This window comes from Grampus griseus (assembly GCF_964374135.1).
Source record: "Grampus griseus genome assembly, chromosome: 1".
Lineage (NCBI taxonomy): Eukaryota > Metazoa > Chordata > Mammalia > Artiodactyla > Delphinidae > Grampus > Grampus griseus.
Genome location: NC_139017.1, coordinates 173,595,668 through 174,166,822, shown reverse-complemented (window position 1 = coordinate 174,166,822; position 571,155 = coordinate 173,595,668). Strand labels below are relative to the sequence as shown.

Sequence of the window (571,155 nt, the reverse complement as noted above, 5' to 3'; positions counted from 1 at the left end):
GTTATATAGCCTCTCTGTGCCTCAGTTTCCTCACCTGTAGAAGGGGGGGTAGAAATATCACCTACCGCACAGGGTGTTGATGGTTAAATTTGATAACGAATGTAACACGCTTCACAAGGTGCATGGCACCTAGAAAAGGCTCAACAGTGCTAGCGCTTACTAGTCATCTCCACAGGGCTCCTGAAGGCCAGACACTGCACCTGAGGCCCAAGTCACACTCACTCCGAGTCCTGGGGAGGGGGAGGGACACCAAGGAAATAGAGACCACCCTGGCCTGGCAAAGGGAGAAGCAGGTTTGTACTGGTACTTCACCTACTGTGCACACGGAGACTTCAGGGGCCGAGGACTGACTGGGTAAGGGGATGAGATTGAGGAGGGCTTCCTGGAGGAAGTGGCCTGGGGCCTTTTCAGGGGAAGGAGCAAGTTTTGCAGGCAGGACAAAGGAATGGGGTGCTGGCTGGATTCAGCAACGCAGTTTCATGGGGGTGTTGAGGGGTGATGCCAGGGTCCCTTAGGGGAGGGGCCTGCCTTGAGTTCTCTTGCTGTGAACCACCTCCCAGGCCCCTGCATTGGAGCCCAGAGTCAGAGGACCAAGGGATGGGTTGGACCAGCGGTTTCTAAACGTGGCTGACATCAGAAATCACCAGGGGAATGTAGGACAAATCCAGACTCCTGGGTCCATCTCAGATCTGTGGTCCTGGGGCCCAGGAATGTGGATTTCACAGCCTCCCTTGTGATGCCGATATGCAGGCAGGTTTGGGGCCCTCAGCACTGGGGGATTGTGGGGTCCTTGGCCAGGAGAGTGGGCGTTGTGTTGCCCAAGGAACCCAGGATTTGTTAAGGCACCATTGCAAGCACCTGGCAGGAAAACTGAGTGGAGACAGGCTGGGCAGGAGGAAGGGGGCATGGCCTGAGCTGGACACTCTCATTAGACAGATGGAGATGGACGCCTGGCCACATCCCAGGCCTGAGCGGTGCATGCAGAGGTGAAGAGGGGATTCTGGGTCTGGGTATCTGGGTCCAAATCATGGTGCTGCCACTTCGTGGCTCCCTTGGGCAGGTTACCGTGTCTGAGTCTTGGGTTCCTCACTTCTCCTCCCCCACTTCCTGACTTCAGGAGCCCTGGTCCAATGGAGAATCCAGAATCTCACATAGATACACACGCTGGCTTTTTCCATCCATGAAATGTGACACTCTTCCTGTCCCCAGCAGCCCCTGTTGTCGACAAGAGGGCCTCAGAGCTGGGGCTCTGGCTCTCCTTGCCTGAGGGCAGACTTAACCATCCTGGCAGGAGCTGGGGGGAGCCCTTCCCCAAGTGTGAGCAGCACCCCTCTTCCCTGGACCCCAGGGTCAGATGGTGAGGTCTCCCCTCTCCGTATCTGCCTAATGAATCCACCCGCTTCTGCCCCAGGTCTCTGGACCCACCCGCAGCAGATTCTTGCCAATCCTGGCTGGGCCACCTGGCACCAACCCCTTGCTCTGGGACCAGCAGCCTGCCCCTCGGCTCAGCTAGCTCTGTCAGGCTGGACTCCTTTGTTCTTTTAGCCCAGGCTCCTCCTGACTTCCTGGGGAGGTCGAGGTGGGAGGGCCTTACCTGCCTGTGCTGGCCTGGCCACTTGGTGAGTCTGTTCACCCAGAAAAGTGTTAAGACCTGGACCCCAGGGAAGTAAGGCTCACCTAGTGAAACAATGATGGGCGCTGCAAAGTGGGGTCCTGCCCTCTGCCCAGAGAGAGGTCAGGAGAAATCCAAGAAGGCTTCATAGAGGTGGTGGCAGGGAAGAAGTATCACTGGCCCTGGGACCTGGAGGAAGGTTAGAGAAAGAGCAGAGAGAGGAAGCCCTAGCAGGAGGGAGGAGCCCAGCCAGGAGGAGGGCCCACTCAATGGAGGGAATGAGTGTGTCACCAGGCCAATCAACGGGGGCCTTGAATGCCAGAGCAAGGCATTTACCTCTCAGTAATAAGCACCAATAATAGCTTAGTGTGTGCCAGTATCCCAACAAGGATTTTACAGGCCTGATCTCATTTAATTAGTCCAGCAGCCCTGGGAAGTAGGTACTACTACTATCCCTATTTTACAAGGGGGAAACCAGCTCAGAAGGGTCAAGGACTTTCCCAAGGTCACACAGTTGGTAAGGAGCAGAGCTAGGAGCCTAACCAGGCCAGCTACAGGGAATTTTTTTTTTTGTTTCTCCTGTGCAGCGCAGCATGTGGGATCTCAGGTCCCCGACCAGGGATTGAACCAGGGCCTCAGCAGTGAAAGCCCGAAATCCTAACCACTAGGCCACCAGGGGACTCCCAGAGCCTTCACTTCTCGTAGAACACAGCCTTAAAGTATGGCCTGGGAGGTGCTTCTTCACGGCTCCCAGAAATGGCATCTGGGAGTGTTTTCAGCAGGTTCTGTTGCAGAGGTGAAGCCACACTACAGAGCCCAGAGAGGTCCCTTGTTAAAAAGGTAGCATAGCCGCTCTGGCCAAAGGCCAGGATTTCAAGTCAGTTTCCACTGCAGGCCAGCTCTTATTGGTTCTCACAGTGTTGGGAGAATCCAAGGCCAAGTGAGGCTCAGCAAGAAAGTCTGTTGGGATTGATTAGCAATGTCTGCCCTAAGTGCGGGCATGGAGAGCTGTGATTGTTGCCAGGCTAATGTCTGATATTGGCCAGAGAGGTCCTCCTGTTGTTCAGCATTCAGAGCGAATCCTTTCCTCTGCTCCTAAATCCAGAGAGACCCAGTCTCACAATGCAAGGTGCAGACACCTCTGCTCTGGGTACTTCCTGCCACATTGGTCAGTTACCAGATGAACGGAGCCCTGAAGGAGAATTGGGAGACCCAGGTTATGTCCCAGCTCTGTCATTAACCAGCTGAGTAGTCTTAGGTGTGTCTCTTCCTATCTGGGCCCTGGGCCCTTGTCTATAATGGGTTGACATGAAGATACGTCCTGTGGGATTTGACACATCCCGCTGGGCACGGTCATCCATTCCTGCTGTCACCTCTCTTCATCCTTCATTCCCTTCTCTGTCCCTAGACAACCTTTTGGTCCTCACGGTGGCCACAAAGGAGACCGAGGGGTTCCGACGCTTCAAGCGCTCAGCTCAGTTCTTCAACTACAAGATCCAGGTAAGGGGCTCCCCAGGTGGGGCAGAGATAGCCGAGGGGTGGTGGGAGAGTCCAGGAGCTGGATGTCTGCCTTTCCCAAACTGACTTGGGCCCAAAGGGAAATCTTCTGGAAAAGTAAGATGGGAAGAACATAAGCAAAGTCTAGGAGGTGCTGGAGATAGAGGGTGTGGGGAAGGTGAGACTTGAGAGGTATGTGGGCGTACTCATGTTAGTGCATAAGACTCACCTGGGGACCTGTGGCTAGTTTAGAGGGTAGGGCCTGGGGATCAGCATTTCCACAAGGCCTCCCAGGTGATTTGGAGATGCCCTTGTTTATACAGATATCTTACCTGTATAAACACTGCTGTAAAGAAACACAAGCTAACGCCATGTCCATTAGTGGCATGGATTTCATGTCCTGTGCGTGCAGTCTGTGGGGCTGAGCCCTGCAGGGAGAGATTCCTCCATTTCACTGAGTGTGCTGAGTGCCTCCTTGTGTCAGGTGCCGTGGTTGGCACTGGGGACAGAATGATGGACGAGACAGACCAGGGCACTGCCTACACAGCTTGCAGTGTAGTGGCTTTAAGCCAGAAAGAAAGTGTATTAGTTTGTGGCTTCCCTGGTGGTGCAGTGGTTAAGAATTTGCCTGCCAATGGAGGGGACAGGGGTTCGAGCCCTAGTCCAGGAAGATCCCACATGCCGAGGAGCAACTAAGCCCGTGCGCCACAACTACTGGAGCCTGCGCACCTAGAGCCCATGCTTCGCAACAAGAGAAGCCACTGCAATGAGAAGCCCGCGTACCACAATGAAGAGTAGCCCCCGCTCACCACAACTAGAGAAAGCCCGTGTGCAGGAACAAAGACCCAATGCAGCCAAAAATAAATAAATAAAATAAATAAATTTAAAAAAATTCATTATAAGAAAGTGTATTAGTTTACATAAATGGGGCTTGAGGCAGCGGGTTGCTTCAGGCATAGCTGGATCTAGGAGTTCAAGCAGCATGGTAAGGGCCTTGTCTTTCCATCTCTAGGCCCTGTTTGTTTTCATTTGCAGACATGCTCTCTCTACATGGTAGCAGGATGACCACCAGCCATAGACCCACATGCCCCAGCTTCACAACCTCAGCAGAACAAGACAACCTTTCCTTACTTTTAACAGAACAGTCCCAGGGAAGACTCTGATAGGCCCTACTTGGGTTACATGCTCAAACTCATGGCTCTGGGAGAGATGGGAGACTCTGATTGGCCAGCCATGGTCACATGACCACACCAGGAGCCTGCTCAGCCCCACATATGTCTTAGAATGGTTTCCCACGGGGAGGGGAGGAGGTGCTGGACACAGACAGAAGCACAGATGTGCACTGCCCAGGTGGGGTTGGAAATTGAGCTGGCCAGATCTTTTCTTTACCAAAAGCTCATGTTAAGGGGCCTTTCTCTGCAGGCGCTGGGGCTGGGGGAGGACTGGCATGGGGAGAAGGAGATGTCGGCAGGTGGAGGGCTGAAGGTTCGACTACTGAAGAAAGCCCTGGAGAAGCACTCAGACAAGGAGAACCTGGTCATTCTCTTCACAGACAGGTAGGCAGCTGAGAGGCAGAGGAATATTCTAGAATGAGGTCCTGCCAGGACATCAGGGATGAGGGGGGTTACTCTAGCTAAGGTTGCCTGCAGTTTTAAGGGGTCTGTGAACCCCAGAAAAGACCCATGTCCACTCTTGGTGAAAAGATGGTTGGGGGACCTGCCCAGGTATGGTGAGCTATGCTTTGAGTGTGAGATGGGCACAGATTATGGGGACCACGTCTCTGCCCAGGAAGGGGGTGCAAACATGGTGGGCAGGGGCAAAGGCAACAGAGCAGATCTATTTCCCAGACGTGGCCTGGGGCTGGCGTGGGAGGAGGGGGGGAGCCTTGATCCCTGGTCTCCTCCTGCCTGTACCCTCCTGAGCCCCTGCCTCCCTCTCCCCCGCCCCGCTCTCCCGCGCCCCTTCTCCTCCCTGTTCACCTCTGCCCTGCCCTGTCTTCTCCCGGCTCTGGCCATAGCTACGACGTGGTGTTTGCCTCGGGGCCCCGAGAGCTCCTGAAGAAGTTCCGGCAGGCCAGGAGCCAAGTGGTCTTCTCTGCCGAGGAGCTCATCTACCCAGACCGCAGGCTGGAGGCCAAGTACCCGGTGGTATCTGACGGCAAGAGGTTCCTGGGCTCTGGAGGTGAGGGGCCCGGGTGCAGAGTGTGTGGCAGGCTGGGCAGGCTCCAGAGGGGTCCGTCTGCTGCCCGGGTGCGGATCCCCCCCGGCTTGACATCCCATGCGGATGGCTCACGGGTCCTGAATGCAGAATGACCTCAGTAGAACTCCTGATTTTTTAACCCTTAAATCAGCTTCTCTGCAATCTTCCTTGTCTCATTCAATAGCCCCCCATCTGCACAGGGCAAAACAGGGAGTCGGGAGTCACCCCTGATTCCTCCCTTGCCTTCCCGCACCTCAGTCCATCAGCAGGTCACACCACTTCCAGTTCAAAAGATCCCTGGAATCTGCCCTCTCATGTCCACGCCCCTTGCCGCTGCCTCATGGGGCCCCTGGCATAGGCAGTAGTCTCCTAACTGATCTGCCAGCCTCCACCCTCGCCCCTTCCAGTCCATCCTCCACCCAGCAGCCGGATGCGAGTCTGCACACATCACTCAGTGACTTCCTACTGCACGGAGAATAAAATCCATATTTTATTTTGGATTCCTCTGTCCAGCCACGGAAGGGGGATCCGCCCCCAGGGACCACGTTTCCCCATTGGCCAAGAGAGTTAGCACAGTCCAGATGGCCTGGCCCTGGCCCAGGGGTAGAGGTGTCCCCTAGGGCAGGGCCCTCCCTGGCTGCCCACCTTCTCCCTTTTCTCTTCCCTTCTCACCAGTCTGCACTGTAGCCTGGGGTCTGTATGGGCCTTACCCTCTAAGCCCTCCTGTACTGTGTGACCTTGGCTCAGCCTCTGCCCTTCTCTGGGTCAAGTTTCTCAGATAACTGTAGAAAAGGGGCTCCAAGCCTATGCCCCACCAGCCCTGCTCTCCTGGGCTTCTGGTCTAATTCATTTATTCACCACCTGTGTGGTGCCCAGGACCTGAGCTGGTGCAGCTTAATGGACAGCACTGATTTTTCTCTCTGGGCTCAGTGGGAACTTGTCACCAAGTGGCATTAACTGGCAGGCTGTTTCCAACCTGTAGACATCACCTCTTCTCAATCCAGGAGGGCTTCTGAGAGGAGGCGGGGCTTATGGGTAAGGAAGAGGGAGGTGGATGAGAGGGGAGGCTGGGAAGAGGCCCCTGGCTTAGAGGCCGGAAGCTAAGTGTCTGTCTCTGTGTGTCCCCCACCCCCAGGCTTCATCGGTTATGCCCCCAACCTCAGCAAACTGGTGGCCGAGTGGGAGGGTCAGGACAGTGACAGTGACCAGCTCTTTTACACCAAGATCTTCTTGGACCCGGAGAAGAGGGTAAGAGGCAGTGGGTGGGACTGTGGGATCTTGACGCTGGATTCCCCCAGACCAGGCGGCACTGGGAGCAGCCCTTGCCCCCCAGGCCTGACCCCCTGGGTTGGGCATTGACACTCCATTTATCTATTCTTCGATTCACTCATTTTTTCAGCAGGTATTTATTGAGTGCCTGTGGTGTGTGAGACACTGTCAGGTGTAGGGCAGGGATATGGCAATGAACAAGACAGTTGGGGTCTCTGCCCTCGTGGACCTTCAAGCTGGGGACACAGGGAATTTACAGCCTCATGTCAGGTGGTGAGGATGGTCATGAAAGGAACTGACAGGCTGAGCCGCCCCTGCCCAACCCTACCTGGAGGGTTTCTAGGGGGCTGATGTGATCTTGGCTGGACCTGGGCCCCAGAAGCTAGGCCTCTCAGCCTGTCTCAAGGCAGGGATCATTGGGGAATTCCCTGGTGGTCCAGGGGATAGGACTCTGAACTTTCATTGCCGAGCATGCGGGTTCAATCCCTGGTTGGGGAACTAAGATCCCTCAAGCCACGTGGCAAGGCCAAAAAAAGAAAAGCAGAGATCATTGAGGGGAGTGGAGGCAGTAGAACTGGGCCAGTGTAGCCCCAAAGCCAGCCGGTGTCCTCTGGGCAGGCAGGAAATTTAGGGAGCCCTTGAGGGGCGTCAGTATTCCTGGATTCTTCCCTGCTTACCCGCACAACCCCTGTTTATTCTGTGCTGCGTGATGTAGGGTAACTCACTTTCCCTCTTTGGGCCTCGATTTTGGTTATCCATGAAATAATGAAATGAAGCAATTGGACTTGTGCAGTGGAAACTACGAACTTGATCTTTAGTTAGCTCAGTCCTTGCTCCTCCTTCCCCTTTGCCTCCAGTGACATTGCTAGCAGAAGCCCATGGTCTAAAACAAAACAGTGGAGCTGTTCTCTGTGGGATGAAGGCTGAGCCTAGAGTGTCACTTGGCCTGGCCTAGGGCTCCATGAGACATAGTCAGATCTCGAAGAGGCAGCATTATGCAGTGAACGTGGACCTCAGGGCCAGGCTGCCAGGCTCAGATGCCAGCTTAGCCAATTACTAAGTGTGTGACCTTGAGCAAGTTATCCAACCTCTCTGTGCCTTGTTTGTTTTTTTAAATTTTTATTTATTTATTTACTTACTTATTTGGCTGCGTTGGGTCTTCACTGCTGCACACGGGCTTTCTCTAGTTGCGGCGAGCGGGGGCTACCCTTCGTTGCGGTGCGCGGGCTTCTCATTGCCGTGGCTTCTCTTATTGTGGAGCACGGGCTCTAGGCACGTGGGCTCCAGTAGTTGTGGCACGCGGGCTCAGTAGTTGTGGCTTGTGGGCTCTAGAGCGCAGGCTCAGTAGTTGTGGCACACGGGCTTAGTTGCTCCGCGGCATGTGGGATCTTCAAGGGTGTTGTGTGGATTAAATTAATGTACATATAATACTTAGGATGTGATTGGCACATAGTAAAGTGCTAAACAAGCATTTGTTGTTACTATGGTGGTTGTAGTAGTTGAACCAGCTGTTTCCTTGGATTCCTTCCAGTTCTGAGAGTCCCTGGTTCTCTATGAATAGAGCCACTAGACTAGTAGATCCCAGGGGCTTGGCCACTGGCTGGCCTTCCCAAGGCTCCCAGCTGCCCTGATGTGACAGGGCGAAGTGGGTGTGGGGAAAGGAAGTGGCAGAAGTGGGAGGACAGATTCCCCACACTGGGTGATGGAGCCTTGTCCTCTGCCAGGGCCTGTCCCTGCTGCAGCCTGGTGCCCTCTTTCCTGCAGGAGGGGATCAACATCACCCTGGACCACCGTTGCCGTATCTTCCAGAATCTGGATGGAGCCTTGGGTGAGCAGCCCTGACAGGGAGGGGGATCCTGAGAGGAGTGGTAAGGAGATGAGGATTCCAGGCAGGGCCTGAGCCGAGGAGGTTCCTCTCGGGTTGTTGTGCTGGGATGTCGCCCACCTCATCCCCAGGTCCCCAGAGACCACCTGGATGTCCTCTGGGGGCAGAGCTGTGTCTCTCTAGGGGTGGAGAAAGGAGAGCTAAGAGGTCATTCCAGAGAGCCTGCCGGACACCAGGGCTCAGCCTGGGAGGAGCTGGGTGATGCGCTCAGCGGGTACCTGATCCCTGCCCTGCATAACTGGTCTTTAGAGGTGAGCCTGCTTCACCTCCTTCCCCTGCCCTCCCACCTCCCAGGTGAAGACTTCCTGGGCTGGGGGCAGGGAGTTGATGGATGGCTTCGGAAGCAGAGAGGCCACCTGGCCCTTGAAACCACAAATGCTCTTGGCCTGGTCCCGTCGGTGGCTGGCGATGACATTGCTTTGCCACTATCTTGCTGGGTGACCTCAGGCAAGACACACACACACACCCCTCAGGCCTCAGTTTTCCCATGCTTAGAAAAGAGAATTTGGACCAGATCATTGATTGGTGATTTAATGGGGTAAATGGACCCCTTTGAGAATCTGAGGAGAGCTCCGGCTCCCCTCCCAGGGAGGTGCAGCAGCATGACACGCTTTGGCCTGTGGGTTCTGGGAGTTTGTGGACCTATGTTAAGAAGCTGGGCCCAGACCACCTCTTAGGTGGATCGGGAGCTTGCACAGAGGGGCTCCCATCACATGATCACCTACCACAAAAGGCCTCCCAGCCCAGCGTCTTCTCAGGCCTCTGGGAAAAGGCCCTTCTGCCTTTTATAACTGTCAGGCAAGGCAGCGTCCTACCCGCCGTCTTACGTGCAGACTGACCAGGTCAGAGCTAGGGTATTGGGACCCTATTGCAGGGGCTTTCTCCACCGGGACAAGATCTGTCCCTGCCCGACCCAGGCCTCCCTGCTGGTTGAACTGCACCTGGAGCTGGGATGTTTCAGGTCTTTGCTTGCTCCCATCCTCTGCTTCTGGCTCTAATAAGTAATCATAACAAACAGTAGGGGTTGCCATGGATTCCATGCCTACCACGTGCCAGGCGTGGTGCTAAGTGCTCGCAGGACACGGAATCCTCCCACTCTAACCCCCATTTTACAGATGAGGAAACTGAGGCTCAGAGAGGTGAAGTGACTAGCCCAGGGCCTCACTGGGGGAGGCTTCGAATTCTAGCCCATCCTGTGAGCCCTGGAGCTTGGCCTGTGGGCCTGATGCTGGACACGTCTCTGCTCTCTGCCCCCACAGATGAGGTGGTGCTCAAGTTTGAAATGGGCCAAGTGAGAGCAAGGAACCTGGCTTACGACACCCTCCCAGTCCTGATTCATGGCAATGGGCCTACCAAGGTAGGGAGGGGCCCCAGCTCCCGGGGGAGAGTGGGATGGGGGTCCAGAATCCCAATTGTGCTCCCACTGTGACACCACAGCTTCTCCTTGGGGTCAGGGCCACCCACCTGGGACCCACTCATCGCCTCTGACCTCACATCTGAGTTCAGTATGGTGCCTTCTCTCCTTACTGTGGTGGTTGGTGATGCCCTGTCCATCTCTGCTGGACCACAAAGGAGGCTCCTGTCCGTATCCAGGCCCAGACTGGGCTGCCCTGAGTCATCTGTACTCTGCCACTCCCGGGCAGGCTTGTTTCTACATTCAACAAACATCGATTGAATGTTTGTAGCAGGGCCTGAGGACTCGCCAGCCCTGAACAGGACAGACTGTTCCCTGTGCTCCCAGAGCTACAGAAGGGGCGGGGGAGCAGGCCAGACCCAACTGGACCCTGGGGAACGGCCCCTGGATCACAGCACATTTCTTGGAGTGTGGTCCTTGACCACCCTCGTCGGAATCACGTGGACGGAGGGGAAGGAGAGGGTGTTCAAATGCAGATTTCCTGATGCCACCCAAGAGCTGCTCATTTGGAATGTCTGCAGGGGTGGGGCTCAGGAATCTGCATTTTCCAAGCTCCCAGGAGATCCAAAGATGAAGAAGCACCAGAGCGCTGAGTCCTCCCTCGGCCCTCCCTCAGAGCAGCTTTGGTGATCTCCAGGGGGACGGACATGCTCTCCAAGTCCCACCCCAAATAAAGCCACATTTCTGTCCCCTTAGGGGAGGCTGGGGTGCAGGCCCACAAGGGGCCCAGGGAGATGTGCCTTGTTGGTTGGAGGGGGCGGGGGGGCTGAGCCTGTTTCCTCTCAGACCCCTCGTCTCCCCACAGCTGCAGCTGAACTACCTGGGCAACTACATCCCACGCTTCTGGACCTTTGAGACGGGATGTGCTGTGTGTGATGAGGGCCTGCGCAGCCTCAAGGGCATCGGGGTGAGGCTGCTGGACCCCGGGGTTCCATCCCTCGGGGAGGGGAGGATGGTGGATTCTGGAGACTCTGTTGTCTTTGGTGGGAGGTAAAGGGGTCACCTCCCTGTCTGGGGTTCCATCCTCCCCCGCCTCACCTATGCACCTCCTCCTGGAAACCGTCTCAAACTACACGCTCCAGCTTCCCCCAGATGCCTACGTTCCGGTTTCTTCTGCCTGGTCCTTCGGGTACTCCTGCAGCCTTCTCCCCATCCCACGAAACTTACTCCTCATTTAAGGCCCACCTCAGACCCCATGCCAGCCAAGCCCTCCCGACGGCGTGCCGTCAACCTGTCCTCGCTCCAAGTCTGGGCTCACGCTGCTCTCGTCCCCGGCAGGGACGGCCTCCTGCTGCTTCCCTGCCAGTCCCTGCCTCTGCACATCCTGCTCGGAGTGCCCCGTCCCAGGCCCCTTTCCTGCTAAGTCCGCAAGCGTCTGCCTGTGGTCCAGATCCCTCAGGCCATCCTCGGGGCTCAGCGGTGGCGCAGTGGCTGGACATCAACGGACTCTTGTGCCGCCCTCTCCCCATGCAGGATGAAGCTCTGCCCATGGTCCTGGTTGGCGTGTTCATCGAACAGCCCACGCCGTTCCTGTCCCTGTTCTTCCAGCGTCTCCTGCGCCTCCACTACCCCCGGAAACGGCTGCGGCTTTTCATTCACAGCCATGTGAGTAGCAGGCACTTGGTGGGGTCGCCGTGTGGCTTGGGTCAAGGGCTCAGCCTCACAAGACGCCCTGAGACCTCTGAGGAAGTGACTGAACGAGGGTTGTCTGGGCCAAACGGAAGTGGGCAGTGGGCTGTATCCCCAGTCGCTGGGTTCACTCGGGAGTCAGACTGGCCGGGTTTGAACCCCAACATCACTGCTTATATTAGCTGTGTGACCTTGGGCATGTTATTCAACCTCTCTGGGCTTCAGTTTTCTCATCTCTTAGGTCTATTAGATAGGGATAATGTTAGAGCAGGCCACGTAGAATTGCTGCAAGGGTTAAACAAGTTGCATAGTAGGTGCTCTCAGCTGATGTCATTGTCATTGTTTCCCTTCCTGGTCCAGGCTGTCTTTCCTGATTTGACCTGGTGATGGTCAAATTGGTTTTCATTCTTTGAGTACCTTCTGAGGAATCAGGGAGGGCCTGGAGGCCTGCTACTTTGTGGCTCGCAGGGCTAGCTCCCTCCCTTGCCTGCCTCTCCTTCCCAGCCAGATAAAGTCCCACCTCTCAGCTTTTGCTGAGAGAAGCCAGATACGCTCTCCAAATTCTACCTGCTGTTTAGGCTCCTTGCCTTCCCTAGAGTCTTCTCAGCTGCCCCGTCTAGGGCCACCCCTTTCCGAGACCTCTCGGCCCTGACTGTCTGCACCCCACCCCCAGGGACCTGTGATCCCCCACTCAGCTCAGCTCTGCGTGGGTCACAGACATTCATTCAACTGTGCCACCTGGAAACAGGACGAGGGTGTAGGCCCTGCCCTTGGGAGGCTCCCAGCTTCCCTGGAGACATCAAACCTCACACGCATGAACTGTGACTTTGTATAGAAAAAGAGAACTGTTCCAGGCAGTCTTTGAGGACCTGCTTTGTGCTCTACCTTGTTGAGTCCTTGCAGTGACCCCGTGAGGGAGGCATGATCACCTTCCCATTTTACAGAGGAGGAAACTGAAGCTGAGACGGGTGAAGTGACTTGTCCAAGTTCATGCAGCGAATCAGAGCAGAGCTGGGTTTCTCTCTGAACGCTGGGTTTGTTTCTAAACACCCTGCTCCTTCCGCTTCCCGGTGCAGGGGCTCCAGGTATAAACTGTTTTTCAGAGTGCACTTTGAAGATCGCCTGGAGCATTTTACAGCAAAGCAGACCCCCCTGGGCCACACCCTGGCCCAGCAGAATCAGCGACTATGGGTGTGTGGCTTGTGGGGTGAGGGGCACTGTCCTGGTGACAGAGGCTCTTAAGAGGCCTGTGGGCCTGGCCTGGTCAGAGGAGGATGGTCCAAGGATGGCCAGGAAGGGCACTCCAGGCAGAAGGTCTGGTGTGGGCAGAGTTCTGGGGATAGGAAAGCAGATGGCCAGGGATGCTCCAGGAATGATGGAGAGCAGCTTGCAGTAGCAGAAGGTGCTGTGGTCCCTGGGGTGAAGCCTCATCCTCACCCTCCATCCCCTCACCCCCAGGAGCAGCAACATAAGACTCAGGTGGAGCAGTTCCTGGCAGAGCATGGCAGCGAGTACGTGTCTGTGAAACTGCTGGGCCCCGAGGTGCGGGTGGCGAACGCGGACGCCAGGAACATGGGCGTGTGAGTTGGGGGTCACGGCAGAGGGGCTGCAGTATCAGGAGCACCAGGCGGGGAGACAGGTTCAGAAGGCTGTGTGGTCTCCAGCAAGTCCTGCCCCTCTCTGGGCCTCAGTGTTCCCATCTCTCAAATGGGGAAATAGTTGAGCCAACCTCGGTGCTCCTGGGAGGGGCTGAGCACTGTCAATTGGATTCAGGAAGCAAATGAGAGAAAGAGGAAGGACTGGAGGCCCAGAGTAGATAAATGCTGACAATAGAGAAACAATCTCTGATTTTTTTTCCTTTATCATTAAAACAAACAAGTAATTTGTGTTGACTATAAAAGAATTAGAAAGTCCAGATCCGAGACTGGCAAATGTTTTATAAAGGACTAGCTAGTAAGTCTGTGTAAATTGGCTTTGTGGGCTCAGCCGTGACCACTCAGCCCGGCTATTGGAGCATGAATGAGCGTGGCAGTGCTCCAATAACATTTTATTTATCAACACTGAAATTTGAATTTCATAGGATTTTCACATGACTTCTTTTGATTTTTGTTTTCCCCAACCATTTAAAAATGTAAAACTGTTCTTACAGAGTTGTGGGATGGGGTGGGGAGGGATGGATTGGGAGTTTGGGATTAGCAGATGCAAGCTATTATCTATAAGATGGATAAACAACAAGGTCCTACGGCTTCCCTGGTGGCGCAGTGGTTGAGAGTCCGCCCGCGGACGCGGGGGACACGGGTTCGTGCCCCAGTCCGGGAAGATCCCACGTGCTGTGGAGCGGCTGGGCCTGTGAACCACGCCCGCTGAGCCTGCGCATCCGGAGCCTGTGCTCCGCAACCGGAGAGGCCACAACAGTGAGAGGCCCGCATACCGCAAAACAAACAAACAAAAACAACAAGGTCCTACTGTATAGTACAGGGAACTATATTCAATATCCTGCAATAAACCATAATGGAAAAGAATATGAAAAAGAATGTGTGTGTGTGTGTGTGTGTGTGTGTGTGTGTGTGTGTGTATATATATATATAACTGAATCACTTTGCTGTACAGCAGAAATTAACACAACATTGTAAATCAACTATACTTCAATAAAATAAATTAAAAAAACACAACAAACCGTTCTTAGCTCACGAGCTAACCAGGCAGTGGGCTAGATTTGGACTGTGGCCCGTAGTTTGCTGAGCCCAGCACCAGATAAACAAAAAAAACATAGATTTTTTTTTTTTTATGTAACTATTGTTGACTTACAATATTGTGTTAATTTCAGGTGTACAGCTTCAGATTCCTTTCCATTATAGGTTATTATAAGATATCGAATATCGTTCTCTGTGCTGGAGAGTAAATCCTTATCTTTTATTTTATATGTAGTGGTTTGTATCTGTTAATCCCATACTCCTAATCTATCTCTCCCCCTCCCCTTTCCCCTTTGGTAACCATAAGTTTGTTTTCTATGTCTGTGAGTCTATTTCTGTTTTGTAAATAAGTTGGTTTGTATTACTTTTTTAGAATCCATGCATAAGTGATATCACATTTGTCTTTCTCTGTCTGACTTACTTTACTTAGTATGAGATTTTTAAGGCTTTGGGTACAAGTTGTCAAACTCTCCTCCAGAAAGGCAGAAACAGTTTACCCACAGCCCCGGGCAGTGTAGGCACCTGTCTGTGGGCCTGCTCTCGCCAGTAGCAAGGTTTTCAGGGCACTAGACACCACTTGCCAGGCTCTGGGCCTTGTCTTGACAGCTCCGTAGCCCAGGGGTTGTGTCTCAAAGTTGGGAGGGACCTGGAGGTGGCTGGTCCCAACCTGCAGCAGGGCCGGCCTGAACTCCCTAAAGACCCTTGGCTGGTACCTGGTGATCGTAGATATGGGCAATGGTTGGGGACTGCAGCCTGAGGGTAGCTCTGGGATCCTGGGTGGGGAGGTTGGTGCCAGAACCCTGTCCCCGCTGACCCTGTGTCCCCCTCCCTGCAGGGACTTGTGCCGGCAGGACCGTGGCTGCACCTACTACTTCAGCATAGATGCCGATGTGGCCCTGACCGAGCCCAAAACCCTGCAGCTGCTAATCGAACAGAACAAGTGAGGCTTGGGTGGGCTGTGCCTGCTGGAACAGCAGGCCCTCGGAGCCAGGGCTCACGATGTCCCTGGGCCTGGGCCTGGGCCTGGGGTGGGAGCCCCTCCCCTGTCTTTCTCCTCCTCCCCCGCCTTGGCCTCACCTATGACCCCAGGCTTTTCCCAGCCTGGCTACCTTGGTCTAGGACGTTCCCCACCTCCCGGCCACAAGCCCCAGCCTCACCCCCCCACTCCCATCCCCCCAACCCGCCCCCCCCAGCCTTTCCTGGCTGCCCTGTGGGAGGGAGCTGGCACCAGATGGGCCAGACCCAGCTCCAGGCCCTACCCTAGGGAGGTGCTTGCAGGGTGAAGGCACTGTCCCTCCCCTTCCCCATACCTGGGTCTGCCCCAACCTCCCCGTGGCAGAGGGACTCCCTCTGAGGTGCTTCCTTCCCCAGGAATGTCATCGCCCCGTTGATGACCCGCCACGGGAGGCTGTGGTCGAACTTCTGGGGGGCACTGAGTGCAGATGGCTACTACGCCCGCTCCGAGGACTACGTGGACATTGTGCAGGGACGGCGTGTGTGAGTACCTGCAGGACGGGGGGCACCCTCATCTGTTTCCCTCCCTAGTATTCCTGTCCTGTTGCTGTCAAATTCCTGTTTAACTGAAGAAAGGAAGACTGCAGTCAGACACACAGAAGGACTTTCTGATTGTCATCCTGGGCCCATGTGCCCAGGGTGGGGGAATCAAATCACCACCATCGTGCCCTCCCAGCCTGTGACTGCCCCTTTCCTCCTCCCCCTGACCCCCAGACTATGACCCCTCGCCATCGCCTGTGGCCCCCTCCATCTTCCTTTCTCTCCTTTAGCGGCGTCTGGAACGTGCCCTACATCTCAAACATCTACCTGATCAAGGGCAGTGCCCTGCGGGCTGAGCTGCAGGAGATGGACCTATTCCACCACAGCAAGCTGGACCCGGACATGGCCTTCTGTGCCAATATCCGGCAGCAGGTTAGCCCGGGCTGGGCAGTCAGAAGAGGCCTGTTGACAGGGAAGATGGGCCACCTTGTCACCATAGGCCCTGCAGCTTCTGAGATCCCAGCAGGGCTGCTTCAAGGCTGCCAGGCCCTGGTGGGGGCACTTGGGGCCCCGGGCATGAGGGCTGGTCCTCGGGATCTGCAGGATCATTTTTTTCACACCACCTGTTTTCACACCACCTCTTTTATTTACATTTTCGACAGAGCCTAAAGAAAACTTTCTACCTAAAACTTTCCACCTTTACACCAAGTAATGTGCCCGAGATGCCCTTACCCTATCCCCGTGCCCCACCCAATATTATTTTGTGGTGATTTTAAAGACTATAACGGCAGGGTAATGTTTCCCCTGTGCCCACAACTTACTCCAGGATCAGAACACCATCCTTTTCTTTTGCACATTCATTCTTTCATTCCTGTTCAGTCCTCCAGGAAGTCTTCCTTGATTGCAACCCCAGTGTCAGGCCTCATCCAGGCACTGGGGAGATGAGGTGAACTCAAATTCGGTGGGCAGAGGAGGCTGCAGTCGTGCCCCCCCACCCCACCCCTGGGGGCGTGCAGGGGAGAGGGAGGGTCTCTTCCATCCGGCCTGTTCTCCCCAGGATGTGTTCCTGTTCCTGACCAACCGGCACGCCTTCGGCCACCTGCTGTCCCTGGACAGCTACCAAACCACCCACCTCCATAACGACCTCTGGGAGGTGTTCAGCAACCCCGAGGTGAGGCCCTTCGTGGGTGGGCAGGGGTGGGAGCGGAGGAGACCCCGGTGATCCTGTGGCCTGAGGAGCCTCCCTCTCACAGCCTGACCTTGGCTGGGACCCCAAGCCACCCCCACCCCCGCCGCCTCCCTCTGCCCCAGGGGCTTGTTGGGCAGGATTTCAGTGGGGAGAGGAGAATATCTCCAGAGGCAGCGCCGTCTGGTGGAGGAGGGACCAGGAGTCAGAGGCCGCGGTTTGTGGTCCATCAGCTGTGACTTAGTTGAGCCTCTCCACCTTTGGAGCCTCGGTTATCTTAGCTCTAAAATGGGTGTACTGTCCCAGCCTGTCTCACCTCTGAGGGTGTTGTGATGACAGCATCCCTAGACGTTGCAAGCTTGTGGCTGATGTGGGCACATATACATACCTGCAGGCAGACCTGTACACACACACACACACGTGTACACGCACATGCAGACACCCCCTCCTGCAGGCACACTTGTGGGCCCATCAGCTCACATGACCCAGTGGCACAGGCACATACCGGCTCCCCACCCCCCCCCGCCCCACCCCCCAGGGGGCTTGCGGGGCAGAACTCCATCTTGGAGCAGCGCATGCGGTGGAACAAGGGGTGAGCCCGAGCTGGCCCAGGCAGGCCCGAGAACCCCACCTCTCCCACTCCCCACAGGACTGGAAGGAGAAGTACATCCACGAGAACTACACCAAGGCCCTGGCAGGGAAGATGGTGGAGATGGTAAGGACTGGAGGCCGTTTGGGAACAAAGCTCCTGGATTCACATCCGGCACCTGCTGCAGGGAGGGGGACAGACAGCAGAGGAGCAAAGCCGGCTGACCCGGGCGGGGAGAAGGCACCTTTCTATGCTCTGGCACTGCTTGGGGTGAGGGAATGGACAGTGGGATGGGCCCCCTCCTCTTGCGGGCACTTTCCAACTGGAGTCTGCAGGGGCCTGGGGGTGCCTGACGCTTCCTCCCTGGCCTGAACAAGAAAGAAGAAAATATCCCCAAATGTGGTCTCAACTGTGGACCGTGGGCCTAGGATGAGAAACAAATGCTTCTCTGCTTCTCCCGGAGCCTGCGGGCCTCTGCTCCCTGGGGGCACTGGGGATACGCATGTCCCTTTCCTAGCCCAGGCTGCTTCTGGCTGAGAAGGGCCAGCTCTGAGCTCTGCTTCCTTCTCCCTTCAGCAGCTCACTGAGCCCCTGCTCCCTGGGGCCGCTGGTGGGGACATGGAGGGCCCACAGACTGGAGCGTGTGGGACCGGGCATAGACCACATGATGGGCCTTGCCTGTGATGGGTTCTGCAGAGGGCCATGGGGGCAGAGGGAGAATGTGGTGATGCCACTCTGGACCCTGTGACCGAGTCCCCGCCCTCCCCAGCCTTGCCCAGACGTCTACTGGTTCCCCATCTTCACGGAGACGGCCTGTGATGAGCTGGTGGGAGAAATGGAGCACTATGGCCAGTGGTCTCTGGGAGATAACAAGGTAGGGGTCCCAGGCGCCTGGACCGCGGCTGATGGGGGCCGCCCCTCCCACCATGCCTGCCCTCTGGGCTCTTTTCCTGGCAAGCCAGCCAAGCTCTCTGGGACTCTTGGAGATGGCGGCACTGGCAGGGGGGCCTGCAGGTACTGAGGAGTAGAGGGATTGAGAAATGGGATGGGGTGTTGGTCCTCAAGCTGCCACTGCCGCTGGGTGACTTTGAGCTACCTTAAGCTTCAATGGCAGGTTTTCCAGTTCCTGGTTTCTCATTAGAATGATGTAGCTTCCTTCCCCAGATGAGGCGTGGATGGAGATGGGGGAGGAATGAGCAAGTGTGGGACGCAGAAGAATTAGGAAGCGACAGCAGTGCCAAGTTCACCAGACAGCAGAAGCAAGGGGCATGGTGGATGTGACAGGCTGTGCACTCCCTGAAGGAGGGATTCATACCTGCACCCATCTTGGAAAGTTCAGGAACCATTTTTAAAGGCACATGAGCCCCTGGGCCTCTGTGCCTCAGAGACCAGCTAACCTTTGGGCTGGCAGCTTGACTAAGCAGTGGTTCTGGTTACTGCCTAATCTACATGCTTGGTGGCAGAGCTCATCTGCAGAACCCAGTAACTCACGTAGCCCGTGTGTGAGGTCTGGTGAACCCTTGTGCTCCACTGACCGGGCCAGCCCTGGGATGCTAGTGCCCCAGCTAACCTGTGGCCTTCTGCATTGGTTTCCTGTGCTGTGTAACAAATCACCAAGTTTATCAGCTTAAAACAACACCCATTTATTATCTCCCAGTTTCTGTGGGTCGGGAGTCCGGCTCGGGGCCTCCCAAGGCTGCAGTCATGGTATCAGCCAGGATTGGGGTCTCTTCTGAGGCCTGGGGTCCTTTTCCAAGCTCATGTGGCAGAACTCATTTCTTTGCAGGTGTAGAATTTCAGGCAGCTTGCTCCTTCCAGGCCAGCAGGACACAGAGTCTCCCTCTTCAAGATCCTCCTTGAAGGGCCCACCCAGGATGAGTTCCTTTTTGATTAACCCAAAGTCAATAGACTGCTTACATTAATTACATCTGCTCATCCCCTTCACTTTTGTCCTGTAACCTAACCTTATCCCATCGGGTTCACAGGTCAAAGGGAGAGGATTAGGCAGAGCCTGTACACCAGGGGGCTGGAATTCCAGCGGGGTGGCAGGGGGCCCATCTTAGAGTTCTGCTTACCACACTCTCCTTGGTCACTTCCAGGACAACCGCATCCAGGGTGGCTACGAAAACGTGCCGACCATAGACATCCACATGAACCAGATCAACTTTGAGCGGGAGTGGCACAAGTTCCTGGTGGAGTACATCGCCCCCATGACGGAGAAACTCTACCCGGGCTACTACACCAGGGTGGGCGTGCCTGGGGTGCAGCCAGGATGAGGGCTTGGGGTGGAATGGCTGGGGCTTGTGGGGAGGAGGGTGTTCCTAGCTCGGGGGAGAAGTGATGGAATATTTGGTCTCCAGGAGTGAAGTCTCCTCCCATCAGGTGTGAGGCGGGGCCCTGGGAGGCATCTAGGGTAATGGAAGGCCCCTGGGCCTCTAGCCTCTGACTCACTCCTTTGCATCTTTCCCTGTGTACTTAAATCCTGCCTCAGTGACTCCTATGCTAGCCCACCAAACAAGCCCCCAGTTAGCTGGCCAGCGTGCCCATTCCTTCAGCTCCTCTGTCGTGTGTCTTTTGACTGTCTCTTTGGCTTTTGCACTCCTTCTCTCAGTCACCTCCTCTTTAAATGGTTTTCTCCAAATACCTGCTTTGAGTGTGCCTGGGCCTTACCCTCAAGGAATCACCAGCCAGGACGGGTCGTGAGGATTAAGTTCATTTCCTCCCTTCTTTTTCTCCCCTCCTGTCCTCTCCATCCTCTCTTTCTCCCTCTCTTCCCTCCTTTCCTCCATGTCCTCCCCTTCCTTCCCTTTCCTTCTTTTCCTTCCCTTCCTCCCCACATTTTAACTGAGAACCTTTTCTGTGCCACGCACTGGAGAACACAGCATAAACAGACTGCTCTCCCGGCTAACGTTCCAGCGATTGGATGAGGGGTCCCTTCTATGCACCCTTGCCTTTCCCGGCCTTCGGGGGCCTCTCTCTAACTCCACTTCTCTTGTCCCGCTTCCTCGACGCAGGCCCAGTTCGACCTGGCCTTTGTCGTCCGCTACAAGCCTGACGAGCAGCCCTCCCTGATGCCACACCATGACGCCTCCACCTTCACCATTAATATTGCCCTGAACCGGGCTGGGGTGGATTACGAGGTGAGGGCGGGCCGGGGGGAGGGCTGGCTGGGGAGTACTCACAGCGTGGTCGGGCAGAAGGGCCCAGGGTATGCCGGTGCCAGGGAACCCGAGAGACAGGATTCCAGGTCCATGGGGAGGGCTTCTTGGAAGGGGTGGGTTCAGAGCACAATTTGGTGGGAGGAAGAAGGCTTTGGACATAATAGAGCAGCAGCACAGGAGGACCAGGACCAGGCTGCCTGGACCTGGGTCCTGCCTCTCCCCTCACCAGCTCTCTGTAACATATAACCAGGCACGTTTCTTAGCATCTCAGTTTCCTCACGTCTTAGATGGGAAAACCTAGAGGGGCCCCCATAGAATGGTGAGAATTAAATGAGTTCATCCAGGTAATTGCTTACATGGACCCATAATGAGTACTCAAGGAATGATAGCTATTAGTAATCAAAAGCTTAGGGTTTTCATCATTCTTGAAAGTAAGATGCAGCTTTGGGAATGACAGGACAGAGTTAGTGCAGGTGCGGGGCACAAGCTAGAGGCCAGAGGGGAGGGCTGAGGAAACCAGGAAGACGTGAGGGTTTCGAAGGAGCAGTTGAGGGCCTCAGGGCCCCAGGGAAGGCCTCTAGGTGTGATCAACTAGGGAGCCAGCCATTCATTCATTCATTGACTCCTTAAGCTACTATTTTCTAAGAGCTTTTTGGGACTCGGTCCTGAGCAGGCACTGTGAAGGACACCCATAAAAACACCTATCATTTTTTTGAGAGTTTACAATGTATCAAGGTTCTCATAGGGGATGATGTTGCCCCCCTCCCTGGGGGGGACACTGGTAATACCTGAAGTTGTCACAACGCTGGGGGTGCTACTGGCATCTAGTGGGTAGAGGCCAGGAATGCCCAGGACACCCCCCGTAAGAAAGAATTATCTGGCCCATGGTGGTGATAGCTGTACAGCAGTGTGAAAGTACTTAATACCACTGTACACTTAAAAATGACTATGATGGTAAAGTTTATGTTACGTGTATTTATCCCAATTAAAAAAAAAACAAAACGGGGGGGAGAATTATCTGGCCCAAAATGTCCGTAGTGCTGAGGTTGAGAAACTGAGCCCTAAGCTCTTACTTGTATCATCTCATTTAATTCTTACCACCCTGTACAGTTTGATGCCCATTTTCCAGAAGGGGAAACTGAGGTTCAGGTTGGTCACAGAGTTAGTTGGCACTGCCCAGTGCTGCCTCCCTGCAAGGCCAGCGCTCTGGGTCCCTTGCTCTTTGCTGAGTGTCTTCCTTAGGCAGCTCGTGGCCATCGCTCTGCAAGGCATCCCCAGGCAGGCTGTGCTGAGAACCCCTTGGCTGTGATGGCTCAGATGGGAGAATGGGGGTAGTAGGGGAAGGGCCCAGCGTCCCATTGGGGAACTGGTGCTTCCTGTTGGGGAACTGACACCTCCTGTCTCCCAGGGCGGAGGCTGTCGGTTCCTGCGCTACAACTGCTCCGTCCGAGCCCCACGGAAGGGCTGGACTCTCATGCACCCCGGGCGACTCACGCACTACCACGAGGGGCTCCCCACCACCAAAGGCACCCGCTACATCGCAGTCTCCTTCGTCGATCCCTAATTGGCCCGGCCCGGCCACCACAGACCTTTTCCTCTTTGTCAACAACCGCTGCCCAGCAGCCTCTGGGACCTCGGGGTCCCAGGGAACCAGATCCAGCCTCCAGGCTCCTGACCTCTCATTGCTCTTGGAGCCGCCATCCGAGAGACTGGGCCACAGGCTAGAGTCAGAGCACACCTCCTTGGCTGGGACCTTCCTGGTGCTCTGGACACAGCCCCGGGAGAAACTGTTCACTTTCACTGCTTTGTAGCAACTCGTCCTTTCCCATCCCTCTTCCTGAAAAACCCAGTCCCACTTCCTCTGCTTCTTCCAAGGGGCAACACTTGAGCAGAAGAGGGGCTGACCCAGCTGCCCAGAGAGACTCTCGGGGTGAGAAGCCACGCCCCAGAGCTTCTCCCCGGCAGAGCCGCAGCCCCGAGGACTTCTGCTTCAAGCTTCAGGGTTGACACCGAGACCTGGATCAGACTCAAGTCCCCACCCTGACCGTGGGACTGCTGAAGCCCCATCCTCCCTGGCTCCTATCATGAGAGCAAAACTCTGTCCCTTGGAGATGGTGACTCAGAAAACCTCCCGGGAGACAGGAAATGCACGGATGCCACAGCTCCATCCTCTACTTGACCTTTTCTGGGGGCGCAGAGCAGGGAGTGGTATGTCCAGACACTGCACTGCGTCACCCTGTCCTGAATGCCTCCAGAGAGAGGGACAGACAGAAACAGGAGAGTTTCTACTAAAGGTCATTCAAACCACTGAGTGGGAGATGCTGGGGTGGGTGGGTGTCTGCAGGGAGAAACTTTAACAGCTAACGATTGGCAAGGAAGGCCGGCCGTGGGTGACTTGGCATATTGGGTCAGGCAGATTGGGTGACTTGTGTTTCCCACACTCAGTCACATGTGATCTCCATGTCCTTTGTATATTCCATAAATCCTCCGTATAAGCCAGGCACTGCTACCTGGGGCACACTGTGTCATCTCTTAAGATCTGAATCTGGTGTCACCCTCCTCCGAAGCCTTCGCTGACCACCCTTCTTGCAAACATGAATGTCAGGGAACAGTGAACTTCTGCCCCACCGTACCCTGGGCAGATTTGTAGCACCAATAACACTTCAGGGCATTTATTAATAATAAGCAGTAACCTCTATCCATCCCTGCTCTGGGCTGGGCATCGTGCATGTCAGGCCGGCTCCGCACGCAGTCCTCTGGGGTAGGGGCTAGCATCATCTTTTTATAGATGAGGAGATGTAGGCCTGGAGAAGCCAAGTGATTGGCCTAAAGTCACACAAGTGCTAAGGACAGGGATTTGAATATGATTTCAGCAGAAATCTGGTCCCTGTCCCCGCCCCCCTCCGCCCCAGGCATCCTGTAATCAGTGGTGAGGACAAAAAACCAAATGCAGTTCACTGTGGACCCAGTGTAGACGGGTGTGATAAGTGCCACAATGGTTGTAAGAACTGCTGTGGGGAACAGGAGGGACCAGCAGCGTGTGTAATAATGCTTCTCACCTGAGATGATTTTGCCCCCAAGGGCATCTGGCAATGTCTGAAGGGATTTGGGGTTGTCACACCCTGGGAAGGGGGGTGGAATGCTGCTGGCACTAGTGAGTAGGGGCCGGGGACGCTCCTAAACATCCTGCAAGGCGTCCCTGCCCCCCAGCAAAGAATTACCCAGCCCCAAATATCAGTAGTGCTGAGGCTGAGAAGCCTGCTAGCAGATGCCATTGAAGCTGGGCCTTGGAGGGGAAGGAGGTATCCAATAGGCAGAGACGCTCTTTAGGTCAAGGGCTAGAGCCGGGAAGGCACAGGTGGGATCTGAGAAGCAGGTTGGCTCGTGTGGGTGGGGTGGAGGGGGTCAGATTGCAAAACCCATTTTCCCCGGCTAAGGAGAGTTGGACTTAATTTAATTGGAGTCATTCAGGGGGTTTGCATATATATACTAAAGATAAGTTTTTAAAAAAAAATTTTAAAAATTGAAGTATAATTGATTTACAATGTTTCAGGTATATAGCAAAGTGATTCAGGTATATGTATATTCTTTTCCATTATAGGTTACTACAAGATATTGAATATAGTTCCCTGTGCTATACATTAGGTCTTTGTTGCTTATCTATTTTATTTACAGTAGTTGTGTACGTGTTAATCCCAAATCCCTAATTTATCCCTCCCCTCTAAAGATAAGTTTTTGTGTTTAAAAAACCCATGGTGACGGGCTTCCCTGGGGGCGCAGTGGTTGAGAGTCGGCCTGCTGATGCAGGGGACACGGGTTTGTGCCCCGGTCCGGGAAGATCCCATATGCTGCGGAGCAGCTAGGCCCGTGAGCCATGGCTGCTGAGCCTGTGCGTCCGGAGCCTGTGCTCCGCAACGGGAGAGGCCACAACAGTGAGAGGCCCGTGTACCGGTAAAAAAACAACAACAACAAAAACAACAACAACAAAAAAACCCATGGTGGGGCCTCCCTGGTGGCGCAGTGGTTGAGAGTCCGCCTGCCGATGCAGGGGACACGGGTTCGTGCCCCAGTCCGGGAAGATCCCACATGCCGCGGAGCGGCTGGGCCCGTGAGCCATGGCTGCTGAGCCTGCGTGTCCAGAGCCTGTGCTCCACAACGGGAGAGGCCACAACAGTGAGAGGCCCGCGTACCGCAAAAAAAAACAATATGGTGAATTCAAACAGTGCAAATCTTAATCTCTTTCCCGTCTCTCACCCCTGGCTTCCCAGTTCTCCCCAGAAGTGACCATGCCTAATCAGTTTCTTGGGTGTCCTTTCTGAGATGGTCTGTGCTATACGTGTGTGTGTGTGTGTGTGTGTGTCTTAGGGTTGTTTTTCATTGTTAACCTTTTTCTGATTATAAATGCAATTCATGTCCACCGTGGAGAAGTTCATCAAAATAGAAACAGGTAATGTGGAAAAGATGTCCTGCGAATGCACCGCACCCCTGCCCTGCAGCCCCACAATCACACGACCAGCCAAGCTAGGGGAGCCTTGTTATTGGAGGCCTCACAGCTTGAGGCAGTGCTTCGGAGAGAAAGCAGGGTGCTGGGTGGACGGTCATACTAGAGGCTGGGGATGGATTCCAAGGCTCCTGCAGCAGCCCAGGCAAGTGGCCAACGCCTAGGCCAGAGCTCGCAGGAGGGAACGGACAGGACAGATGTTTGAGGGGGAGAACCTCCAGGCAGAATCTTGCCCTAACTTGGGCAAGATTCTGCTGAAGAAGGGAAATGGAATTCACTTCGTGCCCTTGGAGTATTGACAGTCCCCTTAGGGAGGCCAGGGAGCTTGGAGGAGGAAAACAGACAGCTGCTCTACAAGGCAGCAAGTACAGGCCCCCGTGTGTGCCACATCCAGAGGCCTGGCCACACCCTGAGGCAAGGTCTGAGTGTGGCCTCACAGTCTGGGGTCTGACTCTTAGGATGCGAGGCTACTAACTCACTTAGCACAGAAAGGGCGGGACAGCTACCTCTGACCAACCTCACTGGGAACTGATAAGCTGGTTGGTCCAGAGGCTAACGATTTGCTTCTTAAGGTGTCCGCAGGCAAGATTCTACCATGGTTATAAAGCAGTGCAGTCCAGTAGGAATAAAGTTGGCCTTCCTTATCCAAATACGTATTTGGACGTGGAGGAGCTGTTCTATGCCATTTTATATAAGGGACCTGAGCACTGAAGGATTTTGGTGTTCCAGGAGGGTCCTGGAACCAATCCCCTGCGGATACCAAGGTACAACTGAATAATGTGAACCATAAATCCTCATGTAGAGGAAAAACTCTATTGTTTTTCCTTATACTCCACACAATACTCCACTTAATGACACTTCTGGTCACCAAATGTGTCTGGGTTTTTCCCACACCAAGCAGTCCTCCAATTCTGAGTGAAAACAGAAAGGCTGTCTTGGGGATAGCATCAGATCCCATAGGTTAAGGGCTCAGTCCCACAAGACCGTCCCCACTTCAAATGCCAATTGCAAGTCCAGGTTGTCACCTGTGCTTCTGATGAACCATTTATAAATTTCAGATTCCCATGAGCCCCTCCTGAACCATTTATAAATTTCAGATTCCCATGAGCCCCTTAATTTAATTTAATTAATCAAATTAAAGTTTGATTAATTTACTAGAGTGGCTCAGAGAACTCAGGGAAACAGTTTACTTACTAGATTACTAGTTTATTATAAAGGGATACCACTTAGGAACAGCTAGATGGAAGAGATGCAGAGGACAAGGCATGTGGGAAGGAGTGAGGAGTTTCCATGCTCTTTCTTTTCTTTTTTTATAAACTTATTTATTTATTTTTGGCTGCATTGGGTCTTTGTTGCTGCGCGTGGGCTTTCTCCAGTTGCAGCGAGCAGGGGCTACTCTTCGTTGCGGTGCTCAGGCTTCTCATTGCAGTGGCTTCTCTTGTTGCGGAGCACGGGCTCTAGGCGCGCGGGCTTTAGCAGTTGTGGCTCGTGGGCTCTGGAGCGCAGGCTCAGTAGTTGTGGCGCACGGGCTTAGCTGCTCCGCGGCATGTGGGATCTTCCCGGACCAGGGCTCAAACCCATGTCGCTTGCACTGGCAGGCAGATTCTTAACCACTGCGCCACCAGGGAAGCCCGCCATGCTCTTTCTGGGCACGCCACCCTCCCAGCACCTCCACTTGTTTACCAGCCTGGAAGCTCTCTGGACCATAGTTCAGGGCTTTTTATGAGGACTTCATTACATAGGTGTTAAAACAGGCAGGTAGGGCTTCCCTGGTGGTGCAGTGGTTAAGAATCTGCCTGCCAATGCAGTGGACATGGGCTTGAGCCCTGGTCTGGGAAGATCCCACATGCCACGGAGCAACTGAGCCCAAGCACCACAACTACTGAAGCCCATGCCCCTAGAGCCCGTGCTCCACAACAAGAGAAGCCACCGCAATAGAAGCCCACGCACCGCAATGAAGAGTAGCTCCTGCTGGCCACAACTAGTGAAAGCCCACACGCAGCAACGAAGACCCAACGCAGCCAAAAATAAAATTAATTATTTTTTAAAAAATACACCAAAAAAACAGGCAGGTAGCTAGATGTGAGCAGAGAAAGGGGAGCACAGGCCAGATGGCAGGAAATAATGCATCTTGGGGTCCACAGGCAGACAGAGAAAAGCAGGAACCTCCAGACTGACAGGAAAGCACATATCCTGGGGTGGCAGACAAAGAAAGGCGGGAAAAGGTGGGAATCTCCGGTGTCCAGATGTAACCTTTTGCTCATTATGCTCTCATTACAATAAAAATTAGCCTTGCAGATAAGAAATACCCATCATACACTGGCGCCACGACACTTCCAATCAAGGGTTAAATAAAGACAAAAATCCCTCTTCCCCTCGGGAAGGTAGAGCTGGAATGAAAATCAGGGAACACGACCCCCAAGCCTTCCTTCTGCAATGAATATTCCGCCCCACATAACCGACTTGCCAAGAAAACTCGGGGCAGCCACTCACCTCTCTGCCCGCTCTCCCTTTGAGAGAGTACTTTTGCTTAAATAAATACTCAATTTACTTTCTTGACCTCCCTGTCTCATCTCTGAATTCTTTCTGCCATGGACAAGAACCTTTCTTTCACTGAGAATATAGGCATGGTTGATTAAACCATCGGCCATTAGTGATCAAGTCAATCTCCAACTCCTCTCTCAGGAGGTTGAGAGGGGTGGTGAGGCTGAAAGTTGCAACCCTCTAATCACGTGGTTGGGTTCCCCTGGCAACCAGCCCCCATCTTTAGGAGTTTTCCAAAAGTTGTCTCATTAACACAAACTCAGGTGTGGTTGAAAGATGTGAATAACAAAAAGACACTCATTTCGCCTTTATTTGAATAGCTCTGAAACTGTTTCAGAAACTGAGGACAAAACTAAATATTATGACAAAAGATGCCCCTATGGCTCTTATATAGGTAATTACCAGGGCTTTAGGAGCTCTGCCAGGCACAGTAGACAAAGACCAAATATATAGTTCTTATTATAAACCACAATATCACAGCGAGCCACTTATGTAATTTTAGATTTTTTAGTAGCCACATTTTAAACAGTAAAATGGACAGGTGAAATTCATTTTAGTAATATATATTTTTTAACCCAATTTATCCAAAATACTATCATTTTACAATACAAAAATATCAATGAGATTGTTTACATTCCTTTTCTTACCGAGTCTTACACATCTCAGTTTGCACTGGCCACATTTCAGGAGCTCGTAGCACATATGGCTGGAGGGGTACCATACCTGAGAGCGCAGGCTTGGAGCCTTCCCTGCTGTTGTTGAGGCCATCAGGAGTCTGCTTATTGCGGTGTCCCAGTGCCTGGCACATAAGGAGGCCTAGTAAGCTGCCATATGTGAGCTGGGGTAATCTCCCCTCTGAGCCAACTGGGACCGCTGTGAAAGTCAAAACGATGTATGTTAGGTAGCCTGCTCAAGGACTGTTGCTGTTCTCACTTCCTCAAAGTCAATTGAAGGGCGGCAGGCCCAGGCTTGCTTCCTGTCTTACTCTTGAGAGCTCTTGTCTAAAATACCAAACGCAAGCTTGGATTCCAGAGCAGACAGGGTCCTTGGGGTCAGGCTCTGGGGCAACAAACGAAAGAGCGGGAACCTCTAATCTACGCCCTTGGTTTCTTTTCCCCTTGACAGCTCGTGGCCCCGCCCACCCCAGCCCTTACCGGCGCCTGGCGGAACTACAGCCCCCATGATGCAGCGGGAGACCCGAAATTTACGTCATCGGCTTGGGACGCCTGGGCGGTGAATAAGATCGCTGAGGCGCTTCTCCAGGCGCTGAGCCAGCTGACCCCTGACCCATAAGCGTTAGTAGGGTGGAAGCTGCTGAGCTCGGAGTCCAGCGACTCACTGGGACCAGAACGGCGAACCTGCGGCGGCTGGTGACGCGTGCGTCCTGCCTCCTCCTCCCGCCTGTTCTCGGGGGGCGCGTGTTGGTGACGTCGGGGTTATGATGGCCACCGGGAGGCCGGGAAGGTGAAGGTGAGAGAGCGAGCGCGTCGGGTGGTGGGGTCCGGCCCGGGCCAGCACGGCGAGTCCTGAGTACCCCGGCGTGGGCCTGTGAGACGCCGGGTTCCCGGGGGCTCAGGATCCGGGCCGGCGGACGTCCCCACGTTCCAGCCTCGCCGCCGGGCCCTAAGCGGCCCTGACAGGAGGAGGCGGGACGCGGGACTCGGGAGTGGGGTCCCCTAAGGCTTCTTATCACCCCCGCTTTCTCACCCTTCACCACCACATCCCACCCCTGCCCTTTCCCCATTTCTCATCCAGTTCTCTGTATTTGCCTGCACTTATTCAGCGCGAGAGGTGCCTACGTTCATCACCGTAGGCGCCCTGCTCTGACTTCCCCAAATTTGGGCATTTCTTGCTCTCGCACAGTTGTCTCTTGTTTGGCTTCTCAGTGGACGGTAAGCCTCCTTGAGGGCAGGGACTGTTTTTTATCCATCTCTACCTCTAGCGCCTAGCACACACACACACAGAGGGCAGACAGAAAATGTCGAATAATTAGCTGCTTGGATGCTTGAAGACAGAGTTGCCCATTCCCGTCTGTTTTAAGCCTTGATTGCCCTGTTTCTTTAATTTCTCTATTTACTCTCTTTCTCTCCTCCCAGACTGTCACCCTTCCCATCCCCAAGGGTCGGGTGAGGCAGCTTCCCATAATTGAAAATAAGTGAGCTTTACAATCAACGGGAGGTGATATCTCAGTTCCCAGCTTGGCCGCTTAACCAGCAGCCCATAAATCTCTTAAGTGTTCCAAGCGTCTCTTTGCACCGTGGAATTGAGAATTAAGTAAGATATTTTACAACATCTGGTAGATAGAGGCTTTCAGTAAGTTCCACTTCTCTCTCTCAACTCCACCTTCCCGTCTCTAATCCTCAGTGCCACAGCCCTCAAGCCCAGTCCTTGACCTGGTTCTGCCCCCTCCTGTCACCCCTCTGGATGTGCCTTTACCAGGGTCCCTGCTTCTCACCAGCACACGTCTGAACACGTGTTTGTGCACACCCGGGCTTGGCCTCGCACCTGTGTGTTGTGTTTTTCCCCAGGGCACTTCCTCACATACCACCCCAATACCTCAGTGAGTAAGCTTCCCTCGGGGATGAGTTTGTTTGGCTTTTAAACCTGATTAGACTTCTTTGGCTTTTTTTTTTTTTTCTGCCCTGTTGACACGTCCCTTTTCCTTTCCAATAACTCAGAATTGGTGGAGTCAACACAATCAGTAGCCAACCTCAACCTGAGACAGGACAGAGGAGAACTCAGATTCTTTTCATCTTTTTGCCTCCAGCCATGTCCATGATGCCCACCCTGTGAAGGTCTCTCACCATCCATAAAGTAAGTGGGGTGGCTGTGACACCTGGCACCCTGGATCTGGGTGGAGGGGAAAGGGGTGTACTCTGCTGGCCGTCCAGCAGCAAGTCTCTTGGATGGGGTCATCTCTGCGCGGAGCTGGAGCATTCCAACCCACGTTGGAAAGAACTGTAGTTCCTTTTACCTTCCATGGAGGATTTCACTGGTTGCCGAGAGAGCCCGGTTAAAGATTGACTGTTCAGAAAGTGACTGGGATCTCTGGGCTCCCGGAAGAATGAGTCTCTATCTCCCTCGTTTGTTCTCTGCTGTGCTGGCTCCTCCCTCCCCGTCTCTGCCCAGCGGAAGTTGGCCCGTTGGCTCCTTATCACAGCTCTTCTAAGAGTCTGCTCTGCCCCTTTACCCTGCATACTCTTTTGTTTCGGTTTCTCAGCTTTTCCTCTGTTCCAGTTGTGCCAGCAGACAGTCCGTGGATCCATTTTATTTTCCCTGCTAGGAGCTGCTCTGCATGAAACTGGGTGAAGAGGTGGTGTGGATTCAGGGACTGTGCCTGGGATCCAGACACACCTTGTGGTGAATTTTGCTGTTGCTATCCCTATACCCAAGGCACTTAATCCTCCTTAACTAACAGCCTAGGTTGAGGCAGAGCTTTTCAGTACCTGGGAGTGCTAATAGCTGTTTAATTTTTTTTTTTTTTTTGGCTGCATTATGTGAGATCTTAGTTCCCTGACCAGGGATTGAACCCATGCCCCCTGCATTGGGAGCATGGAGTCTTAACCACTGGACCGCCAGGGAAGTCCCTAACAGCAGTTTAGAATTGGGTTTGGTTCTGGTCTTAGGTTAATATCTGTTAATATTGTGCCCCCAGCACTTTTTTGGGGTGGGAGTGGGAAACTACTAGGATGAATGAAGCTTTTCCCAAAGTATGACCCACAGGGTTTTAAAAACTGTGACATAGAAGAAGGGTTTCTGCAGATAAATTTGTGAAATGCTGCGTTAAATACAGTTAAACAGGCCTTCCTTCCCAAAGTCTTTGCTGTGCTCGTGTACTCCAGTGGAGGGGGACTGTAGCATATAGTGTTTTACAGATTGATTCTGCTATGGGATCATTTTTGTCCACTGCAGTTCTGTGGACCACGCTTTGGGAAATGCTGCTGTAAACTCTCTGAAACCACGACCTCAGGAGCGCTTTGAGGCGGTCACAACAGCTTGAAGCGTGCCACGTAGTGTATAGCTGATACCGGAGCTCAACTCTGGCCCAGCTGTGCTTGGGGGACTGGCTGTGCCTGCCTGCTGTGAGCCCTGCGGTGAAGTAGGGGCTGTCAGGGCTTTCCAGAGGAGGAACAGGAACCAGCTGTTTCCCCCAGCTCTAGAAGCATAGGAAGCCAGCAGGTGGAACCCCAAGATAGCTGGGGCCCTATCTTGGCTTGTGTGTGTGTACTTGCAGCTGTGGTCCGTTTGTGCACGTACGTGTGCCCAGCTTGCTCTTTGGAAGGATTACATTCTGGAATCTGAAAGATTTGTTTAACTCTCTTGACTCACTGAACTCCAAATAGTAGGAAACATACTTAGCCAAAGGCTGCTTTTTAAGAAAAAAGTAAATATACGTATTCCAGGATTGGAAGGGTAGGAAGGTAATCCCCTTTAGGGCATTCACTGTCTCAAACGCTGTCTCTTACCGTTGTAGAGGAGGAAAGTAGAAATGGAAATAGGTCACTGCTGTGTATTAGAGACTGGCTTTCTAGAAGCTCACAGATTAGACAGGGAGAAAGTATGACGAAAAAAAAAGCCAAAAGTCTGGTAAGGTTGCACGGCCTCCACAGAGATGTCAAGGAAGGCTTCATGGAGGGGGTGACACTAGCGTTGGGTCTAGAAGGACAGGAGGAGTAGGCCAAATGGGTGAATAAGGAAAGAGGATTCCAGGCTGAAAGCAACATGTGTAACACGAACATGGAATCTCAGCTCAGGCACGAACAGAGGCAGAGAAAGCAGTTTGGAGGGGTTGGCGGTTCGGGACATGCAGCTGCAGGCTGGGTAATGTGAGAGCAGGGCAGCACCTGGATGGGCTGCACTCTGAGCAGACCAGGTAACCTGGAAGCACTAAGCTTTAACTAGTGTGTATGCTTTTAAATCTTGCATTTACTGAACACTAACGCCTTTGGTGTCATACCCTTTGGACTTGCAAACAATGACCAGAATTTGAAAGCACTTGCTTCTAAAAGCCCAGCTGATCTGAGAACTTGCTGCCTGCAAGCAAGTCACTTCTGGGGTGGGGCACTGCGGAGCCTCACCCCTGAGCTGACCTGTGTCCTTGGTCCCCATGGCAGCCGTCAGGCAGCTGTGGGTGTGCTGGTGGAGGAGTTGCCTCTGCCCTCCCCTGAAGGCTGGCTATTCCAGGGGGAAGTCTTGTGATCTTGCTGGTGGAGTTTATTACTCTTGTTGTTTTATAACATGTAAAACTACCTTTGAGTTCGTGCCATGTCATCTTTAATCTTCTCATGGTCTACGTGATATCATGCTTGTACATGTGACGAATCCAAGCTTCTGAGGTTTAAACAGCCGAGATATTTACAGTCACGATTTGAACCCAGCTCTGTCTGATTCCAGAATCTATCTATAATGCTAGCTACATCATGCCATCCCAGACCCAGTTCTCCTTTCGGTGACTTTCCTCTTCTGCTTACACATATCCCCTGTTTCTCTAAGAGTCTTTCCTGCTGGGCCACAGTAAGCCTGATTTCAATGTACTCTCCTTTTCTGCTTTGGAGGAGCCAGTGGTATTTTCTTCCTAGTTCCCCTTCTCAGAGCTCTGCTGTCTTTCTTATTTCAGCCTTTGACACGTGGGCTCCATGCTTAGAAAATCTCCCAGCTGTGGTGTATTCCTGGGGAGGGGGACACACACTCACTTTCCTCTCTCATCTCCCCAGAAATCAGGAACAGCGCAAAATAATTGGTAGGTTTAGGCAAAACCTGTGGGTCCCCATTTCCCTGCGTGTCTCTCTTTCTGCCCACCCTTTGGGATGGTTAGTTCCTAAGGGCCACTTTTCAGTTATTATGCATTTGTTCCAGATGTTCTTTCTGCTTCTCAGGAACTGGTTCAAATGCTTTGGCAGTTTCTCGTGTATGTTCGCTTGTGGGCAGTGCGCTGTCATTTCCCAGCTAGAGCGAGTGCCGGGCCTGGTGGAGAGCGGCGTGATGAGGGTGGCTGGGGGAGAGGGGCCAACAAGAAATTGCTGGGTGTTGAGGAGGGCAGAACCGGGCACACACAGCTGTGCACACTCCCCTCATCCTCAGAAAGGCCTTTTCCCTGTGACTTCCCAGTGTCTGAGGACTCTACTGAAGAAATGGCACTGTGCGAGCTGGGAACTCTGAGGAACGATCCAGGGATGCCCAGCCACATCTGGGGACCACCTTCTCTGGTCTGTCTCCCTCTTTTGACTTTGAGCAAAGATCTCTAGGGCTTTGGAGTTAAGCCTCATGGCCCCTCGCATGTTATTGCCATGTGAAGAAAAAGAGCCTGCAAAGATGTGCGTGTGATTGAATAAGAGCAGGAGAGCTACCCACACAAAAACAGACTGATGATAGGCAAATGTTAACAGTGCCTGTCACAGAATGGTGGGGTTGTGGATTTTTTTTTTCCTTTAGTTTCCACATTTTCTACAGTGTACACATTTAAAATGAAAGAGAACAGTAAACGTTTTTAAGTAAATTGTAGAAGTAGACCTCTCTCATTTGAAGATCACCCTTCCTTGCCATCCACTCCTCCACCCCTCCCCAGCAACCAAAAATAAAACCAAACACCAAAAACCTGTTAGGAATTAGGGCCATCAGGACTGGGCAGCAGAGTAGCCAGGGCAGGGTGGTGGGAGGGCCTGACCTTGAGTGTCACTATGCTGTCACTGCTTTCAATATTCAGCGCTTTTTCTCAGGGGGGTGATGTATAGGAAATAAGTGAAATTTCTGTCACTCTTTTCTGCATAAGGCTAGGAAGAGGGCTTCTCTGTGTGTTACCTTGTGGTTCCCCTCTGTCTCTCTCTGAAATGGGGAGGGCAGGCCTGTCCCTGTTCACCAGGCAGGGAACAGCCAGCGCTAGACCTGAGCTCAGGGCCCTGGGTGCCCACACTGTGTGACATGGAGACAGGCCCAAGTGGTCCCTTCCTACTCTTGAGGTGCTGGTTCTGATCTTGCTGTCCCTGATCTAGTCCTGGAGGGCCCATGTTCAGGATGGACCCTCGAGCTGGTGCCTGTCCCCCTGCTGCACCCCGCTGCATGCCAGCAGAACGTCCTGAGCTGGGTGTCCCTGGGTTCGCTCACGTGTCTTCTTTCTCTTGCAGCGCAATGTCCCTGCTCTTCTCTCGATGCAACTCCATCATCACAGTCAAGAAGGATAAGAGACACATGGCTGAAGTGAATGCTTCCCCGCTCAAGCACTTTGTCACCGCCAAGAAGAAGATCAATGGCATTTTTGAGCAGCTGGGGGCCTACATCCAGGAGAGCGCCACTTTCCTTGAAGGTGAGACAGGCAACCCACTCAGCCAGGCCCACGCCTGTCAGCCTCAATATTTAGGTGGCAGGATTGGGGATGGGGAAGTACAGCACTGCTCTTGAGGAGCTCATGACCAGATGGGTTGTCACCTTCAGTGGTGCTCTGCTCTTGGAATCATGGAATTGGACTCCGGGGAGATTGGGCCAGGAAAACAAGAGACCTGTCATTGAAGAATTCTACGAACTCTGTTCCATTTAGTCACGAGGGGTAGGTGAATCGTCTCCTCATCTAAGAGACAAGCAGGTTGAGGTTTTGAGAGTTGTTTGATACCTTGGAAGTGACACAGCGGCCTTTACCCGGGTGTCTCTGACTCCAAATCCCAGGCGTTTTCCTTGGCCCGGTCTGGCTGCCAGCAGTCCGGGCACTGTCCGGGTGTTGGTTGTTCCTGACCAGGGTGTTCTCTCACTGATATTTTTAGACAACAGGACTATGAATAAGAAACTTGTGTCACCAGTACCTTTTCCTCTAGTTACTAATCTGACCCCAACCTCTAATCCCTGCTCTGTCAGCAGAGAAGGACTGGTTCCCAGGGCCCCACTAGTTCTGAGCACCAACTCCAGCCACTGGCTTCTCAGACTCCCTCTCTAGAAGGCACACCTTGGCTCTAGGTCCTGGGATTGTCAGTGAAGACCCAGTAGCTGAATCTTATCTGTCCTTGGTTTCCTCATTTGTGAAAGAGGGGCTCAGGTGAGACCAGGGGGTTCCAAATTCTAGTCTGCAGAACCCTAAAAGTTCAATGGGAACGCCCCTGGGACACACTGCTCTCCACTCTCTGCTTTCCACTGGAGCACCTTGGCTTCTGGCTGGGTTACATGTCAGGCTGCTACTTTAGCTCCCTTTAAAGAAGGGAAATAGTTCCAGTACTGTGGTGTACATGTTTGTCCCTCCATGTTCACATGTTGGAATCCTGAGGCCCAAAGTGTTGGTGTGAGGATGTAGGGCCTTTGGGAGGGGATTATGTCACGAGGGTGGAGCCCTCATGACTGAGATTAGTGCTCTTATAAAGGAGACCACACAAAGCTCCCTCGCCCCCTTCCGCCACGTGAGGATACAACAGGAAATCTGCCACCTGGAAGAGGGCCCTCACCTGACCAGGCCGGCACCCTGATCCGAGACTTCCAGCCACCAGCACTGTGAGCAATACGTTTCTGTTGTGCCTAAGCCCCCAGTCATGGTGTTCTGTTCGAGCAGCCCGAATGGACTAAGCATGGACTCTATGCCCTGCCCTCAGCGTGGTGCTTGAAGCAGGAGAGGCGTTCCCGAAGTATTGGTTCCATTTAAAAATTTGAATTTCAGGGTTATAAGATTGGTGGTTGCAATTATTCCAGTTTATTATCGTTTGTTTAGCAATAGTTCTGGTGTGCCTGGCCCTGTGCCTGCAGAGATGGGACAGACCAGGCCCCTGTCCCGCCGGAGCCCAGACTAACCCTCTGTGATGCTCTGACTCACTCAGATGGTTCTGTGGACGAACACGTGCTTAATAATGAAGGTGTTTGTGTGATGGCATCAGGAGTGGGTGTTTTGGTTTCTCTTTTTGTGAAAATATGGAGCCTCTCGTATTGGCGGACTAGAAGGGAAAGCACTGGAGCGATCCTGAGATGTATTTGGGATTGTCCTGGCTAGCGAAGGGGTTGGCTACTGCCTTGGGACTGTTCTCTAAAGGGCAGGTAACAAGAGCTTGTTGGCCTACTGCCTGTTTCTTTTAAATGTAGCCACAGGCTTAAGAGCCAGCTTCCTCTGGGGCGCAGTCCAAAGGCCACACCCCGGTGCCCACATAAGGGAAGAATGTTGATGGGTCTGAGTAGCGGGTGACCAGTGGATGTGGGGAGGTCTTGTTGGTTTGCTCACTTCCTTTCGTGGCACCAGCTGCGGGGGAAACTCACTGGGCATCTCTGAAACGCGCTCGCCGTGCTCTGGATGCTGTGGGAGTGCTCTGCGTGCTGGGGCCTGTCAGCCCAGTGGTTCACAAGTGCCTTAGTCTGTTTGGGAGGCTGTGACAGATACCATAGACTCGGTGGCTTGTAAACAACAAACCTTTATTTCTCACAGTTCGGGAGGCTGGGAAGCCCAAGATCAAGGTAGCGGCAGATTTGGTGTCTGGCGAGGACCAGCTTCCTAGACTGCTGTCTTTTCTCTGTATCGTCACATGTAACCACACGGCAGGAGGGGCTGGCTAGCCCTTTGGGTCTCTTTTGTAAGGGCACTAATCCCAGGCATGGGGTCTCCATCTCTATACACAGTTGACTCTCGAATAACATGAGTTTGAACTGCGCGGATCCACTTATATGTGGATTGTTTTCAATAGCAAATACTATATAGTAGTACAGAATCCAGGGGTGAATCTGGGGGTGCAGAGCCGTGGGCGCGGGGGGCTGACCAAGTTACATGCTGAGTTTTGACTGCGTGGAGAGTCGGCGCCCTAACCCCCGTGTTGTTCAGGGGTCAGCTGTACCATCATACCGTCATCACATGGGGGCACATAAACATTTAGTCCATTGCAGCAAGAGTGTGCTGAGGGGCAAACACCCGTCTGCTGTCCAGCCAGCTCGTGACCTTCCTCGCGCAAGTACTAGATGGGATGGGGTCAGGATCTTGCTCAGTTGCTCCCGTCTGTCATCGTACGTTATCCACCTGCCTGTCAAGGGCCCTGGGAAGAAGCAGTGCAGTGATCCTAGTATCTGTTTGCTTAGTGAACATTGTGTACCTGCTGAGCGCTGGGTGCTGGGATCAGACAGCTTGGCCTTCACGTGGTAGGTGGTGCAGACAGGTGAGCTAGGCGGCTACCCTGTGGTGAGATAAGGGCTAAGATAGGAGAAGTACAGGGTGCTGTGGGAGCATAAACAAGGGGACCAGACTCAGGGGCGGTCAGGGCAGGCTAAGTGGGAAAGAGCCAGGCACCGTGAGGCGGTGCATTAGTTCTTCAGAGTGGGGGAGGGGCGTGGGGAAGCACTGAGCAAAGCCCAGAGCAGTGGCAGGTGTGGGGATGTGGTGAGGCAGCACGCGAGGCAGCGGGTGCCCAAGACCTGGCTGGAGCAGTGAGCGGGTCCAGAGCAGGCAGGGCCTCGTGAAAGTGCACAGGGACCCGGTCCCAATCCCAGCTCTGCCATCTGCTAACTCTGATGGGTACACGCCGTGGATTAAATGAGACCGTATTTGAAAAGTGATCAGGGGCTTCCCTGGTGGTGCAGTGGTTAAGAACCCACCTGCCAATACAGAGGACACGGGTTTGAGCCCTGATGTAGGAAGACCCCGCATACCGCGGAGCAACTAAGCCCCTGAGCCATAACTACTGAGCCCGCGCTCTAGAGCCCACGAGCCACAACTACTGAAGCCCACATGCCTAGAGTTCATGCTCCGCAACAAGAGAAGCCACCGCAATGAGAAGCCCATGCACCACAACAGAGTAGCCCCCACTCGCTGCAACTAGAGAAGGCCCACGTGCAGCAACGAAGACCCGACACAGCCAAAAATAAATAAATAAAAATTACAAAAAAAAAAAAGAAAAGTAGTCAGAACAGTGTCTGGCATATAGTGAGAACTTGGTAGGTATTTGTTAAGTAAAAAACATATAACTTAATTAGGTACCTGCCCCCATTCTTAGCGATTTTGTGTTTTAATCCATTTAATCCTTTCAGTAGTCACATGAAGTAGGTACTGTTGTCATCTGTGTTTTAAGGGTGAGGAAACTAAGACCAGGAAGGTTCATTTGCCTGGGGTCACAAAGAGCCAGGAAGAGGTGAGAACCAGCACTTCTTGCACTGGGATTCAGGCAGACTTGCTCCCAAGCTGTGTTCTTTGTTTTCTGGCTGCCCGGCCTGCGGAATTTTAGACCTCCCACCAAGGATCGAACCCACACCCCCTGCAGTGGAAGCTTGGAGTCTTAACCACTGGACCGCCAGGGAAGCCCCCCAAGCCATGTTCTTCACTGCACTGCGGCCCACAGTAGGGAGTAGCAGGGAGCCGTGGTGGTGGACCCTGCCTTCCAGACTTGTGACTGTGGGACTCTGACCGTGGGGTGAGCCATTTTCAATCTCCGCCTCCAGACACCTACAGGAATGCGGAACTGGACCCTGTTACGACAGAAGAACAAGTTCTGGACGTCAGAGGTTACCTGTCCAAAGTGAGGGGCATCAGCGAGGTGCTGGCCCGGCGGCACATGAAAGTGGCTTTTTTTGGCCGGTGAGTCTCAAAGCCCTCATACCTTCTTTCTTCCCAGCGGGGGGCAGGCAGGGAGGCAGGCACTTTGTGTGGGATCACAGCCTGAGGGCCCCAAGGCAGAGAAGCAGCTGGCATGCTTCAGTGCTCTCCTTCTTATTTATTTTTAACTGTGGTTAAATACACATAACGTAACATTTACCATCTAACTATTCTTAAGCGTATGGTTCAGTTTCGTTAAATACATTCACGTTGTTGTACAACCATCACCACCGTCCATCTCCAGAACTTCTTCCCCTTGGAAAATTGAAACTCTGCCTGTTAAGTAACAACTCCCGTTCCCCTCTCCCCACCCCCCTGGCAACCACCATTCTCCTTCCTGTCTCTATGAGTCTGACTACTCGAGGTGCCTCAGGTAACTGGGATCACACAGTATTTGTCTTTTTGTGACTGGCTTCTTTCACTCAGCATAATGTCCTCTAGAACCATCCATGTTGCAGCATTTGTCAGAATACCTTCCTTTTTAAGGCTGAGCAATATTCCATTGTATGTATATACCATATCATGTTTATCCATTCATCCATGATGGACACTTGTTGCTTCCACTTTTTGGCTATTGTGAATAATGCTGCTATGAACGTGGGCGTACAAATATCTGTTTGAGACCCTGCTTTCAATTCTTTTGGGAATATACCCAGAGGTGGAATTGCTGGACCATATGATCATTCTGTTTAAAAATTTTTTTTCTTTTTGGCCGCGCTGCACGGCATGCGGGATCTTAGTTCCCCGATCAGGGATTGAACCCATGCCAACCTGTGCCCCCTACAGTGGAAGCTCAGAGTCCTAACCACTGGACTGCCAGGGAAATCCCCTGTTTTTAATTTTTTGAGGAACTACCCACCATATTGTTTTCCATAGCGACTGCACCATTTTAATTCCTACCAGCAGTGCACAGGGGTTCCAGTTTTTCCATATCCTCCCAATACTTGTTTTCTGTACTTTTGATAGTAGCCGTCCTAAAGGGTGTGAGGTGGTATCTCTTGTAGTTTCGGTTCGCATTTTCCTAGTGATCAGTGATGTTGAGCAGCTTTTCATGTGTTAGTTGACCATTTGTATATCTTCCTTGGAGAAATGTCTATTCAAGTCCTTTGCCCACTTTTAAATTGGGTTGTTTGGGGGTTTTTTTAATGTCGTTTTGGTGTGGTTTTTTTGTTTTTTGTTTTTAAGTTGTAGGGGTTCTGGATTTAATTCCTTATCAGACATATGATTTGGAAATATTTTCTCTCATTCTATAGGTCGCCTTTTCACTCTGTTAACTGTCCTGTGACGCACAGAAATATTTTATTTTGATATAGTCCAATTTATGTATACTTTTTTGCCTATACTTTTGATGTCATATTTAAGAAATTGCCAAACCCAGTGTCATGAGGCTTTTCCCCTATGTTTTCTTCTAAGTGCTTTATATTTTTAGCCCTCAGATATCCTTCTTATTATACTTTGTGGTCTGGTAGGCACCTCTGGAATGTTTGCTACAGTACCAAGGACTTCTCCAGTTCTCGGTGGGCACTGACTGGGTGGCCTACACAGTGAACTCAGTTCTGACACGCTGCCTGGAGGTGGCGTCAGAACCCCCAGGTTAAGAGCCCGGTCCCTCAAGACGCCCCCGCTTCAGGTGCCATTCGGAAACCTGGGCGTCTGACCCACTGGCTATAGATCAGAGGTTCCCACGACCTCCTCCTCTTAATTTGCTAGAGCGGCTCACAGAGCTCAGGGGAACATTTACTTACATTTACTGGTTAGTATATAAGTATGGGATACTGTAAGGGATACAGGTGAAGAGGCACACAGGGTGAGGTCTGGGAGGGTCCTGAGCACAGGAGCTTCTGTCCCTGTGGAGCTGAGGTGCACTGCCTTCCACCCTGAAGCTCATCAGTTCTCATTGTTCAAGAGCTTTTGTGGAGCTTAATCCACAGCGCCCTCCTTCCTTTTCCTGGAGGTCAGTGGGTGGGGCTGAAAGTCCCAACCCTCTTATCACTTGGTCTTTCTGGTGACCAGCCCATCCTGAGGCTGCCTGGGGGCCCCACCTGAGTCACCTTACTAGCATAAACAGGTGTGCCCAACAGGGGCTCCTTATGAGGAACTGCAGACACTCCTGCCACTCAGGAAATTCCAAGGGTTTTAGGAGCTCTGTGCCAGGAACTGGGGACAAAGACCGAACATATTTTGTGTTATACCACAGCACCTTTAAAAAAAGTAAAGCCCAATACAGGAAAAAAAAAGACACCCAGACGGTTGGGTGCTGTGCGCACAGTGGTAGCCTGAGGAATTGGCACTCTGCCACCCCTGCCCCTAATCACCTCGGGGTGGCCCTCAGACCTCTGGGCTGACATTTTGCGTCCTCCCCTCAGAGGTGTGGCCCTGGCTTTGGTGAGCTGAAGAGATGAGTCTGCAGAGTAGAGCTGTTTTCAAGACCCAGAATGTCGGAAAGGGGTGTGATGGGCAAGAATGCTACAGTAATCTGCCCTGTAGCAGGCCCTTATCAGCTGGGACTGACAGGTGGGACTTCATGTTTGGGAGGAGCATGGTGGGAGAAGAGCGGCAAAATCGGCCTTTTGTAGAAAACCAGGGACTTTGGGTTCATTCAGCTGAGGTCACTTAGACTGAGGAAGACACCCTGGGGGTGAGTCAGTGGTTCCAAGTAGAAGAGGAGGAGTGGGTTGTCCCTCGGAGTCAGGTCATCTCCAGAGTGATGCTGAGAGCCTCAAGCTCGATGGTGGGCTCCCTTGAGGGCAGTGGGTGTCTGCGTGCCAGTGCCACACCGAGGGAGCCCCTCGTAGGCTGGTTTGCCGTGATGAACCGGGAGCACATCACAGACGTGGGTCACGGTGTTTGTCCAGCATTTTCATAAACACAGAGAGCCCTCCCTCTCTGCCTGTCTGGGCACACGTCTCACTGTGGAGAACAAGACTTTGGACTTCCAGGCCGTAACTTCTTAGTGACAGCCTGAGACGCAGATAGTGGTAGCTTCACTGACAGCCGGGATTTCCTCGTAGGACGAGCAACGGGAAGAGCACTGTGATCAATGCCATGCTCTGGGACAAAGTGCTGCCCTCCGGGATCGGCCACACCACCAACTGCTTCCTGCGGGTGGAGGGCACGGATGGCCACGAGGCCTTCCTCCTCACGGAGGGCTCAGAGGAGAAGAGGAGTGTCAAGGTGAGGGGACAGCGCCGGCCCGGCTCTCAGCCCTGGGCATGCTGGTGGGTTAAATCTGGGCTTAGACCAACCAGCACATCCACTGTGCCAGGACCACTGGAAGCTCTAAGGAGAAGGCAGTGCCCTCCACTGCGGTAGAGTCTGGGAGGCCCTGTCCTAGCCTGGCTGCTTGGGAGTTGCGAGAGCTTCAGGGAGGGTCTGAAAGCTGGAGCGCCTGAAGTCGGGATTCATAGTCCTTGTGAATTGCTGGGCAGGCCTTTTCTCTTTGTGATGAAGAGCATATGTGCCTTGTTCTTTGGCGTGTTGCCAGAGAGCGATCCCTGCATTTGCTCTGTGATTCTGACACGTCAGCTCGGGGCTTGCGTGTTTTCATTTTTCTGAGAGCCAGCTGCATTCTTGGTTGGGGCCAGATGCTCATTTTGGTTCATAAAGAATTAATTAATGCAGAAAACCCTCAGTTTTAGGACAACATCCAAGAAAGAAACTCAAAAGAGGAGTGAAGAATAGTTGGTTCTTATTGACAGCTCCCAGCTCTTGACTTTTTATGTGTGAAATGAAAGAAAAAGGGGTAGCAGATCAGGCAGCAGTCTCAGGCCATCGTGCTGTGGCCACATGGCACTGGAAATCTCCACGCTGGAGGCTCTTCCTCAGCCCTGATCTTTCTTTCCCTTCTACCCCATCAGACTGTGAACCAGCTGGCCCACGCCCTTCACCAGGACGAGCAGCTGCATGCCGGCAGCCTGGTGAGTGTGATGTGGCCCAACTCCAAGTGTCCGCTTCTCAAAGATGACCTTGTGCTAATGGACAGGTAAGAGGGCAGGTGCCTCCCCAGGAGGTCCAAACTGGGAGGGCACCAGGTTTCCATTTCTGGATCATCCAGGCCAGGATCCCCTAGGTCCCGTTGTTGCTCTGCTTAAGTATTGCTTTTCAAACTGGCTCAACCAAATCTTCCTGCCTCTTGGATTTCCTCCAGGGTCTGGTTACTGTATCCCTGGGCAGGTGTCAGGGCCCTGAAGATGTCCCAGTGATGGCCTGTAAAGAGGGATAGGGAGGATGCTCAAAAGTTGGGAAGGTTCTCAGCCTCAGCCCAACATTAGTGTGTTTATTGGGGGCGGGGGGGTAGAGCTTGCGGTGGTGAGGTCCATGTTGTATTTTATTTTTCTCAAAGGAACACTTTGCTCCTGCTTTGTGGACAGGCTGTAACTATACCAAGAAGTGGGGTACTAGGGTGCTTGCCAGACTCACATAAATACAGAGCTTCACCTTAATTATATACCCCCAAAGTAAAATTCAGATCATTACGTTTTTATAAAAGTGATAGACGTGTATGGCAAAAACCACATTTTCAGAGTCTGGAAGGATATGAGATGAAAAGTAAAAATCCCTCCAGTAAGGGCCAGGCCCAATTTCTCTCCCTTCTGTAGCTTTCTCCTCCTTTGCCTGGCTGCCTCAGGTCTGTTCAGAGCAGGAAGGATGGGGCCCATGGTCTGTGTGTCCGGTGACAGTTTATCCTTGTCGCCTCTAGCCCTGGCATCGATGTCACCACAGAGCTGGACAGCTGGATTGACAAATTTTGCCTGGACGCCGATGTGTTCGTGCTGGTGGCCAACTCAGAGTCCACCCTGATGCAGACGGTAACCCCTCCTCCACCTTTTCCCACACTCCGAGGACCCAGCTGAGTGGGCGGGCTGGCAGGGCCTCGGCTGGCACAGCTCCTCCCCCACTGAGGTCTTCCCCCGCATCCAGGAAAAGCAGTTCTTCCACAAGGTGAGCGAGCGCTTGTCCCGCCCTAACATCTTCATCCTGAACAACCGCTGGGACGCGTCCGCCTCGGAGCCTGAGTACATGGAGGAGGTGGGTGCCTCTTTACCCAGCAGTTTGGGGAATGCTACCCCATGTGTCTACCCAGACCCTCTTTATGCTCTCCCAGGCCACATCCCTGAATGAATTTCAGCACCAAAGAAGTCCCGGGTGTTCCTTGGGGTCGCTGATGGCTTTAAAAATACCCCTTCGTGGGTGTTCCCTGGCGGTCCAGTGGTTAGGACTTAGTGCTTTCACTGCTGAGGCCCCAGGTTCAATCCCTGGTCAGGAAACTAAGATCCCACAAGCTGTGCAGTGTGGCAAAAACAAAACCAAACAAAAACAAACTGAAAAAACAAAAACAACTCTTTGGGACTTTCCTGGAGGTCCCGTGGTTAAGAATCTGTGCTTCCAGGGGCTTCCCCAGTGGCGCAGGGGTTGAGAGTCCGCCTGCCGATGCAGGGGACACGGGTTCGTGCCCCGGTCCAGGAAGATCCCACATGCCGCGGAGCGGCTGGGCCCGTGAGCCATGGCCGCTGAGCCTGCGCGTCCGGAGCCTGTGCTCCGCAACGGGAGAGGCCACAACAGTGAGAGGCCCGCATACCGCAAAAAAAAAAAAAGAAAAAAAAGAATCCACGCTTCCACTGCAGGGAGCACGGGTTCAATCCCTGGTCCGGGAACTAAGATCCTGCCTGCTGTGTGGTGCGGCAAAAAAACACAACAGCAACAAAACGCAAACCCTTCACTTCTCCCATTTGCTTTCCCGGACCCCTCTACTCTTCAAAAGGTTTTCTTCCAGGTCTGAGAAGCATCCCTACCACGTTAGCTGCTGCACCCTTGCTTGCTCTCTTTATTTAGTTCATAAAGAATTAATCATTATAGAACAGGCTTAGCTTTAGAAAGACATCCAGGAAAGAAATTTAAAAGAGGAGTGAAGAATAATTGGTTCTTACCAACAGCTCAGAATGCTTTACTTTTTATGCGTGAAATGAAAGAAAAAGGAGTAACAGACAGGTGATATGGGGTGATGATAAAGCACGTAGTCAGCAGGCTGACACTGGGCAGTGTGACTGGTAAATTCCCTAATCCCTCCGGTGAATCCTCACCTGTGAGTTGGATATAATAGAGTTGTTGAGAGGATGAAATCTGTTAACTTTGAGAAAAGGCCTGGCATGTGGCAGGTGTCCACAAGAGGCTGTCATCACTTTTAAGTTCCAGTAGTAGAACCCTAGGGCTTCAGAGCTAGGAGGGATTTTGGGGTGCGGCCACTCATGTAATAAACGAGGCCCAGGGTAGACTCAGCTTGTCAGTACAGAGTCCAGGTGTAGGTTTCTTGACCAATCCCCCCCCCCCCACCCAGGTTCCTTTCCTTCTGGGGCGCCAAAGTGAGACACTCTGTAGGCTCTAACAAGGCAATTTGGGGCACATGTAAGCATTTCATCTTGTTGATGCACCAGCTGTCTTTGACAGGCTGTACCCGAGGGAACCCCTGTGACGTGGGTTCTGGGGAGCCTGGTGGCTGGAGAACAGATGGTGGGAGATGGTCGCTGCATGTGTGTTTGTACCTTTTGAATCCTGAGCTGTGTTAACAGATTATCTGTGTTTTAGAAAAGAAGCAGTTGGGGGCCGCGGGCTCCATCAGGAGGGGCCCACCTGCACCCTGCCTGCTCACGTAACGCCCGTCTGCTTGGGCTCCAGGTACGGCGGCAGCACATGGAGCGCTGTACCAGCTTCCTGGTGGACGAGCTGGGCGTGGTGGATCGAGGCCAGGCTGGAGACCGCATCTTCTTTGTGTCTGCCAAGGAGGTGCTCAACGCCAGGATCCAGAAGGCCCAGGGCATGCCCGAAGGAGGTGACGATGGAATCAGCTTCTTGCTTTTCCCGAACATTTGAGTCTTTGGGTCTCATACTAAGTCAGCCAGTAGAAACAGTTCTGAGAACGAGGTGGTGAGAAGAGCCCTGAGTGAGAAGCTCTCGGCTGCGAGTTATTTCTCGACTAATGTGGTGCAATTCTCCTAGGGGGCGCTCTTGCAGAAGGCTTTCAAGTGAGGATGTTTGAGTTTCAGAATTTTGAGAGGAGATTTGAGGTGAGCACAAGCCTTTGATCCTGGTGTCTGGCGATTCTGTGCCTCCCCGGCTCTTTCCAGCCGTGTCCCTGGCAGTGGATGCCAGAGCCTGGCCCTTGGCCAGTGGCCTCTGCCCCCCTCTGTGCCTCTTGTGTGTTCCAGGAGTGCATCTCCCAGTCGGCTGTGAAGACCAAGTTTGAGCAGCACACAGTCCGGGCCAAGCAGATCGCGGAGGCTGTTCGCCTCATCATGGACTCTCTGCACATTGCGGCGCAGGAGCAGCGGTAAGAGCCCCGGAGGTGACAGGAGGGAGCGTGGCAGTGACCGCCTCACTGCGGCCTGGACCCAGCCCAGGGCCAGAGCCTGGCCGCCAGATTGGAGTCTCAGGGCTCCCTCCAGGCCCCATTCGAGCCACGAGGAGCAACCTGGTGAGGAGGCCGTGGGGCGTCTGTCCGTCCCACCTGGCCTGTGCAGCGAGGCTCCGCACGAGCCCACGTTGGCGGCCTTGGGCCAGTGCTGCGCCGAGCACAGCAGCCGTTCTCAGAGTTGAAGCAGGACATACTTCTTAAAAATACCCTTTTTTTGGAGAAATTAAAATATAGGAAAGTACAGAGAATAGCATACCATGCTTCCATTGCACAGAATTGACAATATTTGCTATATTTTTAAGTTAAAGTAAAAGACATACGGCAGAAACTAACACAACATTGTATAGCAATTATACTCCAATAAAGATGTTAAAAAAAAAAACACAACAACAACACAGAAAAAAATGTTGAATACCCTTTGATTCTTCAGCCCCTGTCCCAGTGTCCCTCTGCCCACTCCTCAGAGGCAACTGCAATCGTGAATTTGGTGTGTAGTCCTGTCATTCACTAAGCAGTACTTTTTATGTAAGTTCTGAAGAATACATAACGTTGCTCTGCAAGTGCTTTAAATGTGCAGGTACGGGATCGCGCTGCACCTGGCTTCTCTTTCCACTCGGCATCGTTTTTACCCTTTGTCCTTGTTGACGCCTGTAGATGGAGTTTAGGACTGTTAGCTGCTGTGGAGTAGTCCATTGTGAATGCACCTCGTTTTCCCGTAGGTTGAGTTTTAGATTTCATTATTTTGCTATTGCAAACCCTGCTGCAGTGGATGCCAGTCTGTGTGTCCACTTGTGCACATCTGCAAGAGTCTAGCATTAATTCCTGGAGGTGGAAGGTTTCCTCCTAGGGTATATGCATTTCAGTTTTACTCAGTTTTACTTGTGGCTTTCTGAAACATCTGAACCCGTCCAAGGTCCCACCAGCAGTGTGTGCTGGAACTCCCATTTCCCTGACCCCATCAGTAATTCAGACTTGGGGAATTTGGCCAGGCTTCTGGGTAGTGTAGTACCTCTTTTTTCTTTTTCTTGATTATCCTAGTGATTTTTTTCTATATTAATTGGCAGAACTTGTTCTAAAGCCCCTGAAAGCTCCCTCCCCTGTCGGTCACCACCACATCTTCCAAATTTGGAAAACTTGAGTGAGTTGTCGGCGCCATCTCTCCCTCATACCTGGGAAGGGGAAGAGCAGGCGTCCGGGGATGTGCGTGGAGCTGCCAGGATCACCGCTGGGGCCCACACAGGCTTCCCCGCGTCACCTCTTGCTTCTCTGCTTAGTCGTGTGGGGACCTGCGTCGCGTAACCAGAGCTTGCTCTTTCAGGGTTTACTGCCTGGAAATGCGTGAAGAGCGGCAGGAGCGGCTGCGATTTATTGACAAGCAGCTGGAGCTCTTGGCGCAAGACTACAAACTGCGAATTAAGCAGATTACGGAGGAAGTTGAGAGGCAGGTGAGAGGCGGGAGAGGAAGCCCACTGGGGAGATGCGGACTCCGAGTAGAGGCTGGGGAGCTAGAAAAGTGAAAACACAGACGTCCTATTCCTTGGGGGCTCCTCAGCCTTCCAGGAGGAAGTCGTGGCCCTGATTCAAGAATGTGGCGCCTCCCTGGGTTTGCTCTTCCATCGTGTGACCCTGGGCAAGTCCCCCCTCCTCTGGGCCTTCTCCTCCATATCTTACAGGAGTGTTTGGTCAGCCAGTCTCTCTACCTCAAAAACTTTTAATTCCGTAGATCAGCTGAGGACACTGCATGGGTGAGGGGACAGATATCCAGTGTGTTAGAGTCTGTTAGACTCTCTCCTGGTGCTGCGGAATTGAACCACGTTCCTCCTTGACGCTTACCAGCACGCTGCTTCTGCTGTAGGTGTCCACCGCGATGGCTGAGGAGATCCGGCGCCTCTCTGTGCTGGTGGACGAGTACCAGATGGACTTCCACCCTTCCCCAGTGGTCCTCAAGGTTTATAAGAATGTGAGTCGTTAAGTGGCAGGTGCTCTGGGCAGGGGCTCCCCTTATTCCCTGTTGGTTACTGGAAGGGATCACCAAGCAGACGGCGATTCAGCCCTGCTGCTCTGAGTCAGGGCCCCTCAGCCGGGGACACGAGCCCCGGGCTCCCATGTGGCCTGCCTGCCGCTGTCGCCTGGTGGGCCTGGGCTGACCAGCCTCGGATTTCCCTGTCCCTGGGCTCCCCAAAGGGAACCTCTGGCAGAGGGCGCCGCTTCCCTTCACCTCTCTTCTGGCTGCAGGAACTGCACCGCCATATAGAGGAAGGACTGGGCCGAAATATGTCGGACCGCTGCTCCACGGCCATCACCAGCTCCCTGCAGACCATGCAGCAGGAGATGATAGGTCAGTGCTGCGGGGGCCTCGGGACCTGGTCCCTGGGCTGCCCAAAGATCAGTTCCAGGCCAGTCTACAGAAGTAACGGCCTTTCCTTGTCTGTCACCTTTTATGATGAGTCAGCTCCATACCTTGGGGTTCTGGGCATGTGTCATGAGTTCATTCCACACATAGACGTGGGGGGGTCGGTCGTGGGGGAAGGGCGTCCTTTTTTAATTTTTTTAATAAATTTATTTATTTATTTTTGGCTGCGTTGGGTCTTTGTTGCCGCACGCGGGCTTTCTCTAGTTGCGGCGAGTGGGGGCCACTCCTCGCTGTGGTACGTGTGCTCCTCATTGCAGTGGCTTCTCCCGCTGTGGAGCACCGGCTCTAGGCATGCGGGCTTCAGTAGTTGTGGCTCGCGGGCTCTAGAGTGCAGGCTCAGCAGTTGTGGCGCATGGGCTTAGCTGCTCCACGGCACGTGGGATCTTCCCAGAGCAGGGCTCGAACCCGTGTCCCCTGCACTGGCAGGCGGATTCTTAACCACTGCGCCACCAGGGAGGTCCCCGTGGGGGTGTGTTGTGCTACCACCTGGAACTAGCAGAGGCTGAGAGCTCGGCCTGCTCCTTAAATCCGCACGTTAGCTGGTGTGGAACCTTGGCCTGCATCCCCTCACCCACTGGCCCACTCTTCCAGGCCTGGTTTCTGGGCCTCACCGTCAGCATCCTGGGCCGCAGCGAGTGTTCTGAGGCTCAGCCCTGGCGTGGCACGGGGCTGAGCTGCTGTGCTTCCTCCGCATTTCTGTTCCTGACAGACGGCTTGAAACCCCTCCTTCCTGTGTCCATGCGGAGTCAGATAGACTTGCTGGTCCCTCGGCAGTGCTTCTCCCTCAGCTACGACCTGAACTGCGACAAGCTGTGTGCCGACTTTCAGGAGGACATCGAGTTTCATTTTTCTCTCGGGTGGACCATGCTGGTGAACAGGTTCCTGGGCCCCAAGAACAGCCGCCGGGCCTTGATGGGCTACAACGAACAGGCAAGCGAAGTCCCGCACCCTCGGGCATCAAGGGAGGTCAGTCTGCACCCCAGGCACACAAACTGTTCTGAAAGGGGTGCCCTGAGGTCACAGCCGTGGCATGTGGGCCACCACCACGGTCAGGTTTTTGCCACAAATCAACCTAGCTTTATCCTAAGCACTAATATTTGTGAAATTACAAATGCAAGCTGCATTTTTTTTTCTATTACACGTTAAAGTGAGCATGTAACTATTAAATATAGATGACCTATCTGTCCACATACCACCATTTTCATGTTTGGATGTTGAACCCCCCATCTCTGTACCATTGGAGTTACTGCCCGGGCTGCTCTCGGGCCACGTCCCACACCTGGGGACCTGTGCTGAAGCGTTCCAGGGCGGCCACTGCTCCCGTTCTGTGGTACCCCACGGTGCTCACCTTTGGGCCGGCAGGTCTGTTAGGAGCTTAAATTCTCTGCTACATGTGAAGCTCATTTTCCCTTTTGGGAAATTGAAGAGCCACTCCCCGTGCCCCTGTTCTGGACCCTAGAATGAGAGACTGGCCGGTATCTTCTTAGCCCCGCCTCGTTTCTCTCTGCAGGTGCAGCGGCCCATGCCCCTGACCCCGGCCAACCCCAGCATGCCCCCACTGCCCCAGGGCTCCCTCACCCAGGAGGAGCTCATGGTTTCCATGGTCACCGGCCTGGCCTCCCTGACCTCTAGGACCTCCATGGGCATTCTCGTCGTTGGAGGAGTGGTCAGTGACAAGCCCTGCTCGGGAAGGGGGGTGGCAGGTGTGTGGGGACCGAGAGGCACAGTCTGGTGGGTGTCCCCGCATCGGCCCTGCACTTCACATCTGTGATGACTTTTTGCTGTGATCTCAGGAGCCGTGTAGCCTTAGCCCTTTAACATACATTTATTGACTTATTTAAGTCTCACTCAACTAACGTGACATTTAGGTTCCCGTTTTACAGAAGAACATCTGCAGTTGGCTTGCCAAGTACACACAGCTAGGATTTGAACTCTGGCCCCATCTGACTCCAGGACCATATTCTTTCCCCTGTAGGGCCAGTAGGGTAGGGAAGTGACCTGAGAAATTGACGGACCTGGGTTCTAGAGAGGTGGGTATGACCAGGAGTTTCTCACTGGTAGGTGAGTAAACCGAGAGCAAAACTTGCAGGGGCTTGAGACAGAAAGAGGCCAGGCTGGGCCTTGAACCCTTGTCTCTCCAGCTGCAGTTTTATTGCCCTTTCTTTCTGCCCCAAGGCCTGAGATCACAGGCTGCCTTCTTGATTACTGGGGTACTCCCATGTCTTGACCCAAGACACACTGCAGCTAGAGTTATTTATGCCTTGAATTTTCTTGATGATGTGGGAAAGTTCTCTTTGTCATGGTCATTTGAGTTGTGGAGTGGTGGCAGAACGTAACTGTAACAAAACTGCCAGGAATTCCATTCTCAGCTTGTAAGACTAGGGCGGGCTGGAGCTGAGGTCCCCTCCCTCCTGGCTGTAGATGGTACATGCTCTGGGTTTTTTTCCACAGATGGTGACCTGGCAGAGGGTCATGATCTGAGAAGCTGACACTTGACGGTTATGTAACCCTTTTTACAGTCAGTGTCTCATTTTACCCAAACAACCCTGAGAATTGGGTGGGGGCCGTTATTCCTATTTTGGGAGGAAACAGGTGTAAACAAACTTGCCCAAGGTCACCAGCCAAGGAAGAGCTTCACACTAGAGCCTCGATTTCTGGCTCCAAGTCCAGTGCTCTTTGACTGTAACTACACTGCCTCCAACCAAAGTGTTACAAACCAGACCAAAAGAAGCCATCTACTGAGGACCGATGTGCAGAATTCTGCTTGTCAGTGTCACCAGAACGGAAGGTCCCTTCAGAGTACTCCAGCGTTTATCTTTAAGATTTTTCTGTGCCTGGATCTGTGCTTCTGGTGCTCACAACCACAGAGGTGGACTTTGCACAAGTCATGTTGTGTGGCCCACACTAAGTTTCCCTCGTCTCCAAACTAGACAAGGTCCCTGCCCTTCTGGCCTCAGTGAGACCAAGGAAGACATTGAAAGGAGTGTTCTGAGTAGAAGCACAGAGGCTCTTGGGAAAGTCCTAGCTGAGAGGATGGGCGGTGGGATGGCAGAGGGACTGTGCCAGCTGACCACTGTGCCTCTGCAGGTGTGGAAGGCTGTGGGCTGGCGACTCATCGCCCTCTCCCTTGGCCTCTATGGACTCTTGTACGTCTACGAGCGTCTGACCTGGACCGCCAAGGCCAAGGAGAGGGCCTTCAAGCGCCAGTTTGTAGAGTACGCCAGCGAGAAGCTGCAGCTCATCATCAGCTATACCGGCTCCAATTGCAGCCACCAAGTCCAGCAGTGAGTGGCCCCGTCAGCCCCGAGGGGCCGGTGCCGGCTCCCGTGGTTCAGGACTGCCCTCTAGGTTTCCTCCTAACCTGACCTGGAAACCACTGGGCCCTGAGTGCTGTCTGACTCTGGCCTTCAGCTGTGCAGTGCCAGCGTGGAGGCTAGGGATGGGGGAGGGGTCTCCAGGGACACCTTACGTCCTGGGCTGGGACCAAGTAGGCCTCTGGTCTCCCAAGGAAGGAAGACATGGGAAGACGAGGGGTGTTACCTGTAGCCATCTTTTAAAGGTTACCTCGAAGGGCTTGGGTTGTGGGCGTAGCTTTGATGTTCTGAGCCACAGCCCGTTCTTCATGGCGTATCTTAGGGCAGGTGGGAATGGATGGCTTGATCTGGGTGGTGGTCAGGAAGGTGCTGGCTGCCTGCCTTTTATTGCTATGTGGCAGGCCCTCGGCTAGGCATTTTGCACCTAACTCTTCATTTTCTCCCCGAGCCCTTTGAGGTAGACGTTTTTACTGGCACCTTGTTTTTCAAAATGAGGAAACTGAGATGTGAAGAGGAGTCATGTGTCTCCTGCACTCGGCTGATTAGCAGCGGGGCCGGGATCTGCATCCTGGTCTCTTGTGCCCGAGCCGGGGCGCCTTGCTCTGTGCTCCGGGTTCTTGCTCTGTGCTGACGCTAGTGCGTGTGGTGGCTGTGATGTCCGCGGCCTCAGCAGCGGGCGGGGACGATTCTGACAGACCAGGACAGGCGCAGGGGACAGATGGGCTGGCTGCTTCACCACCGACGTGGCCTGCTTGATCCTGACTCTCTCCCCTCAGGGAACTGTCTGGGACCTTTGCTCATCTGTGCCAGCAAGTTGATGTCACCCGAGAGAACCTGGAGCAGGAAATTGCCGCCATGAACAAGAAAATTGAGGTTCTTGATTCACTGCAGAGCAAAGCCAAACTGCTCAGGTGAGGTTGGCCATGTGGCAGCAGAGGAGGTCTGGTCCCTGGGGTTACAGCTCACAGGCACGTCCTTAACCGTGGGTTCTCAGGCACTTGACACGTGCTGTCCCATCTTCAGCGTCCCTTTAGGGACGTATCATCACCTTCACTTTATAAAATGGAAGATCGAGGCCTAGAGAGGTTAAGTAACTTATCTGGGATCCCACAGTAAGTGGTCAAGCCAGGAGGAGAAGAATCCAGGCGTGCTAGGCTCCAGCACTCTGTGACACTCCACACGTTGATTGTCCTTTACCGTCGGCGGGAACAGTGGGCTACACCCGGCCCCCACTTTCCGCCATTTCACGGTGCGGCACGGCAGCATCTGTGTCCACAGGGGAGCCGGCCAGGTAGCCGGTGACCGACAGAACCCGGAGCAGAACCCAGGTCTGCGTAGGGTCTCTGTTGAAAGTCAGAGCTTCCAGCAGCAGGTTGCTGGGGAGAGGATGGGTCTCAGGAGTCAGGAGTCCTGGCTTCTGGTCCTGGCACCCCCATTTGGGCAAATCGCTGAGCTTTCCTATGTCTCATTGCTTTCATCTGTGAAATGGAGTAAGGTTTCATGACACAGTCACAGAGCTGAGTGTGCGAGTGCTCTGCAGAAGCCCTCGGCCCACTCAGGCTGGGATAACATCAGCACACGGGGACTCTGTTCTTCCCGCCCCCGCCCTGACGTCAGCACAGAGGGGAGCTGCATCAGAGGTCACTGGTGGGCCTTGCACTCCCCGCCCACTGCCCTGGGACAGCTGTGTTCTAGAGACACGCTGCTCATCCCTGGGGAAATCTCACGCGGCGTGTGGCTTGGGGGTGGCGGTGTCTGCTGCTTGTCACCTGCAGCGACAGGGTGAACCTGAAAAGGGTTGCGTGTGTGCAGCCCAGCCTCCTGCTGACAGGCAGGAAGACTGTTCCCAACAGTCCAGGGACTTACCCGTGGTCCCGGCATGAAGCAAACACAGAGCTTGAGGGTCAGAAAAACCTGATTTTATTTCCACCGCTGATTGGTCGCGTGACTGTAGGAAGTTATTGAACCTCTCTGGGCCTCATTTTCCTCATCGGTGAAGTGGAGGTTATTGGAGAGATAATGAGTAAATGAGTCTGTACAAGTCAAGTGTCCGGTAGAGCAGCACTTGGCCTTGGCACACAGTGCTCTTACTTGTTATCAGCTGTTACTGCTACAAGGTAACCGTTTCTCTGCAGGAATAAAGCTGGTTGGTTGGACAGCGAACTCAACATGTTCACGCACCAGTACCTGCAGCCCAGCAGATAGTGGGCAGCCCGGAGCCGGAGCCCGCGTAGGGAGGGGCAGCGCTGCCAGCCGCGAGGGGCCTCCCACCAGGGCCACGTGCAGCTCCTGTCCGTTGCCGCCACCGTGAGAATGAAAGCACCCACTGTCTCCCACCGTTTTGAGCCCTGAGACGCTAGTTATTTTCCCCCTCCTTTGCCTGCTGTTGCAGGAAGATATTCCGGCTCATACCCCTAAAGGAGACTTGTTTTTTTCAATGATGACTCTGGACAGCATGATACTGAGGAGTTAAGTCGAGTCTATTCTCGGTTTTGTCAGGCTCTGTTGATTGAGAATCATGATTGCTTGATGAGGTCTTGGGATCAGCCAGCATTGCAGAAGGCCTGGTTGGGCCTTTAAGGATATCAGGCAAGACACCCCCTCCTCCAGCCAACGCTAACACTGACCCACGCGCACCTGCCTACCACGCACCCCAGCGCACCCACAGAGAAAGGCCACCTTAGGAGGTGGTTGCATTTTCTTCCCGGATTGCGCTGGGAACAGTTCCAGGAAGGCCAAGGCCGTCCCAGGATGGTTGTGGCTTACGTGTCAGTTTGGTCCTTCGGCTTTCTTACCTCATCCCATCTGCAGAGCCTTCCAGACCAGCCCTTCAGTCTTGGTGGCGGGGCTGAGAGTGCAGAGGTAGCTGGAACGCTGACTGGCATGTGTGGAGGGCGTGTCCCAGTGCCCCTGCTGTCACAGGCGGCCGGGGCCGTGATGGGGGGAGACTTGCCTCCTTCTCCTCATTCTGTCTCTTGTTCTGGTTTCGGTCCTTAGCCTATCAGTCTGGTTTCTTATTTATGAAAGATAGGTTGGTGCAGATAGTTAAAGGATGTAGTAGAAGGAAAGATGGCGGAAGGAGGGAACCTTGGCGGCAGGCTGAGAGGAGTGGGCCCCTCCCAGGACAGCTAGAGAATCTGGAGTTGATGCAGAACAGGACCTTGCATTTGACCTCGCTCTGTGAGGGGTTCGTGGGGTCTGAGAGCCCACTCTACTAGCTTGATGCTCTATAAGAGACATGTTCCCACCCCTCACCCCACCTCGGCCCAAGCTGCCCTTGGCCACCAGACCTCTGGATGAAGTCTCCTGTGCCAGCGATGCTGCACGTGGCCAAGAGACAGTGCGGGGAACCCAGCACCCAGCCTCCCACCCTCCCTGATCCCAGAGCCTCCAGGTGACACATGGGGCCTCGTGTTGATTTTGAGAAGTGTTTCCTGTTGTTGAGTTTGGGGATTGTTACCGGTCAAAGTGGGGGCAGGTTCCTGTCTCCAAGGTGTTAACTGTCTGGGGCAAACAGCCTTCGGGTGACAGCCTTTGCGGGGCAGGTCAGAGAACTTCCTAGAAGCCAGCAGCACGTCTCTCCCAGAAAGAGGCTCAGGCAGAGAGGTGGGGCTTGTCCTGCTCTCTTGAATCCACCCGCCCTCCGACTTTGGGGAAATGACTTGGTGGCCTCTGCTCACTGGCGGGTGGCATGCAGGTGGCGAGCTCTCCAGGTGCCCGCTTGTCCTTCAAACCCTCAGTCTACCCTGGTGCGTGGAACAAAGCGATGGACTTGGCCGAGGCCGCCGTGCGGCGGGAGGACGCTCTGAGCTTTTTGCCAGCCTGGATGGTGGTTACCTCCCAGTGTGTCTGGAGAAATCAGTGTCACACAATTCCAATGAATCTTGTGCTTTTGCGGGGGGGGTTATTTAGAATAACTAAACATGAATTTTTTTTGAATGTAGCCTCTGGGCAGTGAATGAGATTTTGAGCTTCTTATACAATAAGTAAAATTGAAATTACACCACTGAGGGCAAAACTCTGAAAGAACTGTGGCAAAAAGCACTTTAATTTAATGCTGCTGACTTCGTCCTCTGCTTTTATGTTCATTTGCTGGAGTTCAGGATGTGCTTGACATGGTAGGTTTTTTCTCTGATGTATTTAAGGTGATATATTTGCCTGAATTATTCCTGTATCATTGCTGATAATATTGAACACTAAAATAAAACCTAGTTGGAAACCATTTGTGTTTTGTGTGTCTCCTCAGCTTACTGTTCCTATGCAAACTCTCTTTGACGTGACAAAGTCTGCAAGCTGTATTTTGAAATGACCTTAACTTCGTTTAGGGGAAGTTCCCACTGTAATCTGCCTGTGGGTTCCTCCTGACTCTTGGAAGGAATCTGATACTCTCAGAGGAGCAAAAGGCGTAACTGATCTTTGAGAACCAGGAAATCTAGAGTGATTTCTTTACAGATTTCGCCATAACTCTAAACCATTCATTTTTCACTTAAAAAGTAATGACTCAGACTGGTTCACCCTAGTTTGTCTTCTGAGAAATTGGTTGTGACCTTTTCTTTCTTTTTTTTTTTTTTAAAGGGCCCTCAGCAGTGGCTTGGGCGTGACTAGTCAGTTTCGCTGACCCTGCACACCTGTCCCCTGGGCTCTGCACTGCCCACTGCCTGCGCTGCTTATCCATTTCAGAGGCCTCCACACCTCAGCGGATGGCATCCTCGTCCCTCCAGATTCCCAGGTCACAGACTTGGGGCGTGATCTGGACTCCCCTGTCACACGTGCTGCATCCAACCTGTCAGTTTCTGTCTTAAAAATACACCTCGCCCCTGACCATTTCATCCACTCCATTCACAGTCACGGCTCTGACCCGTGTTACTACCTCTAACTCAGCCCCTCCTCCCACCCTGGCCCTCTCACACTTGTTTCAAAGCAGCAGCCAGGGTGACCTTGACGTAGGCTGGAAGTAGAACCCAGCTCGTATTACTCCTTTGCTCAAAATACAGCTCTGGCTCCCTGTCCCACCCAGAGTCGAGGCCCAAGTCCTTGTGGTGGCCTTTCAGGATCCACTGCCCCTGATTGCCCCTCCCTCTTCGGCTCCCTCTGTTTCGGCCACACTGGTCCTTGCTCTCCCTTGAAACTGCTGCCCACAGTCTACCGTACAGCCTTTGCCTGGCTGACCCTCTGCCCGTGGTCCAGAATGCACCACAGCTGACTAACTCCTTTACCTCCAGGTCTGCTGAGACGTCACCTCATTGAGGTCCATGCACACCCTTCCCTGTTAAGATCCCTCTCTCGCCTCACCCCTGGCACTTCTGAGTACCCTTCTGAGTACCCTCCTACCTAGTCATCTGAGCAATATTGTCTGTGTCTGCACCTGCTAGAGCATAAGCTCTAAGAACATAAGCAAAACATGAGAGTTTTACATGTTTCGTTCATTGGTAAAGCGCCCAGGGTCTAGACCAGTGCCTGGCACAGAATCAGAACTCAGTAAATACTTGCTGAATTAACAGATCCTGCCCTGATAACACAGTCGCACCATTTATCAACCCTCTAGCGCCGGGGGACAGAAGTAACAAATGCTACTGGAAACTTCCGATAGGTAGGCATGGCGCCTAGGGGCTTTCAAGTGTGTTGTATGTTTAGTAATTAACATTTTCCACTCCACTGTGGAAACTGAGGCTCAGAGAGGTTGGGACTAGTTCAGACATCAGCAGCTGGAGGGTGATGGAGGCTGGATTGGAGCCCAAGTCCAAATTCCCCAAAGCCCAATGCTTTTGAACATTTTTTTACCCTGACCCATTATTAGAAATGCATCACGATTGAGTACACACATATATGTGCGAGTGAAACCAAAAAAAAGTCAATCATTACCCCTTTTCTGCAATACACAGGTATTTTCTCATGAAGAAGCTGCTGTTTGCAACCCACTAAATTGCTCACCAGCCACTCCTGGGTCGTGACCAGTCGTTTGAAAAACGGTGTTCTACCCTCTTTGCCTCACTCAACACCTCCTAGTTCTTTATTCCCAGTCAAGGCCAGACTCATTCCTGTGGCTCCTCAGACTACCTCACCTGCCCACTGAGAGTTCTGGGGAATCAAGAGCCTGAGATTTGGGGCCCTTCGGTAACAGTGTCGCAATTTAATCACGGAATATGTAGCCGGGAATGTACCTCCCTGTTCCAAGCGCTGGGTCCTGCTCACAGATGTCAGCTAGGTTCACTCTGACCTCCAGGCCAGGGTTTTCTGTCTCTGAGCCAGACTCAGAGATTAGAACAGGCAACTTCTATAGAGGGCTTGGCTTGTGTCAGACATGCATACGCGTGACTGCCAATCCTCTCAAAGACCTAGTGATCGATTTTCCCCTTTGTACAAACGATGAAGTTTATTCATCAAAATATTTGAGTGCCTCCTGTATGCCGAGCATGGTTCTGGGCATTGGAGACGCAGCAGTGAATAAGGTGGAAAAAAATCCCTGCCTTTATGGCGCTTACATACTTGTGGGGGAAGGCAGACAGCAGGCAAAACCACTGAGTTAAAGAGTATGTCAGAAGATAAGGGCTATGGGGGAAAATGGGGCAGGGAAGGTCAGGGAGCGGGTAACAAGAGTGTGGCTGGGGTAGGCCTGGCTGAGAAGATGATGTTTGAAGAAAGAGCCGAATGAATTCGGTAGGGAATGAAGCCCTGTGGACATCTGGGGCGGGGCATTCCAGGCAGAGCCGCATGTGTAAAGGCCCTGAGGTACGAGCATGCCAGTATCTTCAAGGAACAAAATGAGACTAGCATGGCTGGAGCAGAGCAAGGGAGGTGGAGAGCAGTTGGACTTCAGTTGCGAAAGGAACCAGGGGAGACTGGGGTCTTGCCGGCCACTGTGAGGACCTTGGCTTCACCGTGAGCGAGGTAGATGCCATGGAGAGTTCCGAGCCAAGGAGTGACGTGAGCTGACTTACTTATGCTCGAGCGGTCCCGGGTCCTGCTATAGGGAGAGTAGACAAGAGAGTAAGGATGGAAGCAGGGGGGACCAGTCAGGAGGCAAGTGCAATATTCCAGGGAGGAGAGGATGGTGCCTTGCACCAGGCAGTTCTGATGGAGGCTGTGAAAAGTGGTCAGTTCTGGAGACCTTTTGAAGACAGAAACAATGCAATGTGCTGATGGACTGGATGAGTCACGGCTGACTCGGGTTTTGTCCTGGGTCGGTGGCAGGATGGGGAAGCTTCCTGGTGGAGCAGGTGTGGGAGAGAAGATCGGGAGTTTTGTTTTGGACGTGTTGAACTTAGGGTCCCTCTTCCATAGTTGGATATGTGAACCTGGAGTTCAGGTGATGTCTGGTGCAGAGACGCACACTGGGGAGTCAGCATGTGACAGTGGCAATCACAGCTTAGGGTTCCTGGAATGCAGAGCCTAAAGCAGAAGGCTTGTGCGCCCTCGTTTTAATCAGCAGAACGACCCCAGAGAAACGCAGTGAGGGCGGGGGGGGGGCGGTCAGAAGGAGGGAGAGCCAGCAGGGGTGTGCGTGGTGGAGTTGGCCGCCACCAAATGTGACCCTGAGGAGGCATGGAATGAGTCTCGGCGCCCCTTCCTGGTGGAGAGGAAGGGGGCAGAATTTATTCACCGTCTCCCTCTTCCAGCTGGTGAAGATTTGCCCCATGGGACATTGACTCTGTGCATTTCTGGGTTGCATATTGAAATGCTTGAGCACCAAGTGGGGCCCGCGGGGGGTGGTGGAGGTGAGAGGGCCAGGACTCAGGCAGGGGGTGTGGCCAGGCGAGTTGCGTTTGCATCAGACCACTCAGCCGAGGCAGAGCCGGAACAAAAGGCGGGTAAGGCCAAGAGGGTCTGAAGCGTTCACCCGTCCGATCACTCAGATCTGCTCTTGCCTCCCCGCCCTTCTTCCCCGAGAGGGGAGGTCTAAGTCCCATTAAACCGAGTCCCCTTCGAGGTGATACGGTCGGTCCCTCGTCCACCCCCATTCCATGGCCAAAGCTGCAGCTAGTCTGATTATTTCCTGGTGGGGTCACCCAGATCTTCATCCCCGAGGGATCTGAGCCCTTGGCTGTTTGTGATTGCCGCAATTGCCACTTACTATTTTCAGTGGGTGTGGAGACACCGAGAGACACCAGAGGAGGTTCTGGAAAAACCTCTGCCTCATTTTGTACACGCTGTCCTGACTCCTCATGGGGATGGGAATCTATTAGCCCCAGCAGTACAGTAATTCTCTTTGCCTGCTGGTCCACCAGCAGAGAGGCCCGAAGACCAGGTGATGGTCACGTCTTCAAGTTCATTGGGACTGTGGGACCCTATCGTGTCCCCTGGCAGAAGTTTCCTAGCCCCGGGCACTGGCACTTCCAACGGGGCAGAGCCAATGTTTGCAGGGATAGGAAACGCAAGTTCCACAAGTGCTTCACTGCGAGCAGTAGGGAGAGGGTCCACCCTCTGCTTCCCTTCCCCATGTAATCTAGCCTCAGGGGACACAGCTGCATATGTCAACTTCCTGGAGAACACAGCTGTAGCGTATGGTCCCTGAGCTATGTCTTTAGCAGGACATGCCACTCGGGTGTTGGGGTCCCTGGTAAGATCAGTGGATCCTTTAGTCAGATGCCCATTGTCCCACCTGTTCTGCAAAAAAATGGGTCCCTTGGTGTGAGACAATGTGGTGTGGCATACCACGTCACTACATCAGGCAGCCTTAAGCCCTCAGGTGGTGGTGCGGGCAATAGCCCTGAAGGCAGGTCAGGCGAACCCTTACATGGAGTAGCATCAATTTCAATAAGTACAAACCGCTCCCTTTAGGGTCAAAGGGGACCTGATGTAATTGATCTGCCACCAGATCAATGGCTGGCTGGTCTCTTGGAGATGTCGTATCAAGGGCTCAGCTTTGGTCCTGCAGACTAGGGGTCCAGCAGCAGCAGGACCGAGCCTTTAGGAAAGGAGCCCAGCTACTTCACCCCGTCATCTTGGCTGCTCTGTCCCTGGGCCCATCGCACCTGCACTGGGGTGGCTGAGCAGAGAGGGGGGCTGATATTTACCAGCTGCATCGTCCGTTCCAGCTGGTCGTGGGCCGTCTCCCAGGCAGCAGATGTCCTCTGGTGGATTTGAAACATGAGACACCAAGATGTGATCCCGTGCGCCCCCATGTACCGGACAGCATTGGTTCATCTTCCCCCTTTCCCCAGTTCTTGGCGCTAGTCTTCTGATCTCTTTCTCCTGAGCTCTGACCTCCAGTCACACCATTTGCCACCACCCAGGAGATTGTGTATCATCTCTTCCTTAGACTGTTCATCCCTCCTCATGAATGGATGACCAAGTGTACAGCTCACAGCTCTGACCACCAGGAGGATTAACCTTCATCCCTGAGGCGGCATCATGGCATAAGAGTGGAAATGGTCCATTTCCAGTGAGGGCAAACATACTGCGCCCAGCTAGGCCAAGTTCTTTATTGTTTGCTTACTTGCTTCATACCTTTTAATAGCTTTATTGAGATATAGTTAACATACAATAACTGCCCATGTTTTTTTTTTGTTTTTTTTTTTTTGCGGGCCTCTCACTGCAGCAGCCTCTCCCATTGCGGAGCACAGGCTCCGGACGCGCAGGCTCAGCGACCATGGCTTACGGGCCCAGCCGCTCCGCAGCATGTGGGATCTTCCCGGACCGGGGCACGAACCTGCGTCCCCTGCATCGGCAGGCGGACTCTCAAACACTGCGCCACCAGGGAAGCCCTGCCCATGTTTAAAGTGTACAATTTGATAAGTTTGGGCAGATGTATGCACCTATGAAAGCATCACCACAATCAGGACAGTGAACAAACCCATCATGCCCCAAGTTTCCTCGTGCCCCATCATCATCCCTCCCGCCCACCCCATCTCCAAGCAACCCCTCATCTTTCTGTCACTATAGATGAGTTTACATCTTCTCAAGTTTTATATAGACTGAAGATTCAGTGTGTACTCTTTTCCCACTCAGCAAAACTTTGTTTTTTTACTTTTTTTTTTTTTGGGCCGCGCAGCTTGCGGGATCCTAGTTCCCTCACCATGGATTCAACCCACGCCCTCAGCAGTAAAAGTGCAGAGTCCTAACCGCTGGACCGCCAGGGAATTCCCAGCATAATTATTTTGAGATGCATCCGTATTGTGTGTGGACAAGTAGTTTGTTCATTTTTATTGCCGAGTAGTATCCATTGTATGGATGGATGTACCACGATTTGTTTATCCATTCCCCCCTTGATGGACATTTGGATTTACAATATGGCTGCTATGAACATTCATATACAAGTCTTCATATAGATTATATTTTTTCCCTTAGATAAATGCTTAGAAGTAGAACAAATGGGTCACGTATGTTTAACTTAAAAAAAAAAACAGCTTTACTGAGGTACAATATATGTATCATAAAATTCACTCTTTTTGTTTGTGTTTTGTTTTGTTTTGTTTTTGCCGTACGCGGGCCTCTCACTGTTGTGGCCTTTCCCGTTGCAGAGCACAGGCTCCAGACATGCAGGCTCAGCGGCCATGGCTCACGCTCCGCGGCATGTGGGATCTTCCCGGACCGGGGCACAAACCCGTGTCCCCTGCATCGGCAGGCGGACTCTCAACAACTGCGCCACCAGGGAAGCCCCTAAATTCACTCTTTTTAAATGTACAATTCAATCATTTCAGCAAATTTACAAAGTTCTGCAGCCCTCATCACCACAATCCAATTTTAGGATATTTTCATTACCTCACAATGATCCCTCCTGCCCATTTGCAGTAAATCTCTGTTCCCACCCAGACACATGGAACCACTAATCTTATTTTCTGTCTCCATAGATTTGCCTTTTCTGGACATTTCATATAATTGGAGTCATCAGTATGTGGTCTTTTTTGTATGGCTTCTTTCCCTTAACGTTGATGAGGTTCGTCCATGCTGTAGCACGTGTCAGTACTTCATTTCTTTTTATTGCCATTTTCTGTTGTATGGATACCACATTTAGTTTGTCCATTTATGAGTTGATGGACATTTGGATTATTTCCCCTTTTTTGTGGCTATAATGAATAATGCTGCCAGGAACATTCTTGTACAAGTCTTTGTGTGGACGTGTTTTCATTTCTCTTGGGTAGATACCTAGCACTGGAATTTCTGGGTCATATGGTAAATTTATATTTAACTTTTTAAGATACTGTCAAACTGTTTTCTGAAGTGATTGTACAATTTTACATTCCCACCAGCAGAGCACATGGGTTCCAGTTTTTCCCTGTCCTCGCCAATACTGGTATAGTGAGTCTTTGATTTTACATGCCATCATTTTAGACACAGAAATAGTTACGCGGCGGTGTCTCATTCTGGCTTTATTTTACATTTGCCTAGCAAATGGAGCCTAGAGCAAGAGAAGACTCTAGAAAGACAGATTGGGATAAAAGCTGCTGCTAGGTGTATTAATGGTGGGTAAGGATGCTGAGCTGAGTCTCTGACCAGCCTCAACAGGAGAGTTCTGTGACGTGGAGCATCTTTTTGTGCTTATTCACCAACTGTATGTATCTCTTCTTTGGTGTTCGATTCTTTTAATCATTTAAAAAATTGGGTTGCTTGTTAGCCAAGACATGGAAGCAACCTAGGTATCCATCAACAGATGAATGGATGCCAATGAGGAAGGCAAGCATCCTGTCTTACCCCTGTTCTAGCCCCAGAGCCTGTAATGGTGAACCCGCTGGAGCTAACTGGGAGAGAGGATGAGAACTTGTTCCATAAGGAACTGTCTAAGATACAGCAAATGTCTGTGGACAGCATTTGCTTGGCTTTTCTTGGCCATTCATAGCGAGAATAGTTTTGGCTATTTTAGATACTTGGCTAATTACATGATGTTCTCATTCTGCAGCAGCTTGTTCCTTGTTCCTGTATCACTCCTGGAAAGCCTCCCGAGTTAAAAGGTACCATTGCCACTTACCTGCTCGTTCACCCAAAGGTCCAGCCCCTTGTCTGGAGCCTGAGAATGATTTCAGGGGAAAGGAGTAAGCCATATTTCTGCTCAACTCCAGCCTGAAGTTAAGAGGTCTGAAGAAAGAACAAAGCACACATAATGGAATCCAATTCTTGGAAGACATCAAAAGTGGAACATTCTTGGGAATTCCCTGGTGGCCCAGTGGTTAGGACTCTGTGCTTTCACAGCTGAGGCCTGGGTTCAATCCCTGGTCAGGGAACTAGGATCCCACAAGCCGTGAGGTGCAGCCTGAAAAAAAAAAAAAAACAGGAACTTTCTTATACAACCTAGCTGTTCAAATTAGCATACAATCATTTCAGCCTTTCTAAATAAAAGTTTTGGTTTTTTAACCTTAAAACAAACAAACAAACAAAAAAACAGATGAATGGATAAAGAATATGTGATTTATATATATATATATACACAATGGAATATTACTCAACCATAAAAAGAATGAAATATTGCCATTTGCAGCAACATGGATGGATCTAGAGGATATCATACTAAGTGAAGTAAGGCAGACAGAGAAAGACAAACATTATATGTGGAATCTAAAAAATAATACAAATGGACTTATTTACAAAACAGAAACAGACTCAGAGACATAGAAAACAAACTTATGATTCAGGGGGAGGGATAAATTAGGAGTATGGGATTAACAGATATACACTACTACATATAAAATAGATAAACAACAAGGATTTACTGTATAGGGAACTATAGTCAATATCTTGTAATAACCTATAATGGAAAATAATATGAAAAATATTTAACTAAATCACTTTGCTATACACCTGAAAATAACACAATATTATAAATAAACTATACTTCAATAAAAAAAATTGGGTTGTTTTCTTGTGAGTTGGGAGAGTTATTTATATAATCTGGATACAAATTCTTTATTAGACATGTGATCTGCAATTATTTTCTCCAATCTTGTGGCTTGTATTTCCACTCTCTTAACAACGTCTTTCAAAGAGCAGAAGTTATTAATTTTGACAAAGTCCAATTTATCCATTCTTCTTTTAGAGATTGTACTTTTGGTGTCGTATCTAAGAAATTTCTGCTTAATGCAAGGTCACAAAGATTTTATTCTCGGTTTTCTTCTAGAAATTTTATAGTTTTAGGTTTTACAATTAGGTCTATGATACATCTTGAGTTAATTTTTACATATGGTACAGATATGGTACAGATAGAGGGTTTTAAAATTTTTGTTTTGTTTTGTGGTGTGTGTGTCTTTAGCATATGAACATCCAATTGTTCTTGTACCATTTGCTGAAAAGGCTGTCCTTCCTCCACTGAGTTGCCTCTGCATCTTTGTCAAAAATTAATTGATCATGTATGTGTGAGACAATTTCTGGACTTTCTATTCTATTCCATTCATTTATTTGTCTACCTTGATGTCAATACTACACTCTCTTGATTACTGTAGCTTTTTTAAAAAATTTATTTATTTATTTATTTATTTTTGGCTGTGTTGGGTCTTCGTGTCTGTGCTAGGGCTTTCTCTAGTTGCGGCAAGTGGGGGCCACTCTTCATCACGGTGCGCGGGCCTCTCACTATCACGGCCTCTCTTGTTGCGGAGCACAGGCTTCAGATGCGCTGGCTCAGTAGTTGTGGCTCACAGGCCTAGTTGCTCCGCGGCATGTGGGATCTTCCCAGACCAGGGCTTGAACCCGTGTCCCCTGCATTGGCAGGCAGATTCTCAACCACTGTGCCACCAGGGAAGCCCGATTACTATAGCTTTATAATAAATCTTAAAGCAGGTAGCGTAGGTCATCTGAATTTGTTGTTTTCAAAATTGTTTTGGGTCTCTTAAGTCCTTTGCACTTCCATATGAATTTTAGAAATTGTCAGTTTATACAAAGAAACTTACTGGGATTTTATTTGGGATTTTATTTGGGTATTGAGTCTATAGGTCAATTTGGGGAGAATTGATATCTTAAAAATTTGAATTTTTCAAGCCATGAACACAGTATATCTCTCCAATTATTTAATCTCCTTTAATTTCTCTCAACACTGTTTTATAACTTTAATATATAGGTCTTGTATTTTGGGGGTCAGATTTATCCTTAAGTATTTAATTTTTATATTTCTTGATGTATTTTAAATGGTTTTTTAAAAATTTCAGTTTCTGATTGTTTATTGCTAATATATAGAAATACGACTGATTTTTGTATATTGATCTTGTATCTTGCAACTGCAAAACCCATTAACGATTCTAGTAGCTTTTTTGTAGAGTGCATGAGATTTTCTGTTATCATGCTGTCTGTGAATAAAGAGTTTTACTTCTTCCTCTCTGTTCCAGATGTCTTTGATTTTTCTTATTGCACTGGCTAGAACTCTAGTGTAATATTGAATTGAACTGGTGATAGCAGACATCCTTACCTTTTCCTAATTGTAGGGAGAAAGCATTCAGTCTTTTATTATGAAATATACTGTTAAATGTAGGTGTTTCATAGATGCCTTTTATCAAGATGAGAAAGTTCCCTTCCAGTCCTAGTTTGCTGCAAGATTTTTTTTTAATTTTTATAAATTTATTTATTTTTGGCTGCGTTGGGTCTTCGTTGCTGTGTGCAGGCTTTCTCTAGTTGTGGTGAGCGGGGGCCACTCTTCGTTGCGGTGCGCGGGCTTCTCATTGCGGTGACTTCTCTTGTTGCAGAGCACGGGCTCTAGGTGCGTGGGCTTCAACAGTTGTGGCACATGGGCTCAGTAGTTGTGGCTCGTGGGCTCTAGAGCGCAGGCTCAGTAGTTGTGGCACATGGACTCAGTTGCTCCAAGGCATGTGGGATCCTCCTGGACCAGGGCTCGAACCGGTGTCCCCTGCATTGGCTGGTGGACTCTTAACCACTGCGCCACCAGGGAAGCCCCAAGATTTTTATTTTTAAAGATTTTTATTAATTTAGTTAAACTAAAAAAAACCCCACTTCACCCATTTCTCCTACTCCCTGCCTCTTGCAGCCACCAATCTCTTTTCTGTATCTATGAGCTTGCTTTTTGTTTTTGTTTTTTTAGATTCCACATATAAGAGAGAAATATTGTATTTGTCTTTCTCTATCTGACTTATTTCACTTAGCATAATGCCTGCAAGTTCCATCCGTGTTATTGAAAATGGCAAGATCTCCCCTTCTTTTTTTTTTTTTTTGTGGTACGCGGGCCTCTCACAGTTGTGGCCTCTCCTGTTGCGGAGCACAGGCTCTGGACGCGCAGGCTCAGCGGCCATGGCTCACGGGCCCAGCCGCTCCGCGGCAGGGGGGATCTTCCCGGACCGGGGCACGAACCCATGTCCCCTGCATCGGCAGGCGGACTCTCAACCACTGCACCACCAGGGAAGCCCAGATCTCCCCTTTTTTACGGCTGAATCATAGTCCATTATAGATATATACCACACTTTCTGTATCCACTCATCCATTGCTGGACACTTCGGTTGTTTCCATATATTGGCTATTATAAATAATGCTGCAATGAACATGGGGGTGCATCTAGCTTTTCAAATCAGTGTTTTTGCTTTCTTCAGATAAATACCCAAAAGTGGAATTGCTGGATAATAAGGTAGTTCTATTTTTAAATTCTGAGGAAATCTCAAACCTCCATACTCTGTGTTCGTATCTTACCCGCTGCCTCTCCCCCTCCTCCAGGAAAGGACCCTTCTTAATTCTTTCCTGCCTCCCAACGCTTAGTACAGTGCCTCTTGGCACAAAATAGGCCTAAGTACTCGAAAGAAAGTATGAAAGCATGGGTCACTGGCCGCCGCCTACCCACAGCTGCATCTTTTGGCTCTGCGGAAGCATCAGGTCCGGACTCTGACACTGCCGTCACCAAACGTGAAATAGCCGCGGCCTTGTCTTGACCAATCGGAGCCCGTCTTCTGGGGTCCCGCCCCATTCCGACTATCGACCGCTAGACCTGGGAAGTTGACCAATCAGATGTTGAGCACCGTCGTTATCCCCGCCTCAGTGTTGAAAAGGCAGTTTCTGAAGGCGAAGTAAAGCTCGCAAGAGCGTCCCGGCTCCGCCCCACATCTGACCAATCAGGGCTCCCGGATCAGGCCCCGCCCCCCGGCCGCCGAAGCGTAGGGTGGCCTGGGCGGAACTCCCGGCAGCGCAGGCGGCGGTGGGCTGCGCGGCTCCGGGGCTTCCTAGAGGTGAGTGAGGCAGTGGCGGGGCCGGGTATGGAGAGGAAGGGCTCGACGGGTTGCCTCACGTACGCCCCCACGGAGGGTCCGTGGCCCGCGAAGGGAAAGAAGAGGGAGGCTGAGTCTCCCTTTCCCGGGGGTCCCGCCCTTTTGTTCCGCGGCACCGCAGTTGGTACTCTTGCTGCCCCAGTTTCTCTTTTGAACGTCGCCTTCCCGTTACCTTGGTGCGGCTTTAGCTTTCCGGAGCGCCGCCGGAGCCGGAGGTGTTCTCTTTAACACCGTGCGAAAACGGAGATCCTCCAACTATAGGTCTGCCCCAGAGTCAGATAAGGACGGGGGCCGGGAGTCCCTGTCCTGCGGATGAGGCTTTTTACCCCGCTTGTCTGCACCACCCCCCGCACAGTCTGTACTCGCATCTCCGCTGCCCCCCTTCCCTGCATGGGTATATGTGGGGACGGCTCCAGGGTAGCCTGGCTTCTCTCTGCTTTAGCCACTGCAACCGGGCCCTGAGGAGGGGGCCCGGGTGTGGGCGGTCCACACGTGAGGAGTGGTGGTGGGAGGGCTGGGGTTCTGAGAGTAGGGTGTCTGTCTGGACGCAGTGTTAGAAAGGGATCGTGTGTACTGGGGGAGACTCAGTTTCTGGGTGGAGGCATCTGGGCTCGGGACTCTGAGGGAAGAGGAAGCCTCTTCCCCTAGTCTGCAGAAATCCCTTCTAGCAGCATCAGTGTGTCCCTGAGTCTGGATCCCTGGGGGGCCAAAGGCTGGGAGAAGGAGGAGGCAGCTTCCCAGGCCCCCCTCCACACTGTTTGGGGAAAGGCTGGCATAACCGTGTACCCCGGAGCCCGGTTTGGGTTCAAATCCTGGCTTTGCCACCTACAAGCTGTGTGACTTGGGGCTAGTAGCTTAACTTCTCTGAACTTTGGTTTCTTCATTTGTAAAAGGGAAGAAGGAGGGAGGGCAGGAGAGAGGGAGGAGTCCCTTCACAAATCTGATTTGTGTTGAATTTGAAAGTTATCATGCTTTACATCTGTGGACTTGCTCTAGTTGTCTTCTACAAATTAATCTAGTAATTTCATAGTTAAGGTTGTTAAAGAGGGATTTTTTTTTTAAGATGTTGGGGGTAGGAGTTTATTAATTTATTCATTTATTTTTGCTGTGTTGGGTCTTCGTTTCTGTGCGAGTGCTTTCTCTAGTTGTGGCAAGTGGGGGCCACTCTTCATCGCGGTGCGCGGGCCTCTCACTATCGTGGCCTCTCTTGTTGCGGAGCACAGGCTCCAGACGCGCAGGCTTAGTAGTTGTGGCTCGTGGGCCTAGTTGCTCCACGGCATGTGGGATGTTCCCAGACCAGGGCTCGAACCCGTGTCCCCTCCATTAGCAGCAGACTCCCGACCACTGCGCCACCAGGGAAGCTCGTTAAAGAGGGATTGATCTCTTTTGACATGTTAGGAAACACGCTGTGGCCAGTGTAATAATAATAGGCATTTACTGAGTGCTTACTGTGTGTGCCAGGCACTGTACTAACATTTAATATACATGATCTCCTTTAATCCTTACAACAGACTTATGAGGTCAATGCTGTTATCATCTGTTTGGCAGATGAGGAAACTGAGGCACAGAGAGGTTAAATAACTTGTCTGAGGCTGCACAGTTAGGGAGTATCAAAGTGGGGATTTGAACCCCGGCCTCTGGCTCTGCAGGGCAGCCTCCTCAGCGCTATGTTGTGCTGTCTATCTTGGCTTCAGGTAGGAGAACTTGGCCGTGAGGGCGCTCTGTGGTCCGGGAGTCGGTGACACCTGTCGTGGGAAGCCAGTGGATACGCCTGGGATGGTGGAGACCAGAGATCTGGCACAGCTACGGCAGCTCAACCTGGAGCTCCTGAGGCAGCTGTGGGTCGGACAGGATGCCGTGCGGCGGTCCGTGGCCAAGGCAGCCTCAGAGGTGAGCGCCTTGGCCGAGTCCCGGGAGTGAGGGAGGGGCTGCCTAACCCTCAGGCCAGAATCCAGGGCTTCCGGGTCCTCTCGTGCAGCATGCCCATTTTACTGATGATGAGAAAACTGAGTGAGGCCCAGAGTGGGAAGGGACTGGCCTGGGACATGCAGAGGCTGGAGCAAGGGTGAGGACCAGGCCTTCACGCCCAGTGCAGGCCAGCTGGGTAGATGGCTGGGTGAACTGGCCTCTCTGTTCCAGTCAAGCCTGGACTCCAGCAGCAGCTACAACTCAGAGATGCCGTCATCCCAAGAGACGTCCTCAGTGGCCTCAAGAGCCTCCTGCCCACAGGATGCCCACCGAGGTGACCCCTGTGATAGGGACGGGGCCAGCTCCGGGGTGGTCTCTCTCCCACCTGCCAGGTGCCTCCACCAGGAGCCCCCGGGCCCACTGAGGCCCTGCTCGGCTCCCCTGCTGGCCACCTCAGACTCGAGCGACCCAGAGCCTTCAGCAGAGCTGGACAGTCTAGACACCCAGGAGGCACAGGCCCTGAAGTCCCTCCTGGCTCAACGGAGCAAGCTGTCCGAGGTAATGCGGGTGAGTGGAGCATCCACTGACGGGCACGTCCTTGAGCCTCAGTTTCCCCCCTGACAGATGCACTCATGGGCAGCCTCCCTTCCAGGGTGAGGCTCCTGGGAGGTACCGTGAGTCAAGTCCAGCTCAGCCTAAGTGCTTGATAAGTTGTGGCCATTAGTTTCTCAGACAGCACTTTGGGAAGAAGGTGACCAGCCCCATTATGCAGATGGGAAGACGGGCGTTCAGAGGACAGACTTGTTCAAAGACACATATGGAGGCGGGTGGGGGCCAAACTCTTGTCCTCCAGCCCCCAAGCCCTCGGCTGAGCCCTGGGGCCCCTGTCAGTGTATGAGTTAAGACACAGCCCTTTTCCTCCCTGCAAGGTGGGACCTCCCTTGGGCCAGGCCTGCTGGCCTAGCCCTTGCCCGTCTTTGCCTCCCTCCTCAGCCGCGAGTGACCAACAAGGAGTCTCCAGTGCCTGAGAAGAGCTGGCGCCTCAGACCGTGCCTGGACTGCGACTGGATTGCAGGTGTGACTAGCCCCCGTGCCCGGGGCGCGGGTGGAGGCCCCCGCTTGCTTCTGCGCCTGCCTGCGCCCCCAGCGGGCGCTGCTGCTCTTTTTCCGACTGTTCCACCCCCCTCGGGGAGCACCTTCAGTACCGCGTCTCCTGTCTCAGCCCTTGGCACAGTGACAGGCACAGAGATGGTGCTCACCGAGTGTTTGTTGAATGAATGAACAAATCAGAGCTGCTGTATTTTCTTGGCATTTATTGTGTGCCAGGCCCCTGTGAAACTCTGTATGCGTGTCATCTCTTTATGTTTTACTGCCCATCCCCCCACTCCCCCAGCACTCAGTGGCTTCCTGGCTGGTCTCCCTCTGGGCTCTTTCACCCCCATTATCATCCATTTTCGGCACAGCAGCCAGAACTAATGTTTAAACACGGGAATCAGATCACGTCACTCAGAGTACTTAGCACTTAGAGTAACATCTGAAATCCTTATATAGAGTTTTGAGGTGTGATCTGGCTTCTGCTTGGCCCCGTGACATGGCCTCTTAACCATCTACCTTCTGACTCCTCACGCCGGCCTCCTTGCTGGTCCTTGAACTTGCCATGCTCACGGCCACCTCGGGGCCTTTGCACTTGCTGTGCCCTTTGCTTTGAACGCACCTCCCCAGGTTCACACCTGCTGGTTCCTTTTCGTCACTGAGTGTTCAGCTCAAATGGTAGGCCTTCCACGAGCACAACGTTGTAGGGCCACCACACCTGCATCCTTGCCTGTTGCATCAGCCGTTTGTATGTTCCTTGTATCATTCATTCATTCTCAGAAGTCATCTTGTTTGCTTGTTTCTTGTCTGACTTCTCCGGTGGACTATAAGCTCTGTTGGAGCAGGGGCCTGGCCGTCATTTTTGTTGCTGTGCTCCCCGAGTCTGAGCCTAGAACGGTGCCTGGCACGTAGTAGGCCCTCAGCCAACGCTGGCTGAGTGAGTGAGCGGGCGGCCCTAGGAGGTTGGTGCTATCGGACCCCCACTTTCACAAAGGAGGAAACTGGTGTACAGAGAAGTTGAGTTGCTGCCCCAAGGCAGGTGCTCTGTGGGGCTGCTGAGACCCTGCGGTGGTGGGGACACAGGCCCCATCCCAAGGACTTCCCTGACTGCCAGCTCACTGCTTTGCTTCCTGTCTCTAGGAAAGTAGAGGCGGCTGCCCCCTGCCTGCCCTGTGTGTGTGTGCGTACGTGTGTGTGCGCGTGTGTGTGTGCGCACGCCTCTCACCCCCCTTTCCGAGCCCCCGTCCTGTCCCTGCATTTGTGTGCTTGGGCCCCATCCCTTCTTGGCTCCCAGAAGTTTTTTTTTTAATTAATTAATTTATTTATTCTTGGCCGCGTTGGGTCTTCGTTGCTGCACATGCGCTTTCTCTAGTTGCGGCGAGCGGGGGCTACTCTTCGTTGCGGTGCGCAGACTTCTCACTGCAGTGGCTTCTCTTGTTGCGGAGCGTGGGCTGTAGGGGCATGGGCTTCAGTAGTTGTGGCACGCAGGCTCAGTAGTTGTGGCGCATGGCTTAGTTGCTCCGTGGCATGCGCGATGTTCCCGGACCAGGGCTCAAAACCGTGTCCCCTGCATTGACAGGCGGATTCTTAACCACTGCGCCACCAGGGAAGTCCCTCCCAGAGGGTTTTTTCCCTGTAATTCTCTCCTCTCCTTCCTCCACCATCACTCTGCCCCGTCAGTATATGAGCGCCAGGGAATATTAATGACAATTGATTTCAGTGAGTGCTTATTATGTGCCGGGCCCTGTGCCAAGAGCTTTCCTCTGCTTCGCTCCCATTCACTCCTTAACTTCTCACAAAGATCTGATTAGGTGGATGCTGTTACTGTCCCCACTGGCAGATGAGAAGGCTGAGGCATCAAGAGACTGAAAAACTTAGCAAAGTCTCACATGTGGTCAGGGGTAAAGCTGCAGTCTGTGATTTCCCATCCTGAGGAAGCATCGCTCCCTTTATATCCTGCCTTTGCTTCTAGTTACTGCCCGTGTTCTCTGCTTTTCTTTATAACAAAACTCCTCAAAAGGGCCATCTAGACTCGCTGTCTCCAGTTTCTCTCCCTGACTTTTTCTTAAACTGGACTTCAGCCCCTGACACCCTCTGACGCTGTCTTCGGCCGGGTCAGCAGTGACCTCTGCATTGCCAGCTCCCAGCTCAGTGCTCAGTCCAGAGCTTTCTTGGCCCCTGGGTAGCGTGGACACAGCGGCCACTCCCTCCTCCCCGAAGCTCTTTCTTCCTCTGACTTCCAGGCCCGGACCCCCGCACTGGCTCTTCCCCACTTCCCTGGCTGCTCTATCCAGTCTCTGCTGGATCCACTTCCTTGTTCCACATTCCAGAGGCCCCCCCTCAGTGCCGAGGCTCTCCATGCTCTCTTCTCCCTGACTTTATCTCTACCCGTGCTGCTCCTCTGAATTCCAGACTTGTATATCTGGCTTTCTTCTCTGCAGAGCTCATTAGGTATGTTAGACTAATCTCAGGTCCAAAATCAAGGTCCTGATTTCTGCCCCACCTGGTCCTCCTGCAGTCTGTTCTATCTCTGTTAGTGGCAACTCCATTTATGGAGCTAATGGCCATAATCTTGAGATCAGCCTTGATATTTTCCTCTCCTTTTCAAACACTGTGCATCCTGGTAGTCCTGCCTTCCATGTATTTCTAGAATTTTACTGTTTGTCTCCACCAGGATGCCTGCAGTAGCCTCCTAACTGGTGCCCCTGCTTCCCCTCACCTTGCAGCAGCCAGAAGGGGGGTCCTATAAAAGTACATGACTGATCTGATTGCGTCACTCCTTGTCCCCAAACCCACCGCTGGCTTCCCAGCCTCATCTCCTCCACCCTCACCCCTACACCTATTTTTACCTCCTGGGTGTTCCTTAAACATACCAACCACAGCTGCCCCAGGGCCTTTGCATTTGCTCTTCTGTCTGCCTGGGATGTCCCCACGGCTCCCTCCCTCCCTTCATCAGGTCTCTGCTCAGGTGTCACCTCCTCAGGGAAACTTCCTCTGGCTCCCCTGCCCTACCAAGTTCAGTTTTCTGACTCTCTTTTATTTATTTATTATTTTGGGCTGCGTCGGGTCTTAGTTGTGGCATGCGGGCTCTTCATTGCGGTGCACAGGCTTCTCTCTCTCTAGTTGTGGCGTGCAGGCTCAGTAGTTGCAGCACGTGGGCTTAGTTGCCCCGTGGCATGTGGGATCTTAGTTCCCTGACCAGGGATCAAACCCGCGTCCCTTGTGTTGGAAGGCAGATTCTCAACAACTCGACCACCAGAGAAGTCCCTCCTGACTCTCTTTTATTTCCTGGCAGGTGTCACCCCTCAATGTTGTATTACAGGTTTCTTTGGTGACTAGCTCGTCTGTTGCCACATTAGAAAGTAAGCCTCATGAGGGCAGGGGCTTTGTCCAGGTAGCTGTTCTTTCCCCAGCACGTAAAACAGTGTGTGGCCCGTAGTAGGGGCTCTATAAATATTTTTTGCGTGGACGATTGGATATGCATGAGGGTAGACAGACACGAGACAAAACCAACAGTCACATGAGTGGAGGTCCCCTCCAGGTCTGTACGAGGTATGGTGGGGTCAAAGCAGGTGGCCTGGGGTGCTAGTGCCCAGCTTCCCCTGAGTCTTGGCCACACAGCAGCTCCTTTGTGTGTTGCCCGCTCCAGGGTCTCCGGACAACAGCTCTCCTGTCACCAGCAAGCCCGAGGCCTTCTTCTCGAAGCTGCAGAAGTTCCGGGAAGCCAACAAGGAGGAGTGTATTTGCAATGACCCTGAGTGAGCAGCGGCAGGCGCGGGGCGGGCAGGGCGGCGGGCTCAGGGCCTGTGTCACCCTGGCCTGCTCACCCTCTCGCCCTCACAGATCCCAGTTCCTAGGCCTGCAGGAGAGTAGTGCTGCGGAGGGGGACCACGAATGTGAGTGTAAACGCTCGGCGGCTGCCCCGTAGCCCAGCTAAGGCCTGGGGGCCTGGGGAGGCAGCTGGGGACGGGGGGGAGGGAGGCCTGGGGTCCAGGCAGGGGGCCGCGAGCCTGGGGTGAGCTGAGGCCTGGCCTCAGGGGGAACAGGGCCTGCCCTGTGCTATCCACCTCGCCCCTTGTCTGCGCCTTCCGTTTTCTCCCAGCTGCCTCATTTTCCCATGTGTCCCCACTCCCTCCACCTCCTCTCCACACAGGGGTCGTCTGGGTGGGCAGCGGGGGGGGGACGTTCCAGCTCAGTCATGTGGGCACCCAAGTCTTTGCTGTGGGTTTGCACGAGCAGCATACAGTGTATACATGTGTGTACATATGTGTGTGAGGCGTGTTCCTATGGATGTACGTGTGTGTGCACCCTGTGTGTGTGATTACAAGTGTAGGCACGTTCATGTGTGTCCACAGATATGACTGTATGAAGCCGTGCTTTGTGTTTGCACGGATGACATTTGCACATGTGAAGTTGCTGGCATGTGCATGCGAGTGTCACGCTTGAGTAGAAGGCGGTGCTCAGTGTTGTTGCATGTGAGCACGTGTGCGTGTGCATGCTCTGTCTGTGTACACATGGGTGAGCCTGTGTGGTTGGGGTCCAGGGACCTAGGTTCCCTGGCTGAGGGGGGCTTCTGCTTCTCACGGATCTCACAGGTGTGTATTGTTACTGTGTCAACCGGCGCCTGTTTCTGGTGCCTTCGGATCCCGGCACCCCCTGCTGCCTGTGCCGGACACCACGGGGCCAGCGGGGTCCAGAGACCCTGGCAGAGCCAGCGCAGGTCAGGTGAGTGGCCAGAGTAGGCAGGACACCGGGGGGAGCTGTAGGGGCAGCCGCAGCTGAGGACGAGAGCAGAGCCTGGGGCCTGTGGTTTTGAGGGAGGGCAGGATGGGCCACAGCGGCCTGGAGGCGCCTGCAGCAGTGCCCCCACTATTACCCCCGCCAGGGTGAGGATCCCGCTGTCTGTCCTGGACCCCCCGCACCGGTACCGCATCCACCGGCGGAAGAGCTTCGACGCCTCCGACACGCTGGCGCTGCCCCGGGTGAGGCTGGCCTTGGGGCTGTCCCCTGTCTGGCTTAGGTCTCTGGACGTGTCCTGAGGCCCAGAGGGCCAGGGACTGTCCCAAGGCCAATAGCAAGGCTGGGCTGAAGGACCGAAGTCTCTGGGGTTAGGGCTGGGCCACTCATGTCATGTGTACCGTGCTTGTTCCCTGAGGGAGGCTGGGCTCCCCACCCAGCCCCTGGCTTCCAGGAGGACTGTCTGCCCGTGCAGTGCATTGGCCTAGTGCACATGGGCCCCGTTTCTTGCGCTCTTGTGGCCACATGCACAGTCCTTAGGGCGATTATCTCGTGGAGCCACAGCAACTGAGAGTGCAGGTACGACTGTTATCCCACTTTACAGATGAGGAGACTGAGGCAGGGGGAGGTGACTTGTCCAAGGTCAGCGGGATGGAAGAGCTGGGATTTCAACCTAGGTCCTTTGTGTCTCCTGGGTAGGACAGGGGTCACTGGGGACCCCACTCATTCCCAGTGGAGTCCGGAGGTGCTGGGGTTGCGGGGAGGAGAAGGGGTACTGAGGAAAGTCAGTTTGCTCATCTGTAAAATGGGTACAACATACTATCCTCAGGCTCATGGGGTGGACAAGGGGCAGGTCAGTGAGTCAATACCTGTCGGGGGCTTGGGGCAGAACTTGGTCCACAGGACGTGCTCCATCAGCGTCCACGGCCTTCCCTCCACCCATCTGTGGTCGGGGCCCAGGGCCTGGGTCAGCAGGGTTAGGAAAGGGAGGCCTGGGGTAACAGTGGTGGATAAGACCCCTGCCCTCGGGGAACCTCAGTCCATGGGGGACACTGATTGGGAGGCCCCTTCACCCTCATGGGGGACACAGCCCTGTCCTAGAGGATGCTGCCAGTCCAAGGGGAGAGGTACAGCCCCTCCCTGGGGTGTGCCCAGTCAGTGGGGAGCCCCGCTCCAGGCCAGGCACCTTAACCCTTTGCTCTCCACAGCACTGCCTGCTGGGCTGGGACATTCTTCCTCCGAAGTCTGAGAAAAGCTCAGCCCCCAAGAGCCTGGACCTCTGGTCCAGTGTCTCTTCTGAGGCCCAGCGTCGGAAGCTGTCAGCCACCAGCCCTTCTCACCGGGTACGGTCCAGGGAGCCCTGGGAGAGACAGACGCCTTGGAGCGGCCTGGGGACCGCAGAGTCCTGGGGGGCAGGATTGGGGTAGGAGTGCAGAGCCTGGAAACGGCTCTCTGTGGGGTTCCCTGGCCCTAGCCCTGGCCCTGACCCACGGCACCTCTCCAGGCACCACTGCTGCCTGCTGGCTACCCCACCCCACCCTGGAAGGTGACCCCAACTCTGAGATCCAGAAGGGGACGAGGCTGCCCCCAAAGAGGCCCCCCTGACACTCTTCCCTTCACTCTCCAGGCCGTGCCAACGTGGGTCCCAGCCCCACCCTGATCTGGTCAGAACCCTCCATGCCCCAGCCCCGTGCCGCCCGGCCGAAGCCCTGAGGACTGGCCACTGGGAGGTGGACAGTGCCCCTACCGTCGTTTCAGCCTCTCTCCTCCGGCAGGGGCGCCCACGAGAGGGGAGCTTTGCCCAGCCTCAGCTGGAGGTGGACTCTGGCCCCACCTTCCTAGGCTGGGCCGGTGGGTGGCCTCAGGCCTGTCTCCTTCCTGGGGACAGAGGAGACCCCGGGGTTGGGCCGAGGGGCTTCCGTGACACGTTTGTAAATAAAGCTTAGCACTCCCGCAGCTCCAGGTTCCCACGTGCGCTGGCTCTGTCCTGCTGACGCCCTCAGAGCCCTAGAGGCGCCCTGGCCTCGGCCTGCCCCCCTCACTTGCAGAAGGACACCTCTGACAACCTGTGCTGGGCAGGGTGGATCCAGTGCCCTGAGTGTGGCTCTTTGTGCAGCTTCTAACTCTGGGTAGGTGGCCTCCCCACCAGATAGGTGGGGGTGAGGCTCCCCAGAGTAAGGCTGAGGCCAAGGTCAGCGTTAAAAATCCATCTCAGCAAGGGGCTTGGGGTCTCAGGCTGTTCCCTGTGGATGAGGCTGGAGCTGTGACAGTGGGGAATGAGTGAGCTCTCCCCTTATTCTTGGCCCCTGACACTGGGGTCCAGTGATGGAGGGACTCTCTTGAAGTCCCTGGGCCAGGTGGCTCCTTCACTCCCATCTCTAGCCCAGCCCTAGAAGCCACGGGTGATCTAGAACCCTGTCAGGGACACATGGGGAAAAGGCCAGGAGGGTTGGAGTCAGAGGCAAGGTTGGCCGAGAGCCCAGATCTGCCCTCCTGGATTCGTAAGCAGCGCCTGTCTTTATACTCCCATAGGTTGAACAATATGAAATTCCTGATTTTTAGGTACAAATGGAATAGCTGGGGAACCTAAGCCCAGGGAAGGCATGTGCTTTTTCTGAGGTTTCTCGCTTAGAGCCGTGGAACTATGGCTGTGGTCCGTGGCTCCCACCTGGAGCTTGTGAAGCTGAGAAAACCTTTCCCCGTCCAGCACAGCACATGTATTAGTCAGGATAAGCGAGGTTATGCCACGGTAACAAATTAACCCCCAAATCCCAGTGGTTTGACATAAAGGCCTATTTCTTGCTGACTTGCTCATACTACCTGTCTGTCATGGGTCACATGGGGCCTCTGTTTTGACATCATCTTTTGGGGACCCAGACCAGTGGAGGCTCCACTGTGGGGGGACATCACCAGTTGCTTGAGCCCAGAAATGACACACAGGTCACTTCTGCTCATGGTTCATTGGCCAGAACTAGTCACAAGGAGTTGGGACATGGAGGGGGCTCATGGGGTATTGGGTGAGTGTTACTGTCCTCCACATCCGGACTTCACCAGCTCTGTTCCCGCAAGGCAGGCCTCCTGCGCAGCAGAGGCCATTCGCAAAAAAACCAGACACTACGAGCTCTCGCCTAAACGTCTTCCCTTGCTCCATCTGGGGTTCCAGCCTCCAACGCCTTCAGTAGCCAGGCATGTAAGGTGACTGGGAGTGGGGGACTCAGGGCCACCCGGCAAGCATGCATCCCCTCCAGAGGCTTTCAAGTTCAAATGCCTCTGATCCAAAGTACGTGTCTGGGCAGATTCAGCAGCAGGTCATGGTTTGCCACTTGATTCTAGCACCTGAAGAAACAAAGTCTCTTCCACATGTAATTTTTTAAATTAATTTTTAAAAATTTATTTTCGGTAGTGTAAAACATAACAAAATTTACCACTTTTATATGTGCGGTTCAGTGGCCCTAAGTCCGTTTACATTGCTGTGCAACCATCACCACCAACCATCCCCAGAATTTTTTTCTTCTTGCAAAACTGGAACTCAATACAGATTAAACACTGACTCCCTATCTTCCCCTCCCAGCTTCTGGCAACCACCATTCTACTTTCTGAATGTGACTACTCTAGGGACCTCGTACCACTGGAATCATGCACTATGTCTTTTGTTTCTTATTTGGCTTCTTTCATTTAGCATAATGCCCTCAGAGTTTATGTTGTAAAGTGCCAGAATTTCCTTCCTTTTTAAGACTGGAAAGTATTTCAGGGCTTCCCTGGTGGCGCAGTGGTTAAGAATCCGCCTGCCAATGCAGGGGACATGGGTTCGAGTCTTGGTCCGGGAAGATCCCACATGCCGCGGAGCAACTAAGCCCGTGTGCCACAACTACTGAGCCTGCGCTCTAGAGCCTGCGTGCCAAAACTACTGAAGCCCGCGCGCCTAGAGCCCATGCTCCCAGCAAGAGAAGCCACCACAGTGAGAAGCCCACACACCACAATGAAGAGTAGCCCCTGCTCGCCGCAACTAGAGAAAGCCCGGGCGCAGCAACAAAGACCCAACGCAGCCAAAAAAATAAATAATTTATTTTTAAAAAAATTTCCTTGTATGGATCTCCTGCATCTTGTTTATCCATTCATCTGCCGATGGACCTTTGGGTCACTTCCACCTTTTGTTATTGTACATAATGTATACATATATCCCCTCCCTCTTGGACCTCCCTCCATTCCCCCCATCCCCGCAGCTAGGTCATCACAGAGCACTGAGCTGAGCTCCCTGTGCTATACAGCAGGTTCCCACTAGCTATCCATTTTACACATGGTAGTGTATTTATGTCAGTCTAATCTCCCAATTCATCCCACCCTCCCCTAACCCCGCCCTGTGTCCACACGTCCGTTCTCTACATCTGTGTCTCTATTCCTGCCCTGAAAATAGGTTCATCTGTACTATTTTTCTAGATCCCACATATATGTGTTAATATATGATATTTGTTTTTCTCTTTCTGACTTACTTCACTCTGTATGACAGGCTCTAGGTCCATCCACATCTCTACAGATGACCCAATTTCATTCCTTTTTATGACTGAGTAATGTTCCATTGCATATATGTACCACATCTTTTGCCATTCATCTGTCGATGGACATTTAGGTTGTTTCTGTGACCTGGCTATTGTAAGTAGTGCTGCAACGAACATTGGGGTACATCTGTCTTTTTGAATTATGGTTTTCTCAGGGTATCTGCCCAATAGTGGGATTGCTTGGTCATATGGTAGTTCTATTTTTTGCTTTTTAAGGAACCTCCATACTGTTCTCCACAGTGGCTGTATCAGTTTACATTCCCACCGACAGTGCAAGAGGGTTCCCTTTTTTCCACACCCTCTCCAGCATTTATTGTTTGTAGATTTTTTGATGATGGCCATTCTGACTGTTGTGAGGTGATCCCTCATTGCAGTTTTGATTTGCATTTCTCTAATAATTAGTGATGTTGAGCGTCTTTTCATGTGCCACTTGGCCACCTGTATGTCTTTTTTGGAGAAATGTCTATTTAGGTTTTCCACCCATTTTTTGATTGGGTTTGTTTTTTTGACATTGAGCTGCATGAGCTATTTGTATATTTTGGAGATTAATCCTTTGTCCATTGCTTCATTTGCAAGTACTTTCTCCCATTCTGAGGGTTGTCTTTTCATCTTATGGTTTCCTTTGCTGTGCAAAAGCTTTTAAGTTTCATTAGGTCCCATTTGTTTGTTTCTATTTTCATTACTCTACTTGGTGGGTCAAGAAGATCTTGCTGTGATTTATGTCAAAGTGTGTTCTTCTTATGTTTTCCTCTAAGAGTTTTATAGTGTCCAGTCTTACATTTAGGTCTTTAATCCATTTTGAGTTTATTTTTGTGTATGGTGTTTAGGTAGTGTTCTATTTTCATTCTTTTACGTGTAGCTGTCCACTTTTCCCAGCACCATTTATTGAAGAGGCTGTCTTTCCTCCATTGTATATTCTTGCCTCCTTTGTCATAGATTAGGTGACCATAGGTGCGTGGGTTTATCTCTGGGCTTTCTATCCTGTTCCATTGATCTGTATTTCTGTTTTTGTGCCAGTACCATACTGTCTTGATTACTGTAGCTTTATAGTATAGTCTGAAGTCAGGGTCCCTGATGCCTCCAGCTCTGTTTTGGTTTCTCAAGATTGCTTTGGCTATTTGGGGTCTTTTGTGTTTCAATACAAACTGTAAAATTTTTTTCTAATTCTGTGAAAAATGCCATTGGTAATTTGATAGGGATTGCACTGAATCTGTAGATTGCTTTGGGAAGTATAGTCATTTTCACAATATTGATTTTTCTAATCCAAGAACATGGTATATCTCTCCATCAGTTTGTGTCATCTTTGATTTCTTTCATCAGTTTCTTACAGTTTTCTGAGTACAGGTCTTTTACTTCCTTAAGTAGGTTTATTTCTAGGTATTTTATTCTTTTGTTGCAATAGTAAATGGGATTGTTTCCTTAATTTCTCTTTCTGATCTTTCGTTGTTAGTGTATGGGAATGCAAGAGATTTCTGTGCATTAATTTTGTATCCTGAAACTACCAAATTCATTGATTAGCTCTAGTAGTTTTCTGGTGGCATCTTTAGGATTCTTTATGTATAGTGTCATGTCATCTGCAAACAGTGACAGTTTTACTTCTTCTTTTCCAACTTGTGTTCCTTTTATTTCTTTTTCTTCTCTGATTGCTGTGGTCAGGACTTCCAAAACTATGTTGAATAATAGTGGTAAGAGTGGACATCCTTGTCTTGTTCCTGATCTTAGAGGAAATGCCTTCAGTTTTTCACCATTGGGAATGATGTTTGTTGTGGGTTTTGTCACATACGGCCTTTATTATGTTGAGGTAGGTTCCCTCTATGCCCACTTTCTGGAGAGGTTTTATCATAAATGGGTGTTTAATTTTGTCAAAAGCTTTTTCTGCATCTGTTGAGATGATCATATTGTTTTTATTCTTCAATTTGTTAATATAGTTTATCACATTGATTGATTTGCCTATATTGAAGAATCCTTGCATCCCTGGGATGAATCCCACTTGATCATGGTGTATGATCCTTTTAATGTGTTGTTGGATTCTTTTTGTTAGTATTTTGTTGAGGATTTTTGCATCTATGTTGGTCAGTAATATTGGTTTGTAATTTTCTTTTCTTGTGTGATTTCTTTGTCTGGTTTTGGTATCAGGGTGATGGTGGCCTCGTAGAATGAGTTTGGGAGTGTTCCTCCCTCAGCAATTTTTTGGAAGAGTTTGAGAAAGATAGGTGTTAGCTCTTCTCTAAATGTTTGATGGAATTCACCTGTGAAGCCATCTGGTCTTGGACTTTTGTTAGAAGATTTTTAATTACAGTTTCAATTTCATTACTTGTGATTGGTCTGTTTATATTTTCTAATTCTTCCTGGTTCAGTCTTGGAAAGTTGCACCTTTCCAAGAATTTGTCCATTTCTTCCAGCTTGTCCATTTTATTGGCATGTAGTTGCTTGTAGTTGTCTCTTAAGATCCTTTGTATTTCTGCAGTGTCAGTTGTAATCTATCCTTTTTTAATTCTAACTTTATTGATTTTGAGTCCTCTCCTTTTTTTTCTTGATGAGTCCTTTTTTTTCTTGATGAGTCTGGCTAAAGGTTTATCAATTTTATCTTCTCAAAGAACCAACTTTTAGTTTTATTGATTTTTGCTATTGTTTTCTTTGTTTCTATTAGATTTATTTCTGCTCTGACCTTTATGGTTTATTTCCTTGTACTAACTTTGGGTTTTCTTTGTTCTTCTTTCTCTAGTTGTTTTAGGTATAAGGTTAGATTGTTTATTTGAGATTTTTCTTGAGGTGAGATTGAATTGCTATAAACTTCCCTCTTAGAACTGCTTTTGCTTCCTCCCCATAGGTTTGGGTCATTGTGTTTTTATTGTCATTTGTTTCTATGTATTTTTTAATTTCCTCTTTGATTTCTTCAGTGATCTCTTGGTTATTTAGCAGTGCAACATTTAGCCTTCATGTGTTTGTATTTTTTACAGTTTTTTTTAAAATTAATTAATTAATTTATTTTTGGCTGTGTTGGGTCTTTGTTGCTGCATGTGGGCTTTCTCTAGTTGTGGCGAGTGGGGGCTTCGTTGCAGTGCGTGGGCTTCTCATTGCGGTGGCTTCTCTCATTGTGGAGCATGGGCTCTAGGCGCACGGGCTTCAGTAGTTGTGGCATGTGGGCTCAGTAGTGGTGGCTCACAGGCTCTAGAGCACAGGCTCAGTAGTTGTGGCACATGGGCTTAGCTGCTTTGCGGCATGTGGGATCTTCCCAGACCAGGGATCAAACCCATGTCCCCTGCATTGGCAGGCGGATTCTCCATGACTGCGCCACCAGGGAAGCCCCCATTTTTTTTCTTGTAATTGAGTTCTAATCTCAAAACGTTTTGGTCAGAAAAGATGCTTGATACGATTTCAGTTTTCTTAAGTTTTCTGAGGGGTGTACAAATATCTGTTTGAACCCCTGCTTTCAGTTCTTTGGGGTATAAACCTAGAAGAGGAATTGCTGGATCATATGGTCATTCTACGTTTAATCTTTTGAAGACCCACCCTCCTGTTTTCCATAGGAGCTGCTGCACCATTTTATGTTCCTACCAGCAATGCACAAAGGTTCCAATTTCTCCACATCCTCACCAACATTTATTTCCTGCTTTTTTTGATAATAGCCATCCTAATGGGTGTGACGTTGTATCTTATTTATTGTAGTTTTTTTTGTTTTTGTTTTTGTTTTTTTGCAGTTCGCGGGCCTCTCACTGTTGTGGCCTCTCCCGCTGCGGAGCACAGGCTCCGGACGCGCGGGCTCAGCGGCCATGGCTCACGGGCCCAGCCGCTCCGCGGCATATGGGATCTTCCCGGACCGGGGCACGAATCCGTGTCCCCTGCATCGGCAGGTGGACTCTCAACCACTGTGCCACCAGGGATGCCCTTTATTGTAGTTTTGATTGCATTTCCCTGATGATGGTTAGTGATATTGCGCATCTTTTCACATGCTTATAGGTCCCATTTGTATATCTTCTTTGGAGAAATGTCTATTCAACTCCTTTGCCCATTTTTGAGTCGGGTTGTTTTGTTTTCTGTTGTTGTTCCACATGTGATTTTAAGTCAGAAAGCCTGTGGGAATCAGCCTTTCGTTAGAAATTCTTTGGCCAGAAGGAGAAGAGAATCTGGAAGGCTTCTGTCAAACAAAATGATGAAATTTACAGCTGAGATCACCTTCTAAGTTTAGCTGACCCAGAAGAGCAGCAGCTTGAATGAGATAGAAATGTCTCTTTCCCACAAAAATGTAGACTGCAGTGCTGGGTCCCTTAAATCATCGGGGCAAGTGGTTTCTCTGGAAGGACCCATTCTTTTGAAAATTTAGAAGGTTTCCAGCTTCTGTCTTGCCCATGCTGCCTCTCCAGGGCCACTCCGAACGAATAGGCTCTTTGGGGAATAGGCTTTTTCAAACCTGAGGGGCCCCGAGAATGAAGATCATGGGCAGAGAGGCCCCTGCACAGAGCTTCCAGTCTCCAGCCCTGCCTCACTCACCTGTACGCTCCCCACTGTTCCAGGATTGTCACCGCTGTCCTCCAAGGTACCTGCAAGCCGTCCATAATTCTTCCCGGCCTTCCCCCTCTCACTTGGGGCTGCCCAGATCTCTCCTTGTCCCCCACCTTCACCCCTTCCAGATGCACATCTCAGCTGGAGGGTCTCTTCTTCCAAGAGGGCCTTCCCTGAACCCCTGGGCCCCTCAGATGCACCCACCCCCTCGCACACTGCACTTCCCTGCAGTCCTCCATCCCAGCCCTCGTGTGTTATTAAATTACTAACCGTGAGGCTCATTGCTTTAGCGTCTCCCTGTCCCCTGCCAGAATTTAAGCAGAGGCGGCATTTTTCTCTTAGTTGGATTTTTTTTTTTTCCTCCTGTTTTCTCAAAAGTAGTGACCAAACTGTATTTCAGGACCTGGCTTTTCCCTCTAGCCTGATTTCCCACCTGCATCAGGAAGGTGATGGGAAGGATGCTTTAATTTCTCTGAACCCAAGGACCCTTGTGGTTGGATACCTTACATGCTTAATAATAGTGTTGTTTTTTGTTTGTTAGCAGACGTCCCAAAGGAAAAAGAGCAAGATTCGCTTACATCTGACAAAATCGATAGAAACAGGAACAGAGGGTCTGACTCTGTCACTTGTTTCACAGCAGAGACACAGACCCACACAGGTCGTTCATTCATTCGTTCTCTCATTCATTCATTCACCGCATATGCATTGGGCTCCTCCTCTGCCAGCCTCTGTGCCAGGCTCTGCGGGCGCAGTGGTAAACCACACAATAGCAACAGGAACAGTCCCCATGAGCCCCTGCTGCCTGCGCTGGGGCTGAGATGAGCCTGCACATGTAAATGCGGCAGGAAGTGCCAGGAAGGACACCGGGGCAGGGCCTGACCTCTGCTTCCGTCTTCCCAGTCTCACCTCCTGCACCCCTCCCAGGTGAAGCTCCAGCCCTGCTGAAGCTTTTCTCTGGCTTTTTGTTTTTTTTACATCTTTATTGGAGTATCATTGCTTTACAATGGTGTGTTGGTTTCTGCTTTATAACAAAGTGAATCAGTTATACATATACATATGTTCCCATATCTCTTCCCTCTTGCGTCTCCTTCCCTCCCACCCTCCCTATCCCACCCCTCTAGGTGGACACAAAGCACCGAGCTGATCTCCCTCTGCTATGCAGCTGCTTCCCACTACCTATCGATTTTACATTTGGTAGTGTATATATGTCCATGCCCCTCTCTCACTTCGTCCCAGTTTACCCTTCTCCCTCCCCGTGTCCTCAAGTCCATTCTCTAGTAGGTCTGTGTCTTTATTCCTGTTGGTTCCCCCTGGGTCTTCATCCACCCTCTGCCCTCTGCCCAAAGCTCTCTCTGTCCCCTTAACTCCTACTCAGTCCTCAGCTTCCATGTCTGCTTCTCAGAGGCCTTCCCTGATCCCACAGGACTGGCTGAGGCACCTGCGTCAGAGGTCCCACCTCTGCACCCCCATCCTATCCCATTATGTTCAACTGTAATGTTTCTTGAGGGCAGGAACCAGGCCTGCCTTCTCCTAGGCTCTGTTCTAGCATGGCATGTGGCATTTGACGGGTGCGCAGTAAATAGATGTTGGATGAACAAGTGAATGAGCTCCCAGGTCTTGGGAAGATACAGGCCACACAGCTCAGGGACCTGAAGGGAGTGCGTCCCAGGAATGTGACACCGGGGGTGCACCGTAGCTGCTGCAGCTGTTCCTGGTTTTCAGGACATCATGTTGTCCTACGTCTCGGGCAGATCGTCATGGGCCTTGCTCAGTACCAGCACCCCCTGGGGTGTCTGGCCTTCTGGGATGGGAGGTGGGGAGTGACTGGGGACAGCTGTGACAACTCCCTCACCCAACAGCAGCCGTGGGTTCCAGGCCCTTGCTGAGCAGATTGGGGAGTCTGTGAAGACAAACGAACCCCAGCTGGCTTCCCAAGGGACCCTTCCAGCTTCCCACAGAACAGAATCATCTCCTGATTGCCATCGAGGAGGTGGTTCTCCCTGGAGGGGGTGAGAGACCATTCAACTCCTGCTTCTATGACCTCATGGAGGTGGACCGTGCATGGCCCAGGAAACACAAAGCACAGGAGTTTCCAGAATCATTTCCCCAGGTGCCTTTTGAACATAGCATCCTGATTTCTGGGGATGTACATTTTGTTGCAACAAAAGTTCCAGCTGGGCTTGCCCCAACCTTGCCAGTCCAACTGGTCCAACTGGGGAGCCACACTGAAAGCCTGACCTGGGAGAGGGGCTCAGAACATGGCTTCAAAGAGACTGGAGTTCAGACCCCCTTCCCACCCTCTGCCCCGTTTGGGGCATCTAAACTGGAAGGGAAGAAGTAAAACTCTATTTGCAGGTTATATGATATGTATAGAAAACCCTAAAGCCCTCACAAAAATGCTGTTAGAACGACAAACCAATTCATTAAAGTTGCAGGATAGAAAATCCTGCTTCCTGACTATGTGACCTTGGGCACGTCACCTCACCCCTCTAGCTCAGTGACATCACCTGTGCAGGGTGATAGTGCCAGGGAGAGAGAGGTACAGGAGATCAGACAGGCGGAGGGCTCCCGTGGGCTGGCGCGAAAAGAGGGCGATAAGACAACATGATTGTCATCAACTCGTCCTGTCCCCCCACCCCACCCCGTCATGACACCAATGTCACCCTAACAGGCACAGGGGCCTGCCCTCTCTGAATTCACTCGGTTGAGCTCACACCTTCCCTGGGGAGATAAAAGGGAACCAGAAATAACGTATCGAGTCATTTGCTTTCAAGTCTGGCTCTCCCTGCTCCTCCTTCCTTCTGGGCTAAGAGCAAGTGCAGCAGATGTGCCAGCGGTCAGCTCACCGGGTTTAGGGCTTTGCCCACCAGGAGGCAGAGAGGTTAAGGCAGCCGATGGGGCTGTGGTGACCAGCACCCTGCCTGTGGCCAGCGCCCCAGGTGGTTAGGGTGGCCGGCCGGGGCTGTGTAGGTAGTTGGCAGGAGAAACCCGGGCCCTGTGGGACCATGCTGTGGCATGAGGTTGGGCCCCAGTGATGACTAGGTGACTGACGGTGGCTTAGATGGCCTTTGGGGACATCCCCCAAAGGGGGGATCCCCCGGGCTGAGCCCTGACCACACGGTGTTCTCCCTCAGGCCCTCTTTGTCTGTGGCCACAAGCCATGAGGCTTCTCCCTCCCTCCCCAGGAGCCCCTCCCAGCAGCTCCTGAAATTCAACAGAGACCCCCAAGCCCCGTGTTGGGCAGGGCACCAGAAGGACCCAGGCGCGCTAGGCTCCAGCTCCCAAAGTGAAGAGACTGTTCTCAGATGGCCAGGGCTCAGGAGCCGTGGCGTCTCAGCAGAGAGGGAAGGCGAGGCGGGGGCTTTGAGAATTTTCCAGGTCCCAGATCTGGTGCGGGGGACCCTTCCTGCACCAAAAGGATCAGAAGACCCCAGCCCAGACGGAGGCCCAGCTGCCCATCCTTCCCACTCCCCAAAAACTCTGACAAACTTCCCCTGGTTCCTTTCACCCAAGAGCCAGGAGCATGAAAGAACACCCTCCTGGATCTGTCTGGGGCCGGTGCCAGCTGTGTGAACAGAGCACTGGATCTGGAGCTGAGGCCTCGGGTTGAGGGCAAGCCAGTGGACCTCTCTGAACCTCGGTTTCCTCATCTGTAAGATGGAGGTTATAATGCTACCTACAGTATTATATGGGTATTTTGAGGAGTAAATGAGACAATCAGGTAATGAAATGCTTAGAGCAGTAACTGGCACTTAGTAAGTGCTTAATAAATGCTTAATAAATATGAGATGTTATTATTTGAAAACAAGGGCTCATGTGCATATTGCAGGATGGGGATCCTGTTTTGGGGGCAGTCTACCTCATCTGGCCTGAAACACAGGAATGAGAGAGGGTGAAGGGAAAAGTTCTAGGTAGTTTCTCCAGTAAATGATTGATAAAGGACTCTGGCTCCGTGTCCCTGCTGGGCTGGGCCCCCGTAGGCCTGCAGGTCTGGGAGAGTTGGGTGGGTGAGAATAATTCTGTTGGGCTAAGGTGGAAGGGTCAGAGGCCTGGAAACCACTAAGGCCTTTCCAGAAATCCTTGGGTTCAAAGTCTGGGGGCGTGGGACAGTGTGTGACACAGCCTGGAAGATGGCAGCTGTGGCCGTGGAGGTTACATAAGCCTCCATCTGTCCCCTCCTTCGGGGACTATTGCCCAAACTTGTCCTTGGCCTCCCTGTTCAACCCAAACACTCCCCGACACCCATCACCCAGCCCAGGGTGCAGCCTGGATCTCAGACTTCCAGTCCCCAGCACTGTGAGACAACACATTTCTGTGGCCTAAGCTGCTTGGTTTGTAGGGCTTTGTCATGGCAGCCCGAGCAGACCCAGACACCCTTCGTGCTGGGAGATTCCTCGTGGGGCTTAAGGAGGTGGAAGGGAGCTGGGGGAACACGTACAGCCCCTGCCCGTGAGCCCTGCACCCCAGAGCTGCCCTGGCCTGAGCCTTGTTTTCTCTGCCTGGAAATTCAGTCACCTTCCCAGACAAACCAGCGTCTTTCAGACGATGCGTGGAGGAGAGGAGATCTGGGGCAGATGGCGGAGGTTTGGGGGGTGAGCAGCAGACAGGCCTGGGGACAAGGTGCCTCACCACACCTGCCTCTGCCCCAGTCACCACCACGCTGGGACTCAGCCTGGCTGCCCTTGGTGTCCTGTCATTCCAGCGTGTGATGCATTTGGGGATTTTTATAAACCCGGGATTCACCTGTCCCGGGAGCTCATTGCTATGCTATTAACAAGGAAGATTTATGCAGCGCTTGTTACATGCCAGGTGCTGCTCTAAGAGCTCTGCATCTCTTAACCCTTCGAGTCCTCAAAACCACCCTACGAGGTAAAGTTATTATCCCCATTTATAGGTGGAGACGTTGAGGCACAGAGAGGTTAAGTGATGTACAGAAGGCCACACAGCTAGCCCATGACCAAGTCGGGATTTGAACTCAGACTACCATGAACTCCAGAGTTCATGTGTCTAACCTGCAGGTACAACCGTCCTGGTATGTCTTGCCTCGGGGGGCTGGCTTGGGGTTGGACTCCAGTTTTCCTTGGGAGGCAGCTCAGCAAGGAGCCGTGGCAAAACCTGGGTCATGAGTGTGGTCCCCAGGCCGGGGAACACTGGCAGGTGACCTTGCTGCCCTCTGCTTCACCTTCCTCTCCAGGTGATGGGGGCGTCTCTGCCTGGGCCGCTGTGCAGCCGGGGAGGGTCCTGGATGCTCTGCTGGCCGCACGGCCTCACACGTGTGCGTGCACACGGGCTCCCTCTCACACACGCACCCTGTGTCTACACACTTCATGCATCCATGGGCACACATAATCTTTTTCTGGATCATATGATCCTCCTATTTTTAATTTTTTGAAGGGTCTCCATACTGCTTTCCATAGTGGCCACACCAATTCACACTCCCACCAACGGTGCACAAGGGTTTCCTTTCGTCCACATCCTACCCGACACTTGTTACCTCTTGTCTTTTTTTTTAATTAAAAATTTTTTAATTTTTAAAGGTTACTTTCCATTTACAGTCACTACAAAATATTGGCTACATTCCCGGTGTTGTACAGTACAACCCTATAGCCTATCTTAGACCCCCTTGACTGCACCTCTCACTCTCGCCCCCATATCGCCCCTCCACCCCACTGGTAATCACTAGTTTGTTCTCTGTACCTGTGCACACGTAATCTTTAGGGTACACGCCCTCTCACCCTTGTGGACACACAGCCTCACGCACACACCCTCACACTCACCCTTACACACACACGTGCCGCAGGAGGCCCCGTCCCTGTCACTGTGGCCCCAGCACTTAGTCATTTAACAACCCTCTGGGCCGCATCCTTTCATGGAAGCCGACATTTGGCTTTTCTTTTGCTGAGATCTTCTCACTCAGTTTCTCTCAGTCTCACTTTTCACTCTGACTGGGAAGGATTTTTTTCTTTTTCAGTCTCTCTCGTGGGTTTTTTTTTTTTTAATTAATTTATTTTATTTTTGGCTGTGTTGGGTCTTCGTTGCTGCGCACGGGCTTCCTCTGCGTGTGGCGAGCAAGGCTACTCTTCGTTGCAGTGCACGGGCTCCAGGCGTGCGGGCTTCAGTAGTTGTGGCACGTGGGCTCTAGAGCGCAGGCTCGGTAGTTGTGGCTCACGGGCAATTGAAATTTTCAGACCCCAAGTCCCATGACTCCCTTTTCCTTTGGAGTTATTTGGAGTTGGGGGGGAGGGGCAGGGAGAAGTGTGCTATTCACTTGAATAGCTGGAAATTGCGCTTGTATCTTTTTTCCTGATGTGTTGTTGGACATTCACCTCTCAACTCAATTTCATATCTATAAATTAACTATTATAATGCCTACCTTGTGGGACACAAGGGAGAATAAATGTGCTCATGCAGGGAAGCATGACTGAGTTATGTTCCCCCAAAATTCACATGTTGAAGCTCTAACTCCCCGTGTGACTGTATTTGGAGCCAGGCCTTTTAAAGAGGTAAATTAAGGTTAAATGAGGTCATAAGGGTGGGGCCCATATTCAGTAGGACAGTAGGTGTCCTTAAAAGAAGAGGAAAGGGGGGAGTTCCCTGGTGGCCTAGTGGTTAGGATTCCCGGCTTTCACTGCCATGGCCTGGGTTCAATCCCTGGTCGGGGAACTAAGATGCTGCAAGCTGCGTGGTGTGGCCAAAAAAAAAAAAAAAAAAAAAAAAGAGGAAAGGACCCCATGGATGTGCACACACAGAGAAAAGGCCATGTGAGGACACGGCAAGAAGGTGGCTGACTGCAAGCCAAGGAGAGAGGCCTCAGGAGAAGCCAAAGCTGCTGACACCTTGGTCTTGGTCTTCCAGCTTTCAGAACTGTTAGCAATAAATTCCTGTTGTTTAAGTCACCCAGTCTGTGGTATTTTGTTGCAGCAGCAGCAGCAAACTAATCCAAGGGCCAGTATGGTAAGCTCTGGCAAGTACATAGTAACTGCTCAGTAAATGGTAGTCAATATTATTGTTGAGAGATAATTCTCCCTGGTGTTTCTACACATCTTATGTCAGCTTTTGGCCTGGACAGTCTTTTCAAGGACGTTTGCACAGAGATAGTGTCTTCCAGCAGAGGTCCTGAGATGCCAGGGGCAGATGCTCCAGTGTTCCGGCCCAGGGCACCCGGGAGGCCTGTGGAGAGAATGGCGGCCCTTTCTGTTCATGTGGTTGGGGCCTGACTAGGTGGCCGCATATTTAGAAGAGATCCTTGTCTTTGTAGTAGTTGGGCAATGAGTATTCGAGAGCTTCCTGTGTGCCCAGCTCTGTGCTAAGATTTATCATCTCCTTTAATCTTTGCACAACCCTGTGAAGTGGGTGAAACAGAGGCCCCTGGAGGTTAACCAACTTGTTCCAAGTTGCTCAGTTGTGGCAGCGACAGAGGTGGGATTTGTCTGACTTTTTCAAATGCTTAAAAACAAACAAACAAACAAACATCTGAGTACGTCCAATTGCATTTTATTTGTACAAGTTTTTCTTTTTCAAAAAGATGTGAAGCACTGACGGTCTGCAAAAGGTGTTCTGTGTGCGCTTCATTTAGTCTGAGCCCTGAGGACGGTGATGCGGACCCAACTCCTGCGAGAAGAGCTGCCTTCCTGCCTGGGGTTTTGCAGGGGCGAGCTCCCGGCAAGGGGGGCCCTGGGGGCTGAGCTCTGCCTGACCTGGTCATTCTGAAATCAGAGGCCCCACCCGGGAAGGATGCAGGCTGGGGAGAGCTGCAGAGCAGCCTCAAAACGGGGCTTGAGATGACTCACTTGCGGCTATTTATCACCCATTTCCATTTCTCGGTCTGATTGCGCTGCTCAAGGACCAAGCCTCCTTCCTTCTGGGTGCTGAGTAAGCAGCCCGGCCAGTCCTGCCCACCTCTGGCCTCGCCCTCAGCCCTCAGAAGCACTCAGGCCCCTTGGGGCTGCTGGAAGTTCCCCCTAACTGCCCTCACTGAGGTCTTCCCAGCAGCCCTACTCTGCTGGTTCTCGTCCTTCCTCCCCAGCCCGTTCATTCTTCCTTCAGGTCGCAGCTTAAATGTCACCTCCTCTGGGAAGCCCTCTCTGACCACCACCCCCACCACGTCACAGTCTAGTAAGGTGGTCTTGCCATGTGCTTCTGCAGCACTCGCTCTCCCTCCTAACGGTCACCAGTGGGTGACTGATTAATTATCCCCTTCTCCCATCTCAGCCGAAGGCAACTCCATCCTTCCAGTTTCCCGGGTTCCCTTGAGTCGTCCTCAATGTCTCTGTCAGCCAATCCTGTCCATTCTCCCTTGAGAATCTGGCCCCTTTTCACCTCCCCCATTGCTCCCTCCTGGTCCAAGCCTCTATCACCTCTCCCCTGAAGGCTCTAGTCGGCCTCCTACCTGGCCTTCCTGCTTCAATTCCTCCACCCCACCCCCCAGCCCTATTTCCAACATGGCAGCTGGAGTGACCCCGGAAAAACCCAAGTCAGGTCATGCTTCTCCACTGCTCAAAGCTCCCCAGTGGCCCCCATCTGAGTGAGGGTAAAAGCCAAAGTTCTTACAGCGACCACAGGCCCTGCGCAACCCTGCATCGCTCCTCTGACCTCACCCCCTGCCAGCCCCCCGTGCTGGCTCACGCCCACCTCAGGGCCTTTGCACTGGCTGCTCTGTGCTCCCTCACTCTCAATCTTTCTTCATGTCTTTGCTCAAAAGTCACTTTCTCTGTGAGGCCTTTCTTGATCACTTTATTTAAATGTGTACTCCTCCGCCCCAGCATAACCTGCTTTTTATCCTTTCCCCTTATTTTTCCCTACAGCACTTCTCCCCTTCAAAAATCCCATGTGCTTTACTCATTTATTTTATGTGTTGTCTGTCTTCCCCTCACTAGAATGGAAACTCTTCAAAGGCAGGGCGTTTTGACTGTGTTCACTACTGTATCCTCAGCACCTAGCCCAGGGGCCTGCTACCCACACCCCTGTAGTGTTTGTTGAATGAATAAATGACAATTCCCGCCACTCACCCCCTCAAACAAGTGGCAATGTGTTCCTCTCATCCAAACATTTTTGTTCCTGCAGGCGGTTTAAACCCGCGGCATTGGTCGGTCCCATGGGATGCGGGCCTGGCCGAGTTCCAGGTCTTGGCGGGCACCCAGCTCTCCTTGACATGCCACACAGGCCTGGATGGCCACGCTCTGGCCCCTGTAGCACAACAGGGAAGGGGCCTCAGGGGCTGGGGACACAGTGACGGCCACCACTACCTGTAGGTACTGACAGTTTCTTTATGTGGCTTAGTTCAGTGGCTCTTACAGAGCTTAAAGGCCGTGGCTCAGAAAGGCCCCTGGTCCATCGAGCAGGGTCCCTCCCAGCAAGGGCAGTAGCTGCTGTAACTGCTGTCAAGCACAAGGGTGGGGTGCCGGCGAGTGGCTGTGGCCTTTAGGCCTCGAAGAGCACAGGACAGGCTGCTTCCGCTGGGTTACTGCAGCCAACTGTGGGCGTTTGCAATGCAGTGTCAGCCCACCAGCACACAGATCCCCGGGAGGCGGGCACGGGGCAGACGACACACCCATTTCTTACTCTCGGTGCGGTGCCTATTTCCCCAGTATCTCTCTGGACAGACACCAGGACCACTTCCAGGTGGCGGATGGATCAGCTGTCCCGGGTGTTTGGGATGGCGTGGGTGGGTGCGCGGGGCATTTGTGCCTGCAGCGTTCAAACAGGCCGACCACCCCGCAACCCCTGACAATCCATCGGTCTCTGCAGTCATCCGGCTCCCTGCCTGCCTCCCTCGCCAGGGTCTGAAACCCTGGGGTCACAAGCCTTTGCTCCCCTGACGGCAGGCCTGGAGAAGGCAGACGCTCCAAAGCAGCAAAGAAACACGATGAGGCAGGTGGCGGCGAAGGCGGGAGTGTCGGCGGCCTGGATCTGGGGGCGGTCCCTGCACTAACTTGCTGCATGACCTCGGCCTCAGGGTCAGTGTGAAGAGGTGAGGGAGGGACTCTTACTCTCCAGATCCCCTCGGCTCTCACGCTCTGGACCACCTTCTTATGCAAACCAGAAACTAGTGGCTCACGAGCAGCTGGGGTTGTGGATGACAACTGTTGGTTTTCCATAGCCCAGACCATGTCCCAGGCTCCAGCAGGAGCCCCATGAGTTCCGGACCTAACTGAGGCCACAGTGGGACCATGCCTTAGTTTCCCCAGATCTCCAGGATTTCTCGGCTGGTGAGCTCCAGGCCTCCCCAGACCTCAAGGCCTCATGGCTCCTATCTGGAGAGAGAGAAGGGCCTGGGTGCGGGGCCTACCCTCCCCCAGTGGCGTGGCGGGACTGATGAGGAAAACCCCAGAGGGAACAGGGTCCCTCCTGCCGGGAGTGCGTGTGGCCCGCTGCCCTCCTGCGGTGACCACGTGGATGATGGCTCGGAAGCGCGGGCAGAGGCTCCGTTTGGGTTTCACTCTCAGAGCAGAGGCTGTCCTTCTCAGCCTCCAGGCCGCACAGCTGCAGGGAAGCCAGGGAGGCAGGGCTGATGTCCGCCATCCTCCCAGGGCCCCTGGCCTTGGTCATTCAGTCCTCCAGAAAATATGCATTAAGCTAAGCCCCCATTTGCATCAGATAGTCCCTGAGCCCGTGAGCTCCCATCCTAGGGGGAATATCAGGCTACTGGCAGATACACAGTTTCAGATGGTGGTGTGATGTGTCGTCCCTTGAAGGGAATAAACAGGGTGAGGTGACACAGAGTGGTAATATCAGCTTGGGTGGTCAGGAAAGTCTTCTTTGAAGAGGTTTCATCTAAGCCAGGACCTGAAAGATGAGAAGGGGTTGCCTAAATATATATATATATATATATATATATATATATATATATGTATATATATATATATATATATATATATATATAAAACAGCTTTATTAAGGTGTAATTGACATATGATAAACTTCACCTATTTCAAGTGTACAATTTGATACATTTTGGCATCTGTATTCATCTAGCACCAAACCAAGATAATGAACATATCCATCAACCCGAAAGTTTCCTGGGAGGGGCAAAGAGCTGGGAGAAGAGGGTTTTAGGCGGAGGGACGGGCAAGTGCAAAGGCCCAGTGACAGGGGCAAACTTGGTGGCCCCAGGAGCAGAAAGGAGGCCAGTGGGGAGTGTGACAGGGGATAAGGTCAGGGGGGCAGGAGCCCTACCTGGGGCCCTTTTTGGCCGAGCTGAGAAGCTGGGGTCTGAATCTGAGCATCCCTCAGATTGGTGAGAGAGCAGCACGTTACACTTGGCCATCAGACCCTCTGGCCCCGTTCTCCTCCCAGGCTCTTCTGAGAAACCAGCCCATGTGGGGCAGTGACACCCGCTAATGACTTACCAAGTGGTTTCCTCCAGAAATGATTTACATTTTAACTGGGGCCTTCAAGACCTCGGCCCAAAGGAGTGAGTAATGGTGGAATTTCAGGCTGAGGGGCAGGCAGTAGATGGAGCCTTGATCGATCCCTCCTTAGGTCTCTAAGTTCTCAGCCTTCAGGAAAGTGAAACTGGCTTCTGGAACATTCTGTGTTGTAAGTCTTGATTTGAGGATGGGGTACTTTTGGCCCCCTCAGATCCTCCAGAGCTGGCCCTTGGGAGTCTTCCTCAGCCTGACTGCCAGAGACCTGGCCCATGTGGGGAAGGAGTGGGGTGACAAGGAACCCAAGGCCAATTTCTGCATAGCAAATTCCTTTACCACAGACACCGCTGGGAGCCACGAGCAGGTTCCAGGGCGACCAGGGGGTGTGGGCTGCCCCTCGGCCTTCAGGACAACAGGAGGCGGGGGCACAGTTACAGCAAGGAAAACCACCACCCTAGAGAGGGGAGAGGCCCACCCTCGAGTCACAGACTTGGGCCTGCATCATAGCTCTAGAACTTACTAACTGTGTGGCTTGAGCAACTGACTTCTCCAAGCGTCTCTTTTCGCATGAAATTTTTTTCAATTGTCCCTTTGCAGGGCCATTGTGCCGGGTATCTTGTAAGCACCTCTGCTTCATTCTGCCTTTTGTGCTGATGCCAGGCACTGAACATGATGGGCAAAATCCCTGCCCTGGGTGATGCTTTTCCTCCCAAGATGCCAGCAGACTCTGGCCTCAATTTTTCCTTCTATAGGGTGGGGACAGTGCTTCTGAAGAGAGTAACGGCTCATTGGGATAAGAAGGGCCCTGTGAGGAGTGGCCCTCTCCTCCCTGGGGTGCAACCCCAGGCCTTCCCATCAGGGCACATGGGACCGGGGACCTCCCTGTGGGACACACCCATGAGGACACACTCCTCGGCTGCACCTCCGGCTGAGTTGTCGCTGCCATCCGTTGCTTCTGTTTCCTTTGTGCACCCGATGCCTCTGATTCCGTGATTAATATTGGACTGGGTTTGGTTTCCTGAGAGTCTAAATGACTCACCCCCATTCACAACGGCCCTGCTGAGCAGGAAGGTCTGGGGGAGATGGGGACTCCATGACGGAGAGTCTTGGCCCAGGGAGTCATCCCCGCCATGCTGTGGGCCTTGGCCAAGTCTCTTTCCCTCTCTGGTCTTACCTTCCACCTGTGTCTCTCTGGAAGGTGGAAAGAAATGATGGGACACAGCGGTTGTCCCAGGACTGGGACATCCTGGACAGTGGCTGGACTGGTGTCCCCAGCCACCAGTCCCAGGAGTTCATGGATGGGGCGAGAGGTGCCTGAGCCTGGAGGCTAGGCTGTCGCTGAGGACAGATGCCCTTCCTGGGGCTGGGGCTGGGAGAGAGAGCTTCCCCGTGTTGTCATTCGCCTTAACCTGTTTAATCCTCACTGCAACACCTTACGGTAGACATCATCATTCCCATATTATCGATGAAGACATTGAGGTTCGGAGAGGATGAGAAACTTGGCCACATCTACACGGTTAGTAAGTGGCAGAGATGGGATTTGACCAGGCTGTCTCGTTCCAAGGTCTAGGCCAGCCCAGAACAGAGCTGGAAGCATCCTCCAGGAGCCCCCAGGCCCAGATGTGGTTCCAGGCCTCCTATCTCTCTCACTCTCCCTGGAGCCTCAGAGCAGATCATCAAATCCCAGCCCCTCATTTCACAGACCACGGTGCAGAGGCCCCCGGGGGGAGAAGTCACAGGGCTGGAGGCCAAGCCGGCCCTCAGGCTGGGCTCTTCACTCTCTGTGTGGTCTTCCCACACTAGAACTGCTGCCTCTCAAGCTGGAGCCATGGCTGAGGCCAGACCTGGGTGCCCGAGGCCCGAGGAAGAGTCCCCACAGTGGCTGTGTGACCCGCTGGCTCGATGCGCTGAGGCACCCACCTGGCGTCACCTGAGGGGTGGGGATAGACCTCTGATCCCCAAGGGCCTTGCCTGTGGGCCTCTGCGTGAGTCACCTCTTGGCTGGAATGGTGAATGCATGGTCAACGCACCCGTTGGGAAGGGGAACACCAGGCCATGGGCATTTCAGCTGTGGTCCTGAATGGAGAGGTCTGGTGCCTTAACCGGGGCCTGGGTATCTGGTGGGCTTAGGACAAAGGACAGCGAAGCCCCTTACATTGATTTCTTTCCTCTAATCCAAAGAGATTTATATGTCCATTGTTTTATTCAGGGCTCCTTGCAACCCTCAGACGGTTGCCGGGTAGCGCTAAAATCCACATCTGGCAGAGAAGGAAACATGCCCAGATGATCCCCACCTGCCTCCTGGTACCCTACACCTGTGCAGTCCCCACTTACCTTGAGGAGAGCCAGCCTGTGCAACCAATGGAACATCGTGGAAATGAGGAATTGTGATCTCTGAGCCCAGATCATAAAAGACAATGTGGCTTCCACCTTGCTCTCTGCGACCACTTGCTCTGGAGGAAGCCCACTGCCATGTTGTGAGGACACTCAAGCAGTCCTGTGCAGCTGAGGCCTCCTGCCCACAGCCATGTGAGTGGTTCATTTTGGAAGCCTCAGTCAAGCCTTTCAGATGACTGCAGCCCCAGCTGACCCTTGACTGTAACGTTACTAGAAAATCACCCTGTCCAGTCTTTCCCAAATTGCTGGCCCACAGAAACAGTGTGCTACAATGTTTGTTATTTTAAGCTGCTAAGGTTGGAGGTACACAGCAATAGATAACTAATACACTCAGAGAAAAGAAATGACTTGCCCACAGTCGCACGGCCAGACTAGGACTCCCATACCAGTGTTGTTTCTCCTGGGGAAAGCAAGGGCATCAGGGGCCTAGAGAGGGAAGAGAAGGCAGCTGAGGCTTGAAATTTAGAGTGGATTGGAGCCAAATCCCAGCCCTGCCACTCTCAAGCTGTGTGACCTCAGGCAAGTTACTTAACTACTCTGAGTTTGTTCATCTATGAAGTGGAGATAGAAATATTGAGTTGAATAAAATCTTGTTGCCAGGCTTAAATGTCTGGCCAAGGGCCTGGGTATCCGGCTTGCCGGTGTGCATTGCTGGGGTCCCCCCAGTCACCTGAGAGCCCCTCATGTTTTCTCCCAATGCCGAGGCCTGAACTCCACCATTTCTTACCACCCCTCCAAGGGGCCAGAGCTGAGTGACCAGGGTCTAGCTAGTCCTGGGCCTTGAGGAGGCGAGAGCTCTGGGGGCTTGGGTTCAAGCAAGGCAGCCTGACATGTAGGTCCCACCAGAGAAGCCCCCACATGAAGTCCCACTTCCATCAAGGTTCTCAAGAAAGGGACTCAGAGAAGTACCTGTGCCAACCAGAGAAGAAAGGTCCAGGCTTTCCCCCTCCGGCTCTCAGCCTCCTACCTGTCTGCTGCTGCCTGCGGCAGAAAGAATCCCTTTATCTGCTGAGGGTATTTTGGGGCCATTCGGGGCTGGGGTTCCAGCTGTTGGGGAAGTCCCTGAATTTCCTGAACCAGGTCAGAACCTTGTGTCTTGCTCAGCATCCCTTTGGTGACACAGGTTCCCAGTCCCCTGCAGAGAGCTTCTCGCTGCACCTGCTTTCCGCCCCCTTCCTCCGAGATGAGATGGTCCGGGCAGTGCCGTTCACCTTCCTGCCTCCTGCAGGCCTGGGGGCCTGGCTTCCACAGCTCGCTCTGCTGGGGCCCCCCCGTGGTCCCACAACAGGACCCGCTGCCGTGCCTCGCTCAGGCCCTCGGGACTCCCCCTCCGGCTCTTCAAAGCACTTTCACATGCGTTCAGGGGTGGCGAAGCACCTGAAACCTGCAGAAGACAGGGACTCAGCTCTGGCCAACGCCTGCTCTTCAGAATCCCCCGAGCATCCGTTTTTCTTGGCTGCTGCAATTTCTCCGGTAGAGTCTGACGTCCCCCAACCCCGGCCCCCAACCCCTCCTGGGACCCAGCTTGTTCCCTGGCCACAGAATGTGCCCTTCTCTGGGCTGGCTGGTCACTGGCTCGAAGCCCTGGGCTAGGCTCTGTATCAGGCTCCCCAGGACAGCCTGGTGCTCCAGGAACCCACAGTTGCCTGGGCCAGATGGATACATGAATCAGTCATTACAGTCATGACACAGTGAGATCAGTTCTAGAATTGAGCTACCAAACACACGAGAGAAACCACTTTTCTGACTGGGAGGATGGCTTGGGGAGGGGAGGGAACAGTGCCAGGAAAGCTGCCAAGAGGAGATGGCGCTGGAGCAGTTCTGAGGACAAACGAGAATCGGAGGCGTGTTCTGAGTGGAGGACCAGTGTGCAGAGGCGTGGGGCGGGGGGTGTGTGGCCTGAGAGGCTGGAGCGCTGGGGGGGTGGCAGGGAGGAGGAGAGGCACAGGTAAAGCTGGAGACGTGGGACCAAGCCAGGCGGGGAAGGGCCTTGAGCACCATTGGCTCTGGGGACCCCAGGCTTTGTGGATTCACTGCTCTTGCCTCAGAGGTGCTCACCTGCGGAACGGGCACACGAATTGGATCTCCTTCATGGAGTTTCCCTGAGGACTCAAGGAACCAAGGCCTGAAAACTCTTAGCACAAAATAAGCACTCAAAGGCAGCTACTATTATTACAATAAGTAAAGGATGCAATTTGTCAGGTGATGAGAACCCCGACAGAGCAGGCTGGGCAAAGGGTTCCTTTCTGCCCAAGGAGGGGAAGGACAGGAGGGAGAGACAGATTTCCACTGCATCACTATAATAATCATTTTTGATGGATGTGTAGTATTCCATTAAACGGGTATACCACAGTTTCCTCAACCATTCCTTGCTTTTGTGATTATTAGGGTATTTCCGAAATTTATAAATAATGTTTCAGGAAACGTGACTGTGTTTATAGTTTTCTTTTTTCTTTTTCCAGTTCAACTATGTTCTTAGTTTTTCTTTACTAGGGTGAAATTACTGAGCCACACGTTATAAGCTTTTTGTTTTTTTTGGTGGGGGGGCGTGTTTGTTAGGAACTGCTTTCTGAAAAGGGTTGTAACATTTACTAGCAGAGTATGAATGTGTATTCTGGTTTCACCGCAACTTTGGGATTGGATTTTACCAAAGTTGTTTTTATAAAGGAAAAAAAACCCTGATGACTTAATAAGTCTAAAAATGTATCAAAATTTGCTTTAATTTGCTTTGATTTGCATCTCTTCGATTGCTAGAAAGGTGGAATTTTCATGCTTGTAATTAATGTTAATTTGTATCTCCCTTTGCATCAGCTGTTTTGATACTGTTATCTGGTTGCGTGCGGATGTGTGTTTAACAAGTATTTATTTATTCAGAGCACCAGCTCTTCTACAGTAGAAAGCTCTGGACTGGGAAGCAGGCATCCTGGGTTGCTCCTGCCCCTGCCTGCTTCTGTGAACGCCGTGGCGGTCACTTCCATAATCTCTTAATTGTTTAACCACAATCCCAGCTCAAACATCCCAGGATGCTGGGCCTGGCGCATCCGGGGAGAGCCCAGAAGTGGGTCTCCAGGGAGGGCGCACAATATGGGCACCTTTCAGGTGGAATCCAGGAGTTCAAGGAGGGTTGTGGAGACTTTGTTGGGAGGGTCCTGATGGGAGACAACTGCTAGCGGCCCAAGGAGATGGAGGTATTTCTGAAAGATGGGGGCCTTACGCCTTGCAAGACAGACTGAAGTGCAGAATCCTGAGGGTCCTTGGGCCAATCTGGATGGTCCTTGGTCCTTGGATGTCCTCTGGCCATCTTTAGTCAGAGCACCTAGGACCAGCTGCCTGTCTCTGAGCCTTGGTTTCCACTTCTGAAAAAAACAAACACGAGACAAGCAAATGAACCCTGGGCCTGCGGCATACTCAGCGGATGTGCAACATGTATGAAATGTAGATAGAATCAAAGGAGCCGAGAACCCATGGGATGGAGAAACACTGGAAGGGAAAATCATCTGCTGCAAGTGAGGACTTAGTTCGAATGAGGCTTGTACGTTTTCTTTCTTTTAGGGAAGAGTGCTAGGCTCCTCCTCTAGGCAGAAAACTCACAGGAGGCAGGAAAACACCTGTGGATTGATAACCAATGTCTATTCTTTTCTCCATCAGTCCCTCCAATAGTCAGTCCATCTGCCTAGCCACCCACCCACCCACCCACCCACCTATCATCCGTCTACTGATTCATTTTACAGCAAATATTTATGAATGGGAGTGAATTGTTGATGGTGCCTCTCTCTGCAGTCTCCTGACTCCAGCGGTCCTTTGCAAAGAATCTCCAGGTCAGGAGAGAAGGTCTGGGTCGATTAGAGTGCCAGGATCAGGAACGTACTCAGGTATCACCATTTTTAGGGTTGGGGTGGGATGGTTGAGACACACTGGAGCCTCCCAATCTCCTGTGAGTACCCGCCCCCCTTCCCCCATCCAGGGGCGGGAGCTGCTCTCCCCGCCCCTCAACCCAGGGGGGCTGGTCAACACCCCGCCCCCCCGCCCCCCACCCCAAAGCAGCAGAACCCGGTTCTGTCAAATCCGGGGCAGCCCATTCAAACAGCAAAAGGGGAGTGTAGCTTTCCTGAGTCATCTCTGCACGTGTTTGCTCCCTTTTTGTCTTGAGTGCTAGTAGCTGCGTTCCTGGAAACAGTCTGGGGTACCTAGTGCGCCTCGGGTGGTGGTGGAAGGGAAGGCTTAAGGCTGAACCTTCAGAGAAGGAGTGTCCACTTTGGAAGTGACTTCACAGCGTGCGGTTGGGTGCCTGCGAGGTGCGCCGCGGCAGGTCTGCGGGCCCTTGCGCGGCTCCTGGCAGCTGGCACCGCACGTGGGCGAGCGTGCTCCCCAGGCTGCGCAGGTGGCGTGGGCTACGAGCCCAGTCCTCCCCCCGACCCCCCGGCCGGGATGCGCGCGCTCCGCGCTGTGTCGGGACTGTTGCTCCTGGGGGTGCTTCGAGCCTTACCGCAGGTAAGGGGGACGACAGGATCCTAGGGACGCGCCAACGAGCCAGAGCCCCCTTCTTGCCGTCATTGCCCTGAGCCCGGGACAGTGCAGGGCCGGTGGGACGAAGGGGAGAACAGGGGTGCTCCACAGCTAGTTCCCTGCCCAGCTGGGGTGAGGGGGCACAGGTGACAAGCAGGGGGACCGGAATCGCAAGTATTCACAGGTGGGCGGTTGGCTGACAGACTAGTAGGGGCGCCTTCTCCCGCCCTCTCAGGGTGCTGGGATGATTCATTCATTCATTCATTTAACATAAATGAGCAGAGGGGACTGCCTGCAGCAGATGGGCTGTTTGTGGCTGGGGGTCCTGGGCAGATCAGGTGAGGCCCATGGGGGTCTGGGCAGGACAGGTGGGGTCTCCCTTGGCCAGAAGAGGTTGGTATTCAGGCTCTCCCAGGGTCTAGGGAGGGAGGGGGAGTGAGGTGTGGGTGAGAAGCAAGGGTGAGCCAGCCAGATCAGACAGATTAGCTTCCCCCACCCTGTTCAGCCAACCAACGTGTAGATTTCGTGCCCTAGAGCACGTGGTGGGTGTCCACCCCTGGAAAAAGGTCAGCGGTGGGGCAAACATATGTTGTGGGAAGCCCCAGAACCGAATCTGGGTACTGCTTTAGGAAAACTGAGCACTTACCAGTGGCCCAGACCGAGCTAGGCACGGGGTGCGGGGAGAACTCAGGTTAATCAGATGTGGTCTACTGCCTAAGCACTGAGCGCAGGGTCTGAAGAGGAGACAGAGGTCCTGGTGGACCCCTGCATAGAACACAGTAGGTGTTGGTGAGTGCCTGCTGCCTATGGGTACAGAAGGCAAAGGTGGGAACAATGACATTCTGTTGGGGGAGGGGCAGGGCCCTCCCACCCCACTTTAATCCTACGGGAAGAGGGGGGCCCCAAAATGGAGTTCAGTCCAATTCATCCAACCTTAGGGCAGTGGGGGGAGGGAAGTGGAGTGGGCATCAGGCTGAAGGAGGGAAAGTGCACAAGCACCTGCTCCCCTTCCATCTTCAACAGGGTGATGTGAGACACCCCCCGCCCCCACCACACACACAACAGAGGGCAAAGGGGGGCAGCTGACAGCGTTGCACGTTACACGACAGAGGCCCTGGCTAGAGAACCCCCTGCTGGCCCTCCAAGCCCTCTGCTGATAACCTGGGGGAGGGGGAGAGTTTGGGGTGCCAAGCCTTGGGGAGATAAAGGGAAGGGAGGACTGTGAGAAGGGCTGTGACAGTTGCTAGCATTTGGTGGCTGGCGCTCATGTGCTTCCTTTCAATAGCGTGAAATCGCTTTCTAAATTAAAAAAATAATAGGTGTTTAATTACACAAGGAAAAAATGAATATATCCCCAATGCAAAAAGAAAAGAAGAAAATTGAAACCCTACAGATAAAACTAAATCGTTGGGTATCTTATCCTTATTCCTACGACGATGTAGCCACCATTATCGCTTTGGTGTTTCCTCTGCAGACCTTTATAAATGCACGTCCATATTTATATCTGTTTTGTAAAAATACATATGGTTTTCCATATCCTGTACTACATGGAACATACAGCTCTTTCTTCATGTGGCTTTTCCAATGTCTGCAGTGTGTCTTGGGGAGCTTTCCACATGGATACGTACAGATGTCCCACTGACCTTTTAAAATGCTATCTAGTATTCTACCAAACGGGGGGTTCCATCGTCTATTAACTCGTGTCCCTGACGGGTGGGCGGTAAGGTTCCTATCATTCTTCTTTGCTTGCTTGCGGGCTCGCAACGTGAGGCTCTTGCAACATACAGCCTCACGTGGATGCTTTGGGGAAAGTGTGTGCTTCCTTCTCAGAGAAGAAGCAGAGGAGAGTCTATCGAAGTGAACATGCATTCAAATTAAAAGATGCCACAGAATTGCCTCCCAGGGTGACTAGAGGCTTTTCTCTCCCACCAGCAGGGCATGAGTATAGAGCAGTGACTTCCCCACATCCCAGCCGGCTTTTGGTCTTATCAAAGTTTTTTTTTTTTTTTTATATTTTTGTCAATGTGACCGGTGAAGAGGGCCATATCCTTGTTGTGTTCATTTGCATTTCCTCCCTACTGGAGAGGCTGATCCTCCCTTGTCCCCTGTGGGCCCAGACATGGGTCATTTCTGGGCAGGAATTGGGGCGCCGGCGAGGGAGGGGCTGTCTGCCCATCTCGGTACTCCGCTGCCCCCTTCAAGCCTTCTTCCACCTCTATGGTTCCAGTAAGAACTTGGAAGTTTCATTATTAAAAAGAAAAAACAACCCCTCCCCCTGCCCCACCAAATGAGGGCTTGAATTTTAAATCCTTTCTTCTTCGCCATCCGATTTCACGTGACGCCATCAGTTTGTGGTGGGCTTTCTGAGGCAAGAATGCTCTCTGACTGTGTGTCACCTTCTGAGAAAGAGATTTAGCCTCTGATGCCTCTTCCTACAGTCTCCCCTCGAACGCTTTTGTAATGTGATCCAGGATTACTCTGGTGCAAATCCTGAGGGAAAAATTCATTGTCCGAGCGCCTCCTTCACTTCTCCATCCTTTTATCCAGGCTCCCTGGGGTGGAGGTGGCCGGACAGGGAGGCCCAAGACCTTTCCAGGAGTTCTGCAGATGCAGAGCTCCCCTATCATCCTCCTCCAGGCCAGCCTCCCTCCCACATCCACAGCCCCATTCCAGCTCCATTTTCCTCCCGCCAGATGTGGACCTCTGCCCTGAGTTAGCCATCCTGCTGAGGGAGGTTCTCAGGCATGTGGAGCTCCTCCCACCGGGGTTTCCAGAGCTCAGCTCCCAGGACCCCATGGAGTGGAGTGCTGACCTACGGATATGCCCGCAGGAGGGCAGGAAAGACTTTCTGGTTTTGTCTTGGAAAGGGCGGTCCCAATCCTGCCTGCGGGCAGAATCCCACTCTACATGAGAACGAGGGGACCCGGAGAGGGGGCCCCTGATGTGAAGAGGTGGAAGGAGATGTGGGCTGGTCTGAAGCGAGGCCTCGCCTTCCTTAGAGGGAAGCCAGGGCCGCCAGGAGACGATGGGGGAGCATTACTCAGCTTGAGAGCTGTCAGTGCTGGGAGAAGGGCAGCGTTTACTGTAAGTTTCTGCCTCTGCTCCCACTCATATCTGCCCTAGACTTGTTTGTTGAGCTGTGATTCATCCTTAGGCTCGTACACACCTTCCTCAACCCTCCCTTCACCTCAAGGAGCATCATTATAAGGAAAATGAAGCTGAGGGACGTCTGGGTCTGGGGACACTGGAAGGCTTGGGGGGGTGCGGTGTCCTAGGCACAGGTGGTTAGTTTAGTTCAGCCTGGACCGCATGTGGCCTTGTTGGACCCGTGGTGCCCTGACACCACGTGGGGGTGCCTTATCTGGCATCATGGTCCTCATTTTCCAAACAAGGCTGTGGAGGCTTAGAGGTGGAGGGGGGTCTTGCCCACAGTCCCAGGACTGGTCAGGGGCAGAGCAGGACCAGACCCCCAGGCCCGATGGACAGACTGTCCAAAAAGGCAGCTCCGGGCAAAGCTGGTCCTCCAGCTTCGTTCTCTCTTCCCTCTCCTGCCAGAGGCTGTTGGGGTGAGGGTAGGAAGACTCCATGCCGGAATCTTTGCTGCCTAGGGCTGAAAAGCACTGGGCATCCTCGGTGGCCTTGCTGGTGGGGAGTGGTGACTTAAACAAATACACATGCACACGTGAGTGTTGCAAGTTAAGTTTTATCTGGGGCAAAATGAGGACCGCAGCCCGGGAGACAACGTTTCAGATAACTCTGAGAAACTGCCCAGATATATAGGAGTTTTGCAACGAAGGACAGGTAATCGGAACGTCAAAAGATTATTGTCAAATAAAGAGAACCAGATATCTTAAGTTAGGAATTTAGCGCTTTTCTATGTATGGGAAGGTGCAAGATTCTGGGCTCACTGAAATCATTCCTCTGATATGCACCTTAGCTATCTGGAGCCTGTATTTTCACATCTTGAGTTTCCTCAGGGCTCACCAGCTCCCATTGGAGGGCTACAATCATTGGTGACTGCGACATCCTTTGTTTATTGATATGGCAGGAAATATTCCACTTATAAATAATCCATTCCATTTATAAATACTCAATTTATCAGGAGGGACTTTTAATATGCCAATCAGTTACTCATTGAGTGCGTAACTCTTCAGGTCCATTCATCCAAGTATTCATTCATTCATTCATAAAAATCTTAAAGGAGCAGCTGCTCTGTGCCAGACATGGCTCCAGGGCTTTCATCCCAGGCTGTTCCTGGTAATTACTCAGCCTCTTGTAGGCCTCTGGGGACAGGCCTCCCTTCCGTCCTGCCCAGGCAGCCCATGCCATCCTGGGTTACTCTGACATCTAGAAGGTCTTTAGGATGTGCTGAAATCTATCTCCTCGCAGCATCTACCCATTGGTCCTGGTTCTGGAAACTGCGGCTATGTAAGCAAGATGTGTCCACCTTCCTCAGAAATGCCTCCCAGTGAGGTGAAGACAGAGAACCCTGAGGGCCCCCCCGCCCGAGGTCTCCCAGTCCATCTCCCAGACCACCCAGGGCCTCCAACGTTTATTCCTCATGTGCCATGGGCGTCAAGGCTGCTCGCAATGTCACTGGGTGGACGTGCGTTGTAACAAAATAGCTTCAACCGAGGAGGTCAACGGAAGGCCCGGACCAGCAATCTCAGCTAACGATAGTCAGCAAAGAATTGCAAACTACCATGTTAAGTTTAAGCACAAAGCAAAGTTTATTTAAGCAAAGGTGCACTCTCAGAGAGGGAGAGAGAGAGAGAGAGAGAGAGAGAGAGAGAGAGCGCGTGCTTGGGCTGTTTCTGAGAGCGGGCTGTTTCAGTGAAGTGAAGCAAGCCCAAAGCAAAGTTCATCGAAGCAAAGGTGCACTCTCAGAGAGAGAGAGAGAGAGCGGGCTGTTTCTGCGAATTGAAAGCAGCATTCCTATACAGGCTAAGGGCTCTTTTAAGGAGCACTTTGCAGGGAGGCGGGGGTGACGGACAGGGGATCACTATTTGATTGACAGTCCCAAGCTCTGCAACGAGTTTACTGCTGTGCATGCTCTCACCACTGAATCGCTAAGAAACACCCACTTGGGGGCAAAACCACAGTGTAGATTTTATTATAATTATGATATAATGAGTTTGGGTTTACTATAGGTTATACGTCTGTCTAGTCTGGGCACGCACAGCCTGGGGACCTCCTCTTGTGTTACGGTGCCCCTCTTTATCAGGATAAGCTGCCCACCACACGGCCATAGTTTCACCTGTTCTGGGTGGGGGTCAAGGGAGAGTCCCCAGAGGGCTGGGTGCGTGACTCGATTTCTTCTTGTTTTTCTCTCCATTGTCACCTCCTTGCTGCTAATGTCTGACTAACTACCTAATGTTACCGGTTCATCCATTCCACAAATGTTTATCAAGCACCTACTGTGTGCCAGGGAGTGTTCTGGAGGCTTCAGGTGCCTCCAGGCCAGCACACCAGGTCTCTGCCTCATGGAGCTGACATTCCTCCAGGTTGACAGACAGTGAATGGACGGTGCTCCTTGCAGTGGAGAAGATTCTAACCAGGTAGTGTGAGAGGGCCTCAGCTACCCTAGGTGGGGAAAACAGGATGGCCTCTCCCTGGGAGGTGGGAACAACACAGGAGTGAGAACTGGAGGAACAGGACGGAGGCCAGTGTGGTGAGTGGCGTGAGAGGGTGGCGGGGAAGCAGGGAATAACACGGACTTCTGTCTGTGCTTGGAGGGTTGTGCCGGGGGAGTGACATCTGTCTGTCTGCTGGGGATGGGGCAGGACGGGGAGCCGGAAGCCCTGCTGTTGCTGTGGTCCAGGGGAGGGGTGGGTGGAGACGTGAAAACAGGAGAGTACTTTGGAGCTAGAATCGATAGGACCTGAGTATGGATTGGGTGTGAGTGCAGAGGGCAAGATGGGAATGGGGGATCCTGTCCAGGTTTGAGGGCTCCGCACCTGGCTGAATGGTGGTGTCGTTTACGGAGGTGGGAAAACTGGGTATGGGACAGAAAGGTGTTTTGGAGAAAAGCACGAGTTCTGTTTTGCACATGTCCAGTGTCAGTGTGGGGTTGAGTGTTGGAGTGGGGAGCTCTCTGCAGAGCTTGGGCCCCTGATGTGGTGCTGCCTGGCGGGGGTGGGGTGGGGTGGGGTGGGGATGGGGGAGGGAGCATCAACCCTCCCTCAATGGAGCCACCTTGCTTCTATTGATGTGGGCCAAGACCCCACATCTTTTGGGGGACCCTATGTTTTCCTGTTGATTCATTCCAACCCAGCGGTAGGATCTTCCATTCGTCCTGGTTACATTTTTTTTTTTTTTTTTTTTGGCTATGCCGCATGGCATGGGGATCTTAGTTCCTCAACCAGGATCGAACCTGTGCCCCCCCCAGTGGAAACTCGGAGTCTTAATGGCTGGACCGCCAGGGAATTCCATCTCATCCTGGTTACATTTGATATTCGTTTTCTCTTGCTGATGTAACAATCACAAATTTGGTGGTTTACAACAGCACAAATTTATGACCTTATAGCTCTGAAGGTCAAAAGTCTAAATAAAACAGGTCACAGCAGGGCTGCATTTCTTCCGGATACATTAGGGGGAAATCTGTTTCCTCGCCTTTTCCAGCTCCCAGAGGCTGCCTGTACTCCTTAGCTCATGGCCCCCAATCACTCTGGCCTCTGCTTTCATTGTTCCAGTTCCTTCTCTGACTCCGCCCCTCCTGCCTCCCTCTTATAAGGACCCCTGTGATTACATAGGGGCCACCAGGATGATCCAGAGTGATCTCCGCATCTCAAGACCCTAAACTTAGTCCCGTCAGCGTAGCCCCTTTTGCTGTATAAGTTAACATATTCACAAATTGCAGGAATTAGGACGTGGACGTTTTTAAAAATAAACATTTGTATTTATTACAGAAAAAGTAGAAAATAAACATACAGAGAAGAAAATTAAAAGCACCTATAAGCTCACTTAGTGTGTATCTTTTTTTTAAATTTTTATTTTATATTGGAGTATAGTTGATTTACAGTGTTGTGTTAGTTTCAGGTGTACAGCAAAGTGATTCATTTAAACATATACATATATCTATTCTTTTTCAGATTATTTTCCCATATAGGTTATTACAGAATATTGAGTAGAGTTTCCTGTGCTATACACACAGGGAACTCTTGTTGATTATCTAGTTTATATATAGTTGTGTGTGCATGTTAATCCCAAACTCCTATTTTATCCCTCCCTGCCACCTTTCCCCTTTGGTAACAGTTAGTTTGTTTTCTATGTCTATGAATCTCTTTCTGGTTTGTAAATAAGTTCATTTGTATAATTTTTTTAGATTCCACATATAAGTGATATGATATTTGTCTTTGTCTGACTTACTTTACTTAGTATGATAATCTCTAGGTCCATCCATGTTGCTGCAAATGGCATTATTTCATTCTTTTTCATGGCTGAGTAATATTCCATTGTATATATGTACCACATCTCCTTTATCCATTCATCTGGTGATGGACATTTATGTTGTTTCCATAGGTTGTGGACATTTTTGAGGACCATTATTCCACCTACCACATACTTCATGTCATCTTTTTTAAAAAGTCTTTTTTAAAATTGAAGTAGAGTTGACATACAATATTTTATTAGTTTCAGATATACAGCATAGTGATGCGACATTTATTGATATGTACTTTACGAATTGATCATCACAATAAGTCTAGTAACCATCTGTCACCACACATATTACGATGTTAGTGACAATATATTCCCTATGCTGTACGTTACATCCACATGACTTAATTAATTTTATAAGTGGAAGTTTATACCTTTTAATCCCCTTCATCTATTTTGCCCCCACTCCGCAACCCTGTCAAATCTTTTTTTGGAGACAGTAGAACATCATGGTTAAGGGTCAGCCTGCCAAGTTTACACCCTGCCTCTGACACTTACCATATGGTGCTCTTGGGCAGGTTAAGTCACTTCTCTGGGCCTCAGTTTCCCCATCCATAGAATGGGGATACTCATAGTAGCTAACTTGTAGGGCTGATGGAAGGATTATATGGAATATTAGATGAAAAGTGCTGAGAACAGCTCCTGGCATGTGGTGAGGGCTGTGTGGAGGTAAGCCATTATTAAGTGCCTGTTGTATGCTGGGCATCGTGGATGCAGGATGCAGGTGAACCAGTTACAGTCCCTGCCCTCCAGGGCGGCAGCATGGGAAGTGGAACATGGAAGGCAGTGTAATCAGTACTGTGTGGAGAACTGTCCCAGGCCTGCGGGAGCCCACAAGTTCCTGTCCTCACCTCTGCCTGGGTTGGAGGGGAAAAGCTCCTGGAGGGATGGAGGAGGTGGCCAGCCTGTACAGTTTGGGATGACAGGCTCTGTGCCATGGATACTGCCAACGTCCTCACCAACATCGAGGTCACACGGACCATCAGCAAGGGCGTCTGGGGCGGGCCCGGGGCTTGCTCTGGAAGCTCCGTCAGCAGGTTTCACGTGAGGGGCTCTGCACCTCCAGGGGGCTGAGAACTCCCAGAGGCATCGTCCATGGCCTCATTTCATTGCCTGCCGTGAGCCCCACATTATTCCCGTGCTCGGGGAGGGCATGGTCCCCTGAAATGGTTCCAACCGTCCAGGACCATGAAACTCCTAAACCAAACCTTCACCTTCCCACCCAGGACACATGCTCTCTCTGTCCTGACAGTCCGGGGGTGGGGCTGGGCCCAGCTTCCGCCCCGTGCAGACTGGGAGGACAGAGATGGTCCCTGCCGACGCCATCTGGGCAGGTGGGCTGACGCTGGGGAAGGCACCCCAGGCACCTCCAAGAGGGCTTGGAAAGCCGAAGTACCACTGGGGAGCTGACTCTCCGCCCATCCTTACTCTTCGACACCATCAAGTTTTCATTGGCGTTGCTAGTGTCCCTTGGTGGCTGGCTCTACAGGGGACTGTTATTCCAGGAAGGGGGTGGACTTTACCACGTCTGAGGTATAGCTGAGTGTGCATTTCAGACACTTGCTGTGGCCCCAGGACCTCCAGGAAGGCTATTATCTGAACAACAGGCTCACATGGCTGGCTTGGGGTTTCTCCTGGGCAGGAGGGTCGTCAGTGGGAAGCGAGGAATAAGAAGTTGCGGAATTTGGGCTCCGAGGCCAGACCTTGGTTTTGTTACTCACCTCCATCCTGTCCAACCCCTCACATATTAGCTGCTCTACAACCCTTAGTGGCTCCCTACTGCCAAAGGCAGTATTTCCCAAAGTCACTTCCAGGGAATCGTAGTTCCACGAGGAAAGGGCTCTACAGCCAGCTAAGTTTGGGAAACAGTTTGTCTCTCTACTCCCATTTCCCCACCCCGAACCTTTCCTTGGAGAATCAGGCAGCAAGTAAGCAGATAAAAGGCTCTGAGAAACCTCTCAAATGGAACCCAGGGATTCTTTGTGTTTCCTTTCTTGTTTTGCTTGTCACCTGCTGACATCCTGCAGCACCAGTGTTTGCTGGAACGCAGGGTGGGAAACGAGAGTTCAGTCAGTGCAGACTGAGGCCCTGAGTCCTGGGCCTCCTGTCCTGCTTTCACTGTCCAGCCCATCAAGACACTGAATGCCCCACAGCTCTATTCTTGCCGGCCTCTGTACCTTTGCCTCTGCGGAGCTTTCTGTCTGAGATTCCCTCCCCTCAAGAATCCTTCAACAAAACAAAGCAAAACAAAACAACCCCCAAAACGGAAGTTCTCCTCCAGGAACCATCATGAATCTCCCGTTAGTTCTTTTTCTCTGTTTATCTCATGACTCTTATGTTATTCCACTTTGTGCTAGTGATTCGTGTATTTTCCTGATCCCATCTGTGAGGGTCCCCTTCATCATTCATTCCATGGATTGTTATTTAGTGTCTCCCATGTGCCTGTCCTGGGAGCTGTCTTCACGAAACATCACTGTCTGGAGTTGGCCTCTGTGTCGTCCCCAGCACGTAGCACAGGGCCTGGTTCCTGCTGGGCCTTCAGTGAATGAGTGGTAGAGGGGACTCAGGGTTACTCTTTGTCTTCTCGGGAGGGGCCCTGTTTTCTTTTCTTTTTTAAACCCCACATTTGTTTATTTATTTATTTTTGGCTGTGTTGGGTCTTCGTTTCTGCGCGAGGGCTTTCTCTAGTTGTGGCAAGCGGAGGCCACTCTTCATCGCGGTGCGCGGGCCTCTCACTATCGCGGCCTCTCTTGTTGCGGAGCATAGGCTCTAGAGCGCAGGCTCAGTAGTTGTGGCTCACGGGCCTAGTTGCTCTGCGGCATGTGGGGTCCTCCCAGACCAGGGCTCGAACCCGTGTCCCCTGCATTGGCAGGCAGATTCTCAACCACTGCGCCACCAGGGAAGCCCTTATTTTCTTATCGTGACTGTCATTACTACAAAATCAGTGGCTTGAAACAACGCAGATTATTATCTTTCGGGTCTGTAGTTCTTAAGTCCGAAATGGTTGTCCCTGGGCTGGAATCAAGGTGTAGGCGGAGCTGTGCTCCTCTCTGGAGGCTCCAGGGGAGAATCCAGTCCCTTGTCTTTCTGGCTGCCAGAGGCCACCTGCACTCCTTGGCTCGTGGCCCCTTCCTCCGTCTTCACTCCAGCTGCATAGCATCCGTCTGATGCTGCACCCGTCCTGTCTCCTTCTCTGACACGCTGACTCTGACTCTTCAGCCTCCCTCTTTGCACTTTTAAGGACCCTTGTGGTTACATTGTGCCCCCTATAATCCAGGATCATCACCCCTTCTCAAGGTCACCGATTAGCAATTTTAATTCCATCTGCCACCTTAATTCCCCATTGCCATTTAAGGTGACATAGGTTCTGGGGATTAGGGCATGGACATCTTTGGAGGGGGACTATTCCGCTGACCACAGACCCCTTCCTTTTTTTTTTTGAATTGGTACAATTCTTTTTTTAAAAAATTAATTAATTAATGTTTGGCTGCACTGGGTCTTCGTTTCTGCACGCAGGCTTTCTCTAGTTGTGGCGAGCGGAGGCTACTCTTTGTTACCTTGCGTGGGCGTCTCATTGCGGTGGCTCCTCTTGTTGCGGAGCACGGGCTCTAGGCGCACGGGCTTCAACAGTTGTGGCACATGGTCTCAGTAGTTGTGGCGCACGGGCTTAGTTGCTCCGCAGCATGTGGGATCTTCCTGGACCAGGACTCGAACCCGTGTCCCCTGCATCGGCAGGTGGATTCTTAACCACTGTGCCTCCAGGGAAGTCCCACACAGACCTCTTCTCATCTTCCTGCATCCCACATGGAAGATACTCAGTGAGGATAAACTCATCAACTCTCATAAACTTCATCTCAGAGGAGGTGCTTACCTGTTTCTCCTGCCAGGGGCTCCAGGCTCCTTCCTCTTCCTTCCAGGCTCTTTCTGTATCTACTGTCTTTGGGTTTTATCTCCAGCTATGAGGCCAGGCTGCATGGAGCCATACACAGTTCCCCTCAGCTTCCTGGAGACCAGAGGTAGGAACTGGATCCCGAACATAGGTGTGATGGCCGTGAGGGATACGGCCAGGACAGGGACACGCTGTGTGTCATGGGTGTGTGTAAAGTCGGGGAGGAGGATGACTTCAGTTTCATGTGGTCTCTTGGTCTGGAGCTCAGGTGAACCCTCAGGGTGGAGGGAGGGTTCAGATCCCCCAGGACTAGGAGATGACAAAGCCCAGCCTGTTGGCAGAATAGCCTAGTGGTTACTTACTAGGTTTCTGTGGCCAGAAACCCGTGAACATGTCACCTTATACGGCAATGAGAATTTTGGAGCTGTGATTAAGGGTACAGACCTTGAGATGGGGAGATTAGCCTGGATTATCCAGGTGGGCCCAATGTCCTCACACGAGTCCTTAAAAGCAGAGAAACTTTCCTGGCTGCATTAAAGAGAGATGACACAAAAGAAGAGGGAGATGTGATAGGAGAAGGACTCTCCCCACTGTTGTGTGCTTTACAGATGGAGGAAGGGGGCCGCAAGCCAAGGAATGCGGCAGCCTCTAGAAGCTGGAACGACTTTAGTTGACAGCAAAGAGACGGGACCTCAGTCTTAACCACAAGGAAATGGATTTTCCCCTAGAGCCTCCAGCAAGGACAGAGCCTTGTCCACATCTTGATTTTCGCCTGCTGAGACCTGACCTGGATGAGGGTGATCAGGGAGTGGGGGGCGTGCCTGGGGAAGAGGAATGCATGAATGAGATCTGAAGGATGAGTTGGGATGTGCTGGACCTGGTGGATGGGATGCTCAGGGGAACAGCGTGTACAAGGCTGCTGGAGGGTGCACGTGGGAATGGGAAGAAGGCTGGTGGGAGAGGGCGCCTGAGGTTGCACAGGCCAGATGGGCCAGGGCTGGCCCGGCAGGGTCTCTTGGGCCACTGTCAGGACTTTGGCCTTTGTCCATAGTTCGGTTGGAAGCCATCTCCTCATCTTCAACAGGGCGGAGGGGAGGAGGCCAGATCTGTGTTTTGAAAAGATCGCTCTGGCGTCTGCACTGTAAGTGGGATGCGGGGGATGGGTGGATGTGAGGAGACCCTGGCTGGCCATTCTCAAGCCCAGAGGCGGGGAGGTGAGGAAGAGCTGGTGGGTTTGAGAGTAGAGCTGGAGGTTAAGCAGACGGGATGAGGGAAGCAGAGCCTGCTGGATAAGAGCCTGAGCCACATGGCTAAGGCCAAATCCTGTCTCTAACACTGCCTAGCTGTGGGACTTGAGGCAAGTTTCTTAACACCGCCGTGCCTCAGTTTCCCCATCTGTAAAATGGGATAGATGGTAGGTCTAGGTGAGGCCTGGGATTCTGCATTTCTAGCAAGTTCCCAAGTGGTACCAATGCCACTGGGCTCCGACACCTCACCGTGAGTAACAGAGGTGCGGGTGGGGTGCGCCTCCCAGCTCTGCCCAGCTCCGGCCCTTGTGGGTATTTTGCATCTGACCTGACTCCTCCATCTCCCGCCCCAGCGCCTCGCCCTCAGCTCTAGGCTCTCGGCTTCTACAGGTATGGCCTTGCTCCTGTGTCTCTGCAGCTGTGGCCAGGTGGGGCTTTTTTTTTTTTTTTTTTTTTTTTTTTGCGGTACACGGGCCTCTCACTGTTGTGGCCTCTCCTGTTGCGGAGCACAGGCTCCGGACACGCAGGCTCAGCGGCCATGGCTCACGGGCCCAGCCGCTCTGCGGCATGTGGGATCTTCCCGGACCGGGGCACGAACCTGGGTCCCCTGCATCATCAGGCGGACTCTCAACCACTGCGCCACCAGGGAAGCCCCAGGTGGGGCTTTTTGAAAGTGAAATTTACCAGGTTTTGTAGGGAAAACCAAATCAACCTGAAAATAAGTCTAGAAATGGGAAGGTTTCAGGCCACTCCGTCTTTATCTTGATGCCACTAAGCTTGGGCCACAGGCCTCTGGTTACATAGCTCATCACCCTGTGGACAACTTGCTCTGCCTCAAACCTGCTGGGGAACCCCATCCAAAAGCCCCCCCCTCCCAGGCCTCGGACTTCCCCCTCCCACTCTCCCCTTTCTGACCCCCCCTTCCCTCCCAGGCTGGGGTCAGAGGGTGGCCCAGCTGTCTCTCCCCCTTCCCCAGGGGCAGCAGGCGTTGATGGGCCATCCAGGGTCTGGGCCCACGGCCAGCGGAAACTGGCAGGGCCCTCACAATTCAGAGGCTGCTGTAGACGCCGGGGCTGCTGCTTTCTCTGCCAGGAGCTGCTATGGGTGAAGGGCCCATGTGAGTGGGTAGTAGGAGACCAAGGGGGGTGGAGGCAGTGGGGCAGATGGGGAGATGGCAGAAGGAGGGCAATGAATGGGGCCGGGGGTGAGGGCTGAGCCCGGGTGGGGGCCAGCTTTGGGGTACCACGGACAACGCTGCTAAGGCAAAGCTCAGGGCCCCGGTTCCACCCCTCTCTAGTTTCCGGGCTGGGAACACCCTGGGAAGATGGGGTTGCCTCCCCGACTGGAGTGCCGGCCCTGGACGGAGTTCTGGGACCCGTCAGCTCTCCAGCACACAGTAGGTGTTTGGTGTAGCCCTGGAGTGGTCAGGTCAGCTGACTGGACTCAGAGCCTGACCCTCCACAAGATGTGTGCTCTTGGGCAGACTCTTCACCTCTCCCAGACAGATTTCTGTGCTAATAGGGTCTCACAGGGCCCTTGGGCTCAGTAAGTGCTGTTGTTACTTCTGCAACGTGTGTGCATTGCATTGACCCATTTTCTGGGCGCTTGTAAAGCCATGACATCATAGTCAAAGAAAAGTCCCCAGTGTCTTTTCCAGAGAAGGCCAGTCACAGGGGCCTGGGGATGTCTGGGATGAGTGCTAGGGGATGGGGTGAGCTATGCCCCAGCCTGGACCCCACCTACATCTCTGGGAATGGCTGGGGGAAGCCGGGGTCGGCCCCTCCATGGGGTCGGGGGGGCCAGCCCTTCTCCCATAAGCCCCACCCGGGAACGGAGGCCCCCAAGTTCTCTACTCCCTTCTTGGGGCTCTGGTGGGCTTCAGCTGGACATCCTGGCTGAAATCCCACTGTCCCTGGGGACGGTGAGAAGCTCGCGCCCCCTGGTGGCAAACTACGGATTTACACAGATTTATTGTTGAAAAGAGCTGCCCTCTCCTTCCTGAGCACTTAGAATCCTAGGGGGTGCTACTATTTACACATGCGGTTTTGCACAATTGCTTTATTTCGCTCTCTCTCTTTATGTATACACTTTATTCTTATCACCTTTTACTGGACCTTTGGCTAGTTAGTTGCAGACATTTTGATCCTTCACGCCTGCCTATTTTAGCATGTTTCTTCTACAAAAAGGACATCTCTTACATAAACAAGTGTTCAGGCATTCAGCTGGATAGAACATAATCAAATGTAAAGCCCACATTCAAATCTCGCCAGTTATCTCAATATTCTCCTTTATAGCATATCCCCCTTCCCCGCCTGATTCAGGATCCAATCCACACATTGCGTTCAGTTCTCAGTCTTCAGCCTCTTCATACTGGAACATTCCACAGCTCTTCCTCATCTTTCATGCAGTGGCATTTTTAGAGTCCAGGCCAGTTGTTTTGTAGCACACCCCTCAGTTTGGGTTTATCTGATGTTTCCTCATGATTTGATTCAGATTGTGGACTTTTGGTAGGAAGACCACCGATGTGATGTGGCGTCCTTCTCAGCACATTGGACCTTTCTCATTTTCATGATGGGCAGCCTGTGGCCCAGAAAGGGAGAGAGAACTGAGGACACAGTGAAGCTCAAAATCTCCTGTCTGCGCTTAGTTGCTGTGTGACCTTGGGTGGGTAACTGCACCTCTCTGAGCTGCAGTTTCCTCATCTGTAATGTGGGGTGGTGATCTGGCCCCAAAGGGCTGGGGGTGGCCTAAAGGAGGTGATGTGTGACTCATGGTTGGTGGCGGGGGAGTGATAGGTAATACCATGGGTTCCCTCTTCTTCTCTGCCCCTCCCAGCCCTCCACTGACCCAGGGTGAGGTGGCAGGAGATGAAGGACAAGCATTTGGGCTCCCCTCAGCTGTCCCCTCAGGCCCTGGGAGAGTGATCAGGGCCACGTCCCCGTCAGAGCCCACAGCTATCAGTGAGAGGAGCAGGCAGGCCAGGAGGGGAAAACCCAGGCCAAGGGCCCAGAATTTCCCACACAATCAGCAGGCCTAGCAGGGCTGAACCCTCACACCACCTGCCCCCCAGCCCACCCCAGCCACAGGCTTCCGAGCTCGCATGGTGAGACGCTGTGGGTCAGGGAGAAGCTTGGGTTGTCCTGGCAGGTCTCTGCCCCTAGACAGGCTCTGTTTACTTGAGAAGAATGAGATTCCTCTGGAGGGGATGGCTGGGCGCCATTGGCAAACAGACTGTCCTCAAGGCCCCGGGCTCTGGATTACATGAGACGCATAAGTGCTGTGTGACTGGTGTCTGCAAATGTAGGTTATGTTTATCATTTCGAATTTATGTGGCAACATTTCAGATGTGCAGACAAAGAAAAATGAAGAATGTAGTTGACACTCCACGTGTCCACCTTCCAGCCACGCTGGCCTCCTTGCTGCTCTCTGCCCATAGCAGACGTATTCGTTTATTATTTTCACAGTTCCCTCGGGTGGAGAAAAGACTAGGGAATCCCCTTGGGCCGGCCAGGCCTCTCCCCAGCAGGTAAAAGGCTTCTGCTTTCCTCCCCCAAACCAAGAAAGCCCCTACCTCATTCATCCCATGAGTGGCCACCTCCTGTCTGCCAGGCATCATCTCGGATGCTGAAGACACAGAGGTGGGACACAGCTCCCTCCTCCCCTGTCTCCCCCACTCCCTCCCACTCTCCCTTCCTGGAGCTCCCTGTTATGGGTCTTCCCAGAAACCTGCTTCATGCTCCCCTCTCATTCAGCAGGAAGGACAAAGTTCCTTCCCCCAAACTCAGCAGAGGCTCTCCTCTCATGAACCAGCCCCTAACAGAGGGGCTTAGCTTTCAAGGAGCCCTGGGAACACTGGGGAGCTTGTTAAAAATGCCTATTCCTTAAAAAAAATGAGTCCTGACTCTACTTCACACCAGACACCAAAATGAAATCTGAATAGGAAAGGCTAAGTAACACCATCTAGAAGACAATGTAGGAGAATATCTAAATGCATTGGGTGGGCAAATATTGGACATTAAATAGGACATTAACTGTAAAAGTAAAGATTGATACATTGATTGCACTTCATTAGAACTAAGAACCCTGTTCATCACAAGACTCCAGTAAGAAAGTGGAAAGGCAAACCATAAGATGGGAGATGAGGTTTGCAGTGCATATATTCAAAAAGAACTTGTATCCAGAATATATAAAGAATTCCCACGTATCAGGAAGAAAAGTCGGACAATCTAATTTTTTAAAAAATGGACAAAAGACCTGAATATGCATCTTACAAGAGAGAATATCCAAACAGCTGATAAACATGTGAAAAAGTACCCAACATCATCACTCATCAGAGAAATGCAAATAAAAGACGCAATGAAATTCCACTATATGCTCACCCAAATGGCTAAAATTAAAAAAAACTGACTATACTAAGTGTTAGCAAAGATGTGGGGCAACTGGAACACACACCCTGCAGTGAAATGTCAATTAGTACAATTTAGAAAACTGTATGGAGAATGAATCAGAGCCAAGCGTACACATACTTTGGCCCTACAATTCCACTCCTGGGTATACATCCAATGGAAATGTGTGCATATGTGCACCAAAACATAGGTACAAGCAGGTTCCTAGTGGGATTATTCATAATGATCAAAAAAGTGGAAACAACCCAAAGGTCCATCAAGAGTAGAGTAGAGGGGCTTCCCTGGTGGCGCAGTGGTTGAGAATCTGCCTGCTAATGCAGGGGACACGGGTTCGAGCCCTGGTCTGGGAGGATCCCACATGCCGCGGAGCAACTAGGCCCGTGAGCCACAACTACTGAGCCTGCACGTCTGGAGCCTGTGCTCCACAACAAGAGAGGCCGCGATAGTGAGAGGCCCGCACACCACGATGAAGAGTGGCCCCCGCTCGCTGCAACTAGAGAAAGCCATCGCACAGAAACGAAGACCCAACACGGCAAAAATAAATGAATAAATTAATAAACTCCAACCCCCAACATCTTCAAAAAAAAAAAAGAGTAGAGTAGATACATTGTGCGTATTCAGGGGATGCAATACTGCAAGGCAGTGAACTTGAATGAATGGTTGCTGTTTGCAACAATGTGGGTGATTCTCACAATAGAATTTTGAGTTAAAAAAGCCAGTTGCCAGGGTGTACGTTTCTATCTAGGTAAAGTTCTAAAGCGGACAAAACAAATCTCTGGTGTAGAAGTCAGGTTAGCGGGGGGGGGGGACTTTCGTGGCGGGAAGGGGCAGGAGGTGGGTGCTGGGTACTAGTATCTTGTTTCTGGATCTGGGTGCTGGTGGCAGGATGTGTTTATGCTGTAAAAATTCAGTGTGTATATACTTGAGATCTGTGTGCTTTTCTGCATGAGTGCTAGACATCAACAGACAAGTTTACCAGAGCTTCTTGTTGCTGGGCCCATGCTGGAAGCCAAGTAGGAAGCAATTGAATTATTCCCAGGGAGAGAGGCTGGGGGCTGGGACCAGGTGGAGGAGGTGGGGATGTTGGTCCGAAGGGGCTGAGAGAATTTGCTGATGGGCTGGGTGTGAGTACTGGAGGAGAGCGTCAAGGGAGATTTCAAGGTTTAGGGCCTGAGTTATGGAAGGCTGGGGTTGCCTCCACCTCCGCTGGGAAGACCAAAGGTGGAGCGGGTTCCAGGAAGTTTCTGTCCTGACTTCTATAACGTGAGGCTCCACCTCAGGCCTGGCCTGATAGCAAGTGGAGACCAGGCCTCCTGGGACCTGAGGGGCAGGATGGAGGGTGGGTGTCTGGGACCCTCCTGGTCTCACCAGTGTGTTTCACCCTCCAGGGTCGAGTCTCCGAGGATGCCTGTGGAGGGGACTCCAGCCGCTACTACAACGAGGCTGCCGGGAAGTGCTGCTACCGCTGCCCCGAGTGTGAGTAGGGGTGTTGGGAATGGGGACGAGAGGGGAGTTTTGTCCTCAGGTTACAACACTCCTGGGAGATTGGTGAGTGGGAAAGACCCGAGCCAACATCGTCATTGCCATTGGCTACAGGTTTTAATGAACAGCTGCTCCTTGTTGAATTCTCCCGGCGTATACACTAGTCTGAGGCCTCCCGCGCACTGCGTCCTCCCATAGGATCTTCACCATCATCCTTGGTCATCGCCATTTTGCAGATGAGACTTTTAGGGGTGCTGCAAGGTTAAGCAAGTTGCCCAAGGTCACAGAGCTGGGAAATGGGGGAGCCAACTGGGGCTGGAGCCCAGGGTTCTATGACCCCAGAGCCTGGGCTATTGACACCCCCTGACCGCCGCTCATTTCCGGACCTACGAGCAGTTGGCAAGCCTCAGCTTTCCTGCCCTGGGAACTCGTTTTTCCCAGGGCTGCCAGGACTATAGCTCACTTGGGGACCAGTCTCCGTGCCCAGAGCTCACTTCCTGGAAGGCTCACCTGCCCCCAGCACAATGGTGGGCCCCATGAGTAGCTGAAGGGCACCAACAGGAAATCCTTCCAGAACAGGCATGGGTCTTGTTCTCCCCACTTTGCAGATGAGGCTCAGGGTCACAAGGTCATGAAGCATCCCCATTCCCTGTGGTTGTCATCAAAGTCTCAAGGCACATCCAGTGGCCTTAGCTGCAAGGGGCTCAGCTGTGGTCTCTGACCTCCGGGAACAGGGACTCATAGTTATGCCAGCAGAGGGTGTGAGGGAGGACTGCACCTATGGGCTCATCATAACTGCCTCTCGCTTTGAGGACAGCAAGCCACTGGAAGTGGGCAAGGGTCTTCAGGACAGGTAGAGGGCCCAGCATTGCTGTCTGGAGGATGGCGACAGGCCACAATGCACAAGATCGCCAAGGGTATGTGGCCCGAGCTGGGCAGGAACCCTGGTCAGTCTGTTCCTAGACCTGCAGCCTCTTTGCTCCACCATGAGCGCAGACCCAGCCCGTGCTCAGGCCACCAAGGACCAAGAGAAATATTTTGGGAGAGAATTTGATACTTTTTATTTCCAAAAATGATTGTAAGAGGTCATTGTAGGGGAAAAAGTAGAACTTCATTGGACTGTCTCGCTTTTATTTTCTGGTTTAGTGTTGGACTTGAAGTATGTAACAGGTGGGTTCCCCTGCTTTTTTAGTGCTTGGGACTTTAGTGCCTTAAGGGCTGGCCACCCACATACCCACCCACCCACGTAACTGCCTGTCTACCTAGCTGTTCTTTCACTCACTCACTAACCTGTCCATCTCTCCCTCCTCCTGCCTCCCATCCCCCTTCCCTTTCTTTCTGCCACCATACATCTACCTATCTGTCTCAGTCTGCTCAGGCTGCCATAACAAAATACCGCAATACTGCAGACTGGGGGCTTAAACAACACTGCATCTCCCCAGGAGAGCAGCGGTCAGGGTTCCTGAGTGGTGTGGCCCACAGGGCTCTGTGACTTTCCATAGGACCTGCAATCCCAGCCACAGGGAGAAAGACAGACACTTCCTTCCCATGCCCCCCAGCCCCCCTTGATGCCTGCCTGGCAGGGCTTGATGGGGAGTGGGTGGGGAGAGAGAGGGTGACATCTCAGTCTCAGGCTCCCTCCACTTAGATGCTGTAACTTGGGAAAAGGGGGCTCCCTTCCCCCACATGTTCGGTCTCCAAGGCCCAGTGACCGGGGGTGGCTGAGCGCCCCATGCTGGTGTGGTGGGCGGGGCATTTTGCTGGAGTTTTATTGACCCTGTGCTTCCGGGCATGCAAGAAAGGAAAAATGAAAAACCCACAAAAACCCCTTCCTTTGTCTCTCGGGGAAATTTCTGACATTTTGCCCGCTGTCTGCAATCAGCACTCAGCTGTGTACCGGGGCCGGTTGGTGGAGGAAGGAAACGGGGAGACCTTTGAGATTGAGAAATTAAGATGTCATCAGATCCCTCCTCCCACCCAGGCCTGTTATGCCGTTTCTAACATCCTCAACAGTTGATCCCCAGCCCTCTGCTTACACACCCCCCAGTGACGGGGAGCTCACTTACTGACTCATAACAACAGCAATGGTTATCATTGGTGGAGCATGTGCCACGCCAGCCACAGTGCTGAGCCCTGTAACTCTCTTAGCTCATTGAGCCCTGATAGGAACCCCAAAGAGGAAACTTGCACACGGCGAGGATCAGGGATTTGCCCATGGTCACACGCTAGTAAGTGGCTCAGGCGGGGCTCAAACACGGCTGTCTAACTAGAGTCCTGAGCCCTTCGCTCTTATTTGGTGCTGACCCCGAGGCATTGCATTTGGAGAGGCAGCAGGACATACCAGTGAAGAGCCTGTGTGCGGGCTACCCCCCTTCCTATTCTGCACCCTCCTTCCTGGATCACCCTACCTTTTGTGCCCACACTCACCCCCCATAGGAGGGGTCTCCCCTGCAGGCGTGGGGGGATGATGTGAAGCCAGGCCTGGTGTTAGGCAGAGAGCACAGTTTGTTTGGGGCCAGGCGGGTGTACCCCATCTTGTCCTGGGGGAGCTGAGGGTTTCTCCAAGGAGGAAGCGGAGGCCTCCCCTGCCCTCCCTGCTCTGGCTGAGCTCGGCTGGTCCACAGTTCCCTCCCCATTTGCACTCCTTCTTCAGGGCAACAGGGGGGACACTCGACAAACATCTTTCAGCCCCAATTCCAAAGCACAAGAAGAAAGCATCTGGTTCCCCAAGGCGAGGACTGCCCTGGACCACTGCTAGTGGGGCGGGGGCGGTGGGAATGAGGGCAGTTCTCCAAGAAGGGCAGCCTGTGGGCTGAAAAGTCCTTCCAAAATATGTCTGCTGCAACAGGCAGTTAGCATCTGGGAACCATGAGAACACACTCCTGGGGGACCTAACCTTGTTGGAAAATGCAGGGTGGACTTCCTTGAGGAGGTGGCATCCAAAGGCATCCTGAGGACAAGCAGGGGTTGGCCAGGCCAAGGTGGGGAGGAGGTGTGCTCTGGTTAGAGGACACAGAATATGCCAAGGCCTGGAGTGGGCAAGGATGGGCATTCAAGACCTGGGAGGGGCTCCATTTGGCGGAAGCAAAAGGGGTGAAGGGGGTTGGGGAAAGGCAGGGCGGAGGGGCTGGCGGCCCAGACTCAACGAAGAGCAGTTCTGCCCGTGGGAGTTTCGGGGGCCAAAGCAGCTGGCGCCGGCCTGCCTAATGCTGAGGCAGAGATGAGAGGTAGTGACCGGAAAGTGAGGACAAACTGTGAGAACATCTGGAGTCAGAAAGGCGCTGAGCGGAGACTGGGAGGATCAGGACAGAGGGACACTTGGGAACCAGTTCTCAGAATCAGCACAATCCCTGAGCCTTTCTTAACCATTTCGTTTCTGATTCTGAAAGTGGTGCTCAGGGGAGAAGATCTACGTGAAAGATGGGAAAAGAAGAAACTAGCAGTCAATAAACACTCATCATTTTTCTGCTCCCTCTACTCCAGGGCCCATGGCCTTTCTGTCCTCTGCACAAGCCACGCCTTTTCCTCCCCTAGGGCCTTTGCACTGGCCATTACCTCTGCCTGGAATGCTCCCAGCCCACCCCCACCCCGGCCCCTGCCCAGCTGCGTCCTTCAGTCCTTTGGGACTCAGTAGGCCCCCCCATCCCCCGCTGTCTCACTCTGTCACTCCACTCTCCACTGCTTTCCTCTCCCTGAGCTCCTGCTGTATGTTCTTTGGAGTCTGTCTCTGAAGTCTGAACCCACTTGCTAATTTCTTTTTTTTAAATATTTATTTATTTGTCTGCGTCGGATCTTAGTTGCCGCACGCGGGATCTGTTTTTAGTTGCGGCATGCGAACTCTTAGTTGCGGCATGTGGGATCTAGTTCCCTGACCAGGGATCGAACCCCGGGCCGCCTGCATTGGGAGCACGGACTCTTAGTCACTGGACCACCAGGGAAGTCCCGCTAATTTCTTTCTTTACATGCTGTCTCTTTCCCAGGCTAGAGTGTCAGTTCCATGAGGGCAGGGACCTCACCTTCAATCTCTTAAATCAGTGCTTGGGGGCTTCCCTGGTGGTCCAGTGGTTAGGACACCGCACTTCCACTGCAGGGGGCATGGGTTCGGTCCTTGGTCGGGGAACTAAGATCCCACATGCTGCAGCATGGCCAAATAAATAAATAAAAATAAATCAGTCCCTGGCGCGAAGTTGGTGGTCAGTAAGTGTGAGTCTAGTGAGTCAGACTGACCCCCAACTCAGTTACTCTGAACCTGTGAGTGTGTATCCTGCAACAGAGGGTTTTCTAAAGTTCACGCCAGAACAGCCCCTGGTGCTGAGAGGTGATTTTAAAGGGACCCAGGAGGGGAATCTGGAAAGGATCAGGTGATCAGGAAAGGTCCATGGTAGGGGGGTGGTTTCAGCCGGACCTGGCTAGATACGAAGGGTTCCCTGGGGTGGAAATGGAGATGGAGGGGGTATCTCTCATATCAGTTTCCTGGGCTGCCATTCACAAAGTACCACAAACTGAGTGGCTTCAACACCAGCAATTCATTTTCTCACAGTTCCGGAGGCTAGAAGTCCAGGAGCAATGTGTTGGCAGGGCTGTGCTTCCTCTGAAGGCTGCAGGCAAGGCTCTGACCTCTCTCCCAGCTTCTGGTGGTTCCCTGGCTTGTGGCAGCCTACCTCCACTCTTCATGCGGGCATCTTCCTGTGTGCATATCTGTCTCTGTATCTAAAATTTCCCCCTTTTTCTAAGGACACCAGTCATACGGAATGAGGGCCCACCCTAACGACTTCATGTTAACTTGATGACCTCTGTAGGGGCCCTGTCTTCAGATCAGATCACATTCTGAGATACTGGAGGGTTAGGACTTCACTTTTTTGGGGTGGGGGGCATAATTCAACCCATAACAACATTCCAGGACATCTGAGGAGTGCTAGAGAAAAGATGGGAGAGGCCCAGGCTGGCTGGGGTACAGAGTACATGAAGCAAATGAGGTACAATGACGCCAGACCAGGAGTCCGCAGACAAGAGTGAGGCCTGGGTGTGCCAGGCTGAGGAGTCTGTATTGCTTAGGTTGTCAGAACACGTATTGATCGAATACGTGCCAGCCCCTGTGACGGGGGACTCATTGGTGAGCAGACACAGAAAGATCCATCCTTGAGGAGCTGACACTCATGTGGGAAATCCAGACACTAAGTTTATCCTCTAAATAAATATGGAATTACAACAGAGTTAGGTGTAAGAGAGCAAGGTATGTGGGTCTCTGACGATTTATAACAGGGGTCCTGTCCAAGTTGCTGAGGAAGTGATGCCTTGACTATGATGTGAAGGCTGAGTGGGAGTTTACTAGGGGAAAGAAGGGAAAAGCAGTCCTGGCAGAGGACCAGCTTGTGCAAAGGCCCTGGGGCAGAAGGGAACATGGCCACCTTGGGGAACAGGGAGACTCCAGTGTGGCTAGAGAATCGAGCCAGGGGTATATGAGTGGGCATTGACCATGGTAAAGACCTAGACCTCTCTCCTGGGAGCCATGAGAAGTCTTTGAAAGTTTTCAGCAAGGAGTGGTGGGTCAGATTTACCTCTCTGAAAGCCCACTGGGGAGCTACTGAAGTTTCCTGAGCTAGAGGGTGTGTACCATCAAGCTAGTACTTTTGAGAGGTTCTTGCATGTTCTTCTAGAGCAGGGACTCTTACCTGTGGTCCATGGACTCCCAAGGGTCCATGAGTAGATTTCAGGGAAGCCATGAACCTGATTGAGTTCACTTATTTTCATTCGCCTCTAACAAAAATTCCCTTTATGAATTCCTTCCATTATGAACTAAGGCAACAAAGCACAGCAGTACTAGCAGAGCCTACAGCTTTTCCATCAGTAGAAACCAGGTGTTCTCATATTATGTTACAACTGCTGCAGATATCGTAAGACCTTGTTTATTTTCATCACTACTTTGAAACTATGGTAGTTATTAGATCTTATTTAATGAGTTTACAAAGAATCACATGCATTACATCTTAAATTATTTTGTTTAACGCTTTGATAACCGTATGCCAACATAGCTGGTTCCTTCGTCATCCTAAGTGTTTTATTTTGTGCACTTGAAAACGTGATTCTGAGCAGGGTCCACAGGCTCTCCCAGAATGACTAGGGGACACGAGAAATGTTGAGATCGGCTGGTCTAGATTCCTTTGGTTGTAACGAACAGCAGCCTAACTCAGGCCTAAACAAGACAAAAGGGAAATAATTGAGTCAATAACAGAGTAGTCCATGGTGCCACAACTCAGGTTTGAACGACGTTCCCCAGGAGCTCATTTCTCTCCACCTCTGTCACCTCTGAGTCACCTCTTTCTGAGGCAGGCCCTGCCCACACCCCAGCAGCAATAACCCTCCAAGGTGGCCTGACCTGGAGCTTCTCTGCTTCTCTTCCCCAGGGCGTTCCCTGAAGGAGCTGTGCCCTGAGGGGCCCGATGACTGCAGGAAGCAGTGTGATCCCGACTACTACTTGGACAGAAATGGCCGCTGCACAGCCTGTGTGAGCTGTTCTGGAGGTAAGGGCTGTGTCTCTCTTCCGGGGGCTCCTTCCAGGGAGGATGGGGAGCCTCGAGGGGGTGGGAAGGCAGCGGAGGCGGAGAATCTGAAAGGTGGGGCGGATCAAGATTTGGTGCCTTGGGGCTTCCCTGCTGGCGCAGTGGTTGAGAGACCGCCTGCCGATGCAGGGGACGCAGGTTCGTGTCCCGGTCGGGGAGGATCCCGCATGCCGCGGAGCGGCTGGGCCCGTGAGCCATGGCCGCTGAGCCTGCGCGTCTGGAGCCTGTGCTCCGCAACGGGAGAGGCCATAACAGTGAGAGGCCTGCGTACCGCAAAAAAAAAAAAAAAAAAAAAAGATTTGGTGCCTGTACTCTGAATCAGCCCCCTGGTGCCTCAGTTTACCCCCTCTGGATTTGTGAATTGATATCAACCATGATCTTTTGCATCCATACTTTTTTTTTTTTTTCGTTTTTGGCCACGCCATGCGGCTTGTGGGATCCCAGTTTCCTGACCAGGGATTGAACCCAGGCCCTCGGCAGTGAAAGTGCTGAGTCCTAACCACTGGACCGCCAGGGAATTCCCTGCATCCATACTTTTTAGAGAGACTTAGTTACCAAGTTTCCTCAAGGGAGGGACTCATACTTATGTATTAAGTTTACTTTTTAAAAAATAATTAATTAATTAAAAATTTTCGGCTGTGTTGGGTCTTCGCTGCTGCGCACGGGCTTTCTCTAGTTGCGGCGAGCGGGGGCTACTCTTGGTTGCGGTGCGTGGGCTTCTCACTGTGGCGGCCTCTCGTTGCGGAGCACAGGCTCCAGGCGTGCAGGCTCAGTAGTTGCGGCATGCGGTCTCAGTAGTTGTGGCTCGTGGGCTCTAGAGCGCAGGCTCAGTAGTTGTGGTGCACGGGCTTCATTGCTCCGTGGCATGTGGGGTCTTCCCGGACCAGAGATCTCACCCGTGTTCCCTGCATTGGCAGGCAGATTCTTAACCACTGCGCCCCCAGGGAAGTCCCACGTATTAAGTTTAATCTTTGCTAAACCCCTAGGGGAAGATTCGTTTCTTATCCCAGCTTTACAGTGAGGAAACTGAGGTTTAGGGAAGTTAAGGGCCTTTCCAAAATTACAATGTTGTGGTAATTTGCAGCACTAGAGTTTTAGCTGCTGGTTTGACACGAAGGGCTGTGTTCTTTCCCTAAGACCACAGTGCCTCCAGGAGAACTTCTTCAATGCGTGCTTTCTTCGTTAATTTCTTATTGTGGGTAGTGAATATGGTTTGTGTGCTATCTCGCGTTTGTTGGGTTTTTTGGGGGGTGAGGTGGGGAAATTTGTTGAGATTTCTTGTGGCCTAATACATTTTCATGCTTTTTAGTATGTTTAGTGTGTTTGGGGGGGAAATGCGTAATCTGCTTGTTGTGTACAAAATTCCATGTATACGCATCTGATCAAGCTTGTTGATTATGTTATTTTAATAATATGCATCCTTATTTATTTTGTCGCCTTCACAGAGGTTGGTTTCTGAGATAGACACGTTAAAATCTATCTCCCAATATGCTTGTTTTTCATCAGATTTTCATTGTGTTCTCGTTTTGCTTTATCCATGTCAAAGCTATGTTATTAGGTACAATGTTGATGAGTATCATTGCTATCTTGGTGGGCTGGACGTTTTATCAACATGAAAGACACCTCTTTGTTTCTTATAATGTGTTTGCCTTAATTCCATTTTTGTTTGATATTAATATTGCCATTCTTGTTTATGTTAGCATTTCTCTGGTGTGTCTTTAAAAGATTTTAAACTAACGACCACATTTTATTAAACAAAAGTTATATGCGTCCATCATAAAAATTCAAGCAATACACAAGTGTAAGGAAGAAAGTCAACTCTGCCCCTCCCCCACCAGTGGGTGACTGACACCTCTCTGTCCCTCTCTATAGAGAGAAGAATGGGTAGGTTAGTAGCCAGACAGACTATACACACATAGAAAGAAGGAATCTTTAAGAGGATGGGATCATACTATTCATGGCGTGAAAATGATTATAGTTAACTTTATTCAAATATATCAGAGGAAGAAGGAGCCAAAGTGAAGAAGCTAAACTATCACAAGAGACAGTAGTTCCTAAAAAAAAAAAACCCTCTGAAATTAACAAAAGAGGTGATGAAAATCAATAAGCGGCTAGGAATGATTTAAGGAATGACTGTCTCTTCTGGTACAGTCATATTCTACTTGTTTCAATTTTGGGGTAGCAGAGAGTTGCTTGACTCCCTGTAATGAAAAATGAATGGCTCTGGCTTCCCTGGTGGCGCAGTGGTTGAGAGTCCGCCTGCCGATGCAGGGAACACGGGTTCGTGCCCCGGTCCGGGAAGATCCCACATGCCGTGGAGCGGCTGAGCCCGTGAGCCATGGCCGCTGAGCCTGCGCGTCCGGAGCCTGTGCTCCGCAACCGGAGAGGCCACAACCGTGAGACGCCCGCGTATCGCAAAAAAAAAAAAAAAAAAAAAAGAATGGCTCGCTCGCTGGCCTCCCCATCCTCTTCCTGACTTTTATTGCTTACATTATTTTTGCTTCGTCATAGTCTATGATGTTTATCATCTTTTCTGTAGCCCTAAGTCCCTTGGCATGTTAGTTTTATTTTGCTATTTAAATTCATTCATTGTGCCCTATGCGTCCATTTATCACAGCTTCTCATTCCTGATTTTTTCATTTTGATTTGTCACTTGACTGGTTAGGTTTCACTGTCATGTGGACTTTTCAGGGAGGACTCATCTTTGCATCTTCCTTCACTTTTTTCATGTTTGAGAATATCTGTTGCTTTTAAACTGGAATGACAACTTGGGCGGGTATAATATTACGCCTGGGACACATTTTCTCTAGAACTTGGTAGGCATTGGTGCACTGTCTTCTCGTGATGGTTATTGCTGTGGAGGAGTCTGCAGTCAGCTTCTTTCCCCCTCTTTGTAGGTGACTGCAAGAATCATTCTTTCTCTAGTCTTAAGGATCAAAAACTTAACCAGAATATGCCTTGATATTAATTGTTTGGAAACAAATCTTCCTGGTATCTGGTATGTCTTTTCTATCTGCAGATTTAGTTCTTCCTTCATTTCAGGGGAACTGACATGGATTTTATCTCTGCTAAACAGATATATCTCAGTGTCAGCTTGATGGATACCAATTATTCTCATGTTTGATTGTCTTTGCCTTTCCTCCTTGTCTATCATCTTCATTAATTGCATTAATATCTGTCTTTTTACCTTGCATTCACTGGTATTTTCTCAATCTTTTCTTCATGCCGTTAACTCAATTTTCTGTCTAATCTTTTTTGTTTCTTGCTGCCCAGGGCAAGACAGAGCCCCCAGGACACTGGTAGTTCACTTACTGAATTTCTAATTATGGTGTTGTGCATCTCAATTTGTTTTCTTTTGCTCTGCAGTCTCCCTTCTTATCTCATCCTTTTAAAACATCATCTTTTTTTTGAGCTCTTCCTTTATTGAATTACTATTCTTATTAAGTTCATTTATAGTGTGAAGCACTCCTGGGATTGCTTGTTAGTTGCAGACTGGGTTCTTTGTCCTTGCAAACTATATTCCTATCTGTTTTAGATCTTTCTCTTGTTCTTGTCTTCCCTCCTCCCTCCCTTCCATCTTTCCTGCTATAGCATGTTTGCACTGTCGCCTTCTTATACTTTTCCTTCTTGCTTGAGCTTAGCCAGGGCAGCAACTCTGTCCCTGATACAGTGTGAGGGATTTCTCCTTCACACTTGCCCCATCTCACTGGCCTTGAGTTCGTCTTCCCAGCTCAGAGCATCAACTGGGGATTCTCAGGGTTACTTTTTTTTTGGCTGTGCGGCGGGGCTTGCGAGGTCTTAGTTCCTCAACGAGGGATTGAACCTGGGCCACGGCAGTGAAAGCACTGAGTCCTAATCCCTGGACCACCAGGGAATTCCCAAGAATTACTTAAAAAAAAAAATTGTGGTAAAATATACGTAACATAAAATTTATTATTTTAACCATTTAAAAATGTACTGTTCAGCGGCATGAAGTACATTCATATTATTGGGTCACCATCACCATCATCCAGCTCCAGAACTTTTTCATCTTCCCCAGTGGAAACTCTCTCCCCATCAAACACTAGCTCCTCATCGCTCCCCGCACCCTCACCCCAAGCCTTTGGCAACTACCATTCTCTTCTCTGTCTCTATGAATTTGACTACTCTAGGATGTTCATAGAAGTGAAATCATACAATATTTATCCTTTTGTGACTTGTTTCACTTAGCGTAATATCTTCAAGGTGCATCTGTGTTGTAGCATGTGTCAGAATTTCCTTCCTTCTTAAGGCTGAATGGTAGTTCATTGGATGATCTACCACATTTTGTTTATCCGTTGATGTCCATGGACACTTGGGTTGCTTACACCTTTTAGCTATTGTGAATATTGTTGCTATGAACATAGCTGTACAAATAGCTGTTCAAGTCCCTGCTCTCAATTCTTTACCCACTCAGCAGTGGAATTGCTGGATCATGTGGGAATTCTATGTTTAATTTCTTGAGGAATCCTGACTGTTACCTTTGAAACTCGCTTTAGGAGCCTGAGGGCGGCCTGGGTGGGGGTCAGAGAATAGCCAGAGATGGGTGTTGTCATGGTGGTGGGGCTCTGCCTTCTCTTCTGTCAGATGGTCTTTACCAAGCTCCTGCTGCCTAGAAAGGGGTGCCCCCCACTCCTGGAGCTTCTGCTCATTCCCTCAACTAGGGAATTGGCAAGTCCACGCAGTCTTTTTTTTTTTTTTGCGGTACGCGGGCCTCTCACTGTTGTGGCCTCTCCCGTTGCGGAGCACAGGCTCCGGACGCGCAGGCTCAACAGCCATGGCTCACGGGCCCAGCCGCTCCGCGGCATGTGGGATCTTCCCGGACCGGGGCACGAACCCGTGTCCCCTGAATCGGCAGGCGGACTCTCAACCACTGCGCCACCAGGGAAGCCCCACGCAGTCTTTTCTGCCTCTGCCCAGGCCTTTGATATTACATGCAGGCAGCTACTCAGAGTGTTTTTTTCTTTTGTTTTCCGTGGATGTCTACCCACTGTCTTTAGGTGGGGTCTCCAGATTTTTGAAAATTATCAGGATTTTATTCTCTCCTCAGTACAGCTTCTAGGCTTTAGGTGAGAGTGAGGGGCTGTACCAGGGTCACTACAACAAGGAAGAGAGAGGAGAGGGTCCCGAGATGGTTTTAGGAGCCAGGCGTAGGAGTGTGTGTGTCTGTGTGTCATTTAATCATTGCTGCCCACACCCCATTGGCCAGAACCAAGTCACATGACCGCCTATCCATCTGCAAGGGATGCTGGGAAATGTAGTCTTCCTCTGAGTCCATTTGAAACAGGATTTGGGGAACGCGTCACTGTGCTCCAGGGGATTCCTTCTCATAGCTGCAATTTCCTTTTGCATGTCTGAGGATATTAATTGTACTGATTCCAAAGGCTTGTCCTGTTTTCTCTTTTATCTGTGTTCTTGAGCGTTAGTTCTGTTTGAGTTTGGGGCTCTTTTTTCTTGGTGCTTGTTTCTTCTGGTCTGTGGTGACTTCGAGTTCTGCACGTGGGATCTGATGACTGGGGTAGGGTGGGGGTCTGCGAGTGGGGCTTGTGAAATCCACCTCCGGGGACTGCGAGGATGAGCGGGTGGGGTGGAGGTGCCGGGCAGGATCTGTCAGAGGCTGGTGCTCTGGGTCTGCAGGGTCCCTTCCTTCCCCCACGGCTGACCAGCCCGGGGGCGCCGCCCAGCTCACCTCACCCGAGTATCCTTGGGGAGACGCTTGGCTTCTAGCTCTGTGGTGTGACTGGATGAGGAATGTGGGGCGAGGGACCCACCTGGGTGCTTCTGCTGCACTCCTTGTGGAATTCCCTCCCGCTTGCCCCTACCATTCACCCACTTGGAGGCAAGAACCCAGAGCCTCTCCTAGCATAATCAGTCGTATGGGGTACGTTTTGGACTGTGGTCTCCTTCCATCCAATTCCATCTGCCCTCCATATTTAAGAAGTCTTCATCATTTCTGGTTGACCAAAAATGCCCCTTCTTGTTTTCCCAGGGATATTTGCATTCTTTAATTATTATTTTTACCAGTGATTTTTTTTAAAGATAAAATTCATCATTTAAAGTGTACAGTGCTGTGTGGGACTTCCCTGGTGGCGCAGTGGTTAAGAATCCACCTGCCGATGCAGGGGACACGGGTTCGAGCCCTGGTCCGGGAAGATCCCACATACCGCGGAGCAGCTAAGCCCACGTGCCACAACTACTGAAGCCCGCGTGCCTAGAGCCTGTGCTCCACAACAAGAGAAGCCACGACAATGAGAAGCCCGCGCACCGCATAGCCCCTGCTCGCTGCAACTAGAGAAAGCCCACGCGCAGCAACGAAGACCCAACACAGCCAAAAATAAATAAATAAATGTATTAAAAAATAAATAAAGTGTACAGTGCTGTGGTTTTATTATATTCACAATGTGCAACCACCACCACTATCTAATAAAAAGAAACCCCCTTAGTTCCCAATTCTCCCCTCCTTCCAGCCCCTGGCAATCACTAATCTACTTCCTGTCTCTATGGATTTGCCTACACTGGACATTTCATATAAATGGACTCATGCAGTAAGTGGCTTTTAGTGTCTGGCTTCTTTCACTTTATATAGTGCTTTCAAGGTTCATTCATGTTGTAGTGTGTATCAGCACTTCATTCCTTTTTATGGCTGAATAATATTGTGTTATATGGATATAACACATTTTGTTTATCCATTTATCAGTTGATGGACATTGGTGTCGTTTCTACTTTTTGGCTATTAGGAATCATGCTGGAATGAACATGCATGTACACGTTTTTGTGTGGACATGTGTTTTCAGTTGTCTTGGGTATGTACCTAAGAGTGGAATTGCTGGATCATATAGTAAATCTATGTTTAACTTTTTGAGGAACTGCCAGACTGCCTTCCACAGCTCTGTCCTACTTTATATTCCCGCTAGCATTCTATGAGGATTCCAATTTCTCCATATCCTCGCCAACACTTGTCTATCTTTTTTATTCCATCCACCCTAGTGGATATGATGTGGTCTGTCATAGTGGTTTTGGTTTGATGACTCATAGATGGATCTGATGACTAATGACATTGAGCATCTTTTCATATGCTTACTGGCCGTTTGTATATCTTCTCTGGAGAAAAGTCTTCTTAAATCCTTTGCCCATTAAAAAAAAAAAACCCAAAATTTAATAGGCTTTTTTTTTAGAGCAGTTTTCAGTTTATAGAAAAACCAAGCAGAAAGTACAGAGATTTCCCATATGCCGCTCTCCTCACACTTTTCCCCAGTATTAACATCTTGCATTAGTGTGGTACATTGTTACAGCTGATGAACCAATATTGGTGCATTATTAACTAAAGTTCGTAGTTTACATTAAGGGTCACTCTTTGTGTTGTATATGCTATGATTTTTGACAAATGTGTAATGTCATTTATCCACTATTGCACTATCATACAGAATAGTTTCACTGCTTTAAAAATCTTCTGTGCTCTGCCCATTCATCTTCCCCTCCCGCACCCCCTACCAAACCCTGGCAACCACTGATCTTTTTACCGTCTCTGTAGTTTTGTCTTTTCCCGAAGGTCATGTAGTTGGAATCACAGTATGTAGCCTTTCCAATTGGCTGCTTTCACTGAGAAGTTTGCACTTAATGCTCCTCCATGTCTTTTTTGCCCATTTTAATATTGGGACATTCACTCTTTTTAATACCATTTTAGTCATCTCCAGGGATGCAGGCTGGGAGGTGGAGGCTGCCTCATGGACCCCGCCTGCCCTCTAGTCTTCACATCAGGAACACTCTGGAAGGAAGGGCTGGGCATACCAGCTGCCCCGCCCAACAGAATGCCATAGCAGCATCCTCCCTCATGTGCTGGACTGTCCCTGGGACTTTTCTGAGTCCCTTCCCTTGCCCTCCCTCTGTCCCCGGTGACCCTTCTCTGTGTCCCTTAGACGACCTCGTGGAGAAGAAGCCATGCTCATGGAACTCTACCCGCGTCTGCGAGTGCCGGACTGGCATGTTCTGTGGCACATCAGTCGTCAACTCCTGTGCCCGCTGCCTCCCTCACTCCGTCTGCCCAACAGGGATGGTTGTCAAGTTCCAGGGTGAGTATCCCCACCCAGGACCACGATCTGTGCCAATGATTCCCCCCCGCAGACCTCCCAACGACTCTCCACCTCCCACCTCCTCCTTCCTGTTGGACAGATCACATCTCCTATCACGATGATGCCAGGGATGCAAACGGAGGCCCCTGCTGCCCCTTCCCTGCACCTCAGGTCCCAGGCTCAGAGAGTCCCAGGCACCGCCCTGGCTGGAAGAGGTCTTGGGTTGGTTTGAGGATCAGGGTAGAAATTCTTTGATGCCTGATAAACAAGAAAGAAACCCGAAGTTTCTGTCCTGGGAGTTTCCTGGAAGATGAGGGCTGGTTTCGCATTTTGGTCCAGGGATGCACCGTGCTTCTCACTCTACCATGCATTCGCACATGCTGTTCGCTCTTTCTGGGACACCCTTCCTTCCCCGTTCACTCAGTCAACTCTGCTTTCAGCTCTCTGTCCAAACATCTCCTCCCGACCTCTCCCAGGTCACTTCTCGACATGGAGGTGAACACTTGTGTCTGTCTCGGTGTGGTCGGTGCTTGTACCCCTCCCTAGGCCGTAGCTTCGTGAGGGCCACGGTCATCTCCCCGCTGCCTAATTAGACACCCGGCACAGAATCTGCTCTTCAAAGATATGTGTTGAATGATGTGACAGGGAGATCAGAGCTGGGGGTGGTGGGGTTCAGATCTGGCCGGATTCTCTCTGGTCACACAGAACCCTCAGCAGAGGGACCCTCAGAAGCCCGCCACCCACAAGCAGGGGCAGGTGGTGGCGTGGAAAGGGCTCTGGATTGGACATCAGGTACCTGGGGTTTTGTACAGCTTTGCCTCGTGGGGCGTGTTCCCAGTCCTCTCTGGGCCTCAGTCTTCCCATCTGTAAAATGCAGAGGTGTGACTAGAAGGTCTTGCATGGGGGCTTTTCAGCTCAGAAACTCTTGTGTCTCTAAGAAAAGTAGCCTTGAGTTCTGTTGCTCCAGCCTGTGGACCAGGTCTGGCTGGCGAAGCTCTCTCGACGGTGTTCCTGCACCTGCCACACGGTGGCGCCAGAGGCCTCTCTTTGCTGCCCCCAGACCTGCTGCCCGAGGCGGTGCCACGGGCCACGCTTAAAATGTGGCCAGTTGCACTGACATGTACTCAGTATAGAATATGCCCCCGATTTCAAATACTTAGTATAGGAAAAGAATGTAAAACATCTCATTAATTATTTTTTATGTTGATTACCTATTGGCATAATATTTTAGATATATTGGGTTAAATAAACGTATTGCTTAATTTCACTTGTTTCTTTTTTACTTTTTAAAATGTGGCTACTAGAAAATTTAAAACGATGACATGTGATTGACATATTTTATTGGACAGCACTGCTTTTTTTTTTTTTTTTTTTTTTTGGCACTGCTTTAGAAGTGCTCCAACCTTTGGCCGCGAAAGCCTGGCTAACTTCTAGATTCCTCTGTGGGACTTCCCACTGAGCAACTCGCAGGACCTCAGTCTCTTCCGCTGTAGAATGGAAAGTAGTTTCTGTCTCAGATCAAGCTTATGGCTAAGCCTTACACTAAGACCTTGCATAGGCTTTCTCCCCTGAAATTCTCCAGACGTCATAAGACTGTATTAGCCCCATTTTATGTGAGGAAATTGAGGTTCGGAGATGGCAGGTAATTAATTGCTCAAGACCGCAGAGCAGGGAATATCTAATCCAGTGTTTGAACCTTATGCCCAGGTCTTATCACCTCACCACAGTGCAGATAGATAAGTCAGCATTGCTCACACCCTCCTCTACCAAAACTTCCAAACTCCAGTCCGCTTGATTGAAAGCACTATGTGTTTTCTTCTCCACTTTTGCTTCCACACAGTATTCTCCAGTACTCTTTGGCTTGCAAGTTACAATGTTTTTGGCTCATGTAACTGAAGTGTCTGAGGATAGCTTAGTGGAGCTTAAGGCATGGCTGGATCCAGGAGCTCTGTCTTTTCCCGTCTCTCATCTCTACTACCCTATGTGTTGGTTTGTCTGTAAAATACCTACCAGCAGCTCCTGGCTTGCTTCCTTCCTACCCAACCCTAGTGGAAAGACAGCTTCTCCTTCCCACATTCTCAACAACCAAAATAAAATCTTGAAATTGCCTCTCATAGGCGTGTCTTGGGTCGTGTGCCCACCCCTGAACCAGTCCATCATGGCCAGAGGAATGGGATGGATTGATTGGTCCAGCCTGGTCCCATGGCTACTCCTGAAGTGGGGTCCCAGCCCCCTACCACAGACATTGAGACTGGGAGGTGTAATTCTCCAGGGAAAATTGGACAGCTTTACCCCAAAAGGGAACGGATGCTGGGCAGGCACAAACATCAGATGGCCACTGTGTTTTCCTGGGTTGCGGTGGTAAAAGGCGTATTTCGGAGCCTCTGGCTCTGTAATACCAAGTCTGAAGGCATCACCATCCTCCCTGCAGGCACAGCGCAGAGGAACACTGTCTGTGAGCTGCCTTCCCCAGGGGCCAGCCCCAACTGCAGCGCCAGCCCGCAGGACTGCAAGGCCCCTGCCAGGTGACTCCCAGCCCCCTCCTATCCTGCTGACCTTAGCGTGGGGCTGTCCCACCCCACAGGAGGTCCAGGGCACTGCTGGCTGGGGATGAGGATGGGGTTCAGCCCAGGGAGCCTCTCTGCCAGCCCACAAGTCATTTGAGGCCTTACTGTGTGCCCAGCCTGCCCTGAGCACACAGGAGACCGAGAAGGCCTAGAAAACACAGCCCTTACTCCCAGGAGCTGACGGCGGGCCCTCCAGAGGCTGTGGGCAGAGCGTCTGGGGACCTATTCTCTATGGAAATGGTTATCGCTGAGCGCAGACTCCCCTTGTCCCATCAGGAAAATTGCCAGACCCATCCCCCGCTTCCTTCCCAGCAGCACCATCCCCCAGGCCAAGCCCACCCTGACCTCTCCAGCAAGCTCTGATGCCAGGACCACACTTCTCGGAGGGGGCGCCCCCCTCGCCCCAGAAGATGCTTCTGAAATCACTGCCCACTCTAGCTCCTCCGTGGGGAGGCTCAGTCCAGATCCAGGTAAGTTCTCCAGAGAAGCTGTGCGCTGTCTCCAGGGAAACGGTGTCCGATGGCTGGGCGACTGTGTGTGGCAGTCAGGGCAGGCAGGCACCGAGCTGTGGTCTTTCCCAGCGTGGGGAGAAGAGGGTCTCCGGGTCTTCTGGGGCTGAGGGCTTCGAGGACCAGAGTAGATAATGGAAGGACTCATTCGTGTCACCTTTCGCGTGCCAGACACTGAGGCAGGTGCTGGGGCATATGCAGCAGAGCAGGCCAGCCTCTGCAGATGTCGACTGGATGCCCCCCCCCGGTTCCCATGGTGACAGACTGGGGTCCTCAGCTCACTCCTGTTTATTGCCCAATAGCCTTCCATTGTATAGATAGGGACACCACACTTTGTTCATCCAAACAGTTTTTGGATTTTTGAGTGGTTTCCATTTCGGGGCTATAATGAAAAACATTTGTGTGAATGTATGTTTTCATTTCTCTCTTTTTAAAAAATTGATTTGTCGGGGCTTCTTATAATTCTTTGTCCTATAATTGTGTCCAAAGCATCTTCTCCCACCCTGTGGCTTGCCTTCTCCTCCTCTTTGCGGTGTCTTTTGAGGAAGCGACGCTCTTCATTTCAGCGCAGTCAGATTGATCCATCTTTTCCGTTATGACTCCAGCGCTTTCCATGTCCTGCTTTGTAAGGCTTCCCCTCCGCTGAAGTCTCCACGACGCCCTACATTTATTTTCTAAGGTCATTGCTGTTTTGCCTTTGTTTAAAGAGCCCCCATGAACATTCACTTGAACCCACACCATTTATCAAATAAATTGTCTTTTCCCCACCGTTTCACGTGCCATCTTCGTTGTAAATCAAGGGTCCATAGATGTGTGGGCAGGATTCTGGAGTCTCTATTCTATTCATTGGTCTCTGTGTATTCCGTGTGAATACCATTCTCTCTGATTACGATAGTTTTCCAGTAAGTCTGGATGCTTAAGCAACTACTCCAACTTTGGTCTTCAACAGTGTATTGGCTGTTCTTGGTAATTTGCATATCCACATAAATTTTAGAATCAGCTTTTCAAATCTCATAAGATATCCTATTGGGATTTTAATTGGGATTGCATTGACTCTACAGATCAGTTTGAAGAGAATCCACCTCTGCAGTATTGAGTATATGGTATAGCTCTGCATTTATTTAGGTCTTCTTTTTATTTAAAAATTTTTTATTTTATATTGGAGTATAGTTGATTTACAATGTTGTGTTAGTTTCAGGTGTACAGCAAAGTGAATCAGTTATACATATACATATATCTATTCTTTTTCAGATTCTTTCCCCATATAGGTTATAACAGTGTATTGAATAGAGTTGCCTGTGCTATAAGTAGGTCCTTGTTGATTATCTGTTTTATATATAGTAGTGTATATATATAAACTATATGTTATATGTTAATCCCAAACATATATGTTATATATGTTAATCCCAACATATATATATGTTAATCCCAAACTCCTAATTTATCCCTCCCACTCCTATTTAGGCCTTCTTTAAATTCTCCCAATAATGTTTTATTATTGTCTGTGTAGAAATAGTTACATCTTTTGGTTAGATTTCTAAGTATTGGGTATTTCTGATGATGATGTAAATGGTATCTTTTTTAATATTTCATGTTCTAACTTTTTATTGTATTATTTTGAACTATGTGCAATGCCAGTATTTGACTGTTTCTGTACTATCAAAATGGCAATTTCATGTGGTTCCATGCAAATATATAGACGTTCAATTGATTTTGATATAATAACATTATATCCAACTACCTTGCGAAACTCACTGATTTCTTCTAATAATGTACCTTCAGACTCTTTGGATTATCTGTGCACTCAATGCTATCATCTATCCATAACTGCTTGGTATCTTCCTTTCTAAACCTTACCACTGTTATTTCTTTTTCTTGCCTTATTGCATTGCCTATGATCCCCAGGACCAAACTAAATAGAAGTTGGGGTAGTAGGCATCCTTGCCTCATTGCTGAACTCAAAGGGAAAGTGGCTACCAAAGTTTTGAGCAGGGCAGTGACAGAGCAGTGAGACTGGGGAGAGGGCTCTGGCAGAGGGGAGGGACTGGAAGTGGGGGTGGGGGGCAGTTAGGAGGCAGTTAGCACTCTTCTCCTGTGTGGCCTTAGACACATTCCTTCCGTCTCTGAGCCTCAGGACTCCCTCTGAAGGGCTGATGGACATGTGCAGAGTTTGGGAGCTGGCCATGGAGCTGGGGGGCTTCAGTAATGGGGATGGTGGTGGGATGTGGGCGAGGCCTCTGTCAAGGTGGCCTGGCCTGAAGCTTCTCTGCTTCTTTTCCCAGGGCTGACCCTGCAACAGCCATGCCCTCAGGGGTCTGCCGACTGCAGGAAGCAGTGTGACCCTGACTACTACCTGGACAGGGACGGTCGCTGCACGGCCTGTGTGAGCTGTTCAGGAGGTAAGGGTCTTGTTTCTCCTCCAGAGGCTCCTTCCAGGGAGCAGGTGGGGTCTTAGACAAGAGGCCAAGAATCTGGGGGTGGGAGCCTTGAGCTTGGTCTTGGATGCTCAGCCCTTGGGAGCCTGGTTCACCTTTCTGGCGTTTTTTGAGCAGTTGGCTTCTAGTGACTCCTACTCAAGATTGTGGGTTTTGATGGCCGTGACCCCTTTTCAGAGAGCTTCCATTCACTCAGTCTTTCCTGCAAGGAAATATTTGTCGATCACCTACCTGTTTCAAGCTTGTCTCATTATTTTTGTACGTATCCTATGATGTCTGGATTGCAATTGCCCCCATTTTACAGAAGAGGAAACTGAGGCTCAGGGAAGTCAGAGGGCTTCCAAGGGCCACAAGCCCTCGCAAATGGCAGGGCCAGGATTTGAACCTAGGGGGTCTGCCACTGGGTTCTGAGCTCATCACTCCACTGTGCTGCCTCTTAGAGCACCTCTGCACAAGCACTTAGAGACTGACTGCTATATGCATGGTGGGATGATGTCCTGCCAGAGTTTCCCCTGCGGCCAGCTCCCCGCAGCCTCACAACACCACCAGCCTCCCTGTGACGTCCAAGCAGGTGCCCAGGCCCCGGGCTGCCATGGATGTAGCCCCGGTCCACTCACAGTGGCCACCACCACCAGGGGGAGGCGTGATTCTGCCTCTGCAGCAACACGGACTGGAGTTCAGGGAGGCCAAGTCGGGAAAAGACACTCCGTTCGTGGTTGCTGGGGTCACTGTTGCAATTACTAAGGTCACAGAGCAAATTTTCTCAAAACTGAGTGGTGAAAAGCAAACTATTCGCTGTACTCGTGGAGTCTGTGGGACAGAATTCAGACCCAGCACCGCAGGGACACCTGGTCTCTGCTCCACGATGTCTGGGATCTCAGCTGGAAAACTTGAAGCCTGGAGCTGGAATCATCTGAAAGCTTTTACATTCTCGGGTCTGGGGTCGATGCGGCTGCGGGCTGGGCCCTCAGATCCTCTCCATGTCGGCCTCTATATGGCCTGCTGCGGGCGTCCTCAAGTGCTGGGTGCTGGACTCAAAGATGAGTTGGGGTGGGGTGGGGTGTAGAAACCATACCCGTTTTTATGACCCAGCCTCGGAAGTTACACGGTGTAACTTCCACTACATTCTGCCTGCGGAGGTGGTCACAGGGCCCCCTTGAGTCACGGAAGGAAAAAAAAAGCCTTCTTTTTTTTCTCTTCTTTTGGCCGTGCCGCATGGCATGTGGGATCTTAGTTCCCCGACCAGGGACCATGCTTCTTGATGGGTAAGTGGCCGAGCTCTGGAAGAGCAGACAGACCCAGAGCTATTGCTGCGGCCATTCCTGGAAAAATATCATCTGTCACAGCTGCTGCGTCAGATGGGGAAACAAGAGATGGCTCTGGGCCCAAGAATTCCTTCAACTTGAATAACTGAAGCCCTGCAACCCTGTGGAGTGGAGCCCAAGGGGCTGGGGTCAAGTCTTGGCTCTACTGCTCGGGAGCTTATAAGCGCAAGCAAGTTTCTTAACCTCTCTGGGCCTCAGTTTCCTCATTCGTCAAATGCGCAGAATCATAGACCTCTCTCAGAGACCTGTTCTGGGAGTTAGAAAGGTTAAGCCGGGTTGATCTGGATAGAGCGCTAAAATCACTGCCTTGCGCACACTCGGTTATGTTAATACCATATTATAAGGAATAACGAGAGGTTTCAGGAAGACACTGTGCAGTCCCTTATCTTTATCGTGCAAGGCTTCTAAGCCTGTAAGTATCCCGCTGATCGAGAAATGTCCTTATTGAGCGAATCACATTTGTCTAAACTACTGATGCAGTGATTCTATTTTCACCCGTAAACAGAGCACGTAGAATATCCCCAGACATGTATAAATGCATTCTTATACTTCTTCTTTTACAAAACCACTAACAATTTTTTTTTTTGATTTTTGAAAAAACCCACTTTTCATCATGGAAAATTTCAAACATATTCAGAAGTAGAGAGAATCAGGAATGGTTACGGACTATCGCCCAGTTGTAAAGAATTATCAGTCAGGGCCAGTCTTGGTTCATCTCTACCCATGCCCACTCACGCCTGTTCTCTGAATTCTTTTCTTTATTTAAAAATTTATTTTGGGCTTCCCTGGTGGCGCAGTGGTAGAGAGTCCGCCTGCCGATGCAGGGGACACGGGTTCGTGCCCCGGTCCGGGAGGATCCCACATGCCGCGGAGTGGCTAGGCCCGTGAGCCCTGGCCGCTGAGCCTGCGCGTCCGGAGCCTGTGCTCCTCAACTGGAGAGGCCACAACAGTGAGATGCCCGCGTACCGCAAAAAAAAAAAAAATTTATTTTATTTTAGTTTTTTGGGATATTTTCTTTTAATAGCTTTATTGAGATATAGTTGACATACAATAAAATGCACACGTTTAAAGTGTGCAGTTTGATAGGTTTTGTCACATGTGTGTAGCTGTGAAACCACCACCACAGTCAAGACAATGAACTGTCCGTCACCCACCAAAACTTTCCTCACGTTCCTTACCATCCCTCCCGTCGCTCCCTGCCTCTGCTCCCATTCCTAGGAAACAGTTATGCTTTCTGTCACTATGGAATAATTTGCATTTTCTGGCTTTTCCTATAAACAGAATCATAGAGTATATACTCCTTTTTTTTTTTTTTTTTTGGCCGTGCCACGTGGCAGGCAGGATCTTAGTTCCCCGACTAGGGATCAAACCTGTGTCCCTTGCAGTGGAAGCTCAGAGTCCTAACCACTGGACTGGCAGGGAAGTCCCTATATACACCTTTTCTTGTCCACCTTCTTTCGCTCAGCATAATTATTTTGTGCACCAAAAGATCTGCCCAACGGAATCATCAGATGAGCATGTGCTCCTGGGCAAATATGTCTCTGTCCTCCTGGGGCTTCTCTGGACCCCTGCCCTCTCCATCCCAGTCCTTCCTCAGGACCCTTCTCTGTCCCGCAGACCACCTCGTGGAGAAGACACCTTGCATGTGGAACTCCTCCCGCGTCTGCGAGTGTCGACCTGGCATGTTCTGTGCCACATCGGCCTCCAACTCCTGTGCCCGCTGCGTCATCCGCCCCATCTGCCCACCAGGGATGGTCACCAAGCTCCAGGGTAAGCAGTTCACACCCCCAACCAAGGGGCTGAGTTCTCTGTCCCTAGGGCTGTCCCTCTCCCCACCCCCAACTACAAATGACCTTCAATCCCAGCTGTTAACTAGGTCAGGTTTGGGCTATGTTTTCTCTTTGAATAGTTAGATCCAGGGAGTGGGATAAAATCCAAACTTGGCATTTTGGTAAGAGTTTCTGAGGATTATTTTAAAAATTTTAAATTATTAAAAAAAAATTTTATTCTTCTTCTTGAAATTGTTGGTCTGGTAAAATCTTGACTTGTTTGCAAGGCTGTTTTATTGACTCAAGATAGATCAATATAAAGTTTACGAAGAAGCTTCCAATTCAAATGATGGACATTCACCAGAGTGTAAAAAAGTATAAACCCTTGACAGTGGACAAAAAGACAAACAAAAAAGAGTTCATCAGCAGATGAGAGATTTCAACAAATTTTTAGAAGGTGGAAAACAGATGGAAGGGTGGTAACAAATGAAACCAAGTGGAGGAAAGCTTATGTAACTAGAATTCACTCCACGAGGCCTGCAGAAAAGTGAGGGGTAAGTTGCTCCTGAGACCCACCAGAGAGGCTCTGGGCTTAGAGCAGGTGAGCAAGACGAAGGATGGGGGTGAAGTGGAGAATTAGAAAGTTCAGTGAGCTGCAGCTTCATCTCGAAAATAAAAATTTGTAACAATGCAAAATCCACCAACCAAAGTACAATCTAAAAATAAAACAAACGAATGAATATAACTACAGCAAAAAAATGTGAACAATGGTATACCATGGGCATTGACCAGTCTGAGAGATGGTGACTGATTTTTTATCCCCTGATGAAAATGATCAACTTTTTGGCTAATGACACTGAAGGACTATCTAGGGAAAGCTAGATATTGGCCACTCTGGTGCAAAGCCCCCTTTGCTTGTGTCTTTGGGAGTACATCCTGTCAATGGGCTGTTCCTGCTAAGTCACGCTGAAGTGAAGCCTGCCAGCTCACACTCCCCACCCATGAGCCCAGAGTTCCCAGGCAGACCTCCTGCTGAGGGAAGAGACCCACTGTGAAAATGACATACTAACAACACAGTAGAAGAAACCCCACCTGCCGCTGGAATGGTCAACATCGTTCTTTTTAAATAAATATGAATGAGCAGTAAAGATTTTCAGACTTATAAGGAAAAACAGTAGTATGAAGGAGAATAACAAGATACACAAACAGAAAAACTTACTACAGATGAAGCAATGATGAACCCAGGAATGGAAGAGAAAAAAATTAGTGTCCACAGAAAAACTCCAGAAGTTGTTACAACCACAAAGTGAGAACAGAAGGCAAAGAAGAAGGAACAGCAAGAGAGTAAAGGGCAAGAAATGGCTTTTAGAAAGTGCCCTTGTTACCAATCTGTTGCCTCTCAGGTCCCAGTTCACCCTTGAGTACCTGCTGTGCCCTAGAGGATTAGACTCTTGGAAGATTTCTCCTCCTTGAGTGTGATGCTATGCTTTGCCAGTAGGGAGCGCTAGAGGACCACTGCGGGAGAAAGGAGGCTTCTCTTGGCTATATTTGTTTTTTCCTGCTCCTGCTGCAGAGTCTGCCTGCAGGGCCTGTGGGTGGGGACATCTGGTGGTGTCCTGCCCCAGTCATGCTTCCAGAGTAGACAGTCCCTCGGCAACCACAGACCCAAGCTAGGTCTGGCGACCACCTTCCATGCTTCAGGCCTCATGTCAGCAAAAATGCCATAATTTCCTCTGTGGTCCCAGCCTCCCACCCCGCCCCGCTCCCAGCCTTGGGTCTTCTGCACACCATTTCTCGAGGCAGTTACTGTGTGCTCCCACGGTGGTGTCCCAGCTTTCCCTGTGTACCTGACCTGAAAAGTGAGACCTCAGATTGAAATGACCTACCGGGAGCAAAGCAGGATGAATGAAAATTACCCACGTGTAGACATAATAGATGCACCACCGTTTATTTATCCATTCACCAGTTGATGGACATCTGGCTTGTTTCCAGTTTAGGGCTATTATGAGTAATAGCAGCTACCACTGTTCTTGTACAGGTCTTTGTATGGACATATATTTTCATTTCATGGGTAAATACCTAGGAGACGGATGACTGGGTCACTGTGCTGGCCACACAGAATGTCTTTGAGGGCCAGATCAAAGCTGGCCACCTGTGATCTGATCCAACCACATCATTTTACACGTGGAGAGGACCATACGTAGTGCCAGAGCTAGAGCTGGAACACAGAGCTCCTGAGTCATAGCCAAGTGCTCTCTACTGGACCACACCAGCTCCTTCTTAGTTGAACAGAGAATGTTTTACTTAGCTAAAATACAATTACGTTTGAAAGCAGAATAAAAACATTTTCAGACATAACAGGGGAGAAATTCTGCTTTCCCCCCATGTATCCTTTCTTAGAAAGTTACTTGAAGATGTAATTCTGTTAACTGAGGGGCAAAAAAGAAAAAAGAAAAAGCCATGAACTCTAGAAAACAGTGGTTCTATCCCAGGAGAGCAAAGAAGGGGAGTCCCAGAATGACAGCTGTGCTAAAGACATTACAACATCTGGTTGAGCCCCATCAGAGCAAGAAAATGAAGGGCTCCAGGGAGCTGTCTGTAGGAATAAAAGGTAGAATTACAGTTTCATGCGCAGTAGAGTTGAGAACCTTGAGGATACGGTAAAGGCACGTTATTCTTTTATCAACAAGGAAAAGAAAGGTGACTGAAAACTCTAGGGAAAATAAAAAGCTGACAAGAAATGTAGAGTTCAAATATGAAGATGAAAATTTCATCTGATTTTAAGCAATTTCTGGTTGTACCAGAAAAGGATTCCATTTGACCTTGATGTTAAGACCCTTCTCCTTCAAATGACCCAAGGATCAGGTGTTTCAATTTAAAGAGAAATATTTAAGTGTGGTGTATCTTTTTTAGTTTCTAAATTGAGACTAAAAGCAGTCAGCTTCTTCCCCCTCTTCCAATGGGCCCTCTCCAGAGAACACAGGCAGACTAAGTATGGGCTAAACCATGCCTTCTTCTCACCTTCAGATCCAAAGGAGGAAGAAAAGGGAGGGTCAGTAACCCAGGGAGAAAAGAGGGTGAGGTATGGTACATACAGAGAAGGGATGAGAGGCACCCAGGAGCGCTGGGCCCACCTTCTCCGCTTAGAGTAAGGGCAGCAGTTCTGTGGCTGCTTCCTGTCGCAGGTGTTCCAGTGGCAGCTCAGACGGAGGCTGCCTTAGAGAGAGGCCAGAGGGTGCTAACTGGGTGTAGCCACAGTTGGTGTTCTTGAGCCCAAGAGCTCCCCCAATCCTCTGGAAGCCAACTCTCACTGAATCCCCACAACATCTCAAATACAAATAGAAACTAGCATAACAAACTGCATTATCTTCCTCATAGCCCAAGGCCTCCCGGGCTTCAACTAATTTAGGTAATTGTCTGGTGACCACGTGGAAAGACATAGCATGTATTTGGAGACCCCCAGAATCAGACGGTTCTTCAGGACCCTACCAATGCAAGAAGAAAATTAATCCTAGCCTCACTTTCTCTTCAGAGTGTTTCAGGAAAACTCTGAGAGGTATCATGAGAGCCTTTAGAAGGGAGGCGTGTGTGGGCGGGAGGTTCGTTTTGTACCACGTAAGGGAAGGGGTGCCGCCTCCAGGAACATGGGGGCAGAGAGGGTTAGTAGCTGGGCTGGACCTACTTCAAATGTGGGTCATTTTTTTTTTTCTGTCCTAGAAAAGCAGTTAATCATAAGGTTGTAAGAAAGTGCTCAGGCCCCAGGCAGGAGGCAGTGCGGTCCAATGGAAGGTGCTCTGGGCTGGGACTCAGGAGCCCTGATTTCTGACTCTAGCTCCGGCTCTGTGGTCCTCTCCATTTGTAAAACGAGGTGGCTGGGTCAGATCAGAGATGACCATGCTTGAACTGGTCCTCAAAGACATCCTGTCTGGTCAGCACAGTGACACAGCTTTTCTGCTCCTATAGGTGCTCAAGTGAAATGAAATTATATGTTTTCACAAAGACTTGTACAAGAATACTCACAGCTGCCTTGTTTATAATAGCTTCAAACTGGAGACAACCCAAATGTCCATCAACTGGTCACCGGCTAAATACATCTCTACAATGGAACAACTACTCAGCAATAAAAAGGAATGAATTACTGAGACAAGCAACGGGAATGAATCTCAGAAACATTATGCTGAGTGGAAGAAGTCAGACACCAAAGAGTACACACTGCACCATTCTGTCTAATGAAGTTCTGGAGGCAGACTCATCTGTAGTGACATGAAGCAGATCCGTGGCTGCCCGGGTGTGGGGGAGGATCGATTGCAAAAGGACAAGGGAACTTAGTGGGGAGGCGGGGATGTTCTAGATCTTGAGTGGAGTTACAGTTACCTGAAGGTACAGTCATCCCTCAGTGTCCACGGGGGATACCCGAATCTGAGGATACTCAAATCCCTCATGTAAAATGGCAAGGTACAGCGGGCCCTCCGTCTCTGCGTGTTCTGCATCCGTGCGGTCAATCAGTCTGCAGTTGGTTGAATCCTCGGGTGTGGAATCCTCGGATGTGACCCGCAGATATGGAGGGCTGACTGCTGAATGTATACATTCCTCAAAACTCATCAAACCGTGCGCTTAGGGGACATTTCCTTCTATGTAAATCATGCCTCAATAAAACTGATTTCAGAAGAAAAGAACTTTAAGAATTGAGGCGACATTTACATACCAGAAGATGTTTAAATTTATTTATTTGTTTACATTTATTTAATGAGATTTCTCTTCAATGAAACCAGGAAGTCTGCAGTCACGAGGCCACCTTCCCGCATGGTCACAGCTGGCTGGAGATGAGGAGTAGCTTTCTTTTTTTTTTTTTTGAAATATTTATTTATTTAGGCTGCTCCAGGTCTTAGCTGCAAAATGTGGGCTCTTTAGTTGCCGCATGCGAACTCTTAGTTGCGGCATGCAGGATCTAGTTCCCTGACCAGGGATCAAACCTGGGCCCCTGCGCGGGGAGCACAGTCTTACCCACTGGACAACCAGGGAAGTCCCCCAAGGAACAGCTTTTGCACTTTGATCTTTTGAAACACAAATCTGATCGTCTCAGCCAATTAGAGCCAGAGGAATAGTGTGTTACAAAAACCTCGACATTGCAGCATTCATCTCTCACTCCTCTGTGAGTCAGCTGGGCCGCTCTGCGGTCTTGCCAGGGCTTGAAGGTTTGGTTTGGGTTTGCTCTGCATGTACTTCTGGGACCAGCGGGGGCTGGCTACCCGCCCCTGGCGTGGTCTACTTATGGCAACGGTGGGAGTGCAGAAAGGGGGCGGTGGAGGTCAGATGCCTCTTGAGGTCCAGCCATCGCTTCTCTCCCGTTCCACTGACCAGACAAGTCACACGGCCAAGTTCAAACACCATAGGGGTGGGGGATGCACAGACACCTGCCTTGACCTGAAGGAGCTGCAGAGTCACCTGGCAAAGGGTGTGGACGTGGGGCAGGATGCAGACGTGGGACCACCATGCAATCTACCACACCTATCCCACCCTGTTGCTAATTAAAACCATCACTTTGGGGAGAAAGACCCAGCGTTTAAAACAGCCTTATTGCAGTCTAATTTACATACCATAATATCTACTAGTTTTAAGTGTACAGTTCAGTAATTTTAAGAAATTTACAAAGTTGTGAAACTATCACCACCTTCTAGTTGACTAACCCTAACACTTGTAGGGCATGGGTCAGTCAATCCCATGCCCACCCCCAGCCTGGATAACCACTAATCTACTTTCTTGTTCCTCTAGATTAGGGTTTTGGGGACATTTCCATCATATGCATCCTCCTGTGTCTGGCTTCTTTCACTGAGCATAACACTTTCGAGGTTCGTCCACGCTGTAGCTGTATTAGTACTTCATTCCTTTTACTGCCAAACAATATTCTAGTGCACACGTCTACTGCATTTTGTTCATCTGTTTCCAGCGGATGGGCGTGTGGGTGGTTTCCACTTCTTTGACTTCTATGAAGAATGCTGCTATGAGCCATCTCCTCCCTCCCCCCACCTTCTATTTCCTCTGCTTAGAAATCTCCACCCCTACTCACATCCCAGCAATCCCTTCCTCAGGGAAGCCTCCCTGGTCAGATGAGGTCAAGTCTCCCATTACAGGGACCCCACCTGCCTTCGTGTGACGCCTGAGTCTGTGAGCCCCGCCAGCCGGTGGGCCCCCAGGGGTGGGGATCTTGTCCGTTTTGCTCACTGCTCTGTCCCAGCTCCCAGCACAGTCCCCAGGACATAGTAGGTGCTGAATAAAGGGCTGTTACAGTGGAGGGAAGCGAGGAGGGAGGGAGAGAGGAAGTGAGGAGACAGAGCCAGGACACAGACCTGGGTCTGCCTGGCTGCAGTGTCCTTCCCGCCCCATGTTGCTACCTCCTTGGACGTCACTAGTCCAGATGGGTAGGGCTCCTTGGCACTGATTCCTTTTTTTTTTTTAATTTAATTTTAAAAATGGAAGTCTAGTTCATTTACAAGATATTGAATATAGTTCCATGCTATACAGTAGGTCCTTGCTGTTTATCTATTTTAAATATAGTAGTGTGTATCTGTTAATCCCAAATTCCCAGTTTACCCCTCCCTCCCCCATTTCCCCTTTGTTAACCATCCTTGGTACCAATTCTAACCGGCAGGTACGGCTGAGAGGGACACCACCTATGAGCCACCTCCCCCGGGGACCCACTCTAACTGCAGCACCAACGCAGAGGACAGCGGGGTGCCCGCCAGGTGACTCCTTGGCCGCCTCTCTTCATTTGCCCTTCATACCCAGGGGATGCCCAGGGGGCAGCCGGCTGGGAGTGGAAGTGGGGCTTGGGATAGATCTCTGGGCCAAGCCCACAAGTCATTTTGGAGAATGTGGGCCTAGGTCTGTGTTGCCACCATGGAAGCCCTGAAAGCCTAGAAACCCAGGCCCTGCCCTCAAAGTGCCTGTCAGAGGCTGTAGGCAGGGGACCTGGGGTCTCAGGCCTCCTTTTCCATCTTGACTGTCCTTCTTACTTCTGGTCTCTCTCCCCGCAGCCCCACCCCCTCCCTGATCTCCCTGGCCGACTCCCTGACTGGTAAGGAGCGTGGAGGGGACGTCACCCACGTGCGGGGGCGCGCCTCTCTCTCAACCAGCACTCCTATATCCTTCTCCTCCACAGGGAAGCCCACTCTGGTTTCAGGTAATGACCACCCCCATGAAGCAGGGCCTTCCTCCCTGGGGACCACAGGAGGGAGGGTTCTTACTAGGCGACAGCATCCACTTGGTTGGAGGCGGGAGGGACCAAGCCTGACCCCAGGTCTCCGGTTTCCTGATCTGGGGCTGTGAGTCTGTCACTCGCTAGAGAGGATTCCTTAATTCTTCTGAGCAGGGATTTTATTCACAGCTTCACCCGCATGGCCCATAATTGCTGCTCAGAAAATATTTGGTGACTGATTCATGACCTTGACTAGTTTCTTACTTCTTCTGAGCTTCATCACCTGTAACGTTGTAACAGCATATACCATGCAGGGTAGTAAGCAGTGTCCAGTACACATGAGCCTTACCCGCTCCCCTTAGACGGTCGCTCTCAGTACCATGCGTTTTAGGACTTGCAGTTCTACTCTTAGACACTAGGTGGCAGTAGTTCTCAGGCCAGCGGCGCTCAAAGAGGTCCTGGACTTGGCACCATCAGCAACTTGTTAGAAAAGCAAATTACCAGCCCGACCCCAGACTACTGAATCAGAATCTGCATTTTAACATGGTCCCCAGGAGATTCATACGCACAGGAATGTTTGAGAAGCACTTATCTGGCACATGCTACTTTTTTAACATCTAAAAATGGACTTTAAAGAATAATAACTATATATTGATATTCAAAAGTAGCAAAGCAAGTTAAGTATTAAGTGGTAAAGAAATATATCCAGATAGTGGTTAAGAGCGTGGGCTCTGGAGTCCTCCTGGCCTGGCCTAATGTGCTTCCTAGAGCCAGGTGAGGAAGGACAGGTGGGTAAGCGCTGGACAAGATAGCTATAGACAGGATCTGGGTTTCTGTCCTGGCTTGGCAAAGGACCAGGTCCTGTCAGCCACAGTAGAGTCTGTGTCCAGGAGGAAGTAGTCTGGGGCGAGGGCTGTCCTGTGTGGTTGCTATAGGGCCCCGGCTCACCGCCATGATTCAGACTTCGGGGGCCACCAGTGCCAGGGCAGGCGAGAGAGCAGGGCGCCTCTGTGTTCCAGGACCTGTGCTCTTCTGGGTGATCTTGACACTGGTGGTGGTCGTCAGCTTTGGCTCCTTTCTCCTGTTCCACCGGAGGGGCTGCAGGAAGTGGATGGGGCAGAGTGAGTGCATGTGTCCTTGGGGCCTTGGGAGGGCAGGGTGCTCTGTCCTAGCCTGGCCTGGGTCCCTCTCCCGCCCTGCCCGCTGAGGCTGTCTGAGGCTGGCCTCCCTAGCCTTCCTCCCGTTGTCGTTTCAGAGCTCCACCTGTGCTACCCAGTCCAGACCTTCCAGCCCAAGCTGGAGCCTGTGGGTGAGTGTCCAGAGGTCCAAAGGGGCTGCGTGCAGCTACACAGCAGCTCTGGACCGTGGGTCTGGATCTCCCTCGGGGTTCCCTCTGTAGGGGTTCCCACAAGCTGCTCCTCCTTTCTGTGCAACCTCATCTGTGATGGGAATATAATGTGGGTGGAAACTCTGACATGCCCTGTTCGGCATCGGATGGAGTGCGGGCATGAAGTTTCAAAAATCCTTATCTAAAATCCTTATCTCCATTCTTGCCTCTATTGTGCCCTCAGAAGAGGCCTTCCCTTCCTCTCTTCTCTCTGTCGCCCCTTCCCAGCCTCCCTATTATTTTCCCCTCCCCATTCCTCCCTTCCTCCTCTCACTCCCTCCCTCCTGCTGGCAGCTGACGGCATAGGGGTCAGGGTGGGGGTGGGTGTAGGCTGACAGGGCTAGCATCCTGATTCTGCCCCTTATGAGCTACATGACCTTGGGTGAGTTACTTAATTCCTCTGTGTCTCAGTTTCTCCATCTGTAAAATGGGAACAGTGGGGCCTAATTCAGAGGGCGGGCGTGTGGATCCGTCGCGATGGGCCTGTTAAGTGCTGTGCGGGGCACCTGCACGTAGTCAGAGCTCAGCACAGAGTGGCTGCTGTCTGCTGATGCCCGCCCCCGTGTCTGGGGCCTTTTTCCTCAGCAGGAGTCCCAGGCCTTCCTATGTTCTACGTTTTTCTGAACTCCTCTTTCTGATCCCTGGCCAGCCTCCAAGCCACCTCTTCCAGGCAGCCTTCCATGCTCCACCCATCTAGGCAGCAGACTCTTTCAGCTCTCACCTCGGGGGAGGGGACCCCAGCCATCTTGTGCCAAGTGTCTCCTCTCCTCTGGGCAGCCTCTTTCAAGGCAGGGCAACGTCTTCCTCAGCATGTCACAAGCATTGATTGAGCACCTACTGTGTACAGGCCCTGACCACAGGGGAAGGAGTGGACACAAATGGTCTGAACTTCCCTTTCTGGTTTCAAGGCAGGCTCCCGCAAAGGGACTCACTGACTGAGAGCCCCAGGGGAGGCAGGTGATGCTCTTCATTCCGTAAAGAAGAGACAAGACCCGGGGCCACACCACCTGTAGGGGCCACACCAGACTCAGGCGCTGGTCCTGGAAACGGCCGGTCTTGTTTGTAGAGGGCTCAGTCCTGCCCCCACTTCCTTCCTCCCCACCAGGTTGTCTACTACCCAGTGCCCACCCTGGAGCCCAGTGGTCAACTCAGACCCTGCCCCCCAGGTCCCCAGGCCCCATGGAGAGCCTTGCTGTGGCACGGTTTCTAACTTGGGCCCCTGAACACAGCGCAGTGAGGCATGTTTTGGATTTGATGAGTTTCACAAGCAGGTGCTTGCGTTCCCTTCGCAAGGGGGGTTTTTGTGTTTTGACAATTTCAAGCCTTTTTCCGTGAGCTGTCAGGCTCAGTGTCTCACTGAAACCCGCGTTTGCTTTCTTGACATTTTCTAGTATTAGAGTTTCCATTGCTGTCAGTTTATTTTTTTTCTTCAAACCTCCGTGATAGCAGTTTTGTCACACACACACACACACACACACACACACACACACACATACACACACACACACACACACACACACACACAAAAGACCGAGAGAGAGCAAGAAAGACAGAAAGCACCTTCCCTTAAGAAACCAGACCTACCAGGAACCAAGCCTGGGGCTCAGTGGTGGCCACTCTCTTTGGGGCCGTTTCTGGCCCGCTGGCTTCCGGTGGGTCCCTGGGGGTCTGGTTCCCAGGCCCGAGAGGGAAGGAGGTGCCGCCGGGGGCAGGATGCGTATGGACTGAGCGGGGTGGATGCAGTGGGGGCTGGAAGGGCGCAGGAGCCTTTATTCACTCGTCTGCTCCTTCATGTCTCCGTGGGGCACTTCCTATTGGCCCTGTGCTGGGTACAGAAACTGCCCTCCCGAGCTTTCAGGCCAGCATCAGTTGCTCAAATGACTAAAGACGAGCGGGATGGAAATGGTTGCCCCAGCCCTCCCGGTCCCGGAGCTCCAGGGCTGGGGGAGCCCCTGGTGCGGTAAGCCGTGCGTCAGCAATCTGGGCAGATGCCCCTTTGATGCTCACCCCCATCTCTGAATGGATTTGACTTGGTGACAGGCACACACGTGTTCTCATTTTACTCCTCCTTGTGAGGCGCCCACTGTTATCCCCATATCACAGATGAGAAAGCTGAGGCACAGGAAGATGAAGGAGCTTGTTTAAGGCCACTTGATTAATGAGCAGTACGAGCAACCAGGATTTTGTTGGTGGTGGTGGTGAGATTTTTGCATAAATGGTCTCACCCTTGGCACTGTTGACATCTGCATGGGATCATTCTTTGCCAAGCGAGTTGTCCTGTGCGTTACAGGATGTCAGACAGTTCCCTGGTCTCATACTAGTAGCTCCTCCCATCTGTGACAGCCAAAAATGTCTCCAGGTATGGCCAAATTTCCCCTGGAGGGGAGTGTCACTCCTGGCTGAGAAACACTGATTGAAATTCTTTTAACCCTTCATTTTAAAGGACACTATAGTCATCACTTTATCTGTTACTTCAGGCAGGTTTAAGTTGGAAAAAGTTTTTGTTTGTTTTGAAACAATTTCAAACATACAGGAAAGTCTCAAGGATGGTGCAGAGAACTTATTTTTTTTGAACCATTTGAGAGTAACTTACTGACATAATGCCGTATCATCCCTGAGTACCTGAGTGTGTATTTCACACGACTGTAGTCAAACCATCAAAATCAGAGAATTCACTTTGATGCACCACCACCAACTAATTCTCAGACCCCACTCAAGTTTCTTCATTGATCCAAATAATGTCGTATCGAACAAAAGAATGCAGTTCAGAGTCTCGTACTGCATTTGACCATCGGGTCTCGTGTCCCCTCCAGTCTGTATTTCCCTCCCGGTCATGACCTTGCCACTTTGGAAGATTCCACCAGTGATTCTGTGGCTGGCCCTCACCTGGGGTTTGCCTGACGTTTCCTCACGCTTGGACTCAGGTGGTGCGTCTCTGGTGGGAGGATCCCAGGAGTGGGTCATCCACCCCGCCAGATTTCCCTTTGTCCCTTCCCCGCCGTGTTCACCGTGAGCCCTTGATTAGGGTGGTGTCTGCCAGGCTTCTCCACCATGAAGTCCTCTTTCCTCTGCGGTTATTGCTAAGTACTCTGAGGCTCTATGAGTAACTGGTGCCTCATCAACTTTGCTCCATTTCTGTAAGTATATCTGTCTGGACTCATGGATTCCTCTCTTACTGTACTGCCATCATTACGTAACTTGATGCTCACATTTTCCCAGGTTAGGCCAGTGGGGGCCCCTTCAAGCTGGCTGTTGCGTCCTTTTGTCCCCATCCTTCTGTGTTTGGAGCACTTGTTTTTTCTTTCTTTCTCTTTCTTTCTTTCTTTCCTTCCTCCCTCCCTCCCTCCCTCCCTTTCTTCCTTCCTTCCTTCCTTTCTTTCTTTCTTTCTTCCTTCCTTCCTTCTTTCCTTCCTTCCTTCCTTCTTCTTTTTTCCTTTTTTGGCCGAGATGGGAGAGTTGTGGGATCTTAGTTCCCCAACCAGGGGTTGAACCCTGGCCCTCAGCATTGAGAGGGCCGCGTCCTAACCACTGGACCGCCAGGGAATTCACTGGAGCACTGCTTTATTCTACGATATTCCCAGCTTAGCTTGTAATTCCCTGCCCTGTCCTGGATTTGAATCTAGGGGTGCTTGTTGCCAAACGCCTTCCCTGGGTCTGTTCTGCTTTCCACAGAAGCTGGGACCCCAGGCCAGAGAGGGGATGGGACTGAAAGGGAAGAGTGATAGGAATGGAAGGGATGGATAACTTGGGTGTCAGAACCCACGTGCTTGGCTTGAGCAGCCCTCAGAGAAGCCCTGGGAAACCAGGCACTCCTCCCCGAGGGAGGAGGGGCCCACCGACGTCCAGTGCGTGTGTCCCTGGACTTGTGTCCTGGGATGCTGGACATATTTTATGAGAAAATTGTTCTTATTCCAAAGAGCAAGGATACCAATAAGTGAAGACAGTGGACTGAAGCAACATTTTAGGGGAAAAGCACTTATGAAATCTGACCTCTGTACTTGGCACGATTTGCTCTAGGTCTTTATCAAAGTACACATGAGGGTTGTAACACGCCTGTAGGCCGATGTTGGCGCCCTCCGGATTCTGCCTTTTCACCTCGATGTTATTTTATGCTTGTTTCCGAGAGTCAGTATCGAATGCTGGTTTTCTTTTCGGTGTGATGGAGTTGCCACGCCACTGGAGTATCCTGGGGTCCCTATGTGCTAGGCGGCATCCCGGTCGCCTTCTCTTTTAATCGTTTTAATTAAAAAATTCTAAATGGACTTCAGTTTTTAGAGAAGTTTTAGACTTACAGAAAACTTGAGAAGTTAGTACAGAGAGTTTCCGTATAGCCCACACCCAGTTTCCTCTATTATGAGCATCTTACATTAGTGCGGTAAGTTTGTCGCAACAAACGAACCAATACTGATACATTACTATTGTATTAACTAAAGTTCATACTCTGTTCAGATCTACTTAGTTTTGCCTAATGTCCTTTCATTGCTCCAGGATCCCACCCAGTACACCACATTACATTCAGTCATCATGTCTTAGGCCCGTCTGGCCTGTGACAGTTTCTGGCTTTCCTTGTTTCTCTGACCTTGGCAGTTTTGAGGAGTTAAGGAGCATCCTACAACTTGCTTGTCGGTTAAGTTGTAGGGTGGCTCTCTGCTTAGAGTTTGTCTAGTGCCTTTCTCCTGATTAGATTGGAGTTGTGGGTGTGGGAGAGGAAGACCATATGGGTTCAGTGTTATTTTCATCACAACATATCAAGGGTTTTGCTCTCAACGTGATTAATCCCTGGGCACCTTCAGTTTTGAGATCTCATTTAACCTTCATAAAAACCCTCCAAAGTTGGCATGACCTGTCCCCTTTTCCAAATGAGAGAACTAAAGGCTGGGAAAGGTGAAGGATGTCGCGCTGGGGCCTCACTGCTAGGAAGGCCTGCGGCGAAGCACTGCTAAGCTGCTTTACTGTTTGGCACCTGTCTTGTTTTCCACTTTTTGGTTATTAGAAACTGCACCGCTGTGCACAGGCTGGTCGCTTTCCTTCGGGTTATTTCCTGAGGGTGTGTCCCTGAAGAGGGATTACTGGGTCAAAGTGTGTGAAGTTTTCATTGCCCAATGGCTTTCGAGAAAGAGGAAAGCAGTTCACAGGCATCAGCAGCTGTGTTCCTGTTTACCCACGTCCTCTCCAAGACTGCATTTTATCATCTTAATTTCTTTTGTCTTGTTACTTTGTCACACCCTTTCTTCCCCCCAAGACTTGCTGCGAATGACAGTTGGCTGTTTGCAAAAGTCAAAATCACTCTCAAAGGACGAAGATTTGGCTTCACTGACATCCTTTAAAAGAATGTGCCTCAGGCCAGACAGTGTTTCTCAAAGTGCTGGCTCTGGTGATGGATAGTGGCTGCCTCGTGGGAGGGGCCACGGCCTCTCAAGGTGACCACTCTGCTGGCAACAGCATTTACCAGATTTGTTAAATCGAGAGTCAAGAATTGTGTCATTTTACACATGTGCTTCTTTTGACCATTATTCTGATCCATTTCCCCTTTAGACACTTTACCTGCTGATGGTCATTTAAAAGGGACATGGAAGGGCTTCCCTGGTGGTGCAGTGGTTGAGAGTCCGCCTGCCGATGCAGGGGACACGGGTTTGTGCCCCGGTCCGGGAAGATCCCACATGCCGCGGCGCGGCTGGGCCCGTGAGCCATGGCCGCTGAGCCTGCGCGTCCAGAGCCTGTGCTCCGCAACAGGAGAGGCCACAACAGTGAGAGGCCCGCGTAGGGGAAAAAAAAAAAAAAAAAAAAAGGGACATGGAAGAGTGTCCTCCAGACTGACCTGGTGTCCACACAGCAGGTTCAAACTGCCCGTCTTGTATTTTCGTGGTCAGTCGGCCTCCAGTGAGGGTTTCTGCTAGGATTCGGGGATGCTCATTCCCTAGAGGGGCTGACTGAGGTCAGACGGTCTTCCAGAGGTGACTTAGCTGGCATGCTGGCCTCTTTTCACGAGGTTTCTCTGGTTAGGTGTGCACACCGAATAGCAACAAAAGCCAAGTCTCTGTAGGTGATTTCTTCGGGAGTCGTAAGAGGCCCTGTGCCCCCAGAGGACGGTCAGCTCCTAGGGGTCGACTCGCCCTGGCTTAGACAGACGCCTGGTACCATCTCCAGCTTTCCCAGCTGGCCACTGGGCCGTGATTAAATGTCAGCATCTACTTGACCATGACCCGGAGCCCAGTTTAATACGAGAGGAAAGTTGGAGAGGAGGGTGGGGTTTGGGACGAGAAGAAAAAGGTTGTGCCCTAGGGATCATTGCATACTGAGCCCACCAGAGCGTGGGATGACCGCTGAGACCGGCCACGTGGGCTATTTCAGGCACACGTGATAGAAAACCGAACTCACGCTGGCCTGAGCCAAAAGGGCTCCGGGGTCCACTGGCTTTAGGCATGTCCGATGCAGGTCTAAGAAAAGGTCCTCAGGATCTGTCACCCGCTCTCTATCGCCTAGGGGTCCTCCGTGTGAGTTTCACATGGTGCCTCGGGCCGTTCTGGCCTCTCCAGCCCCTGGAGGCCACCAGGTGGTAGCAGCAGCCACAGACCAACTTCTGACCCAGCAGAAGTGTCTTCGGCTCCAGCTGGGGTGCGCGCTCGTCCTGAACCAGTCCTGTGCATGTGTGGGAGTGGGAGGGCTGTGCAGGGGTCCGGTGTGCTGAGGGGCTTGGTGGCTGGAAGAGAGGTGACTCCCCCGTTCTCTGGCTGCCGCTGGGAGGTGAGCCCCTGTGCCCTGGGCCTGAAACCCGTCCACTGCTCTCCAGGTCTGACCGAGGCACCAGCTGCCACCCTGGGGGCAATGGAGGGCGCATTTGCCCACAGGTGGGGGGGGAGGTGCAGGGCCAGGCAGCTGCCAGACCCTCTTTGGTGAATTCACTGCTCTTTTGTTCTTTGCAGATTCCAGGCCCAGGAGGAACCCGACAGTAAGTAGCCCCTCCCTTGCCTCCACCCCAGCTTTGTGCCCCTAACTCTGACTCCTTCCCTAGCAGATCTGCTGGTTCTGAGAGCAGCTGCGTGGATCCCAGCCCTCCCAGGGCCCAGGTGCAGGTTCCCCTGCAAGTTCAGGCCGGGTCTGCCCCACGCAGGGAGCGCTGAGCACAGCGGGGCCTGAGCCAGGCCCTGGCGGAGGATGCAGAGCCCCACCCCAGACAGCAGCCTTGGTTCCTGGCTCATCCTGCCGGGGACTTCCAGAAGGGCCTGCCAGACAGTGGGTTTGGTTTTGGCCATGTGGGTGCCAGGTGTGGTGAGAGGGAAGGCTGTGTTCATTCCCCCCTTTCTCCATCACTCCTCCGTGAGTCTCGTCCTCAAAGCTGGGATGTCGAATCAGCAGCACGAACTTCTGAAACTTGAGCTTTTCTCATACGGAGCACTTACGGTGCACCAGGCACCTGGCTTCGTGCTTTCTTGAAGTTATTCTGGGTAGTCCTTACAAAACACAGAGGTTGGTACTGTTGTCCCACTGTATGGAAGAGGAAACGGGGACCCAGACAGGAAAGGTGCTTCCACGGTTGGAAAATAGATCAGCTAGGATTTACGGCCTGGTTTGTGTGACTCCGAAGCTGGTGCTCTGAACTGTTACCCTGAGCTGCCTCCTAGCAAGAGCATTTTCACCTGCCTTTTATGAAGCGCTCGCCGTGTGCAGGCGCTGGGCTGGGGGCTTCGCACATGTTACTGCTGGTCCTGCAACCACCCAAGATGCGGCGCATACACCAGGCCCTCATTGGGCTTGTCCTGGCACCCTGCTCTGTGCCCAGCCTCCCAGGGGCAGCACGGGGACCAGTGCCGGGGGGGAGCAGGGGCACTGCCCCCGCAGCTGAGGGGGGAGCAGGACAAAGCACACCATATGGGCTGGGTCTCAGGTGTGTATGGTTCGCCCGCTTTTCTTCTTTTCCACTTATCAGTTCTCTGTTACTTTCTTTCTTTTTTTTTTTTTTTTTGCGGTACGCGGGCCTCTCACTGTTGTGGCCTCTCCCGTTGCGGAGCACAGGCTCCGGATGCGCAGGCTCAGCGGCCATGGCTCACGGGCCCGGCCGCTCCGCGGCATGTGGGATCCTCCCGGACCGGGGCACGAACCCCTGTCCCCTGCATCAGCAGGCGGACTCTCAATCACTGCGCCACCAGGGAAGCCCTGTTACTTTCTTTTAACTCAAATTTTCGTACATGAGAACAGTTTCCATCCTTTATCTTTAAACATAATAGATGGAACCACAATACAAGTTCAGGTTCAAATCATGGGAGATCACATTCAGACATGCTTGGGTCAGACAGGCTGCTGTTATGAGGCCAAGAAATTTCATGAAAAGGTATTTAACGATTTGTAAGATAATCAAATACCTTTTGGCCACGTGGGCCAAAGCATTAATAGTAACATGTTCAAGAATGCCGTCTTTTGGACTTCAAATTATTTTAAAAGAATATTCAGGGGACTTCCCTGGTGGCGCAGTGGTTAAGAATCCACCTGCTAATGCAGGGGACACGGTTTTGAGCCCTGGTCCAGGAAGATCCCACATGCCACGGAGCAACTAAGCCCGTGTGCCACAACTACTGAGCCTGCGCTCTAGAGCCTGCAAGCCACAACTACTGAGCCCTCGTGCCACAACTACTGAAGCCTGTGTGCCTAGAGCCCGTGCTCCGCAACGAGAGAAGCCACCACAATGAGAAGCCCACGCACTTCAACAAAGAGTAGCCCCCACTCACTGCAACTAGAGAAAGCCCGCATGCAGCAACAAAGACCCAGTGCGGCCAAAAATAAAATGAATAAATAAATTTAAAAAAAAAAGAATACTCAGGATTATGTAGCTATACTTTCTGCCTTACTCAAACTCATTCCCTTTTGAAGGCTGAAGGTAAATGGTATTTACATTAGAACATTTTACAAGAGCACTTCTCCTTGGCACTTACAGAAAAGTGAAAAACGAAACCGACATTTTCCTGCGATGTAACTGTTTTTAGAATACATTAGTGTGATCATAAAAGGCTGCTGTCCCAGGAGCAGGGGAATTGGGGTGGGCCTGGAGCTGATACTTGTAGACTTGGGCTAACGTGCATGGATTCCAAAGCGAGATACTGGGTGGGGTTCAAGCACTGGCCGGACACTTACCAACTAACCCTGAGCAAGCTACTTGACTTGTCTTTTTTTTTTAGATGTTGGGGGTAGGAGTTTATTAATTTTTATTTATTTTTGCTGCGTTGGGTCTTCGCTTCTGTGTGAGGGCTTTCTCTAGTTGTGGCAAGCAGGGGCCACTCTTCATCGCGGTGCACGGGCCTCTCACTATCGCGGGCCTTCTTGTTGCGGAGCACAGGCTCCAGACGTGCAGGCTCAGTAGTTGTGGCTCACGGGCCCAGTTGCTCCGCGGCATGTGGGATCTTCCCAGACCAGGGCCCAAACCTGTGTCCCCTGCATTAGCAGGCAGATTTTCAACCACTGCGCCACCAGGGAAGCCCCTACTTGACTCTTCTGTGCCTCAGTTTCCTGATCTGTAAAATATCTGCTAATATTAGCCACCTTGTAGAGTGGTTGTTAAGGATTAACACATGTCAAGGGCCACGCATCTGGTAAGCATTGTATGCAATGCTGACAGTATCATTATTTAGTACAAGTTAAAAACAACGTGACTTCACAGGGTCCCACACTCAGGTATGTCAGGCTATCAAGGCTGAGAAGCCCAGGGTAGTGCATGACGGCTTTAAAGCAGAGAGGGAGACTCACTGGGGTCTATGGAGATGAAGAAACAGGGGTTCCCCAGCTCAGAGACTGGGGGAGGTTGGGGCATCCTGCATCAGCACCATTTCCTCTGTGCCCACTGCAGCTGATCGGGAGGGTATCGGTGGCAGAGCCGGGCCTTGAGGAGCAGGGGTTAATGAGCCCCCCAGCTGTGGAGACCTGCCCCAACCTGGAGAGCCTGCAGCTGCTGGAGGCCAGCCCAGCCAGCAGCCCCTCCACCTCCATGGACCTTCCTGAGCCCCGAGGGACCGCGGAGCACACCAACAACAGGATTGGTGAGTCGGCCTGTTTGGGGGGTCCTGGGGTGCTCAGGGGCAGGAGAGATGGGCCCTGAGCCCCCAGCGGGGACTAGAGACCCTGAGGACGGAAGGCCCAGCAAGGAAGAGGCAGGGGTTCCTCCCCCGGCCCTCATGAGTAGGAGACAATTTCTGTGGAGTTAAGCCCTTCTCAGGGGGCATGGAGCAGCTGCCGCCACCTCTTCATCCCAGTGTACATTTCTGTAAGGTAGGGATAGCAGGACTTCTGCCTTCACGGAGCCCATCGTGAAAATCCGTGAAATGATGTGCATGAAGTCGTCCTGGGGGGTGGGGCTCCCCCTGCCTGGTGCCTGCTCTGATTAGAGGGAGAGTAACCGCCAGCCCAGCCCCCAACGAAGGGCCCCTGAGGGGGATGGAGGGAGACATCAGGGAAGTAAGAGCTGCCGCTTGGCTGACGCATTTGGGCATGGCACGCTGGTCACCTCTTGTCACACAGCCTTCCGAGGATGGGGTCTTTCCCTCCTTTTTCCAATTGGGGAAACAGCGGTTCAGGGGAGAGAAGTGATTTTCCCAGTCACACAGCTACCAAGTGGCAGCATGGCTGCAGGCTCCGAAACCCCCCGGTCTGTCCGCATCAGTACCCTGCAGTGGAACCCGGAGGCCAGCGCGCCCCGAACTGCAGCCACCCTCCAGCCAGGGCGAAACTTCCGGTCCCGAAGTCCTCCTTGCCTCTCTCCCCCTCCTCTCCACCCTGCTACAACCAGAACGTTTCTACCAAAATGGTTACCTGCCCATATTACACCCCTGCCTGAAGCCCTCCAGGGGGTCCCTGGTACCTGCAGGGTGAATTCCAGGCTTCTTATTCCGGCATTTAAGCTGCCTCCTCCCCACCAGGCTTGCCAGCCTCCCCACCCCACAGGTCTGCTCCTTCCTCCCACTCAATGTCAGTTTCCTAATCACCGGAGCCCTTTCTCACTTCTGAGCTCCCAGGGCGGCTGCTTTCTCACCTGAAACAGCCAACTCCACCTCCTTGAATCTAGTTAATTCTTGATGTCCTGAGGACCCTGTTTATTTGCCTCCTCCTCCAGGAAGCCCTCCCTGCCCTCTCCACTCTCCCGTCTAGGAGATGCCCCTGTGCTGTGTGGCCCCAGAGCCCAGGCCTCCCCTCCTAATGTCCTAAGCACCCAGCAGTGTGTGTTTGCAGCCTCCTTCCCCACCCCCACCCCCATCCACTTGGCTGTTAGCTCCCCGGGGGCAGGGCCTTAATTGGCTCCATCTCTGTCTTTGGAGGGTTAACCATCACTGAGATAATTCCAAAGAGGCATTTGTGATCGTCCTACACATTTGTGTGGCAGGGATTGGTGGATAGAACGCTTTAGGGCAGAACCCTTAGCACCAAACTGAAACTTTTGGAATTGTAGCTTTCAGCAAGTTTTACTGGAAAAGAATGTATTTTGGGAAATACCACTGAAAGCATCTCCTGCAAATTTCCTAAGAAGTCCTAATTTGAACATTTGAGTCAAAGCTGAGTGCAGTGCCTGGAACCACAGGGCTGGGGCTCTGGGAGTGTTTGGGGGGGAAGGGGGAGGGAGGCACCAGGCTCCCAGGTGGGCTGGGGCTTGGGCAGCCTGGCCTGTAAGCCTGGCTGGTAAGCAGGTTGGAGATTCTCTTGGGACATTCAAGAGATGGTGAGCCCTTTGTTCTCCTGACACCTCCCTAGAGGAGTACCCCCTTGTACAGTTCCCAAGGGGACCAAACTCTGGTTGCGCTTTACCCCTCTACCCCTGGGCACCGGGCAGGGGGAGCCCCTTCCCCTCATCTTCATCCCCCTCCCCGTCCAGGACAACTTCCTTGGATTCTGGAGCCCTGGGTGGGGCAGGAAGTCCAAGCAACTTCTGGAAGACCCTCTTTTCCCAACTTGGGAGTGGGCAGCCCTGTGATGGGGGATAGAGCCAGAGGAATCAGGACCCGAGGAATGTGAGGGGATCACAGCCTGGCCCCCAGCTTTGGCTGCTTCTCCCTGGACAAACTCACCCCTCTTCTTCCACACCCCTACTCCTCTATGTCTGTCTGTCTGTCTGTCTCATCTCCTCTAGCACTGTGCGGCCTCCTCTGTGTTCTCTCTCACCTCCTGGGGTCCCCTGTCCCTCACCATCACTGGCTCCCATCTTTTGCCAGCTCTTTTGGTCAGGTTCCCAGGGCAAAGGACCTGCAGGTCCTGATGGAGGGTATGTGGCTTGAGGCCACGCTCTCTCTTTTGGGGTGTAGGGGGGGCTCCCAGCCCATAGCTTGTTTCACGCTTGTAGCCTTCCCTCTAGTTCTCACTGCTATTTTGAACACTTCTCTCTATCCTGGAAGTATCAAAGACCAAAACAGAAGAACTGGCATTATGCAATGGGGTTGAGCGTGTGGGGGCCCCCAGAATCTCTGGGGGGTTCCTGAATCGGAGGGGTGTAACTGGGTTCCTCAGAGAGGCAGGGATCCCGAGCTCCCTGCCCCACCCTAGCACTCAAGTTCCCTCTTGAGCTTCCCCATTCGGACTCCAGAGAGAGTTCCAGGGCTGAGCGGCTGGGAGCTCGTACCCTGCCCTGGGCTCAAGGCCATCAGAAGCTGGGCTGCTGGTGTTTGGAGTTAGCTGACCTGGGTGAAGGCCAGGCTCCCCACGTCCCAGCTTCTTGGGCACCTTACTTAGCTCCCCTGAGACTCCAAAGCCCTAGTAGCAGGTGGTCAGCAGACCGCGGGGGATCATGCCTCTAAGAGGCTGGGCTGCTTTTTCATCCACGCGAGCCACACGAGCAGCCCTATGTGCTAGGCAGGCACGTGGCCATAAGCAACAAACGTCAAGCTATACCAGCCCCTGCAAAGCTGTCCAGGTCATAGGCTGTTGGTGATTATTAACAGGGTTGAGGTTTCTGCAGGGTGTGACCATCTGTCTGGGTTTGCCCAGACTGGAGAGGTTCCTGGGATGTGGAACTTTCAATACTAAAGCCAGTAGGAGCATCCCAGGCAAACCAGGACACGTTGCTGTCCCCTTGCCACCACCCCCCGCCCCCCACCCCAGGTTTCTGCTTTAGGCACGTGGATATGAACTGAAAGGGCAGCTGGGCAGGGTGGAGTTTCTTTGGGGATTTCTACTAACGACCTGGTGACCTTGGGCAGGTCATTTAACATCTCTGGGCTCCAGATTCTTTATCTGTAAATGGGGATCACGATAGACTATCTACCTTGTGGAAGTGACGCGAGGATTCGGGAGCTAATGTGTGAAAAGCATCTGGAACGGCATCCGGCTAAACTCCGCGAGTGTTCACTGGTGCTATTGGTGTCCATGTCATTCTCCAATTTCTCCCCATGGCTTCCTTTCTCTCCTAACCCTGTTGTCTTCTCTTCTACCCCATCTTGGCAGAAGTGTCGAGAAAATCACAAGCACTTCCTATACGTGGGCCAGTCCTTAACCCCTCAGCACACAGTTCCTAGCTGTTTTATCTCCTTTGAGCCTCAGGATACCTGTGAAGTCGGCGGGGCCTACTGTGTATCAGAGAGGCTGTGCCATCTGCCTGAGGCCACACAGCAGAAGTGGCAGAGCTGGGACTGGGACCCTCCTCTGCCTCCTTGCTTCCATCCAGCTGGAGCTCTTGTCTCATCTCCCCCACCCTTTTGCCTTGCAGAGAACATCTACATCATGAAGGCCGACACTGTGATTGTGGGGACCGTGAAGGCCAAGGTGCCTGAGGGCCAGGGCCTGGTGGGGCCGGCAGGGTCCGAGTTCGAGGAGGATCTGGAGGTGGACCATGCCCCCCACTACCCAGAGCAGGAGACGGAACCACTGGCGGGCAGCTGTGGGGACGTCATGTTCTCGGTGGAGGAGGAAGGGAAGGAGGACCCCTTGCCCACGACCGCCTCTGGGAAATGAGGCCTGGCCTGGGCTGGGGCTGAGAGGGCAGCTGGGTGCCTCTGGGAGGCCACGGTGACCCTGGTGGCACCAAGCTGGTAGCACCCACCTGGTGGCAGAGGCCCATCTGGCCTGAGGTGAGGTTCCAGCATCCAGCGGTAGACCCAGCCTATCAATGCAGGAGGCTCTGCTCGTCTGTACCTGCCTCCCCACCCAGCTGCCCCCCAACCCAGACCCTGGGGAGCCCGGGCCTGTGCGGCAGAGACAACCAAGGGGCTAGATCTGAACAGCGCTGTGTGTTGGGGCAACAGGCAGCCAGCAGGGCCTGGGCACCCTGCATTCTGCTGCTGCCAGCCCTCCCCTGTTCTGTAGCCCCCACGGTGGGCCCAGGGCCCAGCGCACATCACTGTTCCCGCAGCAGGAGGCATCTCGGGACCCAGAGACCTGCAGATCCTTTGCAGCCGTGGTGCCCCTGCCTGGCCGGAGACCCGCCCACCCAGCTGCTGCCTGAAGAAGGGCCTGCTCTGCTTCGCCCAGGGGGGCTCCCTCCCTGCGTGGACAAGGGGGACTGTGGACCCTTCTTGGGTCCTTACCCGCTCTGTGGGCACCTGTGCTCTGTCCCGGGCCACCAAAGATGCGTCTTCCCCAGATCTGCCACGTGCACAGATCCTGGTGGTACCAGGCCCTGCCTTTGGCTCTAGCTGCTCAGCACCCATGATGGGGGTGTGGGTGTCAGAAGACTACTTGGTTTCACTGACATTCTGCCGGAAAAGAAAGAGCGTTTCGTAGTTCAGTCTGGACTTTAGGATTTTTACGTTTCACACAAAGGAGTCAAGTGCCCTGACCTGGGGCTTCTTCCTGCTCTCCCCAGGGCTCTCAGACTCATGGCAACAAACAAGTGGTCTTGGGAAGGGAGTGTGGGCAGATGAGGCCCGGGGCACTGAGTCGCAGGCAGCCTGGAGACTGCTGGAATTACCCGTTGGAAGCCGGCCCCGGGAAGGCCGCTGTTTACTCACCAGCCTGCTCGGTCTCTGGAGGAAGTTGAGGCTGGCTCCGGCTTCACCAGGGTAGTTTCTGAAACCGCTCAGATGTTTTGGGGAAAGTTGGAGAGAGGCTGGATGCTGTGAGAGACCGTTTACACCAGAACCTGAAGTTTACGTGGGCCGGACAATGGCCAAAACACCCCGTGCCCGGACAGTGTGAGGACTCTGCTCCCTCCTGCCACTACCCCCCACCCCCCAAGGGCTCCCTCACCCAATGGCCAAAACTTTGGTCCTTTAAAAATTCATAAGTTCCCTTAAAAACCAATCATAAGGCTCAGGAAATTCTCCCTGAGATTTGAGTACCTCTGAGCAGAAGGGTCCGAGCCATCTCTCTCCCCACAAGACAACGGCTCCCGCTTTACCTCTCTGCCCCAGACACCTAGGTTGCCAGCGTCTGGGGACAGGGAGACCCCTACCTGCTGGGACAGCCCTTCCCACTGCTGGAGGTTCTTGCCTGCGGATGGAGGCAGACCCTGTCCCTGTGGAACTCCCACTCCCTGGTCGGTCCAAGGCCCGGCCTTTGGGGCTACTCAGAATAAAGCACTCTCGTCCTCAGGCTCCCTTGGGTTATTGTCAGGAGGCACCCCTGGTCTCCCCACAGCCTTCTTCCCTCCGGGCTGGGCCCAGCAGCCCCACAGCTGGGGAAAAGGGAGTCACAAAGTAGCAGCGTGAATGCCCCAGCCTTGGGTAGCCCAGAGAGGACCGGGGGTGAATGTGAGTCGTGGGCTTGGAGCCTGCGCTGGGAGGCCCCAGCCTGCCTCCCTGGTGTCAATGAAAACTTAATCAGTCGATCTAAGAAAGAATTGGAAATTTTTAATTTGAGCCAAATTTGAGGCTTATTCCCCGGGAAGAGCATCTCAGAAGGCTCTGAGAATGGTTCTACCCATTGGAAGTCAAGACACAGTTTATAGAAGTTTTTTGAGACAGGGCTGTACATTCAATGATGTATTATTGACAGTTTATGTAATCCAGATCTAAGCCCGTCGCCGTGGGTCATGTGACCCCTTATAGGATCAGGAAGGAATGCTATCTTTTCAGGAGTTGTCTTGCTGATGCTGGGAGAGTGCTGCTCTTTATGGCTGAGCGGGTATTCCTGCAGATGGGGGAGGTTTGGTCAATGCGTAATGCAGACACACAATGCACAGTGCGGGGAGAGGGGAGGCCGAAGGGCAGAGAAGAATTCTATGTTTAAATTGTTCTTGCCTTGCCATAAAAGACGGATTCTATTTCACAACTGGTCACAACTCAGGGGCAGTCTGGGGCCTGCATTCCACCACAGGCAGCCAGCCTGAAGCCCCGCTCTATGTCTCCCCTGGTGGCTGGAAGGAGACCTCGCCCATCCCACCCCCAGGACTCCAGTCCACACCCAGACCTCACAACCAGCCTGGCCATCGTACCAGCCACTGCCTGTCACATGGTCGATCTGAGAACCAGAGCGAATTTCCCTGCCCAGTGATGACGGACCCCTCCTTAACCTCTGGTCGTTCTGACATCCAGGTGGGCAGACAGACAAGGCCCCTGCTGCCCAGGGTAGCAGTTCCCAGGCTCTAAGGAACCGGCACACCCCTTTTCCTGAACAGTTGTAGTCAGGGAGTGACAGTAAGTAAGTAATAAGCGTCCTGCAGAAACTATTGCATTCAAAGAAACTCTGTTGTTTCCCAAGACAGTCTTGTAGGTTGTAAACTGCACTAGGTTCCTAGAATCTCTAAGGCCAGGGCCAATCCCTAAGACAATAAAAGGGCCTGAATCTGCAGCACATCCCTCCAGCCACGAGAGCCTAAAGAAGGTGTCTCTGGCATCCTCTCTGTCCCACGGTCATTGGGACCTGATTTGTTGAGCTGAACAGAAATGAAAATCTGTGCAGAGATGAGAGGCAGCTCTCTGGCCGCAGTTCCTTGTGTGCCTTCTCTCCTCCAGCCCTTCCTTGACCCTCCCTGTCCTCTACCATGTAACAGTGGGGGAAGTGTGGGGTGGGAGGTGTTGGGGCCAGGATGGGTCGGGGGAGGGATTCACAGGTAGGGCCAGAGAAGAACGCTTTAATGCGTCAGTACCCTTGACTGGAAGCCAAAGTGAGAATATCAAAAGCTTCAAGGGCAGCTCCTTGTGCCTTAGGGAGCAGCCGGCCGAGCCCATCCTGGGCTCCTGCACCCCACCCGTCCGGGACCACATAACCAGATCAGTGAACAAGGTCATTCTTGAGTGGGATCGTGCTCTGTGCTACCAGAGGGCCCCACTCGGGACTGTGGCAGAGAGTCTGGAGGGCAGGGCCAACTCTAGCCAGGTGGTCAGGGAGGGCTTCTTGGAGGAGGTGCCCTTTGCACTCTGCATGAGTGACATGATGGGTGGGCGAGGTGGGGGCCCGCAAGCATGCCGAGAAAGCAGGAGGCAGGGGGACCACAAATGCCAAGGCCTTGAGGTGGGGCACTCCCGGTCCTGAGGTTCAGGAAGCACACTGCCTTGTAGAAGCATAGTGATCAGGGCAGAGAGGAAAGGGAGGTGAGCGGGACTGCCAGCTGGGCCAGATCCTGGAAGGCCTGATGGGCCGTTGTAAGGCACTTAGATTTTATCATAAATATTGTAAGAACATCAGTCTCTTTATATCTATTTTCCTCCTATTAGAACAATAAACATCCTGGTATTATCTCAGCAATGGGCAGGAAAGGCAAACCAGGGGCCGCGAAGGTCGTTTTAACCTAATTCAGAGGGAAGCTGGGCTAAAGAGGCAGCAGTTGCTGGTAGCCAGGAAGCTGTTGGATGTGTTTTCTCAGAAAGGGCAGAGAGCTGAGACTACATTCCTGGTTAACATTGCAGCCCTGGGCCCTCAGCTGATGTCACCACACGGAGTGAGGAGTCTGTCCAGTTTCCCCTTTCTTTGGGTGTCTTCCAGGAGAGTAAAAACCAAACCAAAAGATCCTGGAGGCTGGAGGCGTTTGTGTTTTGGTGTGGGGTGTGGGTCATTTTAGCATCGAGGCCCGCCCTTTCCTCCTTAGCCCTCCAGCATCTGCCTCTGTCCCATTTCATTACCCCTGCTTCCGATGTAGGGGGAGGAATGGGCCCATTAGAGTTCAACCTCCAGGCCAATGCAGTTCCCAGTACACGGCCTCAGGTGAAGCTCTCAAGCGCTTTTAACTTCAGTTTCCTAATCTTCAAAATGGACGTAATAATTATCTTCCAAGATGGTTGTGAGGTTCAGCAGTAAGACAGGTAAAGAGCTTGGCCCGGTGCCGGGCATATTTCCTGTTCAGTAAATGATATTCATCATATGTAGCATTTTATGAGCTTTAGAGATTACCCAAGGCTTTCTACATTCTTTACATATTTGGGCTTCATGATAATAACTGAAAGGTAAATAGGTTGAGTATCAGTTCCCCCTTTTATGAATTGAGGCTCAGAGAGGTTAAGCAACCAACCCACTGTCACACAGCCTGGAAGTGCCAGAGCTGGAATTCAACACTTCAACTCTGGCTGCCTCTGTGGTTGGGGCTGTGTCTACATCGCAGTTACCAACTGGCACTATGCCTTCTGGACCAGTTTCCTTTAGGAAGGGCAATTTTATTCCTCTTTTATGGGGAGGCAGGGACAGTTGCAAGAGGCTGGGTAAAACCTTCCTGAGATCAAGTGGCTTTCTGATGCCTCTGACCAGGCAGAAAGGACACAGAGCTGACCTAGTCAGAGCCTTGTTTCTTGAAGCTGCTTTCCTTAACAGTGGTCTGATTCTGAGGTCAGGGTTGACACAAGGCTGGGAGGACAGGCAGGACAGAGAACGTGTGCTGGAGAACCTGTCTCCAGGAAGGGAGACATGTCAAGAGCAAGCCTCCCCATTTTACAGATGGGAAAACTGAGCCCCATAGAGGTACCCAGTCTGCCTAAGGCCCAGCTTGGTGCTCTGCGGTGGAGATAGCTCTAGCCATACGCTGAGACCTGATGCGGGGAATCACTCTTTAGTCCAAGGGAACAGTAAAGATTACTTGCCAATTTTTATTCTTCCTTTCTTTCTTTTTTTTTTTAACTGTTGTTAAAATAAAGGTAATTGTGGGGCTTCCCTGGTGGCGCAGTGGTTGACAGTCCGCCTGCCGATGCAGGGGACACGGGTTCGTGCCCCGGTCCAGGAAGAACCCACGTGTTGTGGAGCGGCTGGGCCCGTGAGCCACGGCCGCTCAGCCTGCGCATCCGGGGCCCTGTGCTCCGCAAGGGGAGAGGCCACAACAGTGAGAGGCCCGCGTACCGCAAAAAAAAAAAAAAATAGTAACTGTGGTAAGAGACTTGGGTTCTTATTATAAGACAGCTTTGCAAGAGCCAAAGTGGTCCCCATAATCAGACAAGAATATTGTAGGAAAAGGGCTTCGCAGCTTCACGGGCCTGTGGCCTGTACAGTCACAGGGCCCCAAGCTTAGAAGGACCCGTGCTTGGTTTAATGCTCTGCTGTTGCTGTCTGAAAAATCGATAATTTTTGAACAAGGGGCCCTGTGTTTTCATTTTTCTCTGGGTCCCCAAGATTCTGTAGCTGATCCTGCATAAGGGGCAGGGAAATTATCTGTTAGCAATTTACTCAGTGCCAAGACACCTTACATACATCACCGCTTAACATCACAGTGACCATATTTCTAGATGAGCTTGCTGGTCCCCGTTTTTCAAAAGTGTTGACCGGCTAGTAACTGACCTTAACTGTCCTGGTTATCTCCTGCTACGTCATGAGCCACTTCAAAACTTAGTGGCTTAAAATCACCAATGGGTGGTTATTTTGCTCACAAGTCTGCACTTTGACCTGGGCTTGGCAGGGGACAGCTCATCTCTGCTCACACAGTACTAGCTGGCACTGGAGAACGCACTTCTGAGACGGCCGCAAGCTGGGGTTGGCTGTGGGTTTCTCTCATGGGCCTCTCCTGGAGCGGCTTGGACTTCCTTACATCATGGTGGCTGGGTTCCTAGAGCAAACAACCCCGTAACAAGTGGAAACTGCCAGGTTCATAAAATCGGAGCCCAGAAAGGGGCATAGCATCACTTTTGCCACACAGAGCCCAGAGTCAAGGGGAGGGGATGGAGCCCCCACCCCTCAATAGGAGTGTCAGGGAACATTGAGATCTTACTAGGTGCCAGGCACTGTGCCCCACACTGCACATATTGCCTTATTTCTTCCTCCCAGTAATTCGACTCTTATTGTTCCCTACGTCACCTCAAGGAAGCTGAATCACCAAATCCAAGTCTGTCTCCGGAGTGTGAGCTCTGGACCAGGGGCCCGACCTGTGCGTTCAGGGATCCACGCAATCAGAGTGGGACAGGGCCAGAATCTGTCTGATTCGAGAACATTTAAGGCTTTTGAAATAATCAGCTCCAGCGCCCTAGTTTCCCAGATGGGGAAACTGAGGCTGCGAGAGTTCTTGCTGGGCCTCCCCTGAGAAGGGGCGCAGGGTCTGGCACCTTCCAGGGCAGGAAGGGGCCCCCCTGGGGCTGCCCGGTCAGGAAGTCACAGAGAGCTGTGGGCAGATTATGCAACGACAGGCTGTCGCAGGGACACTGTTTTTCACTGAGATGATGCTTCACTCAGGAAATACCCACAGCCTAGGCAGGTGTCAAGGGAGGGCTCCTCGCTTCAGGCGGAAGACCCCCTGTGAACGAACACTGGGGCACTCTCAAGGTGGACCAGGTCCCCTGGGCCAGGCGTGTTTATCAAAAGTCCCCTGAGAGCCACCCTGCGGCCCTGTGAGCTGGGCTCAGACAAAAGAGATATAGGAGGCTTCATCCCTGCCATCCAGGAAGTCACACACTCGTTAGAGAAATAATAAAGAACTCAATTATTGAGGCTTTGGGGCTATATCATTGAAACCTCACAATGCTCTAGGAAGTGGTGGCTATTATTATCCCTATGTTACAGATGAGGAAACCGAGGCACGGAGTAGTTAAGTCACTTGCCCAAGGGCACACAGCTGCTAAGTGGTGTAACCGGGATACAAATCCAGGCTATCTGGCTGGAGTCTGAGTTTCCAACCATTTGGCCATGCTATTCCATTGTAGCTCAGACTGGGGTCACCAATGTGCTGTGGCCCCAACCCTGAGTCCCAGGCCCTATAGAGCACTGTTTGGGCAAGTACAGGGCTCAGTAAACGTACAGGGCATGGAGTTTGTCCTCTGACTCCTGTCCACCTTTCTTTTCCAAAGCCCAGCTCTGACCAGGCCATTCTCTCACAGAACCTTCGATAATTCCCCAGTGCCTACAGGCCAGAGTCTGCCAGTCTGGCTCTCCCAGGCCTGTCCTGCTGCCTGCATAGCTTCTGTATCTGAAACCCCTCTGAAACCCAACTGTGTTCCTCCCAAGTCACCAAATACGAAGGGCACATCCCCACCGTGAAATCTCTGCTCAGTGACCCAACTCCCAAACCTCTATCTTCAACTTTCTCCTCCTTCCCCAGAAAGCCTTCCAGGACCATCCAGGACCAGGACCTCTGTGTCCTCTAAGTTCCCACGGCACTGACTATGAAGAGAGTTGGAGGCCTAGTTTCAGAAGCCGCACAAAAAAAATTTCTGTATGAAAAGATGAATTTATTCATGCATTCATTCACTCAGCCCCTCATTTAGTCACTCAAGCAACAGATCTGTGTAGGGCACCTACTGCATGTCAGGAGCTGTGCTGAGGAACACAGTGGGGCTGGGAAGGGAGGGGGTACATGGTACTGCTCTCAAGGAGTCAAAGCCCAACTGGGGAGACTGGTCTGAAGTCAGGTGATGGCTGAGGGCATGGTCATTGCTGTGACGGAGGTAAGCGTGGGGCTCTAGTGCCCACCGCATGGCATCTAGCCCAGGTGGTGGGTCTCCACTTCCTCCTCTGTAAATTGGATCTAATAAGCCCCTACGCCAAAGAGAAGCTGCAAAGATTAAACTCATTCATTAATTTGTTCAATAAATATTTATTGAACTCAAACTGCTGCTGGGTGCCGGGGACACAGCCCTGCCCTCATTGAGAGGGACAATAAAAAGTGTATGAGACACCTTAGCCAGTGGTAACTGCTACAAAGACAAAAAGCTCAGTGGGGGTCCTAGGTGTGGGTCAGGTGCGCAGCCAGGGCTTGGGGGTTTCACACAAGTCAGACAAAATCTGGAAGTTTGGAGAAATTTGGGGTATGCAGGGGGAAGTGAGCCGTTGTGATTGGGGTGTCAGAAATGAGGGGTTTTGTGAGGCAGGGGTGGAGGCTGCCCCACCCCCGCATGCGGATCTCTAGATCTCTCGGGGAGAAAGGGGTGAAGTGATGGAGCTGGTTTCAGAGGCAGGAATTATTCTGCAGGAGCTGGGAGGGAGAGTGGAAGGGCTGGGCTGGGAGGTTGGTGGGAAGTTGCAACAACCTTGGGAGAGCTTGGGAACTGCTGTGGAATTGGGGCCCCACCGGGATTTCCTTTGGGTGTCAAGGGGAAGAGGGAGGCTGAGAACTTCGGGAATTTCACAGGGAAAGCTTCCCCTGCACCAGGGGGAGACGCAGGACTCCAACATGGGCAAGCAGAGTGTATGGCCACCATTAAGTTCTGAGTCTGCATTTACTGAGCACTTACTATGTGCCAGGTGCGGTGGACTCCCAAACTCTGATCATTACAGCATCCCCGCAGGGAACTTAGAATGGGACCTCCCCCCAACATTCTATAGGTGAGGAAATGGAGGCTCAGGGAGATGAAGTGATTTGTTCAAGGTCAAGGTCACACGGCAGTAAGTGGTCTGAGCTAGGACTTGAGCCCAGGTCTAGAGGGTGGCAAAGTTGATGCCTTCCTGGTGCTTGAAATGCCACCATTCACTCCTAGGAACTAAATGCTCTGGGATCCTCATTTGAGTGCATGACTGGAGCAGGATCTCCATGAACTGTAGGTGAAGGGGCCGTAGAACTCCGCCTAGAACACAGGAGGTGCTCAATACTTACACGTGGAGTCTGCAGGTCAGGCAAGACATGCCTGGGACGGGGGGTGTGGGGCTCTGGTTCCCTGGGAGTGACGTCCTGTAGACAGACTTCACCTGGGAGATGAATTAGAGGGGGCCAAGTCACTGCCACCTACTTCAAGAAGCCCCCGGGCTCCTCAGCCAGGGTCCCTCTGTCCTCCTCCAAGTGCTTGGCCTCCACCCACCAAGTTCCTGCAGCGGTTGTGTCCACAACTGAGTCATCTCTGCCCAGCCCTGCCCGGCTGTGGCTGGTAGACATGTCTTCGTAAACATCCAAATGAGTGAAGACTGGGAAATTGTAGCACAGGAAAAATTACTTATTTCTTCCTCCTTTTGAATTGGGAAAAGGAAAGCTTGCTGGGGAAATGAGGTAGGTGACTTGGGCACTGCTGACGTGCAGGGTCTCCTGTGCGGCATCTCCCAAAGGGAGGGCTGGGTACTGTGTCAGGAAAATGGGCCCAGAGCCACCTCATGTCCAGCCTGGTGGGGAATGGCTCCCCGGCCCTGTCACCCCTCCTGGCTCCTTGGCCGTTCCTGCTCTGAGCCAAGTTTTCGCTAATGAGAAAAAAATGTTCTCGTTAGTGTCACCTGTAGGCCATCTGGGCTGGTAGGCCCAGGCGGGATGTGCAGATGTGGGGCAGGGCTGATGTGCAAGAGGGATTTGCAACCCCCCCCAGGTCGCAGAGCCCCATGCAGCCCCTCCCTCTCAGAGTACAGATGGGGAAACTGAGGCCTGGAGAGGAGAGAGATGTGCCCGAGGTCACATAGGGAATCAGTGGCTGTTAGGACTAGCACCCAGGTTGCTGGTGCTTTAAAACTTAAAACAAAAACTACACACCTTTATAAATATAGAGGTAACTAATTCTGGGGAAAAAGAAAAACTAATAAAAATAGAAAAAAGTGTAGGGAAAATAACAAGAATTATACATGATCCCATCTCCCATTATAAGCACTTCAAACATTTTGGTTTCTTTCCTTCTTCTAAATAATTTTTAAAAATTATCATCTTCAGTGACTTATTAATAAAATAAAATCTCCCAACTTATGGTTATACTTGTTATGGGTGTTTGTTCATAGCCCGACTCACATTGTTAAAGTCATTTTCCTCCTACAATTACAAATTGTTAGAAATCCATAACTGAGACTGTCAGCATGAACCCCATCGCCACGGAGGCCGCCCTGAGAGGATTTGCTTCTGCTGATCGCGAAGGGAATGCCCAGAGGCCTCCTGCTTTTAGTTCTTGTTCTTTTATTTAACCTACAAGACCTGCTCCTTCTCAGCATCTGTGCTACCTTAGGGAATCACTTTTGCCTACTTCAGATTTTTAATTATTCCCATTATTCTACAGAGTCTGCGATCACGGATCCTGACCGTGGGATTTTAGGGCTCTGGGGAAGTACCTCAGGAGAGAGCCAAGCTAGTGGGGAGAAAACCTTCCCCAGCCCCCTTGAGCTGAAGCAGCAACCCTTGGATCTGTCTTATAATATAAACTGGGTTTCCATCCTAATGGACATCATTATTGAGTGCTTGCTATGAGCCAGGTACTTTCCACGTATCATAGCGTTTACTCTTCAACACCTGCATTGGTATCAAGATTTAATGCGGAGAGATCATGTGTCCACATCGTGCTGGCTGTGTGGACTTGGATAAACTCCTTAAAATCATCTATACAAAGGACTATTAGGTCCTGCCATTCAGCTTGCCTGGAGTTACTGCAAACATCAAATGGGAGCCCAGGTGTAGAAGCTGGTGAGTTAGGGAGGAGCGCTGACGACTTTAACCCTGCCACACCCGAATGCCCGGGGCGGGGGCGGGGGGGGGGAACTATTAAAAGCCACAGAAGAAGCTCTTCTTCCTTCATTTATTGGTGAAGGGTATACCACGTTGCTGATGAGCTAAATTAATACTGCAATGATGTCAGTTCTTCCCCAAATTTTCTTGTCAATTCAGTGCAATCTCAATTAAAATCTCAGCTGGATGGCTTCCCTGGTGGCACAGTGGTTGAGAGTCCGCCTGCCGATTCAGGGGACACGGGTTCGTGCCCCGGTCCGGGAAGATCCCACATGCCGCGGAGTGGCTGGGCCCGTGAGCCATGGCCGCTGAGCCTGCGCCTCCGGAGCCTGTGCTCCGCAACGGGAGGGGCCACAACAGTGAGAGGCCCGCGTACCGGGGTGGGGGGGGTGGGGGGGTGGAATCTCAGCTGGAATTTGAAGAATTTAACAAGTGTATTCAAAAATGTGTGTGGAAGAATAAAGAACCTATAGAATTAAGTGAATTTCAAAAAGGGGCTAAGGAGATTCACTTTACCAGATACTAAACATTCTACAAAGTTCCACCAATAAAAAATATGTGCAAGTAGCCTAGGAACAAGAATGAATGGAACAGAAGGAATTGTTCAGCGACAGACCCATGCAGTTATGATCAGCGATTAAAGGATGGACTATTTTGCCAATGGTATAGGAAAGGCTGACTCACTCTGTGGAGAAAAACAAAGTTGGGTCTCTAGATCTCATATACCACATATAATTCAGTTGTATGAAAAACCTAGATGTGAGATGTAAAATCATAAAGCTAATGAAAGAAAATATAGGAAAGTATTTTTACATCCCACTGTAAGGAAGGACCTTTTGGCTAAGAACAAAATGGCAAAAAATTTATGGATTTGAATTACATTAAAATTAAAGTTTTTTTTTCTTTTTTTGAATCAACAAAGAACACTATAAACCAAGATACCAGACAGATGACAGAATGGGGAAGTGTTTGTGATACCTAAAAATGACAAGGAATTAATATGTAGAATATACAAGGAATTATTGCAAAGCTACAAGAAAAAGACAGGAAATAATAGAAATATGGTCAAAGGATATGAATAGGCAGTTCACAGAAGGGGAAACCCAAATGACTAAGTAATGAAGAGGTGCTCAAACCCACGAATCTTCAGAGAAATGCAAATGAGACAATGGTGGGCTCCACTCCACACCCATCAAATTGGCCAAAATCAGAATGTTGGCTAATGGTGAGTTTTGGGGAGAGTGTGAAGAAAGGGGAACCCTATGACCGTGCTGATGGGAAGGAGTGTGGCTGGCGTCACGGTCCTGGAGAAGTTTCTGGCAATGCTGGTGAAATAGATACACAATGACTCCAAGATCTGGCAGTCCCACTTCAGAGAAATGCGAACGCCCACAGACACCACCATGTGCTTTACAAGGACACATGGATTGAGTTTATGGGGGTGGGGGTGGGGAGCAGGGATTGGGGGGAAAATAAAGCAAGAGAGGAGGCTTGTAAGGCAAGATCTGAGGAGTATGATTCACTGAACCCGATGTACCTGAGAGCGAGAGAAGTTATGCAAAAAAAGATTCCGTTCACACCAGTGACCAAGTTATAAAATAGCTAGGAATCACTTACCCAAAGGGGGGAGGGGCTGGAGGAGGGACTAGTCGAGGGGGTTGGGTACCTGCCCAGGCTGGGAGCGGCCCAGTTTGTAATGGGGTGGAGAACTCAAGGTGAGGCAGGGAAACTGAGGTCAGAGTGTGTCTAGCAGGCATTCCTTGTCTTTGAGGCTTTACCTAGAAAGTAAGGACCAGCTGCTTCTTGGCTCTTCCAGGGCCTGAAGGAGAGTCAGTGAGAGTGGGGTTTGGAGGGTGGGGTGGGTAGGTGGGCAGAAGGAATGAACGTAGGGGTGGAGGGGTGAGGGACTGGGGGTTGGGAGTTGGGGGAGGGGAGACTCATCCTTCGGAGGAAAGGAATATGGCAGGACCTTGGTGAGGCTGGAAAGAGGAAGCAGAATTGAAAGCCCTTGGAAAATATAAAGGGCTATCAAAAGAAACCCGCTGACAAGATCAAATGTCCTTGCAGATGTGGGCACCCGGGAGGGAGACTCCTCACATACTGCTGGGAGTGTGAACGGCACAGCCCCTTGGGAGAGGAATTTGGCAGGACCTAGCGAAAATGAAAATGTGTAAACCCCACAGCCTGGCAGTGCTACTTTCTAGGTTTACGACCTAGAGAAAATCCCAATCCCCTGCTTCAGGAGACAGGTACCAGAATGTGCATTGGGGCCAGAAGTGCAAACACCTGACAGTCAATTCGCAGGGCAGCAGGTAAACAGAAACGGAGGTGGGGGAGGGGGTGGGGGGAGTGGCGGTCAGGCGTGCAGGGCAGGACCAGGTCTGAACTCAACAACACGGAAAGTTCTCAGAAACACAGCCGAGGGGTGGTGGGGGGAAAAACCAGGGGGCAGGAGAGCGTGCCTGGTATGTTGATATAAACACAGAAGCACGTGTATAATAATACTCCCTGTCGTTCCTTTCCATGTAAAGGCAGAAGACAGATTTGAGAGAAACATGGCAGACTCAGAGGAATAGTTACCTTTGGAGGGAAAGACAAGGGACTAGACCAGGGGCTGGGGGTCAAGAAGGACTTTGATTTTAATCAGAGAAGAATCTGAAGCAAAAAAATAATTCAACAAAAATTTACTGAGAGCCTACTATTAAAAAAAAAAAATCGAATCAGTGCCGCTACTGCTTTCTAGGTGTTGGGGACACAGCAGAGAACAGAACAGACAAGGTTCCTGCCATCATAGGAGAGAGAGACAATAAACAAATAGAGAACTTATACTAGCTTCTATGAAGAAAAGTAACTTTAGTTAGGAGAGTTCAGAGAAGCATCTCTGAGGAGGCGGCATTTGAGCAGACTGGACCAAAGTGAGGGGGGGAGTCACACAGGTGTCTGGAGGATGGGTGATCCAGGGGCTTTGCCTGTGCAGGACCAGCCAGAACAGAGGTGTCAAGTGATAGGATAGAAAGTCAGAGAGGAAGGAGGGCAGCCCCAGTTGTTAACGTTGGTCAATTCTGGGTAGTGGGAATATGGGTGTTTCTTATATTATGCTTTGGATTTTTTTTTAATTAAAAAAAAAACTGAGACAAAGACAATGTCAGGTTAAAAAACAGATGAGTGTAAAATGCAGCAGCGTGGTTTGTAGTAGGATGAAAGGGAGAACTACCCATCGTGGAAGGCCCTGAGTGGGATCAAAGGTGGTCATTCCTGCAGGACAGATATGTCCCCTCTGTACTGTTATGTTTTTTGGGTTTGTTTTGGCTTAGTTGGGTCTTAGTTGCGGTGCATGGGCTCTTCGTTGCGGCGTGCGGGCTCCAGAGCATGTGGGCTCTGTAGTTGCGGCATGCGGGCTCTCTAGTTGCGGCGCAAGGGCTCAGTAGTTGCGGCACACAGGCTTTAGTTGCCCCGCGGCATGTGGGATCTTAGTTCCCCAACCAGGGATGGAACTTGCGTCTCCTGGATTGGAAGGCGGATTCTTAAACTGGACCACTAGGGAAGTCCCCCCTCTGAACCGTTAAAGGCAGTGGTTTAGAATCAAGCCCAGCCCAGCTCCATCCCCATGCCCCCACATCTCATGGACCTCAGAGTCCTTGAACGTCAGGACAGGAGGGGCACTTGGACCTAGTCCAGAGACAGCAGAGGCCGGGTGATCTGCTGTGGCTGCCTCCTTCCCCACCCAGCACACATCTGGCTACTTGGTTAAGCATCCTTTCTTGCAGAGGCCACACACAGGCTCAGAATCCTTTTCAACATGAAGCCCTAGGCAGCTACCACCAAGCAGAGTTAGCATTTAGGCTGAAAGCAGCCTGCCTCCCCTGATCTAATCCAGCGCCCTCATGTTCTAGATGTTCTAGGCCCTCACACAGGGAGGGGGCTAGGATGGGAACTCCCCTGAGTCTGAGCTGGGCCCACTTGCTGGGCTTAGAAACTAAGGGTCTCCAGAAGCTTTGGGGCAGGTTTGGGGGTTGGTTCCTGGGAAGACACAACCCAGAACAGGGAGGTTTCAGTCGAGTGGAGGGAGGAGGACGCCTGGAGGCTCTCTTGGCAACCTTCCCCAAATTGCCTGGGGTCCTCTTTGAGGGTTGCGGGGAGGGAGAGCTGCCCTCCCCTTCTTTGGAAGGAAATGGGGACAGGAGCTGGGGAGTATTTCCTGGTCCAGCACCCCCTGCCCCAAGCTTGGTATGGCCAGCTCAGCCCAAGACATGGCCCTGGGGTAGGCAGGAGGGCAGGTGGGAGGCCTCGACAGATGAAGGAGATGGGTGCAGAGCTGTGGCTCACCCCAGCGCTACTTCCTTTTCGAGATTTTGGGACATGAGTCATCAAGGGGCTGACCCAGAGCATCCCGGGCGCTGAGACAAGCAGGACAGCAGGATGAGAGAGAAGGTTGCTTGCCCAGGCTGTGGGCCAGACTGGGTGGGGCTGGGGAGGGGGTCCTGCTGCCCAAGACAGGATCCCACTGGAACTCCTGGAGACCAGGCCACAAGGTTTGATGGCGGGTTCTGAGACCTCCCCCACAGTGTAAACTCCCCCTCCCAGAGCGACCACAGCAATGCCTTCCGAACCACCCTCAACCACGGCACCTGTTGCAGCTAAACCCTGTTTCCCAAAAGGTGTCTGTCAGTCACCAGGGGGCTCATTAAAAAGCCAGATTGTCAGGCCCTCAACAGACGTGGGAGTGGGGCTCAGGAGTCTGCCTGTGGAACAAGACTTGCAGATGGTTCTGATGCTGGCTGATGCTGGAGAGCCATTCCTCCAAACGGTTCACTAGAACACCCAGCACATAGTAGGTGTTCAGTAAATATTGGTGGACAGGCTGGCTGTTCTTGTGCACGATGCCTGCCGTGGCTAAGCTTTCCTCGGCACCAGTTTGTAAAGCATGGGCATCAGCTTGCTGGGGTGGTGTGTGCGAGATGGCTGGGGGCTATGGGCTGCACTGGGAAGTGAGGAAAGCCTCCAGGGAGCCCCAGGGTTCAGATAACTGTACACGCAGCCCCTGAGTTGGGGACCAGAGGGCCATGGTCCTGTGTGCTGGAAGCCTGCCTGCTACCCATTACCGAGGAGCAAGTGGGATTTTTCTGCGTCATGGGACTAGGAGTCTAAGAGATGCACGGCCTGGGAGAACTGGCAGAGTGCATAGGGTCTGGGAGTGATGGAGCTGGACTGGATTCTGGGGCCTTGACCCTGACATTCACTCAGCCTTTCATTCGCTCACTCACTTCCTCTCCCCTTTCTTGCCTCCTGTGTACACTCGTCCTGTATGCAGCCCTTATCCACTTCAAACCTACTGAGCCCCGACTCTGGGTATCACCTTGTCAGCAGGGAAATAGAGGGGACCACGACCAAGTCCCACTGCCCTTGAGGCCCACACAGTCCAGCAGTGAGAGGCAGACAGATGAGCAGAGCTCCTTGACTATGTGCTTGAATCCCCTGGCTTGACATCGCAGGCGTTTAGGGACCAGAAGACTGATGGGAGACTCTCAAGCGCCTGTGCACTACTAAGCACCCAGCACCCCAGGGATGGCACCCAGCAGGTGCTCCAGAAAGGTCGTGATGTGAGTTGGAGCCTGTGGCTGGATGGGCCTGAGGCGGCAGAGCTGGAGCGAGCCAGGGTGCATGGGTGTGAGCCGGGCTGCTCCAGGTGTAGGTTGAAGGGCAACCGTGGGCTCTGGGGAGGAAGCCGGCTTTGGGTCATCTCTGACCCATAGTGCTTCCTATGGGGAGCAGCCCTGGGCAGGAGGAGCCTGGAGGACCACCACTCATGTAGGGTTCAAGGGGGATATGGTAAGCCATGGTCAGCAGGAGGCTCAGGTATCCCTGGTGCTGGGGAGCCGTGGTCAGAGGAATAAGCAAGAAGGTCTCCTAGACACCTGCAAAAGTGCCCCGAGAGAGAATGAGCCAGAAACTGCCTCCCAGAGGCCCCAATGTATGTGTGTGGGGTGACAGCTCTAGCTGCTATGAAACACTGTGCCCTTTGATTCCAAAACCCTCTCCCCAGCCACACTCGGCAGTCAAGAGAGGAGTCGCCGGGTCCTCCCACACCCAGGCAGGATCCAGCCTGGGTTCAGCTGGAGAAGGGGAGAAACTCCACCCTGGAGAAAAGACTGTAGCTCTATTGAGTTCCCAGGGCAGCACTGGACTCTCATCTGGTAGACCAGAAGGTTCTTCCTGCCTGAGAGTGCCTGGAAAAGCTCCAGGACCTGCGCAGGATTTCATGCAGAGTCTGGGAAAAGATAGGTCCCCCAAGCAAGTGTAACAAGGAGTGAGACTTTCTCCTTAGACCCTCGCCTGTTATCTGCCTGCGCTCAGCTCCAGGCCCTGCCATCTTGTCCCCCCACCCCCCCACCCCCTCCACTGCAGTGGGCTGACCCGAACAAACTACATTTCCCAGGTTCCTTTGCTAAGTGGCTCCTGTCTTAGGTTTGGTCAATGGGAGTCACTGGTGGGAGATTGTAGGGTGGGAGGAAGAGAGAAGCCGGATATTTTCTTCCTCTCTGCTTCACGCGCGTCTCTAACAGTGGCTCTGTCTCCTCCACGGTTCCAGATGCCCCCAGATGCCCCAGCTCCTGGCTTTGGTAACGCCACTTCCGGCCCCAGAGATGGTGGTGGCTTCTTGCAGTTGTTAATCTCAGACTAGTCTCCCTTTCCTCTAATTGTTCTTTTAATTTCTCTAACATCTTTACAGCCAGTTCCTCTGTATTAAGTACCTTGTACAGAATCACTAGAGAGAGGGTTTGCTTTCCTGTTGGCTTGGCTGTCACCCACCTCTTGGAGTCCAGTTGGTGGAGCTGGGGTGGAAGGTGGGATCCCAGGAGGATCCCCACGTTTGGGTGGTGGTGTTGCCACCCCCTGGGATGGGGAGCCATTGGAGACAATGAGTCAGTGGGGCCCACTGGGTTTGAGGTGTGTAGGGGGCATCCATGGAGAACGGTTTGCTCCTGTTTTCACCAGGTGACACCCCACTCCTGGCCTTTGGCTCTCTCTTATGGATCAGGGACTCCTCCAAACTGCTCCCAGACAAGACTTGTAAGGGCCAGAAGAAAGCTTCATGCTAGCTTTAGAGTCTGACCCTCTCTGCAGAGTTAAGGTTGTGGGCTGTGCTAGCCTCGCCCTTAGCATGGCCCATGTCTTAGAAACGTGTGGAAACCAGGTAATTTCCCAGTCTCATGATCAGGAGGTGGGATTTTCCATCCGCCAAGTGTCACTTCCCAGTTTCTCACTCAGCACCTAGAAGCATCATCCTTGCTGTCTCCATCACAGGGGTTGGTGGCCCAGAGCAGGGGTCCCCGGACCTCGCTTGGGGCAGCCTGCAGTGAGGGAACAGAATAGCCTCCCCTCCTGCCACCCTGCCCCTCAGAAACGCCCTATGTGCTGGGGGCAAGGACTCCCAGGGCTGGGGGAATATGTTCTGGTCCCGCAGGGCTGGCCCTGGTATTAGGGTTGGCACTCAAAGCACAGGGGGTGCAGCTGGAAGCTGGAGTGGGTGCTCAGATGTCAACTCCAGGGGAACCAGCCCTCACGGCCCTTGGCCTGGGCCAGCCCCACTCTGGGCTCCCACAGCTTTCTGTCCTAGCCTCTGTTTACTGGTCAGCCACCTGGACAGGGGACTCAAGAAGGAGGTCAGGGCAGGCTCCGGCTCACTCTGAGGAGGGCATGAGGAATGCTTAAGGATAAATGAGCAAATGAATAACAGTAATTACAGCTAAGATGTATACAGAACTTATTAAGTTACTTATATACTTACTTTGTAAGTTTACATACATATATAATATATACTATAGTATGTGTATTATATAACTTTCAATCTTCAGTCTACCTCTGTGAGGTTAATGCAGAGATGCAGACCCAGGTGGTCTGGCTCTAAAGTCAGATAACGTCTAATGAGGGAATAATTTAGAACGCCCGTGAGCTAATGTCAGTTGTGTGGGATGTTTCACCAAATTCGTGCCCCACCGCCAAGGGAGTGGGGAGCCTGCAAGAGGTGGGAGGGGTAGGTGGACGCAGGGCAGGTCGAGAGACAAAACTTCGGGGCAGCCGCAAGCCTGGTGGGAGCCCAACCCCAATGCGGATCTCCTGCCCCCTCTCCCATCCCACCAGCCCCGCTGGGAAGGGTGACTCGAAGGGGAGGGGACGTTAGAAGGAGGCTGGAGGGTCTCAGAGGGCTGGGAGTGGCTGGCGCTGGAGGTATGGACCCAGCGCTAGGTTGGCAGAGCTGGGGTGGGGGGGTGGGGGTTGGGGGCGGGGCGGCCGGCTGTGTGGGGCGGGGAGGAGGTGTGTCCACACCCCGCCCCGCCCCGCCCCCCGGCCTCTCTTTGGCCGCGCGCCGGCTTTCGCTTTCAGTCGGAGGCGCCAGAGGCAGCGGAGCGGGAGCGGAGGCGCGAGGGCGCAAGGGGCCCGCCGAGCCGCCTGCACCCATGGTGCCCACCGCCTTCTGGGCCGCGCTGGCCGTCGGACTGCAGCTCTGGGCCGCAGGGCACGCCGTGCCCACCCAGGTAGGTGACTCGCGCAACCCTGTCTGGGGCGGGGGGGGGGGGCGCCATGCCATCCACCCCAGGCTGGCGCGCGTCCCCCGCCCCGGAGCGTCCGGGGCGCCGTGACAGGGGTGCGGGGCTCGGAGCGACGGAGGCGCCGCACCCGCCACACCGGATCAGATGCACGCCGCTGGAGACCCTCTGGGGACCCCCGGTTTGGCACACGTGCGCCCGGGGCCGGAACTCTGGCCACCGCGACCCGGAGTCTCACCTTGGTCCCTCCGCCGTCGGTGGCCGGCCAGCGGGCCCTGGGCAGATCCCAGCCAGACTGTGAAACCCAACTCCCGTTATCCCTGCGACCCCTGGCCTCTCCGGGGTGACTTGGGGGTGGGGGTAGGCAGTGATCTGTACTGGGGCTCTGTCCCCACTACAGATGCCCGGCACCTTCTTCAGAAGACTTCCTCCCTTCTGAGCTACGGTTTTCCTCTTTCTTAGAAATACTGGGGCTGCGTGTGTAAAAGAACAGGGCCAGGTGTGCAGTAGCATCTAATAAGGGCACAGTCAGACTGTGGACTGTCTTCCATGCCCTTTGCCCAGACGCCTTCCCCAGGACCCACCTGGAGTGTCCAGTGGCCACTTCAGAGCCTGCCGTCTGTGGACTCTGGGGTGATAGGGAGAGAGACAGTGCCCTCAGGTTCCCCTGGGCTGACCTCCCCAAGGATCTGTGAGCTCTGGGCGACAGGGGTGAGGGAGGACTTCTGGGCTGGTTATCAAGACAAACATGATGTCTAAGGGGCTCCAGGAAAATGGAGAGAGCAGAGACCCCAGAGCTGTTATTCAGCGCTAACTGCACCCACCACAATAGCAAGGGAGAGAGAGTGTACAGAGGATTGTTCCACCTTTGCCTCTTGTGGCTGTCTCCATGGTCTGCTAAGACAGAATAGCCCCATTTTGGACTTACCTGGTGCCGCAGTGGTTAAGAATCCGCCTGCCAATGCAGGGGACACGGGTTCGAGCTCTGGTCCGGGAAGATCCCACATGCAGCGGAGCAACTAAGCCCGTGCGCCACAACTACTAAGACTGCGCGCCTAGAGTCTGTGCTCCACAACAAGGGAAGCCACCGCAATGAGAAGCCCGCAACAAAGAGTAGTCCCCGCTCATCACAACTAGAGAAAGACTGCGTGCAGCAACAAAGACCCAACGCAGCCAAAAACAAACAAACAAAAAAATTAATTAATTGATTAATTTTAAAAAAAGAATAGCCCCATTTTGCAGAGAAGGAAAACTGAGGCTCAGCAAACTCCTTGTGTTTCATGGAAGGGCATGGGGGGCTCTCTTTCTTCCAAAGGGACGCCTCTTCCTTTCCCCTCTTGTCTGGGAGGAGGTGTGCCTCATCCTTTCCTCACGATCTTACCCTGATGGATGGGTGTGTGCTGACCCATCTGGATATCTTGACCAGGGAGGAAGGTGGGAGGTGGCATTGACTCATGTGAGGTGACTCACTGGCTAAGGCTAAAGACACCTTTAGAGTTCAGTTCTCAAGGGCAGAGGATGGAGGTGGTCAGACCAGAATTGACTCATTCACAGTTGGTGCCAGGGTGGGATCTGGGGGCGCTGCCCCAGAGGTTGTTCTGTAAACAGAGGAGGTCAGGAGAGTCCCAGGTCTGAGACTCGAGTGTGGATGCTGATGGCTTTGGTCCCCAGCCTGACTGCAGTGTGCCAAGACTAGGGGCATCACTGTGCCTCAGCGAACCTGGGGACATATGAGCCCCTGGGGGGAGGAGGCACAGGGCTTCTCTGCAGGACAGCAGCTCCTAGTCTTGGAGTTGCTTGAGGGGTTCTCCTGAGTCTCTCACTTCCCTCCCGTGTGCCCAGCTCCTGTATCAGCTCAGGTTCCCTCCTCCGGGACTGTCTTCACAGCCTTTTAGCTGGTCCCCTGGCCCCTGCCCCTTCTCCCACTGATCCTCCTTGGTGGCATCGCTGGGGTGGCCCTCCTCAAATTGGAGTGCCTCTCTCCCTGCCTGGGAAGCAAAAGGCTCCCAGTGGCCAAGGCAGAAACTCCCCCAGGTGTCTCAGGCCAGAGCGAGTGAGGTCTCCGGGTGTTTCCTGCCACCCCTCTGCATCGTACCCTATACCCTACGAAACACGGCCATTGTGTATCTTCGTACTCCATGCTGTCTCTCTCCGTGGTGCACCCTTTCCCCCATCCTTAAGGGTCTTTTGCACGTTTCCCCCCACCCCCCACGCCAAAGCCTTTCCTCACTCTCCCAGTTGGATTTTTAAAAAAATTTATTTATTTTCTATTTTATTTATTTTTTTGGCTGCATTGGGTCTTCGTTGCTGTGTGTGGGCTTTCTCTAGTTGCGGCGAGCTGGGACTACTCTTCACTGCGGTGCGTGGGCTTCTCATTGCGGCGGCTTCTCTTGTTGCAGAGCACGAGCTCTAGGCGCGCGGGCTTCAGTAGTTGTGGTTCTCGGGCCCTAAGGCACAGGCTTAGTAGTTGTGGCACACGGGCTTAGTTCCTCCGAGGCATGTGGGATCTTCCCGGGCCAGGGCTCGAACCCGTGTCCCCTGCATTGGCAGGAGGATTCTTAACCACTTGTGCCACCAGGAGAGTCCTTCCCAGTTGGATTTGATCCTCTGCTCTTTGAACTCCCAGCCTTTCATCCCTCTCTAGGACAGACTACATTCTGCTTTTTAATCTGGTTGTGTTTTATCCACCTCAATCGATGGAAAGTTCCTTGAGGGCAGGTACTGGGGGGGGTCTTCCTCCTTATTATCAGCACCGCAATAGCACCTGTTGTTTGAATGCCTACTAAGTACCAGGCAGCATGCTTAGGATCTAACTACAGAATCTTGCTGAAACCTTCCTTATAGCAACTCTTAAAAGGTGGCGTTCCCATTTAGAGATGTGGAAGCCTGAGGCTCAGAGAGGTTATGGTATTTCCCAGGATTATAGAACTGGAGGGTAGGGGGTGGGGAGGTTCGAATGCAGGTCTGCCTGATTCCAAAGCTCTTCTTACTCTACCCTCCCCATGCCTGTATCCCCCGTCTGCCCCCACCCGGGTCCCTGGCACACAGTGGATACTCAGTTGTGTCAGATGTAATAAATCAAGTTGTAGAAAGAGCCCCAGGGAGACCTGAGCTGCTGCAGGCGTGGCAGAATCACTTTGGCTGCAGGGTGTTTGCCTCCTTTAAAAGCTGTATTTGCTGGCTGGTGTGGAATGCATCATTCATTCATCTCGTCATCCATTCATTCAGCAGACAAATGCCAGTACAGCTGGCAGGATAGGTGAGCATTTGGTGTCATCTAAGGGGGATGGGCAGGGCTCTAGCTGTCTGGCTTTCTGTTGTTGCTGGGAGGGGGCTGAGGGGATCTCTACCTGCTGGGTTGGCCTGAGGCTGAGGGGCCTCAATACCTAGGGGCCTGGGGCCAGCTCGAGTTAGGGGAGAGGTTGGGGACTCCTAGCTTGGCCTGGGGACATTAGCCTTTGGTGGAGATGGGTGATCCAGGGTACCTGCAGTCCTGGGATGTCTCTTTGTCCCCTGTCTAATATGCCAGAGGGGAACCTGTTTGCTGACTGAGGATGTGATCCTCACTGTGGTCCTGGGTTTGGCCCAGTGGCTCCTGGAGGAGTAGCCAAGAAGGTTGCAGGGGGAGAGGTTTTTTTTGTTTGTTTTTTTGGTTTTTTTTTGTGGTATGCGGGCCTCTCACTGTTGTGGCCTCTCCCATTGCGGAGCACAGGCTCCGGACGCGCAGGCTCAGCGGCCATGGCTCACGGGCCCAGCCGCTCTGTGGCATATGGGATCTTCCTGGACCGGGGCATGAACCTGCATCCTCTGCATCGGCAGGCGGACTCTCAACTACCGCGCCACCAGGGAAGCCCAGGGGGAGAGTTTTGATGCCATCCGTGGGGTGTTTGTGTGTGTGTTTCATTCAGCTCTACACATCAACTTAGTTCTCAGGTTTATGCCATGTGGGCTGCTTTTCCATTGCTCAGACATGCCACACACACCCCTGCCTCAGGGCCTTTGCACTTGCTTCCCCTTTACCTTGAATGCTCCTCCCGCTGATATCCTCTGGTCTCCTTCCTGCACTTTCTTTTGCTGAAATGAATTCTTCTCAGGAATGCCTTCTCTGGCCATCCTACCTATAAAAGCTCCCCACCAGGTACTCTCACTCCCCTGACCTGCTTTGTTTTCCTCTGTAACACTCATGGCCTATTATATTTCTTTCACTTGCATTGTGTCTTTCTACTGGAGTGTTAAGCATGGTGAGGGCAGGGACTTGTTCACTTGTTCATAGCCTAGAAGAGGATTTCTTGTTCTCAGTTCTCTTGGCATTCGGGCCATGTGGTTGCTGTGGGAGTCGTCCTGCGAGTTATAAGATGTTTAGCAGCATCCCTGGCCTCCACCCACTAGATGCCAGCAGCACAGTCCTTCATTTGGGACAGTTAAAAGCGTCTCCAGAGGCTGCAAAATGTCCCCTGGGGGAGTTGCCTCAGTTGAGAACCATTGGCTTAGAACGGTGCCTGGCACGTAGTGGGTGCTAAAAAATATTGAATTAATGTCCAAAAATATTCATCTGACCTTCATAATGACCCTGCTTTATGGATGAGACAGAAGAGTTTGGAAAGCCAGTGGTGGCAGGACTGGGCTCCAGTTCGTCTCACTCTCTCTGGGATATTTCTCTGGGTTCTTCCTCTGCTGTGTTGAGTCTGCTGAGGCTAGCGGTGCTCTCCCCAAAGTGCTCACCCGCCCACATCCCCCTCCTGGCTCGTGACAGGGCCACCCACTGGCAGTGACTCAAGAGCCCAGGAAGCATGTGACTTGCCCAGAAGCAGGCAGCGAGGGAAGCCAGGGGTTACGGTGGAGAGAAGGGTGCTATGAAGGGAAACAGAAACAAAGTGGAGTTGCTGTGGCTCCCGCTTCTGGACGCCCCGCCAGGCCCCAGGGAAGCAATATTGATGACTTAGAAGAAACGCTCTGGCCTCAGAACTGGACAGACCTTGGCTCACTTCTTACTTTGCTGTTTATAGACTGTGTGGCCTTGACAAGTCTTTCCATCTCTGGGAGCCTGCCTCTGTGTTCCCATCTGTGAAATAGAAATGATCCCTCACCTCACTGGCTGGTTGTCAGGATTGAAAGTGCTTTATATGCTGTGCAGCCCATTGGTGACTCTTTGAGCATCTGTGGCTTCGCAGGGCCTGGGAGTCACCGTGGAGGCGGATTCCCTGTCTCTGAGCCACAGGGCTCTGAGGTAGGGGGGGCAGACCTCCACTTGCCCAGAGCTCCTGCCCAGCATCCCTGAGGACAGTTTCCCTCCTGCCCGCCTTCTCCTGGCTATGCTTCCTGGTCCAGAGCCTGCGTCCTAGGGCCTCTCACACCACCTACCCAACTGCCTGGCCTTAGGAGCCTGGCATGTGGCACAGGCTGCGGGGTCAGGAAATCCTCCCCTCCCCCTCCCAACTCCTTTCAGTGAGTGACAGGTGCTGGATCTCATTTGAGGGTGAGCAAGGGGCACATGTGGCATAGAATAGAGGAATCTCATGACCTCTCTGTGAAGGGGATGCAGAAGGCCTCGACTTTCCCACCTGCGAGATGGGCATGGGCTGATTCCAGGCTGTCTTTAAAATCTCTTCCATCTCTGAGCTCCGTGATCCAGAAGGCTGTATTTACCTGTAACCCTGAAAAGGGGAAGCTTTGTGAAGGCTCTTCTGAGGTCATGCTGTCCATCCCCCAGCCTCCAAGTGATTTCCGAGACAGCAGGACCCTGAGGAAGGAGCACTGGCCTGGGGCCCGAGAGACCAGAGTTCCCATCTGTACACTGTGGTCACCGGCTCACTGTGTGACCTCGCTCGGGTTACTTAACCTCTCTGGGCCTAAGCACCCCTATCTATAAAACCCAACAGCACTGATCCTGACACTCCCTTGGAATGTTGGGAAAGTATCAGTGTTGCCTGTGCTTGATGGAGGCCACAGACTGGGGGCGAGGGGGGTCTAAGAGTTTTCCCAGGAAGGAGAGTCCACCACTCCCCACCATTAATATCTTTGATTCCCAGTCTCTCTTCTTGCTGACCTCAGTCCCACTTGTTTTAGCTGGAACGATTTCCTTGACTCAGGCCGCAGTAGCTTCAAGAATTCCTGGCTGCTGGTTAGCTGGCATCCGAGACAAGACGCAGAACAGGCTTCACGTGTTTCCCACCTCCCTGCCCCCTACTACCTAATTAGCCCCTCTTAAAGTTCAGAAGCCAGACCCTTTGGGGCACCACGGAAAAGTCCGTGCTGTGGGCATCACTGCGGGGCCCGCCGCCTGGGATCCCACAGGTTCGGGGAAGCCTTGAGTGCGGGGTGGGGGGTGGGCTTCCTTGAAGAAGGCTTTGTCACCTGTGATGGACTCACAGCTGTCCCCCTGGTTCTGAGTCCCAGGGCTTTGGGTGTTTGTGCCCCTCTGCTGAGATGTTGACTGTGGGGCTGGGACTCTGGGGCCCACGGTCATTTTCCATCGTGTCGTGTCATGAGGTCACAGGTGGTGGTGACATCACTGTGGTTTGGGGCACTCGAGGTGCGAGCCCAGGAAGAGAAAGTGTCTGTTCACCGACGGGGGTTTGAAGGAGTCGATTTCCATCTGCCCCAGGCGTGAGCAGTGCTGGGGGGGTTGGGGGGCGGGGCAGCTGTGCAGGAGAGTCCAGACTCCAGCTCTGGTCTGTCTCTGCCCTGGTGGCCTGTTGACCGTGACACACCGCCCTAGCTCTCAGCCTCCACTTCCTCTTTGCAGAAGAGGAGAGGTTGGAACAAGCTGCATCTCAGGTGTCACCTGCGGAGGTTGAGGATCGCAAGACTATCCATTTTGTTACTAGAACAAGACCTGTTAGCCGGCTCACACGGCTGCAGAGCCCATCTCCCAGGCCCCGGGCCGGCCAGCCGTCCTCCCGTTCTTGGTAGCAGATACTGAGTGGGCACACGTGGGGACAACTGGCAGTGTGGGGTGACGTCGAGGGACACGGCTGGATCCCTTTGGCCAGCAAACCACTACTCTGCCCCCAGCTTCAGAGCTGGGACCCCGGGTTGATTCAGTGCTTTGGCTGGAGGAAATCCCCAGGGGCTTTTGTTTTCCTCTGCTGTCCAGACAGGGGCCCACCTGTCTGTTTCCACCTGAGCCTGGCCCTGCAGTGGGTGTGGCTGACTTGGCCACATATTCGGGGAACCGAGAGGGCCTGAGGGTGAGAGCAGCACGGGGAGGGATTTGGGGCAGGGGGCCCTGGATGGGCATCTGCCGGACTGTCCGTGGAGAGCCTTCTCCAGTGCCATTCAGGAGAGATGCCGGAGGCTGCGGAAGGGACCGGAGCGTGGGGCTGGGAGTGGGGGTCCAGGGCCCAGCCCTGGCTCAGCCTCCAGCTCCGGAGGGCTTGACCAGTTCCCTTCTCCTCTCTGACCCCCAGCTGGCCCAGCTGGAAGTGGAGATCAGCAGAGACCTGGCCCAGCCTGGGTGTTAGACAAAGGGGAGGGGGAAGGGGATAGAGAGGGTGAGTGACTTTGGGCAGGAGGTGGCCTGCAGCTCCAGCCTCTGTGGGTCTCCAGCTCAAAGCCCAGGTCTGGACTTGACAGTGACCCTTAGGGAAGGGCTCCCAGCACTTGGCTTTAGTTACCGGGATGACCGCCAGCATCCTGGGCACCCCTCCGTGTCCTCCGTCCTGCTGACCCAGAGCCCCGCTTCTGTCTGCCACGCGCAGAGGTTCAGCTTGTTCCTGGTGAGCCTGTCACCTCCTGCTCTGCGTGCACAAGCCCCCAGTTCTGCTCCTTCCTGTCCTGTCCTCCTAGCTCTCTCAAGCCCCTCCCCCCCACCCCATGGCTTCACTCGATTCCTGGCCTGGCCCCTTGGTCACCCCCGTCATCTTTTGACACCTTCCTGACTCTGTCCCCCACATGCCTCTTCCCGCAGTGACCACACAAGGATCTTTTTAAAAGCTGAGCCCTGGAGGGTGGTCAGGATCGGGCTGAGTGGATGCCAGGAGTGGGGATAGCAGGGGATAGCAGCTGGGTGGATGCCAGGAGTGGGGGTAGCAGGGGATAGCAGCTGGGTGGATGCCAGGAGTGGGGATAGCAGGGGATGGATAGCAGCTGGGCCATGCTGGCTGGAGCAACAGGCCTGTTAGGGGTGGCGATGGCACTTGAGGCTGTAGGCTGTTTAGGACCAGTTTCTGGAAGTAGTAAAAACTTTTAAAATTAAATTAAAACATTGTAGCAACTGTAACTTTTTTTTTTTAAAGTAGTTATGTATTCAGTATTTTATTTATTTATTTTTGGCTGTGTTGGGTCTTCGTTTCTGTGCGAGGGCTTTCTCTAGTTGCGGCGAGCGGGGGCCACGCTTCATCGCGGTGCACGGGCCTTTCACTGTCGCGGCCTCTCTTGTTGCGGAGCGCAGGCTCCAGACGCGCAGGCTCACGGGCCCAGCTGCTCTGCGGCATCTGGGATCTTCCCAGACCAGGGCTCGAACCCATGTCCCCTGCATTGGCAGGCAGATTCTCAACGACTGTGCCCACCAGGAAAGCCCACCACTGTAATTTGTAGAGCGTTTACTAAGCACTTTACATGTGTTATCTCATTTAATCCTCACAACAGTCCCATGAGGTATATACTGTTATCAGTTCCATTCTGCAGATGAGAAGACTGAGGTTTTTTAGCCTCATTTATTTAAAAAAAAAACAAAACAAAACTCCTTTGATGCTGCCCTCCAATAGAGGGGAGTCTGGATTCAAAGCCAGGCATCTTTTTTCCAGTGACTATGCTTTCGGCTACCACACTCACTTCCTATCAGGAGTTGAGGCAACGGGGAGCCACTGATAGTTTTTGAGTGAGGGAGTGACCAGAGCAGAGGGTGTATTAGGAAGATCACCCAGGCCTCAGTGGGAAGGACAGATGAGGTGGAGAGAATGTTGCAATAGTTTAGGCGAGAGCTCTGGCTGAGAGGTTAGTGGCAGAACGGGAAGGAAGGATCAAAGGCTTCAGGGAGGTGGAGTTGGGCTTTGGGCTGGACCAATGACCTAGGGTGGAGACAGAGACACTCAGGAGAAAGGGGAGCCGTCCCTCTCCACCCCATCCTGCAACGTGAGGCGCCTATGGCATCAGCCCTGTCCCTGCGACCTGACCGTGGACAGTGTCACCCTCGTGTATTCCTGGAGTTCTCGTGCTCAGCCCCAGGGTGAACCCGGCTTCGCTCACCCTGGCCGCTGCTGGGGTGGACATGAGGCTGGGCAGGGCTGGCCTTTGCATCTCAGGCATGAAATGTGATGAGCCCCCCATGGGCAGAGGGTCAGGATTCCTGGGGGCCTGCCTGCCTCTGTTGCCAGGACCTTGGGACCTTCTCCCTGGGCTTTGGTTTTCCTCTCAGTGGTGAGGTGGGGATAAAAGGGCCCCCCTCTGTCACTTTCCTTTGGGGTCTGGGAGAGTGCAGCAAACCCTGAGCGAGGACTGACGTCCGGGGGTGCTTCGTGGGTGCCAGGCATGGGTCTAATGCATTACATGCCCCGAGTGCCTTCTGTCCTCAAGGCCACCTGGGAAGGGTGTACCATTATCATCCCCATTTGATAGGAGAAGCAGTCGAGGCACAGAGGTTAAGCTTTGGGCTCAGGCTCTCAGCTCACCAGAGGCAGAGCCAAGATCCCACCCCAGACAGCCCCTTCCGAGCTCTGTGCTTAAACTGCCACCCAGAAGTCAGGGTGGTTGTGGTGGCCATGAGGGGCTCTGCCATTCTGGGGACGCCACCCTCTCTCTATATAAGCCCGTTTCCTGCCCAGTTCTCCTGCTAGCCCCAGCTCATTTCAACTAATTGGAAATGAAACCTTTTGCTTCTGTTAAACAATTCAGCATCTGTTAGGTACCCGCTGTGGGCTGTGCGCTGGGCTGGGTGTAGAGCCATGAGTAATAAAAACCCAACGACTAACGCTCAGCTCTCGCTGCCGCTGGGCATGGCGCACTCCACACGCCTTGGCCCAGTGAATCATAACAGCCCCATGAGGTGGGCACTGCTTTTGTCCCCGTTTCAGAGATGGCAAAACTGAGGCTGGTGAGTGGCAGAGCTGGGACCGAAACCCAGGTGTCTGGTTCAGAGCTCACGCTCGAGGGTGCAGACGGGGAGACACAGGGAAGCAAATGATTAACCGAAAGGTGGTCCATGAATTAGAGAGATATACCTGGGTTGTCGCTGGAGCCCTCAAGGGGGACCTCTGACCCCATCTGCGGGTCCGGAGAAGGTTTCCTTGAGATGATAGTGGAGAGGACTCTTGAAGGAAGCCAAAGAGTTAGCCCTGCAAGAGGGGAGGGCAGGATGTTTGGGCAGAGGTAGCAGCAGGAGGACACGTGAAGGAGGGTACCAGAGCCAGAGGGATGATGCAGGGTGAGGTGAAGACTGAGTGGGAGATGCTGGCAGGGCCCAGGCAGCGGCCCCCGGACCCCAAGCTGAGGACGTTGAGCTCAGGACAGACTTGGTGTAGGAAGGTGGCTTCAGGTCTGTCTGGGAAGCTTGAGGACCAAAAGTGAGGAGGTTGTAGGTGGTGGCTGGGCCTGGGGTGTGTGTGTTGGGAGGGGATGGAAAGGGTTAGGGTGTTTTCTGCAACTAGACCGAGGGTTCCTTGAGGGCAAGGACCACACCCCGGTATCTTTGTACCCCGGTGCTTAGCACAAAGCCTGACCCCAAGAACCGGATACCAGCCCGGGCTTCCTGTCCTCCCCCAGCTCACTTCTAAAGCGACATCACAGGCAGCAGGCCGGGAGTGGGATGTGTCACCCTTGGCCGCCGCCTGTGATGTGGTCGGTCCTCCTGACGTAGATGCCGTTCCTCTCCGTGATGACAGACGAGCCTCCACTGCCTGGCTCTGGCGTCATCGCCGTGTCAGCTGCACCCCGAAGTCTGCGGGACTCCCGAGAACCCCCTAAGATTGAAGCCAAAATGGTTCTGCTGTCTCTCAGCATATGCCAGGGCCCCAGGGACCTGCCATGGAAATGATGTGGTTTCTCTATAGGTTGAAGCCAGTTTCCCTCCCTGGGTCCTTGGGCAGACGCCTCTGCTCTGCTCCATGGCTGCAGTGTCTGTCCCTGGCATCCTGGAGACCCTTTTGCCTGGGAGAGTCATTGAACCCGCCCACACCTTGCTCACTGTGTGTTCTCCGGGGAGTCACTCTCCCTCTCTGGGCCTCTCCTCTGTGAAATGAGGGAGCAAGAGAAGACCACGGGGTCTAAGCCTGTCTGGGGACACTGAGGGAGATGCGGCTGGGACTAGTTCTGCCGCTTGCTGGCTACGTGGCCCCGGACATGGTATCGTATCTCCGGAAGCCTCTGTTTCTGCATCTCTAAAATGGGGTGATGCTGACCTCGTTGTGTTGGTGCAGAGATAAAACAAGAGAATGCATGTGAGCGTGCTCACTCAGCACTGTCTGCACACCGTAGGTGCTACTCCTGGGTCCGAACAGTCCCTGTCTCTCCCACTTTGTGAAAAGAGAAGTTTTGTGGGGCATGTGTACTCCTCAAGCCTGAAGCTTCCCCCCGTGGCCTTCTTCCCACCACGTCCCCTTCCTGCTCTCACCCTGCCCAGGGGTGCTCCTGGGGAAGGCTGGGAGTGGGACCCCTTCCCAAGGGTACTGGCATCTAAGTGGGGGGCGGTGGGGGGGTCTCCAGAAAATCAAAAAGCCTTGGAGACCCCCGCAGTGCTTCGTCAGTGCTGGCAGGAAGGGCAGAGGGCGCTACGGCTTCAGTGCTTTCAGATGACACTGTCTTGCTGGCGGCCACTTCCTCCTCCCTCCCCAGGCCTGTCTTTCTTTGCCTTCCCCTCTCGCAGTCTATTTATAAATAGGAGAAGGGACTGAGGGCCCCCACCTTGGGGTGCATGCAGGGTCTTGGTCGGGGAGCAGAGAGGCAGGAAGTCAGCTGGCGCGGGGTTGCCCAATTCCCTGAGAAAGTGCGCTGACTCCACAATCAGAGGGTCTTGCCTGGCGCCATGGCCCTGCTGCTCACTGGGCGGACCCCAGTGCATTGCCCACCTTGCCCTAGTCTCCCTCCTCCAGCCCTGGCTGCTAGCTGTGTGGTTTCTGGTCCTCCAGGGTGAGAGTTGGGAGGAGTGGGAAAGAGAGGGAGTAGAGGGCGGGGAAAATTCATGCCACACCCACCAGGTAAGTCTGGTCCTGCTCTGGCTTTGCCCCCTGCCGGCCTCTGAGGCTCACCTTCTTTCAGGGACTCACAGCCACATCCCTGTCCCTTATCCTGGACACTGTGTCCTCTGGCCACTTAATGGACCCCTGGCTGCTGGGTTTTGGTCACTCACCCAGACTCTTTATTTTGGGGTCCCCTCACCCCTCCAGGTGTTCCGCTTGAGTAAAGTCCCTTGCAGACCACCCAAGGCCACTACCCTAGAAAGCCCACATCTGACCTGCAGGCATCCCCTCCTCCCTCTGCCTTAACGAGGCCCACTCCGCTGTCCCTGCAGCTGGCCTACTGCCGTCTCCTGACCTTGGGCTTCTTGAGGACTGGGCCTGGGGTCAGCCTGAGGGTGACTCCATAACTCCAAGGGTCACGGGTCAGCTTTCCCAGACCTGCTCTTGAGGAGGGAGGGAAACGCCCTCCACTGCAAGGCCTGTGTGGGCCACCGAGCGCCTCACCAAAACGGGGCCGCCTGCCCCCAGCGACTTGTCCTTGCCGTGCCTGTTCTTAGCTGAAACCAAGGCAGAGAGAGCCCGGTTCTAATATTCCATCCGACACAAGGCCACATGTGTGTCAGGGCCTTTGCGGACCCTTAGAGCGCCGCCCCCGGGTCCCCTGGGAGTATGGGAGAAGATGACGGACCCAAGTTAACACCCCCTGCCCCCCGCCTTTGCGCCTACAATGACCCGAGGAGGAAGGAGGAGGCCGGGCAAGGTGTTATGTCACTATTTTACGGATGACGGTGTTGAGGCTCAGAGAGTAAGTGATGTTCTCAAGTCCCCTAGGACCAGCACATCTATCCAGATCTTCTGAACTGGGGCCAAAGCTCCTCCTGTGAGGCCAGGTGTCCGTATACCTGGGGGGATGGGCATCTCCAGCCCCCCTCCTCCCAGGGGACACCTGCTCAGGCCGTCCTCACCCTCGGAGAGCGTTTGAGGGGCAGAGCTGGGGCAGGGAAGCCCCTCCCCACACCCACCGGCAGCCTCGCCTCACACCCCAGCCCCTACCTCCCAGGTCGTTGAGTTTATCCACCTCTCATGTGGGTGGGCCACCCCCCCACCCCATCCTCCTGAGGTCTTGGGAGGGGGCTGAGCTTTTTGATGCCCATCCTGAAGAAGCCAGAGCTGGAAAGGGCTTAGAACCTCAACCAGGCCACGCCACCATTTTACAGATGAGGAAGCTGAGGCACAGAGACGCTAGTTACCGCCCACAGTAGACGTGCCTGAGTGCGGGAGGGAGGACCTTTGGGGTGGGCCCAGGGCAGGGAGGGTCGAGATCCAGTCTTCCTGGGGCAGGGAAGGAACACAGAGCTGGAGGTGAGGAGACCTCTGAGGCTCGGTTTTCTCATCTGTGACTTGGGAATACCAATATTACCAACGTCACAGCACTGGAATGAGGAATCAGAGACGGTAACGCGTGTGAACAGCTCTGCACGATGCAAACTTCCAGGACAAGGTGCTGCCGTTCCTGTCTCCTAGCGCCCTCACCCTCTCCCTCACCTTCGCCCACCCTGGCCTAGCTGCCCTGGCCCCCTGGCTGTGCCTGGAACACGCGGAACACGTCCTCCCTGGGGCTTCTCGCCCCACCTTGCTTTTCCCTTTTCCTTAGCTCCTTCTGCCACCTCCCATTTTCCACTGTGCGTGTCTGTGTCTCCCCAGCTAGAGCCCAGCTTCCTGGGCAGGGACTTGCTTATGTTTGATGCTGAGTGCCCGGCACCTTCATGTTTGTTGAATGAATGAACGAACGTTTCCACCTTTGCCCCTGTCTTTCTCCACCACTAAATGAGAGGTCATCTGAGATCATCTCTAAGGTTCCTGCCAGCCCTGAGCTGCTGCGCCTCAGTCCCATCCCCACTTCTGGGCCGTGTTTCCCGGTCATCGGCTCCCACGTGTCCCTCCAGCACTTGACACAGCTGCAGATCGGCTGGGCCAACCCTCCCTGTTCACAGGCTCCTACCTTTGAGCCTTTGCTGACCCCACTCCTGCTTGCTGAGGAGCTGCCAGCTCCTGACAGGTCAAGGATCCCTGTGAAACAAGCAGTTCTGGGAAGGGCAGGGTCTCAGGTGCTGGATGTCCCTGCCCGCTGCAGGAGACGGGCTTTTCTGAGATTCCTGCGTGGTTACCTGGGAAACCAGGTCAGAGCTGAGGTCAGAGGGTGTTGGCCTGAGGCTGAGAGAGGTCCCTTGCACTGGTGTGTGTGTGTGTGAAAGAGAGAGAGAGAGAGGAAGAGAGGGAGGGAGGGAGGGAGAGGGTGCGTGTGCCCGTGTGAACCAGCTCCCCAGGCTCCGCTCAGCGTGGAGGTGGATGAATGGGTGCTGGTGGCACGGTGGTGACTCAGGGCAGAGGGTGGATCCCAGGGGCTGGCCCCTTTAGCTGTCCTGAGGAGGGGAGCAAAGACTTCTCCAGTGGGACCAGAGCAAGAGTCACATCCCAACTCCACCTCTTCCCTCCCAGACCTCAGACAAATGACTTGATCTCCCTGAGCTGTGAAGTGGGCGCGTGCCCGCCTGCTTCTGGGGGGTAGGAGTGGGATATTATAAAGTGCTTGCAGCCTGGCCTGGCGGATAGTTGGTGCGAACCTGGAAGAGTGCTGGAGGCCACATGGTGGGAGAGGGTGCTGAGTTTGGCAGGCGCTTGGGGTCCTGGGTCTGTGTCGAGGGCAAGGGAAGCTTGGGCCCACAAGAGAAGGGAGGCAGGATAGCGGTGTCGGGGGTGTGGCTCTTCTGGTGTAGCCTTGGGTGCATCGCTTCACCTCTCAACCATCTGTGAAATGTTGGTGACGAGTCTATCTGATGGGGGGTCCAACACGTACTGTCACTCCTGGGATGTAGAGGAAATGGAGCTGCAGACTCCGATGTGAAGCAGCTCTGAGGCCTGTGGTGGATGAGCAATGGGCCCTGTTGGCCCCTTGTGCACAGGCATCACTCAGCCTGCCGCCAGCCGGGCCCTGGCATGGCCTTTGGGAAACCCCAGGAGGTGGGTTGGCTTCTTTCCATCTCTATTTCTCCATCTGTGAAATGGGCACAATCAGATGTGCCTCACAAATTGGATGTTAGATGGGTCCTTCATTCTCTCCTTCCTTCCTTCCCTCTCCCTCCCTCCTTCCTTTCATCTATCATCCTCTCTCCCTCTCTTTATCTATCTGTCCATCCATCCGTCATCCATCCATTCGTTCACCCATCCATCCATCGTCTATCTTCTCCAGTCTCCCCCAACACACACACACACACACACACACACACACACACACACACACACACACGCTGGGTCACAGATTTCCCACCTGTTAGATGAGTGGTTAGTGCTCACCAGTGGTTTCCAAGTGTTTACTTGGGGATGCTGTATTTTGAAAGATTGGCTCTGCTAAGCATGCTGAGTGAATTCAGTACTACCCAGTTCATTTCCTCATTTTAAAATGTCGGTCAGAGCTCCCCTGTGGATGGGTGGAGTGTGGCTCTGAGCCTCCCCGACACCAGACAGAAGAACAGAAGCTTCCATAGCCCCGAGTTTCCCAGAGGCTGCTCACCATGTTCTGGGCACCTCCAAGGACCCTCCGCTCTTATGGCTCCTTTGCTGACCTGAGGCCCAGCTCCTAGGGCTGTGCCCCAGCTTAGCCTCTGCTCTGGTGAGCAGGGCAGTGGAGGGAGTGACCTTTTGTCCCACTCTGCAAGGGGCTTTCTGTTCCTCATTGTTTAGCCATGACAGGGCAGTGGTTTGGTTTTTTTTTTTTCCTGTCCAAGAGGATAAACAGGCCTCAAGATTGCTTAAAGGAGGGCTGGAGTCAGAGCGGCAGGAGGAAGTGTAGGGAAGGGGATTCAGAGCGGGATTCAGACAGGAAAAGACCCTGGAGGGGAGGCCACCGGGCAGTGGCCTGGGGGCCCTGGGGGTCCAGCTGCCCGCCTTTGTCCCGGAACCCTTGCCCCATGGGTGGAGAGACAACCCAGACTTGGCCAAGGCAGGGCCCTTTCCCGTCAGGTCCTTCGGGCCCTGACAGGAAATCCTCCCCCAGGCAGGGCAGGCGCCCTGGGCTGCACCACAGAGGGCTGCCCCGGCGAGGGGGGGCGGGGGAAGGAGGAGTCCTCTCCCCGCCGGGAGCTGCCAGGCCTGTGGCTCTCAGGGCCCACAGGAGTGAGGGGCTCCCGTAGTTACCCCTAGGGTACTTGGGGGGAGGAAGCCCACCGTGTGCAGGGTCCTTGAGACCTGTGCCCGCCACCCTGGGGGGCAGGGGGCTCGAGGGAAGGAGGTGTGACCCCGCCCTGCCCTCAGGGTGCTGTCTGCGGTGGGGTTGGGGGGAGGCTGCGGCCCGGGCTGCTCAGTCAGAGTGCGAGGCACAGCGGGCTGCAGGGGGGCTGGGGGGGCGCTTAGGCGCTGCGTTGCAGCTAACGTGCAGCGAATGGTGGTGCGAAGGGGGCTGCAGGAAGCACGATCCTCCGGTCGGGGCTCCCCCAGCCTTTGATGGCTAGGTCTCCTGCACGTGCTGCCCCAGCGCATCTTGTTCTGGCCTGCGTGCCGCTCAGCTTTGCTCAGCACTGGAGCATGGGAATCGCTTGGCAGGTTTTCTTTTTTCTTTTCTTTCTTTTCTTTTCTCTTCTCTTCTCTTCTTTTCTCTTTTCTTTTTTTTAACAGTACAGCTTCCTGGGCACCGCCCCCCCCCCCCCCCCCCCCCGCCCCCGGGGTTCCTGCCCCTTCTCTGTGGTGGGAGTGGGCATTATAATAGACCCCCGCCAGGGGCTTTGGAAGCAGGCAGTGACCCCCACCCCCAGTAAGTGGGAGGAGCCCCGAGAAGGGGCTTTACTCCAGGAGCAAACAGGGAGGGAGGAAGTATCAGGACTGAGTGAGTGTGTGTGAGTGTGTGTGTGTGTGTGTGTGTGAGTGTGTGAGAGAGAGAGAGAGAGAGAACGTGTGTGTGTGCGCATGCGGGCGCAGCCATGGGCATGTCAGCTTACAGTCCAGATGGGGTGGAAGTTACTTTTTAGGCTCTGGGTCATGCAGAATGAATCCCACTTCCCTTGCCAGCCTGCATCTCTCCCAGCCTCCTTAGAGCTGCCTTCCTGGGGTTTGGCACCAGGCCTGGGGTGAGGGTGTGGGGGAGGGATGGGCCTCAGGGGCCGATCAGCATGGAGGGTGCACCCGTGTTAGGGCTTGGTGTCCCTGGTGCCAAGGGTGGACCCCTCCAGGAAATGATACTGTCATGAAGCCCACTGCTGAGATTAGTGCGCCCTGAGCACCTAACTATCAGTACACGCCAGGCTCTGTGGTGACAGCGAAGGTCACCAGGCAGAGGAGGCAGCTCGGCCAAGGCCATGGGGGCCACAAGAGCCACAGATCGCTGCGCAGCCCCTGGGGGTCATCCCCCGATGCTTCCAGCTGTTGGCGCCGGGCTGTGTGCAGCCAGGGTAGGTCTGCCAGGCCGAGTGCGGCAGGCAGCTGGGTTTCCAGGCCCACTCGTCCTGGATGCAGGAACCAGCCAGGGGCCCACCTGCCCCTGGCTCCGGCAGTCATGCCTCCCCGGTGGTGCTGTGGAGGGGGAGGGGAAGGCCAAGTGACAGCCTGCCTCCCTACAGTTCATGCCCTCTGACCCCACGGGTTGGGGCGCGATGCTCTGGAGCATGAACAATGTCACGGCATTGGTCCCACCTGACGGCTGGGAGCCATTATGGGGCAACACCCAAGACAGCTGGAGATGGGTGCCCTGCTGGTATAGGGGATCTGTGTGGGGTGCAACTACATCCACTAAGTAGGGCACCTGGAGCACATTGACCAGCTCCTGGCCACCCCATAAGTGCTCCAGAAATGTAACTATCATCATCAACAAATATTCTTTTCCTGAGCCCAAACTCTGCTGTGGGCCCCATGTTGGAAGCTGAGGGTCTAGAGGTGATGAGTTCGTCGTTTCTGCCCTTTGCATGGCAGACGTGTGCATGTGTGTATGTCTGTGTGTGTTCTGTGTACAGGTATACGCACGTGTGCATGCAAATGTACCCGCGAGGGTGGCAGGACGAGAAGGTACCCCATTTCAGCACAATGAGATGATCCTCAGGAGGGCATATTCAATGTTTAGAGAGAGCTCAGAGTGGGAGGAACCTGAATCAGCCTGGCGGAGTCCGGGAGGAGGCGGAGTCCGGAGGAGGCAGCACTCCGGAGGAGTCCGGAGTCCCTGGCGGAGTCCAGAGGAGGCAGCACTCAGCTGGAAGGACAAAGGGGTGATTACCAGGTGCAGGAGGGAAGGCGAGGCAACCTAGGCACGGCTTATCTGTGCTGAACTCTGCCGTTCGCTGTGACCGAGGCCACCGCCTTCTGGGAGGCTTCAAGGCCTCGCCTCTGCCCCATGTGGTGTGAGGAGCTGGCCCCCCACTCCGGCCAGCTGGTTCCACGTCTCCGCCTGCAGACATGCGTGTGCTACACTGAGGGAGGAGTGGGGGGAGGTGAAAGAAGGTAGGGACTACCCTTCTTCTACCTCTACCCACCCCCCACCAAAGGGAGAAGTCCCCATGTCAGTAGAGCCCCAGCAGGGAGAAGGCCAAACACTTGCAGGACGCAAGACGGGGATCTGGGCGTACAGCGTAGCAGGATCCACGGGTGGCCAAGCTAATGGCTGTCCTCCCCTTCCCCATTCCAGGCTGTGTTTATCCCCTATGTCCCGGAGCCCGGAAGCTCGTGCCGGCTGCAAGAATACTACAACACAAAGGTCCAGATGTGCTGCAGCAAGTGCCCACCAGGTGAGGGCAGCCACTGGGGCCCTTGCCCTCAGCCTGGCTGGGTCCCTGTGGGCCGGTGCCTTGAAGGGAGTGGGTGTGCTATGGGGGTTAGGGGGTCAGGGTCATGGCCCTGGACTCTTACTGAGCTCCCACTGGTTCCATGAATCGACCCCCTGCTCCCTCTTGCTTCTGGGCCTTTGCACATGCTGTTCTCTCTGCTTGGTGCACTTCCCAACTCCTTTCCCCTGGTCTACTCCTGCTTATCGCTTAGGCCTCTGATGTCTCCCTCCTCCAGGAAGCCTGCCAGCACTGCCTGGCCAGATCTGACTCCTCCTTTCCGCTCCCACTGGCCCTTGGCATCCCCCGTGGCAGCAGCTCTTTTGACATTGTGAGATCCTGCCCTGGATCTCTTTTGTTGCCCCCACTGTGTGCTCCTCAGAACAGGGACTGTGGCTTGTTCTCTGCTGAATCCCCAGCACTCGGCACGATGCCTGGCACAGAGCAGGTGCTCAGAGCATATTTGACTGAATCAGTGACTGCTACCCATTTCACAGATGGGGGACCTGAGGCCTGATCCCAGTTGGGAGAGGCAGGTGGCCCGACACCTGGTGCTGTCCCTCCATTCGTTTGTTTATAATTTATTCCTGTGATGTTTATAAAGCATTTTCTGAGTGTTAGGCACTGTTCTGAGTGCTGGGAATACAACAGAGAGCAGGGCAGACAAAATCCTCGCCCTCGTGGATTTTGCATTCTAACAGAGGCCTAGACAAATAAACTAGTAGAAGAAATAGACGTATGGTCTGTGAAGGAAACAAGGCAGGGGAAGGCAGACAGAGACAGAGTACGACATGCTGTTCTATATGGGGTGGTCATGGAAGGCCTTTCTGAGGAGCTGACACGTGGACAGAGACATGCAGGAGGTGAGGGAGTGAGTTATGCAAACATACGGGGTGGGGGGAACAGCATGTGCAAAGGCCCTGAGGTGTTAGCTTCTTTGGTGAACGTGGAGAACAGCGTGTGTCCTAGAGTGAGTAAGCAGGGACCATGGTAAGGAGTTTAGATTTTCTTCTGCAGGATCCAGAAAGGCATTGAAGAGCTTTGAGCCTGAGATGTGGGCAGGCACATATGTACCTGTCACCTCCAATGGCCATTTTAAGAGACCCCAGGGGAAGTGACTCTTCTTTCTCCTGTTAACCGGTAGGGTCTCTGTAAGAAGTTACTAGATTAGCACAGCAGTGGAGGTGGCAGGGTAAGAATGGGGACAGGCACTCAGAAGAGAAACTTCTTAAAGGTTTGCCTGGGTGTTCTCCCATCCCCTGGCATGCCTTCTCTGGAGGCCTTCAGGAGTCCCATGGCCTCATCCTTGATGGGATACCAGGGATGACTACTACTGCCTTTTTTACCTTTCCCAGCTGGAGAATTTCAGCCAACTATAAAGAAGAAAGGAACCGGCAAACCAGTTCTAACCAAAGTGTTATTGACTAATAATAGGCAATTCCAATGGTGGAATTCCAGGCACCTGAAAAGAGCAGAGAGGAAGATATTTTATGAGCACTGCGGGGTTCAAAGATGGCATGACAGCCGGTACATGTTAGATGGGAAAGGATGCAGAGTCGAAACTCCATCAAAGAGCCTTCCCAGCCAGGCCTCGCAACTCTGGGGCTCTGGAGGACAAGGGATGAGCCCAGGGTCCCGGCAGAACCCCCCCAGCCCTCCCCTCCTCCGCTGAGACTCCTGGCCTTGCTTTCTCAGGCTACCACGTACAATCCTTATGCAACAAGACCTCAGACACCGTGTGTGACTCCTGCGAGAGCAGCACATACACCCAGCTCTGGAACTTGGTCCCTGCGTGCTTCAGCTGTAACTCCCGCTGCAGCTCTGGTGAGTTGGCCCAGAGTGAGGGGTAGTCCTGGGCATCCTCCCCTGGCCACCGTGCACTCCAGCCCCTTTGCCTGGGAGCTGGCTGGGATTATCCCAGACCTTTGTTTTCATGCCCCGGGGCACAGGTACAGCTCTTTACTTTTGATCAGCGGCACTGTCATCCTCTGTCTCACCGAGTCCCCTTTGATAGCCCCTTGGGGCAGACAGGCCAAGGGCAGCAGGGGGAAAACGGTGCCTGGTTTTAGAGTTGAGGACATTATGCTTGGGAAAGCAGTCATGCTCGTTCATGCTGCGACGGAGACTCTGTGTCCAGCAGTCTCTTGGCCCCGTCCTGAGGGCGGTTCAGCGGTCTGCTGGAGATCAGAGCTGTCTGGGGGTGGTGGGGCCGGGTGGGAAGACAGAGTGGGCACGGCAGTGGGTGGGGCTGGTGGAGGCAGGAGTGACCCTCGGCTGTCTTCTCGCTCCTCTAGACCAGTTGGAAACTCAAGCCTGCACAGCAAAACAGAACCGCATCTGCACCTGCAAGCCGGGCTGGTACTGCACCCTGGGAAGGCAGGAGGGGTGCCGGCTGTGCGTGCCACTGCGCAAATGTGGCCCTGGCTTCGGCGTGGCCAAACCGGGTACGGGGCCAGGGCCAGAGGTCCTTGGGGACCCCCTTGGGCCTCTCCTTCCTCGGAGCGTCGTCAGTGGCGGCCAGGTGCCTGGTACCCATCCGTCCAACCATCCCGATTCATTCTTTCCTCCAGCACTCCTGGTCAGGCACCTCCTGTGTGCTAGGCCCTGGGGATCCAGAGGTGGATCAGATTAAGCCCCAGGCTACTGGAAAATCAGGTGGTGTCCCAGGAAGACACAGTCACTAGAATTAGTTAAGGACAAACCGCCCAGGTGTGTGTGTGTTCGTGTTAAAGGGGAGAGGTGCAGACCGAATTCCTCAGGCCCCTCATTCTCCCCCGAGGGCTCCAGTTCCCCTAGGGCCAAGGCGCACCTCTCCATGGAATATCTGAGTTGGTGACAGTTTCTGATTTTTCTTGAAGGAACTGCAACATCAAATGTGGCATGCGCTCCCTGTGCCCCAGGGACGTTCTCCGACACAACGTCATCCACGGATACTTGCAGGCCCCACCGGATGTGAGTGGCTGAATCCTCTGCTTCTGAAGGAACAAGGAGGGGCTGTCCCTGGGTGATCATGAGGCCTAGAGCACAGAACAGCGTGCCGTGGTGGCCAGAATCCCCCCAGTTACTCCCTCGGGTTGAGGCATTGCCGAGCCCTGTTCAATGCCAGGACTGGTTTATGTGACAGTGGGTGGGTCCCTGAACAGACAGCATGGTGAGCAAGAGTTTTGCTCTGGAAGTCAAGACTGGGTGGGGTCCTAGGGGACATAAGTCTTGAAAGAGGGCGTGGCACACGAACCCACTCCCCTAACCCAGTTGCTGGGCCCCTTGCACACTGGCCTAGGTCCCACGAGTGAGCCCAGCTACCCTGAGCCACTCAATCCCCTGTTGTCCCTGACCAAGCCCCCTCCTCCCCCAGCTGTAGCTCGGTGGCCATCCGTGGCACCTCAAAGATGGATGCAGTCTGCACATCTGTGCTCCCCACCCTGAAAGTGACCCCGGGCGCAGCCCTCACAAGATCCCAACACGTGGAGCCGACTCCAGGGTCCAGCACAGCTCCAAGCACCTCCGTGAGGCTCCCGATGGCCCCAGGTCCTCCAAGTTACCCAGTTGAAGGGCGCAACACAGCAAACATGTCTCTTCCCATCGGTAAGTCACAAGGGGGCCCATTCATCCTTCCTCCCTCCCTCCCTCCCTCCCATCTTAGAGTCTTACCAAGAGCTTGTTATGGACTAGGCCCTGTACGCCATCCTGGGATGTAGGTAGCGTTGAGACTTGCCTTCTTCCAAGACTTACTAATGCCACTAGGAATTACTGGGTGGGGAGAGGTAGGGTCAGCGTTTTATGTGAAAGTGGAGATGGTCTCCTGGTTGCCGTTTCCGACGAACCTATTAGGCTTTGACAGTGGGCTGGGCCAGGTCACCTCATGGGCTTCCCTTCTGGGGTTAGGACTACATCAGGCCAGAGGGCTCAAACTCGTGGCCCTTGGGCTGAGTGTGGCCTACAGACACGTTTCGTTTGGTGCACGGATTTTGGGTTGTTTTGTAATCAAATTTGAGAGCCTCTGCACTGGGCTTGCCCCTCGCCTGTGATGACCCCACTCATCTTTGGTTGTCAGCTGACCTGCCTGGTCCCTGGTACATTTGAGTTTGCTTTTTGCAGCTGTTTTGAACTTCTCTTTTCCTTCTAGGACTGATTGTGGGTGTGACAGTGTTGGGTCTGCTAATAATAGTCCTGGTGAACTGTGTCATCATGACCCAGAAAAAAAGTAAGATTCCATCCTTCCTTCATTCATCCATCTATTTACACATCCGTTCAGGAAGCTTTTCTGGGGCACCCCTCTGAGTCCAGCACTCGGCACAGCCTTATGGGTCAGACAGAGCTGGGAATGGCAGCCCCTGTTCTTAGGAGCTTAGAGCCTGGGGCGGAAGGCCCTTCCACTAACTTATCTACTAAAAGGCAAGATGCCCTCAGGGCTATCCAAGAGGGCAGAAGTCCAGGATTCTTGTCTGGGAATCCTGGGGGTTCAGGCCTTCTGGAGCAGGTGGCATCTGAGCTGGGCAAGATTTTGATGGAGACATGAGTGCAGGAAAGAAAGGGCATGCAAAGCAGGGGGCATGGTATGAGCAAAGGGGGGCAGGCTGAAGAATGGTTTGGGGCGGGTGTTGAGGGCTGGCTGGAGAGTTGGGTATGGGGGCTTCTGTGTACCTTGTCTGATAGGTAATTGCTCCCCCCGGGGCTGGGCCTACTCCGACTGCTTCTGCTTGGGCCCCGTGATCCCTCCTAGTTAGAACAGATGTGACCTGAGGAAGTCAGTGTCTCTGACTTGTCCCCTCTCTCCTCTTTGCAGAGAAGCCCTTCTGCCTGCACGGAGACGCCAAGGTGGTGAGTGCCCCTCTGCCTTCCCCCTCCTCCTTCCCTTGTCTTCTTCCTGCTGGGCTGGGTTGTCCCATGGGAAGCAGTGAATTCTCTAGGTTGGTCTGTCCAGCGTCAGGCAGCGTGCAGAGCCCTGGGAGGCTGAGAAAAGGCCAGCCAGGGTCTGTTGCTGGGACTAGTAAAGGTGACTTGAGTGTGAAAGGCCATATCAGGGAGCAGAGGGGTCAGTGGTGTCAGTGGCAAGCGTGTAGTCATGGACCCATGGTGTGGCCTTGGACTGACATGAAATTGCTCATGGCTGTTTCCTCACCGTTAAATGGGGACAGTGTCTCAGCCAGCTTGCAGGGCTGTGCCTTTCACCCAGCTGGCAACAGTTCTCAGCATCTCCATCACGTTTACAAAGCACTTCCTCGTGGAGCAGTGGTTCTCAAGCTGTGTGCTAGGGTACTCAAGTGTTCCACAGAGGGTCCTTCCTGGGGGGTCATCTCTGGGGTTGAGGTTAAGACTAGTGGTCTGGGCCTGGGTCCTCCCCCAACTTCACCCTCTGATCATTTTTATGAAGTAGAGTCTGTGCAGGATTTTTGCTAGAAACAGAACACCAACATAGTATTTCATCAGTTCTCCATCAGGAGGGCATTTGGCTGCAAGTAACCAAAACCATTAGGGTGACTTAAAAGGGCTTTATATCCTGTCACACCACAAAGTTGAGGGGTCAATGGCTGCTGGAGCAGTTTGGTTGCCTCCTTCTGTGAAGCCAGCAGGACCCCAGGCTCTGCCATCTTTGGTGTGTTGGCTTTTGTTCTCTTGCTTGTGGCCTGTGTCATAAGAAAGATGATAATCACCACTGCGTATGTAACCTTCAGATTTGAGGCAGGAAAAAGAGGGGAACTGGCCAGGACAGCCATGGTGCCTTTTACAGGAAATCAGACACTTTCCTAGAAGCCCTGGGTAGACTTCTCCTTTTGTCTCATTGGCCAGATGGTATCATGTGACCACCCCTAGCTGCAAGGGAGGCTGCAAAAGGGGGTGCTTTGCTTTCCTAGCCTTTATGGTAGAGGAGAACCAGGGAGAGGGCTTGGAAATGGGTGTGGGGTGAGCCAGTACATGGTGTCTGCTGCCGCTCTGCACCAGGTAGGCAGGGCAGGTTTTTATATCCAGTTTTACAGATGAGAAAACAAGAGTCCAAAGAGTTCCCTCCATGTCCCCCGTCCTGCTGGGGCAGGGTTTCTCAACTCTGCCTGCTAATTCTTTGTCATGAGGGGCTGTCCTGTGCGTTGTAGTCTATTCAGCAATATCGCTGGCCTCTCCCCCCTAGGTGCCAGTAGCACTGCCTCCCAGGAGTGAGAAGCAAAATGTCTCCAGACATTGCCAAAGGGCCCCTGGAGGGCAGGATCACCCCCGGTTGGGAACCACTGTGCTAGGGTAAAGCTCAGTCCTGGTGGCCCAGTGCCTGAGGTTTACACAGGGTTTTGGCCTTGGTAGGGACCAGACTGATTTCATCCTCTGATTGTCCTGACAAGAAAAGAGGCACAGAGAGGGAAAATGACTTGCCCAAGGTCACACAGCAATATGTCTCTGGACTCCTGGCCCAGTGCTCTTTGACCTGCCCTACGGTATTTCAGCAGACAGAAACACTGGTTTGGGAGTTCAAACTATTTCCCATTTCCCCGGTGTGTGAATGCCACTCCTTCCTTTTTCGGGCTGCAGTTCAGTGACACTGACAGTTGCCGCCTGGTGGTCCATAGAGCAAGTGCGCTCTCTAAGCTCCACCCCGGCACCCGGCTGCCACTTTCTCTTTGCTGACCAAGTGTTTCCCAATACTGGGTGCAGTAAAGCTGTCTCAGGTGTGGCCTGGAGCCCCCGCTTCCCCTTTTCTTTCACTGAGTTTTGTGTTCACTGAATGTGAGCGACTCCACTGCTGTTTGTTGAGTGCTATTGCATGTAGAGCCCAGGGATGTGCTGGTAACTGGCCCTCCAGGTGGGGAAAAAAAAACCCAAAACCCTGATTCGTGGAGTTCGCTCATTTCTGTGTTATAAACGGCTCCCACCATGGCCAATTTCAAGCTACTTACTGAATGTGGAGCTGGGAAGAAACACGCATGAGTCTGAGCTGGTTCTAGCGTCCCACTGGCTGAGCCCCGGGCCAGGGCCTGCATCCTCACACGCCCCCTGTGAGGTACACAGTGTCATCATCCCTATTTCACAGATGAAGAAACTGAGACTCAGGGAGGTTCAGGTACCCGTGTAAGGTTAGGCCACTTGGCGAGGGGCAGAGCCCAGCTTTGAAACTCAGTCTGAATCTGCAGGACTTGTCTTTACCCACCGTCCTGTTCGCCCAGGGCAGATGTTCAGAATTGTTCCAGGCACCCCCCATCCCCAGCAGGGACTGCCCTCAGAGGTTGGTCCCCTTCCCAGGTACCCTTCCGTCCCCGGGCTCCCAGCCCTGCCGTCACCCCCATGCTCAGCCTGCGCCCCACTCCGTTCCTCAGCCGGCTGGCAGTGGTCCTGCTGACGGCGGCCTAGTCTAATGCTCCTGGCCCAGGCCCCTGGGGTTGGAAGCATGGCGACTCAGCACTTCCCTGTTCCTCCTTGTAACGCCAAGGCATGGCAGGACGGTGGCTTCCCTTTGTTCAGAAAAGGCCAGCGTAACCACACATGTGAGCTCACCCACAATCACTGCCACAGACACACTCACACAGGCTCTCGTTTCATAAAGAGGGAGAATGTTCATGCAGTGCTGAATGTGGGCCAGGCACAGTACTGAGCGTTGTTCAGTCTCACAGCCATGCTGTGACACAGGCAGTATGATTATTGCCCCAGTTTTACAGCCCAGGAATCTTGGGCTCAGAGAAGTTAAGTACCTTTCCCACGGTCACACAGCGAATGGGTGGCCTGAGACACAGACTTAGGAGTGCCTCTCTTCACCACCTCCAGCACGCAAGCTAATTGCACCACTCACAGACATGCACACGTGCTCCCTCACACAGAGACACACGTGTGTGCACACTTCAGACACCCTAACACCTATACATACAGGTGTATGAATCTCAGGAACACATGTGCACATATGCAGCCAGACACAGGCTCAGGCAGTGGCTTTGCTGGGGTCTCTGCTTCTGCCCGTGGTGGGGCCAGGCTGGGAGGTGAGGAGGGCCGGCTGGGATCCTGTTTGTTCAGTGAGCCCCCTCAGGGCTTCCCCTTCCTGGGGTCCCAGCCCAAGGAACAGGACTCAGTACATCTGCCCCACTCAGAGCCTGCCTGAACTTTGCGACTCGTGGCTTTTGGGGGAGGGAGGCAAGCTGTGACCTTTGGGGTTTCTGTTCTGCCTGGCCCTAGCCACCAGCAGAAAAGTGGGACACAGGCTGAAAAGCCCCTTCTCTGGGGGGTGTGAAGAATGACATTTGGATGTGCCTCCTCCCCCTCCCTCTCCCCTGCCTGTCCAGGCTCCCAGCAGGGCTGGGGGTGGGGTCAAATACCAAGGTCAGACCAACTGAGCGAAGGTTCAGCATGAACTTGAAATGCTCTCCATTCCTCCAAAGCCAGGGGCGGGACTGAGTGGGAAGCACGCAGCTCTGGTACACTGAGCCAGAGTGTACACTGAGCCACGGCGCCGCTGTGTGATACTGAGCAGGGGAATCACCCTCTCTGGGCCTCCGTGGCCTCATGGGGACTGCTTACAAAGGATCCTTCCTGGCCTGGAGTGAGAGTCTATGAGCTGACCTCGGGATATGCAGGGCTCAGGCAGGGCTGGGGGCTGCGGGGATTGGCACCTGTGTCCTTCCTGTGTCCTCACCTCTGACCTTACCTCCCTGGCCCTACTAGACTGCATCCCTCCAGCACTTACTCGCCTCAGTTCTCATTCTACCCTGGACCCTCTCATCCTGGGCAGGCCAGGGCAGTGGGTGAGAATGTGGCCCCTCTGTCTTGTTTCTGGAATCCAGTGATCGTCCAGAACCCCAAGGCAAGGGCTTGTGCACCTGTTCAGTTGGTGCGGACAGGTAGCCGCCTTGGAGTGAAATTTCCAGGGCTTCCCAGCACGGGTGTCTGGAAATGTGGCACCTTGTCTTGAGCCTCTGGGGCTGAAACCCCAAACACCCAGAAAAGGTGTATAGGTTTTAGCCCAGATGCACCACGTCCTAACTCTGTGACCTTGGGCAAGTAACTCAACCTCTCTGGATCTCGGTTTCCGCATCTGCAAAGCGAGGATAACACTTGGCTGTTGGAAGGATCAGTATAGATAGTGTCTGGAGGGGCTTCAGCACAGGGCTTGGCATTGGATGCATTCAAGCGTCAGCTAATATTTTATTATTACTGTTGCTGGGATTTGTGTTTTATGAGGAAAAGATGGAGAGTCACAGAGCAGCTTGGGGAATGGAATCTGGAAAGTGTTGCTGAGACGGCAGGGCTGAGGGTCCTAAATGAGAGGACTGTCCACACTGGATTGACTGATTGAACCCAAGGGCGAGCAGGCGTTTTCTGTAAAGGTCCAGACAGTGAATATTGTAGGCTTTTGGGATCATCTGGTTTCTGTCATATCTCCTCAATCCTGCCACTGCAGTGGGAAGGCAGCCACAGACACAACATAAACAAATGGGCGTGGCTGTGTGCTGATAAAACTGTATTTATGGACACTGACATTTGAACTTCACATAACTTCGTGTCACAAGATATTAGTCTTTAAATATTTTTTTCAAACATTTAAAAATGTGAAAATTATCCTTAGCTCGCAGCCTGTACGGAAACAGTGGCAGGCTGGACTTGGTCCGTGGCAGTAGTTTGCTGAGCCCTGATTTAACAAACCCTCGACCAGCGCTTACGATAGAACAGGCACTGTTCTGAGCGCTTTACAAAAACTCAGCCATTTAATCTTCTCAATAACCCTAGGAGGTAGGTTGTTATTCTTTCCTTTATAGATGGAAAAACAGAGGCACAGAGAGTTTAAGTAACTTGTCCAAGGTTGCAGAGCTCGTGAGTGATGGAGTCATGATTTGCATGCATGTGGTCTGGTTCCAGAGTCCATGCCCTTGGCTGCTAGGCTGAGCCGCATCGCCCCGTGCTGATGGGGTGACCTCAGGAAAGTCACTCTCCTTCTCTGGGCCTCTGCTTCCTTATGCAAAATGAGGGTGAAAATCCTGCCTCACCTCTAAGACTGTTTGGTGAACAGGGCCACGTGGCCCCTGCCCTCTTAGGGCTCACACTCCAGCAGGGCAGCGATGCTAATCACAGAAGCCACAGAGAATCCCACGTCCTAAAAGTGCTGTGTGTGGAGAGAATGTGCAGAAGTGCTGTGTAAACCGTGAAGTGCTGATGGGGTGAGAGGGAAGAAGGGGCAAGGAGCCGGCTGATGGGCTGACCGCCCTCCCTCCCCCCTCGTCTCCCCATCCAGCCGCACCTGCCAGCTGATAAGGCCCGGAGTGCCCCAGGCCCCGAGCAGCAGCATCTGCTGACCACGGCGCCAAGCTCCAGCAGCAGTTCCCTGGAGAGCTCGGCTGGCGCCGCGGACAGGAGGGCGCCCACCAGGCCCCAGCTGCAGGCGCCGGGCGTGGGGAAGGCCCCGGACAGCTGCGGCAGCTCAGGTAAGAGGCGGGAGCCCCCCGGCTTCCTCCCCCCCCCTCCCCAGTGTGTTTCTTCCTCATTTCTGGCTGAGCTGTCTCTTCCTGGGCCTCCCCTGCAGGATGAGGCCTGAGCTCCTAGCAGGACACTGGAAGCCCCGCACCACCAGTCTGGGCCCCCCTCCAGCCTCCTTCCCTCTGCCTCCTCAGGTGAAACTGAGCCACAAGCTTCTTTCTGTTCTCGGAACCCCCACATCCCTCCCACCTTTGCCCTGCGGGTTCTCGCACCAGGAACACCCTTCCTTCCAGACCATCTCAGCTTATCCTCTGTGTCCCCAGTATCCAGGCAGGGAGTTTTCCTATATATTATAATACATATAATATATAATATGTAAAATAGCATATAACAGTGTTATACTATGTAAATATTATATATCAATATATGAATAATACATTGATATTGATGCTATATATATGTAGTATGTAATATATTATATATTAACATTTTATATATATAAATGTTATATTAATATGTTAACTTATACATTGATGTTATATATAATATAGCATATAACATGCTATATGTTAATATTGTAATACGTCATAATTATATATTTATTGTATATTATGTATGTTGTTATATATTATATTGTTATATATTGTATTAGATAATATATTATTTTATTATTAATATATTATTAGAGTATATATTATAATTATATTATTTTTACAATATTAATACCTATTATATTTCCTCATCTTACCAGATGAGGAAACTGAGTCTCAGAGAGGTTAAACTGCTTATTCAAAGACACAGCTGGTAAACAGAAGAGCCAGGAATCACCCCTGGGCTCTCAGGGTCCAGGGTCAGCCTGGAAAGCTGAATGAGTAAATGATGTCCCTGGGACTCTACTCACTGTGCCTGTAGTCCGGTCCCTTTGGGCCTGAGGCATCAGGACTGCGGATCCCACGTGGGGTCTGGAGAAGCCCGTGCCCTGTTTACACAGTCTGCATTTAGCCCTGGACCTGGTCTGTGACCAGTGTCACCCCTGGTGGGCATCTGCAGTGCCCACATTGTAGGAGGCCCCTGCGGGGGTCCCCCAGAAAGCCTGGGGCTTCCTCGGGCATGTTTTGTAGTGAGAGGCCAAGCCCGCTGGCCTGCATCTCCCCCCTCACCTGGCAGCGCTGGCTGGCGGGTTGAGGAATGACCGTGGCCTTGGTTCATTCCCAGATGCCCTCCCGGCCGTTCTGGTGCCGTGAGACTCTGAACAGGCTCCTTAACCCTGCCAAGCCTCAGCCTCCTGTCCTAGAGATGAGCATGGCAGCTCCTTGGCAGGGCTGCGACAGCATTCACTACCTGCCTCCTGACTCAGGCGGTGGGCTGCGGCGTCCCACTTCTAGTTTCCCATCATCACCCACCCTCATCAGTGTGATGTCTCGTCAGTGCCCTCACCCCAGCCTGAGAGCTCCCCAAGGAAGGGACTGGGTCAGTGCCTGGAACATAGCAGGTGGCCCTAAATGTTTGTCGAATGAATAAATGAGATCAGAATATAAAGCTCTTGGTCTTCTACCTCTTAGATTCATCTTTCCGCTTTCTTTGCGACACCTCTTCCACACGCATCCTGGTGTGGCTTCCTCCTTGGGGAGCCCTGACCGTGTCTGCTCCGCCCTCCCACCCACTGTCTCTTTTCTGTTCCTTCTGCGCCTCTCTGGCCTCTGCTCTCCCCTCCTCTCCGTCCCACCCGAGCACCTCTCCCCGCCGTGCGAATGGGTAAACCTCAGGTCTGTGACCCCTCCTGGTCCCCCGTCTGCCCCCGCAATGTCTCGTTCACAGTGTGCACGACCTTGGTGACTCTGAGTGACATTTGGTGCTGTGGAGGCCCAGGATGGAAAGTTCCTTCCGGCCCCATGATTTTAGCACCCCACCTCCACCCTGCTTGTTTGGGGCTGTTCTGAGCAGAGCAGCTCGCCAGCTCCATCCTCCTCCCGGAAACAAACTAGACTGGAAAACAAACAGCCGGTCCTCCTGGCAAGCCCTGGACACTCAGGTCGCCATAGTAACAGCAGCAACAACCATCCTTCTTGAGGGGCTATTCTGTGTCCGGCCCTTACATTGATCTCCTCAGCTTATCCACTATTTAGTCCCTCACTGGTTAGGAAACTCAGATGCCCACAGGGCTGGGAGGGGAGGCGGGGCTGAACCTGTGTCCTGAAGCCCTTGCTGCCAGTCGCATTCAGGTCTGTGGGTTCTGCATAGCCCGCTCTCCCCCATCTGGCTCCCAAGGGAAGCTCTAAATCCAGATTCTTAAAATGTAAACTCCTGAATTTTGAATGTTGGCAGCCAATTCACTTAAAAATACTACCACCATCAAGAACAGAACACACCTGTGGGCTGGATTTTATTCATTCACACGTGTCCCTGTTATAGGCACTAGGGCCACAACAGGGAACAGTCAGAAAGGCCCCACCCTTCTGGACTCAGGGCCTGGTCGGGGAGAACCCAATGAGAACTCCAGAAATGGATTGCACAGTGGGCGGAGCTAGGGGCTCTGGAGATTATAGCAGAGGGAGGGACACAGGGAGTGATGGATGGGTGGGAGTGAACCTCCTTTAGAGAGGGAAGCCACGGAGGCTTCTTGGAGGAGGTGGCCTCCAGGCTGAGGCCCAAGTAAAGGAAGGAGTGAGCTATGGGAATAGGGAAGAATGTTCCAGGCTGAGGGAGCAGCACGTTGCAAAGGCACTGAGGCTTGGAGGGCTCAGGGAGCTGCAGGGACGTGAGTATGGCTGGAGGGAACCCAGCCAGGATCTCAGAGCAGCAGGAGATGGGGTGGGGAGAAGGCAGGCACCAGGTCGTGCAGGGCCTCGTAGGCCATGGTGAGAACTGTGTTTGGAGCAGCCAAGGAAATGATCTGGCTCTGGCTGCTGGTGGAGAGCAGACTGCAGAGGGGCCAGGTAGAAGCCAGGAGACAGGAGGAGACTGCACTCGTCCAGGGAGCGGATGGAGGTACAGGCAGTATGCAAGAGGTGGTGAACTTGAAGGTGGACCAGGTAGGAATCGCTGGTGCCTTGGATGTGGGGTGTGAGAGAAAGATGGGTCCAAGGCTTTGGGACTGAGCATCTGGGTGGATGGCAGGCGTGTGAACTGAGATGGGGAGAAGCAGGTTGGACGGGATATGGGGGTGGAATCAAGCTGAGGTACAGAAGACGTGGTTGGATATATGGGCCCAGCGTGAACCCCTGCTTCACTGAGCCTGTCACCCCGTCTCTAGGAGCCATGCAGGCTCCAGAGATACGGCAGTGAACAGGGCAGTCATCCTTGCCTCGAGGGGATGGAAAGGGTCATTAGACCCATTTCACAGCTGAGCAAATGGAAGCTCCAAGAGTTTAAGTGACTCGGCCAAGTTTATGGAGGCAGAGCAGGGATCCAAACCCAGCACGGTCAGGCTGCGGAGCTCCGGGCATCCCGGCCTCAGTGATGAGGACAAACTACGTCCCCACCACACCCCATCCTGGAATCCCAGATTTATGAAATCTTAGAGGCAGCTCTATGTGGAAGGAAAAGGTTTGCTGTGAATGAAGACAAGTTCAGGGTCGATGTTTAATTTCCGTAAAGGAGCAGTTTCCAAGCCCTTTGATGTTGCTTCCTTGGCATAGAGATGATGGGCCAGTGGCAGGGGTCTCGCCTTTTCATAGCTGGTGTGGCCAGGGCTGCTGATGCCTTGCTGCAGTTTCGGGAAGGTAATTCATCTCTACTGCTTCACCAAGACTCTGGAATGTATCCTTCCTGTCCTGGCGCACTTCTCCGGCTCCTTGTGGGGAGTGTGTTTTGTTCTTGGAGCACCTTCACTTCCTTTATATAGTTGGCTCCTCCCATCTGTGGGGTGACTTGGGCGGGGTATTCTTATTTGACAGGTGAAGAAACTGAGGCACACAAAGGTTTACGGGACTTGCCCAAGATGACACAGCAAAGCTGAGCTAGAACAGGGGCCTCTTGCCTCCTGGCACAGTGCTCTTCCCCCGCATGTCTTAATCTGCCTCTCGGGCAGGAGGCAGGCTGTGAAGACACCCCCCACCCCAAGGCCCCAGCTGACCACTTTCTCCTGTCTTGTGTTTAGCAGAAGCATCGTCTGGTGGCCACGGGACCCAGGTCAATGTCACCTGCATTGTCAACGTTTGCAGCGGCTCTGACCACAGCTCTCAATGCCCCTCCCAGGCCAGCTCCACGAGGGACACAGACACCAGCCCCTCTGGCTCCCCGAAAGATGAGCACGTCCCCTTCTCCAAGGAGGAATGCCCTTTCCAGTCCCAGCCGGAGGCTCCAGAGACTCTGCTGCAGAGCCCAGAGGAGAAGCCTCTGCCCCTCGGTGTACCTGATGCCGGGATGAAGCCCAGCTAACCAGTCTGGCGTGGCCTGTGTCACAGCCAAGGTGGGACCAACCCCTGGTCCTTCTAGGCCCCTCCCCCGCAGGACTCTGACTCTTTCTGGGCCAAATTCCTTTAGCGGCTTCCACGGCCTCAGCCTTCCTCTCACCTGCAGGCAGATGAGGCAGGGAGAGTCATGGTGTGTCCTGTCACGGTGTGTGTCTCTCTTGGAAGGCTGGTGGACACGGATGCGCTGGGCAGCCTGGAACAAATCCCCTGCCTCTCTGAGAGCTGCCCCTCCAGCCGGTCCTGCATGCTTGGTTCCTGGAGCCCTTGTCGTTTTTGGTTTTTACTTTTCTTTTAATCCCTGGGCTCTACCCGGCTCTGGCTTCCTGCTGGGGAGGAGGGATGCTGCATGCATCAGCCTTGGAGAAGGGGCAGTGGGGAAAGAGCAGGGCTTTAGCCTGAATGTGAGACTGCAGGATGGTCCCAGTGGGGGTAGTAGGGGTGGGTGTCATCAATCAGATGGTTCTGTGCAGGGAGCGGGTGGCAACCCCTGTAGGGGACGGGAGTCCCCCAGGTTAGCTCAGGACTTCTGGAAGCGCCACCTCCAAATCCACTCCTGCTATAGCTCCATCTCGTGCCATGGGGTGGAAACCGGATGCCCAGGCAGGCAGCCTGAATGAGGGCTGTGACCTGGTTAAGACGGCAAACCTCTAACCGGAAATCTTCCAGTTTTAACATGTGGCAATTAAAAAAAAAAACAAAAAACCCATTAGCTACCATGCGGATAAACAAGCCAAGTGTATAAAAGCCAAACTCAGAGTTTGTATCCTCTGCCTTTGAGCTTCGCTCCTGTTTACCCCCAGTTTGAGCTTCCCCTCCCCCACGGTCTGGTGTGGAGCTCCAAGGCCACACCTTTTCCTATCAGGGAATTTCAGGACCTGGAGATGACTGAGGCCCCGCAGCCATCTCCTCCTACCTCAGCCTGGACCTTCCTCCTTTGCCTTCCAAGGGGATGCTCCTGTTTCTCCCGACCCCCTCCCACTGTTCTTGGAGTCCCAGGTCCCCATGGAGCCTTGGCGCCACTTTGGTACTGTGCCCACTGAGATTCTGAGTGGTCGTGAGATGCTGAGAGCCAGTCCTGTGTCTGCGTTGAGTGTTGTGGTTCTCTGTAGCCCATGTTGTCAGATCGGATGGCCTGCCGGAAGCAGCCGAAGCTAACACTTTTGCCGAGGGATTCTTCCCCGTTAAGGGGTCAGCCCACTCCCCACAAACGCATGCCCAGGCCCCGTAGACAGTGGACAAGTGTGGCCTTAACCGGATTCTGGAAGGAAGGGGGATGGGGGCCTCCTTGAGAAGACTGTTGGGTCCCTGATATCTGGATCCCTTGTTGAAAAATTCCACTGGACTTGAACTTGGCAGCTGAACTTTTGGAGGGTAGGAGAAGCCCAGCCACTACCATGGAGTGAAGAAAGGCTTCCCACTCCGGAATCAAGATGTCCCTCTGCCTGGACTGGCCAGGGTCTCCAACCACATTGGACCCTTTATGGCCGTGGAGCACCTCTGCCCCCTGGTGGACTGTCCTGGGAGGACCTCAGGCCTCATTGTCATCACTCCAGCAGAACAGGGATGAATTGGAAGGAGACTCTTTCTGGGTGTGGCCTCATTTTGTTACCAGAATTGCCACCAGACCCTTGGTCAAAACCCACCAACCCCTCCCTTGAACAGGAACTAACATACACCTTTAAGTCGCAGGGTCTGGACACAAAGAAAGAAGCTATAGGAAGAGGGAAACAAAAACTGGATAGGACCCGCTGAAACCCAGAGGGTGATGAATCTGACCTCTCGTAGACCCTGAGTCTCATTCTACACTGACTTTACTACATTAGCTACTAAATGACACACCTACAATGGCTGTGACCGGAAGTCACTGACCAAAAAAGGACAGAAAAGGGATAGCACCCCATTTCTAGGAAAACCCTGCCTCTTTCCCAGAAAAGTAATGCATTTGCCTCCCCATCATTCGTCTCACTCTAACCCCCACTGTCCTCACTCCTTAAAAGTAAATCCCTCTCACCATTAAGGCGAGAAGTGCATTTACGAACTAAGTTCCTGCTTCTCCATTCCCTGGCCATTGAATAAACCTCGCGCCGCTCTAATCTCAGCTTCGGTTTTGTTTTTGGCTGTGCGAACCCAAATGGAAAGAGGACCTTCTACTGCCAAGGCAGGGGGCCTCAGCCAGGCTAGGGCCTAAGTGGGGGGTCCGTTCGACCTAATTTGGTAACAGTTTTCCAGCTTGTGGGCTTGTGTTGGGATCGTCTTGATCCCAAGACGAGAGTTTGCACTGTATGTATCCCAGACGACATCCCTGCTTATAAATAAACCTTTCGTTTGTTTTACACACTGGCTGCTGGCTCTGTCTTCGGGTCTGAGCTGGGGGATGTCCATGGTCCTAGTGCCTGACACCAGTGTGAGGGGGAGAAGGTTATGGCCACTGGAGTCTGACAAGTCCAGGCTGTGGCGGGACCCCAGAAGCACCTGCATTACAGCTGAGAGCCCGGCTGTGCCCTCGGACCTGTGAACAGTGGCAAGGCAGCCCTTTGTCCAGAGCCACCCAGCCGGCCTCCAAATATGCCCTCATCACTTGCCCCGTCCATCACCTTGGTCTCCTGGGCCCTCTCTGAGGGTTGCGGTGGTCTCTGCAGGTCTGCTTGTTCACGTGCTGTCCCTCCTCACTCAGGGAAACAAGACTCTGGCCTCCAGGAGGCCCCAATCTCGGAGACACCTATGAGGCCCATCACTGCGTGCTCAGACTGTAAGCAGGTAAGTTAGGGGGTCCTTGGAGAAAGAGAACCAGGGGTGGCTTTCTTTTTTTTTAAATTAATGAATGAATGAATTTTTGGCTGCGTTGGGTCTTTGTTGCTGCATGGGGGCTTTCTCTAGTTGTGGCGAGCGGGGGCTACTCATTGCGGCGCGCAGGCTTCTCATTGCGGTGGCTTCACTTTGTTGAGGAGCATGGGCTCTAGGCGCGTGGGCTTCAGTAGTTGTGGCACACGGGCTCAGTAGTTGTGGCACGCAGGCTCTAGAGCACAGGCTCAGTAGTTGTGGCGCACGGGCTTAGTTGCTCTGTGGCATGTGGGATCTTCCTGGACCAAGGCTCGAACCCGTGTCCCCTGCATTGGCAGGCGGATTCTTAACCACTGTGCCACCAGGGAAGTCCGGGATGGCTTTCTTGACAGAAGAGAAGCCATTTTTGGCTTAAGCTGTTTTGTGACCTAAACCTGGCCACAATGCTTGCCCTTGAACAGGTCTCAGTAATCAATGATCTTGAGCAAAGGAATGAAGAAACAAACAATAGTCGGGCAAGAGAAGTGACAATAGCAAAGATAATGCATCAGTTGTAAAGACTCCCAGTTCTGTATCAATGGTGAAGATTGGCCTGATGCAATCGACCGCCAGATCAACTAGGGCCTGAAGGACGAGGATGTTGACCTTTTCTGACCCTCGTGACTTCAATCAACTAAAGCTTGGACTCTGCCTGCTGCCCAAGCCCCTTCATGTATACACATGTACACTTAGCTTAAAACTTCCCCAATTTTGCTGTTTGGGAAGACATTGCTTTGGGAGAGACCGCCGGTGTGCTCCTGACTTACTGCAAGTAATCATAAATCCTTCTCTTGATCTTCGGCTTGTTCAACACTCAACAAGAGGCACACCCAGTTTTGGGGTAACTGGGTGATGAGCACAGGGTCTCTGGGAGCAGAGGAAGACCCCAACCACAGCCAGGGGATCAGGGGAAGGGTTCTGGAGGTGACCTCTAACCTGTTCCTAAGGCATGAACAAGGAGTTTTCCAGAATAAAGGATTGGGAGGAGGTTGCAGGCAAAGGGGTTTCCTCATGTCAAGGCCTGAATAGGAGAGAGACCCTGGCCCCTGAATTCACTCAGACTCCTTCTCTGTTTTCTGTCACTCCCTCACCGGACACACCTTTATTCTTGGTGACTTCCTGGACCTCCTCTTGATGCCAAAAACTCAGCCTCTGTGCACCGGTGCCAAATCGAGTCTCGGAGACAGAGTTTCGGGTGAAGTAGAAAAGAATAGCTTTATTGCTTTGCCAGGCAAAGGGGACATAGTGGGCCTGTGCCCTCAAAAACTGTGTGTCCCGGGCTTCCCTGGTGGCAAGTGATTGAGGGTCCGCCTGCCGATGCAGGGGACACGGGTTCGTGCCCCGGTCCGGGAAGATCCCACATGCCGCGGAGCGGCTGGGCCCGTGAGCCATGGCCGCTGAGCCTGTGCGTCCGTAGCCTGTGCTCCGCAACGGGAGAGGCCACAACAGTGAGAGGCCCGCGTACCGCAAAAAATAAACCAAAAACCAAAAAACAAACTGTGTGTCCCTACCTGGCGTGGGGAGGGGGATTTGGTGAGGAGTTTTATAGCAGTGGTTTACGGGTGGGGTTGCCAAACCATGACCTTCTCTGGAATGAAGAATGCTTCATCCAGTAGTTAACATCTTCCATTTGTTGGGGGGTTTAGTTCTGTAGAAGGGCTCAAAGCTACTGCTATGTGTATCCCTTTAGGTGGAACCAGGACCCTGCCCCGAGGCTGCACCATTGTTTCTTGACTGCTCCTCCCTTTTCTCTGCATCCCCCCCACCCCTTCCCTGATTAGCAACTGTTCGAATCTGCTCTTTGGGACTCAGGGAAGGTCATGAAGGCTGGAGTCTATTCCCTACAATCAAGAAATGGGGGGGCTTCCCTGGTGGCGCAGTGGTTGAGAGTCCGCCTGCTGATGCAGGGGACACGGGTTCATGCCCCGGGTCCGGGAAGATCCCACATGCCGCGGAGCGGCTGGGCCCGTGAGCCGTGGCCACTGAGCCTGCGCGTCCAGAGCCTGTGCTCTGCAACAGGCCACAACAGTGAGAGGCCCACGTACCACAAAAAAAAAAAAAAAAAAAAAAGAAATGGGGGACACAGCAAGGCTTCCTTGCCCAGGAGCCCCCACAGGGTCCTGCTTGGGTTCACTATTGCTGCTGTAACAAACGAGACAAACTTAGTGGCTTAAAACAACATAAGTTCATTCTCTGTAGTTCTGGAATCAGAAGTCGGAAATCAAGGGGTCACCAGGGAGGCTAGGCTGTAAAGGGGAGTCTGTTTCTGGAGCCTCTAGGGGAGAATTCGTTTCCTTGCCTTCAGCTTCTAGAGGCACCTTCATTCCTTGGGTTGTGGCTCCTTCCCCCATTTTCAAAGCCAGCAGTGTAATACCTTCCATAGTCAAATCTCCCTCAGCCTCCCACATGTGACTACATTGGCTCCACCTAGGGAATCGAGGAGAATCTCCCCATTTCAAGATCCTGCCAGGTTACATTCACAGATTTCAGGGATTCGGACGTCAATGTCTTTCTGGGAGCCATTATCCAGCCTCCCAACCTCCACCATCCATACACTCTTTTAGAGAGACTATCTCACACCCTGTCTTCTCTCCTCAAACCTCTGACCTCACCCCACCATTACCGTCACCTGGTTACCTGGCTGCCCATTTCACTGAGGGGATAAAATAAACACAAGAGAACACCTCAGGCTCTCCCACCACATCTAGCCTCCCACCGTATCTGTGCCCAGGGCCTCAGCTTTCTCCCCTGTGACTATGGATAAACACCCAGGCTGCTGGCTAAGGGCATCCTCCTCTCTGCTCGGGATCTCAGCATCTCTCCCAACTCTAGGACATTGCTCCAGCACCTCTCCTCTCTCCTTCCTTTAGCATCAAATTCCTGGTCTCCCGGATCTTTCCTGCCTGCATGCAAGCATACGAATGATTCTTCCATGTAAAAAACAACTTACTCCCTCATACGCATTAGAATGGCAAATATAAAAAGAAAGAAAGAGAGAGAGAGGGAGGGAGGGAGGGAAGGGAGGGAGGGAGGGGAGGGAGGGAGGGAGGGAGGAAGGAAGGAAGGAAGGAAGGGAGGGAGGGAGGGAGGGAGGGAGGAAGGAAAGAAAGAAAGAAAGAAAGAAAAAGAAAAAGAAAGGAAGGAAGGAAGAAAGAAAGAAAAGAAAGAAAGGAAAAAGACAGGAAGAGGAAAGAAAGAGAGAAAGAAAAAAGGAAGGAAGGAAGCATTGGTGAAGATGTAGAGAAACGGGAACATTTTTGCATTGCTGGTGAGAAAGTAAGCTGGTGCAGATGCTATGGAATACAGTATGGTGGTTTCTCAGAAAAATTAAATAGGGAATTGCTGTATGATCCAGAGATTCTAATTCTGATTAAACCCAAAAGAATTGAAAGCAGAGACGCAAACAGATACTCATATGCCAGTGTTCATTGCAGCATTATTCACAATAGCTAAAGGTGGCAGCAAACCAAGGGTCCATGGATGGGTAAACAAAAGATGGTATATTTATACAATAGAGTATCATTCAGCCTTAAAAAGGAAAGAAACTCTGACACATTCTGCAACATGGATGGACCTCACAGACATCATGCTAAGTGAAAGAAGCCAGTCACAAAAAGACAAATACCGTATGATTCCACTTATGTGAGGCCCCCAGAGCAGCCAAATTCAAAGAGACAGAAAGTAGAATGGGGGTTGCCAGAGGCTGGGGGGAGACAGGTATTTGGAGTTAATGTTTACTGGGTACAGAATTTTCAATTTTGTAAGATGAAAAGAGTTAGGGACACGGATGGTGGTGATGGTTGCCCAATGTGGTGAATATGCAGGCATACCTTGGAGAGAGTGCAGGTTTGGTTCCAGACCACCACAATAAAGCGAGTCACAAAGATTTTTTGGTTTCCCAGTGTATATAAAATTTACATTTACACCTTACTGTAGTTTATTAAGTGTGCAATAGCATTATGTCTAGAAAAACAATGTACATACCTTAATTAAAAAATACTTTATTGGACTTCCCTGGTGGCACAGTGGTTAAGAATCCACCTGCCAGTGCAGGGGACACGGGTTCGAGCCCTGATCCGGGAAGATCCCACATGCTGCGGAGCAACTAAGCCCGTGTGCCACAACTACTGAGCCTGCGCTCTAGAGCCCGTGAGCCACAACTACTGAGCCCGAGTGCCACAACTACTGAAGCCTGCGCACCTAGAGCCCGTGCTCCGCAGCAAGAGAAGCCACCGCAATGAGAAGCCCGCACACCGCAACGAAGAGCAGACCCAGCTCGCCGTAACTAGAGAAAAGCCCACGCGCAGCAACAGAGACCCAAGGCAGCCAAAACAAAAACAAAAACAAAAAACAAAACTTTATTGCTAAAAAATGCCAACCATCATCCGAGCCTTCAGTGAGTCGTAATCTTTTTGCTGGTGGAGGGTCTCACCTTGATGTTGATGCTGCTGACTGATCAGGGCGGTGGTTGCTGAAGGTTCTTATTTTTAAAAATAAGACAACAGGGGCTTCCCTGGTGGTGCAGTGGTTGAGAGTCCGCCTGCCGATGCAGGGGACACGGGTTCGTGCCCCGGTCCGGGAGGATCCCACATGCCGCAGAGGGGCTGGGCCCGTGAGCCATGGCCGCTGAGCCTGCGCATCCGGAGCCTGTGCTCCGCAACGGGAGAGGCCACAACAGTGAGAGGCCCGCGTACCGCAAAAAAAAAAAAAAAAAATTGGAGTCAATCCTCTCAAACCCTACAGCTGCTTTATCAACTATGTTTATATAAGATTCTAAATTCCCTGCTGTCATTTCAACAATCTTCATATCACCTGTACCAGGAGTACATTCCATCTCAAAAAACCCACTTTTTTTTGCTCATCCATAAGAAGCAATTCCTCATCCATTCAAGTTTTATCGTGAGATTGCAGCAATTCAGTCTCCACTTCTAATTCTACTTCTTTTGTTATTTCTACCACATCTGCCGTTATTCCTCCACGGAAGTCTTAAATCCCTCGAAGTCATCAATGAGCACTGGAATCAACTTTTTCTAAACTCCTATTAAGGTTGATATTTTGACCTCATCTCATGAATCATGAATGGTCTTAATGGCATCTAGAATGGTGACTCCTTTCTAGAAGGGTTTTTTAGCTTACTTTGCCCAGATCCATCAAAGGTCTCACTATCTATGGCAGCTATAGCCACACAAAATGTATTTCTTAAATAATAAGACTTGAAAGTTGAAATTACTCCTTGATCCATGAGCTGCAGAATGGGTATTCTGTTAGCAGGCACGAAGACATTAATCTCCATCAGAGCTCATGAGTGACCAGGTGCATTGTCAATGAGCAGTAATATTTGGAGGGAATCTTTGTTTCTGAGCAGTAGGTCTCAACAGTGGGCTTAAAATATTTAGTAAACCATGTTGTAAACAGATGTGCTGTCAATCCAAGCTTTGTTGGATTTATAGAGCGCAGGCAGAGTAAATTTAGCACAATTCTTAAGGGCCCTAGGATTTTCATAATGGTAAAATGAGCATTGACTTTAACCTAAAGTCACCAGCTACATTAACCCCTAACAAGAGAGTCAGTCTGTCCTTTGCATCTTTGAAGCCAGGCACTGACTTTTCCTCTCTAGCTATGAAAGTCCTAGATGCCATCGTCTTCCAATAGAAGGTTGTTTCAGCTACGTTGAAAATCTGTTGTTTAGCGTAGCCACCTTCATTCATTATCTTAGCAAGATCTTCAGGATAACTTGCTGCAGCTTTTATATCAGCACTTGCTGCTTCACGTGGCACTTTTATGTTATGGAGACGGCTTCTCTCCTTCAGCCTCGTGAACCAACCCCTGCTGCCTTCAAACTTTTCTTCTGTCGTTTCCTCACCTCCCTCAGCCTTCCTAGAATTGAAGAAAGTTAGAGCCTTGCTCTGGGTTAGGCTTTGGCTTAAGGCATTGTTGTGGCTGGTTTGATCTTCGATCGAGACCACCAAAACTTTCTCCATATCAGCAATAAGGCTGTTTCGCTTTCTCATCATTCATATATTCACTGGAGTAGCACTTTTAATTTCCTTCAAGAACTTTCCTTTGCATTCACAACTTGGCTAACTGGCACAGGAGGCCTACCTGCCTATCTCAGCTTTCAACCTGCCTTCCTCAGTAAGCTTCATCATTTCTAACTTTTTTTTTTTTTTGGCTGCATCAGGTCTTAGTTGCGACATGCAAGATCTTCGTTCAGGCATGCGGGATCTTCCACTGCGGCCCACGGGCTTCTCTCTAGCGGGCTTCTTTCTAGTTGTGGCGTGTGGGTTTTTTCTCTCTCTCGTTGAGGCGTGCAGGTTCAGTAGTTGTGGCACGTGGGCTTAGTTACCCCGCTGCTTGTGGGATCTTAGTTCCCCGACCAGGGATCGAACCCACGTCCCTGCATTGGAAGGCAGATTCTTTACCACTGGACCACCAGGGAAGTCCCCCATCATTTCTAACTTTTGATCTAAAGTAAGAGACGTGTGATTCTTCCTTTCACTTGAACACTTAGAGGCCATTGTAAGGTTATTAGCTGGCATGATTTAAATATTGTTGTGTCTCGGGGAACAGGAAGGCCCGAGGAGAGGGAGAGAGATGGGGGAATAGTTGGTCAGTGGAGCAGTCAGAACATACACAACGTTGATTAACTTCACCATCTTATATGGGTGTGGTTTTGGATGCCCCCCAAACAATTGCAATAGTAACATCAAAAATCACTGATCACATTTCACCATTACAAATATAATAATAATGAAAAAGTTTGAAATATTTCAAGAATTTTTAAAGTTTTGGCCGTGCCGCGGGCTTGCAGGATTTTAGTTCTCCAACCAGGGATGGAATCCAGGGCCCTCGGCAGTGAAAGCGTGGAGTCCTAACCACTAGACCACCAGGGAATTCCCGAAATAATTCAAGAATTACCAGAACGTGACACAGAGATACAAAGTGAGCAAATGCTTTTGGAAAAATGGCACCGATAGACTTGCTAGACGCACAGTTGTCACAAATCTTCAGTTTGTAAAAAACGCAACGTCTGCAAAGCACAATAAAGGGAAATGCAATAAAACAAGGTGTGCCTGTACTTAAAGCCACTGGACTGTTCTCTCAGGAATGATTGAGATTGCAGATTTTATGTTATGTGCATTTCGCTACAATTACAAACAGCAAAACCTCCTTGAAAACAATTCTCCCTTCAGTTACTGTCAGATTTCCCAGCTACTGTTTTGTTTTGTTTTGTTTTTTTGGCCACACTGCACAGTTTGTAGGATCTTAGTTTCTGGACCAGGGATTGAACCCAGGGCCATGGAGGTGAAAGTGCTGAGTCCTAACCACTGGACTGCCAAGGAACTCCCAGCTACTCCTAACAGCAAAACACGTAGAAAATGTTGTCTGTTGGCATTCACTGTCTGCAATTTATCTTCTTTCATTTTCTCTTGAGCTCACACCAGTGAGGCTGTGTCCACCTCACCACTAAAACTCTACTGGCCAGGTCGCTGCTGACACTAACCCTGCTGCTTGAGTCACAGAGGCTCTCAGGTCTCCTCTCACTCCCCCTGTGGGCAGCGTTTGACCCAAGTGACCAGCCCCCTCCCTGAAACACGCTGCTCACCTGCTTCCAGGAGCACACACAGCCCTGGCTCTCCTGCCGGCTCGTCTCGGGGGCTCCTTCTGCCTCCTTGGCTTCTCCCTCCTCATCTCGGCCCTCGGGCATCTTCTCCACCTCCCACACCCTCCCCTGCGAGTCCCATCCAGCATCATGCCTTTAAGTACCACAAATGCATCCTGCCGGCTCCCAGTGTTTGAATGGGTAAGTATTTACTGTGCTCCTACTTCACAGCTGGCACTGCTCTAGGTGTTGGGATACAGCAACGACTAAAACAAATGGGTGGGAAGAGAGACAATAAGAAAACACACAAATGGCTTACAGCAGATGGTACAAGTATTAAATTAGGGGTATTACATGCTTCTTAATAGCATCTAATCTACTTTTTCTTTGCACCAGTCAGCATCCCAGGATAGAGCTCTCATTCCCACTCATGTTTATGGGGTACTGCTCTTAGGTACAGTATACCTAACTCATTAATTATGGCTGCGCCATAATTAATGGGAGTAGTATTTTCTAAAAATGGATTCATGCACACATCCAAGCCACATTAAAATTTCAACTTAGAGTTTCTACAAAGTCTGTCTCCTTTCTATGTGAGGAGAATGAAGCTGGCCACAGAGAACGGAAGGATTGGGGGATCCCCCTCCTGGATCAGGACATCAGGGAAGGGACCAGAGAGGTGACTTGGAGAAGAGGCCTGACGAATGGAGGGAGAGCCGGAGCATGACCTGGGGCTAGGATGGGGCACAGTGAGAGGGAAAGAGAGGGGCCAGGTCTAAAGGGCTTCCCCTGTCCTGCTAAGGTGGGCAGTGGGCAAAGGGACTCACTGAACACTTGTAGCTACCTAGACGTAGCGCTAGATCTCACAGGTTAAGGGCTCACTCCCAGAAGACTGCCTTCATTTCACACACCAATCACAGGTCCAGGTGTTACCTGTGCTTCCAACCGACCTCTTATACGACAACCAACTTTGGTTTCATTACTTTGCTAAAGCAGCTCATAGGACTCAAGAAAACAGTTTACTTATTAGGCTACCAGCTTATTACAAAGGATACAGCTCAGAGTCAGGAAGAGCCAGACAGAAGAGATGCAAAGGGCAACGTTTATGTGAGAAGGGGCCGGGGCTTGCGTGCTCCTTCTGGGTGCACCACCCTCCCAGCACATCCACTTGTTCAGCTGGACGCTTTCTGAACCCCGTCCTTTTGGGGTTTTAGGGAGGCTTCATTAATAGCCATGCTTGATTGAATCACTGGCCATTGGTGATTGACTCAACCTCCAGCCCCTCTTCCCAACCCAGAGGTAAGGGGCTGAGGTGGAAAGTTCCAACCCTCTAATCATTCCCCTGGCAACCAGGGGGTTCATTCCCCTGGCAACCAGCCCTCATCCTTAGGGGCTTTCCAGAAGCCACCTATTAACATAAACTTAGGTGTGACTGAAAGGGGTTTGATATGAATAATAAGACACTGGTTTTGCCTTTATGGCTCTGGAGCTATTTCAGAAATGAGGACCCAAGGACAAATATTTGAACAAAAGATGTTCCATTGCTCTCATCACTTGGGAAATTCCAAAGGTTTTTTAAGAGTTGTGAGCCAGGAATGGAGGATGAAGATCAAATATATACTTCTTATTATAAATCACAATATCACAGTGGGTAAATTTGGAGTAACTGAAGGCAGCCACCTGCCTGATGGGTGAACCAGTCAAAATGGGCCAGTTGAAGACCCTCCTGCTTCTTTCTTTTCTTTAACTGAGACAGAACAAGTGGTTTCAATGAGGTAGAGGCCAGCACAGATGGGAGCAAGCAACTGTGGATTCCTCTTCATCTAGTCTGCATTCAGGCATCGTTGTTATGGGGCACTGATGGATTAGCACAGAAGTCAAGAGTTGTGGGCCTTCAAGTCCACTTTCCAGGTGTGAATCCTGGCTCCACCACCTTCTGTCTGTGTGACCTCAGGCAAGCTAATGACCTTCTCTGTGCCTCACTCTCCTTATCTCTAAAATGAGGTTAAAATATTACGTCCCTCAGAGTAAGGGATTAATGCATGAACTACTATCTGTGAAATACTTGGAATTGTGCCTGACACATAGTAAGTGTTCAGTAAATATAAGTGGCTATTTTTGTGTGTTGGGGGGGGTGGTCCTGGGGATGCAACAGAATGCCAGCTGGAGCTGGCATGCTAGGAGGGACTGTGTGAAAAAATATGTGTAGACTATGCCCGTGGTGAGTGCTAAGAAGAAAAATAAAGCAACGTAAGGGGACAGACGGGAGTGGGGGTATTGCTGGTTTGCAAGGGGAGTTCAGGAAGGCTTCTCTGAGGAGCTGGTATTTGAGCAGAGGCCTTGGTAAAGGGAGGGTGGGACAGCCTTGGAACCCCAGGGACAGGACATGAGGTCAAGAGGGTGTCTTCAGAAGCCAGGGGAAGGATGTTGGGTTTTATTTCCCACATCATGGGAGAGATCTGAGCATTGCCTGCTCTAAGAGTTGCGAAACCAAGCTTCGGTTATTTTATCTCCATAATTGCTCCGGGAGATAGGCAAGGTACCCATTATCTCTGCCGTGCAGAGGAGGGCAGGACCGTCTGGGCTTGATACTCATCTAAGGAGTTGAGTTGGGTGGACAGTCTGTTTACTGTGGGAGGCTCCTGATAACCAGCTCTGTAGAATTTTCTCTCTCTCTGGGGACTTCTCTGCTCCACCTGGAGCTCTATATTCAGAAACCAGAAACCAGGGCAGCATCTGGAAAGCTGGGCGTTTGCTCAGGGCAAACCTAAAGGTTAAGAGTCCTGCGACTGTACCTTAGCTCCACCCATAACCTGCTGTGTGAACTTGGAGTAGCCACTGTCCCTCTCTGGAGCTCAGAATCCCTCTGTAAGATGATGGGGCTGACCCCTGAGCTATGGTCTGTGCTTTGTCCTTCTTCCCACAGAGTGACAGTACCACCCCTGCCCAGGCTGTCTGCATTTTCTCAAGAGACTCTGGACCTGCACTGTCAAATACAAATACTGAATTTTGAAGACTTAGTACAAAACATATATAAAAGAGCTCAGTAATAATTTTTATACTGATTACATGTTGAAATGATACTATTTTGGAGATGTTAGGTTAAATAAAATATTAACACTAATTTCACCTGTTTCTTTGCACTTAGTGTGGACGCTAGAGAATTTAGAATTATGTGTGTGGCTTGCATTTCTATTGGACAGTGCTGCTGTGGAAACTTCTGGATCTGATTCATTCATATTTAAAATTATAGCTGCCTCTCCCCTAAGATGCCTACCTCTCCCATGGGACTCTTACAGTACTTATCACCTTCTCAAATATTGTATAATTTACATGTGTTATATTTATTGCTCACCATCTGCTCCTCTTGCTAGAATAGAAACTCCAATAGGGCATTTTTATAGACAAAAATATGTCTGTTTTGCTCAGTGATGTAGCCCCAAGTGCTTAGAAGAGTGCCTAGGGTATAGGAGGTGCTCAATAAATGGTGAAAGAATAAACGAATGAATGTAAGCCTAGGGAGGTTGGGGGTTCCACCATTGCCAATTCTTCCTTTTTTTTGTTTTCTAGAGAAGCTCCAGATATAGATTTTCACAAGTGATCTCCAGCTTTTAAAATGTAACTTAACTTCAATTATTTTAAGGCTTTGTGTGGGCCAAAAGGAACATTTCTCTAGCAGTTTTGGCTGACTGTCTGCAGCCGCTCTGGTCTAGATGATCTGAAGGCCGGGTAGGGAGGGGCCTGATACTGGAGAGTACTGAGCAGGACCCCTCAAATCTGCCTGCCCCAGAAAACCTGGCCCTTCTGGGCCAACATACATCTGAGAGTCTAGGGTGGATGGTAATTAAGGATATCCCCCATCTCCTGCAGCCCCTCATCCGTTATGTGTCAGAAACTTGCAACTTTGGAGACCACAGCATGGGTGGGGGACCATGGGAGGACCTTCCCTGTGGCCAACACAACCCCTTTCCTTCTGCCAGGACAACATTTGACCTCTCTGTTCCCTGTTTTGTCCATAACGAGTATAAATTTTGCTCTAATAATTGAAGCTCAGGGCTGTGGGCTGGTGCAGGAAAGGCTGAGGCCATTATGGACAGGGATTCAGGCTCACAGCAGAGTCCTGCCTTGTCCTATGGTCTCTCTGCATGACTTTAAGTTCCTTCCCCTTCCTAGTCCTCAGTTTCTCCTTCTGTACAATGAGGGCTTTGGACCAGCTCTGCATTTCCAAACCCATCATCTGGGGAGCTGGGTCCCCCTGCAGACTCCCTGAACTTGAACCCTTGGGGGCCAGTTCTTCCCACTGAGGCCTCCATCTAAAACTGTACAGTCCTCCTTCCTACCTTGCTTCCCTGCGTTATTTCTCTCTTTAGTGCCCATCACCATCCTGTTCACTCTATATTTTATGCTGACTTTGTTTGTTCTCCGTCTCTCCTCCCTTGCTGGTATGTAAGTCCCAGGAGGGAGGAGATCTTTTAAATATCAGCTTTATTGAGGAATAATGAACAGAAAACACAATTTCAATTTTAAGTGCACACTTCAATGAACTTTGACAACTGTATACAGACTCATGATCATCACAACCATCAAGATCCAGAACAGCTCCATCACCCTGAAAAGTTCCCTCCTGTCCCTTCCTAGTCAATCCCCTCCCTCCACCCCTGTCCCCTGGCCACTACTGGTCTGCTTGTGCCATTCTAGTTTAGAATAGCATAGAAATGAAATCATTATGGTACATGGCCTTGCGTGGCCTGGCTTTTTTCACAAAGTTAATACTTCTGAGGTTCCTCCAAGATAGTATCTGTATCAGCAGTTTGCTCCTTTTTACTGCTGAGTAGTATTCCACTGTATGGGTCCACTGCAATCTCTTTTCTTCTTTTATAAACATTTAAATTATTTATTTATTTATTTTGGCTGCACTGGGTCTTAGTTGTGGCATGCGGGATCTTTAGTTGTGGCATGTGGACTCTTAGTTGAGGCATGCGGACTTCTTAGTTGCGGCACGCATGCAGGATCTAGTTCCCTGACCAGGGATTGAGCCCAGACTCCCTGCACTGGGGCATGCAGTCTTACCCAGTGGACCACCAGGGAAGTCCCTGCAATATCTTTATCCATTCTCCTGTTGATGGATATTTTGATTATTTCCTGTTTTGGGCTATGATGAATAAAGCTGCTATGAATATTTGTGTATAAGTTTTTGCATGCACATGTGCTTTCATTTCTCTTGCATAAATACCTGGGAGTGGGATGGCTGTGTGGTAAACGTATGTTAAGATTGATAAGGGACCGAGGCCCAAAGACTCTCAGTGATACTGGTTGAAGGAATGGTGCCCTGGCATCTGCGTTTTAAATAAACTCTCCAGGTACAGTCAGGTGTCTCTGTGTTAGAAGATCTGGACCCTGAGCTCCTTCAGCTCTGATGGCTGCCTTCCCTTCTGCCTTCTGTGGAGTCTAGGGTTTTACACCCAAACCTCAGCTTCTGGGGGGACCTAGTGTTGAGATTCTGATGGGTTGACCCCCACCTCAGAGAAACTCAGGCCTTGCTTGGGAGTGAGTCAGCCCACAAGCACCTTCATTAGCTTAGCATCATGAGGGCTGATAAATGTCATGGTAAATAGATAGTCTTGCAACCTTGCCAGCCTGTGACCTTTGTCTTCTGACTTTTTATGAGCCTGAGATGTTCTTCCTGCCCTTCTGGTGATAATCCAAGATGAGGCGTTCATTTGTTCATTCTTTCATAGCATTGGGCCTTTTCTGTGCTAGGCCACGTCTAGGTACTGAGGAAACATTTGTGAAAAAGACATAATTTCTGCTGTCAGTGAACTTTCAGGGTGATGAAAGATAACATAGGTATAAACAAATAAGATGATCTCATCTCAGGCAGCATTAAGTTCTGTTAAGATAATATAACAGGGTAATGGATGAGGGGAACTTCAGATATGGCAGCAGAGAAATCCTCTCTGAGATGGAATATTTGAAGCAAGGAGTGGCCTGTATGATTATCCAGAGCTGCCCTGTAGTCATACAAGTCTATTGAGCACTTGAAATGTAGCTAGTTTGTATTACGATGTGCAGTAGTGTAAAACACACACCAGGTTTAAAAAACTAATATAAAAAACCCCAAAATACCTTATTAATAATTTTTTTCTGTTGGTTACAGGTTGAGATGATAATATTTAGAACATATTGGATTAAATAAAATACATTATTAATTTCACCTTTTTCTTTTTCCTGTAAAAAATGTACCGACTAAATAAATGTACTATGTGGCTTGCATTATATTCCCATTGGACAGCAGTTAGGGTAAAAGCATCCTAAGCAGAGAGATGCAAATGCAAAAGTCCCGGGGCAGGAACTGAAGGATGCTGGGACAGAGCGGGCCCGGGAAAGAGTGGCAGAAATGCGAATGGAACAAATTCAGTAGGAGCTTGGTGTCGGCTCTCTGAGGAGGTGGGTTTTAACTTAAGTATAATGCGGAAGAGGTTTTAACAGGAAAGTGGCATGGTATTAATTATGTTTTAACAGACTTCTGCGGCTGATAAGTGGCGAACAGATTGCGGGCGGGTCGTTGTAGACGGAAGAATTCTGGGTTCTAATACTTCTAAGCCAATATGTCCTATATATTATCCTTCCCCCGGACTCGGTTTACCCCCGCGCTGTAAAATGGGGGGGCTGTTTGGGCCTTTCTACCGCTTCAGCCCCAGCACCTGCGAGCCCTGGAGGGGCGGGCAGCCCTGCAGGAGCGGCCGCGGGCGCCAGGAGGCCTCCTCGATGACTCGGCGCTCGGCTGGCCAGGCGCAGGCGCGTCGCCCGCTCGATTGGTCGGGTCGGGGCGGGTCTGCGCGCAGCGGGCCAGCGCCATTGAGGAGCTGCGAAGAGGAAGCGCCGCGCAGTGCTTGGCTGGGGCGGGCGGCCCGGGACACCTACAGGTACGGGCCGAGGCGGGGCGGCGCCGGGCGGCGAGCAGGGCCGGGGGCCGCAGGGCGGGCGTGGACCTGCGGTCGACCGCTCCGACTTCGTTTCAGACCTGGAAGCCCCGGCCCGCCCGGGCGGAGCGCTGCGCTGGGAGCCCGGGGACCCCGGCGTCCGGCCCTCCGGCGGTCTAAGCTCCTCGGGGGATCCCTGGGGTGTCCGAGCCCCAGACGGCCCCGAGCGCCCCGCCCTCACCGGGACTCTCGAGTCCGAGGCCCTGCGGGCACCCGCGCCATATGCTCGGGCGTCCTGAGTCTCCGAGGACTTCGGCGTCCGTGTTCTGGGGAGTTTGAACCCCCGCCGGACCCGCACGCTTTTCCGGGTCGGGGCAGCCTGGTGCCCTGGGATCGAGGGGGTGTCAGGCCGCGTCTCCCCGCCGGAGCCTCGGTCTCCACGCGGGAGCCCAGGGTATGAGCTCCTTTGCTTTATGCCCAAGAACATGGCTCTAGTCATGGCTCCAGAGGGTCTTAAACATCCCCTTCTCCAGCCTTCTGGGGTCTCGTTCTGGGATGGGACATCAGGCCTCAAACCTCTCTTTATCCCTCGCCTCCCGGGGTCACATCCTGGCTGAGCCCCTCCTTCCGGGGCTGGGACGCGCGGCTGTGTTCCTTTCAGGCTGTATCTGGGAGGTGGGCTCTCGGTCCCCTGGAGCCGGGCTTAGGGTTCTGAGAGCAGAGGGGCGGCAGGCGGGCTGGAGGAGCCTCGACTCCTGGGCAGTCTCCTTCCTGCCGGGCCTCCGCCCCTCTCCGGCCTCCGATGTCCGAGCTCGCAGGGCCGGCAGCCCTCAGCCCCGCCGCCTCCGCTCCCGCGTCCTGTTGCCAGCCCTTCCTACTGAGGGCTCCAGGGCTCCAGCCGCTCCTCGAGGGAGGGGCCTGGCTCAAGGTCATGGCCGGCTGTCTGCCCACCGGTAGGCTGAGCACTGATCCCCAGTGTCACCTGCCCCACCGATTAGGGGAGGCCAGGTGGGGTTAGTACCAGGCCTAGAAACCCTGATGGACCAGAGTGTAAAAACACTTTGGGATTCTGGCCAGTCTGGCGGCCTTTCCTGACACCGGATTCCTTAACGGAATCCTTGAAGTGGCCTCAAACCTGCTCTAGATGCTTAGCAGAGCTAATGGCTGCCGTCTAGCTTGGGCCTCAGTGTACTTACTGCACAGGGCGTTTTATAGTGTTTCTTACCCAATCTTCTTTTAATCAGTGCTTTGCATTCGTCCACCTTCAGGGAAGGTAGGGTAGGGCCAGATCTTGTGTGCAAACTGACGGTTGTTTCCCTTTATGAGGAGAGCACTTGTGGACGGCACCAGAGAGTTTGTTGGCACTTAGGACCAGAATCAATGGCAGCAACTTCAGAAGTAAAGAGTCTTCCAACTTTGGCTCTTTGCCTAAGTGTGTTTGGACTCTACATAGTAAGACTAGGTTAGTCAGGTTCATGTTTTGTTTTTGTAGGTTTACTCATTTAAAGTTATAGAAAGAAGTGTTTCCTTTACTCAGGCTGTTAAACATTTCTTATTTTAAGAAATTTGTTCTTGTAATCTCTTCTTTAAATAAGTGTATGCAGTAATTTTTAGCAGATTCCTAATTTTACATAAAAATGTAGCTTTAAAAAAGATCTTTGGAAGGAAATTAGTATTTTTCCAAATGCTGTTTATTTTCTTATGTTTTTACTGTCGTTGTTGACAAAAGTTAATCTTCTGTGGAAATGCAGGACACTATTGACAAATAAAAACAGATTTTTCCTGGAGGTTAACTCTTGTACAGCTTTGTGTTTGGGGGTTTCTGGTGGGTGGAGGCCTCTCAGTTGGGGTAAGAGTATCTCCTGGCACTAAGGTGAATAACTGGAGGTGGGGCAAAGTGCTTGGAAAGGATCCCGAAAGGGCCGGTTCCAAGTGGGATGCCTGCCACAGCAAACCTGGAGTGTCAGGCTTGGTAGGCTGGTGTCCGACATGCTTGGCTCAGAGCAAGATTTGGAGCCCACAGTTCTAACTAGGATCTACTAGCTGAGCAGTCTTGGAACCCATTTAAACTTTGGTGTCTCAAGTTCCCTCATGTTAACTTTACGGAATACTAAAAATAATCTCTGTTTTGTAATGCTAATAAACAGCAGTTATTGTAATGACAGCAGTAAATCAGCATTGACTGTAAATACTGCAGCTGGAACCAGAGGATTTCTGTTGTCTGCAGTTACTGACTAAGGGGGTCCCTTGTATCAGCACTGTCTGGTGTCCAGGTACCAGCAATGCAGCTCCAGGACAGTTAAGAAGAACGATAAACCACTGTTGTCTTCCTTCCATTTATATCATTTTATGAATGAGCCTGATGAAGAGGTTTGCAGAATTGATTTCGGGAGGGCTTAAAGAGGATCGGTGCAGAACATGAAGTTTATTGATGCAGTCTCTTAGGCCATTTTTGCCTTAATCTAGGAGAGGGTTTCTCAACCTTGGTACTATTGGCATTTGGGGCTGGAAAATTCATTGCTGCGGGGGGCTACCTCGTGCATTGTAGGAGGTTTAGCAGCCTCCATGGTCTCTTCTCACAAGGTACCAGTAGCAATCCCCCCAGTCGTGATATTCAAAAATGTCTCTAGACATTGCCATATCACATCTGGATGAGAACCTCTGATCAGGACAGTCTAGTCCCCAGGTCAGTCACCAAAAGCAAGCAGTTTAACAATCAGTTACATCGAAAAGATACACAACTTTGAATTGTAGGTAATTTTTGGTAAATTTATAAGTGACTATCCCTTGCAGCTGCATCAAAATGCAGATGTATTGGTTTGGCCCTCCATTTACTGGTGGGGGCATCGTATAGTGCTTTTCATCCCATCTTTTTTTTTTTTTTAAATTGAAGTATAGTTGATTTACAATATTGTGGTAGTTTCAGGTATACAGCAAAGTGATTCAGTTATGTATATTTCAGATTATTTTCTATTATAGGTTATTATACAATATTGAATATTCTTCCCTGTGTTATGCAGTAAACCCTTGTTGCTTATCTATTTTATATATCTTAGTGTGTCTGTTAATCCCATACTCCTAATTTATCCCTCCCCTCTTCCCCCTTTAGTAACCATAAGTTTGTTTTCTATGTCTGTGAGTCTGTGTCTCTTTTGTATATAGATTCATTTATATTATTTTTCAGATTTCACATATAAACGATATCATATAATATTTGTCTTTCTCTGTCTGACTTCACTTAGTTTGATAGTCTCTAGGTCCATGCATGTTGCTACAAATAATATTTCCTTTTTTTTTATGGCTGAGTAGTATTCCATTATATATGTGTGTGTGTGTGTGTATATATATATATATATATATATATATATATGCACCACACCTTCTTTATCCATTCATCTGTTGATGGACACTTAGGGTGCTTCCATGTCTTGGCTATTGTAAACAGTGGTGCAGTGAACATTGGTCACCCCATCTTTTCTTAAATCTGTGATTTGCATCCAGCCACCTTCAGGGCAGGTAGAGTAGGATATCAGCTTGGAAAAACTGTCAGGTTTTTCTGTTCATTTCCTTTTTTTTTTCTTTCATAGATTCTTCTGTGACCATGAGAGAGAGAAATAATGATCCATGAGTTTTAAACACCTTGTCTTGAGGATATAGTCATGTTGGAAGGTCTTGTAGCCTGGGTTCTCAATACCTATCTAGGGAAATATGTCAATAACCTGAACACTGATCAGCTGTCCGTTGCGCTTCTGAAAGGTGAGTGCATGTATCTCTTTTTGGTGAAGTATGCTTTGCAGATTGCATTTCTATTTTTTATGTTCTTTTTGTTGTATTGAGAGTAATAAACCCCGATGGACAGATGGCTTTGTATTAAATATGTGTAAAAGGAAATAATGTTCTTCCATATGACACTGATTATTATTACAGGGTAACTTAAGTATATAGCTGGATTGTTGTAGGTTTTAGGGGACTGTTAAATATTAAAAGGAAAATAAAAAAGAAAACCATGCTACTGGTGACTGTGCTTTACCCCAGTTAATTTTTTAGTTTTATGAAGCTTTGTGGAGGCAGCCAGGATGTAGTGACAATGGCATTGGCTTCGGCTTCAAATCCTGCTGTGTTACTTGTTAGCTACATGAACAAGTCACTGAAATTCTGAGCCTCGGTTTCTTTAGAGAAAGAGGGTAATGTACCTTTACAGCATCGCTGAAAGGATCAAGTGGAGTGACCATTGAAGCTCCTATCCTGCTGGTGTGTAATAGACACCCAGTAGAAGTTTTAAAATACGTTACTGTGGGGTCTTCCAACAGAATTTCTGAGTTCTTGTCTTGCTGAGTAGTAACGTACCTAAAGCTTGAGACATTTTAGCCTTTACAGGTCTATACTGTGTAAATGCAGCCCAGGGGTTTGATGTGGGGATTGGAAAGCGGCTTTCTTCTCCTTCTCCTTGTTTTAATTTAAGTTCTGTTTGCTCAACTCAAAGTGGAACCCTTTAACAAATCTAGAGAAAGAAGATAAAGTCAGTTTGCAAACATGTAGAATCATAGAAAGAGGAAAGGAGGCCTCAGATATAGTGGAAACCTTCTGGGCTTCCTGGGAGTATGAGTTTTGGCAAGTGGACCAGGGCAGGTTAGTGGGGCTAGCAGTGATACAGATGTGTGTATAGTATGAGCACAGGGTGCAGTGATTTTCTCTTCCCAGAAGCAGCATTCTCCGGGGTTTTCTGACCCACCTAAACGAGTGGAGCGATCACAGCAGCAATAGGCGGTGGGGAGCTAGCACGGTTGCACCTCCCTGCTCCCTTCCTTTCTTTGGAAACAGAAGTGGGTTCTTTCCTGTTCTTCGGCTTTTCCTTCTGCCCTTTCCTAGAAGGCAGCTGCTGAGTGGAAAGTGAAAGTGACCAATTGTCAGGGCGGGGCTGTGTTTAAAGTGCAATAATAGTGTCAGGTTCACCTCTTTGGTCACTTATTGAAGTTCTCAGACACACTGTGAAGCTAACCAGGTTGTACAGGGCAGGTAACAGGGCCTAGAAGGAGCAACATTGTTATTAGCAACAACATTGCTAATAACAGAGCTGGCTTTCTCAAGAGTGGTATGGTAAGAAGAAGGATCTTTGCTAAAGAAATGAATAAATAGAAATTTGTGGTACCTGACAAATCATGGAGTCTATACTAATAATAGATTTCTAATCTCAGCAATTTTAGACAGAACATATCTTGTAAGGACAGCTGTGTGTATCTCTGAAGCTTTCTACTGCTTTTCTGTGCTTATCTTTTCTTAAAAATTCTTCTCTATGGCTTTTAATGAACCTGTGGAATTTGAGGAATGTTTCTCTGCAGAATAGAAAAATGCTTTTTCTTTCAAAACTTGTGTCAGTTAGGTACTCCGTCCTTATGGCTCCAAAGCACACCACGATGCTTGGCCAGAAAAGTTTTAGAGCATTGCAATGCACTGAGAGAATGGCTTGTAAAGGAGTTGACACTTTTTGTTGATCTTGATGACATAGTTAAGCAGTGTTTGGGGGCAGAGGGTACTAGATAGGAATAAGAATATTATTTCAGTCTGTGTGCAAATATTTACAGATGCTTTGGAAGATGCAAAGGCGACTGAAATAGTGGTCAAGGGTATAGATTTTGTAGCCAGACTGGGTTTGAATCCCAGTTCCTCCATTTACCAGTAACTTGGGCAAATTACTCAAATTCTTTTTTTCTTCTTCTGACAGTTTTATTGAGATATAATTGATATAGAGCACTGTGTAAGTTTAAGGTATACAGTATAATGGTTCGACTTACATACATCATGAAATGATTATCACAGTAAGTTTAGTGAACATCCATCATCTCATACAGATACAAAATTAAAGAAATAGAAAAAACATTTTTTCTTGTGATGAGAACTCTTAGGATTTACTCTCAACTTTCATATATAACATATATGTTAACTGTATTTATCATGTTGTACATTACACCCTTAGTACTAAATTACTCAAATTCTACTAAGAATTAAATAGAAAATTAAATATTAAAATTGCTTTAGTCTCCCTTTCTGCAAGTTGGAGGTAATATTAACTATCTCATAAGGTTCTAAGAACTAAACACATTAATGTAGGTTCAAAGAGCTTAGAACTGTTCTTGGTCCTCCGTCAGTGTTAGTCATCATCATCATACAACCAGCAACATGTGATTAGCTGGTGGGTTGGACTTCAAGGGTAGATTGTGCACACATGCTAAAAGCAATAAAAATGCGAAGTAGCATATGAGTAGTGGAAGGACAGAGATAGGACTTGTATAACATTTCATTTGTTCAGTCATTCGACAGACTTTCACTGAGCACCTGCTTTGGGTAAGGCTCTGTTATGGAATGATACAAAACGGGGAGACAGAAGAAAATACTTGGAGCTCAGGCATAGGGTCTAACCCTGGTTTCACCACTTAACAGCTGTTTGTGACTGTGAGCAAGTTACGGAAGCCTCCTCTTCATCCTCTGTCCCTCTTGCTGCCAGAGATCACACAGGTCTGGTATGAACTCTAGTACTACCACTGACCAGATCTGTGATTTTTAAGCAGACTGCTTATCCTTTAAGCTCATTTTTCTTATCTTAAAAATGAAGAAAATAATAGTATTTCCTCATATTTTTGTGAGGATCAAATGAAGAAATGCATATGAAATGCTTGGGACATAGTAAGATCTCACTGAATGATAGCCATCCTCATCTTCCTCCTCCTCCCCCTCCTCCTCCCCTCCCTTCTCCTCCTCCTCCTTCCTCCTCCCCCTCCCTTCCCCCTCCTCCTCCCTCCTCCTTCCCTCCTCCTCCTTCCCTCCTACTCCCCCTTCTCCTCCTCCTCCCCTTCTCCCCCTCCTGCCCTCCTCTCCCTCCTCCCTCCCCCTCCTCTCCCTCCTCCCTCCTCCTCCCCCTCCCTCTTCCTCCTCCTCATCGTCATCATCATCATGGTCATTGTCATCATCATCATCCCAGCTCCACCTCTATAATCCCTGCCCTCAGAGAGCCATTAACCAGTCCTGGAGACAGAAATAAGTGTACAGTAATACAAGGCAGTATGTATTATGTTGTTATACTAGAGATACAGGCATAATGCAGTGGGAGGGGAGTCATTCTTCTTGTCTGGAGGACCCTGAGAAAGCTATTCTGGGGGTGGCTTTGAGTGGGTCTTAGCAGGATTTTGATAGATGGCCCAGGCTGGGTGACCACATTCCAGGCAGAATGAGGCGTGTGAGCAGAGGCGGAAGGCTGAAACCTGCAGGGTGTCTTTGGGATGGTTTGGGGCCAGAAGATAGCGGCTGCCAGTGCTGGTTCAAGGAGTCTGAACTCTGGGCCATGGGCATACATTTAGATTCCCCCTCCTTTTTTTTTTTTTTTTTTTTAAAATAAGCTCTGAACCTCAGGTTGGCCCTTTAAATGAGGTTGGCTTCCCTAGAGCTGAGGAAGGAAGATTGAGTAGTCATTAGGTATTACTCTAAATTCACCCCAGCTAGTGACTAGATTTCTTGTTAATCTGAGGTGAGGAATTTTTGGATGAGAGAGCCATCCATAAATAAGTCTGCAAATTATCTGTCTGGAAATCAACAAACATTATTATCTATAAGGTGCTCACCTATGCTGGGTGCTTTGTGGCCTGGTCCCTTGGAGGGACCTTTTCCAGCAGGGCCAGTTGTGGGTACATATGAGTGGGTGGGGAAGTAGGAAGCCTTTGATCTGTGTTTTGCCTGATTACCCTTTTTAAAAAAATACTTATTTTTATTTATTTATTTTTGGCTGTGCTGGGTCTTAGTTGCGGCACATGGGATCTTTTTTTTTTTCAGTTGTGGCATGTGGACTTCTTAGTTGTGGCATGAAGACTCTTAGTTGCAGCATGCATGCGGGATCTAATTCCCCGACCAGAGATCGAACCCGGGCCCCCTGCATTGGGAGTGCGGAGTCTTACCCACTGGGCCACCAGGGAAGTCCCTGATTCCCTTGTTTTTGACTTGCTATAGGCTGCCATTTCTCCTCATTCTTTTCTGTGTGTCCTCTCCTTTCTAGACCACCTCCTTTGCTGTCTGTGCTTCAGCTTCTTTAATTTTTCATTGAATGGATTGCCTGCAGTTCTTTCCACTTCTCCACTCTGTACAGCAGCCAAGGAAACCTGGGGCTGTCTGCCTTTGTGACAGATTTGGGTATTGAAAAATAGGGCGAATGATTCAGATTGCAAATGTTGCTCTTCAGAAGTTATATACTTTCCTCCCTTTAAGTCGGTTTCAACTGATAAGGAATGTGTCTCATGTTTTTTCCCCCTTATGCTCATTTTCTCCCCAAGTGTGGATATAGGGTTGTTTCTGGGCTCTCTGGGATTATTAGCTTCTCCTTTTGTTAAGTCTTAAGGTAAGTGGAGCCCCATGTGAATAGATGTTCTTGCAAAAGTCTGAAAAATAAGTTGGGTGCATTTGTTCAGAATCTGCCAAAATGCTAGCTTTGAATACTTCTTTAGATGCCAATGCACAAGTCTTAATCATTCAAAGGGGAAAATAATTAAGTTTCTTGTATTAGTGTGTCTTTGGAGGAAAAGACTTGCTCTCCTTTCTTCTGGGTTCTCTTACCAGTTAATGGTTGCTGGGTGGTGGTTGTCTGTACTCCCTGTTCTTGAGAGTACATTTCAGACAGATTTAAGTGACTCAGAAATTGACTTGTGTTGCACAAATGAACAACTTTATAAAACGGCTGTTTCCCCAGCATTTTGGAGATGGGGACCCTGCCTGCCTTTGTTTTTATTCCCAGTGGCCAGCACAGTGCCTTAGGCGCAGGGGAGGGATCAGTATGTACTGGGTTGGCCAAAAAGTGCATTCGGGTTTTTCCATAAAAACCCGAATGCACTTTTTGGCCAACCCAGTATGTGTAAAGGGTTGATTTCCATAGCTGGGAGAGAGAGAGATCTAGCTGCACCCTTGTGACTAATCCTTCAGTCCGCTTTGGAGTCATCTTGTGCTTTTGGATTTAAGTAATTATAGAAACTGGGTCTGAAAAGGACCTTCAGCGGTGGTCCTGTTCATGCCTTTGCTCTCTGACTGGTTATTACACCTGCGAGTGAGGGTGCAGAGGAGAACCTGCAGAGGGGGCTCTCCAGAGGAGAGAGTATAAATTCCTCTTGATGACCAACTTTACAGGGGCTCTCTGACGTGGTATGGAATACACCCATTTTGGGGAAGGGGGAGGGCGGTGGGTAAGGAGAGCTTGTTAAAAATTGCAAATTTCTGTTTCAGACCCAGGAACCTGCATTTCATCCTAGGTGATTCAGATGTTAATGGTCCTCTGGTGGAATAGTAGCCTAAACTAGGGGTCTGTAAACCGGCCAACTGGCCAGATCCCCTTGCTAGCTGAGAATGGCTTTTCCATTTTTAAAGGCTTGTAAAGAACAAAACAAAAGGAGAATATACAGTAGACACGATAAGTCCTGAGATATTTACTATCTGGCTCATTAGAGTTAGATCCCTGCCTAAATCCTTCATCTGCTGGTAAGCTTCAGCTGTTATTTACATGTCAGTGGGCTGGTCGGGAAATTAGTACAGAGAATGCACATTGGTATAGCCTGGGTCTAGATGTGAAACTCTCCCTTTACCCTTCATTGATTTGCACACAACAGGCAACTGCTGCATTTGTTGGATGAACATGTTATGGTATTTTTATTTTTTAGGTGCTGTTGAATTAGAAAACTTGCCTTTAAAGAAAGATGCCTTGAAAGAACTGGAATTACCATTTGAAGTCAAAGCTGGTATGTGGAACAAGGGAGTGGGAGGCAGTTTTGAGTCTTTTATCGATTGGGACGTGAAAAGTGAGAGCCCTTGAGTTTGGCTCTGTTGGACCAGGAAGAGGCAGGATTGGAAGGATAGAGTTTAGATCAGTCTTCAAGTGTGGTCTCTAGGCCATTAGTATCAGGATGATCTTGGGGGTGGTGGTGGGGAGGTCAGGTGGCCCCCAGACTTACTGAATCAGAGTCTCTGAGGGAGTGTTGTTGAACCTGCATCTTTAATAAGCACCCCAGGTGATTCTTATGTTTACTAAAGTCTGAGAACTTCCATCCTAGATACAGGGGGTTCTTATTTTCAAAGAATTCATATTACTAAGAGACAGTTTACTCTATTGAATGAAAGGTGGGCTCTGGAACTGTATGCTTGCGTTTCTATTCCATATCTGCCATTTTCTGGCTGTGTGACCTTGGGGAGGTTCCCTAACCACTCTGTGAGTGTATCCTCATCTTAGAATGGGATAATACTAGTAGCTATATCATACGTTTGTTGAGAGGAATACCTGAGTTAATGCATTAAAATGACTAGAACAGTGCCCGGCACACTCAGTTGATGTTTGCAATTATTATCGGAGTCTTGCAGTTACTAGGTTTGGTAAGGAAACAAGAATTATCACGGAATAAAAATATTCTGTATTAAGTGACCACTTATAAAATTAGTCCCTCTTTAGACACTGCTCGTCATTGAACAAACCTGTTGATATCAGTCAGTCTTTCCCTTATTTTGAGGGTACTTATGTTACAATAAAGTGCAAGTACAATGCAAATCAGTTGCTAGGTGAAATAAAATAGAAATCTTGCAAGAGATTTAGGCTTTCTTGAAGTCAATTCAGGTCATAGGTGAACTGCCAGAGTCACAAGCAAAGGCACTGACAAGTTAGAATCTGAAAGAAACTCTCAAGAATGATGAAACAGTGGATACTTCCAAGAGAGTTCTTATTTGACTATCAAAGGATTAAGAGAGGCTCTTAGGGAAAATTGATGTTTTCTAATATTTTGGCAAAAGTGACCCTTTTTATGCTTTTTATGCAAAAATAAAATGTAACAGAAATTATATTTTGCTGTCATATAAGTGTCCTCCCAATTAATTTAGGTTAGAATTGCAACTGTACACTAATTATTGTTAAAATTCTTTGTTGTGAAAATTGGTGTATGGTTTCAGTTATAATATAAATTTTATTAAATGTAAAAAACTTACTTTCATTTTTCTAAAGTCAAAATTAAAATATTTTTTCATTATTTGTTGTAAGATTTCTTCATCTGTTACTGGATTACACAGTTGATCATTTGGTGTTAATGATACTCTGTTATCTTAAATATAACACATCGATCCTGCTCGAATTCTAGATCTTAGACAGTAATGATAACAGTCTGATAACATGTGTTGCTTTCAGAGGTAGACTGTTAGTTGGGCTGTGTGGATCTTTGAGAAATGGTAGAACTTGGGAAATAAGTGTCACAATTCTACCAGGCCATTTATAGCTTTCCCATCAGCCCGAGTTCTCATGAAGAATCAGAATTCTTTCTCGATAGAGTACCACTGCAACGTGACCTACGTTTCGGTTGCTGTGTTCAAGATTGGGCATATTGCTGAGTCTGATAACTCCCAATAAGTACCTATCAACCAGCTACAAGAGATGAGTGTGTGCCCACGGTCTAGTACAGGTGCCATGGGAAGAAAAGACACCCCAGGGAAGTTTACGATGTAGTCCTGTTGGGGAAGAGGTATTTTCCAGAGGGAGATGTTGCATTAGATGTGAAAGAGTTACACTGACCTTTTTCCATCTTCTGCTTTATTATGCCTCGTTCTTACAGATCTCAGCCCACTAATGTTTGTTTCACATGTACGAAAACTTGCTACTTGTTTTCTTAAATTAAAAAGTAAATGGTAATAATACTCCTTAAAGAAAACTAGAATACAGAAAAATAGAATTTAAAAATGTGTGCAAAAAAAAAAAATGTGTGCAGACAGTTAACAAGACTTTCCTTTTCGCAGGCTTAATTGGGAAGGTAACCCTTCAGATTCCCTTCTATCGCCCCCATGTGGACCCTTGGGTGATCTCCATCTCCAGCCTTCACTTAATTGGAGCCCCTGAAAAAATACAGGATTTCAATGATGAAAAGGAGAAGCTGTTGGAAAGGGAACGCAAGAAAGCTCTCCTTCAAGCCCTGGAGGAGAAGTGGAAGGCAAGGCAGAAATCCTTTTGGCCATGAGAGCGGTGGTGGTGAGACTTGAAATGAGCGAAGCACTAGATTCTGCTAACACCGGCTCTTTCCTTTGTAGAACGAACGCCAGCAGAAAGGGGAGTCCTACTGGTATTCAGTTACTGCCTCGGTAGTTACGAGAATTGTGGAGAATATTGAAGTAAGTCCTAATGGCTTTTATAAAGTATGAACACAGAAGGGATCGCTCAGGCTTAAGTGCATTTCACGTCCGTGGTTGCTGTTTCCTGTGGGTTTAACTGATAACAGGGTGTCTGCGGAGAGCGCTGATTGCTCATGTGTGCCTTTTCATAGGCGGTGCCAGAGGGAAAACCTGAAAAGCGAGTCCAGCTCTGGGCAGACACAGGTTTTTCTTGCTTCAGTTAGTGTGAGTAGGAGTTTTCATTTCATTGACATTTCACTTCATTTTCTTTACGAATATCGGAACCCTACTTGCTGAAGGATTTACCTCCCAAGAAGCCAGGTCACCTGAGTCTTCATGACTAAATCACTTAATCTCTTAGTCTCAGTTTCTTCATCTGTACAATGAGAGGGGTTGGATGTGGTTTCCAGTTGATTCCGTAGTGCACTGTGAACAGCCCAATAAGATACTTACTCTCACTGATGTGTCTGGAGGCAGTTTGTTGAGTTTCAGTGCTAGGGCTGTCGGCCCTCTTTTCTGCTTTAATTATTGTTTTGTTTGTCCTCAAAAACTAGAGCAGGGTTCACACTAATTTTCAGTGTGTCGTAAGTGTTAGCCCATGCTTCTTACCTCCAGGGTTTTCTTGCAGTACCAAAGTGACACAGGCCACATGTTTTTAAGGTGTCCCACTTCCCCCCAAAATACAGCCTGAGGTTGCTGGATTCATAACTTTGATAACATTGGGGGAAAAGATCAGTACGTTTGAGGTGACTGCTTTGAAATCTTTTCCAGGCAGTTATTTATTTATTTATCTATTTTAGCTGTCATTGATTTTTTAAAAAATTCCTCATTATTTTTATTTTTTAATAATAGCTTTATTGAGATTTAGTTCACATACTGTAAAGTTCACACTTTTAAAGTGTACAATCTAGTGTTTTTGGTATATATACAAAGTTGGGCATCGATCACCACTGTCTAATTCCAGAACATTTTCATCATACCCAACTAGTAGCCACTTCCAATTCCCCTCTCCCTCCAGCCCCCTACAACCACTAATCCACTTTGTGGATTTGCCTAGTCTGGACATTTCACATCAGTGGGGCTGTACTGGCCTTTTAGCATAATGCTTTCAAGGTTCATCCACCTTGTGGCATGTATCAGGACTTTATTCTTTTTATGACTGAATAATATATTCCATTGGATGGATTGCCAAAGATAAACAAAGCTGGAGTGAAGTTAAAGTGGTGAAAACAGACTTTATTCAGTGACTTCTGACAGTAGGGGAAGGAGCAGAGCTCCATTCCAGTTTGTACAGAGGTGACCAGGCCTTTTAAAGGGAGAATGGGGGCGGAGTGGGGGTGGGGAGAGGGCTCAGATGAAAAATTACAAAGGGTTGGTCAGTGTAGATATGATTAGGTCAGCTGTGTCTGCTAGCTGGGCTTCTGTCCTCTCAGAGAGAGGGGAGACAGAGGCTCCGCCCTTCCTGATGATTCCATTTCCAGGGAGTGGCATTTAGGTCCTTGAGTTGTAGGAGACATATCACATAGGGACAGAGAAAGGGTTTGCAGTTGTAAGCCCTTTTTGGTAAATGCTCTAAGAAGGGGGTCGGGTGTGCTCTTGTCAGGCGTCGGCTAGAACACACAGCCCTGAGCTTTTCTAGATGGGAACTCAGGAAGGGGATGGAATGTCCTGGAGACTCAGCCTTAGGCTGCTAGAAGCCTATGTTAAAATTTGGTCGGGTCTCTTAGGGTAGGCGTTTGAATGGAGTGCTCATACCTAGAGTTTTTGCAGTTCTCATGATAGACCACATTTTGTTTATCCGTTTGTCAGTTGATGGACATTTGGGTTGTTTCCACTTTTTGGCTATAAGGAATATTGCTGCTATAAACAGTCATGTGTATGGTTTTGTGTGAACGTATGTTTTCAGTTCTCTTGAGTATATGCCCAAGAGTGGAATTGTTGAGTCTTATGGTAACTATATGTTAAATTTTTTGAGGAACTATTTTACAGTTTCACCAGTAATGTGTGAACATTTCAATTTTTCCACATCCTGATCAGGATTTGTTACTGTCTGTCTTTTAATAGTGGCCATATTAGTGGGTGTGAAGTGAAATCTCAGTGTGGTTTTGATTTGCGTTTCCTTAATGGTTAATGTTGTTGAGCATCTTTTCATGTGCTTATTGGCCATTTGTATCTCTTTTGGAGAAATGTCTGTCCAAATCCCATTTCCATTAAAAAAAAAAGTATTTATTTATTTTTAACTATTGAGTTGTAAGAGTTCTTTATATATCCTGGATTTTAGTCCCTTATCATCAGATATATGATTTGCAAATATTTTCTCGCATTCTATGGGTTGTCTTTTCACTTTCTGTTATTATTTTTTAATTCATTGAAGCAGAGTGCTTTTTCTGTAGCCCCACTATAGGGGCAAGGGGTAATAAATAAGGTCAAAATGGAAATGCCCTGCTGGTGTTCCTGTGTCCAGGTTTGAGGACACAGAGGCAAGATTAAGATATCATAAGAGAGGGAGGGACAGTTATCTAGATACAATGGTACTACTTTATTTCAGTGTTTAAGGTGTTTTCTGAAACGGTTTGATGAAAGTATTGTAACTCTCTTCTTGAGAAGGCACTGATCACAAGGAAGTGTCATTCATGTCCAGTTTGTGATTATAAATCTCTGAGGAACTTAGATTATCGGGTGTGTGTGTGACATAAGCTATGCGTTTGTGTAAAGTGCCTGCTGTGGTTTACTTAGGTAGACTCCTGCCTGTGGTGTTCTACCTGCAGCAGTTGTCTAAATGTGTTTTTTTTTTCCCGCTGCAGTTAAAAATTCAAGATGTCCATTTGCGCTTTGAAGATGGTATTACCAATCCTTCCCATCCTTTTGCGTTTGGCGTCTGCATTAAGAATGTGTCCATGCAGAATGCTGTGAACGAGCCTGTGAGTATGAAATAACGACTGCAAACTGGGAAGAAAGCGCTCGGTCTGGAGCATTTAGGGCTCTGCCTTGTGTCCTTTTGTGTTAGCTAAATGAGACCACAATCTTCTTCTCCATGTTCTTTGGAGGGTGTGGATGGATGTCTCTTGTCTCCTTTGCTGAAATAGGGAAACAGTTAATTTCTTCTGACCTGTTCTTATTTAATTCATCCATTAAACGTTGGCACATTTTGTACACGAAGAAACTGAGGTGCAGAAAGGATCTTATCTTTGATTTTCTTCTTACATTACATGCACTCTTGGGGTATGCTCATCCTGTTTCATAGTTTCGGCAGCCTCCTGGGAATATTTGCCGATGGCGCTCTCATCTCGAAGGGCCATTCTCCACCCCTCTTCTGACCTTCAGATTCAAGGTCTCTAACTACCTATGGGACGCCTCTGTGGTATTTAGGCTCGTTATAATCAAAATGATCCCATTATATTCCACCTACCCATTTCACTCCCTGAAACCAGCTGTTTTCCTTCATTCTCTAACATGTTACCGAATGTTACAAGCACACATATGAAAACTGACATCGCTAGAGCCCTTTTATGTGCCAGGCACTGCTGTTAGTGCTTCACATGACTTCTCTCATTGAATTCCCAGTAACCTCCACCACTGTTATCCTTGCACTACAGCCGAGGACGCTGAGGAGCAGAAGGATGAGTGAGTGGTGGGCTTGGGTCTGGAGCCCAGGTGCACCTGCTGTAGATCAGGGGTTGGCAAACTGTGGCCTGGGGGCCAAATCTGCCCCGCCTGTTTTTGTAAATTAAGACTTAGTGCATCACTGCCACGCCCGTTCATTTACATGTTGTTAAGGCTGCTTTTGTGCTGCCGTGGCAGAGCTGGGTAGCTGCAGCAGAGAACGAATGGCCCCCAAAGCCTAAATGTTTGCTCTCTGGCCCTTTACAGAACAGGTTTGCCAGCCCTGCTTCAGAGCACGTGTTCTTACCCATGACGCTAGTCCCTAGAAGCCTGTGCTCATCCCTTCACTTCTTATTCCTCAGTTTCCATATGCATTTGGTCACAGCGTCCTGCCAGTTTTTCCCACAAAATGTGTCAAATGTGGCTCTTACGCTTATCCTCACCGCGACTGTCTTGAGTTCAGGATCCTGCCAGCTTCTGCCTTGCTCAGTAAAGTCCTGACTTCCGTGACCTCCTTGCTTCCATCCTAGGCTCTTGATTCGTTCTGTGCCAATGCTTCTCAACCTTTCCCACGTCACGGCACACAGAGAAGGATCATGGTATTTGTACAGGACACTGGGGCAAATGGATGTGGCTGCTTGGGGCTGGAGGTGCTTAGCTCAGAGTAACCGAATACAGTGGACCCTCGAACAACATGGGTTTGAACTGTGCAGGTCCACTTAGATGCAGATTTCTTTCACTAAATACATACCACAGTATTACATGATCCTTGGATGTAGTACCTCGAATACGGAGGGCTGACTATAAAGTTATATGTGGATTTTCCACTTAACGGAGGGTCGGCGCCCTTAACTCCCATGTTGTTCAAGGGTTGCTGTATTCCTAAAATGTAACTCGATCGTATAAACTTGCTCATTATCTTGACACACCCATGACTCCGTCGGGGGAAGCTCCACTTTGCACTGTTGCTAGAGTTCTGTTTCTAAAACCCATACCGGGTCCTGGTGTGCATGCCTGCATCAGAACCCTCAGTGGCTCCAAGTCCCTTCAAGTATGATGTCCAGACTCCTTAATATGACAGACTTCTTATTGTATTTGTTTCCTAGGGCTATAATAGTAAATCACCACAAACTAGATGGCTTAAAACAACAGAGATTTATTTTCCTTAGTTCTGGAGGCCTGAGTCCAAAATCAAGGTGTTGGTAAGGTTGGTTCGCCCTGGAGGCTCTGAGGGAGAGACTGTCCCATGCCTCTCTCCTTGCTTCCGTAGGATGCCTTGGTGTTCCTTGGCTTGTGGATACATCACTCCAGTCTCCGCCTCCATCTTCATATGGCCTTCTTCCCCATGTGTCTGTTTTCTCTTCTTATAAGGACACCAGTGATTAGATTAGAGCCCAACCCAATCCAGTATGACCTCATTTTAATTTGATTACATCTGCAAAGACCCTATTTCCAAGTAAGGTCTCATTCACAGGTTCTGGGACGACATGAATTTTGGGGAGTGCGGGGGGGACTATTCAACCTAGTACACCTAGTAACGTTCCAACCTACATTTCTCAACACTTAACTAGCTCCTCACTTCAAGTGTGTGTCCATACACGTGAGCCGATACTGCCCCATCCCTGAGCACAGTGCTGCAGTTACACAGATGTGCTCGCCGTCCTCTGCAGCTGTCAGGCCTTTTGTGTCGTTGGCCCCACTCCTTGAAATGTGTCCCAGTCCCTCCTTCCCACCCTTTGTCTGAAACGTACACATCTTTTGATACTCATCTGCACAGTGACATTTTCTGTTTGTTTGCTTGTGGCATCTCGTATATTCTTCCTCTGCTTCCCTCTGCTTAATTAAAATTATTTGCATGTTTGTATTTCCAGTTAGTTAGATTCTGAACTCTGTAACCATGTTTTCATTCAGTTTTGTATCCTCAGCACCATGCAAAGCACCCGGTGCATGATTCCTCACAAATGGCCTGTTGAATGAATGGATAAGTTTGTGAATAAAGAATCGTCTTATTTTCTTCCCTGTCTTCCCTCAGGTACAGAAGTTAATGCGGAAAAAGCAGTTAGATGTGGCAGAGTTTAGCATCTATTGGGATGTCGATTGCACTTTATTGGGGGATTTGCCTCAGGTGGAGTTACAGGTATGATTGTGGCAGGGCTTTGTTATAATACAGCACGGCAGTAAAGTGGTGTAGTATTGTTGCCACATAAGGTTTTGTTCTCTGTGTCTCTGTTCCCATTCCCACCCCCTCTCCCTGTGTAGGCGTTCGCTCTCGAGTATGTATGCTTGAGGTACTTGCTGTGTCTGTAACTCTGAACAATATATAGGGATTTGTGTATGTTTTACATTTATAGTGTATTATTGATTTCTTTGTTTGCTTTTTTTCACTTAAATCTCTGTTTTTAAGATTGATCAGTATTGCTGCTTATACTTCTGCTTCATTGCTTCTGACTATTACATGGTATTCCATTGCATGTACTTACCATACTAGCATTCTCCACTCTCTTAGCCACCAGTGTACTAAGCATCCAGATTTTTAATGAATGAAGCGCCAGATCTGGTTCTTAAAGAAGAGCTTTCTTACAACATTTTGCGTTGAAATTTCACCTTCGGTGGCATTCCTTTGAGAAATACGTAGAAAGTCATTATAAATCATTGGATATAAAGTATTACTGTTTGTGAAGGATATTTTAAAAAACTCAGTTTAATCTTTTTGTAAAGAAATTGTAGGTGGTTTAAGTGAAATGGAGAAAAAGGACTCATATTTCCCTCAACCACGATTATCTTTGGCTTGCATGCTGTTGTGCAGAATGGTTTTTGTTTTGCTAATTTGATTAAATAAATACTGTGCATCCATACAGTAGAACAGTATGCAGCTATAAAAATAAAGGCAAAGATCTTTATGATGAATACGTGATAGTCTCTAAGATACAGTATTAAGTTTAAAAAACAAGATAAAAGAGCATATATATGCCATTTGTGTAAGAATGGTTTAAAAAACCAGAAAATTAGCATTTGGCTGACTGTGTACAGAATGCTTCTGGTGGAGTACATAAGAAACTGGTGTCATTGGTTGCCTGTGAGTAGGGTAACTGGGTGGCTGGAGGATGGGAGTCGGAAGGAGAGGTTGCACTTTTTTTGCCTTTTAAATTTTAAACCAGGTGGATGGTTTAAAATACACCTCGTGTATTACCTGTGAGAAATATAAATAAAAATTTTAAAATGCTAGAGAGCTTTAGATTCCCAGTTTTATCCTGCTTTTGGATTCTGATATAACATGCTGTAGATTAGACAGCATTCCAACAGGTGACTTGATCCTGAAAACATTTGCTATGATGACAGCCATTCTTGTGACACTCAGGAGGCCATGGACAAGAGCAAGGAGAGTCGAAATCATCACTACATCTTGGAGCCTGTGTGCGCGTCTGCTCTTCTGAAGAGAAACTGCTCTAAAGAGCCTCTGAGGTCTCGGCACACTCCCCGTATTGAATGTGATATTCATCTGGAGACCATTCCCTTGAAACTCTCTCAGGTTCCCTGTTTCTCCCTGTAACTCTCGGACTGGTAACTGGGGTGGAGGAAGCGTGTTGATAGAAGGGTCTGGATACTTCGAGGTCCCCTCGTGGGAAAGGAAGCATGCATGAGACCAGGCTGTGGTGGGTGGAGAACCCACTGTCTTTATACAGTCGGATTGGGTGGGTCTCAGGTTAGTTTTGATTTGATATTTTAAGTGCTGAACAAAGAGTACAAGAGAGACAGTAAATTTACGTACTTTACTGACTGTTCAGAGCGACGTTGACACTTGGTGCCAGAGTTTAGCCTTGCAGTTTGCACTGGATTTCAGCTCAGTGGGTTGACTAATATGACTTGTTCCTGTGACGTATATGTCTTAACTGAGCAAAAGAAACAAACCAATTCTAACCTAGTGTCTCTTAACCTCTAATAAAAAGTTGCAATACCGGCAAATCATGGAATTCCTCAAGGAGCTGGAACGAAAGGAGAGGCAGTTGAAGTTCCGAAAATGGAAACCCAAAGTGGCTGTATCTGAGAAGTAAGGCTTGTCGATTAAGTGTTGTGTCTGAAATGCATTTTCTGGCATGTTCTTTTTTTGGACCTAGGTCAGAAATATGCCTCACTGTCTTTTGCACATGGTTGGAGATAAAAGTACAGTCGACTTTTCTGGGCTTTAAAATGCCATTTCTGTTGTTTATCATCATTGACATGCTACTGTATATCTCTTTGGTGTCGCGGGTTTACTCTTAGGTCGAGCGTAGTGGAATTCAGGAGGTCCTCTCAGCCTCATTTAGTAAGGAGACTGGCGTTGCTCTGGTGGCCTCTGATTGTGTGGTAAATACTTTGCAGCACTCTTGAACCTACTTCCCTGTGTCTTTTCTCCTAAGTTGTTTGGTCAGCATTTATATAGTACACTTGATAACATCTATAGCAAAAATAAATCTTTTTTTATGTAGATGTGCTAAACTTGACGAGTCAATATATTAAAACTTTTTTTAGATGCTGTGTATTTCCAGTCTTCCTTGAAATATTCCATTTAAAATCTTTAATAGTCAAATCCTTGCTGATTATTTTACGATGGTATTTACTGTATAGCCACCACTTGATTTTCTGTGGTAGGGACTGATGTTATGGGTGATTCAGACCAATAGAGTAATGTGTTATAATCGGTGCATAAACTGAGGATCCAGTAGATTAACTTTCCCCATATGTTGAGGTTAGCCTAATATTATTTGAGTTTGAGGCATAAACAGATGGCTGACAAGAGAAGAGATGTCTCAGAAGGGGAGTGGTGTGTTGTGGATTGCTCTGGGTCAATAGCATTTTCATCGCTTTTATTGTAAATAACTAGATGGTTATGAACTGTTTCAGCTGCCGAGAGTGGTGGTATTTTGCTTTGAACGCCAACCTGCATGAGATCCGGGAGCAGAGGACGCGCTGCACGTGGGACTTCCTGTTGCGCCGGGCCCGCGATGCCGTGTCCTACACTGACAAATACTTTACCAAGTTGAAAGGAGGCTTGCTGTCTGCAGAGGACAAGGTGAGGAGGCTGTTGTCTCTCATTTCTCGTCTCCAATCAGAGGGTACGGATGTCTCTCAAAGGCTGAAGAAAAGGGAACCTGTGAAGAAGTAAAGTCTTTGTTCAGGATCATAGTTTTACAGGATAAAGTCGGTCTTATTAGGGTGAGAGCTTCTTGGAAGGCCCAGCTTTGCCTTGGCAGGAAGCACCTTCTGTTGCTTGAGGAGAGCTGGGCCATGGGGTGGGAGGAAGAGAAAGGGGCCGTGGTCCTGCCAGGCCTACCCACTCCCCGCCCCCCCCCAGCTCTCCGTGCGGGGCCCAGAGAGACATTCCATCTAGTCACTCAGGTCTCTTCAACACCTGATCCTAATTCTTTTCTTGCAAAGTCTATAACTAATCTCTGTAGACTTTGGCCCACATTTTCCCTAATCCCAATTGACTTGATTGACCTTGGGGTTTTGGAGGTAGAGGCTAGGCCGAGGGTGTGAAGTAGGGGTGAAGGCAAGCTTCTGTTTTAGCTACCTGCAGGACCAGAGACCCTTAGAACCAGCAGTCCTGGAGCCCTGGTGTGAAGCTCCCTCCCTGCTCTAATCTGCCTCTGTCTCCTGGGGGAAGGCAGTAGGGAGTGTCTCCTCCTTGATTTGTTTCGGTTTTGTGAGAATCAGTTTTTATAATAGCAATTTAGACTGTTTCTGGTATTTTGGCTTGCGTACTATCTCTTAATTCACTCTTTCTTTAGTAAATCCTTCTAAGCTTCCCTTTAGCACCTGTCTTAGCTCGGGCTCCTATAACAACATGCCACAGACTGAGGGGCTTAAACAATAGACATTTATTTCTTAACAATTCTGGAGGCTTGAAAAGTCCATGATTAAGGTGCTGGTAGATTCGGTTCTTGGGGAAGACCAGCCTCCTGGCTTGTGGGTGGCCGCCTTCTCACTGTGTGCTTACTTGGCCTTTCCTGGGTAGAGAGAGATCTGTCTGCCTTCCCCTTCTTGTAAGGCAACTAATCCCATCATGATGGTTCCATGCTCATCACCTCATCTAATAAACCTGTTCACCTCCCATGGGCGCCACCTTCAAATCCCAGGTGTTAGGACTTCAACATATGAATTCTGGGGGGACACATTCAGCCTATGAGAGCACCCCACTGTGGTAACCAGTGGCAGTGCTGAACCCCTGGGTGTTTTCACCTCTTCTGCCAGCACCCCGGGCATGACCCACTCAATTTGCTAGTGCTTTTTTCACCAGTGTCAGGCATGGTTACTGACATAGAAACCTTATGAAAAGGATGGAATAAACCAGACCTTTTGTTTCGGATCGTTTTCTTAAAGGCACAGGCAAAGACATGGAGGGAGAGAAAAATCTAAATTACAACTGAGGTGAGCAAGTAAACACATATAATATCCTTTCTTAATCATAGCGTATAAGAAACAGCTTAGGATAGCTACCTCTGCTTTCTTTTGCATCTTTGCATGTAGCTGGCCACCGCTGTTCTTTCCTAACTAGCATGAAACAAATGAAAATGACCACTTCCTTGGTAATGTCCCATATGAAACATAAAGGAGCTGGAGGAGGGCTTCCCTGGTGGCGCAGTGGTTGAGAGTCCGCCTGCCGATGCAGGGGACATGGGTTCGTGCCCTGGTCCGGGAGGATCCCACATGCCGCGGAGCGGCTGGGCCCGTGAGCCATGGCCGCTGGGCCTGCGCATCTGGAGCCTGTGCTCCACAACAGGGGAGGCCACAACAGTGAGAGGCCGGTGTACCGAAGTAAAAAAAAAAAAAAGGAGCTGGAGGCCTACACACTTACTCTGTAAACTTGGTCCTCAGTTTCCTCATCTGAAGTGGGAAGAATAATAACTGGCCACCAGCTTGAATCAATTGAGGTAACACATGTGAAGGCACTTTGTAAACTGCCATTGCTGTGCAAACATGGGATACTCTGGCAGCACATGTTCTTCATTTCCCATTTTCAACTCAGTACTGTGTCTGCTCCCTCTGTACTTACCATTAGTCTCATCTCAGAGACCAGGTAGAATCTATCAGCGTTATATGGAAAAGCTTTTTAAACCAGAAACATAGCAATTATGGAATTAACTGTTTATCTTCATTGTTTCTTGGCCTTCTAAATGTTGGGAAACGTTGGAGGCCAGTTGGGTTTCTTCACAGTACTGGATTGGTTTGTGAAGGTGTCCCGTTTCTCTGGAGCTATAATACCTGTTCTGTTTGTTTGTTTTCACCCAAACAGGAGGAAGTGTGTCGGATTGAAGAGGAACAGAGCTTTGAGGAATTGAAGATTTTGCGTGAACTGGTTCATGAACGATTTCACAAACAGGAAGAACTGGCAGAGGTAGGAAATCCTCTGTGAAAAGATGTGTTCTGACCCATTAGGCTCTGAGTGCCTCTGTGGGCAGACAGAGAATAAGCAGCGGTGTATCACTTCCTGTTTCTGTCTTCGAGTACTCATATCTGCTCATGTTTGATTGACACAGAGCTTACGAGAGCCTCAGTTGTATTCTCCGGGAGAGTCTCCTGGAGACCCGGAACCCAGTGGAGGCAGCGGGATGCTGCAGTACCTTCAGTCCTGGTTTCCTGGCTGGGGCGGCTGGTATGGGCAGCAGAGCCCTGAAGGGAAACCAGTCGAGGGCCTGACTGCAGAGCAGCACGAACACTGGACTCCTGAGGAGATCCTGGGTAAGGCAGGGCTGGCCTTTACTTGCCCTTCTTGGCTATAGTGAAAGGAGACCCTTGGTTCATAATTCATCTGTTATTTGTGAAATGGCCCATGGTATATTTCAAATAGAAAAAAAGTAGAAGGACTTCCCTAGTCAGTGCAGTCGTTAAAAATCCGCCTGCCAGTGCAGGGGATATGGGTTCAATCCCTGGTCCGGGAAGATCCCACATGCTGCTGAGCAGATAAGCCCGTGCGCCACAACTACTGAGCCTGCGCTCTAGAGCCCACGTGCCACAACTACTACTGAAGCCTGCATGCTGCAACTACTGAAGCCTGCATGCCTAGAGCCTGTGCTCTGCAACAAAGAGAAGCCACCTCAGTGTGAAACCTGTGCACTGCAACGAAGAGTAGCCCCCGCTTACTGCAACTAGAGAAAGCCTGTGCACAGCAACAGAGACCCAACACAGCCAAAAAAAAAAAAAAAAAAAAAAGACATTGGTAACGGTTTGTCTCATGTTCATAGAGTCAGAGAGAGGAAGTTTCAAGAGATACTTGTTTGCAACTGCATTACTGAATTTGTATATTAATATGGTTTCAGATCGATCTGAGTGGCAGTGATTGTAAGAGAATTAAATCTGAACAAATTCAAAAGTTTTAAACTCTGAGGAGGCTTGAATACCAATCCGGAGCCACCTTTTACACCCAGGCTGTCCAGTACGGTAGCTGTAGTCACAAATGACTATTTAAATTTATTAAACTAAAATAAAAAATTCACTTCTCAGTTGACTTGCCACATGAGCCACAGTGCTCAAAGCCACTTGTGGTTAGTCGCCACCGTGTAGGACAGTGCAGTGTAGGACAGTGCACTGCATCGGGCCGTGCTGCCTTATAGTGTACTTTATCATGAATTTGGCATCGTCCCTCATTTGACAGTAAGTTGATCAGGGCCCTTATAAAACAGTTAGGGTCGTTTCACATTGGTGAATAAAACAGTCACCCGTGACTTTGGAGTTCTTCCCTAAAAGGGGAAAATAGTTAAGTAATGTCATAATGACTGTGATCAGTGCTTTTTAAATTTTCCCATGTGTTTTCTTAAAGTCTTTTTTTCCTCACATTTAGGCTCCGAGGAGTTTTTTGACCCCACTGCAGACGCCTCTTGTATGAACACGTACACAAAGCGAGACCATGTCTTTGCCAAACTGAACTTACAGCTACAGCGAGGGACCGTGACTCTGCTGCACCAGGAGCTGGGAGCTGCCCAGATGAATCAGAGTGCTTTCATGCAGCTTGAGTTTTCAGGTATTGCTTCCAGAGAGCCACCTGATGCTCTGTATCTCTCTGGGCACGAGTGTCCACTTGAGTCTCATTATTTGCAGTAGTTATGTTCTAGAAAGTTGCGTGAATACTGACTCCGGGCTCCGAGGGGAAACACAAGGTTAGGTGCCTGCAAGCCTCTGGTCATCACATTCGTCAACGGATCAGTATATAACCTTGTCCTATGAGTGTGTGTGTTTAAAGACACCTTATTTTGTTATTTTTTTGGTACGTGGGCCTCTCACTGTTGTGGCCTCTCCTGTTGTGGAGCACAGGCTCTGGATGCGCAGGCTTAGCGGCCATGGCTCACGGGCCCAGCCGCTCTGCGGCATGTGGGATCTTCCCGGACCGGGGCACAAACCCGTGTCCCCTGCATCGGCAGGTGGACTCTCAACCACTGCGCCACCAGGGAAGCCCCACCTTATTTAATATATGTTGTTGATTCATTAATTGAACTCATGGCCAGCGGCGTGTAACTCATGCCTGAGTGAAGCTTATCTACTACATGTATTTCCTCTGTAAGGCACAGCACTTGAGCACTGTGCTTGGGGACCCTTATAAACAGCGAAATCACCAAGGAACAGCACAAAAATGCAAAAAACTGGCACTAAATAGACCACACAAGGGCACTTGTATGAGCTGAAACAAGAAGGCAGAGCATTGCCATGTTCATCTTCAGCTGGGAGCATGCGCTTCAGGTGACTCGAATTTTTGGCTGCTCCGCATATGTCCGCAGAGCACCGTGAGTATTATTTTGGGGTTACAAACAAATTTTAGGGAATAGGCGAATTTGTAAATATGGAGTCTGCGAATAATGAAGATTGACTGTATTTGACTTCTTTTTCTGAATTTGCATTAAAGGTATGTAAATAAATACCCAGATGTTTGTTTTCTCTTCTCACAAACAGATTTATTGCAGTTCATAAAATAGCCAGTTATCTGTGGCTTGTCAGTAGTTTAAAGGCAAATGACCAAAAAAAAAAAAAATCCAGTTTGATTTTGACTTTATAATCTTGAGAGCTGAGAAATCATAAACTTAGTGTGAACTAGCAGATTGCTTGAATTTAATTGTAAAGTGCTCTGTTTAAAATTCATTCTGTTGGGAAACTTCTAATACTCCTTATAGATTTATATAGATAGACATATAATATGTAGATAGGGTTATTTTGTTCAAATTTCAAGGAGAAATAGTTCATGATATCTGATAGTCTTCTGTAAAATATTATATCTTATACTTTTAAAATAATTAAGGCTATGATGGCATAGTATAACTCTTAACATTTATTTTCTGTAGGTGTAAAACTTCTAGCAGAATCTCTTCCTCGAAGAAACTCCTCCTTGCTTTCAGTCCGGTTGGGTGGACTGTTTCTTCGAGACCTGGCCACAGAAGGGACTCTATTTCCTCTTCTGGTCTTCCCTAATCCAGTACGTACAGCAGTGGGATGGCTGATTCATCCAGGGTGTTCGTGAATTGTGGTCTGTTTTAGGCAACAAAAGTAGTATTAACTTGATTCATTCTGACATTTGATCATTTTGAGACAGGCTGATCAGAATCAAATTGGAGGTAGATAAGTTTTTTGAATTTGTCAGAGAGCAAGTGTTGGTGAGATTTATGGCAATGCCTTCTTCCCTCCCTGTGTTATAGCCACCTTGGAATAGTTGCTCTGATTTGGAAGAAAATGCTGTCAGCACCACTATTTTCTGCATTTCAAGGTCAATGTTGAATGTCCTCTGTATCCGACAGTGATTTTCATTCATTCTGACCCTCAGTCACTGATAGGTCATCTCATGTTTCCAGAGTTACAAAAGAACCACCACAAGTTTTCTCTATAGGTGTAATTTTTTATATATAATATTCTTTTTAGACTAGAAGATCTTTGATCTTACTAAGTTGGCAAAAAGATGGTCAGAAGAGTTGAATCTTTTTTTTAAAAATAAATTTGTTTGTTTATTTATTTTTGGCTGCGTTGGGTCTTCGTTGCTGCATGTGGACTTTCTCTAGTTGCGGCGAGCGGGGGCTACTCTTCGTTGCGGCGTGCGGGCTTCTCATTGTGGTGGCTTCTCTTTGTTGTGGAGCGTGGGCGCTAGGCGCGCGAGCTTCAGTAGTTGTGACACGCAGGCTCAGTAGTTGTGGCTCACGGGCTCTAGAGCGCAGGCTCAGTCGTTGTGGCGCACGGGCTTAGTTGCTCCATGGCATGTGGAATCTTCCCAGGCCAGGGCTTGAACCCGTGTTCGAGCCCTGCATTGACGGGTGGATTCTCAACCACTGCGCCACCAGGGAAGCCCAGAAGAGTTGAATCTTTAGCCCCTTATTCTTCTCATAACGTTTTGTCATGGGGCACTGGGGAGAGTGTGGGTGGGCAGAGTGAAAGTGTGAAAAGCTGTACACACTCAGTCCTTGTTGAGCAGTCGTTCATCAAGTGTGCTGAGTGCAGAGTAGCGCACTGCCCGTACCAGACTGGGGAAAGGCACAGACTGGAGGGCTCAGCCTGCAAGTCCACAGTCGCCTGGTGTCAGACGAGTTTTGATTCTGACTGTGCTAAGCAAGAGTGATGCCAGAGCATACGACATGAGAGAGCGTGTGCACGGTGAATTGGTCCCTCTCGCCCTGACCTTTTTGCATTTTGTGTGTGTTTATCAGCAAAAAGAAGTTGGCAGAGTCTCACAGTCTTTTGGACTCCAAACAGCATCTGCAGACAGAAGCGATCATTACCCTGGTAAATTGTCATATGTTCTTAAACTCATTCTTCAAAATGCGATGATTATAGATCAGTAGTCTTGGTCAGCAGAGAGGGAGTGTATCCTGTCTTGTGCCCAGTGGTTTGCTGTGTGGATCCCTGTCTGACTTGGAGACTGCCTCGTGCTCTCTCTCCACCCATGTGTGACTGGGGCAACTCTCAGGGCCTCCAGGTCCTGGGTTACTTACGTGTTGGGAATGAGTCCAACAACCTGGTCCTGTTTGAGGAGTCCTATTGACAATTAGTCAATCCTTATTAGGTTTTCTGTTTTATAAAATTTTCATAAATGAGAACTAATTGGAAAATAATTGAGAAAATGTCTTTTTTCCCCAGAAGTCCTTATCAGTTATCAAGAATAAGATGATTATTTTGCTGTGTTCCATTTTCTTTCTCTGGTTCTTTCCTTTAGCTGCAGACCCAGATGACCCATTTTTTGAGATGCTGTATGAGAGAAATCCAGTGCACAGCCATTTTGAGAGGCGGCTGAATGTCAACACGAGGCCCTTGAACATCATATATAATCCCCAGGCTATTAAAAAAGTAGCAGACTTTTTCTACAAGGGAAAGGTTCATACCTCAGGTTAACTTTTTTGTTTGTTTGCTCTTATGTGACTTTCTAAAGACATCTTTCTTGTCGTTTCTGGGACAAGGGTTATTATACATTCAGGTGACCTGGTAGTGGTAGAGAAGGCCTGCAGAGTAAGTGGATAGGGTTGTCCTTAGTTACTGAATCAAAGTGGATGTCCTTGGAAAGTTACTCTTCCAAGAGGAATCAATAGCCTTCATATTTTCTCTTTCTTTGCCTTCATTTAGCATGCATTTAAAATGCTTCCCATTCCATGAGGACAGTGATTTCCTTGGCTGCCCAGGATATTTTAGGCCAGAGAATTTAGGAGGAATGTTCAGTTTCCTCCTAGATGACAGGATCAGTGGTTTGTTTTACTTGTTTCATGCAGCATTAAGTATTCCAAGGTTCACCATTGCACTCTCCTGTGTCATCATTGATTCACTTAGGCCTTCCTTTGGTCCCAAAAAAGATTTGAGGCAGTATGTGCAGAAGAAGCACTTCTGTTTGACAAGGAAGTCAGCAAAACAGTGGTACTTTCCTAAATGTATCCTGCCTCTCCCTCTTCATAACAATTGTTTTAGTTTTTGGTCCAGTTTTTTGAGTCTTTTCATTTAAACAGTGGCCATAAATATCTTGGCTTCATTGCTCTGTCACTGATAGAATGTAGAAGGCATATACTACTTCTAAATTCCAATTGCTCTTTCAGTGTAATATGCTTTTAAGAATTTTGAAATATAGTTTGGAATCTTTCAGAAACTGGTTCTAGAAATTCTAGTAACTTAGGTATCCTTCCCTCACATACTGCCTTTCTCCACATGGATGTTTTGAAAGGATGTGCCTTTCTCGCCCATCTTTGCCTCATTCCGGTTACCCTGTATGGCACCAGGTCAGACTGGAGTAAGGAACTGTTGTTGTACAGACTGTGTTCTAGCTTTGCTGGAAATCCCTGGTGAGAATAGAAGTTGCAGTGCTTTCTTTCACCCAGCCATTTGAAAATTCTGACTCCTGTATATTTCCCGTCTCGCAGGTTTTGGTTATCAGTCTGAACTTGAGTTGAGAGTGGCTGAAGCTGCCCGAAGACAATATAACAGACTGAAGATGCAGACCAAGGCGGAAATCCGACAAACTCTTGATCGTTTGCTAGTGGGTGATTTCATTGTAAGTAGGCGTAGTAAATACTCTTTTTGGGGGGCGGGGAAGAGGAAGGTGTTTTTTCTAAGTTCTTTACCTACATAGATAGACATGCTTGTATCAGTTACACTGATTAAGTGAACTGAATCTAGGAAGTACTTAGCAGTTAGCAAAAAATAAAATCCCATGTCTTGTACAGTCAGGGTTTAATAAATAAAAACAAATGACTGAGACGAGATCATATTTCTTCCTTTTACCCATCTTGGAACACTCTCCAGACTCATCTTTGTTCCGTTTTCTAGACCTGACATTTTGTAAATATTTCACTTAAGAACACCCCCTTTCATGTACTGTTAGCAGAAGAAAAACAATTGGAATGATGCCCCAGTTTTAATTCCTGGGAAGGATGGTCACTTTGTGATGCTAAGTGACCAGCTGACGTGAGGATGCCGTAAGTAGAAAGGGAGAGCCCAGAGCCATCTCAACAGTCCAGCAAAACTGGGTTTCTGAACACCAGACACACAAATAAACTCAAAGTGGATTAAAGACCTAAATGTAAGACTGGACACTATAAAACTCTTAGAGGAAAACATAGGCAGAACACTCTGACATAAATCGCAGCAATATCTTTTTTGATCTACCTTCTAGAGTAATGAAAATAAAAACAAAAATAAACAAATGGGACCTAATTAAACTAAAAAGCTTTTGCACAGCAAAGGAAACTATAAACAAAACGAAAAGACAGCCCACAGAATGGGAGAAAATATTTGCAAATGAAGTGAACAAGGGATTAATCTCCAAAATATACAAACAGCTCATGGAGTTCAATATCAAAAAAAGGAACAACCCAATCAAAAAATGGGTGGGAGATCTAAATAGACATTTCTCCTGAGAAGACATACAGATGGCCAAAAAGCACATGGAAAGATGCTAAACATCACTAATTATTAGAGAAATGCAAATCAAAACTACAGTGAAGGATCACCTCACACCAGTCAGAATGGCCATCATCAAAAAAGTCTACAAACAGTAAATGCTGGAGAGGGTGTGGAGAAAAGGGAACCCTCTGCACTGTTGGTGGGAATGTAAATTGGTATAACCGTTATGGAGAACAGTATGGAGGTTCCTTAATAAACTAAAAATAGAGATGCTATATGATCCAGCAATACCACTCCTGGGCATATATCTGGAGAAAACCGTAATTCGGAAAGATACGTGCACCCCAGTGTTCATTGCAGCGCTGTTTACAATAGTCACAGCATGGAAGCAACCTAAATGTCCATCGATAGAGGAGTGGATAAAGAAGATGTGGTACATATATACGATGGAATATTACTCAGCCATAAAAAAGAATGAAATAGTGCCATTTGCAGCAACGTGGATGGACCTAGAGATTGTCATACTGAGTGAAGACAAAGACAAATATGATATCACTTATATGCGGAATCTAAAAAAATGGTACAAATGAACTTATTTACAAAACAGAAATAGAGTTACAGATGTAGAAAACAAGCATGGTTACCAGGGGGGAAAGATAGGGGAGAGGGATAAATTGGGAGATTGGGATTGACACATACACACTACTATATATAAAATAGATAAATAAGATCTACTGTATAGCAGAGGGAACTCTACTCAGTACCCTGTAATGACCCATATGGGAAAAGAATCTGAAAAAGAGTGGATATATGTATATGTGTAACTGATTCACTTTGCTGTACACCTGAAACTAATACAATATTTTAAATCAACTATACTCCAATAAAAATTTAAAAATAAACCCAAAAAAACCAAAACAAGAAAATAACTGGGTTTCTGACCCTGTGGCCTGGAGGTGTGCTGCCGAGATGCAGCAGTAGGTGGAGCAGTCAGTGTGGCTTCTTTGGAAGGTGCAGAGCCAGCTGGGAGTGTAAGGCATGGCAGCAGTGTTCAGAGGAAAATGTTTAGGGGTAAGTAGTGAGGGGCGGAGAGTTTGTCCTGTTTTCTGTTTTTGCTAGTGTTTTGACACAAATTACAACATTTAGTACCTTCTGATTATCTTAGACCAAGAGTTTTCTTTTTGATCACATTTATATAAATCAGCTTTTACTACATATAATTTACTACATGTAGCTTTTACTATGTATAATTATATAAATTAGCTTTTTACTACATACAACTTTTTTTGATAGCATTTATATAAACTAGCTAATTTTAGTCACAGGGAAGAACTGTTAACAAATTCATGAATTGGTCTCTTTTTTATATTTCAAGTGTCAAAGCTTATGTTTTTCACTAAGGTCTTTTGGCCTGAAAGTTCATGGTTAGCAATATCCATGAATAAATAAAAATATCTGGATTTCTACTTCGATTTGAACTGTATAACTTCTACAATACTTTGAAGTATTAAGTCCTATACATTTAGAAATCAGACCTTTCTTAAACCATTGATCATCAAAGTCAAAGAGCAAACAACCCACCAAACCAGTAATTTGCCAATTTTTTTCTCCCACTTCAGACATTTGCCTGTGGTAATGTCTCAAGTTGTTAAACATTTGGATCCACTTTTGTTTTAAACATTTTGCTTTAATATCAGAGACCATTACGTCATCCTGTGACCCTAGTGTGGCTTTCTGGAAGGCTTGAGCCCTAGCTGATAAAGCTGCCCACCGTCAGCAGTTGCAGTTCAAGGTTATTTAATCGTCATTTGTTTTATTTTTACAGGAGGAGAGTAAACGGTGGACTGTGCGACTAGACATTTCTGCCCCTCAGGTGATATTTCCTGATGATTTCAAATTCAAGAATCCTGTGTTGGTTGTTGTGGATCTAGGCAGAATGCTCTTGACCAATACCCAAGGTACAGTGTGAGTGTGAAGTAATGAAGACACGTCGTGGTAGATTGATGTGTCTCTGTGCTAAGCCAAGTAAAGCTTAAAAAAAGAGGTATTTAACATTTTGTAACTCCAGAGTTCACTTGTCACTTTTTTTTTTTTTTTTTTGCGGTACGCGGGCCTCTCATTGTTGCGGCCTCTCCCGTTGCGGAGCACAGGCTCCGGACGCGCAGGCTCAGCGGCCATGGCTCACGGGCCCAGCCGCTCTGCGGCATGTGGGATCTTCCCAGACCAGGGCATGAACCCATGTCCCCTGCATCGGCAGGTGGACTCTCAACCACTGTACCACCAGGGAAGCCCCCTTGTTACTTTTTAAATAATAGCTTTATTGAGATACATTTGAAAATGTAGAATTCAGTTGTTTTTTGTATGTTGGTAAAATTGTGCAACTCTCACTGTTATCTAATTCCAGAACATTTTCATCATTCCCAAGAAGATAGTCTAAACCCATAAGCAGTTATTCTCCATTACCAGCTCTCCGAGCCCTTGCTAACCACCAATCTTTCTATCCCTATGGATTTGCCTATTCTGAACAGTTCACGTGAATAGAGTCATATAACACGTGGTTTTTTATGTCTGACTTCTTTCACTTGGCATAGTGTTTTCAAGGTTTATCCATGTTGTAGCCTGTACCAATACTTCATTCCTATTTGTGACTGAATAATGTTCCCTTGTATGAATATACTACATTTTATTTATCCATTTATCAGTTGGTGGACATTTGGGTTGTTTCCACTTTTTGGCTATTATGAGTAGTGCTGGTATGAACATTAATGTATAGGCTTTTGTGTAGACGTATACTTTCAGTCTTCGGGGTTTGTTTCAGTGTAGAATTGCTGGGTCGTATGGCAGCTCTGTGTTTAACATTTTGAGGAACTGCCAGATTGTAAAATGGCTGCACCTTTTTACTGTCTCACCAGCATTGTACGAGAGTTCCAGTTTCTCTATATCCTTGTCAACGTTTGTTATTATCTGTCTTTTGGATTATAGCCATTTTCATGACTGTGTAGTAGTATCTCACTGTGGTTTTTAATTGTATTTCTTGTGTAACGTTTTGTATTTTAATAAACATTATTTCTCAGTACATAATTTCTGGAATAGAGATTTAATCTATTTAGGGATATTAGGGACATACATAAAAAGACTCCTGGAAGGTAATTTCATTACTATTATTAGATCCGAAAAATAGTCATTGTTCACCTTGAGATGGGAGGGAGGAAAGAGAGGATTCATTGGATAAAAGAGATTGAGGAAGCTTATCAAACAATCTCAACCTTATCCTATTTTACTGAAAGATTAGAAGAGGAGAAGAGGGTAGAGAATTTGAGCTGGAGTGGAAAAGTTTGGCCGTAAGGGGAATGTGAAAAGGGAATTGTATCTGAAGAAAAGGATCACACAACCACAGAAAGCACCTACTTGAATTTGTAAAACACAAACATGGAATAGAGACATAGCAAACCCAGCGATGTGTTTTTGTTGTCTCGGCACCGCTTGGGTGCCGAAGAGAGGGGGGTTAAGAGTGTGAATTCTGGGGGTAGAACATGACATATTGAGCAGTTGCTGCTTGCCAAGCATTGATCTAGGCACTAGGGGTATTGTGTTGAGGAAGGTAGAGGAGACCTCTTCTTTTAGAACATTCTAGTGGGGGGAGGGGACAAAATGTACACATAGAGGAATACAGGAAAAAGTAAACAAATATGGAGAGTGACGTAAGAGGGGTTGGTGATGGCAGCTCACGCAGTGCAGCTCAGATTGGGGGTGGGGGCAGTTTCGGGCAGCAGGTTGTTGGCTTCTGCACCCTGACATATGTTCTTAACGTTAGCAGGTCTCCATCTTTTCTCATGTTCATACACTTTTACTCTTTGTGTTTTGATTTCCAAATCAGTAGATAAGTTTATGCTGAATAAATGGTAAATACAGAATATAATGCTTGGCGTTTTCATCCATTTATTTTTTAAATTGGGGTGGTTGATTCTCTACTTTTCTTAATTCTTACATTAAAGGGAAGAGGAAGGAAAGAGCAGACATATACTTTGAATCTTCTCTTTTTTCATCTGCAGATGACTCCAAGGGGAAGAGTGGGGACGGGTCAGCATCTGAAGAGAATCAGTTTAGTGATGACGAATATAAGACCCCTCTTGCCACACCTCCTAACACCCCACCTCCCGAGACAAACAGCAGTGATAGGGAGAAAACACCTCCATTTTCTGGAGTTGAATTCAGTGAAGAGCAGCTTCAAGCACATTTAATGAGCACGAAGATGTATGAGAGGTACTCGCTGTCCTTTCTGGATCTCCAGATCATGGTTGGACGAGTGAAGGACAACTGGAAGCATGTCCAGGATATTGATGTGGGACCGACCCATGTGGTCGAGAAATTCAACGTTCACCTACAGTTAGAACGCCGATTGATTTATACTTCAGATCCCAAGTACCCCGGAGCCGTGCTATCAGGCAACCTACCAGACCTAAAGATCCACATCAATGAAGATAAAATATCTGCTCTAAAGAATTGCTTTGCTCTCCTGACCACCCCAGAAATGAAGACTTTTGACACTCAGATTAAAGAGAAGATTTTTCCCCAAGGGGGACAGCGGGGAAGTTTGCAAGACTCGGTGATGAATTTAACCCAGAGCATCGTGGTGTTGGAGCAGCATACCCGGGAGGTTCTGGTGGAGTCACAACTCCTCCTGGCTGAATTTAAAGTGAACTGTATGCAGCTTGGTGTTGAGAGCAACGGCCGGTACATTTCTGTGCTCAAGGTATTTGGTACCAACGCTCACTTTGTGAAGAGGCCTTATGATGCTGAAGTCTCCCTCACTGTTCATGGTTTGCTGCTGGTGGACACCATGCAGACATATGGTGCTGATTTTGACCTTTTGATGGCCTCTCATAAGAACTTGAGCTTTGATATCCCAACAGGAAGCCTCCGGGATAGCAGAGCCCAGTCTCCTGTCTCTGGACCCAGCGTGGCCCACCTCACTAATACTGCCACACTGAACGACCGATCAGGCACTGGTGTTTCTCTTGACAGAATTCTCACCAAAGAACAAGAGTCCCTCATAAAACTGGAGTATCAGTTTGTGAGTTCAGAGTGCCCATCGATGAATTTGGACAGCACTCTTCAGGTGGTTTCGTTACAGGTGAATAATTTGGATATCATCCTAAATCCAGAGACAATTGTGGAGCTGATTGGTTTTCTTCAAAAATCCTTTCCCAAGGAAAAAGATGATTTGAGTCCTCAACCTTTAATGACTGATTTTGAAAGAAGCTTTGGGGTACAAGGAACTTACCAATCTACATATGAACAAAACACCGAGGTTGCAGTGGAAATCCACAGACTTAACCTGCTGCTCCTTCGGACAGTGGGAATGGCAAATGGAGAGAAATATGGCAGAAAAATTGCGACAGCAAGTATAGGTGGCACCAAAGTTAACGTCTCCATGGGCAGCACATTTGACGTGAACGGTTCTCTTGGCTGTTTGCAGCTTATGGATTTGACACAGGAGAATGTTAAGAACCAATATGTTGTCAGCATTGGGAATTCCATAGGCTATGAAAATATCATCAGTGATATTGGCTACTTTGAATCTGTATTTGTCAGAATGGAAGATGCAGCCCTCACTGAAGCTCTGAGTTTCACCTTTGTTGAGAAATTTAAACAGGAATGTTTTCTCAACCTCAAGATGGCTTCCTTGCATTACAACCACTCTGCTAAATTTTTGAAGGAGTTGACATTGTCCATGGATGAGCTGGAAGAAAATTTTCGAAATATGCTGAAAAGCGCAGCCACCAAAGTCACCACAGTCCTAGCCACCAAGACGGCCGAGTACACTGAGATGGTATCACTCTTTGAAACTCCAAGGAAGGCCCGGGAATCCTTTATCTTAGAAGAAAATGAAACATATGGGTTTGGCCTAGGTGCATCTCATTCCGACACTGTAAAGCTAATCTTGAACATAAACATTGAATCACCAGTTGTTTCTATCCCTCGGAAGCCTGGGAGTCCTGAGTTGTTGGTAGGACACTTGGGACAGATATTCATCCAGAATTTTGTGGCAGGAGATGATGAATCCAGAAGTGACCGTCTGCAAGTGGAAATCAAAGACATTAAATTATATTCTTTGAATTGCACCCAGTTGGCAGGCAGAGAGGGCCCTGGGCCTGAAGTGAGCCAGGCGTTTTGCTCTCCTTCTGGGTCTGCCAGTGCCAATAGTCAAGAGGAAGCTCATTTCACCCGACATGATTTCTTTGAATCTTTGCATAGAGGTCAAGGTGAGGAGTGTGTATCTTTTGTCTCATTTTGTTTAAAGATTCCAAACCCAGTTCATGTAGATAGTACTTGGTTTAAAATAACTACAAAAACCTTTCTTTTAGAATTATCCCCGGTTAATATTTAAGAAATCAAAATAAAATTTTAATAGAATGCTTCATATTAGGTTGGAATGTTTGCAACTTTTTCCATTGATAACCATATTTGGCAAAATAAGATTTTTTTTTTTAAGTGGACCCGTTGGGTGAGTGTTCATTCACAGGGATTCAGTGGGTGGATTCTGTTAGAGTATTATGTAATTTGGTCAAATGCATCTGTTTTTTTTTTCATTCCTAAGCTGTAGATCTTTCCTAGTTAAATATCGTAGTCTAAGGCAGCTGGAGGGATTGACAGAAATAGAATATGAAACTTAGTCTCTGGATGTTATGTTCTCCTTTGAGTATCCTGTCATCTTCTGTAATGGTTTGGTCCAGGGTTCTAGGAATAAAATGCCAGTTTGTGTTCTCGATCTGATCTGCTAAAACCGAACAGTTCAATCTATTAATAGACTTGGCATCCACAGAAATCAGGTAAGCCCTAGACGGCCTTATTCATCGGTGAAGAAATTAATGCCTTTGAGAACTTCTTCTATGGTTCTCAGCTGTGTTCACCGATTGATTTACATACTTAGCAAAAGATTGCTTTTTCTGCTTGGGTTAGAAGTTGTTTACTTAGAACCTTATATTGTCTGTGATTCTGACTTAGGTCCAATAAGAGGGATCAATCTAAAGCTGGACATGGATGAGCAATTTGGTTTGGAAAATGCCAGCTTGGGAGGTTAAGAGAAGCTTAACATGGACCCTGGCCTGGGTTAATGTTCACTGCACCATATTTTGAAGCCACCAAGTGGAGCATGTCATGAAAATAACTGTTACTTTTTGTGTATAAATTTATCTTATACCTCTGCTTGCTATGAGTTTTGGTCTTGGGATAATTACCAAAGTTTGTATTCAGTCATAGACCCCAGGTGCCAGGCTAACCTGCCCTCCTGGTCTAGGAGCAACTCCTGGGCTTTGTTCTAAACACTCTCTACTTAATCAGCAGGAACGCAGTAAATATGAATGTTTCCAGTCTGTCATTTCCTCTCTTTTATGCCAGCTTTTCACATCCTGAACAACACGACCATTCAGTTTAAACTGGAGAAGATCCCTATAGAGAGAGAATCTGAATTGACTTTCTCCCTTAGTCCAGATGACCTGGGAACTTCTTGCATCATGAAGATCGAAGGAAAATTTGTCAATCCAGTGCAGGTAAACACGTTATTGATTTTTATGTCAGGACAGTTGAAATTATGTAATTATTTTACATTTATATTATATACGTATGTTATATTTATATTTTGTATATATAAAATGTTGGAAGGAAAATATATAAATTCAAAGAGATATTCATATTATTGTCAATAACTTCTTCCAATGAACCATGGAATCCTTTTATCATGTCCTTCTATCACTGGGGAATCAGTCTTGTTAGCCTTCTTCATGTGGAGGAGGGGCGAATTATGTAGAGGAAGAGGGCAAATCCTTAATTCCATTGCCATTAAGAAACGAGGAAAATCATTGCTTAAAAAGTCAGTCTCTCTTTCCCAGAAGGTTATAATTCTTGTCACACTTCTGACACATTTGGCCCAGCCTGTAAAACAATGTGATTATCTGAGCTGTTGACAGATCCCTTCAAGGGAGACTTAGTCTTGCCCCTCATTGAAATGAAATGGTCCGGGGCTCTGTGTGTGGGGGGGGGGGGGGGGGGGTGGGGGTGGGGGTGGTGTATGTGTGTATACACCTGTCATCCTTTTTCCTTCGAAAGTGTCATTTTTCCTGCTTTCACAGGCATGAGAGCAAAAAGCATAACATTATAAAACAGCAAGGACAAGCAGGATCTTAGGACAGTGGACCCTGGCCTTGGGCAGTATTTGGTTACTAGTCTGTCTGGCAGTTGCTCTGGAGTAACCCGGGAGTGCTGTTAACAGAACCTACATACTTTTTGACATCAGTGGTTCCTAGATATGGGTCTCTGGGTGAGAGAACTTTCCCCAAAGCTTTTCCTTTTTGGCTTCTAGGGTATTTCCTTTTTCTCTTTTAAACTTTTGCCTCATCAGTGGTGGTTACTTAGGATGAATATTTCAGCTTAAATATAGCACATAATGTGAATTCTATTGGATTATATTGACTTATTATCTTATGGTTACCATCGACTTACTGTTGTGTTTTTTTTGGTTTTTTTTTTGGTTTTTTTTTTTTTTTTGCGGTGCGCGGGCCTCTCACTGTTGTGGTCTCTCCCATTGCGGAGCACAGGCTCCGGATGTGCGGGCCCAGCGGCAATGGCTTACGGGCCCAGCCGCTCCACGGCATGTGGGATCTTCCCGGACTGGGGCACGAACCCATGTCCCCTGCATCGGCAGGCGGACTCTCAACCACTGCGCCACCAGGGAAGCCCCTTACTGTTGTTTTTGATGAAAATCTTAAAAAATTATTTTAAATAATTCTTTAAAATAATTTAGTAATTTAGATAATGAAAAATATTTTATTATGAAAGATTTTAAAAATAGACAAAAGTAGAATTGTCTAATAAACCTCATATACCCATCACTCAGATTCAGCAGTTACCAAGATTTTGCCACATGTGTCTCGTCCATTCTTATTTTCCTTTGGGGAAATATTTTAAGGCAAATCCCAGACCTCATGCCATTTTTAACCCTATATATTTAGAATGTATCACTACAAACTATGTGCATTTAAAAAAGTAACTATAATGGTATTATCATGCCTTACAAAATTAATGAAGATTCCTTGGTGTCATCTGAATTTTAATCCATTTTCAGATTTCAGAGACAGTTTTGATTGTTTCAAAAACGTCTTTTCACTTTTGGTTTGTTTGAATCAGGATCCAGACAAGGTCTGTACATTGCATTTGGATGGTACAACTTGTGGGTCTCTATTCATTTAGTTTCCCTCTCATGTTTTTCCCCCCATGACATTATTTTGTTGGGAAAACTAGGTCAGTTGTCCTGCGCAATGTCCTACAGTCCGGATTTGGCTGTTAGTTTGTGGTGTCACTGAACTTGTCCCCCCCATTTTCTGTAAATTGTAAGTTAACTCTGCAGGTTTAACTGGATTCAGGATTTTTTTTTTGGCCAGAACACTTCAAAGGTGGTGCAGTGTACTTTATGTTATATTATATCAGGAGGCACATAATGTCTAATTGACATTAGTGATGCCAAAATTGTTGATTGTGTTCAGGTGGCAGGAAGCTGATCCCTCCATCGTAAAATTCCCTGTCAGTCACTCGTGTAAGGTCTTATTCACTGATAACTGTGGTGGGATACGTTATTTATTTAGGGGTTACAAAATGATCACCTTCTAATTCTGTTTTTTCTGTATCTGTTTGGAATGCTTCTGTTAAAAAAAATTGTCCTTAAGTAAATAAAAAACTTCCCTGAAAACAGTTTTATTAAGAAATTGTAATTAAAAACAAAGTAAGGGAGTAACAAGTAATCATGGATCTGCATCATTATCATCATTATCATTAAAAAGTACTGTTTGATCAGCTGTACTAAACTTAGGTTGTTATACTAATTGGTGATGATCAGTGAGTTTTAGAACCATGAGTCTTGTTTCTCAATCCTAAGGTATAACCACATTAGACTTCTGGCAGTATTCCCTTCAATTTTTGAGGTTGTTTTTTGGGGTTAGAGTGTTTTGCTGATTCAGGCCTACAGTTAATAGCACTTATTGAACATTTATTGTGTGTAGATTATTCTGTGAGGTACTTGGGGAGGGCCTTGTGAATAGATATGGGTCACAGAGAGGTAAGGACCGAAAAGAAACAAAAGATAGTCCTTGCTGTCACCTAAGTTAAAACTTCTCGGGGAAAGCCATAAAAAATTAGTGGGCAGTGCATATGAGTGCAGTTGATGACAGTAGCAGAATAACTGAATTTTTCTCTTCGAATACAGGTGGTGTTAGCAAAGCATGTATATGAGCAGGTTTTACAAACTCTGGACAATCTCGTGTACAGTGAAGACCTGAATAAGCTTCCAGTCAGTGCCACCTCCTCACCTTGCCCTAACTCTCCTGTGCCTTCCCTCGGTACCTGTGGAGAACCTTCCGTTGAAAGGAAGGAGAACGGATTGTTCAGCCACTGCAGCCTTTCTAACTCTTCTCAAAAGTCCTTGTCTTTTAAGGAAGTCAGATCTTTTACCCAGATTCAAGCCAACTTCTGTATATCAGAGCTTCAAGTTCAGCTAAGTGGAGATCTGACTTTGGGGGCGCAAGGTCTTGTGAGCTTAAAATTTCAAGATTTTGAGGTGGAATTCAGTAAAGACCATCCTCAGACTTTATCCATTCAGATTGCCCTGCGCTCTCTGCTGATGGAAGACTTATTGGAGAAAAATCCAGATTCCAAATATAAGAACCTGATGGTGTCTCGGGGAGCCCCTAAGCCATCTAGTTTAGCACAAAAAGAGTATCTCTCTCAGTCTTGCCCTTCTGTGTCCAACGTGGAGTATCCGGATATGCCTCGGTCTCTCCCTTCCCACATGGAAGAAGCTCCTAATGTCTTTCAGCTGTATCAGAGACCCATTTCAGCCTCCCGGAAGAAGCAAAAGGAAGTCCAGGACAAGGACTGTCCCTTGACCCCACCTCCTTCTCCAACAGTAGAGGAGCCCAAGATACTTGCTGGAAGGAGTAAATTTGATGATTCCTTGGTCCATATCAATATATTCTTGGTGGATAAGAAGCATCCAGAATTCTCTTCCAGTTATAATCGAGTTAACCGGAGCATTGATGTTGATTTTAACTGCTTGGATGTGCTGATCACACTGCAGACCTGGGTCATGATACTAGATTTTTTTGGAATTGGCTCCACTGCAGACAACCATGCAGTGAAGGTGCCGCCTGAGGACATTCTACAAAACGTGAAGTCAGAGCCAAGCGCTTTAATAGAGTCTGAACTTCAGGATCCAGTTAACACCAAACTGGATCTCAAGGTATCAGTCCTCTTGGGCTCCCATAAGTTCTAAGAATGAATGTGGGCTTTTTTACTTAAATGCTGTCATTGTACATTTACTCTAGAAAATTCTTCTTATTGGCAGGGGAGCTATATGGTTTTCTGGATGTCTATTACAGAAGGGTAGACATTCGTATTTTAGAAAAGGTTTTAGCATTAATCCCATCTGGAGGCAGGGGAAATAAATGGTTTCAGTAACTTCTTGTCTTTCCTTTGGGCTGTGTAGTTCATTGGAATTACTTAGCTTCTCTAAGCCTCTGTTTCCTCATCTTCCATCATCTCACTATGATAACTAAATGAGGGAATTATGTAAAGCACCTGGCAACATGTCCAGTACTTAGTAGCTACTTTAAAATGTGCCTATTGTCATCATCTCCCTCTCACTCAGAACATTACTGGCTTTTATTGAGAGCAGCAGTACAGGTGTTAAAAATGAAGTCTCGAATGTCAGATTTGCCTAGATTTGAATCCTGGCATTTTTGTTGTAACCATACAGCTGTGTGGCTGGGGACAAATTATTTAGCCTCTTTCTCCTTCAAGTTTTTCATCAATAAACGTAGGGTGTTTAATGGTGCCTATGTCATTGGGTTGTGAGGATTCAATGAGATGATGTAGGTAAGGCCCTCCTCACGTGTGTGGCAGAAATGATCATTCAGTGAATGGTACTTCCCCCCACCTTTTCCTCCCATGCAGTTGTCTTGTAGAAACTGGGTTAGTGTCCCCTAGAGTGTCCCGCACTCTGGATTTGTCTCTTTGTGTCCTTATGGTACCATTTGACTTCTTTTATCCTCTAATTTTAGAAATGGAAGTTAGCTCTAGAGACTTGATCAGGTTCAGGTTCGACTTTTTGGTAAACACCCTTCAGAGGTGGTGCTGAGTGCTTCCTAGTTACACCAGGAGGTCTACAACATCCGGTTGTTCCACTTCTGGTGACTCTAAGATCCATGCTAAGAGTGGGCTCAGGTGGTTATAGCTGGATTCCTCTAAGCAGAGCATTTTTAGGCCCATTACGTACATTATTTTGATGATTAAGTGGCTAGAGGTGTTTTTACTTACCCCTTCATGAAGGTCTCATTCCCTCGAGCTCCTTCTGTCGTCCATGTCCAAAAACTACTGCAAGGGGACCCTCTGTGGTGCTGGAGTGGCCCCCCAGGGTCATTGCTCCATCTGTAATAATTCTCTCCTTTTTTCTCTGCCTTCCCCTACACATGATTTTTCTCCTTCCTTTCCTTCTATTATTTTCTTTCTTTTTCCATTTTTTCCCATTGATCAGACATGTACCGATCACCTACTTTGTGGTAGGCATGAAAGATGAAGGCGTGAGTATCACTGGGCTCTGCCACTCGGGAGCAGAGTGTATGAATGGGGGTTTGATCTGTTCTCCGTCCCCTCTTCTCTCCTCCTTCTCTTCAATCAGGGCCTCACCCCAGTGATAACACTCAGAGGTACCTGCCTCAATAAATCATAGACATAGAGTCCTTTTTGTGGTTAAAATGACAGTATTGCAATACCGTATTTCTTTGTTTCAGAGAATGCTGTTCCCAAGACAGAGGATTTTGGTTTTCTTCTATTTATAGTTGTCTCTGGGAAAGAAAATCTTGGATTGTAGTTCCTAAGTGAAGTCCCAGTTGGTCACCACGGGCTTCTATTAAATACTTGTCCCAAGACATTAAACATTAAGTGTATTTCTCATTTTGCTTTGACAGATTTCTTAGGGTGGACTTTACTTAATGAATCTGTGTGAGTGATTACAAAATAGTGTGATGTTAGAGATGAATGCAAAAAGGGGAAAAATTGTTTTATAATGTAAAACATTTCACTAACAAAGAATAGACGAGGCCAAAAACCCCCACAAAAACCTGAAAACCAAATACCAAGAAACAACAGAGTTCATTTCCTATCAGCCCTCTCCTCTTATTATGGTTTGGCTGACTAAGAAAAGCTGAAATGAAGATGGCATCAGTAAAATAAAAGCTTTATCTTCAGATTTCCTGAGACTTGCAGCATCTTTCTCGATGCTGTTTGTCTGAAAGTTACCTTTTTTCCCCTCAGTGATATTTGCCTTGCTTTACCTCCTGTGTTCTTAGGTTCATTCGCTCTCTCTCGTGCTGAATAAGACCACCAGTGAGCTTGCTAAAGCAAATGTGTCCAAATTAGTGGCACACCTGGAAATGATTGGTAAGTGGGGAAAATCAGACTTGCAAAATCTGGGAAGAGTTTGAACATCCTGTTTACAAATCTAACTGTCCTTACTGACTAAGGTGTGGCTCAGTGGCTTGGTTGTGGTTACTAGCCTGGCCATGATTTGTGGTGGTGGTGCCCCAATACTGGTCTGTGGATCAGAATCATCTGGGTAGCTCGTTAGAAATGCACACGTCGGCACAACTCCTTCCCCATCCCAGGAATCTGATTCTTTAGGTTGGGATGGGGTCCTGACATCTGTCTGTGTTTTAAACAGACTATCTGGGTGACTATGTAATTTCTTTGTCTAAAATTAGGACATTTTGGGGAGTGAAAGGGGGCATTATTCATAATTACAGCTGGGAAACAGGCATATAACAGGGCCGTCTCTGGGAAACCAGGGCACGTGTTCAGTCTGTTGCCATGCATAGGGGGAGCCACCAATAGGGGGTGGTTTAGGCAGGGGGATATTGTAGCAAAGCTAGCATTCTTTCTAATGGGACTCCATAGGTTGAAATTCCTAGTAGCACACAAGAGAGGAGCTGTGTCAAGTTCTAAATCAGAGGGATTTACAGTGTGCATAAAATACCGCTCCTTTTTTAAGCAACTGGTAATGAAATAAGGAAGATTACAAAGCTCCAATGTTGATTCTGTAGTAAAATAAGAATGTCTTTTGGGGACGGGATGAACTAAAATTGAGATTTCATGCCTGGTATAAATTAATTATAAAAGGTTCCTAGAAGAGATGGGTCTTTAGAATTGGGAGAAGCTTGTGTATTTTTGTTAGAGGACATTAGGGGTCAAAAATAAGTATGTGTCTTCAGCCTGACAAATATATACACCTCAGTCATTGTTCTGTAATGCTAATTATGATGATAAAGTTTGTTTCACAGAAGCGGCGGTGCAGAATATTCCTTTTCAATATCCACACCATGTTAAGAATGATTCATATAGGTTTGCGCCCCAGGTGCACATTTCAACATTTCTTCTTTCTTCTACCCACCTTCCAGGGGCTTTACTTGTGTAATGTCAGAGTAGTTTCAAATCTGTGTCTCCAGTGTCTGTCTCATTAATTTTGCCTTTTAATTAAATCACACTAAAACCCATTTTTTAATGCTCGAGTAACATATCTGTGACACTTCCTCCTTTATTCTTTTTTTTTTTTTTTGCGGTACGCGGCCCTCTCACTGTTGTGGCCTCTGCCGTTGCGGAGCACAGGCTCCGGACGCACAGGCTCAGCGGCCATGGCTCATGGGCCCAGCCGCTCCGCGGCATGTGGGATCTTCCCGGACCGGGGCACGAACCTGTGTCCCCTGCATCGGCAGGCGGACTCTCAACCACTGCGCCACCAGGGAAGCTCCTCCTTTATTTTTTTGTCCGTAGTACAAAATAGACCTTATGATATTTCACTAATTCTAATTAGTGGTCTGATCTCAGAAGAGAGCACATTTTTATCTGTATTTGTAAATGTTTTATCCTTTAAATTGTGTATGCATTTAATTTTTTTCCCCTTGTAAGTGTTAAAGTGTGATGCTGCAGTATTATTTCAGTCCCTTTGGACTTTTGCATTGAGACTATTTGCAATAGTGCATAAAATATTTTTCTGGGTGTATAGGAATATGAAAATTTTCTTTTGAATTTTGCTTTATTAAATGGTGTAAAGTCTGAAGCATGTGTGTATCAATTTTTGTTTCAGGCAAATTTAAGGTGTGTGACAGAAAAAAGATACATAAGAATGTGTTCTAATTTTTAACATTCCTAGAAGGAGACCTGGCCTTACAGGGAAGCATTGGGAGCCTGTCTCTGAGTGACCTTACATCCCATGGAGAGTTCTATAGAGAACGGTTCACTACAAGTGGGGAAGAAGCACTCATCTTCCAGACTTTCAAGTAAAAATACCGATCTTTTCTCACTTAACATTTTGTCATAATTGCTTGTTGTTTCAAATTCTTGTCAGCTAAACAATGAAGAAAAGTTTTAAAAAATCGTAACATCTTACGTAAAATTGATTTGATCTAGTTATGGGGAATCTTGATTTATATATATCCAATGCAATGGATCTGCATTGAAGTGGGCGACTCAGGCTTAATAAATAAATGTGGTATGATTGAAATCATTGTGATTATTATTAGTCTGGTTTCACACCAACTTGTTATGTGACTTTGAGCAAGTCACTTAATCTCCATGCATCAGTTTTTCTATCGAAATATTGAGGGGACTATGTTAGATCAATTTCCATCTAGCTCTGAATGCTCTGGAATGATTTCAGCCTGAGAAAGTTGTTGAAGTTACGGGTTTTAAATGACATTACGCATTTTTCCCAGTACAATCATAATCTATATTCAATTTTAGAACTTAGAAGGCATTTTTAGCCTATGTAGTTACTAAAGAATGGTTTTCTCAGAAAGCAGAAAGTTTAAAAGGCTGGGATTTAAACCTCTCAGGGAACTGTTAGAAAATACAGGTATCCAGCTCTGCTCTCAGATATTCTGGTCTGCGGTAGTATTCTTTTTTTTTTAAACTTGCCGAAGTGATTTTTAAAAATTTTTTGGCTGCGCCGCACAGCATGTGGGATCTTAATTCCCTGACCAGGGATCACACCCGCGCCCCCTGCATTGGAAGCACGGAGTCTTAACCACTGGACCACCAGGGAAGTCCTGCCAGAGTGATTTTAATGTTCAACCAGAGTTGAGAAAAATGGTCCCTAAAGATGTCTGAGAACTTTTTCTTTCCTTTCCAGAGGAAGTATATCATACTGTTCTGAGAATTTAGATTGATTTGTTTGCACTGTTACCTACCACAGTGGCATGGTTCTCTAATAAATGAGATAATTAGTGTCAAGCTCTTAACTCTCTGCCTGACACAAAATAGGTGCTCACCTAATACGAGTTCTTTTCCCCAGTGACTGTATCCTGTATAATAATTTATTATTAGGGCATCATGTTCCATTAAATTTAAAACCATTTGTAAAAGTTTTCTAATTTATCTGTGAATGTAGATGCTAAAACTCTTTAGCTTGCATTTCACTGAAGTAAAAAGAAGACTTCTTTCAGCTTCCAGAAGACAGATTGCCCCAGAAACTTTGGTTCTGTTGCCTAATTTTCTTTACCAATTGTTTTGTGGTCTTATTTTTATTACCTTTCAAGCCCATATTGTCACAGTCTTTGCTAGAAGAGTGAGCAGGAATAGTCATTTTTTCCTTAAAGGCAGGGAAAAAGAGCCTCAGGGGAAAGGTCTGAACCACAGGTGGCTTCTGAGTGAGTTCTGGAGTCATGAGTGGGTTCAGCACCCAGAGCTATGCCCCTGTTTATAGCCCTGGCCCTCACGCCAGACTTTTATTTAACATCCTCAACACATGGCGGGAGCTTAGAAAGGAAGTAATTGTTGGAGTTTGCTTTCTAAAACTTGATTGGTGGATTTCCATTTTAATAAAGCTGTTTTCTAGGGAAACCCGTAAGTCCACCCAAGTTTTCTTCAAATACTAATTTGCATCTTGCTGCTGTCTGAGTCACATTTTTGCCCTTCCTCCTAGATATGGCCGGCCCGACCCGCTGCTCCGGAGGGAGTACGACATTCGAGTGAGCCTCCAGATGGCCTCCGTGCAGTATGTGCACACCCAGCGCTTCCAGGCGGAGGTGGTGGCCTTCATCCAGCACTTCACTCAGCTGCAGGACGTGTTAGGGCGCCAGCGAGCTGCTATTGAGGGGCAGACGGTAGGTAGTGTCATTGATCCAAGATGCTTTTCCAGTTTGACTGATCAGTAGAACTTTTAAATCTCTAGAGGTAAATCTGGAAACTTTCACTGAAAAAGGTGAAGGTAATTAGGTAATCTTAAGCTTACTACTGTCCTCCAGGTAGCTGAGTATCTACAGAAATCTTACTGTAATCAGAGAACTTATGTTCCTTACTCATCATATCGTGTTTTAATTTCCTTTGAAGTTTAGCTTTAGCTTGCTCTAAAAAAGATAAACTTTTTATGGATAACACTAAAGACTTCAGGTCCCTTTTAGAACTTCAGTGGGGTTACTTCTCCTGGAAAGTGGTCCCAAAGAACATATCTATTCTATTATAGGAAGAGGATTTTTTTCAGATATAGTTCTCCAACTTCTTAGTTCATGGCTCCCTTTAATGTCTTGGAATTTTTTCCGTGATACATCCTAGACCAAAAGAAACACCTAATGGTCTTTCCATTTCCTAAGTAATGAAGTCTAAACAGCTTAATAAGTATATATGTCCAACAGCTTAGTAGCTGTTAGGAAAAAAACACGTAAGTGAAAAATGAGATTTTTGTTTCATTTTTAAGTAACCGTAATTCCTTCCTAGTAGGATGTATGTGCCTCTTGGGCACTGAACAGTTTCTCACACTTGGAATCAGGTTGAACATCACAGCCCTCATTTCCTTTTCCACATTTATTTTCTCATGGTACTTGCTTTTTATAGCAGCAACTGCTTAAGACACAGCTTTGCAAAGATGTGACATCATTGAAAGGAATGTGGCATGATCTAACATTGAGTGTAAACCATCTCAAGTTGGTAGTTTGTGCAGTGTCTAACAGATGATGTGTTTCCCTCAAAGATTTAAAATGTCCTGGCAGTGCACCTGTGAGTGTGAGGCAGCCTCCTGTGGTGTCTTGGCACACAGTTTGGGAACCACAGAAAACAATTACAATGTAGTTCTTTGTAAAACTTGTTATTTATTTATTTTTAAGCTTTATTAGGTAAAAGATTAAAATTTAAGTCTTTATAATGGCAACACTTAAAAATTTTATGTTTTAGTTTAAATTAAAAAATTTTGAATATGTTGTATATTGTTTTAGTACAGAATCAAAGTAAAAAAGGACATTTGGAGAAAAGTCTCTTTCTCAATTACTTTTCCTCAGCCACCCAATTTCTGTCCTTGGCAACAACCAATGTTACTGGTTTCCTGTGTATGTTATAGAGAAGGTATTCGTTTTTAAATATAAAAGTACAATCAAATGATAGGGAATCTGGAAAAGATATCTTATCAGTTTTCTAGCACCATAGGTATGTTTTATGTTCTTTTTTCCCTATACATGTTTCCATGGTTATAATTATGGAGTATGGAACCTTTTTTTCTCTCTTCAGAAACTAAAAAAAAACAATTTAGTATTTGATACATATAAAGAATATCTGTAGCATGCTTATAAATTACAAAGTGTGATAATAGAAGGAACATCTATGAACCCACCACCAAAATAAAAATTAAAACATTACTAAGACTGTTGCATGTGGTCCTTCCCTATCTCATTCTGTTAATGCCTCAGGTAACCCCTCTCCTGATTTTTGGGTCGACTAGTCCCTTTAAAATTTTTGCTTGTTTGACCTTTATAAAAAGGGCATTAAATTTGCTTGTGTCGGGCTTCCCTGGTGGCGCAGTGGTTGAGAGTCCGCCTGCCGATGCAGGGGACGCGGGTTCGTGCCCCAGTCCGGGAGGATCCCACGTGCCGCGGAGCGGTTGGGTCTGTGAGCCATGGCCGCTGGGCCTGTGTGTCCGGAGCCTGTGCTCTGCAGTGGGAGGGGCCACAGCAGTGAGAGGCCCGCGTACCGCAAAAAAAATAAAATAAAAAAATAAAAAAAATTTGCTTGTGTCCATTTGCTAATTGTCTCCCAGTGCTAATCCCTGCATCCTGGTAGCCACTGGCCAACTTGCTATTACAACAGAATACAGCCATGTTCATTCGCTTCCTTATTGTCTGTGGATGCTTCTTTCTTTTTTTTTTTTTTTTGCGATACATGGGCCTCTCACTGTTGTGGCCTTTCCTGTTGCGGAGCACAGCCTCCGGACGCGCAGGCTCAGCGGCCATGGCTCACGGGCCCAGCCGCTCCGCGGCATGTGGAATCTTCCCGGACCGGGGCATGAACCCATGTCCCCTGCATCGGCAGGTGGCCTCTGAACCACTGCGCCACCAGGGAAGCCCTGTGGATGCTTTTATAGTTTTCTTGATTTGCTCCAATATATTATGGATTTTGTATCTATGCTCCTGAGGGATATTAGTTTGTTGTTTTCTTTTCTTAAAAAGGAAAGAATGCCTGTTTTCTGGTTTTGGTAACTGGTCAGTGCTGTCCTTGTAGTATGAATTGGGAAGTGTTCCCTATTCTACTTTCAGAATAGTTTGTGTAGAATTGACATTATTTCTTCCTTTATATATTCTGGATATAAGACTTTTGATATATGTATTACAGATATTTTATCTTAGTCTATAGGTTTTTTTCCCCATTTAAAAAGATTTTTTTTATTTTTGGCTGCGCTGGGTCTTAGTTGTAGCATGCGGGATCTTCGTTGTGACATGCAGGATCTTTGTTTTAGTTGCAGGATGCGGACTTCTTAGTTGCAGCATGCGAACTCTTAATTACGGCATGCATGCGGGATCTAGTTCCCCGGCCAGGGGTCGAACCCAGGCCCTGTGCATTGGGAGCATGGAGCCTTACCCACTGGACCTTTTCCCATTTTCTTAATACTATTTTTTGAAAAGCAGGAGTCTTTCTTTTTTTTTTAAATTTCTCTTTTTAAATTTATTTATTTTTTGACTGCGTTGGGTCTTTGTTGCTGTGCATGGGCTTTCTCTAGCTGCGGCGAATGGGGACTCCTCTTTGTTGCGGTGCACGGGCTTCTCATTGCAGTGGCTTCTCTTGTTGCAGAGCATGGGCTCTAGGCACACGGGCTTCAGTAGTTGTGGCTCGCGGGCTCTAGAGCACAGGCTCAGTAGTTGTGGTGCACGGGCTTAGTTGCTCCGCGGCATGTGGGATCTTCCCGGAGCAGGGCTCGAACCCGTGTTCCCTTCATTGGCAGGTGGATTCTTAACCACTGAACCACCAGGGAAGTCCCAGAAGTCTTTCATTTTGATGAAGTCCAATTTTTTTCTTTTAGGTTAGTGCTGTGTGTTTTGTGAAAGAAATCTGCTTACCACTAGGTGGCAAAAAATTTCTCCTATTTCCTCTTTTAGAAGTGTTATAATTTTAGACCTCTTCCATTTTGAGTTAATTTTTGTGTATTTTGTGAAGTAAGGGTTGAGATTTTTTTTCCGTATATGTATTCAGACTATTCTTTTCCCATTGAATTACCTTGACACTTCTGTTGAGAATGTATGCGTGTATTTCCTTATTCTCTATTCTGTTCCATTGATTTATATTTAATTGTATACCACCCTGTCTTGATTGCTCTTGCTTTATGATATGTCTTGAAATCAGATAGTGTAAGTCCTCCAACTTGTTTCAAAGATGTATTGGCTATTATAGGTCCTTTGTTTTTCTCTATAAATTTTAGAATCAGCTTGTCTGTTTCTACAGTAAAGTCAGCTAGGATTTGACTGGGATTGCCTTGAATCCATATATCTGGAGAATTGACGTCTTAACAGTATTGAGTCTTTGGATCCTTGAGTATGGTATATCCCTCCATTTAATTAGATCTTCAGTTTCTCTCAGCAGTGTTTCGTAGTTTTGGGTATACCCTTCTTACACATCTTTTGTTAAATTTATCCCTAGGTGTTTCACAATTTTGATGCTGTTGTAAATTGTATCAATTAAAAATTTCAATGTACACTTGTTTATTGAAAGTTTGAGAAATATAATTGACTCATATACTGACATGTTGACCTCATATCCTACAATCTTGCTAAACTTACTTATTGTAGTTCCTTTAGATTCTCTAGGGTTTTCTACATAGATTATTATGTTGTCTGTGAATAAGAGAGTTTTCTTTTTTCCATACCAACCTGTATACCTTTTTGTGTGGACTAGGACGTCCACTACAATGTTGAATAGAAGTGGTGAGAGTGGGTATCCATGCTTTGTTCCTTATCTTAGAGGGAAAACATTGTCTTTCACAGATGTATGTGATGTTAGCTCGAGATAGTTTGTGTGTGTTTTTAAGTTATCTGTCTACTTTGTCTGAATTGTCAATTTGTTGGCATGAACTTGTTCATAGGTTCCCACATCTTTTTAATATTAAGTTCTCTAGCAATGTCCCTGACTCTTCCCTGATAGTGGTGATTTTTGTTTCCTTCATTTTTTCTTGATTAATATAGGTAGAGTTTTATACTTTCAATCAACTTATGGAGGCCTGTGTTAGGCCCATGCATACTGTTAACAAGCATGCCGTGTGCACTTGAAAAGAATGTAAAATGGTTGTTGGGTAGAGTGTTTTATAAATGTTGAATTGATTTTTCTCTGTTGTTTATCTGTTTTCTAAATAACTGGTTTCTGCTCTTTATTATTGTCTTCCTTCTCCTTACTTAGGTTTATTTTGCTTTTCTACCTTCTTAAGCTGGAAGCTTTATTGATTTTAAATCTTTAATATAAAATAAGTATTTAATGCTAAACATTTTTCTTTAAGTACCTTTTTAAGTGCATTCCATGAATTTTTTTTTTTTTTTTTGCCGCACGCGGGCCTCTCACTGCTGTGGCCTCTCCCGTTGCGGAGCACGGGCTCCGGATGCGCAGGCTCAGCGGCCATGGCTCACAGGCCCAGCCGCTCCGTGGCATGTGGGATCTTCCAGGACCGGGGCATGAACCCGTGTCCCCTGCATCGGCAGGCGGACTCTCAACCACTGCGCCACCAGGGAAACCCTGAATTTTAATGTGCTGTGTTTTCTTTATCAGTAAGGTCAAAATATTTTTTAAATTTCTCTTGTGATTTCTTCTGTGACCCATGGGTTATTTAGAAGTGTATAGTCTAATTTCTAGATGTTTGGGGGTTTTCCATTATCTTCTTGTTACTGATTTCTAATTTAACTCCTTGGTGTTCATAGAATATATTCTGTGTGATTTTAATTGTTTTAGATTTATAAATTCATGAAACTTTTGGAAATTTGATTATAAAATTAGGGAATTAATTGAACATCTAACCCAATTTTCCTTCTTCTTTCAGGTGAGAGATCATGCCCAGCGTTGTTCACGGGTTCTCCTGGATATTGAGGCTGGTGCTCCTGTTCTTCTTATCCCAGAAAGTTCCAGATCAAATAATCTGATTGTAGCGAATTTGGGGAAGTTGAAAGTCAAGAACAAGTTTCTCTTTGCTGGTATTCCTGGGACCTTCACCTTACAAGATAAGGTGAGCAGTCAGCACCCATTCCCTTCTCAGTTCACCTGGCATTGGAATGCCAGTCGAAAAATTCAGATGCTGCCATAAGAAGATTCCTAACCACTGTTACTTTTGTAGTATATGTGGCTTGAAGAATATTTTTTTGGACATTTTATTAACATTTCAATTAACCTTTCATAGAGGTAGTGTAAATTACAACTTTTACTAACTGTATGTAGTAACTTATTTTAGCAAACAAATCAACAGAACCATCTTTATAATGCTTTCCTCATAGGCTGAACTCATAGTAATCAACTTTTTATACTATGTGGCTTTTTTCAGAAGACATGATTTGGCCCAAGGCTTATCTGAAGCCATATAAAAATACCTTAATAATTAAATTGTACAGAGTATACTGCTTTACAGTTTAAAAGTACGTTAGCACTTATTTCTTATAACATGTTTGGAGGTAATTGGGATGAGGATTGCTGCTTTCATTTTACATTTGGAAAAGCTAGGACTCATTGAGAATACATGATGAAAATGGGAAACCCTAGTAAATCACAGACTTAACACTGATAGGACCTGTGAGGTGGTCCCACCCACTTTTGCAGTTGAGGAGACCAGTAACTTGCTGGAATTAGAGACTGTCTTATGTTCTAGGGGTGTGTGTGTGTGTATGTGTTTTTTTTTGTTTGTTTGTTTGTTTTTGCGGTATGCGGGCCTCTCACTGTTGTGGCCTCTCCCGTTGCGGAGCACAGGCTCCGGACGTGCAGGCTCAGCGGCCATGGCTCACGGGCCCAGCCACTCCGTGGCATGTGGGATCTTCCCAGACCGGGGCACGAACCTGTGTCCCCTGCATCGGCAGGCGGACTCTCAACCACTGCGCCACCAGGGAAGCCCTGTATGTGTGTTTTAATATTTATTTATTTATTTTGGCTCCACTGGGTTTTAGTTGTGGCACGTGGGATCTTCGTTGCGGCATGTAGGATCTTTAGTTGTGGCATGCGGACTTCTTAGTTGCGGCATGCAAGCAGGATCTAGTTCCCTGACCAGGGATTCAAATCTGGGCCCCCTGCAGTGGGAGTGTGGAGTCTTACCCACTGGACCACCAGGGAAGTCCCTCTAGATGTGTTTTTTTGCGATATGCGGGCCTCTCACTGTTGTGGCCTCTCCCGTTGCGAAGCGCAGGCTCTGGACGCGCAGGCTCAGTGGCCATGGCTCACGGGCCCAGCCGCTCCACAGCATGTGGGATCTTCCCGGACTGGGCCACGAACCTGTGTCCCCTGCATCAGCAGGCAGACTCTCAACCACTGCACCACCAGGGAAGCCCAGAATCCATGCTTTTAACAAACATATTTCATCACCACAGGAATTGAAATATTGGTTTGGCTGATAAAACTTGATTGGAGTATTGGACCAAGATCAAGCTATCATTACTTGCTCACTTCTCAATCCGAGGTGGTATTTTGATGAACTGAGTAGGCACTAGCACGCTTTATGAATAAGCACCTAGTTTTCACCTGCAGGCTACAGAGAGCCACAGGATTAGAGAGAACTACTCAGTAGAAAAAACATGGGCAAGTAGTATTTGCTGTTCACAATCTCCATTAAACAGATGGATCGATATGCATCCCTTGTGAAGGGACCAGTAAGATATGGAGAGACGAGTCAGAAGTGTTTCTTCTAATAATGTTCCCTTCAGGGGAGTAGATGAGTCCCTTCATGGAAACGAGATTAAGCTGCTTTTCTTACATTGATCAGACCCCAAACAGCCAAAATAATAATAATAATAATAAAGAAAATAAATAAATTAAAAAAAAGAAATTGAGACTTAGATAGGTTAAGTAATTTCTTTTGGATTAAACATCTAGTGAGGGCTTCCCTGGTGGCGCAGTGGTTGAGAGTCCACCTGCCGATGCAGGCGACACGGGTTCGTGCCCCAGTCCGGGAAGATCCCACATGCCACGGTGTGGCTGGGCCCGTGAGCCATGACCGCTGAGCCTGCGCGTCCGGAGGCTGTGCTCTGCAACGGGAGAGGCCACAACAGTGAGAGGCCCGCGTACCGCAAAAAAAAAAAATCTAGTGAGGAGTACAGTGTGGACCTTAGACTTTGGTGTGTCTGCTTTCAATACTCCATGCTCTTAACCACGGTATGATTATACCTCCCAGTATTAAGATTAGGTTTATGTAGGGGAAAATAAACTGACAAAGGCTATTGCTGTCTTACTGGCCCTTTGCCAAATAGCTGTAGCTCTTCTGAATTTTCTAAAGGATGTGGCAGTGAGTTCATTAAAATAACTAGGATGGAAGAACTCCAGAGTTTATTACAGAAGAGATACAAAGTTGAACAGAAAAGGTCCTGTTCGCCTCTCTAGGTGTAGGAAGAAAAGAAAACGGAAGAGAGTGACTAGGCTGCTAGTCTTGCCAGGCCTTTGCCAAGGAGCTCAACTCGGGTCAGAAAGTAATAGGAAGACTGTATTTGTTGGTAATACCTAAACTCAGATAATGTTGTTATTTTCAAATTAGTACGTCTGTAGTTTTCTTCATTTGTTTCACTTTTCACTTAGCCATTTATTCACTACTTCTAACCTAAACACTCTGAACCAAAAATATTTGATTCCTTGAGTGGGAATGGGTGGAGTGAGGAGGAGAGTGAAGACGAGCCAGTGAGAACCACAGGAACCGTGTTCATGTGTCATAACCTGGAGCTCAGGACCCAGAGTGGGGGTGTTTGAATGATGGTTAGAGGGCAGGTTGTCCTTATATCACCTCACTACAGCCGCTTAGCCGAACCAGATTTAGTGATCAGAGCACATGGTGAAACCAGAACAGCAGTGATTAGCAACGCAGAGGGAAGAGCATCACCAGGTTTGCTCATCGTCACGCCCCATCTTCAGACAGCTGATGGCTGAGAACGTGCTTGTTCACCTTGTGGTCAGAAGCCCTCCTGCTGGAACAGTAGGCTTTCTTGCCAGAGCGAGAAATAGGCTTCCACTTAACGTATTTTTTTTAAGACAGTAAAAATGAAACAAATCACCATTGGCCTTTCACAGTAGGCCTAGTAGAGAACTAGTAACCTTGGTCTTAATGAAAATCTCTTTTCATATTTGAGTAATAAGCATTTTGCTGTTTACTGACTTAAGTCTTAAAGAAAATAAAAGAAAGATCCATTTATAAAAAGAAAGATTTATAACTGCTTCTAAAATTTACTTTTCCTTACTATGAGGTGTTTATAATTAATATGACTAGATATTAAACAGATGTGTCAGAGCTGGTGTTTACACATGAATGTTGTTCCCGCTGACACCTCAGGGTACTGCCTCTCTGTTCCAACTCTGCTGCCCTTACTGCCCAAGGGAGAGCTGAATTCTTCTTGGGAACTGTCTTCTCAGCCTTTAGTTAGTTCTTTGGAATATATTTGTTTGGGGTAAATCTTTGTTTTGAAGCCTAAATCTTTAGGAAGAGATCAGTTAGAGCCAGAATGGGTGATCAAGTTCAATAATACCATTTTTGTTTCTCTCCCCTTCCTGAAAAGATAAAGACTTATTTTCTATGTCAGATATATCTATATATGAGCTTAATGAGCTGAGTCTGAATTTAGCTTCTAAAGAAGAATTGCCAAAATATTTCAAGAAATTTTTGCAGAATGGTTTCTGTTTTGTTAAGTATGCCAAATAATAGCACATAGTTTGAAGCATTTTAATGAAAAAATTTCCCTGTATTTGTTTTTGAGGATTTGATTTTCAGTGGCATTGCATACAAGGATTGCTTTTTCTTCAAGGTATAATACGTTTTTTTGCCTCCTGGTTATTCGAAAAAACCTTATGGGATTCAGCAGTCAATTCACATTCATACGCTTAAAAAAGAAAATTTTAAAAAACAATTCTTTAAAATATTTCATTACTTGGGAAAGCCTGCTTATCACTTTTCCCTCTGCTTTGGCAAATCACTTCCCTCCTGTGTAGAGAAGCCTTTGTTAAGGATCATTAAAAGCAATTTCTTTTTTTTTTTCTTTTTAAAGCCCTAGGTAGTACTTTTTTGATGACCTTATTTTATTTCCTTAAATCCTAGAAAAACTTTATCTTGTTACATACCAGTGGTGGTTCTGTAGAATTCCATAAGGGCTGCTTGGAGTGTGTCGCTTGTTAAAGTATTTGTAATCAGATAAACTTATCTGTGAAACTTACCTCTCCACATGTACAGTCAGGTTCCACTGATCTAGACCTGTGTGAAGTGAGTAGTGACTTTCTTCTCCAAAAATCGCTTTACATTTGCCGTTTAATGCATTTGCACGTGTGAGGTTTGTCTAGCATGCATTCCAGTGGTTAAAGGACAGGAAATAGTCCTGAAATCAAAGCTTGCAGAGGGGTTATTTGCCTTTGAGTTCTATGACTCCCTTGTGTTTGGAATTGTTTTACATAAATCCATGTCTTAATGAGTGCAGGTTTGAATTTTTTACATATGTTTTTCCTTTCATTTTTCTCAATCATAGATTGTGCTTAAACCATAATTTCTAAGTCTTTCAAAAGCTTTGAGTTAATCTCCTCAAGCCACTGATTTATTTAAACCCACTCAGAGAGGATGGAGAGATGAATCAAATGAAAGAGCAACAAATACTCTCTAGAATTTAAAGAAACTAAGCAAGAGGGAAGGTTTTTAATGTCGAAATGCTTAAATAATGGCATTTACCTAGTAATTTGCCTTGCAAAAATGAATTGCAAAAAATAAGAACTTTCACTATCACTATCTCGTTTTCAAATGCTGACAGGAATACACATATAAAGCAGTACTGGAAGGAAAACAATTCTTCCCCTCCTTCCAGCTTGTTGGTGAGAGGGGAGAGATGAGAACAAACCAACCCTGCAGAAGCCATTTGGATATGTAGCTCTGAGGCTTGGGGGAAGGAACCATGGGAAGTTTAAACGTCAATTATTGAACCATTCTGGTGAAAAACATTTACCCCATTAGCAGTTAACTGAAGGTACTAAGTATGTAAGAAAAGCGTATATTATTTTCAGTACAATTACAGAATTAATTTTACTGTGTATTTGCCCTTAATTTCTATGCCCTTGAACAGAAACATAATACGAATGGCTTACCTATATTTTCCATTTTGTTTTCATTTGCAGTTACTTAGATGAGAAATGTAAACAGAGGAGGGGAGACTTCTGGAAAGTACAAACACATTACAATGGCTTTATTCCCTATTGCTGTTAGATGCATTTTCTTAGAACAATAAGCACCTCCCCTCCAGCAAAGCAATAATGTATCATATGGCTGAGAGATTTGCTTTTGTTGTATTTGACCTAGATTAAACCACCAGTGATTAGTATCCTGACATTTGCTCTTAAGCCAAAAGATCAAATATGTTCCTGCAAAATTGCTATAGTTTTCAACAGGTACTGAATTATATGTAATATCTCTGCAGATAATTACATGTGGCAGAAAGTATCATGACCCTGTGGCCCTTTTGTTTATGGGATCTGGGGGGCTTGGGAGGTACCAAGTGGTGTAGAGTCTTTGAAGAGTCCAGGGACTGGGATGGGACTTCCAGGATAGTAGGTACAGTCAGTCCCATTCCTGCCTTCTAGTTTTCTTCTGTTTCTTCCCAGGAGTCTGTGCCTTCAGCTTCTCCAACTGGTACTCCCAAACACAGTGTGAGGAAAATGACAAGCATGGAGGACCCGAAAGGGACCCATTCCGAGGGGCTGTTCATGATGCCTCCTGTTGGAATGAGTCTGGGCAGCCTGAAGAGCGAGTTTGTGCCAAGTACTTCAACCAAGCAGCAAGGGCAGCAAGCCACACCCTCTGTTGGTCAGGTTTCCAGGAGTCCAGGTAAAAGAGGAGAGAGGAGCTGCATGATGAAGGTGGGCAAATGCATGAGACCATTGGAGGAACCTAAGGCGGGGGAATGTATCCCGTACAAGCAGATGCCCACAAAGTGGTAGCATGTCTTTAGTGATAATCCGATTTTGATATTGATTTAGAAGGCTTAAGAACATTAGGATGTAGATTTAACATTGGGCGACTTCTAGAGTAGGGTTAAATTGGTAAGACAGTGTAAATAAAGAGATTTAGATTGTCCGTTAGGACTTATATGTCAAAACAGTTGCCACCAGATGGTGAGTATAACTAGAACAGTTCCTGCATCCTTAGACACATCCTTGCAAGTCACTATTTAATTCTAGAAAAATAAAAAAGAACTCTGAAAAAAATATTAGTGTGAATTAGGTAACAGAAGAAATACTATGAGTGAAGTTTTTGAAAGACATGAACTGCCCAGTTATTGGGCTCTTCTCTAGAATTTGACAACTAGCCATTCCAGATGCAAGCCTAATTTTGGCCTTTTGGTTTTCTGGATGGGTGATGGATTGGATAAGTGAAGTGTCGCTCCAAGGAGTGTGGGAAGCAGAATATGATTAGCCCCAAAAATCAGTGGATGAAAATCAGTCCACTATGATTGGACTTGGAGAAATGTGGGACGCTAGCTGAGGGAGGCTGCTGAACGTCTTTTGTTAGATAGATGCAAGGAATGGTTAACTCCTTGTAGTACCTTGTAGTCCCAGAGGTGAGAGCAAAGTGGTTTATGGTTACATTGCTGATTAAAGGAGATTATTGTAGTCATCAGTAAAAGACTGGGTATTGAACACTCACTACGTGCCAGACGTTGTGGCACATTCTTTCATCAATTTTTGCGTTTTATCCTCATGATATAGAGTTTTATTTTTATCCCCATTTTATAGATGAAGAGGCAGAGGCTTAGAGAGATTAAGTAACTTGACCATAGTTTTGTAGATGTAGATGGTAAATGGTAGAGTTGTACTATGAATTTAGGTAGTCTGACTCCAGAACCTGCAGTCTTAACCTACATGATATTGCCTACCAGTCTCCAGTCTACATATGCATAACAAATGCATACAGCACGGGGTGGGGTGGGGCTGGGTGCACACATAGGGCCACTCAATACACGTCTTCTGTTGCTGTTGTTGTCCTGGTGACAATGATGATTAGGAATAAGGCCAATTTTACATATATTTAGAAGCCTATAAGAAGTGATTCGGGATGTTTTATAGAAAGATCTCTTTCCTGACAATATTTCTCCTCCTGATTTGCAGTTTGTTTCTGGAATTCTATATGTGATTAAGATTGGGTTAAGGTAGTGGTTTTCAAACTGCTTCTGTATATCCCTGGGATTCCATGACAACCCTAGCAAATCTCTGAAGCCCTTTCTTTGTTCCCATCCCTTTTCCCCTTCTGCCACACCAGCTCCATTTTTGTCTACTTCACATATTTATCGATGCAGTAACAAGGCAAGAACTAATTCAATTAGTGCCTGCCTAATCCAGGTGTTAACAATGTTTTGTTCTCCTATATATTAACACGCTATGTTCTCCTGTATAGTAACATGCTATTAGACATAGTTCCTGCCATGATGTGAATGATATGAGAAAGCCATTAAATAAGCTTTATATTGACAGATTAAGATAATCTTAATCTAAATATTGCCAGATTAAGATAAATGTTATGGGAGAGACAGAATGGTGTAAAGCGAAAGAACAGGACCCAGTTGAGACGAGAGGAGGGTATGCTGTGGGTAAGACTGTTCAGACAGCAAGGAGCCTGGCATGTGGGGGAAACAAAGGCCAGTGAGCCCGAGACTTCATGGGCAAGGTAGAGAATGGCTTGAGATGAGGTTGGAAAAGTAGGCAGTGGGCTTAGGCAGGGCTTTACGGGGATTTAGGGGAGTTTCACCGAAAGAACTTTGCATTAAACAAAGCCATCAAAGTATATAAAGGAAGAGAATGTTTTGGTCCCACTTATTTTTTTAAGGATTACTGAGGTATTTTTGTGAGCAGAATGGTTTTGTGAGGGCAGACTGGAATTGTATAGGTATATTGGAGGGGAGTTTATGGTGGTCTAGGCAAGAATGGAGGTGGTTTGGATTAGATCAGTGCTGGTGGAACTGGTTACATGTGATGTTTGTTTGGAAAAAAGAATTTTGCTGCTGGAAAATTTGTAAACCTTTGGGTAACATTATCTCTACATGAGACCCCTGTGGGATCTCCTTGGGAGGGAGCATATTAAGTACTTTTCGTCAGAAGCCCTTTAGCCTCAGTTAGTGTCTCGGGACAGCAATGAGACGCTGAGGGGACGTGGCACAGTATGTGCTTGCATGCAGGTGGTGGGCAGGAGATGTCCAACATGCGGAGCATTGTGGACGGAGGTCTTGGTGCCAGAGTGGAGACTTCTGGTCACCCAGCTTTCTGACACAGGCAGTGCTAAACATTTTCCAAAGAGAAAATGAACTTTCTTTTGGCTTTTTAGTTTTATTCTGGTCCAGCCCTTTCTGGGTCCCATTTTCTTCATTGTCTCTCTTTCCTTGGGTCTGTGTAGAAGACCACGTCTGCCTGCTAGATTGCATTGTCGTCGATCTACAAGACATGGACATCTTTGCTGCAGAGAGACACCCACGAGAGTATACTAAGGCCTCGGAAGACAGTAGTGGAGACCTGATCTTCTCCTCCTATTTTGTGCGACAGACAGGAGGAAGCCTCTTGACTGAGCCTTGTAGATTGAAATTGCAGGTGGAAAGGAACTTGGACAAGTGAGTGGTTTATATTCAAATAACTGTCTGTTGTAAGTAGAATCGTAATAACTTGGAAATCAATGCTATTAAGTCTGGAAGGGCATAGGTATTCACTTATTTTTTCATCTATGTAACAAATATATATTGAGTCCCTACTATCTGCTAGACATGAGGGCTCCTGTGATGAAAGAAAAATCTTCTGCCGTCACGGAGCTTACGTTTTGTTGAGGGATATAGGAAGGTAAGTATATGATTCTAACTTAGTGTTTGATTCAGTGTTATAAACTGTGTTGTAGGATTGTAGTAGGTGCCTTGGAAACAAAGAGGAAGGGACATGAATTTAGCATGGATTTTGATGGGAGTAGGGAGGTAGTGATGGCAGGGAAGGTATTTGGAAGAAGTGACGTTGGATTCTATGTTTCAAATACAATAGATTCTGGACCTGCTATTGCTGTTTACCCTGGAGCTCCATTTAATGAGAATAATTGTTTAGATGCTATTTTGCCCATTTCACTCTATTAAGCCTTCTGAAAGTACTGCATAAAGACTGATGAACTGACTCTAATTTACCTTTTAATTGGCTTCAAAACACAGGATGCTTAATATCTGTAGTTTAGAGCATGGCTTCAGTTGTCATTAGTTCCACATCTGGCTGGGAAACTTACTGAAAAGAAACATTCCCGACCCCACCTGAGACCAGCAGAACCTGACTCTCAGGGCCTAGCCTCAGGTGTGTATTAAAAAGGTCCTCGAGCTTCCTTGGTTGGCGCAGTGGTTGAGAGTCCACCTGCTGATGCAGGGGACACGGATTCGTGTCCCGGTCCGGGAAGATCCCACATGCCGCGGAGCGGCTGGACCCGTGAGCCATGGCCGCTGAGCCTGCGCGTCCGGAGCCTGTTCCCCGCAACGGGAGACGCCACAGCAGTGAGAGGCCCATGTACCGCAAAGAAAAAAAAAAAGAAGAAAAAAAAGGTCCTCTGGTGGCGCTTATGCTCGCCTGGCCCCTGTACCTGGACTGGGACTGCTGGTTACAGTGTATGATGCCTTTCAGTTTGGAGCACTAATTTTGGAGAAAGCAGCAACATTTGCATCTTAACTTCACGGAAAGATGAGGCATGGCTGTAAAGTAATGAAAGAGATTTTCATTTGTAGCATTTTGAAAAGCAGTGTCACTACTTTTCCAGGGTGTCATTTTAATCCCTCTTTGGCTACTCTCTTTGCAGTTCTTGGGCTTGGGCAAGTCATTTAATATCACTGTTTGGTTTCTCTCTGGATTAATGATACAGTTTAGCCGCTCTCACTGAGATTTCTGTGTTTCATTCTTACTTGTTATTCAAGTGCTCCCTGGCTGGCTTTCAGTTATGGTTGGCATGGGCTGTATTTTATTTTACTGGCTTAGAAGTCTTAAGAGGAGCTTCACTATTTAGAAATCAAACACTTTGTTTTCTTTTCAAGTAAAGCTTTCCAAAAAAAAATGTGCTTTACTACTCTGTTTATCTAAACTTTACCCACTTCCATCAGTGTTTATGTGCAGATAATTATACCCTGTTAGCCCAGATAGAAGGTGATGACTGAACACAAGGTATTCTATCAGCTTCTCACAGCACAGACACGGGAACTCAGAGGTTCTTGGTAATCCTTTCCAGCTTTTCTTTGTTGATTGCGTGACTAGTCTTTTTTCACCTTATATGTAGGTTTTTCTCCATAGACAAAGTAGTTTTTTGTATTCCTCTTCCACTTCAAATCCTAACCCTCTACTTTATATACTCAGCATAGTGTCTGCAGGATCTGCGATGCCCACTTCACCTCTAGGAGGGTAGAGAAAAAGCTCTTCAGTGTTGGGATGAGGTATCTTCCCCCCACCCAGGCATTTTCAACTTCACTCCTGCCCATCTCAGCTGAAATGAGTGACTGATTCAGGTTTTATCCTAATGTCCCATCTGGGCTCATTATGAAACACTGGTTCTGCCTTTAGTTATCACTAAATGAATAAAGAGCTTGTCACCTTTTCTTTTTCATCAAAATATAGTTGTACAATATTATGTTAATTTCAGCTATACTACATAGTGATCAGACATTTGCACACATTATGAAATGATCACCACTATGAACATAGTAACAGTCTGTTTCCATACAAAGTTATTATAGTGTTATTGACCGTATTCCTCATGCTGTATAGCAGCGGTCCCCAACCTTTTTGGCACCAGGGACCAGTTTCGTGGAAGACACTTTTTCCACAGACCTGGGTAGGGGGCGGTTTTGGGATGATTCAAGTGTATTACATTTATTGTGCACTTTATTATTATTACATATTAATACATAATGAAATAATTATACAACTCACCATAATGCAGAATCAGCGTGAGCCCTGAGCTTGTTTTCAGTTGCCACTCACTGGTAGGGTTTTGATATGAGTCTGCAAGCAATTGATTTATTATGGTCTCTATGCAGTCAGACTTCTCTGCTAATGATAATCTGTGTTTGCAGCTGCTCCCCAGTGCTAGCATCACTGCCTCAGCTCTACCTCAGGTCATCAGGCATTAGATTCTTTTTTTTGAATTTTATTTTATTTATTTTTTTATACAGCAGGTCCTTATTAGTTATCCGTTTTATACATATCAGTGTATACATGTCAATCCCAATCTCCCAGTTCATCACACCTCCCCCCCTGCCACTTTCCCCCGTTGGTGTCCATACGTTTGTTCTCTACATCTGTGTCTCAATTTATGCCCTGCAAACAGGTTCGTCTGTACAATTTTTCTAGGTTCCACATATATGCATTAATATACGATATTTGTTTTTCTCTTTCTGACTTACTTCACTCTGTATGACAGTCTCTAGATCCCTCCATGTCTCTACAAATGACCCAATTTCGTTCCTTTTTATGGCTGAGTAATATTCCATTGTATATATGTGCCACATCTTCTTTATCCATTCGTCTGTTGATGGGCATTTAGGTTGCTTCGATGACCTGGCTATTGTAAATAGTGCTGCAGTGAACATTGGGGTACATGTGTCCTTTTGAATTATGGTTTTCTCTGGGTATATGCCCAGTAGTGGGATTGCTGGGTCATATGGTAATTCTATTTTTAGTTTTTTACGGAACCTCCATACTGTTCTCCATAGTAGCTGTATCAATTCACATCCCCACCAACAGTGCAAGAGAGTTCCCTTTTCTCCACACCCTCTGCAGCATTTGTTTGTAGATTTTGATGATGCCCATTCTAACTGGTGTGAGGTGATCCCTCATTGTAGTTTTGATTTGCATTTCTCTAATAATTGGTGATGTTGAGCATCTTTCCATGTGCTTTTTGGCCATCTGTATGTCTTCTTTGGAGAAATGTCTATTTAGGTCTTCTGCCCATTTTTGGATTGGGTTGTTTGTTTTTTTAATATTGAGCTGCATGAACTGTTTATATATTTTGGAGATTAATCCTTTGTTCATTGATTTGTTGGCAGATATTTTCTCCCATTCTGAGGGTTGTCTTTTCTTCTTGTTTCTGGTTTCCTTTGCTGTGCAAAAGCTTTTAAGTTTCATTAGGTCCCATTTGTTTATTGTTGTTTTTATTTCCATTACTCTAGGAGGTGGATCAAGAAAGATCTTGCTGTGATTTATGTCAGAGTGTTCTTCCTATGTTTTCCTCTAAGAGTTTTATAGTGTCCAGTCTTACATTTAGGTCTCTATAAACTCCATTTTGAGTTTATTTTTGTGTATGGTGTTAGGGAGTGTTCTAATTTCATTCTTTTACATGTAGCTGTCCAGTTTTCCCAGCACCACTTATTGAAGAGACTGTCTTTTCTCCATTGTATATCCTTGCCTTCTTTGTCATAGATTAGTTGACCATAGGTGCGTGGGTTTATCTCTGGGCTTTCTGTCCTGTTCCATTGATCTATATTTCTGTTTTTGTGCCAGTACCATACTGTCTTGATTACTGTAGCTTTGTAGTATAGTCTGAAGTCAGGGAGTCTGATTCCTCCAGCTCCGTTTTTTCCCCTCAAGACTGCTTTGGCTATTTGGGGTCTTTTGTCTCCATACAAATTTTAAGATTTTTTGGTTCTAGATCTGTAAAAAATGCCATTGGTAATTTGATAGGGATTGCATTGAATCTGTAGATTGCTTTGGGTAGTATAGTCATTTTCATAATATTGATTCTTCCAATCCAAGAACATGGTATATCTCTCCATCTGTTTGTATCATCCTTAATTTCTTTCATTAGTGTCTTACAGTTTTCTGCATACAGGTCTTTTGTCTTGTTAGGTTGGTTTATTCCTAGGTATTTTATTCTTTTTGTTGCAGTGGTAAATGGGAGTGTTTCCTTAATTTCTCTTTCAGATTTTTCATCATTAGTGTATAGGAATGCAAGAGATTTCTGTTCATTAATTTTGTATCCTGCAACTTTACCAAATTCATTGATTAGCTCTGGTAGTTTTCTGGTGGCATCTTTAGGATTCTCTGTGTAAAAGTATCCGGTCATCTGCAAACAGTGACAGTTTTACTTGTTCTTTTCCTATTTCTTTTTCTTCTTTGAAACTATGTTGAACAATAATGGCAAGAGTGGACATCCTTGTCTTGTTCCTGATCTTAGAGGAAATGCTTCCAGTTTTTCACCATTGAGAATGATGTTTGCTGTGGGTTTGTCGTATATGGCCTTTATTATGTTGAGGTAGGTTCTCTCTGTGCTCACTTTCTGGAGAGTTTTTATCATAAATGGGTGTTGAATTTTGTCAGAAGCTTTTTCTGCATCTATTGAAATGATCATATGGTTTTTGCTTTTTCAATTTGTTAATATGGTGTATCACATTGATTGATTTGCATATATTGAAGAATCCTTGCATCCCTGGGGTAAATCCCACTTGATCATGGTGTATGATCCTTTTAATGTGTTGTTGGATTCTCTTTGCTAGTATTTTGTTGAGGATTTTTGCATCTATATTCATCAGTGATATTGGTCCGTAATTTTCTTTTTTTGTAGTATCTTTGTCTTGTTTTGGTATCAGGGTGATGGTGGCCTCATAGAATGAGTTTGGGAGTGTTCCTTCCTCTGCAATTTTTTGGAAGAGTTTGAGAAGGATGGGTGTTAGCTCTTCTCTAAATGTTTGACAGAATTCGCCTGTGAAGCCATCTGGTCCTGGGCTTTGGTTTGTTGGAAGATTTTTAATCACAGTTTCGATTTCATTCCTTGTGATTGGTCTGTTCATATTTTCTATTTCTTCCTGGTTCAGTCTTGGAAGGTTGTGCCTTTCTAAAAATTTGTCCCTTTCTTCCAGGTTGTCCATTTTAGATTCTCACAAGGAGTGCGCAACCTAGATCCCTCGTGTGCACAGTTCACAGTAGGGTTCACGCTCCTGTGAGAATCTAGTGTCGCAGCTGATGTGACAGGAGCTGGAGCTCAGGTGGTAATGGGAGCGATGGGGAGCGGCTGTAAATGCAGATGAAGCTTCACTCGCTCACCCACCGCTCACCTCCTGCTGTGTGGCCCGGTTCCTAACAGGCCGTGGACCGGTACCAGTCTGTGGCCCGGGGGGTTGGAGACCCCTGCTATATCGTACATCCCCATGACTTGTTTATTTTATAGCTGGAGGTTTGTACCACTTTACCCCCTTCACCTGTGTTTGCCCCAGCCCCCACCCCTCTGTTCTTTGTACCTGTGAGTGTGTTTCCCTTCTGTTTTGTCATCTTTTTTTTTTTTATTGCTTTCCCAGCTGTAATGTTTAAGCTATTTCTGAGTCTCATGAGATTTTTCTTTATTAATAGATTACTTAGTTAACTCAGATTGGGGACTTTCTAAATGTATATTTTGGGAGAAAAGTGGCCTTTTGTAGCTGACGCATGACACTCACGTTATACTAACTTGCTTCGTGTGGACCCACATGAAATTTTTGTCATTGGAAGTTGTAAATTAATTGGTTGATAATGTAGGTGGGTATATTGTTAGTACTTATATTTGGGTGTGAGCTATGTCAACATTAAGTTAGTGATTTGTTTGTGAAAGTGACCTTTTTTCTTTTTCCATAGAGAAATAAGTCATACTGTGCCAGATATATCTATCCATGGCAATCTCTCCTCAGTCCACTGCTCTCTGGATTTGTACAAATACAGGCTGATCCGGGGTTTATTGGAGAACAACCTTGGAGAGCCCATAGAGGAATTCCTGCGGCCTTATGATTTACAGGACCCAAGCATTCATGTGAGTATGATGTTAGGTTCCTCCGTAACTCTCGTGGTCTCAGCTGATGGTCATCCTGGGTATCTGTTCCTCGAAGTTACCTGGGGAAAGAAGATGGAACCACGAGTGAATTAGGCTTCATGACATCGACCCCATTTTTAGATTGGCATCGACTATGAATTGATCAGCATTTCCTCTTCCAGACTGTTCTGAGCGGAGAAGTGTACACGTGCATGAGCTTCCTCATTGATATGGTAAATGTAAGTCTGGAGCTGAAAGATCCAAAAGGAAAAGAAGGTGCTGGGTCCTTAGCCAGGTATGGCTTTAATTATAGTGCTTTACTGTTAGTAATGGTAATACAAATAACACACACATTGTCCTCTGACGTAGAACAGAGGTCGCAGAGTGGTGGTTCACAGCTAAATGAAGATGCTTTTTGTTGGTCTGCGCAGTGCTTTTTTTTTTTTTTTGGGCGGTACACGGGCCTCCCACCGCTGTGGCCTCTCCTGTTGTGGAGCACAGGCTCCAGACGCGCAGGCTCAGTGGCCATGGCTCATGGGCCCAGCCGCTCCGCGGCATGTGGGATCTTCCCGGACCGGGACACGAACCTGTGTCCCCTGCATCGGCAGGCAGACTCTCAACCACTGCGCCACCAGGGAAGCCCCGCGGTGCTTTTTAAAAGTTTAAATTCATCAGTCTCTATCAGTCAAGATAGTTGAGGTTAGGCTGTAGTAAAGGCACTCCAAAATACCAGTGACTTAGAACAGTGACGATGTTTTTTTCTCCTCGTGTTTCATGTCTGTTATGGGTCTTGGGCTGCTCTGCTCACTCTAGTTACTCTGACTGACAGCAGTTTGCTGTGCCAGCAAGAAAAACAATAGCCCTGGAGTGGTCTTGAATGGCAGTGGAATCCCTGGTAAACCCCGTGGGGCTAGAACGTGGTCCCACAGGAGCGCAAAGGAGTCAGGAGGTAGTTTTGCTGTGTGTCTGCATGGGGGAGCCCCAGAGCTATCTGGAGCAGCAGTGATGACTGCCTAACTGGCCAACATTTGAAAACTGGGGAATTGCACATAAAAAGTCTGGATTTCAGCTTTTGAAAAATTAGAAGCTTTGGCAGTACTGGGCCCGTGTTCTCAATTGGAAGCATCTGGAAACTGAGTAACAACTTGGGCAGCCTTTAGATAAGGCATGTGCTTACCCAGCAGTTCACTAATTTATGTCATTTTCTTGGTTAGTGTAGGCCAGGAATTTGCGATTACTGGTATAAAACCCTCAAGAGTGCATTGTATTTTCACACTTGATAATCTTTTCATTTTCATCTCTTGACAGCCATGGAAAGTTGAGCAGATATTACTCCTGTTTTCCAGATAGAGTTTTTGACTAGTGTAAGGTCAATCATATGGCTGGAAAAGTGGTTCAGTATTTGAAAACAGGACTTCAAGTCTAGTAATTTTTCCATGGAAGCACTCTATCTTCTATTTTGTATTTCCCTTAAAAATTCATTCAGGCCCGTATCTAATTCAGCTGATCAGAACATGGTATGGTGGAGCTGGGGTCCCAGATTGATTATCTTGTGAGCCAGCAGTTTTTTCTGATGACTGGTTATGCCCTTAGCTTTTTTTCCAATGTGGAGTAATTCTGTATGGATTGCCCATTGCAGCTTTCTCTGTTATTAAAACAGTGGCAGTTCCAGATGCATTTTCTGTTGTTGCATCAGCTGCATTATTTCTCTGTATGAAAAGTATTTGTTGTGGCAGTTCCCAGTAAACTTTAGTGGTCTTACGTAAAAATTCAGCCGATTCTGGAGAGAGAATCTTCCACGCAGGCTAGGAGTTGACAGATGAAGGACTAAAGGGACCCTTATTATCCCTTGGGGATTATCACAAATATATAGTGTTACTAAACTTAGGTGAGAAATGAGAACGCTAGTGAACCAAGTGTATAATAAATACGTGGTATTGTTATTCCTCACGAAGTTCCTACGGACAAGAGCATCTCCTTGGAAATGGAAGGTGAGACACAAGGCAAAGTGACACTAAATCCATTTTGTGGCCGCTGTTAAAATCTGTGACAGATCTCAGAGTGAAAGTTATTCTTCATAGAACTTAGGCATATTTATGATTTTGTTCTTTTATCTTAAATGTACATAATTTTGTAAAATGGAAGCGTTCAACATCTTGTCTGCTTTCTCCCTTAGATTTGACTTCAAGAAATGTAAACTGCTCTATGAGAGCTTTTCCAACCAAACGAAGTCCGTTAACTTGGTTTCCCATTCCATGATGGCTTTTGACACCCGCTATGCTGGGCAGAAGACCAGTCCTGGCATGACAAACGTATTCACCTGTATCTTTCAGCCCTCTAAGAACAGCAGCACTACCCAAGGATCCATTCAGATCGAACTGCATTTCAGGTAGGGGATCCAGACCCTGACTTTGCCTTTCTTTATCAGGACATTTCCTTCTGTGGACATTGGGCCAAGACCACGTCGGCTTTCGAACATCAAAGGAGCAAGGAATCAGTGGGAAGATAAATAGATAATGGCTTATCAGTGCAGCACACCGTATATTAGTATTCCTGTAACCATGCAGTTTCATTTATTGGCCAAAAGATGTCTCTGTTGCCTTAAAAAAAAGTTGTTTAGAATTAAACCAGATTCTTAAAATTAAGCAGCTGTAGACTGTTTTAATATGTAAAGTGACTTGGGGAAGGAAGAAATTGTGCTTATGTAAGAGGAAAATAAAAGTCTTTTGGTCTATAGAAATAGCAGAAGCGAAAGTGGTTTTGACTTGCATTATTGATTTGTTCCTGCAAGTCTTAATGACTGACTTCTCCATGTAAAAAGAGCTTTAGCCTCTTTGAACTAGATTATGTTTTTCTTCCTGGTATTATGGGAGGCAGTGTTGTGTGTAGAAAGAGCCCATGTTTGCGGATCGTATAGCTGGGCTCAAACCTCGCTCTACCACTTTCTAGTAATGCATCCAAGGACAAGTTCCTTCATCTCTTTCAGCTGCATTTTCATCTTCTATGAAATAGGAAAGAATAACTGTGCCCACCTGACCCACCTCATGCATAGGGTGGAGGTAGTGCTTAAGATATTCTGGCATATACCACTTGGCACAGATGGGAGCTGTTGTGATGATTCCTGATGTAGCTTGTGTTATTTGATGACACACTACTGTTAAGATTTTATGACTAGGTGGGCCTATACTGGAAAACTGAAAAATTAGGTCTGATCGATAGAGATTCAAAAGGAGACCTTTGGAACTGATGTTGGTTTCATTCTCTTAGTGCTTAATGTTATCAGATAAATTGTAAATATAAACCAGTAAGTAAGAAGGCTGGGAAAAACATCTTGGTTAGGCAAAAAAGGAAAAAAAAATTATCAAGATTGTTCTTATATTTGTATGTTTAAATATGTCTGACATTTCAGCGTGCTGTTCAGTGAATTCCTCGGGGTTGAGGTTTTTTTAGGGCGGGGTCGCTATCTCCATATGCCTTTAGGAAGTCTAGCAAAGTAGATATTTAAACTTCTGCATGAACTTTAAAAAAGTTCAGTAATAAGAATGCTAGTTGCCTCTTACTGAGCTGCACCATGGGCCAGGCACTTTACCCACCTTTAACTTAATTCTCACAAGTCTGTCCAGTGGGTCACTTCTTCCCTGTTTTACGGATACCGATATAGAAGCTTGGAGGGGGTTAAATAACTCTTCTAAGATCACACAACCAGTGAATGAAGTAGTCAGAGCTGAGACTTGGGCTTGGGCCTCTGATTTCAAAGCCCGTGTCTTTTCTAACACTTGTCAGGCCTACCACATTTTAGTGATTGGCCTGACTGTAGTCAGATGATAAGCTGGCTGTGATTTGCAGTTCCTTTGTTTGAAGATGATGTTTATTTGAACAGAGGGCTTGCATGTATTGCTCTTTGGTGCATCTGCAGAAACAGTTTCCTTTTGGGTTTGCTTTGCTGTTGATCTGGCTTCCTAAATATCATCTAGTTGTCCCACTTATCATATTTTTAATGTAGAAGGAGCCTTAAAATGTTGATATATTTATATACTGAAGGTGTATAATTTCTTGGAGGCTAGTAATAAAGTCCTACACCTTGGCTCTTGCTAACAGAAATACCATTGTTAGTGATAGGGTTAAAATGTTCTCTTGATTGGAACTTTTGAACGCCTTCTGTGTCTCAAGAAGAATTGCTCTTCTGTTGGGAATTTGTGTGTCAAATATAAATCACTTCACAGTGTTTAAAGCCTTGAAATATTTTCCAGAAAAGGGATCAGACACACTTTGACTTTTCCAGTTAGTTCATGGCTCTGACGATCTGTGTTCAAAATGGGGTGGAAAAATTTTACTGAGGGCAACATTTTTTCTCTATTACAAAAGGGTAAAGTGTTTCTGTGAAAAATGCTGTGTCTGTATGAAGGAGACATGCACCATTGTGCCCTTTTTCTAGAGGCAGTGAGCCAGGTTTAGGAGAAATAAGAGCCTAGAGAGGCCAGCCTTAAAAATATCTCCAAATCAGCTTTTCCTGAATAGAAGCCCCTTTTAGGACTGGGAAGCAGGTATGTGAAGCAGAGCCCCAGAAGTGATTTTGGGCTCATAGAACAAAGTTCAACCCAGAAAACTCTATAGGGGTGTCCCTAGCCCATCCCTCTTCTATCTTACCCATCTCTGCCTGCTGATATACTAACAGGGCCTGGATAAGCCCCTGACCGCACCATGGTTTGAGGCCAGGCCTGAGAGTCCTCCTTGGACTATAATTCTATATTTCACCCCAAATATAGAATTTGGGATAATGAGGACAACAAAACTAATACTCTCTCCCCTTCTCCCGCATCTCTACTTCTAGGGCACTTGGGGTTACACCCACAGTTAATGTAATCTTATCTGTCTACCTTCTTTGGCTGAAAGATATGGGCTTTCAGGCCGGTTCCAGCTAGAAAAACCATTTCATACTAGTATGTAAATTGGATGTTTATAAAGAAGTGATCCTAGACATCAAAGAAAGAGTGCCTCATTGATCTTCTAGAAACAGCCTGTAGGGAAGGGAACTGACATTTTTCGAACCTGTTATGTGCCCGGTGCTTTATCTCTTACAGTGTTATTATTTCTCAGTTTATAAGTGGCGAAGCAGGCTCAGAGAAGGTAGGTGGCTTACCCAAGATAACACAGCTTATAAGTGACAAGATTTAAGCCTGCGCTCTTCCTACTACACCGGCATTTCTCAGCCTCAGCGCTGGTGACATTGTGGGTTAGAACATTCCGTGTTGTGGAGCCTCTCCTGTACGTTGTGGGATGTTTAGCCTCGTCCCTGACTTCTGCCCACCAGATGCCTAGATGCCTGTAGGAACCCCTTCAGTTGTGGCAAAAATGTCTCCAGGGGACAGAATCACCCCGGTTGGGAACTGCTGGACGACGCGCACTCTATTGCTTTCTTACAGCGTATTCCTTTTTGTTGAAGAATCTGACTGACTTCTGAAAACATACACTGAATATTTTATTAAACCCGGATTCAGAGTTTATTGATACTCAAAGTTCAGTTTAGAAAATGCTGGAGTACCACCTGCCCCAATTGAGTCACATATTTGCAAGTTAATGAAATATCATATTTCTCTTTTCCTATTTTATTTTTATGATCTTCCTTCTTGCAGGTCTACAAAGGATTCCTCCTGTTTCACAGTAGTTCTCAACAATCTCCGTGTGTTTCTCATATTTGACTGGCTACTGTTAGTGCACGATTTTCTCCACACCCCCAGTGATATTAAGAAGCAAACTAAAGTTACTCCTTCACGCCACCGTAACTCTAGCAGTGAATCTGCTGTAATTCCCAAAACCGTGAAAAGTGGAGTAGTTACCAAGCGGTCTTCCCTTCCTGTGTCTACTGAAAAGCACCTGGAGGTCAAGGTCAATGTAACAGGTAAGTATATGTAGTTGTGAGTCACTGATTCTTAGTTTGGATATTAGGCTCCATATGTGTCTTACAGGATGACTTTTCTGTTGCCTCTGCATTTTGACACGAGCACTCTTACACATTTGCGTCCTTTGCAGACCAACAGGTGTCAAAGTTCCTGACCTCCGTTTTCAGGTGGGATTGCCTGGCCCACACTGAGCTGACCCACACTGGGCTTCAGGATCTAGTCCCTCTCCTCTGCTGCCCTAATGCATATGCCTGGCCTGAATACCCACCTGGGCAGTGGTCTTTTTTCCCAATGTTAAATCTGGCTTCAATTTTCTGTTTGATCTCTAGGGCCTCAGCAGTTGTACCTTACAGAGTTTAAGCAAAGGTGGTATGTGAACATCTCAGTGTAGAAGATAAATAAGTGAGGGGATTGTTACTTTCTTTACAAAAAGAATATTTTCCTCTACAAGCAGATTTACTACAGTTTTTGTTAACTAGTAGACTCTTACAGTACATCTGTACATAAGATGTACTGTACTAAGATATACTATTTATTGTTCTGTCTGTGATATACCCTATCTACTGCTCAGTGGTTTGGAAGAAGCTGGAGAGCACACTGCACTTGAAGTGGATTTAGTTTCAAAAGTTCAATTTATACATGTTTTTTGATGAAAACGAAAAGTAAATTTGCCATGTACAGATGAATAGAAAACTGTCTGTATCTACTAATTAAAAAAAGTCTACGTTAAATTAGTCCACATTCTTTGTAAACAACTTAAACAGCTACATAGATGACCTAGTGCTTTATGCTGCCTAGCCAACATTAGTATCTGAATCCACTTCCTGGGATTTTTAAAACAAGTCGTCATTTGGCGAGGGAGCTTCTGAATGTCTGTTCTGCCTCCCAGGAGACCTAGCTTAAAACTATATGCTAAAGAGAGAAACTGCATCCCAGTCTTTTCTGCCTGTGCAGTGCTCTGTCAGCTCAGCTGTGGCTGGCCAGATACAGAGAACTTGTTCGGGGTGGGAGTGAAGCGAGTGTCGGCAGGCGTCCTGCAGAACGCACCTTTCTGGCCGATGTGTCAGCCCCCGCCCAGTAAACGTGCTGCCTGGTTTGCGACAGCCTGCTGCTTTCCCCCTCACAGCTTTGGCTTAGTTGACAATGCCGTCCTTTCCAGGCACGGAGTTTGTGGTCGTTGAAGATGTGTCCTGCTTCGATACCAACGCCATCATTCTCAAAGGCACCACAGTGCTCACCTATAAGCCCCGGTTTGTCGATCGGCCCTTTTCAGGAAGTTTGTTTGGCATTGAGGTAAGAAGTCTGTGTGTTGATTGAAACACTAAATGTTTGGCTCAAGAGAAAAGCATCTGGAGGAGAATTTTACCTCCTAAACTTTCATTCAGGGAAATAATGAATGGGATTGGAGGGCCCTTGTCCTCGTCTCTTCATTTTCTCCTCAAATCTACCAGGTTATTCTAATGTGTGAATTCAGTCGCCCAGTGTCAGGCTGTGAATGTGTGGAGGGACTTTTACCTCTTTCTCTCTCGCCCTCCCTTCCTCAGAAAGTTCGAGGAAACTCTTCTAGTCCCCATTACCCTGCCGGGCTCCTTGTTGTGTCCTCTAGTTCTGCAGGTCTAGGCCCTGGCGAACTGTGAAGGTGAGGAAGGGGTCCTTGTTGCTCCTGTATCCCCTTCCCCCCACGTTCAGTGCTTGTCCCTCCAAAGACCTAGGGCTTTATGGTCATGGAAACTTGTCTATAAAAGTGTTAAGGACTTTTTGTGTTATCCTTCTGGGAATATCTGATGTATAAAAGGGCACGTCTAGAGAGTCAGGCCTGACCTAAAGGACTGAGTCTCTAATAGAGGTGCTTGTGGTTCTGATCTGATCTCATGAAGGGGCTGATTTGCACTGGGATGGCTTTTGTAGCCAGAAAATTACATTATACAATGTCCAGCAGAAACTGCTCTGCCTCTTTTTAAGCCAGGATGTGTGGAGACAGAAGGAGAAACGAGGTAGATTATTATCTCTGTCAAATGTTCTTAAGTCACTGATCTCAACTAACATTCCTCTTGTTAGAATATTAGAATATTTGGTTAGGGATACTCATCATTTCCTTCCCATTTATGATTAAGCTTTTTCGTACCCAGTTCTTTCCAGTGGTATTTCAGAGGTTGAACGAACAAAAATTATTTTCACTGTCAGCAGCATATGGAACTTCTTTTTTTTTTTTTTCTGGTCAGAAATAGCTGAATAAAACCTGTAGAGATTTTATTTCTCTACCACTTGTTTCTCTCATGTAAAGAAACCTCAGTGTGAGAGGAGAGGGATTTGCATGCTGGTGTGATGTGATGTGAGTTGGTCGTGAAATTGCGATTCATCTGCTTTCCAAGCCACCACAATACCAGCTTGGAATGGAAAAGTTTAGTGATTAATTAATGAACTGTCAGGTACCGTTGGGTTTTGTGTAGCAGAAGCCCCTGAAGGAAAAAGGAAAACGAAACTTTCCTGCTCCAAACCCTTAGAAAAACTACATGGCAAAATATTTGAGATTCCTGGAAATTCCTTTCAATCTTGTTCTTTAGGCAGCACAATTGGATCTGAATCTTAAGACCTCCCTAATACGTCATTGGGGGAGAACTTATAAAGAAAGCAAAATGATGAGTTAATCTCGAATACAGCAGAGGACCTTGGTGGCGCGTGTTTTTCAGTAGCACTAGAAAATGCCAAAAAGCGGGGAGGGAGCAAGGGAGACCAAAGCAATGCTTTCTTCTGTCTTCTTGAGCGTGCAACATAATTTGGTCGTAGGATGGTACCCTTTTCTCCCTTTTCTCCCCCCTTTTCTCCCCCCATAAATGTTTTTTTTTTAAATTATAGAACATTTCAAACATACACAAAGTAAACAATAATATAATGAACCCTTGTGTACCTTTCACCTAGGTTCAAAAATTAATGTATTTATTTTCAGTTGTGAAAGTAACAACTATATTACATAAAATTAGGGAAGGGGAGGGGAAAAAATCACCTATCCCACCTTACATAATCTCTCTTGACATTTTGATGTGTTTCTTTCCTTATAGTTATGGCGTAATATTATTTTGATTGGGCTGCTTTTTCACATAACCTATATTGTAACTGTCTTCTTATGTTTCATATGGTCTTTTAAACCGTTCCTTTTAAATGGCCACAAAATATTCCGAGTAGATGTGATAAAACTTTGGTTGCTCTTAATTTTTTGATTAACTGTTAAATAATGGTTCAGTGAATTTTTCTGTGTTTTGCATTATTTCCTTGGGCTAGTTCCTAGTAAGAAGTAGGATTACTGGATCAAAGGGTGTGATGTTTTTAAGCCTCTTGTTACATATTGCTAAACTGCCTTTCCCACAGGCGAACCACTGCGCTCCTGGCAGTGGGTGAGAGCCTCAGCCTCCCTCTTCACAATGTTCATTTCAGTGGTTGCTCTGGGCTTTTGATATTATAGGGCTGAGTGCTTCTGAGACGGTCTCCTTTTCTCCTGATGGTTAGACTCTTCCTGAATCAGACATTAATTCCTGCCATATTGCATTTCACTCTCTAGGTGTTTTCATGCCGACTAGGAAATGAGCAAGACACAGCTCTTTCAATTGTTGATCCAGTACAAATTCAAGTGGAGCTGGTGGGGAATTCTTCTTACCAGAATAGTTCAGGATTGATGGATGCATTCAATAGTGAAGACTTCCCACCTGTCTTAGAGGTAATGATGACAAATCTGTGTAACACACTGAGACACTCGCAAACACTTTCCTTTGCTTGAACTGCTTACTTAACTCTGCCAAACTCAACAACATTTTCGTTACTTCAGCAAATACAAAATAAATATGGCAGTGTCTCTGCCCTAGAAGATCTTTCAGTCTTGTGGAGGATAAAAGACCTTTTAATTGTCTGGTGTGATCTTGAAGTTCTATAAAACTTTACAGAAAGCAGAGTTAGGAATATTGACTGTGAGTGAAGCTAAAAGTGAGTCTGATCAGAGGGGTAGGATGTAAATAGGCCGAGAAGGAGAGCATTCCAAATTAGGAAGCAGCAGAGTCAGGGGCAGAAATGGCCCAGCAGACCTGAGACCGAGGGAGGTCTCACTAGAAGAAAGAAGTCTATAGGGCAGTGAGGAGGAGAGGGGAGGAGAAGCAGAGCAGGTGAAGCCAGGCAGGGACGGCTTAAGACTGATGTTATATTTCTTCGGTAGAGGGAGAATCATTAATTAGTAATCCATCTGAACCGTAGGAGGATTGAAAGAGAGAGAAAAGCCATTCTGATTTTCGGGCTTCAAAAATAATGAAAAATAAGTAAGAAATAAAGCACTATACCCAGCCTTCAAACAGACATCCCATTTTAAAGTGGTCTTGTGTTGGTGTCTGTACTCCTTTTACCGGTGGTAGCTGAGTTGCTGTTGTCTGAGGAGGACCAGATTTTCAGAAATATTAATGTGGAACATGACTCATTTAAAGTTCTGTTTGAATAAAGGAGAGATAAATTTTGTTGGGTGGTCAGAGATTTTAAAAAATTAAATAGATCAAAGCAAAATGGATTAACAGAGTGTTGCTAATAGGTGATCCTGTCTCCACCAGAGCCATTCTCTGATTCTCTGCTTTGATGATTAATGTGCTTGTATGAAAATCATTCTACTGAAGTATTAAGTGCTCTAGTAATTTTCCTTGCTTAGTATTTTGTATTTGGTACAGTTTTGTGGCATTTGACCTCACAGCTGGGACATTTTACCTCATGGCTATTAATGCTTAATTTCAAGATCTCCCCTGTCTTCACAATGAGAAATGTCTGTTGGATTTCTAGAACTTGAATTAGAGTGATACTTGTAAGAGGTGTGGACACAAAAGCAAGTGCAACTTTAAAAACTGCCACCTTTTAAATTTTGTTAGATTCAGTTACAGGCCCTGGATATCAGACTCTCCTATAATGATGTTCAGCTGTTTCTTGCCATTGCAAAATCCATCCCAGAGCAAGCTAATGCTGCAGTACCAGACACAGTGGCCTTGGACGCCAACTCCTTCAGCACTTACCTTCCTGGTGCATCTCGAAGGGGAGAGGAAATCAGAGAAGGGACAAGACACACCTTAGACCCTGTCTTGGGTAAGTATTAACCATAAAACCCACTCAGTCTTCCCAAAACTCCCCTTCTTTTTAACTTTTCAGATTTTCTTTTGCACAGTTAAATTGTTCAGGGTAGAATTGTGTCATTAAGTATAATTGTAGGTCATAAGTATGACTGTCTAATTTTTTTTAATTTAAAAATGAACAGCCCAAACCAACTGTTCTAGCCTACAGTATTTTTCCTTTTACAGTTTCTTCCAGAGATATGGATAATGCTAAGGTTTAGTTTTAAACTTCAAGTTTTCCTCCCAAGTTATATGGATAATAATACTAAGTTTCAGTTGTAAGCATTTAAAAGACAGCCAATATAGGGAAAAGACTTAAAAATTTCAGGGTACAGTTGATAAATTCTAATTAGGAGCTACTTTTGCCTATAGCAGTGCAGTGTTTGAGTCCCCAGTTTCTGGATTTCTTTTCTTGTTTTTTTTGGTTCTTTTTTGCTTCAATTAGTCTGTGGGTTAATTTACATTAAATTACTTACAAAAATATATATACCATTTCCCGCCCCCCCCCCAGAGTTACAACTGGCTAGACTGCAGGAGCTGGGGTTTGGCATGGATGACTGCCGCAAAGCTCTCTTGGTGTGTCAAGGTAATTTGAATAAGGCTTTCCTTTATCAGCTGTTTATCTTGATAATGTTTATCTTTCCATGAGCTGGAGTGTGTTTTGGAGACCCTCCATGATTTTCTGTGGGCTGAAGATAACTTGGGCCAGTAATAATGAGACACAGGATTTTATAGTGGACATGGCTGTGGGCTCTGGAGCTGACTGCCTGACTTCAGGTCCTTACTCGCCACCTGCTGGCTACTTGTTCGTGACTTGGGCAAGTTTCATGTCTCTGTACCCGTGCTTCCTTATCTGTAGAGTGAGGATAAGAGGACATCCCTCAGAGGTTTGAAATAAAGAAGTCACTCTATGCAAAGGACATGAGAAGGTACCTGACACACAGCATGTGCTCTGTAGATGTTAGCACTGTTGCTAGTGGGAGTGGTAATGGCAGTGACGCTGGTAGGCATGGCCATTTATTGAGTTCCTCTGGGCCTAGTCCTGCTTCTTGTTGAATCCTCATACCCTTGGAGGCAGGCATCATTACCCTCACTCCAGTTGGAGAAACCAGCTCAGATAGGGTACATAAACTCGTCTCAGGCCACCTGTTAATGCGGGGTGGGATGGGTTTAAAGCCAGGTGTGCCCGTGTTCTTTCCTCTGCATCACACTACCTCTCCACCTCCCTCTTTGTTCCCCTTTCTCTTCAAATCAGAGATACAGCAAGAGCTGTATTTTTTCCCAGTCTTGATACTTGCATGTATATTCTGTCTTTTTATTTCTCTATGTACTGTATACAGGCAGACCTTGGAGATATTGGGGGTTCAGTTTCAGACCACCGCAATAAAGAAAATATTGCAATAGAGCGAGTCATACAAATTTTTTGGCTTCCCGGTGCATATAAAAGTTACGTTTACACTATACTGTAGTCTGTTGAGCGTGCAGTAGCGTTATGTCTTAAAAATGTGCATGTCTTAATTAAGTAATGCTGTTGGAAAATGGTGCCGGTATACCTGCTCGACACAGGGTTGCCACAAATCTTCAATCTGTAAAAAGCACAGTATTAGCAAAGTGCAATAAAACGAGGTATGCCCGTGTATCCAACATACGTGTGTGTGTGTGTGTGTATACACACACACGTAATATTATACATGTTGGTAGATCGTATTGCAAATAACAATTTTATAGAATTATAATTACAATTTTATTAAAATATATACTTAATAGCAGCGTCTTCCCGTGTCATTAACATTATTTGTAAACATTGATTTTTTTACATTTGATCAGAGGATACAGTATGATTTAACCATTCTTAAGTTGTTTTTCATTCTTTCATTATCATACACAATTCTGTAATAAATATTTTTGTGTATGAACTTTTGTCTACATCTTTTTAACTGTTTCTTTGGTAGTGAGACTTCATATTGTAAAAACTGGATCAGAGAATATAGATATATTTTTCAGCCTCTTTGCTTGAATTGACAAATCTTTTTTGAAAAGGATTGTACCAGGTTAAACTTTGACCACTTAACATGGTTTCATCACAATTGTTTGCATTACCTGTCTCTTTCCTCTGGAGAAAATGAAGGTAGACCTAGTTATCTTGTGTTCCTTAGTTTTGTTTTTACCTAGTCATCATTGCTTCTTGGTTTAATTAACTTCATACCCCTTAATGTTTACATTTCTTACTTTTACTCTTTCTTTAACAATTCAAACACGTTAGAAAAATTTCTAAGAGCCTTTTGGATTTCAATTTTTATTTCTTTAGTAACTAAGGTTTATTTCCATCAATAATGAAGATGATAATACCAACTAATGTTTATAGAGCCTTTGTTATATGCCAGGCTCTGATCTGAGAACCTCCCACGTACTCATTTGTTTCCTCCTCATGTCCGTCCTGTAAGCGGGTGCTGTCGGGCATAGAGAGATCAAGTAACTTGTCCAAGATCCAACAGCTGGTAAGTGCCAAGATCAGAAGCCAGGCCATCTTGCTCCAAAGCCCATGCCCTTTACCACTTACCACCATTACATGCACTGGCCTCTGGTAATTTATAAGTGTGGGGTTGCATTGCTTTTCTTTTTTCTGTTCTGTTCTTTTTTAGCTTTAGCAATCTGGTTGTGTTCAGGGGGTGTTATTTAATAGTTTTATATTACACACATGGTTGAGAAGACAAAGTATGTACAACGTAAGACATTTGAGAACACTTAACAAAGCAGCACATCAGGATATGCAAGACTACATAGGGAAGATTAAGTATTATAGTACCGAGTGGCACCTGGAATGTTGGATCCTCTCCTTTCCTCTTTTCTCGTCTCCTTCAACAGATGTCACAGTAGAGGAAGGATGGCTTCCTGGAGACATTTTGAGCCAGGTCATGAAAGGTGCGGTAAACTTGAGTGGAGGTGTGCAGCAAAGAGGGCCTTGTTCTGTTTGCTAAAGAGCAGGATTCCTGTTATTGTGCTCTTTTTTCTTTGTTATGTCTGTCTGGCATTAAGGTTCTCTTGGGCTGTCCAGTAGGTCCCTATCAAATGTATTTCTCTGTTTCCTCTCTGATTTGCTTGAGTAGCTGTGGGAACGGATTGAACTGATCACCTTTTAATTTCTTTGCAGGTCAACTGAAAAAGGCAGCAAGTTGGCTGTTCAAGAATGCTGAACCCCTGACGTCTCTTTCCCTGGCCTCTAACAGCCGAGAGGGCCAGGTGGCTGCACCGGCACGGTTGATCTCGGGCGTGGAGATGAAAGCTGAGAGCGTGTGCATCTGCTTTATCGACGACTGCATGGACTGCGACGTCCCTCTCGCTGAGCTCACCTTCTCCCGTGAGTGCTCGCCCGACCCTCGGGTTCATCGAGAAGATGTGCAGTGAACCACCGTCTTTTCTTCACGTTGTTCGTGCTCTCCCGTACTTAATAGAATGGGAGAAATTTAGATGATGGTTTTACATATGTTTTCCATTATTTGTATTTTAAAGAAACGTGTATTTATTTGCCATATGTGGCCTTCAGACCATGGCTTGGGAATAATAGAAATTGTCATTGATGAAATTTCTGTTCTATTAACAGCTCTAGTTAAATAATTCCTGATCTCTCCATTTTGTTTATCTTTTCGTGTATCTAAAGGTTGTAGGGAGTACTGTTATTAAAGGAATTTAAAAGATAAGCTTAGAAAGTAGTGTTTCCAAGCTGTATGTCTTTTGAAAATTAAAAAACACAGAGGCTCACCAGAGTCTCCTCCGTAGGCCGGGTAGGAGGTGAAACCCTATTCACCTGAGAGCCGTCCTTCAGCAGAGTGGAGACCAGGGCAGGAGGGCTTTATCCTCAATCGCATCTTTGCAAGCTGTGTCAGATGAGGCTTCTGAGGAGAGTAAAGGAGAATCTTACCGATGTGTTTACTTTTAATTTTCTTTTGTTTTGATCTTGCTAGCCTCTTTTCCCTTCAAGGAAAAGTTGGTTCTGGGGATTTAATTTGACCTTTTACACATTGTAGAGATTTTCTTTTTCCTTGTGCTTCTAGCCACCACAAGGCCCACTTGATTGAAACTAACAACTGGAATTTTGACTGTTTCCATGAGTATCTTTTCTGCAGAAAATAATTATTTCTTATTTTTCTACGGTAATCTTGAAATTTTGAGCTAATATTTATGAAGGCATGACTGTTCTCAATTATTCTACCTTCTTTTCAGATATTCAGGTAGAAATGTTTTTTAATGTTCCCACAGGCTTGAGATACAGCTGGATGCTGGGGCTGGTATTGGTGGGGGGGCAAATGAGGCATTTACCTCATTCACAACATTTAAAGGGGTACCACAAAACTCAGTAATTAAGATAAATGATATTTTAATGGAGTATTTTTAAAAATCAGAATTTATTAAAAAAACCATGATGAACAAAATATCAAATTTTGATACATCTGTGTGTTCTCCTATAAGATCATCAGTGGTAGCTGTAACTAACATCTCTTTGTTTTATTTTTATTAAGGTAACATCAGTTTATAACATTATATAAGTTTCTCGTGTACAGTATTATATTTCCATTTCTGTATACATTACCGTGTGCTCACTACCAAAAATTTAGTTCCTGTCCATCACCATACAGTTGATCACCCCTGCTCTCGCCCCTGTCCCTTCTCTGGTAACCACTACTGTTCTCTGTATCTGTGTGTTTGTTTTTCTAACATCTCTTTTATATGATTTGTCAGCAAAAGAAAGTTTTGGTTGTTCCCGCCCTGCCACTGCAATAAGATTTGCTTTCATTGCAGGTCTGAATTTTCTGCAGCATGTAAGAACTAGCCCTGAAGGCTATGCCCACTTCACCCTTTCTGGAGATTATTATAACCGTGCTCTGTCAGGTCAGTATAATTATCATGGGATTTAAAAAATACACTTCGACATTTGCCTGGGCCTATTTCTACATAAATTCTACATGAGGCAAAGGGGTGGGATAGGACAGGGAAAGGTGAAAAATAAGTGACTGCACAAGCACGAAAGATACAGATTTTTCATATTTCTAAGAATATATTTGATAAGTCACAACTGAATTCTTTAAAAAGGAGTTTCGGTAGTTAATTCCTTTTCATCCTGGAGTTTGGCTTATTTCAGAACATGAAATTGCTCAATTGTGAAGGATCATTCGTCTGGCCCTGATAGTAGCTAAATTTCAAGTGATATTTAAGCCCATAAGCATTTTAAACTTCAGGCCTCCTCACTCCCTATTGGACTTGTTTGTCTCATTAGAAGAGTACTGAGTCAGTGACAATGTATAACCTGCCGTACCTACTCCCTAGAGTAGGACACAGTTGATCAGGGCAAGCTGTTCTTCCAGAGACATAAACTTGGATATACTACAAGGCATTTCCAGGTTTCTTTCCTTCCATTGGAAAGACCAAGATAAGGGCCTATACAGATGGACATTCAGGAACCATCCTGTATCAGGGCTGAATAGTTTGAGCTGTGACGTTCTTTGCTTAAGAGAGTTCTTCGTAGGTGTGGGTGGAGTAAACCAAGTTGTGTCGAAGAGGGGTTGCTCCCTTGATGTCATTGGAAAGTTAAGCTTCCAGTGTGTTGTGCTGCTGCTGATTGTTCTAGAGTACGTGTCACATTCGATTTTATATGTTAGTTAACATTCTCCCCTCTCTGATCTGGATTCACTTAAAGGCAACACTCTTACTTCCTAATTGTTCAAAATGTTTAACTTCAGAATAATGGCCCAAGCCTTGCTAGTTAAGAGAAAGTTTTGCAGGGCATATGGTAGCTATTTTTTTGAGAATCATTTATTTTCCCAGAGCAAATATTGCTTACTTTTAAAGTTGCATGAACACATTCAGGTCACTAGTGCTAAATGGTGTGAGGAGATGAATGTACCGACATTATGCTACATGTTAGATTGGATTTGTATTGGTAAATCACCTTATCTATGGCCGATGGAGTGTATTTAGAAAACTGTTAAAAATTAACTGGCCTTGAAAAGTTGTCTTTAAAACTACAGTGAGATACCATTTTTCTCACCCAGTGGACTGGCAAAAAGGAAGTGTGACACTACTAAGTATAGTGAAGATTTGAGCCCTAGAACTCTTACTTCCTGCTGTCAGAATTGTAAATTGGGACAACCACTTTGGAAAACAGTTTGACATGACTTAGAAGCATACTCAGCAATCCTTCAATATACTTCTTCTAGACCTGTACCCTAGAGAATCTCCTGTCTATGAGTACTAGGAAACAAGTACAAGACTGCTTCCAGAGTGGTCTTCCTAATAGCAGCAGAACTGGAATCAAGTGAAATGTCTCCTAGCAGTAGAATAGATAAATAAACTGTGGTATGTTCATAAGTGGATTACAGTTCAGAGGTGAAGATAATGTACCACAGCTACATGGCATCAGTGTGAGTGAATCTCAAAGAATGCTATTGAGCAAAAATAGAAACTTGCAGAAGAATACACACGGGGACTTCCCTGGTGGTCCAGTGGTTAAGAATCCCCCTTCCAATGCAGGGGATGCGGGTTCGATCCCTAGTCGGGGAACTAAGATCCCACATGCTGTGGGGCAACGCAACAAAGATCCCGCATGCTGCAACTAGGACCTGATGCAGCCAAATAAATAAATAAATGGAAAAAAAAAAAGAAAAAGAATACACACTGTTGGATTCTGTTTATGTGAAGATCCCTAACAGGACAAACTATGTATTCTTAAGAAATGTATACATAGGTGGTAAAAGTATAAAGAGCAAGGAAATGATTAAAAATTCAAGCTAATGGTTACTTGGAGTCGGGTAGAAGAGGTTTGGTGGGGAGTGGTACTCAGGGGCTTCAGAGGCACATATAATTTTCTGTTAAGCTGAATAGTGAGTACGTGAGTGTTTGCAGTAATCTTATTCTTTAAACCATACATATATGTTGTTTATATATAACTTTTGTACATATGACACATTTTAAAATAAAAATTTGGAAAAATTTAAGTTAATGAATTTCAAGTATACCTATTTATTCAGCCAATGGGTTCTTGATGTAAGCAGGGTAATCAAATTTAGTAGTTACTTCAGCCGCTGACACTATTTTTCCAACCTGAGTCTGAGACACTTTTTTTCTACTTGAATATGTCAAAAACAGGTCCTGCCTGCTCTTAAATAGAAGAGGGCACATACCCCCTGCCTTCCTTCCTCCCACCTCTGGGAGACCATGGTTGGGGTGCATGTATGCTCTTGTACTCATGTCCTTGAGACAGCACAGACATTTGTAAGGTGACCTGCAGCTAAAGATGGTGTCTCCATTGTGAAATCAAGTTGGAAATAGAAAGCTATTAGCTATAGTATGTCCTTGCTGAGCATTTGTGAATGGTGTTCCCCTGTAAACTCTTGATATCTGCTGAGCAGATGTCTTATTTCCTGTGTTCTTTTAGGCTGGGAGCCATTTATTGAGCCCTGGCCGTGCTCTGTATCCTGGCAACAACAGGCAGCTAGTCGTCTCCATCCTCCTCGGCTGAAGCTGGAAGTCAAGGCCAAACACCGTTTGGATATCAATATCACCTCTGTACTAATTGGTGAGTGGAAAGCTGTCTTTAGAACATTGTTACCTTTCTGTGCGTAAGTCCCTTGTCTGGAAGACTGTTATTCCTGGTTTAGCAAATACTTGGGCCCATACCAGACAGTTTACTTATCACGGCTGCTTTCCTGGTAAACCCTAACCTGGCCTCATAATGCTTCTCAACCCATAGCTCTGGAGGTGGCATCCCATATTAATCCTCTCAGAGATCAAGCAAGAGCTTAGACTACATGGGAAACATTCATGTCCATGACAAACTTTCTCCCCATGATGCTTGGTCACTGGGACTTATTAAATGTCCTAGAAGTGAGTTTAGATTCGTTTCTCTCAGACTATTCACAGAATAATTCTTAAAAGGTATAATTTTGATTGTCTGTAGCAGGGTAGGTTGCTTGTGCTGTTTCCCATCAAGTAGCATGTTGACCTAACTCTGAAAATCACTGAGTTAAAGGGTTGCCAAGCTAATGGTGTGTGTTCTGAAAGTTTCTTTGACAACACTGAAATGTACATTCCTGGATTTGATGTAGTGTGTCAGAATCTTGTCTCTATACTTGCCTTTATATCAAAAGAAGAGTAACATCATCATACAGTCAGGTAGTGCCTACTTACACTATGAAAACTGCACTCGACTCTTTGAGTTACTGATCTACAGGATCTGATTTTTTGTAACACGGTAGTTACCTCTGAGTGATAGATAACACATACTACAGTTGTGCCTCAGTATCCAAAGGGATTGGTTCCAGTACCACACCCCATACCCCTCACCCACCCCCCACCCAAATCTGTGGATGCTCAAGTCCCTTGTAATAAAATGGCCTAGTACAATGAATGCAGTTGGCCCTCTGTATCCGCTGAAAACCCCACAGATAGGGAGGGCATACTACATTGAAAATCTATGCGCTTTCTTCAGTGTATGTGTTGGGTTGAGGCTCATAGAATATTCATTGGCTTATTCCATGTCCGACTAGGATGGAGAGAATGTTTAGTGAAATGGGACTGTAAGTTTATTGATCCCCAGATTTTAAAACCACTGTTATTTCATTAATTCCACCAACGTAATAGTAAATTGATCTCATGATTCTTCCATATTATTTTGGTCCCCATGTTATTTCTTATATAATCTGTTCATCTGGAAGTTTAGATAAAGTTTGGGACTCTTCTTTGAAAAGCTATAGTAAACGAGAGCTAACCTCACAAGAGTTCTATTGCTATTTCTGATGAGTATCTAATTAAAAATATCTTCCAAAAAGCATTCTTGTCAGTGGTAAAACTGTTCTTTTTTTAACCTTTAATTCCTTATTCCTAAAACTGTGCTGAAACCCAGAAACATTGCGGTGACCTCTTAGTGTTTAAATAAATATCATTTCTGTAGCTGAATATTGGAGCTGAAAAACAGAAACTAATCATTCTTGTTTTAAAAAGTGTAGTACTCTATGAATGACCCAATTTCATTCCTTTTTATGGCTGAGTGGGAAGGAAATCCCAAAAAAGAGGAGATGTGTGTATATGTATAGCTGATTCACTTTCCTGTACAGAAGAAACTAACACAACATTGTAAAGCAACTATACTCCAATAAAAATTAATTTAAAAAATAAATAAAAAGTGTAGTGCTTTAATTAGTATAAAAGGTCTTTATCCAAGTGTGGTGTGTAATTATTTTGCTCTTCCCGTTATGATTCTCCTCTCAAAAAAGTAAAACCACTCCTGGACAGTTGTCAGCTGGATTTCAGCCTCCTGAGTTTGGTGGTTTTTTAAATAGCCTCCTACTGGTCTTTCTGTCTCCAAACCCTGCCCCTTAGCATGGCATGTCATGCTGTTCACAAAGCAAGTTGTTCTCTTTTCTAGACTTCTTTGCTATGTCTCTATAGCCCAGTATGTTGTACCAAGTCACACCAGAGTATTCAGTGTTCCCTAAATGTGCCATGTACTTTCATGTCTTGAAGTCTGCATATGCTGTTCTCTCTGTCTGGAATGTCCCTGTATCCCTAATCCTATTGGTAACCCTACCTATTCTTCAAGACCCCGAACAAAGGTCCTTACCTCTCTGAAGATTGCCATGTGCTTTGGTGTGTATTCTTCCACTTCTGCCAGAGCAGAATAAATCTTCCCCTGTTCTGTGCTCCCATAGCATTTTATTTGTATCTTTGTTTTAGCTCCTTTCACATTGTGATATAGTTTTGTGATGGTGACTGTTTTGTTAATGTTAATTTCTTCCAGTGGAGTATGAGGTTCTTCAGGGGACCAGCTTTCTCAGAATCTAGTGTGGTGCCTAGCGTTTAGTCAGACATTCGATAAAAGCTTGTTTTGCTGAATTGAAGTCATCTGACTTGAACACCCAATCCTTTCTACTTCTGTTCTTAATTATCTTTGGGGACTTTTTTCTAGACCAATATATAAGTACCAAGGAATCGTGGATGGCAGATTACTGTAAACAGGACAAGGAAATAGATTCAACCACATCGGAAGACTGGATGGGCTCTTCAGTGGATCCTCCATGCTTTGGACAAAGTAAGATTTTTCTCTACAAATGTTTGACTAAATCACCTTTGATCTACAGAGCCATGTTTAATTGAGAAATTCAAATAGAACCATCATTTTCTATGGAAAAACCTACAGGAAATTCTGTCTTCTGTAGTTCTGTTTTAGTCTTTGGAAGGGACATTTTTTCTGGCACAAAACGCTGAACTCTTAATGTGAGCTCTAGTTTCACCATTGTGGGAGAGGAAGGACCTGCAGTATGCAATTCCTAAGTTCTGGTCATGTGGCACGTGAACTGGGGCACCTGGAGATGCATCAGGAGTGGCCATTGGTCAGTTTGTGTTTTACTCTTCAGAACATTTTAATTGATTGGACTTTAAGAACATCTTTTCAGTTTTGTAAATCTAGAGACAGAGAGGTTGGATATATTCTTGAAGAGAGGGAGGGCCGGCTCCCACGTGGAAGCAAGTGTTTAAAGGGGGGCCCTGTATTATAAAGTAGAAGAGAATTGAATACCCAGCCTCTTGAAGAAAGAGGAGTCAGTGTGTTCTCTGTTAACGATGTTTTCTTTCCTTATTTAATGCTTCGCCATGGAGCTCTGATTTCCTCAGAGCTGGGGAGATTGTGATGGCCAACTGCGTGGTCCTTAGTTGTTCCACAAGCCATTGTCATCCAAATTCAACTCAGCCCCAGTTCTTTCAGTGTGGTTTCTTTGGGGAGTTTTGGCTGGACTTCACATAGTTCATGAATACTTAACTGTTCCATCTGGTCTGCAAACGTGTCATGGGAAGATGGATTTTCTTAGTGTACGAAGTATTTGGTTCGTCTCTCCTCAGGGTGTATAAATGGACTTTCTATCTGCCTTGTACTTCTCGGAGGAGGGACAAGGACACGTCAGCTCTGCTTGCTCTCTGTATTCCCAGGCTGTTGCTTCTGAGTCTCAAGGCCATTGCTTAGGAGCCAGGGCTTTTCAGATATCATCAGCTTCAATTCTGGCTCCTCCTCTAACCTTCCCAATTTGTGTGTCAAGAGAATGTAACGTAGTCTACCCAGAAGACTCTGAATAATCTTTGTAATATGTAATGTGTCCTAGAGAATGTGTTTCTAAAAACATTATTCATGCAGAGGGATCTTAAATCCAGACTCAGTGCAAACACTAGGAAGGCCGAATCTTCAGGATTCTGATGAAGGAGTTTTCTTTTGTCCCTCTCCCACCGCTCCCCTCCCTCTTTATTTTAACATCTCCTCCTTTTTTTTTATAGTTAATAAGCTACCTTATTTATGTTAAATGCCTGCTAAATTAAATCTGGATTTTTATTTACTTACACATCTTTATGGTTACTTAGGCTTATAAAGGTGTAATGTATCTTTTTTATTAGGCATACACGAACATACCTAAATTTCCAAACCTCTTTACTTATTAAGAATTCTTGGATGGTAGAATAGCAGATGGGATTGTATTCTCTTACTAGGCCTACTAAAATAATTGTTGGGCATTCGTTTTGAAAGTCAGGAGGTTTGAATCTTGTTGAACTGATCACAAACCTTCAGCTCTTATTTAAGAATATTTAGTCACATTCCCCCCAAATTTGTGTATTTTATTCAGGTCAGCTTCAAAATGAGCCCTTGACTTAGAGGTTCTTAATATGAAATTCAGCCTAAGGGAGCTGCTGATTTCTTACTGTTCCTTTAGCAGGGGAAAGAAAATAATGGCCTCATTTTTGACATAATTATTGGCTTTGTTCAGGAAGGGCTGAGATTCTGCAAGTACACCTGGGTGGTATGGCACCTTAATTATTAGTTCATTAGTTTTGTATTCAAGGACATTTTGTGGAAATAACAACAACAAAAAAAAAATTCTAAAAGCTTCCATGTTTAATGTATAATATAAATAATACCATGAGATAACTTCTCAGAAGAGATTGTTGAAACTTGGAACACAGACTGATTCTTTCCCTTGAATTTTTGAGACCCGTGGGGGATTAGCATTCTACTGCTACTGCCTTTTCCAATTGGAATGGAGCGACTCCCACTAAAATCTGTACTGATTGCTCTTGGTAACTTTTCTATGCCATGTGAGAACATACATGCTTTAAATTAAAAATCCTCAAAAGGCTTGTCATTCTGTTCAAGTGACTGTGAGTACATTTTCTTTCCCCGATTGAGAAAAAAAAGGAGCATGCTCTGTTAGCACAGCCTCCACATTAAAAGCCAGCATAAAAACTGTCTTGCTCACCTTGTCAAGTACCTCCGTAGCTCTCAGTAGTCACTAAAGGAATGAGCCTGTAAGTGCATGATGCTTGCTATTTTTGTAATGTTCTCTATTTGTGCTTATGTTCTGGAGATGTCTTCTTTTTCACTATATTGATTCTTATGCTCTAACGTTGTCTCTCCTGTCTACCAGGCCTCCCCCTTGTCTACCTTAGAACTAGGAGTACAGCCAGTCTGACTAACCTAGAGCACCAGATCTATGCTAGAGGTACAGTACAGCCAAGCGAGGGCTTGCTTTATTTTCCTGTTTTAAGAACTGCCTTGTACATCGATTTTCCGTGAATATGGGACCTGAATGGGGGTATACCCAGTTGTGAATACTTTGCTTTAGTAACAGGAGAGATCATTTCCAACTAATGGACAAAGTGGCATCTTATATCAGAAGGAAGTGATGTGCTGATTCTCATTCTGTCTCTTCCATCTGCTTTAACCCTTAGTGGAAATGGAATCAACTTCACAGTGAATGATGCAGAAGCATCCAGTGTCAGTTAGAGGTGATGTCTCACACTGAAAAGCAAATGAATGGAAGAAAACCATCCTCCATCAAGCAGTGCTACCAGTCTTTATTTATAGAATACTCAGTGAATGTTATTCTTATGGTAATGCAAGGGGCTCGTGGAATAGGAGCTATAAAGATCAGGAATAGAGCTAAGAAAAAAAATTTCTGGTAAATAATTGCTTAGACACAAATCTTTTCTTTAGAAATGAATTGAGCTTCTTAGGAGGTAGAAAAGAGAATGTTCTTTGTTTGTATCTCTGATCCTTTAAGGTTCCTTGACTGGTAAGTAAATACGAGAGGAAAACATCATAAACATCAAGGAATTAGAATCCCAAGATGTTCAGTTCTTCATTTGTTTGAAGGAGTGCAGTTTAATTTGAATGATTTATGCTTATGCTTGGCTAACACCACCAGATCCTGGGTCATGGTCTATTTTGTAAAAAGGGCCTTTTGAGCTTCCTCTACTAGGAGTTCAGAACAAGGATATTAATGTGTGGGGGTAGTATTATGGTTTTTTCCTGAAAGTTTTACCAGGATGGGTGTTCGTGGGGAGGGCTCACGAGGCCCAGGATCCATGGATTTATACTTCTCAGCTTTTCTGTATCTGTTATTTCATCTTTCAGGCTAAGCGAAGCATCATTCCTTTTTAGCACGGGGACAGGAGCTCAGAGAAACTAAGTAACTTGCCTCCATTCACATGACTGGCTAGTAGCAGACCTGGGACTTTAATCTATTTCTCATGATTTACAAGCCAGGTCCTTCCTGATAGGCTGAGCTGCTTACGTAGCGTAAGAACCCGCACTGTTTATAATGGCCACATTGCCCTGGGGAGCAAATCCGCAGGGGCAGACATTTCCTCAGGTGGAGCCATTTAAGCTGAACTTGGACATGAGGAGCTTGGGGTTCTTTCAGCCTATGAACCAATTAGGTCTGGTCGCTAGAGGAGGTTTTCTGAGGCCACCAGGGAATACTGTTCTCTTTGGTGGACTTGGGGAGTTCTTTTTTTTTTTAAGTTTTTTCTAAAATTATTAATTAATTTATTTTTGACTGTATTGGGTCTTCGTTGTTGTGTGTGGGCTTTTCTCTAGTTGCGGCGAGCAGGGGCTACTCTTCGTTGCAGTGCGCGGGCTTCTCACTGCGGTGGCTTCTCTTGTTGCAGAGCATGGGCTCTAGGCGCAGGGGCTTCAGTAGTTGTGGCATGCGGGCTCAGTAGTTGTGGTTCGCAGACTCAGCAGTCGTGGCACACGGGCTTAGTTGCTCCGTGGCATGTGGGATCTTCCCGGACCAGGGCTCGAACCCACGTCCCCTGCGTTGGCAGGTGGATTCTTAACCACTGCGCCACCAGGGAAGTCCAGACTTGGGGATTTTGTTCTCTGGTGCTGTGTCCAAGGCAAGTACACAGTTGATTTGGACCCTAGTGTGGAAGATGTCAGATCTGTCCTCTGGTGTTGAGTTTGGATTTGTGAGCACTCCGTGTATTTTTATCCTCAGAGAGGCAGGTTGCTGAGGTCTCTGCTGGTATGTGTAATCCACACAAGAAGCTTGGGGACCTTAGCTGTGTGCTACCCAGGCTACTTAATTCCAAAGCAATACACTCGTGAATATCTTTCTATGGATTCCTAGCACTTTATTCTGTGTTACGATGTGATCAAAGCCGTGTGCCACCTGTTCTTTTTAAATCTAATTTGCAAATGGAAACTTTGAGTCTGGCTCACAGTGGGATATGAAAGCACATCTGGCTTCTTTTCCTCCTGGGCCCTTTATCTCCTGTAATAAAGCAGAGCAGCTCTCGCTTAGGGAGAGGGAAGTGCCTTTCAAGGTGCCACAGTGAGCACTGTTTACCCTGCTGACAGCTCTTAAATTTTTTACTCCCCCTCTGCTCTTGTCCGCAGCCTCACAGCTACTCCTTAATGTTCAACTTGATGAACACTAATTTTTTTTTTTTAAAGCAAACCTTGGAAACTAAGTGAGGCCATTGGGGTGAGAAATGGGCATATTCTAGGCAGAAATTATCTTTATATGTATCTGGGGTGTCTCTAAAAGCTAACCACAGAATTGTGGGAACACGCTGGAGACCACTCATTTACTTAGACACCCCTGAGCTGTTGTTCTTACCAAAACAGAACTCGCCTTAACCTGAAGTGGCTTGTTGTGCAGTGTTCAGAGCACTAACTTCTGAAAACTTTAGAAGCTACAAAGGGAAAACAAGAATGTCATTACTTTTTAAAAGACATGACGCTGACTTATGATATTGCCCTGTGCTGTTCTCGAGAAGTGGGAGAGGCAGGCCCTGGTGCAATTTGCCTTCTTCATTTCACTGGCAGGAAACATGCGGTCCTGGAAGACGAATTGAATTTTGCTATAGTGTTCTCAGTTGGAGATTGCAGTCACCTCTAGATGTCATTTTCTCCACAGCTGCAGACCATTTGGGTCCCGGTGTTTCTCGGGCTGTCTTTGTGCTTTAAAGCCAGACACACAGTAAGACTGGGCCTCGCCCTTTTCTGTTGGTGGGGCATGTGGTGGTGTTGAGCACATCAGCCAGGAGGCTCCCGGCACTGGGTTGCTGCTTCCTTTGTGGTTCCTGCTGCCACTCCCTCTTTCTTTGTGTGGCCAGTAGAGGAAATGCAGACCCTGGAAGGAGCCGGGGGCCTCTGCGGCGGGCGGGTCCCCGGGCAGCCCCCCGGGCAGCCCGGGCACCGGATCGCCTTCCTCAGCCTCCCCTCTGACTGCTTGCAGTGTTTAGAGTCAGGTCACAGTCTCCCTAGAATTTGATTACTTACAGTCTTGTATTGATCAGTGTTTCTTTCCAGTTTCCCTGGTGAGAAGCTGTTTTGTGAAGGAAATCATATTTTGCGCTCCTCTTGTAGTCTCCGTAGTCCCCGCCTGATAGCAGATGGTGGTGTTACCTGTGTAAAAAAAAATGAGCTCAAAATTTTATTTAAATAGCTTTGGGGTAGTATATTTTTGATCTTCCAGGGAGGAAAACCCACAACTGTTCATATAAGAGAATAGGAAAGAATGCTTTCATTTTGTTATAATATGCATAATATGACTCAAGTGTAACTCTTATATAAAAGGAGGCTTCCTTAAAGTACCAGTGTTTTGGACAAAGTGATACAAGTACACATGATCGATCTTGCCACAATTTAGGTTGTCCATTTAGACTGTATTTCTTGGGAGTAGTGGGGATCCATTTCTCTTTCTTTCCTGATGCCAGCCGTATTAGGTCTCATGCCCTTTTCTGAGATAAGGCCCATAAGAGTTGTGGGAGAATTGTGGGGTGAGAGTCGTGACACATCACAGTCAGTTGTCGGGGGGACCGAGTCATCTCGTAGCAGGCGGCAGAATACATGGAGACATCCCACTTGGCCTGTCAACACACCTGTGGCGGTTCCTTTTTTTCCTCTCCACCTTCAGCTCCTTTGCACAGAGACAATTTTGGGCACTGTCTCCAGGTATGGGGAGGGTGTCTGCTACACGGGCCAGGGCACATGCTGACGGCCTTCTGTTTGCTCACAGCAGAGATGAAGGCCCCAAAACGCCGGCAGCCATTCGTCCCTTTTGCTCTGAGGAATCACACGGGCTGCACTTTGTGGTTTGCCACCCTGACTACCACGCCCACCAGGTAAGGAACACTGAATCTGTCACCTAGAGCCATCTCTGCCACCAAAGGCTCTGTGTACCAGCCCAGCAGAGTAAGGTGGGGCCTCCCTGAGGCTCTTGGGATTGATTGTATTTGAATCAATAGCTTGCTGTCTTGCTGAGGTCTACGTTGGAGGTTCTGGTTCTGTGTAGAGTCTGTAGTCAGAGAAGCAGGTCTTGAGTCTGAAGTATCCAAATTGTGATCTTGATCCTGGTATCCATTTGTTTTTAAAGTAAAAGTTGAGCAAATTAAGGATGTGAAACAAAAGTCATTCCACCCTTTCTCCTCGGCCCCCATTCTACTTCCCCTTTTAAAACAAGCTGTATATGGTTATTAAGCCAAATGTTTTGCCCATTTTTCTTCCACAAGGGCTTGAAAACACCTCTCATATCCCCTCCTCCCCACCCGGAATTATCTTCCAAACCTAAAACGCACTGGAGTCCAGATGGAACTGGATGGAGTTAGGAGAACAAATGAGAGTCTACCTAAGCCAAGTGAGAACGTTCTCTTACAACTTTCTGCCTGCTTAGACCTTGGCTCAACTTGCCAAATGCAGGCTGATCTTTCCAGTTTAGGTAATAAAGTGTATGAAATGAGTAACAGAATCAGCTGATTTGAGACCATATTTCTCCCACCTCCACCAAGTATGAGAATGCTCTAGAGGAGACATCTTTGTTTTTCAAAAACAATTCAGGTCTGTTAAATTCTAGATAGTCACTTAAATACTACCGTTAAAAGTCATGACTAGTTTACATCACCCTCGGTGTACCAGACTCTGCTGCTGGTGGCAGGTGACTATGCAGTGATAGCTTTTAGCTGTTTCTAAAGTTTCGGTCATGAAGTTTTGATCGATCATGAAGATAACTTGAGTTACTGACCTTTTAGGTCCTCTTTTACAGCCAGGTTATGCAGCGTTATGTCTGTGAGTTGTGTTCTGGGAGGGTTTCTGCTTCCAGCCCTGAGCTGTGTGAGAGGGAGGTGGAGAGAAAGGGGGACTAGCTGGTATTGTCTGATTTCGTTCCAGGGCTGCACTGTCTCACAGCGGGAGTCCAGGGGTGGTTCCAGAAGGGAATGGAACATTTCTTGACGATGCTCACAATGTTAGCGAGTGGCGGGAAGTCCTCACGGGTGAAGAGATTCCCTTTGAATTTGAAGCAAGAGGAAAGCTAAGGCACAGGTAAAGCATGGTTTACTCTTTGCCTCAAAAAAAAGAAAAAAATAATTGTCTCTAGTGTTTTGCCTTTTCACTTTCCTTTGTTAATGACTTTAATGTTTTATTTTTAAAAGGTATTTAGGAAATCAGTGTTTCCTTTTTAAAAATATAATGACCATCTTGGAAATACACTTCTTTCCATTAATCATCCCTTTATTTGACATGTGAGGTGATAACTGGTGTGTTCCATGTAACTAATTCGGTTGAAGCCTAGACAGATCATAACCCTCCGGTTCATTGCATGATGGAGTGGTGACATGGTATTATTAAAAGGTTATCAGAGCATGTTGATTTCAATTTTAAGATACACATATGCCACAACACTTTTAGCAGGCAGATGGTTTCAGGAAGCAGAGCCAATAATGATAAGATACTCTGATTCTAAGGAGGAGAGAATAACTCACGTAGGGAGACTGCTCACTGATGCACTCAAAATCGCCAGCCAGAGGACGAGAATAAATGTGAAAGAACGTTGTGTCTAGTTACTGAGAGATCATAAAATATGTAGGAGAATGTTCTTTTATATGCACGCATTTTTAAGTGGAAGGGCTGTCCAGTGGATAACGAGTAGGTTAAGATTTTAGTGTTTGAGCCTCATTATCTCACATTTCAGAGATTGGCTTCAGCCTTCTGTGGTCACATGCGTTCATGGTGCTTTAATTCTTTGTGTGCAAACCTGCTCCTCAAACACTTCTTCCTTCTGTATAGCTCTGCACCGGCGCACATTACTCCCTAGCGGCACGAGTTCTGAACTTGAGGGCCTCCAGTGATTTTCAGCAAAAAAAATAGTTAAAAAAAAAAAATGACTGTGCTGGGCACATGTACCTGGAAGCCACATTAGAATTTCCAGGGATGAGTGGTGAGCATTTTTCTGTTCTACAAGGTTCCTGGAGAAGCTAAATTATAGAACTGTTCACTGTAGTTCTTAATAAGCACTGCCTCTGTTGTATCAGAAGGGGTTTGGCCTTTTTGTCATTTCTGTTTTAGTTTCTATGTTTTGTAACCCATTTCAAGTCCCACCTGCCTGCTTGAATTCATCGAAATGAATGCCTTCTCTGGTGTTTTCCCCTTTGGCATTCTGTCCCCCACACCCTGCCTTCCTCCCCACTTTCCTTCCTGTCAGCCTCAAATCCACTTCCCTATTTCAGGCTTCTGGCTTGAATTAGGCAAAATCTAAAAATAGAATTAAATGTGCAGTTTCCTCCTGTTCCTCCTGTCCTGCCCACTGCCTTCTACTGCAGTTTCAGCTGCGCACTTCAGTCTGGAAACTCTGCGGGCTCCGTCTCTCGTTACCGTGTCTGTAGTCTTGTAGGACCAAAGCCCAACGACTGAGTGTGGTTCTGAGAGAAGCAGGAGATTCCACAAAAGAACCAAGGAGAAAATGTCATTTTAGGCATTTCCAAGAGTATGGTTGTGTGATTAAATTGCTAGCACAGCATTTCTGCTACCCCACTGAACCACTTGTAGCTGATGTCATTTCATAAAGTTTGAGGTAGGGGTCGGTGGGGGACAGACCTGAGCTAGTTCACAGGATTCACGTGGTTTGTATAAAGGGAGGGCAGATGCCACTCTTGCTCAGGCTTTATAGATCTTGCAGCTTTGTTTTAAGTGTGAGACTCAGTCAAAATATCCTCTTGATTTCCCTTGCATTAGGTAATCACCGAAAGGTTTATTTAGACAACTGGGTTTTTATGTCATTATATAGTAAATCCGATTTCAGGCTCTGCTTCTACTTCTCTTCCCTGGATAGGATTGTGCTTAATGTCTTTTTCTGTGTTCTGCCTGACAGACACACCCATGACCTCCGGATCCATCAACTGCAAGTGAGAGTGAATGGCTGGGAGCAAGTGAGCCCAGTGTCAGTGGACAAAGTCGGGACCTTTTTCCGATACGCTGCGCCAGATAAGAATTCCTCTTCCTCTACGGTGCGCGGCTGTGGAAAGCGTGTTCAGTGGCAGGATTGTGGCCTAGCCACACCCCCTTAAAGCCGGGCCGTCAGACAGGCCTGTAGTAGCCTTGCTCTTGTGACATTTTCTTCTTCTTCATTTTTCCTAGCCCAGGAGGAATACCCAAGATTATTTGGGTCAGTCATAGGCATTGGTAATCACTATGTAGATAAGCCAGCCAATGGTTAGCTTTAGTAGAGAAACAAGATCTAAGATTGGCACGAACACATATTATCCAACCTGTGTAGATCCATTTTATACTCACCCGGGCCAACCGGCAATTTGCGAGTTTGCCAAACATATATTGGCTTTATTTCACATGTTGTTATGCTTCCTTTATACACTGTCTTCTTTACGCTTTTATAATGCTGCTCCTTGATCTTTCTAGCTCCGTGTCTCCAAATTCTCCTCTCCGGCATAAAGATAGATGTCCACTGTTGTTTATTTTCTGATCATGCATCCTCTCACACACCCTTGCCCTGATTTTACCCCAGCCTATAGTTCTAGGGGTTGGAGGGCCAGCCTTGGGGAATGTGGCATCCCTGACTAGAATGTGCAGGCAGAGGCTGACATCCTAGCTGATATGACCACCACGGGTGCTCTTGCCAGATACTCATGGGGTAACTGTGCTCAGTTTTGAGTAGCCAGTGATAAATAGGAAAGCACAGATTTGCAGAGATATTGTAGCCTTCCTCATGCTTGCTGCTTCATGAAATATATTCTTGGAGGACACTGTTCTTTTCATTGTTCTTCTCTTGTGCCCCAAGTTTCTTAGAAAAAGAAACTTCCTTTCAAAGTTACTTTTCTGCCTAAGTTCATGTCAGTAATAAAAGGACTAATTCCCCCCGGAGATACCTTTCTATTTATTGATGCATTCTGGAGAAATTTTGTATATCCTGAATGGTTGTAAAATGAATATTGCTGTTCCCATTTTTTCCAAGATGTTTCCTTTTCATAGTAGAACATACTTTACCTAAGAGTATTTATAAAACCACCTTTTCAAGCAACTTATATTGTCATTGAATTTAACGATGCCTGTTATCTTAGGTCTGTACTGAATCTCTGACTTTTGGAATCTTTCTTAGATTGGTAGCCCAAGCAGTAGGACAAATATTATCCATCCCCAGGTTTATGTGAGTATGATTTTCCTGTGTCACTGTGTTTACACACATAGTTCTTGATGACCACTGGACCTTTTTCCTTTTCTATTAATATTTCCTTCCTTTTACAAGAACTTGCAAGAAAATGTTTTCACCTAACTTAGTATGTGAGACTGAATATTACAGGGAAGGAGAACAAAAGGCAAATGTTTTAGTCCAAGGTCTCCTTTTCTCTCCAAGTTAAATATAAATTAACCTTTGTATGGCTATACATATTTTATAGGTTTTGGCCCAAAGGTCATGAAAATAACTAAGAATGAAAAATAGATTTTTTTCTTCCCTCATCTGATTTTTGAAACATCACCACAGGATGACATTAAAATGCTTTTTTGAGGTTTTTGCTTATAATTTCTTTTCCCTGAGGCTAGTAAGTTTTAAAATGTGAAATTTCAGATAAGCATAGAGGCAACAAGATCAAGATTTAAAACAACTGTTATTGGGCCTTGGCTCTCCTGGGGCTTTACTGGGCTGGGTCACTGGAAGCTTTGGTGATGATTGTGTCCCTCTAATAACACCCTAGAAGACTGTACTTTGCCTTTTCATTAGGACTTTCTAGAAAGTTTGGTTCAAAACATGGAGCTTGTCATTTGATTGTTTATTAGGTTGGTTTTCACATACTGTTTGCTTTAATGAAAACAACTGGCAGTATGGGAAGCCTGGATGTCGTGTCATTTGTTTCTCCCATCAACAAGCACTATCAGTATGTTCTGGATACACAGAATAATAGCTTTAGAAACCTTCTCTTTGGTATGCCTAATGTGGAATTTTATACTTAAAAAAATTGCTAAATTCCTGGCACATGGTAGCAGTACAGAATGTGTTTTGAGTATGTGAATGAACATATGCAAAAAGAAAGTAGTGGCTGCATCCAACCAAGACCATAAATAAATGATTTCCCTCCATTATCTTGAGTTTCTTGGTGTTCAGAAAAAGAGTGATTACTGAACAGAACTTAGAAAATTATTGTGAAGAAGAAGTTTGTTTTTAAAGTTCTTTGATATACAAATGTTGGTTTTTTTATAGGCATGTCAACAAATAGTGTATGGGCATATCGAGTAAATTTTATGACATTTAGAAAAAAAAGTTATTTTTCCTGTGAAAGGTGTACTAGTACAAACAACTCTTTAGAATTGGCTGTTACTGTAGTGAGTATTAAGAGGGTATTCACTCCTATTAAAGTGGAGTGGTTTTAGGGCTTAATGACTCATTTCACTGAAGAGCTATAGTAATAATAAGATGCTTTAGATGTAGGCATTCTGGTCGGTATTATTGTATTCTGTATGTTTTTCAAAAGCACAGCTAAACTCTTTATTACTTTTCTCTTTTTCACAGTTCTCTTCACTCCCACCTGTCCGGGTCGTCTTTGCAGTGACCATGGAAGGCAGTGCTCGGAAAGTGATCACTGTCCGATCAGCCCTCATTGTGAAGAACAGACTTGAGACGCCAATGGAACTAAGACTGGACAGCCCATCAGCTCCAGACAGTAAGTTTTGACATTGTCCTTCTTTTACCCTAGATGGACTTTGGGGTGGGCAACCACTCCTGAAACTGCTAACCCGTGTTTCTGTGGCAGAGCCCGTGGTCCTTCCCGCCATCATGCCAGGTGATTCATTTGCCGTGCCTTTACACCTCACTTCTTGGCGGCTGCAGGCCCGGCCCAAAGGACTGGGTGTGTTTTTCTGTAAAGCTCCTATTCACTGGACCAATGTAGTGAAGACTACAGAGGTTAGTAGCAGCAAACGAGAGTGCCACTCTATGGATGCGGAAAAAAGCCGTTTCTTCAGGTATGTGTGGCACAGCAGTGACATGTGTATTTTACCATTTTTTCTTCATTCTTTCTCTAAGGACCCTTAGTGATTCAGTTGTGCTTATTTAAAGCCCTAAAGTTCTTACTCCTTAAGTTCTTTTATTCCCTAAGTGTTAGGTTCGTACGAATTCATGGGTTAACCGTGGGCGGGAGCGTGGCAGTTACTTATCTAATATTTATGGAAGAAACAATCACAAACCCATTACTCACACATATACGATTAGAAACTGGTGTGTCTGCATCAGCATAAAGAGAAGACATGTAGGGAGGGAAGAAAAAACAATGACCAGTTCCCATTCCTAAATTGGGAAGCAAAATCCTGGGGTTGGGAGTTTTTCAAATGACTCAAAGGAATTTGGGTGAAGGTTCATGCACCTAGTGCTGACTTTTCATGGGGACTGTGACAAAATTATATTGTCATTTAGACTCCTGTCTCCTCTTCTGAAGAGTGCAAGTAATATGTTACTAAATTCATATGTTAGAAAAAATACTGGATTGCTATTGTTAGATCCTTCTAAACTTAGACTTTAAACTTATTTAGATTAGAGGTGATCAGCTTTAGTTTCCTTTATAGCAAAAACAGGCATCCACTTAGTTAAACTTACAGAGGAGTAGAAGACTGTAAATAATTCCACTGTACCCTTTATTGAGATTTGCCAGTTGTTGAGAGACTAAAGGGAGAAACAGATAAATACACAGACAAAATCGGTGACTTTAACACTTCCCTGTCAGTAATTTATAAAACAAACCAACAAAAACAATAAACACATAAGCGGATTTGAACAATGCTGTCAACCAGCTTGTCACAGTGGGCATTTATAAAGCACTGTAACCAACAATTCCAGATTGCACGTTCATTTCAAGTATGTGTGGAACATTCATCAGGAGAGGCCATCTACTGGGCCATAAGATCAATAAATATTAAAGAATTGAAACCCTACACAATGTATTTCATCATTATAATAGTATTAAACTGGAAACCAAAACAATAAGATGCTTACAAAACCCCCAAATACTTGAAAATTAAACAATACATTTCTAAACAACCCATGGTCAAAAAGACATCACAAAGGAAATATTTCAAAGTGAATAATAATAAAAACTGGACACATTAAAATGTAGGAGTTGCAGCAAAAGCAGTTCTAAAGGGAACTGTATAGCTTTTAATGCTCGCATTAGAAAATAAGGAAGATGTAAAATCACTGATGTAAACTTGTACCTTAAGGTAGAAGAATAAATTAAACACATGGAAACAGGAAGAGAAAAAGGGAACATGGAAATCAGCGAGGCAGACAACAGCCAGCAGGAAAACCGACAATGTCAAAACTGGCTGTTTGAAAGGGTTCATAAATTTGATAAACCTCTAGTAAGACCAATCATGAAAAGCGAGAAGACACAAACTAGCGTATAAGGAATGCAAAATGGAGAATTATTATAGGTCCTGCAGATATTAAAAGGATTAAAAGGAGAGGTATGAACAATTTTATACAAATAAATTCCACACTGGAATGACAAATTTCTTGAAAAACACAGATTACCAAAAGTAATGCAAAGAAGAAACAAAAAATCCAAATGGCCCAATATCTATTAAAGAAATTTAATTTATAATAAAATACCTTTACTCAAAGAACATTCTAGGACCATATAACTTCATTAGTGAATTCTACCAGATGTTTAAGGAGAAAATCATACCAGCTTTTTGCAGACGCTTTCAGAAAGTAGGGGAGGAGGGAATAGTTCTGACTCATTTTATGAGGCCAGCATATCCCTGATACCAAAACTGATACAATTATTATCAAAAAAAGAAAGCTACAAACCAGTATTCCCCCATGAAGAGATGCAAAAATTCTTGACAAAATACTACCAAATAGCTTCCAGCAAGTGTGGTTTATCCCAGTTAAGATTAGCTTAACATTTGAAAATTGATAAATTTTTTTTAAAAAAAGCATGAGACCTAATAAATTTATCAAGATTTTAGGGTTCAAGATCAACCTATAGAAATCAATAATTATATGCTATATTCTAGCCATGAACAATTGAAAAATGTGATTTAAAAACACCGTTTACAATACCACCAAAAAAAATTTAATTATTCAGGAATCAGTCTAAGGAATGATGTACCAGTCTTTTACCCTAAAAATTACAAAACGTTGCTGAGTGATATTAAAGAAAATCTAATAACTAAGTGGAAAGATATAACCACGTTCACAGATTGGAAGACTCACGTATTGTTAGGATTTCCATTCTCGCTAAATTGATCTGCAGATACCACCCAATTGGTTATCAACAGGATAATGAATTTTTAAAAAATGGTATATTCACACATTGCCATATGAAATACTGATGCATACAACAGCATGGCTGAATGTTGTTGAAACTTAATGTTATGCAAAAAAAAAACCCAGACACAAAGAGTTGTACATATTGTATCATTCCATTTATATGCAGTTCAAGAACAGCCACAACTAATTTATAATGATAAATCAGAAAGTGGTTGCTTGAATGATGGGAGAGGATATTGATTGGAAAGGGATATGAGGGAACTTTCTGGAGTGAGAGAAATATTCTGTAATTGGTTTTGGGTTATGGTTGTAGAGGTGTCTATAATTGTCAAAATTCATCAGACAGAACATTTAAAATCTGTACGTTTTATTGTCATTTGATTATGCCTTAGTGAATGTGTTTGGATTGAAAACTGCAAATATCTTACTAAATTATTGTGCCATTTTAATGTAATCCTGTCTCATACTTAGCTAAGGAGAAAAAAATTCAAGCTCTTCATTCAAGCTGATGACTTTTACACCATTTTGTCGTCCTAGGTTTTGTGTGGCCATAAAGAAAGAGAATTATCCAGATTACATGCCCTCCAACATATTTTCTGACAGTGCAAAACAGATTTTCAGACAGCCTGGGCATACCATATATCTCCTGCCGACAGTGGTAATCTGCAACTTGCTACCTTGTGAACTTGATTTTTATGTTAAAGGAATGCCCATTAATGGGACACTGAAACCTGGCAAGGAGGTGGCTCTCCACACAGCTGATACCTCCCAGAACATTGAACTGGGTAAGGATTTAGTCAAATAATTATCTGTAATAATTCTGTGAACGTGTCAGTGGATATTTTATGACTATTTGGGAAAGTTTTAGAGAAATTGTAGCACATATAATACCTCAATAAGCCAGCTCAAAGGATTTATGCAGTTAAAAAAAGAAAAGCAAAACTTCTAATGTAGAAAATCATTGAAACAAAAAACCCGAACAAAACTAAAAGATTTACAGAGCAAGCACTCAACACAGCCTTTTTTTTTTTAAAAATAAATTTATTTATTTATATTTTTGGCTGCGTTGGGTCTTCGCTGCTGTGCACACGGGCTTTCTCTAGTTATGGCGATTGGGGGCCACTCCTCATTGCGGTGCGTGGGCTTCTCATTGCGGTGGCCTCTCCTGCGGCAGAGCACAGGATCTAGGTACGCAGCCTTCAGTAGCTGTGGCATGAGAGCTCAGTAGTTGTGGCTTGTGGGCTCCAGAGCGCAGGCTCAGCAGTTGTGGTGCACAGGCCCAGTTGCTCCATGGCATGTGGGATCCTCTTGGTCCAGGGCTCAAACTCTTGTCCCCTGCATTGGCAGGCGGATTCTTAACCACTGCGCCACCAGGGAAGCCCCAACACAGCCTTTTTTCTTAATGTTGCTCACTGGACGTGTGAGTAAAGGAAGTCATTTCATCTTTTCAAACGGTGCTTTTTACCAGCTGCAGAATGAGCAAAATCATATGTCTCTTCTCTTTTCACGAAAGGGAAAAACGTTAGGTAAGCATGTACTGTGTACTTCAGGCAGTATGTCAAATACCTTCATATACTTGATCTTATATAATCCTTACAGCAATAGTTATTTGTCCCATTTTACTGACAAAGACATTGAGGTTTGGAATAGTTAATGAATCAAGTAATTTCATTTGTAGGGATGAATGAAGTCAAGGGAGGGGGGTCATTATCATATTTGTAGCACATGTAGCAACAAGGTACTTCTGGATTTGGGACAGGAAGTAATTTTTCTTTAAGGCTGTTGTAGACATGTTGAAATAATAAGGACTTAGATATTTACCTTTTCACAGTTTTGTGATTCCATAACATCATCTCATTTGATCTTCACAACAATGGATGTTTCAGGCAGAGGGACAGCTGTTTTCCCCATTTTACTGATGAGGATCCTGAAACTCACTGAACTTCAGCAATGTGTCCCCCAGTGATAAGCTTACATTTTTGAATATGTAAATCCTTGAGCTTAATTTAGAAAAGAAAAACAGTGCAATTCTGGTTGTCTGTTTTAAAGAAAATAGGTCTTTGTCCTGACATTTATTATTTCTTCAACTAATATTTGTTGAGTCCCTGTATGGAATGGGAATGTCCTGCCCCCACCCCCCTCATCACGGCATGCACACCAAGCACTCCTCATCTTCACACTCATGCTCCCTGTGGATCGTCACTTTTAATAAGAAGCCCGAGCAGTAGATACTGTTATTATCCCCATTTGGCAGATGGACACAGTGAGGTTAAATGGCTTGCCACACATCATGCAGCTGTGAGGACAGACTGGGAATTTGAAGCCAGGCAGGGAGGCTGCAGAAAACCTTAACTCTTACTCTCTACTTGCCTTTACTGGGTTTCAGTCACCCAGCTGAAGGCCTGAGGTATAGTAAACTCTTAATACCAGAGCTGTTATTGATAACCTTTGGGTACTTTCATTCTTCGAATTATTATGCAGTTCAGACTCCCTAGTGTGACTTCTAGACCGTATTTATTCTCATCCCAGCTAAAGGAAGATGGCCATTCTAATGAGATTTTTGCCTGTTGAATACGTGGTTATTGATTTTTCCAGAGCAATCCAATTCAGTTTGGCTGTGGACTGTTTTGACAAACTAAAGTGAGAACTCTGAAAGACAATAGCTTGTATCTTCTTTAGGGGTGTCATTGGAAAATTTTCCACTCTGTAAAGAATTGCTTATTCCATCTGGAACCCAAAACTATATGGTAAGAATGAGGCTCTATGACATCAACCGGCGGCAGCTGAACCTCACTATCCGGATCGTGTGTCGAGCAGAAGGATCTTTAAAGATCTTCATTTCGGCTCCGTATTGGTTGATTAACAAAACAGGTATGTACAGAGGATGCTCAAGTAGGCCTTTGGAGTTGGTCGTGGGAATTCAGATTTATCTGCTCAGCTAACTAAATGGAGCCAATGCAAACAGATTACCTCAGCAGTATAAGCTGCTAAACTTACTTTCCTGTTTCCATAAGAAGTGCTTAATCATGGTCAAGACTGGCCTTTTGGACAACGACTGAGCAAGCCCACCAAATAAATTCAGTTTTCACCATTTTCCCCCTTGGTGATTTTTTTCCTTTTATTATTTGTATGTGTCCTGGGTACACCGGCTGGGACTGATATAAACTTTCCCCCTCCTTCCTAAAGGGCTCCCGCTGATCTTCAGACAGGACAATGCAAGAATGGATGCTGCAGGCCAGTTTGAAGAGCATGAGCTGGCCCGGAGCCTGAGCCCTCTCTTGTTCTGCTACGCTGACAAAGAGCAGCCAAGCCTGTGAGTGCAGTCATCTACGGGAAGGGGAAGTAAGCTCCCAGGGAAGGGAGAAATTAGCAAAGGCTCTAGTAGATCCGTGTAAGTGGAAATATACTCTAGATAACAGTCCTGACTTGGCAGGGGAACAGGACCATGACTTAATGGGATTTTTTCAGATCTAATTTCTGTGTTACTCGATATTGAAAATAAACCATTTGGTTGGTTTATAATGAAAGCCAGTTTTATTTTCCGTGTATTGAAGTAGTTCTATTCATAACTCTGCTGATGGAGAGAGACCCACACGTTCTCTTCTCTGCACGGTCTCTCTCCCCTGGAAGCTCTCAGAGCAGGCAGAGGAGCTGACTTCAGAGGGGAGATGGATGGCCCTTTGGTAGAGCCTCCACCCTATTAATCTAGTCCAGGTCCTTTTTTGTAAGGTTTTGAAATCCATCTCTTTTTCTGTTGAAATAAAATGTGCCATTTCAAGATCTCAAAGCACTCGTTGCATGTAGAGCATTAATTCACGTTTGTTCTTGGTTTTGGCATTCTTCTTTTTACAGGGGTCTTCTGATTTATAGCCTTAATCCAAAAATACTTAAGTGTATCTGATACTGCTAATACTCCATACCCCATTATCTGTAGAAATGTGCTGCAAACTTACAGGAGGGCTTAAGGAGTAGTACTTGCCAGTGGATACAGATGCATCTACCAGGGAGGGCTGGACTCTGGGCTGCTGCTGGAGTCTGGAGAGGATTGACCAGGGTGCTGGCCACAAATAGCCACTTGACGTGGTCAGCATCCAGGACTTGACGTTTGAAACACAGTTTGTTTTGTGTACGGAATTCACAGTCCCCAAAGCATTTCCACATAGACTATCTCATTTGATTCTCCCAACATTTCAGTAGATTAGGCAGCACAGGGAATCTTGTTTTGGTTTTTTTTGTGTGTTTTTTTTTTGTGTGTGGTACGTGGGCCTCTCACTGCTGTGGCCTCTCCCGTTGCGGAGCACAGGCCCAGCGGCCATGGCTCACGGGCCCAGCCGGTCCGCAGCATGTGGGATCTTCCCGGACTGAGGCACAAACCCGTGTCCCCTGCATCGGCAGGCGGACTCTCAACCACTGCGCCACCAGGGAAGCCCCTTGTTTCGTTTTTACATGAGGAAACTGAGGCTCAGAAAGAGTTACCCACCCAAGGTTACATTGCTTGTTAGTGGTAGAGCTGGAACACACATTCAGGAATTATGTTTCCAGGATCCGTGACAGGACGCTGACCAACTAAATGGTGCTTTGCTGTTACAATAGTACCAGGCCCTTGAAAGAGTGTACCACTAGCTGCATCTTCTGTATATACTTCTCTCATATGTTCAGGGTATTTCGGAGTCAGGAAAATATCAGTTTGCTTTGAATCTTTGTTTTTCAGATACCGTAGCATTTTCCTCCTGTCTTATGCTCACAGAATCATAATGTTTTCTCCTAAAGCATTTAGTTGTGGAGGTCAGTACATTTTTACACATTATTGAACTGTGGCTACCTCTAAGATAGAGTTTTGACCACTGAATTAATTGCCTTTCTGTGTTTGGGAATCACATGAGAATGTGGAAGAGTCAGTATTGGAGTTCTAATTTTGGCTGATAGCCACAGCAGTGCTTCCTGATTAGAACAGGTAGATAAGACTTTCTTATGGACGAATGTATACATCTTTGCTTTTCTGCTCCACAGCTGCACGATGAGAATCGGAAGGGGGATTCATCCTGAAGGCATGCCGGGCTGGTGTCAGGGCTTCTCACTGGATGGTGGTAGTGGTGTCCGAGCTTTGAGAGTCATCCAGCAAGGAAACCGCCCAGGGCTGATCTATAACATTGGTGGGTTATATTTGGGGCAGTGGGAGAATCGGAACCATGGGCCGATGACTTCAGGCTTGGAGGGTTAAGTCGGCCATACATTTTGGCTTCGCTGCAAGTGCTGATTTTCTCATTTGGCATTGGGTCAGGTATCTGTTCTCTGAATTCTAGATTGATATCAACACAGATCTATTCTCCTAGGGATCTAAGGAGCCACCTGAACACTGCCCTTTTGAGGTCTGAGGCTCTGTTTAATTTCAGACTCACCTGTGTCAGGAGAGTATCAGTTTGGCTTGAATCCTTGTTTTTCATGGGAATAATAGGAACACTTAGAATGCTTTTTATCCTCCAAGCATTTCCCACGCATTCATTAAAACTTGCAAACCCTAAGAGGGTAAGAAGCATTGTTCTACTTGAAACTGAAGCAGAGAGAGGTTAAGTGACTTGTCCAGATAAAGGGGAAGTCTGTTAGAAGTAGGATTACAACTGGGGTGTCCACATTTGAGGCAAAAAATATAATAAAATGCACTTGGTGGTTATGGTAATTAGAAGGCCCTAACTAGCTTAGCTTCTGGACGTGGCGGGGTGGTGAGGGACGGGGAGGATGCTGTACCTGTATGCCTCGTGGCCACCTGGAACACGCAGATTTTCCAAAGGGTTAAGACAAACTTGATTTAAATGTGTCTCAGGTTTAAAATGTTAGCAGCGCATCTTTCCTTTCATATATAATTTCCAAGGATCTCAAAGCACTGTTGAGTATTGAATGTTGGGAAACCATTTAACTCTCTGGGAAGGTGGAAATGTTCTATTTTGTACTGTCCAATCAGGAGGCACTAGCCACGCGTGGCTGCTGAGCACTTGAGAGTACCTTGCTAAAAACTGGTGAGCGTGACGAAGAAATTGAATTTCTCATTTCATTTTAGTTAGTGTAAGTGATCTTGTATGACTAGTGGCTACTGTTTTGGACAGTGTCAATGTAAAGAGTCGTGTTATAAAAGGAAAAATTGCGATGGTATCATTTAGCTGTTTACCTTGAATCCCATGGAGTCAGTGATGTGTTTAAGTGTTTGAAGGTTTATCAGTAGAAGACTCTCTTCCAAGTAGAGTTAGCTTTTTGTTTTTTAAAACATGAATTTGCATGTATGCTCCCTTGACATGGAAGCTGTCTACTTTAAAGTTGACATTAAGACTTCTAATAGAAGAAATCAAGTGTATCTGATCCTCCAGCTGAGGATAATTTTCTTTACTTTTTCCTCACATTTTTTTGCTCCACCCCTTGAATAGGTAAAGGCTGCTTCATACAGAGTTTCAGTGATTTTGTTTCTGTGATTTGCTCAGTCTTTCAGCTATTTTTGAGACTTAAATTAAAGGAACACCAGTACAAGCGAATTAGGGAGTTAACAGATCAGAATATTTATAATTGGAATTACGTTGGAACATCCAGGACACCTAGTTGTCATATCCTAAGGTCTCTTCTCTTTTTATGGTCTCTTGATACTTGTTGACTATTGCTAGGGTCCTTGTATATGTCCCATCACGATGTGAGCAAGGACTCCTGAGGCAGGCTGCCTGGGTTTAAATCCATCTATGCCACCCACTGGCTGCGTGACCCAGGGCAAGTTACCCAGCTTTCCCTGCCTTAGTTTCTTCATCTGCAGAAATGAAGGAATGAAAATACCTAACTGATAAGAGGTTGTTATGAGAATTAAATGTTGAGCCTTTGGTGGAGGGTGTAGCACGTATTAAGAATTCAATAACTGTTATTATTTTTATTATTTTTACCGTAAACGTTTTTATCATTTTATAACCAGTGCTCAGCCCAGTGCCTTGAATATAGTTGCTTTATTCATTGTCTGAATGAATTAATTAATTCATCCACTGAGTTTTGTATTTTTAAAAGTTGTTAGCAGAGTTTCTAAGAATATAGTGCTATTTCATTTTTCTTTCTTTTTTTGGAACCTGGTGTTTTGAGATTTCCTTTTGATTGACTATGTCTTTTTTTCCTTGGTATGTGTTTTGTTTGCCTTTTTTTTTTCCAGTACCTAGTAGGTACTGAAAACATTTATTTTATGAAGGAATAAATTCTATAGCATCTAGCATTATGTTTGAGCTGGCTTCTTGGGCAGTGGGCTTAAAGAAAATACTAGAAGAGTCAGCTGAGTTCAGGGCAGTTGCAGAAGCTAGTTAAGTAATATGAAATTTCTACAATATGCTGTAAAAGGGGCAAGTTCTCTAGGAGGAAATTTTGTGTCCCATGTGTAAGCAGAAATGTATCACATAAACTGTCTTAGTTGGTTTTTTTTATAAATTTATTTATTTAATTTATTTATTTTTGGCTGTGTTGGGTCTTCATCGCTGCGCACGGGCTTTCTCTAGTTGTGGTGAACAGGGGCTACTCTTCGTTGCGGCAGGCAGGCTTCTCATTGCAGTGGCTTTTCTTGTTGCAGAGCACGGGCTGTAGGCGTGCAGGCTTCAGTAGTTGTGGCATGTGGGCTCAGTAGTTGTAGCTCGCAGGCTCTAGAGCACAGGCTCAGTAGTTGTGGCTCGCAGGCTCTAGAGCACAGGCTCAGTAGTTGTGGCGCCCGGGCTTAGTTGCTCTGCGGCATGTGGGATCTTCGCGGACCAGGGCTTGAACGTGTGTCCCCTGCATTGGCAGGAGGATTCTTAGCCACTGCGCCACCAGGGAAGTCCCTGTCTTAGTTTTATAAATGGAAACCAAACTGAACACCTGTGTGTTTTAGTTGTTGTTATAGTTGTACACACCTTATGAAGAAGCTAGGAATTATGGGAACGTTGATGTTGCCATGGAGACTTTTTAAGGCCTAAATGGGAATAAAGTATAATACTTTGAGTGCTGTTGCTGTTTTCATTCCATTCTTAGGAGCCTTGACAGATTCTCTGGGAGCTACAATTGTTTTTTCAGTGAAATTGTGAAGGCTATTTAATTTTTTTAGACCACAAATTTTTTTCCTTCTGATTAACTCATGGAACTGGTTCTTGTTATTTGTAGGTATTGATGTCAAGAAAGGCCGAGGCCGATATATCGACACCTGTATGGTAATCTTCGCTCCCCGTTACCTGTTAGATAATAAATCATCTCACAAGCTTGCATTTGCACAGAGGGAATTTGCCAGGGGACAGGTAAGCAGCTTGCTTTTGAAGATTAACTAGTATTTATTTAATAGCACAGTGAGTTTTAATGTCAGGGCTTATCTCCCCATCAACACTAAGTTTTTTGATGTGAATAATCATTTTGTGCCTTTGGTATCCTAAATAGCTCCTGGTAGAGGGCAAGGCTCAGAGTAGATAGATACTCAGTAAGCATTTACGTCTTGACTTGGCTTTTGACTAAAGCCAATGATCCTGTGTGTTTTAGGGAATAGCCAATCCTGAAGGTTACATTTCCACCCTTCCTGGTTCCAGTGTGGTGTTCCACTGGCCTCGGAATGACTACGATCAGCTGTTATGTGTCCGATTGATGGATGTTCCCAATTGTATTTGGTCTGGAGGCTTTGAAGTCAACAAGAATAATTCCTTCCATATCAACATGAGGTAAGTTCAGAGACTATATTTAGACAAAAAGTAGCCTCAATTGAGGTGCAGTAATGTAAATAGTAAGCTATAAATACCATATAAATTTCAGCTATTTATAAAGCTGTAAATAGTAATAAATAATAAGACTACTCTTCATGAAATGCACACATATGTTTCTGGCTCAAAGGTCATAAAACTGCAAAGACCAGGCAAGGAGGAGTGAACGTTTTGATGCAGTGAGTTAAAGGGAACATTGACAGTTTTGACCATTGTGCACTTGCTGTCGTCTGAGGTCACATGTTCAGGGGGTAGTACTGATCTCACTGTTACCCACAACTCTGTCAGCATTTAGATGGCAGCTTTGATTATAAATGTTTTTGTCTATTCTTGCACATTGTACAAACTCTTCTCTCATTTGATGCGGTTTCAGTAAATCACCTGGCCTTCTTTGCCCAACCCAGTGACCCTCAGGTCCTTGTTAAGAAAACTCAACAAAATTCAGACTCAAGTAGTACAGGATGACTGCTTTCTTTTTCTGCTTTCATCCATTGCTTAAAAAAAAAAATGTATTAAACTTTAAAAATTGTGGTAAAATACACATACCATATGAGAAAGATAGCATGAAGACCCAGAGATTATTTTGTGGGCCTCAGGCACATAACATAAAATTTACTATCTTCACCATTTTTAACTTCAGTAGTGTTAAGTACATTTATGTTGTGCAAACAATCTCCTAAACTCTTTTCCTCTTGCAAAATGGAAACTCTGTACCCATTAAACAACTGCTCCTCTTTTTCCCTTTCTTAACCCCTGGCAACCGCTGTTTTCCTTTTCATATGAATTTGACTACTCTAGGTATCTCAGATAAGTGAAATCATACAATATTTGTCTTTTTATGAGTGGCTTATTTCACTTAGCATAATGTTCTCAAGGTTCGTCCATGTTGAACTTCCTTTTTTTTTTTTTGGTGATAGTTTATTACATTTTATTTCACTCTAGTGCAGTGAAATTATATATATTCAAGTATAGTTGATTTACAATGTTGTGTTAATTTCTGCTGTACAGCATGGTGATTCAGTTACACGTATATATACATTCTCTTTCATATTCTTTTCCATTATGGTTTATCACAGGATATTGAATATAGTTCCCTGTGCTATATAGTAGGACCATTTTTACATTCACCATTTACATTTCACCATTTTACATTCCTGCCAGTAGCACACAAGGGTTCCAATTTCTCCATATCCTCACCAACACTTGTTATTTTTTGCCCTTCTGATAGTAATGGGTGTGAGGTGGTATCTCATGGTTTTGATTCTCATTTCCCTAACGATTAGTGATGTTGAACTTCTTTTCATGTGCTCGTTGGACGTTTGTACATCTTTTTGGGAGACATGTCTATTCAACTCCTTTGTCCATTTTCGAATTATTTTTGTTGTTGTTGAGTTGTAGGAGTCCTTTATATATTCTGAATACTAACCCCTTATGAGATACATAATTTGCATATATTTTCTCCCATTCCATACGTTGCCTTTTCACTCTGTTGATTGTGTTCTGTGATTTACAGTTTTTAATTTCGATGTAGTCCTACTTACCTATTTTAACTTTTGTTGCCTGTGCTTTTGGTGTCGTATCCAAGAAATCATTGCCAAATCCAGTGTTATGAAGCTTTCCCCGCTGTGTTTTCTTCTGAGAATTTTATAGTTTTAGCTCTTACATGTAGGTCTTTGATCCATTTTGAGTTAATGTTTCTATTTAGTGTAAGGTGAGGGTCCAACTTCATTCTTTTGTTTGTGGATATCCAGTTTTCCCAACACCATTTGTTGCAAAGACTTTCCTTTCCCCATGGTATGGTGTTGACACCCTTGTCAAAACTTGGTTGACCCTATATGTGAGGGTTTATTTCTGGGCTCTCTATTCTATTCATTCATATTCTATCTTTATGCCAATATCACACATTTTTTTAAATTACAGTAGTTTTGTAATAAGTTTTGAAGTTAGAAAGTGTGAGATTTCCATCTTTGTTCTTTTTCAAGACTATTTTAGCTATTTGGAGTCCCTTGAGGTTCCATCTGAATTTTACTATTTCTGGGGGAAAAAAAAACACTTGGAATTTTGATGGGGGTTGTATTAGATCTGTAGATCCACTTTGGGTAGCATTGACATCTTGACAATACTAAGTCTTCTAATCCATGAACATGGGACGACTTTCTATTTATTTCTGTCCTCTTTAATTTTTTTCATCAAATGCTTTTTGAAGCTAAAGACACTGAAATCAGTGCTATTTCAACACATTTAGAAGCAATATTTAATCATTTATACCTTATGGTTAGTTCTTTATGGAGAACACTATTGCAAGGGAACAGAAAAATGGCTAATTTAATAATAGATGATCCAAAATAGTATTTATATTTGACTAAAAAAATGCATTATCTGAGGTTTTTCTTTGTTTCTGTTTTTGTTGATGATGTGCCTTTCTTAATTATCCTTTGCCCTGGCCCCCCCTTATTAGAGTTAATTGCTTCTGGCATAGTGGTTTTCCAGCTATGTTCCTAGGGGCCATTGGGGTCTAAGGAGGTGACTTTACAGGTCAAGGGAGCAAAGTGGGCAGGACTCCAATGCCCTCATCCCTACTTCAACCAGAACTCCTATCTGGTAGTATCATATGTTCCCCACAACAGCGGTCCCCAACCTTTTTGGCACGAGGGACCAGTTTCGTCAAAGACAGTTTTTCCACGGACGGTGGGGTGGGGGGATGGTTCAGGTGGTAATGCAAGTGATGGGGAGCGGCAGATGAAGCCTTGCTCGCTTGCCCACCGCTCACCTCCTGCCGTGTGGCCCCGTCCACCGAGGACCAGGGGTTGGGGACCCCTGTCCCACAAGATTTCGTGGTGGGGGCGGGCAGGGGAAGGTGAGGAATTCTGCAGCTGAAACCACCATTGGTTTATATACTGCCTTGGTGGAGGCAGCCCAGATCGGTTGTGTGGTGTGAAGCCAATTCAGAATTAAACAAAAAGTTACTCATCGTTACTTCAAAAAAGAAGAAAAGGAAGTAAAAGGTGTGGAGGGTGGGCAGAAGGATGGCTTGTGTACCTTTGTTAATCCTTTTGAAATAGTTTCAGTGTGTGGCCCTAAACTACTGAGCAGGGACCTGAGCCAGCTGTTTCCTTCCTTTACTTTCCCCACATTTTCATTTTGAAACAGTTTAAACCCACAGAAAACTTACAAGAGTAGTACAAAGGCACCCCGCTTTTACCTAGATTTCCTACATTTCAACATTTGGTCTGTTCTTGTTCTCTCTGCACACTTGCACACATACATTTTTTTCCCCAAACCATTTGAAAGTAATGTGAAGTCATCATGACACTTCATAAAGACCTTATTACCTGTCGTTACACACTGAAGAAATTCAATATGGATTATGTTTTTAAATAAATAGTTCTCTAAAATGTCCTTCATAGCAACCTTCCTCCCCAGATCTAGGACCCAGTGAAGGATCATGCATTTTATTTGGCTGGTATATCTCATCTCCTTTAATCTAGAATAGTCATAGTCTCACTTTTCCCTTTTTGTCTTTATTGACGTTGACATTTTTGGAGTCCAAGCCGGTGCCTGGTAGAATGTTTTATTTTCTGGATTTTTCTGATGGTTTTTTATATATAAATTTGGGCCAAAAAAGAAAAATTTGGGCCATCCATTTTTGGTAAGAATACTACTTCTGCGGTGGTACGTGTTTCCCACTGCATCACATCCGGAGGCCTGTGACGTCTGTTGGTCCTGTTATTAATGTTGCTAAATTCGATCATCATTTGGTTTAGCTGGTGTCCACCAGGTCTCTGTATTGTGAAGTTACCTTTTCTTCTTTGTAAACAGGACTAGTCCATTGGGGGGATAATTTGAGACTGTGTGTCTGTTCTGTTTCCCCAAAACCTTTCACTCAATGGCTTGATGGTTCTTACCTGAATCAGTTATTACATTGGTGGTTGCAAAATGGTGATTTTCTGGTTCTCTCATTTCTTCTACATTTATTAACTGATATTCTTCCCTAAGGAAGAGCTTTCTTTCCATTCTCTCCAGTGGTTTATCTGTATTTAAGTACACACACACACACACACACACACACAGCACCCACGTAAATTATGATCACATACTGGTACCTCCATTCCACAGGATTCTTCCTCACCTTCCCTCATCCTACAGTGCAAACCTGTTTATCAATAACATCAATATATTAGTTTGAACCATGTGAAATTCCTCTTTTCTAGGTCAAAAGTAGTCTAATATTAACAATTTTATGTAGTTCAACCAATATTTACTCATTTGCTGCACTGATGCTAGACCCAAAACAAACCCTAAGTAAAATTTGTAGATCTCATACAGTTACGGCGTGCTGTTCAAAGTTGCTTGAATGAATTCTTTTTTACTGTGTGATTATACTGTCAATTTCTACTTTTTTTAATGTGATCAGAGAGCGCACAGTGGTGATCATGAGAAGTATGAGGAGAATGTGAACTGGAGCTTGTTCCCTCCATTTTATGCAGCCTCTTTTGTTTCCTTTTGCTGCAGAGACACTCTGGGAAAATGCTTCTTCCTGCGTGTGGAAATTACTCTTCGAGGAGCTACCTATAGGATCTCCTTTAGTGATACAGATCAGTTACCCCCTCCTTTCCGAATTGACAACTTTTCTAAGGTACCAAGGGGAGTTGAGAGCCAGTTTGGCTGTTTCATATGCGGGAAAGTGGAATATATACTGCCCTTAAGATAATGATGAATGAAGTACATTTTAAACTTGGGTTCAAAAGAAGCCATACAGGATCTTAGAAATCTTACCATTGGGAGGTGGTTTCTGCTGGTTATTTTGATTGCTGGGCAGCCTTGTCCAGAAGGGACTTCTCAGTACCCAGAACTTATTTTGACTAGATAGTTTGGTTGGCATGGTGCCCTCTGTAGACATTTCCATATAAACAGAGAGAGAGGAATCAAAATCAGATTGACAAACGCCCGGTAGAATGGGCGGGCATTCTTCCTGTTGCTTAGTTACAGTGAGCTCCTTTATGAATCTTCCAAGTAAAACCAAGATGGAAATCATTAGATTCTATTTTAAATTATGCCTTACATCTTAAAATATGTGACTTTCCATAGCTGAATTCCAAAATTTTTGTTCAAAGTGTATCCCAGGGGGTTGAGGGTAGACTAGATGCCATTGAAAGGACAGAGAAGCTTCCTCTAGGTATCTGGCGTGGCAGAGCTTCTCAAAACCCTTTACCCAACAGGCTGTGGCCCATGTCTAATTGGTGGGCTTTTTGCAATTTTGAAGATGATTAGAGAGGCATTTGAAGAGGCCACATGATGAGCCTCGCTTGTGGTTATATGCTGCGTAGGTTCATTTGGGAAGGATCTGGGACTTAAACCTAGGAGGCACTGATAACTTTCCAATACCACCGCTCTGACTGAAAGTCCTCTTTATCCTCTCCGCCCTTACTGTAGGTCCCGGTTGTCTTCACTCAGCATGGCGTTGCTGAACCCAGGCTCCGAACTGAAGTGAAGCCCATGACTTCCTTGGATTATGCCTGGGACGAACCCACCCTGCCACCTTTTATCACTCTGACTGTTAAAGGGGCAGGTTCCTCTGAGATCAACTGCAACATGAATGATTTCCAGGATAACCGACAGCTTTATTATGAAAATTTCATTTACATTGCTGCTACATATACGTTCTCTGGGTAATTCTGAGTTAAATTACTGTTCGTAAAGCAGAAAACTCTAATTATTAACCGGTTTTAAATTTTAAGCAGTTCTCAGGAGGCTAAGGGATGAACGAAGATTCCTTCCATTCTTTACCAAATCCTAGGCTCAGGCTCTATCTTGAGAGGTCTTTAGTCTAAACCCTTGTCTTCTGGCTAGAGTAAAATTTATCCAAAAAGGCAAGACTCTTCTCTTTTTAATAATCTATCCCCAATAATCCATTCTAGTATCTAACAACTCCCCTAAGGCATTGTTATTATAATGTCTTAAATTTCTCTTGCTTTAAACTTTTGTTTTACCTCTTTCCTCTTTCCTTTACCTCTTTCCATTTTTTGTTTTACCTCTTTCCTCATTTGAAACTGACTAATCTTCATCCATAATTATTCAAGTCACCATTCTGACTCTCCTCTTCCATGGAGAATTCTGATTAAGCAGACACTTAAAGGTCTTTTTAATAGTCACCTAAAGGCAAGCAGAGGAGTTTAACTTGACAGTAATTCCAGTTGCCTTACAATTATAATCTTCACTGTTGTCTGACTAGTTAGTTGTATTTGGAAAGAAAAGACAGGTGAGGAATAGTGAGCTTATTCTCATTCTGTTAGATTGGTACAGAGATAGGTAGGTAGAGATTCAAAACGTTGGGCTTTCAAAAGTAGTCATTCCACCAACACATAAATATAGTTTGTTTCTGTGCTGGTCACAGGGCCAATTTTAAAGTTGAAGAAACTGGGAAGATAGCCTAATCTTCAGCATTCCAAATATAAGTCACCTGGTGAACGGGGCATTTAAAGTCATATTTCTTTGCAAAATGTTCTGAATAATTTTGCTCATGAAATATTTTTGTATGTGCCTGAGGCCCACAAAATCATCTCTGAGTCTGTGCAGTGTCTCTCTCAGCTACCTAGACTCCAGATTTCACTAATAATGAATTGAATAGGCATCTTTGCTTAGAATAGCCCTTCTTTTCCTTGTTTATTACAGTTCTCTTTTGATAATGATGGTGCTGAGATGCTTATCTTGTTTTAATTAAGTCAATCATGTGTGTTTCTTTCTTTTTAAAGATTATGGCACTCAGTAGTATGACATGCTTAAGGTTTTAGTGCCTGAAAAGCCAGTCCTTAATCTGGTTGCTATTCATGTTTTTCTCTTTACTTTCTTATGTTAAATTCCAGTAGTTACTAAGCTGTTTAACTGAAGAATCCTAATGGAGAATTACGAGTTTAATGGGTTGAACAGATATGGATAGAGAAAAAGAGAAGTTCCTGGGAATCTTAGTGTGCTAAGGGGTTGACCCCTATAAGTGCAGTAGATCCTATTTCTTCGCATTTTTGGTGAGAACTGACGATGAGGAAGGAGACTAGTTTTGTTTTGTTTTATTTTGTTTGAAATTGAGGTGAAGTTCATATACCATAAAATTAACCATTTTAAAGTGATCAGTTCAATGGCATTTAGTGTATTCGTGATATTGTACAGCCACCACCTCTGTCTAGTTCCAAAATGTTTTCATCACCCCAAACCCATTAAGTAGTGACTCCCCCATTAAACCTCTTCTCTCAGCCCCTGGAAACCACCAATCTGCTTTCTGTCTCTCAGGATTTACCTATTTCAGATATTTCACATAAATTATCATAAAACATGTGACCTTTTGTGTCTGGCTTCTTTCACTTAGCATAATGTTTTCAAGGTTCATCCACACTGTAGCATGTATCACTGTTTCATTCCTGTTATGGCTGAGTAATATTCCATTGTGTGTCTGTACCACATTTTGTCTGTTCTTCCTTTGATGGACATTTGTGTTGTCTCTACCTTTTGGCTGTTGTGAACAGTGCTGTCAGCATGCCCATACATGTACTTGTTTAAGTACTTGTTTTTAATTCTTTTGCATATATACCTAGGAGTGGAATTGCTGGGTTCTACGGTAATTCTGTGTTTACCTTTTCTTTTTTTTTTTTGCGGTACACGGGCCTCTCACTGTTGTGGCCTCTCCCGTTGCGGAGCACAGGCTCCGGACGCGCAGGCTCAGCGGCCATGGTTCATGGGCCCAGCCGCTCCTCGGCATATGGGATCTTCCCGGACTGGGGCACGAACCCGTGTCCGCTGCATCGGCAGGTGGACTCTCAACCACTGTGCCACCAGGGAAGCCCCTGTGTTTACCTTTTTGAGGAACTGCTATGCTATTTTCCACAGGAGCTGAATCATTTTATGTCCCACCAGTAATGTGTAAGGGTTCTGGTTTCTCTACATTCTCAGCAGTGCTTGTTGTTTTCCACTTAAAAACAAATTTTTTTTTAATGTTTTTTTAAAATTTATTTTATTTATTTATTTTTGGCTGTGTTGGGTATTCGTTGCTATGCGCAGGCGTTCTCTAGTTGTGGTGAGCAGGGGCTACTCTTTGTTGCGGTGCTCGGGCTTCTCATTGCAGTGGCTTCTCTTGCTGCGGAGCACGGGCTCTAGACACACAGGCTTCAGTAGTTGTGGCACATGGGCTCAGTACTTGTGGCTCACAGGTTTAGCAGTTGTGACGCACAGGCTCAGTTGCTCTGCGGCATGTGGGATCTTCCTGGACCAGGGCTCGAACCCGTGTCCCCTGCATTGGCAGGCGGGTTCTTAACCACTGCGCCACCAGGGAAGCCCTGTTTTCCACCTTTTTTTGATTGTAGTAATTCTACTGAATAGGTAATGTTACCTCATTGCGGTTTTGATTTGCATTTCCATAATAATTAATGATATTGAAGATCTTATCACGTGCTTATTCCCATTTGTGTATCTTTTTTGTTTGTTTGTTTTTTGACCATGTCGCACAGCTTGCGGGATCTTAGTTCCCCAACCAGGTATTGAACCCCGGGCCGCCCTGGCCACGGCGTTGAAAGCGGTGGCTCCTAACCACTGGACTGCCAAGGAATTCCCTATTTGTATATCTTTGGGGAAATGTCTATTCAAATCCTTGGCCCATTTTTAGATTAGATTTTTTTGCCTTTTTGAATTTTAAAGCTCCTTATATAATATGGATACAAATCCCATATCAGATATATGATTTGCAAATATCTTCTCCCATTCCGTGGATTGTCCTTTTACTTTCTTGGTAATGTCTTTCGGAAGGACAAAAGTTTTTTAATGTTGTTGAAGTCAAATTTTTTTTGGTCACTTGTGCTTTTGATATCATGAAAACTGGTTTTTAACTCGGAATTTTTCAGTCCATTTTTTGATGATAGAGATTAGTGGAAACAGGAGGATGATCTAAATAAAATCTCACTGAAATACCCTGAAGTGTAGTTAGGCTGCAACATTCCATAAAGCTTAGTATTCTTAAGCCATAGAGAAACACAACAAGGTGGAATTGGAGGAAGGTGATTATGAACCCTTTGTTTTCTTTTCATCCTTAAGGGACTTCTGATTTCTTGCTAAGACATGGGGATGCAATAATTCTGATCATCTTCCTGGCAAACAGTAGAACTAATTCTTGGACCCTTGGAATGTCTGGATTAGTTTTTGTTTTTTGTCTCTAAAGATATATAGTCATCCTTTTATGTCTGAATTTTAAGCCACTGAAATTATCAGGAGAGGGGAAATGTCAGAGTATGTCTTCTGACAAATGAATCTTTGAACTGTGCAGGAAAACAGCACAACCTTGATCTTTCTGCAGCTTGAGTCAGGCTTTTTCTTCTATGATTAAAGAAGAATTATCTTCTTTATGGTGGAGGTTTAGCCGTTTGCTTATGAGTACATGAATACGCATGTGAGTCCACGTGTATACGTGTGTGTGTGTATTATGATTGTTACTGTTTTTTCAATTCTAGTTTACAGGAGGGGACAGGACGGCCTGTGGCTTCCAACAGAGCCATTACCTGTGCAGAGCTCGTCTTGGATGTCTCACCGAAGACACAGAGAGTCATTTTAAAGAAGAAGGTAAGAGAGCTTAGAACTTGGAGTTTAGAAGAAAAGATTTTTAGCCCTGGAAGGGACAGGGGCCACCTGGTCCACCCCCTCGTTTTGCAGATGAGCAAGCAGAGACCTAGGCCCGTGCTCAGATGGAACTTGGGCGTCCTGACTGCTCCATTTGTTGTTCTCCCCACTGTCCCATGACGCCTGCTCTAGGAATTCCAAGCCCTTCTCATCTTTGATACCTTTTCGAAGAACTTAATTCTTGAATTTATTTTTTTTCAAATTTGTGATTTGTCGTTTTCATTACTCTTTCTATTGTAACACTCCCCTAATCTACTTTTCCCTAAACTCAGTGGAAAAATTATCACACTGACAGTTTTTTCCCTTTTTATGCCAACATTCTTTTCAAGTTAGTTTATGAAATGATTATGCTAATAGACCTAGATATTGAGAGAAAGAGTAAAGTTTGACCAGAAATATTGTGACTGACAGAAAGACTGGTAATAAATAGTTCAGACTTCAAAATGAATGTTGTTTGAGAACACAGAGGTGCAGAAATCACTCTAAGAGGAGGAAGATCAGCAGTTATCATTATTTGAAACCATTTACCTGAGGGCTGTGTTCTGGAAAATTTTGCATAATATAAATCATATAATCCAAAAACAACCCTGACAGAGGTTGTGTGTTTCCAACCTAAGTGGCCCTAATGCTGACAGAGGATGCCCTTTAATCATCTAAAGTGCTATCATGTGTGGCAGTAATGTAGGTGGTTTATGACTCATTTGGCTTTGAGGTTGTACAACTCTTACGGCATTTTTAATGGGGGATAGATTCAAATTATTTCAGATTTTGCACATCAAATGAAACTTTAATACATGTGTTTCTAATTCAGTTTTATATTTTTAACAGCTTTATTGAGATATAATTCATGTACCATACAAATCACCCATTTAAAATATACAATTCAGTGGGTTTTAATATATCCACAGTAGGTACTACTTTAACCACACTCAATTTTAGAACATTTTCATCACCTCAAGAAAGAACCCTGTATCCTTTAGCTATCACCCCCGCATTCTCCTTACTTCCCAGCCCTAAGCAGTCGTTAATCTACTCTCTGTCACTGTAGACGCCCCTGTTCTGGACTTCGGTCAATATATGAGTGGTCTTTAATGAAGGGCTTCTTTCAGTTATCCTAATATTTTCAGGGTTCTTCATCCATCTATCAATCAACCAGTACTTCTACATGTGTTTTTATATCATACCAGTTGAAAGTCACATAATTCAAATTTGCTTAAAATGTTATCACATTCTTTTATATAAGACTGTGTTTATGTGTTAGATACATTTTAGAAATAAGATTTGGGAATGGTGATGAGTAAAGAGACCATGAGATGTAGTAATTGAAAGTAGACAATTTTCTAGACTTTATTGAACATTTTGAAAAAGGAAATTTTAAAAGACAATAATCTAAAAATAAAAGAGTCTAACAGAAATCAAGGAATTGGGAAAAAAATAGAAGAGCCCTTGGAAATGATGCAGATGACCTTCAAAGAAATGTTCAAGTTAATGAGGATGTTAGAGTGAATGGAAACCAACTCAAGAGAAAGATGATTTATCAGTGGAGTATGATCACCAGGTGTGATCAGCAAAACACTAATAATAAATATACATACATGGGATTTCCAAGGGCTGGTGTCTGCTAAGTGGACAGAAACAGACTTTTTTAAATTAAGTAGCAAAAAATACTTTACATAAAATTTTATAATTTACACATTTTCACAGTTGTCATTTCACTTGATGAGGATGAAAACCGGTAAATGGGAGGGAAGGTGATGAGTGAGTTACGTTGACATCTAAAACTGGGCAATGTTCTTTGAATTGGCACTAGGAAATGGACCTATGTGCTTGAATTAGAAACCAAGAGTAGAAGGTTGACCTCTTAGGTTTTTGTTTGTTTGTTTTTTGGGATTTTTTTTTTTTTACTTTCTGTTTTGAAAGAATCTCAAATTTACAGAAAAGTTGGTAGAAATTCTATAAAGTGGATTTGTCGTGTTGCTGGTGACGTTAACGTTAGCACTTGCTTAAGGTGGTGTCTGCCAGCCTTCTCCACTGTGAAGGAAGTTTTTCTTTTCCTTTGTATTTAGTAAATATTTTGTGGAGAGGTGCTTTGAGACTCTGTAAATATCCTGTTCCTCATCAAGTTTTCTATGTATGTATGTATGCATGCATGCATGTGTATTAGCTTGGACTTCCAGAACAAAATAATATAGACTAAACAATGAGAATTTATTTCTCGCAGTTCTGGAAGCTAGGAGGTCCAAGATCAGGGTGCCGGGCAAGTCGGTTCCCGGAGGGGGCCCTTCTTCTAGTTTGTGGACTGCAGCCTTCTTACCGTGTCCTCAGATGGCAGAGGAAGAGTGGGGTCAGGGGTGAGGGGAGAGGAGAAAGCAAGCCCTTTGGTATCTTAAGGACACTGATCCCATCAGGAGACCCCCACCCTCATGACCTCATCTAAGCCTAATTATTACCCAAAGGCCCCATTTTCATCCCAACTGCGGGTTAGGTCTCCAGCATAAGGATTTTGCAGGAGCACAGTTCAGTCTGTAGCTTTATGTATGTCCCCATGGCTCCCTGTTTTATTCAGTGTGTTATCTGTTACTGTCAGGGTTTATTTTTATCCTCAGTTCTCATGTTTGGCCGGTAGGAGTGCCTTTAACCTCCTGTGTCCTTTTGACATATGCCCCTCATGCCTTGAGCACTTCCATACTTTCTGACACAGCAAGTTATTTTGGGCTCGTTTTGTACTTTCCCTGCAGCATTCCCGGAATTTGCCACTTCTTTGAGGAGCCCTGATTCCTTTTATCAGAGAATGGAATTTAGAAACTTAAGATATGTACACTAGGTACCCTTGTTGCTGTTGTGGTGTCGCTGTTCCCAGACTCTCTCAAGGGACAGACCTAGCGATTTTATGTATACATGACGTATATATGCACACACATGGCACATATTGTATCTGTGTATATGCATATGTGCATATGCATACATATATCTTATATGTGTATTTATACATTCAACGGATTTCTCTATCTCTGTGTATTAAGAACCAGCAGTTCACACTAATAGTTCTAATTCCAATCCAACATCACAAAGCTCATTGTAATTTTTTCCCTTTTCATATTTGTAACTCCTTTGTCCAGCACTAAGAATGTATTTATTAATTTGATCAGTTCCCGTGAATGTAACCCATGTTTTCTCATCACAGTTGTGCCCCCCGCCCCGAGTGTGGACACACCGTGTTACCTGGCATGGGCCCTGATCTCCACATGCTGGGCAGCTCCCCGTCCAACCCCACCCCCTGCAGGAATTCCCTCCTCACCTGTCTCTGTCTCTGACAACCCACACTAGGCTCGCCTCCCCAGCCCCTCGATATGGGTCAGCACCCACCTTGGGTTTCAACATCCCACTCTGGGCCGGGCCACCACAATATACCCACCTACCCTCACACAGCCCCCATGGCCTTCTCCCTCCCTCAGTGTCACCTCAAGGTTTTAGGACTAAATTGTGAGGAAAGGGGGCAGGGGAAGGGAACCGGAAGGAGAATGGTAGATCTTGGGTTTTTAAATGGAGGTTTGGGTAGTGAGCCTGCACATACGGGCAGGCAATAGAGGAATCCATGTATGAAAACTTGATTTCACCTGGGCATCTGTGCTCTGATTCCCGATCTGGAACACCTCCAGGAAAATTGAGGTGCTTTTCTGTGTGGTTTTGGTGCTAGGGATAGATGTATTCTCTTACTGTGAACAGAGAAGTAAGCATGTGGGGATTGCGGGTGGAGAAGTGCAGCTCAGTTTCATCTCTTTTCACAGGTACGAGAGGCATTAGCACACAGTAGAAAGAGCATCATCACACTGCTATATTTAAAATAGATAATAAATAAATAAATAAAATAGATAACCAACAAGGACCTGCTGCATAGCACAGGGAAGTCTGCCCAATTCTCTGTACACCTGAAACTAATACAACATTGTTAATCAGCTATACTCCAACATAAAATAAAAATTAAAAAAGAAAAAAAGAAAGAGCATCATATCTTCTAGATTTGAGTTCTGGCTTTGCCACTTAAAGATGATGATATCTGGTGTTTCACATTCCTACCGGAGCCTCATTTTCCCATTGATCTCCCAGGTTAGTGAGAGGGATCAACTAGGATGCTGTACATAATGTGCTGTGTAAAGGGATGTGATCATGATAACGTAGCAACCATTTATCGAGGCATTAACCCTGTGCCAAGTATGTGCTGAAAGTGCCTTGTATTTATTACACTTATCACAAGAACCCTCAGAGGTAGCTTAATTTCCCCCTTTGACAGGATCAGGAAACAGGAGCTCTGAGAAATTTAGTAGCTTATCCAAGGTCACTTAGCTAGTAAATGAGGCAGCTGGATTTCAGATCCTGGCATTCGACTCCAGCATTCGTATTACTTTGTTAGCTTTTAATGCAGCTTTGACAGCTTTGTTGCAAAAGCTGTCTTTCCAACGCGGGGCAGCATGTGGATGCGTTTGTGGTACCTAGAATGTGATCCTGACGGGTCTAGTTGGAGTATACGTTCCCCTAGAAAGAGTATTCTCAATGGTTAGGTGTTCCTGAAATGGAATTATAGGGATTGTGTTAGAAAGGTAGTATGGCAAAGTGGATAAGCACGTCGTCCCTGGACTCACACTTTGGGGATTCAGACCTTCACTCTACCACCTACTAGTTAATGTGACCGTGGTGAAGTTTCTTTATCTCACTGGGACTTAACTTCTTCATTTGTAAGTAAGAACAGTAATAGTATATACCTCATTGGTTTGTTTTGAGGATTAAATGAATTACTATGTGTAACTCACACTGATCAGTGGCTGACACATAGTAAATATTCAGGAGGTGTTATTACTACTATTATTATTACTTCTTACATATAATGGATTATACAGACTTTCATGGATAGACCTGGAAGTTCAAGTACTGCTTATAAAATACTCCTAAGAGAAAATATATTTAGAATTAATAGCAATAAATCTAGTATAACTTTTGAATACAATCCACTTAATAGTAAACCCAGTAAATTGGAAATTGGAAACCATCAATATAGTATGCTTACCTTATGAACGTGGGATGGGGGAGAGCTCTGGTAAATTCTGGTTGTCTGCCAGTTATGAGGATAACCAAAGACCAAATACTGAGAATATCATATATACTTTATATAATTGGATCACTCTTTTAGGTAAGGGCACTGGAGGGCTGCCATCTGGAATAGCAGTTAACACAGCAGTGTAGCTAGTGGAGGAGATTAGATTGAACCTCGACTAACTGGTTTGCTCAGAAAGTATTAAGTGTATGAAAAAAATAAATTCAAAAAATTTATATTGTCATTTTTGGTTGTTTGGTTCAAGAGTTTAGCATATTTTATCCGAAGTGCAGCTAGAGATTGACAGCAGTGCAAGTTTAAATTAAGCACTGACATAATCGGAAAGTGTCTTTTAGTACAGTCCCTACTTGAGAACTCATTCAGCCCTGTGTGAAGCTCTTGAAGCCCTTGTATGAAGCCGTGGCTGCGCATGATGGCTCTTGCTGTCTCTGCCCAACAGGAACCAGGGAAGCGTTCTCAGCTGTGGAGGATGACTGGCACAGGCATGCTGGCCCACGAGGGCTCTTCCGTGCCTCACAACCCCAGCAAGCCCTTGGCCGCCCGCTCCACCGAGGGCTCTGCCATCTTAGATATTGCTGGTCTTGCTGCAGTCACTGACAACAGGTAACTTTCATGGCAACTTTTGATTCAAGTTCACTGCTTTCAAATTCAGACTCAGAAGACATCTACACCAAAAAGCAGAGAGTCTATAAATGAAGTAAGAATTTGTATTTTTCTTCAATGACAGAAACCTGTTGTATTTCCAAACATGAGTATTGGGTTTCTGTTTTATGTTTTAAAGTCATTATGGAAATACCCATGGAGATGTTAAAAAAAAAAAAATCAAACTATAAGGATATGTTATGAAACATGAATGTCTTTTCATCCAAACGTCTACCTACCCCTGCTCCCGAGAAGTGAACAGTTTGTTTTTTTAAATCTAAGAATTTTGTTAAATCCCTTGAAAGCAGAAACAAATTATTAAGAGAATAATCAAATTGTTTTTATGACAAAGCGAGAGAGAGGCATGGACATATATACACTACCAAACGTAAGGTAGATAGCTAGTGGGAAGCAGCCGCATAGCACAGGGAGATCAGCTCGGTGCTTTGTGACCACCTAGAGGGGTGGGATAGGGAGGGTGGGAGGGAGGGAGACGCAAGAGGGAAGAGATATGGGAACGTATGTATATGTATAACTGATTCACTTTGTTAGAAAGCAGAAACTAACACACCATTGTAAAGAAATTATACTCCAGTAAAGATGTAAAAAAAAAAAATGTTAATTTTCTTTATGAGCAAAGGACTAAAATCAACAGCAAGAAATTATTGGATCACTGCCTAGCTCATTTTCTATTGCTATTTGTCTGCTGCCTCTACTATCTTACTTACTTTTATTTGGTGCTTGTCAGAACCATCACTGTGAGAATTCATTTGGGACCTTAACTTTTAGATCACTGTGGGCAAGTTTCATCTCTTTTTAAAGACTGTGCATAAGGAGATGGCATGGAGGAGTGAGTGGATACACAAGGCTCTTCACAAACATGAGAACCTGCAGAAACCATTTATGACTATCAACCCTTGTTCATCTAAGAAAATAGACTTTCTTTTATCCTCTAATCTTCCAAATGTGAATTACCCCTCTTTCCCTAAACTTTCTTTCTTTGGAGCTACAAAATAGAAAGAGTTGAAGCTCCCATCTCTTCTCCCTGCCAGTATTTCATCAGTGCTGATAAAGCTGTAGAGAAAAAACCTCCTTGAGTCTTCCACCATCTACAGACTTAGCAAACTGCTTGTGTAGCAGTGGAACATAACCCACAGCTGGGAAAGAGCAGGACCTAGACACCAGGATCTGGAGTGGAAGACAAAAGACCAGGGCTATTATTGTACTGGGGGCTGGGGATGGAGAGTCGGATTTATAAGTGATTTTTTTTTTTAGTCTGTTTAAAAAAATGTTCCATTATCTTTACAACAAGAATACATGTTTTTAAAGCCAGAAAAAAAAAATGTGTTTTTATGACTGACTGCTTGGATTCAAATCAGCTCTTTAACTTTGAATAAGTTATTTTATTAGCCTTGCCTCAGTTTCTCCATGAAATCAGTGTGTTTTCAGTTAACAACTTGTTTACTTCCAAAATGACTTTAGATGACTTACAAGTTAAAACCCATTACAAAATAAAAGTATTTGGAAATAAAACAGAAAAGGATTTTTGAAAATATTTTAAAAAACCTTTCTTGTACTACATGACAGCTTGTCATTGTGAGAAAGCAAGAACCCCTGTTATATGTATTAAATTGTGAATCCTTAAAGTATTCATATTTGTGTCCTCATTGCTTTCCATTTTGTTTTATTCCTCCTTCCTCATTGAGAGATACCTAGCTGCCATAGGATTCAAGCTAACTGCCTGTTAGATTTTAAGGGCAGAGGATATTGGAAGGAAGAAGAGTAAAACCTCGATCCTGATACTCTCTACAGGCCTGAAATATTTGACTCACAGGACTTGTTGCATTTTCCTTTCTTCTAGATACGAGCCGCTGATGCTAAGAAAGCCTGATCGTAGGCGAAGCACAACCCAGACGTGGAGTTTCCGAGAAGGGAAACTGACCTGTGGGTTACATGGGTTGGTTGTCCAGGTTAGTAGTTTTTGACATCCCCGGTTGCAGCAAGCAATGGTTGAGCCTTTTTTTTTTTGAAACAAAGTCTTAATTAGGATGTACATGAGATGTTGTTGAATGGGAAAAAAATAATTACAATGCAAATATGTATTATTTCATTTTAGTCAGGAAAACCATGAAACCTTGTGCGTCTCTGCATATTTACATGGGAAATGTTATTGAAGGTGACATGTAAGAAATGTGTTAGGAATGGTTGCTTCTGAGTGATGGTTCTTATTTTTTTCCCTTGGCTTATCTGGATTTTTTTTCTTTGATGAGATAAATTACCTATGCAATTTTAAAAAGGAAGAAAGAAAGAAAAATGTCAGCTAAAAGCCCGCCACTAAGTTAGATGGATTAGTTTTAGACCTGTGAGGTTAAAACCATCTTTTATAAAGTGTTCTATGAGATGGTGAGTAATCTTCATGGGCTCTGCATGCCCCAGATTCTGTTTACTTCTGCATTCTCAGTGGTCCCCAAATAGACCTTTCATTGTTGTAGCAAATGTCGAAATGAAGGTTGCTGTTCAGTTTCCCCTGCCTTCAAGTCAGCCAGTCCACCCCATGAAAAACTCCCAGGTACTTTATAAGCAAATGTGTGTTTGGAAAGTTACCAGGAATTTGGATTTTCTCTCCTTCTGGCTTCAGGCCAGGAATGAGACCATGGATCTGAGATGAGTGAGTAGGAAGGTGTCTCAGAGGTTTGGGCATAGAGCAGAACAGCACGTGTGACTGCGTGTGCAGTTCTGCCTCAGCCTGGGACTTTACCCAAAAGGTAAACACTAGAACATCAGGCCCAGAATCTAGAGAGCTCTTGGTGTGTTTGACCCTGGTGGAAACCAGGCTGTCCTTCCATAATGGGAGCTTGTTCTCCGGGGGAGCGAGCAGAACTGCAAGGAGCCTCTGACTGCTGTTTGGTGAGATTTATTTTCTTTATCTCTAGTGCCCTGAGCTTTTTTCATCAAAGACAAGCTGCTTACTTATATGAAGCACACATCTGGAATGGATTTGTGATTTTCAATTAGCAATGCAATTCAGACTTCTAGAGGCAAAAGAGGGCTTGTTATAATTGTTGGGTTCCGTGTCTGACCCTGACTTCTGGTTTGCTTCTAAAGCCCATGTAATTCCAATTCTCTTAGAGCATCCTGCCCAACCCACTGCCGCCCCCCCCCCCACCCAACCAAAAAAAAAATCCCTTTCTGGTGTTTGTTGTTTCTTGAATCTATTTCATCATTTCTCTGAGTGACCCTGTAATAGCAGTATTCAGCAGAGCAGAATGTGTTTTGGTTAGGGAAATAAACTTGTTACAATCTTATCATTCTGAATAAAATAATTGAAGGCATTAAAACATTTTCTGACACTACCCTTATAAGGTTGTGTATGCACTTTCTTTCTAAACTTAAAATAGTTATAAAAGCTTTCTCTATGTTAAAGTCTGTCCTATAAACCCAGCTCAAAATTTCCTTTTCATTACTCACTATTTAAAAACTAACAGAGGGGGATCTAGACACTTTAGCTATTATCTTCTCTAGCCCTGTATTCACTCTCCCAAAGGCATCATCCTGCAGACGTCCGTTTTACTTGGGGCATATAGCAAGAAGGTACTTTTCTCCAAAGGCCTGAATAACTGGCTATCAGATGACATTCACATTTCCCTGTTTCATTTTAGAAGAGGCACCATATTTTGAATATTTGATTGTCCAGCCATATGCCTGTTTGGGGAGATTTTCAACTCCAGAATTTGCTTTTTATTGGAAAGCTCAGTGATAGTGATACTTTTTAAATTTTCAGAATGTTTCAGCTTTTGAAGCAAACCCTAGTGAGAATGCTCAGAGAAATAGGGTTTTTGGTACTTTTTTTTTTTTTAAGCTTATCTTAATGACTAGAAGTTACTACTAAACTAATATACTGTATTCATGGAATTATCTTACCTTGAATTCCCTAAATTCATGTAGCATAACTTTCCATCTTGCCCAAGTAATCCTCCTGTTCTTTATCATCTGTAAAGCTGAAAAAACAGTAAATGCTTTGCTATATGTTGACCATGACCCTTCAAAAGAGAGTTTAAATCTGGTAACTTGTTTGAAATGACATATTAAATTGTCAAAGTCAGTGCCTTTGCCTTTTCTTACACATCTTTACTCTGTCCTGTAGGCCAAAGGAGGGCTTTCTGGTTTGTTTGACGGAGCTGAAGTTGTTCTTGGTCCGGACACATCCATGGAGCTTTTGGGGCCAGTTCCACCTGAACAACAATTTATTAACCAAAAAATGAGGCCTGGTTCTGGAATGTTGTCCATCAGGGTCATCCCAGATGGACCAACTAGAGCGCTCCAGGTGATGATTTATCGTAGGAACTGACCTGAGTCTCATTGTGCTCCCCCCGCCCCCACATGGTCAGTCATTCAGCAGATGTTTATTGAAGTATCTGTGCTGGGTGTGAGGATGGCGTGTCCTTATAAAGTGGGGATAAGACCTGCCTCACAAAGTTGTTATAAGAATCAGAGTATAAGTAAAATACAAGATGATTTTTAAAAAGTGTAAGAATTATTTCATAATAACTTATAAGGGAAAAGAATCTGAAAAAAAAGATAAATATATATCACTGGATCACTTTGCTGCACACTTGAAACAGAACATTGTAAATCAACTATACTTCAATAATAATAAAAAAGAATGAGTAAAAAAAAAAGTGTAAGAATTAAAGAAGATAATGCCAAGAACAGTACATATTATTATCAGTCGTTATATATGTTTATTATATATTTAAATAATTGATATATTAATAACATTGACAACAGGGAGCTATATGAGGTCTCTAATCAGATAATTAACATGTTGTGTTATGAAAGTAGGAGTGGAGGGTGCTATGGGGAGTATCTAGAAAGGATTTGTATGCCCAGATTTGGAGACTGGCAGGGACTTTCTAAGAGAAGTAGCACTTAAGCTGAGATCTAAATGTTAACTGAAGGAAGTTAGCCAGATCAAGAAGGAAAGGTGGAGGGGCTGTGCCTTAAGAATGAGAGTATTCGTTCATGAGTTATTTACTGAGCCCTGTTAGAGCCAGGCACAGTTCTAGGTACTGAACCTAGACTAGTGAACAAACAAAGTTCCCTGCCATCTTGGAGCTTACATTCTAGTGGGGTAGATAAACCATGAGCAATAAACAAAATAAGTAAATTATATGTATATGGGAAGTTATGTATCTCCATTGAAGGCCTGGAGGGAGATAAAGGAGAGTGATCCAAGTGGCACATAGAATATGCTAAGAAATAGGCAGGAGACCGAAGCAGGGGCCAGAACATGAAAAGCCTGATACATGCTAAGGATTTTGTGTTTTTTCTATGGCACCAAAGAGTCAGGGAGTGACACGATCAGAAATTTATTTTAACTTGCTCACTCTGGCTGCAGTGTGGAGAATTGGAGTGAAACTGGAGACAGAGAAAGGCCAGTTTGGAGGGATCTGGCTGAGAGATTATGGTGACCCGAACTAGAATACATGGCAGGGAGGTGGACATGAGGAGGACGTTGGAGAGAAATGAATAGAAATGAAGGCTTGTTAGGGGGTAGAGTCAGTCAGACTTAGTGATTGCTCGAATGTGCGGCTGGGAGAGAGGAAGGAGTCAAGAATGGCCTTCAGGATTTTGATTTGGGCAACAAGGAGGATGATAATCTCCATCACTAAGAGATGTACACAGAGCAGACTTCTGGGGGGAAATGAGGAGTTAAGTTTTGGACTCATTAAGTGTATGGTATCTACAGGAAGGTGTCCGGAAGTCAGTGTAAGTATGGGTCTGTAGCTCAGGGAGAGTTCTGTGCTGGAGATAATGGATTTATCAGGCATGGGGAATTAGAGTTAAGGAAAAAGAAAAGATGTTGATGTGTAACAGCAAATTCTCTGAGATAGTACACCGTAATCCACAATATCTCTTTAAAAAGCACCCTTCTCTTAAGGCAAAAAATGAATGCCTTGATCCTGAGGTTTGCATGTTTTGACTTGAGCTATAATGCTAGATCACCTACAGATGCCTAACTCCCACTGTATGAAGCTCTCAAGGTCTACAGCTTGGTGTTAGTCATAGAGACTCAAGACCAAATTTGCTTCATTATTATATAAATCTTACCTTAGCAGTGCTTTGGAAACCATTAACTTCCATAGGATTATTGAGCATATAGTGACTTTGACTTACACAATTGGTATGGAGTGGGTTTCGCAGTGGAAGTTTGAGCCCTCTTAGTAAGTACAGTGTTTTATTTGACCGCAGATAACAGATTTCTCCCAACGGAAGAGTGACCGTTCATCATACGAAGTGGATGAACTTCCTGTTATGGATCAAGAGCTGCAGAAATTAAAGAATCCAGACACAGAGCAGGAATTGGAAGTACGTATTAGCTGTTGCAGGGTCATTTCTTCATTACAAATTTGTTTAGAATTTTTCTCTTTGGTTTTCTTAGTTGAGACCTTCTCTTTTCTTTCTGACCTCTGTGACTTCTAAGTATCAGTGTTACTTCATAATATTTAATGTTATCACATCATGAATGTGTGAATATGTTACTTAAATGACAGCTCAGGTCAAATCAGAATGTAACGAATGTTGTTACAGTAAGATGAAAATAAAGAAAGCTAAATTATTTGAATTTAAATAGGAGTGAAGGTTGAGAATAAGCAAACTAGGTTTTATCTTTTTGGCCCCAGTTGACTCTGACATCTTCATTTCCCTGGCCCTGTTTGGGCATTGGAAAGAAAGTGAAAAGTGTGGAAAGGAGCATGAGATAAGTGTGAAAAAGCACACTTATTCCATGTTTATTCATATAGGTTATTTTAAAAAAACACCTATATGTAAAGCACTGTATTGGATGTTATAGAAGTTTGGTGAATAACTTAATAAGAGCTTGTCTCTCAAATAGGGACAAAGATTCTCAAATGATTATTTTCCTGTAATGAGATGCAGAATGTCATCAGTGCTCCGGTAGAGGTGTTACCATATCACTGTGGAGTTCTGGTTGGGGTGGGGAGTGTGCCTGGAGAGGAAGGCTTGTAGTGAGATGATGGAATTTGAGCCGTCAAGGTGAGTAATACAGCTCCTACATGGTTTTCATCTGCTTAGAGGCAAAGTAGAGGGATTTAAAGCCATTTATTTCCTTGTCCTCTCCTGGCTACCTTGAGCTCTGTTTTAAACTGTCAGTGTGCCATATTTTGGTTTCCTTTCAGGTGCTTGTGAAGTTAGAAGGTGGAATTGGGTTGTCTTTAATTAATAAAGTCCCAGAAGAACTGGTCTTTGCAAGTCTTACGGGAATCAATGTGCACTACACACAGCTGGCCACCAGTCATATGCTAGAACTCAGCATACGGGATGTACAGGTGAGAGGGGGGCGCTTAGGACTTGTTGATCTCCTTTTCTTCCTGCTGAACAGCCGACCAGATCAGTGTTTGATGTTCTAAAAACTTTAGTACTTTGGCACAAATTTCTTATGGTCTTCAGAAAATCGTTCTATGAAAAGAATCCTGTTACCTATATTTGTCTTACTAATTTTTCTGTAGAGCAGAATTCTGAATATAGCAGCTAGTCCATCAGTAACTTAGATAACTTGGTCAAGGTGGCATGGAGGAAGGTGACCCATGGTCCCTCATCTTGCCAATAGAGAAAACAGCGGAAATCATCTAACCATAATTTAGAGGAACTGAAGTTCACCATAGGGAGAAAAACAAGGGAAGTGGACTTGTGCTTCTGATCAAGGTGGAGTAACAGACCTGATTTACTTTCCTACCTGAAACACCCCCAAAATCCAGATCAAGTAAGGAGACAACAGATTCAAGACACTGGACATCAGGCAACAAAGGACAGTGATCCCTGAGAGGTGGGAAACAGAAGAGGTGAGCCCTGCAATCACCCCAGCTTGCTGCCGTGAAAAAGTTTCCAGGCCATGTCACCAGGCGGAGAGACTGAGACAGAACCCAGCAGAGTGGATGAGCTGAGCAGGGTTAAGAGTCCTAGGACCAAGGCAGCCAGAGTTCATAGGACAGCAGACCTGGGAGGAGCATGCTGCACAGAAAGAACTCTCAGGAGATCTGCAGAGGGCCCCGCAGATGGTCAGCAAAGGACAGATGAGAGGAACCTACCGTCCGAAAGGGTCATAGCACCGGTCACAGCACCGGCTGCTCACCACCAGCCACACTGGGAAAACTGATAATTATGGGACATTGGGAGGAGCCTTCCAGAAAGTCTTGGGCCTCCGTGGTGAGCTATGTGCCCTAGGCTGAGCACTGCTCCAGACCTAGCTAACAAATCAGTCACACAGAAGGAAACTCTGAAAGAATCAAATCTGTTTCCAAGTAAATTAACCATGTCCCTGAACAACAAAGCTCAAGATTTAATGGAATACAGAAACATCCAGCACCCAGCAAAGCAAAAATCACAGTATGTGGCATCCTATCAGAAATTACCAGGTGTGCAAAGGGGTAGGAAGACACAGTATATAATGAGGAGCATAATCATTCAGAAGCAACCCAGAGCTGTTTGGATTTTCAGAGAAGGATATTAAAACTCATTGTAACTGTATTCTATTCTACATGTTCAAAAAGTTTAGCAGAGACATGGAAGATATAAAAATCTCAAATCAAACTTCTAGAGATTAAAATGGAATGGAAAAAACACTGGATTTGATCTGTAGCAGATGACACAGTGCAGAAAAAATGATTAGTGAACTTAAAGACATAACAAGAGAAACTGTCCAAATTGAAATACCCAAAGAAAAATAATCCAAGGGGAAAAAAACCCCACAAAGAGACCAGCATCAGTGACCTATGAGAAAACTTCAGGCAATCTAATATATGGATAATTGGAGTCCCCAGAGGAGAGAGAGAGGAGGAGACAGAAAAAAAAAAAAAATTGGAAGGAATTTTGTAATTATTATGTTTGTTAGAGGGTTTTGTTCTTGTTGTTAGGTAAATGTCTGCCTTTTTTCTTTTTTTAAAACATGAATAACTTTTAAAAGTCATGAATTAGGGACTTCCCGGTGGTCCAGTGGTTAAGAATCCGCCTTCCAACAAAGGGGGCGTGGGTTTGATCCCTGGTTGGGGAACTAAGATCCCACATTCCGAGGGGCAGCTAAGCCCGTGCACCCCAACTATTGAGCCGGCGTGCTCTATAGCTCGCGTGCCACAACTAGAGAGAAGCCCGTGCGCCGCAGTGAAGGATCCCGCATGCTGCAATGAAGATCCCATGTGCTGCAATTAAGACCCGATGCAGCCAAATAAATAAATAAATAAACATTAAAAAAAATTTAAAATCATGAATTAAATTCAATTTTATTTTTTTTAAAAAAAGATTTTGACTATAGATTTTCCAAACTTAATGAAAACTATAAACTCACAGAAGCAGCTCAAACACAAATCCACATTCACACCATCCCCTGTGCCTTTCCCCTGCCCTGCCACACATACGACATGAAGGAAACTGTACCAAGGTACATCATAATCAATTATTCAAAACCAGTGATAAAGCATCCAGATTAAAAAAGCCACGTTCCTCACAAGGAACAAAGGTGAGAATGACAGCCAGTTTCTTATTGGGAACAATGCAAGTGAGAATATGGTAAGCAACATCTTTAAAGTGTTGAAAGGAAAAAAAACCTGCCAACCTAGAAGTCTGTGCCCAGCAAATATATCTTTCAAAAACAAGGGTGAATTAAAGGTGTTTTTAGACATTCAAAAGCTAAAAGGACTCATTTCCAGCAGATCCACACTACAAAAAAATGTTAAAGGATTATCATGCCAAAACCCCTTTTCAGAAGAATTTTTTCTTTCATCATATATCACAAATAGCAAAGAGTTCAGGCTAATGACATCCCATTTGTTTGAGGATAAAAAGTTAATATCTTGCCACCTCTATTTCTTTGTCTTTCTTTTTTGATCTTACGGAGAAGATCCAAGGAATCATTTGCTGTTCATTAATTTCATTGACTTTTTACTGTAATTAAAAAGATTTTTTTTTCCTGTAGTACCTCTTGATTTCATGTGTGCTGTAAATTGTAGAAAATAAATAGATTTGAGAGTTTACTATGATTACAGTGCTATGAGGAAGAATTTTTAAGAACAGAAGATACAGTCCCACCCTTAGGGAGTGTCTAAATCTAATTGGGAGACTAAAACAAGAATCAGAAATTCACAGTTAGTACACTTGTGTCAAATGTGTTTGGGGAAAGAACAAAGAAGAGGTCAGAATAAGGTGAGACTTTATTGTCATTTCTATTGGGTGTGACAGGTGATTCACTCACTGGGTGAATTCTAACTGAGTTATCATCTGTGTGCTGGGCATGGCACTGGGCTCTGAAGATACCACCATGACTCAAAAGATGAAGTTTCTGCTCTCTGAACTAACAGACTAGGGGAGAAGTCAGCCAATAAGTGAGCGAGCAAGCAAATAAATAATTCCAACTTGGGGTAACTGCTGTGAGAGAATAAAGAGGGATGCTGCTGCTTTAGGTAAGGTGGCCTAGGAGGGTCTTCCTGAGGAAGTGGGAGCTGAGCCGAACTTGGAAGAATAGAATGAGAAAACCAGAGAAAAGGTATACTATGGGGAAAATGTTCCGGAAAATTCTGAGGGAGGAGAGACTTGCCCATCTTTGAGAAACAATGGGGAGGCTTGTGTGCAGGCATGGTGGTGAGCCTGGAGGAGAGTGGTATGTAGTGAGACTGGATCAGGTGGGCCCTTGGAGGCTGTGCTGAGGAGTGCTGTCCTGTCCTAGGAGATAAGGGAAGCCACTGCAGCGTGTCCAGGAAGGAGGGACATGATTTGTGTTTTCGAAAGATCATTTTGGCTGCTGTATAGAGAGCACATGGTAGGAGGCAAGAATGGAAGTAAGAAGAAGTGCTCTAGGTCCCTTGCCCTTCTCTCTGCACCTTGAAAGCCAACAGAAGGACCATCTGCAGCGACTGTACAAAATGGTTCTGTGGGAACCCATGTGATACAATGGAAAGGTCAAGGGCTTGATGCTCGAAATACCTGCATTTGAATCCCAACTCTCCTACTTACTATTATACCTTGTGAATATAATAGTAGTAATAGTGTGGGCAAGTAGTTTAACTTCTCTAAGCTTCTGTTTTCTTGTTTGTAAAATGGGGAGGAATAACAATTAACCTTTAGGGTTGTAGTGAGGGATGTGTTAGGTGATGTGTAGGAAGTATGCTTAGGGGTACCCGACACATGTTCTCTCCTCTTTCCTCTTCCTAGTGTGGGCCTTTAGGGTAAAACAAAGTAAAGATGCTTGCTTCCTGCCGTGAGCCTCTGGATGTCCATAAACTTACCTGAGTGTGGAGAGTGTGTTCTCGGTGATGGTGCTGATGTGGGGGATGAATAGAGCAGTCCCTGGTGCCACTGCTTTCGTCGCTCCATTCCTAGAAGGGAGTTGACTTTAGGATGGGCAACTGTGCCCATTTGGTAGCCATCTGCTACTGATTCTCTCGTTTGAGTTCTTCAGGGAATTTGGAGCAAGAGAAGCATTGATAGCCTAGTGGTTGAGAACGTTCGCTTTGGGGACAGAGAGAAGTGGAGTCAAGTTCTCGTTCTGTCATTGACTAGGTGTACAACCTTAGGCAGGGGACTCTCTTCTCAGCTTCTTTGTCTGTGACATGAGGACAGTGATGATCCCCAGGAGGTTGTGGTGAGGATGCAGCAGAGCCCCGAGTTTGATAACTTGGACAGGCTGGCCGTTGTGGGACTTGATGAGACAATGCTTGTGAGGGGACCAGCTCGGTGCGTGGCACACAGCACTCACCAAATAAAGTACAGCTCCTAACTATTGCTCTTATTGTTGCTGGTTTTAGTGAGAATATATTTTTCCAAAAGCACTTTTTGAATGACCTGCATATTGTGAGACCTAGTTAAAAGTAAAAATGAAAACTGAGCAATTGGTCTGTCTTCGTTGCTGCTTTTTCATGTCCTAGGTGGACAACCAGCTCCTGGGCACCACGCAGCCCTTCATGCTCTTTGTGACTCCACTGAGCAATGAGAATGAGGTCATTGAGACGGGCCCTGCTGTGCAGGTGAACACGGTGAAGTCCCCCAGTAGGAGCGCGCTGACCGACATCTACAAGGTAGGCTGGTGGGCGTGACTTGTCCTCTCGCAGCCAAGGCTCAGAGCAGCAGTTCAGGCTGTGGATGGAAATAGTCCAGTGGGGGTAAGGCACTAGGCGACTCGATACATTGTGTAGCGGAGTTGATGGAAACTCCTCTTAAAACTTCAGATTCTCAGTTGTGTTGTCGATGATTCAGCGGGCAGTAGTACTGAATCCGTAGGGGCCAGAGTCTGTATTCGTCAGCGTGAAGTCTCTGCAGGGAAGTATAGCATCTTCTAGACTGGTTGTGACCAGGCATGATCTCGATATGTTATTAAAATAATAATCCAAAAATTAGCACACAACATTGTAAATCAACTATACTTCAATAAAATAAATTTAAAAAATAATAATCCAAGACTACTGGAAAAGGGATAGGAGGAGGGGCCTGACCTTGGGACAGGCATCCTCCTCTGTAAGCTGCCACACTATTTACTAAAAGCAGATCATTCAGAAGTGATAAACTTTCTTTCCTGGAGAAGTCTTCATGTACAGGCTAGCGTTACACCACCAAATTCTGGAAAAGTGGGAGCTAAGACATTGCTTCTCATATTTCTGGTCCTTTGTCACCAGCGCCAGTGGGGTCAAGCCTGCCTGTGGCCCTCAAATTCACAAGCCCAGTTCTGCTCCTTAAACTAGCTGCTGTCCATGTGAGCTCAGTACCATATACCACAGTGCATCTGAAAGTATAATCCTGACTAACCAGACACAGATGCCCTGGGAACCAAGCAATAGGATGGTGAATCGTCTACTAAACATCTTCTGGAATTTTTGATTCATTATAACAATGTAGAGAGAGATGAGCCAGAAAAAATTTGGCAGTATGATTATGAAATCACATAAGTAAAGAGACCACGCCATATCACAGGGGCCTTCTTAGGGCGCGGATGAGAGTTCCTCTGGCATTCGCACTGTAAATCAGAATTTCTTTATCTCTAGCATCTGATGGTCACGGCTCAGAGATTCACGGTACAAATTGAGGAGAAACTGCTCCTCAAGCTGCTGAGTTTCTTTGGCTACGATCAGGCAGAATCAGGTAATGTCGAATGTTCTAGGTGTGTATCTGGGAATTGGCCCAAGGGTGGCATTTTTTAGTCTGCTTGTGAAAATAGGTGGCCTCTGAATGCCTGGCAAGCTCCCTATCCACTTCATAGTCTGAGCTGGGAAGCTAAGGTTTGCGGTTCAGTTCTCTTTCTAAGTATTGCTTGTTGACAGGTATTGAGGTGTATCTGTGTACGAAAGAAGCTGCTCCAAGGGTCTCTGGTGTCCCAGCATACCCAGGGGCAAGCTTTTGGGAAGCAGTATATTGTTCCTCTTTGTTTCATGTTTTTTGACTCATCTGCTTTAAGATGGCAGAAATGATGTTAGTCATTTAGCAAACCACTTTGTTTCCTAACCTTTGTTTATTAAACAGATTCAGGGCCAAGAATCAGAAATCCCTTCGGCAGTTCCTTTGGTTTAGCTGAGGAAAAAAATTGGCTAGCTTCAACTCCTTAACTTTTTTTCACATCCATACCCTTATGCCTTAATGTAATTACAAAGGTTTCTTGTTACTTTTCTCTTCTTTGGAGAGGGGAGTAGGATAAGCTTTTGAAAGACCTAAATTTTCCAGCAGTGCCACAGAAATTATGTAGCTGTCGTCTCTTTATTTTAGATCCCTCATCATGGCCTTTGCTAGACTGTATATACAGCTTAGAAAGAAGTCAGTAATGCTTAGTCTTTTGAAGACTAAACTAAATACTGAGCCTAAAGAAATGATAAGATAGAGACTTTTAATGTTTATCTGCCCATGTAGGCTAAAGGGGGAAAAAAATCCCTGGGGACGTGTGTACATATGAACATACATGCACACAATGCAAGAAAGATATTTTTGCTCTGTTTACCCCAGACTTAGACTTTAAGCTTTAAGTAAGTGTCTTTGGGATCAGGAGCAGAGCCTGTCTGTTTAGTGCTGCGTTCTCCACTTTGGGTCAGAACGCCAGTGTTTATTTGTGTTCAGAGAGCCACTTGAGCCTGCCTGCCAGGTATCTGTTCTCTTTTGGGTACCTTCTTGGGAAGTTTTACTTTAAATTTGATTGGACACGCTTTTCTTGTAAGTTGCTCTAAATAAATTTCTCCCCAAGCATTGTCTAGTGGATTTAGACTCTTTTGTAAAATCCTTGCCTGCCTTTCATTGAGGAATCTCCTCTGCCTTCTATAACTATTCCTGTTCCCTGAATACAGATAAGCCTATCTCTATTGCGGTATCTTTTTTTTTTTTTTTTTAACCTATTCCCTTCTTTCTATAAATAGAACTGTATAAAAGCTTACAGTATAAATTTGTTTGATATGTAGATATGTACAGTCTCTTTGGTTTTATTTTTAAAAGCACCTGAATCCAAGTGCAAATAAGCTGCCCACATGGGTGTGGGGACAGCATCAAGTTGAAGAGCACATTGCTGTGTTTTAGCCTGTGTTCATCCCTTTTGCTTCATGAGATAACAAGTGAGAAATCGGCCTCCACTCTGCTATTTAAATGATGTCCACTGTTTGGGAGAGAGAGCCACTTGTTGTGATGTTGGTTCTTTATAGCCTGCAGCCTGTTTCTTTTCAAGGCATTATGTTTCGCTCAGATTCATCATTTAATTGGTCATGTTGTTCATGATGATTCAGTTAATCTACACTCCAAGTACTTATTTAGATACCATTTTCTGAAATAAATTCAGATAATCTGGGTCATTTATAATAATAATGATAACGACATGGTTTCTAGAAAACGCATTGCCATCAAGCACACCCATGACCTTTGGCTTTCCCACCTGGATTATTTTTTCCAGAGATGATATCTGCCAGATGGTAATAGAGTCACAATCAAAAGATTAAGCTATTGTACTTTTTGGATCAGCAACATGAACCAGATCTACTTTTACAAAGAAATGGCATCAGGATACTGTACATATTACTGAGCCCTAAAAAATTAAATTTAGACAAATAGACGTTTACATTTTTCTGTGAGTTTCTTTTCAATGTGAACGAAAGTATTTGAATCATGAGACTTCAGAGGAAACTTATTTTTCAAGAAAACAATTCTGCCTTTGTACCAGAGGTGGAAAAATACGATGAAAACCTCCACGAAAAGACAGCTGAGCAAGGTGGGACGCCAATTCGATACTACTTTGAAAATCTCAAAATCAGCATCCCCCAGATCAAGCTGAGCGTGTTCACCTCCAACAAGCTACCACTGGATCTCAAGGTGAGCTGCTAGCTGGGTAAGTTTTAAAAATGACTTTTCCTTGGAAAAGAATGAGTGTGTTTACCACTTGCTTTTTCCGTCCAGTATCATCATTTGTAGCAGATATTTTTACAGGTTTTCTTTTTTGAGAATTTTTAGCGACTCATATGTGTACGTACATATGTACAGTTGACCGTTGAATAGTGTGAGAGTTAGGAGCACCCACCCCTCCTCGCAATTGAAAATCTGCATATAACTTCCATTATGTGCAGTTCTGCATCCGAGTAAACTTTTGAAAAGATCCGCATGTCAGTGGACCATGCAGTTCAAACTAAGTGTGGTGTTCAAGGGTCAACTGTATATTCCTTTTCTTTTCTTTTCTTTTTTTTAATGTTTAAGTATGACTTTGCTAAAGATTAAAGAGTAACAAAAGAGAGTAAACACAGAATTACATAAAACCCCATCTGCCCTCTCCTTAGCTCTTGGCTCATCTCAGTGAGGTAAAAGCCTCCTTTCCTAGGGCCGCTCCCAGACTCGAGAGAAAAGCTGTAGCCAAGACAATATCTTCTTTTTGTGCCCGAGTCCTGCCTGCCCTCCTTCTCGCCTCCTAAGTACTCACCTCTTTTTGAATGGTTGACGGTGGAAATGTCTACCACCTTCAAGGATGACGCGGTCACTTACCCACCAAGGTGTGGCCTCCCCTACCCACCATATTAGGATGAGACACTCCTACAGAGCATCTGGATATGCACTTGACAGATACAGTCTGAATACCATCTTTATTTTCTGCAGTAAAATCTATTAAAATTAAGGGATGCTTCTAGAATGCAAATCCAAGCCTATCTGACTCTAAAGTTTATATACATTTTACCCTTATGCTGTGCTGTCCCTTAGAACATAAGGAGGCGGAGGATTTTAGAGCTCTGTGAGTCCTTAATGATGCCCTTGCTTGATGAACAAGGATATTGGAGTTCACAGTGTTTTGTCACTGAAGCCTGTGTAGTTGGAGCAGGAGTAGAACCCAGGTGATTGTTGGAAGGTCCTTCCTTAGGCGGAGTCTACATCTGCCTCCCTGCAGCCTGCACCCCTTACTTCTGGTTCTTTCCTCTGTTGCACTTGAAGATGGGTATCAGGGCATCTACCTCCCCACTAACCACCGGTCGAAGGCTTTCCCACTGCCCCATGCTGCCTCCTTTAAGATGCTGCAGGGTGGTCTTTCTTTCTGAACAGGAGTAGCTAGAGATGTGGACAAATAAGTAATAAACCTGGAGTCATAAGTTTCCATGCCTGCAGGAACTGTGCCAGCAGTGAAGTTGGCGAAGCAGCCCCGGGGGCACCGTGGCCCTCAGTGTGCACTCTTCATCTGGAGGGGGCAGTGCAGCTCAGCTCCAGCCAGTTGTTATAGGGGAATGTGAACCCAGTGTTGCCAGACCTTCGGAGTTTTTAAAGTGAAGCCGGAAATCTGGATTTTTATGTGGAATCTCCTGGTTTTTAAATGTTGGCAACCGATTTGAATTTTTTTGTTTTTGTTTTTAAGCCTTGTGGACCTAACAAAACACATGTGTGGGCCTCATGTGGGCCCACGATTTGCCAGCTCACAACTTCTAAAATAGACTTATAGGTAACAAGACAGTAGTCTGGTCCAAATCAAGTCGTTTTTGGGTAAGGACAGGGCAAGGGTGACTGCTTCATTAAGGCAGCAAACGGGGTGAGTAGTTGGGAATGCAGGTCGGGACCGGGGAGCTCCTGCAACCATCCTGAGAACAGGGCCTTCTCCATGGACTGTCCTGTCTGCTTAATTAGCTTTAACTTCATGTTTCCCAGGAGACTAAAGATACTTATAATTAGCATGGGAGTGGGGGGGAAACCATGGGAAAACCACTATCTTGCTAATATCCACAAGTATCCACTTGACTTATGTGACCCTTTGGAATGGGTTTGTTTGATAAAGTATATATTCCCCCAGAACACTTGGCACTCACCCAACAAACCAGTGTCAAGCATTTCCTGAGAGTTAAGGACTTCTTGTTTTCTAAATCATCTTACTAAGAAACACAGACACCTAATTGTTCCTTCCAAATTGCTCCTGGTAGAAGATTTCCCCCCAGACTAACAAATGCAGTATGATTTTCTACAGTTGAAGTAGCTTCAGGCCCCCAGTTCCTTGGTATTGATGCTTGCACGCTCACCCTGCATGCAATACACTGGGAGTCGTTTAGGTTGAGTGTTTCATTTGGCGCTATATTGAAGGAACATTTTCAAGGCATTTTTCAAATGATTGCTAAACAGATTCAGTGGAGCAGCCACATTATGAGGTGTGGGGCGGGGGACACCCTGAATGTGGTACCTTAATGTTTCAAACAGGGTGCTGGGAATTGGGATGTCAGAGTTAAATTCTCAGCTTACAGAAGTCACCATTTTATTGTGTCTTGCCTTCTCCTCGAGGAGTCTGGGACTCATAAATAATGTCATTTATTCAAATAGTTTTCTAACAGAGTAATATCCCTTTATTAGTAGCTCTTAGGAAGAGCAGTCTGCTCTTTGAGATGAATATGTAACGGCTAAAAGTATGTGCTTAGGAAATGGAGTCCTGTCCCAGAGCAGGAATCATGAGAGTCTGACTAAAAGGTAACCATGTCTTTGGTATTGAAGGCATAATTATCTTGATTCTCTTGACTCCAGGCCAGAAACGAGGCTGTCAGAAGTCTCAGAGGGAAGTCTCTTCAGATTTACACCGAGGGTACATTATTGCCAGATAGAGTGTCTGTTCAGAAGGACTCAAAGCAGTTTCACATCTGCTATCTCAATTGGATTCCTTACTCTGCGATGGAAGAAGGGGGAGATAATAGTTCCATCTCACAAATGCAGAGACGAAAGCACGGCATTCCCCGCCCCCCCCCCACCCATTCGCCATTATTCTCCCAAGTTTGCATGTTAGAGAGTAGCAGAATAATATTGAAAGTGCCAGGTAGTTTATATGTTCTTTCGGTTTTCTTAAAGATCAAAAGAGTCCAGGAGCCTTTAAAAGGTTTCATAAAGTGGCCTACAGCAGCCCTTTTCCCATTTAGAGCATTGGGGTATTACAAAAGAAGGGCTTTAATTGAGCAATCTAGTTTGGAAGAAAACCCACATTTTAATGGTCGGAGAGCAAGAGGGTGGGGGTGAGGGGGAATTTCAAACAAAGACACTATTTAAAAAGCCTAAAACTGTCTTCTCAAAGGCTTGAAATAATTTGTTGGGAAACTTCAGACCCTTTACTTTTTCCTCCCCTCCCTAAATAAAAACCAGATTTGTTAAAAGGAAAAAAGATCCAGTATTGTTAATTGTATTTCAGAAAGTGCCAGAGAGGGAAATATCCCTGTAGTTTTAAACACTGTCCCAAGAGGCAAGTGGGCAAATACCCTGCTTCACATAAACAGTCTCTATGTACCATAAATAAACCTTTAAAGAATGAATTCCAGACAGTTTTGTTTAGTGCAGGATAAACTAAGAAGGGAAAGGACATGGCCCAGGGACTAGCTTGTGATCTGAGACCTTATGGCATATGGACAGGTATTTCTTCTTTCAACTCTATAAAGTTTCTGGAAGACTTCAGCGGTTTTTATCTGGCGGAAGTAGGAATAGACATTTTCCTATTTTTATTAGGAACTTATGAGCACAGATTGCTTTCTCCAGAATCCATTTTATAACAGGAAACTGTCTGCTACTTGAGTAAATAAGCATCAACTTTGTATACTACTGTATTTGATTAGTCATTCAGTTACTACAAGAAAAAGCCCTATTTGGCTCGGAAAGAGGGAAACTCTCATCTCCTGTACTTTGACTCACCAGAACAACCTGAAGGTGGCAGAGTAATTCATACCAGTGTGCCATATCTCAGCTTTTTCAAATGTGGGAGGCCCCAAAGCAGTACCAGGTAAAGATCATTTTTACTGAAAGGCCAGAATACTTCCTTGGTTCAGACAAAGCACGTTAGCCACTCAGAAAGGGGATAGTGTCTCTCATGAGGGCTTTGACAACTTAGTAGAGGTTTCAAAGTCTTTGTGTTATGTGTGGTTCTTCTTCTTCAGTGTTTGGTTGCAATGAGAAAGTTGGGGTACAAAGCTTTTTGCTGTATGCCTTTGCTTTGATCTCATTTCCTCTTTTCTGAGAAGAAAGTAATGCTCAGAGTTGTATTGACAAAACAAACTGCTGAACTGATGTCAGTACCTGGCTTTACTAACATATCTATTTATTGTGGGTCTGAGCAAAGCAGTTGAGGCTATGGGGCCTCAGTTTCTGTGTCAGTGAAATGGGGAGAATAGTGCCTGCTCACTTCATCATCACTCACCATGTGCATGGGTGAGACATTCAAGAATGAATAGCAGAACATTTTTCAGGAGAAGTAAAATAATCCTCTTTTCTGGTCTTCATGCTTTCTGCCTGTTAGGTAGTTGTGGTTGTGAAAATGAGCATGTTCAAGTCTACGATCTACTAATAACTAGCTACAGGAGTTTAGGCCACCCACTTAACGTTTCTTTGGTTTTATTTATTTAAAGAAATAAGAGTGTTAGGCTGAATTAACTTGCGGATGCTCTTAATCTCCGAAATGTTTTGTCCTGAAATTTAGTAGGAGGTTGCGAGTGACTTTCCAAGGCACCAGATGCAGTGGCCTTTTTTCTGTCCTCATCTTTGTCAGATCCTCTGCCATATTTGATATTGCTGACCTCCCTGTTCTTGGCGTTGTCCTTGCTGGTTCTCCTGTTATTCTTCTGTTTGTTTCTTCTCTTCTCCTAACCCATATGTTTATTAAAAAGGGCCATTTTTCTCCTCTGTGAACTAAACTGTCTGGTCATATCACTTGTCCATTTTAAAAATCACTTTATTGGTCTTTTATCTCCTCTTATTTTAGAAGCTCTTTATAGAAGTTTTGTCTTTGTTATAAGTTGCAAGTATTTTTTCTTTGGCTTTTCATTTGTCGTTTTTACTTTGCTTTTGGTGTGCGTATGTTTTTTAAAATCATACAGAAGCTTTCTATTTTATGTTGTCAAACTTATCAGTCTTTTGCCTTTTGAATCTGAATTTTGAGTCACAAAAAAGTTCTCCCACTCTGGTTTTAGACAGTTTCATCTAGGTTTTCTTCGATTATATAACTTCATTTCAATTAAACATGCTCTTGTTCCAGAAGAATTTAAAGCAGACTCTGAAAATACATGCTGAAGGATTAAAAAATAAGTGAGAAAATAAAATAGAAAGTCCAGTAAATTGCACATTTGTATTAAATTATTTTAATATAAAGGCATTTCAATTCAGTGGAGAATATATAGATGTTTTAATAAATGCTATTGGACTAATTAGCCATATGGAAAAATATAAAATTAAATTTATTATTCACACTCTGTATAAGAATAAATTCCAAGTAGATTAGAGATTTACTGACATTATTAGCATGGAAAAGTGTTTTTACGTTTAAAAAAAGAAGAATATTTGGCATGCTCTCTAAAATCCCTAAAATGTACATCATGTTAAATAAAAATATAATTAGAAAATAGGCCATATCCAAAAATTGTCAATTGGAAAATAGGCCATATCCAAAAATTGTTAACTGGCTTATAGCAGACCCAAACCAGCTGAGAACTACAAGGCAAGCTGGATTGAAAAAAGCCCAAAAGTCTGTTTGAAGGTATTGGAAAGTTACCAAGACAGCCAGTACTTGAGGGGCCACGATTTATGAGAGGAAGGAGACTGGATAAGGTGAGCCCAGCATTTACTCTGGTTTTATTTTTGAGACAACTCTAATTTGTAAGTGGTGTAGGGAGAAAGGTAAATAAGTCAAGCAGAAAGCAGCTGCCCAAAGTCAGAGAATCCGAGGAAAGCTTTGGGCAGCCTCACAGGGCTGGCCAAGCAAGAGAGAGACTCCATTGCTACTGAGAGAGCTGGTAATTGAGGGGCTCAGATCTTTTTTTTTTTTTTTAATTGAAGTATAGTTGACTTACAATGTTGTGCTAGTTTCACATGTACAGCGAAGTGATTCAGTTATACTTATGTTCTTTTCCATTATAGGTTATTACAGGATATTGAATATAATTCCCTGTGCTATACAGTAGAACCTTGTTGTTTATCTGTTTTGTATCTGCTAATCCCAAACCCCTAATTTATCCTCCTCTGACCCCCGCTTTCCCCTTTGGTAACTACAAGTTTGTTTTCTATGTCTATGAGTCTGTTTCTGTTTTGTAAATAAATTCATTTGTATCATATTTTAGATTCCACGTATAAGTGATATTATATGATATTTGTCTTTTTCTGACTTATTTCACTTAGTATGATAATCTCTAGGTCCATCCATGTTGCTGCAAATGGCATTGTTTCATTTTTTTTTAATAGCTGAGTAGTATTCCATTGTGTGTGTGTGTGTGTGTGTATGTGTTTGTGTACACACCGCATATTCTTTATCCATTCATCTGTCGATGGACATTTAGGTTGCTTCCATGTCTTGGCTATTGTAAACAGTGCAGCTATGAACATTGGGGTTCATGTATCCTTTCGAAATAGTCTTCTCTGGATACATGCCCACGAGTGGGATTGCTGGATCATATGGCAACTCTGTTTTTAGTTATTTAAGGAATCTCCATACTGTTTTCCATAGTGGCTGCATGTATTTACATTGCCACCAACAGTGTAGGAGGGTTCCCTTTTTTCCATACCCTCTGTAGCATTTTTATTATTTGTAGACTTTTTAATGATTGCCATTCTGACTGGTGTGAGGTGGTACCTCATTGTAGTTTCAATTTGCATTTCTCTAGTAATTAGGGATGTTGAGCATCTTTCCATGTGCATTTTGGCCATCTGTATGTCTTCTTTGGAGAAACGTCTATTTAGGCCTTCTGCCCTTTTTCTGATTGGGTTGTTTGTTTTTTTGTTATTGAGTTATATGAGCTGTTTGTATATTTTGGAAATTAAGACCTTGTTGGTCTCATTGTTTGCAAATATTTTCTCCCAGTCCGTAGGCTGTCTTTTCGTTTTGTTGATGGTTTCCTTTGCTGTGTAAAAGCTTATAAGTTTGATTAGGTCCCATTTGTTTATTTTTACTTTGATTTCTTTTGCCTTGGGAGAGTGACTTAAGAAAACATTGCTACGATTTACATCAGAAAATGTTTTGCCTATGTTCTCTTCTAGGAGTTTTATGGTGTCATGTCTTATATTTAAGTCTTTAAGCCATTTTGAGTTTATTTTTATGCATGGTGTGAGGGAATGTTCTCACTTCATTGATTTACATGCAGCTGTCCAGCTTTCCCAACACTACTTGCCAAAGAGACTGTCTTTTTTCCACTGTATATTCTTGCCTCCTTTGTCGAAGATTAATTGACCGTAGGTGTGGAGGGGCTCATATCTTACAGAGAAGGGACAGGCAGAACAGAAACCCCAATAGTCTGAGCTGTTTTGTTTCTTGAAGCAGATGCCAATTTCTAAGTAATCTGAGAGAAGCCAAGCAAAAAGTAGCAGCCAAGAGGCTAACTAAATAGATCTTTTAGCAGTTTTATGGTGCTGGGGAGATCACAAGGGGAGGAATGGAATTGGTTTTCAGTTGAGACTGCTGAAGGACTATACCAAACCTTATAAAGATGGAAACAGACCAAGATTATCTTTACAAGGACTGAAAGCCAGCCTTGAAAACACTGATTGGATTAATAAGCCTCTTTAACTGCCTGCCAGACACTAAAGACTCATTTAAAATCTATAAGTTTTTATACAGAGTGTAGCATCCAATCACAGATTACCAGGCCTATCAAGAGAAAAAACAGACGCTAGAAACAGACACTAGAAACAGAGAAACCAGATGTTGACATTATCAGACACAGAATTTAAAATAAGTGTAAATGTGTTCAAGAAGTTTACCAGAAAACTGTAATTTATATTTTTAACATAATCAGATAATAAAGGAATATTACAGACTAGAATTTTTTCACAAACATAGAAGAAAGAAATTTGGACAAAATGTCACCAAATCAAATATAGCAATATATAAGAAGAAAAATACGGTTGACCCTTGAACAACATGGGGTTTGAACTGCATGGGTCCACTTATATACTGATTTTTTTTTTTCCAGTAAATGCAGCACTGCATGATCATGGTTGGTCGAATCTGTGGATGTGGAACTGTGGATATGGAGGGCTGACTGTAAAGCTACATGAGAATTTTTGACTGTATAGGGGATTGGCACTCCTAACCCTCACGTTGTTCAAGGGCCAACTGTATATCATAACCAAATCAGGTTTATGCCAGGGTTGTAAGTTTACTTTACATTTCCAAATAAATCATGTCATTCACCACATCAGCAGAATGAAAGAATTTAAAAATATGATTATCTCAATAGTTGCACAGAAGTCTTTTGACAAAATTCAGCATCCATTTATGATAAGAACTCAGGAAACAAAAAAATAGAAAGGAACTGCCTTAATCTGATAAAGTGTCTCCATAAAAAAGCTACCCCAAATATCGTACACAGTGATGACCTGTTGAAAGCAGGGAAGGATGGCCATTTTCACCACTTCTGTTCACTGTTATGTTGGAGATCCTAGCCAGTGCAATAAATAAATAAAAGGTATAAAGACTGGATAGGAAAATGAAAACTTTATTATTTGCAGAGAACATGATTACCTAGAAAATCTAAAAGGATATACAACTAAGTTATTAGAATAAATCAGTAAATTTAACAAGGTCACTGAAGACGTTGTACAAAAATCAGTTGTATTTCTATATGTCAGAGAAAAGGAAAATTTGAAGGATGTCTTTACAACACCATTAAGAAAACATCAAATACAATATCATCTATTGTTCTGTAACGAATCATGCCAAAACTTAGTAATTTAAAACAACCATTTTATTTGTTGACAAATCTGTGGGTCAGCAATTTAGACTGGACTTAGCTGGGTGCTGTTTCCGCTGGACTTACTTGTGGTTATTGATGTGGCTGCAGTCACCTGCCAGTCAGCTGAGACCAAAGGGTATATAAGATGACCTTACAACCGTGTCAGGCGCTTGGTGTTGGCTGTCAATAGACCCCCTTCCACGTGGTCTCTCGTCTTCAAGGAAGCTAGTCTCAGCCTCTTCACATGGTGGAAACATCAAAAAGGGTGGAGCAGAAGCTCCAAGATCTCTTGAGGCCAAAGCTCAGAGATTGCACGTTACTTCTGCTGCACTTTATTGTTTGAAGCAAGTTATAAGGTCAGTGCAGATTCAGGCGAAGGGGAAATAGACTCTGCTAATGATAGAAGATGCAAAGAATTTGTGGCCATTTTTACTGTACCACAGATACCTAGGAATAAATCCAACAAAGTGTGTACAAGACCTCTGCACAGAAAGCAATTAAAATATTACTGAGAGAAATTTTAAAAGGGCTAAACAAGAAAAGGGGTGCACCATGTTAATACATTGGAAGATTCAATATTATAAAGTTGTCATTTCTTCTCAAATTGATCTATAGATTCAATAGAGTCTTGATAAAAATTCTAGCAATTTTTTTGGTGGCAGATTGACAGGCTGATTCTAAAATTTATTTGGAGATGAAAAGTGCAAAGAGTAACCAAGGTAGTTCTGAAGAAAAAGAACAAAGTTGGCGAGCTTACACTAACATACTTCAAAATTATTATAAAACTATAGTAATTAAGACAGTGTGGTATTGACAGAAGGCAGGGCAAAATGAAACACAAAGGAGAATCCAAAAACAGACACATATAAGTACATTCACTTGACTTATGACAAAGTTACCCTGTACTACAATAAGGGGAAGGATGGCCTTTCAATAAATGTTATTCAGTTGATTAGATACCCATGTGGAAAAAATGCTTCTTGATCTGTGCTTTAGAACATATATAATAATCACGTTCAGGTAGATTGTAGATTTAAATGTGAAGAGCAGAACAATAAAAATTCTGTAAGTAAACATATGGGAATATCTTTATGACCTTAGTGTAGGTAATTTCTTAACTATGACCTAGAAAGTTCTTTCCATAAAGGAAAGATTGTTAAGTTGGATTTCATTAAAACTAAGAATGTCTGCTATCAAAAAACACCGAGTGATAAGACAAGTCCCATAATGGGAGAAGATACTTGCAGTATATTCATGAAACAGAAGACTTGTATACAGAATGTATAAGAAAAACTCCTACAAAACTATAAGGAAAAAACAGACAATCCACTATGAAAATGAGCAAAAGACTCAAGTAGGAACTTAACAAAAAAAGTATATCCACGAGGCTGATGTGTGTATTATCAGGTGCGTAATCTCATCCTTCAACAAGAAGATGGAAATTAAAACCACACTGAGTTACCATTACACACCCATTAGAATATTTGTTTTTTAAAAAGCTATCTTTGGGACTTCCATAGTGGTGCAGTGGTTAAGAATCCGCCTGCCAATGCAGGGGACACAGGTTCGATCCCTGGTCCGGGAAGATCCCACATGCCGGGGAGCAACTAAGCCCGTGCGCCACAACTACTGAGCCTGCGCTCTGGAGCCCGCGAGCCACAACTACTGAGCCTGTGTGCCACAACTACTGAAGCCCGCATGCCTAGAGCCCATGCTCTGCAACAAGAGAAGCCACTGTGATGAGAAGCCCGCGCACCGCAACAGAGTAGCCCCCACTCGCTGCAACTAGAGAAAGCCTGCGTGCAGCAACAAAGACCCAACACAGCCAAAAATAAATTAATTAATTAATTAATTAATTTCTAAAAAGCTATCTTTACCACGTGTTGGTGAGGATGTAGCATAACAGGAAATTTCATAGACGGCTGCAGGGAGAGTAAGCCGGTTCAGCTGCCTCGGAAAACTGCTTGGCAGCATAGGCTATAAGGTTGAATGTGTACGTTCTTTATGACCCGGCAGTTCCACTTCCAGGTAGATATTCAAGAAAAATGCATACAAATGTGCCCCAAAAGACATGTCCAAGAATGTTCATAGCAGCATTATACATAATAGCACAAAATGGAAACAGCACAACTGTTCCATCAACAGCAGTGGTTAAAGAGTTTTATTCATATGTTGGAGTACTGTGTAGCACTGACAGCTGTGTTTAAACTGCAGCTGTGTGCAGCAACCTAGTGACTCACAGACTTACTGTTGATGTCAGAAGCCACATACAATAAAGTCCATACTGATGATTGCATTTAGATAGAATTCAAAGCGGGAAAAACTCAGCTGTGGTGCTGGAAGTCAAGATACTGGTTACCACGGGCTTCCCTGGTGGCGAAGTGGTTAAGGATCTGCCTGCCAATGCAGGGGACACGGGTTTGAGCCCTGGTCTGGGAAGCTCCCACATGCCGCGGAGCTACTGAGCCTGCACTCTAGAGCCTGCGAGCCACAACTACTGAGCCCACGTGCCACAACTACTGAAGTCTGCATGCCTAGAGCCTGTGCCCCGCAACGAGAGAAGCCACCGTGATGAGAAGCCCGCGCACCACAACGAAGAGTAGCCCCCGCTCACCGCAACTAGAGAAAGCCTGCACGCAGCGCCAAAGACCCAGTACAGCCAAAAAAACCCGATATAAATAAATAAATAAATTTATTTTTTTAAAAAAAGCATACTGGTTACCTTAGGGGAAGAGGGGGTCTTGATGGGAGGTCCACAAAGAGGGGATGGTGGTGTGGTGCTTCCAAGTTGGGGATAATAACCGACTTTCTGGTCTGCGTGGTGGTTACATGGTTGTGTTTACTTTGAGAAAAATCACTGAACCGTACATTTGATTAGTACACCTTTCCGTATGTGTGGTATGCTTCAGTCAAAAAGTAGAACGTGACATACAGATCCAAAACAGACCAGAAAGATTGTGCTGTGAAGCTAAGAGTGTTTATTTTTATGTGATATATGTTACTTTGAGTGATATATCTATATATTTTTTTATATATTCCTCATATTTTACTTTTGTAATTACAGGGGAAAATCCTTATTTATGAATATCATAACCTTGATTCCCATTGGAAAGTTGACTTGTAGCTTTCATGGAATTCAGAATTACAGTACCCTGGAAGGCCGTCATATGGCTAAAGCATATCGTTGCCTTTCTCCCCCTAACTAGGCCCTCAAAAGCACCTTGGGGTTTCCATTGATTCGGTTTGAAGATGCCGTGATTAATCTGGATCCATTCACTCGGGTACATCCCTATGAGACCAAGGAATTCATCATCAATGATATCCTCAAACATTTCCAGGAGGTGAGCTTTGGAGCAGTACTTAGGGGCTGGAGCGTAAGCAGAATGATTGTTTTAGTTGTTTGGGAATTCTGGTTACTGACATGTCACTACTGACAATCCAGATGAACATTTTAGCTCTGATTGTTGTGTTATGGGTCACATCACAGCCCATGAAGTCCACGCACATCATGAAACTCTTGAGACAGTGCATCTGATTTATGAACGGATAATCTTGTCTCTCAGAACTGGTCTCGGGGGCTTCCACTAGATCAGTCACAATCTTAAGGGTTTAATTGAGGCTTTCATGACAATGCAAAAGACTATGAATGTGAACCCTGTTTGCCAGGCATGGGCCTACTTTCAGTGACCACATCAGTGTTCTTGGAGCCTATGAAATCCTGCCCTAGAGCTGAACTTAAAAAGTTTTTATCAAGTTTGGATATTTTCCATTTTGTATTTATTATCCAGACTGCAAAGACCAAAATCTAAAGCCAAGACGTACTCTTCGGTGACTAGAAGGGTCAAGGTCACATCACGTTTATTTGCTGTCAGAGTTAAAGTGTATCCTATGCGTGTTCCCTTCTCTCCTTCCTCCCTCCTATCTCCCCCCTTTCTTTCTTTGCTTCCTTCCTTGACCTCCCTCACCGGTGATATTTCCACTGCACTGTGAGGAGAGTGAGATAGCGGATATCCCTGGACTGTGGAGTCAGGCAGCGGGGGCACACAGGAAGTGAGGGGGTTGCTGGGTAGATCTGAACGTGCCCACTCTATGCACCACCGGCTCGGCAGACTCTGAGGGGTCTCTGAGGGGTCTCCAGGTCTGCTTCCTCCCTCACTTTCCTTTTCAAACTCTCCCCGCTGCTGGCTAATTCCCTATTTGTAGAGCGGTGGAAAGGAGAGTGTGCTATATATACTAATAAGTATTTGTAAAGAGTCTTACCTGTTTCATAGCTTTTTTTTTTCTTCTGAATGGCTTCGAAGAGTATAAGAGTACTGAGAGTATTGGGAGAGGTTTAGGGCAGAGCTCACGAAGGGCAGGAGCTCACAGTTGATGAGAATTAAAGGGTGATTGTTGGTGTTGGTGGGAACGGAGGACAAGAGAGATTTCTAACCTTTTTGCTTGGGATGCTCGATCTGCAAATATAAACAGGTGCTGGTTTTCTTCTTTCCCTGCTCTGTTTGACAGGAACTCCTCAGCCAGGCAGCTCGAATCCTGGGATCAGTGGACTTCCTCGGCAATCCCATGGGGCTTTTGAATGATGTTTCTGAAGGGGTGACTGGACTGATAAAGTATGGAAATGTTGGGGGCCTTATCAGAAATGTTACACACGGAGTATCAAACTCTGCTGCCAAGGTAAGGAAATAGAGGTGAAATTCCATTGTAATTAGCCTCAGGAGTCCTCTACGTTACTGTAACTTCTTTTAGAGTTAATAGGTTGTGAGAAGTTACATACATGCCTTGGCTTCATCACCCATGTGCCCTGCCTTTCCCGCACCTCCAATAACCCGGCCCCAGGCCATCAAGTGCTCCTCTGCACTCTCTCCCCTTCCTCCTCTCCGTTCCCACTGCCTTCATCCAGGCTCTGATTGTCTCTTCCCTTGCCCACTGCCATAGCCTCCTGCCCCCTGACTCCACCGCAGCTCTCACAATGCCGCCAGAATGAACTCACTTTATAAAACATAGAACTTGATCGTGCCATTCTCCCACCTAATATCCACCCGTTATGACCCACAGCTCACGGGATAAAGTCCAAACTGTGATACGGCCTTATAGAGCGAAGCAACCCTTTAAGTCATCTGAGTCCAGCAGCGGAAAGACAACAGTGTAATTCTGCTGTGTCTTGCTGTGTAGCTGGCTTTTTTGTTCATTGGCTTCCTGTTTGGTGGACATCTTGTTCTTCCATAGTTTAATTTTTGGCAGGAGCTGATTTTACGTGTGAAGCTGGAAAAAGGTGAACGTAGTTGAAAGGGGGTTGCTATTTGATAACATGCGAAAGGCGTCTAAAGACTCTGCTTTCCTTCCCTTCCTGTCAGCTCGACAGAGTTTCCTTCTAGAGATTGACCTTTTCACGAATGAACCAGCATTGGGAGAGTGCCTGTGCTCCCCGCTTGTCTACCATAGAGCGTTGTTGTAGCAAAGTCATAGGTGCACTTGTGCCATGGCCACTAGGATGGTGGCTTCACCGTAGAGAGCCTTTCAGGTGCCACGCAGGAATTTATCTTGATGAGCAGGTAAGGAGGTAGAGTTGAATGGCAACATTTCTCTGTTGCATAGCATTCTTGGTAATAATGTGTGTAAGTTGGGAATTTATTCCTGTTTTCCAGACTCTTTTCTAGAGCTGCTGGATCTTAAGTCAGATCAGGTTTTTCAATACAGGCAGATCTCGTTTTCTTATGCTGCGCAGATAGTGCGTGTTTTACAACTTGAAGGTCTGTGGCGACCCCACGTGTCCAGCGCGTCTGTTGGCACCATTTTTCCAGCAGCATCTGCTCACTTCATGTCTCTGTGTCCCATTTTGGTAATTCTTGAAATATTTCAGACTTCTTCATTATGATTATATTTGTTATGGTGATCTGTGATCGGTGATCTTTGATGTTATATTGCAAAAAGATTATGATTCGCTGAAGACTCACATGGTGGTTAGCATTTTTTAGTAATAAAGTATTTTTAAATTAAGACGTATGCATTATTTTTTTAGACATCATGCTGTTGTGCGCTTAACGACAGTGTAGTGTAAACTTAACGTTGTCTTCACTGGGAAACCAAAGAATTTGTGTGACTCACTTTATTGCAGCATTCGCTTGATTGTGGTGATCTGAAACGGAACCCACAGTCTCTCAGAGGTATGCCTTTGCTGGACTTACATTAAACCAGAACAAAAGGTACTGTTTGGCTTGTGGTTCAAAATAGGCAACACTCTTTAACTTTTAGAGAAACGGTGAGAGGTAGAGACGCAAGAGACTTTCTAAATCATGGTTTGGAAATGGACTCCGGGTCATAGTCTGAATGAGTGTGCACATTTCTGCCTGGAATCATTGCGTATGCTGCCCTTGGACCTTCACGCCTGACAGCAACATAAAAGTGGCACAGATTCCGCAATGTTCTTTTGCTACTAAACTTGATATAAACAGATGCAGTTAAAATATTTACTTGTATACACCTGTAATTTATATAATATTGTACATCAGATATACTTCAATTAAAAAATTTTAGTTGTGATGCTCAGTTTAAAGATTTTACTTAATTTTTTAAAACTCTAATTAGGGGCTTCCCTGGTGGCGCAGTGATTGAGAGTCCGCCTGCCGATGCAGGGGACGCTGGTTCGTGCCCCGGTCTGGGAGGATCCCACGTGCCGCAGAGCGGCTGGGCCCGTAAGCCATGGCTGCTGGGCCTGCGCGTCCGGAGCCTGTGCTCCACTGCAGGAGAGGCTGCAGCGGTAAGAGGCCCACGTACCGCCAAAAAAACAAAAACAAAAAAAAACCCTCTAATTAACATAGGACAGTCTCTTTGGTTTTATAATTCCTTTCTCTATTTTTGTACCCCTGGGCTTTGTTTTCATTAAAAAAAAAAAAAAGGCACTTATGGTTTATTGGAAGGCCTTCCTCAGCCTGGAATATGCCCTGACTTTATAGCTTACTATGAGAATAAAATGAGATATGACCTTATGAAAACTTCGTAAAACATGAACTGAACAAGAGAAATGGGTTTTCACTTTGACTCTTAGGTTTACATCAATGTAAAATGTACAAACTTTAGCCACCAGGATACCATTAATGCCCTTGAAGTGAAAGCCAGTATATTATAGTCTACAGAAGAGGAGGGTCTCAGGCTCGGAGAGTGGGAGATTCACACTCCGCTTGGGCCAGTTTGGCTGTTAGGGCCCTCTAGCTGCCCTTGTGGATGAGAATGAAGACATCGGGATCTTAACTTGCCTGTGAGCTCTACACAGGTGAGACCTTGTGTGGGTTTCTCCAGAGTTTCTCTGCAACATCCCGGTGAAAAGGGTTGGCGCTTTCTTTATTCTCTCTCATTCGGGGACATCTCATTCATCATCTTCTTCTGTTTCCCCTGGAAAACTGTTTTTGAACCTTGAGGGTCAGTATGAGAATATAACGTAAGCAGAAAGAAAGGGCAGCATACTCCTTACCTCCACCCTCACTCCCAAATCCATATGAAGGCCTGGGTGGCAGTGATCTTGTGTCTTGCTGGATATCATGCTTTATCTTGTTGTTGGATTTGCATAAGGGTACTGTTTTCCAGGACCCAAGGCTTCTTGAGTGGGAACCCTACTCCCCATGTGGTCGGCGTCCTTCTTCATGCTTTTTCTTGCCTTTAATGAGCTAATCAGTATTGGCGTCACAGACTGCTGCTCAGAGGAATTGCTATGTAATTTATTTTGATACCAGGAGCCCTGGGTGTGTGATAACAATTAGTCCATATATCTATCACGAGAAAACAAAGAGACTTAAAATTACCACTTCATTTTGGAAATGGTAGCTTCAAAAGCCAGGTCTGTCAGCTAAATGCCCATTCAGGTCATCTGTGATTCTGCATGTATGCAGTTTGGCCAAAGATCTCCATTTTCTTGTAGTTTTGTGGGTTGAAATCAGACCTTTAATGTTGCTTTGGGGGAATGTTTTGTTTGCTTTTCTGTGTACACAAGAAGAGTTTAAGGAAGTGCAAATGACCACAGTAATCAACTGTTGGCCTGTGGGAAGTATCCCTTTAAAGAGTGCCTGAGTTCCAGTGGTTAAAGAACGGGGTCAGACAAGACAGAACTGCACCTCGCCGAGCCCCAGCCAGCCAGCCCCACTTGGCTGCAAAGACCAAAGGGCTGTAACCTTGTTTTGTTTTGCTTTTTAAATAAATTTATTTATCTAGCTGTCTATCTATCTATTTATTTATTTAATTAATTTTATTTATTTTTGGCTGCACTGGGTCTTCATTGCTGCCTGCGGGCTTTCTCTTGTTGTGGCGAACGGGGGCTACTCTTCGTTGTGGTGCGCGGGCTTCTCATTGCGATGGCTTCTCTTGTTGTGGAGCATGGGCTCTAGGTGTGCGGGCTCGGTAGTTGTGGCTCCTGGGCTGTAGAGCACAGGCTCAGTAGTTGTGGCGCACGGGCTTAGTTGCTCTGCGGCATGTCGGATCTTCCCGGACCAGGGATCAAACCTATGTCCCCTGCATTGGCAGGTGGATTCCCAACCACTGGCGCCACCAGGGAAGTCCTGTAACCTTGGTTTAATAGGCTTTGAATGTAGTGGAGAAGCCCCATAAACCTCTTGAAATTAATTATCAATATTGTATATATGTGTATTTTCCTGAAGCAAGGATCTGAAGTTTTTATTGGATTGTCAGAGAGGTTCATGCCTCCCAAGAGATAATAAATCATTATTGTAGACATAGGGTTGAGCATTGAGGGCACTTGGTAGTCAGAATACCTGGGTTCTAATCCCATTCCTACACTTAAATAATCTTTTTCTCTGTTGATCTTGAGGGAATGTTTTTTTTTTTTTCTAATCTATGAGAAGGTGGTGGTAATTTCCCCTGTCCCACTGACCTGAGGAGCAAAAGATTTGAAGATGTAAAAACCCAGCGAGAAGTTAAAAGGGAACTCATTCTGTCACATAAGAAGGTGATAGACCTGCGGGTCTCAGCTGTGTGTGGGTAGATGTTGTGAATTATTCACAGCAAATTTTTAATTTCAGGTCTACCATGTCCACTTCTGGAATTTCTCATTACATTTTAAACTGTTATTTAATTTATTTCATATTAGCATCAAGGAACCAGAACTAGGAGGTAATCTATGCCCTTTATCCCCTTTGTTTCTCTTAGCCTCTTCTGTTCCCCCAAACCCCAGAAATCAGCTTATGGATTCCAGATCTAAGGTGATATGATTTAGGGATTAGCCTCCAAGCTGTGAGCATCTTATCCCATGACTCTCTTGCCTGGATCTTGGTAAAATGACTCTAACCCTTTGAGTAGACCCTCAAAGATCTGATCGTATTCCTAAGGCCATGACAGGATGATTGCCTCTGGAATCCTTTCTAGGAATATGATCTATTTAAGAAAAGCACAGCATTTCAAATTCCAAAACTATGTCAGAGGAGCAGTTTCCCTCTGCTGCACGAATTGAAAAGAGCATGCTTTTCCCTAGTTGAGTGTCATTTGAATATCTACAAGACCCTCTAACCTCTTTGAAAGCCAGAGAATTGGGGAGATATTCATTGAACAGATTTCCTCTCTTAGATAGGCTCTCATTTCCCTTCTGTCTATGATTATTTTGTGATTATTTTCATATACTTACAGAAAAATTACATAGTTATTCTTAAAATTAAAAAAAGTTCTTTTCAAACCAAGAAAATCTCAGATGTTACCAGTAGAACAAATGATTCCATTCTCTTTTCTGCCCCTGTAGAATCTGAGTGTTTTCTCTCTGCAGCTGTCATCTGGTCTTCCTAAGGGAAGAAAGACAATAGCGTACTTAATTTCTTCCAGCAAAGGAGAGGAGCACTTTTGATCATCACTAATGGAACCTCTGCTCTGTTATGTCCTACTTTCCATCCCTCTCTTTGTGTCTTTGTCAAGGCGATATAGGATGCTTTTGATCTTCGGTACTTTTTTGATCTCAGTTATGTTTTGACTCTACGCTTATGAATGCAAATATTTTAATAATTTTCCCTGTTTTCAACTAAATGTTTTTCATCAAAGGCAGTTGTTGTTCATGGAATTAGAATTCATGGTTTATTGTTCACTAAAGGTTAGCTTTACTGATAACTTTTACAATTGTATGATAGGTTTCTTTCTTTCTCTTTGGCTCTAGAGCATTTATTTCTACCAAGCCCAGATTTCCCAGCTCAAATTCTACAGATCTAAATTTTTGTCAAGGAGATACGAATTTTCTGTCAGTTTTAGTTAATACATTTTATCCTATATAGCTTTAGCCATTGATTTATTGTTTTAAATCAGTTTTGTTTGTTATGAATTGGATAAAGACCTAATAGCTTCATATATTTCTTGGTGCAAAGAGCATTAGTAGGAAAAAGGTGCAGGGACAGGGTTGAAACTCCCTGCTTCATTAAGGAAAACATACTCACTTATAGACATTAATTGAGCACCTTCTCTTTGTCAGGCCTTGTGATAGACTCTTTACGTACATTGTCTTGTGTATGTTAATCTCGATTCTTCAAATCAGGAAACCGAGACGTAAAGAAGTTAAACAATTTTTTCAAGGTCATACAACTGGAAATGACAGGGAGAGTATGAAACCAAGTCCAGCTAATTCTAAAGGCCTTGTTTTTTCCCCTCTGTGATGTCTCTCCTTTGTGTGTGTGAGGCTTTCTTCCAGGCACTATAGGGAATATGAAAAGTTACTTACTGTTAGCTTCCCACCAGAAGCTTATTATTTGACATCACTTGGTTAGCTTGTAAGGTGACTGCTGTCACATCACCTATGTCACAAAGCAGGCCCTCAGGAAATTGTGCTGGTTGTGGTCATTCTTGTGTGGGATTAGTTATGACCGTCACCAGCTCCTTTATAGACAGTAAGACCCTTTGTGATTGCAAATGTGGTTTTACTCATGTGATATCATTTGATCATCAGAATAACCTGGTCAATAGATAGGACAGGCAGTATTAGCCCCAGTACATAAGTGAAGAAACTGAGGCCCAGAGAGGTAAGGTGACTTCCCCAGGGTCAACCAGGAACCTGTGGAGCCAGCACCTGATCTTATGCGATGGCGTCTGAATTTTCATTTTTAGTTGCACTTTGGAGATATTGCTAACTGCTTGATTTGTTCTAGACATTCCTTTATATGTTAAAAAATAAAAACAACAATGAGAAAAGCAAAGAGCCCTGCCTCGACTCAGAATGAATTTCGATAGCTTTTAGGAAAATCGTCTGAAGATAAATACAAGCAAGTTAAGTGAGGAAGAGAGAGAGAGGGAAATTGAGACTGTTTGCATAGTTAAGTAGAAAACCTAGCTAGCACTTTAGATGGTATTTTGTTCTTTGGTCTCTGTTTGGGGTACCATATGTGGAGGAGCCACTTCCCTTCCGAGAGAACCTTTCACTGGCCCTTTGTGCCCAGGAAACCAGATTTGGGGCATAGCAGTGATCCAGTGGAAACTGACTTCGTGTCCTTGCACGCAGGGATTCTCAGCCAGCCCCTGCCACTGGCCAGCCTCCTATCATATATACTGTGACCTGGTTGAGGGCAGAGGAGTCCATCTGCCTTTTGTTTAAGATAAACAGCATTTGTTTGTATTTGTTTTGTAGGCAGTCTATTTATAAGGCTCAAATGAGACTAAGCCACTGTTTATTCAAGGCAAAAGTTTTATCTTTGCACAAAAGAATGTACTGGAGTGCCTGCCTGCATGGATTCCGAAGGGGAAAAGGCAATTTATGACTTGTATCTGTTTTTGTCATTATGTATGACTGCTCCATTTTATAGTTGAGCTGATAGCCCCATAATAGCTTTTCCATGTACCTATAAGCAACTAAGAGGTGAATGCCTTCTTATAAGCATTGGGGTTTTAGTGTATTTAAGTTGGCATAAAACTTTAAGTTAAATGAAATTCACTTCAGACAGTGATCTATCCCTTAGAAAATGTAGAGTTTTCTATTTTCAGAAAGACTTTGATCCGAAATAAGTCACCCAAGGGATTTCTTTTCCAGCCAAGAGGAGGTGCCTTGAAGTTGTTGTATGTAGAGAAATGACTCAAATTCTTGGCAGCAGAGCTTTTGTTTTATTTTCCTCTGATAACCTTGAATACTAAAATGATTCTCTTAGTCTGAGCTCTTTTTGGTTAGAGGCAAATTTTAGATGCTGAATGACCCAGCAGTGACCTATCCTAACTTGGTCAAACCTCAAATATTTGCGGGAACTGGAAGTGTGTTGGGCGGGGGCGGGCGGGTGAAGTGGAGGCATGAGAATCCCATGAGTGGCCAGAATTCCCAGGCAGTCCCCACCTTGTTCCACTGAGCAGCCTTGCTCATGAAGGAGCCTGGTGAGTGGGGCTTAGCTGTCCTCTTGTCCCACCCTAATTGAGCAGCTCGGCCAGAAGTAGCAGGGAATGACACCACCATTGACTCTCTGTTTTTGAAACAGAAAGATTGGAAAAGTTTAGAACTTGTCTTCATTTCTTAGTAGTAGTTCAGCTAAGAGTCAGGTCTTTAGTTATCTCCTTAGACCAAACATCTCATGTTTCAGAGGAATTCACTCTGTCTTCCTACACTGCAGTCTATGGTGGTGGAAAAGTATGTTCAGTTGCTAAATTGAAAAGACAGGAAATATTTGTGGCCCCCAAAGAGTAGTGGTTTTCTACCCTAGTGTAAACATGGTGAGTAAAAGAATAATATGTTCAGGCTTTTCTTGGGTTGACTGGTTACCCCAGAGATGTGGTAGTTCTCCCTTTTCTGCGTTTCAGTATTGTTCGTATCAGTATTCGGCCTTTCTTGAAAAATTGTGACAAGCTGAAATGAGACAAACTGTAACCCATTTTTATAAACACATGAACAAATCAAATTCTAATTCTTGGCAGTAAAAAGTCAGAACACTCACTCTGTTTGGAAGGTCCTTTTGGTTTTCTGTACCTCTTTCTCCCCTGTAATTGTTGTCCCTCTCCATCTTGAAGAAAAGCTAAATCAAAGTGTTTTCTTAGGAGAAATAGGGGATTCCTTGGAATATCATCCTTAAAAGTCAGAAAAGGATGTGTAGCCACCATTTATTGGGTGGCTCCTGTATGTCAGGTAAGGAGGGCTAGGAGCTTTACAGATGCTATCTCATTTAATTTTCACGTGTACCCTATAAGGAAGGAAGGATTATCTCCGTTTTACAGATGAGAAAAATGAGACCACAATGGTCAGTTACCTTGACTGAAATTTAATAACGAGTATTGGAGTCCTAAGTTTTAGGAGCAAGTGATTTGGGCATCTGTATATTTTTCCTCCACATAATGCAGCTTCTCAGACATAACCCTCTACCAAACCCAAGCCATTGTAGAAGCTAAAACACAAGCAGTTGAAGCTCCATTCATTCCCAACTTTTTTTTCCCTTCTGTGTTGGACCTTGGGATTTTCCAACTGTAATTTCCAGTCTTGCTGAATTAATCTTTACTATCGGGGAATCCCTAATCTTGTGTAAAAGGATTGAAATGGGACAAAAAGATTGAGTTTCCCTTAACGAAACAGAAGATGACTTAAAATCGTTTGAGGAAGCTGGCTGTACTTTTTCACACCCCTGATGTGCTTAACCCAAGATTTATTCAGATTTAAATAATTTGATTTGCACACTCAGGCCTTTCCTCCGCTTTGACGGGGGAGCAGACCAGAGCTTCGGGCCACCTCAGTGTGTGCTCCAATAGCCAGCTTCCTCTAAATGTGCATGTCACATTGTAATTTCCTTAAGCTATTTACTAAACTTCACTACTTTAAGTGTTTCTAAGCAAGTAGGATGTCATTTTAAAATTTGGTTTTCAGCACAGAGGTCATGAAAGTAGGGAGACTTGTGCTTTCCCACTCTCAGTTGATGGCAGAATATAAACTCATTCTCTCCAGTAAGTCCTTTTCTTTCCTTGCTCACCTCCCCTTACTCTGAAATACAGCTTTTCACATTTTGTAGAGGTGTTTATGTCTCTGAGTTCTGCTGGCACATTGGCTTTCAGATGCTTAGTGACACCGTTGCTGCAGTTAAGAAGCCGGATGGAGAGCGCTGGGGATGGTGTGTTGTCCTGAGAGTTCTATGGTTGATTAGTTCTATTGACCTGACCCGGGCTTTGCTTCTTGGAGAAGAGGAGAAGTAAGGTTAACTCACTAGAATTTAATAATCCCTTATTAGGATAATAATAATGCCACTTGATATCTGTCTTGATTTCCAGTTGTTGATGAAGGACTGATATCTCTGATCCCGTCTATAAGCCTGAAAGCAGGTGACGCTTTTATTTACTGCCCCTGCAACAGCCGCCGCCACCAGGAAGAAACCGAGGCCCAGCAGAAGTAAACAGCTTGCCCAAGGCGGCCAAACAGAAAGTGGTAGAGCTCTGGGCTCCTTCCTTGGCCTCTGACTTCTAGAATATTGCTGGGCAGTACTTCTTGAATCTTACCAGATACTATGGAAACCAACATCTCCTCCTGAGACTCGGGTTTCCGGTAATTGGTGTGGTGCGAGCCGTGTTAGCACACCTTTCCTGCAGAGGGGGTTTCAGAGAACATGGGGGGAGAAAAATGTACCTTTCCCTAAGGAGGCTTATTGACTCATTCATTAACCACGTGCTATGTACGTGAAATGTTTGGGGGCTCACAAAGAGAAAGCATGATGAGAATAGTTCTTAGAGCAGCATGTTTTGTGGAGCGGAGGTGGTAGGGAGAAAAATTTCAGCTTATATCAGGACATTCCAATAAGTGATTTCTACATTGCTGGAGGTGAGTGGAAATAAGAGAGACTGTGGAAGAAAGAAGGATGGCACCTCCAGAAGGGGTGAGAGTCTGGCTTTGCCTTGGCTTTCCTCAGAGCCACATGATGACATGTCCAGGCCTGACTCTTAAGGGGGGCTCAGCATGTCCTGAAGTGGTGACTTGGAGGCCCAACTGGTCAGTAAATGGTAGCAGAGACGCACCGCACTTAGGTCACATAGGCAAATGGCAGTGACAGCTTCTCGTTTCTTTTTTATTAAATACCAGCAGGGAAGCCTTCCTGTGCCATTTGTAAGAACAAGGAAATTTCCTAGTTAGGCACATGAGGAGGGTGGAGATGAGCCCCAAAACTAGGAGCCAAATTGGGGAAGTCAAGTGACGTGAAGAGAGAGAGAGAGCGGCAGAAAGCTGGCCATCGGGTCCTTTCTGTTTCCCCAGTCACGCTTGTTCTCCCCTCATCTTTGCACTGTTGCTCATAACCTTTCCTCTCTCTGGAATGCCCTTCTCCCCATCTCTGGCCAAATGGCTCTGAGTGTGTAAGGTCCAGTCCAGATCCCTATAAGGTCCTCCCCGCTCTGAATTCCCAGAGCACTTTGTGCTTCCGTTAGGGCAGTGACCGTGTTTTTCCTTGGAAAATACTAACCATTTTGTGCATGTCCCAAACATCCATTTAACAAGCACTTATCATTGTCAATTAGGTGCTCAGTTCTGTGGCAAATACTAAGAAAAGTAAAACTTAAAAAAAAATTTTTTTTGAGGTATGTGGAACAGGTAAGCCAGATCAGAAGTAAGTCAGCATAATACAGAGGGAATAAGTATTGTAGCTGGGATCTGTGCAAAATCTTTGCAGTTTCACGAGATAAGTGCAGTGGGGGCCAAGGGGAAATAACACTTTATTCTCTTCCTCAAGGATGAGATCGGCTTGAGACGAACTGTTTGGTGCAATTGCCTGCTTATTCGTTTGCATCCCGGAGTAGATGTAAAGCTCCTGGAAGGCGAAGATCTTACTGTCATCAGCTGTTGCCAGTGTCCCTATGACTAGTCATAAATGTTTATTGTAAGAGAGCTGAGGGGATCCCGGGGGTTCCCACGTGGGCTCCCATTTATCTGGTATGACATTTTCACGTGGTGTAGATTCAACAAATAGTTATGAAATACGTGAAACACCTGCTGGATTTTTAAATTAACTATTTTATGGTTTTTATGTGGAATAAACAGAAACTTTGAAAACGTTTCTGTATGACTTTCCTCCCAAGCATGTCTGTAAGCTGACTGAGATGCACAGTGATGGTCTGTGTGTTGAAATACAGACAGGAAAAGGCTGCTGACTTCCAGGATCCTGTTTCATCTCCTCCGCTCTCCATCACTCAGGTCTAGGATACGCACCTGGATGGAATGAGGCCAGGTGTGCATTACTGGGTCAGGGCCAGGCTCCGCAAGGTAGCAGGAAACCTTGGGAAGCTATTATAGGGGGAAGAAGGGAAACCCCAATCCCTCTTAATCTAATGAAATAAAATAATATTTATGGGAAATATCTGTTTGCTTTATTAGAGGAAAATGTTCAAGTAAACATTATGTAACAACACACTGAATTTATGTAACAACACATTGGTTTGGAAGCAGCGACTTTCAGTGTTTTCACTGAAATGAAAATTAAGCAGAGCATGCTTCCAAAAACAGCCCATTGTTTCAGTTTTGCTGCTTTTGTCATGTTTCAAAGCAGGGTGTTTTGGCCAGTTGGATTATTTTCTCTTTATTGGTAACTTGGAAATTGGCAAGGATGATGTCAAAGTTAGTTATAAAAGAAGAGCTAGTTTTCTGGAAATTTAACCTTTGTAGCATACTCCTGTTACTGTTTGATCTTTACAGACATGCAGGAAAGAGTACAAGTATTATTATTGCCACTTGAGTCACAGCAAAGGTAATGGCTCCTGGAGGCTTAGCAGGGAGCTTGTAGAAGGGGACCAGCACGCAGGCCTCCTCTGTGGCCCCAGGCTCTTTCCATAGACCACACTGCTGCTCTAGAAAGCCCCCTTTCCCCCTCAGGCACTAAAGCGCTTTCATGCCTGTGAGATGATTTAACCTTGAAACATCCCTAGGGGGCCAGCAGGGCAGGTGATGGGAAATGCAGCCACACAGGTTGAATGGTTTTGCCAAAACCATGCAGTCAGCGTTGGCACCAGTGGCTGTTGCCCAGACCTCATGACTCCAAGCCCACTGCTTTTCCCGCCAGAATAAATCTCCTCGGCGGAGGGCCAGAGGAGCTTTCTGACATGGGGAGACAGCTGTGGAAAAGTGTTACTTCCAAGAGAGGGCCTTACTTTGCTGGCACCCATGCTGGGTTGTGTGAATGGTTGGTTCTAAAATCTCAGATGCGCACAAAAATCTCTAGTCACCGGATCACTGAGAAAGAGCAAAAGGGGCAAAACCAGGCAGATTTTATCAGCCTGTTTCTGGGAATGCTTCCTACCTGTTTGGATTTTGTGTCCAGTAGTGTCAGCACGGAAGGTTTGCAGGATTGCTGCAGTATGGTTGTTTAAAAATCAATTGGCAAGACGAGTTGAGCTGCCTCAATGAATGTTATATATAGAGAGAAAAATTCTTAGGACTAAATACAATGAAGAATTTGCCACTTGTTTCTCTTTAAAAGTTAAAACACAGCCGTGAACAATGTCTAACCTCAGTTTTATTTTTTTTAAAAATTGAGTTCTATGAGAAGCCTCTTTTGAGTAATATTTCATGTGGTAACTTAGCTCTCTTAACTGCTCCCTTTCCATTGAAGCCCATCTTGTATTCCTCCCAAGATAAATCTTGAGCCTAAGACTCTTCTCACTCTTTCCAGATGAACATGGCAAAAAGGCAGCTCTTCCCAGGTTTGGACCCTCAACACAACCTCTGATACCCTCGTAGAAATTCTTAGGACACAGATCTGGGAAAGAATTCGAAGACCAGCTTTTCACCCTCTAAAATTACAGATGGAGAAACTGAGACCCAGTGAGGTTCTCACAGCTAATTAGCTGTGGGGCCAGCTCTGAAACTCAGGCCTTCTGGCTACAAATCTGGCATTGTCTTTGAAATGGGGTCAGCAGCTGTGGGTACCTGCTTCTTGTCCTTTTAGAAATGAGGGAGAGAAAAGTAGTGGGGGCAGAGCCCTGATGTGGTGTTCATTTTCTCAGCATCCTTTTTGTGGATTTTATTTGTTTATACATCTGTCTCCACACTGGACCGAGCTCCTTGAGGACAGGGGACTAAGTTATAGTCACCTTGGTATCTTTCACCTCAAGCACTGTGCATGGTATGAAGAAAGCCCCCGAGGGCTTGTTGGGCTGAGGGATCTGTTTTGTGTAAAGATCAGCTCACCAGAACAGGAGGGAAGTATAGCTCCTTTGAAGCAGCTCACATCACTAGTCCTTCACCCGTGTCTCATCCAGTGAGTAAACTCCTGCAAAACTGTACCTCATCTAAAAATAAAACAAGACCACCCCCCGCAAAAAAAAACCAAATAGGGGATCCCTCTGTAATCAGATTTAGAAGGCAACTGATGAAGTGAGATAGAAAACTTTGATAGACACATAGTCTTTGGTTAATGCCAAAATTAACATGACTTTGTTGGTCAAAATGAATTTTAAAAGTTTCTCCCTATGTTATTTATTATGCATGTTATTTATTATGATTGTTGTCATTGGGTTCCCTCTAAAGTTCTGTGTGAGTTAAGAGAGAAAGAAGAAAGGGGGGAAAAAAGGGACCCTCCAGGACTGGGTCTAACCTAGGGGAGGAACAGCCACTTGGCATCCCCCTGGGTGAGCCCTGCAGATGCCTGGTTCCATGGTCCACTTGGCCAGGCAGCCCAGAAGAACATGCTTATTAGAACACTTTGGTTTGAGCTTGTGCCTCTTCTGAATCCTCCTCCAGAAAGGCACTAACTGTGCAGCAGCCTCTGGCTGCTGTGGGCAGAGTGACTTGCACGCCGGCCCGGGTGGGTGACCGAGTTTGCCGGGCCGGCCCCCCTTCCCTCTCCCGCGTGTCTGGGTGGGGTGTGGGCCAGGGGACAGGCCGGCCTGGGTGAGAGCTGGCACTGTCCTCGCCAGAGTAGGTGCCTGGAACCTTCGCTTTGTGCCTTTTTTGCTTTAATCTGGAACACTTTAACAAGACAGCTGACCAAAAGGTGGTGCCTGAGTCCTGACCCTTTGCCGGGCCAGATGAAATCACCATCTTTCTGTCTCCAAATGATCACTCGAGTCCAAGCCCTCAGTCACCCAGCGGAGCCCCTCCACTTGCTTGTCGGAATGAGATTGCAAAGAGTTAACACTTGTGCTTTTTCGGAAAGTTATCTGTGAAGAGTATTAGTTGTTTAATAAAGCGTGCCTGCCCTCCCAGTGAACCCGCCAGTGACTCTGCAGCTGGGGTCATTCCAAGTTCACGCGGTGGACTTTTGACTGCCTTCTGTGTCTGTGAAAACAGTCGGCAGCTCCTGCGGGGATCATTCATTCAGGCCTGTAACACAAAACTATTGCCAATGGGCACCTGCTGGGGTGGCTTCCCAGGAGGGCTGGGAGGGAAGATACCAGACTCTTCAGGCATCTGCGGAGATAAGAGCAGCAGGGGCTCCACTGGGAGCCTGCTAATCTGGCTGCGCTTAGACCCCACTGCCCCGGCCGCAGGCTGGTGTCAGGATGTATTAGGGATCCCCAGTTGGGATGGGATGTGAGCTAATTAAAGGCCTTTTACAAAGAGGAGGAGTGAGGAGGAGGAGGAAGAGGAGGCGGAGGAAGGAGGTTTGGAGCACATTCCCCAGATTTCTAGCACATTCTTTATTCCTCTCTTTTGTCCCTCAAAACAGAAGAAAACAAAACTGAAGAGTCTGAACATTTGCTTATTTCTGACCTTAAATCGTCATTCATTCTGCCTGGTACTATATTGGTTTTAGCTGCTGTTTTTATGGAATTACATATATTGGTACCATTAGAGATATTTTGCCACATTCTCCCTGGAGACATCCTGCTCTTGAAATACTCTAGGTGGACTGCTTGAATTCTGCTCCTTTCCCCCCATTGATTCATCTGGGTAATAAGTACCTGTTGTGGCGTGTCCTAGTTTTTTCCCCTTTTCCTTGGAAAATCCATTTGCCAGCTGTAGGGGGTACTGTGGGGAGGATACCATACATCAATCCACAGTAAGTGCTCTTATTAAATTTTGAGATGGTGGTGGTGTGGTGCTATGGTTTCAAATGTCAGAGCAAACGCCATCTTGAAAATGTTGTCAAGTATGAGCATAACAATTCATTTTATGGTCACATGCACTTCCGGAAAAGTCACCTAAAAGTGTTTGATTACCTGTTCTTTTGTTTATTTAGCCTGTATATCCCTCCTCCGCCAACAAGCGGTAAAGTAACTTATTATTTTTTTAAAATTTTTATTGAAGTATAATTGATTTACAATGTTGTGTTAGTTTCAGGTATACAGCATAGTGAATCAGTTATGTGTGTGTGTGTATATATATATTCTTTTTCATATCCTTTTCCATTATAACCTAATTTATTTACAGACCAAGGGTATTTTTAAGTCCGTGGTATTTTCTTAATCTGCCTGGTAATGATACATTTCTTGAAAGCAGTTTTGTTCACACACAAACCCAAGCCTTTATTCTATCACTTCTGATACATTTCACATAAGCTTGACTGTGTGCAAAGAAACATTTAGATTAAGTTCGTACTACATGGTAACAATCTGAGGAAATTCCAATCAAAAGCCAGCAACCTGTTTCCTTCATTCTGGACTGTTGGTGTATCTGGCTTTGTCTGTGTTCTGATAAACGGTAACCACAATGTTAATTTTGTATTTCCTTGCGTTTTGTCTCACGTAATCTGTCCTCAGAGCTGACCGGGAGGCTTGTTCACTGCCATGCGATTCGTGAAATAGTGGGGTAATGAGCTTGATTGTGTGGAATATGTTAGTGTGTTATGTGTAAGTGTTTAATTGATCTTGATTCCTGGGTATTGCTATATAGGAAACATGGGATAGTTGCTATGTGATGGCACAGTTGAGGGAAGTTTTCAGTTTACGCTAGTAGCTGAATGGGTATCTTTAGAAATGCTGCTAGCTCATATTCACTGACTGCTTCACTGAGTACCAGGTACTGTTCTGAGTCTCCACATGAATGGACTTGTTTCATCTTCACAGTGGCCCTTTGAAGTGCTGGTCCCTGTTGATACCAGAGGACACTGAGGCTCAGAGAAATTAAGTAACTTGCCCAAGGCTCTGAAGAGAGCCGGCTGGGACCCAGGTTCTCTGACTCAGAGCCTGTACTCCTGGCCCCACCTGGTGCAAAAAGTTGCACCTGTCTAGTGGGCTTCATTCATGGACACGTCTTCAGTGTCAGATTTGCAGGGACTAACCATGTAAGGCTGCATTCTCAAGGGGGTGCCGAGAATCTGAGTCACCATTTAAAGCCCCTCCCTGTAGTTCCCTCTGTCATATGATTAGCCCTTTTGTAGGTGCTGCACCGTCCAAGCCAAAGTGTGTGGCTGAGAATGAGGAAATGCTCTAACCCTGTCCGAGGCACTTAGTGAAGGCGTTTTAACTTCGTTCTAGCTCCACACTCTGGGCTGACTAAATATAGACTTAAGTGCAAAAAGCATAACCTCATATTAAGAAATCTGTTACTTATTGTGCCTACACAGTAAGTTCACAACTGCCTATGAACAACTAAAAACACCAGGATGTGTGCGAGGCACAGAGGAAACAAACAAGAACAAAACAAAGGTCTTCCCCCCTCCCCCCGCACCCTGGGTCACAGTCCAGCATGGGAGAAGGTCCCGTAAGTAATTGTGCGCGTTAACGCGTTCAGGTGCCAGGACAGAAGTCTGTGCAGGGCCGGCGGGGCACTAACGGAGCGCAGGCCTTTGTACCCAGGGAAGGAAGGCCTGCGCCCGACCTTGAAGTCATGGAGATGTTGGCCATGTGGGCACAGGAGGGCACAGGGGGCAGCCCAGGCAGGAGGGACTCAGGGATGTGGGGCAGCTGCAGCAGCGCCGGGGTGGCAGGCCACTGGGACCAGAGAGCATGCCGTGCCGTGCCGTCAGCTGCCTATTCAGGGAAAGACCGGCCTGCCTTTTTACTTCCTTCTGTTTCCCTCCTCTCCCCTTACTGATTAGAAGTGAATTTCAAGGGGAAGAGACCTAACTGGATTTGTCACTTTTTAAGCCTAGTATCACTGTCATGATATGACCCTAAATTGCATACACAAAATGTTAACTATTACTTTTTTGCAAGTATTTTTATGTATGTGAGCAGAGTAGTTGCACCTTTGACAGAGGCCAGAACAAAACCGACAGCCCCCACCCCTCCAGAAGAAAATAGACCTAACTTTCTTTTGGTATAATTAGGACTAAAATCAAATCACGGCCCGTTCACAGCAGGCAGATTGCAGATCCAGCCAAGCCGTTCTTTCTGGCCAGAGTGACTCCGTCTAGTGCTAAGTCATGGACTGCCTCCGGCATTTCCAGTTACCCTACCTCCATCTAGATGTGGCAGAAAATCACCTTCCCCGAAGCCCAGACAGACAAACCTCAGGGTCCTTGTTAAAGGAAAAGGGGGTATTTAGACCTCATTGAAAACAACTGGGCTAGAAAGGGAGGGGGAGGGAGGAGGGAGGTGGTAGGCTCACTTTTTAACTGTGTTTTGGGAAATTAACTTCTCTGACCCCATTTGATCAGTCCATTAAACTGTTTCACCATTTTCTTTAGACAAAGCCAAATAGACATGACCTAAATTTGTGAGGGAAGAGTGCATTATATATAGGAATGTGTTCCCCCAAACTTCCCCTGCCCCTGTCCACTCCAGTCACTAGATCTTTCTCTGAAAATCCCTCCTTTCCTGTTTCCACTCAAGGCAAATGACAGTGTCCACATGTTGATTTGGAATTTTAGTTTTTCATGTAGGATTCAAAGGGGACATTTATCTTGAGATAGGAATGGCTACTGTTTCTCCACCAGTGTTCAGACTAAGGCTACATACGTCCCTCGTTGACTTCTTAGAACTCTGGACCTCGGTGTTTTCCCTACACCCAAAATTGCGGTGCTGGATGGCGTCTGCCTGGCTCTCGGGGTGGGAGACAGATTGGGTCTTTGACTCTCAAGATTGAAGTTAGGTTGGGCGGCTTGGCAAGTATGATAAAGAAAAGGTTCCTTGAGTAAAATCTGATAAAATGTCCATCAGGAATGGACTCTCCTCTCCTTGGAGAGGCTCAGAGTGGCTCACCTTGGTGCCTGTTCTGTGGTGGTTTCACTGCCCTCATCACTTAGAGCGTGAGCATTTGTGAGTTGCCACTTGTGTCCTGGACTCGGTGAACTGAGTCACTTTCATAGGAGTTGGAGAAAATTACACATAAAACAGAATGCTGCTTCTTTACAGTTTTCCTGTGTTCTCACCACGTCATGGTTTATTGCTCTTTTCCATGGAAACTTTCTGTTTGGTGGGGAAACATGGTGCTACGTCCAGCATTCATTGACAGCATGAAGGTCGGCATCTCAGCCCCTCATCTCTGACAGATGGATAATTAGAGAATGAGACACGTTCCATCTTTTGGTGGAAGTTAACCAGTTGGGGAGTTAGTACCGTAGAGCCAGCTGCTGAGTATATTCTCATTTGACTTTTCTCTCTACAAGCACTTCCTGGCTTTAGGATGGCCTGCTAACCCCATTTTGGATGCCTGGGCTCTGAATCAGCGCCGAAAGTTTTACATGTAAAGAATTAACATTTGGTCATTTCCCGTGAGCCCGATAACAGTGCTAGGCACTTTATACCATTTTCACCTTTCTTCCCAATTCTCCTTTCTTCCAGTTGCTCACATACCTTGGGGTCATCCTTGACTCAGCACATCCGTCAGCTGTGCCGCCTGTGGACCTTCCCCTCCCACCCGCTGCTTCCATGCCATCCATCCCAGCACTCAGCCCCGCCCTGTCTATTGTAGCAGGTTCTGTGTCCACCCTTCCTTCCCCCCTTCTCACTGCGGCTCTCAGTACAGCAGATGGAACTCAGATCGGGTCCTTCCTCCATTCAGCCCCCTCCTGTGGCTTCCCCTTTCACTCTCCAGAGAAGATTAAAGTCTGTGCAGTGATTTATAACGGGTACGTGGTCTGCCTCCCCCTGTACTTTTCTAACCTTGCCTTTTACCCACTTGTCATTCCCCACCCCACTTGGCTCCATCGAGCTGACCTGCTTGCTGTTGCTCAGCTGTCCCTCAGAACTTCTGCCTCAGGGTCTCTGTACCAGCAATTCTCTCTGCCTAGAATGTTCTATAACCCCATGGTTTTCACCTGCATCTTTATCCAAATGTCACTTTGTCAGTGAGACTTCCTAGCGCCCCTCCCTCATCTAAAATTGCAACCCCCTCTATCACTACCTCTTATCCTCCCTCCCTGCTTAATTTTTCACTTAACATTTATTACTGCTTTCATTTTGTATATTTATATCATTTATTGTCTATGCAACTAGAATATAAACCCCAAGAGGGCCATAAGCTTTGTCTGTTTTCTTCACTGCTGCATCCCCAGCGCTTAGAACAGTGCCTGGCACATAGTTGATGCAAAGTACGTTTTTTGTTGATAGGAGGGAAGAAATGAAAGGAGGAAGGAACGGGCGGACCCTTGGAGTTCAGCATTATCTCAGTTTACAGAAGGGACTCTGAGAAGTCGCCGAAGATCACACAGCCAATAAGTGAAGCCAAAATTTACCCAAATGTGTGACTGCAGAACTTCTCTGGTTTCCTTTACATGTTTCAGCCTCACTTGTGACTGCTGTACACATAGACTCTGAATTGTGCGCACAGATAGAGCAATGTGAACGCGCTACAGTGCCTTAAGAGAAAATACTTGGCCAGAATCTCCCAGTCTCCTCAATATCCTCTGGCACTCAATAGATAGAACAGATGAAAACTTCTCAGCAAAGTTTTAAACCAGATACCCCTCAACATAAGGAAAGTGATTAGCACACGGAGCTGAAGAGATGAAAAAGAACACGTTTTTAAAAATACGGACTTTCAAGTCAAACCAGTGAGCAGTCTTTTTGGTCATTTATTCCCAAAGCTCCTGTGAGTTCATTCCAGGTTCACTAGGGAGACCAGCACCTGTCCATTCCCTAGTTGCACTGTCGTGTACGCATCCATACCCTGTGCCTGGCCCTGTCCCTCGCCCTGGGGAAGCAGAGGTGGACCAGACAGTTAGGACTTGAGCAGCGTGCTTTCAGCAAGCGTCTCTCCCCTTTGAGCTTAAAGGGCTCGTTTCAGTGGATTCCTAGAGTGAGGTTTTTGTTTTGTTTTGTTTTTTTGGGGTGGGGGGGAAACAATCTCCCAATTTTATTTTCTCATCTTGTTCCATGAAGTTCTGAGGTTCATTTTAAGTCCATTTGGCATTCTTCTTTTGGTAGCATAGGAAGTTGAGGCACTTATCTAAAGATTAAGAAACATCCAAGGCAATGATGTCCTGCTTTCCTGCATCTCTGACCCTTATAGACTTTACAGCAGTTGTTAAGGGTTAGGATTAGAGGTTCAAGATCCTCTGAGAGGCCCCATTCCTATCCATCAGCAAAGCCACAGGCACCCTCTGAAAAGACATGGTAGGAGTTCCATACATTTCAGGGAGTTCTTTCTGCCTTGTTTCCCGCCTTTTGCCTTGGACTGTAGATGGTTTTTCTTTTCTTCCCTGGATGCTGCCTCTTGGATACAGCCTTAAGCTCGTGTTATACCTGCAGCCCAGGAACATGCCTGGGCTCCCGCTTGTCTGGGAGAGGTGCTAAGAAATCAGGCATTAACTGCTACTAAACATGCTCCCCTTTGTTTCCAGTTATGCCCAGCCTTATCGGTATTGAGGGGACACCATTATATGTTTTGATCCCTGGTTTGTGTTATTTGCTATAGGAACGTGCCTTCAGAGCCTTCTTTTAATAGAAAAAGAGACAGTGATGCCGTATCTTTTAAGAGATATGGGCACAGAGGGAAGAAAATGGATGAATAATAACTTGAGTGGAAGGGAAAGTTAACGGAAGGCATTTCTAAGATTGAGCAGATTCAATTGTATCTGTCATTCTGAGAAGAAGAAGCCAGAAAGACTGAAGGTACAAGAGGAAAAAGGATTGATTGAGTGATATCCAAGACAGGGTCTTACAAGAGCACAGAGGAAGGGGTCTAGGTTTAAGAAATAGCTCACTTATTCAATTTAAGGTGGGTGGGGGGTAAGGAAAGAGGTTTTTTTTTTTCCCTTAGTGAAGTAGAATCTATCATTTCTGTGAAGTGGGACTGGGGTTAAGTGCTAGTGAGTTGAAAAAGAATGGAAAGCAAATCTTTATTTTGCTCTAACAGTGTTCCAGACACTGTCTGGTGGTATGGTACGAAGATGACCAAACCTCCCTGGCTCCCTGTCATTGGAGCATGCACTCCAAGCCTTTCAGCATGCTGCAGCCCATGTAGCCTTGTGAGCAAAACAGATACAGCATGTTTACATGACAGTCGGACACCCATACTAATAAAGCTACACTCAGAAGGAGTACAGCAGTGGTAACCCTGCAGGCTTGTATGCAGGGAGAGGCCATTCAAAGGCTGCGGAGGCATCTGTGACGGCTGACCTGAAGTTGAAAAGTCGTAGACCTGGAGCCATTCCTGCTGGGCAGGGGAACGATAAGAGTAGTAACTGATGGGGGTACGTCCCCGTAGTTAACTTTCTACCCACCTTTCTACTAGATATTTCCATCTTGGGTAACAAAGGCCTTTCTTCCTAAATCCAGACCAATGCCTTTCATCTGTTATTTTCTGCCCATGTGAATAGTAGCTATTTGCAATATATTATTGATTATCTAGGAAATAATTGAAATTTAAGATTTGGGTATCTTTTGAGTTTAATTTTAATTTCATAAGCTGTGTCCGTAAACATTTTCTTTTAGAGTCAGACCTCTAAACCAGCACTCTCCAATTGAAATATAATGTGAGCCACACTTGTAATTGAAACTGTTCTAGAAGTCCCATTAAAAAAGTAAAAAGAAACAGATGCAATTATTTTTAATATTTTTATTTAGCCCATTATATCCAAAATATTATCATTTCAACTTGTAATCAATATGTAAAAATAATTGAGATGTTTTACATTCTTTATTTCATCTTAACTCTTTGAATTCCAGTATGTATTTCACACATACACCATATCATAACTCGTACTGACCACATTTTAAGTGTTCAGTGGGCTCCTGTGGCATGTGGTCGCCTTATTGGACAGTTCAGCTCTAAACTAAGAAATGAAACTAAAGTCATATGATGTTAACTTGTAGCACGTGTTTGAAGAGAAGAGTTTCAAGTCTGTGTGGTGGACTCGATTATGTTAATATGCAAACCCTCATTTCTCTCCACCTCTTTTTAGTCAGCTTCTTGTCCTTTTACTGAGGGGTTCATTTCTAAGATTTTCCTTGCTTTTAGTGGAGGAAGGAAGGTGCTGAATGGAGAAAGGACCTTTATACAGTCTGCTTTTGTCTCCATCATTGCAATGAGAAATTTTCTACAAGATTCTAATAAATAGCTGTCCAAACTACCTTTATTTTTTTCCTTAGGTGGTTTCGTTCTGTTTTTTCACTTTTCCTGCCCGTGTGGCAAAATTTAGAAAACGTTCTGGTTTTGCTGTCTCTGAATATGGTGATATTTCAAATATGGGCATGATTTTAAAGAAGTTAATTTTTATTTTAAAAAGTGAATTCTGCCTTTGGTGGCATGTTTAGAAAACAAGTTCCGTAAATTTTTTTTTTAATTATGGAAGAGTCATACATAGAGTATCATACAGTATATGTATACTTTAAAGAACTATCAAATGAATACCAGGACCTACTGTTCAGCTTAAACTAGAATATTATATTGATAGACTAGAACATATTAGTAGTTTTGAAACCTCCCTGATCACGTTTCCTTCCTTCACTTCACACCCTGAGGTAATTACCTCTGTCCCAAATTTTGTGTTAATCACGTCTTTTCTGTATGTAGTTTTTACCATATTTGTGTGTGTCACTAAACAACTTTGCCTGTTTTGAACTTACATACAAAATCAAACTAAATATATCCTCTTGTGACCTTTCTTTTTTAGCTTGACGTTACATTTAGCTTGACGTTACATCCATGCTGATGTGTGTCTGTAGTGCATTCATTTTCATGGCTATGTAGTATTCCATTGCATGGATGTGTCACAATTTATTGACTTTACTGTTAAGACATTTGGACTGTTCCAGTGTTTTGCTGTTATGAACAAGGTTGCTGTTCACATTCTTGTTCATGTTTCCTGGAGCACATGTGCAGAGTCTCTCCATTATATACTGAGGAGCAGAGTTACTGAGTCATAGAATATTTATTTGTCCCATCTTTGTGTCTTTTTTATTTTCCTTCTCAGATAATACAAGGTCCTTATAACACTTTACCTCCATTAATGCTTCCCCCCCGCCCCAGAAACATCTTTATTTCACCTATCTCTTTGAAAGACATTTTTACTGAATTTAGAATTCAGGATTGGCAAATTTCTTTCAGCCCCTGAATAATACCGTTCCGTGATGCTCCATTATTCCTGTTGGAACTGCTGCCAGTATTATTGGTGCTCTTCTGAAGGTGATATGTCTTTCATCCTGTGACTCTTTGTCTTTAGTTTTTAATGATGACGTGCCTAGATATGGTTCTCCTGTTTAGGATTTGTCAAATGTCTTTAATTTGTAGAGATTTGGGGAAATTTTTGGCTTGTGTCACTTCAGATAGCACTTCTGCCGCTTTCTCACTCTTTCCTCCTGTGACTCCAATTAAATGGAAGTTGGACTTTTAAAACCATGTCCCCTGAGTCTCCTATGCTCTTGTTTCTCTTCGTGCTTTGATCCGGATATTTTCTGCTGACTCACTCTCTAGCTCACTAATCCTTTTTGGTGCTCTGTCTACTCTCCTGGTTTCATCCATGTGTTAACATTTGAGTTCTCTGCTAAAATTCTCCATCTTTCTATAAATTTTTTTGAACATTACTATCATTCTATTTTAAACTCTGTGTCTAATAACTCTAATGCCTGGATCCCTAGGAAGTGATCTTGTCTGGGGTTTTTTTCTTAGTTTTCAGTCCTTTTGTTTGACTTCCATGTCTGGTAGTTTTTATTGAATGTTGGGTGCTGTGTAAGAAGTGTTTTAGAGCCTCTGCCTGATACGATTTTTCTCTGGAGAGGATTTATACTTCTTCATCCTTCTACTTTCAAGTGCCCAGTGCTTTGATTTCCCCTCATGTGCATTCCCCTGCAGAACTTACGTTCTGAGCTTTTCATTCGCAGTGAGGGGTATATAACAGCAAGAATTTTACAGAGGGACTTAATTTCAGTACAGACCAGAGCCTTATGCTTAAAGAGAAGAATCGTGGGGAAGGATGGTCAGTGGACGGGAATGTGTGTCGGGGGGTAGAGACTATATCAGCCTTAACTCCTGAAATTACAAGAGATCCTTAAGGAAACTTCATCCTAAAGAATCAGTTCTGTTTCGGCAAGAAAATGGGTGAATCTTTTTTACAAACAAGGGTTAATTAGCTTTCTTCTAGGTTGAAAGTACAGTGAACCAGAGCCCCTATTTTTCTGTCTTCCTAGTAATTGAAGGTTTTCTTTTAAAAGCAACACAAGACATCAGAATAGGTCCATTAAGTCACCTTTGAAAGGGCACCTTTTGAGTTAAGTGGATTGTGTTTTCTTCCTCATTCCAGGACTTGTTTTTTAGACCTGAAATCTGTTAACCTGGGAATGCCTAATTCAGCAGGATTTTAAAACACCAGATCTGCAGGAAGTAGATGGGTGTGAATTCTGAATGTTCTCTCCCAGGTCATCTTTTGCGGGGTTGAAGGATATTAAAGTTAGGAACACCTACTAAAAGGCCACTAAGGAATCCAGGGGACATCCCAGGCAAATACCAGAGGCTTCTGAGCCCAACTGCAGTTTTTAAATTTTAGTCCTTCTGAAGGGTGGGAACCTTTGAGTCTGTTTTTAAAAGAACCTTCCTGTGGCCTTTCTTTGAGCCTGGGATCAAGCCAGGTCTCAGGAGAAATGACCTAGGACTCAAGTACCTTGGCGCTGAACTGCCTCCGTTCACACCCCCACCCCCCAGGAGAGGCTCACCTTCCCTTGTTCTCCCAGGTGCTGAAGCCCAGTTCCCCGCCTGCTGTCTTCTCCCTCGCATCCATCACACTTGCTGCTGAACAACCTCCCTGACACGTGAAAAGTTGGCCCTTGTATCTCTAGCGTCATCCCATCTACCCCCATGCAGTGCAGTTAGTAGGAAGAAACAGCACCTTGGTGTCCACTGAACGTTGTGTTCCTCTCAGACTGGGGGAGGTGGGCTTGGGGAGGAGCAGCGCAGCAGAGGTAGAGAGGAGGGGAGTGAAGCCCGAGCTGCAGGAGCCCTTCTCACCCCCCTAGGAGCATGGTTGGGCTTTGCTGATTCTCTCCCCGCAGCCCTCTTAGCTTTCCCTCCCCCATCGCCCACCCCCTTGTATGTGTGTCTCCACATGTCAGTTACTGTCACACATAGCAGCCCATGCCAGAGCGACAGCCTCTCAGCAGCTAGATTTGCTTGACCACATCAGCTCTGACGGAGTAAATCTCTCCGCTTTGGCACTCCACCTGCTTCAGCAGATCCTTCTGTGAGAAGCGGGGAGGAAGAGCAGGCCTCTTCACAGGCAGGGACTCTTGCAGTCACTGGTCCCAGTCCCCGCCCAGCGTGGCTTCCATATTTCTCCCCAGCTGCAAATGGTGCACGGGCACGGTGGCCTGGCGTGGTGTAATGTGGTCCACGCGGTGGGCATCCACAGAACCTCCTCTCTGTCTGGGGCCTGTTTCAGATGTGAGGGTGAGAGCTTTGGGGAGAGGGGGAGATGGATTTTAGGCCGCATGGCCTAGGGCAAAGTGTGGGTGATGGAAAGGGGTGGGGTGTCTGAATTGGGGTACTCGTCAGGAAGGGGGACTGGAGCCTGACCCTCTTTCTTATCCAGGAATTTGCATGTCATGTTTTGGAAACTTTTACACTTCTGTCAGCTTTCTTCCTTTGTCGCCACCACTGCTTGGGAAAGGAAGGATGTCTACCTGGCGTCTCTATAAGATTTTCACTGGCATTCAGGAGGAAATTTTCCTTGGAGACAATAACAGAAATCACAGTTGGGTTCTCTCCATAGATTATCCAGTATCAAATATACGTGGATACTTAGCGGCTTAGCAGGCTATTGCTGGAGATGATCATGGTCTTTCCAGTTTCTTTTTTTTTTTTTCTTCTAGTTTTATTGAGATATAATTGACATACAGCACTGTAAACATTTAAGGTGTACAGGATAATGATTTGACTTAAATATTAGGTACATCATGAAATAGTTACCAAGTAAATTTAGTGAACATCCATCATCTCATAGAGATACAGAAGAAAAGAAAGGAAAGATGTTTTTTCCTTGTGATGAGAACTCTTAGGATTTACTCTCAACTTTCATATATAACACAGAACCGTGCTAAATATATTAATCATGTACCTTACATTGCTCGTACGTAACGTGTTTTATAACTGCAACTTGTACCTTTTTACCACCTTTGTCCACTTCCTCCTCTCCCCACCTCTGCCTCTGCTAACCACAAGTCCGATCTCTTTTCCTATAAGTTTGTTTGTTTGTTGAAGTGCAACTGACTTACAGTTCCTGGTACACAACATAGGGATTTGATATTCCTGTGTATTTCAAAATGCTCACATTCAAGTCTAGTTATCATCTGTCACCACACAAAGATGTTACATTATCATTGACTATATTCCCCAAGCTGTACATTTTATTCCCGTGACTCATTTATTTTGTAACTGGAAGCCTGTACCTCTTAATTTCCCTATCCTATTTCACTCATCCCCCACCCATGGCCTTTCCAGTTTCCTCCGTACAACTGGATAATAATAGAGTCCACTTCGTAGGGTTGTTGTGAGGATTAAACTAATAAATGATTTCATAGATGCCACATCCTCAGGACAATGCAGTAAACATTGTTGGCCTGTGTTTACTCTTCTAAAAGTTATACTGTGGTCTTCAGCAGTTGGAAGCTCTCCTTTACCCATTCTGCTCATACGCACTTAAAACTTCACTTATTTGAAGAAACCGGTTGGGTACAGATTTCTTTCTAAAAAAAATCTCATCATGGCATTTCAAACCCTTGAAACACACCTGACTTTTTCAGTAAGAAGCTCAGCTTATACTGGTGCCTAGCATCTGTGATTGTCCTCTATGATGTCACCCTTCTCCTTTCTTCCCAAGCTTTTGGTATTAAAGAGAATATATCTATTCATTTGAAATACAAAGTACATTACAAGAATGAAGTCCTTGTGACTGGGAATGAGATAAGCTCGAGCTTCTTTTCTATTGTGAAATGTTCTGTTTCTGAATTTCTGCATTTTGAGAGTCTAGTCTATTTATAATTGACTTCTTTATGCTTTCCTTTGTTCCAGAATGGGTATAAGGTGACTCCTATATTACAGGATGAGACATGCAGGGTTCAGTTGGGGAGGAACAGGGAGTGGAGCATGCATTAGAAGAAAGAATAAGATTTGCAGTAATAACCCTTGGCATTTACACGTTGCTTTGTGTTTTTTCCCCGAGTACTTTTAAAACTAAGGTCTCTTTGGATTAACCCAGCAGCTCCGTGGATAGCATCCTCCCTGTTTTACAGATGAAGACACTGTTCCCTAAGGAGAGTGTGTGTTTTGCTCATGTTCATCCGACTGACACTAGTGACAGAGTTGGGATCAGTGACAGAGTTCGGATCCTTGCTACCCAAAGCATGTGTGCTTTCCTAGTGTTGAAATAATTTATCTGCCCAATCAGGCATTATGGTGTGACCACCTCGGAGAGATCTTTCCCGCATCTCAGTCTGTCTCTCGGTTCAGTACTGAGGTGCGGGCCATTTATGTGTATTGAAAACCTTGTTGGCATGGCAGATGGAGGCCTCAAGGAGTGGGAAGGTTATTCCCCTTGACTAGCACTAACTGTAGGGAAACCCACCTCTGGCTTCCCTCCGTGTGCTTGAAGGGGTTTTCAGTGGTAGATAAGTGGGTGCCTGGCTCCTCAGCACGATCCCCTACCCCTTCTTGGGGGAAGCCTACGACGAGGCCTGGCTGATACAGAGCTAAAGCGGGACACCATCCTGTCCACAGCTGGGTTTAGAAATGCGTCCTGCCCACATGATCCTTTATAATTGATGTAGAAAAGAAAAGGGAAAATTGGACTTGACAGACATGATACTTGTCTGTTGTCGAAAATCAGTCTTCCTGATGCTACCCGTGTGTATTCTGTTTATTTCTGTGCTTTAGCCTTCTAGCAAACTCTACCAATCCTTTTTAAAGGAAAAGCAAAATCCTATTATGAGAGTGCTTCAATCCACTCTGAGCTTCTAGATTAATCTGAAACAACATCTGAGTTCACAACTGGGTCAGGAAGATCAAGAGAGACTTGCCAGTTCAGCAGGCGTGTGTCTTGGGCTAGTTAAGAACCAGGCCAGTCTTGAGGTCTGACTTTGTTGCTTTTATGTTCAGACCTTGTGTGCTGAGATAATTCTGGGTGGTTCTGGATAACTTTGTTTCTTAACTGAAAAGGAGTGTCTGTTGCCTGATAAGTGTTTACCCATGAAATAGCAACATGGTGTATGTCTTAGGGTAGGAGGGCTTTTAGATCTCCAGAGCTCTCTGCACCCCCCCCCAAAAAAAAAACCCCAAGGTCATTGGTTTAGGCATGTTAGCTGGAATAGAATGCCAATCCTAGCTTTAAAATGTCTTTATTATTCTTATTCAGGGTCTCTTTTCTGGATTCCTTCCCCTTTCTCTTTTTGCCTTAAGGGCTATACATAATCATAACCAAGTAGAACTGAAAAAAAGACAAACCTGCCCCACTTCTAGTGGATAGAGATCTGGGGTCCAGAAATGCCTCTTTCTTGCCAAACCTCAACTTGTTCCATGCCTTTTTGTTTGTTTGTTTTAAATGCCGGTCCCCAGTCCCAGCCTGCCCCCTCCACCATTTGGCCGAGTGAGGACTAGCTGTTTGGTTTGCCTTGTGTTGGTGACAGATACCCACTACTTGTTGGATCACATTCTCCTTTAACTCTGCTCTGTTCACAAGTATCACAAAAGGGCTTTTCAATGTTAAGGCAAAACTCAGACTCCGAGAATCATTTTTAACGGTGGCTGTTTTAGCAACACGAGTGAAGTGGTGAAGACCGTAGTTTTGAAGCGACTTAGGTCTTACATGACTTAAAGGAGGTTTTCCTACTAGTATTCTGGCAGAGTCAGAAACAGCTCTGCAGTTTAAGCCTCCAGACTGCTTGTAAGAAACTTGTAAAAACTGATGACCTCCTGTGTGCCAGGCATCTGGCATTATCTCCTTAACCCTTCAAAGCAGCCCTTTGGACTGTTTCTTTCAGAACCAAACTGAGGTTCCAGGAAGTTAAGCAGCTCTCACCAGCTTGCACAGCATGCGCGGTAAGGACTTGACTCCTTTGCCCCTGCCTTTTGACTGCGTCATGGCAGCACCCCCAGAGTTCACGGTGCCCTTCCTTCTGGCACCGTATAGCTGGGGTTCTGGGTTTCCACTTTCTAGCATAGCTTGTTGCAGGCCATGGCGGCTCTGAGACCTGCAGCCGTACAGCCTTACGCTGGAAGAAGGACTCTCCCTCACACACGAACTCCTAATACTTCTCTACCTTTTCCTGTGCTGCGTGGGTCACATCGGCCCTGGTGACAAGGAAGATGCTGTCATCAGCAATAACTCAGTGGAGCAAGGATACTAAAGAGAAAATTTCCATTAGGTAAATAACTGTGAAAGAAGAACCCCAGAGCAGGGGGAGAAATTCAAGCCCAGGCTTCTGTTACACTGGCCAAATATCTTTGGCATCCCATGCTTGCTGAATCTCCTAAAAGGGTCAGGAAAACTGATAGGACGAAACAGAGGGACACAGTGTAAATTTTTTCTCTTGCATCATTCCAGCATCTACTTGAATTTCAGTTTTATAAAATCAGCTGTTCTGAGCCCGGCTCTAAACCCAGGCTAATTTGTAGTGGCTCCATTTCTGTAGACAGTGGGGTTATTTTTGGAAGGTGGGGTATTGACATGTAGTGTGTGTCAGCTACGCAGTAGAATGGGCATCTTGAAGTACTTCTGGGATTTTTACCCCCTTGCTGAAAATACGGCTTTATAGAAATTAATGACTTCTGGCTGGGGCCAGAATTCACAAGTGTGGCATGTGCTAAAGCGTCCTTCAGTGAAAGAAGGGGGGAAGTCACTGTTGTTTTTGCAAGGGTAATAGCAGGTTTTCTGAAGGACATCCTGTTCCTTCAGAACCTTTCATTTTAGCTAGGACGGTATTCACTTGCAGCCTTAAGTTTTTTGTGGACTTGAAATGGCTACCAAGTGAGCTATATTGACCTAAATGCTCCTTCTGGTGTTGAGGTGTAGCTTACACTGAGTGGAGTTACGAGTTAGCTACAGATCACCCTCCAATTGCTAGCTCATGCTGTCTGCTCTGGTGCTTCCCTCCCCGACAGCTTCCGCTGTACCGGGGACACACCTGCCAGATGCTTTATGTGCTCACTGCCTCATTTAATCCTCACAACAACCCTGCAGAATCCGATTGTACCCATTTTGCATGTGAAGAAATTGAAGTTTGGATAACTCAATACTGTTTTTCTTGAGTGCTTCGTGTATTAGGCTCTGTGCTAAGTGCTTTGCACGTTTTATCTAATCCTTATGGCATCCTTGTAGATGGCTATTCTTATTCCCATTTGAAGATGGGGAAACAGAGGCTCACAGAGGCGAAGTTACTTGTCCATGATCTCGCAGCTATTAAATGTCACAGTCAGAATTCGAGCTCATGTGTAAACGTCTTTCCCTTATGCCACTTACCTATCTTCTTGGAGGAGAGAGGCAGACACAACTTGTGATTTATGCTTCTCCTTCACAAGCCTGGGGCGCAGGAGGGTTCTGTACATGTTTGACTGATTAGTTGTTTGACTGGGTGCAGAGCTGGATTGGACTTGCTTGTATCCTGATGATTTTCAGCTTTCCCTCCAATGCCTCTGGGATTGGTTTTCCTTTGTTTGAGTATCTGCCCCCAGGCTTCATTTCCCATTTGGAGCATCTGCTATGAAAAAGTTTCAGCCTGAGCTCGATTTTCAATGCATATGGCTTTTCTTTTTAAAGTGCAGAGGCAGAGCTGGGGTGGGTGGTGAAGCCTGTCCTGCACCAGCGACTCCCACATGATGTTGTAGCTCTCATGGGAATCTCTGCTCTGTTTGGATGATCATTTTCAAAGTCAAGGACATGTGTGAAACAACGCTTCCAGCCTCAGGGAAGACCAGTTCCAGAGGGCACCCATAAAGAGTGCTTACTGGAATCACCTCCCCCTACAGCCCATGTGTTCTCACCCTTTGAGGGAGAAATAAGATATGGGGTGTGATTTACTTTCCCACTGAGGTGGGGAATGAGAGATGGAATTAAGGATGACTCAGTGCTCCCACAGTGAGAGAAGGCCACAAGCTTTGTGGTGCCCTGGATTCAATACTCAGAAGCCCAGTGGACTGGCCTGAAGCCCAGCCGCTGACCCTTCATCTGGCTGGCTTCGGTTTAGTTCCTATAAAATGTCTCTCCCTGTAAAATCTTATTAACCTCTCATCAGTACGGGTTTGGTCGGATCATGGATTTTCTACATCATTGCAAGTTTTCTGAGTTCTCAACGTCACATTTCTAGGGGTGAAGACTTTTGTGGTCATTTCCTGTTAATACAATATCTTTGTACCCTTTACTTCCACCCACAAGTGACAAAGGACAAGCCCAGTTGGCTTACACAGTAATATTTTAATAGATAGAGAGGTGGTAATTCAAATGGAATCCCTAGAGTAGGTGGAGTAGGTGTGGGCACCTTTCCAGGGCAGTGGTGAGGCCCCTGAGAAGCACATGGAAGAATCCAGCATTTAGAGGGACGAGTGATCTCTTAGGTCATCTTATCCCATCCTCCTGAGGTCAATGTGGTGTTTTCGTGCAGAAAACACCCAAGACCGGTTGGTGCTGGGGTGCCGGGGCTGCTGCAACAGAATCAGCTGGCAGTTAGGCTCCCTCATAGACCTTGGATATTGAACTTGTTTTCTTGATGGACGGGGTCAGTTATAGGAAAGGGGTTGGTACTGGGCAGTTTGCCTAGATTATTCCCCCATATTCTCTTGGGGGGAAAAGTATTATGAGGTTTTTAACTTCTTCCTAGTTGGCTGCCAGGTAAACAGGACGTTAATTTAATATCCCTTCCAGGGAGATCTCTCTTCTCCAGGAAGGTAAGAGTTGAACCGCCCTCTCACCTTTTCTGTAATATCAGGGGGAGGCATTTTTGTCCACACCCTAAATGAGGGCCACTGGCAGCCTACATAATTCCAGAACATAGCAGGAACTCTTTCCAAAACAAGGGTCACATTTCTCTCTCTTCACTTGATTCCCAAGTGCGTGTGCACTTTGTGTTCCAGGTTCTTGTAGCTGTTTCATGTATGGAATTGTTATCTTCCTAACGAGACTGTCATTTTTGAGAATAGGTCCAAGGCTGCTATTCATTTGTATCCTCAGCAGTACCTAAATCTGTGCTGGGCCCAGAGTAAGTGCTTAATAAAGACATTCTAACTTGGATCTTAGATCACAAACTGTCAGAGCTGGAAAGGACTTTGGAAACCACCAAGTCCAACACTCTAATTTTATAAATGGTACCACTCCAAAAATTCACTTTGGAGGCTGGTGTTTATCTGCTGGAAAGAGAGGGTTTTTTGTTTTGTTTTGTTTTGTTTTGTTTATGTTAAAGCCTAGTGCAAATGACCATAAATCTAAACCTGTGAAAGGCTTTCTTCAAATGGTGCAGGATGTTCCTCCTTGGACTAGTAGCTGACTAATAATAACAGTAAGAATGCTAACTAGATTCCTACCCTGAGCCGCTGTCACTGATTCTTTTAGCCACATGACAGTGTCAGGACTATCTCCATTGTCCAGATGCCGAGAGGGAGGTGCTGCGGTCAGGCACCTGGCTCAGGGTCACGTGGCCAACGGAATGGTTGAGACTAGTATCTGGTTTGGCCAGACCCCTGAGCTCGTGGCCCGCAGGGGCTCTCAAGTGGGATCCCCCACTTAGTACAGAATCCCATGGTGTCTCCATCCTAAAGGAAAGTGTAAAATCACTTTTCATTAACCAGTTCTCTAATTAAACAGGGAGTGACAGGGAAGGTTAGGCAAAAAAGCAAGTAATGGTAAGGATTGCATCTCCAGAAAGGTCCGTGATCACTGCCTGAGATCATAAAAGCTTTTGGTCAGAGGGAAAGGAATGAGAGCTCCCAAGTCTTGCTCCAGGAACCGTTGCTTTACATGGAACTGCTGTTCGTTCCCCTAGTCTCTCTTCTGTGCCCAGAACTCTCACCTTCCCTCGTCTCTCGTGTCAGAAGCCTCAGGACTGATGGCTTTCAGGGCAGATCTGTGTGCCCCTCCTTGCCAAAACAGAATGAAATAGCCTTGTGATGGCCAGGCTGCCAGTGTACCGGGTCCTCACCGCAGGCTGTTTGCCTCGAGTCGTTCCTCTGAGCTTTGTATCTAAATAACATTCCTGTGAGTTTTCCAGAAGGTTAGTCCTGGGCCATTGGCACTTAAACCACTTGTTTTGGTAGATCCTTCTCGAGAAGGTTAATTACATATTTGATATCCTTCCCTTTTTATGTCTGAACGATGAGGGTAAGTACCCTGTGGTTTATTAACTGTCACTTTAAACCTTTTCAAATTGTCTTGTGACAAAACAGAGTTTTATGTCCTTTTTATCCAGCTTTGATGGATGAGACAGCTTCTCTGGTTAAAGTATGCCAGGATAAATAAAATCTCTCTCTGATTGGTGGGGGAGGATTTTGCATTTGAAGTCATGGGTTCAAGTCTGCCACTTTGTATGGAAGGTAACCTAACCTGTTAACCTTTCCATAGACTTTGTTTTTCTTTTGACAAATGGAGCTGGGCACCTAGGCACTTGGTAACTGTTGAATAAGTGAAAGAAAAGGCATCTCAAAATGTGGATGCCAAATCCTGAAGCAACAGTTGGCCACATTTCTATTTTGAATCCCACTAATTCTTAAGGCAAAGAGCCTCTGTCCTTACCGTTATAGAATCCCAAAGCTCGCCTCTCCTCCCTGAGGCCATTTTGTTATACCTTTAATTTTTCAGTAAGTTTGCAATAGGACTGTGAAAGGTAAATGTCATTATGGACTTTTAGTAGTTGTTTGCAAGCCTTGTGTCCACCTGTGTAAATGTCCCACAATTGGTTTTGTGTCCAGTGCTTGAAAACCACTCTTCCGGGACACACAGTATATGTAATTCAGCAATTAATCTCTCTCTCATTCAGTATTTACTGACTCCCGGCTAAGAGCAAGGGAAGGTATTTATTTAAAATAATTAAAACAGTAAAGAGTCTTTTCCTTCTGTTTTGTATTCATTCCAGTTTGCGGGGACGTTGTCAGATGGCTTAGGGAAGACGATGGACAATCGCCATCAGTCGGAGCGGGAGTACATCAGATACCATGCGGCCACGAGTGGTGAACACCTTGTAGCTGGCATCCACGGCCTGGCTCACGGTGAGTCATGTGATATCAGGCCGCAGAAGAGTGGCTCTTCTGCCCCAGTTCCTCGGAGGTGCCTTCTGCCCATCCAATTGCAAGAGGAAACCCTAGCTTGGTATCTGGGTGTGCCTGAAAGCCCTCCAAGCTCTCTTGTTCTGTCCTCCCTGGGTTGAAATGTTACAGCCTGTGAGAACTCTTCATTCATTTTCAAAATGTTGTGCACATTGCAGTTCCTTCCTGTTCTCTGGCTTCTGTCCCCGAAGTGTCCTAAGGTATAAAGATCGGAGCTCCTTTTTAGAATATAGGACTGCTGCTTCCAGACTTCCCTTCTGCTTACGGATTATTCCTTCCAGAGAAAGCAAAATGTGAAACTGGCTGCCAGGTTTGTGGCCCCGACGTTCTTGAGTCTTGTATAAATGCACATTCACAGGGATTATACATCCTTGTGCCCAGGAGATGTAGGAGATGGCATGAGCCTGTTAAGTCTCTGAATTTGTTTGAATTCTGATTTTTAATGTTTCAGTCTGACTCATTTGCCTTTTGTTGCATCAACAACTTCTCAGCATGGCGTTGAAGGCCCCTAGGAAAGTAAACCCAGCCAGCTCTTCCCTCCACTGTCCCCCAGCCACACTATATTTCAGCCACCCAGAGCCATGTCCTGCTCCGCAGACGTGCCTCCAAGTCATTGATCACTCATGTTTCTTCTGCCCTCCTCTTCTGTGCCTCACTTCCTTGCCTTTCATAATCCTACTCCACCTACAAGTCTCAACTCAGATGACGTTTGCCCAGCTCCACTGTCTGCAGTTAGAATCGATGATGATTTGAGCACACAAGGCAGTCTGGGTTGTGTATGTAGCTAGCTCTGTGTGTCTTGCTTTCCTGATGGGCTGCGAGGGCCAGGAGAGCATAAAGACCACCTCTAGTCACGTTTGTACTTGGGCAGAGCCTCACGTGATGCCTGGCGTATAGCTCATGCTTAGTAATGGTTGTAAACTAAACTGTTGGTACCAGATTCTTAGGACTAGTCTGAAGCTATCAGAAGTTATATCAAGGTTAATCAAGTCTTGATTGTCTGCATTTGGAGGAAAAAAGAAGGAATAGACATAATAAAAAAATCATGTTTTTCTTAGTTTTTGTTTATCAAGTTTCCTAATGGTGAGGATTGGATCAAAATACCTCTGCTTTTCCTCAGCCTGCCCAACTGGAAGGCGAGCAGCCCCCAAGGAGACGTCCAGCTAGAAGTAAAATTTGGCTGAAATTGATCTGTTTATGGACTTAAAAAGTAGATTGTTGGGCAGTCATTTGGGTTTAAAGATTTAATCATTCTTTCTAGTAACTGTAATTCAGAGGACTGGGTTTTTTTGTTGTTTTAATGAGTATAAAGTGCTCTGCTATGTGTACTTGTCTTTATCTGTCCAGCATCCTTGTGATGCCGAGAGAAAGCATGGCTGTCCTCACTTTTTAGATGGACATACCAGTGTGCCAAGAAAATGAGTGATTGTCTCAAGGTTGTAAAATCCCTTCCAACCAAGGATCCTTCAGATAATATGTACAACACCTCCAGGAGCCAGTTAGGCCATTCTAAGACCAAGAACCAGTGGCCTCATCCAAGGAGGACCCATTAAGCCCTGGGATATATGAAAGCAGTAGCCTAGAGTGAGATCCTTCCTTCAGGATGAAAAAAAAAACCCTTAAAAGATAACAAGAACCAGAAGCAATGGAATCTCCTTGGTTTAAGAACTGGGAGGCATGCTCCGTTCTCCCTGTAGGCCCTGCTTGACCCAGGTTTAGTAATGTTCTGTCTCTGTCATGAGCTTTGTTCAAAAGTTTGGGAAAGGCATGTTGCCTCACTGGAGCAAATGGACCCAGGATGCAAAAGAGATGTTGTGAATTGTTAGTACATTCTCACCCAAGGAATTTCCTTTACCAGTTTGTCTCACTGGAGCTGAAGCGTCTAGAGAGTTCTCATACCCCCACTGTCAAAGGGTAAACACCCTGTGAGTGTCCCTGGCACAAATCCTGGAAATGCTTTTTCCCTGCAATGCCTGTGTCCTCTCCAGCCTTTGCCAACTTCTGGCCACTTTTGAGGCTCTTTAAGGTCACTGTTGTCAACTTTCAAAATGTTTGGAATGTCCTTTTGACTTAGATTGGTCTTTTGAACTGGCTGCATTGAGGGTCCCTGCTGGCTTTGGCAGCTTTGGGGGTGCCCTTCATCAAGGCTTCACCCTTTACTCTGATCGCCTACACCTGTTTCAGCAAAGTGTGCAGTAGCTTTACCCCATTTCAGACATTTGGTGGTGTTTGCCAGTCACACAGTATTCTTTGAAAACTGAGGATTTATATTTAGTCATCTCTCCACCTTATGTTTTATGGGATCCCCACTTTCCCCAAGGGCCCTGTTTGCTAGTCTGTCAATTAATCCTGCGTCTACACCCTCTCCTGATTGCGCATATGCTATTTATGCTCTAAAATTAAAAAGTAGTCACTGTTAACCTCTTCGCTTTACTTTGATTCTTTTTTTGTGTGTGTGTGGTACGCGGGCCTCTCACAGCTGTGGCCTCTCCCATTGCGGAACACAGGCTCCGCACGCGCAGGCTCAGCGGCCATGGCTCACGGGCCCAGCCGCTCCGCGGCATGTGGGATCCTCCCGGACCGGGGCACGAACCCATGTCCCCTGCATCGGCAGGCGGACTCTCAACCACTGCGCCACCAGGGAACCCCTCTTTGATTCTTTTAAAAGTGAAACGCGCTTTACTTCTGACCAATGTGTAATGTATATTCTCTGACTCTAAACTCAGTGGGCAAGTCTGCTGCCTCCCCATCTTGAGTTGGCCTGCCTGTGACCTATCAAGAGACTGACATTATGCCCCTAAGTTTACCTTGCCAGGTGCATGGAATTGAGGGGTTTGTCTTTAAATGCTTTTGCTTTTGTCCTTGGCCAGCTTACAATAGCCCTTGTCTTTTCTGCTAGGTATCATTGGTGGACTGACCAGTGTTATAACCTCAACGGTGGAAGGTGTGAAAACAGAAGGGGGTGTCAGCGGTTTCATATCTGGCCTTGGGAAGGGGCTTGTTGGCACTGTAACCAAGCCAGTGGCAGGCGCCCTGGACTTTGCATCAGAAACAGCCCAGGCGGTGAGAGACACAGCCACACTTAGTGGCCCCAGGTCAGTGGTTGTCGGAGGAGTGGCTTGTGCAGTTTCCAGCCCGGGTCTGCTGCCTCTCCTGAGCCATACTGATATGTTGAATCCTATACTTTTTCTGCCTTAATGATGTGATTTTTAAAAATTTGAATACATGTAACTAAAATTTCTGACCTGCCTAATATAGAGGCATGAAAATGAGGCACAAAAATCTGGTATGAATTTTTCCAGATCTATTTTTATATCTGTATCTATCTATCTATATCTATATCTGCATGTACTGGATATGTGTGTGTGTGTGTGTGTGTGTGTGTGTGTGTGTGTGTGATGTTGTTTTTCATTAGAGGAGTCAGAAATACGATTGGATCCTTACACACGTTCCCTGTTCACCAAACTAACTAGACCCCTACATGCCCATTAAGAATACTCTCAGACCATAGGCTGTGTCTTGCTCCGAGACCCCATGGGGTGGTTTGAGAATCCCTACAACTGCAGTTCACCACATGGGTCTGTCCCTTCTTAGCTCTCCTTCCACTTGAAAGTGCCAGCCAGTTCCCCAACCTCATAAAGAAACTCCCCAAGGAAGTTGGCAGTTCTTCTGTGGGATGCTGTCTTGCCTTGATACCAGCTGAGACAGGAAATCAGTGACAGCCCATATGGCTCCAAATCTCATAGAATCCAACAACTTTAACTTCGCTCTTTGTGTTAGTGGCCTATTTTAGCCTCCCTTTTTCAGAGTGCCTAATTGGGGATCTTATCAACAAAGGGTATAATGAATGTTACGGTTCCCAGCCAAGCTGGACTCCACTTAAGCCCAGGAGGATTTCGCTGCTGCCTGGTTAATGGATATTCCCTGAGTGAATCAGTGTCCCCTTTTAGAACGCCTAGGGCCTGGGCCACGTCCACACCCTATCGCTCCCTCAAATAGGATTTGAAGTGAAACCGTCCCCAGTTAAAATGAATCCATTTTCTGTCACAAGGAAACCTTACTGATGACACATTACTGCACTAGGGGAAATACTTAAGATTGTAGACTGGGACCACGTAATATGTTCTGCCAGAAAGTCTTCCATCTGGAAGCAGCTGCTTTTTTAAAAAAGGATCTGTAGGGTTTACTTTAGTTAATTTTACCTTCTCTTCTCAGACACAGAGCTGACATAAGCCTTGAGTATATTTTGGAGCATTTATGGAGTTGGGAAGAAGGGCAGGAGGGAGCCTTCAAAAGCGTTTCCAGTTAGTTTTTCCATGTCTGCTCAAAGCCCAGGAAGTCTGCCACAGGTATTTTGTTAGGACAGTAAGACCTAATGAAGCACGAGTAAAGCGGAAGGCCCCTAAGAATTCCAGAAGATCCATCCTCATCCTTAAAATCCGAGAGTGGTCAAGGGACTAAGTGAGTTGTTTCCAAAAGGGTCTGAGATGTATGTGTTAAATTGAGAAATACTATATTTTGTGCTGTAAACTCGAATGATGTTGACCAGAAAGAAATCAACTTGCATTTTATACACTGTCAGTTTGGAAATCTTGATGAAGTTTTGCAGGCACAAAATTTTTTAGGGCACAAAATGGTTGCTGCAGAAAGGTGGTGGTGTCATTTTTACCAGTTGTCTGGCTTTGCTGTAGAAGGTTCTGTTTAGTGTCAGTCAGTGTATATCTGTCACTCATTCATTTTTCAGTTAGTAAATATTGATTGAAAATTGCCTAAGAACTCAGGGTTGGGAATATAGCAGAAAGCAAGGCTGTCCCTAGTCTCAAAGGACTTACAGTCAAGCGGGGCAGCAAACATAAAACAAATAATCATATAGATAATAATTTGCTAAAATTGTGATAAATAACACAGGAGATTTACAGAGTCCTGTGAGACTGCATAATTAGAGAAGGCGAGGAGTAGAAGGTTTGCTAACGTGGGGTCAGTGGGGTCAAGGGAAGTGACTTTCCTAGGGAGTGATATTTGAGATGAAGCCTGAAGTAGAAGTATGACTTGGCCAGGTGAAGAGAAGAAAGAATCACCTTCTAGGTAAAGGGGTGCAGGGAAGCTATGCAGCTTGTCTCAAAGCGACCAGCAGTTGGGCAGTCTAATTCAAGTGCCCAGAACGGCTGTCTTCTAGTCACTCACTCCTTCTAGAAACAAAAGCTCTAGTGATGAGTGAGGGGCAGCCAGCTAGCCGTGGGCCTACCGACACGGAAGCTCAAAGCGGGGGGCATTAAGCTGCTGCCTCTCCTCTCTGTCCCTGGAGGAGCCAGTAGTGGGAGAGCCAAGGCTGCAGTTACCACGTGCTAGACCTGTGAACTGAGGGCCTCAGAGAAGCTTGGCCCTTTACCCTTCATTGCACTGAAAAGGCACTACAGATTCTTCGGAAACTCTTTAACCAATTTCCCTTAGTCCATTCGTCTAGATCCAAAAGTAGGGTTATTAACAAGGAGCCAAGCACTAGAGAGAAAAGAGCACTTGACCCCGAAAACAATAGCACTCGGCCCCAACCCCCTTACCTATGAGCTTTGGGCCCTTGGTCAAGCCTCCTAGCCTCTCCAAGCCTCAGTTTCTTCCTCTATGAACTGGGATAAATATACCTGTTTGTTTATTCTCTCTCTCAGAGGTTTGAAGCCCAACCAGAGTTATTTTAATGTGGATGCTGTAAAGAACTATAAAATGCTGGGTGATATTACTTTTGAAGTCACATTAAAGGAGCAGAGAGATTTTTGCAGGTGGAGAAATGTTGCAGTGCCTTAAGGGTTTGTTCTGATGACACTGTGATCTCTTAGGAACGTACTAGCTCTACCAAGGGATAAATCACCCTGATTTCTTGGAAGTGAGTTATAACTGTCTCCAACCATCCCTGTTGATTGAACAGGATCCAGGGGTGTTACTCAGGGTTTTTCCCCACTGTTTAGACAACAGGGACTAACTAATGATTTGAAGGGATTAGAAGTGAGATTCTGACCGAGGGCTGACCTGAGTCCAGGGACTGAGCCAGCGATAGAACCCAGGAGTCCAAGGGCTCTGCCTCTGAGTCCGCTCTTGGAATGAGACTTTCTGCTTCCTTTGTAATATTTCATCCAAGTGAGGGCTTAGATCTTAGCATCTATGTTTTAACTGACCCAAATTTTAAGCAGATGATAGCAAAGTAAGCCATAAAACTGTGGAAGGCTATTCCTTCCAGTAATCCATCTGAAAAGTGGCCTTACAGGAAATATTGGCTCCTTTTTGTGTTTATTTGAACATGATTTTATTTATAGGGAACCCCCCCCACACTTGAGTTCTTTTAGATTAAAATACTTCCAAGTTCCTCTCCTTGTTGGAGTGTGCAGGCATTCCAAGAAGACAGCCACCTAACTTTTCCCTGAAATTTCCATGCAATCTAACAGTTCTTGGGAAGGCAGGTGGGGGTGGGGGAGAGGAGAGGGTGGAGGACAGCAGAGCCTTTGGCCTCAACATGAATGCTGTGGACCCGTATCCCCTGCTGCATTTGTTAACCGTACAAGTATGTGTGGTTTGGAACTGAAGGAAGAAGCCTTTTCCAAGGCAACGTTCTGCTGGCTCAGGTTGCATCTTCTCGTCTCTGTGTGTTGAGCCACATTTGTCTGTTCCCAAGTAAAGTTTATGAAAATGGCACCGATGCAGCCACACTTGCGGTGCCACTGAAGTCATGTAGACAAGCCCACCACCCTTCAGGAGACCGGGCCAAAGCAGGGCGCCCGCTGGGCTGCACGTCCAGTTCTCTGCGTGTGTGGTGGTATTTGCTGGTAGCGTTTAAAAAGATACTTGGGTAGAAAGCCTCAGAGACCCAGGAGCAGCAAAAACACCATGGAAAAGAAAGAAGGGTCTGACCCTGAGCTATTTATTTGCTTGTTTATTTCTCTGAGTACCATATGTCGTACACTTGGGGTCGCATGACGTTTCAAGAAAGTAGCAGATGAAGATTTATGAAGCTGGGCCCCTGGGGTTTCCTCCAAAATATTTCTTCACCTTTTTCGTCAAGACCCAGAACAGGGGGGAGAAGAGGGAGCTGGCAGAACTTGAAATATTTAAACTAATTTAGCAAAGCTCAGAAGTGTTGGGGCTTATCTCATTATTTAAGTTAGATAAGGAGGAAGGGGGAACCTGAGGGATAATGATAGATCATTGTTTAAGAACATAGCATCAGGACTCTGATAATGTTCTGGAATCCCGGGACCCTTGTATTGTGCACGTAGATGTAAATTCCAGTTGCTCTGAGAGCTTTTGAGTAACCATTTGGTTGGTTTCACAGAAAACATTTACGGTGGGCATATTTGACTTCTTCAGTGCACATACTCCCAAGACACCATCCAAAATCTGTTAGAGACTTTCCACTAATGGCCTCTTAGATGTGAAATTGAAATGGATTTTTTTCAGGAAAAACCCTTTTTGTTAGTGTTTGCATCTTACCCATGACTCTCCAGGATAAAAGGTCATCAGAGCCTGAATCCTGTCAGGTTGGACAGGTGAGAAGAAAATCAGCAAAGGGCATTTAGGGAAGGCTTCTCCTGCTCTTCCATTCTAGTCTGGCCACACTGCTCTGAGAGCAGCTGTTTGCCCTTCTTGGTATCATACATAACACATCAAGCAGAATTGGCTTGAATTAAGCCTTTAGGGAACTTCCCTAAAGGTAAAAATCGAATAAAAATTTAAATGTTTGTTAGGATATATACCAGAGCTCTCAGTTTTTTCCACCAGTGTTTCCTTCTGAGGCAGAGCACGGTGGACCGATGCCCCATGGATCTGGAGGCAGAGCCAGTCCACCATTTCCTGGAAAGTTTCTGTTTCATCTTAAACCTGTAAATGAACTTTACAGTTTACCCCATGTTTGTTTTAATAGGGTAATGTTTTTAATTGCTACCCAGTAAAGTTAGCCATTCAGAAAGATACACCGTGTCATCCTGTAGCTCCTGCCTCCTGCTCGTTTAAGAAGCACAAGATACCCGTTCCAGATGATTCTGTAGACCCTCATGGCATCGATACAAAGCCGTGGTTACTGGTCTGGGTGAAAAGCAAGAGCCTAGTACAGGTTTGACCCTGAGGCTCTGTTTCTCATCTTCGGGCATATCTGTCTGCTGGCTTGGTAACCATCTGCTGGGGCCATGTTGACATGTCAGTTTTATCATGGGAAGGAACTCGATTTCAGTGAAACTCAAAAAGTACTGTTGCGTCCGGCTGAAGGGAAGGGACTGTTCATATCTCTCCCGTTATCCAAAAGTGGCCCCGTGGCTCTAGGGACAGCCCCTTTGTCTGTCTTCTTCTCACCCTTGGGTGTGAGGTGAGAGCCCTGTGTTCTCACTTCCGGATCTTGCCACACCAGCCCTTTCCCAAGAATGCTTGAAGGTAGATGGATCCTTCTCTCACTCCTCCTGAGCAAACCCAGAAGAAGAAACAACATTCAGAGCTGTGCTAATGACATACGATGTCTCACTCGGGTCTGAAATTAAGCTGATGAAGTTACAGGATAAGACATTTTTAAGAAACATCTTAACAGTCCTTCATGCCTTATAAGTTAAAATTTCTCTCCCAGGAACACAAGCAGAGAAATCTTATTTTCTAAGACAGACTTCTTCCCTCTTGCTGAACTCTAAATACTGTATTCCCCTTTCACTCAAAGGCTCCAGACGATGCCATTCTCATTATAACTTATGGAAAGCTCAAATCTGTTGATGGAAAAAAAAAAAGTGTGTGTGTTCCTGCACACACATATTTGAGAAAAGCCTTTCCATTTCTGAAATCCCATGACTCATTTTTATGCAAGATTATCTGTTAGGGAAAAAAACCACTTTTTTGGTCATGGTACATTATTATCGTTTCTAGAAAGGAGAGCATCTATTTTTTGCCATTTTTGGCTTGCAGAGATGACTGACTTCATGGAAACGGCACTATCCTGCTTCCAAAAGTAAAAATAAATTGAATTCAGGCATGTACATCTTTGATGTACAGTCCTGCTATCTCAACCAGCAGGTCTTTGCTCAAAGAAAATAGAATGGAAAGTGTGATTGCTTTTTGATTTGGACTTCTTCCATTTAAAAATTAAATAGTCGGTGTAGCCCTTGCACATGTGGTCCCTTACTTGTTCAGTGACTTGATTTTTAAAACTCTGGAATGACACCCAGTCTTACATACATAAGATAGCATTTGAGATTTTTGCTTTGAACTTCAAGAGAAACAGAAGTGTATTTCTTTCTGAGAAAAATTTATATTCCCTGTATTAGGGAAGAATGAAAAGCCATTTAACTGTTGGTGGAATTCCTCTGGAAAGGCATTAGGTTTACTTATTTTTAGATTTTGATGGCAGTCCTATGTCTTTCATGGTTTTCCCTTACAGAATCATCCCTCTTTGCCCAGGATGAAATTGGAATCTCCCTTAAAGAAAGGATTCAGGTTTGAGTTCATATCCCCTGCTCCCAGAGAGCTTTAGCCAGTAAGAGAATTCTGAGATAGATAGAGGACGTATGGGCTAGCAGAGAATTGAAGACTGTAGTATTGTTTTACACGTGAAGGCTTGTAATCTTTGGTGGAAGAAGAGGTAGGTTTGGGTGTTATTAACCCTGAGTTTCCTTGCCCCGATACCTTTATCTAGCACTCTTTTGCCAGACTGCCTCTCAGAGACAGACCTTTGCTAAGTTTCTCACTAATTTGTCAAATGCGGGGGTGGGGGGGGAATGAGATTGAACTAGTAAAACATTTTAATCACAGTATACCCTAAAAGAAAGTTTTATTATATTGGACTTATGTAACTCAAATCAGGTTAACAGTGTTACTTTACTAACCTATATCCTTAGTGGATTTACTTTAATACGTAGAGGAAACTGATTTCCAATTAGCACAAAATTTATACATATGGGACCTTTTAGGACAGAGGTTCTCAAAATATGGTCTAAGGACCCCTGGGGAACCCCCAAACCTTCCAGGGATTTATAAGGTCAGACCTATCTTTCTATATTTATACATTCATTCATATGTCGATATATAGATGGATAAACAACTATTTTTATCCTAATATTCTCTAATGAATGTACGGCAGAGTTTCCAGGAGCTACATACACAATGTGTGATATTACAACAGGTTGGCTGTAGAAGCAGATAAGAGAATGCAGCTGTTTTCGATTAAGTAAGACTTAAAGAGATTTGCAGAAATGTAAAACACTGCCATTCTTTGCACCCTTCTGTGACTCCATGAATATGCCACCAGTTAATATACCACCGGTTAATATACCTCTCTGCCTGGTTAATTTCCTTGACAAGTTATTCTATTTGAAAATATGGTGATGATCCGTCGTCCTGCTGACAAATAGCACATATCGGCAGTGGTGGATTAATATGGATCGAACTGTAGGAGCCGCCGTAATGGGATGCTTCACTTTGGCTTCCTGCCAACAATTGTCAGCCCTCCTGGTTTGCTCCTGACTTTTACTGGGTTTCTTGAAGTAACAGTTGGAAAGATTTTATCACATATCAGAAAGACCTCTCACAATAATTTACCTAATTTAGTCCTTCACCTTAACCTACTATCCCAATAAATTGTAACTTCAGCAGCATGGTAAGTGCACAGCAGATGACTTCAAAGTGCAAGGTCCATCTTGTCAGAAGGCCACTCGGTTGTGTTAGCAGTGCCCTGAGCTTGTTCAGGAAATCGAGAAGGCATATCTCTGTCAGACTTTACTTGGCTAAACCTCAGTTTTCTACCCTAGCAAAGTTGGTGAGCAGGATAAACCTACAATATTTGGATAAGCTCCTTTGAACTCCTTGTGGAAAGCAGTTTTTATGAGGCAGTTTTTCTGTGTTAACACCAGAGACAGCTCCTAGTAGATTTTCCCCAAACATACTTCAAACATAGATAATGGCAGGGGTGACCCAAGCTGTATCATAAAACCCAGGGACTGCTGAAAACTTCAAAGGAGAGTCAGAGCAGAACTTCACCTCTCATTATGAGGAGGATGGGCCACAGGAATCCTGGCTCACCCTGGTGGCTTGGGACTGGTTGAATCCAGTGTAACCTCACTGAATACTTACAGGATGAACGGAGGACAGGGCTCTTCGTTCCCCTAGACTTTACCGAGCTACTCCAGCAGCACGGTTAGGGTAGCGAGTCTGGCACCTGCCCACCTGCCGGGGCATCAGGAGGCCAGATTACCATGTGTGAGTGCCTTCATATCCCTAGTGAAAAGATGCGAACCTCAGAGAGTTTTTATGTTTTTGTTTGAACTAATAGGGGCCCCATTAATTCAGTTAATGAGCTTGTGATATTCAGACCTGATTGCTTAGTGAGCTCTCTGGTTTCACGTGTAGGCGAATTGACAGTAGAAATTCATCAAGTGGTGAAGCATTGACCTCCTACTGTATTCCAGGCATATAATAGGTATTAAGTACCAAGAATAGTTAAATCCTGGAGTACAGACTGCTGTGAGGAATCTTCCAGATTCTTGAGAAATCATCAAGCTGTTTGTGGGTTAATATTCTTGAATTATTCTTACACGTCCATTGAAGCAAGTTGCCTATGGCTTTCTTGAAGTACCCCTTTATTGGTGATTTGACTTGCTGTTTGTTCGTAAAAACACCAAAACTGCATTTGTATGTCAGTGGTGTATATGGGGTGGTGTGTGTTGGTGTCTACTTGGTAGTTACAGGCACTTTTTCCACATCATTAGGTCTGTCACAGCCCTTTCAAAACAAATCATTATCGTTTTACTGATTGTTTACAGTTGGATAATTATCTCTTGATTCTTCAATTATTCTTTCCACCTTATACATATTTACTGAATATTCTTTAGTGCCTACAGTTAATAAGAACAGTGCTTTTTAAAAAATCTTATCATGTTGACCTTAATGATCTCATTATAACTCATTATCTTTTTGTCTTTTCAAATTGAAGTTTATTTTCTCACAGTCCCTGCATGCCCGCACTTTCAGAAGTCCAAGACTCCTACGTGTGTGAACTCAAAACCCAGCAGTCAGCTGCCCCACCCCACCTCTTCCCCGCTCCCCTGCAGGCAGCCACCTCCAGCACGTCTGGCTGTTTCTTCAATTGGAGGCATTTTCCTCCGTGTTTCTAAAAGAAAAAAAGTGACCGTAGTGCCGTTTCTTGATGTCATTTGACTTCCTACTGCTGTCCACACATGTCCCCCGCCCCCCTTACGCCCCACTTTTCAGTATACTGTAGTTATACCATCATTTTCGGGTAAGTCAGTAATTCTATTTTTACATTATTACGGCTATGTAAATAATATTCCCAATGAAGCCATGTAGGTTACTAGGATTATGTTTCCCTTTTGGTTTAACTTTGTAGTTTGTTTTTTCCCCCTGGAGTCAGTAACCACTTTTATTATTGTTTGCTTAGTTTTATATACGCACATTCCCAATTTATCCTCAAACTCTTGTCTGGGTTCAGGTTTTTTTACTCTGAGATTAGTAACTCCTTTTTAAAAGATTTTTTGTATCTTCCTATTACTAATATATCTATACACTCTCCTGTATATGCTTTAAAATGTATTTAGTAATTAATTTATCAGTTACGTTTTTTTCCTTAGAGTGCCTTCCCCTAGCTGCCCCCTGCTCCTATCCGGACGGCCCGCTCTCTAGCTCCTCTGTAGAGCTAGCACCCTCGTTCTCTCCTGAGTTTCCTTCTCCTGTTTGTTTGTTTGTTTATTTATTTTTGGCTCTGTTGGGTTTTCATTGCCGCACGGGGGCTACTGTTTGTTGCGGTGCGTGGGCTTCTCATTGCGTTTCTCTTGTTGCGGGGCGCGGGCTCAGTAGTTGTGGCACGCAGGCTCAGTAGTTGTGGCTCGTGGCTTGCAGGCTCAGTAGTTGTGGCTCGCGGGCCCTAGAGCGCAGGCTCAGTAGTTGTGGCGCCCGGGCTTAGTTGCTCTGCGGCATGTGGGATCTTCCCGGACCAGGGCTCGAACCCGTGTCCCCTGCATTGGCAGGCGGATTCTTAACCACTGCGCCACCAGGGAAGTCCTCTCCTATTTGTTTGTTTTGGTCTTCTTCTTTCACGAATAGAGACAGTTCTCAGATGTTTGGTGATTCTTGACTAGCTGTTCTCCTATTTTAAGATGAGGCACCGGTCAGCAGATTGAGGGGCTCCCTGTGTGGGGCCCGGGGCCTTGCCATGAAGGATCAGGTGGGGGGGACCTGTAGATGTTCGTCTTCTGCGGAGGAGGAGCAGGCTGGGCTGCAGGTGGGAGAGGGCCCCACAGGTCTCACCGCTTCTTATACAGACTTCCACCCAGTCTTCCTGTTTTCACCACCTCACAGACAGGCCTCCCTGTTCCTCCCCGATGCCCCAGGCCCTCAGAGCTCTTCGGTGCCTCCGTCTTTCTGAAATTTAGCAGTTAACCTACTAATTAGCTCACTGCTTTGTGGCTGCTACTCCCTCAGGCTTACATCTCAGCACCACTTGTCCATCTGCTCTTCAGCTTCTAAAATATTGTTGACACCTTCTCTTTATCCTTTTGGATCCGCGCCACCTGTATCCCTTTGCTTTCGCTTTAGAGGGGTCTCTGGACTCAACGTGTCATATTTAATCAGTAGTTCTATAATTTAGATTTTTCATTAATTCATTCATCTTTTCTCGATGTCGTTTCTCCTCCACATCCAACTAGTAGCTCAGAATTAATGTGGTTTTACTGAAATCCATATACATTGTTTCTGCTAAAACATTCTTTGGAGTTTGGTGGTATTAATAAATAATAATATTGCTAACAATTTTAAACCTTTACTATGAATGTTTACTATGTCCTATGTACTTTACATGTATTATCTCATTTAATCACCCATGACAACTTTTGAACAGCATCTGCTTAGGCGGTCAGCGGCCCTTCTTTCCCAGGAATATTTAGAACGCATCTGGAGAGAGGTCGTTGCTAGTCCCAACCCCGGCTTTACGTCTGGTATTGGTCTTTAATCTCTCATTCCGTGTGTTGTAAAGAAACAGGTTGTGGAAGGCTCTTGTCAGATCCCGGGAACATGAAAGAAATAGCACACCCCACAGTAGTGACATGGCCCTGTCCCCACCCCTCGCTGAACCATAAAAGCTATTCAGAGGGGCCGGCAGCTGGTGAGCAACTGTACTTAGATCCTGGGTGCTGATGGGTGTTCTGTAGTTTCCAAGGGAAAGTTGCTGAAAGCTTTCTTATCTTGACACGCCAAGGGCAAGAGGTCTTTCTTCAAAGAGAAGCGCTTGTTTCAGAAAGAGACGTGGAAAGAACATAAAGTCACAGGTCTTCCCCAGTTCTGGAGAAGAAGTGGGAAAGAGCGCTGTGGTAGCCAGTGGGAAAAGAAACGCAGCATTTGCGAGGATCAGGAAGGGGCTCCCAGAGCACTGCTTGGTTCCCACGTCTGTAACATGAGGTCAGAGGGCAGCCCTGGGTGTGAGTCATCTCACTGCTATTTCTTAGCTGTGGCCCAGAGCAAGTTTTTCCCCCTTAATATCTCCAAGGTGAGATTCCTTTGACTCAAGTGGAATAGGAATAATAATGCCTGCCTCAGTGGGTGGTTGTATGGAGTAGGTGACATAATGTATATAAAGCACTTAGCCTGACGTGTGGCGTGTAATTAGGGCTCCAGGAATGGCATCTGTGTCAGTGTTCTCTCTGAATATGGGATTGAGCGTAAGTAAAACAGGGATTATACCTTTACCTCTTACTTATAGCCTGTCCCTGAAAACTTGCCAACCACTTGCTATAGTGCTAAGATGAGAAATTCATATGCCTTGCTGGGTTTTTGTCTTTCCCATTCTCTTTCTTCACACAGAATGGTTAAATTCAGGCCTACAAACCTATGCTTGTTACATGGCTAGAATTCTGGGTGGAGGAACTCACCTGGGCTCTCAGACTTCGTGCGTGAGAACCCCACTGGAAAAGGTGTGCAGAGGCCACGAACTTGCTCTGAACCCGCTTGTGAAGAGCAGGTGATCCCAAACTATTGTTAGTGTCTGCTGTAAATGATATGCCTCTGGGTTCGAGCAGAGTTCAGCCAAAAGCCCCACATGACATGGAAATCTGTCCTGGAGCCAGGTTTGTCGGGTAAAAGTTATGTAGCGAATGTCTCCAAACATTGGCATCTGTTGTCTGCCAAGGGTAGGACAGCCGAGAATGATAGAGTGCTTACGGAAATTCGGATGGGGCATGCGACCCTGTGACAGCTGACGCTGTTTCAGGCCACTGTTGCTCACCCAGCTCTTCTGATAAACAGCTCTAAAAGCATTACGTGGTTTGGAAAGCATTCTTCAAAAACGGTTATATTTTCCAGACGCATGACAGTCCACTGTTTAGTATTGTTGAAGGGTTTTGAATTGTAGAATCACATCCCCCTTCAGTGGGGCTTTTGGAACTGTGGAGGGCTTATCTGTCTGACTCCTACCAGGACTGTCTCACAACAGTGTTATCGTGTAGGTCGGGGTCCCCTATGTCTGTTCAAAAAAATAAAAGTGTTCTTGGGTTCAGAACTAGAGTTTAAAGGGAAAGACTCTTTCTTTCATCTCTGGTTAGACGTGATGGGCTCTTTAAAACACTGCTTTCACCACGCACCCGTTTGTTCATGGTTTCTGCATAATGAAAATAGGAGACAACTTTGGATATTATAAGGAGCCTTTGAAAATGAGCTTTCTCTAGATTATAAATGCTCATTTCATAATTCATTTCAAAACTCATTTTCCCATTTGTCCTATTTCCAGAAATTTAGCTCCTTTAGGAAATTCTGAGTGTCACTGGGCAAGGAGGTGGCTCATGGGGGAATAGGCAGTGCCAAGGCTGGACAGCGCATTTGGGACTTAGACTTACGTCGACCATGTGCTAAATACAGAGTACTCTAGTGACAGATTTTTGTTTTGTTTTTTGTTTTTTTTTTTTTTGCAGTACACGGCCTCTCACTGTTATGGCCTCTCCCATTGCGGAGCACAGGCTCCGGACGCGCAGGCTCAGCGGCCATGGCTCACGGGCCCAGCCGCTCCGCGGCATGTGGGATCTTCCCGGACCGGGGCACGAACCCGTGTCCCCTGCATCGGCAGGCGGACTCTCAACCACTGCGCCACCAGGGAAGCCCCTAGTGACAGATTTTTAAGACACTTTTACTGAAGTCTAATATACAACAGGGTTTTTTTGTTTTGTTTTGTTTTTTAAGTTTGGGGATAGGATTCATGAGATTTTAATTCTTATTCCCAAAATGCAATGGTGGAGCTGACAGAGTGGCCCGGAACATCATTCTGATTTATTGTGTTGAAGGGATAGCAGCTCACATTCTTTTAATAATGTCAGTGTAGGATCAGTTCCTCCTTGACTCGAGTCTCTGTGATCAAAATAACCTATCTGGATGTTCCCTTTGGGTACTGGAGAGCGTGGCCTCTTGGCAAGAGAACAGGATTGTGAAGTGTGAGACCAGAACCCTGATTCCAGCCCTGACGCTACTTTGCTTTGTGGCCTCTTGCAAACAGCTTTTCATCCCCTCCTCAGGTCAGTCTTCCCATTTCAAAGGGAGTGAGGGTCAACCTTGCCCTGGTCGTGTCTGCGTGGCTGAGGGGTGACTCCCTGGAGGAACGGCACAGAGGCGGCTCCCTTAGGCTGGCCCCGCTACTAGGAGGAAGCTGGGCACTGGGACGAAGAAAGCCCAGGCAGGACATATGAGCGCTTGATATCGTTTTCTAAAAATAAAAAGGCAGTAGGTGAACGTGAGGCAGTGTGTACCTAAACTATCCCTGAGCAGCCCTGGGCCCAGCCTTAGCCCAGCGGGCTTAGCACCGTTCAGGTCGGTTACATCTCATCCCCTGCGGTGTGGACTCTGTGGCCAAGTCTGCGCTGTCACTGCTTCAGCCCTCCCTCTGACTTCCCCTCGGGGAAACTAAAGTGCCCCTAGAGTGACAGGCTAGGTCACATGGCGGAGTATGTGAGGATGGCCTACATAGAACCCCTTATAAACGGACCACTTCCCACACGCTCAGTCATCACAGGGCCACTTGAATGTTCACAGTTTCTTTTAGCTGATGGCCAAGAAATCAGTGTTTAAAAAAAAATACACGAAAACCCTTGACAGAAGCCATTTTGCACCAAGAGTGGATGTGTATGGTGTGAAACAGCAAATCTCAAAACATATTTCCTTTTTAGTTCCCAAACTAGTATCAAGTTAGTCCTCCTTAGCCCTGTCCACAATGCTAGAATAAAGAGTCCAGAAAACACAGAGGAGGGAAGTGTGTGGAGCTGGGAGTCCACTGATGGCAGCTCTGGGCACGTGTATTGGCTGTTGCTGCTGCATCCTTTTTTTAAGCAACTTGGGCTCCTGCATTTTCAGAGTCTGGCCTTGTTGTTTACTTATGATTTGTCTGTCCCTGGAATCTGGTCATCAAAGTGACCCCAAGATGGAGCAAGTCCAACAGGAAGTAGGGGGAACCAGGTCACTGCTCATAAGTTTTCAAAGTCTGTCCTGGTTCATAACTGAGTCTCATTCTCAGGCATGGGTCCCGTTTTCCAGATTTTAGTGTCTCAGAGAATACTGATGTATCTGGGCTAAAACTAAAGCCTCAGGAGCCCTTCTGTCGTGCACTGACACCTGACGGAGACTGGATTCATTTATGAGTATTCGTGTAGCCTGTGATAATGTGTGTGCAAGTGCTGTGTCAGTTGTCCTGGGAGATGTGAGCCATTATTATGACGAAAGACTTAATTGAACCCTACACTTGTATATGAAAAGCTAGAGACATTAAATGGATGACACGTTTTTCTTGAGGATTTCCTAAATTAACCCACCTAGCTTTTTCTTGCCTCTTCTTTCCTGACTTTAGTGGTTCTCTATAACCTATATTTTTAACAAACCAGTACAAATAGTGATTCTCAATAGCAAGAGACAATTTTCTGTGACCCATTCATTCCATGGCACCTCCTACCTACGCAAAAAAAGGTGCTGGAGGCTTTGGAATGACAAATTCACGAGCGCATCTCTAAACATCAACACAGTGGATAAGGAAGCATTGTGAGGAAAATGCACGAATGCAGTTTCCGTTCAGAAACACATGGTTACCTTGAATCAGGAAGCACGACTTCCGCCTTCAGGTCGATTCAGGGTCTGATACGAAATAGGCCACTGACTTCAAGAGAGTCTATCAAAGGAGTCTGCCTCTACACAGAACTGGAAAATGCCTTAGTGCCTGTCATAGCTGGTATGGGATTCCTGGGTTTATTTTTAAACAAGCTTGGGCCCTAGAGTAGGGTTGCCTGACAGTGGCTGAAAAGACAAAACTGGCAGGAAAGTACAAAGTCCCCTCAAAGGCTTTCCTACCTGACCCTCTCTCATCATGCCTTTGGTTTGGGTTGGGTTGGGTTTGGGGTACTCCTCCTCTCTCTGTTATGCTTGGACCTTGGCTAGAAGAGTTCTAGTGACCATCCCAGACTCCCATAGGTCAGCCCAATAGCCTCGTCTTTTAGGTGGACTGGCTGAGGCACAAAAGACGTACACGATGCACCATGGCCTCACAGCTCATCCCTCGGAGAGCCTGGATTCAGCTCTGGGATGACTTACCTTCCAGCCATCAGATGGCATCCCCTGGAAGGAGCTGCCTTACGAGCTGCTCCAGGATTGCTCTCCTGTCCGGTTACACTCAAAACTAAAGTGAAGTCCCATCTATCTGGCTGCTTGTTTAACCCTTGTACACTAGTCAGAGATGCTGAAGATCATGGATGAGAGCAAATGGGCAGACTCTGCAGGTCTAACGCGTGGGACCTTCTCCTTTTTGATTCCAGGAGACCCAGTCCCTGGTGGACATGGCCCCTCCACGGCACATGCGCAGGCGCACGCACGCGCATTCACGGACAGTGCGCACGTATCCTGCCCTTGTAGCCAAGGCCTGAAAAATACGTTTATTTTTTCCTGTCTTAATGTTAAAAGTAAGACCAGCTACTAGTCAGTGTTCACACTGCCATCCCCTGTGGGACCTGGCAAGACCGGAAGACGCTGTAGAACTGTGGCTCCTTTTGATGTCTGGGCTGTACTAGGGGCCAGCGCGCCTCCTGTGGTACCCCAGAGTCCAGGGTTTCCCGGGAGGGGCGCCGCAGGAGGGTTTGGCTGCTGCTTCAGAGAAGGCTTATCAGAGATCAGACCGAAGATTCTGCTTTTGTGAGAACGAAGCCCATTCAGGAGCAGCTCGGGGCCTCTACGTGGGCCCAGGGCCTGCTGGGATGGGGTTTTACACTCGGGCTGTCCTTTTGCCCTTCCACTGAACTCTTTTCATTTCAGTCATGAGCAAACAGTCAGTGCCTGAACTAACAACCCCACAGTCCTCCGAAGCACGGCTGGCTTACAGTACCGAACAAAGGGAGGGAGGGCCGCGTGGGCCGGCCCAGGCCGAGGAATGCGGCTTCAGGGTTCTGCTCCATAAATTTAACCAGCACGACGAAAAGGAGATAATATGAGCCTTCGTGATGATCTGAAGGGGGAGGTTCTGTGTCCCATTGATTGCGGTCTGGCCCAGGGCCAGGCCCAAGCCTGACCGACAGTTGAACCATATCGTTAAGGCGTGTAATACAGCTCGAGTCTTGTACTGCCGCCAATGAGTACATATCCACAGGGCAAAAGTTTATAAAGAGTTGAGGCTGTCCTGTTTAACCCTCTCACACTGCATGTAATAGACCCAGCTGCCATTCAGAACTTGCCCATCTGAGGTCATACAGGAAAGCCAGCACGTTTCTTTTCTTCAAACACAGCTTTCCAGGACTGGGGAGAGGGAAGAGGCGCTGTCTAGAGAGGGTCAGGGCGCAGCGATGCTTCCCTCCGAAACGGAGCTGCCTGCCGCCTCCCCTCCTCCCCGGCCAGAAACGGGACACCTCAGCGCTTTATTCAAAGTAGCTCTCTGTTTGCAGGATAATGTTGCTGAAGGAAACGGGGCTGACACAACAGGAAACCTACCCGTCTCCGAGGAGGCTGCGCTGGTGGCAGAGGTGGTTGGATGCCGACATTGGAGCGTTCCCGTTGAGTTGCTGAGACTCCGGATGGTTCTGTCGCTTCCCTGCCGCCCAGCCTCCTCGAAGGCTGGTGATAGCCTCACTTTCTGGCTTTCCACCGCCGAGCCCAAATGCTAAACCGGAGCAGGTGGGAGGCTGTCCCATGGAAAGCCTGTTAGCCCAGGGTGCTGACTGTCAGCGGCAGGCCGCCCTGTGATGCTGCTGCCCCTTTATCAGGGGGCAGGGCCTGGAGAAGCCTGGTCCTCACAGTAATGCTGCACCGAGTAAATGGACAGACAGACAAGGCTTTGGCATAAGTACAGTCATAAAGAAAGGGCTGTCTGTCTTCAGAGCACCCGAGGAGAAAGGTTGGTTAAGGGAGTAGTTTACTCCTAGCCATCAGCCAGTTGCATCCTTTGGCCAAACTGGGAGCCTGCCTGTCCTTTGTGCCGTCCAGCAAAACACGTATTTCTGTCCTTCCAGATAGCTGCTTGTCTGCAGCGGACAAGACATCTCAGGTGGATGCCGTGCTCTGGGTGGCGATGCTCCAGAGTTTGAATGTGTACTCATGCCACACACTGTTTTAAGCATTTTACGTGTATTACTCTTTAACCCTCCAACGACTCAGTGAGGTGGGTACTGTATTTTCCCCATTTTACAGATGGGAAAGTTGGAGCACAGAGAAGTTACATAACTTGTTTAAAATCTCAAAGTTAATGAGAGAGGGAACCAGAATTTGAATGCTGGCAGTCTGAGCGCAGAGCACACACTCCTAACTTCTGGGCTGCTTCTGGATCATCTCTTGGTCTCTTCCATCAAAAGGCTCCGTGATTTAAACCTGACGCCTCTTACCTGGTCTCTCAGGTCCACTTCCTTTTGATTCCTTTTTTTTTTTTGACTGTGTTGGGTCTCTGTTGCTGTGCGCGGACTTTCTCTAGTTGCTCTGACTGGGGGCTACTCTTCATTGTGGTGCGTGGGCTTCTCATTTGCGGTGGCTTCTCTTGTTACAGAGCACAGGCTCTAGGCGCGCAGGCTTCAGCAGTTGCAGCATGTGGGCTCGGTAGTTGTGGCTTGCGGGCTATAGAGCGCAGGCTCAGTAGTTGTGGCACACGGGCTTAGTTGCTCCACAGCATGTGGGATCTTCCTGGACCAGGGATCAAACCCGTGTCCCCTGCATTGGTTGGCAGATTTTTAACCACTGCGCCACCAGGGGAGCCCCCCTTAATGATTCTTGAATGTGGAGGGTGGGAATTGGATATCTGCCTATGACCCAGAACATTTGGGGAAAGATGCTAAGGCAATTAGCGGGGGAGGTGCTATAAACCCTAGATCTCGCAGCCTGAAGGGTGCTTATCACAGACTCTCACCCCTACCGGCCTAATCCAGAGGTGGCAGACGGTGTGCCTGGAGAATCAGGCCGCCAAGCGTTGTGTCCAGGAGCTGTGCTGTCCCTGGCCCTCTCTTCTGTATCTCGGCCCCTCCCCAAACGATGATCCTTCCAAATTCAGAATGTCTACTTTCACAAAATAGCGGTCACACATGCGGGTTCCAGCTTGTCTTTGCTTTGCCATCCAGCCAAGGCCATCTTCACCAGCTGGTGGCCTGGGAACTCTGATTGGGACACAGTGTAGGAAGTCTTGGAAGGAGAAGAGAATGTCCAAGTATGTGCTCAGCATGCTATAACCTTCTTTTGGTGGCCAAGGATAACTTCTGTTTATTTTGGTGCTGGGGGGCCTGCAAAAAGAGTTCTAGAGGTAGAAGAGACTAAAGGGCTGGCCACTTCTGAGATTGCTGGAGTCTATCTAGTCAGGCTTCCATAGTCAAGGTGCTTTCAAATCCTAGAAATAGGCTCTGGTAGTCCCTGGATGGAGCTGACTCCATGGTTTGAACTCCATGAAATGATTGCTAAACCCAAAGTTTAGAAGACCTTGGTAGTACTGGGTGTCTTTTAATGGGGCACCTATCTGGGGGTTCTCTTTGCGCTCATTCGGCATCAAGGAGCTATGCTGTGGCTGGTCTTCGGGGATGTGAAGAGAGAGAAATGCTGGGGGGAGTGAGTGGTTAAATTGTAGGAAGGAATTCCGCTGCTCTTTTGAATTATTTTTGTTCCGTTTACCAATGATTAAAGATGCCATGAGGTGGCCAGATGATCCACGAAGCGGGATTTATAGAGATGCTTATCTGCAGAGATCGTAAGACAGAGAGCACTAGAAAGTTCCAGCACTTCATGTAACGTGCAGAAGGAAGCCTGGTCTGAGATGCTTGCATCTGAGCCATCCTTCGGAAAGGGAGCAGCACAAAGCAGCAGCTCAAGAGTCACCTCTTGGCTTATGTGTGACTCACCCTCCTTTGTCAGCATCAGGGGTGTCCCAGGCCTACCTGTTTCTCTCACCCCGAGCAACTTGTTCTTTGGAAAGCCACGTGCCCGCCCTCGCTAACTGCCTCTGCCCCCAGGTTCAGAGGGAGAAACAATCTCTCGGCGGACAGGAGCGGCTGGAGGAGGGGGGTCGTGTTTGTTTTTGTGTTAGCGTGGCAGGAAGCAGTGCCGTGGCCTCTGCTGCACTGGACAGGCTCCCGGATGCACCTGCTCTTCCCAGAGGCCCAGCGAGGCCCAGGCAGGAGGGCCAGCGCCCACTGCTGCCTGGTCTGTGGTGCTTGCAGGCTTGTGTCCCAATGCCGGGGGAGGCCAACTGCAAAATGCAGGTGGTGGAGCACGAGCAGTGGCTGGCCCCAGATTGGGGGTGGGGGGGCTTTATTCTGCTGCCCCCTCTGTCTGAAAGGGTCTAGCGTCGTTCCCCTCTGCCTCCTTGGCTCTCAGCAAGTTCTCACACATTTTGAACCCACGTTTTTTTCTAGTCCTGTAGAGGAAAGCCCCAGTCCAATGACTCACGTGGACTCAGTCTCATTGACTCCTGTTGCCTAGGAGAACAAGTGCTCTGAAGGTTCGGTGCCAGCTCTGACCCAGGGCATGAGTCTGATTTTTACGAAGGCACAGAAATGCACCTGAGATGACCCCAAGTCCTCTTCTTTCTTTCATTTTTTGATTTCTCACCACCTGGACCATTAAGTATGCTTTTAAAGGGGGATAGGGAGAGGAGAACATTTCAAAGCAAAGCTGATTTGGTCTCTGAACCAGCTTGTCTTCTAGGTTGTACTTCACCCTGATGAGAATCAGAAAGGACAGTCTGTAAGCCCCTGAAATGCAATTTCCAGTGAAACATGAACTTCACTCTAGGGGCTCTGCAGCTGGAGAGCCTCACAACCAGGTCCAGATGTTCTCTCTCCCTGCGTTAGCAGGAAGGGGACTTCGGGCAAGCTGGGAGGGAGAGTGCCTTTGCTTTTACCCATTCTTGGATACCCCTTTTGCAATTGCTGTCTTGCCCCCCGGGGCTCTTTAGGGTAAGTGCCGTGAGCACCTGGGTCCATTTTGGCCCTGCCTCCCCCTCCTCCCCTCCCACTCATTGCTCCGAGCTGGCCAGTTACCACAAGCAAGGGAAGACCTCTCTCCTGCTCTTCAGGTTCAGAAAGCAAGACAGTGCTGGAAAAGTAAGTCAGATGGGGGCTGGGAAGGAGGCTGCCTGCAGAGGACCCTCAGGTTAACAAAGCAACATCCATTCCCCCCGGCGCCCCCCCACCCCGGCCACCATCCAGTATAGCGTGGAGCCATGCCTCCCGGTCCTGGGAGAGGTAATAGTAATGATCGAGTCATGGCCTTTCCCCTGGGGAAATCTTCACTCAGACCACCTCTTACCCAGAAGAAAGCCATCTGAGACAAAGCCTGGCCATTCTCACTCTTTCTTTCCTAGTCTGCGCCCAGCCCGCGCTTGTCCTGCAGTATGTGATCATAGAAATTTGTACTCATGCTTTGCTTCTTAAGTGCGTTTTAGACATTTTGGTGTTTGTGCCTGACTCTTCCCTGAATCATCTTTTTAAAAAGTAGTTCTATCGTGTGAGTTTGAAGATATGTACAAACGTGAACTGTTCCGAAAATCCAGACAGTATGTGAGCACTCCCAGTGTATACACACTGTTCCCAGAACCTTGCACGAGTTCTCTCTTTAATTCTTACAGCAAGTCAGTGAGATTGGTACTATTATTCCTGTTTTGAGAAAGAAAATAAAAGGAACTCAATCCCATTGGCCATTAATAATCACCAAAAGGCTAATAACGTCAACCCTGCCAGATGTCTCGGTGTGTGTGTATATGTGCGTGTGCTCACACACATGCACAAATACATATGTATATAAGACTTCAGGTGAATCATATAGGCACAGCTGTTGATGCCTAAGCAGTAAATTATTTTTAACATTATGTAATATTAGTAAATCATTTTTAGCATTTATGTAATAGTAAATTGCACATATACAGCAATTTCCTTAGCTAGTCCTTTATTGAGGGATGTTTCCAGATTTTTGCTATCATAAGCATCTTTTACATATATCTTTCCACTTGTGTATAATTCTCTCTTTAGGGTAAATTTCTAAAAGTAGAATTCCTGGGTAAAGGGTAAATGCGCTTTCTATTTTGAAAAACATTAGAAATTGCCTTCTAGGAAGTTGAAACCATTTGTACTGCCACTCTGTGCGCTTGAGAAGGCCCTCTGCTCCAACCCTCCACCAGCTCCGGCTATTCATTCGTTCAGAATTCCGTCAAGAATTTTATGAAGTAGATGCTATACTAAGAGCGAGGCAGTATTACTCTTTTACGCCTCTGCCGGCCTGAGAGGGAATGTTTCAGTGCCACTACTAGCATTTCTTCCGTAGCTCGGAGTGTTGCATCACCTTTTCATATTTCATTTGGCCACTTGGAGTTTTCCTTTGTGAATTATCTTCGCATATTCTTCACCTCAGTCCTTTTTAAACCCTCGACATCAGGATTTGTCTTCCTTTTTAGTGTGCTTGTTTTTGTTTATTTGCAGCCTGTCTTGGTCCCACCCTTCCAGTAGTTGTCATTGTATCAGTTTCTCGTCCACACTGGTACATATCTTTCTTCCAAATATTTATGTAATTTAGATTAGTCACTTGGTGAATTCCATTAATGAAGTTAAAGTCTGCATCATGACTATAAAAGGAGAGCTGACACTGCTTACTGCTCGTCATTTCCTTGCTTTAGCGTTAAGAATGAGGCTTCAATCAGATGTCTTTCTATTGTATGTGGTGTGGTCTGTTAACTGGCTTTTATCTTATTTGTCTCCTCCTGTTTCTTAGTATTTATTTACTACCCGTTCCTGTGGTAAAATTTGGCAGGTTTAGTACTGATGCTATACATTGTTGTATTAATAAAAATCTTGCTCTGCCTTTAGGCAGGGCCCTACTTGAAGCCAGGCCTTCCCAGGAAGCCCGTCCTGCCCTCTTAGTGTGTAGGGCCAGGCCTCCTTAGTTCTCCCATCACTGAGACGTGGTCTAGGTAAGAACACCTTATCTTCCCAACTGGATTGTAAGCCTCATGAGATCATGCTATTGCCTTCTTTGGTATCCCTCCAGGATCTTCAGAATGCTTAACACAGTGATGAACTCAGACAATGTATTAAAGAGAGTTTTATCAACAGTCATGCTGATAAGAAGCTTACTGTGTCCATAAAGACCCAAGATCAAGTTTGATTTTGCCACTTACCAGCTGAGTGGCCTTGGACAAACTTCATAATCTCTCTAAGGCATGGTTTTCTCCTCTGTGAAATGGAATACTAATAAAACACATCCTTATAAGAATGTTGTGAAGCTTAGAGTCAGCACTCAATAAATGCAGCTATGGAGACAAACTGTGGACCCTGGTGACCCAGGACTCTTAGTCCTGGTGTCTTGCCACCTAAGGTTGATGGGAAAATGCAGATGTCAGAGAGCGAGTGGAGGTGGCAGTCTGCTGTTTTTCCAAAGAGTATCCTTAAAGGTTCATGTGCTCTTCTGCTTGAAGACTCTTTGTTGAGTCTGAATGTGGTTTTTTCCCCGACACGGAGCCTTGTAATCATTCGGGGACTCAGAATGATGCCACAAGTTTAAAACGTGCCGATTTCTTCTTATGCTCTGCCAGTTTTTCTTAATGGTAGCATGAGTGCCTGCACGCATGCATACAGATGTGCACGTATGTACGTGCGTGCATGCGTGTAAAATGCATGGAAGAAATAAAAGACGGGATCAAATTTTGCCTGGCAGAGCAACTAACATCTCTAGTAGCCTCTAAGCATTTTCCCAAATGGACTTTAATTGGTTTCCTTCTGTTCTATTTTTATTTTGTAGTCATTTTAATGTATAGGAAGCCAACTCCTTCAAATGAGACATTTTATCTTTAAAACGTGTTATTTAGTTTAACCGCCGTGGGCCCAGCTTCACCAACATTGACGACTGGGAAGAAGGGTTCTGAGCAGTTGTTCTCCCATGACCTAACCACAGCTGTGACCCACCAGTCTGCGACGCACATGTACCCAAACTGAAGCAGGCTGGCAGCCAAGTGTTGCCGGCATTGTGGGCTTGGCCTCTCCACCTCAGGAGGCCAGCTTCTGTCCCTCCTTGCCTCCCCCCGGTGGCCCGCAGCCCTGCTGTGGCATGTGGCATGAGGGCCCTTCTGGCCCACGTCAGCCTCGTGTGCTGATTAGACAGGAATCAGCAAATCTGTTGAGCGCGTGTTTAATGTGGCACAGATGTGGAACATGCTGCAGATCTTTCTGCTTTACAGATTTTCAGCTTTTTGCATTTCATCAGTGTTGCTTATTATTTACAGAATGTAACTTGAGACAGTAGAACAGATTGTAATTTTTAAAAAAAGGTTTGGGGGGGTGGTGATGGGGCCGCAGGGGATCTGGGAGAAAAAAATTCCAGTAGTGTGGAATGTCGTTTGCTGTCCAGACCAAACAAACCAGTTTGCCAAGGGTTGATGGACTATGGCAATCGGTCCCATTCATGTTCACACCGGCGGCACTTAATTATAAGGCAGCTTGACCTTCTTATCACCAAATAAAGAATAATCTTTTGTCACCAGGTTGAACGTCACAGCACCAGGCAGAAACGTACCCGTTGTCGAGGCACCGAAGGGTATCACTTAGCTGCCAGCTTGTGTTCTGTTTCCTTCCTGTCCAAAGAGAAAGGACACCATTGAACCTAATCCCCATTCGGACACATGGATGTTCCCCTTGCCTTATTCCCGCCCTGGCTTTATACTCAGGCACTGTGGCAAGAGCCGGAACAAAGAGAAGTCTCTTCTTTTGCCTGAGAAATCCAAGATAGTCTTGAGGGCATTGGAACGCTGGGCCAGAGCCAGTTGGACCCAAGTTGAAAGGGAAGGTGTCATCTGTTGTTTGCAGAGGGCAGATTTGCCTAGAGGTGGCCTTGGTTCTGAGAAAGCTCAGCCACAGGTTAAAATCGAGGACAAACAATAAAAAAGCACCAGCTGGTCAGAAGGGAGATGAGGAGCAGAGGATTTGTTGAGTCCTATATGTTTCTAGGCCAAAAGAACCTAAAACTTGGGACTGAAATAATGAAAACCATACAGTAAAAGTCCTTTGGGGAAGTTCTCCTTGGAATTTGAGCTAGTGCAGGGAATTGATCGCCTTGGTCAGAAGGTTCTGAGTTGCTTAAGTGCTGAGTGTCAACACTGGACTGGACCATCCGCGGGGAGCCAGGCCCCTGAGCCGTTTCCAGAGTTCCAGGCCCTGCTGCTCTTTTCCTTCCTGGAAAAGTGCAGATGTTGCACGGTCCCCTGAGGCCAACAGGCAGCTGTCCAGTTGCCCCCTCGGGAGAACATGACCCAGGTCAATAACTTTCTAGAGTCCGTCCACGAGGGAATGATCAGCATTCCTATGCCCCAGGGGTTTCTGGGTTGTTACCAACTCTCAGCCCTTCCCCGATTGGGTCTCGAGGAGGAGTTCCCCGACGGACGGCCCCTTCTCCAGCCTCGGCTTCAGAAGCAGCAGCTCTGGCTCCCCTGCCGCTGGTCCTGCACAGGCTTGTGGCCTTCGGTCTGGTCATTTAGCATCTGTGTATTGAGCTGGGGTACCGTGATGCACGGAAGAGACGGAAAGCTCTGGCTCCACGTGGCTTCCATTCACCTCCCGTCACACTCTCCAGGCCACGGCTTATTCAGAACACGAGGCCCTTCCCTGGAAAAGGTTGGTGCCTGGAGAAAGAGTGTGTGCTGTGTCACCGGCTGGCTCTGCTACCCTTCCAGGGTCACAGTTTCTCCCTCGACCGCCTCAAGTCTAACCTCAGGGCCTGAAACAGACCCTGTTTATCCCTGTGAGTGAGGCAACTGTATGTAAACTTTCATTCTCATGGCAGTTGCTAATCTTCAGTGTCCTCATCCGTTTTTTGTTTGTTTGTTTGTTTGACTACACCGGGTCTTCCGTGAGGCGTGCGGGCTTCTTAGTTGTGTCACGCATGCAGGATCTTGTTCCCGGACCAGGGATCGAACCTGGGCCCCCTGTAATGGGAGCGTGGAGTCTTACCCACTGGACCACCAGGGAAGTCCCTCCACATCCGTTTTTGAAGCATCTTCTCCTGTGCCCTCTTTCTCCTTTTCCACCTCACCTCCACCAATACTCTCTGTTAGATAGTAAACGGTTGTATAAAACTTCCGGCCTGAATGAATAGGTGGTCTTGAAAAAGCACACAAATCACAAAGTAGGTCCTCAAAGGGCTGCAGCACCGAGACCTGCTTGGCTTTGGTCACGAGGGAGGGAGGCCCTTCACGCAATAGTGTGGAGGCCCAGGGCTGGGGGGATGCTAAGGACACAGCCCACACCGCCCGCCTCCCCCCCCCCACCCCGCGCCCCGCCACTCAGTCAAGGCCGTTCCATTTTCAGGGGTTGGATGTATTCAGGTGATCTTGCAGACTTCATTTAGAGACAGTGTTCTATCCCCAAAAACCTCTGTTATGATGGCTTTTATTAATGGCAATATTCTAAAACTCTGTTCATTCCAATTCTAAAAATTTGACATTTGGTATAGTTTGTTGAGCTGCTAGATTGATTAGCTCTTAGCTCTTTTAAGAAGTTCTTTAAGCAAATGAGACATGAATGGAGTAAGTCAGGTGAGGAAACACTTAGGCAGTAGTTCCTGTAGAAAACACCTATATAACCAAACATTTGATGTACCCCTCATGAATTATCCTTACATATCCAGTAAACCATGTTTCCCATAGTGTGCTGTCAGGCTAAAAATTTTAAATCTGAGTTTTAAAAGTTATGTGTTTTGGTATTTTAAATTGATTTGACACCCAGTAATTCAGAATAAGGGTAGGGGAGAGGGAGGAAACTTTTATGAGTACCTACTATGTGCCAGGCACTGTGCTGTGCACTTTTCATATATTATCTCAACATTATTAACCAAGTAAGTATTATATTCCCATTTATTGATAAGGAAACTGAGGCTGAGAGAAATCCAGTAACTTCTTCAGGATCACTCAGCTAATAAGTGACTGGACAGGAATTCAAGTTTGTTTGTCCTTTTCCAAAGATTTGTGTTCTTCCCTACACCACCATGCTCCTAAATTTCATCCCTCTCTTAAAAGGGATCAACTTTTGGGAGAAGGTAGATCATATAAAGAAAGAGATTATGTAATTATTGGCTAGAAATCATCTGAAAATAATATGGTTTGTTTAATTTAATCAACTTGTTAGCATTTGCACTTAATAGCTACAAAATAAGTTTACCAGGAACTGTGTATTTTCACCCATGTGAAACATCTTAGGGTTGGCATTAGAGGTGACAGGTTAGTAGGGAAACTGACCATGGTTTGAGAGATTCCTACAGAGCACCATACTCTGAATCAGAATGTTGTGCTTAAAACATAAATGAAGTTTGCGTTTTTAAATGCCTTGGTTTTGTAGTGATGTTGAAAGTTGCAAACCACCTTATAAGTTGTCAACTACTTTTTGAAAAAGCAAAGCAAACCCAGAATGCATGCAAAAGTTAGTTGTTTTAGGAAATCCAAGGCTCTCAGACTATAATCTCAGTATGATATTATCCAGTTGATTGGAACTCGTTATGAAGCGAGTCTGCCTTACCCCGCCCCCCAGCTTCATGAGCAGGTAGTCTCACCCCTGAGGCAGTTAGTTGACTAGGGAAAAAAGCTCTGAATTAGTCTTGTTCTTAGAGTTTAAATCCCAATAGGCATATCTGTTGGCATTAGTCCCACGAGCTGTCACAGTTGCAATGTCATGGGGTCCCCCAAACATGTGTTAGGTTATAGGAAGCCTTGACCCCTATAAACAAGTCAGGTGTGAATCCCACTGTGGGGAAAGCCCAGCCCAGGAAATGTCCTCCCCACTGCAGGATGTCAAATCACTAAAAACTTAACAGCAATAATAATATAATTTCTAGCGGTTTCATGGATCAGCATCTTTCCCACATTTTCAGTTGCAACAACACAATATGGGATTTTATGTGTTGTTACACGCACGACTTCAGAACTCTAGGGAGAGGTAAGTAGAATGTTAACAAGGAAGCAGAAGGGAAAGGGGAATATTTCAGTTTGAAGCAGTTTAGGGAAAGATTGGATGTTGGATCCTAGCCCATCTTGGGTTTCAGCCACCGAGGCTAAGCTAAGTTAGGGCCCCTCTCGGGCACCCATGGCATCTTCTGCAGATATATCATCATCGTTGTCATCATGATCAGTAGCATTTTATCGAGCGCTTATTATGTACCAGGCACTCTTATAAGCACTGTACACATACTGACTGACTCCTCACAACAACCCCATTAGAATCCCCATTTTATAGATGAGGAAACCAAGGCTCCACGAGGTTACACAACTGGCCGTAGGACACAGTTTGTAAATGGTGGAAGTGGGATTCAAACCCAGCCGTCGTATTACACTCCCTCTATCCCAGGGCTCCCCTGCTGCATTATAATTGTGTTTCTGTTTCTCCTCCATTAGACTCCAGGAAGCTCCCTGGAAACTCCATTCACCTCTGTCTTCCTAAAGGCCTAGCACGGCCTGTGCTCAGGAAGAGTTCATTAGATGGGGTGGGCGTGGGGGCAGAGGCAGGCAGAGGCCAGTCCCAAGGCTCAGTTAGTAATTCATTTACCTCTACTGACAGAGGGTTGCTTTCTGCCCAACCTTTTTTTTTTTTTTTTTTTTTTTTTTTTTTTGCGGTACGTGGGCCTCTCACTGTTGTGGCCTCTCCCATTGCGGAGCACAGGCTCCGGCCACGCAGGCTCAGCGGCCATGGCTCACGGGCTCAGCCGCTCCAAGGCATGTGGGATCTTCCCAGACCGGGGCACGAACCTGCGTCCCCTGCATCGGCAGGCGGACTCTCAGCCACTGCGCCACCAGGGAAGCCCCCAACCTTTTTTTTTTTCATGTGGTCAAAATCCAAATTGTCGTTGGATATTTGGTCCAATTTTCTTGGTTCAAGATTTAACGCAGCCAGAGCTCAGAGGTTATCACTAAACCTGTGGGTGGAATACTACCTCTGAGCAGGTTCTAGAAAATGGCTTTCTGTTTGTCACGCAACTGTGGGGAAGAGTTTCTCCTGTGAACTGAGCCTGACTTCAGAGGTTTCCAACCTCTACTAGTCTTCTCTGATTGCAGCTTGCACTGAAAGGAGTAAAATGTGTCAGTGGAGAAGAAGTGCTTTTCCACTTAGTCTTTGGAAGTGGATGCAGTCGTGAGGAGAGGGCTCCAGGTCAGAGGTCAGATGTCACCCATGGCATGGCAGGCCTGGTGATCGTCCAGACACTGCAGTGCAGTGCGTATCAGAGGAAGCTTTAACCAGTTCGTACACTCCAGTGCAGAGAGTGCTGTTTTGAGAGACTGTTGAGTTCCTTTTAGAGAACTGACAAATGTTTGACTGAACCATTCCGTCAAGAATTCCGGTACAGTAAGCCCCCTACATACGAACGAATTCTGCTTTGAGAGCACGCTCGTAAGCCCAAATTTGTTCTTAAGTCCAACGAAGTTAGCCTAGGTACCCAACTAACACAACTGGCTATATAGTACTGTACTGTAATAGGTTTATAATACTTTTCACACAATCATACATTAAAAAGAAACACAAAAAATAAAACATTTTTAGTCTTACAGTACAGGACCTTGAAAAGTACAGTAATATGGTACAACAGCTGGCACACAGGGGCTGGCATTGAGTGAACAGGCAAGAAGAGTCACTGACTGGAGGAAGGAGAGGAGGTGGGAGATGGTAGAGCTGAAGGATCGTCAGCAACAGGAGATGGAGGGTGAGCTGCAATTTCACTCATGCCTGATGTTGATGGAGCGCATGTTCGCATCTTTGAAAGTTCGCAACTTGAAGGTTCGTGTGTAGGGGGCTTGCTGTGTCTTGTAGCTGTCATTCATCAACAGGTAGTATTTAAAGAGATAGTCTGGGTTGACCATCTCAGCTTAATTATTTGTGCCCAGTCCAGCACAGTATATACAGGTTAAATATTTAATTAAAACAAAACTCTCGGACACACACGTAACGTAAATGCAAGAACAATCCATCACTTTGTTGGGGTGAGTACACACAGCCCCTAAGGAAGATGGCAGTCATCAGTTGAATAAACATTCTATTAAGCTAGGAAGTCACGTGTTTGACACACACACTTTCTCCTCATTTACTGATTATTTTTGAACTTCGTTTGGTTGATAGACATTGGCCATGACAGATTCCTCAACCGACTAATAGCTTAACTCAAGCTGTACAGGGGTATGTGTTATGTGTGTACAACATCTGTCTTCAACTAATAGAACTATGACATAGTTACTCATTATAGAAGCAAAGAACAAATAATAGCTGGCCAACTGTTGACCCTCAGGCTGAAAGGCAGGATCAACCACGAGAATGGAATTGGTTAGATCTCCCTGTGTCACCTTGTTTGGATTTACTGTTGCTTCAAGAAAATGGCAGGGATTGTTTCCATTACTCTGATCTTTGGCTTTGGCTCCAGCGCATGTCAGATAGCAGTGGCCAGATGCAAGCTTGCTCGGTATTGATCTCTCCCACTAGGTGGGTATCTGCAGTGTATCAGCCACTGTATCAGCAGCCCCTTCCCCGGGGGGAGAGTCGTCCATGCTGTACAGCCAACTCCCTGACATTTTCATGGAGTTCAAAGCCCAAGTTCGTTTGGTGCTGACGTTTTGGATTAGCTGGTTGACTGGAAGGCCTGCTTCTTTCTATACACTGTGAAATTTCTAAACCGCAGCAGCTGAGGGCTTAAAATGGCCGACAGACCCCCAGCTGGCAGCAATTAAGTGCACCACAGCCCTTCGGCTAAACAAAGGTTTGTGGAGGCACAGTTGCTGCATATGCACTAAGCAGACGGCTGTAAAGTCTCTTTTGTGTTGAGTGTTAGTGAGAGACGCTGTCAGCTAATGAGAGGTGAGTGGGTGGAGTTTCTCCACCTCTTGTTTAATGATGCGTTATCCCCAGGATGGTGGTCCCGAGGCCCTGCCCAAGAGGCAGCAGGTCTTGACAGTGAAGGTGATCGTGAGAGAAGGAGCAAGGCAACCAGAGGAAGCCAGAGGATAGTCTGAGGACGGTCCAGCAGTGACAGGCAGGAGCAGCACGGAAGCTGATCTTTCTGCTCTGGTGCCTGTGGGCAGGCTCCACATCTGCGCCACTTTTTTAATGGACTCCATTATGCTGTAGGTTGAAAGGGGAAGGTGGGCATGAGAAGACAAAATGCTATTTTAGGGCTTCCCTGGTGGCACAGTGGTTGAGAGTCCGCCTGCCGATGCAGGGGACACGGGTTCGTGCCCCGGTCCGGGAAGATCCCACATGGCTTGGAGCGGCTGGGCCCGTGAGCCATGGCTGCTGAGCCTGCGTGTCCGGAGCCTGTGCTCCGCAACGGGAGAGGCCACAACAGTGAGAGGCCCGCGTACTGCAAACAAACAAACAAATGCTATTTTATACGCATTCAAGCAGCAAAAATTTAAGGGGCTAGACCAGTACTATCTAATACACAATTTAAATTTGAGTTAATTTAAATGAAAAATTTTAAATTCAGCTCCTTAGTCACACTGGCCACATTTCAAGTGTTAGTAGCTACACATGGCCAGTGGCTGTGTACTGGACAGTGCTGTCCTGGACAGTACCAAGTGTTGGAAGGTATATAGTTTACCAGGCTCTCTGAAGTACATTGTTGGTGTGTGTGTAAACTGGTTCAGCCTCTCTGAAAACAACTTGAGTTATCTTGTTAGGTGAACATTCATGTCCTGTGTGTGTGTCCAGCAAACACCTAGATATATACCCAAAGAAACTCTTGCCTCGGGTCACCAGGAGACAGAGGAATGTACGTAGCAGCATCGTCTGTAACAGCAAAACCTGGAAATGGTCCGTGAGCCATCAACAGGAAGCTGGGTGAATGATGGTATATTCGCACAGTGGAATAATTACAAGCCGGTACAATTAATGAATTGTAGCTGCACACAAAAGAATGATTGAATCTTAGCAATATGACTTCAAGGAAGAAGTAAGTCCCAAAACATAAAAAGGCAGTGCCATCCTTTCTCAGAAGCCCAAAACAATGAAAACCAGAGACTGTAACAGGACTACTGTACCAGAACATGCTTTGAAATGTGACAAGACTACGTGCAGAAGAAAAGTAAAGGAACGATAAGTACAAGATTCAGGGTAGTGGCTATCTCAGATAGAAGAGGAAGAAGAAAGGAACCGGGAGTGGCGGGGGGGCGGCAGAGGGCCACACAGATAAGATTCGAGTTATGGTCAAACAATGGGGTTTTCGTGCTAGGGATAGTGGTTTCAAAGATGTTTATTATATCATTTAAAATAGATAAAAGCCCAGTGATGATCGTGGGCCCTAAACGGAGGGTAATGATGCATCTAGTCCTAAAGTCCAGTTTACAACAAAAATGAATCGAGTCCTTTCCTTCCAAATGCTCATAGGCTCACTGGAACATACGTGAAAGTGACTTAAGAACAGTCACTTAACAGCTGTTTTTCAGATACCAACGTTGTATTACTGAATCCCAGAGTGAGCAAATTTAGGATTACCACCACGTACAGCCACACTGGTTTCAAAGGGTTACTTGAATTTTCAGTGCCATCGTCAATATATGAAGAAAACAGTCCCATCACACAGTGGCCTACACTGAAGAATATCACTTTAAACTTTCTGCTGGCTTACGTTTGGGACTAAATTTGTTCACATACAAATGGTTTTAACCCACACACTCCCCAGCCTCTCAACTTGGACCTCAGAATTTAACATTTTAGTTGAGTTTTGGAGAAGAAAGAATAGCTTTTCGGATTCCAACAATAAGGAAGTAGGGGTTTATTATGGGAAGAATTCCTTTAACCCAGCTCTCTGTTTCTAGTGATAGTATGTCTAAATCACCCCTTCCAGAAGTATTCCCTATATTTATAAGACCACGAGAGAGACTTCGTTTCCTCCTACGGCAAAGTTGAGCTCGCTCGCTCTCCTGTATCTGTGTGAACAGTGAGCCTTGAATGCCGCGCTGAGCTCCTCCAAGCAGCAGGATCTGAACACTATATCCAACCTTCCGTTGGTGTGTGGTTGATCACGGATGGAGGACCTTGGAAATGGGAAGATAGTTTGCAGTCAGTTGGGGAGGCAGATAAGCAAGTATTTTATCTAAGTGGGATGTGAAGCAAACGTGTTTTGAGCACATGACCGAATCTGACTTGTTTTTGAAAGGGTCATTCTCGTTCCTGTGAGGAGAATGGACAGGAGTGGAAACAGAAAGAATAAGTTATAAGACTATAGTAACAATCCGTTACAAATCCAGAGATCATTTGTCAGTTATGAGAGAGATGGAGAAATAGCGAGATTTGGGATGCATGTGGAAGTTGAGCCTCTGAACCTCCCAGTAGATCGGGGAGTCAGGACGGAACATTACATTGAAAAATGAGGAGCAGGCTTGTCACATCTTCCTGGGGCCTTTGGGCTTCTGCCACAGTGCCCGAACCCCTTTCAGGAGCTTCAGGGGTGCCTTGGGGAAAAGATACTTTTTTAGCCTGTCCTGGACAGTGTTTGAAATGACAGTCGATGTTTCACTGGGCAAGGAGATAAGAACAGGACTCAGCTACCTGGAAAAGTACACCATGCTCCTTCCCCTGGGTTTCTCTCACTCAGTGTTTTCCAGCATCCTTACACCAGCAGTTGTCAAGCTTCCCTACGAGGGGTGAACTCTGTGAGCGGCTCCCGACACTGCCCTCCGTATTTTCAACCAGTAGTTGGGATCTAAATAGCCAGCAGTGGGCCTCAGTCCTGAAGAAGGAATTGAGACTGTGCACAGCAGGAATATGTGAATATATTAATATCATAGCAATAAAATTGGGTTGTTTACCCATTCCCTTGGTGCAGATGGTCGGAACTTCTTTTTAGTCTCACTTGGAGAACACAATTAGTAGTACTTGGGGCATCCTTATTACTGAACTTTTAAAACATTATCACTGGATGTCTGGTTTTCCAGCCCATATCAAGCATTACCCAGGTCTGGGACTTGAGGCAGCGTGGCCTGATAGGCGGAGTGTTGACACGGGCCCAGGAGGGCTTTGCGTCGTCCCAGGTTTGCAGCTAACCCGCTGACTGTTTCTGTCCATATCTTTACCCTGATTCGCCCACCAGGCACTTCTCTGCCCTTGCAAGTAAGTCTTTCCACTGCTGTTAGCACACGATCCTAGAGTGCTGATTCAGTGTGTAAGCCTAGGCCTCGCTTGTAGATATGTCTAGAGAGGGGTGTTTTGCTTCAATGGAATCCAGGAACAAATAATGAAAAGTACACCAAGTACAAGGCCGAGGACAGACCAGGCACACTCTTATCAGTCATCTGAAATATGCACAGCCTTTCCAAAACAAATATGGACTCCTGTTTCTAGGAAAACACCAAAAAGTACTTATCAATTACCCTGTATATGGTTTGTGGAGAAAGACAACATCAGCCTACCCTGAAAGCCACAGCAAAGCAGATTCCTTTGGGCCACGGACAGCTGAGGGCCATGAGTGAGAGCCGCCGCAGAATCCCAGACTGTGGCCTGGGACCAGTCCATGGAGCCTTTCTTCTCCCTCCTGTGATCACTGTGTCCCTCACCCTACACCCAGGCAGCTGAGCTCATCCTAGAAGAAGCTGAGAAGCTTGGTGTGTTCTGACTCATGCCCAAAGCCTCTCACTCTTCTTCCTGACCCTTTACAAGTCCAGAGGTGCCTCTCCTGAAGAGATTTCCTAGAAAAATAGAGTGTGACCAAGTGGAAGTCCAGTAATAATAACAATAACAAGAGCCACTGTTGGTGGATAGCCTACATCCTGTCAAACATGGGCTCGATGGGCATGATTTTGTTTGATCTTCATGGCAGTCCTGTGAGGTGGGTGTCATCATCCTGTTTTACAGAGAGAACTGGAATTGAGGGTTGAAGAAGTTAACTGACTTGTCCATGATCACATAGCTAGAAAATGGCAACGGTGAGGTTCTTGTTCAAAACTGGAGTCTTTAACCACTTTCTTCTAGTGCATTCACGGGTGGTACTAAATGTAGTTTAATTCCGGTCACCAGATTTAGAGTATGTCCTGTGTTAAGTGGTGTTTTTATCTCAGACGAGGAAGGAAGGGAAATCATTTTGACGTTTCACACTTAACCTCTTTGCTTCTTGTCCATTTCCCCACCTAGGACCCAAGCACAGAGGGTACGGAAACCACGGTGCTGCGCAGGGCCGCAGGGCCTGCTTCCCCGCTATTCTGAGAGCCAGGCCGAAGGGCAGGAGCAGCTCTTCAAACTAACAGACAACATACAAGACGAATTGTAAGTTGGAGCCGTGGGAAACCAGCCCTTTCGGTTCACCAGGTTGTCTTTTCTGACTTTGACTGAGAAGTTTCTGTCCGATCTGAGTATCAGCGTGACTCTTAGGCCTTGGAACTGGTCAACAAGATTCCTTGGCCCAGATGTTTTATAGATTCAGATATAACAGTGGTTCTCAAACTGAGTTCCATAGCGGGACCTTAACGTTGGCAGTCTCCTTCTAATTAGTTCAGAAAGAGAAGATAAAATGTTCTCAATCTACAGGTGTTTTGCCCTGTGAGACTTTCCTAAACTTTGGTGTTTTGTTGTTTGCTGCAGAATGCTAGTAAAACAAAACAGATAAACAACCAACTGGGAGCTGAAAAGTTTGGAAACGCAACAATGTTCTCAAGGTTGTTCTGTTATTCTTTGAATGTGGAGCCTTATACACTTAGGATCTTGTTATATGTTCAGTTAGTGAAGTTTTTCCTAGTTGACGTGGTAGAATTCAGTATATCACTATTTTAGGACATTCTGCAGAGACTCTCTTAGCGTAAAATGCCCTGTAACCTAAATAGGCGTTAGAACCACAGTCCAGAGAAAGCAATTAGTTCCGCCTGATAAGTAGCAAAAGACTAGTTTAATTTCTCTTAATGCTTATTTATCTTTCTTAAGATAAAGCAAGCTAGGGAGGGTTCAGAGGACCATGAATGTTTTTTGGTTGGTGGAGGATATCTGAAGTAGAGGTGATCTCTCAGGAGAGCCTTCAGTGTCGTTGTTAGAAATGCTGTTAAACTAACCTCATCTCATAGTTTTGTAGCAGTATTTGAACGGGGATATCAAAAGTCAAGTCCAGAATTCATTTGTTGCTTACTGCATGGGATGGCGTCTTCCTAGATGTGTTTTTTGTAACTCAAGCTCCTTGCAGTGTTATTGGAAAGTCTCTCAGTGATGGAGGTGTATTACATTATCGTAGTCAGCTCAGCCTGCCATAACAAGACTGAGTGACTTAAGCAACAAAAAATTATTTCTCATAGTCTGAGGCTGGGAAGTCCAAGATCAAGGTGCTGGCTGAGTTGGTTCCTGGTGCAGGCTCTCTTTCCGGCTTGCAGATGGCCACCTTCTGGCTGTGTCCTCACATGGCAGAGAAAGGGTGAGCAAGATCTCTGGTGTCTCCTATAGAATCAGGGCCCCACCCTTATGACCTCATTTAACCTTCATTACTTCCTTGCTCCAAATAGGTGGGGACATAATTCTGTCCATAGCACACATCTATCAGCTCTTTTAGTCTAGCCTCAGCTCTGGCCATCACTCTAATAACCAGAATCCCCAGTGTTTCACTCCAGGGAGGGCTTTATATTCCTGCCTGCCTTCGGTGAGGATTTGGTACCATGGCTGCCCTATATACCACTTTGCTAATGTAACTTTTGGCCTTTGGATCAGAGGCTCAGAGAGTCATTCCCCAGGTGTAGCGGGACATGGTGCAGAGCCTACTAGAATGGCAGCTCCATGAGGGCCGCAGTTTTTGTCTGTTCCATTCACTGAAGAATCCTCAGTACATGGAACAGTGCCTGGCACATACTAGGCACTCAACAAATATTTGTTGAATGAATGATAGTTGGAAAGTTGTTGTACGTCGCGCTTTTAATTTTCTTTCCCACTCACCCTTATTCAAGTGAAACCTTGTGAAATTCATTTTCAAGTCAAACCTTGGTCCTCGTGAAATTCATTTTCAATAGGATGACATATGCCAAGAACACAGGGAGAAATTGTGTACTACAGCTAACATAGGCTTGCTCCCAGTGAGATACATGCATTGAAAACAGAGCCATGGAAAGCTGAAAACCGAAATCAAAATGAAGTCAGTAAAAGAGATTTCATGAAACTCTTAAAATTCCTAAGAACTAGGAAAAGATGTTGGCGTGAATGACTTTTGACTCTTAAGATGAAAACCATGTGTCTCTACCCAAGTTTGTGGGTTAAATCTTGCCAGTGAATGTTGAAGAAGCCACATGACCGTAGCCTTCCTCAGTGTACAGGGAAGAAGTCATCGGGGACCTGGCAAATGTTCCTCTGAAGTATCCTCGGTTGTCAGGCTGGGTCTTCACGGTGACGTGAATGTTGGAGGCATCCCTCTGCAAGAAAGGCGTTTTCAGGAGAAGCACAGGAGTGCCATAGTATACCTGACTTTTATCCTGGAATTGTAATTAAAAACATGTTTAAAGACCCAATTATTTGCATATTTTCCTTCAGAGTTAACCCCTTAAAAGGCTCTTTAATACCTTGCCCTACTGTTCTAACTAAATGTTTCCACATTTTTTTCCAGTTAGACTCACTGTTTCACTTCTGGAAAATATTGTGTAATTACTTCCTGATGTAGTGAAAACCCCGCAAAGTCCACAGTGCCATGGTTACTTCAACTTTGTTCTCCCAGATCAAGTTTCACTTAATTTTTTATTTTATTTAATTAATTAGTATTAAAAAGATAGTTGCTGACATATGATTTAAGGTCTGGCCAACTGAAAAGGCTTCAGTTTCGAATGAATCAAATATTCCTCTGATATGTTACAAAATTGCCATTACTTTCCATTTTTCTTAAGTTTGGTTCTGAAATCGGATCCTGGGTTAAGATGCTGTTAAAGTGAAATTTGTTCTATTTATTAAATTAATTTTTCTCTGTAACTAGTGTCTAGTCTGTAGCCAGAAACCTCATTCTCATTAAAAAAAAAAAAAAAAGTACCTATTTTATTTCCAATACACCATCACAGACCAAGTTACATACTAGCAATGTAAGCACTAGGGTGGCTCTTTACCTTTTCCAAAAAGGTGCTTACAAGCAATGCACATGACCTAAGTAGCTGCCCAAACATACTGTTTTCTGGAGTTTATTTGACAATCAGATTATATTTTTAAAATGTAGTTTTAGGAAATAGTATTTGTGAGATTTTTTTTTATTAGATATTATTTTATGCTTTAAAAAAGAAGCTTTCAGTTCTCTATCCCAATTTTAATATTTCGATAGATATATTTAAATATAATTGACTTCCTTTGTAATCCTAAGCATTTTAGTTTATGCATTTAAAATTAGCATTCTTAGAAGGGGATTATGGGCCTCCCCAGAATGCCGACGTGGGGGTCCATGATCCCTGAATATTAAGAGCTCCTGTTCTGATTGGAAATTAGGAGCCTTTCTAAATGTCTGACATTTTAAATTATTATTATTCATTATTTTTTAGTATTGTGACTGTGCTAACAAAAAGAGTCCTTATCCTTTAGAGAAATACGCTGGTATATTTACAGATGAAAGGAAAAGGAATGAACAGCAGCAGCTAAGAACCCTTCAGGGGCAGCAGGACCTGGGAAGTGGTTCCCGTGCAAGACTTGGAAGGTGGTGCTTGCCTTCTGGGGACACTTGAAAGTCACCTGTAGGAGGCCACTTGAGTCTAGTCAGTGTCTTGAGGGCTGTCACTGTATCCCTGGGTCACTTGATCTCAGCCGAGCCAGGCAGCTCCCTGGTCCGTTTGGGTTGTGTGCTCATTTCCATCTGTTTGAGTGTGTTCCTCCTCTTCTTTTTTCTCCTTTTTCTTTATTGAGATCTTTCTTTTTTAATACAAAAAAAAGTATAAAAAGTAAGCCAAAATAGCTTATAAACCCACCAGCCAGGTTAGTCTTTTCTCTTTTTGATGAAATAAACTCATGTACATAATTAGCAAATTCAAAGAGTACAGAAAGAAAGAAAATCAAGAGTAAAATTCTCCTTTCTTGGGCTTCCCTGGTGGCGCAGTGGTTGAGAGTCCGCTTGCCGATGCAGGGGACACGGGTTCATGCCCCGGTCCGGGAAGATCCCACATGCCACGGAGCGGCTGGGCCCGTGAGCCATGGCCTCTGAGCCTGTGCTCCACAACGGGAGAGGCCACAACAGTGAGAGGCCTGCGTACCGCAAAAAAAAAAAAAAAAAAAATTCTCCTTTCTTGCCCCCTTTGTAAACATACTGTTTATATATATTTTGTATCCTGTCTATCCTTCTTGAGAAATTGCAGATAGAGATAGAAATCAGAATTTTTTATTTTGAGCACACGTTATAGTGTTGATTCTCATAGCATATAATTGTAAATAAAAACCTTATAGTAATATATGCAGTCTCAAAACAAAAACAAAAGATCAGACCTTTTGAGAAGTGGGATAGAATTCATTGGCTTCCGTTTTCTAGACCAGGAAATAATCTACCAATAACCTTTGACACTTAGAAAATTGGATATTCTTTGATATGCCACTAAATTAAAACTTGCATTTGGTGGATTATTCAGCTACTCTGATAAAAGTTAATGGCTTGTCTTTGCTGTACACCTGAAACTAACACAACATTGTAAATCGACTATAGTTCAATAGAAAGAAAGGAACGGAGGGAGGGAGGGAGGAAGGAAGGGAAAGTTAGTGGCTTGCTAATAACAAGTTAAATCAAGACTTCTGAGAGAATTCTTTATCTTTACCACTGGGTAAAATGCATGCAGCATCCAAAGTTGTGCACTGGCAAATTCCATTGGACCCTACAACGTAAATTCATTGTTATTTTCTGAGACTACATAACACATGAATTTATTGAATCCTACTATGTCCCAGGACAAGTTCACAGTCTAGCAGGGGAAGCAGACAGTATTACCAACTATTTATAAACATGTGATTGCTTTTTTTTTTTTTTTTTTTTGCGGTACGCGGGCCTCTCACTGTTGTGGCCTCTCCCGTTGCGGAGCACAGGCTCCGGACATGCAGGCTCAACGGCCATGGCTCACGGGCCCAGCCGCTCCACAGCATGTGGGATCTTCCCGGACCGGGGCACGAACCCGTGTCCCCTGCATCGGCAGGCGGAGTCTCAACTACTGCGCCACCAGGGAAGCCCTGTGATTGCTTTTAAAATAGAAGTATGGGCCATGTGTTATGGGACCACAAGGGCAAGTTATTAATTTGTGCCTAGAAAGCCAGGGAAGGCTGTAGGCAGTTGATCTGGTCCTGCAGCACAAGGAGAAATGGGCTGAGAAGAGAGAAAGGCATGTACGCAGAGAAGAGTGCTGGGCAAAGGTTCAGAGACAGGAGAGTTAGCGGCATTTCTGGGGGGACTCCAGTTAGCTGGGTGTGGTGGCAGCATATGTGTGGGAGGGAAGGAGCAGAGGTTGGAAAGCTGGAAAGGTGGGTTACAAGGCCAGATTCTGAGAGCTTTTTTTTTTAAAATCCCCCCCGCTTCCCCCCTTGGTGTCCATACAGATTCTGAGAGCCGTAACGGCTTCCTGTAGGCAGTGGTGAGATTTTGAAGAGGATCTCACTCAAAATGACATTAAAAATGTAACCTTGACAGCAACAGAGAAAGGGATCAGAGTTGGAGAGACTGGGGGCAGGAAAGCACTTAGGAGGCCCTGGGAGTGATCCAGGTGAGCACAGGCTGGCAGAGAAGAAGGGGAGAGGGGACAGGGAGGCAGGCGTCAGTACAGTCAGTAGACTGACCAGGTTTAGAAGCTGAGCGAGGGGTGGGGCTGAGAGGGACTCGAGGGCTGCTTGCCTGGTCGGTTGGATGGAGATGCCATCAACGGCGAGGGGCGGTGCTGGAGGAGGAGAGGATTCGAGAGGCCGTGCTGAGTGTGAGGACCCGTGGGACATGTGTGCCGAGACACTCTGCAAGACCCCAGGCTCAGACACAGGTGTGGGGTCACACCTGGACTTGGGGAGAGACACATGTGGGGCAGGAGCCTGTTCTGGGAGCACTCCTGGAGTAAGACAGCTCTGAACTCTTCTGATTTTGAAATGCCTACAAAGTGAGGAAAATAAACATATATAAATAGAGTTAATAAAGCCAAAAAAAAAAGAGTGGGAGAAAAAGAAAGAAATCAATTGAAAAGGGTAATTGGAACAATTGGCAGATTTCTCTCTCTCTAAGGAGCAATGATTGGTCCTGAGCCTGTTTCCTTGTGGTCTCTTAGAGGGTCGCTCATTTTTCCAACCTGCTGAAGCAAGGAGCTGTGGTAGACTTCCAAGGGGACCTTCCCCACAGGGTTAGGGTAACTTAGCATCTGTCCTCAACAAACGAAATAACAATAGCCACCATTAGTTGGGCATGTAGGTCAGTTCTAAGCATCACAGTGGCCCTAAGAGGAGATATGATGACCCTCGCTCTACACGTGACGGCAAGAAACTCTGAGCCAAGCCATGTGCCTGGTGACAGAGCCAGTTGGCACCTAAGATTGGCTGGTTCCAATGGCACATCAGCCGTGGGGCTTGGAGACAACGTTTCTACCTGCCACAGAGCGAGAGGGTTGAAGCTATTGTTGGTCACGTCACTGGTGTTGATGAGAATGCCCTGTGGTATCATGGTCTGAGATATTGTCGTAGTGGGTGCTACTTCTGCAGCATTGAACCTTGCCGGGTTCACCCACTGTTAGAACCTGTCATCTTGGAGAATGGTGTAAGCCACGTGCCACAGCTTTCCTTTCTCTCAGAAGAAACTTTCTGAAGTTGATCCCAAGATCAGAATGTCCTCTTTCTCTCCTTAAAGGAGAGTTATGAGTGAAACTTTTAACCAATGTCTAAAAATCCTGTTTTTTGTTTTGTGGCTCGTGGGCTCCAGAGCACAGGCTCACCAGTTGCGGCTCACAGGCTTAGTTGCTCCGCGACATGTGGGACCTTCCCGGACCAGGGCTCGAACCCGTGTCCCCTGCATTGGCAGGCGGATTGTCAGCCACTGCGCCACCAGGGGAGTCCCCGCCTGTTTTTTTTATAGAATCATTTGCGGTGTCGCGGTGTCTACAGAGCACTGGGCAGCTTCTCTGCTTCTTCATATTTGAAGGGTACAGCTTATCCAGAGGCTGTGTGTCTCTGGCCACATTTTTTCATTCTTCCTCCGAATTAATAATAGGTCAGAGGGTAGAAGGACACACTCAGGATCAACCTGAGACCACATGGCTTTCCTCCCCATGTCATCCCACGAGGGTTTGCAATGGTCACTCATTCATGAGCCAAGAGCAGCCCTGCGTGAAGCGAGGGGGGTACGGGGGATGAAGAGTGGAGAGCCCCGTGTCTAGACTCAGCTCGTGTGAGGCCATAGCCGCTGCCACTCTGGACGAAACCCTGAGCCTCTCAAGTGACGCAAATGAAAGTCTGTGGAGCACAGGCCTTTGCAGGGGACGGCCAGGCAGGGCGGGGGACACCGGGCTTTGACGACAAAGGGACAGAGGCGGGGGCAGATGGGCAGAGAAGTGCTGAGTGCACTCATTGGTTCGACTTCTCTTGTCCCCCTGGGTTTTGGTTCCTCTCTCTCAGTGACAGGTTTGGGGTTGGTCTCCATTACAGGAGGGGACCCATAATCTGGAGCTCAGTTTTAATTATTCTTTGTTGTGGTTTCCAGATTTTGTTTTTTAAAAAACGTATGCTGTAATGATGAAACCCAAAGCCTTGGTCACTGGTTGTGGGAGTTCCAGGGGCGCATCGGGGGAAAATGGAGAGAGAGACGCTGTTGGCTAAGTCAGTGTCTGGGTTTTTGCTGAGACCGTGGTCTGGGACCCTGGCACTCCAGCTGAGGCCCCGCTGTCTCCCTTTTCCCTCCATTCACTTAGACCCTTGGCTGCTTTTGATTTGAAAAGACGAGAACATTTCATGTAAATGTCCAAAAATTACTGTCCGTATTAGCTTCGGGTACGAACAGGGCCCCTGGGCCCACAGAGGAGAGGCCCGGGCACGTTTACAAACTGCTCCTCGCCCCTCACATTTCTGTAATGGACGCGAATTCCTTTTATTTATTTACTTACTCATTTATTTATTTATTTATTATTTTTGGCTGTGTTGGGTCTTCGTTGCTGTGCGTGGGCTTTCTCTAGTTGCGGTGAGCGGGGGCTCCTCTTCATTGTGGTGCACGGGCCTCTCACCGTGGTGGGCTCTCTCGTTGCGGAGCTTGGGCTCTAGGTGTGAGGGCTTCAGTAGTTGTGGCACGTGGGCTACAGTAGTTGTGGCTCACGGGCTCTAGAGCGCAGGCTCAGTAGTTGTGGCACACGGGCTTCAGTAGTTGTGGTACGTGGGCTTCAGTAGTTGTGGCTCACGGGCTCTAGAGCTCAGGCTCAGTAGTTGTGGCACACGGGCTTCAGTAGTTGTGGCACATGGGCTTCAGTAGTTGTGGCTTACGGGCTCTAGAGCGCAGGCTCAGTAGTTGTGGCACGTGGGCTTCAGTAGTTGTGGTACGTGGGCTTCAGTAGTTGTGGCACACGGGCTTAGTTGCTCCGTGGCATGTGGGACCTTCCTGGACCAGGGCTCGAATCCGTGGCCCCTGCATTGGCAGGCAGATTCTTAACCGCCGCGCCACCAGGGAGGCCCGGCCATGAATTTTTTGCCCACGGATTTACTGACTTTGTGACAGCAGGTAGTATGATCTCTATCAGATGAAGAACCTGAGCCGCAGAGACAGCAGCTGGCCCAGCCTGGCGGGTCTCCCTGCCCTTCCCTCCCGGCCTGCACGTTCACCACTGTGTGGAGCAGCTTTCACTAGAGCATCCCAGCTCAGAGCCACCCTTCCTCCTTCCTTCCACCCAGAACAGAAGTTGTTCTGGCCTGATGGAGGACTTTGCACTGTCTGTGGCCTCTCGGAAGGGAGTCTGTTTTAAAGAAGTCCAGTTTGGAAAGGGCACTAATAGTGTCAGCCAGTCGGCCCGGGTGTAAGAGCAGCTGCCCAGATGGAAAGGCCTTGGCCCTCTTAGAGGCTGTGCATAAATGTCAGACAGCGGGTACTAAACAGGGTGAGAGTGGAGGCACGGGTGATGGGATAGAAGTACCCCATCTTGTGCTGGACCAGAGGAAAGGTAACAATCCCTATTGGATTTTCAATGCATATGCTGCTCTCACCCTAATTGCAGTGGCCAACTTCGGGGATCTCCTTTGAGAGCCCATTACAGCCTCGGTCACCATGTGCCCGGCCCACCTGTGCTTAGAAGTCCTAGGCCGTTTTCAGTTTTTAGGCTAGTTTCCCAGCAAGTTCTAGCTGGTCCTGTGATCCTTCCTCTCTTTGTCAGGAAGCTTTTCTCATCTCTCTCTGTCTCTCTGTCTCTTTCTGTCACCTTTTCTTCCCCTGGACCAGCTATTTTAGATTTCAGTTGGTTTCTTTAAATGATACTGCTTGCCCTCTGGATACTGTCAGAGCCCGGGACATGGGAAATTCCGTGCTAAGTGGCCTGAACACCAAAAGCTGCTGGGTATTTCTAATTTTGGCATTGAGACTTTACAAGTCTACATTCTTGGCATTGCCAACCAGTTAGAATAGAACAATAAACCCCAATTTTTGTCATGTGAGGCTGTAGTTAAAATGGCAGCTGGAACCAGGCATATTTTCACTGAGTCCTGAGGGGGTGGCCGACTCAGTGGTGGGTGCCCAGGGAGACACGGGGAGCGTAGGGTGTGGACCCCTCTTACATCAGCTTAGTCAGAGAGTCGAATACCTGTCTGGGAAACAAAATGAGAACAAGTAGTTGCCTGGCAGTGCTCTTGACAGTAAGCGACGAAGCCTTCAGAAGTGGGCGCAGGGTGGGCGTGTTTCTCGGGAAGCTTCAGAGAGAACTCGTGAACCCTTGGGCTGAGAGACAAGGCGTGTTCAGAATGGGGGGCTCTCTAAGCCCAGAGGTGAGCAGGGACCTGGCGCCAGCTTGGGACTGAGAGAGGACCGGCCTGTCCAGCAGCAGGCAGGCCTGCTCCATCCCAGCAGAGTTTGGCGACTGCTGACCATGGAACAAAGCCATCCTGGGACCGGGTCCCTGAGCCGTTCCAGGGGAGCCGCGGCTCCAGGCAACTGCGGTGTGGCAATTCCTCTCAGGACATCAAGTCCCAGGGGGCCGGGGCTTGACAGCCAGCCTGTCGTCAGCTCTTAGTATTCTTGCCGTCACCCGCTCCCCTGCGCTGTCCCCCGACGTGGCCGCCCCATTGTGGAAGGCTGTCACAAGATGCGACGGAGGCAGCCAGGCCTGGGAGAGCTGTCACGGCGGTTTCCAAGGGTCACTGCTCTTCATTCAGTAGCCGATCTGAGAGCTTTGACGTGCATAAATTTCCACTTTAAATCTGGGGCTCCAGGGAAGAAGAGATTTTTTTTTTTTTTCGGTACGTGAGCCTCTCGCTGTTGTGGCCTTTCCCGTTGCAGAGCACAGGCTCCGGACGCGCAGGCTCAGTGGCCGTGGCTCACGGGCCCAGCCGCTCCACGGCATGTGGGATCTTCCCGGATCGGGGTACAAACCCGTGTCCCCTGCATCGGCAGGTGGACTCTCAACCACTGCGCCACCAGGGAAGCCCGAAGAGATTTTTTTCTGAGTGGCCCTGAAGCCCCTAGAAGGGATGACTGACAGTTTATGGAAATCAAGATTACAGCTTTACCTAAAAAAGCACTCTGTAGCAGTTGAGTTCTGAGAACGCGGTGGTGGTCTCTAACAGTTGAGTTATGAGAGCGCGGTGGTCGTCTCACCAGTGAGTCCCCTGTCCCTGGAGGTGCTGAGCTGAGACCAGGTGACCTCTTACTAGAACTGTGACAAAAAGGAAGTGGACATAGGTGCGCACCTGGAGAGGGCGTGCCATCCTCTCGCGGCGCCTAGGTTGGTGACCCATCCGCTTCCGCTTTCCCCGCGTCCGTCACCACCCCTGCCCACGACTTCCAGCCCTGTGGCTGCCCCTCCCCCACCCCATCTTCCCTGTGAACCTTCTCAGCTGCTGCTTCAGTCAGCATTTCAAAGCACTGTATTTCCTTCTTCTGCCCAACAAAGCACTGCTACAGTTTTCTCTAAGCCTTAGGCTATAAAAAGGCCATAAAATTGTTTCTCCTATTGATACACTTGGTCATATTATCGAGCCCCGCTGTGGAAGGGCTCTGTGCTTTACACATTGGCCTCACAGCGGCCCTGAGAGGCCAGTGTCACTTTTTTTATTCCTGATTCACACACAAGGAGATGGAGGCTCAGAGTGGGTGAGCCACCTGCCCAAGGTGTAGTGAGGGAGGGAGCCTGGCTTCAAGGTCGGAGCCTCGGGCCCCCCTCCTACAGCCTCAGCCTGGAGGAGCAGCTGGCAAAGCTCTGCGTGCCCTTCTCACTCCGCCTCTTTCTCTGCAGCTTCATAGCCGTGGAGAACATCGACAGCTACTGTGTGCTCATCTCCTCCAAGGCCGTCTACTTCCTGAAAAGCGGAGACTACCTAGACCGGGAGGCCATTTTCCTGGAAGTCAAGTACGACGATCTCTACCACTGCCTCGTCTCCAAAGACCACGGGAAGGTGTATGTGCAGGTGACCAAGAAGGCCGTGAACACGAGCAGTGGGGTGTCCATCCCCGGCCCTTCCCACCAGAAGCCGATGGTGAGTGCACCCCTGCCCTGTCTCCTCAGCCGGCCACCGCCCTGCTGATGTGTTTGCCACGTGTGAGGCTTGGGCTGGGCTGTTGTGAGTCCCCAGGGGTCCTGCTTCTTAGTCCCACAGGCAGAAGGCGCTCAGTGTGTGTGGGGTGGGACGATGCCGCTCTCCCAGCTCCACCGGAGGGCGGGTTGCTCAACGCTTGTGCCGCAGTTTCCCACCCGTACAGTATGGGCAGGATTACCGCCTCTAATCAGCCGTGAGGACCAGCTGACATGATGCACGGGGGTGTTTTATTCCTAAAACGGGACTCGCGTTGAATCTAAGAAGGCGTTAGCGGACACATTGGCTTCTTCATTGCTTCACCTCTAGAATAATTGGAAATTAACTTTTTTTCCTGCACAAGGAAGCAATATCTAGCATAGGCCCCCATCCACTGTAAAAGCTCAATGAATCTCTGTAAATAAACTTTACACTTGACCTCCAAAAGGTACAAGATATTGTTATGGCAGGACTTTTCAACAACACCGCTGCTGTTAATAACCAGCATTCGTTAAGGGTTTACTGTGTGTCAGGCTGGACTCTAGGTACTTCTAGATTATTTAATGTTGTACTGCTCTTGTCCCCACTTGGTGGTCACGAGGCTTGGTGAGGACAGGTGACTTGCTCGAGGTTATCCGGCCAACACCGGAGGGAGCTGGGGTTCAAACCCACGTGCCCGTGCAGCTCCAGGGCTGGCAGCCTGGACCACTCTGCTGCCTCCGCTTGGAGGGGCTGTTGTTGGCTCGGCAGAAGCGCGTGTGAGGGACCCCACCGCCAGCCGTATTCTAACGTGGGATTTTTTCATGAAACCAGGTGTTAGCCCTGCTCATTTTTCACCTGGAATGCTAGGATTTTCAAGCCTGCATTCGAGAATGACGTGCCATTCAAAATGGCCCTGCTTATCTCAGTGTTTCCACAGATGAGAAACAGCAACCAGCCTTTTTGGGCCTCTCTCCCTTGACCTTCTCCCTGCCCAGGAATGCGCTTGGGTTTGGTTTGGCTTGTGCAGGCTCCCCTGGGGTCATTGGCTTAGGTTAGGGCCGGTAGATTAATTGAGTTAACACCCAAAAGCCTGAGTATTTCCACAAGTTCCTTTCGGAGGTGGGGAGCTTTGCCCAGCTGCACTTTCGCCCTTTCAAGGCAAGTGAGCTGTCTTGATAAGAAAGGCCTCGAGGGCATTTGTGTGCTTTGACCATCACCAGACTTTAGATCTGAATCCCCAGTCTTTGTTAGTCTCACCTCAGCTGATCCTCACACCTCGGAGCTGAAACTGGTTCTCAGTTACAGGCAGTCCCAAATGTCAGGTGATTATGGGTCGACTGCACGGTCACCTGGGGAATAAGTTAAAGATACAGAGATCCACCCCAGACCTCGAATCGGCATAACTAGGAGTAGGGCCCTTGGGAATCTGTCTCTTTAAACTACGACCCATGCTGTTCTGATCCGCAGTCAGGCTGGGAGCTGCTGCTTGGGTGGATTTCAATGGCCCGTGTCCTGTGATTCTGTTTGGCTTCCCACCTTGGGGGCAGGTTACTCATTCTGTCCTTTTCTTCAGGTTCACGTGAAATCAGAGGTCCTTGCTATCAAGTTATCACAAGAAATAAACTATGCAAAGAGCCTTTACTATGAACAGCAACTTATGTTAAGACTCAATGAAAACCAAGAGCAGCTGGAGCTGGACTCCTGAGAAACCCCAGCTGTTGGAGGGACACTCCCAGACGTAGACCCCAAACCAATCAGGAGGAGAGAGGCCCGTGGGCTTGGCTTAAATTAGAGGAAACCAGAATAAGGTTTGGGGGGATGCTATCAAGAGGGAGAGTAAATACTGGTGAGGGAGGTTACAGATGGAAGCATATTAATTTGTGGGGCAGGGGGTTACTTTAGATTATGGGGAGGTAATTTTTAAGAGGCATTGGTTGAGTAACGTTTAAAACAAAGTGTAACTGAGATCAATCTAATTTTTAGATTGCCCTGTATTTTGCTAACATGTATATATGTACAACTGTGTGTCTGTAAATACGTAGGAGCATTTCTGAACAGGGCCTGTGATGTGTGTAAAGGTTTGTTAACTGTAAAGTAATATAAAATTATATTGGATCTTCTATTGCACTAATTCTACACGTCTCATTCAGGGTACTGTCCGTGAAGAGGGATTCTTGGAAGCTGCAGAATGTTATGCCTTAGTTTGGGAAACTAGAATATTCACGGTTAGGTGGGCTGAGGTGAGGGGGCAGGTGCGTCAAGAGCGATGCCTTTGAAACCTGTGCTCATCCCGGCTGGAGCTGCGAACTGAAGTGTCTAGACCCAGAGGCAGCCCTTGATGAGGCCTAGGGGAGTGACTCGGACACATCTTTTATTTATTTCTCCCCCAGTTTAAAGATAGTTCTTAAGAGTGTCACAAATTATTTTTTATCTGCCTGTCTCACTGGCTCTCTCCTGACTAGTCTTGCCAGACTTTGAGGTAAAACTGTGAGGTGTGTTCTGTTACCACGCACACACACGCCAGCATTATAAGGTTTCCTTGGGTTATTATCAGAGAGGCCAGTTTGAAACATTGGTAGGCGCTGATAACTTAGAAGGGTAAAAAATCCCGTAGGACTGTTTAACAGATCAGAAATCCACAAATTTATCAAAAACCCACAGCGAGAGTGTTCCCTCTCCTGAGCAGCTGCAGCAGGAGGTCCTGGGTCTCTGTTCTCCTTAATAAAGCTCCAGGCAGCTGCCCAGCCCCACAGCCCTGGGGACGGGCGACAGCAGCCCTGGGGTGAGAAGGGAGGGAGAAGGAGAGAGTCTTAGAAAAGGGAATGAAATCTGAGTGCTAAAAAGCTGTTCTTGTAAGTTTGGGGCCAAGATTTGGCCAAAATATCTCTTGCCCTTGGTTTTAAATTCCACCCGGTGGCAAGGCCTAGACCGAGTGTCTTCTCCTTCCTGGGTCTTGTTTCTGTGGTTTCTCTTTTCTGTAAGGAATAACCAAGGTAGGGAGAGGGGAGGCCTAGAATGAATGACTAGCCTTGTGATTTTCTAATTTTTATTTTAATAAATCTAGTCAGTCTCTACAACCATGTCTCACGTAGCTGAGATCTAAAAGGACCCATCGGATCAGTGGATGCGTGGAAGGTATTGGTGTTTATGACTCATGACCCAGATCCTTCCAAAACACAAATGAAGCTAATCTGTCTTTCTCTCCCCACTCGGGTGTGTGTGTGTGTGTGTGTGCGCGCGTGTGTGTGTGTTTTCAAAGAGCTTTAACCCAAGTGCTTAGTGCTCTGGCAAAATAGTGTTTTCAGGGCTCGTCTTGAACTCCAGGATTTGTATATAGTCTTCCCTGAACTCTGGGTTCATGGACTGCAGAATTGAAGCCCAGCTTTTGAAGGGTCGGGGTGGGTTTTTGGTCCGTCGGTTGGTTGGTCCTGCTGGGCCACAGCCATGTGCCAGGTGCGGCTCCCTGCAGGCTTCTTGTCTTCCTCACCAGCCTCCCACCCCGCACCCCACAAGTTTGGCTTGTGGTTTTTGTCATCAGTAACGCACTGCCTGAGATGATGACCTCTTAACGATGAGACTCTCAGAGGGTTGATGGTTTGTGTCAGTGAGCCTTCTGTCACTTTCTGGAATGAAGTCACTTGGGAGTTCTGTTGGATTGAGGAGCTTGGTATGACTAAGGAAGCCTGACTTTGGGCCCAGCAGCAACCTGTGTTCTCTGCAGCTCTGCCCATGGGAAGTTGGTTGAGGGCTGCGCTGTGGAATGGTGCTTCCAGGAGACTCCAGAGGGGTGTTGAGATGTCCTCCTCCCGGCTCCTTTCTAAATCTCATCAGCCCTCGAAATACAATAGTTGCTCATCTCCCTACTGCACAGCTCCCCCCTGATGTTTGCGCCTTGGAAGAGGCAGATGTTAAAATGGGCTCCAAAGACCAAATGGGGCGGGGTTGGGGGGTGGGTGCCAGCTAAGAGCTTCTCAGGCTCCTCCGCCCTCGCAGCCCTCGTGCCAGGCCTGGTGATGGTAAGGTTTCAGGGGCTTTGGACATAGTTTCCTGGTTTGCCAGGAAAAAAATCCAAAGCTTTGGAGGAAGCAGGCCCTGGCTCTGGCTTTTCAATTGGCATTTAGCCAGCGATGTCTGAGACTACGTTAGGATAATTTCTGCCGATTTTCTTGGTGCCTCAAGTACCCGGTTCCTCTCCGAGGAAAGTAAAATAAATTGAATTAAGAGAAATTGGGCAAGCAGAAAGCAAAGCCCCCTCGATGCCCTGACCCAGCACAGCTGGCCGCATCACCGCCTGGCCACAGCTGCTTTCCTCACCCACCAGAAAGGCTGGCTGTTCTGTGTTTCCCACACCTGGGCCTGCTCACCACTGACTGGGAAACAGAAACATGGCCTCTTAGCGGCCCGAGTACCTCACCGTGGTGGAGACGCACCTCGGGGTTTGGAAGGCTCCTGGGCCACTTTGTTTTTAAGCATCATCTGTGCCTCAAAATACCATAGTAGCTGCTCGATAATACTCTGAAAATAAAGTATCTGGGTCTCCACCGTGTGAACACTCTTACACTCACCAATCTGTTGAGACTCTTGAATCTGTTTCTCATATCAGAGTCGTTATTTTTCTTCCTGTGGAATAAAATGCTCTGTTGACTTCCAAACATGTTGTTTCCTTCTGGTTTCTTGCTGTCCCATAGATTGTAGAACCATCGCCAGTGACAAATGCCAAACGTATTACAACACGTGCAGTCACACGCAGCCTTTCCCTCACTCCGGGCAAGCGCGTTCCCAGGCCAGCCCTGCACCTTGGGCCTTGCTTAACTTCCCAGAGTTGGCAGTTCTTCCCGTCAGCCAGGCCCGGGCTTCGTGTTGGCTGCGCTCACCTCACCACTCTGAGGTTACTGGTCCAGGCCTGGCAGGATGGAAGTTGTCGTTTCTGAGGAGGAGACTTCAGCAGGAGCAGGATTTTTTAAGTTCAAGGTGCCTACTTGATATTACTGGACAGGTCAAGCAGGCAGCCGGGCGCTGGAGTTCCAGGGATGAGTCCAGGCCAAAGGCATAAGATTGGGAGTCATCGTGCAAGTGACAAGTGGAGCCTGGATGAAATATGAAATCCTCAAAGGAGTGGGGCAGTGTGGGGAGGGCAGCAAAGAAAAAAGGTCCAAGATCTGAGTCCTGGGGGGTCCCTGAAGTTTAAGAGTTTAGGCAGGTGGAGGGGAGCAGCAAAGGAGACAGAGCAGCGCCTTCCAGAGTCGGGTGTGAAACCAGGAGGGCGTGGGGTCCAGAAAGGTCCACAGAGGAGGGAGGTGAACTATCGAAGGCTGCTGATTAAGTAGGATGAGGACCAACAGTTAACACTGGATTTACAACATTGAGGTCACTGGAGACCTTCCTAAGAGTGGTTTCAGTGGCGTGGGGAGGGTGAAGGCTGGATACATAGATTCAAGAAAAAAATGAAGAGAGATTTTGGAGAAAATGAATATTGACAACTCCTCTGGAGTAATCCGGCCATAAGTGGAGAGAGATGGCTGGTGCTTCTAGAGACAAGGGGCGATAATAACGGGGAGAAGGGAGCCTGGCTGGCCGGGGACGTGGGCAGATGAGGTCGAAACTACTGGAGATTCTCATTTGCTTTCTTCTGTTTTCCCAGGGAGATCAGCAGAGAGTAAGGACGGGGCAGGAGGGGATGGAAATTTGGAGAGAAGGGAGAGGTAGAAAACGGTCATTTAGGATAAAGGGAAAGTGAACAGACCAGGGAGGTACGGGATGTTTGCCAGGCAACAAACGGGCCCATTTGAGGTTGGTGATCAGGAATTTAAAGTGAGACCAGGCAGCCTGGTGGTGTTTTTCTCCAGCCACATTCAGCTGCAGGGTTCAGCGTGGAACAGGCAAAGAGCTGGATTTCATCAAGAAACGCTCCCCCTCATTCAAATACCCCGTCCACTGTCGGGGAGGGGAGGGGAGGGGAGGCTCACTCCCCCAAACGAGAGCACAACTAGAATATTGCAGGGGCCCCCGGAGCAGGGGGCCGGCATCTGAAGACGAGCTGTCCCAGGACGCCAGGCACGGAAAGGGCGCATGACACTCGGACACCAGGTCACTGTGGAGACCAGGTCCTGAGGAGTAGGTGCTGGTCCAAGCTGCGTCTCTCGGGCTGGGAGGTGCCTGAAGCAATTGTGGACGCCAAAGGAAGAAGGGAACTTTGCTTTTTATTCCTGTTTGATTATCCAACAGGAATAATCCTGTTGAAACTTCTAAACGTCAGATTTAAAATTTTTGCATACAAATGGGAAACAAAAATATAATTTCATATCTATGTTACAGCATATGAGGGCAGCCGTTGCTTCCGCCCCATATCCCTCCCAACTCCACCTCAAAACCAGTGAACTCGTGGATGGCCTGTGTTCTCACTATGTTCATGTGATTATATACAGACACAGAACACAGACATAGTCATATGTCGTTCCCAGCGTTCGTTTTCATAACATTGGAATCGTATACTTTTCTGCACCTTCTCAGTGTTACCTTCAGGTTGGTGTAACTCTGTCCCCTTAAATGCAGCACAGCTGATGGTGTGACTGTCCTGTGTGGACTCAGCGATTCCTGTATTGAAGGGCATTCACTTGATTCTCACGCCACCCCCCCGCCCCCAACACCAGCGCTACAGTAGACACCCTCCTACTTACGTACGTATGCACTAGTTTTATTTCTGTGCAGCAGATTCCCAGCAGCCGATTGTCTCCGAGGATACACGCAAGATCACTTTCCAGAAATGCTGGTGGGGATGTGGAGGGCTGCGGCCCACCTGAGTGCCCTCTCTCTGTGCCCCCGCCAGAAGTGTCAACCAGTCTAATAGGGACAAGTCGCATTTCATTCTTGCTTTAGTGAATTACCAGCAGTGAGTCTGACCATCTTTTCATTTTGTTTGTAGGAATTTAGGTTAGGAATGGCTGTTGAATTACAGCAAAACCCTTCCAGCATCTATTGTTATGACCATATTGTTTCTTCTCCTTTAATTTTTTAAAAATGGAATACATTATATTGACAGATTTCCTGGTACCACACCACCCTTAGTCCCTGGAACAAGCCCCATTTGGTCATAATGTGTTAATCTGTTATTCTTTTGATACATTTCCTGGTTCTTTTGGCTAGTATTTTGAGTCTTTTCATCTTTATAGTGAGAGGGGGTCTATCTATAATTTTCTCATTTCACAGTCTCTTCAGATTTTAGAATTAAAATTATGCTACCTCCATAAAATACATAGGAGAACTCCCCACCATTTTCTGTGGCTTGCAAGACTTAAGACTTGGAGTTTCTAGTTCTAGTTTTTAAAAGTTAGATGAAAGTAGGCCTCAAATCCATCCGGTTCCAGAACCTTTTTCAAAGATTCCTTTTAATCGTCACCCGCCACCCCCCTTTCCCACCCCCACGCCCTCTGCTAATTGGAGTATTCAAGTTTCCCGCTGCTTCATAGGTCAATTTTGGTAGCATATTTGGTTTTTCAAAAATCATCCAGTTCTCTTTAGGTTTTTTAAATTTGTTGCCATACATTTGTATGTATTCTCTAAAGATTATTTTAATACTTCCTATATCTGGTTATATCTCCTTTCTCTTTCTTAATCTTGCATATTTTTACTTTTTTTTTTTCATAACTAAGTTTTTGAGGAAGTTACTATTCTTTTCAGAGAACCAGTTTGGGATTGGTTTCCCTTTGCTACTTTGTTTTTATTATTCTGTTGATTGTACCTTTAATCTTTTGTTTCTCCTACCTGGCTTGTTTTGATTTATCTTTACTGTTCTTTTCTTGCTTTCTAAGACAGGTGTTTAGTTTAGTTTTGTTTTTTTCACCTATCTTCTTGAATAATGATGACATTTTAGGGTTATACATTTTTTTCTAAATACAGCTTTATCACATAAATTTTGGTATTAAGTGTTCTTTAATTGCTTTCTGTGTCGTTTTTTAAATTTTTTTTTTTTTTTAAGATGTTGGGGGTAGGAGTTTATTTATTTATTTATTTTTGCTGTGTTGGGTCTTCGTTTCTGTGCGAGGGCTTTCTCTAGTTGTGGCAAGCGGGGGCCACTCTTCATCGCGGTGCACGGGCCTCTCACTATCGCGGCCTCTCTTGTTGCGGAGCACAGGCTCCAGACGCACAGGCTCAGTAGTTGTGGCTCACGGGCCCAGTTACTCCGCGGCATGTGGGATCCTCCCAGACCAGGGCTCGAACCCGTGTCCCCTGCCTTAGCAGGCAGATTCTCAACCACTGCGCCACCAGGGAAGCCCTCTGTGTCGTTTTTAATTTACTTTTGATTTCTTCTTTCATCTTAGAGCTACCTAAGAATGTGTTTGTAATTTCTAAATACTAAAAAATAAAAGTATCCTCCTTAAATTAGCTATTTTGAATTTTATTGGATTATAATCAGCAAATGTAACCTGAAGTTTTCTACGTTTAAAAAAAATCTGGGCGGGCTTCCCTGGTGGCACAGTGGTTGAGAGTCCACCTGCCAATGCAGGGGACACGGGTTCGTGCCCCAGTCCGGGAAGATCCCACATGCCGCGGAGCGGCTGGGCCAGTGAGCCATGGCCGCTGAGGCTGCGCGTCCGGAGCCTGTGCTCCGCAACGGGAGAGGCCACAGCAGTGAGAGGCCCGCGTACCGCAAAAAAAAAAAAAAAAAAATCTGTTGTGTTTTTTTGTCCAATTACTTGATCAAGTTTTATAAATGTTCCATGAGCATATGAAACAAAAGTATATTCTCTGAGGCATGTAAAGAAAGATAGGTAAGTAGGTAGGTAGGATAGAGGGAGGGAGGGATGGATGGACAGACAGACACATACATACTTTCAGATAGAAGTTTATGGACTACATTAATCAAATCCTGTATGATTTTACTTATTTTTTGGTAAGAGAGCTCTGACCTACATGTTCCGAGTGGCCAGCGAAGCAAGTTCTCTGTATTCCGCTGGAACAGCAGTAAGTACTTAAAGTTAGAAGAAAGGAGAAAGAAGAAAACACAGCAGCCTTAATTAAGCTGCGTCAAGTAATCCAGTTGGGACTTTAGAAGGAATTGATCCTGGAACAATGGCCCTACCGAGCCTCCGGCCCTGCGCCCACCCACTTCACGCTCTCAGACGAGCCCGGGCATTGGCCCCGGACATGGGCCCCCCACGGTCTTTACCAAGCAACACACCTGGTGTAAACAGTTCTCAGGGGGTAATAAACCTTCACACCTCATGCTTATTCTGGTCTAACTCAAAAGCACAAAAAAGTCATGGGTACATTTTGCCTCGGAGGAAGTGTGTGGATCTAGGCCGATTTGACCCTTGGAAACCCTGGGTGAGTGAGCCCCTCAGGGGGTGGTGTGGGGAGAAGAGGGAAGGGGGGGAGGTGCTGACATGGCTCCCAGGGCAGCTTCAGGGGGAAAAGCCCGGCCTTTGGGGCATGTTTTCCTGAGGTGCTTCACTTCAGGGGTCCACGGGGACTTCTGGGAAGTTGGGCCAAGCCTGCAGAAAGGCAGTTCTGCGTTCTGTTTAATGGTTTGTCCACAGAGACCACCCGTCCCGAGGTGTGTTCCAGACAACACAGGTGATTCTGTTGCCAGTCACTAAGCCTCCGTCCCTCCAACAACAGGGAGGCACTGCCAGCCCTTGCTGTGAGCAGCTACCTGGGGGCCAGTCTCAGGACTGGGTGCCAGGGATAGGCGATGAGTAGGGTGACACTCTCACTGCCCTCCCTGGGCTAGTGGATCTCAGGGTGGGGCAGGGAAGGCTTCACTGGGGAGGAGGTGGGTAGTCTGAGCCCAGAAGGGCTGAGAAGAGCGAGCGAGGCAAAGAGGAGAGAGCAGTGCGCATGGGACATCCTGGGAGTGAGGAGCTGCTCGGCCCGTGGAGGATCGGGGTCTCCAGACTGGCTGCAACGCAGTGCGATGAGGCTGGACAGACGGGCCGGGTCACGTTGGGCTCTGTACACCACGTGGGGGAAGGGTTTTAAGCAGAGGATATCACGCAAGATTGGCATCTCCAAAAATACCTCTCTGGCTGCAAAATGGAGAATGAGTAGGACACGTGAAGGGAGGAAGGCGGCTGCAGTGGTTCAGGTAAGAAACGATCGTGGCTTGGACCAGGAGTGGGCGGTGGAGATGGAAAGAGGTACAGAGACTTGGGATGTGTTTTCGAGAAAGAATAGATGAGACGGATTGATCTAATGCAGAGGATGAGAGGGAAAGAGGTATCAAGGGCCATTCCTGGGTTTCCAGCTTAGGTAACCTGGTGACCCGTGATGTGGTTACTGAGATGGGAGAATACTGGAGGAAGAGCTGCATGTTTGGACTTCCCTGGTGGCGCAGTGGTTAAGAATCCACCTGCCAATGCCGGGGACACGGGTTCGAGCCCTGGTCTGGGAAGGTCCCACATGCCGCAGAACAACTAAGCCCGTGTGCTACAACTACTGAGCCTGTGCTCTAGAGCCTGTGAGCCACAACTACCGAGCCCACATGCCACAACTACTGAAGCCCCCGAGCCTAGAGCCTGTGCTCCACAACAAGAGAAGCCCCCGCTCCACAACAAGAGAAGCCCCCGCACCACAACGAAGAGTAGCCCCCGCTCACTTCAGCTAGGGAAAGCCCACGCACAGCAACGAAGACCCAACGCAGCCAAAAATAAAAATAAATAAACATTTTAAAAAAAAGAGCTGGATGTTTATGGCTGGTGTCCATTTACTGACAGATACATATTTGTGGAAGGTCAAATGAATAAATGAATGTCTTAGGTTATGGGCATATTTGCTTTGTCAGTGACCTGTTGAGCAGAGATGGGAAGTAGGCAGTTTAGCACGTGAGAGTGGCTTGCCTGTGAGCAGTGTTTGGTGTGATGGGAGTCGATTCAATTCTAGTGAGAATGGAACAGCAGAGGAGAAGAGGGGCTGGATCAGGCCCTGGGGACGCCAACATTTAATGGGTGCGGCTAAGAGTGTGAGCCAGCAAAGGAGACGGAAAGAGCGCGCGGACACTTGGGTGGAGAAGTAGAAGAGAATGTTTCCAGAAAGAGGACGTGGTCAACTGCTTGGATGATGTTGAAAAGCCCAGTAAGATGTGTGCTGGATTCAACAGTGTGGAGGACAACGCCTGTAAGAAAAGGGTTGTTGGGATCCGGGAAGCAGAAGCTAAGATGAGAGGGTCAAGTGTGGACGGTGGGTCGAGTAGAGACAGTGAGTGTCGAGTAGAGACAGTGAGTGTCCTTCCCTGTGACAGAGTGGCCATTGAATGGTCGGCCCTTGACTGTGACATACTAAGGGCAGGAGTGGTTACCTGGCTGCATTGCAGACAATTAAAAAACAATCAGAAAATTAAGACTAAAAGCCATTCTGCTTTTTATCATCACGCACTTGGCAATTCTAAACAAGATCTGTGATAAAGTTCTCCTCCACTTAAGCATCTTCAGTGGGTCTAAGTTCTGTCGAGTTTTAATAATATATATGGAAACTTCGAATTAGCACATTTATATTAATTATCCTTTAATAAAAGCTTGTATTCTACATGGAAATTAATTCTGAGAACTCCCAGGTATACAGTGGGCCCACAACACACACAAACTCAGCTTCACACCCGCATCTGGAGATGAAGTTCTACTGTTTTGGAATCGTTCAAGCCTACTTGGGGCACAGTTCACTTTTCCAGCCCCTGTGTTCCTACATATCCCTGCATTTAAATAATTTATTTGAAGTAAATGATAATAGACAGTGATTATAAAGATGAAGCAAAACTTGAATTGCTCCAATTCTGTCATTCTGTGTAACCACTTACAGTTTTTATTGGTGGTTAAAATTTTAAACAGTGCAACAGAGTGCAGACTATGAAGTGTAATATTTTTGTTTGGAAAGTGCAAATTTTAGTTCACGAATGAAACATAAAGAAAATCAAGCATGATATCAATTGTATGATTTATTAGTTGCTCAAATTGTACCTTTTGCAGACGTATTGATTTTGTTAAAATTCACCTACAAATTACTGGACAATTATTTAAATAAACATTTTTATATAGGCCTATAACCAACATAATCAAAATTTGTATACCAGGTATACCAGGTACACCACTGGCCCAAAGTAAGGATCCTTGGGGATGTCCAGGTCTGCCATCTCTGCAAATAGGATAGGAATTGGGTCTGACCACCAGGGAAACCAGACTGAACCAAGGCCCTTAATGATGCTAATAAGAGGAGTTCGCTGAAGGATTGAAACAAGGAGCACATCTTCAGCCCAGCCTGAACTGGGGGAGAGAAAGGCAAATGACAGGCAAGAGCTAGAATGAAAGAACCCTGAACTTGAACTTGGTACTAGTTTAGAATGAACTGTTTCCATCCTTTGCCCCACCATGCCCCACCCCACACTGATCCTGTCCACAGAGGTAACTACTTTCATTTCTTTTCCAGTTTCTTCTTGTATTTACCTCCATTTTTTCTAAATACCATGTTTTTACCACCTATTCTTGATTTCTTCCCATCAGAGGTGTTATCTACTGATTTCCTACTGCGGAAGAGTGGAATCTGGCTCTTTTTATCCCCCCTACCTCCTGCCCCAAATAGTCCACAGTGAAAAAAATGGGACATCATTACAGATCCTACAGACATTTAAAGGATAACAAGGAGATATTCTGAACAACTTTTTGCTTTTAAATCTGACAACTCAGATAAAATGGGACACATTTTTTGAAAGGCACATATTACCAAAATGGACAGAAAAAATAGAAAATCTGAATAGCCTTATATCTATTAAAGAAACTAAATTTGTAATTAAAAACCTTCCCACAAAGAAAACTCCCGGCCTAGATGGCTTTACTTGTGAATCCCATCAAACATTTAAGGAAAAATTAATATCAATCCTATACAAATCCTTTCAGAAAATAGAGGAGAAAGCACTTTCCAAATCATTTCATGAGGTTAGCATTACTCTGATAGCAAAAACAAACAGAATTTTTATAAGAAAACCAAAGACCAATATCCCTCATGGACATAGATGCAAAATTTCTTAACAATTTTTTAGCAAATTAATTCAATAAGTCATGAGGCCCAATTGAAAATAAGCAAGCATCTCAACAAACACCTCACAAAAGAAATATACAGAAGGCCAAAAAGCACGCGAAAAACGTGCAATATCCCCCTCCCAAGGAAGTGCAAATTAAAACCACAGTAAAATATCACTGCACACCTGTAGAATAATTAAAATTTAAAAATATGATGATAGCAAGTATTGGCAAGGACGTGGGACACATGGAATTCTCATACAGTGCTGGTGGGAACGTGAAATAGTGAAACTAGTTTGGAAGACAGCTTGGCGGTTTCTCAGAGTTAAACGTACACTCACCATATGACCCATCAGTTCTACTCCTAGGTATCTACTCAAGAGAAATGCAAACACGTCCACACAAAGACTTGTACACAAATGTTTAATCATAAGAGCCAAATTCTGGAAACAAATGTCCATCAACAGGTGAGTGGATAAAAAAGGATGGACTTCTACTCAGCAAGGACGTGAACAAATTACTGACACACAAAACCACAGGGATGAGTCTTGACGTGGTGCTGAGCAAAAAGGTGATATCGAATCCAAGCTTTAAAAAGATAACCATGTTGGTGGTGTGGAGGTTGGATGGAACAGAAGTGACCAGAGGGAGAAGTTCTCCTTAGGGAACTATTCAAATTGTCCAGGCAAGAGAAGATAAGAAGGAGTTAAACTAAGGAAATGGAGAGAAAACAAGAAAAAAGAATCCACCTAGTACATTGACTGTGTGTATGTGCTGGGAGGTGGAAGGACCATTATTGCCGGACCAGAATCGGCTCTCTGTGGACTGTATGTAATCCAATTACCAAGCAGTGCAATCCTATCCCTGGATACAGGGATTCGTTCTAGAATGGATACATGGTCCAATCAGAGGGAATCCAGGAACTTGGGCAGAAGTTACCAGGAAGAGATGCTGTCTTTCCACTGGACTTGAACATGGAAGCTATGAGCCTGGAGCTGCCGGGAACCAGTGTGTGCGGAGGGCCTGTGCCAGAGGGAAGCAAAATGGAGAGAGGCCAAGTCCTAATGATATCACTTGAGGCCCTGGGCTTCACTTAAATCTGTTCCAAGGTTCATTTACTTGTTTAAGTCATTTGTAACAGGAAGGGTCTTGACTACACTACTTGAAGATGGAAAACTGGGAAGAGGATGGGCAGGTGATGAGTTTCATTTTGGACACATTGCACTTGGGACTCTTTGGAACCTCCAGTGAGCAGTGTTGGAAAGATAGAGATTTGGGAGTCATTCCTTTAGAAATGATAGTTTAAATATACCTTGGAGTGGGACTTCCCTGGTGGCGCAGTGGTTAAGAATCTGCCTGCCAGTGCAGGGGACATGGGTTCGAGCCCTGGTCCAGGAAGATCCCACATGCCACAGAGCAATCAAGCCTGTGCGCCACAACTACTGAGCCTGCATGCCACAACTGCTGAAGCCCGCGCACCTAGAGCCCCTGCTCTGCAACAAGAGAAGCCACCACAGTGAGAAGCCCACGCACCGCAACAAAGAGTAGACCCCGCTCGCCGCAACTAGAGAAAGCCCGTGCGCAGCAACAAAGACCCAATGCAGCCAAAAATAAATTAAAAAATAAATAAATATACCTCAGAGTAAATGACGGTGCTCAGAGAGGGCGTAAAGTGAGGAGAGACGTGGACTAAGGTCTGAACCCTGGGGAGACCTGATGGGACTGGGAGAGAAGGAGCTAGGGAAGGCCAGTTAAGAGGTGAAGATGGCAGGACAAGTGTTCTAGAGGGAGAAACTGGGCCATGGTGTCCAGCTGTGCTCGGAGGTCAGGTTGAGCAAGACTGAAAAGAAGCCAATGGATTTGGAAACTAGGCCATAGGTGACCTGCACCCAGCAGTTCTGGGAGTGGTGGATGTTGACACAGGATCCAAAGGTGAAGCAGTGAACGTAGATCTTGCGTTAAAATTTATCTGAAGGAGGGAAAGAGTGAGGGTGTTTTTTTCCTTTTAGGTGCTTTAAAAACAGCAGGGAGGGGCTTCCCCGGTGGCGCAGTGGTTGAGAGTCCGCCTGCCGATGCAGGGGACGCAGGTTCGTGACCCGGTCCGGGAAGATCCCACATGCCACGGAGCGTCTGGGCCCGTGAGCCATGGCCACTGAGCCTGCGCGTCCGGAGCCTGTGCTCCGCAGTGGGAGAAGCCACAGCAGTGAGAGGCCCGCGTACCACACACACACACACACACACACACACAAAAACCAGCAGTGAGGTGGGCCTGCTTGTGGACAGGAAAGGAGTAGCCAGTGGAAAGGGGGACGGCAAAGGGGAGGGGGAGCCTGACCAGGGATGGGTGGAATGGGAGGACACGGGATCTTACAGGCCTGGGCAGAGCAGGCCTCTTGCCTCTGAGACGTGTCCAGTTGCATTTTGATACATTAGCCAAGATGTTTTATGTTCTCAGTTTTGTGTTTGGTTTTTTTTACTCCCACTGCCTCACTGCCTCTGGAGGGATGGGTAGCAATCAGGGAAGCAGAACCTTGAGGGTTATTTGGGAATCAGGTCGGGTGCTGGGAGTCAGACCTGACACAGGAGTGGGAGGAGGCGTAGGACTAAGGAGGGGCCTGGGGTAGATGTCTCTGGAAGGTTCTTGGCTCTTAGGGGCTGCCCTCTGAGGGTTTACAGCCAAGGGCCTGGGGTCAGTGTGCGTCAGCAAGACCAGCCAGCAGGGCTGAGAGCTGCCATAACCCACCAGCTCCCCATGTCTGTCTCTCACGACCTCAACCTAACAATAACCTTAAAAGCACAGGAGCCGCTGCTCACCTTTACCTCCCAAATCACATGCACCTTCCCTTTTGGCAACTCTGCCTTGGAACCATACAGGAGGGCAATTCTGAGATCCATAGCTCCTAGTGTTACCAAGTAGGCCAGCGCCATCCCATGGAAATACAGGACAAGTCATAGACGTGAACTCTCCTAGCAGTCGCATTTTAGAAAAAGGAAAAAGAAATTCAAAACTAATTATATTGAATTAGTGATATATTTAACCCAAGTGTCCAAAATATTATCATTCAGTAGACACGATATTTTTAAGAAATACTCAAATGTATTTAGCTAGTAAGTAATGAAGAATTCAAAAGAAAATTTCATTTATTAAAATTATTACATCTTTTCCCTCCTAACAATGAGTAACATTCTCTTCCTTTCCCTATATTTTAACAAAAACAGTTGTTCCTTGCATTTTCATTAGCAATTAACTCTTAACTATGACATACTCTATATTATGTTGGCTTGCATTTTTTAATACAGTCCTGAAATTGCTAGAATCTACATGACGAAATAATTTAATAAGATTCCATGCGGTATGGAATTTTTAGACACAATTCTTAATGTGCTATTTTGCATTCTTACTGTGCACTACATCTTCAGTGGATACAAAATGCAATTTTGATAACTGAAACTTGCCAGTTGTTTCGCAGTACTTTATTATATTGGGTGTCTTGTCTTTCTTGGGCTTTATTTAGCTAATGAATGAGTACATTAGACAATTTGGGGTTTTAGTTGGGATTTTACATAGCTTACATTTCAATTCTTTGGTTCCTTGTTGTTTCTATTAACCCATAGCATTATTTTAATAAACGTTATATTATCAACCTACCCAAAAGATACGTCCACTGTGTGTTGTATACTCAGCGTCTCAGTTCAGACTAGGCACCGTTCAGTAGTCAGGTATAGCTGGCAGCTGCCACGTGGGACAGAGCAGAAGTAGATGGTAGAACAATCCAGTGTTGGCTGTCACACAGAAATGCAAAGAAACTGCTTTGGAAGAGCCCCGATCCTAGGCCCTCGGTGACTGCAGGCCTGGGACTTGATGTAAAGAGCAGGTTCGTGGAGCCCGTGCCTGACCCAGGCTGAGGAGCGGCCGTCATCCTTCTTGGCAAACACATCACCTGCTCCCTGTCTAGTCTGAGACATACCAGCAGGGACCCAAGACTGGGACCCCACCTGACTCTTCACATGGACATCACCCTTTGGAACAGGTCAGGACACTCGCAAGCCCCTCAAGGTGGAGGCTGTGCTGGACTGTGGCGGGGGTGGCCGGAGGTGGTACCAAAGGGCACGGATGCCCTTCCCTGCGCTGGATGGAGCTGAACCAGCTGGGGCAGCGGTGGGTACCAGAGTTTGGACACAGTCACATGGGAAGGCTCCCTGCGCCAGACCCTCCTGTGTCCCCAGCCGTGACCGCAAGGGCTACCATGAAGGTTCACACCTCTGAGTTAAGGCCTTGGTACCTGGGGAGTTTCTTGGTGGACAAAGGGCAGATTGCTATCAGATATTCAACCTCGGTTTGCAGGGGTCCTGAATCCGTTTCATTTGGCGGCTCTGTGGGAACACACATCTGGACGCGAGAGGGTTGAGGAACAGTCGAGAAGGCAAGCAACGCTGTCAGAGAAGAACACAAGGCCACGGGCACCTTGTTGCCAGGGGAGCAGATGGCACTGGGAGGAGGAGGGTGTGAAGGTGACTTGGGCAGCCCGTCCCCAATTTGCCCGGGCCAGCCTGGGCAAGAGTGACCAGTCTTCTCATAGCTGGATGCCCAGTGTGGGTTGGCCTGGCCCTGTAATTTCCCCGCTGAGGACTCCCTGTCAGCCTGAGGGAGGGTTACTTCAAGTCTATTTGGCCGTGAAATTTTGGGAGCACCTCATGGTGTCTCTTGTGACCACTGGGGCTCAGAAGAGGCCAGAGGGCCTCTGTTTCTCCTTTGTTTGGGCTCCAGGAACCTGACTTTGTTTCTAAACACCAATATCTGATTAAGGCAACTCTGCAAACGAAACCAAGGCCCCTGGCCAACTGCCCAGGGTGTATAAAGGCCCAGGCAGAGAGGCCAGAGGTGTGCACGTGCACACACCACGCGCGAATCAGGACAGGGGAAGAGCACGCCGGCCAAAGGCCTCGGTGCCCGGGTGCGACCCAAAGGCTCTCCCGGGCCTGTCTGTCCCAGGGCAGCTCAGCACCCGACTTGGTGGTTACAAACTTCCGCCAGTTTATTTCAGAAGATGACACCTGGGGAAGGAGGCATCCCATCAACTCTCAGTGCACACTGTGGCCCTCGGCTTTGTTCTGTTAATCTAGTTCTCTCCTCAAGACAGGCCTCACAAATGACGAAAGAGAATGGCTGTGAATATTAGTGTTTTAAGTCATTAATTCATAATCTTTCAAATATGTCAGCAGACTGAAAGTGGAAATGGTGAAGCATTGGTCATAAACTGTCTTTTGCTAGTGGGAGAGTATGACATTTCCATCTTAAGCACAAAATAGGTGCTTAGCAGGGGCTTCCCTGGTGGCGCAGTGGTTGAGAGTCCGCCTGCCGATGCAAGGGACACGGGTTCGTGCCCCGGTCTGGGAAGATCCCACATGCCGCAGAGCGGCTGGGCCCGTGAGCCATGGCCGCTGAGCCTGCGCGTTCGGAGCCTGTGCTCCGCAACAGGAGAGCCCACAACAGTGAGAGGCCTGCGTACCGCAAAAAAAAAAAAAAAAAAGGTGCTTAGCAGAGTGACTGGCAGACTTATCTACAACTCAGCTCCTGTCTACGTAGCCTAGTTTATGGTCAAATTGTTGGGTTTCAATGTTTTTCAGGTTTTCTTGATGGGACTCCTGAAACAAATCTGTCTAGAAGATAAAATGTAGTACTATTTAAAAAGGGACAAGTGGAATAGATTGCATTGAGTGTTGTTTGTTCAACTTTGTCTCCTGCCTTCTGTTTGGTTTTTTTATATTTTCTTTATGTTTTTCCTCCCTTCCACTCTTATCATCCAGCATCCTCTCCCCTCCCACTCCCCAGTTTCTTGTGTATTTTTCCAGGAAGATACACACACACAGACTCCCGCTCTCTCTCTCTCTCTCTCTATCTATAAAATCTTTTTATCTATCCAGGCAATTACATATATATCTATATACTCTTTGCTCTTTTTATTTTGCATTAAAAAAATGTTAGCATACTACTTCTTTGCAGTTTTTTTTTCTTGATGCAAGTGTGTGGACTCTATTGACTTGTTGGTTAACATTCAGAAGATGAAAAGTTTTAAAAGTACACAGCCTAAGACCACAAAAATAAAATGCGTGAAAACAGAAGGCAAATATTAAGCCATTAAACGAATGGACTTTAACGGACTTAATGTGTGTTATACACAGATGAATGGAGACAAATGATTTTGAGTCTGGAGGTAAGTATAGCACTTCAGTGGAGAAAGAGTGTAGTTATGGAACATATTTCAGAGCAATAGCACTTTCTAAATAGCTTTTCTGAATATTATGAAATGTAAAGTCCTACTCTGGATGTATATTTTCAAGCAATATTTGAAAAAGTACAATTCAGGCTGAAAAGCTACTCAAAGATTAATTAAAACCCTGCCACAGTGGTACTTGTTTTTTGCTTTTTTGTGTTTTTTTTAAATTTTAAATTTTATTTTTTATTGGAGAATAGTTGATTTACAATGGTGTATTAGTGTCAGGTGTACAGGAAAGTGATTCAGTTTTACATGTACCTATATCCATTCTTTTTCAGATTCTTTTCCCATATAGGTTATTACAGAATATTGAGTAGAGTTCCCTGTGCTATGTATTAGGACCTGGTTGATTATCTATTTTATATATAGTAGTGTGTATATGTTAATCACAAACTCCTAATTTATCCCTCCCCCCCACCCCCACCTTTCCCCTTCGGTCACCATAAGTTTGTTTTCTATGTCTGTGAGTCTCTTTCTGTTTTGTAAATAAGTTCATTTGTATCATTTTTTTAGATTCCACATATAAGTGATATCATATGATATTTGTCTTTCTCTGTCTGACTTACTTTACTCAGTATGACAATCTCTAGGTCCATCCATCTTGCTGCAAATGGCATTATTTCATTCTTTTTGATGACTGAGTAATATTCCATTGTATATATCTACCACGTCTTCTTTATCCATTCATCTGTTGATGGGCGTTTAGGTTGTTTCCATGTCCCGGCTATTGTAAATAGTGCTGCAGTGAACATTGAAGTGCATGTATCTTTTCGAATTAAGGTTTTCTCTGGATATATGCCCAGGAGTGGTATTGCTGGATCATATGGTAGCTCTATTTTTAGTTTTTTAGGAACCTCCATACTGTTCTCCATAGTGGTTGTACCAATTTACATTCCCACCAACAGTGTAGGAGGGTTCCCTTTTCTCCACACCCTCTCCAGCATTTATTATGTGTAGACTTTTTGATGCTAGCCATTCTGACTGGTGTGAAGTGATATCTCATTGTAGTTTTGATTTACATTTCTCTAATAATTAGGGATGTTGAGCAACTTTTCATGTACATTTTGGCCATCTGTATGTCTTCTTTGGAGAAATGTCTATTTAGATCTTCTGCCCATTTTTTGATTGGATTGTTTTTTTGATATTGAGCTGCATGAACTGTTTGTATATTTTGGAAATTAATCCCTTATCAGTCACTTTATTTGCAAATATTTTCTCCCATTCTGAGGGTTGTCTTTTCTTCTTGTTCATGGTTTCCTTTGCTGTGCAAAAGCTTTGAAGTTTCATTAGATCCCATTTGTTTATTTTTGTTTTTATTTTCATTACTCCAGGAGGTGGATCCAAAAAGATATTGCTGTAATTAGTGTCAAAGACTGTTCTGCCTATGTTTTCCTCTAAGAGTTTTATAGTATCGCATCTTACATTTAGGTCTTACTCCATATTGAGTTTGTTTTTGTGTACGGTATTAGGGAGTGTTCTAATTTCATTCTTTTACATGTAACTGTCCAGTTTTCTCAACACCGGTTATTGAAGAGACTGTCTTTTCTCCATTTTATATTCTTGCCTCCTTTGTCATAGAGTACATGACCATAGGTGCCTGGGTTTATTTCTGGGCTTTCTATCTTGTTCCGTTGATCTATATTTCTATTTTTGTGCCAGTATCATACTGTTTTGATTACTGTAGCTTTGTAGTATAGTCTGAAGTTGGGGAGCCTGATTTTTCCAGCTCCGTTTTCCTTTCTCAAGATTGCTTTGGCTATTAGGGGTCTTTTGTGTTTCCATACAAATTAAAAAATGTTTTGTTCTAGTTCTGTGAAAAATGCCATTGGTAATTTGATAGGGATTGCACTGAATCTGTAGATTGCCTTGGGTAGTATACTTATTTTGACAATATTGATTCTTCCAATCCACGAACATGGTATGTCTTTGCATCCATTTGTGTTACCTTCAATTTCTTTCCTCAGGGTCTTATAGTTTTCAGAGTATAGGTCCTTTGCCTCCTTAGGTAGGTTTATTCCTAGGTATCTTATTCTTTTTGTTGAGATAGTAAAGGGGGTTGTTTCTCTAATTTCTCTTTCTGCTCTTTCATTGTTAATGTATAGAAATGCAAGAGATTTATGCATTTTTCTTATTTCCTGAGGTAAGACTGTATTGCTATAAACTTCCCGCTTAGAACCACTTTTGCTGCATCCTATAGGTTTTGGATCATTGTGTTTTCATTTTCATTTGTCTCTAGGTATTTTTTAAATTTCCTCTTTGATTTATTCAGTAATCCATTTGTTTTTTAGTAACAGTGTTTAGCCTCCACGTGTTTATGTTTTTTACAGTTTTTTTTTCTTGTAGTTGCTACTCCATCTTTCTTTTGTTTTCCATTTGCATGGAATACTTTTTTTTTTTTTTTTTTTGCGGCATGCGGGCATCTCACTATTGTGGCCTCTCCTGTTGTGGGGCACAGGCTCCGAACGTGCAGGCTCAGCGGCCATGGCTCACGGACCCAGCCACTCCGTGGCACGTGGGATCCTCCCAGACCAGGGCATGAACCAGCACCCCCTGCATCGGCAGGCAGACTCTCAACCACTGCGCCACCAGGGAATCCCTGGAATACATTTTTCCATCCCCTCACTTTTAGTCTGTATGTGCCCCTAGATGTGAAGTGGGTCTCTTGTAGACAGCGTATATATGGGTCTTGCTTTTGTACCCATTCAGCCAGCCTATATCTTTGGGTTGGAGCATTTAATCCATTTACATTTAAGGTAATTCTCAATATATATGTTCTTGTTGCCATTTTGTTAATTGTTCAGGATTTGGTTTTTTAGGTCTTTTTTCTGTCCTTCTTTTGTTGTCTTCTCTTGTGATTTGATGATTGTCTTTAGTGTTGTGTTTGGATTGCTTTTTCTTTTGTGTGTATCTATTGTAGTTTTTTGGTTTGTGGTTACCATGAGGTTTTGATATAGCAGTCTATATATATACAAGATTGTTTTAAGTTGCTGGTCACTTAATTTCAAATGCATATCCAATCTCCTGCATTTGTACACTCCTCTTCTCACAACTGCTGGTTTTGATATCATATTTGTGTGTGGATGATTTTCTACCTTTACTGCATGTTTGCCTTTATTGGTGAGCTTTACCATTTATAATTTTCTTGTTTCTGTATGTGGCCTTTTCTTTCCCACCTAGAGAAGTTCCTTTAGCATTGTTGTAAGCTGCTTTAGTGGTACTGAATTCTCTTAGCTTTTGCTTGTCTGTAAAGCTTTTGATTTCTCTGTTGAATCTGAATGAGAACCTTGCTGGGTAGAGTATTCTTGGTTGTAGGTTTTTCCCTTTCATCACTTTAAATATATGGTGCCACTCCCTTCTGGCCTTCAGAGTTCCTGCTGAAAAATCAGCTGATAACCTTATGGGGATTCCCTTGTATGTTATTTGTTGCTTTTCTCTTGTTGCTTTTAATATTTTCTCTTTGTCTTTAATTTTTGCAAATATGTGTCTCAGTGCGTTCTTCCTTGGGTTTATCCTGTATGGGAATCTCTGCACTTCCTGGACTTGAGTGAGTGTTTCCTTTCCCATGTTAGGGAAGTTTTTCATTATTATCTCTTCAAATATTCTCTCAGGCCCTTCCTCTCTTCTGGGAGCCTATAATGTGAATGTTGGTGCATTTAATGTTGTCCCAGAGGTCTCTGAGATGGTCCTCATTTCTTTTCATTCTTTTCTCTTTATTCTATTGCACAGCGGTGATTTCCACCATTCTGCCTTTCAGCTCACTTATCTGTTCTTCTGCCTCATTTATTCTGCAATTGATGCCTTCTAGTTTATTTTTCATTTCAGTTATTGTATTGTTCATCTCTATTCGTTTGTTCTTTAAATCTTCTAGGTTTTTGTTAAACATTTCTTGTATCTTCTCAGTCTATGCCTCCATTCTTTTTCCAAGATCTTGGATCATCTTTACTATCATTATTCTGAATTCTTTTTCAGACAGATTGCCTATCTCCACTTCACTTAGTCATTCATCTGGTGTTTTATCTTGTTCCTTCATCTGGAACATATTTCTCTGCCATCTTATTTTGTCTAAATTTCTGTGTTTGTGGGCTGTGTTCCGCAGGCTGCAGGATTGTAGTTCTTCTTGCTTCTGGTGTCTGCCCCCTGGTGGGTGAGGTTGGTCCAGGGGCTTGTGCAGGCTTCCTGATGGGAGGGACTGATGCCGGCCCACTGGTGGTGGAGCTAGATCTTGACCCTCTGGTGTGCATGGCCATGTCAAGTGGCGTGTCTAGAGACAGCTGTGGGCTCACAATGACTTTAGGCAGCCTGTCTGCTGATGGGTGGGGGCTGTGTTCCCACCCTTTTGGTTGTTTGGGCTGAGGCATCCCAGCACTGGAGCCTGCAGACTGTTAGGTGGGGCCAGATCTCGATGCCAAGATGGCACCATGCTGAGAGAGCTCACACCAAGGAATATACCCTAGGGGCCTCCACCACCAGTGTCCTTGCCCCTGCAGTGGGCCACAACCAACCTCCACCACCTCAGGAGACCCTCTAAGACCCGCAGGTAAGTCTATCCCAGGCTCATGTGGAATCACTGCCCTTCCTTGGGTCCCAGTGCACATGAAGACTTGTGTGTGCCCTCCAAGAGTGGAGTTTCTGTTTCCCCCAGTCCTGTGGAGCTCCTGCACTCAAGCCCTGCTGGCCATCAAAGCCAATGTTCTGGGGGCTCCTCCTCCCAGTGCCAGACCCCCAGAATGGGGAGCCTGATGTGGGCTGAGAACTCTCACTCTGTCTAGTTGTAGCTTCTTCATTGTCTTTAGATGTAAAATATGGTTTTTTTGTAGGTACCAGTCCTTCTTGGCCAATGGTTCTTCAGCAGTTAGTTGTGATTTTGTTGTTTTTGTGAGAGGAGGTGATCTCAAGTCCTTTTACTCCACTATCTGAATCATTGCCGAAACATTCTGGAAATGAAGGATGCTAATCTCCTAAGCCCATTTAAAAATACCTTGGAGAAGAATCATGGAGTTCCTCCGATCTGGTTTTCCTTTCTCCTTCTGTTTTATCGCGCTCCGGCCAGTTTGCCATCTACCTTGCTCTAGGATCCCTGTCTCTTAGCTCACTTCCTTTGGTTTTCTGCTTTGCGGAGAAGCATTCATATCTTTCAGGTCTTTTCTCAACGGACCAATATCTGCTGGATCAAGGCTTCTCAAAGCCTTAGCTGCATAAGAAGCCTTCCTTGCTTTTTTATAACATGTCTTGGACATCATTCCATATCAGTACATGAAGAGCCTTCTTATTTTCTTAGATAGCACATGATTTCTGTGGTACAGATATACCATAATTTATTTAACCAATCCCTCACTGATGGTCATTTAAGTTGTTTCCAGTCTTTTTGCTATTATAAACAAAGCTATAAGGAGTCACCTTGTACAGACCTGATTTTTTGAAATGTAAGTTAAAGTCCAAAAGAGGAATTGCTGGACTTTTGCACAATTATAATTTTGATAAATATTGTCAAATCACATCCTTTAAAAAAATTGAAGTGTATTTCATTTGCAATACTATATTAGTTTCAACATAGTGATTCAACATTTGTAAACAGGCACACCTCGGACATACTGCGGGTTCAGTTCCAGACCATCGCAATTAAGTGAATATCGCAATAAAGTGGGTCACACACAAATTTTTTTCGTTTCCCAGTGCATATAAAAGTATGTTTACTGTCTACTGTAATCGGTTCAGTGTGCAAAAGCATTATGTCTAAAAAGATAATGTGCATACCTTAATTAAAAAGTACTGTACTGTTAGGCTTCCCTGGTGGTGCAGTGGTTGAGAGTCCGCCTGCTGATGCATGGGACGCGGGTTCGTGCCCCGGTCCAGGAAGATCTCACATGTCGCGGAGCGGCTGGGCCCGTGAGCCACTGAGCCTGCATGTCCGGAGCCTGTGCTCCGCAGTGGGAGAGGCCACAACAGTGAGAGGACCAAAAAAAGTACTGTACTGTTAAAAAATGCTAACTATCATCTGAGCCTTCAGTGAGTCTTAATCTTTTTGCAATAATAACATCAAAGATCACTGATCACAGATCACCATAACAAATATAATAATAATGGGACAGTTTGAAATATTGTGAGAATTACCAAAATGTGACACAGAGACATAAAGTGAGCAAATACTGTTGGAAAAATGGCACCAATAGACTTACTCAATACAGGATTGCCACAAACCTTCAATTTATAAAAAATGCAATATCTGCAAAGGGCAGTACAATGAGGTCTGCCTGTATATTGTAAGATAATCAACATGATAAGTCTAGTTACCATCTCTTATTGTACAAAGTCAATACAATATTATTGACTTTATTCCCTGTGTTGTACATTACATCCTCGTGACTTATTTATTTTATAACTGGAAGTTTGTACCTCTTAATCCCATTCACTCATTTTGCCCCCCACCCCAACCCTCCTCTTCTCTGGCAACCACTAATCTGTTCTCTGTACTATTTACAATAGCCAAGATATGGAAACAACCTAAGTGTCCAAAGATGGATGAATGGATAAAGAAGATGTCACACACACACACACAATGGAGTAGTACTCAGCCGTAAAAAAAGAAACAAATCTTGTCACTTGCAACAACATGAATGGACCTTAAGGGCATTATGCTTGGTGAAATAAGTCAGACAGAGAAAGACAAATACTGCATGATTTCACTTATTTAAGGAATCTAAAAAACAAAAACAAATTACCAGGACTTTCCTGGTGGTGCAGTGGTTGGGACTCAGAGCTCCCAATGCAGGGGGCCCAGGTTCGACCCCTGGTCAAGGAACTAGATCCCACATGCATGCCGCAACTAAGAGTTTGCATGCCACAAATAAGGAGACTGCCTGGCACAAATAAGGAGCCCACCTGCCACAACTAAGACCTAGTGCAACCAAATAAATAAATAAAGTATTTTAAAAAAAAAACAAATTACCTTCTGTAGAATTTGTATCAATTTACAAATTGAAATGAATGCAAGTGCATTTCCCTTCCCCCCTCACTAACACAATGCACTGGTAAATTTTTTTAATGTTTGCCAATTTTGAGGACATGAGTGTCTCAGTGTAGTTTTTCTTTTGTTTTTTTTTTTTTGTTTTTTTGCGGTACACGGGCCTCTCACTGTTGTGGCCTCTCCCGTTGTGGAGCACAGGCTCCAGACGTGCACGCTCAGCGGTCATGGCTCACGGGTGCAGCCACTCCGCGGCATGTGGGATCTTCCCGGACCGGGGCACGAACCCGTGTCCCCTGCATCGGCAGGCAGACTCTCAACCACTGCGCCACCAGGGAAGCCCTCTCAGTGTAGTTTTAATGCACTTCTCTTATGAGAAATTAGATTTAAGAGTCATTTCCTTTTCTGTGAACCAATTACTTAAAAAAAAAATCTTTTCATCTTTGTATGTTATTTTAAAAGACTGAAACAAATCCCTTAAATATATATATTTAAGGGAAAATATATATATATATATATTTAATGAACAGCATATAGAAGGTCTTGTTCTTGTATCCAATTGGATACTGTCTTTTACTTGGAGTGTTTCATCCATTTACATTTAATGTAATTATTGGTGCGGTTGACTTTCAGTCTAGCAATTTTCTCTGTGTTCTCTATTTGTTCCATCTGCTCTTTGTTCCTTTATTTTTTCCCTTTCCTTTCTTCTTTTGGATAGAGTATATTTTAGAATTACATTTTATCTCCTCTCAACTTTTTAAACAAATAGACTATTTTAAGAGTAGTTTTAGGGTCACAGGAAAATTGAGGGAAAAGTACAGAGTTCCCATATATCCCCTGTCCCCAACATCCCAACATGTACAACCTCCCTCACTATCAGCATCCCACACCAGAGTGGTAATTTGTCATAATGGATGAGTCTATATTTAGATATCATTATATTCTTGGATTTTAAAAAAATTGAAGTATAACTGACTTAACAGTATATTAGTTTCAGGTATACAACATAGTTACTGTTAATATATTGCAAAACAATCACCATCTTCCTAGCTTTTAAACTTCCTTTTTTTGTGTGTTACTCTAAATACTACAATATTCACTTTTATCACAGTCTACTTTGAATTAATATAATATCCCATGTCCTATTACGTAAAACTTGGAACAGCATAATTTCATTTTCACCTTTCCTTCTCTTTGTGCTTTTGTTGTCCTATATTTTATGTCTACATTTATTATAAACACCACCATACATTGTTATTGTTTTTGCTTTAACTAGTCAATAATCTTTTAAACAAATTTTTGTAAACACCCACATATTTACTATTTCTGATGCTCTTTATTCCTTCCTGCAGATCTATGATTCTATCCGGGGTCAGTCCTTTTTAGCCTGAAGAACATCTTTTAGTACTTGTTGTAGTGAAGTTCTGTGTACAACATATTATCCCAGTTTTTGTTTTCCTGAAAATATAGTTATTTGTCTTGAGTTTTGAAGGATATTTTCACTGGCTAAAGGATTCTAAGGTGTCATTTTTTTCTTTTAGTATTTTACAGATGTCATTCTATTATTTTTTGGCTTCCACTGTTTCTGATGAGAAGTCAACGATAATTCTTATTTTTGTTCTCCTGAATGTGAAGTTTCTTTTTTTTCTCTAGCTGATTTTAAATGTTCTCTTTATCTTAGGATTTTGGTAGTTTGACTATGATTGTGTAGGTATGGTATTTTGTATTTAACCTCCTTAAGATGTGCTCAACTTCTTGAATCAGTGGGTTGATGCCTGTCATTTATTTTGGAAAATGTTTGGCCATTATCTCTTCAAATATTTTTCCCAACCATTTTCTCTTTCCTTTCATTCTAGAACTCCAAGTATATTAGACCATTTAACATTGCCCCACAGTTCTTGGATGCTTTGTTCTGTCTTGTTTTAGCATCTTTTTTTTCTCTATGTGCTTTAGTTTGAATGATTTCTGCTGACTTGTTTTTGAGTTCATAGAACCTTTTAATTCTCATGTCCAATATTTCAATAAGTGATTCCAAAGAATTCTTCATTTCAGATACTGTATTTATTTTTTTATTTTTTTTGTGGTACACGGGCCTCTCACTGTTGTGGCCTCTCCCGTTGCAGAGCACAGGCTCCAGACACGCAGGCTCAGCGGCCATGGCTCACGGGCGCAGCCGCTCCGCGGCATGTGGGATCTTCCCGGACCGGGGCATGAACCCATGTCCCCAGAATCGGCAGACGGACTCTCAACAACTGTGCCACCAGGGAAGCCTCAGATACTGTATTTTTCAGTTCAAGAATTTCCATTTAAAATGTTTTGTTTCTATGCTGAATTTCCTTATTTGGGCAAATGTTTTGTCCACCTTTTCCTTTAAACCCTTTAGTAATTTTATATATATTTTATCTTTGCCTGCCAGTTCCAACACCTGGATTATATTGAGTTTGCTGGTATTGACTGTTTTTTCTCTTGACAATGGATCACACTTCCTGCTTCTCTCTATGTCTGGTAATTTTTAAAAATATGTTGGACATTTTGAATGTTAATTGTGGAGATTCTGGCTTATTCTATCATCCTCTGAAGAGTTTTTTTTTTTTTTAATTTATAGTAGGCAGTTAAATAACTGGAGGATTATCTCAATCTTATTGGGAACTGATTTTAGACTTTGTGAAGATGAGTCTATTTCAGCTTTACCTATAGTCCTAGGGTAAAGCCCTTACATCTAGGCTGTAGCCTTTCTGGATTTTCAGCTGAATTCTCAGAGTATTCACTAAGGTCACTCCTCTTTGGATGGCTCACAACTCCAATAGAACTCCAGCACTGAGACCTCTGAAATCTCTGCTCAGCCCTCAGCCTCCAAACACATTTTCTGCTAGGCCTTGTGGAGTCTTGCCCTCTGCGTGAACACCTTAGCATTTAGCTATGGACCTTAGGGAATCCCTATGCAAATTTTGGGATTCCATCTCTGCTGCTTTTTCTCTGTGGTTCATTCTTCTTCGGTTATCTCCTCACAAATTCTTGCTGTTTTAGCAACCCTAAACTCTGAACTCTCTTGACCACCCAGTGAGACTCTAGCTCTTTGCTTGGAATCTCCTTCCCTTTGCCATAGTTTAAACATTACCCCTAGCCAGAAGGTCAGGGTGAACGTGGAGGTCAGCTTTGTGTGTTTCCCTTCTCTTAAGGATCGTAGCCTTGCATTGCCTGTGGTCCAGTGCCTGATAATGTTTGTTGCATATATTTTGTCCAGTTTGGTTTACGTTTGTTTATGTCAGGCAGATAAGTCCAATGCCAGCTACTCTGCCATGGATAGAACCAGAAATTTCTCCTATTCTTCTCTGATCCCTTTCCAGTTAAGCCTTTATCCTCCAGACTCCACCCTTTCCAAGGTAATAATTGACCTCTACTTTGCCAATCTAATCTTCACTACAAGGTCTCATCTAACCCGAACAAGCAGCATCGTTCCCCGTTGTTGATCACTCTCTTCTTCTTGAAACCCTTTCTCCCCCACCAACTTGGCATCCAGGAAACCACTGTTTTTAACTTTTCCTCCTACTTCAGTCTTCGTTGCTGGTTCTTCCTCATCTTCTTGGCCTCCAAATGTCAGAAAGCCTCAGAGCTCACTATCAAATCTCTTCCTGTCTCCATCCACGTTCTCCTCAGTTACTCATTGAGTCCCAAGGCTTTCCATAACCTCTACACATTCATAATTCTTAAATGTATATCTCCAGCCTGAATCTCTGCCCTGAAATGCAGACTTGGAGTTCCAATTCCTTCTTCAACTTCTCCACTTGAAAGTCTGAAAAGCATCCCAAACTTCCCATGTCCAAAACAGAACTCATGATTTCTTCCTTCACAAGCCTGTCTCTCCCTTGGTCTTACCCATCTTAATAAATAACTTCAATCTTCCAGTTGTTCAGGCCAATACTTTTGGAGTCATCCTGGGAACTTCTCTTTTACTCAAATTCCATACCCAATCCACCAGAAGATTTTGTCGGCTCAACATAGAAATCTACCCTCTATTATCTCTCTTCTGGATCATTGAAATAGCTTCCTAAACAGGTTCCTTGCTTCCACTCTTGTCCCCTGTCTCAGTCAGGGGCACAGCAGGTTATAGACGGTATACTCAGAGGATATGATTGCACAGAGGTCATCAAAGGAGCTGATTACAAGTTGTGGGTAGGGTCAAGGGTACCAACAAGAGATGGTGAGATATCTCACCGTCTAGGACAGGTGAGAGTTATAGATGCTAAAAAGGGCCACCTGATGGAAGCCATGGCCTTTGGTAGAAAGAGTCAGTTATTGGCAAACTACAGCCCAACAGAGAGAGAGCCAGGGGAGTCTCTCACCTCCTGCTGCTGTCTCCCATTGGCTGAACCTAACTGGAAGCCAGAGTGTTGGGAGTCCTTTGGAAGAGTCCATGGAAATTAGCCTCCCAAGGCAGAGAGCAGGGTGGGAAAAGGAGTGGTGGGTTTAGAGGACAAATGGGGAATAGCCATCAAACCCTATCTCAGCCCCACATACACACACAGCATGGTCCTTTCTCCACATAGCAGTCAGAGTGATCTGTTCACTATAGCAAACCAGAGGGCAGAGCAGAGCAGCAAGATGGATGGAACCTGGGTCTGTGAAACACTAAATGGAGCACATCTGCCTGTCAACAAGGAAACCTCATCTTGGTTACATAAACGAGAAACAAACCTCTATTATGTTTGAGTTAAAAATATTTGGAGTCTATTTGTTACAACAGTTTAGTCCATGTAACTGATACTTCTGTAAAACAAGGGTCACAGAAGTGTCATCTCCATAGGGTAGTTGGGAGAATTAAATAACATATAATTGCTTAGAGCAATGCTTGGCATATTAAGTTCTCAAGCAATGCTAACAGTTATTATTTAATATTTGAAATGAATACAGAATCATGCTATTAATAATTTTTTTAAATGCCTTGTTATAAGGTTTAGGGGATTTTTCTAGAGAATGGATGAACTGTGGAAGGTCTGTGTATAAATGGGAATGGAGAATTATAGCCTCCCCCCACCAAGAAGCTCCTGGCTCCCTTGACCTCCAGGCAAAGAACCCAGGAGAAAAAAGAGTTTGTCCCACCCCCTCTCCTGAGCAAAGCACCCACACTGGGATCACACTGTGGTAGCCAGTCTCCAAAGATGGCCCTAAGGGACCATGCCTCCCAACATCTACCCCCCTGGGTGTCCCCTCCCACACTGAATCTGGGCTGGCCCATGACTCAACTTAGGATAAGGTGCGCCCGCTCCAGGTTAATGCCTTAATAAGGACCAGCACCCTCCACTTTTGGGAGCCCTGAGTCGTGATAAGTAGCTTGGTTATCCTGTGGGATAGACCACGTGGAGGGGTCACCTGGACAGGGAGAGACCCTGAGACTCTGGAGGGACGGAGAGAGAGGCCCAATCGCCCTGGTGACCCAGGTGAGCCCAGCCTTCCCAGTGGCCCCACAAAAATACCAGATTTATGCATGAGCCACGCGGAAGCTCTCCAGCCCAGTGGAGCCCCGGATGGTGGCCTCTCCCGCTGACATCGCACAAAGCAGAAGATTCACCTCGCTGAGCCCAGTCAACCCTCAGAAGCAAGTGATAATAACATGGTGGTTGTTTTAAGCCATTAAGTTCTGGGCGTTTTGCTACGTGGCAGCAGGTAACCAAACAGCCACCCAAACCGTGTGAGCAGCATTTGCTGCCTTGAATTTCCAGCTCCCCCAGCTGCTCTAATTGCAGGGGAAACCAAGGGTGATGTTGCAACCGGAGGCTCCGGCTGGGGTGGAATTCTCCAGGCGCTCTTTGCTGGAGGTGGGGGGAGCCTGGATCCTGCCCCCTCGCCTGCCCGGGAGGCTGAGCTCCTCTGCTTGTCGCCATTCCTCTTCTTGATTGGCACTTTAATGAGGGCAGAAGGGGCTGACCCCCTGCCAGGGGGCCAGTTCATGCCCCGTTTATCTCACAGCTCCGGGCAGACTAGAACAACACTGCAGGCGAGCGGCCGGCCAGGAGCCCCGCCCTCGGTGATGGATTGAGTGACCGCGGCGAGTTGGCAGCTGAAGTGCGTGGTGGCTGCACTGTCCTGTCAGCGTGCCACAAAGGAGCCCGGCCTGGCCAGCCCGCTCTTCCCGGGGCCAGGGAAGAGTGACAGCAGCTCCCAGGGGGCCAGTTCCCTCCGCCCACCCTCCCCCAGCGCCAACGCCAAGTTCCAAAGGATAGGCCTGGAGATGGAGCCCAGTCCTGGGGTCCAGGGGGGGCAGTGCATGGGGGTGGGGTGGGGAATTCTGGGCTTGCAGGATTGTGTAAAACTGGTGGACAAAACTTCTTCCTCTCCGGCTCCTGGCTTCAGCGTCCAAGACTGGGCTGGGTTCTCAGCAAACACCCCTCCTCCTGGCTGTTTCATGGATGGGCTCTGGAGTCCGGCAACCTGTGGGGGATCCCACCTGGGCCTTTTGTCTAGCTGTGCAACCTTGAATGAGTTTGACAACCTCTCTGAGCCTTAGAGCTCTCATCCGTAAGAGGCTAATACTGCTTCTGTCTCCATCACCACCAGGTTCTTGTGAGGATGACATGAGATCTGCTGGCAGAGCCTCCCTGCTAGAAGGCAGGGTCCTATGAGAAAGGCCTCAGTTTACCTGGTTATCTCTGACCACCTCCCTGGTACGCAGGCCGGTGCTGAATGACAGGCTGAGAGCAGCCACTGATGGCAAAGCCCCCCGCCCACCAGCTGCTGTCAGGAACCGTCACCAGGGACCATACAATTGGTACCATGCCCTGCGGGTAGGGGTGAACCCATTTTACGCATGGAGAAACTGAGACTCAGTGAGGTAAATCTGCTCAGGGTCCCACAGAGAGTAGAGACAGATCATGGATTCCAACCCAGAGCTGTCTGGCTCCAAAGTCTGTGGCGACGTCCCTAAGGCCCCGAGTTATGGGCTGGAATTTCCCGGCAAGGATGCGTGGGGAGCCAGTGACAGCCCCTGGGCTCTTGCAGAGCGGTTCACAAGACACACTGCAGATGGCGAGGTGTCCAAGGGGGCGGTCATGCTCATCGTCCTGGGACCACAGAATGAACCTGAGGTCTGAGCTGTTCCCTACACCTCAAGGGGAGCAGGGACCACCCAGGGAAACGCAGCCCCTCCAGCTCAGGGGAGTCACAGTGGTCTGGTCTTAGCCAGGGTCCCTGGGTCTGGGGTCCTCCCACCAAGCCCGTGCCCAGGACAGGACAGTCATGGGAGCCCCTGCTGCTTGGTCCTTAGAGCTGGATAGGGGAGAGGACAGAGCTGGACGGAAGGCTCTTCAGATCCCAGCGAGCCCTGGAAGGGGAGGAAGGGGCCTGCCCGGGCCTCCCTGGAGGGGAAAGAACCGGCCTCCATTTGGAACAAACTTCACCTCCCTGTGAACTCCCAAAGGCGGGAGGCCAAGCCGAGGTCAGAGAAAGTAGCAGGGCGACAGTGGGGTCATATGGCCCTCCATGCTCTCTGCCTCGCATCCCCCCAAAATGGATGTCTGCTCCTCGGCTCTCCTGACACCTCTCCCACCCATCAGATAAGAGATGAGCAGCCCAGGTGGGGCAGGAGCAGATGGGGACCTGAGGGTGGGCTGAACCAAGAGAGGGGTTCCCTACACACTGACCCAGCATACTGCGAGGGACCCTGCCTTTCAGCCCAGCTCTGGACCCGGCTGCGTGGGGGCTTGAAACTGCTGTTCCCTTTATCACCCTCCATCTCTGTGGGGTTATCTGGTTAAGGATAACGAGGGGCCATCTCTGCTCACCTGGTTGTCCCCAGTCCCTAGCAGACCGCCTGGCACACGGTAGATGCTCATAAATACTCTTTAACTAGATGCTGTTTGGCCAGTGTGCATCTCCCAGTAGACGGTGGGCTCCACTGGGGCAGGGACGTGTCTGTTTCACTCACCATTATATCCCCAAACTCAGAGTCTTGCACATAGAAGGCTTCAGAGTCAGTAAGTAAATAAATGAATTTGCTGCAAAAGAAAAAAGAAAGCGAAAACGGCAGCCACAAGAAAATCAAGAAAACTGACCTAGATTGGGGCAAGAGCCCCTCAGAATGAGGCGATTCTGAGGGCTTTCATTTCAAAGGAATTATGGTACATGCTTCAATGAGTCCAGTCCCCGGGGAAACATGACATCAGGAAAGCTGACTGAGCCCAAGACAAAATCAGCTGAATTACTCTGACTGGTAAACCTCCAGACCCACTTTGTTTCTGCCCACTTTGTTTCAGACACTGCTGGGGGGAAAGGGGGCTCAAATGTCACCCAGAACACCTCTGGGGAAGGAACAGATGTCAAAACCCAACAACTTTGCAATAGTCTAAATTTTGTGAACAAAGTCAAATGTCAGGAAACATGAGGTTAAGGAAGAATGGCTGCAATATATAAAGAGTTCATTAACATAAACAAGAAAAACATCGAGTCCAACATGTGTGAGCAAAGCACATGGAAATATCATTCACATACAAAGAAACCGGAGTCAAGTAGTTGGCATTCATTACCCTGTGGTAAGCGCTGCCTTAAGAGCTTTACACTGTAAAAGAATACAGCTAGAGGGCTTCCCTGGTGGCGCAGTGGTTGAGAGTCCGCCTGCCGATGCAGGGGACACGGGTTTGTGCCCCGATCCGGGAAGATCCCACATGCCGCGGAGCGGCTGGGCCCGTGAGCCATGGCCGCTGAGCCTGCGCGTCCGGAGCCTGTGCTCCGCAACGGGAGAGGCCACAACAGTGAGAGGCCCGCGTACTGCAAAAAAAAAAAAAAAAAAAAAAGAATACAGCAAAAAAATCCAACCAACAAATGTGAAGTTTGGTGACTGTGACATGCTCCTAATTTTTTCTGTATTATCTATGAAATTCGGTAATCCTTTTGTTTGTCCCAAGAAGACTCAAGCATTCCTGTTTTAATTAAATCTCTTCAACCAAGCAGGTTTCTGCAGGATATAATTCTTGCATTCAGGTGTGAAAGTCTGGAAACAATCTATATATTCACAACCCTGACATCTGTGTCTGGGATAAAATTAATTTATTTCTGAGTTGTCTGGGTTCTGCAGGTAACGTAATTACAGGCACATCTTGTTTGGTTACGCTTTGCTTTATTGCACTTCTGCAGATATTGAGGTTTTTACAAACTGAAGGTTTGTGGCAACCCTGTGTTGTCAGGTGATGGTTAGCATTCTTACCAATGAAATGTTTTTATTTAGTTTTTTGTTCTGTTTTGTTTTTCATTGGAATATAGTTGATGTACAATGTTGTGTTACTCTCTGCTCTACAGGAAAGTGAATCAGTTATATATATGTATATCAACTCTTTTAGATTCTCTTCCCATATAGGTCATTACAGAGTACTGAGTAGAGAATAAAATGTTTTTAAATTAAGGTGTGTACATTGTTTTTTTAGACATAGTGCTATTACACATGGTATAGACTACAGTATAGTATAAACCTAACTTTTATATCCACTGGGAAACCAAAAAATGCATGTGACTCACTTTATTGTGATATTCACTTTATTTTGGTGGTCTGGAACTGAGCCCAAGATATCTCTGAGGTGTGCCTGTACTATTGTATATTCAAGTTACCTTTAAAAGACTCATTTAGGGAAGTTCTGAGAAATACTGGAAATATGAAAATGGATTGTAAGCTCTTGGCGCAAAGACCATGCTTTGATTTTGGTACTTTGAAAGTGCTGCCTGTGCTCAAGTTCGCATAAATATGTAAATAAAAATAAAGTGAGTGGCTGAATTAGAAAAAAATAAAGATCACAATAATGCCATGAGGAGGTGGTATTATCCCGTTTATATCTGACAGTCTGGGGCTCTGAGGTTAGTCAATTAGCTGGCCAAGCTCCCCTGCTCTGAACCACCGTGTTGGAAAGGTTTATCATCACTGGTAATCCAAGAAGAACAGATTTAAAAAAAAAAAAAAAAAAAGAAGAAGAGCAGATTAAGGCAGCACCAAGAGACTATATTTACTAAGTTAGCAAAAAGAGTGTTTGTAAGGCCACACCCAGCCTTGGCAAGCATACAGAGAAGTTCATATCTTTCCTCTGCTGCAGGTGGCATTGCAAACTGGTGTCACCCTTTTGAAAAGCAGTGCGATGACACCCAGAAAAAATGCCACAAGACTATTTATGTTCTTGGTCTATGTAACCTCTGTTGGAATTCTTCCCAAGGAAACGGTTTTGAAGATGCAAACGCCACAGCTGCTAAAATATTCATGGTTGCATTGTTGACAATGGAGAAAAATCGGACACAACTTATACGTCCATTAGCAAAAGAACTTACCAAAAATATGGGAGAGCCACATGAAGGAATAGTATAAAGCCATTAAAATGAACTGTAAAGTGAGAATTTCGAAGATTATGTGGAACTCCAAAAAACATCTATTAAAATGCTAAGTAAAAATTGTAAATCGTAAACATAATTTAAAAAACTGTGGCGATATACAAATTTGTCTGTGCTGGGTCCTGAGGACCATTTGTAAGCAAGAAAATAGTACTTGTTAGGCAGTTGGTAAGTGCCCAATACATATACTTTTTCATCTTTTTCTTTCTTGTCACGACACCATCTTTTTAATAATACTAAATAAATATTTAAGACAATGAACGCATGGATGGACCATCTGCTCTGGGAAGCCCCTGGCCCAGGAACTGTGGGAAAGGCAGGAAGCAGAAAGGTCATCAGGCCCCAGGGAAATCCCACTGTTTGGCGGGCCTGGCCTGAAAGGGAACCTGTTTCTTTGGGGGGCAGGATGCTGATGGCCACAATGGCCCATTTTTAAATAGTCAGCTCTCTTTGAAGGATCACATGAGTGTTTGCCCTCATTCATTCATTCATTCATTCACTGACTCATTTACTCATTCAGCATAGCTGAACGGGGCACGTCCCCTGGGACAGATCCAGCTGTCATGGGGCCGTCAAAGGAAGGCAGCCCTGATGTAGGGAGATGTCTACTGAGACCTAAATGCCTTTTAACATTATTTTAGGACTTCCCTGGTGGTGCAGTGGTTAAGAATCTGCCTGCCAATGCAGGAGACACGGGTTTGAGCCCTGGTCCGGGAAGATCCCACGTGCTGCGGAGCCACTAAGCCCATGCGCCACAACTACTGAGCCCACGTGCCACGTCTACTGAAGCCTGTGTGCCTAGAGCCCGTGCTCCGCAACAAGAGAAGCCACTGCAATGAGAAGCCTGCGCACCGCAATGAAGAGTAGCCCCCGCTTGCCACAGCAACTAGAGAAAGCCTGTGCGCAGCAACGAAGAGCTAACGCAGCCAAAAATAAATAAATAAACTAATAATTAATTAATTTAAAACCCCATTATTTTAATTTTTAAAAAGAATGAATATGTATTATTTTATAATTAGGAAACACAGAGCTAATTTCATATTAGGAGACAAAAGTAGGATTCCCTGAAATGGGTGTGTGTGGGGGTCTTTTTGTAGGATAGACACATTTTCATCCTTTTCACTCTGGGTCCAGTTATCTGGCCCAAGTCCCGTGGCCCTGGTCTAGGATTATGGGGTGATGTCCATGGGGTCCACCCCCAGCAGTTCCCTGTCCACAAGCTGCCAGGCTCCCAGTCCATCCCCAAGGATCAGGTAGGAAGGAATGACTCTATCCATGAGCAGAGCCCCTCTCTTAGGGCTGCAACTCAAGGGGACCAGCTTCTCTACATGACTGGGACTGAAACTGGATATATCTGCTTAATGGGAAAGACGGTTCTGGGTCCAACAGTGGAGCAGGCAGCGTCTCAGAGCCCACAGTCACAGAGAGATGCCCTTCCTACAGACGTCTCCGGCCTTCAGCCCTGAATGCTTGCCCAGTGGGGAGACGAAGCGAACAGGCAGCAGGGACCAAAGCACTCAGGTCTCCACTTCCTCCATGGGGCGTGGGCAGCATTCAACCGTCTGTGGTGGCGAGAAGGAGGGCCAAGTGCTCGAGCTTTCCCGCTGAGCCGCAAGTTCACCTCTTCCCCTCCGCCCGCTCCCGGACGATGCTTCCTTCCCAGGCAGCCGTATGCTTAGACTCTTCCTCAGTCTTTTGGAAGGTCAGTGTTGAGTTCCCATTTTACAGGGACCTAAACTGAGGCTTCGGGGACCGGCCCCTCTGCCGTGGGTAGGACCACACAGTGGGCCTGTCGACGAGACAGGCCCAGCGAGGGTAATCCACCAGGAGGGCCAAGGGCAAGTGTAAGGTTAGGGCCTTGGCCTGGCTCTGACGCTGCCCCTCGGCCCTGTGCTGCGGGCGCCCAGCTCTCCACCTCACCCCACGCTGCCCCCTTTACGAGGTGGTCCCCTCCTTACATCATTCTGACCTCAGCTCAGATGTCACCTCTTCCTTCAGGCCGTCCTGACCAGCCCAGTCAGTCTGATATTTGCCCAGTGGCTGGTCTGTGTACCTGCCTGTCTGTCCATCCACCTGCGGCCATCTCTCTGTCTGTCTCACCTGCCAGCCCCTCCCACACTAGTTCTGCCCCGCGATGGTGGGCCCCCCGCCTGGCTCACTCTCTCTGTGTCCCCGGCGCCAGGCCCAGTGCCCAGCACTCAGCAGGCATTCAGTCCCGACATGCCACGGACAGAATGAATAGCAGGCCACTTCCAGAGCCACGTCCCGACTGGGTGGCCTGCCCTTCACCTCCTGGCCCCGCGCCCCCGTGCTGTCGGGCCGTGAATTTCCTCTGGGCACCATCTGTGTGTCCAGGCTGGGCAGCCACCGGTGAATGGGACAGTGGGAGGAGATGGCTGGGTGACTGGGCCTTGGGACCCCCCCCCAGCTCTTCTGAAGACCCCTTTCCTGTGACCTTGCCGGGGGTCCGCCCGACCGCCATGCCCTCCTCTGCACACGCTTGGCAGCCTGATAGCCCGAGGCCGTTTCTCTCCTCAGGCCCGGCTCCGAAAATGCTCCGGTGAATGGCTGTTGCTTGGGGGGGACCCCTCAAGCCGGCTTTGCCAGAGGGAGGGCGTCTCCCTTTGCTCCCTGAAGAGGGAGCTGGTCTCCCGAGGGGCGGCTCAGGCTGGAAACGAGCAAAGCGAAGGCGGGCTGGGTAAAGGGTCCCCAGACCTCCAGGTGAGACAGCCGCCCGCTCTCCCAGAACCGCACGCCCCTGCCTTGGTGAGGACGCTGGGCAAGGGGAGGGAAGGGGGGTGCTCTGTCTTTCCTGCCCCAGTCTGGCCTTCAGGCTTGTCGGAGCCCTGGGGTTTCTAAATGGATCTCGGCAGCGCCTCAAAGGGCCTGCGGCCCGGAGCCTGTCCTGGGCTTTCTCCCTCCTCACCCTCTCACCTGGGGTGGCAGTAGTGGTGGCTGGGGAAGAGGCAGGTGACAACCCCCCCGCCCCCCCGAGAGGTGACAGCCTCAGGGCGGGAGCTGCCGCCACCTGAGAGTGGGCGAGGAGCAGGTTAGCTGGGTGAAAAGTTCACCGTGAGGGGAGCTGTCTGTTTCCCTCGCTTAATTTATCCACTATTTGGCTAACCTTGCGCTGAACCCAGGCCCCGAGACCCCTCTCCTCTCTCCCCCGCCTCTCCACTGGGCTTCCGAGCCCCGCCACCAGACCTCCCGCCCCGCGCCCAGAGGCGGGGGCCACGCTGGCCTTGAAGAGGCCTCGGGCCCTCGGGGCGCCCCGGGGGAGAGGCTGGCGGCCCGGCCAGGTGGTTATTTATGACCTGAACCTTCCCATCCTTAGTAACCAAAATAAAGTCCAGTTGCTGGCAAGGTCCAGGCCTCCAAACGCCAGACATGGGTTGAGGGAGGGCTCAGAAGACACCCCAGCCCTCCCGCCTCCTCCAAACACACAACTGCTCCGGAGACAGTGACCTTTCCTTGGGGGCCATCTGTCATCCTGGCCTGGGGCAGAAGCCGGATGCATGGACCAGCCGGTCGCAGAGGGGAGGCCAGCCTCCTTCTCTGGCCCGGGGATGGCCCCTGGTCCCAGCCTTCCGCCTGTCCTGGCCTTCCGGTAGACCCTCCCTCATCCCAGCCTCCTTCTTCTGTGGGGTGGGGATGTGAGGGGGAGGAAATAAAGAGGGAGAAAGGTGCGGCGAGGAAAGGCCAGGAAGGGAGTGGGGAGGGGAAAGGGCAGCCATCGCGGCAGTGACAGCCACCCCCGGTGCTGCACAAGAGTGATCTCCTGAAATCCACGTGGCAGCCTCACTCGTGGCTGAGAAGATGGGGCTGGGTTGGGTTCCAAGCGGTTCATGACAGAGCGAGGATTCCAGCCTGGGTCGCTCTGACCCCAAGGCCGGGCTCTCAGCCACCGTACTCTCCCGTTCTTACTTTTCATACTTTCATTAAAATCTCTTTTTAGCAACTATAAAAGTAACACGTGTCACAGCAGCGGGTGGAAACACAAAGATGCATAAAGAATGAATTGTCCCATCGTCCCCCACTCCTCTCTCCCCACATCTCAGGGGTCTGTCCTCTGCTTTCTCCGCAGCATGTACAGGCGCACACAGGTGTTCTAGGCACAGGCGCACGTGGACGCGTGGGATGTGAGCGGACGGGGAACCTCTGTTTTGTGCGATGACGCGGCATCCCACGTCCACACCACTCTGCAGCTATCGTACTAACAGTACAGTGTGCCGGCAGCCCCCAGCCTGTCCGTCCCGTCTCCAGTGATGCCTCAGATGGCCCACTTCTCTACACCTGCCCCCTCCTGCTCTGGTTCACCTCCAGCTCTCAACCCAATTACTGAACTGCTCCTCGCTTCTGCCCACGTCCCCCCCACAGTGAGTTTTCTCTGGGTCCAGAATGATCTTTCTAAAATTCAAGTCTGCTCACGGCAGTGCCCCACTTTAACGCCTTCTCCCTCGGGAGAAGTTCCCAGATCTTTACCGTGGCCCATTGTGTCCTCTCTGATTTGGCTTCCCTGACTCTCCGGAGCCCTCGTGGCCCCTCGCCCGTGCACCCCTCACTCCAGCCGCTGCTCATTCCCCTCAGCTCTTCCTCAGCTGCATCTTCCCTCTCCACTCCTCCTGTGGGAGCCTCGCCTGGGTCTCAGCTTACATGTCAGCTCTCTGGACGCCATCCCCACCCCGTCTAACACATCATGACTCGAGCCAGGCTCCTCTCCCCGATGGGCTGAAAGCTCAGTGAGGACAAGTTGTGTCTGTTAAGTTCACTGCCACCTGCCAGTGGCTGACCCAGGGCGGCCTTTCAGAGCTATTTGTTGGTAGCTGAGTGACAGCAAATGAACAGGGGCAAACCATGCACCCATTCTAACGTTTCCTGAATCCCTTCATTCCAGGACCACCGTACCCCGGCTCCCAGAGAGCACTACTGGCCCCAAATGGCCTCTTGCTGCTGCTGGACAGGGGCTCCTGCCACCACGCGGGGGCAAAACCTTTGTATGCACCTCAGCCTCCCTCTCCCGGGGTGGGGAGTGACCGTGCCAGGCAGAGGCAGGGCGGGACGGCGTCAACCCCAGAGATCTCCCTTCCAGACCTCAGGCGGCCCCACGAAGGACTGCCAGACGGGACTGGTCACATGCCAAGCAACGAGCCAGCCAACGGCCCACCGGGCCACCCGCTGATTGCAAGTCAGAGGGGCCAGCAGTCAGGCGCAGGGCCGCCAACGACCTGTCACCACACGGGCCAACTGTCCATCAGGAGAGGCCCAAGTCCCACCCTGGGAGCTCAGGACTGCCCATCAGAGCATGGCCAGCTGCCACTCCAAAAGGCCCAGGGGCAAGTCAGAGAGTCCACCGATGGTCATTCTGGTGACAGTTGTTTTTGCTACCCAGTATCCTTTCTTGCTTCTCCTGGCCAGGGCTCCCCATTGGACCTTTGGGGAACCACCCGTCTCCAATTCTCAGCCCATGTGTTTCAAAGGGCTAGATTCCCTCACTGGCTGCAAAGATCAATCCCATGACTCAGGACTGGCCAATCAGAGCATTGCATTCCTCTTGCCACTGTGATTGGTTCATGTGGCTCAAATGAAGCCAAGCAGAACCAATCAGAGCTGACTCTGGATGACTAGAAAGACACAGTGTCTCTTTTTTCCTTCTGCCTTTGAACGTGGGATGGTGTGAGGCTGCCGCTGAGGAGCCAGCTTATCCTCACTAGGACAAGATGTCTGAGATTGAAGCCAGCCTAGAGGATGTGGAATTGGAGGACAGAGAAACTGGTTCCTGAAGCAGGTCCTGGAAACACTGCTTGCACCCCTGGATCCAGCCATACCTGAAACTGATTATCATTTGGCTTTCCACTTATTTGAACCAATAAATTCTCCCTTTTACCTAAGCAGGGATCATTGTGGGTGGGACCAACAGTCACGCAGGGATTCTGCCGGTGTTCCACGCTGGTCAGGGTACCAGCCCTTGTCTGAAGCTCAGGGCAGTTCTAGGGGAACTCCTGGCTGAAAGCCACAGACAAACGGGCTCCATGTTTGCTCTCCCTGCTCCTGGCTGCTGAGGCGTGCGCATGCGACGTTGACTCCCCCAGTCAGACGTTCCCCCAGCCTTTGACCCAAGCAAGTGATGCGGAGAAGTGGGGTGGGGGTATTTCTCTTCAGCGGCTGCAGCAGCAGGGACTCTTCAGGGCCAGCAGGGTGGCCCAGGGTCCAGACCTTCCTGTGGCAGGATCTGGGGGCTGCGGGCCATTTGTATCCCTTGGTAGCTGCCCAGTTGTCAAGCCCAGTTTTGGGTCTGCCGGGCCGCTCTGAGCTCCCAACAGCCTCTCTAGAAATTCTGCAGGTAGAGTCTGCATCCGTTGCTGAAGCCACCAATCCCTTGTGCTCTCAGGGAGGGGCTGGGGACTGGGGTAGACATGGAAGGGAGCGGCTCTGAGCTCGTAGACTCCGGCCCGGTTCACCACTGTTCATGCCCTGAGCTGACACTTCGTGGACAGTTAGTGTCCCTCAAAGCACCTGGCAGAGTGCTGGGAACACTTTACGAGCTCAGAAATTGGTGAAGGGGAGCAGTTTGCTCATGGGCGCCAGTTTTGTGCCTTGGGGGCTAGAGAGCGTGTGTCTGAGGAAGGGCTGGGGCACTGAAGTAGTGGATACTCCCTGCCTCCCAGGCCCATGGTCAAAGAGGGCAGGGCTGGCCCCAGCGAGCTCTGCAAGGAAACCCACCTTGAACACGTCTGGTCACCAGAGGACCTCAGATGCCCGCCTAGGCTGGTCCGGCTGGGCCCACCTGCAGCCCAGGGGCAAGCAGCTGGGCCAAGAGGTGTTGGAATCTGGCAGTGACACGGACGTGGATCGGCCAGGAGGAGTCCCGGCGGCCTGGCTGCATAGCGATGAATAATGGCAAGTATTGTACTCCACTCTCGTTACACACAGCCATCCCTTGGTATCCACGGGGGGCGGTTCCAGGACCCCCAGTGGATACCAAATTCTTGATGCCCAAGTCCCAGGTATGAAATGCTGTAGTATTTGCATAAAACCTACGCACGTCCTCCATCCTCCTGTATGCTTTAAATCATCTCTAGATTACTTATAACATCTGATACAATGCAAGTGCTATGTAAATAGTTGTAAATATAATGTAAATGCTATGTAAATAGTTGCGGGGCCAGCAAATTCAAGTTTTGCTTTTTGGAACTTTCTGGAATTTAAAAAAATATATTTTTGATCCATGGTTGGTTGACTCAGCGGATTCGGAACCCATGGGAATGGAGGGCCAACTGTTCTAGGCTTCTTATTCAAGAAGCTGTGAAACCCAGGGGTTAAGCACAAGGGCTTTGCAGCTAGACTCTGGGGTTCAAATCCCAGCTCTGCCACTTACTAGCGTGTCATAAGCCTCAGGTGGTTGGGTGACTGCATCTCTCGCTGCCTCCATTTCCTGTATTGAAAGGTTTTAATTATTAAATATATATGAAGCACTGAGGGTCTATTATGTACCAGGCACAATTAACTTATTACTTTTATTATAAAATATATATAACATAATATAAATGTATTAATTTATAATATGCTTGGTAGTTATTAATTTACTTGGTACTTAATTATAATTTACTTGGTATTTATTAATACCAAGCACACATGCATTAATCATTATGTGTTTTACTTCCTTTATTTTCACAAACAACTCAATAGAGGATAGGGCTATTGGTCCCATCCTACAGACGAGGAAACTGAAGTTCAGGGAGGTTAAGTTACCTGCTCAAGGTCTTGGAATCTCAGCCCGAGGAGCTGAGATCCAAAGTCCAGCCTCTCCCCTTCACTGCATGCTCCATGGCTCTGGCTCCCCCAGGCCGGCAGCTGGCCCTCAGTCAGTGGGGACCCAACAAGGCTGAGAAGGTGAGAGCCAGGCCAGAACCCCCAGCGAGAAGCCCACTGCTATGGGGGATACCTCGTGGCATTTGGGGGATGCTCTGCCTTGTCTCACTCTGCACAGGCCAGGGCTGTGGACATTAATGTGGCCAAGACCAGCCCCGGGCCCCGGCTGTGCTCAAGGTCCCCAGTGTGACCTCCCCAAGCAGGATCCAGTTACATGGAAACAGCAGCAAGGAACAAACACAGTTTGTGCTTCCTCTGAGTGCTTATTTCCTTTGTCTTGTGAACACTGAAAACTGAAAAGAATGATCGGGATTTGTTTGGGGGGGGGGGTGACAGGACGGGTAGGCAGGCCAGAAAATTCTGCAGCATTGGCTCGACTCACCAAGAGGGCGGCATGAGGAAGTTTTCAAACTGAGTCCAAAGAAAGAGAAAGTCAAGGGATGGCCTGGCCGGTCCAAGGGGCCTGAGGCCTCCTGGATCACTGGCTTCTGCTTGAGGGTCAAGGGCCCACCCGTGGGGGCAGAGGCTTCACTCCCAGGTCCTGCTACTGGCCTCTCTGTGGTCAGACCACCGAACTCCTCCGCTCCTGTGTCAGTAATTCCGGCTCCCACTGCTCCGGGCTGTGATGCAAAAGAAACGAAGAAAATGTGTGTAGACCAGAGGTTTTCTGCTGCGGGTGAATTAGCTCCTTGGGGACATTTGCAGAAATGTTTTTGGTTGTCCCAACTAGGAAAGGAAGGTGCTACTGGCATCGAGTGAGTAGAGACCAGGGATGGTCCCAACTTCCACAGTGCACAGGACGGCCCCTGACAGAGTGCCACTGGGAGACATGCTGGGGTGGTGCCTGAACATGTGACCATCAACGTTGGCTTTATTATTCAGGGGCCCGTGTGGGTGTATACATACAGGAAGGTGGTTGTGATGTTGACTGTCTCTGACAAAGGTTCCGCCCCTCTTCACTCAGACAGCAAATATTTACCGAGTGTCGCCTGCACCTTGAACTCTCCTAGGTCCTGAGAGAAGGTGGACCTGCCCTTGGGCTCCTGGAGTGGCTGTTGAGAGGGGAAGAGACAGCCAGACAGACCAAGAGAGCAAGCAAATAGTAAAGACCCGATATGCCGGGGAAACGACTGTGGTAGACGCGTACGATGGGAGATTTTTTTAGCCACGCGAAGGAACAAAGTCCTGCCACGTGCTACAGCTCGGAGGATGAACCCTGGAAACATTATGCTAAGTGGAAGAAGCCAGACACAAAAGACCACATCCTGCGTTTATGCTCCAAAATCTGTTTGTGGCGACAGTTGCACAACCCTGTGAGTACACTAAGCGCCATTGAATTGTACGCTTTCAATGGGTGTGTTGTGTGGTGTGTGAATTATATCTTAATAAAGCTGTTATATATAAAAATAATAATAATGGCAAATGGTGAGACGGGTGATGAAGGAAACAAGTGAAGGCTGAGATGGGGCAGCCCAGGCCACGGTGGGCCCGTGGGGCGTCTCCCAGAGGTGACATCTGAGGCTTGCAGGCGGGGTTGGGGGGCCCGTGCAGAGCCCCGGGCGCTCCTGGAGGCTGGTCTGTGTGTCCTGAACTTGACAGGGGCCCTGGGCCTGATCATGCTGGACTGGACCTGGTAACCTTAGCCCCCTAACACGTGGCCTCAAGGCCCTGTAGAAATACTCCGTCACAGCTGCTTCAGTGCAGAGAATTCGGTGGCCTCCCAGGTCACACTGCCGAGGACCGGCTGCTTTCCCTCCAGCCAGTCTGGGAGGGTGGCTCTTTGAGGGCTCTGACTCCGAGGCCTGCCATCCGCCCGAGGGGATCCGCCTGCCCAGAGCAGCTTCCCAGCGGGGCAATGGCCATCCTGCCACTCCCAGCTGTGCCTGGGGGGACTTCTGTGTTTATTTTCTTCCCGAGCCACTGAGGGATTTGGGGGCAAAGGCCCTGCCCAGAGCCAGCAATGATGGGAGACGCCAGAGCAGTGTGCAGACCCCTGCACCCTGTGGACAGCAGCCCCTGTTCCCCATGGAGAACCTCCCCGACCCCCCCGGGCCCCTTTGCTCTGCCCTCCCCAGGGCGTCCACAGCCCCTGCCCCCACTGCCCAAGTTGGGGTCTTCTGAGCCACAGTTTCCTCCCAGTCTAACCACAAGGGAGCCAGCCAAGCGTTGGAGGGTGCTGCTATCACAGGCCAGGCCAAGATGGTGGCCCCAAGAATCCTGCGGGGCAGCAGGGTCCCGGCGGGGAGCCGTGGGAGCTGCCAGCACCACACCATCTCCTTGAGCTTCCCAGCCCAGGAGGCAGGAGGGCGGGAACGTCTGGTCCATGCTGCAGGTAGGAAAGCTGACATCACACACAGGAGGTCACAGAGCCAGTGGGACTCCAGAGTCTGGGTTTCTCCCCCCAGATACTGGTCCTCCCACCTCTTGGGGAGCCTCCTGGCCTCCTGGTGGTTTGGGAGAAGCTGGGACCCAGGGGTCTGCTGCTCTGCTGGAAGCTGAGAGCCTCAGGGGACCATGAGGGGTGAGGGGGGCACAGCTGGACCCTACACGGCTGAGGGGCAGGGGCCCCCAGGCCCCGGCTCTGGTCCGTAGCAGGTGGCCTTCAGTGTATGAAGAGAAGTGCGTTAAGGAATGTTAATCAATGGAATCTCCGTCTAACAGCCCCAGTCTAAGGTGCAGAGTGACTGGGGTGCCCACGAGCTGTTGCAGGCCCTCCTTCTGTGTCGAGGGACATTGTTACCTCCTGGCTTTGCCTGAGGGGAGGGCTGTCTGTGTATAGATATTCTCTTCACATAGACCTCTGGGCTCTTATTAATGACGCCCACCCGCCCCCTCACCCCACCCCGTTTGAAAGGCCTTTCCGGAAAGTTGGAGAAGATTCCTCAGAAGCAATCCCAGATGTGCGGGTAGGAGGGCCCCACCCACCCTTCAGTGACCCCCATGCCCATCCCCTCCTGCCACTGTTCTCGTCCCTCCGTGCCGCTCGGCACTTGGACTGCAGAATTTCTATGTTTGTGACCTAGTTCTTTTTTTGTCCGTCATCAAACTGGGTTGTCCCTAGGGACATGCGCTGTTTGCCCCATGAGAAGGGCTCTTGGGGTGGCTGGGCTGAGCCCTGCGGTCAGGTCCCTCCCGACCACCCGTTTGGCTTGAGGAGAAGGGAGTCCACTTTCCAAGCCTTCTGGCCCTGGGAGCAGGACAGTGGCCACAGGACTCCACTCCGGACCACTTGCCGGCCCAGAGAGCCTGGTCCCCTGGAACCACGCCTGGATGCGCTCGGGTCTGGCGCCTCCCCCTGCCCACTTCCAATCTGGTTCCCTTTGGAGATGTGGGGAGGAGCCCCAGGCGGGGCAACTGGGTCACCTCCCAGGGCCCAATTCTTCTTTGTAGGGTTGGCACACGCCATTCTGCACCTCGAGGGATTCAAGGAGCCGGAGTTCATCGCTTGTCACTCTCCTTTGCTTGGCTAAGCTAAGGGACGCCAAGCTAAGGGACAGAATTAGCTCTTTGCTTTAACTCTCAAGGCTCCCCAAGTGGCTGAACCATCGGCGGACGGAGCGGGATTGTCCACCTGTCCCTTGTGTGCCCAAGGCTTTTTCCCTGGTTCCTCTGGGAAAAGATCCAGAAAAAGACTGAAAGTATCCCAGCGGAGAGGGAGGGGGTAGGGAGGGACCAGGCCCTGCCCGGCTGTCAGGAGAAGCCCTTGGGGCTCTGGGAAGACACGAGGTCCCCCTGAAGCCAAGACAGCGATTCTGTTCTCAGTGCGCCCTGGGGAGGGCTGGCTGGGTCTCATCGCTCCCAGATCCACTCAGACCCCTGGGGTCCTCACTGCATTCCCGGACTGCAGGCCAAGTGCCCAGTTTCACGGAAGCCTCAGAAGTCAAATCGTCTCCAAAAGGCCATGAGCCAGCCCGTGAGCACGGAAATGGGCCGCCTCCCAAGGATGGCCAGAAAAGTCGGGGCTCAGCACGCAGAACCGCCTTCCTTCCTCATCTATCCCTGACCACTGAGATGTGCCACGCCTAACTTATCTCCTGTGACAGCCAGTGACAGGCACCTGGACTGCGGTGCCGGGACAGCAACGGGGCAGGCCATGCCCAGTGGACCCGCCCACGTTGTGTCCACACGCCAAAGTGGGGTGATGGTGCAGGTGTGGCCCTTCCGGGCCCGACCTCCACAGGCTGGACCCCTTCAGGAGCTTGCCCCCACACACACACACTTTGGTGACACACACCCTCAAGGGCCAAAATGAAAGTGACGAGTCCTGGCTTGGCATCCCCATCACTTGCCACAGTAAGTGAGGGGGTCAGGGAGAGCGGGCTTCAAATTCGGGCTCCGGTGCCCACAGCCCTACAAACTTGGGCATACAATTTCCCTGCTCTGAGCTTGTTTTCTCACCTCTGAAGTGGTCTTTCTAATACCAACCCCCTGAAAGGTCAATGCCTCTTTGGGGCTCTGCTCAGAACCTGGTGTGTATCACCTGGAAGCCACCCCATCCCAGCACAGTATCTCTCTGCCTCTTCCATCCTCTGCCTACATTTCCATTTTTCCTTCTATTCCTATGGACAGCTCCTTCCACGGCGTGGCAGATTGCATTATAGTTCAAAATTACTGACCACTCCTCCAGGGGGATTGTATGCCCAGTGACATCCTCGGAGTGCTTGACTACAGGACCTGCTCTGGCCAATGGAATGTGAGTAGAAGTGATGCGCGTTGTTTCCAGGGAGAAAATTTCAGAGCAGGCGCACAGGTTCCCAGCCGTGCCTATTTCTGCCCCAAGGTGACATCATTCCAGATGGAGGCTCCTCTGTCAGCCGGAGCCCTAGAGTGAAGGGGACGCGGAGCAGAGCTGCAGCCACTCTCCAAGGACAGGTGGCAACTGTAACACAAGTTCCGTTGTTGGAAGCCATGGACACCTGGGGGTCATTTTTTTTGTTTGTTTTTTTGGGTTTTTTTTTTTTTGCGGTACGCGGGCCTCTCACTGTTGTGGCCTCTCCCGTTGCGGAGCGCAGGCTCCGGATGCGCAGGCTCAGCGGCCATGGCTCACGGGCCCAGCCGCTCCGCGGCATGTGGGATCTTCCCGGACCGGGACACGAACCCGCGTCCCCTGCATCGGCAGGCGGACTCTCAACCACTGCGCCACCAGGGAAGGGAAGCCCTGAGGGTCGTATTTTGTCTACACATTGTAGCTCTTGGAAGTCTTTAAAGGAGCTCCCGAGAGCTGACTTGTGTCTTCCGCTGCTGCTCGGTGCCGTGGATGAATGACAGTTAAGATGTTAAGTTTCAGGGCTTGGCAGCTACACAGTAGGTGCTCAATAAACAGTGGATGTGGCTGTGACTTGGCATCTCTGCACACAGACCAGACTGACGACCAGCTGAGCTGCAATCCTACCCTTCCTCTCGTGTGAGTTGTGCGAAGGTGCAGGCTTGGTGCCACGCTCCAGCAAGCTTCTCCCCTGAATTCGTGCCTGTGGTCTCCTCCGTCATCTCCTGGAGCCACTGCCTGCTCCCCTCCCCCACCCCGCCACCCACCTGCAAGAGCTGTGTGGATGGAGGCGCCTTAGATGAGATTCCATTGTCCACCTGTCCCCCGGCCCAAGGTCAGGTTTATTAAGCTTGCTGCAGCAGGAGAGGATGCACACCAGAGGGACGCTGGGGCATCTCTCCCCACATCTCCTTGGCTGTCATTTTTCTCCATTGACTGAGCCCACGTTAATCCCCTCTGCCGTTCCAGACCTCCCTCTCCTTTGCTATTTCACTTCTACCCCCTGCAATCAAACCTGGCCCAGGGGCCCACAGCACCCCCTTAGCACTGGCCTTGCTGTGCTGGTGGTCTTCTGAATTTGGGCTGAATTTTGGGCAACATTCCCCTCTCAGCACCCAGCACGTGGTAGGTAGACAGGAGGGGCTCGATAAAGCCTGGTTCTGCTCTGCTGAGTTGGTGGCCTGGTGGCTGGTGGGGCTGTGGAAGGACAGAGAGCTGGTCTCTGCAGACTAGGTCACTATGGTCCTACCAGGGATGCAGGTAGGAAGGCAAAGTGCCCCCCAACCCATGGCTGTTGGGCCGGGCCTGGCAGAGCTGGCAAGGAGCCATGTACTCCCAGGCCTGGGCTCCAGTTTTTCTCCCGATCTCTGCCTCCTTCTTGCCTACTCCACTCCCGGCAGCTGGGGACCCTGAGCAGACCAATTCTCTCTCAAAGGATGGGGTGTTGTGGTTGGGTCTGATGCCTTCCCCACTGACCACTAAGGACCAGAGGTCAAGGATTTCAACAAAGGAATTCGCAAAAGCCATCTCTCTTTATTTTGTATTCCTGCCGTTCAACCAGTTTGCACAAGCTGAGGATGAGTGGAGTTTGGAGGGGAAGGAGGAGTGCGTGGGCACAGTCCCTCCCGGAAATAGTCTATGCACGTTGCCGAGGCTGGTTAGACTTGAGAAGCGATTTAACAATGAACTCTACAGAATCAGAAATGTACAAAAGTGTCAAGGCAGCTGCTGGCTGGTTTCTTGCCTCCCCACGGGGGTCAGAGTTACACCCGTCAGTCCTGTGCAAAGGTCCTGGGGCTGGCCTGGGGGCACAGCCAGATTCCTCCCCAGGGGAGGAGCAGTCCTGCTCATGCAGCAGAAGTGTGTCAAGGGACAGGCACATGGGCGTGTGCCCAGGTGCCCACGCCCCCTCAGGTTCTGTGGCTTTTAAGCCTGTCTTTGCGTCCTGCCTTTATGTTCGCCCTTTGAAAGTGTTCATGCAGGTGTAGGTTCCTGAGAATTTGTGGATCTCCTCGAGGGCAGCCTGTGGGAGTATGCTGGTGGAGTGGGGAGGGAAAAGAGAAGATGGTTAGTGGGGAGACCAGTGGCCGGGTCACTGGTAGCCATACAAGGGGTGTAGTAAAGTGATGGTTCCCATAAGCTCTCCCCACCCCTCTCTCCAACATACACCGGCTCCCCCGACAAGCCACCACGACCCACCCCTCCATGGAGGAAGGGCTTTCAAGTAAGTAGGTAAATAGCTATTTACAAGGTAAAGGGTGGGCGTTACAAACTTTCAAAGCCACACTCTTAGCATTTTAGGGCCCAAACGTATCTCAGAGATCAATTAACTCCAAATGCCACTTATTCAACAAACATTTACTGTATGGGGCTGAGGAGTTAGGTACTGGGTGTCACCTCCTCTTTTTTTTCCATGTATTATTTATGAAACAGCCACACTGTGCACATGATACAGTTGATGCCAAAATCTGTCCTCTGCCATCTCAAGATTCTCGGCCAAGTTTGTTCCACTGCATAGTGATGTTTTCCTATAGGTGGGACCTCAGGTGTTACGTCTCATCCTTTATGTCCCTCCAGATAGTAAAACACCTGCATATACCTTCAGGCCTTGTTCTTTAGCATGACACAATTTCTTGCTTCTTGTAGGAAACTTCCCAGACTCACCCCTAGGCCTTTCCTGGGGCTCCCCATAGCTCTATGCTTCCCCAACAACCCCCGGAGTTGTGCTTGCTGTTTACTTGTCAAGTCCATGGGTGCCTCTGCGGTAGATATTTCATCTCTGATCCCGGCACTTAGCACAGGGCCCAGTAGAGAGACGCCCTCAGTTCCTCTGTTGAATGAAATTGAAGGGCCCTGGTCCATTCTAGTTGCAACATGGGAAAGCCTCACTTCCAGCTGGAGCAATCTGGAAGGCTTCCTGGGGGTGGTGGCACTAGAGTTGAGCCTGTGAAGATTTCTCTTGGGGAAGGTGAAAGGAGGCGCGGTGCAGGGAATGGGGAGGGGCTGGCCTCTGCTTCTTGTGGGAAAGTAGTGGGGGATAGAACACAAAATGTAGGCTGGGTGCTTACTGTGGAGAGTGCCGAGGTGTTCTAGACAAACTAGCTTTTTTTCTAGAATGTCCCCAAAAGCTTCTAAGAAACTCCCTGCGGTGGAAGATCAGCTTGGCTTTGGTGAGGATCCAAGTCCCTGCTCTCCAAGGCTCACAGAGGCGGCCAAGTAGCATCTCAAAGCAACAGTCAGGATGGACTGAGGGAGGCTGAGGTGTGGCCTGAATGCCCGGAGTCCCCTACTCTGTGTCACTGAAAGGGACTGATGTGTCCCCGGGTCCTGAGGTTTCTTGCCTGCAGTTAGAGTAGCTCCTCAAATGCCCACTGTGTCCACAGCAGCCAGAGGGGAACCTGGTTTCCTGGGGGTTGACATCCGATAAAGGCACTTGGGTGCTTCACCTCCTGAAAAGGCCTTTCAGGTCAGAGGGGTTCAGTCATCTGGGGGTTGGGGGCCCAGGGGAGCCAAGAGTCCACGGTCACTCGGGCTCCGGGGTCAAAGCTCTCTGTGCAGCACGAGAGGCCTATGAAAACAGTGTTTAGTGGGGCACCTGCAATGGCCCCTTCAGCGTGGGAGTGGGATGGGAATGGTTTGTTGCCCAGAGTCTGGAAAGTTCTAGGGAATGTGATGCTGGGCACATTTTGGAGGAAGATGGTCTCCTCTGTAAAGCCTACCCCCCAAGGTGGTCTGCCCTGGTAAATCCCACCAGGGATGTTTCTGTGAATCCCGAGCCTTTGGCAACGAAATCCCTGTCTTCCCCATTCACTGATGTTCATTTTAAAATTTGATTCTATTTTATTTTATTTTTGGCCGTGCCACACAGCATGCGGGATCCTAGTTCCCCAACCAGGGATTGAACCCGTGCCCCTGCAGCTGAAGCGCAGAGCCTTAACCACTGGACCGCTAGTCTTCCCTATTAGATTGAACTTCCTGAAGGCTAGGGCCAAGATTTAGTCTCTAGAATAGCAGTTCTCAGAGTGTGGCCCAGGAACCCTTGGGGGTACCTGAGATCTCTTCAGGGGTCTGTCTGCCAGGTCAAACTATTTTTATTATAATACTGAGACAGGTTTTGACTTTTTAAGTCTCATTCTCTCATGAGTGTACAGCTGAGTTTTCCAGAGGCTACGTGACATATGACATCAACAGATTAAAATCAGAAGCAGATATGAGCATCCAGTTGTCTTCAATTAATTCAGATAATAAAGAGCTTTGCAAAAATATAAAATAATGCCATTCTTCTTACTACATTTCTTTTTTTGGAAAATACATTTACTTTTCACAAAAATATCATTTACGTTAACACTGAATGGATTTTTTCTTGCTATATATAAATGAATAAATGTATAAATCCCATAAAATATTTTCTCAGTTTTAATTTCTAATACAATAGATACAACTCACAGAGATAAAAGCACTTTGGGTTCTTCAATAATTTTTAAGATTGTAAAGGGTTCTTGAGACCAACAAGTTTGAGAACCGCCACTCCTTAGTAAGGATAGTATATCCATGGCACACGTGCCACTGCTCTCACTTTCACGCCCACAGCAGGCAGACATGACTAATCAATCACCGGGGTACTTTCTCTTGCCTGAGGCCTCTTCCCCACCAGGGTCCACAGGGAGAAGGGGAAATGGCCAGCATGACCCTGACCCAGAGCTTCCTCCCCCAGCCCCATACCTTTTCAAGATAATGAGGGCGTGCATCGTCCACGGGAGGAGGAGGAGGGCCTGATTGAGCTGCACGGCTTCCACCGTCCTCCGGGCCACGGTCTCCGGCTTTAGGGGCGGGAAGAGGTTGGGGAACCTGCAGGCAGGAAGAGACAGTGTGGGTTTCCCCTGAGAAGCGAGCGCTTCTGCTGAAAACCCCTGTGGCTAACATGTCAGGGTCATCCCTTTGGCTTCTCCTGTGTGGGAGACTTGATACCTGTTTGGAACACTCTCCCTGCCGCCCGGGATGTGTCAGGAGTTCCTCTTCCTCTCACTCCTCCCAGCAAGTCTCCCCTTGAGAATTGAGGGCTTCTAGCCCACCCACCCACCTGGGACCCATTCTTAGAGCACTGCAGAGGGCTCCCCCAAACCTCACTCATATCCCGTCTGGCCTTGCTAAAGCCCTCCTGGGGCCCCTCGCTCTGCTTTCAGTCCTACCCACTCTGGGCCTCACCTTTCCTCCTTCTCACCCTGCCCCAACGATCCTGCCCACCCTGTCACTTAAGATCTTTCCCATCTCAGCTGTCCCATCAGCCTGGCTCCTTCCTCCCATCCACTCAGAGTGCCCTCTAATCTCAGCCCCCTGATAATTGCCTTGACTGAATCGAGAATGGCCTTGCCTGTCTGCTTGTTTCCTGTGAATGGCCTGTCTCCCCTGAGTTCCCCAAGGGCAGAAGTCTGGTGGGTCTTGCTCCCTGCTGTATGCCCTGTGTGCAGTGTCTGGGATATAGTAGGTGCTCAATAAATGCTTGCTGAGTGGGTAGACACTGAACGATGTGGCATTCCCCTACCACTTGCTGGTTTACTCACTCATTCCCTAATTCATGGATACACTCACCGATTCATTCAAACATCTACAGGGCGTTTCCATGGGGTTGATAAATGAATGAATGGCTGAGTAAGCAAACATCAGGGGGTTCTCATGCCTGTTCAGAGACATCTGACCTGAGACCCGTACAGGGATGATGCTCCCTTAGCGCCAGGCCTGTGCTGAGTGATCAACAGGCATCATTTGCTCCAACTGCCAGAGAAGGAAGCCGAGGCTCTGGGGATGGTGGGGACTGGGGAGTCAAACCAGGCCCGCAGGAGCCCCAGACCCGTGCTCTGTCTCCCCTGTCCCTCACTTGCTGCTTGTCCCACCGCTCCTGGGTCTATAGGTGCAGGACTGATGCTGCTGGCTCTGACCTCAGTCCCACAAAGGGCTGGTGAGCTGCTCCGGCACCAGGAGGACTGAGGGTGATGAGTCACCTGGGGATGATGTCACCCTGAGCAAAAGGCAACTCCTGGGCCCCCAGCGCGGGCTTGGCTGGCCTCAGAGAGTCCACAGAGCTCGCCCCCAACCCTTGGCTTCCTTTGCCATCATGACGGGCTGCCAGGATGCCCACGACCCTGCAGTCTGGAAGGGCCGGCCTCAGGGTCCTGTGGAGATGGACGCGTGAGACGGCTCGTGACGCTGGAGCCCCACAGATACGGTGGACAGTGTGGGTTTCCAGCCCCCACTTGGGCCAGGGCTGCTTCTGGGGGGACTGGAAGACAGGATGGACAGACCAAGCTCCGTGGGCTCAGGGGGCTCTTCCTGGTAGGATCCCTGCGGGAGAACCTGACAGAGGGGATGCCTCACACACGCCCGCTGGTGGGGCTTTCCCTTTTCCCTCTGTGGTGTGTGGGATGGGCACCCGGGGAACTGGCAGAGCTACGAACTCCCACGGAGGCTGCACAAACCCCTTGAAAGAGCACGCTCAGCCAATTTCTATCTGTGTCGTCTTGGGCAAGTAACTTTGCTTCTCAGAGCCTCACTTTCCTCATCTGAGAAATGGGGATAAGAGCTCTCGCAGGGTTGTGGAGGGTCAAACGCAGAAGCGTTTGTAAGGTGTCTGGTGTGGCTGGAACATAAAGAAGATCAGTAAAGAGCAATTTACAAACAACAGCACCCACCTGTATGGCCACTCTTGCCAGAAAACCCATCAGTTTTGCCCTAAACATGTCTCCCACCCTCAACCCTGGGACGCTGCTAAGCATGGAAGCTGCTAAGCATGGTTGGAGAGGAAGCCAATGCTTTTCTTTCTTTCTTTTTTTCCCCTTCCTTCCTTCCTTCCTTCCTTCCTTCCTGAAATGGCAGTTGGTTAGGTACCAATCAACATTTTACTGCCCTTCTCCCAAGCCCTCGGGGCTCACCTGCAATCCACAGGTAACTAACCTTCACCTAGTGCTCACTACTTGCCAGCTGGCTAGTTGATTCACGCACAGGAGCTCATCTAGCCTGTGAGGCCAGGGTACCATTATCAATCCCTTCTTACAGACAAGGAAACCGAGGCACAGGAAAGCGAAGTAATTTGCCCAAGGTCACAGGGAGCTGGGATTAGGCCCCCACAGCCTGGGTCCACATTCTGAGCCACTGTGGGAAAATGATCTGGGGGAGGCCTTGGGTTTCCTTCTTAGAGTGATGGAGAGGAAACTATGCCAGAAGGCGAAACAGGCACAGGGATGCGAGGTCTGTGAATGTCCTGCCCACTTCAGGGCACCCGATTAGAACCATGGGTCGCCACTGCGGCACTTCCATCCAATATGCATTGTTTGAGCACCTCCTGTATACCCAGATGAAAAGAAACCAAACCAAGACATCATTGGGGGAAAAAACCAACATGGAACATTAATAGTCATTAATCCAGCCTCCTCTAAATTCAGCTTCTATGATAACTGCATATAAGTCAGGTGGAAATATATACATCTGTGATGACTGAAGTCTGCTAGGAAGATTGATAACTTATGCACTTATGAAGATGTTTGTTAGTAAAAATAATAAGAGCAGCAGTTCGTTACTGAGCATCTCACATGCCCTGGGCTTCACACTAGATACGTTACATGTGTTATTTCTAATTCTCTCAATAATCCTATGAGGTATTATTTTCACTTTGACAGATGAGCAAAGTAAAGTTCAGAGTGGTAACAAAACTGGTTCAAGATTTCGTCACCCTTCAGTAGCTGAGGTGTGATTCCAAACAGGGAGTTGTGTTTTTTCCTTAATTTTATTGAAGTATAGTTGATTTACAATATTGTGTGAATTTCTGCTGTACAGCTAAGTGACTCAGTTATACACACACACACATATATGTTCTTTTCCTTTATGGTTTGTCACAGGATACTGAATATAGTTCCCTGTGCTATACAGTAGGACCTTGTTGTTTATCCATCCTATATATAATAGTTTGCTTCTGCTAATCCCAAACTACCATTCCTTCCCTCCCCTGCCCCGCCTCCCCCTTGGCAACCAGAAGTCTGTTCTCCATATCTATGTCTGCAAGACCAGGTGTTTTGATTCTTGATAGCAAAACCAGACTCAGTGATAATCACTAAGGTGTTCTGAGTGATTCCCACCCGGAGGCACTACGCCACATGCCTTCTACTCTCTCAGGAAACTCTCACAATGACACTTCCACGCTATCCTCATGTTTGGAAGAAGCTGATGCATATCATTTAGAAAGCAAAATTATCATCATATGTTGCATTGCAAAAAACAAGGAAAATAGTTTTGGGATGATTCCACATTTTCATTTATCTATAATCTTATGCCCCTTCACGAGCGCACATCGTTATAGCACCATTTACTGGGTACTTACTATGTAGCACATACGGTGTTGCATGCTAGACCCCATTTTATCCCTATCACAGAACCCTAAGGGTAGACATTCCCATCATCCCATTCTACAGATTAGCATCAGAGGCAGGAGCGGGAACTAATTGGGCTCAAGGTCACACACACCCCAGGGGCCTGGCTCCAAAGCACAAGCTCTAAACCAGTGGTTCCCATTCCCGTTGATTTAAGTGGCCTGGAGGAGGGGTGGGTGGGCTTCAGTATTTCTTTAAACTGAGCTATAACTTGCATACAATAAAAGGCATAAATCTTGTGTCCAGCATGATCAATTTTTACCTATGTAACCCCCACTCAAATCAAGAAGAGAGAACATTTCTAAAAGCCTAGAAGGTTCCCTGGTGCTCTCTGCCAGGCTATGTCCCCACTCCTCTTGTGTGGTCACTGTTCTGATTTCTATCACCTCGGTCCAGTTTTGCCTGTTGTAGAACTTCAGACAGATGGAATCATGCAGAATGCACTTTTATGTCTCTGGTTTCTTTCTCTCAACATTTGAGATTCATCCATATTGTTCACTTACCAATACTTGGTTCCCTTTTTATAGTTGGGTAGTATTCCATTGCATGCATTTAGCATGGGAACTCTGTACAAGCCCCCTGACCTGAGAAGCAGGACCCTAAACCACTATAGAACCCCACTGCCCTGCAGATGGAGAATCAGGTATGAGACCAAAAAGCCAGAGATAAAGGGTTCTGGGTTATTTTAAGATTTTGGGTCTCTGTGTGTAACGAGTCTTTCCCCTGATCCGATCTGCTGGAGGGACTTGGCTCGGAGAGGGGGTCCCCTGCCACTGACCTGACCCTCATGCCCTGGAACATCTCGGTGCTGGTGTGGAAGGGCAGCACGGTGGTGGCGCTGACGCCTGGACAGTCCAGCAGCCCCAGCGTCAGGCTCTCCATGAAGGCGAAGGCTGAGGCTTTGGACGTGCAGTAGTCAATGGCGCCGGGGATGGCAGAGAGCGCCAGCACGGAGTTGAGACACACGATGTGGCCGTTCTGCAGCTCCAGCATCCGTGGCAAGAAGGCCTTGGTGGTCTAAGGGTGGGTGGGGAGGTCAGTGTGCAGCAGCCACGGCTTCCAACAGCCCCTCTACCGCCCCCCTCAGGGAGAACAGACCAGCCTGTACACAATACACTACGCCAGAGACCAGGCTTTCCTGGGATGGGAGGCGTGCGGGCCGAGGGCACTGAGCCCCACATTTCAGAAATTCCAGATGCCTCCTGGGGCAGCCGGTCATTCGTCTTGTCCGGTCACCCTATCCTAGGACATCCCCCCTGGCCTGAGCCCAAGCCCTGGCGAGCCTCTCCCCACTCCCCTATAGCTCCCAGGGTCCCTGGAGGGAAGAAGCATGTCACTGACATGCCCAGGGCTGGCTCAGTCTCAGGATAAACTTACCCAGAACTGGCCCAGGGTGTTGATGTGCTGGGACTTGAGAAGGGCATCATCGTCACTGTCCATCAGGCTCTTCCCATGGACCACGGCGGCGTTGTTCACCAGGATGGTGATGTCGCCCACCTGTGGGCAACAGGGGGTCGAGGGGCCGTTAGGGCGGGCAGCCCCAGTGGCTTGCACTTGGAGAGGAGGGACCTGGTCTTGGGAAGTCACATCACCTCTCTGAGCATCAATCTTGATTTGTAAGATGGGGCTAATAACCATACCAGGGTCGTTCTGGGGATCAGAAAGAATTTATGGCTGGGAATTCCCTGGCAGTCCAGTGGTTAGGACTTTGCACTTTCACTGCCGAGGGCCTGGGTTCAATCCCCGATCAGGGAACTAAGATCCTGCAAGCCGTGCAGTGTGGCAAAAAAAAAAAAAAGAAAAAAAAAAAAAAAGCAGAAAAAAGAAATAATTTATGGCACATAATGTACCTGGCACAGAGCACATCTATAATAAATGAGGTTATTGTTACATAAAAATAGTTAACATTTACCATGTGTCAGATATCTAATGGTGGTTTCTGCTCTCTTGGAGCTCAGTGATGCATTCAGTCTAAATAGATGGCTGGAGTCGGGGATTTTCCCAGAGGGCAATGGGACATTTGTCCCCCAGGATCTAGGATAGAAACTCACAAGATCTAAACTTCCAAAGGGGACAACAGGTGATCAGTCCGCTTACGTAATCAACCTATGCCCTAGTCCCTGCCCCCTGCAACACACACATGCACACGCACGCACACGCACGCACAACTTGGGCCAGCTTCGTAGGAAAGCCCTCCAAGATGCCCTGAAAATAGCCATTCTGCCATAGGCAAAGCTCTCTCCCAGGCCACGTGAGAATGTTCTCTTTGGCCAGCATTCCCCACCAGTGTCTGGCAGAGCTGAGGCCGGCCCCTCACAGGCTGCCCACCTTCTCCCGGACAGCTTTGGCCGTCTGGTACACCTCCTCCCGGTTGCCCACATCGCAGATGAAGTAGTGGCACTCGGTGCCCATCTGCCGAATCTCCTCCGTCGTCTCCTTCAGGCATTTCTCAGTCCGGCCCCACAGAACGATCTGGAAGGAGAGGATAGCAGTACTGAACACGGGGTCATTAAGGAAGCCATCGTGATTCGATGATTGCCACCAGAAATTCCGTATGTAATTTGCCCCAGGACTGGCCTCCCTGATTCCATTCAAAGAGAGTATGCAAAGTCACAGTATGATTTGCTAAAGGGATATATATAGCCTACTCTGAAGGCAACCAAGAGTTTCTGAGCCTGTTCATGACCCTTTGGTGGACGCGTGATTCACAAGTCTTTCTCACGTATTGCTTCCAGGAGGAAGCCTCCTGTCGGCCCAATTCCAATGATCCTACCTAGTTAAAAGTAGTAGCAGAGCTCTTTCTGTACAATGTTCCAGAATGCTCTGAGCTAGAAACAAGCTGGCCTTCTCACCACTGAGGTCTAGAGCCCCGCCGATGAACGGACTGCGAGGTTCTGACCGTGAGGTGCCTGGAGGCTGAGCAAAGCCTTCCCTTCCACCCAGCTGTGGTCCGGCAGGAGGAGGGCCGGGAAGACAGGCAGCTGGGCTCCTCTGGGGAAGGAAACACGACCTCACCCCGCAGGTAATAAACGCGGGACTCATTAGACCAGGAAGTGACCCTGGCAGGACCAAGACCTGAATCCTTAAAGGGGATTGGGCAAATTTATGAATGGCTGGCCATAAAAGGCCGGGCTAATTCTCAACCTTGACCCACAGGAGAATGACACTCCTTCCCATGGTACGTCGTTGGGTCCAGAGAGGCCCCTGTTGGTAAAAGAACCAGGGTCGGGTGACGGGGAACGAAGAATCCTGAGACCCAGCTTAATCAGCACAGAGGGAGAAAGGCTGGGGGCTGGAGAGAATCAGAGAAAGGAAGAGATAAAAGTCTCCTGGGGGATTAATCTAATGGGTTTCTATTTTGGTTTCTTCTCTTTCTTTTAAAAATTATTCATGAAATTTCTCCTTAAAAAATAAAACCTAACACGGAACCCCATATGTGAAACCAGTAAAAGGAACAAATTACACGTCCAACTCCATATTTTCTTACACTAAAAGCAACGAATGAGAGTAGAAGGGCTGAGCTGCGAAGACAAACATTCTCAAGTGGGAGTGATGGACTAACTCCAGTCACGCCAGACCAGCATCTAACTGATTTTTGTACTTTGCTCTGGACTCGGTAAGGAGAAAAGTCACGCAGATAAGTAGTTGTTGGTGATAACCGTTTATCAATTGTTTACCTTGAAATCTCAGAACTTTCACATAACCACAAAAGGCACAAAATGGGTTAGCTGGCGGGACACACAAATGTGTTGGTGGCTTCCATGGATTTGACTTTTTTATTAGAGTTTTTAAAACTTTCGAAATATTTCTTAAAGGAAAATAAAAGTGTTCTTTCAACTCTTGAAACATCTCTGGGAAAGCCCAGTTTGAAAACCCCACCTTGTCCAACCAGTTTATTTATTTTAATTGGAGTCTTGAAATACAGGAAAGGCTTTACGAGGGAGAATTCCATCAGCCACCCTCCACGACCACAAAAGTCCTTCAAGAGCAAAAGGTCTGCAATTAGACAGGCTCCAAGGGACACTTTCTTGTCTGTTGAACTAAAAACAGACTTAGAATGTGTTCCTCCAGGAGAGGCTGGAGAGATTCCTTCACGGAGAAGAGATAAACATCTGTTCAGGCATCTTCCACCATATCAGACCTCACTCTTGCCTGGTAGTCACTGTCATCCTAGTTTCCTTCCATCCTCCCTTGTCACCCCATCTGTCTGTCCATCCATCCTTCCTCACATCCATCCATCCACTCATCCATCCATCCACCCCACTCCATCATCCATCCATGTAATTTCTGAGTATGTCAGTCTGAGGTGAAGGAAATCCTTGGCCTCATTTCTCATACCCTGGTCCCTGCCTAACCCCATCCCACATCCATCTCATATGGGGAACAGGACCCTGGGGCTTGCAGAGTTTCCTAGGGCCTGGCTGAGGATGAGAGAGGAGCCTCCGGGACTCTGAGAACTTCTGGACAAGAGAAGGCAAGCTTAAAGTGGGGGTAGGGGCTTGTTGGAAGGCGCAGCGGTCCAGGTGCCTGGGAGCACAAGAAAACCAGCAGAAAGGGAACAGGGAAGGCCAGCTCGGTCTGCATGGCTAGAAGGACACCCTGGAGAGGGAAACAGGGGCTAGGGTGAGGGAGGCGAAACGAAGGCTGTGCCCCACTGTCTTCCACGTATATACATCCAGGTGGGACGCTGAGGTCTGGCCATGTCCTTTTGGGGGTCTGTTGAGGATGCCCCTGGTGGGCTGGGGGGCTGGCCTCATGCTCTGTGCTCAGAGGCCCCACCTCTCCCCAGACACTGTGACGGGTTTGCTTTCTGTCCTCCTCACCCCACCCACCCCTCTGAGCAGGGAGCTCCCGGGGGCCCTGATCCTGCCTTGTTCATTTCATATCTCAGGGCCCAGCAATGCAAGTGCTATTTGTTGGGCGAATGAACGAAAGTTCATGGCCGTAGGTGGGACAGGACGGGAGGTGGTTAAATAGCCTCTCTGAGGCTGAGACAAGCCCAGTTTCCTCGACTGAGCCATTTAGGGTCCCAGAACCTCCAACACAGAGGCTGCTTAGCCCAAGAGTCAGCGAGACCCGGACTTTCACCCAGAGCCTCAGAACCACCCAGGACTGAGCTGTGAGGTGAGGCCCAGGCCGGTGTGTGTGTGCCTCACTGTGTGTCTCTCTCTGTGCGTGTCTGAGTGAATGTGCCTCTCTGCACGCGTGCACGTGTGTGTGCGTGCGTGTGTGTGTGTGTGTGTGTGTGCCTCACTGTGTGTCTCTCTCTGTGCGTGTCTGAGTGAATGTGCCTCTCTCTGCACGCGTGCACGTGTGTGTGTGTGTGTGTGTGTGCGCCTCACTGTGTGTCTCTCTCTGTGTGTGTCTGAGTGAATGTGCCTCTCTCTGCACGCGTGCACGTGTGTGTGTGTGTGTGTGTGCAGCCTCACTGTGTGTCTCTCTCTGTGCGTGTCTGAGTGAATGTGCCTCTCTCTGCACGCGTGCACGTGTGTGTGCGTGTGTGTGTGTGTGCCTCACTGTGTGTCTCTCTCTGTGCGTGTCTGAGTGAATGTGCCTCTCTCTGCACGCGTGCACGTGTGTGTGCGTGTGTGTGTGTGTGTGTGTGTGTGCCTCACTGTGTGTCTCTCTCTGTGCGTGTCTGAGTGAATGTGCCTCTCTCTGCACGCGTGCACGTGTGTGTGTGTGCCTCACTGTGTGTCTCTCTCTGTGCGTGTCTGAGTGAATGTGCCTCTCTCTGCACGCGTGCACGTGTGTGTGCGTGTGTGTGTGTGTGTGTGTCTCACTGTGTGTCTCTCTCTGTGCGTGTCTGAGTGAATGTGCCTCTCTCTGCACGCGTGCACGTGTGTGTGCGTGTGTGTGTGTGTGCCTCACTGTGTGTCTCTCTCTGTGCGTGTCTGAGTGAATGTGCCTCTCTCTGCACGCGTGCACGTGTGTGCGTGTGCGTGTGTGCGCGCGCGCGTGCGTGTGTGCGTGCGCGTGCGCGTGTGTGTGCGCGCACGCGCGCGTGTGTGTGTGCGCGCGTGTGTGTGTGCGTGTGTGCGCGCGTGTGTGTGCGTGTGTGTGCGTGTGTGTGTGCAGCCTCTGCACTGCTGTGCATTTCCTCAGGCGAGTCCCTGGGGAGCCAGGCTGGGCATCTTCCTGTCTTAGGACCCAGGTGCGTCTCCATGGTGACAGGGAGGCCAGGGCTGGTCACCTCGATGGAGCCTTCCAGTAACTGAGCCACTGGGGGTGGGAGGTGAGGGAGAGCGCTGCGTGGGGGGATGGGGGCCCTTCCTGGCTAGGAGCCGCCCAGTTGGAGCTGCTACAGCCACTGTCCCTCCTCTTCCAGTGCCCTGCCCGGACCCCTCTGGGGACCCAGAGTCACCGACCAGGAACCTGGCAGGTACAGCTCAGAGGCTGGTCCGGGTGGCTTCTCACCAGAGTCACCTGGGGGTGACCCCGGACAGCTGACAGGACAGGAGTCCCACCCAGTGCCCAAATGCGGGTAAGGATGGGGTGGGCGGGAGGCAAGGGGCTGAGAGGAGCGTGGGGTAAGCAGCCTGGGGAGGGGGCAGATTTATGAGCCCTTGGAACCCAACATGGCCTCCTCTTAATCAACTCCCAGGACAGGGCGCAGCTGGGGAGGGTCAGCGGCCCCGGGATTTACGCTTAAGCCGAGTTTATAAAATAAGAGCTCAGGGGCACTAGACACCCCTTGGCCTCCCCTCCCCTCGGGGGGCAAATGGCTAGCTTCCGTCCCGGGGAGGAGGAGGGAAGGGGGGGTGAAGACCTCTGGCGTCCCAGGCCTCCCAGCAGAGGCACGGGGTCCCGCCCTCCTCTCCCTCGGAGCTGACCTCGCAGCGAGCCTGAACCCCCGAGCAGCCCCCAAAGCTGAAGGCTATCACGAGCCACTTTTTTTTTTTTTTTTTTTTTTTCCCGGTACGCGGGCCTCTCACTGTTGTGGCCTCCCCCATTGCGGAGCACAGGCTCCGGACGCGCAGGCTCAGCGGCCATGGCTCACGGGCCCAGCCGCTCCGCGGCATGTGGGATCTTCCCGGACTGGGGCACGAACCCGCGTCCCCTGCATCGGCAGGCGGACTCTCAACCACTGCGCCACCAGGGAAGCCCACGATCCACGTTTTATGGCTGAGGACACTGGCTCAAAGGCGCTGAGTTAACTCGTCCAAAGTCGCACTCAGTGGGTGGCGGGGGCAGGATTTGAACCCAGAGCCTTTGTCCTCCTCAGATGCACCCCTGAAACCCGAGGGACGGTGGGATTTTTCTGAGCATTGAGAATTCTGCTCCCAAATCCCCTGAGTCCTCACACCAGTGTTTATTCCCACCCAGACCTCAGCTTCATGTCCCTCAACATCCACAACCCCTCGACAGGACCACGCAGAGGGCCTGCAGCGGGCTGGGTGTTGTGCCTTTGCGGGATTTAACGGAGAGCAAAACAGACATGGTCTCTGCCTCAGGGAGACAGCGAAGGAATGAGAAAACAGCCGGACACAAACCGCTGTGAGTGGGATAAAGAATAAAAAGGGGAACGTTGTTGAAACTGGGACATTTCTGTGGTTGCTGTATTATGCCCGTTGTATATCTAAGGAAACTGCAACTCAGAGAGGCTAAGCAACTTGTCTGAGGTCACACAGCAACCAAGGGGCAGAGGTGGGATTTGAACTGAGGTTTTTCACCATGATTCCCTCTCCCAGGAGAAGAAAAGCCATCTCCTCTCTTCATGGAGTCTTGTGAGGATGAAACATGCAAAAGCTGGCACCCGCCTAGTGTTCAGCATCTGCGCTCTGTTATTAGTTCCCGTGGAGAGGAAGAGCTGAGAAAATCACAGCACAGCCCCTTGATATACCCTCTTCTGCAGCCATTAGAATGATGAGAGTTCACACCATGGACAAATGGTCAGGAGAAAAGGGTGCAGCATTACCCATATAGGATAATCTCAGCTCTAAAAACGTAGTAAGTTGGTGGACGTCACCAGGCTACACAAGAACAGGGCTTGTCTTGGGTGGGATCATAGGTTTGCTTCTTTGTGCTTGTCTATATAGGAAAAATGCCTCTGAAAGACAAGTTCCATCATTTATGATCTTAAAAAAGGAGGACAGAATAAAAGCTTTCCCACAGATCATTTCCAAAACAGGCCATTTTTCACACAAGTAACTCAGCACAGCCGGTCCAACCCTGGCTTGCTCCCCAGGTCCCTGGCATTGCCTCTTCAGGGCTCCCATCCACTGTGAGGTGACTATCTGCATGTCTGTCCCCACTGCTGAGTGAATGCATGAGGGAGCTCACTGGGGCTCCAGAGTTCCCAGCTTACACTCACTCATTACGCACTGTACTTGGCCCTGTGTGTGATGTCTCACCATTTCACATCTACATACTGTCTCCAGGAGGGCAGGAACTAAATCTCACCCATCCTGGGTTCACTGTGACCCTACCTAGTGCCCAGCACAGACTGTTTTTCTCTGTTTTAAATGCCAAGGCTACTTGTGGACTCTTATTCATCCTGCAGAACCCTGCTTGAGTGGCCCCGCAATTCTGAAGCTTCCCTGGCTCCTCCTTCCATCATCCCTACAACAATAACAACACCACTATATACTGGCTAACATTTATTGAACACTTTACATCCAAGTGTTTTCTCCTTTCATACTCACAATCCCACCAGTAGGTATGACTTCTCTCTCCATTCCACAGGTGAGGTGCAGACAGATGAAATGACTTATCCAAGGTTACACCACTTATAAGCAGCGGCATAGTGTGACTCAGGACCCATGTTCCTGAGTGCCAACACTAACCCTTGTTTGTCCCGCCACTAGTGCACAGATGTGAGTGTGCTGGACCTATTTGTGAACAAGCTCCTCCACAGGCTCGGGAGGTCCTCCAGCGAGTCAGTCATCTCCTGACCTCAGCATCCAGCATGGGCCGGGTACAGAGTAAAAGCCAACAAGCTTGTCTCATGGCACTGCTCCCAGGAGACCTCGAGAAAAATCTGCTGATCAAAGAACAGCGAGCGCCTCTCCTCCACCCGGCCTTGCCTCCCTCACCCAGAGGGGCTCACACAAATGCTTGGCCTTGGCGTTCATTGCTGGAGTTCAGCTGTGGCGCATGGTCCCACCAGGGACATGAGCTGGGTGGCCTCCGGGTGGGTCCCAGGAGGAGCATCTGTTTATAATTGGCAGCCCCGGAAAGATCTAAGTCCCTGGGCAGGTCTTTGGCAGGCATGTCCCATGGGCCCCATGTTTTGGAGCAGAGCGGTGTTCCGCTGGCTTCTCAGATGGAAGGAAAATACCCACCAGACCCCAAAGCACGGCAGGGTGGGGAGGGGCGGGAAAGTCACAATGTGGAGGGCACATAGCTCTCCACGCCCAGCACCTCCAGCAGGAGGGTGTGAATAAAAATCTATCCTGTGGCCAGATGAGAACAAGCGAACAGCAAAACCGAGCGTGTGATACACAGCAGGTCGCCAGCAAGGAGAGGCTGAGTGGACACGCCTGTGGGCGGGCAGGTCCTATTTGAAACACTGATATACACACTCTCAGTAGGTATGCCTATAGGATAAGTTACATTTTGAGCTTTCTCCTCTTTCACATGCCTGTCCATTTCCAAAAAGAGACCTCTCTCTCTCTTGAGTAGAGTAGCCTAGAACATGGGCTCCGGAGCCAGATAGCCTTGGTACAGTTCTCTGATCTACCACTTTCACAAACTTGGAAAACTCACATAACCTCTCTATAAATTAAGGTTATGAAGCATCCACTTGGAAGGGTGGTTGGGAGGATGAGGAAAGGACATGACAAATGCTAGCTATTATTTTTATTATTACTACTACTTCTACTATTATTATTAACCCAGGAACAGAAATAGATCACCACTTGCTCACAGAAGATCCCGCCATCCTCCACAAAACTGGAGTCATGGGGGTGACGGACGCCTGGAAGACCCCAGCTGGGGCTTCTTTGCCTCACCTGTGGACACAGCCTTGACCGGGGTTGAACCCCAGAATCTTAGAGAGCTCCCCATTCCCATCCTTCCACCAGATTTAGAGGACCCTCCTTTGTTCACACCCCCAACCCAGGAAGGAGGAGACCAGCATCAAAAGCGTCCAGCTGCAAAGCGGGCTGCGGGTCACCCATTAGGAGGATTTCTTAGGAGAGGTTTTCACGCTGAGCTCTGGGGACCCTGGGGGCTCTAGCGAGGAGCTTCAGGGGCTGCCGAGGGGTGGGGGGCTTGGTAGACAGGGTCCCAAGCCGGCTCTCCATCCTCCATCATCCAGGCAGTGGCACTCTCATTGGGCTTCTATAGTAGTCATTTCTACAAAGATTCTGCTGCTAAAAAAAAAAAAAAAAAAGAATGAAGTTTGAATGCTAACACTCTTGATCACAGCCCTTTGCTCTTTAGGACGGAAGTTTTTTTTTTTTTTTCCTACGAATGAACACGGGTTGGATGCCTCTAGCTCTCACCCATTGGGAGTGCTGGCCTATCACTCCCACATCCCCAACAAGCCATCAGCCTTTCTTCTTCCAAAAGGCAACTGATGACAGAGATCGGGTACCATCTCCAGCTGTCTCCTTCCTGGACTTCCTTTCTGCCTTTTCTCCTGGGAGCCCTGTTTCCAGACCCCTGTCTGCACCCTGCCCTTTGAGCAGCCTCAGGTTCATTACCTGTGTCCCGCTGTTGAGCCGTGACCTCAGCGGGTCACCACAGGGCCCCTCTCTTAGGGACGTAGGCCAGAGCCAGCCTTCCTCTCCGGCTCCTGCACCGCTGAGCGGCAGGCAGGGCCTCCCATGGAGCCGCGTGGTCGGATTGCACAGGCTCGTCCCCTGCCCGGGCCTGCAGAGAATGTTCTGGCTACTGCTGGCTCAGCTGTTGGAGAGGATTGTTTTGAAGCTCCTCAAATTAGATTGCCCAGCGGTGTCCTCTTCCCACAAGTCGCTGACCACAGCCTGGGGCCGGCAGAGACTTCCGGCCACCGTCCAGCTGGTCCCTTAGGAGGCACGGGGATGAGCACGAGGGCTCGCTACCTGCCTGCACTGAGCTCAGCACCTGCTGCGGTCTCTCACCTCGTCCTCTGGCAGCTCTAGGAGGGGGATACTGTACCCTTTTCATACTCGAGAAAACCGAGGCACAGGGGGCTATCCGATATACCCAAAGTTACTCAGCTGGTAGGTGGCAGAGCTGGAACTCCAACCTGCGTGGTCTGATGCCCCATCCTGTGCCCTCCGCCTCTGTCCTTCACCTGCAGGATCAAAGGGACCCTGTAAAAGGATGGATCCATTCATTGCACGGGTGTCCCACATGCCATGGGACGAGGACTGCACAGCGAGGCGTCCACATCCTGCGGAAAGAAGGAAAGACGCCACCCTGTCCTGGTACAGTGCCTGGTCTTGCTGACTGAGTATTTGCTGAATGGGTGACAGTGATGACCCTCGCCCCACTGCCAGGATACCGGTGGCCTTTAGAGCGCAGGTTGGCATGGCGCCCAGGGCTGGTGGTTGGGCGTATGCCAGGAGCACCCTTGGTTCCGTCACCTCCTTCACTGCTACCACTCTGGGCCCAGCCCCCATCATCCCTCACCTGGACCACAGCCATGGCCCAAAGTGGTCTCCCAGCTTTGACCTTTGCCCCAGTGCCCCTGCCTCGGTCTATTCTCAACAAAGTAGCCAGAGAGATCCTTCTAGAACGTAAGTCAGACCTTGTCACTCTGCTTACAACTCCCAGTGGCTCCCGTCTCACCCAGAGCGAAATTGACAGTGTTTACTATGACCACAAGCCTGTCCTGCTCCAACGTGCTCCTGTCTCTCTGCCCCCTCAGCTCTTCCCCTCCCAGGGCTGACTGGTCTCCACCACATTGGTCTCCTTGCCTGCATAACCACCCAGCCGACTTCTACCTCAGGGCCTTCACACCAGCTGTTCTCTGTCCTCTTTGCCCAAGTGGCCCCCTCCCCACACCCTCTCTTCTTACAAGTTCTGCTCAAATGTCTCTTTACCTGAGAGGCCTTTGTGTAAAGTCCTCCCGACCCCCACAGATATTCTCTCCCCAACACTACCCCTGCTTCTTAAAAATAATTTTTTATTAATAGTCTTTGTTTTTTAGAGCAGTTTTAAATTATAGCAATTGTGAGCAGAAGGTACAGAGAGTTTCCACTGAACTCCTACCACTGCCACATGCACAGCCTCCCCACTATCGACAGCCCTCTCCAGAATGGTACATGGGTTACAGCTGATGAACCTACGCTGACACATCATTATCACCCAAAGTCCATGGTTTACATTAGGGTTCACTTTTGCTGCTGTACCTTCTATGGGTTTTGGCAAATGTATAATGACATGCATCCACCACTGTAGTATCGGGGAGAGTAGTTCCACTGCCCTAGAGATCCTCTAGGGTCTCCCTCCTTTCCTCCGGCCCCTGGCAACCACTGATCTTCTTACTGTTTCCATAGTTTGGCCTTTTCCAGAATGGCATATAGTTGGAATCATCCAGGATGTAGCCTTTTCAGACTGGCTTCTTTCACTTAGTAATATGCATTTAAGGTTCTTCTGTGTCTTTTCACGGCTTGATGGTTCATTTCTTTTCAGTGCTGAATAATATCCCATTGTCTGAATGTTCCACAGTTTATTTGTCCATTCCCCTACTGAAGGACTTTTTTTTTTTTTTTTTTGCGGTACGTGGACCTCTCACTGCTGTGGCCTCTCCCGTTGCGGAGCACAGGCTCCGGACGCGCAGGCTCAGCGGCCATGGCTCACGGGCCCAGCCGCTCTGCGGCATGTGGGATCTTCCCGGACCGGGGCACGAACCCATGTCCCCTGCATCGGCAGGCGGACTCTCAACCACTGTGTCACCAGGGAAGCCTCTGAAGGACTTGTTGGTTGCAAGTTTTGGCGATTAGGAATAAAGCTGCTATAAACATCCGTGTGCGTGTCCCTGCTTTTTGAACTTCCCAGATCTCTTCTTTTTCAGTCGCTGAGACATGTCTCCCTCCGTGATGAACGCCTCATGTCCCCGAGGACAGAGGGCACCCCCTCAAAACCTAATACCACTGCCTGCCAAGAGCTACAGCTCACAGAACCAAGTGTGGCAACTCATCTATGTCCCATCTCATCTTTGAGTGTGATTCTTGGGAACATTTCTGGTTCTAAGACCGCTGGAAAAACCCTCCAAGGAAACCGTCTCGAAGCCTGACTCTATGGGAAGGCAGAACAACGTCTCACTTCCAGCCAGAAACTCAAGGGCTGTGCCTCTGCCTGCCTGTCCTCAGACCGCCCTTGGCAAAACACAGGGGTGGGGAAATTCGGGCCAGAGTCACCAGCTGAAGCCCCCTGACCATTGCCCCAGTTCCTCCCTCCTGACCTCTGATGGAGAGCTCCAGGTGACCTTGAGGTGGGGCTACCGAGGAGGGGAGAGGACAGGCAGCATTTGCAGACCACTCTCCAGCCTGGTGCAGGCCTTCAGTATTACCATCCTGAGAAATGGGACCGTAAGTCCCGTACTCAGACAGGCTGAGTAGCTGGGCGTATGCCAGGAGCATCCTTGGTTCCGTCACCTCCTCCACTGCTACCACTCTGGGCCCAGCCCCCATCATCCCTCACCTGGACCACAGCCATGGCCCAAAGTGGTCTTGAACCCAGACCCCAAAGCAACACTTGAACCTGGACTCCAAAGCCAAGCTCTCTCACTACTCCCTGTCCTGCCTCATTCACTCATTTGTTCATTCACTCACTCATTCAAGGAGTAATTTATTGGGTGGTGACTGGATTGCCAGACACTGTTGGAGGCCCTGGGATACAACAGGAAATAAATTCATCCCACTCTCCTGGAGTTTGCTTTCATGTGTGTATGGGGAAGATGGGGGCCAACGGACAATAGACGATTGACCATATAATATATAAAGGTGGCCAAAAGTGCATGGAAGGAACACGAAGCTTTGTGGGGAGGCTGGACAGAGTGATTGTGTGGTGGGAGTGATATTTAGATGGGGATGGGGGACAGGGAAAACCTCTCTGATTTGGGTAGAGACTTAAGGGAAGTGAAGGAGGAAGCCATGCAGACATCTGGGGAAGGAGCATTCCAGGCAGAGGGAACAGCCAGTGCAAAGGCCCGGGGGTAGGAATGAGTTTGGTGTGTTCAGGGGACAGCAAGGAGGCCAAGTGGAAGAGCTGAGTAGGAGACGTGAGGTTAGGGGCTGTAGCCATGGGGGTGGTGGTGGGGGTGGTGTGCTTTGAATTCTCTTCCCAGTGAGGTGCAAGTCCTTCGGAGGGTTGTGAACAGACGAAGGACAGCTCTACTTGGATTCTGGAACGAGTTCTGATCGCAGCACTGGGGGTTTGGAATGGGGGCGGGAACCAGGGAGGTGGACGAGGGCCCTTGAGGAGCTGCTGCTGCACCCACAGGTGACCGATGTGATAGGTGGAGGTGAATGGGGCTGGGGCACTTGGGGGGAGGTGATGGAGGAGGATGGATTCAGAGGAAGAGGGGTGCCAAGAGGGCCCTAAAGGGTTTGGCCTGAGAAAATGGAAGAACAGTGTTGCCATAACTGAGGCCCTGAGCCTCCTCTCCTGGGAAGGCGGGCTTTGGCAAGTTCCAGGTATGGACGAAGAGAAAGATCCTGACTTAGGTCCCTTCAGCTTCCAGAAAACTCAGCCTAAGCGGAGGGAGGGGCGGGGCGGTGAGGGAGCAAGGAGTTCCAGGTGGAGGGTGCCTGGATGCGGGCCAAGCAGGCCAGCTACCCACCTAGCGTGCCCGGGTAAACACACCAGTTGCCAGTAACAAAGTGGCCGGCCATCGCGGCCCGCTCCGTGCAGGGAGGCGGGTCCCCGCTCACATGATGGGGTGAGGGGGTGGCAGGAGTCGTTGCCGGGGGAAACCTCAACGGATCTGGCAGGAGGCTCCAGGAAGTCCTTCTGAAAATGGGCCCAGGGACGGGCGGGCGGGCGGCGGGTGGGGTCCTGCGGTGGTCCCGAGAGGGGCTGGGGTGGGACTGGGCTGGAGTCCCGTGTGGGGATTGGGCTGGGTTCCCATTGGGCGGACGGGAAAGGGGTGGAAGGGGTAGGGGAAGGGTGGGGGTGGTGGGTTGTAGATGGGGAGGGTGTGGGCGGGGCTGTGGCCGGAGGTGCCGGGAGGAGCAGGGGCTTCACAGGTGGGGTCTTTGGAGGGTGAGGAGGGGCATCGTGTTGGAGGTGGGGCTGGGGATGAAGAAGGGGAAGGGGCAGCGGGGAGGAGAGTGGGGCTGGGGGCGGGGCGAGGATGGGGAGGCCGCAGGGGCGGCGGGGCGGAGCCAGGCTGGGGTCGGGCGTGGGGGGGGGGCGGAGGGGGGAAAGGGTCCCCTCCCTCTGCGGGGACCGCCCGCGCTTCCTCCCTCCGGCCGAGCGGTAAACAAACGCCGTGATGTCACCCGCGCCGCTGACCTGCGGCTGAACCCGGAGCTGTAAATGAGATGCAAGGTGCCAGCAGCCTCCAGGCCGCGCGGCCTGAAAGCCACACACGCTCCTCCGCGCCGGCCCGAGGTTACCCCAGCTGCACACACGGACAGGATGCTGCAAACGCCACCAGACGTTGCAACACGCAGCCAGTCTGCTGGCCGCAGCGTGAACCTTCCCGCCGCCGCCTCCGCCGCCCCCCGGGCAGGCACCGGCCCAGCTGGAGCGCGGCCTCCCTCCTCCGGAGCATCCCTGGAGCCTGGCAGCTTCCACTCATTCGGGGTCAGCCTCTCCACTAGGCACCCCATCCCCTGCCTCCCCAGGGGGCCCCCAAACCCGAGAGTTGGGCCTCTGGGGTCAGCTTTGGGCTTTTCTGCCCAACAGACTGGGGAAGTGCTTGCCTTTGCACTCGGCTTTCTGGGAAACTCATTCGTCTTCAGCGAAGCCAGGGGCGCTGAAGGCCCTTTTTTCAGGTGGAAGCGGATGCCAACGTGTCCCGGTGGCTGCCCACCAGGCACTCCCCCACTCCACAGGGCAGGGGGCTACTATTTCTTCCAGAGAGCTCCCAGAGCGGCCCTGGCCTGCCTACCCTTGGCAGCCCCAGGCTCTGAACCGCCCCTTGGGAATGGAAGTCCGCCTGACCGGGGCCAGGCCGACCAGCACTCTGCTCTGGAGTTGATTTGCTGTGTGACTTTTGCATGAGTCACTTGGCATCTCTGGGCTTCACCATCTCCCACCGGGGAAGTGGGGAGGTTTGAAACTGGCTTCCCTCTGCTGGTGTGGGGAAGGTCAAAAGTACAAGAAACCCTCAGCAGGCTGCCAGGGCTGGTTAGAAGCCTCAGGTGCAGGGGCCTGGCCTGTGAGAACTTGGAGGCACTCAGAGAAGTCGGGGCCAGCCCTCTCCTTCCCCGCCCAGCCCCCCAAACTCAGCCTTCTGTGTTTACTGTGAGAAGCTGGGGCTATGGGAACATATGGGTAAATTAGTCCCCGGGGCCCCAGGAGCCCCTACATTGGCTCCCCTACTTGGACCCCACTAACTCAAGTCCTTTTAGGAGTTGGGGAACCTAGAATGACCCCAGATCTTTAAAAAGCACCCCAAGAACCCAGCTTATAACACCAGAGCCCATGCCAGCTTCTCTTTCTCTGAAGTTAATATTTAAGTCCCTCTCCCTCACATCACCCTGTTTTCTTGTCTTTCCAACATTGTGTCACCATCTGAAATTTTGTTATTTGTTTGCTTGTTTATTGCCTGTCCCCTCCCCCCAGTGCACACACACTCTAGAATGTCGGCTCACCATGTGTTCCCAGCACTTGGCTCGGTCATCAGCTGCCTGGGGAATATGTGAGTGAATGAATGAAATCATTTTGCCTCCCCCGTGAAACGGATGATAACATCCCTGGAGAGGATCTTGGGAGGGATAAAGTTGACAACCCAGGCAGTATGGCTGTCACGAGGACCAGCCACATCCCTCGCTGGGCCCGTGACAAAGGAAAATGTGTGGCCGCTAGTTGAAAAATTATTGAGAATTTCACAGTGGTGACAGCAGGGCATTGACACGTACAGGGCGCTTCTGAGCGAGGGGTCGTGTGTGACAGCTTGGGTCGCACACCCAGGAAGCTGGGCAGGGCGGTCATACACAGAAGGTGCTTAGTAGCAGTACCCAGGGTGGGGGACAACACGTGGGCTCTCGGGCCTTCCACGCCTTCCCTGGGCTGCAGGAAACTCACTCCAACCAAGCCACTCCCTGCTGTAGAATGGACAACACATCCCAGACAGACAGCTGACAACAGCTAGCTAGTTAAGGGCTGTCTGTGCACCCAGGGGACCCATGCAAAAAGCAATACGGAGGCATATTAGATTTAAGGGCAACAGTGGCCATGTAACGGTCATTGCCACGGTCAGCGTTTATTCAGGGGCTTCTCAAAGGTGCTATAGTGAGGCCCGCAACCCCTTAGCCTCACTTCCAACATCCAGAAAGCTCTAAAATCCTTTTTTCCCCCCTTAATTCGACCCATATACATTTAGGCAAGTCCTCAAGGGGCTGTGGACCGAGCTGTGGCCCACTTTAGAGATGAGGCACTGAGGTCCTGGAAATGTCGAGGGCACAGCCGGGAAGCGGCTGAGCTGGGACCCTGGCACCATTTCTGGGAGCTGCTGGCGAAGGTGAGAATATAGCTGTTGTCTTGGGTAAAGAAAGACAGCTGTTTTTATGGGGGTAACTCTTTCAGCATCCCCTTCCCACCCCAACCTGAAGTTCAGAGGCCCTTGAGCTGGTGTGTCCCAGGGAAACCTTCAGCTAATTAAGCATTATTTATGGACCGGCCTCCTGAAGACAAGCTTCAAATTACTTGCAGGCTGTACCAAGGTAACTGTCTATCCTACAGGCTATTAATTAGGAATCAGTTTAATCTCTGCTGGACGAAGGTCAAACGGTATGGGGTTGACCCTTCCGGCTGGCTGGCGTCGTACTATCAGGCTGGGGATCTGGGCCCGGAGGGCTGGGGGATTCAGGAGAAGTGACAGGACATTGCAACGGGAAATGACCTGGTCAGCACATCCTGCAAAGGCCAGGATGCTGAGAGCAAAGCCACATGGGCCTCGGCCCAGGAAGCCAGGCGAGGCGGGGTTTCCCTTTAGCACCAGCCCTGCAGAATAATGGATTTCAGCGGTCCTCAGAGAGTGCCTCAGCCCTCCAACATGAGAGAATTCTGCTGGAAATTCTGGCTTCCCTCACCTGCCGTTAACCCAGTCTGGTCACGCACCCTGTAGAAACCCTTCTGTGGCTCCCTAGCACTCTTTTTTTTTTTTTTTTTTTTTTGCGGTACGCAGGCCTCTCACCGCTGTGGCCTCTCCCGCTGCGGAGCACAGGCTTCGGACGTGCAGGCTCAGCGGCCATGGCTCACGGGCCCAGCCGCTCCGCAGCATGTGGGATCTTCTCGGACCGGGGCACGAACCCGCGTCCCCTGCATCGGCAGGCGGACTCTCAACCACTGCGCCACCAGGGAAGCCTCTCCCTAGCGCTCTTCTAATCAAGTCCCAATTCCACCCGACGGCCACCAAGCTCTATGAGCTCTGCCCTGCCCATCTCCCACCATTCTCCGCTCACACTTCTGTTCTGGCCAGGCCAGGATCTCTCATCTCCCATTTTCCAGATGTGCTCTTCCCCTCTGCCTGGAATGTTCTCCTTCTGTGGCCTCCACCTCATTGTTGATGCCTCACCTTAGACCCTGGTCCTAGCCATTGGCAGCCTTCCTTCCGCAGAAGCCGGACTGCCCGGATTCAGATCCCACGACTGTGTGTGCTGTTAGGCAAGTATTTAACCTCTGTGAGCCTTAGTTTTCTCATTTTTCAAATGGGGACAGTTATAGTTCCTCCCTCACTGGTTTGCTCCAAGGAGCACATCAGATTGTCCCTGGAAATCACTTAGTGTGTAGGAAGAGCTTTATTAACAGTGGCACAGACTGACTGGAAACCCTGCCCTGTGCTCAGAACTGCATCCCGCTCCATTAGAGTACCCACCACACTGCAGTGTCACTGAGAGCCATGGGTCCTTTTTCCCAGCTAACCCGAAGATGGGACCCGGAACGCTGTGTGTTTTTCTCCTGCAATGCCTACCTTGGCCCTATGACCTAGGAGAGCCCCCTGCACACCTTTCTGTACTGTCAAATCTACCCCCATAAGAAGCCTTCCGGGATGACCCAGAGTTTTCTTTTCTGTGGAGCAGATGCCAACCCAGTGTGGGGTTAATTCAAGTCCCCTGTTCTGTTTTGCTCTCCAAGGACAAACCCTACAGGAGACACTCTACTGCCCTAGCCACAATGCCAGCCGCTCTGTGGCAGGGACTGTGACATCTTCCATGCCTGGTGACTCTGGGTGGCACCTGGAACACAGTTTTGCATTCAGCAGGTGTTCAGGGCAGATCCAACCAGCATTTTCTGAGCCCCTGGCTGGCATGTTCGACAGTCTTCTGGAATCCTCCCAATGGCCTTGGGAGGTTGGGACTGGCATTGTCACATTATAGATGAGAAAACTGAGGCTGAGAGTGTGGCTAGCAGAATAATGGCCTCCCCCAGGACACCCATGTCCTAATCCCCAGAACCTGTGACTATGTTAACTTACATGGGAAAGAGGATTTAAGGTTGCAGATGGAATTAAATTTGCTAATCAACTGACTTTAAAATAGAAAGACTGTACTGGATTATCTAGGTGAGCCCAGTATAATAACAAGGGGCCTGAGAAGTGGCAGAAGGAGACAGAAGAGAGGGAGATGTGACCGTGGAAGCCAGGTCAGGGTGATGCAATGCTCCTGGCTTTGAGGATGGAGGAAGGGGCCACAAGCCAAGGAATGTAGGCGCCTCCAGAAACTGGGAAGGGCAAGGAAATGGATTCTCCCCTAGAGCCTCCAGAGGGAACATAACTCTGACACCTTGATTTTAGCTCAGTGAGACCGTGTTGGACATCTGACCTCCAGAACTGTGAGAGAACAAACGTGTGCTGTTTTAACCATTGAGTGTGTGGTGTGTATCAAGGCAGCCACGGAAAGCTTGGGCAGAGAGGTGGAGGGCTGGGACTCAAACCTGAGTCTGTCTCTTCAAAGTCTGGGTTCTCAGTGGCACAGCGCCCCTCCCCACACTAACCTATCGGCATCACTTAAAACAAGCTCTCTGTCGTAAAGATATGCCCCAGAGGCTTTTGCAGAGAGTGCACGAGAGGGGTTGCAGTGGACCGTCAAACACGATCCATAGCCTCACCAGCATGGCCAGGACTTTCCATACAGTGTCTCACTGAGATCTCATTTTACAGATGAGGAATCTGAGGCTCAGAGAGGTCTAGTAACTTGCCTAGGGCCACGCAGCAAGTGAGTGGAAGAGCCAGCATATGAGTTTTGGTTTGTTGATTCCTGAGCTCAAAATCTGAATCACAATTGTATACTGGCTCCTTAAGAAAGAAATAAAACTAAACATGGGTGCACACACACACACACGCACACGTACATACAAACACACGCACACCTGCCAACATGAAGGCTCAAGAGGTGGCCCCCAAACCAGGACAACTGGTCAGCCAGCCAAAGAGGCGTGAGCCCTGAGGGCACACAGTGTTCCCAGCCCACACTTCCCCATGCTCCTGGTGGGCCTGGAGGGCCCCCACCACTTCTGCTGCGGGTTCACAGGGAAGTGGCCTGGAGAGGTGAGGCGAGACTGCCCCCTTTGCCACGTGAGACATGAGGACATGGCATGTGGGAGCCAAGGGTGGCCTGACTGCATGGGGGTGTGTCTGGCAGGACTGCCTGCCTGCAGGAAGGTCACACTACCCTTTGTGGTCACGCTGGTCCCAGCTCCCCATGATGACCTGCTACAGGGCCTGTGAGAGGTCAGAGCATGCTGCGCTGGCCAGCTGGGCTTGACTGTGTCCCCCAGGCCCTCGGAGCTCTAGAGGCACCCAGAGACTCTTCCTCCCACCTTGGAAGGACCCTGAATCAGAGAGCTGGCTTCTCACTCCCAGGGAAGCATCAGTATTAACAGTGACTTGGCAGAGGGGCTTCCTTTACTCTCCTATCCAGTGGCCTTAAAACTTCTGGAAAAATTTACAAAGAAAGTCTGTTGACAACCTGCTGGACCACCTTAAGTGGCTGCTCAAGTTGCCTCTTTGAAGGACAAACTCCCTAAGGGCAAACAGCTTCCGGCTCAAGCCGGAAAAGTCTATTCTGTCTTTTTAGTTGGTGTCAGTAAATGACCTGATAAGGTCTGCAGGACTAGACCTGGGAGGACCGGCTAAGAGAGGCCTGGAGCTCCTGGAAATTTCTGCCTGAGATGACAAACTGGATTGGTCCCTCTACAAGAAGGAGTACTTATACGTCTGCTCCTGACCCCCTTGCTCCTTGGTAATAGCAGCCCAATTTCCCCCACAGAAGCCCACCTTGCCATTTTCACACACTGTGGCTTGGCTGGAGGCGGTTCACTCTTGGCTCAGAGTCAGGCCTGAGACCCACAGCCAGCCAGCCGGTGACTGCACCACTGCCAGTGACTGCTTCAGTGCAACCCAGTCACAGCCAGGGAGACTCAATTCCTGGAGCCTCCGGAAATGCTGGGGGGAGGACACGGGTCTGCCCGCTCCCCACTTGACTGGGAGCTTGGGGTTTAAGGCATCATGGGGCAGACGCGAGCAGCCCCACCACAGGGAGTGCCTGCCTAAGGGGACACTGAGTCCTGACGACACCGGGAGCCAGGCCTGGAGTTAGACCTACCCAGGGACCTTCTGGTCACCCGAGTCAATAAACCAAGCGGAAGGACACCTCCGGACTCACCCCTGGGAGTGAGTGCTGTGCTTAATGTTGTTTGACCCATTTAGACTGCCGGCAGCTAAAAGCAGGCGCTGCACTGACGCTGCTCGGGGCTGTCAACATGATCTATTCTGTCCTGTAGGATGATTAACTGAGAGGCAACGAAACTCACTGGTTCAAGAGCAGTCGCCCTGGGTTCAAATCCCACTTGGTCATTCACAAGCTGTGTGACCTTGTTATTGACCCTCAGAAGCTTGACCAGTAAAAAGAGGACGATAATAGTACTCACACTGGAGCTCGCTGTGGGAAATAAATGACTTTATTACACGTCAAGTGCTGGTACATAGCATCAAAAGGTGCTCCGTAGGTACGGGCTCTAACCAGCTATGATGGATCAGTCATGCCTTCACTCAGGCAACCAACACTTATTAAGCACCTACTGTGTGCCAGCTACTGTGCCAGGTGCCTGGGACACTTGGTGAGTGAGAGGACACGCCCCTTCCTCCCAAGGATCTCAGTCTTTTGGAGAGGACACACGGCAACAAGCAGCCACAAGCATGGGGAGTTGCCATGGTAACCCATGACTCCGGCCTCACCACAGCCCAACCCTGACCAACTGAGCTACTTGGACACAGAGATGAAAATGACTAATGGGGAAGCTGGGTGGTTGTCTGGGGAGTGGGCAGCCGGGACCACAGCAGAGGCCCTCGTCTTGACCAGCCTCCGTGCCTGGGCTGGAGAAAGGCCTGCATTGGACCAGCCCCTGTCCATGAGGAAAGGGGCCATCGGCCTCCAGTGGGAGGGAAGATGCCAGGCTCTGAGCCCTCCCTGTGCGGAGAGTGATTCCTTCTTACTGATTTCTAGAAAGGGTCAAGAGCTAAAGTTCCCAAGGACTTCTGGGGCAGGGGCAGAATCCTCCTTTTCCTGCAGAATCCCAGAACCAGGGTGACTCTGGCCAGCGGGTTCTTTGCCTTTTGCCCCTGTGCACAGCAGAGCACCTGGCCCAAGAGCAAAAGGTGCGGAGCCAGGGCTGGAGGGTGTCCGCTATACTCCCCACCCTGACCCTGACAGGAAGGAGTCATCATTTCTTGCAGATGCTCTGGTGCTGAGCTAAGAGGTTTAGGGAAGTTATTTCACTGAATCCTCATACTTTCGTTTTTCAGACGGGGGAAGCCCAGAGAGACGGTTATTTGTCCAAGGTCACACAGCAGCTTGCTGGGAGGGCTCTTAGGATTTAAGGGATTAGGAACTGGCTCCCAGCAGCCCTGGCTGGCATTATGAATTGCAAGAGTGCTCTAGCCAGAGGGCTGGTCTCTACTACTTGAAAGCCTTCAGCGGCTGTGAGGCTGCCCACGGGCCAGCCCTGGCTTTGGGGCTGGGATGGCCAAGTCACCTTCTCCCAGGACTGGGAGCTGAATTGCGGCCGGGTGCCCTTTGGGAAGCTGTCTCAGTCCTGCTTGAGTAATTAGGGCTTCTAGCTCAGGGGTTGCCTAGTGGTGGCGGAGGGGGCCTGGCTGAGGGCTGAGCAGCGCCTGGGCTTCCACAAGCCTGGGGTAGAAGTGGGGAAGCCTCTCCTGAGGGGTGAAGGCACAGCCTAGGAGGAGGACACTTCTGTCCACGAGCTTCTTCACCTTGGAGTAAAGAGCCCAAAGTTGAAGACCCAACGAGTCCCGTGAAGAGCAGCTGAGGAGAGGAGTGTGTCCTAAGTAATTTCCTAGAACATTTTACTTTCAAGCCTTATTGTTTTTCTTCTCCTTGAAGTAATGGCATTCTTTCAAAATGCACACAGAAGTCTTACACAGAATCCTAAGCTACGAGACCTAAGTGAAGCTGATCTAGTTAAATGGAGGTGAGGGCCCCTCGGAACCCTATCGGCTCCACCTCCTATGGGGTCCCACCTTCTTGGAATCCCTTGGGTGCTCTGGAACCCAGTTTGAATACTTGGCCCTAGAACCTCAGCTGGTGTTGGGGTCTGCCTTGGGGCTGCTGGGGCTCAGATGGGCCAGAGGTCCGCAGAGGAATGACAGGCAGCCAGGAGGCAGTTATCTGTAAACACTTTCTAGGAGTATGCTTCGGTGTGGACAGAATAATCTCGTGGTTCATTGCTCAGAATGCTTTTCTAGCCACTTCCCTGAAAGGCCACTGAAAAGGGAATTCAAGATCGAATTCCCCAAAGCAGGGTGCGGCCAACAGAATCAGGAAGGCTTGGGCCCAGTGGCCTTTGCCAGGCTGACGCTCGTTGGCCACAAATCTGTACTGTTCACTCTGGCTTGACCCTGGCTTTGGTCGCAGGACCCCAGAGTCTCCTGCCTCTTACATAAGCTCCAGTCCTGGGCCCTGAATCTGAGTCTAAAGGAGTTGGATGGGTTTGGGTTGGATCTAGTCCAAAGCTTCTTAACCTGGCGTCTGGGATAGGCATCGGGGGGCGGGTCCAAGGACCCCTTAAAAGTATAAAAATCTGCCTCTTTGTGCATTCTTCTTGAGACATCCTCAAATGGCTCCACAACCAGTAAAAGATGAAGACTTACTGCAAACCCTTCAGTTGCCACCTCCTTCAAGAAGCCTTCTAAGATTTCCTTAATTTACAGTGACCTCCCCCTTCTCTGAATTATCAAAGCTGTCGGTCACTTGGGAGGATTCGGCTTGGTGACCTCAGGTTTAGCTGGAAGGAGCGGGAACCCACTCACTCCTCAAAGCTGGCTTCCAGCTAGAGGTGCCACCCTGGTTGTAAATGAATGAAATACAACTGTGCTGTTTTCCTGCTTATCAGTTAGTTGTTCAAAGCAAACCCTGATAACCAATGACTACCTTAATCTTTTGGCAAGTGCCCCACTCATTGTATGCAAATACTGCTGTTCAGTGCTTAAAAAAATGTTTTGGTGAAGGCAAACTTAACTACATCCTGTTGACGCTTGGACCGCTCACCAGTCCCCTTTCCAGAACCCTCTGTGTACGAGGTAGTTTCCATTATTAAACAGCTTGTCTCTTGACCTCTCCATAACCCTGAGTGGGGTAGGCCAGGCCAGGCTGTTATTATTTGACCCGGGGGAAAGGGCCTAGTTTTGAAGGTAAAATCCTTGGTTCAGAATCTGCCTTAGGGCAAGCATCCTAGGCAACTCACTTCACTTGCATCTTAGAGATGGGTTGCTGATCACCACTGTGGAAAACAGGACGGAGGTTTCTCAAAAAACTACAAATAGAACTACCGTGTCACTCAGCAATTCCACTGCTGGGTATATGTCGGAAAAAACCCACAAACACTAATTTGAAAAGGTACATGCACCTCAATGATCATAGCAGCATTATTGACAATTGCCAAGATATGGAAGCAACCTAAGTGTCCATCAACAGAGGAATGGATAAAGAAGATGTAGTGTATACACAGTGGAATACTACTCAGCCATAAAAAAGAATGAAATTTTGCCATTTGCAGCAACACGGATGGACTTGGAGGGCATTACGCTAAGTGAAATAAGTCAGAGAAAGACAAATACTGTATGATATCACTTATGTGTGGAATCTAAAAAAATACAACAAACTAGTGAATATAACAAAAAAGCAGCAGATTCACAGATATAGAGAACAAACTAGTGGTTACCAGTGGGGAGGGAGGGGCAATATAGGGGTAGGGAATATGGGAGGTACAAGCCTCTACCAGTGGGCAGAAGATAGGCTCAAGGATGTACTGTACAACATGGGGAAGGTAGCCAACATTTTGTAATAACTGTAAATGGAAAGTAACCTATAAAAATTGTACACAAATTTAAAAAAATTTTTTTTAATTGGAAAAAAAATAAAAGCAACGGGGCTGCTGATCACATCTGCCTCTGGGCCTGGGCAAGACAATGAATGTGAGAAGTACTGTGCAGTCCTGTAGGCTACCACAGCCATGTAGGGTATGGACCAATGTCACGTGTTGTAGGAGGAGCCCAAGGACGCTGTCAGCATCCAGTTCGGGTCTAAGTCATGAGTGACGGTCAAAATGAAGAATGTGAACGTGGGCCTGGCCTGCACCCTCCCTCTTCCTCTTCCTCATCTCCTCTCTCCAGCACCCTGAAAAAGCCGGACAAAGGAATGACCCAATCACTGAAGGACCCCGCTGAGGTCAGGCTGAGCAGAGATGTCTTCTTTTAGTTTTTAAGCATTGGTTGATGGATGCCGGTGGCCTCTCTTCCTCCCGGCCCCTGACTCTGTCCGGGTAACTGTCCTCACTGCTATTATGCGGGCAATGATGATTTACAAAATCTAAGGGGTGGAAGGGACCCGGGTGGTCGTCCAGAACCCAATCCCTTCTGATGCAAGAATCCACAGCCCCCTCACTGCAGCCTGCTGACTGCAGAAAAGCTCCGGAGAGTGGGAAGCTGCTCCTGGGGCAGGGCCGCAGTCTCACGTGGCCCTCCATCCACCTGGAAGGTGGCCAACACCATCTCCAGCACCTGAAGCGGTCAAGCAAACGCTCATGGATTTGCCGTCCCACATAAGTCGTGGCTTCTCGTCCTTGTCATCCGGAGCCTGCTCCCTGGGCGCCCTCCAGTTGCTCAAGGACCCTCTCAAAATGTTGACCAACACTGACCACAATGCACTCAAGCTCCTTGGACAAAGTGGGACCAAAAAGTGTCTCCCTTGCTCTGGGCACCGATACAGTTGCTTTTATTTGCTTTCAAGAGGAAGTTCATCTCTGTCACCACTAAAGTCATCTTGTTGGAGCTCACTCCCCTTTCCAAAGTGTCAGGGGCTTTATCTGGAGACAGTCATCGCACCAGGATGTAAATGCCATCAGAGAGACCCTTGTTTATGTGGTTCCCTGCGGCAGCTTCAAGCCTAGCTGGCTGAATCGATGAATGAATCTGACATAGTCACAATTCCCCCAGAGCCATGTCACCCTCAAGTTGGTGGACATTTTTCACCCGGGGACCAGATCACAACATCACAACTGTCAGCAAGAACAGATCGCAACTTGCTGAGCGCGGGTCTCCCCAGCAGACTCCGAGGCCTGGGTCCCGGATGCCTCGCACCCACCTCTCTAGGGGTACACCAGCCTACCCAGACCCCCCTTCAGCCCACACACTTCCATTTGACTCAAGATGTCAGAGGAGATGGGCAGTGTCTTCTAAAATCCAAGTGCAGGGGAATTCCCTGGCCGTCCAGTGGTTAGGATTGTGCTTCCATTGCAGGGGGCATGGGTTCGATCCCTGGTCGGGGATCAAAGATCCCGTATGCCACGCCACGGCCAAAAGAAACCCAAAAAACAAAAATCCAAGTGCAAAGCTGAGGGCAGGCCCCGAGCTTTGGAACACTCTCAGAAGGACGCCCAGCGAGTCTGGTACCATGATCTCAGGGGAGCTGCCCCTAATCCCTCTCCTGCCTCTGGCCTGACCCCCCTGCGTTCCTCCCCACCCCCACCAGGGTGATCCTGCCAAGACTTAGGTTAGATCATGTCACTTCCCTTCTCAGAACCTTCCCACAGCTCCCAGCTTCACTTGGAGCCAAAGCCACAGCCGGTTCTAGAGATTGCTGGGCCCCATCTGCCCTGCTTTGCTCCCCGCTGCCACCCCCTGCCCTGCTCCCGACACTGCCTCCCTCTTCCTCTCGCCCCCTCTGCTCCAGCCACATTGGCCTCCTTGAAGTTCCCCAGGGACATCCTTCCCTCTGAGACCCTCACTCTTCCCTCTGCCTGGCACACTGCTCCCTCCATTCCTGCCAGGTCTTCTTTTGTCTACTTTTTTTTTTTTTTTTTTGCGGTACACAGGCCTCTCACTGCTGTGCCCTCTCCCGTTGCGCAGCACAGGCTCCGGACGCGCAGGCTCAGCGGCCACGGCTCACGGGCCCAGCCGCTCCACGGCATGTGGGATCTTCCCGGACCGGGGCACGAACCCGTGTCCCCTGCATCGGCAGGCGGACTCTCAACCACTGCGCCACCAGGGAAGCCCTTTTTGTCTACTTTGCCTCGTTTGTTTTCTGCTTAGCACTTAGATCCTTACTGCGATCTAACGGGCTATTTTCTGTACCCTGTTTATTATCTGTCTCCCTCACCAAACTGTCAGGCTCCCCGTGGGTGCGGACTGTTGCCTCGCTGCTCGCTGCTGCATCTCTGCGCCTAGAATACAGAGGGTGCGCCATCGATTTGTTGTATAAATGAATGAGTTCCCACCAACCGCTCATTTGCTAAACTGTTCTGATATTTGGCACTCTCTTTCTGAGAATCCAGAACTCTTAAGACAGCACTCATTTTAAGGGAGCTCACTCACCCCACAGCAGACGAGCGTGCATTTGGGGATGCTGGCATCTAAACAGACTTGCCTGTCTCTTTTTCATTTGGCTTCAACTCTTTCCTGACCTTCGTGGTTCATACGACTAATACGTTTCAAATGTTTCCCTTTCAGATATCTTATATACTTGGTGTATTTTTTAAATTGTGTCTTCCGAAGGCAGCTAGGAGAAAGTCTTACAACATCCTAGGTGTGGTCGTGCTTCTGCCTGAGGATACAGACAGCAGGTTGGGTCTGGAATTCTTCCTGCACTCGAACCCAGAACTAAGTGGGATTTTGAGGGTAGCAGGTTGGGATAAGGCCTCCAGGGAGAAGTTGTAATGACTGCAACAACTAGATCTCTCTCCTGGTGGGGGTGGGGGGGAAGGATGGCTAACTGCTCCCTTCTCCTCAGTACGACAGAGGTCATTTTCTCAAAGTGATGAGAATCATTTTCTCAACACATCACCAATTGGAGATGGGACGGAGAAAGTAACTATCTTGATAAAGAAATCGGAAGGGCTCTGTGCAGGGATAAACCCACGGCCCAGGCTCTGAAAAGCAGAAAGTTCAGAAGAGCTTGGGAGTCTACACGAGAAAGAACAGATGGGCAGGTGGACGGACAATGGGCTTCCTGACTCAGGGTCAGTATTTCTAGATCTAGGGAGCATTCTCTGATTTTAGGATAAACACTGGAAGTTCCGCTTGACATGCTAATTGGGAAACTTGGGCCCTTTGTTCCCTTGAAAGCTACAAGTTGAAAACACTAACATCTTCTGCAAGAGTTGAAATAAATCCCAGCGGCCGGTTACCTGGTGCCTGTTAAGGGAGTTTAGTAATGGGTGTGGGGCCTCCTACAGACTGAGGGCACATTTTCCAACCCTGAGTTGCTGCTTTGCCATTCAGTGGGATCTGATATGTAGCAAGAAAGGCTGAGATCTGCAGTGATGACGACAAATATCTTTTGCAGAGACCCTGGCACTCGGTGGCTTTCCTGGGATGCCTGAGCCATAACATGAGAATTTTAGAGCATGCCAGGATCTTAGGGGTCATTGCATCCCCTCTCATCTTATGGGTGTGCTTCTTAGCTGCAGCCTAGGGAAGGGAGCCACTTTTCCAGGGTTTTAGCAAAGTCAGGTCTAGAACCCAGGTGAGCCAGGCCACAGGGGGCGTGGCCCAAGATGTGGGCACCTTTGTTCCCCAGGGGAAGTAGGTGGGGCAGTAAAAGGGAGGTGTTTGTCTATTCAGGTGACGGGTCCAAATTGTAAAGCCCATTGTTTGAAATCCAAGGACCAGATACTGCAAGCTGAAAGAATTTTCCTAGATGCCTCGGGTAGGACAGGTAGCCTACTTTCCTGCTCCCAGGCTGCATCAAATGAGAGCCTGGGGCTTCCCTGGTGGCGCAGTGGTTAAGAATCCGCCTGCCAATGCAGGGGACATGGGTTTGAGCCCTGGACCGGGAAGATCCCACATGCCGTGGAGCAACTAAGCCCGTGCGCCACAACTACCGAGCCTGCACTCTACAGCCTGCGAGCCACAACTACTGAGCCCGCGCGCCTAGAGCCCATGCTCCACAACAAGAGAAGCCACCGCAAAGAGAAGTCCGTGCACCGCAACGAAGAGTAGCCCTCGCTCACCGCAACTAGAGAAAGCCCGCGCACAGCAACGAAGAACCAAAGTAGCCAAAAATAAATAAATAAATAAATAAATAAATAAAAAGAGAACCTGGTACTTTTCCTAAACGGTCCCAGCAAAGGCTGCATTCAGGGTGAGGATGGGGGAGGTGAGCCACTGCTGTCTCCCACGTCATCCCGGCTTTGTGACTTTCGTGACACATCAATTGTTTAATGCAGCTATTTTGGCCTGATGACTCTGGGGCCCAAGATTACCTGTCTGGACCCTTCTCCCTTCTTTCTCCTTTCTCCTATTCTCATCAGTACTGGCCTAACTCAGAGTCTGAGACACAAGCTGCTTACTTCTCCTAATACCTAATCCGCTCTACAACCCTTCCTGTCATTGCCTTCTACCTCCCTTCCCCAGTTTCAGCCAGGTATACAGTCTTCGATCGGTGGTTTCTTGAACCTGGGTTACCCTTCCCCCATCCTTTCTGGTTGAAACTCTTGACCTTCTTTAAGCCTCACTCAAATGCCACCTCCTTCATGAAGCCTTCCATGCACCCTTGTTATAGATTAATAGATCCGGGCTTCTTCTGCTTAGCATTCCCCCCACCCCAAATTCATGTCTACCTGGGACCTCAGAATGTGACCTTATTTGGAAATAGGATCTTTGGAGATGTAATTAGTTAAGGATCTCAAGATGAGGTCATACTGGATTTAGCGTGGGCTCTAAATCCGATGACTGGTGTCCTTATGAGAAGATGAGAGGATGCACAGACACACAGAGACAGAGAAGACAGCCACGTGCAGGTGGAGGCAGAGATAGGAGTGACACTGCCACAGCCAAGGGACGCCAGCCAGGAGCCACCAGGAGTTGGAAGGGGCATTCTCCCATAGAGTCTTCGGAGGGAGTGGGGCCCTGCCAACAGCTTGGTTTCAGATTTCTGGCCTCCAGAACTGTGAGAGAATACATTTCTATTGCTGCAAGCCACCAAGTTAGTGGTCATGTGTTATGGCGGCCACAGGAAACTAATACACACTATAATTTGTGCCTTGACTGTAAGCACCTGGCCATGTCCCCTGCCCCTCTCCAGGCCCAGAGCTGCATCAAACACCTGATAGGCATCTCAGGTAGGTTTGCTGGACTAGGTCTCTCAGAGATGGTTGTCGAGGGATAGTTGCGCCTCAGCCTGCCCCAGGGCCAGGGTGGGAAGGATATGGGATTTGCTGAATGGATGTGATGGAGAACAGGAGTCACAAATCTACGTGAAGGGCTAATTCCTGGCAAGCTGCTTTAGGAACGGGGCTACAGACCCATGGACTGTAAATTCAATAATAGCAAAGCAGGTGCGACTCAGAGCCAGTTCTTATACTGGCTCCCTGCAATGGGTCCCCGAGTCCTGGCTCTACCCCTTCTCCATGGAGGGATTGGGCCCTGGTGTGTTGCCCCTGCCTCTATGGTCCTACAGTCATGGCTCAGAGCTCTAATCCAGCCACTTGCCTCCTACTGGACCAGAGGCTGGAACAGCCCCTGCAAATACTTCCAAACAAACAGTTCACTCTCTCCTCCAGGGGACTCCTGCTAAAACCACGTCAAGGTCAAGGACTGGAGGCTGGGCCTGCCACTAGCCTGCCAGGAGCCTTGTTGGGGATGGGGTGAGCCCAAGCTCTATGAATGCTTTCGTGGAAGGAAATCCAGGAGGACATAGAAAATCTAAAAGGATTGTAGTGGGCAATGAGCATGACTGGCCCTTCCCGGGTTAACCTTGTACATGGTGGCTAAGCAGAGTTATCTCCAGGTAAGGAACTTTCCAACTCCTGGCACCTTTGTGTTCCTTTAAGAAAAACCCTCATTTGGGTCACCTTTGCAGCCTAAGGTGCACTACTGCTCACAAATATTGCCAAATCCTGTTTGACTCAAGGTCGTTATGGGAAACTGGGTTGTCACTCCCCCCAAGAGTAAACTCTCTTGGACCCCTGCTATTTGCAAAGACTCTGGTTCTCCTCCCTTCTTTCTCTTTAGGGGGCCTTTCCCCTCAGGTCCATCCTGCACTTCCACCAAGGGGAGGAGAGTCAGCCCCGTCCACCAAGGTCACCTGTCTAACACTGCTGCAGGCTGCAGCTGGTGCCACGCTCCCCAGCTCTCTCCAGCTGCTCCAGGACCACCCTGAGCCCACCATCCACACAACTCTCTCAGCCATCTCCTCCAGAGTCCCCACTCCACAACACACGGCCGGCCCTTTGTCCCCAAGCCCACCAGCCCCCAAACGCTCCCAGCTCTGGGAGTTGTCCCAAGGTCCTCTCAGTGGGCCCCAGACGGACTCAGGCAAGAAACCTTGATTTCAAATTCCCCACTGTGACAGCAAGCGCAAAGCTCATCAAAAAGTAGCCCCAGTAATTGGTCAGATGATGATGAGTTATAGGCAGGGCTCTTGGGCGTCCTGACTGGTCCGAGCACTGAACCTAGGGTGAATGGCACTGGAAGTTCCAGAGGCCCCATGGTTCCTGTTTCTGGTGACCAGATACCGATTTAAGACATATTTCTCATTGGCCCTGGATTTATTCTTTGGAAGAAGATATCTATTCCAAGTTAGGTGGGGCATGGTTCCCAGTGAAGGGACTCACAGGGTGCCGCTCTAACCGCTCCACCCCCAATGCCATATACTTCTTTCAATTGAGGCTTGTTTATAGTCAGTCAAGTTTTTCCAGATTGACTGAAAGAGTTCTTCATATGCCTACTGCAGCCAGTTACAAGAGCAGTGAAAGAGACCCAGGACTTGGGCCAGCTGGAAGAGTCAGAAGAAAGTTTCTGTGGGATGCAGACCGCTAAGGAATGACAATCACATGCGATTGTCCCAAACCCTGCATCCTTCTGCAAGGGCACCCTCATCCGCCACGCCTCCACAAAGGGGGCATCACCTCAAGGAAACGAAACTGCTGAGAAGAACTTCTGCTTCTCCTTTTTCCGTGTGTCCAAGGGTTAAAAACACTTCCAAACTCCCCTTCCAACTGCAAGGTCAAGCAGCTGTCCAAACCACCCAAGGAGAAGCAGGAGCCCAGGACAGCCGACCCCAGCTAGCTCGGCCTTGATAGCCGCCAACCTACAGCTGCTCCCCCCGCACCCCCCACCCCTAGACACCGCCTGGGGAAGGAAGAGTTAATCGGCGATCGGCTTTGGCTGATGGTTCACGCTCCAAAGTTCAGTCCCAGTCAGAGCCACCCCGGAGGGATTGTAAATCTCAGGGCAGTATTTAACAAAACAAAAGCAACCTGGAATTACATGCAGGTTTGGTTTTCTACAGTACATATTTACTTAATCCCCTAGGTATGTGGCTCCCTGTCAGATCAGCTGGCTTTGCTGGCCCTTTCACCCCCTCGCTCACAACAGTTTAAATTTCAATCTAATTCCCTGTTTTTGCTCTTCCTCTTCACAGGGCTGGCTGGAGACAGCCAGCCTCAAATCTCTCTCTCTATTGCTCTAGTCACTGGGTGAGTCAGCCCGGCTTGGGTCGGAGCTGGGTGACAGCTGGCTCACCCTCCACACTCTTGGGCACCAGGTCTGGGATAAGTGGGGGAAGAGGTGCTGGGTCTACCAAAAAGTTAAAGGCAGAGCTTGGGTGCTGGGGAGGTGGGGTTGCACCACCTCGCCCCTTAGAGGGGAGGGATCCCCTCTGGGGCTGTATTGGGGGGGGTCGGGCGGAGGCAGCATTGAAGTGAGAACAAGGGCTCTTTATCAGCTGCTGGTTACCCTTGTCCCCTCTTTCCAGATTTCCAAACACCTGGGCCTCCGAGCGCCTATCAGGCTAGGCTAGACATCCACCACCGTTTTTTCCTTTTCAAACCCAAACCAAGTATCCCCTCTTTTCTTGCCTCCAGAGCTGCAGCCGCCCAGGTTGGGGCTGGGAAGCGGGTTGCCAAGGAAAACATGAAGCGCCAGCTAACAGGCGGCTCCCAGCTCTACCCAGGAGCGCACACACCCTTCACTCTCCAGGGTGGCGGCAAAAGAGGGAAAGACGAGAGGGAAAACACGACACCTTCCTCTGGGAGGGAGGAATGTCGGAAAGCGGGGGGGTCTGCTAAGTTTCGGGCTGGGGGTGAACAGCCAGCCACAGATCCCAGAGGAGCGGGTCAGTTCCGAACCTGCCAAAAAAGACAGTCGGGTGCCCGGGAAATGTACAAGGTGAAACTGACTAGCTCAGCACTCACGGGTGGCGCAGAGAAGTAGGGTGGCGGGCGACTTTCAGACCCTGGGCGCGGGTTCCGGCAGCGGCAGCAGGTGGGCGCACCCCTGTCCCCGCGGTCCCCCTAGCCTTTGGCCCCCATCCCCTGGAGTCGCGGTGTCCCGGTACCTTTCTGGCGCCGCGTTCCGCGAACTCGCGAGCGAGCTGGCGCCCGATGCCTCTCCCGCCGCCGGTGATAAGGACGTTCTCCCGAGACAGGTCCCGCAGCTTGGCGGGCAGCACCAGTCCGACGGCAGCCTTCACCACCAGATAGATCATCTGCAGAGGGAACACCACCAGCGCGCCCAGCCATTTCCACACCATCCTCCGCGCCGCGGAGCCGGGCAGGGGTGGGGGGGCGAAACTCCCCGGACCGCACAAAACAGGACTTAAAAAAGAAAACACCCCCAAACAATAATAAATACACCGAATAAGGGGCAGAGAGGCGTCCCACCTGGCCACTCTTGAAATCACCTCTTCCCAAATGCAAAGCAAGCACCGGGTGAGAAAAAGGGCGGGGGGGGGGGAGGTGTGGGTGGGTGGGTGAGATAAATCCTCGGGAGGAGAAAAAGCGTCTCAGAAGGTTGGGACAGTAAGAGGGGTGGAGGGGAAGCCGGAGGTGGAAAGTTCTAACAAGAACTTTCGTGCCCCAGCAGCCGTTTCGGCTGGGGAATTCTCAGGTAATGTTTACAGGCTGACAGAGGAGTTTAGGCAGGGGAAGAAAAAAAAAAAAAAAAAAAAAAGGCACCAACCACACGCGCGCACCCTGCTACAGTCCCGCGGTTTCAAAGTGCAAGATTTAAAAAAAAAAAAAAAGCTGTTTCCAAATTGGAGCGCCTCCCCCCTTATCCAGGGAAAAAAAAAAAAGTGAGGGGGGGAAAGTGCTTGGAGCTCCCAATTTCAGCCCGCGAAAGTCTCCCGACTCATTGCTATTCTTGGGCTCAGGAAATTGCTTAAACGCGATCTGATTGCCAGCAACGTGCAGGAGAAGTGGGGGGTCCGGGTGTCAGTTTCTTTACGTGCATGGCTCGCCCTCGCGCGCGCCCGCTCTCTTCGGCTCCCTCCCTCCCTCTCTCTTCCAGCAGAGGCTGGGAGTTGCCGCTCGATCCGGCTCCCTCTCTCTCCCTTGTTAGCATTTATTGCCTTCTTTTTGTCCTTTCCAACTTGGAGAGGGCCCGGGTGCGGAGCGCGCGTGGATCGGACGCCCTGGTCTGCGCCGCCCTATCCATTCGCTCCCGGGGCAGCCGCGGCTGGCTGGGAGCGAAAGGGCGGCCCTTTTTCCCCCCATTTTTTTTTAATACCCCATTAAGTCTGATTGACAGTTAAAGTTGTTCCGAGGCTTCACTACCGTTCCTCTGAGTGGCTGCCGCGAGCTCCCCTCCCCCTGCGCAGTGGCGGGGTGCGCGCGCGGGCGCGCACACGGGCTCGCTGCGACTCCGCTCTCCCGGGGCCGGCTCCCCTCGCTGCAAGCCGGGGCTTGCCGGCGGTATCCCTGAGGGCTCGCCGCCGTAACTCGCACACGCTGGAACCGACTCCTGCGAACCGGCTCACTCCTC

The 571,155-nt window shown here is 47.9% G+C and overlaps 7 protein-coding genes across 18 annotated transcripts in view; 6 read left to right on the top strand and 1 right to left on the bottom strand.

Annotated features, from left to right (window-relative positions):
- The window catches only part of PLOD1 (procollagen-lysine,2-oxoglutarate 5-dioxygenase 1), a 28,324-nt gene extending 3,867 nt beyond the window's left edge, over positions 1–24,457 (top strand). Inside the window, exons 2-19 of the mRNA XM_082669223.1 lie at positions 3,021–3,112; positions 4,532–4,665; positions 5,127–5,290; positions 6,444–6,556; positions 8,342–8,405; positions 9,722–9,819; positions 10,682–10,783; positions 11,350–11,481; positions 12,964–13,085; positions 15,034–15,138; positions 15,570–15,695; positions 15,983–16,124; positions 16,750–16,863; positions 17,528–17,593; positions 18,237–18,341; positions 19,567–19,713; positions 20,482–20,607; positions 22,037–24,457. Coding sequence (XP_082525349.1) covers positions 3,021–3,112; positions 4,532–4,665; positions 5,127–5,290; positions 6,444–6,556; positions 8,342–8,405; positions 9,722–9,819; positions 10,682–10,783; positions 11,350–11,481; positions 12,964–13,085; positions 15,034–15,138; positions 15,570–15,695; positions 15,983–16,124; positions 16,750–16,863; positions 17,528–17,593; positions 18,237–18,341; positions 19,567–19,713; positions 20,482–20,607; positions 22,037–22,192 — 2,108 coding nt within the window. The 3' untranslated portion in view covers positions 22,193–24,457. The remainder of the gene's footprint in view (positions 1–3,020; positions 3,113–4,531; positions 4,666–5,126; positions 5,291–6,443; positions 6,557–8,341; positions 8,406–9,721; positions 9,820–10,681; positions 10,784–11,349; positions 11,482–12,963; positions 13,086–15,033; positions 15,139–15,569; positions 15,696–15,982; positions 16,125–16,749; positions 16,864–17,527; positions 17,594–18,236; positions 18,342–19,566; positions 19,714–20,481; positions 20,608–22,036) is intronic.
- A 4,520-nt stretch (positions 24,458–28,977) lies between these two features.
- On the top strand, positions 28,978–56,560 carry MFN2 (mitofusin 2). 2 transcript variants are annotated; one of them, XM_082663818.1, is made up of 19 exons: positions 28,978–29,143; positions 30,441–30,487; positions 34,795–34,973; positions 39,050–39,185; positions 42,215–42,377; positions 43,061–43,185; positions 43,903–44,011; positions 44,124–44,231; positions 45,876–46,029; positions 46,197–46,264; positions 46,406–46,527; positions 47,930–48,056; positions 48,467–48,571; positions 48,847–48,949; positions 49,734–49,954; positions 50,535–50,690; positions 52,112–52,308; positions 53,115–53,249; positions 54,474–56,560. In XM_082663818.1, the coding sequence occupies exons 3-19, from the start codon at positions 34,799–34,801 to the stop codon at positions 54,541–54,543; spliced, it is 2,274 nt and encodes a 757-aa protein (XP_082519944.1). In that variant the 5' UTR covers positions 28,978–29,143; positions 30,441–30,487; positions 34,795–34,798; the 3' UTR covers positions 54,544–56,560. The 2 variants fall into 2 exon arrangements, with proteins under 2 accessions (XP_082519944.1, XP_082519943.1); XM_082663817.1 differs by having other exon boundaries at positions 28,980–29,143; positions 30,352–30,487.
- An 11,757-nt stretch (positions 56,561–68,317) lies between these two features.
- MIIP (migration and invasion inhibitory protein) lies at positions 68,318–78,106 on the top strand. Of its 3 annotated transcripts, none has more exons than XR_014297824.1 (10): positions 68,318–68,420; positions 70,154–70,349; positions 70,599–70,934; positions 71,361–71,442; positions 75,109–75,217; positions 75,303–75,355; positions 76,055–76,179; positions 76,345–76,441; positions 77,405–77,539; positions 77,824–78,106. XR_014297824.1 is itself a non-coding variant. In XM_082672439.1 (10 exons), the coding sequence occupies exons 2-10, from the start codon at positions 70,236–70,238 to the stop codon at positions 77,854–77,856; spliced, it is 1,080 nt and encodes a 359-aa protein (XP_082528565.1). In that variant the 5' UTR covers positions 68,318–68,420; positions 70,154–70,235; the 3' UTR covers positions 77,857–78,106. The 3 variants fall into 3 exon arrangements, 2 of the variants coding, with proteins under 2 accessions (XP_082528565.1, XP_082528564.1); XM_082672439.1 differs by having other exon boundaries at positions 70,599–70,925; positions 76,055–76,184; XM_082672438.1 differs by having other exon boundaries at positions 76,055–76,184.
- A 25,340-nt stretch (positions 78,107–103,446) lies between these two features.
- On the top strand, positions 103,447–167,736 carry TNFRSF8 (TNF receptor superfamily member 8; the record flags this gene model as incomplete). Its single annotated transcript, XM_082676167.1, has 15 exons — positions 103,447–103,509; positions 121,892–121,979; positions 128,390–128,506; positions 136,480–136,632; positions 139,064–139,157; positions 139,512–139,669; positions 141,991–142,107; positions 145,086–145,238; positions 151,887–151,980; positions 152,272–152,417; positions 153,452–153,553; positions 153,688–153,741; positions 160,743–160,768; positions 163,655–163,844; positions 167,492–167,736. 15 exons carry the CDS (start codon positions 103,447–103,449, stop codon positions 167,734–167,736), a joined length of 1,800 nt encoding a protein of 599 aa, XP_082532293.1.
- A 19,130-nt stretch (positions 167,737–186,866) lies between these two features.
- Positions 186,867–223,023, top strand: TNFRSF1B (TNF receptor superfamily member 1B). The gene is made up of 10 exons (XM_082647224.1): positions 186,867–187,002; positions 205,792–205,891; positions 207,623–207,751; positions 208,222–208,371; positions 208,786–208,879; positions 209,283–209,512; positions 210,054–210,131; positions 210,714–210,748; positions 216,126–216,315; positions 220,407–223,023. Exons 1-10 carry the CDS (start codon positions 186,925–186,927, stop codon positions 220,685–220,687), a joined length of 1,365 nt encoding a protein of 454 aa, XP_082503350.1. The 5' UTR covers positions 186,867–186,924; the 3' UTR covers positions 220,688–223,023.
- A 14,973-nt stretch (positions 223,024–237,996) lies between these two features.
- Positions 237,997–482,817, top strand: VPS13D (vacuolar protein sorting 13 homolog D). Of its 6 annotated transcripts, none has more exons than XM_082649814.1 (69): positions 237,997–238,071; positions 241,656–241,824; positions 247,755–247,832; positions 249,862–250,052; positions 250,150–250,230; positions 253,035–253,151; positions 255,866–255,970; positions 257,192–257,362; positions 257,781–257,881; positions 258,715–258,883; positions 261,107–261,208; positions 261,351–261,552; positions 262,652–262,831; positions 264,141–264,271; positions 265,488–265,563; positions 265,994–266,164; positions 267,180–267,310; positions 269,987–270,119; positions 272,214–274,427; positions 275,563–275,714; positions 278,420–279,451; positions 281,559–281,649; positions 283,415–283,541; positions 285,185–285,365; positions 290,540–290,722; positions 296,308–296,530; positions 299,090–299,300; positions 305,383–305,470; positions 305,653–305,765; positions 307,647–307,859; positions 311,104–311,369; positions 312,530–312,663; positions 314,927–315,082; positions 316,263–316,473; positions 317,011–317,085; positions 319,651–319,857; positions 321,297–321,386; positions 323,929–324,069; positions 326,458–326,580; positions 332,840–332,945; positions 333,988–334,140; positions 335,966–336,101; positions 337,208–337,255; positions 338,615–338,765; positions 338,856–339,066; positions 341,909–342,156; positions 344,051–344,242; positions 344,558–344,684; positions 346,382–346,524; positions 349,514–349,644; positions 349,880–350,055; positions 354,607–354,730; positions 355,528–355,763; positions 359,583–359,691; positions 365,298–365,461; positions 367,362–367,470; positions 369,645–369,824; positions 371,753–371,869; positions 372,700–372,849; positions 377,434–377,583; positions 378,544–378,640; positions 380,688–380,836; positions 392,871–393,005; positions 394,171–394,338; positions 428,935–429,067; positions 432,024–432,219; positions 466,696–466,827; positions 477,915–478,155; positions 479,747–482,817. In XM_082649814.1, exons 2-69 carry the CDS (start codon positions 241,728–241,730, stop codon positions 479,876–479,878), a joined length of 13,011 nt encoding a protein of 4,336 aa, XP_082505940.1. In that variant the 5' UTR covers positions 237,997–238,071; positions 241,656–241,727; the 3' UTR covers positions 479,879–482,817. The 6 variants fall into 6 exon arrangements, with proteins under 6 accessions (XP_082505940.1, XP_082505939.1, XP_082505937.1 ...); XM_082649813.1 differs by having other exon boundaries at positions 305,299–305,470; positions 332,843–332,945; XM_082649811.1 differs by having other exon boundaries at positions 305,299–305,470.
- A 46,114-nt stretch (positions 482,818–528,931) lies between these two features.
- Positions 528,932–570,845, bottom strand: DHRS3 (dehydrogenase/reductase 3). Of its 4 annotated transcripts, none has more exons than XM_082654855.1 (7): positions 570,619–570,845; positions 569,729–569,878; positions 538,155–538,298; positions 537,204–537,323; positions 536,605–536,843; positions 532,132–532,257; positions 528,932–529,445 (listed from the first exon to the last, which is right to left on the bottom strand). In XM_082654855.1, the coding sequence occupies exons 1-7, from the start codon at positions 570,733–570,735 to the stop codon at positions 529,361–529,363; spliced, it is 981 nt and encodes a 326-aa protein (XP_082510981.1). In that variant the 5' UTR covers positions 570,736–570,845; the 3' UTR covers positions 528,932–529,360. The 4 variants fall into 4 exon arrangements, with proteins under 4 accessions (XP_082510981.1, XP_082510983.1, XP_082510984.1 ...); XM_082654857.1 differs by lacking the exon at positions 570,619–570,845 and adding an exon at positions 570,352–570,538; XM_082654858.1 differs by lacking the exon at positions 570,619–570,845 and adding an exon at positions 570,054–570,326.
- Between the last annotated feature and the right edge of the window lie 310 nt (positions 570,846–571,155).

What these genes read in the sequence shown, in the direction of transcription:
- MFN2 (XM_082663818.1), top strand. Translation starts at nt 34,799, where the DNA reads ATGTCCCTGCTCTTCTCTCGATGCAACTCCATCATCACAGTCAAGAAG. An exon ending in AAAGTGGCTTTTTTTGGCCG is followed by an intron (nt 39,186 to 42,214) that starts GTGAGTCTCAAA and finishes ATTTCCTCGTAG; the next exon opens with GACGAGCAACGGGAAGAGCA. An exon ending in AGCAAAGCCAAACTGCTCAG is followed by an intron (nt 53,250 to 54,473) that starts GTGAGGTTGGCC and finishes GTTTCTCTGCAG; the next exon opens with GAATAAAGCTGGTTGGTTGG.
- MIIP (XM_082672438.1), top strand. Translation starts at nt 70,236, where the DNA reads ATGGTGGAGACCAGAGATCTGGCACAGCTACGGCAGCTCAACCTGGAG. An exon ending in TGCGGAGGGGGACCACGAAT is followed by an intron (nt 75,356 to 76,054) that starts GTGAGTGTAAAC and finishes CGGATCTCACAG; the next exon opens with GTGTGTATTGTTACTGTGTC. An exon ending in GCAGAGCCAGCGCAGGTCAG is followed by an intron (nt 76,185 to 76,344) that starts GTGAGTGGCCAG and finishes TACCCCCGCCAG; the next exon opens with GGTGAGGATCCCGCTGTCTG.
- TNFRSF1B (XM_082647224.1), top strand. Translation starts at nt 186,925, where the DNA reads ATGGTGCCCACCGCCTTCTGGGCCGCGCTGGCCGTCGGACTGCAGCTC. An exon ending in CTTCGGCGTGGCCAAACCGG is followed by an intron (nt 208,372 to 208,785) that starts GTACGGGGCCAG and finishes TTTTTCTTGAAG; the next exon opens with GAACTGCAACATCAAATGTG. An exon ending in CATCATGACCCAGAAAAAAA is followed by an intron (nt 210,132 to 210,713) that starts GTAAGATTCCAT and finishes TCCTCTTTGCAG; the next exon opens with AGAAGCCCTTCTGCCTGCAC.
- VPS13D (XM_082649811.1), top strand. Translation starts at nt 241,728, where the DNA reads ATGTTGGAAGGTCTTGTAGCCTGGGTTCTCAATACCTATCTAGGGAAA. An exon ending in GGGAAAGGTTCATACCTCAG is followed by an intron (nt 266,165 to 267,179) that starts GTTAACTTTTTT and finishes CCCGTCTCGCAG; the next exon opens with GTTTTGGTTATCAGTCTGAA. An exon ending in CAGATCGAACTGCATTTCAG is followed by an intron (nt 307,860 to 311,103) that starts GTAGGGGATCCA and finishes TCCTTCTTGCAG; the next exon opens with GTCTACAAAGGATTCCTCCT.
- DHRS3 (XM_082654855.1), bottom strand. Translation starts at nt 570,735, where the DNA reads ATGCTAACAAGGGAGAGAGAGGGAGCCGGATCGAGCGGCAACTCCCAG. An exon ending in CCAAAGCTGTCCGGGAGAAG is followed by an intron (nt 537,324 to 538,154) that starts GTGGGCAGCCTG and finishes TGTTGCCCACAG; the next exon opens with GTGGGCGACATCACCATCCT. An exon ending in ACACCCTGGGCCAGTTCTGG is followed by an intron (nt 536,844 to 537,203) that starts GTAAGTTTATCC and finishes ACCCACCCTTAG; the next exon opens with ACCACCAAGGCCTTCTTGCC.